Source organism: Diabrotica undecimpunctata, chromosome 2 (genome assembly GCF_040954645.1).
Source record: "Diabrotica undecimpunctata isolate CICGRU chromosome 2, icDiaUnde3, whole genome shotgun sequence".
NCBI lineage: Eukaryota > Metazoa > Arthropoda > Insecta > Coleoptera > Chrysomelidae > Diabrotica > Diabrotica undecimpunctata.
Genome location: NC_092804.1, coordinates 16,376,340 through 16,953,055, shown reverse-complemented (window position 1 = coordinate 16,953,055; position 576,716 = coordinate 16,376,340). Strand labels below are relative to the sequence as shown.

Below are 576,716 nucleotides of genomic sequence, written 5' to 3'. Positions count from 1 at the left end.
GAGGCATTGTTTTGTAGATATTTTGCATGTTTATTGGTATTAGTAATAATACACTATTTTATTTGTAATCACGTTTATTTTTCTTTCGTGTCAGATTACAGTGTAAGTGTATATCATAGAACTCAAGTCATTGTAGTGGGAAAAATAGTGGGGGAATCATTGATCTTCGCTATACAATAATTTCTAAAACACTTCTTATGCTATCACGTCATTAAGTCAGCTTGTTGTTTGATTTGTTCTTTACTCTTCTTTGCCACATATTTCTGTCTATCGTATCTTTTTCATGTAAATCTATCTCTCTCAAGTCCTCTACCACACAGTCGTTCAATCCTCTCCTTGGTTTTCCTCTAGCTCTCTTTCCCTGAACTGACCAAACTATTGCAGTCTTTGGTTTTTAACCTTTTTGAGACTGTAGTCACCCGGCTAATATTAACAGTTAAGATTATTAAAATAATTTGCTTGTAAATTAATAATATTCTCCATAATTTTAATTTAACATAGATAGCTGTCACGGAATCATTGCTTCCTAATATTGAAATTTTAAATGATCCTATAATTGTACTTAAAAATAATGTATTTATTAAATATTGTTATAAATCGTGGTATTTTACTCTGTATTTATAGGTAATGTGACTGATCATGAAGCTGTATAATTTAAATTGGATATAAAAAATTTAAGAGAAAGTTTAATAATAAACACCACTTGATATCGGTATTTGAACATTTTTGTCACCTAATAATTATTTAATTAGACTTAATTTTTTTAGTATGCTTCAGTTATTTTGTATCACAACGATGAGCAGAAACAGTTGGCTGAGAAATCAAGAAAAGAAGAAGCGGAGAAGCATAACGTTCCTTTGATAACTGACATTGTTTCAGCAGGACCATTTTATCCAGCAGAAGAGTAAGTTTACCACGTATATATTTCCGTTTTATTATTTTTCTACGGTACTCCAAGATCTCAAATTCTTCGATCATATTTATATAAGGAGCCATCGAAAAAGGTTATAATTAGGGCAAGTCTTGGAATGTCCTTTCAGATGGTTAGTCACCCCAAAAAACATAAACATAACAAACCTAACTTAAAAAGGTTGAAACCATCGATATAATATAGGTATTTATGAATAACAACTTGCGTTCAAAGTAGACCAAAGAGTTAGGTTGGCGATGTGCTATGTTTTTTCGACTTTATTTTATGGAATGGAACTTGGATCTTAAATGCGACATCAATGAAAAAACTGGAATCATTCGAACTGTGGGTGTATAGAAGAATTCTGAAAATTTCGTGGACAGAACACATCACAAACAAAGAGGTTCTGAGAAGGATGAATAAAGAAATAGAAATTTTAAATACAATTAAAACAAGAAAATTGGAATATCTCGAACATATTACACGTGGAGAGAAATACACCTTGCTCCAACTGATTATGCAGGGAAAGATCCAAGGAAAGAGAAGCATAGGGAGACGTAGAATGTCATGGCTGCGCAACCTGAGAGAGTGGTACGGATGTACATCAAATGAACTTTTCAGAGCAGCCGTCTCAAAAGTCCGAATAGCTATAATGATTGCCGACCTCTGCCGCGGAGATGGCACTTGAAGAAGAAAATTAAACAAGCAATACTTAGCAACCCTTAAAGGTAAGGTAATTAGACGATGGAGCCTGCAGTTACCTTTAACTAACTTTATAGAAGAAATCTTCGAGTTATCGAAGAAGCAAAAGGGATGAAACTATTTCTGATCCTAAATATAAGCATCCTGCTCCATCTCTTTCTATTGGGCCGGGTTTATCGACCACATGACCTAATGACCAATGAGTAGGTCATATGGTCGATAAACCCGGTCTATTGTCTAAAAGAGCTCCGAGACTGCTTTGCGTCACTTTTCTTTGTTACACTGGGGGAACGGATCTGTATTGCAGCGCTCAGTCTATTTGTATATATGTCTATGCGTTTAGGATGTTTTCCTCTCCATCTTTACAGCTCCCTATTCTTGGCCACAACTCTTTGCTCAGTTTGTTTTCGGGGTTTGGGCTTCAAATATTTTTACATCTAGGGTTGCCAGTCAAAAGGGTTAATATCCAATGTGTTAAACATCATAACTGTTAGTGATACTCATTTTGCAACTCATACTGTTATGCGACTAGATTTTACTTTTACATCTGTATGAAAGTAATATCTATTCGTTATTACTTTCTGTGTTGGATACCATTTTTACCTACTTTTCCCAAAAATATTTGTTAAAAATCTAGACCAAATAAATCTACAGACAGCATGGTAACTAAGCTACTACCGAGACGTGTTAATCTTACGATTTTTTCGATAACTATATTTTAAATAAATATTTGGTAAAGAGTTTTTATATTCAATCAGCGGAAACCTTTGTAATATATTATTTTTCAGCTATCACCAAAAATACCGTCTACAAAAACACTCGCTGTTATGCAACGAATTATCCTTGACACCAGCGCTTCTTCAAAAATCTCACGCTGCAGCCCGCTTAAACGGATATGTAGCAGGAGTTGGAACAAAAGACGAACTAGAAAAGGACCTGGTAAAATTGGGATTATCAGAAAAAGCTGCAGAATTGGTCAGAAATCAGTTTAAAGAAAATCAAGGTGGCGGCTTGTATTGCTGATATAGAAGAAATTTGAGCAAAAGCGTCAAACGTCACCAAGAAAATGGGTGTAGGATTATTTGAATTTGATGAAAGATGACTTTTACTTAATTGATAAAAGTGGTTTTACACTTATTAAATTAATTATCATAATTTGTTTCCTTATTTTTATGCTTTGAAGAATTCATTATGATAAATTCGATTAAATGTGGAATTTAATGTTTGTAGTAATTATATAATTGTTTATCAACGCATGAATTTCACGTTATTAATATAATATGAAACATAAGTATTAATATATTGTAATTGCCTATAAATAAATATATTTTTCTTATCAAATTTGACATTTATTATTTAGCAATTTCTTCCGTCTTGTTAAGACCCATCCCAAATATTGGAGATACCTAAATAATATGCTTTTCACAGTAGAAAATGGAAAATTCTATTAGAAACGGGCTCATTGGTCTAATATACAGATTAGTAACAGTAATGCATTGGTTATTGATCAGTGTAGTAGTGTCTGGGATCTCGGGAGACTGAGAATTCGGAAGCCCTGAAGAAGACATCAAAGAGGATGTCGAAAGCTCGGAGCAATGACAATCGACGCAGTTCAACCCGGAAGACTTGAGTTTAATATTAATTCTTGTAATACTATTAATCTTAGCTCTAGGTTTTCATCATAATATAGATATACTCGAATAATATATTCAAGCAGTTTCTGTCCATTATTGATTTACCTTGACAACTTTCGTCTAATTTTTACATTGATGTTTATGAAGAAATGTCAAACATTTGGTCTTAAAAATTCTACTTCATTATCAATTTCTCGCAGGTGGCAAACACTGTTTGAAGACTATCGAGTATGAGAAGGCTCGGTAACTATGTTTTTATAAAATTTTCCTTTTTGACTGCTTCTATACATTTATCTCCATTCTGTTAGTAATATGGGCTTTACGTGGCAAGCAATTTCATTGTGAGGACATTTATACCTTAAATATTCTCCTGTTCTACTTCCTATTTTAGCTTATTCGTCTACTTCTTTATTTTCTTTTATTCCACGATGCCCTTTAATTGAAACAAGTGATACATTCATTTTTTGAAATTGTAGTTCATGAAGTTTAGTAATTATTTTGGTAAAAATATAATTACTATTGACCTGGTGGATATTTTTATGTTTCTTCTGTAACTTTCATATTACTTATATATAGAAAAGCTTCTAATATGGCGATTAATTCTGCCGTATATATTGTTAGTTTTTCATTTAATTTATAAGATTTTTTAATGCTATTATGTGATTCAAATATAGCGCAACCTACTTTATTGTTACTCTTTGATGCATCGGTGAATATATATCGACATCTGGAAAGATACTTTTCTAAATCTTGCTTAAATATGTATTGTCTAATTCTTGGGTGATATTTTGAATAATCTTGGAGAAAAACACAGTTAATTGGATGGATGTTGTAAATATTTATACTATATAATGGATCTATATCTGAAGAGTGTATTTCTTCTAAGTTATGTATTACATAGTATGACTGTAATAGTTAAACTTTTTTTCGACTTCCAATAACTATGGGTAAGATCCGATGTCAACAGTATATTAATTTTTTGGACTAATTCGCTTTTTTTGGAGCTTAATTTAGCTATAAAATTGGAAGCTAAAATCTTTCGGCGATATTTTAGTGGAGTTTCTGCTACTTCTGCAAATAAACAATCAATCGGTGTACTTTTTAAAGCCCCTAGGCATAGTCTTAGACACTTATTTACTACGTGGTCTATTTTTTCTAGTTGACTTTTTGAAGCTTGATCGTAGAATAAACAACCATAATCCAGTATTGACCTAATGTAGGATTTGTTGGAATGAAGTTAATTTCGTTCTTAATGGTTCTATTTGGTGCTACTCAAGTCCATTTTCTGTTCGGTTTTTCTTTAAGAATGTATTTGCAATAGGGTTGTTTTGGTAGTGATGAAGAGAAACAACAACGAATAACATTGTTGTTTCTCTTCCCCACTTTGGCACTGAAGTCACCAATTACATACTTTAAGTTACTTTTATTGTTATTTTAATGCTTCAGTTGTGTCACGAGTAGTTATGTAGAGTTTCTCTATTTCTTTGTCAGTGTGGGTAATCGTTGGGCATATATTTGTATATTATATATATTTTCGTTTCCATTTTTTGTTGATTAGGAATCCAATACCGCTTGTTTTGTCCGTGATTCCATTTTTTTGCATCGCTTGAGTCACTTTTCTATTGGGCTATACACCCTTTCGGTCCAATCCATAGTCGCCTACCCTACGCACATCGTTTTGTTCTGAGTGGATGCCTTCACTGGTTATTTTGCATTCGTGAAAGTTTTTCGTCAGGTATAGGAATGGGTATCAGAACGTGAATTATGGGTAGGGATGAATGTCGTACGATTGTTGTTAGTATGCATTGTCACACAGAAACAGGTTAAGAACTTTGATAGTGATTGTCAACATTCGATAATTCTGATATAGTACAAAAAGAAAATAGTTGAGCTGCCCTACATATACAATACTGACATATAAATATACACGCCTTTTTGCATAGATTCTAGGTCATTTTAAAGAAAAATAGTGTGCTAAAATATTGCAAAATTTAAAACAAAATTATTATAAAATTATTTATTATATTATTGCAAATTACAAAATGTTCTTTGAGCATACTTTGGTTTCTATCATTTACTTTAATCTACAAATTTAAAATGTTAAACAGGACAAACATCACATTTGTAACGTACAGTATAAAAATAGAACAATTTATCTATTATATTACACTTATCAACATAGTAAAAGTTGTACTAAACCTACTGTCTTGTCAACAGTCATAATAATTTAAAATTACTTAAATTTTTTAAAACATTTATAAAATGTATTCAGATCAACAGTGCCCCAAAAGGACAGACCTCGTAAGAAAAACCTTAATAACAAAAACCATATTTTGGAACTTAAAAATATATATAAAAAAATGTACATTTTATCCTTTATTGCTATTGGAACTATGGCACTTCTTAGTTTTAGAGGTTCGCCAAATTACTTTTATATTCTGTAAGTTTAAAAAAGAAAACTACTTATCTTACTACACGGTAGGTCTGTGCCAAAATATACAGTATGCATCGAAATTTAAAGCTTAACATTAATTTGATCTTCAAACCTTCGTCATTGTTTCTTTCAACTCAAGCACTTTTTATAAAACAAGTTAATATAGTTTCACTCAAATGGAGGTACATGAAATAGCATCTTATTTAAAAAAAAAACACCAATAGATTAATAAAAATTTAAACTGATTGTTCGAAGGGATGCAAAATTCTCGCTTGGAAAAGTAAATTTTTACATATACAATGGCTCTTAAAAGCAGAGTTCATAATTGGTCCTAGAAGAACTGAATTACTACTGTCGAAACTAATGTTTCCAGAATTCTTGATATATAGCAGTCTTTACTCTTAGAAAGTGTAAGAGTACAAAAATGGTGAGGGCACCTGCATGAGGATTTCGTTTTTGTGAGCCAATGTGACCAATGAAAACGTTTTTACTAGATTTTCAGATCGATAATACCAGAGATAATGGTTTTCTATCTTAATGTTATTAAGTATAGGCTTTAGCAAACATTGGTAATGATAAAGTATTTTTCAGGTTTATAGGACATAGTCTTGATTTATTCGTGAAATTTTCTTTCGTTTCCCGCTAACTAGTAAGGTTAGGTTAATAGTTAGCAGGAAAATTACGAAGGTTGATTCATCGCCTTTGATAACATTTACAGCAGTTGCAGACGAATCCCATGAGTAACTAATTCCAGACCTATACACCTGGAAAACAATGTACGATCTGACTGTAGAAACATTAGAAAGTTTTTCTTTCAATCTAAAGTCAAAATGATAAGATTATGAAATAATAAAAGAGATCAATCTGTTTCATGCTCACAACATATGAAAGCTAAGACAATGATATGAAGTGGATTATAAAAAGAGTATGAAAGGACTATTTCATTTTATCATTTTAGCTTTTAGATAGAGAAATACACTTAAAACGTATCTTAATTTAACAAATAATAAATAAATAAAATTAGAATATGGCTTTTAAACATAAAAAAATTTAAATGTCAAATTATTCTTACGAGGTTTTTCAACATTTATTCACTATATTTTATATTTTTAACATTTCGTACCTATAAGTAACATTTAAGTAATTTTTTACACCTATAATATTAATTAAACAATTTATACAAATGTGGAATTGTTATATCATCACTTTTAATTCACAATGTTTACAGTTGACTTTAAGGCCTGACGTCCTTAAATGTTCAGACTTACAACAAGAAAACATTGCCCTATTCCTAGGGCATTGCGAACTTGAAGTGACTGAAAAGGCAATCATACATATTAATTTGATTATAATAAATAATTCCCCCCATAAATCAACCATACTGATATTAAAACCTGTTGCAACTTAGGAAGGCTAATAAAACAGTGGCATCTTTTAGACTGGCAAATCGAATGATCTTTGGTCAAATGTGGAACAAAAGAAAAAATATTAAAATAAAAATGTTGCGACATAGCTAAAGATTGTGGGAGAGTGTGTCTTACCATTGTGATCTACTATTGAGTTGATTCGGGTACAAATAAAAATATATGTAGTATGAGATATTAAAATAATCTAAAATGAAAAGTTTGTCAATAAAGCACTCATTTACGATGGTAACTACATATCACCAGATGCTGCCTATTATGTTATTAAAGAAAAGAGAAAATGGGGGTTTTGGAATACATCATGAAAGAGACCAGAGATCGAACAGTGACTACACTTGACTCTTTAGATAATCTACATACTTTCAGAGAAGACAATGGCACTACTGAATTTTTTATCTCCTATCAACATATACTAATTTTAAATCAAATACTAATACATTGATATCCACCATTCTCACAATATTTATTCTTTACCATGGATTATCAACAGCATTTAAACCTTATTATACTATTATAAATATTTTGGGCTAAAAAGATATTTCAGAAAATACAGACATCTACCTGATTTACTCATAAAATTGTCAAAGACACTCCATAAGAGATAATTTTGAACATATAATGCAGAAACTATACTATCAGTCATTATATAATGCAATATAATTCATGTTTTGTCAATATTTTAATAAAATAAATGTACAAATTGCAATAATCTTTTGGGTGTATATAATCTTTAAACAAATTATATGAAAAATATTCTACCTGTGTATCTGCTTCGGTAGTATTGAAAAAAAAAAACAGAGAATTGGAAGGATTGTTTACACATACAACAGAAATTGAAAGGATAAAGATGTTATTTGGCTGTATTTGTCTACTATATACAACAAATCTGAGTTAAGCACAAAAAACTTAGGTAAAGTCATAAAAATTTTACAAATTATGGAACAGATTATGGAATTCCCCATTACAGTATAAAAACATGTACTTTCACTGTACTGGTAATTTAATGTAATAAGCATAATGACTTAAGTGCGAAATATTTTATACTTATAGTAGATTCTAGAAAATATACGAACAATTCAAAATAATGCAACAAAGAGCTGTGTATCATGAAGCAATATGTTTTGTTAATATATTTTGATATATTTTTGTTTCAAAACAATAAATCTTTACCACATGATAATTTAAGTGGTTTTATATCCAAACTGTTGTTTAAAAGATATTTGGGATGAGAACATGCCATTGAAAATTCAACTAATAGGAATTTTAAGTGTCTAAAAAAATGGTGCCTATGATTCTCTAAATCAAAGGAACCTTGTGAAAATGTTTGTACTAGTACCAATATATATGAGACTTATTAACATGTGACTTTTGTCCGTTCTTCACAGTCACATATATATCAATGTCATATTGTTAAAAGGTTTTTCAGATCCTTTTAGAAAACATTTTATGAACAGAAATAGAGTAATTAATAATAGTTTATGTACAATCATATTTTAAGAATTAAGAAATACATTGTAGGGTTGTACATTTACATATGTATAATACTCAATACTTACAGATGTATAACAATTTTTTAAAATTTAATGGTTTAGACTCATTTCTAATACACATTTTGACAAAATTATGTCACTATATAGAAAATTCTCTAGTTCATTCAATATTATATAAACATGTTACATATTCCATCATTACTACTACATTAATTTAAAACATTATGATCTCCCTAAATCATTGGGTCCTCTTAACTCCAACGTTAGTTGTATGTCTCTAGGCATGACAGTTATTCTCCTAGCATGAGCAGCACATCTATTAGCATCTTCAAAAAGATTTATTAAATATATTTCACTGGCTTCCTGTAAAGCTTTCAGTGCTTCAAGCTGTACTCTAAGTTGATGTACACGGCTTTCCTGTAGAAGAATTTCTCTAATTATACGAGAAAAAGGTAACCTTGGTATACAGTTAGTGACCGCACGCTGCAGTCTCCCAATATCCTTTAAGATTGCGCTACAGAAAAAAAAACACTATTTAAATTATATTCACTTAAATGTATACTGGAAACACCAACACACAAATATAGTAGTAACGAAGTTATTTAATTATACTTATAACATTTAAATGCTTTGCATATTACTTTTGAGAATCTATTAGTGTACCACAGTACCATAAACAAAAATTGTCTGATTGTATTTTATATATGCATAAAGAATTAAAATACTAACTGAAGATAGTTGAATTTTCCAGTACACACAGTAAACTTATAATAAACGAAACTATACTAAAATACAAACTTTGGAACTTTGAAATATTTCGATCCTATAATCATTTGAGTATTTGTTCTCTTTTTCTTCCGTTTTCCAGATTTGCGTCTATTTTTTGGAACATTTGGCAGAGATTGTGAAGTTGTAGGAACATTTGTGCTTGTTGATGGCTGATCGGCAGTACTTTTACGTATTCTTGAAGATGTTCGCTTATTGCTTGAAAGATCTGATGTAGGTTGTGACTGTGTATTTTTAGAAGGTGATTGATTAAGGCTTACTGTACTTTTCCTTGGCGTAAGTTTTCTTTTTACCATGATAACTCCTTAATATTACATTGGTAAAAATAATTTATTTTAATTTAAAGAGAAATGTTTGCAAACACATCTTTCAAAAGTGACGCTTCTAACGGATTCTTTAACCTCATTGCTCCTCCAATATCACAGAGCACAGAACCACAGTATAGATAACAACAACAATAGTTGTTGTCCATAGTATATACCCCCCTTTCTTTTTATGTACTATGGTTGTTGTCTATACTGTGACAGAACATTTTAGATATAGAAGGAAAATAGTACAGGCGTTGAATAGGACATTTCATCAAGAAATATTGTCAGCCATTTTTTTCGAACAGACATTTTGTAAACAACTGGTAAACAAACAGGTTATGTTATGTCTATGATTACATACTCTCTTTCCTTGTCTAAGCTTATACTTACCTTGTCTAAGCTCATACTCTTGTTCGTGTCGTAGTTCTCTGGTATAATATTGTACGTCATTGTCAAATCTGTTTGTACGAAAAACATGGCGGCTGATGAAAATTAGCTGGGCCCTGGGCAAATTATCCCCTGGGATATTATCCAATAAAGGAAGAAGAAGAAGAAATCTATGGCCTTCTTTAATACAGTCTGGGACTATCAAATATTTTTCAGTTGATTGTCAAACGATATTTAAATAATGAATTAAGGAATTTTTTTAGAGATATACGTTCATGTTATCAACCATAAACAGAAGTTCTTCTGGATTAATTATTACCTATACTCCCTCTGCTGACTGTGAATCATGAACTCCAAAAACAATTAAATTAAAGAAGTATCCAAAGGAGAATTAAAAATTATTATATACAAAACACTGCTGAAGTAGGTCCTCACATATAAGGTGGAAACACGGATTCTAACGCAGAAGGATGAGGGACTTTTGGGAATATTCGATCGTAAATACTCCGTAAAATATTTGGAGCTACAAACGACCAAGAGTAGTTGCACAAAAGATATAACTTTAAATTATACCAACACTTTAATGAATCAGACGTCGTAAATCCAATTAAATTAAAGCGACTTAGATGGGCTGGACACATAATATGAATGCTAACATCTAACTACAGGAATAAGTTATTTATTGAATATAATATTTTGTAATTTATATTTTTTGAATTTATCTGATCTTGCACAAAAATAGCTGTGATGCAAACAAATCAGCTAGAAAACGGATATGTCATGCAAGAAGGACTTGCATGGCCTAGATGTAAAGATACTTTAATGTAGGTAACTGGTTAACTTAGCAAATGACATTGGCATTGGAGTTAAAGATTGGACAATATAAAAGTTGCCTGATACAGGGGAATGGAGGATTGTTCTAAAGAAGGCTTGAGTTTACAATGAGCTGTAATTTAGTTGACAATTATCTGTAGCATGTTCGAATTATATTAAAATGAAAATTTTTGTCCATTCTACCATGTTTTGTCATCTTGTTTAATTACGTATAATCTTAAAACTTATATTTTTCTCCCTGCATGTCCTATATTACAAGTAAAACCCATAGACAATAATTCCATGACTAAACCAAGTGAACCTTCTACATATTTAACAGGAAACATCTAATGTTCCGACCTGAAAATTTAAGTAGGCACGATGACCGAAAGGCCATCTATAAATAAAGGAAAATTGACCACTGGATGACTGGAAATAGGCCAAAATAGGAACTGAAGAAGAATATTCTAGAATATTTTAGGTTATAATGTCAAAAATTAAAACAAAATGAAATCGTAGCAAAATAATTTTGATATTTTTTACGTCGAACAATGAGTAAACACATGTATTCAACAGCGAATCTGTCCGATAAGGAACTTAAAGAGCAAGGAAATCGACTTTTCAATCTAAGAAAGTATGAAGAAGCTGTTAACTGTTACACGAAAGCTATAATAAAAAATCCAAGTGTTGCCCATTATTTCACCAACAGAGCTCTTTGTTATCTTAAATTATTAGAATGGGATCAAGCTTGCGTAGATTGCCGAAGAGCGCTGGACATGGATTCGAATTTGGTAAAAGCTCACTTTTTCCTTGGACAAGCATTACTAGAAAGTGATAATTATGATGAAGCAATTAAACATTTACAACGAGCAAATGACTTAGCTAGAGAACAAAAATTAAACTTTGGTGATGATATTGCTTCTCAGTTAAGAGCAGCTAGAAAGAAAAGGTATTCATCATCTTAGGTTAAGGATAGTTTTCACTTGTTGAATTTGTCTGGAGAACAGAATTGCAAAATCGGAATATTTGTAGATTTTTACAGGTGTTTTAATTGGTATATTTCTTTCAGATGATTTTTATTCTTGAAGTACATGTTTTGTAATTACTATGCATAATTATTACTATCCTAATATTAATGGCTTTTGCACCAATGACCAATAGTTTCAAACCTTTTGTTTAACTTTCTATCTCCAGACATTTTAAAATTTGTTACTAATTTCTCATACTGATTGTTTTCAGATACTTTGTTTATGAGTCAAGAAATGTTCTTAACATCTATATCTACAGTTTGATCCTTATTTATTATATATTTATGCATTTTAATAAAAATCTTGGATTTGACATTTATTCTCTGAAATTTGTCTCTCAGAATCACTGATGCCATATTTATTGATCTAGTTGATCCCAGATTAGATGTTTCATTTAATACTTGTTAAATTTGAGCACCTTTTTTGCAAGACAGGTCAGAAAATGTTAATATCTTACTTGTACACATGATTAATGTTTATAAATGGCAGCTAATCTGAAAAGCTTAACGTAGGTAGCGCTTGTGTAGTTGGAGGTCATGTCAACTCTTCAAATCAATTTACTTGTAAGTAAATATTGCGTTTATTTGGCTGTGTGAATTTAATTTGAGAAAATAAAATGCCTCAATGTTGTGTTGTGCCTTTGTGCTCATCGAGAACATAAGGACACGGATTTCCTAAAGATATTCTGATGAGAAAAAAGTGGATTCTAGCAATAAGAAGGGATAAATATGTGCTGACAATAAATGCACATATTTGTTAAAATACTTATGTTTTTCTGGAATATTTAGTTGCAGCCGTATTTACTAAGAATTTAACAGGAAAAACCCTGTAGTTGGCTGTATGCCATAGGTATAACATATTAAAATGAAGTAAAGACTTCTGTTGTATGTTTTTATATTAAATTAATTTAATATACTAACATACAAAAGAAGTCACCACTGTTACGTTACATGACTGTATTAGCTCAAACCCAAATTTCACTATAAAACTCAGATGAACATATATATTTTTATTTTGGTCTGAGCTATAGAAATAAAACATTAAGAAGATGATTAATATAGTTTAACTTTCGATAAGGGCTTCCTTTTTTCCAGTAACTTTGTCATCACTTCCCCTTAATTCATTTTTTAACGCACAAACAGTCCAAGATCCATTTTTTTCTGCCGTAATTTATTATTTATTAAATCGTAAACAAAAGCACCATATACAAACTTCACGAACTGTCATAACGTTGACCATAGATAAATAATATTATATGACGTTGACTCCCAACTACACTAGCACCGCCAAGCAGGAGCAACGGCATACAAAGCTGCCATTATTCAGTATTAATATTTTTTGTTTTTCATTTTTAGATTTTCATTACAAGAGGAAAAGCGCATAGCACAAGAAATTGAACTACAGTCATATTTAAATAAATTAGTAGAAAAAGACAGAGAATCAAGGATTCAAGAAATAAAAGCAGAAGAGGGAGACAATGAAAGTGCCAGAGAAAAGATTGAACATATTCAGGAATCATGTGATAATTATATAAATGATCTTAACCAATTATTTGTTAAAGTTGATGATAGACGGAGGAAAAGGGAAGTTCCAGATTATTTGTGTGGTAAAATTAGTTTTGAAATACTTCAAGAACCTGTTATAACCCCTAGTGGTATTACTTATGATAAGAAAGATTTAGAGGAACACCTACAAAGAGTGGGTCACTTTGACCCTGTGACTAGAGTTAAATTGACTCAAGATCAATTAATACCCAATTTTGCTATGAAAGAAGTTGTGGATGCTTTTTTAACTGAAAATGAATGGGCACTGGACTATTAACAGTTTTATTCATATGTAAGGGTTTAGGCTCATAATAGTTCAGAAATATTGATAAAATATATTATAGCATGAACTTACTTATTTTACTCTGTAAAACCATTATGAGCCCATTATCAAATGAAGGACTTGACCATTTAATTGACAGAGGTACAATAGAGTACCTATCATAAACTAAGTACCCCTAAGAGTTCTTTTATTTTGGAGATTGTTGTTTTTTGTATTCAAATAAATATTCTGTTTAGATTTACAGAGCTTATTAACTTTATTAATCTAACCTCCTGTACAAATATGATCATTTTCTCCATTTTTCTCTTCCTTTGGTGCCTCTTTTGATTTGTTTCAAGTATTTTTAACTTTTTTCTTTTCTTTCCACCTATTGACATCCCTATCCTCCCTAAATCCCAAACAGTTATTATTTTAAGGTTTAAATTCAAGGTTTTGTGCCTGGCTCTTCTTTTTATTACATTCAAGATGAAGTGGTACACCAATGAGGCATTAATTTGGGTTGCCACAGATTAATGCAAATGTTAATTAATTTTGTTGAGCAGTATTTATCGAATCTAGATTTGTATTATTACTGAGTACATATAACATCAAATTATTAATTTTTTACTAAACTATAAGGAATTTATAATTTCTTTTCAGGCAGAACATTAAAACATTTTATTGTCCAATACACTGGTCCATTTTGACACCTTTTTAAATGCCAATATGCTGTATCATATTCTGTTTGTGCCTAGTATCGTAACCATGTTGATCTTCGTGACTTGTATAAAGATTGGTATTCCTCTTCATGAATCGAAGGTTTTCTAGAATGTACTGTGCTGGTACAGTTACAGTAAGAATTCCCAATCTTTCATAAGCCTGACAGTAGTCTTCCCTAAATCCCAATGCAGCAAGGACCCTCACTGCCCTTCTCTGCTGCATGACCCCAGACAAGGATAGAGTTTGAAAGATGTGAGTAGAATATGGATTGATACATAGTATATATAGTTTCCAGTAAGACGCATTTTGAAAGATTTCTCAAAATAAAGAAACTTATTTAGTTTTTTTGCCTAAGTTATTAATATGTGGGCCCCACTGTAATTTTGGGTAAAAAAATAACTCCTAAAAATTCAATCTCGTTAACTCCAGCATTCATATCACCCACATCTCTCATTGTGAAAATCTCTTGTTTCGTTTTATTGTTGTTCAGAACCAACCTATTTGTAGCAAACCATTGCTCAGCCATCTGCTGTGCCACCATAGAACCCTCCAGCACATCTTCAATATTATCAGCTCCAAAGGCCACCATAGTGTCATCTGCAAAGACTGATATTTATATTTAGCGACTGGTGACTATCATGAAGAGATATGAGGTGAGCCCTTTGAGAAGTGGTTCTTTTCGGTATTACAGAAACTAGACAAAAAAAGGAGAGTCGAAAAAAAATGCTGACAACTGTTGAAGACGATTGATTCACTTATAAAAGTCAAGTTTTTGACTATTGTGAATAAACATAAAAAAGAATATACTAAGTATATATATATATATATATATATATATATATATATATATATATATATATATATATATATATATATATATATATATATATTGCAGATAAAATGGATAAAGAAAAAAATCAAATAGTATTGAGGCTTCCTCCATATCACTGTGAGCGCAATCCAATTGAGTTAATTTGGGCGGACTTAAAAAATTATATTGGAGAGAATAATACTACTTTTAAATTTTCAGATTTGAAAGATCTTTTTAATGAAGGAATCGTCAGTATTACATCTACAAAATGGCAAAACTGTATATAGCATGTTCAGCAGAAAATCAAACAAAAGATGTGGTATTTGACAATCTCATTGTGACTCAAGTAACGTGGTTAATAACGCAGCTCATCAGAGTCTGATTCTGAGTAAAATATTAACCTACAATTTGAGTTTTTTTGATTTATTTATTATTCAGATATGTAGAATTTTTTATTTTTGAAGAATGATTTTTTCTGACCTTTGCATAGGTTTTTGCTTTATACACTTCGTTTTCCTAAAAAAATCGAATGGGATGCAATTAAAATCTCAGTCATGATTGGCAACCCCGTTTCAACCAGAAGCTCTTAGGTATTACATTTAATTTTAAAATATTTTTTACAGGGGTTAATTTTAATAATTAAATACATTATAATAACGAATTCACATTACTACGTTGTCGGAAAACCTCATTCTAACATTGTAACCAACCATTTATAAATTTGATTTCATCTTTGTTATTCTTCTGATCATAAAATATAAGTAAATGAATAAATTCAAGATGAAGTTAAATGTGTCGATAGCAATTAAAGTAAATTGTATACTCACGCTTAATCAAGCCATTAAGAGCGATGCTGGGAATATTTATATTCCACTATGCATCAACAATTTACCCATATAAATTACCATCTTTCTTATACTCATTGTGTGGAATATAAATATTCCCAGCATCGCTCTTAATGGCTTGATTAAGCGTGAGTATACAATTTACTTTAATTGCTATCGACACATTTAACTTCATCTTTCATCACTAGATGTCTCTAGTAGCATACTCTGGTAATTATTTTTTCTATAATTGCCGAGTAGTCGGTGCGTTTTGGTTTAGTTTGAGTTTTCTTACAAGCTCTCTCTGATGACGGGAAGACCCAGAAACACGTGTTAGGGAGTGGTAAGAAACTCAAATTAAATCGAAACGCAACCATTTTCGAATAAATTCAAGGTCATACAATTCCCTGTCGTACACACTTGCTACAACATTAACACCGAGACAACAGTCACCAACTAAGTTATAGTAAATTCTTCCGCATATAATGACTATTAAATGATACGGGATGCTGTTAATTACATACTAGAGTTGCCGGTAGCTTATGCTACGATCTGTTTATATAGTTCATGAGGTGAATATGTATGTTTACACATTGTTAAAATCATAATTTGGGAGTGCTCCTCGCAACATTCATATATTTGTTTGTTTATTCCTATTCACCTGTTATTTGTTATTCTATTTACCTGATCAATAGTTAAATGGCTTTCATCTTAACCCAGTGTTCCCAAACGTAAAAAAATAAAATCGGTAGAATTTTTTTAAAAAATCGGTAGATTGTGGAGTAAAATCGGTAGATCCTTCAAAATATAATATTTTGTTTAAATTTCATGTTTTGCAATTCGTTTATTTAAGAAAAAAATAAAATATGTTTATTCATTTAAATCTAATAAAATAAAAAAAATGAGAACCGAGATACTGTACATAAAACGAGAACATTGCGACTAGGAATCGAATACTTATCCGAGAACCGAAAACTCGAGTATAAAACCCTTTTACAAGGAAAACAACAAACAGACTACCGAGTTTTTTCGTGTGAGGTGCACTCGGAAGCTTAGATTAACTATGCGTTGTTCCGGTTTTAAGTCTCCTAACTTGACAAATTCCCAGAACCAAACAGTCGGGATCACAATGGATTTGGATTCATTTATTGTATTATTAGCTTTTATGGCATCATGTACTTTGTAAAGTACCGCTTAGGTATCATTTAAGAATAAATTTTGGAATGTTTTCACACGGTTTCGTGAATACACAAAAATGCTCAATGAAAATTACACGTATCCCAAGAAAAATTGTTTTGTCTCTTACATATTTCTTCTCAAATTTAAGAATAAGTAAAAATTTCTATCTGAATATAAAAGTCGGTAGAATTTAAGTCTTTGTCGGTAGATCGGTAGAAAAACGTCGAAATCGGTAGATCTACCGATTTATCGGTAGGTTTGGGAACACTGTCTTAACCCAAACTGATGATTAGGGATTATATGTTTCCTCTATAATCGTTAGTAGATAGTCTGATGTACCATATCCATTGCGGAAGCCAGTTTATTCTACCTATTGGTAATTATTCATTTTTGTGAGTCAACAGTTGTTAATTCTCATAAACACTTTGTACATTTTACTGAGCAACTAATATAGGTCTATATTTCGTTATGCCACGTTTGTCCCCTTTATTGTTTCTCTCGTTCCAGGGTGCGCAAGGGTTTGAAGAAGTCTTCAACTATCTTTGTTATTTTATATTTGTTCTCTTCCTTGTTATTGGTGTCTTTAATTTTGAAAACCTTCTGAACTCTGAACACTCATGTGCACGGGATATTTCCAAGCAATATCTGTGCTAGATGAAAAATTAGAACATATTCTATTTTTCATGCTATTTTGATGAAATTTATCGTCAAAATTACCAATGCCAATACTTCTTCGTCCATTTGATGACTTATCTCGTACTATCCTATCATCTGCCATTCTACTAATGTGTTTGTTCCACTCCTGTTTCCGTTTTGTCACCTATCCATATATGTCTTCTATATTGCATGCTCTTCTTATGTTTTCTCTTATCTCCCTATCCAACAGACTTTTCCCTGATATTCATCGGAGTATTTTCATCTCTGTTGTTTCTAGTAGTCGTCTCGTTTTAGATGTGTCACGTCTTGTCTCCGCCGTGTATGTCAATATAGGTGTGATTGCTGCTTTATAGATTCTTGTTTTTGTGTCTTGTCTTAGGTGTTTGTTCTTCCAGATAGTGTCATTAAGAGATCCCGTTGCTTTACTTGCTTTTAAGCTTTGTTGTCGTACTTCTTCAACATCTCCGTAACTAGTTATATCTATTCCCAGATATTTAATATTGCTTCCTGCTTTATTATTTTCCCATCAATTTTGATTTTACATCGTAGTGGGTATTTAGATGTCATACATTTGGTTTTTCTGCTATTATCATATTGTATTTCTTAGCTGTTGTATTGAGGATGTGGGTTAATCTTTGGAGCTCGTCGATTAATGGTCGTCTGCATAACATAATATTTGGATTTCTTTGTTTCCCATTATGTAACCATGACCTTTACGTACTGCTAGTATTATTTTGTCCATTATTATATTAAAGAGAAGTGGGCTTAACGAGTCACCCTGTCTGACTCCGGTTTGTACTGATATACACTGTGTTAGTTTTCCATTTATCTTTGCCTGTATTCGATTATGGAAGTAGTTCATTTTAATTCCTTTCTAATTGTTTTATTTAGTTTGACATATTCTTGAGTACGGCGTTTGTTTTCCGTTAGTACTTTCTTCTTTCCTTCATTGTCTGCTTGGTTTCGTTGTTTATTTTATCTTTTTAGCTCTTGTTTTCTTTGCTTCCTGTAGTCCAGCTACAAGGTTTTTATTTACTTGTAACGATGTGCTGAACGTTCAACAGTTCGAACCGTGGGAGTGTCGATAATCACGCACCCATTTCCACGACGAGACGGGGTTCGGAGCGGCTATTTAAGGCGAGCGATTGGCGGAATTAAATAAGTCTGGTGGCTAACGCTCTAGGCTCCCTGGCTCGCTAGTGTATTGAATCTGCGAGCCAACCCGGACAGAGAGACTTCCGTAGTGAGGATTATACTCTGTCCTTAATCAAGCAGAACCCGTGGGTCTCGTGCATTCAACGTTACCGTCAACTCTGACTCAGAGTATAGCGTGGATCTACACAACCGAATATTTCGATTGCGAGGGCGTTTGGCGCTTCCGCTGGATTGAGGTGGAAGCTAGTATAAGTCTGCGTGCGATTGAATTCGCGTATTCCATTTTTTTGTTAGTAATAATAATTTTTCTTTTACAGGCGTCCGCCGGGGAATTCACTCTCGCGGGATCCAGACGGGGACATAGAATACATTTTATTTTTGTATATACGTTGAAACTAATAGATTTATTTTTATTTCAACCTGTGTTTTACCGAGTCTGTCGCTTCGAAAGAGCTACCCGTTACAGACTTGGTCAGTTTGGTCCTAATTAGACACAGAATATCGTGGACTGAAAAAGTAACTAATATAGAGGTGTTACAAAGAATGAAGAAAGAATGTGAAGTCATAAAAACTGTTAAAATTAGAAAGATTCAATATCTGGGTCATATAATGAGGGGCGAGAAGTACGTATTACTTAGATTAATTATGCAAGGGAAGAGAAACCCAGGACGACGCAAAATATCCTGGCTAAGAAATTGGAGAGAGTGGTTCGGTTGCAGCTCATTAGAATTATTCAGAAGCGCAGCCAATAAAATTAAAATAGCGATGATGATTTCCAACCTCCGATAGAAGGAACCTGAAGAAGAAGAAGGACACTTCGGTCATCTCGGTAGCCTCACCTGAATCTAAGGCCCTGTTAATATCGTTTATTCAAATTTATGTAAAGGATGTAAGCCGCTTTTATCAGAACTAGTGTTCGATATGATGCCAAAACTATTTTCCACAATGTCGTTACACTATCTATGTATACGACTATCAACTGATCCAGATTCAGTGGCACTCATGTGCACACAGAGAACATAAACATAAACTGAACAACCATTTTTCAATTTGAGTTGTAAACAGTCGTCTAGTGTGCGAAAGACCTAAAATGTAAATGGTGTTTGAAGAAATAAATAGAACTTGAAATAGACCTTATTTTATTTATAAAATAAATAACAGTGAAGTATATACAAACTTAAGATATATTTAAGAGTCCGAAAATGTGCAGCTTAAGGCAAAATTTATTCGTTATTGGCACCATTCTTCCCCCTTATTCTAAGACTCTTCTACAGTCCTTGATCAAATGTTTCAGCTCTTTCGAAATTTATACCGTTAAAACTAACAACATTGACTATTTCGTATCACAATCCTTATTTACGTACCGTTTGTATAAACCGAATAAAAAAGTTTGTTCTGAACAAAATGATCTCGAACGTTAAAAACAAAACACCCAAATAAGTACAACGAAATTTAAATTAGACATTTATAATAAAGTAAATTAAAAATATCGTTTGTATAAAACTATCCCTTTTTATTTCTTTCCCAAAATTTTGATGTTAACGATCAATATTGATCTTTGAATTTCAATAAATGTCATCTTTCAATTGTCATATTACTTGTTATAAACTCTGGTGATCATAGTCTAACGGATTGTTCTGAAGCTATTACCATGTAGCTCTTCTATTTCTATTAATTATTATATTGGTTGTTCTTCGTCTTGCAAATAAGTTATCGAAGGCGATTCCGTTTAAATACAGACCCCTTCTTTCAGAATAGAGTTGATCCGGTGATTCTCGAATGCCCCTAGTAACTGGACCGTCGAAGTTAGTAGTGTTATGTTCTGCCAAGCATGTATTATTCGGATAATATTTGATGGTGTGTTGTAAAGGCAGATTTTTCGAGAGAGAATTTAAACATTTTGTAGTTCCAATGTACCTGAACCACAACTACAGAAAAATCAAAAAATTACAGGAGTGAACAATGGTTCTTTTGAATCGTTGGCCCTCTTTTACAGTCTTCTAAAGAACTGCATATAAACATGAAGTGTATAAGTTGTTTTGTTCACTTTTTGCCTTGTTTAGCTGCACATTTATCTAATTTTATTATAGGTGCGCTAAATTATGTCGTTGAGTGCCATTCCCATTTATTTTTATTTCTAATGTGGCCTCTTTCTTATTACGATCTCTTTTGTCAGTATACTCGAAATCTGTTCGAGGAAATCATCATGAAATGTTCAGCTGCATCACTAGGCACGCCATCTTTCTTAAGTATTTCAAAATGTCAGTCGCAGTAAAAGTTACACCTTTTTTTAATGACCCGATTTTTAATAGTATTTTTGTACGTTCTTGGTTGACTACAAACATTGTATGCGCATTCTCGTCCTCGATAAAATAAGGACAGAATATTCCATAAGACACCCGTAATACAGTGAAGAGACTTATGTACAACGAAAATCTATACTTTTTATATTTATGACACCTTCACATTTTAACCTCAAAATATGTTAAAATAAATATTCTTACAGCACCTCATTGACAGATGACATTTATCATGAAAGATTTACCAATAAAGCAAAATAACGAAAAAGAAAAAAATAACAGAAATATTCTAATCATCGTCCAGTAACTCGACAGATTTTTTATTTTTTGTATAGCCTTACTTTACGTATATAAAATATAGTTGTATGCTGTACACATTTGTTAATCAACTCACTGCAGAATGAGTCGGTCACTCTAGAATAAAATGTTAATTATCGGAGATGTAGTTAAAATTATCTATGTAAATTACTGGAAAAATTAGGTCAAATATTATGTTAATGTGGGGTTAAACCACAATAATTGTAATAAAAATTATTACATTGAAATTGATTTCAAAATTTTTTTTTAAAAATTATTAAAAAAATGAGGTTAATACACCTGTTTATGTTTATTAGTTTGGTGCTGTTTTGACCAAATTTGACAGGCGACTCGACCGGCCTAGATCTTGCAGGCAGACAGCCATGTTTTGAGTTAAACCTTGGAGTTGATATCAAATTTTGATTTGTTTTGTGGTTGTGTATTTATGAATTATGTATGTATAGATGATGTTTCTCTGACCTATTAATCCATTAATGTTGGTACATTCTGCTGATGTGTTTGCTACTTTTCTTCGTTGAATAAGATGAGAGCTGCTTCTTTGATTTTTCTCTTTTTCATGATTATTGATGCCTCTTTCCAATCTACTCTACGCTCATTGTCCGAGTAATGTTTGCATATCTGTGATTTGTCGAAGTCTCTGTTTTTGATGTATGTTTCATGATCGTTTATTCTGACACTTAGTGGTCTTGCAGTTTCTCCGACGTACAAATATTCACAGGATATTTTATAGACCCAGTTATTTGATATCCCTTATGTGTTGTTAGGTTTGGTTTTGCACATAATGGATCTCACTGTATTGGTCGTTTCGAATGTTGTTATTTTATTTATATGCTATCCTTTTTAGTTTTTCTGATAAGTTCTTTACATATGGTATTGTCACCTTTAAATACCTTCTTGTAGGCGTTTCTGAATTCCTTAGGGTGTTTTCTTTCTTCAGTCTTGTAACAACGAATTTTTATTGGCCGTGAATATTATAGAATAGGTTACCAGCAGTTCGTATGTCGTCCCGAAAATACACAAATCTTGTCAATTTCGCTGAATTAATAAGCGACCGAATTCAGTGGCAGATCTACACATTAGACATAAAAAAGACAAACCCAAACGATAAAAAAAACATAAATAATAGGTTTTCTTTACTTTTGGACCTTGTTTGGAGGGTATTTTCCATTTCCATCCCCATGTATCTGCTCCTGACAGAGTTACAAAAAGTCACTAGATTTGTACGACTACCAGAATAGGGAAATCAATGTGTTAGAAAGAGTAGTACCTTTTAGGTAAGTAAGAGTGAGAACGATTGATGTTGACGTCACGAGCCCCGCCCCAATATGGGAGCCGGCAGTAATTCGCCATTTTTAAATTAATTTAAAAATTATTTTTGTATTTCAACTACTATCCGATAGTCGGTGCCAGTAATTCGCCATTATGACTTAAAATATCTGCAAACGTCTATGCCATATAACTATCATGTTTTATGTCACACGTTACAAAACGGCTGCAGATATATTAAGTCATAACGGCGAATTACTAGCGCCGACTAGTGGATAATAGTTGAACTACAAAAATAATTTAAAAATGGCGAATTACTGGCGGCGGCCATATTGAGACGTCAAAATATGTCATTCTCACTCTTATTTATCTAAAAGGTACTTTTCCTCTCTCTAACACAATGATTTTAATATTCTGCTAGTCGTACAAACGTAGCTAATCTGCTAAAGTCATTAGTTACCAAATACGTAAGTTTACCAGAAATTATCAGTATGTTTTTTTATACAGAAAAGACATATTCATTCTTTCTAGTGCATAATGTATATTACACGCTCCGATCTATAAGAAATTTGTTTTAGGAAGATAGAGGTATGTATTTTAAACTATATTAACGGTATAACGGTATTTCAGAGACACAGTAGTATCAATTTTCTGTCATCCAAAGTAGATGGCGCTACGTAGTGCTTCATTCCGTTCAGTGGAAAGTTTACTTCAGAATATCGCTTTTCTGTCTTACATCTGGCACTGTCTGTTAAATCTCAATAAAGATGAACCATACCAACGCCTAGAAGAATGTGTTCTAGAAATGTAGGCTATTCTAGTGCAAAATAGTTCACTTGCCCTTGAAATGATCTCTTCCCGAGTAATTCTACATATTTATTTCAGCAGTACCGAACTGATAAGTCAGAAATGTGTGTTTACAGTTGCCTAATTCCTTTATGTCCTCTCAATAATATATCTTTTACTATTTAACGGGGGTCGAGTGCTTTTACTTTCAACGCTAAAAACCCAGAGTACATTTTATATCGACAACAGCGCTACATTACATAATCATTTAAGACAGCATACGATGCTATAACTGACATGACAAAACACCTTATTCCCTCGAGAGATGGAGAGCTGGTAAAACTGCTAGTACTACAAGCTCTTGCAAGAGAGTTCTTTATTAAAGCAAAACAATTATCATACCAAGATGTAGAAAAAAAGTGCTAAAAAGCTGTTGCAAGATGTACCTGTTGTATGGTATTTTCTTGACACGCCACTCTTGCATGGAATCTTTTAATTAAACGTTTAATTTTATTTTCCTTTTTTTTTTTAAAGCCCGTATTCAAGCAAAAATCTGTTCATTGCTACTTAGACTGGTCATATTTTTTAAAAACTTTCCACTGTAAATAGTATATTTATATGGGATTAAGGCACAATAAATTATACACAAAATTACATTTTATAATTGATTGTTTGACGTTTCTATTTTCACTCCGGAAATCGTTTTAAAAAATGTGAAATGGTATTATAACCAAAAGTTGTTTAGCGGTTATGTTTTTGAAACTGACGGGTGACTTATTTGGCCTCGATCTTGTAGGCAAATAGCCAGAGCTTTTAGTTGAAAAATTCTGAGGTTGGTATTTGTACCCTCAGGGTAATACCAAATTCTGATTATTTTGTGTTGTATATGCATTATCTATAACTGAAGATGATGTCTCAGACTTTCTATTAGATCGCTAATGTTGGTATATTCTTGTTGCTGATTTCTTCTTTTAGTATTGGCAACCTGGGTATCCTACATTCTGCTGATGGGTTTACTACACATTGTTCTTAATTAAGTAGAATGAGAGCTGCTTTATAAATTTGTCTTTTAAGCCTCTGTTTTTATGTATATTTTATGCTCATTTATCCTGACCATTATCCGTTTATTCTCCCACATAAACATTGTTGCATTCGCAGGGTATTTTGTAGATGCAGTTCTTTGATCTTTCTTGTGTGTTGTTAGGTTTGGTTTTGGACAGAATAGATCTCAGTGTATTCCCTTTTTGATGTTAACATTGTTGTTTGAGTGGTAATTTAAATATCTGTTGGTACGAGTTGCTTTCCTGTAAACTTTGGTTGCATATCCTGTCAATTATACGTCAAACAGACAATTATAAAATATAATTTTCATTACTATCAATTTGTGGCTTATTCCCATATAAACATAATATTTAACTTAGAAATGCCACAAGAAAGCAGTTTCAGAACCTTTTTCCAACCTAGTTATATTTCATTTGATATATTTAACCCCACTGTGACTTTTTTAGACGTTAAGTACAAATCCTGTGAAATCATTACGTAAGTACAAAATACTTTTGTGAAAATTCTATACCAGTTCTTATGTCATTAATATTAAACATATTCATTGCCTAGTGTCCCTGGTTCAATAATCGATGAGTATATACCCCAAACGTAAAGTGAAAGTACTACCATGTAAGTTCAAGTCATACAATTTACAATAACAGCAAAATCATTATCATTGCACGAGTTTTAATGGCATAATAAATAATTGATACCAACACGATGCCTATAACAATTTTAAGGTAATCACTGTCCTGAAAGGTAAGCACTACTGTAGAACAGATATCCAAATTGTATTCCGAAACTAACAATAACAATATTTTCCTTTTCGCTTCTTCATCTTTTACGAATATGACATTGAGACAACTATTGATGATAAAAATGGTCATATTCAAGCTGTAAACAATTTTTTGAGATAATTTCCCCTAAAATTGTGGTTTTAGTATATTTAAAAAATCCATTAATCGCAATAAAATAGTGTCTCTCGATTTAATAATAATTTCTATGATATTCAAATTGTTTCATATACTCACAATAAAAAATAGCATATAAAAATCATAATAGAGCTTTGTATAATATTCCAGTATTCTCACAAAACTTCCAGTAGTATTGCCTCTATGTTCAGATCACATTTACAATGTGATGAAAAGTAAATATGAACTAAAGGATCAAGACAGATGCTGTTTCAATGCTGCCAACTGAAACGATGACGTCATAACTACTGCGATCTCATGAAATGCAAAGTAAAGTAAGTATCCTGCTAATAAAACCTAATTAGTGGACCCAGTTTTCAAATACGGCAATAAATTAAATACAATGTGAAATAGAAATTTTTTTGCGTTTGGTGTAGACGTTCAAAATGAAAAATATATTGTAAAATTAACTACATCTTCAATAAAATTTACATTCATCAACATTTCAGTCGCGTTAGTCAGATCGAACTCTAAATCGGTATATCGAGATTGTGTTTTTCGATATACCGCCTTCTTGCGGTGGCGATCAGTTGTTCCTTGCGTTCTTGGAACGACCTGCTGCGTTCCGATGCAGATCTGGAAAAAGAAGAGGCGGCAGTGTTAAAGGACGTTTTACTGCCGGAAGTGGAAGCTCCTGTTACATTAGAACTAGGGGAAATAGACGAAGTTGAAGGTAGGCTAGTAGTAGTTGCTGAAGGTTGCTCGGGCGTGAAGAGTACGCGTCCTTCTAGGATGTTTGTTATTGTTATGTCTACATTTCTAGTTACATCTAAAAAATAATTGTTTATTATAAGTTATATATTTTTCGTATACACTCACAGGCCCGGAAAACGAAGCACTTGCATTTTTAAAATAAAAATTTAAAAATTATAATAACGTAAACACAAACGAAAAAAACTGTTTTAAGTAATTTCTAATAAAACGTAAGTGCTTATCCGAAAAAAAAATGCATAAAAAATTAGAAATAAAGAAATACACTATTCTTATCACTTTTAAAAGTACAAAGGTAGCTGTTGATATTCTATTGTTATTCTTTTGTTCTTGTTGATGTGAGTAAACTGTCAAGTCGAATCAAGTGCCAAACACAATTTGAAGTTGAATTGCGTTGATTTAATCTCAAGAATTATGGTTGTAAATCCCAAAACAGCGGCTGCTATTTTTGCGTTGCTTAAAGACGGAAGAAGTGAGCGATATGTTGCTTAAAAGTATAAAATATCCAATAGTACTGTACACCATATTTTTACACGTTTCTTGGCAACCGGAGCTTACACTAGACGACCTGGAACCGGTCCCCAACGAAAAACTGCCCGTGCCGATCGCGTCATCCTCTTACAAAGTTTACGAGATCGTCGTGCCACGGCTGTACAAATCCGAAATCAACATCAGTACGTCCGGAATACTAACGTAAGTGAACGAACAATTAGACGAAGGCTTGGAGAAGCAAATTTAAGCAGTTGCAACAGGCCTACAACTTCTCAGGGGCCATCGAGTTGCGCGGCTTCAGTTTGTCAGAAACTATGCTCATTTTAATGTAAATAATTGGAGGCATGTTTTATTTACCGATGAGTCCAGGTTTACCTTGCGGTCTCCAGATGGCCGTGAGAGTATGGCGAAGACCACATGAGCGTTTTGCAGAATACCTTCAGTCCTAGGGTAGGCTATCAAGGGGGCTCAATTATGGTGTGGGCTGGAATTTTTCTAGAGGGCACGTACAGAATTATACATCGTTCCGAGAGGCTCCACAACATATGCCAGGTACATTGATAAAATTCTCCAAGATTTTGTTGTGTCTTATGCTGGTTTTGTTGGAAAAGACTTTGTTCTGATGCACAATGCAAAACCTCACAGTGCGAGAATCACTCAACAGTTTTTAAATGAAGTTAACATTCCTGTCATGGATTGACCAGCATTGAGTCCAGACGCAAACACAATCAAACATCTTTGGTACATGCTTGGGCGAAGGACACGAAGTCGTATTCCTGCCCCTTTAAATCAGTCAAAAGAAGCCCTTTTAGAGGAATGGGAACTTATTCCTCATCAGGACATTTCTCATTTGAATTTAGGCATTCCAAGGAGAATTCAGGCAATAATTCAGGCATTTTGTAACAACATTTACTTACGTTTTTTTCCTTAATTTTTAAATTGTTATCTACGGAACAGTTCTATGTTTAACAGTTAAATCTTTATTAGAAATTACTTAAAACAGTTTGTTTCGTTTGTGTTCACGTTATTATAATAATAAAAGTTCGCGCCGGTGAGTGTATATTAAGGTAATTAGTAAATTTAATTTATAGAATTGAATTGAAAATTATTATTTATTTCATATAGGAAGTATATTTTTTTTCAATGTTCAGATAATTCGTAAAACAATATTATAAATCTCGAAGAAGAAAATACTGATGCTGCTATTAAATTTGATGAAATTAATTTAGAATTACATTATGAAAATTTGGGAAGTAATTTTCAACTTCAAGATGAAGATTTTGGTGAAATAATAAAAGATACATGAATAATTATCCGAAAATTCCAAAAAAAAACTTTCTTAATGAAATATATTCTAATTTTTAATTAAATTCTCTAAATTAAATCTATTAATATAAAATTATGGATACCGTTTTTATTGTTGTGAAGTTAATTTTTATTATTGTATCATAAAAAATTAATTTGTTTAAATACTTATACAGCTTTCAAATAAGAATATTTGTAGAGTGTTAAAACATTTGGTGAGTTTTTCTAAAAAAAACTACAACATAGCAAAAGAGGTGTAGTTTTATTTTGTTATAAATTAATTAGTTTAGTTATGAGTAAAATTATCAAAATAATAAATAAAGAAAATGTAAAAAACACACTATAAACATAATGAATGTGTAAATAAAACGCTTAAAAAAATTAAACAATTGCGTTTTTTGTTTATTCAGTTCCGCATTAATAAACAGACTTAAAAGATCTAAGATGTTCCTTTTTTGGAGTCTTTTGAAATCTTCGGATTTCTACTTTCGCGATTTATTATCAGATGGTGCTATAGCGTCCATATTGAAGCCATTTTATTGTTGCTTCTTTGGAACGAAAAGATTTGTTTTCACGTTCAGAGCTTCTGTACCAATCGCTCTGATGAGTCCTGGTAGGATGAAATACATATAAGCGAATATACAGAGGCACTTTACGTGAAATCAAATCTTAACTGTATTCCTTTTAATTTTTAATACTTACATAAATCACTATAAATAGCGGTAAGTGGAACATGAGGTAAAACTTCTTTTACTTGTTTACCCATCCTTTGCAGCTCAGGATTGAGAGTTCTAGGGCTAGCAAACCGGGTTTGCGGCCTTTGTGGAGGATCTGCCAATGTTCGTTTTTCCCATTCTGCTAAATCGTTTGAGGTATAATTGGTTACTTGTACCTAAAATGGGAAATATCACAATACATTAATCGAAAATTCGTTGAAAAATATAGAACAGGTACAAAAAAAAAACCACAACAATAAGGGGACAACGACAGGAGTCAAGAACATATTTAAAATTGGAAATATATCATATATTTATTCTCAATTTTTGATGCGTTTTGTGTAGTGTGCGTATTGAGGAAATGCCCTGATACTATGTAAAGTTGTATCATTGTAAAAATCGGTAAGATAGTTTCTATCAGATCTATCAGTATCTATCAGATGTCGCTATTGCGTCCATAACGAAGCCATTTTATTGTTGCTTCCTAAAAGACAGAGAAGATTATTTTTCACGTTAAGAACGGCTATGAATAACTGTTCTGATGAGACTTATTAAGTCGAAATATGTATCAACAGATACATAGACGCTTTGAACGTGAAATCAAATCTTTGCTGTCTTTTTCATTTTTTTTCATTGTATCATTGTCTTTACAAAGGGTATTAAATCGGAACGATTGCGACACTTTGATTGAGAACTTACCCACCGCACATGAGAATTTCTTTTAATAGAAAAATCTCATGTGGCGCTATGGTCGAATAACTGACAGTCCGACTTCTCGCTGACAAATCAAACCAAACGAAAGGAAATAAAATCTATATGATCATATTGTTACGTAAAACAATATGAGTCATATTAAAAAAACATGTAAACATCTTGTTTATTCACTTCTGTTTTAGATTTTACGAGAGCCTTCGATTAGCCGGCAGAAATTTACCTGAAATGATGAGTCATGGGCCACGACCAGTTGAAAAACTAGTTTTAGCTGTTGACCTGCTTCTAATTTATTCGATGGCGTTCCCGTTATGTTCGAGTCTGCTATAGGGAATTCCGGAACTAACGGAGGTTTATATAAAGGAAAAATTTTATATGGAGAGGTCAGTTAATTCTGAAGACCCGCGGCCGCGATATTTATTGTTACGCTCACCTAAATAAATTATGTGTATTATTCGTTTAAATAAATTGATATAAATTATTGTGCCTTTTAATGAATTAAGATAAGAACAAGACATTATAAATTAAATAGACATTGAAATAAATATCATAACAATATATTATCAAAAGCAGAAAATAAATTATATACAAATTTATATTACTAACGTATTTTTTTTAATCCAATTGACTACCTAAGTTTGACCTCACAATGGGCGGGACTTTCCAAACATTTCTAATTCCTGTGTATTTGTCCCATAAGAAGTTGGAAATATTGGTTTTCAAAAATTCTAAATTGTTTGAAGAGTAAATAAGGACTTTTGAGTATGAACATTCATTCTGTGCGTTTGGTATTATTTGTTGTTCGTAAATTTGTGAGGTAAGAATATCAAAGTATTAAGATATTTACTCTTAATATTCATATTTTAAGGTTATTTATTGTTTGGTTAAAATTTTAATTTTTTTTACTTTATTTCAAGGTATTTTGTTGTTGTTTTTGTAAGGGTTATTTCAAAATAAATCAATAAATCATTGAATTTATTTACGAAGTTGAAAAATATTTAAATTAATGTTTTATTCTGTTTTTGCCAGGGATTTTCGTTAAGATATGCGTTTTCTCGTAGTTTAAGTTGTAACATAACACTATGTGGAAACCTTTCTATCAAATTGCCATAATAAGCGTTTAAAAAAATGTTTTTTTAATGAAATAGTTTTTGAGTTTATTTCTTAGATCTGGGCATATAATGCCTATAGTTTAAGTAGTGAATAAGGACTTTAGTTGTAATATAACCTTCTGTGTAAACTTTTTTATCAAATTGCCATAGTGAGTGTTTAAAAAATGTTTTTTTAATGTTGTAATAGTTTTTGAGTTTATCTTTTAGATCTGGGCATATAATAAAGATATCCAGTATTACTGAATGTTTCAGTAATGACAACAAAACTAATATTAACTACTTAAACTACGAGAAAACGAATATATTTAGTCATTTACGGGATAAAATCACTAACACCTACAAATAATAAAACATTAATTAAATATTTTTCAATTTCGTAGATAAATTCAATGATTTATTGATTTATTTTGAAATAATCGTGATAAAAACAACAACAAAATACCTTGAAATACAGTAAAAAATAATTGGAGTTTTAATCAAACAATAGAGTAAATATCTTAATACTTTGATAATCTTACCTCACAAATTCATGAACAACTAATAATACCAATCGCACAGAATGAATGTTCATAACCAAAAGTCCTTTATTTATTTATTCTCCAAACAATTAAAAACACCAATATATCCAACTTTTTATGGGAGAAATACACAGGAATTAGAATGTTTGGAAAGGTTTTCTAAGCCCCGCTCATTGTGACGTCAGAGCTTAAGTAGTCCATTCATTTTGTGAATGAAACCTTCCAGTAAATATGCAGCCCTCGAATACATTAATTTAGTGAAATATCTCACTACCATAAAGACAGTTTTACATTATGCTATTTTCATGCTAGGCAAGAGCCATGCAAGACAGATCATGGAACTGCGCATGCTCACGGGCTATTTCCATGCAATTCCTGTGCTAGACGAAAAATTAGAACATGTTCTATTTTTCATGCTATTTTCTTGCAATTTATCGTTAAAATTCATGTTGCCAACATAACAATTTATAATAGATTACAGAATAAAACATAACCTTATCTCTATCTTTAGCGTATATCATAAATTGCACTACACACAATGGGAATAAATTGAGATATAGCTGATTCTGATACTCTAAAATTGTACATTAGAGATCGAAACGTTTCACCAGTTGCCAGATACCTTAAAGTTATAATTAATTTTGTCCTTGATGGAATGCACTGGCGAAAATTGGTATCTCTTTTCTGAATTAAGGGATTCATTTTTTCCAGGAGCTTAAGGAAAGTGGACTCGTTCATTTGAAGAAAGTTTTTAAAACTTTGAAGGTCTCTAGCATCCAAGAACTCTTGGGGTAACTTCAAATTTCCCAGTCCTGCATTCAACCAAGGTTTGACCCAGCATTTTCTAGGTTTTCTTTTTTTATTATTTTTCATGATTGTTGCTACAACAGCAATATTCAACAATAACAATGTTTTCTTTTCTTTGGTTGACATCCTTCACCCTTTTAATAACCATAAATAGTGTATATTTATTTTAGTACTTAATTATATTTATTTAAAATAAAATAACCTCAAATTGATAAATATTTTCTCTGTTGGCAACAATGAAAGTGGGATCTAAAATTGCACAGAAATATCTCTGATGTAAAAAGGTCAAGCTAGGCAAGAGATGTGCCATGCAAGACGGACTTGCATAGCATGAGACTTGCATAGCCTAGATGTAAAGCTGCCTTAAGGTGTTCTCACTTACCTTTAAAGATGTAGCCATATTCTGTCGCGCTATCTCTCCAAATTCATCGTCAGACATTGTGCTCTTTTCTAAGGGAGCCAAGAAAGTGAGTTTGTAATTAGTTATTGGTACAAAAAGAAAATATAACATGTCACTAACGAATGTTGATCCCACAGTCGTAACAGCAACGTCCAAAAATGGCCTCTCTATTCTAATACAGACAGGTTGAACCTTAAAATTACAAGAAAATGTATAATTTCAACGATTAATTAAAAAAATGTACGAGGAAAACACGATATACTAAGTTTTTAGCTAACCACACTGTGGCTCTTTAATTTAAACATCTTTGGATAACATAATGTAACAAGTGCGGACTAAAAAAAGTCACAGTACCGGAAGATATCGAACTTTCTACGTTCTACGTAGACACCAACTTGACAGGCATGGTAGGCAGCATACTCGAGATGTTTTCGGACATTATATTATTGAGTGTATAAAAGGACAGTTTTCGTCATTAATTAGTTAGTCTGTAAATATATTTGAAGAGGCAATTGTACAGGTTAATAAAAGTGGCAAATCGTGTATATAACACGAACCGGGCGTTTGGTTTAACATTACATTGGTGTCAGAAGTGGGAATCTTCTTTTATATAATTTATAAACTAAAAAAAAAATGGCGGCAGTAAATTTAATAGTATAAACATTGGATTTTAAAGTGAATTCAGGACTATAAAACATTTACAAACAATCGTTTGTAGACCATTGCCATGAAACAGTAGCATGAACGGGTTGAGGACCGGGATGAAGATTCTATCGGTCCCAAAAAGCTCCTTAAAGAACGATTGCAGGAAGCACTCATCGTCAATGGGGAAGACGCAAAAGCATTCAAATTCCAGAAAAAGCAATCAAAAGAAAAATCGATGAAACTTCTAAAAATACTGGTGAGAAATTCAACAAAGCTTCTGAAATGATCAAAGGAAATTATAAAAAAATGTTTCTAAAAAAAATCAGCGTGAGGTTTCTAAAATGATTGAAGAATCTTCTAAAACGATTGAAGAAAAATGGATAAAATGCAGAAAAATGTATGGCGACGGCAATTATAGGACAGACGAAAGAAAGGCTGTTTCCTTGACTGTCAGTTTTGCAATATAATAAGGCAGACATATTATGATCGACAGGTATCAAGAGAAAGTTTATCAAACCTTATTCAATCGACTGCAAAAACGCTATAGAGAGCAACTACGAATTAGAATTCAGTGTAAAAAGAATTTGCGGAATTGTAACAAACTTCTAACACTATTTTCATTTATGGATTCATTAATGGGTTGAGAATTAGAGTTATTAGAGAGAGAATTGAGAATTAGAAAATTAGAGAATGCTTTACTATCAGCAAGATCAAAACTATTAGATGGAAGAATAGTAAAATGATTGGAAACCACCAGTTAAACTTCATGAAGCCATTGAGTTCGAACCATAGGAGAAGAAGCCGACACAAAGATGAACATTTTCTAGCGGATTTCATAACTTGTACATTGATGGTTGTATCGATGAAAAGGATAGATCGGTTTTGATTTATACGGATGCAGCAAGAACCCTTGTACGATCAGAAATAAAGAGAAGTCAACTTATATTGTCATCAGCATCAGTTAATATGCTAGTATGTATAGTATGAGAATTCATAATGGGAATAGACCTATTAAACAAATTGGGGTTGGACTAAATGTTAAAAATGGGGTCCTCCTAAAGATTGAGGGCAAAGAGTTTCACTTTCATGAAGAAAAATATGTTGACCTCTTATTAACTGCTTGTGACGTAACTATGACCGTTTATAATGAGAAACATCTAGTGACAAGACTTGATGGATACTCTAGAGACCTAGAGAGTGAAGTCGATTTGTTCTGTCACTACGATTAACCAACCTTCGAAGAGAAAATAAGCAAAAGAGCGTATTGATATGGTCATTAGTAAATGTCAGTATCTTAACAATGAACAGAAACAAATAGTAAGGACTATCAGGTAGAATTTTAAGGATTTTTTGACACTGATAAAAAAAGAATAAGGGCAAAATAGGATAGGAACTCCTAAAATCAATACTGAAGATGCTTATCCCAATATACCACAACCGAGAAGACTTCCGTTTGGAAAAGAGATGAAACCGAAGAAATTATTAGTGGGCAAAAAGGGTCACTGAACTATCAAATAGTCCGTGGAAGTCATCTTGTAGTTAATCTTTGCAAAGAAATTAATGATTCCACACAATTTTTCGGTTACTAAATAAGGTACCAAAAAAAAATCATCCCTTGTCCACAACAGATGATACAATAAGTACACTTTGTGAGTCTCGTTGGTTTTCTAACCTTCACCTAAAAAGTGAATAGATACTGGCTAGTGGAATGGAGCCAGCTGATCGAGAGAAAATCACATTCTCAATAGAATCAGCTGTTTAGCAATTGGCGGTTATGCCTTTTGGTCGTAATGCTCCCGCTATATTTGAAAGTCTAATGAAAACATTTTAATGAGGGCTGACATGGTAGACATGTTTAGTTTATTTGGATGACATATTTGTGATTGGAAAATGATTCCAACAATCTGAGGGGAGTGTTCCAAGAATTACGTACAGCTAACTTAAAACTGAGCCCAAAGAAATGCCACATGTTTCGTAGAGAAGTTAGATACTTGGCCATATCGTATCTAATAATAATATGACAGATAATCCTGAGAAGATAGAAGCAAATCGAGAATGGTCAGTATCAAAAGATAAACATGAAAGTTTCCTCAGGTTGTGTACATATAACTGCAAATAGCTCATATCAATGCACCGATATTAAGTTAACCCAGACAAGATTCAAAATGAGCAAGGAAAAGTCAACGCTTACTTGAGCAAAATCAAAACCAGAAAGAAACTGTTGTGTTACAAGAAAAGATCTTGTAGGTGAAGTCTTGGGAATATTTTCATAAATATTTGTATGGCCAAAAGTTCAGTCTTCGATAAATCATACAACTCTGAAGTGGCTTTTAGAGTTTCATAACCCAGATCATAAATGGCAAGATGGCTAGAGCTACTAAAAAATATGATTATGAAATCGAGAACAGGATAGGAAAAATTGCTTCGTGCGACAAACCATACATTGTGATTCCAACGGTTCTAGATGGTTATTATTCGACTAAATTCTTGTATATATGAAACTATTACATCAAGTATTGTGTTATTTGTATCAGCCCTTAAGATAAAAATGATGTGTTTGGATGAAGTATTCGTTTAACATACTATATTGCACAATAATAGCTCCTAATAACAAATATAATGTAACAATTTCGTTACTTCTCGATCATAACAAACCTTGCTTCTTTCAGCACGCACAGAAAAATACCTCTAGTCAACAGATCGCCATAAAATGCAACAACGGTTTCACAAAACATTCTCCGTCCCTCAAATGATCTGGTTGCACCTGTATTTTAAATTAATGAAATGTTCCCAATAATGCAACTTCCTGGATTTTTATAAATTTTGTCAGAAGATAGCAAAATTGATCAGCAAGTTGTCCTGACCTAAGCCCAACTGAGAATAGAGCTTCAAAGTAACTACCTATTAACTTAGTAGCTAATAAGTGCCTCGGAATAGCTCCAAAATGTGTAATAATGATCTAGTTTTCCAAGTAAATAGACATTTTTTTAGCTGAAGGTAAACATCCTATCGTCAATAACGATGAAGTTTATTTTACATATTACTAATATATTATACTAACCTTATTGGCAAACTCAAATGGATATGTTTTGAACTTCAAAAGCGCTTTTCCGTTGGTGAGTTTTTCTTCTGGGGCAAAGTATAAAGGTGTCTTCTTTTCTACCATAAATTGTTTGATATTATTCTTAAAATTATCCAAATTTGTGATCGATCCAAAGCAATAAGTACTAAGCCCTAATACTTTCTCCAAAGTTGTTCTGCAGCTAGGCTAAAACATATTGGTATTGTAATTAATTTTCATTCTTCTAACACTAACACTAAAAACACAATTAATTTATAAGTAAAATTTATTTACTTAACCGTACAAATGTATAATATCGACTGACTATACAATTTAATTTATCTCTATAGAGGCACTTACCGCGATAGTAACAGACAACGAACATGATATGCAGTTGATGTTAAATAAAATAAACACCGTAGGAAAAATATATGCCTTGAAGATAAATGCTGGAAAAACTAAATGTATGGCAATACATACTTTTAAGAATACAACTGCAAGTAGATAATGCTGCAATCGATCAAGTGAAAACATTTAAATACTTGGGAATGATGATGAATGACCAATGGGATCCTCAACAAGAAATAAAATGCCGTACCAAACAAGCAAAAAAAGCTTTTATCAAATTTAAACCGCTACTATGTAACCGCACTCTTTCCTTCAATCTCCGCTACAGAATGGTTAAATGCTATGTATGGTCCATATTGTTATACGGCATGGAAACATGGACGTTAAGAGTACCTTCCATTAATAAGTTGGAGGTCTTCGAAATGTGAACGTTGCGAAGAATTTTTCCCTCATACCATGGACGGATCGGGTGAGAAGCGAGGAAGTCTTAAGAAAGGCAAATACTGAGAGAGAACTACTCAATTTGATCAAGGTACGAAAAATTGGATACCTCGGCCATATTCTGAGTGGAAAAAAATACGCAATCACTCAACTAATCATCCAGGGGAAGATTGAAGGCAAGAGAGGAGTAGGTCGCAAACAAATGTCGTGGCTAAGGAACATAAAGAACTGGACAGGCATAAATAACACTGGCGCATGCCGCAAAAGACAGACGTCTGGCCTTAAGATAATTCGCCAACGCACTATAGGTGCACGGCACTATAAGAAGAAGAAGAGGCACAAGTGGACAGTTGATTTTTTCCGCCTAGATTTCTTTTCGAGTGGTTCTAACTCATTCTCCTAGGTGGCACTAGTTCTATACCAAGAAATAAATTCAATGTCAGTTGCCATTTGTTTGTGTCACGAGGTTGTGTTGCTTTTGCCACGTAAAAGTAAATAAACAGTTTTTAAAGATTGTAATATAATTTAGTGACATTATGTATTTTCCTTGTAAAGTGCATAGTATTTTGAATAGTGTCATATTTGATATCAGGTAAGTTCCTACAGTTTTGTTCTAATCATAACCTAAAAACAGATATCCGGTACTTTTGAAAAACTATGCATACGAGACAGATGTGGACACCATACAGGGGAAGAAGTGGACGGTGTCCACTTGTACCCCATAGGTTCTTTCAAAACAAAACAACTTAAAATATCTTCTTTTTACCTTACAGTTCGAAATAATGGAGAGAACCTACATCAGAAAAAATGATAAAATTAATATTCCCGAAAACGTAGTAGTTCAGGCCATTTGCGATATAAAAAATGATAACGGATCAATCAGAAACGTAGCAAAGAGATATGGATTGAATAAGTCATCATCAGAATCACATGTATAAATTAACTTCAATAATTTGGAATAATTTTCTAGTAACAATGATATCAAAAAATATTCGACAATTTTGTCCATGAGTGTTTAAAAAAAATACTTACCGAAACAGCCCCAGAGGCACTACAAACTGCTATCTGGTCAAAAATAGATAAACTATTGCTAATGTACATATGGACATTGTCCTTAACTTTAGGATTTTCGACGTGAATTGATATTCCTAATCCTACACATGCTATTCTATTAATGAGTTTCTGAGAAACTGGTGTGTCCGGTAAAACCTGAGTGATGAGAAAAAGACTCAAGAGTATAAATGATCTTAATAGTATTAATACTAATCCAACGGGGAGGTAGAGTATGAACAATATTAAGGTGATATCACTTTCTGGTATCCTGAAAAAAAAAAAGATCTTAAAAATCGATTGGCACAACTATCTTAAAATATTATATAGTTTACATGAAATTTTTAATCTTATCGCTAACTCTTTAACACTATAGTAGAAGCCACAGTTAGAATGCAGTGCGGGTAAGATAGGCAATGTTTACCGGAGAACGGCTGACCACGTTGCCGGTTTGCCCCGAGCGGCGCATCAGGACTGGATTTAAGAGTCATAGCAATATACGCGCACACAACAATTGAATGTGTGATTGGAAAAAGGATAACATTCCGAAAATATGGAGAATTAAAGTGAAATAGCCATTTTATGAATATTTGTATTTTCTATCGGCTGAGCGCAAAAACATAATATTGCTGGAATGTAATCGTTTATCCATGCAATGTAAAAAACGTGTCGCTTAATACACCTTCTGAGTCTGGAAGAGCTGATTTTCAGTTTGCTTTGCACTTTCGTCGAGTAAACAGTATTGTTTAGCTATTGTTGAAACGTATTTTAAAAGTTGTTTTAAATTGAATATTATTTAACAGTGACCTGCCGTAAAAATTGAAGTTATCTAGAATTTAATAGTTCAGTGTTTAATAGATAAGTTACCATTTATTTATTGTTGAATAAAAATAATAAAATTAATCTCTGTTTATAGAAATGTCGGATTCGGACTATTCGGTGTGTGAACCTACACGCGTAAGGAAAAAGCGAAAGCTCGATAAAAAATTTCACATAAAAGGAAGGGAAAAATTGGCAGGACAAAAGAAAGAGAGTTTGTTACACATAAAGGTAAACTAGTTAATGCTAAAGTAATCAGACCACATTGCATTTGAAGAAAAACGTTTAATCATCGAAATCGATTCTAGTGGAAGACCAAAAAATGAAAAAAATACATACCTAATCGGATTAATAGAAAGATATGATATTGCTAGACATCATCCTGCGTCGCAAAAACTAGACAGTTTTCTTCTTCTTTCAAGTATTTTGCTACAAAAGGTACGTGCAGAGTTGAAATTTGCCGCAATGCTTATATAAGTTTACATGCTCTCTCCAACAAAGCCGTACAACGCAATACAACGAAATCATTGCGTCTTCCAAGAAAAAAAAAACAATAACAATAACGTCCAAATAAAGCGACTTTTCTTCGGAGAAGGTTACCTAAAAAGTGAATTAGTGGATACTGCGACCGCATTTAGAGATGAGTAGGACAAGTAGAAAATTGAACCAATTACGGAAAAATATGGCGTTAAGATTTTGAGACTGCTGCCTTACTATTGCGAGCTGGTGTGGTGCCGATTGAGATGGTGTGAAGTCAAGTGAAAAGGTACGTGGCTTCAAACAACGTCGATTTTAAAGAAAAAAGGGTAGAACGATTGATAAGAGAAGCTTACAAACGTGTATCTAAAGAACAGTGGCATAATTATGTGAATCACGTCAAGAAAGTAGAACAAAAATGTTTGCGTTGGATAATTTGCACGAAGATATTGAACCGGTGATAATTAATATAGGAGATCATTCAGATGATCAGGACGATTTAGATATGGATTGCGATTAGTATTAATTAACGAAAAATATCTCGGATTTAATGCTCATTTGTTTTTTTAGTACTGTATGTACAGTACATTTCAGTTATGATCTTCTTGTCTATTTTATGGATATATATTTATCGTGTCGTATAGGGTAAACAGGCATTTTTCATAGAATTAATTTGTTTTTTTTTGTTTATTCTCTCATTTAATTCAGTTAAATTAATGAGTAAAGATTTTTTAAACGAAGTGCCTACGGTCCTGATTTCTCAGTCTATCGCCAAACTACCACACACCTACCACTGTGCCGACATGAGCGGCATCGCTGCGATCCGTAAGACCAAAACTACATTCTAACTGCGACTTATACTATAGACTCGACTCAACCCGATTCGATCTAAATCGATTCGATCCGATTCGACGATTCCATTCGATTCGATTCGAGTCGACGCGATCGCGTCTCAAAGTCGTTTTCCGACAAAATAAAGCGTAAGTTTTCGCCGAAAGCTAAAGCTGAATCATAAAATGAGTCCGTAATAGAATATATAATACAACGGTGGAGAATGCAATCGGTCTCAGAACCCTATAACAAATGATTAATTTATGTATGTTAGACGAATGCGAACATTTTATAGTACCTAGTCTATTTTCTCGTTTATTCGCTGCATTGATAAGAACCAGTTCAGTAATTAAAACTTTACGTCCGTAATTTGATAAGGAGATAATACTGACAACCTTTTTTGTTACTTAAATTAGGATGTTTAATTTTGAATATTACTACCAGAGCCAGTAATCTCATATTTCACCTCCTTCAGTATTTTTAACGTCATTTATTTTTATTATTATTTCTATTGATTTTTTTATCTCATAATTTCACATTTTTGTTTAGCATCTACCAATTAATAATAATGTAGTGCACATAGTTTAAATTTTAAATATCATTTAATTAATGCCATTATATTAATAATATATTTGCGTGATGATATAAATGTGATTATTTTTATCATGCACGTGATGGAAACATATGTCCATTCAGGTATAGAATTTTAAGAATCCATGCAATATGATATTTCGATCTACAACCTATCTCGATAGTCTATGTGCCTGACTCTACTGGTTGCGCGGTTGTAATTCTTTCTATGATATTCATGATGGAAAAACTCTTCTGTTATACTATTTTACAGGCTTGTATACTGTGTTTTGTGTACTTAAATTTTTTAAAAACTAAAAACATACGATAGCTCTTTAATGCTTAATTCATATCCGTCATTTTAAAACTTTCATTTCGATTCAATTGCTAAATTACACATTTAATTCATTCGCTGCCAATTAACAAGAGGATGTACAGCTGGTTCATAAAAAAACTGATAGGACTCCTAAAGCGTATTTTGTAGGAAATTGAGGATTTCCAAATTTTGAAGGATAAATACTTATTATTTACATATGTCACTGTCACTGTCAAATCTTAAAATTTGTCAGATAACTTATTCTGTTCAACCTCAAAAAATGGCTCCACATGCTAGCAAAGAACTAAAAGCAAGAATTGTAACGAAATTAGAAGATGGTTCGTCACTATCTGCCGTAGCGAACCATTTTAACGTAAGCAGAACAACAGTTTTTAATATTAACAAAAGATGGAGAGAACAAGAAACTCTCGAAAAAAAGCAAGGTTCGTACGGTTTTAGAGAGATTAGAAGAGAATCCTTTTGAAGATGCGAAAACTGTAAGCATTATGTGACAGTTTCCGGAAAGAAAGACAACTTGGCGCAGAATTAAAGCATCGCGTCTTAGGTTTTATGTATCCGAGTGTAGAACAGTTGTATCCAGAAAAAAATTTTATCCTCCAACAAGATAATTGTCCTGTTCACACTGCAAATATAATAAACCAGTGGCTCCAAAATAACAACATCAAAACCTTACCAGGGCCCAGCTACAGTCCAGATTTAAACCCAATCGAGAATGTGTGGGGGATTATTATAAAACGGTTGTACCGGCGTAATTTTATACCTCAAAATGCTGAAGAGCTGTGGCATGGTATACAACAGGTTTGGGAAGAGCTCTCTGAGGAAGACAGTTTCATAGTTCCTTTCACGCAGATGGACCGAAGACTACAAGCTGTTATCAATACTGATGCAGATATTACAAATTATTATTTTATTTGATGGTTATATGGCAGGAATCATATTTAAATTATAATGCCAAAAGATTATCTTTCGAATAAAGTCAATTTGATATAAAAATTATCTTCCGTTTTGTTCCATTTCAAAGTTCTGTACCTCTAAAAAAACACCCTTTACATGCAAATATCAGACAGAGTCGCATTCCAAATCTGCAAAAAGCATAAAATACAAATCATTAGACGTCATATCCTGAAGAGAAAGTTGAACTTTTCTACTACGAAATAATGAAGTAAACTAATTAGAGAGATTAATAGTTGAGATAACTAAATGCCATCATTGAAGAAAAAAAAACCCAAAACGTACAAAAAAACAACAGAGAATAAATGTTAATAATGAAGTTCTGGGAACAAATAAATTTTAGTGTAATTAATTTTTTATAACCCCGCTTTTGGTTGTGATAATTATAATTCTAATAGTTTATTTTAAGCTATCCGTTTCTGTACATATTTATTATTATATTTCAGTACTTGGCTATAAAATTAGGTTGTTTTTACTTTTTACACGATTCCGGTTCATTATATTATCGCGTTGTACTTTTTCCTCGTCGAAAAACATCGTAAGGCTCCAGAACGAAATACTTTCATATCTATTTATTCGTATAATGAGCTTTAATCAAATGGAATTAAAATAGCAGACAAAATATGAAACTTCTCTTAAAAGAAACAGTCACAACGATAAGATTTTCAGGTACGTTACTTTTATTTTTATTTTTCAAAAAGTCTAAAGAAGCTTGAAGTAGATGTTTACAATATTCTTTAAAGATGAATCATATTTATCAAAACAGATTTACTCATAGTATTTGGCCGTTATTAAAAACTCAACTGGAAGTATTTTAGGACAGTATAGAAATAAAATTTAAATTCATAATTTTTATAAAATAAAAAGATACTTTATCACATTTTTTTTATAATGCAACAGCTAGTAAAACATAAGAAATCTTAACCAAATTATGGTGTATAATGTGTTGTACTAAAATCAAGTATTATGAATTTGGTTCTGATCGATTGTAGGAATGGACCCTATTTGCGAGATTTTTGCAAACAGCTGATGCTGTTTTTATTTTTATTCTATATAATAATAGGAATTTTTAAAATAATTAATTTTATTGCTTTTAAAACATTTGTTTTTATTATATTCCCAAGCTTGTTATACTGTTAATAAGTTCTTAAAATATAATCTTCTCTTACTCTTCTATACTCCAGGCGTCAGAGACGAAAATGCCACTAAACCTTTAAAAATAATACAAACAAGCTCAATTTTGCAAAGAATGTTAATTTTGGGACCGCAAACAATATGCAAAATAGTTTAGCTTTTACTCTACGAGGGGAACTTTAGGGGGGCACCCGGGGGTAAAAGTGGTAAACTCAAAAAAATCGATTTGCCAAAAACCTGTAAGCCATAGAAAAAAATGTGGCTGAGATGATTTTGAACAAAAATGTTAATTAGCACTTTTTCTGTAGAATGAATCGTTCTCTCAGAAACAACGCTTGAAGCGACCGACAATTTTGAATGTCAGTTGCCCGCGCAAATCAATGTAAAATAAAATTCTATCAACTCGACGCGCGACGGTAAAAATTCGATATCTTTTGATCAGAGTGTTCTATCGAAAAAAATTAAAATGCATTTTAAAAGTGAAGACTGCATCTTTCTTTTGCAATTTTTGTATTTTGCCGCAAATGAAGTCAATTTCTATAAATCTGTTCAATAAATAAACGTTGCGTGATTTTTGCCATTTTTTACAATTCTCAGAAGATCAATAAAATGTATCACTATAATTGAACGGTCACAGTGACATTTTATTTTCAAAGACCAATCTTCAAAATCTATAACATGAAATTAAAATTTTGGGTTGTGGCAACAAATAGATGCATTTGAAATATGAAATATAAATTTTGAGTGTAATTTGTAGCAAAAGATGGGTAGTTTTAAAAAAAGTAGTAGTGTAATTGAAAAAGGGCAATTTTAAATGTTTTAGATCGATTGTAGCGTAAAAGTTTAAATTCAGCGTTTTTTAAGCATATTTCAGATGCCTCACATTTGCTGACAAAACTCTAAACTCAAATTTCATGTTATAGGTTTTAAAAATTAGGCTATAGTTATCGAAACTTTACAGTGGCCCGTTAATAAAAGGAATAAATTGTATTGATCTCATGAGAATCATAAAAATTGGCAAAAATCGCGCTACATTTACTTATTTAACGCCTTTATAAAAACTCAGTTTATTAGCGGCAAAATACAAAAATTTCGTACAAAAGCTGCTTTAACTTTAAAACACATCTTGATTTTTGTCGATAGGACACTCGGATCAAAAGATATCGAATTTGTATCTTCGAGCTGATACAAATTTTATTGAATATTGATTTCGCGCATGTAACTGACATTAAAAATTGTCGATAGCTTCAAGAGAGAACGGTTCATTCTACACAAAAATGCACATTTTTGTTCAAAAAATTTTCTTTTTCTATGGCATACAGATTCTTTGTAAATCGATTTTTTTCCGTTTTCCCCCCTCTACGAGGCGGTTTTAGGAGAAAGCCCAAGAGTAAACTTTTTTGCATCTTTTTTGGGGTCCTAAAATTGACATTCTCAGAAAAATTCAGCTTGTTCGTATAATTTTTAGAGGTTCAGTGGTATTTTCATCTCTCGACGACTGGAGTAAGGTCATTCTAGATATATCCAATGTCAAATGGATAAAGCAGTAAGCAGTAGGTACATTTTAAACTTTAGTATAAATACCACTACTTATGTTTAATTTTATTTGCTTTCTTTTCTTTATCAAGAATCTGCTACCGAATTATTTTCTAAAAGATATAACTAAGCACTGAGAACTTGAGATAACTAACAGCAATAAAAATCATAATTATTTTTATTTCAAATAAGAAACAGTTATTTATTAGATAGACCAGGATAATAAAGTATTAACCAGATAAATCCAAAATACAATGAAATATTCACAAATATTTAGATTTATCATATATGCTTGGATAGTAAAAAGGCATAATTTTTGAGTTATGGCCAAAAAAAGTGGACAAATTTACCTCAATCTTACAAAAACAAGGCTCTATTTAGTAGCACTCCTCAATTTTACCAGTTTTAGAGGTTAATGGACCATATGAAACAATAAAATTACTTAAACATCTTAGTTCTTTTTATCCATTTTTTTTTTTTGACAAATATTCTGCTGCCTTTTCTTTTTCATAAACAAAAAGTGTTATAGTTTTAACTTAATACATAGATTCCTCATGGTGTAAAGAAGAATCCTATCGAATTTGGGGTCAATAAGTATCCTTTAGTTATTCTTGTCTTTTGTCTCTCTTAAGGCTGTGTAATCGTTGATTTTTGTTTCACCTTTCTGTGTCCAGTAATAATCGAGAAAAGCATGTTCCAACTTTGAAGAAAATTGCTAAAAAATACTAAAATCTAATACTGAAACGTGTTACTCATCACTGGAGCTTAGTTTCATCGTTATCACCTTCGTGACGTCAAATCTCATGAACATACAGTCAGTTAGTTCGTGTTAAAACTAATTTGAATGGAGAATAATGTATTTGTTGTAGTAGGCTTGAACTGCTAAAACAGCCTTAAAAGAAAAGTCTTAAAACTTTGAAACTTAGTATGTAGGTTCTTCTTTGAATAAGGAAGAACTCTACTGATCTCATTATTTACATATTTTTATGTCTTTCCTTTTTTTTATCCTAGGGCCTTGAAACTTGATCATGCATTCCTCTTGGTATAACAAAGAACCTTATTGAATTTGCTTTAAGATCTTCTCTTTTTTCTCATATTCTTGTAATTTTTTTGTTTTAAAGGAAAAGTCTTAATCATGAAACTTGGTAAACAATTTACTCTTGATGCAAGGAGAGATACTACTCAATTTGGGGTCAATAGGTCTTCTATGTCTTCTCTTATGCATATGCATTTTTTATAGAAGGAAGAGTCTTGAAATGTATTGCTTCCTCCTCATGTAAGGAAGAAAACTATTGATTTTGGGAGTCAATAGATCCTCTTCTACTAATATTTTTATACTTTTTCAGGCATCAGACTGAGGACCCTCTTTTACATTCCTTTTTTTCCTATTGATAAGTCATAGGTTACCAAAGTTACAGAATTCTAGTGTATATAGATCTACTGTATATGAAAGATACACAAGAATAATTACTTTAAATGTATTTTGAGATTCAGTGAAATTAAATAATTTCTCAATATTAAAAATGTTTCCCAGGCAAAATTTTCATTTCTGTTGGCACCCTTCCAAGTACAACATTTTTTTTTACTTTGCAAACTGCTATAGAATAAATGAAATTTAAAAATGTCATTCAGCAATTTGTTTTAACTGTTTACCTTGCTAACAGACACATTTTTTGCTAATGATATGCTATTCAACAATATAATAAACAAAAAACTTCAGTTAAAATTGCTATACCATTAAAAATATGTGACTGATACTTGTTGATGTACCCTTTATAGCAGTAAAGAAATATTAACTTTTTAGTTTATAACATGGTTCATATATAAAACTGTTTCAATAAACCAGTCTATGCTCTCAACAACTTGACCTGATTTCTGAACAACTTTCACTTGTACAAGTAGCAAATTTTTTAGTTTGCCCAAGTGCAACATACATAACAATATTTTTTTACTTTTTAATTTTTTACTAAAACATTTTCTTTCTTGATATTTCAATTAATTGACATTATTATCTACAATAATTATTATATTAATATCTAGTTAAATAACTGGATTTTCAGCAAAATCGTTAGTACTATATTTACTTAATTTACTTAATACTTTTATACTTAAATAAAATCTGAGTTTTTTCATTTCATATTCCAACTTGTCACATACATCTAAAATTGCTTTATTGTACAAATTACCTTAGAACTGCTCAATATAACACTACTTAATTGTTTTTAAAATGTTTTAAATAATGATATAGATATGATAATGATAAAGAATTTGCAGAACAAATTCTGCAAAATGCTTATGAGTAATCTGTACAAGTATAAAACAAAAGAAAAATTTTAAACAGATGCTTTATGAAGCAATAAAAAATTGATGGGAGATAGGGGATGCAGATATCTGTTTCTCTAGCCTAATTTCTTAGGCCTAAATTATGGTTCAACAGTACTATAGTAAATGTATCATATGTTTCAAACCAAACACTATACACAAACCAGTACAATATCTTTGGAAGCAATATCATTATGCATTCAAAGGCAAATAATTTTTCAGAACCACTACACCACTTGAGACTAGATAAATAAGTCTAATTTCAAATAAGTGGAAAATGTATTTAACAAAAACGGCTTATACATCTAATTGCACATCAATTGGTTCAAATAGGTAAACAATTATTTTGCAAATATCCTTGCAGTTTGCACATAATTAGCTTTAATGATAAAAATAAAACACTACAAAAAATTGTAACTTTCACTTATAAGTTACTCATTTTCATAATACATCATCATAAGGATAAATTTGTACTACATGAATATCGATAAAAGATAAAGTACTAGTGGAAGTATTTAAATAAATTTACGTATTTATGTTAAGTGAAAAAGTTGGGATTTATTAATTGAAGCCACTTTTGAATTCAATATTAATGAGATTATATTATTATCCCCACAAAATACTTTCTACTGTAGAAAATTCAACCGAATAGTGGCTATTACACGTAATTTTATATATGTTGATTTATTCTTACCTATTTATCTGAAGCAGATGTCTAATTTCTATATTTGCCATATTTATAGGTGATTAGTGGTAGTGGGTAAAAAGGTCAGTAGAATGCCAACATAACTGCTAAATAATCTAAGTTAATTTACACGTTTTTCGATACATCTATACCTTAAAGACTGCACTGTTTTTGACAATTGCTAACACTATGTTTTGTACTTGAGTTAAAAAATAAATTTAATACATCAATTTCCAAATGATGGAAAATTAAAATGACAACGATGACAACTAAAAGTGACGTTAGCTGATTCCATTGACAGTAGACGGACTAACTGTTTTTCGCCATTTACTATGTAAAAAATATACAGAAAGAAACATTAACCGAAAGAGCAAAGTACTGAAAGGGAACAGTAGTAGCTATATTAATATCTTCACTCTTAAAACATGTCAGTAGTTATAAAATAAAATCCAATATTCCAATCAATGACGTCAGTGCGATTTGTATGTCAAAATCATGTGATGAATGATTGATGATACTTGATACTTTGTTGTTTATCTTTTGTTGTCTTTGTTCACATCATTTTTAAATAAGGCAGGAGGGTAACAAAAAAGGTCAAGGCACATACTGTCATATCAATGTAAATTACCAGTTTAGTGTATTAGTTTACGTTATGTAGTAATTTACAACAGTGATTTGTGTGATTAACTAGTTTTAATAATTATTTACAATTTCAGTAACTGGACAGTTAGAACTCTCAAAAATGGATCATCCACGATCTCCAGAAAGTGAAACTGAAGAGATGTACGATAACCAGAATTGTTGTGATACTCCCACAAAACCACTCTTAACAGAGGAAAGAATGAGGAGAAAACTACAATTTTTTTTCATGAATCCCATTGAAAAGTGGCAAGCTAAAAAAAGATTTCCATACAAATTTATTGTACAGGTTATTAAAATATTATTGGTAACGATGCAGCTTTGCTTTTTTGCTTACTACAGATACAACCATGTGAATTATACATGGGACAACAGAATAACATTTTCACATTTATTCCTAAAGGGCTGGGATGCAACAAGAGAAGTAAATGCTTATCCTCCATCATCAGGTCCTTTAGCAATCTACAGAGTTGATGAGTTTTATTCCACAATAGATTATGCTTATAAAGGATATGCTGAATTGGACAAGGCAGTTGGCCCCTACTCTTATGCCAATGAAGACAACACTATGAGTGATATGTTGTTGTGTTTAAAACAATACAAAGAAGGTGTTATATTCGGTTTTAATGAATCATATATATTTAACAGTGAAATAGTTACAGAGTGTTTTAATATATCTAAACCATTAAGTGGACTTCTTGATTCAAAGTTCTATATAGAACAACAACATATCGAAGTGAACTTTTCGGCCCTAGTGAATGCAGAGTTAATATTTCCTATTAAAACCGTGAACTTTAAAGCAGCTGGAAGAATATCTCCTCCAAACTGCTTTCTTTTTAATATTATCATTGGCTTTGATAATGCAGATCATGATGGTCAAATGTTAGTTGCACTGGAAGCTGAACCAATACGTTTAACTTGTAAAGGTGACATTTCATATAAAACTGATAATGAAATAGAATCAATTCTAAGAAGTATTCTGAACTACCTAGTTATTTTCATATGTATTACTTCATTTATTTTGTGTTCAAGAGCAGTGTGGAGAGCACAGCAGCTTAAAACAATCACCAACAGATTCTTTATTACCAGGTTTGAGCAACCATTAACGCATAAAGACAAAATGAAATTTTTAAATCTTTGGTATATTATGATAATTATAAACGACGTGTTTATTATAGTAGGGTCTATTATTAAGGAAAATATTGAAAAAGAATCATTTGCTAGTGACCAATGGAATGTATGTAGTTTATTTTTAGGTATAGGTAACTTATTAGTTTGGTTTGGAGTTTTAAGATATTTAGGGTTTTTCAGAACATACAATGTAGTGATATTAACTTTACAAAAGGCTGCACCACAAGTAGCTCGATTTTTATTGTGTGCCCTCTTAATATATGCAGGTTTTACTTTCTCAGGATGGCTAATTTTGGGGCCATATCATCTCAAATTTAGATCTTTATCTACCACATCAGAATGTCTGTTTTCATTAATTAATGGAGATGATATGTTTGCTACATTCTCAATAATGTCACAAAAATCACCCTTATTGTGGTGGTTTAGTAGAGTGTACCTATATTCCTTTATAAGTCTGTACATATACATTATTCTTAGTTTATTTATTTCTGTTATAATGGATGCTTATGATACAATTAAACTGTATTATACTGATGGCTTCCCAAAAAGCAATCTTGAATCTTTTATAGGAGACACCAATTTGGAAGATGTATCCAGTGGTTTGTTTAGAACTGATTCAGCTGATAGTTTGGGCGGTTTAATGAAAGATTTGTGTTGTTGCAAAAAGGTTTATCAATCTTATTCAACATTAACATCAAGTACACAGTCTAGAACTAGTATTTTAATATAAATACTGTCCTGTCAAATTTTAATTGATATTATTTTGTACAATTTTTCTCTTGGATTTAGAGATTATTATCCATGTTGTTTATTTCCACTCTTCCATTTTCCAACTTTTGATATCAATTTGTTTGAAACTCAATAAGTTTTATTTACATAAAACCACCCATTCTAGTGAAATTAGATTAGAACAGCTACTATAATAAATAAATTCATACACAAAAAGGTACAAGACCTATGCTAACTTCTTTCTCCCTTTTTTTCAACATTTTTCCCTCTAACCAGTGTTTTATATCTTTCATAGTTTTCGTTGTGGTTGTTTAGATCAATTACACAATACTTGTAGTCCTTTATCATCTTTTTATACATTTTTTCATGATGGCATCAGTGAGTCAAGATTCTCCAATTGTAGTCCAGAGAGGATCTGTTTATGAGTTGGCTGTAGTGAGTAGGAACTTAGATGTTTGTATAAATGTCTCTGGAAAGTTATTCACAAGTAAAATTTCTATATGTTCCAGTAAACAAATTTATGGAAAAATGAGAAAAATATTTAGAATAAAAAATTGATGTTATAGACCCTTTCTTATCAACCTTTTGACCTACATATCTAGAACAGTATCATATATATGACAAAAATACATAGAAGTAATATTGCCCACAATTAAATTTCCTATTAAAATATGCTTGTGCATTTAGCAAAAAATCTGGTTCATAACATTGAAAATTTGTGAGAAAAAAAAAAGGTGTAAAAAACACTCAAGGAAAATGAATTGGTTTGTTGGCTGTATACCATGAATCACAAAAGTTTTATCTAAAAATTCTTTATAAAAGGTATATAATTAAAAAGACACTTTTGGGATATATCACAGAACATTTTCAGACTAAAAAGTTCATCATCAGTGTATTATTACCAGGAATACAGGGGTCAAGTCACTAAATATTTAGGTAAAACCCTTAAAATGGTACAAACGGTTCTAGAGAGCAACTAGAACCCATTCAGACATTGTCTCAGGGTCAGCAGCAACCCCTATTGGGAGTCTGATGTTGCCATGCAGGGTATCTGTTAAAAACTTTAATATCACACCATCTTTTCAACAAAAATGTAACACATAATAATTTTTGTACTATTTTAAGGGTTTTGGTAATACACTGATGATATACTTTTTAGTCCAAAAATATTCCATGATGTAGCCCGAAAGGGTCTTTTGAATTATATATCTCTATTACCTAAAGGATTTTTAAATAAAACTTTTGTAAAAATAACGTTTAGGAAATTTGCTTATCTTCTCGTACTTGGAATGTTCCATCTGTTCTGTATGTTGGCAATACTCAGCGTATTAGGGACTTTGTTGCATCACAAAATAATTGTGTTGATTTTGCTTCAACCTACTTTTCCAACTCCATTCTCATATGCATAAAATATTACAGTTTTGGACATTTTATTATTAACTATATTTCATATTTACTATTCAATCATATGAGAACTTCCTTGTTTATAATTCAATTGGTCCATGGAATTTTGAGTATATATCAAGTGTTCAAATAGTTTTATTCTATTTTCCATAATGATTACAAATTCCATGGCTGAACACAGTACAACTAAACAGAATAAACATACCACTAGGTGTTCCTTAAGTCATAATCGTAGAGTTGTACTGACAGTACATTCTGTATCATAAAGAATGTGACACTATCTCTTTCGATTCCAAGTGTTATTTCTTATGCATAATCCCAGTCTTAATGCAATGTACAGCCTAGATATATGAATTTTAACACTTGTGCTATAATATTGTTCTAAAGCTATTTTCTTGTGGTATCTTAATGTAATTACTATTCTTATTGGGAATAAACCACAATTTAAGTTTATTTTTGATGTTTCTACAGATTAAGTTCAAAAAGTTTTCAAACTAATCAGTCCATCTTCATTGAACTTGAAGTTTTGAAAACCAAACAGTGGTTGGGTTTAAATTGGATTAAACCATACTTGAAATTATTAAATTATCTGGCAGTATGCTGATGGACTTAGATTGCCTACAGGGAACATAAGTCCCTACTGGAAAGAGTTTTCTACATCCAGACTGTAGGAATGTTAAATGCCAACTCAACTTGTATTTATTATCTAATAAATAAAGAAACTTCAAAAATAAACTTATTTTAAACATATATTGTGGCTTATTCCTGACAAAAATAGTAATTGTGCTATAATCTGGTTAAATGAAAATATGTGATATATTAGTTGCGTGTGATGAGTGTAATGTGATATAAAAAATAATGACATATTAATTATTACTAAATCACTACAACTTGCCATTATTTTCAATTAATTTTTTTCTCTGGGCTCTTTTTTATTACATATTTATTTAAAGCATACAGCAAATAATGGAAATGATGAAAATGTATGGTTTAAAAACAGAATGAAGTAGAAAAAGCTATTATACTTTGATATGTTCTTCTTTGAGTTCTGTCCCTATTTAATGAAAGTTAGTAAAAATATGAATTATGTCTCGATTTTGGGTAACTTAATGTTTTTCAGCGAAGAGTATTGTCAATGATATGGGCCTCTCTCCCCTTCATCTTATTAATTTTAGTATATCATAGTCATAGTCATAGTCATCTTTATTGATCCTTTAAGACATTCAAAATAAATGTATAGGATACGTCACTACAGAATTTGGTATAAAAAACATTAATGTGTATAATACAATATTCACAGTGTAAAAAAAAATTGACAAAACATAAAATATATAAAATAACATTTTTACAAGTAAAATATGAAGCTATTGCAGTTTGTCCTCAAGATATTCATTTATAGAATAATATGCTTTTCTTAAGAGTAAATCTTTAACATTTTTTTTAAATTTAGAGATAAGTGGTATTTCTTTCACAGTTTTTGGCAAATGATTGTATAAGGTCAGTCCCATATATCTGAAGCAATTTTGAAATTTGGATGTTCTGTGTTTAGGAACTCGTAAAGATTCAGCACTTCTTGTATTGTAGTAGTGATTGTCTGAATTTACTGGAAATGAATTGATTTCCTCTTTGACATAAAGTAAACATTTATAGATATATAGGCAGTAGAAAGTTAAAATTTGATGTTTAATAAAAACTGGTTTACAAGACTGTTGATAATCCAAATTAAAAATTTTACGGATAATTTTTTTTTGGTTAATGAACACTTTGTTACTATCTACTGAGTTTCCCCACAAAATTACATTGTAGCACATGTGGCTGTAAGCAAGGCTATAATAAACGTTCATTAATGCCGAGATGGGTAGTGTGTTTTTAATTCTAGATATAGCATAAAAAGCTTTATTCAATTTCATGTTCACTGAATTCACTTGCTCTGACCATTTGAGATTACAATCAATGAATACACCCAAAAACTTTGTAGAGTGAGTGGAAGATAACATATTGTTTCTATCGTGGATGGTTAAGATATAGTCATATTTAGATGAGTTGTATGAATGAAAATAAATAATTTGCGTCTTGTCAATGTTTAATATTAGTCTATTGGTATTACACCAGCGTATAAAGCAGTCAACAACAGTCTTCATTGTCATTTTTAATTCCTCTAGTGTACGTGCAGAGACTATTAACGAGGTATCATCAGCAAACATTGATATTATAAGTGCCCTTATGTGATCTGGTAGGTCATTAATAAAAATTAGGAATAATAATGGTCCCAGCACGGATCCCTGTGGTACTCCTTTATTTGTCGTGTATGGTTCTGAGCTTGATTCTTTCATCTTAACAACACTCTTCCTGTCACTTAAGAAATTTATTATCCATTCTAGAAATATCCCTCTAAAACCAACGTTATATAATTTATTGCGAATAAATGTTATGTCTAAGCAGTCAAAAGCACGTGATAGATCAAAAAATAGTCCTGCCACGTGGTTTCTACTATCTAATTCATCATAAATACGCTCAAACAAGCTGCATGCAGCCGTGAGTGTTGACTTTTTTGATCTAAAGCCGTGTTGGGTTGGAGTTAATAAATTGTATTCTTCTATAAAATTTAACATTCTGTTGTATACAACCTTCTCTATTACTTTTGAAATTATGCTAAGGACAGATACTGGTCTATAATTTGAAATATCATGAGGGTCATTCTTTTTGAAGATTGGAATAACTTTTGCCATTTTAAATATGGATGGAAATTGGCTGGTTGTTATTGAGAGATTAACTAAATGGGTTAAAGGAATCGATATATGATCACTTATCAGTTTTATTATTTTTACAGATATGTTATCAATACCAGTACTAGGCTTATTTTTTAGTTGATCGATTGTATTTTTTATTTCAATTGGAGTTACGGGTAAAAAGAAAAATGTTTTGTTACACATTTTTGAGGTAGTACAAGAAGAAGGTGACGATGTGCCAAAATGAGTTTGAAGATTGTATTCTGTAATTGTAGCAAAATATGAGGCAAACGAATTAGCAATATCACAAGACTTGGTAATAATTTTATTATCATAATGTAGAATAATCATGCTTAGGGTTACGATATACATGTCCTAGATAGGCTGTTTTTTCTTTTTGTTGTTAATAACAGCTTTCTTTTTCTTCTATTTTCTTCAGAACTCATTCATTTTTTATGCCTTCTGTTATGTTGTCGTTGACTATTTACATGGTTCATCCACATTTGGAGAAACTTTGATACTGTTAAAGCTATACAAATTATTAAATGAAAGAATAAACCAACTGCTCATTCAATTTAGTAATATCATGAGTCTGTCTGCTGTTGAAATTTGTTAGCTCCATCACTGCCAAATTCTCGGTACAATCTCTTAAACTGAATTAAATAAGTCTTCCTTTAATGTTTGTCAAGATATTTAAATCTTCCAAACATTATCATATTAATATATTAATAGGTTCTAATTTACCAGATTTTTAGGCATATTGTATTTTATAATAATATAAACTAGCAATGAAATAAAACAATGGTCAATACAACATTCAGTATAAATTTTGTAAAATTTATAAGATTTTATTCAACATAATCTCCTCTTAATTGGATACATGCAACACCTCATAGACACTCAAAAAAAAATTATATATTTTGCTCTGCAAACCAGATTTCCACATCTTATATTACCTCTTTATTGGAAGAAAATTTACAACTGTCTTTTTTCAGTTTAGCAAAGACATAATAGTCTCACGGTACTAGTTCTGGTGAATAAGGAGGGTGTTGGAGTAATTCAAACTCTACAATTACGAATTGTGTGCATATTGACATGTGATTTGTGTGCACTGTCTTGCAAAAACAAAAAACCTTTGAACAACTTTCCGCATATTTTCTTCATTGAAATTTGCATCTTTTTTAAACCTACCACAGATCCAATGTAATGTTTTTTTCTCCAAGGTTAAGTCTCTATGTTGCTATATCAATGGATCCATGTGAATGAGCCAAAATACAGACATACATGTTTTAGATAATTTAATGAAATAAGCAATTGAATCATCTCAGATAAACACTTCTCGCTTAGAAAATATCACTTACAATTTTGTTCATTTTAATTTGTTCAGGATTATTAATTTTGCTGTTCAACAATTATAAAAATAGATAGGTATTAAGGTTGTTCTTTTTTCTTAGTAAGTTTATTTCTGTATTTTAATTTATGTGAAGACTGGTTGCTTTATTTTTTATTATGTTGTTTTATTCCATTGTTTTTTTGTTTTTCCACTTTAGATTTTTTAAGTACAAAAGTTTTAGATCATTTTCTCTTATTATTATTACATATAAATACTTTATATATTTTGTTAATGTAGTGTTCATAATGAGTAGGTCATTTTACAGTGTAATAAAAATATTTGATTTACATTATATTTTTATGATAAGAATACACTTTGGGAAATGTTTTTGTAAACAATATTTACACTATACTACCAATATAGGATCCTTATCAGTATATCAAATTTACCAAATGATTGACCTTTGCCTGAAACAGTTAACAAACATAAACAAGAAAATATCATTAGATTTTTCCTTTATGTCACCCATTAATTTATTTATTGTATTATTGGACATTTCTTCCTAATCATAATAGTTATTATTTTATCTAAAGTTTTTGTTTATCATTTTACTACTTAATGCAGCAAACTTACATTATGTATTCAAAAAATTCTAAGTAATTTTAAATCATCATCAGAATAAAGTAATGTCATCAATACATATGCTATTTGATGCCTAATATTTCTTGATAGATGTAGCTTAGATAACGGAACTAATGAACCTTGTACATTGCAACGTTTTATCTTTTTTCGCTTCCAACTGTGCTAAAGTTCAAATTAAATCATCTTTTTTCGTTGTGCTGTGATTGTTAACAATGTCATGGAGGTTTTCTCTATAAGCAGCCACTCTTCCAGAGTTTTCTCCATAAGCAGAAACATATCTTCCACCTGAAAACTTGTCCATTATTTTATGTAACCAAGATAGTTTTTTGCACCTAATTGCCTTCCACCCACTAAACACTGACCAAATATAATATAAGATACATAGAGTTATTTATGTTACACAATATCGTTTTCCAAGACATGAAGGCCTTTTGCTAGATATCTCAACTGTGGAAAGAATTTCCTTTTCACTGTTACTGATCAGTTAACTTCCAAGGTAACTATTCTACCCGTTAAGTTAATTTGAATTAACTCGTTTCCCTACTGTTCATTTAGTACTATCCATTTAGTTTTCTTCGCATTGATAGTAAGACCTCTATTGGTTAACACGTTTAACAAGGGCCTGAAGGTTTTCCACGCCTTATCTGATTTTTGTCGATAGGATACTCTGATCAAAAGAGATTGAATTTTTACCGTCCACTTGATGCAAATTTTATTTAAAAAATTGATTTCGCGCGTAACTGACATTAAAACTAGCCGGCCGCTTCAAGCGTTGTTTCTGAGAGAACGGTTCATTCTACAGAAAAAGTATTAATAACCATTTTTGTTCAAAATTATGTCAGCTACACTTCTTGTTTGAAACATTTTTTTAACGGCGTACATATTCTTAGTAATTCGATGTTTTCCGTTGCGCTCCTCTACGAGGGGGTGTTTGAAGGTGAAGCCCGGGATAGGAATGGCAAACTTTATTGTATCTTTTTTTGGGGTCCCAAAATTGACATTCTCGGCAAAATTAAGCTTGTTCGTCTCGGTTTTAGAGGTCAAATCTCTGATGACTGAACTATTATTATTTTCTTGCGTGCTGTTAATAAAGAATTTTAATAAAGCTCCTATGACAACTATTACTCACTGTAATTATCTTATTTAGGAACTCTTTAACTTATATATGCCAACAAATCTTTATTTACAAATGTCGTGTAATCAAATTATGGGTCGTATTTCTAATGATATCTTATTTGTGACTGCAACACTCACTATTGCTCATAATCTTAAGTATTTATAGAATTTCCAGATAATAAAAATCAATATAAGAAGTTAAAACGTTTATAATCCTACACTACTAAGAGTAATGAGTTTCACAAGATCGCGTTACCAGTTTTTAACTTAAACATCGTTGCGTGCCTTATCAGGTCCTCTTCACGTTGGCGATTAACATGTCAAAACCTGTCTTGAACGTTTCAAAATGATTGTTATTCCGGTCCATTCTCTGATTTTTTTAACGAAGAGGCTTGTTTTCCATGGATTCCCTTATGTATTTCGATTTTTTCATCGTAACCAGTTGGAGAATATTATAAGACTTCCCAATATTATTCTAACATAGCCAAATTATATGACATAGAGCAACATTCTTCTTCATGTGCCTTGTCCGTTCCGAACGTTGGCAATCAACATGGCTATTCTGACTTTGTTTACGGCAGATCTGAATAGTTCAGCAGATGATAATCCGAACCATTGCCGCAAGTTTTGGAGCCACGAGTGTCTTCTCCTCCCTGGACCCCTTCTGCTGTCTATTTTCCCTTGAACGATCAGTTGTAGTACTCTATATTTATTATGTCTCATAACGTGACCCAAGTATTCCAACTTTCTTTTCTTTATACTTATTCCTACCTCTCTCTCTTTACCTATCCGGCGTAGTACCTCTTCGTTGGTCACGTGCTCAGTCCAGGATATACGTAATATACGTCGGTAAGCCCACATTTCGAAGGCCTCTACTTTTTTCATCAATGTTGCGGTCATTGTCCACGCCTCCATTCCATATAACAAAACCGGGAATACATAACATTTCAGAAGTCGAATTTTGAGAGGTAGGGTGAGGCTTTTAGAGGTGAAAATTTGCTTCATGCTAGTGAACGATGCTCTTGCCTTTTCTACTCTTATACGTATTTCCTTCGCTTGATCCCAATTTGAGTTAACTGTTGTTCCCAAGTAGATGTACGAATCCACGTGTTCAATTCTTTCATTGTCTAATATCAGTTGCTGTGGTGGTTGTTGGGTTTTGCTTACTAACATCCATTTGGTTTTTGTGATATTTAGTCTGAGTCCGTATTGCGCACTTGTTTTTTGTATCTTACTCATTAGGCAACTCAGTTCCTCCATGCTACTTGCTAGAATCACAGTGTCATCAGCATACCTTATGTTATTAATTATTTCTCCATTTATCTTTATGCCTTCTGTGCTTTCCTCCAGCGCTGTCTTAAATACTTCTTCTGAGTATATATTAAAGACAATAGGAGACAAGATACAGCCCTGTCGTACCCCTTTCTTGATCTCAATTTTATTGGTCAATGTAGATCCTACTTTCACTTTAGCTGTTTGGCCCCAATAGAGACTCGCTATTGTTCGAATGTCTCTGTAGTCGACTCCGATCTTATGGAGAACTTCAATTATCTTTTCGTGCTTTACGTTATCGAATGCTTTTGCGTAATCTATAAAGCATATGTACACATCTTTGTTCATATCTCTGCAGCGCTGGATGAGTACCTGTAGTCTAAAAAGTGCTTCTCTTGTCCCAAGAGAATTCCGAAACCCAAACTGCGAATCTCCAATGTTATCCTCACATTTTTTGCTTATTCTGTTGTAAATAACCTTGGTGTATGCCTTCGAAATGTGGTTAATTAGACTTATCATCCGATGTTGATCACAAGACTTTGCTTTTGGTTTTTTCGGTATGGCAACAAAAGTTGACTCTAGCCAGTCTTCAGGAAACTCCCCGCTGTTATAAATATTGTTAAAGAGTCTAACGAGTGAGTCTAGAAATTGACTGTTTGTTTCGCACAGCATTTTCAATACTTCCCCGTATACGTTAGAGCAACATATTCTAAGGAATCATGTGTGTACACCCTACATCTATGTTTGGTGCAAAAGATCTTGGCTTTTAAGAAAACCTATTATTCGTTTCAGAGATACTTTTGTAGCCTGATGAAGTTCATGAAAGACCTGTTCCATTATTTATGCTGTTGGCGAACAAGTACCACCAGATGCAGATAATATTATGCATAGTGTTCTGCATTATCTCAGAATCTATCTATTTATCGCAGAATCACGTTCAGTTTTATTATTTTTGCGGAGGAGTCAGAAGGTTGTAATAATCTTTTTACCTGTTTTTGGCTAGAAATATTGTTCCAGTGGGCTTCACTAAGTTCCTTTCCCAATTTTTAGATACATGCGGTTTTTTAGTATACTAGAAAATGGATTTTTATCCATTAAAAGGGCTATCTTTTTATATAACGGAAGAGATCAACTCCTTCTTTAACAAGACTATCAAGAATCTCCTTTTCAGCAATTTCTTTATGCCCTGGCACCCGTAACAAAGTTACTTCATTGATATTAGCCAGTTGATTAAGGAATTGTTTGCAATTTCCAGCTGTTAAAGACTCATAGTGCAGCTTGGTGGTTGATGCACTCAAAAATATTTTGACCGAATTGAGGCGTCTTTTAGTAACTCTTGAGCACAAAAATCGATTGCTAGTAATTGCGATTGAATAAAAAGCAGTATCTTTTTTCATTGTATAGGTCTAAGCTTTACAGCAATGCACAAAAGATCTTGTTAGATTGGGGTGCAAAGGGGCTGAATAGTCTAAACGATTTTACACATTCTACATCTACTATAATAGTTTATTAGTTTTTGCACTTGAGATATTTGTGACCCAATAGGGATTTAGTACTACTACTACTAAGGATTTCCACAGTTTTCACTGTCTTCCTTCACTCAACCGTTTTCTCCAATTTTCCCTGTCATTCCAGTCTCCATCTCGCAGGGTTCTTTTCTCCATAGCCTCGTCGATTTCATCTCTGAATGACCTTCGGGGTCTTCCTCTCTTTCTTCTTCCAATCGGGCTCCATTCTGTGATTTTGTTTATCCAGCGTCCTCTGTCCGCTCTTCTGACGTGGCCGTACCAGGATAGTCTCTTCTCCTCTATATAGTCGATTATGTCTGATTGCACTCCCATTCTCCGCTTAATCTCTGCGTTTTCAATTCTGTCTCTTTTTGTAAGTCTACAGCTTCTCCTCAGGAACTCCATTTCTACTGCTCTTATTCTACCTCTATTTCTCTTGTTTATTGTCCAGTTTTCGGACCCATATTTTCTCTGACTTCTTGTCAGGGTATTATATATTCTCTTTTTTGTCTTTATCGTAATGTTCTTATCCCACAACACTGAGTTTAGTTGTCTTATACAGTTTCTTGTTTGTCTCAGTCTGTTGTTTATATCTTCTTCTGTTGTTCCCTGGTTCGATATTATGGTTCCTAAATACTTGAATTTATCTGTTCCATTTATTTGTCTTCCCTCGTCTATCTCTAGGTTTCTCATATCCTTGTTTTCTGTTGTTAGGTATTCGGTTTTCTCTAAGTTTATTTCCATTCCGTTGTTTTTATATTCTTCTTCTAGTTTTCTGAGCATATAGCTGAGATCTTCTTCATCTTGTGCGATGACTACTTGATCGTCGGCAAAACTTAAGGTGTATAGGTATTCGTCTCTTACTGGTATGCCCATTCCTTCGCACTTTCTCCTCCATGGTTTGAGTGTCTTTTCCAAGAATATTTTAAACAGAGTAGGGGACGTAGCACAGCCTTGTAGAAGTCCTTTTGTCGTCTTAAATGGATTGTAGGCTTTATTTCCACATTTAATAGCTACTTTTAAGGGATTTTTCCACATTTAATAGGGATTAAGTAATATTCTTTTTAATATCTCAATTTTGTTTATAAATAATGTTAAAGAAATATTTTAAGCGACAAAACATTTGAGTAGGCATAATTGGTGATTTTGTAAGCTATTATATTGTCAAAAATTTTGTATGTAAATAGACTAGAATAATGTATATATAAGAGTTTGTATATATTTTAAGTGTATTTAATGTAAATTGTATATACATCAGAGTATATTTTTGTTAATAATTTTACCAGGGTAGTAGTAATTTATAGGTTTAGGCCAATTTAGTCAGCTGTGGGTGCAAGAGAAGAAATTTTACATATTGTATTAAGAGTTTTTTTTTCGTGTTGTCATATTTACCGTCCATATCCGAGGCTGTTTGCCTTTTCTTTGAGCAATTATCTTTCTGACGGTAACGAGCTAGCTGATGTTGGAAGTGATTCCTGCGTTTGCGTTACTAAATCCACCCATTCATCACCCCGTTCACAATTGGGAATAGAGAATAATAGAGAAGATGAACAAGCATCACCGAAAACTCCAAATATAATCACTGATGAAATAGCCATATTCGATGTAAACTAGGAATTGATAAATTGAAGAGTCGCAAATCACTGGGAGAAGATCAAATAACAAATAAACTTCACCCATTTTAGCAAGACTATCAACAATGTCGTCACCAACAATTCGTTTATGCTCTGAAAACCGCAAGAAAGTTACTTTGTTGTTCTTTAACAATTTCTTGTGAGACTGTTTGCAGTTTCAACATTTACTGACTCATAAGTTGTAGACTTCAATAGTCTTTAGTGCACCTTGGCAATTAGGAAATAACTATTTTTGGTCAGAAGTCTAGGTTTGATATTACATGTAAGGCTGTAGAGTCTTTGCAACTTGTGTTGCTTTATTTTCTTCCACCAAACTAACGCAACATAAGCAATTTATTTTTGTATGTCTTTAGTATGAGTCTCAGTGGTAGTTTTAAATGCGTGGATTTCTCTCCTTAAAAACCTCTTCTAAAGATGTAGGTGGTTTACCAGTGTAATTTCATTATATTTTATATTTAATTTATTATTTGGTTCTGGTCCTTTCGAGATATTTGCTTTGATTTTGTATACGAGTAGGTTTTCAATTGTGGTCGATTCAAATATCCATCTCCGCTGTACTTCTGTGATAAACTCCATTTCTGTATTTTTATCAACTTATATACTTTACATTTTATAAATTCAAACTTGATTATATAATCAATTAATTATTATTACTTTAAGATTGGATTATTTCCGTACTTCTTATGTCTGGTTTATTGTTCATCATGTGTTAAACCCTTTTTTACATATTGGACTGGCCTATGATATCCTTATATATCAGGAAAAAATAACGTACCAAAAAGAACAAACCTAATTAATATTTTTATAACACGGGATGATTGGTGTTACTTTAGAATTATATTAAATAATTTCGCGATGAACAAGGATTTGGATAATTCCACAAAGAAGGTAAGCAGTTTATTCTAATAGTTTATAGATATTAGACGCTTTACAGTAGTTTCCCGATAATATACCTTTGTTTATAATCTGAATTCCAATGTATCAAATGCAAGCCTATCATGAAGCTATATCTTAGTGTAGATTATAGTCAAAAATCATAAAACGTATATTGCAGCTACTGAAAGAACTAATATCTACAAATTTATTCTGATCTGCTTATATTATACCAAAAAAGGGAAAGAATCTCATATATAAATCCTAATCCTGGATTGAGAAAAAAAGTTGATATAATGTATTTAATTTCTTCTCGTATTTAATTTTAATATATTTTATTTATATTAATGATTTAAATATATAAATTTGACATATTATGTTATGTATAGTTGTAGAACGATTTTTGAAATGTTAAAATTTGTGTTATTTTCAGTAAACGTTTTGATAAGAAACGTTTGTCTATATTTTATTTCCTTATTTACAACAAAGCCCCCTGTTTGGACAATATTCCTGCCGAACTCTTTAAAAATGGTGGTGACACCCTTTTTAAACACATGCATAAATTAGTAACCGAAATCTGGCAACGGAAGGAAACACCCGCGGACTGGAAATTAGGTGTAATGCACACTCTTCACAAAAAGGGAGATATTATGGTGTGTAATAATTAGAGAGGTATCACCCTACTTAACGTATTATAGATATCTAAACCTTGCTTCCTGCTTTATTATTTTGCTATCTAAAGCCTTTGTAAGGTCTATAAAACATAGATATGCTGGTTTATTGTACTCGATTGCCTTTTCTGTGATTTGTCTTAGTACAAATACGGCGTCTACGCAGGATCTTCCGGACCTGAATCCTTGTTAATCATCTGATAAAGCTGTTGGTTCATTGATTTTGTTGGTTAGGACTTTTGTGGTAAGCTTAAGTGCGGTCTTCAGTAGATATACCTCTATAATTGTTGGGGTCTTCTTTATCTCCTTTCTTGAACATTGGTATTGTAATATTTTTATTATTCTAATTTATTGTCTTTATTTATTACAAGTTTATTTAAAGTCTTTATTTGTACAATATAACTAATTTATTTCACACTAATAATTATATAATTTATTTACATTTATTACAATACGCGTTACAATTCGAAACTCGGCACGATATTATTTTTTAGACTAACTGTTTCCAACAAAATTCCCTCCTTAAATATAAAGTTATTCGAGAATCCCTTCGAATTCGGACGGCGACCCTCTCGAAAAGTCAGGTTGGCAAACAGGTCTTTCAGCTGAGCGGCGAAATTACTAGAATAGAATTAGAAATAATATATTTAGTTTTATACGTCATAATATTTATCGTAACAGTATCATTATGCTGTTTCTTTATGCGTCTGGTATCTTGCAGTACTAATATTAGTTTTTGTATAAGTTTTGTCATCTCTGGGTTATACTTTCTCCTCGTGTTTTAGAAGCTAGTTGATTCTTCCGTCTGTTTCTGGTGACTTTCTATTTTTGAGTGAATTTATAGCTATCTCTACTTCCTAAAAACTGATTTCTATTTCGTGTCTTAATTCAGGTACGTTATTGTGTTGATTATTATTTTCCTTTCCTTTAAACAGTTCCGTCAGGTATCTTTCCCATTTGTTTGCTGGTATGTTATTGTATTCCTTCAATTCTGCCATTTCGTTCCGTTCGGAGCTTGTCTGTAACCGGCTTAACAATTGTCGTAAACTGTATCCATGTCAATGATCCCAACTAGTTGAGACACGTTAATTGCAAATTTAAAAATAATACAGATAATTTTCATTATTATATTGCTAGCTTATGTTTCCTCGCCATGTTTAAGGAAGTTTCCTATTGAAGAACATGAAAAACATGTAATCCACTGCGAGTTATTCTGAATAAATAGTGAAAAGTTGTCCAAGTGAAAATTTCAACCCAAAACAGAAATTTCAACATTCTGTATACAGCTGCAAACTTTGCTGTAATTTTGAAATATATTGTTAGTAATCAATCAACTATTTTTTTACTTATTAGATTGTTACAGGGTTACTTCCTATTGATACAAAAAAAGAATCAAGAATTTGTTGTCGGTACACAATGTTATGAACCTTGTAAATTTTTTCAGTGTATATGTCCATGCAAGTCATGCAAACATAACTAATCTGGATTAATTATATCTATATTTGATCACTTATTCTAGCGCAATGAAAATATTAAAAATTCTAAACGTTAATACGAGATGACCGCTTAAAGTTTTAAAGTAACAAGTAAAAGCAAATATTATCGAGGAAGGATTTTTCGTTCAAACTTACTCTTGTAGCAATCAAATATTGGTGTTCAATTCCGAAGAACAAGTTAGTTCGAAGATATTCGTCTGCAATTTTGTTGGTTTTGGCCCTATTTTAAAAATCCATAGTCTACTGCCGTTTGGGATAGATGGTATACCAGTAGAGACTCTGAGAGCAATGGGCCAGATTGGCGTAGATGTAATACTGGATATATAAAATATCATATTATTATGGATCACAAGTGAATGGCCTGGTGAGTGGTGCGAATCAACCTTTATCCCTATCGTTAAAAAAGAATCACTAACCGTATGCAGCAATTACAGAATCATTTACTAATTCCTCATGCGAGCAAAATCTTGCTACATACATTGCTACAATGTCACTGAATTCACGTCAAATAAATTAGAAAAATAGGACCAGTTCTAGTCGTTCAACTTCTTTATGAATTAATTCGTGAATTTAATAAGGGCAATATTCTAATCGTGCTTTCTGAACTTAGACAAGGAAAGAGAGAGGACAGGTAACGCTCATTTAATAAACCTTCGAAAAGTGAAGCCAGTATCGATATGACCGCCACGTTTTGGTGCCTGTACATGGCCCATTACTACCTATCGCAGGGTTACCAGGTCTACTGATTTTTCAGTAGATCTACTGATTTTAACTCCAACTTACTGATTTACTGAAACACTATATTGATTTACTAAAAAATATGTGATGATAAAATCATGTTCATAAAGTTATATATACATCCATTTTTTACAATCTACTGAAGAAATAAAATATGAGCTGGCAACCTTTCTGGTGCCGGTTTAGGCTTCAGTCAATGCCATACGTTTACGCTTCCCCTCTCTTTTTAAGTTTATAAACGTCCAATTTGACCTTGAGGCTATTTCACGAATTTATTGTTGGTGTAAGGCGGCTTTAAGGTATACAGACAGTCGATTTCAATTCGCATTTTCATACACTTCTTTCTCCATACCTCCAGAGCTCTTTGGGTGTAGTTTTTAAACATGATAGGGGAAAGGCGACATCCTTGTTTTAATCCTTTGAATATTTCAAATGGTTGTGACAGATTATTTTCTATTTTGATACCGCTAATCGGTTTAACCCTTAAATGCCCGTGATATGAAAATAACCATAAATGCCCATGTGGGGTCTCCTAGGGACCCCACTAAAATTTTCAATTTAGTAACGTCATTTAGCACTGACTAAAAGGAAAACACGGTTAAAAATAATTTTAAGCATATTTGAATAATTTTTATTTATTTTTCATACAAAATTAACGGCTTTTCTAGAAACAAATTATTTTCAATTCGAACAAAATTAAAATTAAATAATAATATAAGCATATAACTTTTAGTTGCAATTTTTACATACAATAGTTTTTTCTTCTTTTCTGTGCACCTGGCATATAAATTTTTTGCAAAAAGAGCAAACGGTATTCACTTTTCTGTCACAGTTTCGCGGACACTGGTAACAACGAGCACGTTTCTTAGCTGAATGGACGGATTGAGTTGCAACTTCGGTAGTTGGGTTTACCATTGGTATGCCACAATCTTTTAGAGCAGATTTTACATAGGCTTTATGTTTTATATATTTCGCTCTTTTTTCCATGTTGTTTCGAGCAAGCTCAGCCCCTAATTGTAACAGGAAAATACGTCTTCGTGAAAAATTATTTTTCTTCCAATCAGGATTTTTTTCAATGTATAAAATATAGGCATTTAGTGCACATATGTCTATAATATTCATAAAGAGCCTGAATGGCCAACGAGCAGTTCTTCTTTTACAGGAATATTCCCTAATCAGTTTGTCGGCATTATCAACACCACCCTTGGTATTATTATAGTCTAAAATCATCAAGGGTTTGTTTTGAGAGTCTTGACAAATTATATCACTATCGTGTTGACTTGAAAGAAGATGTACCATCCTGTGTATTTTAGGTATGTACGAAACCATAGCTAATTCTTTAGTAAAAGCAAATATTGACGACTCCGCAGGTCTTTTTGTCAAACTTAGTTGTGGTGGTGTATCAGGTTTATTTTTGCGGATGGTCCCAAGTAAAGTAAGGTTTTTAGATAAAAGATATTGAGCAAGAGGAACACTGGTAAAAAAGTTGTCAGTTGTAATTCCTCTCCAACTGCCATGATATGGTTCCACCAGATCTTTCACAACACGAAATCCCTGATTTTTCTCTATTCTACCACCTGGTAGTTTTCCAAGGTACACCTGAAGTTTTGATAAATAAGATGTTTTAACATCCGCGGCAGCCCAAATTTTTATCCCATAGCGGCAAGGTTTTGATTTTATATATTGTCTAAAAGGACACTTTCCTCTAAAACTCACTAACTGTTCGTCAACGGTTATATGTTCGTATGGTTCAAAGGCTTTGTCACAGTTAGAGACGAACATGTCCCAAATTACTCGTATCGCCGCTAACTTATCCTGTTCCTTCCGCTCCACCCTGGTCACTTTGTCATCAAACCTCAAGAAACTCGATAATTCTTCAAATCGGTTCCTAGCGAATGCAGCTGTAAAAAATGACCGGCGTATTGAGGTGTCTGTAGACCATATCTCTCGTGTCGATTCTTTCCCACACCTTAAAGCACCAGCTTTGATAAGTGCTCCTAAAAAGCTATCCAGTTCATTGTTGGTAAGTACCGTCCACTCTTTTTTGTTATTCGGATGTTTTTCGTTCCACTCTTGATAACGCCTAACAGCTTCTTCATTAGTATGAAAGCATTTGACATTCTTCATCTCTTCGGTAAAAAATAAATTGAAATAATCTAAAAACGTGTTGGAATTTTTACTATAGTTTGTTAAGCCTGGATGTACATTTATAATATTTTTTTGTTGCCTCTTGGATCTCACGAAAGGTAGGCTATTCCACTGCATTCCAGATTTGGATGTATATGTTGGACCACTAACCTCACTAATATTATCGTCCACTTCGGTAGGTTCTGCATCTGATTCCTCGTCACTGTTGACTTCTAAATTGTCCTCAGTTTCCGAAACATTTTCCTCAAAAACATCTTGCTCTTCGCTATCTGATTCGTCGGTAATCTCATAGTCGAAATCGGAGTCTGATATCCCTTCTTCTATATTTCGGATAATTTTTTCATGTTCTTGGTCGCTTATTGTCATTTTCATTCTCTTACGGTCCATTTTTCAATGTAAACTGACGAAAAATGTTAAAAATAATAAAAATATTCTGGTGCCTCTAAATGCCCAATCGGGGTCACAGCGAGACCCCACTTATCTAAATCTCTCTTACAGACCACTGCACCTCACGAATGTTCGTGGTATACTAACAGAAAACGTAGGAGACACGTCCACACAAATACCTGATTGCGCGGTTGCCAAATGTTTCAAATAAAGATATTATAGCCAAAAATGTATGTCTGGGGTCCCATAGTGACCCCGATTGGGCATTTAAGGGTTAATGTATATCGTCTCCAGCATTCATATTTACGGCAGGCCTTGGTATATTTGTTTTTTAATGTTTGTCTCACAAAGTAGTTAAGACATGGAGTTAGAGTTAAGAACACTAATACTGGGCATTTCTTTCCATACTTTTCTATTTCTACAGATCATTTTTATGATCAGAGTCATTATTTTCATGTCTTGTTCTATTTGGTTCGATCATCTCTTCATAAACTATTCTTTATTTAATTTCCTGTGTGCTGTATAATTGTTACTACGGATTAAATAAAAAACTACAACAAAGCTGGTCAACACTGATATATAATTCACAAAAAACATATTTTTACGTACTAGACATAAACATAAGTACAACTTTTTACGTTCAACAACACATCTCTTAAAACATTTACAACAATAACTAATATTCTATCTTCTTAAAAGAAATCGAAAAAATATAAATACCTCTAGAAAATGGTGGAGTTCGAATTGAAAACTTTGAGAAGCTTGAGAACAATATTAGAATTATAGTACATCCACTAATAATTTTCCAACATAAACATGTCTGATTCTGGTATCAAAGAGACCGCCTTTCAAATCAAGGTTGTCAGACATATTTCCTAAAATTCCTAAGGTTATATTTAAAAAATATTCTCTATCCGCTATTATTCAATTGCTAGTCAAAGAACGACACTCTTAAAAAATGATATGAACATATTCCCAAAAAATATATCTATAAATTAATTAACTAGGTACTAATATTTCCATGGACTCTTCACTAATGAATTAAAGCAACCGTGAACGTTTATATATTACTTATGCTCTAAGTAATTTTCGAATATCGGCAACATTGTAGTCTGGAGAGAATTTGAACATTCGATCTATCTTGACGTTGCCATGTTGGTGAATTTAGCGGTAATACTCTTATAGATATAATGATCGACTTTTAAGAAATCAGACATCTTTTAAGAATCCAAGTTCTCAAAAACGGTTACAAGAATTGTATTATTTTTTTCCAAATTTCATTGATTTTATACCTTACCTGGAAACATGAAAAATTGCAGATATATTAATATGTTATATTAAAGTTACATTCAGTAATTTTAAAGTCATGCATTATGACAACAGCGCATCGCAAAGCGATAAATCGTAATCAACACCTGTGTGTCTGGCTCGGTGACACCATAAAATATTCCTATTTGGAAGCAGATATCACAGGCGGAGTATGTATGGAGTTTATAAGGTAAGTAATATTATATTTTTCTAGAATGGCATTTTGGAGACCGTTTGAAACGAATGATCAAGATGCATCAACTTCTGTGTTATCAATAAATAATGAAAATGATTTTAATGACAGCCCGGAATTAAAAAATAAAGATTTGCACGTACAATCCCAAAGAATAGTTTTAAATATGTATGAGTGTTTAAAAAAAGAAAATATTGGGATGGCTGATAATGCAATTGTTTCGAGAATTCATATATTAACAAAAATCGGGTATAAGACGATATATACAATTATTAAATTAGGCACTGTTACAGATCATTCCTTAAAACGAAAGCGACCAAATAAAAAATTGGGTAGGATTGACACTGCTGCAAAAGACGTTATTCAGCGAACAGTTTACAATTTTACAGGCACACTGACGATTCTTTTCAGTCCTTCTAATTAATTTCTTTACAGCTATCGCGATGCATCTTGAACACTAGTATTCATTATTATACAGTGTGTCGCATTTAAGATGAAGACAACTCTATATATCAGCTACTAAAATACATACAGATTTGACATTTTGCACAGTCATACATGTTGTTAGTGCACATTTTTTTAAGATAGTCATCTGAAATTTAAATTTTAAACGCGGCTTACTGCGAATCCACAAACAGGGTAAATTTTCGATATTTTGCTTCGCGTTAGAGAAATCGGAAAAACTTATTTGGAAAAGTTGTTCCACTTATTGTAAACGCACATACCAAATTTCATGACAAAATTCGCAATTTTAGTTTTTCAGTATTATTTGTAATCTCGATCCTAAATCTACAATTGGCTGTCTAAAGATGCATCTCGGGACAGCCAACTGTCCGTTTTAGAATCCTGACTACAATTGAAGAGCTTATTTCCAAAGTGTCTTACATCCATATAATGAAATCCATGAAATTACAGATTTTCATACAAATTTAACATACAAATTATACAATTTTACAATTTTCATATGCACTTTTAAATGGTAAATAAGAAGTTGTTTTGGTACATATAACTTTATTCTAGACTTGAAGAAATCTATAAAGTTTAAAAAAAGAAAATTTAAAAAATCGAAATTTTGGATTTAAGACACTGGAAATAAGCTCTTCAATTAATGAAAAAAGTAAAAGTGCGAATTTTGACATAAAACTTTGTTATGTGGGGTTAAAATAATATTTGGAACATCTTTTCCAAATAACTTTTTCAGATATCTCTAACTCGAAGCAAAATATTGAAGATTCACCCTGTTTGTGCATTAACAGTAGGCCGTGTTTAAAAATTAAATTTCAGTTGACTATCTTAATTGCTGGATAGACAATGTTTTAAAATTTTCTGACAGAATGAGCCATTATTTACAGATAATTGTAAAAAAATATTATGGTTTATGTAAAAACTAAATAATAAGTCCAATATTCTTATAAATCACTAAAATTAACAAGCTTTAATTTGAAAGAATTAATTTGTTATTTATTCGGTGTTGTGAGCCCGCTCCCATTTGAAAAAAAAAACTGATTCTGTCCTTTGAAGAGTCCTATTCAAAAATGCCCCGTTTAAACAAATCGAAGGTTGAAGGGTGCCGGACATTTTTGCCGGAAACAATTCAAATTCAAAAGATCACCTTTTTCTGCTACGGAAAATATTGCTCCGATTTCTCACCAAAATCAATGTTGATACTTTAGTTTAGATACTCTTGAATCTCAAAAATACTCATTTACATATTTTTCAAGCCTCGAAAATGCATATTAGGTATCGCATTTTTCGGATTTTAAATCGCTTATATCTCCAAAACTATTAACTTTTGAGAAAAATGACATAGATCTTATTTAGAGTCACCCAAAAACCTAAAAAATATTTTTTGGAGCACAAAAGGTGATATTTTGAATTTGTTTTGAATTTTCCTGAATATAATTATGTAAAAATTAATAAAAATTATATGATTTTTCTTGAAATATGCGTTTGATAACTGATCCCTTTTCTTAATTTCCACGCCAATGGTCGGCACCGACATCAAAGAACCTCAAAAGCCGACGCTTGGCAAATTGACAATGGAAAAAGTATAACACAATTACAAAAATATTCAATGAATAGATATTATCACTTATCACGATTGACAAAAATTCTGAAAATATCTTTTAAGAAGATAGATCGATTAGGTTCTAACAAATAATACATTTAAAAACATCAATAATGCCATATTAAATTTGAGGATTTGCAAAATGGTTCATCAGGTAATTTGTACAAATGTAAATATTTATAAATATACTAATTTCTTATAATTACATGGACATTACATTTTTGGATTTTCATTATTTCTAACAAGGCGTTTTTCTCTAATATCTAGGGATACAAATATTAATATAGGCAAGCCTGAGATCCTAAAATATTTACCACAAAACGTACAAATTGGCAATCTTACAGCCCATTCAGACGGTACGGATTAGGATGTTTGTTCTGATCGATAAAAATGTTGAATTGCTCAGTGACACAACTGAGTTATGGGAGTTGGACGAATACGTCCAACTTTACATTTGATTTTGTCAATGTAAACTGTATACCGTGACGCGATACACAATTCGAATTGAACGTTAGTGGCGCTTGTATTTGGTACATACTAAGGCAAGTTTTCACCAAATTTCGTAAAAAAATTTTTTTTTTGTAAAAGAAAAATAAAAACAAAAACTTAGTTTTTTGAATTTTCCACAAAAATTTTGAGGTTATGTGAAAAAAGTGTAAATACAAAAGTTGTAGATCTTTTTGTTACCTAAAGCTTTGCCATTTAACTTTTTTCCATAGCACTTGTAGTTTCGTCGAAAATCGCGATAAACCGATTTTTACCCTTAAAAACCCACCCCCTCCCACTTCCCGACCTCGGATAGAGTGGAATTTATTTTTTCTTCAATTTTTAGCATATTCTCTTCCTTTTCCAATAGGTTTCATTCTACTATAATTTTTTTTGACTTTTTACCTTTTTTAAAGGCTTCGACACTGGTCTAGGTATCCTACATGCCGTCTAAACGGGCTGTAACAATATACACTTTTCTTTTAAAGAGAAATGGGCACAACTGCCAGGAGAACTGTACGAAGTGGTATTTTTGTAAACTATCCTGTAACGTAACAACGTATAAACAAAAGGACGTATACATTATTTTTTTGTGATGACTGAATAATATCGTTTACTTAAGATGGATTTTCGATGACGCAATAAAAAAGCCCATTTAAAACCACTTGATATTTTCGCGCACACCGATTAATATTATTAATAAGTCTGCCCTTTTTTATGACGCTGAATCGTGGACCTTAAACGAACATACGTGCAGAAGATTGGCACCATTTGAGCTGCGGCTATATCGGAGAATACTTAAGATCCCGTGGATTGACACTGAGTTACAAATGAAGAGGTCCTTAGAAGAATGAAGAAGAACCGAGAAGTATTGACCACCATCAAATCTCGAAAACTGCAGTACTTCAAACACATTATACGTACCCGCTCCTACAGGAAAAAATATACAGAAAGAGAGGTTCAGGAAGAAAAAGAACATCTTGGTTAAGAACTTGAGAACCTGCTTCATATGATCGCCAACATTCGTCACGAATAGGCACATCAAGAAGAGGAAGTCGCAACATCCGTAGGGAATAGACATCGTCAGAAGATCAAAATGTTTTATACCAGATGACCCTATAGACGGGTTTATAAATGTTTAAATACAATCTTAAGCAGTTGCAAAGTAACGAAAGAAGATTCGTCACTGGAAGAAGATCCTACATATTATTTATATAATGACACTAAAATTAATAAGTGCATTGTAAGACATTGGCAATAATAATAATAATAATAGTTTCCCTTTAAAACATTTGTAAAGAGTTAAAATATTTTTAGTTAAGTATAGAAGTACCAAAAGTACCTAAACTAATTTAAAAAATCAGTATCAAATTGGAAAACTAAATAACTAGGTTAAATGTAATAAAGGGTGTTTTTTAGAGGTATAGAAAAATAAGTTGGTAACACTTTTTTCACTCTTGGCCATTTTGACAGCTGTCAAGTGATTTATGTTGAGTTTGGTTTGGCACTTCAGCATGAATAGACTAAATTGTTGTTCTGTTCGAAATACGTATCGCGCACTAGGTCCATTTTATGGTCAACATAATAATCCATCAGAAATAATTCGATTACCAATGGAACGTTTTTGCACCACGTTCTCTAAATGATAATATGCATCCACAGACAGGTCGTACAGTGCGTACAGAAGAAGTTGTTGCTGCTGTAGAGCGTAGCATACAGAAAGACCCGAATCAGTCTATCTGCCATCGTGCACAGCGGTTGGATACGTGGCCATCGAGTTAATGGAAAATTTTGCGGAAAGATCTTGCTTTGCTTGCTTACAAAATTCAACTAATGCAAGAATTGACGGTACATCATCACCTAGTAAGACGTAGATTCGTAGAATCGGTGAGTGGGTCCAAAACGGGATTGCCATTGATTTTGAATTTTGTTTTCCGATGAAGCTCATTTTTGGTTGAATGGCTACGTCAACAAACACAACTGCCCTATTTGGAGTTAGGATAATCCTCAAATGTATGTTGAGAAACCATTACATTCAGAAAAACTGACTGTTTGGTGTGCTTTATGGTCTGGAGGAATCATTGGACCGTACTTCTTCAAAAAAGATGCTGGCCAGAACGTTATAGTCCCGGTGACGGCTATAGAGCCATGATTACTGCCTTTTTCATTCCTCAATTGAACAACCACGATGTGTAGGAGCTATCGCTTCAATAAGACGGCGCAACACGTCACACACCTCGTGCCACAATTGATTTATTGAAGGAAACGTTTGGTAACCGCATAGTTTCACGTTTCGGACCGTGAATTGGCCCCCAAAATCGTGCGATTGAACACTACTAGAATATTTTATGTGGGGATATATGAAGGTGCTAGTCTACGCCGATAAGCATGAATCGATTGACCAGTTCAAGGGCAACATTCGCCGCGTTATTGCCGATATACGGCGAAGAATATTGGAAAAAGTGATTGAAAATTGGACCTCCAGATTAGACCACGTCAGAGCCAGCCATGACGGTCATTTGCCAGAAATCATATTTAAATTATATTGCCCAAAGGTTATCTTTCAAATAAAGTCAATTTCATGTCAATTGATAAAAATCATCTTTGTTTTATTCCATTTCAAAGTTCGATACCTCTAAAAAACACTCTTTATATTATTTATTAACTAAAAACTAGTTACATTAATAAAAAATAATATAAGTAGAGACATTTTAACAAAAACACGCAAAAACATCACAATGTTGCAGAGGTAGTACTCAATTGAGTTATTTTTAAAATGATAAAGTACTCACAAATGAAATTGTTCATCAACTTCATCGTTACTACTTATGAAATCATCTTTGTTAGGATTAGTACTTAAATCTATAAACACGATTATATCATTTACACTAAATTATGCACCAAGACTTTTTTAATTACAATTTTATAAGCTTCGCAGTTCTATTTTGAGCCAAGTAAAATAACGACGATGTGTGAACACTAAAAATGCATTTAAATGATTGTTTTTAAACTTTAATCGGTTTTAAAACATTAGTTACTATGCATCAAAAGAAAGCACACAGTCATTTAGACCAAAACTAACGATATGCAAAGACAAGGACGGAGAACTACTAACAGAGAACCAAAAAATTATAATGAGATGGAAAGAATATTTCGAAGAAAATCTAAATGCAGACAACGAAAATGATCAGAACGAGACAATATATTATGTTGTAAAAATAACCTGTATAGTATTGTAATCGTATATAAGTTGTTTTATCAAATTGTGTGCTCAGGTCGTCAGCTCTCGTGTTAACGTGTGTGCGACTGATGCCCTTCATAAGGGACCCGTCCTCCCCTCGATATATAACTTAAGACAGACAGTGCCAATTTGCCTCTCGGCAAGTAAAGGCCGGTTGTGTGTGATCCCGAAAAGTGCGTGGTGCGTAAGAGATAAATGCGCTTGTAAACCCGGTGTTTTGTGTTAAAACGTATATAGTTGGTCTCTCTCAATTTTATCATTTCATGTATATCTGTTACTGCCTCCCCGCACTCACTGTAAAGCTAATATTTGTATAACTCTTTATGTAACTATCAGAATTGCGATAATTGTCAATGTTTGAACCAGCCCTTAAGTCTATTGTGTAAATAAATCGAAGGAAAATACCTCTTAATTGTTTTATTGCTTCAGTGGTCCTTTATAAATATTTTGAAGCAATTAGGTGTTCAAATACGCCTCTCTTAAATGTGGATAGTTTGGCAACAAAGTTTACCCTTTCCACCATATTATATGGCGGAGCTGCACATCGAAAATCCGAGTTATGAAGAAGTAGTTCAGATAACAAATAAACTAAAAAACAATAAAGCACCAGGAACGGACGGAATTTCGGCAGAATTATTAAAGCATGGAGGATCCGAACTCTGGGAAAGAATCCATTACCTAATAACATTAATATGTACGAAGGAGCAAATGCCAGAGGAATGGACAGTTGGCCTCATACAGCCAATATATAAAAAAGGAGATAAGAGGGAATGCCAGAATTATAGGCCAATTACATTGCTAAATGTAATATACAAAATTCTTTCTGGTATAATCTACAATAGATTATTAAAATACTCCGAAAATATAATTGGTGATTATCAAAATGGATTCAGACCAAATAGAGCCACTACAGATAACATATTCATACTAAGAACGATACAAGAAAAAGCTTATGAATACGACATAGACCTATATAATATGTATATAGACTTTAAACAAGCTTTTGATAGTGTAAAAAGAGACAGAATGCTGGAAGACGTTTGTACTCTAGGTATACCTAAGAAATACATCAGCCTCATAAAAATGACGTTGCAGGGTTCAAAAGCCGCAGTCAGAGTAGATGGAGAACTGACTCCCCTGTTTAACATCAACATGGGAGTAAGACAGGGAGATGCCCTATCAACCATGCTATTCAACCTAGTTCTTGAGGCAGTCATCAGAAAAACCAATATAACCGGCCATATAAACACCAAATCAGTACAAATTACTGCATATGAAGACGATGTAGCCATCATTAGTAGGAATAAGCCACGACTAATGGAAGTGTTCAAACAAATTGATCCTGAAGCAAGAAAAAGAGGTCTCAAAATAAACGAAGCAAAAACGAAGTATATATATATGATGACAGTCAAAAGAATAACTGACAATGAAAATAATATCACAATAGACAACTATACTATCGAACGAGTGGATGCCTTTACATATCTCGGCACAGAAATCAATCAGAAGAACTCCGTAAGTAGCGAAATTAATGCACGTATTTCCAGCGGGAATCGTACATACTATGCTAATAAAAGATTGATGACATCGAAATTATTAGACAAAAGAACCAAAATGACTATCTACAGAACACTGATTAGACCCGTAGTAACCTATGGATGTGAAACTTGGGCAATGACGAAAAAAGATGAAGCCCAACTCAGGACATTCGAGAGAAAAATACTGAGGAAAGTATATGACCCGGTACAAGAGGAAGATGGCACATGGAGAATCAGGAGAAACGACGAGGTTAATGAGTTAAATGAAGGTTATGACATTGTAAGATTTGTGAAAAGTCAAAGACTGTCATGGCTGGGACATGTGCAGAGACAAAACGATGCAAAAACAACAAAGAAAATAATACAATGGAAGCCCATAGGAAGGCGAAAAAAAGGAAGGCCCAGAACGAGATGGTTGGATGACGTGGAAGACGACCTGAAAACAATGAACATAAGACAATGGAGAAGAAGGGCACAAGAGAGATCTGAATGGAAGGACATAGCCAGACAGGCAAAGACCCATCCAGGGTTATGATGCCAAAAGAAGAAGAAGAACTATGCATCAAATAAGAAAAATTAATTAAATGTAACCAATTAAGAGAAGAAGTTGAGTATATAATTGCTAACTTCGAGTTTGGAATGACTGGATCACACATGGACGTATAAACATATCTGTGTTTATACGTCCATGGGATCACACAACATCGTAGAGATAGTGGTGCTGATCGAAGAATCAAAATACCGCAAAGAACATCTAGAAAATAATCTAAGAGAACGTTTCTCTACCTCTAAGTCAGTGATCAGTTTACCGTAGAATTAGAAATTTTGGCTTGCAGTATTATTCATGTGTCACAGCATACTAAGTACGGCAACCATCACCTGGCAAACATCAGACCTGCGTCATCAACTCCTTATATTTTTGAAAGTGTAGATAAAATTTGAAAAAATTGTTTATTCATTGGGAAGTTTAAAAAAAAATTGACAGGCGTTTTCGATGAGTACAAGTACCTGACAGGTGAACCCAAAGATGTGTCATATACAGGGTCTCAGTAAATAAATGCAACAAACTTTAATGGGCGATCCTGCATAAAACAAAATTGATAGTTTTCTATATAAATGTATGACAGCAAATGCTTCGTTTCCGAGATACGTGGTGTTGAAATTTTTGAAACGCATTTTTTGACATACAATTAAGAATTTTATATTCATTATTAGTGTCTTCTTCTTCTTCAAGTGCCATCTCCGCGGCGGAGGTCGGCAATCATCATAGCTATTCGGACTTTTGAGACGGCTGCTCTGAAAAGTTCATTTGATGTACATTCGTACCACTCTCTCAGGTTGCGCAGCCATGACATTCTACGCCTCCCTATGCTTCTCTTTCCTTGGATCTTTCCCTGCATAATCAGTTGGAGCAAGGTGTATTTCTCTCTACGTGTAATATGTCCGAGATATTCTAATTTTCTTGTTGTTATTGAATTTAAAATTTCCATTTCTTTGTTCATCCTTCCCAGAACCTCTTTGTTTGTGACGTGTTCTGTCCATGATATTTTCAGAATTCTTCTGTAAACCCACAGCTCAAATGATTCCAGTTTTTTCATTGATGTCGCATTCAAGGTCCAAGATTCCATTCCATAAAATAAAGTCGAAAAAACATAGCACCTCGCTAACCTAACTCTTAGTTCCAGTTTTAAATCCCTGGTACATAGAACTCTTCTCATTTTGTTGAAATTTGCTCTAGCCTTTTCTATTCTTATTTTTATCTCCTGATTGTAATCATTTGTGGAGTTAATCATTGTTCCCAGGTATGCATATTTGTCCACTTGTTCGACGTTGGTTTCGTTTATTAGAAGATTCTCGTTATTTCTTTGAGTTTTCGATATTCTCATAAATTTCGTCTTCTTGACATTCATTGTTAGACCATACTCTTTTCCATACTCTGCTATTCTGGTCACCAGTCTCTGAAGATCTTCAATGTTTTCGGCTAGATCACAGTATCGTCCGCATATCTAATGTTGTTAATGGGAACTCCATTTACCTTTATTCCAGCTGTTTCACCCTCAAGAGCTTTTTTCAGGACCTCTTCGGAGTAGGCATTGAAAAGAATTGGCGACAATACGCATCCCTGTCTTACTCCACATCTAATTTCAATTTCTTCTTACAGCTGTTCGTTAACACGTACTTTTGCTCGCTGTTTATAGTATAAATTTGATATGATCCTGAGGTCGTTGTAGTCAATCTTCCTTGATTTCAGGACATTCATTAAATGTTTATGTCGTACTTTATTGAATGATTTATTATAGTCAATAAAACATGCGTATATATCTTGATTGACGTCCAGGCATCTTTGTATTAGTATATTCAGTGAAAAAAGAGCTTCACGTGTTCCTAGGCCTTTGCGAAAACCAAATTGTGTATTATTAACGTCTATGTCCAGTTTGTGATATATTCGGTTATGGATGACTTTAAGTAGTAACCTTAGCGTATGAGACATTAAGCTAATGGTGCGGTAATCGCTGCATTCTCTTGTGTTTTTCTTTTTAGGGAGACAAATAAAAATAGATGTTAACCACTTTTTGGGTAATACGCCTGAACTATAAATTTGGTTCAAGAGTGTCATTAAAACATGAATGTGCTTCTCATCTAGATTATTAGTGTACATACGGGTAATGGTCTGAATTTTTTTGAAGAAAAAAGTAATATGCCACTATGCTATTTCAAATAATAAATTATCGAATCAAAGCTTCAAAAATGGGTCCTCAAAATCGGCCGGCTTTGAAACTCACGGGGCCGCTGGAGCGGAAAGAAGCTGGTTACTGAATCTCTGGTTCTTCTTTATGGATTTCGATATTTTTTTTTTAATTGTATGTACAGTTTGCGTACATTAAAAATATGTATTATTTAAATAAATAAATAGTCAAATAAACCATTTGTTTAAACACTTTTTTTTTAATTTTATATATTTTTTGGTATTATTTGAGGCAATTTTTATTGTAAAACATAAATATTTATGATTAATATTTACTTCTTCAATAAACGTCGTAAATAATTTATTTATAATAGATTTTATGAACAAAACAAATTATCATATTCAGTTATTTGTAAAGATGTTTATGTATGGCTTTAGAAACAAATTATCTCAAATAAACTTTTATTTCTTGCTAAACATGCTAGGCGGGTGGCTTTTGGATCTATTTCATACTCACATCCCAAAACTTGTTTTAATCGATATATTATTATGATAATATGCTATGTTGAAAAAATTATCGAAAATTTTAATGGAAATCTATTTATTGCCTTTTTCACTTCTAAACCATTTTTTAAAATAATTTGTGTTATTTTAAGACAAAAGTTATTCTTGTGATTTTTATGTTAAACTATTACTTTAAGAGTAAATTACAAATAAACAACTAAAATAGCCGAAAATGCCAATTTTAGCGTTTTTCAAGGTCATATTTTATTCGGTTGGACAACTAATTTAAAAAAAAAATATGAGATGAAAGTTTAAGTCAAGTAGTTCAAAAATACGCAATTCAATTGTGATTTAATATTGCAAAAGTCAGTTTAAAATATCCATAAACTAATTAACATACCGTTGCGTTTCGGAATATACAGACTTAACGAACGTCTCAACTTTAACTTTCAAAACACATTGTTTATTTCTTACCCACAAGCTGAATCTTATTTTAATCGAAAGAATATGATGCTGTAATATTACAGTAAAAAGTTTACCACCTGAACCTGCTTATTATAAACGAAAGAATAACTCGGTTTCAAATAAAAATGAAATTTTTTATTTGTTGAAATTTTTTATAAATTAACAGCTTCATATCCTTTCGATTATTATAAGATTCAGCTTGTGGGTAAGAAATAAACAATGTGTTTCGAACTGTATAGTCTAAATGTTCGTCAAGTCACGAAACGCAACGGTATATAAATTTGTTTCTGGATATTTTAAACCGACTTATTCCATATAAAATTAAAATGGACTTACGCATTTTGAAACTAATGGACTTATGCTTTCACCTCATATTTTTTGTTTTCTAAATTCAATGTCAAACCTATTGAAAAATGGTCTCAAAAAAGGTTAAAATTGGCTTTTTCTCGGAATTTTTAATTATCTGCATTTTACGTTTAAAGTAAGTATTTTATGAAACAAACACAAGAATAACTTTCGTCTTAGAATAACTTGAAAAGTAATTTCGAAGCAAAAAACGTTTTTTTTTATAGTTTAAATTAAAGAAAAAATAATAAATAAATAATAGGTTGCCATGGAAAATTTATTTATTATTGAGATTACTTATTTAATTTCGAAGCAATACATAAACTAATACTATTTGAAGAAGTTATTATATCTTCTTCTTCTTATTTTTATGTAGACATGACTCTGTCTGTTTTTCAGTATGCCTCCAGTAAGTTGTCGTTCCATCGTTTTCGTGGTCTTCCTACCGATCGTCTTCCTATTGGGGAACCGCCTCTTGCCGTGTTTACTACTCTATTTGTTGTCATTCGGCTTATATGATCATTTCATTCTACTCTTCTATTTCTTACCTAGTCCTTGAGGTTATCCACCTTGCACTTACGTCGTATATCTGTACTTCTAGCTCTGTCCCATAGTGTCTTACCATCAATTTTTCTAAGTGTTTTCATCTCTGCTGTTTATAACATCCTTTTTGTCCTCTTTGTGCCAGGTCTTGTTTCTGCCGCGTAGGTCATTATTGGTCTGATGACTGTTTTGTAAATTCTGTCGTTCATTTCTTTCCCGATATTTTTATTTCTCCATATTGTTTCATTTAGGCAGCCTGCGGCTCTGTTTGCTCTATTCACTTGATCTTCCACTTTGGTTCCGAGCTTTCCGTAGCTAGATAATGTGACGCCTAGATATTTAAACTCTTGTTCTATTATCTGACCTTCCAGCAACAATTTACATCTTAGTAAATTTGCTGTTGTAACCATGCATTTTGTCTTTTTTAAGGAAAAAAACCATGTTAAATTTTCTGGCGGTTATATTAAATTGGTGCAGCATACGTTGTAAATTGTCTTCACTTTGATAGAGTAGTATTGCGTCGTCTGCATAGCAGATTATTTTAAGTTGTTTTTCTCGCATTTGGTATCCTTTTTTAGTTCTTACTTTTTTTATTATTTCATTCATTCATTCATTTCAGTTATATGAAGAAGTATATATTAATCATAAATATTTATGTTATACAATACAAATGATCTCAAATAATACTAAAAAAATATATATAAAATTGAAAAAAAAATTTGTTTACATAAACAAGAACACGAGATACAGTAAACAGCTCCTTCCTCCTCCTCCGCTGCAAACAAAGCTGCTTGCAAAGATTGCCAAATATGAAAAAATAATTTTCCTGCAGGCAACAGTTAAAAAGTATTATATATTAAAAATATTATTTATAAGCAAAAAATTGATACGTTTTTGCAATATTTAAAATCATTTTTCTTAATTTTTTTTTTTAATAAAGTTAATAGAATGATTGTTCTTCTTTCATAAGCCATCCGTAGAATTACTGTAACTTAACAATTTTCTGACTTATTTTGTTGCAAAAAAATTTAATTTGGGATAAACAAATAAAATATCTTTTAAACTATTTGACCATTCTAAGTTAATTTTTAAAAAAGTAATTAATGTTTATACAAAACCGAAATTTCCGACTTATTTTAATTTTTATATGAGTTAGAAGTTTATTTCTCTTAAATTTGTTTCAGATGCTTCACTTTTTCCTGATAGGCAAAAAAAGTGAAAATTTATCGTTCTTTGACCTTAATTTGTTAATAACTAATTGTCCAAAACATCGACTACAGGAAAAGTATAGTTTTTTGTTACAGAGTTCCATATTACTCAAAACAACTGTCGTTTGCCTGGCCGGTCAGTGTCACGAAAAAAAAATCTTATTTCCCTGGTCTAATAGGCTAAAGTTGATATACGGAGTAGAAAACTGAATTTTAAACAGAAGACACCAGAGTAGGATACAAGCAGCAGAGATGAAATATCTTAGAAGAACGAAGGGGCAAGGACAGACAGACTCAGAAATAAAGAAAGAAGGATACTTAAAATTAAATCGTTACTTGACAAAATCAAGGAGAAAAAATTAGCATGGTTCGGTCAGAAAACACGAAAAGGCAAGTGAAAAGAGTATGGGAAGCTAAACCAATAGGTGGAAACCAGAAGAGGCAGACCTATAAAAGAGTGAAACAGCGACATAGCAGAGATATTACAAAATACGAGCAAATCTTGGCAAAAAGCAGCACAAATGGCAAAGAACAAAATTCATCAAAAGCTAGACATACCTTCCTCGACACCTAACGGTAGAAGAAGAACGATTTTGTGTGTACCTACGTGTATAAAATAAATAAACTAATTATGCGATCACAGCACTTTATTCACATGTTGGTGGTATTAGAGTCAGCTACAAATTGATGAGCAAAGGTATTGTGCCATATATTTGTATAATGTATTGATGATAAAATTAACCGCCCAGGGACTGTTTTATCACAGTTGCGGTATGTACACCAAATTTATCTTAAAGATGCAGTAGCAGTAAACAAACCAACACACGTTATCAACATTATGAATATTACGAGGAGCACTCCCAAATCACGATTTACAATGTATAAACGTACATAATATCCACCTCATAAACTATATAAATAGACATCGTATACGAAACTCAGCATACCATATCATTTAGTAGTCCTTGTACGCGGAAGAATTGCTATAACTTAATTGGACCACTGTTGTTCTAGTGATAATATTTTAGCCAGGGCGTGCGTCAGGGAATTACAGTGCTTGAATTTATTCATTTATATTTATAATAAATGTTATCATTTATATTTTATGATCAGAAGAATAACAAAGATAAAATTAAATTAATAAATGTTAGAATGAGGTTTTCCAACAACATATTATGCGAATTCGTTAATGCATTGAATTAAAAAAATTAAATTAAATATGTAAAAATTGTTTTAAAATTAAATGTAATATCTAATGGCGGTTTCCCACCAAACGAACAAAATAAAAACAAAACAAAACACAAACTCGTATCCAATAAAACAAAATAGCAACTTTTCACAAACTTTACTAAAGACTGGCGTGTTTTGAAACAGTTCATTTTGTTTTTCGAGTCCCGAGTTTTTGAAACTCGAGTCTGTTTAGTGGAAACGGTCAGTTGTGTTTATTAATGGACTACCTCACCTCTGACGTTACAATGGGCGGGGCTTCGAAAACCTTTCTAAACATTTCTACACTAAATACAAGATAGAGCTGCGGTAAGTATAAATAAACCGTCAACAGTATGATTGTTACGAGGGGCACTCCCACATAATGATTTTAACGATGTATAAACCTATATTTTCCTGTATTATGAAATACATATGAAAATATGAAGTAGACATCGTAGCATAAGTCGTTCACAGGAATAACAGAACTGAAAATAACTGAATAAACATGTTAGAATGAGGTTTTCCAACAACATAATAACGTGAATCCGTTATTGTAATGCACGGAATTAAAATACAATTACATTAAATGTGTAAAAATGTTTTTAACGTAATATTTAAGGTTGAAACGGAGTTGCCACTCGTGAACTGAGCTCTTAATGGCACTCCATTCGTTGGTTTAAGGAAAACGAAATTTCAAAGCAAAAACCTATGCAAAGGTCAGAAAAATCTTGTCAAAAATAAAAACATTCAACATATCTGAGTAATAAATAAAACAAAAAACTCAAAGTGTAACTTAGGTAATATTTTACTCAGAATCTACCTCGAGTGCCTGTGAATACCTTCTTTTTTCTTTACCCATTTCATCTACAATATGCTAACAATAGTGTATTTTTTTATGTTTATTCACAATAGTCAAAAGCTCGACATTTAGAACTGAATTGTCAAAACTTTTGATCGCAGCCACTTTTGAATATCCGCTTTCTTCAACTCGGTTGTCGATATTTATTAAATGGGGAGTATATAACGAATATATTAAGATAGAAAAAAACATGGCGACTACCAAAATGGCACTACACAGGATCTTGATTATATAGAACGTATAGTTATGTACGAGATATCATAAGGCACTATGAATGAAAATAAATTTACTATAGACAAATTTTGATTTATTGACTTAAGGAAGGCCTCTGGCTAAGTTCAAAATAAACAACTGATCGAAACCTAACTTGCGACAGAGCAAATGAAAAGGGACGATATAACGAATCTATTAAGATATGTAATTGATTTTCTATCTTAATATATTCGTTATATCCTTCCCTTTCATTTTCTATATCGCGTGATAGGATTTGATCAGTTGTTTATTTTGTACTCAGCCAGAAGCATTCTTAGTCAATAAATCAAAATTTGGCATACGGTTTTGCTTTCGTATTAAATTATTAAATGTATACAGCATGTTCAGCAGAAAGTCGAACAAAAGATGTGGGATCTTGACAATATCATTGAGACTCAAGTTGAACCACTGATAATTAACGTAGTTAATGAGAGCAGCACGTCAGACTCTGATTATGAATAAAATATTAATTTACACTATGAGTTTTTTGTTTTATTTATTAGTCAGATATGTAGAATGTTTTTATTTTTGACGAATGATTTTGTCGGACATTTGCATAGGTTTTTGTTTGAAACTTCGTTTTCCTTAAAAAAGAATGGGGTGCGATTAAGAGCTCAGTTCATGACTGGCAGCCCCGTTTAAACCGGAAGCTCTTAGATATTAATACTCATAATTTCAACGCAATTTAAGAAGTTTTTACTTCTGGCGGCACTTCTCCAAGTGCGCCTTATTTTTTTTTAATACAAAATTTTCGTTTATGAAAACATTTTAAGTTAAGGTATATCTGTATTCAAATTTACGAAATTTATATAAAATGAGATTTCAATTTCTGGTAACATTTGTAATCTGGATCACGTGAGTTTTATTGTTTTTCAAATAAAAACTGAAAACATAATAATAAGTTACTTCTTTTGAGGCGAACTAACACACAATTTACTTTAAAAAATAAGTGTATTTGATGTTTCGATTTTGATCGCTTAAGTGTTAAAACAACGTTGCAATTACTGCTTTATTATTTTTGTCAAACCATAAGTTTCTTTTTATTTTACAGTAGTGAAGCTAATTTTGAATTTCCTTGAAAATAATACTAACATTGTATATTTCATCTTCGTTGTTCATAGTAAACAAATCTTTAATTGTACATACTGTTTTATTAATTTGATAGGAAATATGAAAGCAAAACCGCACGCCTATGGAGTCTTACGTAGCATAGCCTGGTTTTGTTTACTTTTACTGCACGTCGAATTTGAATGAGGTGTAGAAATGTCTTTATAAAATTAATATATAAAATAAACTTAAAAATACATCTAAAAGCCTTTTGTTTAGAGTTAAATAAAAGGTTCTTTATTATAAAGTATAAAACATGAACACAAATATCAATTACGTATATAATATATTAGCATTTTCTATTATTTGAAGGATTAAAAAGTATTCATCTAATTATAAAAATATACTTAAACAGAAATACAGATCCGATATTCGAGCTATTAAATATTTTAACTCTATATTAATTATTCACTAGAATCTTGGAATCTGGGTCAAATAACGATAGAGATTTAGAGTTTCTTAATGCATTAGGTATCAAAACCCATTGATTTTCCGGACTATTATAGAACTGACACTTCATAATATCCATTCATGGTAGTAATAATTTATTTTTAAGGTTTTTTATAATATCAATTAATAATTAACAATTAAACTTAATAAAGTTCAAAGATTCTAACGTTAGCGAGTTGCTCTGCTTAGGTACGTATTCTCATGCGAACGGTTATACAGGGTGTTTCAAAAAGGTATGTCATAAATTAAATCACGCATTCCGGGGACAAAAATAAATTGATTAAATCCAACTTACCTTAGTACAAAAGTGTACACAAAAAAGGTAACAGCCTTTTGAAGTTACAAAATAAAAATTATTTTTTTGCATTATCTCCTAAACTACTTGACATTTTGTAATAAAAATGGTCACGTTACTTTCTTGTTCTGAAAGCATTTTTCATACAAAAGAAACAACAAAATCTAAGCGCACAGAAAAATTTTAAGGGGGGTGTGCAGCCCTAAATCCCCCCAAACTTTTGAGTAGGTTCAAATCAAATGAATTTTGTGGCATTATTAGTTTAACTCATTATTTTTAAAACTTTTTTGCCTCTCATCACTTTTTCGAAAAACTAGTTTTTTCCTAGTTGTCCATAAAATTACAATTAGTTTCTACGGATACCATAATTACAAACAGTTCCATCAATAATAGTCAATAATTTGAAGCTATCATTTATTGTGTGAATAAGATTAATATTAAAAATTTTGATACTACAATGGCCTACACATTTCAGGAAATGGCAGATATGCATTTAACTTTGGGTAAGTTGGATCAGATTAAATTATGATTCAACTGGATGCAACTGATGAAGACATTTTAGAAATCATTGAAGACGTCCTTGGAACAAGTACAAGGGTAATAGCTGCTCAACTAAATGTTCTTCACGTAAGGGTTTGGAGGCGTTTGAAGGATCAGCTGCTTAAACCTTGTCACTTAACAACATTTCAAGAGTTATTGGTTGAAGATTATCCTAAAAGGATTGGATTTTGCGATTGGTTGTTAATGAAAAACACTCGACATGTTCATTTTATTAGAAATATTTTCGAAATACGTATTAATACGAAATACGTATCAACAGTTACATAGACGCTTTGAACGTGAAATCAAATCTTTTCTGTCTTTTTCATTTCATAGAAATATTTTGTTTACCGACGAGGCTGCCTTCAGTAGAAATGGAATAACAAACCATCATAACGAGCACATTTGGCCGACGAAAATCCTCACGCCAAAAAAACGACTCATCATCAAAGGACTTTCAAAGTTAATATTTGGGCAGGAATTGTGGATAACAATTCTAATTAAGGCCCAGTATTTCTTCCCAAAAATTTAAATGGTGATAATTATTTGCAGTTATTTGCAAACGATTTACGAGTATTTGAAACGAGTGAATATTGCAAGAAGGCAAAATATGTGGTTTCTACAAGATGTTGCTCCACCGCATTACAGTAATGAAGTCCGGGAATACCTTTGCAGGCAGTATCCTGGTCGGTGGATTGGAAGGGGTCGTGATGCACCTATTTCTTGGCCACCCAGAAGTCCAGGTCTTAAACCCATAGACTTTTGCTTTTGAGGGTTTATGAAAGAGAAAGTGTATTCTGTAACAATAGAGGACGAACAACAATTGAGGATTAGAATAATTGAAGCTGCAAATCAATTTCGTCACAAAAATTTAAGCCGTTTATTTAGTTGGACGTAATTTGTTAAAGGTTAATGAAAAAGGCCGTAACTCAAATAAAAACTGTTTTTTGAAAAAAGTGATAGAGGCAAAAAAGTTTTAAAAATAATGTGTTAAACTAATAATGCTACAAAATTCATTTGATTTGAACCTACTCAAAAGTTTGGGGAGATTTGGGGCTGCACACCCCCCTTAAAATTTTTCTGTGCGCTTAGATTTTGTTGTTTCTTTTGTATGAAAAATGCTTTCAGAACAAGAAAGTAACGTGTCCATTTTTATTACAAAATGTCAAGTAGTTTAGGAGATAATGCAAAAAAACAATTTTTATTTTGTAACTTCAAAGGGCTGTAACTTCTTTTGTGTACACTTTTGTGCTACAGTAAGTTGGATTCAATCAATTTATATTTGTCCCCGGAATGCGTGATTTAATTTATGACATACCTTTTTGAAACACCCTGTATAGTGGCAGTTTCTTAGGGCCTGTACACATGAGGGCGTTAGATGCCACATGTTAGAAAAAAGTGGTATCGTACACACGACAGTGCTTAGCGCCGCGATTTACCAGAATGTCGAAAGCCCGTACAATTATGAAGTTAGCATGCATTTGGTTGTTACACCGTAGATTCAGAGCAAGACAAAGACGACAAAGAAGATGGTCAGTGCATCCTTTAATTAATGATATATTGACCATGGGTCCTTATGCGACTCTATACCCCAAATTAAGAAAATACCCTCTAAAGTTTTTTAACTATTTCAGAATGAGTATAACATCTTTTAATGAACTGTTAACTTGATTAAAAGAATGCTTATCACCATGTGAAAATCCAGTAATGGATGGGATTTCACCCGAAGAAAATCTCGTTGTAATATTAAGGTATTTATTTATATTATTTTTTATAGAATCAAGTTTCTTTAAACCACTCTTTTAAGAGGAACTCATGTGGCATTTGGGAGTAGTTATTGTGCCTTATATATTTAATTATGAGTGAAAATTATAAAGAGACTGTTTCACTTTCTTCAACGGGCCGACGTCAAAAAGTTAAAGTTACAACCATTAAGTCTACGTTGTGTAATAGTGCAGTGGATAAAACTCCGTTCTTGTATTCGTCATATTCCATGTCCCAAATACATCTTCTCTTTAGACACATTACTTTTCAACAGGGCAAAAGCACGCGCTTGATTGTGAACATGTGTACGATCACATACCTCTTCTAGTAAATAGAAACGTGCTGCAAACGCGGCGTTTGAAGTATATTTTACGAGCGCCATGTTTTGACGACGTTGGTTCTAAACGCGCGCTTGTATGTGAACGATACCATTTGTTCCTTGGTACTTGGAACGCGGCGTTAGGAAAACGCCGCGTCTAACGCCCTCATGTGTACGGGGTCTTAAGCTCCGCAGATTTTTCAGTTTCCGCTGTCAGTCACGTTCAGTCACAGATAATTTTCCACGGAAATCGAAAATATATTCATTATTAAATTCACTACAAACAGTGTGTGCGGTACACAAACAACCAAAAATGAAAAGATGATATCAAATGGCAAAATTGTAAAAACCAAAATGTTGTATTGAGTTTTTCATCCCTCAATCTTAGTATATGTCCCGACCATCTTATTTGGTTTGACTTAAACCTGCATTCGTGACACACGGTCTCTCAGACCATGCCTTCAAATAAATTATGTTATTTCTTTTACCAACAGAATGCGTGAGCTGCCAACCTAAGTAGCTTCCTAGTTCGAATCGACCTTTCACCCAGTAGTGACTTCAGTTGCTGACAAGTCTTTGCTTGTGCGGTATCAGATTACAACTCACGTTGTAACATTTTATAAGTTTTGGAGGTAAATTTTCTTTATACCAAAAAAATAGTCGTTTGTGCTGAACTATCTTTCTATATAAAAGGCTAGGACGACAACTGACAGATAAAAAAAAATGAAAATTATCTGACAGTTAAAATGTAAAATATTCGTTTTTCAAATAAAGTACTGAATAAAAAGTTAATTGGAAAATAAATTGTGTTTATTGTAGTTCGTTATTATTTTGTAGGTTATCGCGAAATCAAAAATATAACCTAAATATTGTTGTTTATTGTGAGTGACAGACAAGGATACGGTATTAGAAGATTTAATGAAATCGGAGAGTATGATCAGTATGATGTTTAGTGTTTATAAACTTGGGGCGTTCTATGATTACATTTGTGATGATTTTTTATGATTTTTAATACTGAATATCGTTTCGGTTTCCGTCGAAATTTATTTGCGACTAAACGTAACCGACAGCGGAAAAAGAAAACTCAGCGGAATTTTCCCTCGTAAACTGTAGCGTAGGTTAAAAAACACCACCATATATTTATTAACACTGAATTTAAGGCAAAGTCGGCTGCGTTCGGTTTACGCTAACGGACTCCAACAGGAAACCGCATCTTGGAAAAATATTAGACCCAAGAAATCATAATGGAACTTGACGTCGACGATATAATTTCGAACGATGCAATAAATACAACAAAATAGAAGAAGCCAAAGATGCAGTTATTGCAATAAAAATTAGACACCTACAACGGAGAGGGTACGACAGCTATAATTTACACAAAAATGACAGGTTCTAGAAAAAGCACAAGAACGAAAATCTTTAAAAATGATAAAGGAGATATCATTACTGACATCAAGGAAAGATTGTGTCATTGGTGACACACAATTTGGTTTAACAAATAGTATGGGCACAAGAGATGCTTTGTTCGGCTTGAATGTGCTGGCCCAGAGATGATATATTTTGTAGATTTTGAAAAGGCATTTGATAAGGTTCAACATAAAAAACTTGTAGAAATATTAAAAAGTAAAAATATTGACAGTCGTGAAAATTATATCTAATCTATATTGGAATCAAACTGCCAAGGTAAGAGTTGACAATCAGAACACCCGAGATATCAAAATACAGAGAGGAGTCTGACAGGGTTGCGTGCTGTCACCACTACTCTTCAATGTCTACAGTGAAGCGGTATTTAAAGAAGCGCTCTCAGATTCAATAGAAGGTATAGCTATCAATGGAGAAGTTTTGAATAACTTGAATAACTAATAATTGAGAGTTTGGATACCTACAAATACTTAGGACCATGGGTAACATCAAATGTAGACCAAACCAAAGAAATTAAGACACGTATTGTAATAGCACGTGCATAATTCGTTAAACTTAAAAAGTTTCTTTGTTGTCGGGATATAAGGTTAGGACTACTTCTAAGAATGCTTCGGTATTACGTATTCAATACTCTTCTTAAGGCTTGAAAACATGAACATTAAAACAAGTGCATCTAAATAAGTTGGCCGCCTTTGAATATTGGTGTTACAGAAGAATCCTACGAATATCATGGACTCAAAGAATATCAAAAGCCATGTTATGAGAGGGCAAAGATGCTCATTATTGCAGCTTCTTATGCGGGGCTTCTTCTTCGATGAAAGCGAAATGTGACAAGACGAAGAATATCGTGGCTTAAGAACTCGAGGGAATGGTTCGAATGCAGTAGTGCAGAACTATTTAGAGCGGCAGTCAACAGGGTCCACATAGCCATGATGATTTCCAACCTTCGATAGAAGATGGAACTTAAAGCAGAAGTGGACAGGGCCTCTGGGACTGCAAGACGTACTCTATTGGTAAAACTCGAGGAACTAGACGACGACAATGTTGAGATGGACGAATGGTATGGATAAGAATGTAGGAAAAATCGGTGTAACAAAGAAGTACCAAGCTGCAAGTTATAGGACGGACTGGAGAAACAGACTTAGGAAGGTCAGGGTTTAACTAAGACCGTACCACCAATGATGACGATGAAGATAATCCGCTATAAACTCTCTTGCGGTCGATACCTGCAGACTATGCATTAAACAGCTCTTACTGATACATTTGACAACTAACAATGAGGGGTTATGTAGGTGTAAGAATATTTAACAAGTCAAAAACATAAAACTCTGTATTGTGACTTATTTACTGATCTTCAAGTTGGTCACAATATTGTTTATGTTTCATTTCTAGGCTGTATTTGTTAAATGCGTGGATATACTTGGCAAACATACATTGTACTAATTTAATGCATAGTTATCTTATCGAAAAAAAAAACATGCTTCACGGTTGCTCATTGATATTTACCAAAGGAAATACTGTTAGGATACTATTCCAACATTGTTCAACTTACATAATAATCGTTTTTTTTTGACACTTAATAAAACAGTCACTAATTCACTACTGATTGTTGTTCAAGGCAGCCTGTATTTCTAAAATGTTTTTACCTTTAGTCTCCGGAACGAAAATATAAACGAAGAATATTCCTATCATTGAGGCAAATCCGAAAATATAGAACGTACTATCTTGTCCTATATAATCCGATACTTGAAGGTAAAACCTTGTAAGTATAAAGGCCAAAAACCAATTGACGGTACCTGCTGTAGAACTAGTGATACTCTTAATCTCTGTGGGAAATATTTCGGACGATATGACCCACGGAATTGGTCCCAGTCCAAGAGAATAAGCTATTATAAACAGGCATAAGGCTCCTACCGGTATAAATCCTAATTTTTCAATAATATTGTCGCTTATATCGGTTCTGTATTTAAGAGTGAAGAAAATAGCGAGAAGAAATAGGTTTACGGTAACAAACAATGCAGATATAAATAATAATATTCTTCTACCAAGTTTATCTATAACCAAAGAAGCTGCGAAAGTAGCTAAAACTTGAAAAAGTCCTACCATAATAGAAGCAGTTTTAGGGTCCAGGTGCACCCCTGACGTTTTAAATATATCTGTAGTGTACAAAATAACTGCGTTTACACCGCTAAACTGCTGAAAAAACATCAAAGAGGAAGATATAACAAAAGCCTTAATAACAGATCCTTGTTTGAAAGTTTCAGTTAGGGAAATCGTAGCTTGGCCGCTTTCCTTTAAATATCCTTCAATTTCGTTAAGTTCTGCATCGACTTTATACTTGCTACCCCGTAAAATAATTAAAACTCCCTTGGCATTATCGAAGAGTCCTCGTTTTAATAAATACACAGGTGATTCAGGTTGGAATACAAAGAAAATGACGAAAACAAACGGAACGCAAGCACACCAGATTGTAAAATATAAAGCATTTAGGTATTTTCCTACTAAATATCCCAGAAATATTCCCACGGTAACCATCAGTTGAAAATAACTGCTTAGAGTTCCTCGCAACGATTTGTGGGCGATTTCACTTGTGTACAAAGGAGCTGCTATACAACAAGCTCCTGCAGCAGTTCCTGTCACTAGTCTGCCAAAATACAGCATCAGCACGTTGTTAGCAAATATTATCAGCAACCAGCCCAGCGTGAAGGGAATACATAATAACAACAGAGTTTTCTTACGACCTATTATATCACAGATAAAGCCTGTCGGTATGCACATCGCCATTCCACCGAGTGTTACGAACGATCCAATCCATCCCATTTGGTTGCTGTCTAATTTAATGTTGTTGTACTTGCCATTTTCCAGGTCATTTAGAATCGGAGAAGTCCATGCCAGTACGGTACCAGCAGCCACAGCTGACAAAGTTGCTAAAAAAAATATTTTAATTAATTATGACACACTTTTGACATACAGAATTAGTCATGAGAAACTGTACATACTGCTATCTCGTATGAAGACCCCTAAGGGGAATAATAAATGACCATTAAAAAGTATCTGCTCCCATTGTTTAATAATATACAGTTTGAGTTGTGAATTTTAACTGAAACTTCTATTCGTCATAACCAGTGAACGATAAGTTGGATGTGTCTCATGTTTTGGCCAAAGATTACACTATTTCTAATTTAATACACGTTAAGAAATTCTTTAAATGTTTATTTGAGAAAATATTTCAATTGAAACGAGATGGTTTTTCGTTGCTTAACCCTTAATTTGGATTTGTATCTTAATACCTCATTTTCAAATATTCAAATTATCTATCTCTTAAATCATTTATTCACTATTGTCTGTTGATTGTGTTGCCTATACGTATACCAAATTCAGAAAGCTAATAGTACTGCCATCTATAGTTATCATTCAAAGTTAGTTACAATTGTTTATAAGATGGTTGCCTAGTGAACGCCGATTAGAAAAAGGCTGGTAAATTTTATTCAGTATTAGTGTAAAAATAAGTATTTTGTTTTAATACAGGAGGTGAAGTTGTAGTATGATGATGTGTTGTGATCATACACATATGAATATTTATATATAAATATCCAAAAGTGACAATACCGAACCATTTTTTAAGCTATATCCTATAATCTACTTTGCCAATGATACAGCATAAAGGAGCATTTTTGTTTTGTATCCTATAATCTACTTTGCCAAAGACATAGCTTAATGCAACTTTTTTGTTATGTATCTTACAGTTTACTTTGCCATATATTCAGTATTGTGAAATATTTTTGTTTTGTACCTATCCCACACTTCATTTCCAATTACATTAGTAGAATTTGTTTTAATGAAACGTTTCAAAATGAATTCATTTAGTTATATAAGTATAGTGTTTCCTTGGTTTCAGCGAAATACCAATATGACATCATCAAGGTCCGAAAAAATTTTGGCATTACTTCCACCACCTTCATCTGATATGGATGATTCGAGCGATGAAGAAAATGAAAGTTTGAATATGATGAATACATCTACATGTATTAGTAAATCGAAAGGAAGGTTACTTAGGATATGAAGTGTATCGAAAACCTACACACACGGACAGATACCTAAACAGGAACTCAAATCATCATCCAGGCCAAAAACAAGGTATCATCAAAACTTTGGCGGAGAGGGCGAAGAGAATTTGTGAACCATAGCATCTGCAAAGTGAACTTCTTCATATTGGAAAAGCGCTCACCTCTAATGGTTACACCAGAAGAGAAATACATAAAGCGATTAACAACGTTTCTAGAAGAAAGGACGAAGAAACAGCATGTATAGGCAAAGCCTTCTTTAGCGTTCTAAAAAGCCAATGTAAAGACCATTTTCAAGCCTACAAAGAAAATCAAGGACTGTTTAAGATCGGTGAAGGACAAACGCGACCCATTAGCAACGGCCGGAGTATACCGAATACCATGCACATGTGGAATGGTATATGTAGGAACCACGAAAAGACACACAAACACAAGGATAAATGAAGATAAAAGCCGTTGTCGTTTAGGACACCCTTCCCGCAAAACACGATAAAAGAAAAGCTACAAACGACGACACGCCCCCTCACGCCGAAACCAGTGGAGGGGAGCCGAGTAGAAAATATAAATATGGCCTCCGCAGTACAACGCGGCTTCAGTTTCAGGTTACAAGCGAAGCAGTAATATCTCCAGAAGATGCCAACCCCTAGTGTTGGCGAAATGTCGAGAACTAATCTCAGAAGACAACGGCCTAACAGCTTAACAAGTCAAAAAAATGGGGTGGGGATGATACTTTCAATCAGCATACTTTTTCACAAAAAGAAGAATCCTTAGGATTGATAGGGGCTAAAGTTGTTCTTGCTTTAACACAATCAATGAAATCACCGGCGCTCTGTGTTATCTATGTCGATAATTTCTTTTCAAGTTTTGATTTGTTTTACATCCTTCGCCATGATTATGGAATTTTAGCCCTGGGAACAATGAGAAAGGATCGATTAAAAAATTGTGTTTTAGAAGATGATAACTGAAGAAAAAAAGGAAGAGGGTCGTTTTGTTCAAGAAGTGACAACATTAATAAAATAAATGTTGTGAAATAGTTTGACAACAAACCTGTTGTCCTAGCTAGTACATATATATCTTCTATACATCTGCAAACAATTAAAAGGTATGATAAAAGTCAGCGAGCAAAAACTGAAATCCCTTGTCCCTCTCATAAAACACTACAATTCTCACATGGATGGAGTAGATCTGATGGAGATTCTGTATAGAAGGGATAAATATATTTTACAATACACGTCTAAAGATTATACTCTCAAATATTTTAGACAGTGCATAGCAGAGGCTCTAGCAGCAAAGAGCAGAAAAAATAAGAAAGTGTTTGCCGAGCGAAACGAAGAAATTAATAAAATTAAAAAGTGCGTTCTGCCGAGACCATCAGACGAAATACGATTTGATCATTTTCCTATTTATGATACCAAAGGCAGGTGTAGGTATTGCAAATCAGAAGAGGTTATGTTAGGTATATGAAGTTGAGGTATATGAACTTAGTATAGTTTTGTTGGTAGTAGTTACTACACTAGCAAACCAAGGTATATGAAGTTGTCAACAAGTTCAAAGATATGACGTTTCCCGTTCCTCATTTTCTATAGGATTCTTAGTAACCAACATGTACTTGGTTTTGTCTTCGTTAATAACTATTCCGACTGGCTTCGCCGCCGTTTCCAATTCTAGGAAATATTGCTGAACATATCGCTTGCTACGACCTATTGTCAGTGTTATTAGCTTATGCTATTTGTATTGATCTATTATAAATAGTAGCGCCGTCTCTAATTCGTGTCTCTCGGACTACCTTTACCAAGGCAATGTTTAATAGGATGCAAGCCACGGCATCCCCTTGTCTGAGTAAATTCTTTATCTCAAAGGAGAGAATTTTCTCCCTGTATCCTAACAGTGGCTTTTAAGTTAGACATTGTCATTCTCGTTAATCGGATAAGTTTCTGGTATACCAAACTCACGCATTGATTAGTATAGTATTGTTCTCTTGAGACTGTCATATGCGGCCTTTAAGTTGACGAATAGGCGATGCCCACTGCGTAAACTTGTATTTTCATTCACACGGCATGGTCTCATTTTGCCAGACAAGAAGTAAAAGTTTATGCAGTGTTTGTAGCAGGGCGTCGCCACCATTCTTGTAGAGCTCACTGCAAATTTGATCAATTCCTGGTGATTTATTATTTTTAAGCTTTTTAATCGCTTAGGTAACCTCTTCAGTGGTAGGTGACCGTTTCTGGGCGAATAGATTCCAATCCTTTCGATCTCCTAGAGTGTTATCTGCTTCTTCGATATGATGGCCATTACATTTTGCGTCGAAAAATTCAACCCATTTGTTCAAGATTGAGGCCGTATCAATTAGGATATTTCCTGCTTCATCCTTACGCTCCCTATTCTTGGTTTAAACTCTTTACTCATTTTGCTAAGATTTCTGTAAAACTTTCGAGTTTCGTTTTGATTTCTTAGCTCTTCTATGCTTTCTAACTGCTTTTCCTCATATTGCCTTGTTTTTCCTTCTATCTAATCTTTGTTCTTTTCTTATTCCTCCTTTGTTCTTTTTGTGCATTCAGCTTAATTTGTTTTTAGATATACTCTATTTTTGTTAACTGTTGCTTCTTGGCACTCCTCGTCAAACCATTTGTTTTGTTTAACTGGTTTGGTTTTCCCCAATATTTCCGTTGCCTTCTCAGTTATTATGTTTCTACATTTTGTTCACAATTCCTCCACATTTTCCCCCGCCTCCAGGCTCTCCAGTTGACTCTTATATTCTCTCACAGGCTTCTAAGAGCCAGGATAGAAATAGCAAGAAATGCGTTTGTAAAAATGAAAACAATTCTCTGCAACAAAGACCTTAGATTAGAACTGAGAGTAAGAGCACTGAGATGCTACGTGCTGGACATTAAAGCAAGAACACATAAATAAGTTACAGTCCTTTGAAATGTGGTGTTACAGGAGGATGCTTAGAATAGCATGGACACAGAAGAATTGCGAGAAATGGGCAAAGAATGCGAAATAAAAAACACAATAAAAATAAGAAAGTTACAATATCCGGGACACGTAATGAGGGGACAGCGATATGAACTGCTAAGGCTGATAATACAACGAAAGATAAGAGGAGGAAGGAGTATAGGAAGAAGGGGAGTGTCATGGTTGAAGAATTTAAGCGACTGGTTTAAATGTAGTTCTATAGAACTCTTCAGAGCAGCAGTAGATAGAGTAAAGATAGTGATGATGATATCCAACCTCCGATCGGGAGACGGCACTTAAAGAAGAATTCTCTCACAACGGTTTCAATGCGCAGATTATCAACATTAATTATGTCTTATTTTATATGTTTATCCTTCTTTAGGTTTGATATTCTTCCTCTGATTTTTACCATTATTAGAAAGTGGTCACTATCTATGTTTGGACCTCGGTAGCTTCTGACATCCATGAGGTCGGAAGAATGCCTTTCATCTATCAGTATGTGATTTATCTGGTTAACTGTTTTTTTTTCTCAGGTGATTTCACCCAAATTGGAATCACCTGAAAATCAAATGGAAAATTTTCCAGTTGGAAAAATTGCTCTTTGCTAATTTTTGCATTAAAGTCCCCAGATATTATTTCACTATCCATTCGCAAGGTCCATGTCATGCCGTGAACATCGATCATATTCTTTATCTAAAGTGTCGTAGAATTCATCTTTTTCGTCGTCTTCCTTTTCTTCCGTGGGTGCGTGTACACTAAGTAAGCTATAGTTAAAGAATTTTCATTTAAGACGTAGATAACATATTCTGTTGTTTATGGGTTTAAAGTTAAGGACTAATTGCTTTGCTTTTTTACTGTAGTATTTTCTCTCGATAATTCCTGAACTAGTCCATCTCATCTCTTGAATCGCATCAATTCAATCAATCGCTAATTACATCGGCTTTTATTTTATCTAGTTCTTGTGTTACCAATTTAAGACCGCATGAGGGATAGAGGGTTCGTACGTTCCATGTGCAGATCTGTAAATCGTTATTCCTTTATCTTTTGCTAGGTCGTCGTGAATTCAACAGTCCGGCTTTTCTTCTTTGTGCTTTTCGTAACAAGTTTTTTTAAGTGAAGGGGTCGTTAACCTTTTGCCCAACCTTCTAATCTTCGAAAGACCATTTCTCCCGCTCTCGTTTGCCTTTTTGTCACAAAATCATGAAGAAAGTTGGTGTAACAGATTTAGTACATTTTAGTGGTAAAAAATATTTGTATTTAACTTAATTGTAATTAACTTAATAAGATGGCACCTAAATTATATAGCAAATTTTTGCGAAATAAATTAAAAACTTACCTGAAAATGCAGCAAGATATTGACGGAATTTGGCAGGTTTGTCATCGGAGTTTTCCTGTAAAGACCAAAAACTATGTCAAAAATATAAAAATTTAAGGCCATTGGCCAGTTTTCACCTGTGCCTATGCAAGGAACTTTTACTGGTCGCTATCAGACGGTACAGCAGAACTATTTCTTTTAGATACTGTTACGGCAGTTCCGTACGATTTATTGCAAATAGAAAAAGTCCCTTGACGAAAAAAAAAATAAAAAAATTTAAATCTAGAATATTCTGTATGTAATTGAACATATCAACAATAATTTTTATTCTTTCTGTTACAATTAATAATTGAAAATACGCCTCGATATCATTGTTTGCGTCCAATACCTCGTCTCAAGTAAAACTAGTCGAAAATTTCCGTTTTTTGCAACTCGACAACTGGTCGTAAAGTTGTTATTTTTCGTATTTGGCCTACATTGCTTTCTCTAGAAGGCAGGTATATTGTCTACCTGGAAGTATGTCAATAGGTTTTATTGTTCTTGAAATACTTATTCAAAATATTTCAATTTAATTGTTTTATTTATGCATTTTTTCGTAAACATATGACAAAAAATGGTTTATTGCTGAAATTATGTTAAGAACTAACTCACTCTATGAAAGTTCGTTAAAAAGGGTATTATATGCTCGCTTCTCAAAACAGGCACTACTTCTCGTCAACACAACAGTGTAATCTCGGTCAGTTTGCAACTTTAAAACTCTCTTCGTATATAGCAGAAAAATAACAAACAAAATATTTTTGTAAATGTGCTACATAAAATAAATCGTGTGCTTTAAAATCGTCAAATATTCCAATCAATCCAAGTCTTCATATTCAACCAGTTCCATCCTCTGGCTCGCTACTTATAGAAAAGAGACAATTCACAACGGATTTAATTACAACACAACAACAACAAAACTATTAAAAACAACAATAAAACGATTTAAAATCTAATTTAGAAAGACGAATAGCTGAGCGAAAAAGAAAAATTGGTAACCAAGGTTCCGTATCTAATATTGTTTTAATAACTAGTGTCGAATCTGAACAAACAACCTTATCATTTCCTTAAAATTTTAAATCCATCCATATTCGATGGTCTTTGTAGCCTCGTTTGAACGTTTAGTGGAGATAGATATAAGAGAACTTAAAAAGCATGTCTCGTATATCTTGATGATACAATGATTACGTCCAAAAACTTTGATGAGCATCTGGAAACCTTAAGTATTTGACAGATTGAGCAATTTAAAGCTAAATTATAAAAAAATTTCACTATTTCCAAGAGAAGCAGCGTACTATCTAGGACATATTGCTTCAGTAGAAGGAACTAAAACGGATCCAGAGAAGATTTGAGTTGTTAAAGATTGGCCTTAGCTAGGAAATAAAAAGGAAATTAGAGGTATTATTGGATTTTGTTTGTATTATCGAAAATTTTTTTAAGATTCTGGTTGCATTGCTAAGCCTTATCGATTAACCAAAAACAACATTGAATTTTAGTGGACACCGAATTGTCAAAATGCTTTCGTAGATTTATAAAAACGACTTGCAACAGCACCTATCCTAACCTATCCACAGGAAGATGGAGAATTTCTGTTGGATTGTGGCGCATCTCAGAATGGTTTTGGCGCCATGATATCACAAATCAGGAAAGTAGAGGAAAAGTTATTGCATATTTTATTAAAACAATAGGAAAGGCTGAAAAGAATTACTGCAATACCAGAATAAAACTACTAGCTATTATAAAAGACCTAGAACATTTTCATACTTTCCTTTATAATAGAAATTTTATAATTGGAACTGACCATAGCGCTTTGTAGGATCTAATGAATTTTAAAAAGCCAGAACGACAAGTTGCTTGATGTTCGGTGGGTAGTCATAAAACACCTAAAGAAAAAGATAATGTAACCGAAGAAATAAGTCTCCAGATGACCATAGTTGACCAAAATAATGATAAAGACTTAAAAGTCATTCGAGAATAGTTTAAAACTGGAGTAAGTCCTATTTGGCAGGGAATAACCAAATGAAGTGAAACTATAAAGACATACTGGGCTCAATGGGAATCTATGTATATTTCTAATGGTCTATTACATCGAAAGTGGGAAGTTCCGATAGAGTATATATAGTTAAACAATTGCCAAAATCACACATTAAAAGTGTATTGCAAGAACTTCAAACCAACCTCTCTGGAGCACATTTTGAAGTCAAAAGAACATTTGACAGAATTCGAGACATATTTTACTGGATCAATTCTCGCCGAGATGTAGAAGATTGGTGTAATAAATGCGATTTATGTAACAGTAGAAAAGGTTCTAGAACAAAAAGTCGAGGTAAAATGGCACAATATCTTTCCCGAGAGCCGTTTGAACGCCACAGTGGATATTTGAATCTCTGTAATTCAAGAACAATTGATTTCTGAGTCTTGGGGCAATAAAAACTTTTGATCAGCATGACACAAGCTACCTCTCTGCAAAGTTTCAGCCTATTTACTTTTCCTAAAATACAAAAAAAAATTCAACAAAAGGTATTTTATTTTGGACTTTTAAATTGGTCTTACATTTTATTCTCAAATTTTTGTGCGATAAGTTTGAAACAAAATAAAACTGCAAGTTGTTTCATAGTGAACTAACTGTTAAACCTCAAGCTGAGTATGGTTTAAACTATGAAATTATGTATATTCATACCCTCAACAATTTTAAATAAATTTATCAACAAATTAATATTCTGTTAAATATTAACAATGTTGATAACACTATATGTATGTACGTAAATACAAGGCATTAATTAAAACTGAAAAAATGTATTTTTCTTCATATTGTTTGTATATTCTGACGTTTTTCAGATACTTGAGAACCTGATCTTTCATATACTCATTTTTCACTGTACTTTAATTCCTTGCTTTTTATAATTTGTTTCCTATTTTATTCTATCTAGTTTTCACCATTAGCTTCAAACACTTTCCTCTTTATGATCCTCTTTTATTCTTCATCAGACCAGTATTTTTTGTATTCTATAATTCTATTGTAGTTCTTTTGTTTGTGACTGCTTTAAGCAATAAGTTGTTTGCAAGTGATTTGCAAAATCTTGTCTGAATTTAATTCACCTCACCAATTTTGTCTCCCATTTAAGATTTTACATAAAAATATGTTAACAAATTCGAAGGCTGCAAATCAACAGTAAATGTAAATGAACAAAAAGGCATTCGCTCATCTACTTGCCTCTACTATTGTTAAAATGAAAAAAAATCAAATGATCTTTCAAGAAACAAGAATTGAGCCATGTATGCAATGAGAGTTTGACAGAAATTTTCGGTTAATGACAATGGCACATTAAGGATACATTTTTATACTTTTTGAAACAATGTTTATTGATCAACAAAATATTAAAATTTTTATTTCTCTTCTTATCTTTGACCTTCGTGAGTATTTTTGCTTTTTATTTCCTTCTTTCTATTCTAACCTCCTTTCTATTATTGGTACTTCTATTTGCATCACTACTGTACCACTACATTGCTTTTATGCATATACAAATCAAACTTGTCAAAACAATATTTATCATTTATTGGAGTTACATTTATTTACTGGTATTACAGTGTTGTACTTACTATTTATATAAAAATGATAGAATTGGCACAACTGGAGCTTCTCTCTGTAGTCCAACTATAGGTATTATTCTATATATTTCCCTGCTTTCCTTAATTTTTACTTACAACTCAATTGTACACATTAAATGCAGTTTAGCAATCATAATAAGCTAGGTACTTGCAGTTTATAGTGTAAAATAGCAATATACTATACTTCCAATATTTCTACTATTCATTCAATAGTAGAAATATACAATTTCTTCTAGTCTCCCCTTTTTCTCTGATTGAAGTTGTTTGTACTAAAACTGCTGTGTCTACTAGACTTAGGAATATACTGTACTTTTAATATTTTTAATTTCAGCCTAATTAATAAGTAATATTAAGTAATAGGCATAATTAACTGATGTACAGAAAAAGTTTTCTCAAACGTATATAAATAGAGAAAAAATATTATACAATAACAATCTATGGTATGCCAACGTAAAATAGTAAATTGTTTTTTATGATGTGAATACAGACAACCTAAAGTCTAATAATAAATAAATATCAATAATTACCGAAGATTCATAACCAGATTCCTGTACGATACTAGAATGAGCAGTATTGTCTATTAAAGAATATCTGTCTTGATTCATAATTTTAGCCTACACTAATATAATATCTACGAAATAACAACTCTTCCTTTTTAAAATTCACTTTGTTGTTTATGTTATCAGCTGAATGACGTTTAGATTTTGACTTTAATTTAATCATTATGTCGTGCTGCCACCTGTTACGTAAAATCGAAGCTTGAATTCAATATTCAATGCTCCTGATCTGTATGTAATTCAAACGTTTGTAGGTATCAGATTTGTCGCGGATGTTGATAAAATGTTATCTGAATTTATATAATTATCAATTAAATGTCAATTACTGGTTCTGATTAAATAATTGGCGTGTTATTTAGAAAATATAAGATAAATAAACAATAATCAATAGACTATTCCGAATAACAAACGAAAAAATTAATTGGTCAAAATTGTTAAAACCTAGGAGTTCCGACAACTAGGAAATCAAATTTTTAAAAAGAATATTATTTGCTAAATATCCCAACCCAATCCTTGATATTTCTTTTTATTATGAAATTTGAGATAAAACTCTGTAACAAGAGGGGATAAGTTAAGAAGGAACCTACCTACTATAAAAGAGATAGGTATAGGTACCTACTCAAAAATAGAATAACGATATGAACAAAAGAAGTTATAGGAGTCATAAAAATAAAATAAACGATTGAACATTGAAATAATGGATTTAGCATTAGCATACTTAAAGAGAGAAGAGATTTGGCACGGCCTATAGGCAGAACTCAAAAACGAGTGACTCTACTGAGTCCATAAATGAAAATGTAAAGGGGACAAGCAGAGAAGTGACCCCAGTCGTCGACTCTATCTCTGCCCCAAGGAGGTTTGCTTTTAAGATATTGATCCTAATCAGGGTCCTACAAGCAAACTGTCAGTACATTAAAGCGGCTTTCGCAGAACGTAGTGTAGTTATGAAAAGGGCGATTTGGTCCAGGACAAGAGTCCTGGATATACCAAGGTTTTTTTGTTCGGAAGCCGTCTAGTACAAACTGGTTGTACTACAGTCAATTGGCTTTTTGTAAATATATCTTCCGGTTATTCATGATACCCATTCGGGAATTCTGGCACCCAGTTTATAGTACTATATGTTTTTGGAGTCGCTTTGTAATTATCTAAAAGTGTTTTTGTCTATAATTTACTGTCTAACAGTAATGCAAAATATGGTTTATTTTTTCAGGTTCACTACTACAGAGTCTGCGTTATATGTATAGGTACATATGTCACGTATAACCTGATATGAACTAAGAACTACAATTTTCAATTGATCACTTTAAGTGAAATATGAAATAATAAAACACTCTGCCCGGGGGTTATGAGCGCGAGGACTGGGTGGATTGAGTAGCTCAGAAGCCGCGTTTATGCCCACAGCCGGTCCCAAGCCCGGATAAAAGAGAAGGGTTGATGGGCTAGGTTAGCATCCTATCCATTGTAAAAGAACACAAGGCTCAAAGAACCGATATAAAGCTTGGGAACCAGACGGAACCTAAGATGACGAACCACGCAAAGAAAAGGAAAATGAGAAGGAAAAATAAGCCCACAATTAGATTAGCAACATGGAACATCTTTCAACGACAAAGACCAAGAGATAATAGAAGAACTGATAAATAAAAACATAGACATTTGTGCAATCCAAGAAACCAACAAGAAAGGTAAAGGCCAAAGAGACTATAACCAATATTTTCTAGCATACAGTGGTGTGAAGAAAGAAGAACGAGCACGAGCAAGTGTAGGAATACTTGTAGACATAGACATAGACATAAAAAAATTTAAAGACAACATAAATAACTGCCGTTATTATCTCCGATAGAATAATACATATGAACATCACAATGGATTACCAAAAATTAAATGTCATATCTATCTATAGCCCCGAGGACTGCAAACCTAAGGAGGAACGAGAGGCATTTTACGAACAATTGCAAACCATCCTGGATGAAATACCTCATGAACAACCCTTAATTCTTCTGGGTGACTTTAATGCACGAATCGAAAATGAAATAGATCCAGGAGTAAATGAAAACCATGAAATGATTAATGAAAACCATGTATGACAACATCCAAATACCCACTACAATGTAAGTAGTACAAAGCTTAAAAACAAGTAAAGCGGCGGGATCTCTTAATGACACAATCTGAAAGAACAAACACCTAAGACGAGACGCAAAAACAAGAACCTATAAAACAGCAATTAGACCTATATCAACATACACGGCAGAGACAAGACCAGACACATCTAAAACGAGACGACTACTAGAAACAACAGAAATGAAAATATTATTTTATCCCAATGGGATTCCAAACTGTGAGAATATTAATTTTAAGCACTTTACTACTGTTTCCGCAGTTTTGTCCTTTACTGGAATTACCTCAAACCATTTTGAAAAATAGTCTATCAAAACAAAGTAAGAGTTACCACCATAGTCAAAAAAATCGCTAGCTACTGTTTGGAAAGGAAGCTCAGGATTATCTCTTAAAATTAATGGTTCCTTGACATTATTGTTGCTAAATTGTTCACAAGTCTTACAATCCTCCCAGTCCTATCAGGGAGAATGAATCATTCCCTGCCCTCCACAGATTCCAGGTGTTTCTTGTCCCGGGAAACTAGTACCTACCTGCTCAGGGTCTCTTGTCCAGGGTCACGGATGAAGACCACAACGGCATTCAAGGCGGAGAAGAATACCTTCGGTACGGCGAGAATGGCGGAAGTGGCACCCCCTAATTTTAGGGTTAATATAAAATCAGTAGCGTCTGATCCAGAGTGGACGGCTGAATATACACTCACCAACCTGTCTGACCAGCGTGGTGTTTTATGGTCAACACCTTCCTTCTCAAATGGCGAATACAAACCCGAACGGAACTGGTCCTCAGGTAAGTGGTTCACATTGTGGCAAATCCTACACCTTATCTAATAAGGTTAGTCTCATCGGATCTGGGGGAGACAATAGTTCGGCAATACAGACAACAAAAAATGTATATCTCAACTTTCAATGTAAGATCTTTGTCTAAAGACGAGAAACTCTATGGATTAGAGGAAGAAGTTAAACACCTGCAACGGGACATAATCGGACTATCGGAGGTAAAAAGAAAAGGTGAAAACTGCATCTCGCTAAGTCCGGAAACATATTGTATTTTAAAGGTGGAGAAAACGAAAGTTTAGATGAAGTTGGTTTTCTGATTTCGAAAAAATACGCTCATAAAATTGAGGAATACGTAGGAATAACAGAAAGAATTGCTTTATTAATCATAAATATCAGCGAAAAGGTCACTTTAAAAACAATTCAGATTTATGCGCCAACATCTACACACACAGACGAAGAAATGGAAGAATTCTATGAACACCTCACAGAGTCCATGACGTATCGAAACACTACTTACACGATTATAATGGGCGATTTCAATGCGAAAATGGGCAAAACACTAGAAGAAAACGAAAACTGTATTGGAGAATTTGGACATGGAGTAAGAAATGAAAGAGGAGATCTATTGGTTAACTATCTAGAAAACAACAAATTATTTGCCATGAACTCTTTCTTTTAGAAAAAACCACATAGGAAATGGACGTGGATGTCGCCAGATGGGAACACTAAAAATGAAATTGACTACATACTAAAAAATAAAAAGAACATTTGTAATTTAGCACACTTTAATAACTCATTAGCTGCCACAATTTTAAGTTGATGCCATTGTGCAAAGTACAAAGTTATTAACATTTATAAATTACTGCAAAATAAAGGTTTTTGTAACTATCTTGGTGAATTTCAAATACCTGTATAAGATTTTTATATGAAATCAATGATTTTTCTCAGATAGGCTGGTGTAATATGCCACCACCGATGGCAGTAGATAAGAAGAAAAAAAACTTTGCAGAAATTCTACAAGAAACACTAGAAAACGTAAACAGTTGGAAAGGTATTATATTGATGGTCTCTCATGCAAGAACTGGAGGAAAAGACAGTAACAAAATAGTTGGTCCATATGGAGAAAATGTCTTGAATGAGAATGGAACAAAACTGGTTGACCTATGTCAACCACGTTCCATTCTCATGTTAGGTTAAATTATATCTTGTTTATTAGGGTCTGTCAGGTAATAAATAATTTATTACTTTATTAAAACCATCAAGTTGATACTTCGTCGAAACATCCACATTTCATAAAGCACTTTTCATTTCTCTAAAAGTTTCTATTGGCAACAACTTCCTTGCCTGTTCATATGTACATTTTTAGAAACAGTTAATTTTAATTCACTCAGATACCTACCTATTTGTAAGTGAATTATGGCACTATTAAATACGAAAAGAAATGATCTTACTTTAAAAGAAAAAGTTAATGTAATTGAATACGCGAAATAATCCAAGTGTAGTCAAATCGAGCTTGTTAGAAAGTTTCGAATTTTTACAAGCTCAGGTAAGCAAATTTTTAAAAAATCCAGATAGTTTCATCAAAGATTGGCGAGCTATCAGACAAGAGGACGCAATGAGCCCTGTCTTATTCCGCTTCTTATGTTTATAGGTTCTGTAAGTTGTCCATCTATTCTGACTTCTATTTTGTTGTTTTGGTAAATGTATACCTTATACCTTATTATCCTTATAAGTATATTACACGTATAGGACGGTTCCGATTAGCCTTTTTAATGCGCCGTGTCGAGGATAAGAATTTCTCCACGCAGTAAGTCCTCTACGTAGTTTCACATAGACTTACAGTCTCAGATCGACACAAACGGCATTTCTTAGTTGAATAATAAAAACAATAAAATAAAGACTGTCTGTATTGACTACAACTGGCTAAAAGTTTCATTTCCTAATGCTAAATAAGACATAAAAATGATCCTGTTTACTGTTACCAGAAATGAGGAGTTGTCAATCAAAATCAACCATGTCCACCTTAAGAAGTTTTAGGGAAATCGCAAAAAACGTATTAGTAAATAACCTTACATGAAAAATCGGATAAATTAGCATATATCATTTTATTTATTGAAATTAACTGACTCTTAGTAAATATTTCAAATCTGAAGGTACAAATAAACCTGTAAATACATTTAAAAAAAAAGGACATGTTCTTATTTGATTGGACTTCATGGACGTTGATAGAAGGGGTTGATAAAAAAAAACGACACTTTCCACAAAATATAAATATTTAAATGTGTAGTCCAATGTCAGGTTCTAGACAATCACAGGATTCGTCCACTTCGTCAGCATCAATTTCGTCGTCCTGGACTTCCACTATTATGGTCTTATACCAAGATAAAAAGTCATGTTTCTGCCAGTCATCACCATACATTTTCACAAGTAACGTCTCCACGTCCTTCTTCTTAGCTGCCTTCACTATATTGCTCAGTGGAAGTGACTCTACAGGAGTTGAGAACGACCTTGTAGAATGCCAGCCTTTTTTTTGAGGCTTGTTGTAGGTTTCAAAATCACTTTCAAACCTAAAATTCTGTGCCGATTTCACTTTGATAACAGTAAGTTCTTGTCCATTGCGGTTGACAGCTTTCTCTTTCCTCACAAAAATCCTCTTCCTTTCAGATATCATTTCAATGTTTTTAAATCGTGTAGCCAAACTTTTAGCATCAATCAATCCCCAATCCTCTCCAAGTTTCCGTACTTCTCCAACAGAACTATATACATTGTAGTACTCTTCCTTTGTTGCAATGGTAGGCTGCTTCCTGAGTAACTTTTCAACCCTTCCGAACACCCGATCAGCGGGGAGGAAGCTATGCCCGCGAACAGGGTATGTTAGAACAATCTCCTCTAAAGCAGTTTGCACTGATCCTAAGTAATACACTAATGTGTGAAGAACGGCATTGTTTTTGTTTTGACCGGCACACCCATCACAGAACAGATTCAGTCTTGTTACATTTGAAAAATTAGCGGAGTTCAAGAAATTTATAAGTGCAGATGAAACTTCGGTCGCACCCCTTCCTGCAAGTTCTTCAGTCCATACGTAAAATATGGGGTTTTGTGCGTTTGATGCTACAATGCAAAAAGAGTAAAAACTTAATTGTCTTTTGTAGAACGCGTCTTGAATAGGAGTTTTGGGAAGTGCTTGAATTTGCTGGAGATCAAAACAGAAAGTAACCTCATTTTCTTTGTTTTCCTTTAAGAGCCCATAAAAAGCATTAGCTCTTAATCTGTGTATTCTTTTCTCCATCATAAATTGGTTGACCACTACCAAGTCTTTCACAGCTTTATCCTTCTCAATTTTCAGCTGAAGATCTATTTTATTGCATGTACTGCAAACTCAGAAGCTAATTCATTGAAAACTCTCCTAAACATAGATTTCTTAACTTTAAGATTATCAAGTACAGAATCATTGTATATTAGCCACAACTTCTTAATGTTTAAGTCTGCACCAAGATAAATCCTTTTCGATTTTTTTCGATTATAGTGGCTTTCTTTTCCTCTTAAATTTCTCAAAAAAAGGAGGACTGATTCCTTGTTCGCAGCAGATTTGTGACTCTTCCTCTGATCTTTAACAGCCTTTCCCTCTTTCACCTTTTTAGAAATATTAGTCAATCTTGTTCCCTTCACCATGGTAATATGCATGAAAAGTTTCCTACACACAGGTATAACTTTACCGGTTGATGAAAGTATAGAATATTGTACACTAAAACTTTTAGCCTTTGATTTTTCAGAGGTAGGCCTAGGCCTTCGCCGCTTTATGTTACGTTGATTTATCCAACTGGCAATGGTGTTATCTTGCGTGTTTTTGTCAGGTATTTTGTAGAGGATATTTCGAACAAAAATAGCATCTATAGGCCTAACTAATGCACATTTCATACCTTTGTTCATGTGTTTACATGGAACAAACACACGACATCCCACTGAGTACTGTATCGCTTAAGCTTGGCTCTAGTTTTTTTATCCACAGTCTTTTTATTTTTACGAGATCCTTCATTGGCATCGCCCACTCTCACTAAGTTTTCTTCATCCATGGAAAATTTCAATTTTATTTAATAAAAACTACTATAATAATATTAAAATTAAACCACAGTGCAATACAAACTCAATACTCGCTATCGACATAACCTAGAGAGAAAACACAGACAATGTGTTGACATGGTCAAATCACGTGACCAAATCGGGGCACTCCTATTAGCTGAATGTACATGTGGTGGTATGATTGAAACCAACTGTGGACATGATTTCATTTGATTTGGGAACCTAATATTGTGTATTCATTTTAAACAGGACATGATTTTTTTTAACCGAAACCGAAAACACCATAGAATAGGATTCACTCTGTATATTATGAAACAGCTGCTAACTCATTTTTTGATTTTTATGGACATAATTGATTTTGATTGACACCTCCTTAAATATTCTTCTTCTTCCTGTAGTGTCTATCAGTTTCGGATGTTGGCGACCATCATGATAATCTGTATTTTGCAAACTGTGGCTCTGAAAAGATTTGTGGTTGTTGTGTTGAACCATGTTCAACACGTTCAAGACCAGCTGCTTGTTTTACCTTTTTATGCATATTAAATATATCGTGTGTTTGTTCCAATAACTCTATCTCTTCACACTGTGTTTTTAACCAATTTTCTTTGGCCTTTCGTATTACGGTTCTTATTTGTCTCTGAATATTTTTGCACATTCTTTGGTTCTTCTTTGATTTTCTTCTTTCTCCCATGAGTTGTAGTATATTGTCGTACATCCAACTTTCCCTCTTCTTTATTTTCTATTAGATGTTCTTCTCTGATCTTGTTAAAAGTTTCACATATATTCTGGAGTGATTTTTCTGGATCATATGTTTGCTCCACGTTACTTAGCTTTTCTGAAAGAATACGCGCGTCTGTCTCCTTTGTTTCCTTATCTTTTAGTCTTCTCATATCACATTTTTTGTTACTATTCTTTTTTGTAACCTTTTTAAATTAACCAGAAATATAAAATAGAAAATTATAAAAATATTGTACCTAATACTAAAAAATGTATAGGTTGGAATTTTTGTCTAACAACTCTACCCTTGTCCCCATAATTTACAAAAAAAATGTAGAACATGTCGCATGAGCATTCTTTTGTTTTATTACTTCCATTTAACTCATACAGTTTACGTTTAGAATAAGTTTTATCAAATAGTTAATGGTAATTTTACTTAACATCGTAACAAATTGCTACATTTATGATGTAAACATATTCAAAAATATGTCTCTAAACATTATATGCATAATAAAGTGCATCGCAGGCATTCCCCGAATTGCCAGTTTTTCATATAAAAAGGTAAAGGGCGAGTTTGTAGTCAGTTCAGAATCGAAAATGGATAAAAAACAGTTCACTTCGATTTTGTTTTGTATCCTCGTAGGGAGCACTTTGGGGCATGGTAAGTTTCTGTCGAATAATTTATGACCTAATTATTATAAAACTTTTATTTTTTCTTTAAAAAATTAAAAAAATGTATTACTAATGGTATTCACAAATATATCTTTTGTGAAGTTCCCTAGACATAGTATTCTTCTTCATACTCTGTAGAAGTAATTATGTTCTTTATTGCAAATTGATGCCTCTATAGAAAGTTATTACTCCCATCTTCTGCGCTATCAGTTGATACTTTCTTCTACCGTTTGGAGATTTCTCCCTTGATATCTATATCAATCTGGCCTCCTTCATTCTATTTATTAGATTATTCCATTTTTACGTTCAGTGTTCATTCGTTTATTCCGTATATATTACATTTTATTTTGATATTTTCATGTCTTAATCGGTTTCTCAGCACATTTCCTGTAAGTTTTCTTCTCAGAAGAATTTCTTGACTAAGTTCTTCGCAGTTTTAAGCTAGTTGAAATGGTTGTTAGGTATTGCGTATTCCTGTCTAATCGCGTTCTTTAGTAATGCCATGAAGCATGAATGATTTTATATCGGTCTAAGATCGATCTAAGAACATGCCCTTGCTATGATATCTTTCTTAACTTAAATCCCTAAAGCCAAACTGGGTTTCATCTAGATTCCTTTCGCAATGACTAATCAGTCAATAATATGTCTCTTTTTTTCACACTATCACAGGCTTTTTGGTAATCTATAACGGCTAAACAGAAAGAAAGATTATATTCGTTTACCTTTTTTATTAGAATTCTTAGTGTGTTCAAGTGGTCACAAGTGCTGTAGCCTTTTCTAAATCCAGCGTGTTTTACTAGATTTTACTCAAACAATTTCCATATTAGCATGTTGGTAATGACTTTAGTAAATGTTTTGTATAGTTGTGAAAGAAGCCGAGTTGGCCGATAATTTTTTAGTTCCACGTGTCACCATTTTTGTGATTTAAGATGGTGTTAGCGTTGTTTCACTGTTGAGGTACATTTCCCTCAAATAAACATTTATTAAAAAGCGTTTTAAAATATAGGATGGCTTCTTTCAACATTTCTATCATAGGTCCATCACTTCCAGCGCTTTGTTCCTTTTCATTTCTTTGATGGCATGTTACATTTCTCCTTAACTTATTTTTGGCATTATTTTTCCAGGTATATTTCCAGAGTGTCTAAAGAAAGCCATTATTATTCCTCTTCATAAGGGTGGTGAAATTGAATACCTGCACTATAGACCTATTGGCTTACTAGAGTGCTATCCAAAATTATTGAGAGACTTCCTCTTCTGCTAGCGCCTATCCTTTATGGATGTTGGCTACCACAATGGCCCATCGTATTTTATTAGCAGCTGTTCGAAATAGGTATGTGGTGGTCATACCTGTCCACTGTCTCAAATTCTTAAGCCAGGATATTCGGCGGCGTCCTGGTCCTCTATTTTCTTCTATTTTCCCTTCTAATATCAATAGTAGGATAGTATGCTAACTTTCTTTCTTTAATGGATTTTAAAACTTCAGGTTCTTTTTGTAAACGTTGCATTACTGCGTCGTTAGGTATATGATGTACATATGATATTCTGAGTATGCGACGATAGCACCACATCTCGAAAGACTGCAACCGTCTGCAAGACGCATCAGTGAGTGTCCATGCCTCTGCTCCATGCATAAGAACAGGAAACACATAACAATTAAGGATTTTGAGTCGGAGATGTAAGTTCAAGGTTAAATTGCAGAGAACTTTCGTCATCTGTTAGAAGGCACTCCTTGCTTTTTCGATCCTACATTTAATCTCTGATCCCAGCTGTCTGTGATGTTGCATCCTAGGTATGTTATTTTTTCTGTTCTGTTCAATACCTCATTATCTGCCATAAACTTTGCATCTGTATCTTGGTTTTTGCTTATGATCATAATTTTCGTCTTCTTATTATTAAGTTTCATTCCATATTTTCTACCGATCTTAACTACTTGATCTATCAGTCTTTGTAATCCTTTAGCACTATCCACAACAAGGACTGTCTGTCGTCTGCGACTGTGTCGTCTGCATATCTTAGATTATTTATTACTTCACCGTTAACAATCACGCCATCAGTCGTTTCTCCTAAAGCTTCTCGAAATAGATGTTCAGAGTACGCATTAAACAGCAAAGGCGAGAGTATGCAACCTTGTCGTACTCCTCTTTGTATTGGCACTTCATCGGATAATTTATTGTCTACTCGAATATTGGCTACTTGTTTCCTATAGAGATTTATAGATTGAGAGACTTATAAAAGCCCAACTTATGTCCTTTTCCGTTAAAAGCAACATTTTATCACAAAATCAGTTCAGCTTTTTATGTAATAAATGTACCAGTCTATGCTACATGAAGTTTACCAAGCACCCAATAATAATCTTTACACTGCCACTGTTTTTTGTGACTATGCCAAAGCTTTTGATTGTGTAAATTACGACGTTTTGATAAAAAACTAAATTTCTACAGAATTCGATTTAATTCTTTAAATTGGTTTAAATCTTAATTAGGGAATAGGAAACAACTGATTAGAGCAGATGATACTGACTCTAGTCATAAAAGTATGTGAAGTACCACAAGGTTCAGTATTGGGTTCTCTACTTTTCCTTATCTTTATGAATGACATCCCTAATTTAAAAATCACCTGGAAAAACTTTAATATTGCAACTCTTCATGCAACTATAACTTTTCTGATCTACTTTTAACGTGGATAAGACAGTAGAATTATCCTATAAAGGATCTCTTCCACCCTTGCTTCATAATAACAGCCAGATCAGTATCGTCGATTCTGTAAAATTTCTTGGTACTTTTATAGATAGTAACCTTAAATGGTCCCTTCATATTGATTTGTTAAGGAAGAAACTGCCAGAAGAAACAGGAAGAAACTGTTATGCAATAAAATCTGTTTCGAAGGAAATCAAATTAGCATCTTCCAAAATAACATATTTTTCTTTGTTCAAGTCTCATCTTCAATGTGGTCTTCCTTTTTGGGGTCCTAGTACAGCTGCCTAATCTGATGTTATTTTTAAATTACAAAAAAGAGCAATATGGTATTGTATCTGTCTGGCCTCAGAAGAACAACACATTGCAGAAGCTACTTCAAAAATCACGGAATTTTAACGCTTTCCTTTCCAGCAAGACCTAATCATGACTACTCCCATCTCCCTTTACAAGTTAAATTTGCAACATCTTTCCCCAAGTTCCATAAAATGACAAAAGCCTATCTATCTATTTGAAAGACCATATTATTCAGTAGAAGAGTTACTTAACGAATAACTAAGAAATTACAGAACTTTTGTGTTAAAGTAACAAAAGTATTTTTATCTATAGCAACTTTATGCAGCAACTTCAACTTCGTAGGTTCGTAAGGTTTTATTATGCAATTTGCAATTTATTTAAATTTTGCAATGGGTTGTTTATTTTATTATCTTTTATTTTGTGATATTGTCTATTTAAGTAATTTCAGTAAAATGTAATTGTTGTTGCTATTTTTATAAGCTTTGTTCATAAAAGTGTACAATTTTCAGTGACAGTAAAGCAGATTTCTATTCAATTCTATTCTACTTCTGAGTTAACATTTTTGTTATGATTCTTTTCAGGTTCTGTTTCGAAGAAGCAGGTAGATCATTTATTGATATGTAGAATGTTTCGATTGATTTTGTGATTTGAGCAATTACTATTTTTATTGGGAATAAGCCACAATGTAAGTTTAAAATAAGTTTAATGACGTTTCAATTTCCACTTCGGAAATCGTTTTCTTTGTATTTTGAGAACGATTTCCAAAGTGGATATTGAAACGTCAATAAACTTATTTTAAACTTAAATTGAAGAGGTTCAACAGTGTCGGTTCCAGTACGTCTTCTTGCTTTAATATTTTGATTAATATTGAAATGTTCTCAGTGAGAACTCAGTGAACACATTTTGTAATCTGACAGTTGCTGTTGACGAGTTGCCTAGATTGTTGCCTTTACTAGTCAAGTGTATTTTTGAGGGATGTTAAAGCTAGGCAATATTTTTGTTGCAAATGTTTGAAATCTATGAGTATGTTGTGGTCGTAAATGTCGTATTCCTACGATTTGTTTAGAAGTTTTTTCACTGTGAATAGATGGTCAGTTGTAGAGGTCCTTGTCGAAAACCGGTCTGATATTTATTATATAGTTTGATATAATAAGAACTATTTTTTTTTATCAATTCCTCGCCACCAGATTTCCAAATCTACCGAAGTTATTTGTGTTTCGGAAGTACCACTAATTTGTAGATCATTATCATGAGTGATGATAATATCTGGCTATTATTTTTACACGACGATGTAATACTTAATAGGGGCAGAACATTCCAAAATTTACAAAGAGCAAAAACAAAATCTTTCATTTTGAGTTCATTTAACGTTTTTTCTATATGCTGTTCCTTTGATATGGTTTTTGGAAGCAGGTTTTTCTTGCAATCTTGCTTGGCAAACTGAATAATCTGCGAATTCATTGGTTGAATCAGTAAAAGTTGAAACATCGCTGTGATGCATTTATCTTCTGTTGTTAGTTCTTCTTCAGACGGATGACCGGGAGTGTTATCAAGAAGCAAAAACACCTTTTGTTGAAAATTATACTCTTTCAACCATATATTAACTTTTCGCATGAAGCATTTATCGAACCACATCGTCATAGTATACAGATAAATGAATGTTTTTGAATGCACGTGGTTTATTAAATTTTTTAACGACCACCATGCACATAGTAACATGTTATTCACTCGTCTCAAGTCCAGGTGCATAATTTTCGTTACATGAAACCACTTGCCAAAGTCTTGAATGATCTTTATTGTATATTTATGACCGACTAAGATCTAAATTTTTCACTTATTGTAAAAATCTCAATTTAAATGGCTTGTGCAGGTAAAATCGTTAGAAAGTTTTTCTTCCGTAATAGTTACGATTCAACAGCGATATGTGTGTCGGATTACAGGGGTGCTGCATTAGACAGTGGCCGGATTACCAGGGGTTTACTGTAATTTATACATTGTCTCTAATAATTATAGTGCGCAAAGTCTCCGTATAGCTGAGACCGTTGATTGATTTTTTAAATCTACTTTTACCTGTACTATGCACTTAGAATTGTTTTTTTACTTAAAAAAATCCTCTTACACAGTTTTATTGTAATTTCAGATTACCAACGGGCAAAATATTTTGCGCCCCAATCAAGTTCTAAAATCTCTCATCTTACTAAACGAGCTGCCGACGACAAGACCTGCCATTTAGATTGTACAGGAGGACCTGATAAACCTTCAGGAGATTTCGAATTCTATTTTAACGCAACAACACATTTAGTGGCCGTCGTCAATGTAAAAGCTAGAGTAGCTTGGATTTTCGATATCAATGCAAATATATCACTGTTAGTAAACGGTAACAATGGGGGAGGTATTGTCCTTGATATTACGACTGGTAACGGAATATACATCGAATCCAGTGATAATCCTCACCTTTGGACTGCCGGTAAATCGTTCGAAGACTACTTTTCAAGTCTAGTTTCCTTGAAAGGACTGCTGGAATTAAATATTGGAGTTAAATTTAATACAAAAACACTTAGTAAACCTCAATCAACAGCAATTGGGCAACTTGTTATCAAATTGTCTATAAATCTAGACTTAAGTCATGATAATAGTGCTGGTCTCAATCTACTATTAAGAATTGGGCAGAAATTCCAAAATTTACATTCAGGAAGTCTAAATGGCCTATCGAAAATAGTTTCTGGAACTGTAGCTCATTTAACAGGAGATATTGAATTTTTAATTACTGTTCTGGAAGGTTTATCTATTATTGTGGAAAAACTTGGTGGTATATCTGCTTTAATCAAGGCTGGCGTGACATTAGATCTAAACGGAATTCTAGGTGCAGATAACGGTATCGAAGCTCTTATTAATATCATTCTTTCTTTAGGAGGTAAAATTGATCTGGCACCCTTGGCAAGTCTTCTTAATGACGTAGAGTCTCTTTTGGCAGTAATTTTACAATTAGGAGGAGGTTTAATAACAGGAGTTACTGGTGTTGTAAAAGTACTAGTTGCAGTTCTGGGACTAATTTCAAAGAAACTTGATCTTAAAGATCTTTTGCAAACACTTATTGAATTTTCTGCTGCCAAAGGCAAAGGTGTAACCATAGAGATTAAGGTATATCTTAATGCCTTATTGAACGTCTTAAAACAACTAAATCTTGGAGAACTATTATCTGGACTCGTTTCAACATTGGAGAAAATTCTAGGTGGAACGTTGATAATACTTGGTGTCAACATTGGGGCAATATTGGACCTTTTAATATCCGTAGAAATGTTAAAACTTAACCTAATCGTAAGAGTATTATTGCTGCTTGCATCAGTTGTAAAAACTGTAGTATCACTTCCGGCTCTTCTCATTCATCTAATAGGACTCTTAACCTCAACAGTTGGAATAACTCTTCTGTTCACTCTTGGACTCGTCAAAAACATTTTGTCAGTAGGAGACATTATTAAGGAAATCTCCAAGGGCAAATTGAAAATTATCGGAAGTTTATTAAATCCAGATGTAACTGTACTACTTCGCAATATTCCTATCGTTGGAAATATATATATTGAAGTTAATGTTGCCGTTAAAGATGCTAGCGGTGGCAAAGAGGACTTGTCATCATCACTAAAATCTGATCATAGCTTCTTACTTCAAGTTGTAGTTTGGGTTAAGGGATTACTAGGCATCGATGGAGTTACCACACCTAAAGTTGAAACTACGACTGCTTCTTCTGGAGGCTTGTCTGGAATAATTGGAAAAGTAGTTGGTGGAATCTTTGGCGACCAGTAAGTTCAACTTTTTAATTTTATAATTTAAATACTCCTTTATGCTAATATTTTAAGCCGAGCTGATGCTTAAAGTAGCTCGTAGACTTTTAATATTATTATTAATATATGCCATTTTATAACAGTTTGTATAGAGTTCGAAATTATAGTATCTGCGAAAGAAATCGTTGTCCTTACTGACACTTTTTTTACAAAATGTTAAATACAAACTATATGACCAGTGGCGGCTCGTGACCTCAGTATACGGGTAGGCAATACTCGACACGTATATCTTTATATATATATATATATATATATATATATATATATATATATATATATATATATATATATATATATGATATCTAAGCCGTTTAAAAAGCCAACCATTACACTTGCACCATCGTCGTAAATTGAACAATCAATTTATTTTTTTAATCATATGACTCAAGAACGTTTGTAATTAAACTATATAGAGCATCAGCAGATCGATTTTCGATAATATCAAAAACCCCAAAAATCTTTCTGTTATCTGACCGATTTAGTTAACAAAACGGATTGTTAAAATAAAACTGTGATTTTTCGGTTATACCAGCATTATCGTCCGCTAGTATAGAAAAGAATTGGGCTTCAATAATTTCTCTTAAAATTTCATTTTTTATATACCTAATCAGCAAGACAATCTATTAAATCGTTTTGTATTGTTTTTGACAAACCCGTGAACATTCGTTCTGTTTTTTTTTTAATATAATCCTACATTTCCTAATTGCGTTTAACTGCCAAATTAAAAATTTCTTTAAAATTATCCGTATTTGAAGAATTATGGCTCACATTCCGTCCGCGAAATGCAAAATTCTTGTTTTGCTAAAATAATCGTAACATCAATTTCAATATGAAAATAAAATTCTGTTTTTTCTAACTTCTTCATTATATAACTTATTGGATTAAGTAATATGTCCAGCTGAAGCACTGTCAATAGTTTGCGTATTTTTTTCTAACCTTTTAAACCTAAACAATTATTTAAATAATGTATTTTCGAAGATTAATTTTTTTTGACACTCGCTGATAAATTTTTCAAATTTGAATATCTCTTACTCACCCAAAGATATTGATTCAAATTTGAAAGCAGTAAATAAGGCCAACAAAAAAGTAAATTTCTAAAATTACCCCCGCACCATACGATATTTTTTTAAACGATCTCTAAAATAGTCGATTATCCTCCTTATCTGTGGAAAAAATTTGTAAATTTGTCAAAGAAAGGCCCATTACAATAATAACCTTTCTGGATTTTTGCCCCTTGATAAAAGTATTTCAATTAAACTGCAGATTAATTGTTTAAAATGGTCATAGTCCGAAGCCCATGAATTTCCCCGAATTCATCGCCTATGAAAGTGATAAAATCACTGACTAGCCGTGAAGCCGTGTTGCTCCTAAAGCTCCTCTCAACTACTACTTACTAGGAGCGCAAAATATTGACTTCGAAAAGAATGAACTAAAACTTCGGAGAGAATATAAAAAAAATAGTTCTTTTATTTTAAATAGGTATTATGTCAAAATTTATAAATCACAATTTTGAAATAAATAATTTATAATAATAAATAATTTATTATTGTACATTTGAAGAGGTTAGGCGGCACCTACCGTGCCTATCCTGACGATCTGCCCCTGTATATGACCCTAATAAATTTAAAGTACGTAAGCAACTAACTATATTTTCGTTTTTTTGTGTTATTTCTTCTTCTTCTTCTAGTTCCATGACCGTTATCGATCGTTGGATATCATGTTGGCTACCATATTCGCTATCGTGACTTTATTGACAGCAGCTCTAAATAACGATGTAGTTGATTTTCCATACCATTGCCTTAGATTTTTCAGCCATGATATTCTTCTTGTACGACGACCACGTTTATCTTAGATATTTCCCTGAATGATTAGAAGCAAAAGTTCATATTTTTCAGAGTGCCTCATAATGAGACCGCTTGAGTCTCTTTATTATACAGACTATTTATTATATTTGGTTCAGCCGTCTAAGGACGTCCTAATTTCTAACTCTGTGGACCCAGCTTATTCTTAGTAGTCGTCTGTACGCCCAGAACTCAAAGGCTACAAGCGTTTACGCATGGCCTCACTCAGAGTCCAGGCTTCTACTACTTACAGTAGCACTGGAAAGATGTAGATATATGTTATTCTAACGTGAAGGTCAATACTAAGATCGTGGCTGCAAAGTACATTCCTAATTTTTACAAAAGCAGCTCAGGCTTGTTCTATTCGGCTTTTAATTTCTACTGTTTGATCCCAGCTCTCATTGATATTACTGCCAAGATACATGAGTTTCTCTACTCTGACCAGTACAGCATCTTCGACTTTTATATCGTCATCGTGTATATAATTTTGTTTGCTAACTATCATATATTTATTTATTTTTCCTTTTTGTAATTATGGTTTTTATTTCAATTTTCCGTTTTGTTAATTTTTAGATAGTAAGTCTGTGCATAACCCTCTCACAGGAAAATTATTAGCACCGTATTTTTAATTTCACCGATTTTTAACTACTTTAGAATTTTATAAATAAAATAATAATTGTTTTTAAAAAACAAGTTTATTTGGGAAAAAATTATAAGTCGGGTTATACTTAAATAATTAAATAATGGTAAAATATGCAGATGACTTCTGCATTTACTGTGAAACAAAGAAGAGAGATGAAGCTTTTGGATTTTTAATGGATACCTACAACGTTGTAGAAATATGGTTGGAAGAAAATCACCTTCAGCTGTCGGCCACAAAATCAGCAGTGACCATTTTCAGTAGACATAATATTCCCAATATCGAAACATTTATAGTAAAACAGCGAGAAATTCCTTTTAAAAAGGTAATTAAATATTTGGGCATTATACTGGATCACAAGCTCACATGGAAATTTCACATAGAATATATGTTAAATAGACGTGAAAAAGGCCTAAACTTTCTGAAAATGACAACTAAAACTTGGTGGGGAACAGATGTTCAGACTTCCTTACCTTTTTATAGAACTTACATTCGCTCTATCATAGATTATGGATGTTGGTTATATGGATCTGCCAGCAAGAACTTACTTAACAAATTAAACATATTTATAAACCAGTGTTTGCGTATCTGTATTGGTGCCATGAAGACAACTCCTATTGAGCTCCTTTATGTTGAAGCACGTGAGCCTCCAATTTCTCTTAAAAGACATTTCTTGGCCGAAAAATTTTTACTTAAAATTAAACACCAGAACACTTTCCTTTATACCGAATTAACAAATTTAAACAATTATGATTTAACGAATAAATATTGGATTAAGAAAAATTCTCCAACCATATGTGAAGCTCTTAGAGAAAACACAGTTTGTGCTGATGAAGCTATTAATTTAAAATCACACACAGATATAAATGATTTTGAAGCTCTTTTTTATAGCGTTAAATTTATTAAACCAAATTATGTTAACACTGGAAGAGCAAATAACAACATTATAACAAGCATCTTATCCAATTGGGATTACTACAGTACTATCTACACGGATGCCTCCAAATCAGAAGACGGTACAGGATGTGCCTTTTACATCCCCATGGAGAAGGTAGAAAAAATGTTCAAATTAAAAGCAAATATTTCCATATTTAGTGCGGAAGCAATTGCCATATATCAAGCCCTACTTTTTGTTTCTAACAGAGATTCCTCCGTTATTATTGTTTCAGATTCCATGTCAGTTCTCACAGCCATTAACCAACCTTTTGTTCCAACCACATACTCCAATCCCTACATAATATTAATTAAAAAATTAGTTAAACACTTTAAGGAAAATAAAAAAAATGTGATATTTATATGGGCCAAAGCACACAGTGGAATTAAACATAATGAACATGTGGACCAACTAGCCAAATTAAGTATTTATTCAGTGGATACCACAGAATTTCTACCCAGTATTTCTGATTTGGTTGCTTCACGCAAGGCAGTTTTAAAATGTGTGCAAGGCACAGAACTTATAATGTCCCTAGGCGTTATATAACAACCATATCTAGGCTTAAATTTGGACATGCTTGTTTTCCTGCTCATCTTGCAAGGATTCATGTGATCGAGAGTAAAAACTGTGTGGAATGTGGAGTAGAAGGTGACCTAGATCATGTAATTTTTGGTTGTGCCAAATATAATTTGGAATCCACCTTATTATATAATAATATAGTTCGTATTACCGGTAAATCTCCGTTTAACGTTTTATCTGCCCTAGCGACTCAAAATAGATTAATTTACGATTGCATAATCGATTTTTTGACCAAATGTAATATTTTTCTTTAGTTAAAAAAAAAATTGGTTTTTACTTTTTACCTTTGTTTTCTCTCCTTTATATGTTTAATCCTATTTACCGTGGCCTAGTTCTCCTGTGTATGTTATATATTATAATGTCCTGATGGTCCCCTGGACGTGAAACGAGTGACCCATGTTAATTGTATATGTTTATGGATATATATGTGTATGTATTATTTATATTTTTTCTCTTCTTTTTGTTAAATGTTGTAAATTTATCTATTTTAGTCTATTCGATTGCAAATAACTCAAAAACTTTTTACTGTACCTAATGAGATTAAAAGATCATGTAACTGGCTGTATGGCAAACTGCCGAAGCCATAAAAAAAAAAAAAAAAAAAAAAAAAAAAATGGTAATGGTATCTCGGGGCAGCTTTCTGATCATGTCCTTAGTTCCGTCTCTGTAGAGTGATGTGTTTCGATAAAATTATAGATACTGCTTGTCGTTTCCATGGTAACCGCATGCTTTTATCAGTTCAGCATGTTCAGAAAATTAATATATCTGTAATTTTTATATCACAACAAATCTCTCTTTTTGTGCAGTACACATCTCATTCCAGTGCACCATTCTTTTGACATTTGTTCCTCTTTACAGACTCGTAACTATTATGATGTAAATTTGACATATAATTGTATTACCTCCATGTTTGATAAGATCTGCGGGGATGCAGTGCACCCCTTCGCTTTTCTGGGAGGCGTATTGCTATTATTAAACCTCTTATTACTTCATTTCTAAATAATAGAGATTTTTGTCTTGTTTTCACGGATATCTGTTTTTTAAACCTTTAAAATTTTGTTTTATCTTGGTCATTACAGTTTATTGTATCCATTCTCTTTTATCATATTGAACTGGCTTATATAAGGACTGTCTAAGTATTATTCTTACTATATTAGAAAGAGTTTTAAACTACCAAAGAGAATTAAGTTATAGTTTTTAGGCTGCTAGATATCTAATACAGTCAACTTGATTATATACCTAGAGATAATCTTTGACATAAATGTTAAAATTTGCTAATAAAAATGATTGTACCTTTAATACATAAAAAAATATAAGTTTTATTCTTTTATTAGTAAGGGATCAGGAGGTGGACAAGGAGGTGGACAAGGAGGTGGTAGCGGAAACGGAAATGGAAATGGAGATGGCGGTATAAGCATCACCATTGGTGGTAAGTAATCTATCGGATAACTCAAGAAAACTAAATAAATTGATAGTATTCCATTTTTGGTCTCGATCATACAATTTCTTGCTTTGTAGGACAACCTCTCAACTAGTTTGGGATTTTCTTTCATTTCTCGTTTATTGTACCTATTTACACCTTGTCCCACCCTATTCGATTTCGGTAATTTCCATTCAACATTCATAAGTGTTCATACAACAGTCAATCATAAGTAGTTACCCAACGATCATCATATTGTGTAATTACCAGTAGCTGTCAATAAATCAACACTTTTACTCCACAACTTCAACCTTTTATTACACCTATCATCGTCGATCGACAAGAAGCGGACAAAGGGGCATTTACAAACCGATTCGAACCTCAAATCTACGTTCGAAACTTTCCAGAGACATTAATGTGGTATCTATACAAGAAATCCACCTTGAACAAAAATACTTTCATAAAGGAAAAGAGAAATATACTTAGCTATGATGTACTATAGTAAAGTTTCAATATTCTGGGCACTAAATTCGGAGTAACGATTAGAGCTTACCTTTACTAATATTGTAAAGCCTATTGACAAACTGTTTTAATTCTCTGCGTTTCCCGTGCTCTTATTAAAAAAAAGACAAGATATTTTATCTCAATATACCTCGTTTAGTTTAATCACAGCTTTTTGATATAATCCTTATAAATTCTTAAATTAGTATTACCTTAATGATACTCAACAAATATATTCTTAATTCGTTTTAGGTGGTAGCAAGACAGGCGGTAGCGGCAGCGGAAGCGGTAGTGGTAGTGGAAGCGGAAGTGGTAGTGGAAGTGGAAGCGGAAGCGGAACTGAAAGCAGCACTGAACATGGCGGAAGCACTGAAAAGAGTAATGGACAAGGTAGTGTAACTATTGAATGTAAGCATAATCGGATATTTTCGGGTTAAGGGTATTTTAATGCAAATAAAAATAGTCGTCTCAAGAAAAATATATTAGAAGTAGGAACAGTAAAGACAAAAGTACCTCTTTTATTAGACGAACAATCCAGAGATGTTTTTGTAACTTAAAAGTTCGGGCTTTTAGAAAAGTCTACAAGATACTTTATTATTCTAAATTTCGCTTCTTCACATGCATTTGGTTTAATCGAAAGTAAAGGTACATTGACATTACTTCAATAAATTGTTAATAAATATTTTTTTTATATATTTTTAGGTGGTGGCAGCGGAAATGGAGGCGGCAGTGGAAGCGGAAGCGGAGGTTGGGGCGGAAGTTGGGGCGGAAGTTGGGGTGGAAACGGAGGCGGAAGTAATAGCGGAAGCGGAAGCGGAAGTGGCAGCGGAAGTGGAAGCGGAAGTGGAAGCGGAAGTGGAAACGGAAACAACGGTGGAGGCATTGGAATAAGTATTGGAGGTATGTCTAAGCGGAGGGTAGTTTAAGTTTAAGTTAAAAGGGAAAGTACAAGCTTTCAGTCATCTTTAATAATATTCAAGTGAACTCAATTTCCACTTCAAACACATACACACAACGCATCGATTTTTACTACACTGAACTTTCGACATTCTCCCTAATAGCTTCTGCAGGGCTTCAAGGTCTGCCTCCTGAGCTCCCAGATCTTGTCGCTATATCGTTCACTACTCACTACTCTACCAATTGTTATTGACCAACCTACCAAATTTTTTTTAGTTATTTATCTCTTGAAGTTTTAACTAAAAGCCTATGTTTTAAATATTTCTATTAGCAAAGATTAGAGCTCACATTTACTAATATTGTAAAGCCTATTGAGAAATTGTTTTTTTCTCAGTGTTTCCCGTGATCTTTTTTTTTTTTGAAAAATTAGCAAAATATTTTATCACGATATACCTTGTTTAGTTTATTCTCAGCTTTTTTGTGAATGTGAATGTTTATTTAATGGTAAATGTTTATTTAATATTCTTAGGATCTCAGTGACAGAATGCACATTTATTAAAACTGTATTTATCAAAACGCTTTGAACATAAAATAGTGATTCGAAATACAAAAAAAAAAAAGATAAATAAAGATCTCTAACAAAGATGTAACTCATTTTGTTAAATACAGTTCTTACTGTACAAATATAGGAAAAAACTGGTTTCAGACCAAATAAGTCAAATGCCTGCCGATATACTAGATTATAAACAAAATTTATACGAACATATACGATGGAAAAAATAGACGATAGTTTATTAATATATAAAAATTATTCCGCGAAAAGTATGTCATGAAAATGGTTTCAGAGACATTAATGTGGTATGTATACAAGAAATCCGCCTTGAACAAAAATACTTTCATAAAGGAAAAGAGAAAGATACTTAGCTATGATGTACTATAGTAAAGTTTCAATATTCTAGGCACTAAATTCTGAGTAACGATTAGAGCTTACCTTTACTAATATTGTAAAGCCTATTGACAAACTGTTTTAATTCTCTGTGTTTCCCGTGCTCCTATTAAAAAAAGACAAGATATTTTATCTCAATATACCTCGTTTAGTTTAATCACAGCTTTTTGACATAATCCTTGTAAATTCTTAAATTACTGATACTCAACAAATATATTCTTAATTCGTTTTAGGTGGTGGCAAGACAGGTGGTAGCGGCAGCGGAAGCGGTAGTGGTAGTGGAAGCGGAAGTGGTAGTGGAACTGGAAGCGGAACTGAAGGCAGTACTGAACATGCCGGAAGCACTGAAAAGAGTAATGGACAAGGTAGTGTAACTATTGAATGTAAGCATAATCGGATATTTTTGGGTTAAGGCGATTTTAATGAAAATAAGCCCAGTTAGTCGTCCCAAGGAAAATATATTAGAAGTAGGAACCGTAAACAAAAAATTTCCTCTTTTATTGTTGGAACTGATTAATTTATTTTACGACATTAGGAGATCGAAAAAATCAAGTAATTATAAACCATTATGAAATATCCTTTCTCTATCCCAGATGAACAATCTAGAGATGTTTTTTCGTGCTTTTAGAAAAGTCTACAAGAGACTTTATTATTCTAAATTTCGCTCTTTAACATGCATTTGGTTTAATTGAAACTAAAAGTCATACATTGACATTACTTCAATAAATTGTTAATAAATATTTTTTTATATATTTTTAGGTGGTGGTAGCGGAAATGGAGGCGGCAGTGGAAGCGGAAGCGGAAGCGGAGGTTGGGGCGGAAGTTGGGGCGGAAGTTGGGGTGGAAACGGAGGCGGAAGTGGTAGCGGAAGCGGAAGTGGAAAAGGAAACAACGGTGGAGACATTGGAATAAGTATTGGAGGTATGTCTAAGCGGAGGGTAGTTTAAGTTTAAGTTAAAAGGGAAAGTACAAGCTTTCAGTCATCTTTAATAATATTCAAGTGAACTCAATTTCCACTTCAAACACATACACACAACGCATCGATTTTTACTACACTGAACTTTTGGAATTCTCCCTAATGGCTTCTGCAGGGCTTCCAGGTCTGTCTCCTGAGCTCCCAGATCTTGTCGCTATATCGTTCACTACTCACTACTCTACCAATTATTATTGACCAACTGACCAACAAATTTTTTTCAGTTATTTAACTCTTAAAGCTTTAACTAAAAGCCTATGTTTTAAATATTTCTATTAGCAAAGATTAGAGCTCACCTTTACTAATACTGTAAAACCTATTGACAAACTGTTTTTTTCTCCGTGTTTCCCGTGATCTTTATTTTTTGGAAAATTAGCAAAATATTTTATCACGATATACCTTGTTTAGTTTATTCTCAGCTTTTTGATATAATAATTGTAAATTCTTAAATTAGTAATACTTTAGTAATATTAAACAAATATATTCTTGCTTCGTTTTAGGTGGTAGTAAAACAGGTGGTAGTGGAAGTGGAAGTGGAAGCGGAAGCGTAACTGAAAGCAGCACTGGTCATGACGGAAGTACTGAAAAGAGTAATGGACAAGGTAGTGTAACTATTGAATGTAAAAATAATTGGATATTTTTGGGTTAAGGGGATTTTAATGAAAATAAGACCTGTTAGTTGTTTTAAGAAAATTATATTAGAAGTACTTGCATAGGTGTTTACTTCTATTACTGAATTTTTGTCCATATTGTTTAAACGTATGTAGTCTATTTAATTACTATTTAAATGGGAATAAGCCACAATTAAAGGTTAAAATACGTTTATTGACGTTTCAATTTCCACTTCGGAAATCGTTCTTAAAATACAAACATTAGTAAATTAAACAAATTTTGTTTTTTGTTACTTAGTGAAAAATTCTTCTAATAATTTAATTTTATCTGACTCATCTATATTGACAATTCAGACATACCTTATACATTTTAAAGTAGACGACTTTAAAATGATATTGCCAATATTGTTGAGTTGCGTTCCTGGGACGACTTTACTTATAAGATACTTCATTCGATTACATGAAATCAACTTTAACTTGAGAATATCCGTCAGAAAAGATCATAACATGTAATTCGTCTTTAAAAAGACAAATACATGCCATGATGACAGTAAAATTCTCCTGTTAGTGATTCCATAGTAAATTATGAGGGAAAAACCAGGAAAAAACCTCATAATACTATCCCGACATGGTAAGTATTTGATCGTGCATTTAGTTTACCTTCAATAAACACCAAATTCCGATTTTATATGTTTGTTATTTAAAAAACATAAATGATGTATTCTCTATATGTTACTGACTTACCAATACTGGTATTTTCCGTTTAATAACTTCCTCTTTCAATATGGGTAACCAGATCCTACTACATTCTGCCGAGGAATTCGCGACACAATTGGTCTCATTTCAACAATATTGGCAATATCATTTTAAAGTCGTCTACTTTAAAATGTATAAGGTATGTCTGAATTGTCAATATAGATGAGTCAGATAAAATTAAATTATTAGAAGAATTTTTCACTAAGTAACAAAAAACAAAATTTGTATAATTTACTAATGTTTGTATTTTGAGAACGATTTCCGAAGTGGAAATTGAAACGTCAATAAACGTATTTTAACCTTTAATTGTGGCTTATTCCCATTTAAATAGTAATTAATTTAAAATGCCACAAGAAAATAGTTTCAGAACAATATAGTCTATTTAGTTGCGGATCAGGCGTTCAGATGGATGTTCTATCCGGGTAGACAGGCGACCTCTCTAAACTGAAAGACAGCTGATATTGTTAAATATATAAAAAAGAAACAAATAGAAACAAGTTATTATAAATCATCATGAAATTCTCATTATCAGCTCTTCACAGGCAATTAGAGAAAATGTATGCAGCTTGATAATACGTTTATTTTACAAAAGTCTGCTCTCAAATGTCTCAACTAATTTATTCTTAATTATACTTATTCATATCCTTGTGATTTACTTGTAATGTCTGTAATTAACAATATTACATTCATTTTGAATAAATGTTTTTTTTTTAATTTTACTAGGCGGCGGAAGTGGAAGCGGCGGTGGAACCGGAAGTGGAAGCGGAAGTGGAAGCGGAAGTGGAAGCGGAAGTGGAAGCGGAAGTGGAAGCGGAAGTGGAAGCGGAGGTTGGAGCGGAAGTTGGGGTGGAAGTTGGGGCGGAAAAGGAGGCGTAAGCGATGGCGGAAGCGGAGGCGAAAGCGGAAGTGGAAGTGGAAGCGGAAACGGAGGTGGAAACGGAGGTGGAAACGGAGGTGGAAACGGAGGTGGAAGCGGAAGTGTAAGTGGAGGTGGAAGCGGTGATGGAAGCGGAAGTGGAAGCGGAAGTGGAAGTGGAAGCACTGGAGGTAAGTTTACTTAAAAGATATTTTTAGATCAGTCATTGGTAATATAAATAAAAAAAAAAAGATTTCGTAATGGAAGTGATGAAACGATGATTAGAAATTCATCGAAGAAAAACAAAATATCTGATAATATGTCCTAGAAAAAAATATAACAAATAATTACACATTTGAGAAAGTCTATCTCTTCAAGTACACGTACACCTAGGAGTAATTGTAATCATAAGAATGAAGATAAACATAGAAATAGGAGAGCGCATACTAGCAGGTAACAAAACCTTCTTGAGACACAGACACAACGACAGATACCGAAAGACAAAAACCTATGTAGCAAGACAATCAGAAAATATACAGAATAGATCGGTAGTTACATATTACGTAGCCCAGACAGTGTGCTTTATAAGTAAAGATAAAGGAGGATATGTGAAAGAAGAATCTTTCTAAGATTTACAAGTCCAATAAAATGAATTATTGAGATGAAAACTGAACCCGATATATCCGACATAATGAAAGGAAGATATAGTCGGATTCTACAAAGCACAAATTTTGAGATGGTTGGAACACACAGAATGAAGGGAATTCGACCTTTTGATTTAGAAATTTATCGCATGAAACCTGAAAATAGAAAGGGTAAGGTGAAGACCTAAAGAGGGATGAGAGGAAAAGGTTATTAGAGTCGCTATGAAGAAAACGAGAATGTTCTCTACTCAAAATTGAACAAGTCTGTCTCACCTATTGTTTCTAGTATCGAGACCCTATGCTCCTATGTGACGTCCTTCAGCACCACGACCAATTTTGGCGTTAAAGTCACCCATGATTATCGTTATCTCGCTTTTTTTGTCAGTCGCAATATTTCATCTACGTTATTATAAAACTTTTCTATTTCTTGCTCTGATTTTCACTTGTTGGAGCATAGATCTGAATAATATTCAGGTTTATGAATATTATATGTTATATATTATTTGAAAACCAAATGCCTGTGACAGGTAATCAATCAGTCAAGACAGTTACGTCGAAATTACGGAAAGAAATTAGAATGAATTATAAAAAAAAATAATGATGCAACGACAGATATTAGAAAAGATAGACGCCTTTGTACAAAGCAATAAACTTTGTATAAAGTCTATTACTATAATAATAACTAAAATTGATGAAAATATAAGAATATAAAGAAGTAGAAATGCAATGAATAAAGCTGATGCAGTTTTAGTGCACTTAACTCGCTTTAAAGAATCTTTTTTTATGTCCTTTGAATAGGGAATCTAATGAATGAGAGTATGGAGGAGAACTGCTTACGCAAGTTACATTTATGACATATAAGCTAACATGACATTATGATAAAATGTTGTCATTGTAATTCTTTTATTGGGCCAAAAAGTTTCTTTAGTAGATATTATTTTTCCGTTGACGAATTTAACCGTAATAACGGCAAATGATAAATAAATAGTCGGTGAGTGAAAGGTTGCCTACATACTGGCATTAGATTCATCAATGAAAGAAACAATGGTACATTTGATTGTAATGATAATTATTATTTATAGATATTTCGATATTGATTTTTTCTTATGTTAGGTGGCGGAAACGGATCTGGTAGCGGAAAAGGTGGAATTGGTTGGGGCTGGGGCGGTAATTTCGGTAGGTATTAAACAATTTTTCAATTTTAATAAATTAATATTAGACGAGCAAAGGTCAAACTTCAATAACTTTATTTTTCTTTATTGGATGTTTAACGTCCTGATGTACATTGTGAAGGATTGGGCAACGAGAGATACAAAAATTGAAAGTAGAAGATCCAAAAACAAAAGTTGGATCCTTAATACCACCAAATTAATTCATTTTCCAACTAAAAAATAATTAAAAGGCAATTCATTAGTTTACCCTTGCCAAAAGGGATAAAAATTAAGAAAGAACATAGAAGAGCTTGGATGTTCAAGCTATCTCTGAGCTAAGACACATATAAATTAGTGGAAGAGAAATATTTATATCTAAAATAAATTAATCTTAAGATTGTTTTCTAAAAACTATGACATTTTCTAGGTGGTGGCAGTAGTTCAACCGGCGGTGGCACTGGAAGTGGATCCGGAACTGGAAGTGGAAGCGGTAGGTATACACATATAGGAATCTTAACTGTTTCTTCAAACTCCTCTTTGTCTGAATATTAAAATATTTATACAAATAATAAATGAAATTAAATGAACTTTAAAGAGGAAGTCTTCTATATATAAAAAACATCAAACGGAACCATGCAATGATCGAAAATTTAAAGGGACATGCTGCTTCTAAAAACAATGTGATAAAGGAAAAACAAAACAAACAAAAAAACAAAATATACGATACATGAATAGAGATTAGACATAAAAGATAGTCATCTTTATACAAATATCTCAAACGCTTTTAAGAGTTTAAGCATGGTCTCACTTAAAATCCACTATTTTACTCAATATAGTAATATTGGAAAGATTTAAGAATATGTCATTCTAACTGAAGGTCAATTCCAAGATCTTAGCTGCAAAGAATAATTTCTATGATTGGAATCCAGCTCTCGTTGCTATTACTATTACTACCGAAATATACGAGTATTCTACTTTGTCCAGTACTGTATCTTCGTCTCTAATACCGTAATCCTGGATGCCATATTGATTGCTAAAGCTTCCTTAAATATTTGCTTTGAATACAAATAAGTAGGAGTACATCGGAAAAGTGGAGGTGAGAGTGTACAGCCTTGTCTTACTCATCTTTCTATACTTATTTCATGTGATTTTTAAAATCAATTGTTCAGATTTATACATTTTGATTTATATTTTTGCATATCTAGAAGAGTACTTGGCTACTGAACAGGCCTTTTCTCGTTTCCAAGCCAATTTTAAATCAAAACTGAGTACATATTAATAATTATGTCTTCTAATATCCTGAACTATGTATAACTCAGAATTCATTCATTATAGAATCATCTCAATTAGTCCATTTCTATTCGCTACTAGGCTGTATGTTTTAGAATGCCAAGTTCACGATTCCAAACGCCTGCTTTATCGTAATTTCTGGAATATATTCTAAGTATATGGATTCTCGTATATGAGTCATCTTTATGCCGACTTGCGATCATTATATGGAATACGTAATTGAAGATAAGCTTTTTCGTTACAATATCTTGCTTTTGTTTTAATATAAAAAAAATATGTTTAAAAAATCATATCGGCTCAAATTACGAATACTTGAGCTGAAAATTTTACTAGTCATAAAGTGGAACAAAATAACAGGATAGAAAGAAATTGACGACAGTAGAAAAAACTTTTTTCTTCAAACGTCAAATAATGATGACATTACTTATCTAACTTGATCCTGTCAAAGTTTGGTGTCTCCGCCGGCAGCAGTTTTTTTCTCATTTCTTTACGGCGGAGGGAAAAATGTTGTCATGACAATATGAAACATGTCAAAAAGCAACAATACAAATGTCATTAACAACAATTAAACATCATTTTTATTTATAGTAATATTAAAAGTACAATTAGTTAATGAGGCATTTTCAAAATTGAAACCGTGCAAAAATGTTCCCGACTCTTGATACGCATTGGTAATTGTTGATGATACTGATGGTCGAGAACAATTTCAGCAATCATTCCCGATGTTGGCGAATCATAAGGGTTTAAAATTGTTTGAGCCTTATCGTTCTTATCGGACTTGGAGGGCCCCAAACGTGCTACTGCATCATTAGCCGCGGATTCAATTTCGTTTAGGTTTTCCATTTTCGCACTAAATTTGCGCTTGCGGTTGCAACAACAATAAGCGGTCTTTAATAATTGCAAACAACTGTCAAACAACTGTAACCAGGGAGACGCAAATCCCACCGACGACTTACTTATTTTAATTTCTAACATCTGGACGACTTTGATAGTTGTCACAGTTAATTTCGAGTAAAAAGCGTATGAATTGTACTATTTATGGCTGAAAATTGCTACGTTTGAAGAAAAAATAGTATACTTAATTCGGCAAAGAAGCGACTTTTCTTGACTTGCCCTCTATTACGCGCCTCACTTCGTTCGGCGCGTAATATCGGGCGCGTCAAGAAAAGTCATGCTTCTCCGCCTCATAAAGTAATATACTATTACATAACTTGCTTAAAATCATTATTTTATCAAAAAATTACTTTACAGGCCAGTTGGTTGGTGGTGGAGGAATTGGCGTGGGTGTACAAGGTATGTATTAAATTAGGTATTTTAAATAACATTATCGTCTGTGTTCTTGGGCCACATCTACGTCAGCGTTTCTTAACCTATTTCAGTCCGCGGATCCCTAGAAAATCATTTTAAGAACCCTTTTTTGATAAGGAGCATAGGAATAAAGTTAGAACAATTCATTTAAGTACTAAAAAACAAAAAAAAAAACAGGTTAAAAAACACTGATCTACGTCACTGGTAAATGACATTAGTTGGATTAGAAACTGTGTGATAAAAACTCTGTTTAATAATAATGTTCAGAGTATACCTGATATTTTTAAATAAATAATTGATTTCATTGTTGTCTTTTTCTTCTGTTTATTAGGAGGTGCTACTGGTAGCGGCTGGAAATGGGGTTACAAACACCACGAAGGTAAATTTGAAACCCATCTAAAATAATTATTTATTTATTGATTTTTGTTTATTATTATTAGAAATTATATAAAACAATTACTATTTTAATTTTAAAATAAGTTTATTGACGTTTGAATTTACACTTCAGAAACCATACAAAACATTAATGTTTTGTATTTATTTCCCCATTTGTTTTTCATAAAATATTTAATAAAATAAGAAAATTTTGATAAATCGAAGTAGATATTAATTTTAAAAAATATTTCATTTGCAGGGCCCAAAAAGCACCACGAAAGACACCACAAAGCTCATCAACAACAATAACTTAATCCGAATAACTAAATTCTAAGTCTTCCATTTGTACATATTTACTGTAAATAAATATTATGCGTCGCCAATTATTTTGTTTTACTTGTTTTCTTCGTTTAACTGTTAGTAGATATCAGTAAAGAAATGGGGCAATTATCAGCGAGAAAGAGGAAATAATGAAAAGGCGGAAAGAGCATTTTGAAGAGCTGTTAAACCCAGAAAAAGAACAAAACGAAGATGAAGAAATAATTCACCACACAGCAGAACAACTAGTTGAGCAACCAACATTGGAAGAAACGATAAACGTCATAAAACATCTAAAAAATAACAAAGCACCTGGCACAGATGGATTAACTGCAGAACTGATAAAGAATGCTGTACATGCACTATGAAGGCGTATCCATAAACTAATCGACCGCATATGAACACTAGAAGTCATCCCAGAAGATTGGAAAGTAGGAATCATATTTCCTATGTACAAATGGGAAGACAAACGACTCTGCAAAAATTATAGGGGCATAACAGTTTTAAATGTCGTCTACAAGATATTATCAGGAATTATATACAGCCGCCTGGAATCGTTTTCGGAGGAGATGATTGGTGAATACCAATGGGGCTTCAGACCAAAGAGGTCAACGTTAGACCAAATACATATGTTAAGAGGTATACATGAAAAGTGTGTTGAATGTAACATACCTATTTACAACTTGTATATAGATTTCAAACAGGCGTTTGATGGAGTAGATCGACAGATGTTAAAGCAACTATCTATGTTAGGGATACCCAATAAGTTGGTTAAACTTATACGAATGACTCTGGAGGGTTCCAAAGCTATGGTAAGAATAGATGGAGATATGACGCAGGCCTTTGATATTGAAAATGGAGTTAGACAAGGTGATGCCTTATCAACAACACTTTTTAATCTAATTTTAGAAGCTGTTGTTAGAAAACTGGATATAAACGGCTGTATTAATATAAGATCAATGCAAATATGCGCATATGCGGATGATGTTGCCATAATAAGCCGCAACAAAAGGGTATTAAGCAAAAAAGTTATAGAACTGAAACAAAGAAGCTGCTATGTTTGGTCTATATATAAATGAAAGCAAAACAAAATATATGGAGTGCACAAAATCGAATCAATATAAGAATCTGAAGGTAGACAACCATACCTACAAATATACCTCCACTTTTCCCTACCTAGGCTCAATAATAAATGATAACAACAACATCAGTCAAGAAATACAAGCACGGATTCTTAGCGGTAATAAGTGCTTTTATGCATACAAAGGCTTAATGAAAAGTAAGTTACTGAATCGTGAGTCTAAGCTTAGAATCTACAAAACAGTAATTAGACTAGTGGTTACATATGGATGTGAAACGTGGACCCTCTCAACCACTGATGAAAATCAACTGAGAATATTTGAGCGCAAAATACTAAGGAAGATATTTGGACCAACCCAATGCAGCGATGGTTCGTGGAGAATTAAAATGAACCACGAGCTGGATGAACTAATGCAGAGCGCAGATATTGTTAGTTTTGTAAAGTCACAAAGACTAAACTGGCTTGGTCACCTAGAAAGAATGCCAGATAATCGAGCTGTAAAAATAGTCCAGATATGGAAGCACCAAGGAAACAGAACAAGAGGAAGGCCCCGTAAAAGATGGATAGATGACCTAGAGAAGGATCTTAAAACCATGAACATCAGGCAGTGGCGAAGCATACGACAGGGTAGAATGGAAGAACATTGTTAAGCATGCCAAGACTCACAAAGGGTTGTAGCGCCATTAGAAGAAGAAGAAGAAGATATCAGTAAAGACATTGCATTCAAACAAGTTCAAAATTTGAAACACTTTTGACAATTTTGTAACATTGTATCCCATATAAACTGCGTGTCTGATACGGCCAACAATACATTGGCTGACAGGACAGTCCTTACAGCAGTAATCCTGGCCTTTACAAGGTAACACTTGACTTTGGCTACATTGGTAGTGTGTTACCCAAATCGTGTTAGACATGAAGCTGATAAAAAAAAGCATTTAGGCATCAAATGCCTAAAAATATTTTCAGGTCATGATGATGAAAAGATAAGTTACAGTAATAACAGTGATCACCAAAATAACACATGAAGAAGTTGCTGAAGCACATTAAAAAATAAAGGAAGGTAAAGCAGTTAGACAAGATGATATCACAGGGGAAGTTTTAACAGTTTTAGAAGTACTAAACTAAGGCACGTTGACTAATAGATTTGTTTAATAGAATTATGAAAGTGGGATAAATACCAAATGAATGGGAAAGCACTATATTAGTATCTGTTTACAAATGTTTCGCCCGGTTTTACATGTTTGTTTTTATACAAAGCAGTTCAACAACAGATACAATTTGCATTATAAAGCAACTTATTGGAAAATATAGAGATAAACAAACTTAGCAAAAAAGCTTATTATTCCAGTCGTCAGAGACGAAAATGCCACTGAACCTACCCCTAGAGAATCTTTAGAGGTGATACAAATTTTATTTAAAATTTAGTTCGCGCGCGTAACTGACATTGAAAATCGCCGGTCGCTTCACGCGTTGTTTCTGAGAGAACGGTTTATTCTACAGAAAAAGTACTAATTAACATTTTTGTTCAAAATTATCTCAGCTAAAAATCGATTTTTTTCCTCTTTAGGAAGAAGCCCGGTGATCAGGCATGGCCAATTTTTTTGCATCTTTTTTGAGGTCCCAATCTCAGCAAAATTCAACTTATTCGTATGATTTTTAGAGCTCAAATCTCTCACGACTAGTCTATTTATGGTATCCATTAATCTTAAGCAATCATATGAGTTCTTCCACAGATTTAATAAGAAGGAAGTCACCGGTGAGTATGGGAAGATTGTGAAAGGCGTTTATGGGGGAGTAACAACTAGAGTTAAGACAGGTGTGAGAGAGACTGAATGAATTTCACAGACACTGACAAAAGACTGTGAAAGAAGTCAGTGTCGAGTCCTTATTCATTCTTATAAGTGTTGGATCATATATCAGAGAGACTACACATTAATATTTGCTGGTTCTTAATGAAAGCTTATATAGTTTCAAAATGTTTAAAACTGTGCAGGATAAAAACTGGTACCTGGAATATCTGGAAGAAATTACAGAATTACTACTACTATATATCTTAAAGGGTGTATAAATTAGTAGTGAAGTGAAAAACATGATGTATTATCCTTTTGGCATCAGTTAGCTTCTCCTACTCAATTACTATCTTCGTTTCCCAGTTGGTACACACCGGTAACCTGATCAATCCCACTGGAAATTGGGTAACCAACCTGGTGGGGTCAGGGATGACGAAGAAGGCAGTCTTGGTCCTCCAACGAATAGAGGGCTGAGCGAAGGGTTAACAGCTCTCCCTTGTAAAAACGCTTTTGTTGCGAATAAAATGACAATGAGACAAACAGCAAAAAAAATGGACATAATTATGGATTTAAAATTTGGAACTTGGAATTTGCGAACTGTCTTAAACGCAGTGTCTACGATTAGTTTAGCAGAAAAACTTTAAAAATATGTAGTTGAAATATTAGCACTGCAGAAAATCAGATGGAAGAGCCAGGGAGAATTTCATAAAAATAAATTCTCACTGTACTACTCCGATAATGAAATCAGACAAGGTGAAAGAGGAGTAAGTTTTATAGTAACCAAGAAACTGCGAAAATCCAGTATCGCATTTACACCAGTATCAGACAGAATTTGCACCATGACTCAAAGGTAAACTGGATAACGTGAGAATTATCTATGCATATGCAATAGCGGAAGAGGCTAATGAAGAAGGAATGAATGAATGGAAAAGAAAAGTATTTTTGAAATGTGTAAAATATTTAATTCCTAGCTGAGGGCTTTCAGCTTACAAAGCCATCCTCAGTGTCATGGTCAAATTTATAAAGTACCACTATTAAAAAGAAATCCCATTGATTAAAAATACAATATTTTCTCTTTAAAAGTTAAAAAAAACTTCGAAAAAAAAACATCTAAAAGACAGCACATTAGATTCCACCAAAAACGCAATAAAAAATTGTTCATGGTAGGGGTGTAAGTACACGACCATCTGGATGGAGTTGAAGCGGTAGACAGAATCTGATTCTTCGGATGTGTTGTAATCTGGCCCGCATCGTAGGTATTGTTAAAGATTTTCACAATAATGTCTAGATTTTCTTCATTAAGTAACTTGATGTTTCCGTTTACGTATTATCTGATCCTGGGGCTTGGTTACTTTTTGATTATTTGATAGCGTGTACAACCTCAGCTTTCAAAATACTGGGGCGATTCCAATAGTCTCCCAATATGCTGGTTTTTGTTTCTATTATGTATATTTTTAAAAGGGTGATCAACTGGAGTGTAAGAACTATAGAGGCATATCTCTGTTAGTATCTGCGTATAAAATATTCGGCAATGTTTTGTTTGAAAGACTTAAACATTTTACAAAGGATATTGTTGGTCAATATCAATGCGGATTTACTGCTGGACATGAGTCAACTACACATCAAATTCAAGCACATAGGCAGATTCTAGAAAGTCACTAGAATATAACATAGATACACACCATATCTTCGTTGACTTCAAAGCAGCCTATGACAGTGTGAAAGAATTGTATTATATAATGCAATGATAGACTAAGTTAGTTAAGTTGACCCAACTAACAATGCAAAACGTAAGCTCCTGCGTTAGAATTGCAGGAGAAAACTCTACGTCTATGTTCCTTTTACATGAATAATGAACAATTTTTAAGATAGGCGGACGCTTGGAAAAGGCAATCAGACAATTAAATATTAGAATGGATGGAACTATTTTTAATAGATCGACGCAAATTCTCGCATTCGCTGACGATATAGTTATAGCGGGCAGAAATATGAGTGACATGGTACAGTGTTTTACAAGGCTTGCGGACGCGGCAAGTGAATTAGGAGTTGTGGTAAAAGAGGAAAAAACCAAATATATGTTGGCTTCTAAAAACCCCCGAAATATCCAATAGATAATTCAAATTAACAACTATACCTTTGAGCAAGTCAAAGAACTCACATATCTTGAAACGCTAGTAAACGCAATAAACACGACAAGCGACGAAATAAAAAGACGCGTAGCAATAGCAAACAGAACTGTTCACGGTCTCCAGAAACATTTAAAAAATAAAAATATAAAACGTGCAGTAAAGCTCAATATCTACACGACCTTAATAAGACCGGTTTTGATAAATGGGCTGAAACGTGGACCTTGTCTCAAAATGATGAAAGACTTCTTGATATTTTTGAGAGAAACATTTTTAGAAAGATTTTTGGGGCCGTAAATGAAAATGGGCTATGGCGCCGAAGATACAACTTTGAACTATCAGTTATACACCGATCCAGATATTGTGAAATTGGTTAAAGTTCAGAAATTTAGATGGGCTGGACACATTGATAGGATGTCAGATCACGAATACACGAAGAGATTAACATTTTCAAAACCGGAGGACACAAGAAGTGGAGGACGACCACGGAGGAGGTGGATTGATGATGTGGAAGAAGACCTAAGAATCAGAAAATGGAGGGAAGTTGCCAGGAATCGAATCGACAGGAGTGGCGGCTTCTTTGGGAGTAGGTCAAGATCCACAACGGATTGTCGAGCTACTTATGATGATAATAATTTCCAAGCTGGTCCATTATTAGTTCATCTTGGTGATTATTTATACCAGTTACTTTATTTGTTTTTTATTAAAGATCTCAGCAATTTGCTTAATTTTCTTGTGACTATTGAAACTGTCGCTGAGTTTATATAGGTTTTCAGCATATGTGCAAAGTGTAGTCATCCAGATCTCCTTCGCCGCTTTACCAATTTTGCTGGGTATATTTCGGTACCCTACTTGGTCCTGCCTGACCTTACGCTGCCTGCTTTGTTCCATCATCTCTTATATTTATTCTTTCATCCAATCGTTTTTGGTAGCTGTTTTATTAGCCGAAAAAGAAAAGTGATATTCACATGATCAAATTATTCTTTTATGTTGGTCCATGGCTTATCAACATTATCCACAGCTGCTATATCAGAGAACCTGTTGATTATTTATTTTTTTCAAGCTTCTCTTGTATCGTTTTTGAGTTTTCTAATGCTTAATTATGCTTTTGCTTTTTTTCTTTTGGCTGTAGCGAGCCTCAGTTTAATATTTGCAGCTAAGGGATTGATAGAAATATCAAAGGAATGTAATAAACAAAAAAATCACTTTTTCATCTTTAATTTTTATAAATAAAATAATAAATTAAGCAATGAATAATATCAAACATGGCATACAACATAAACATATTTAAAATACAATAAAATATATGTAGAACTATATACAGTGTGGGTATCTGGGTTGGAAACTTTAAAGTATTCAGTTGAGATAAGCTTGAAAAATGACGCTGAAACACGTCAAATTTTAAATATAAGTTTGCGTTTATTTGGTTTATTTTCAATAATGTTTGCTGTGATAACACCATTCAATTATATTTCGCTTAATCTCCAAAACCACCAATAGTTACTGATATACTGATATAGTTAAAAAATAAGATATTCAGGAAATAATTAATACTAGTTAACTTAATTTGCTGAATATAATCTAGATAGTAATGCCAAATCTATTTTAAATGAATATTTATACGGATATTTCTAATATCCTTATAAAAATCCTATCAATATTCTATAAATAGTAGGATGCTTCCATTTTGATTGAAATAGTATTATTTTATGATGTTTTTTCTTTTCATGTGATTTTATCATCAATGTTTAAAAAAGGTGACGTTTTTATTTCTAACTAGACGTGGTTTTTTAGATCTTACTTACGAAATCATTTTGAATTGAATACATAATACGCGAAAATGTAAATTGACAGTTAAGTTGACTGTCATTCATTGGTATTAGATATCGACTTAAAAAGTTTTGTTGTTCTACAATATAATTTTATTATTTTCTTAAGCAATTAAATAAATGGTGATAAAAATATGTAAAAAATTATATTTTAAAAAAGAACTGATTATTGCATTAATAATTTGAGCAGATTAAACAATTCAAAATATTGGACTGCATCATTATGTCATTGTTACGTCATTATTATAATGATTATTGAAAATAAATGTCAAACATAACCTAACCTAACATAAATATTTTCAAGTTTCCAACCAAAACGCTCACATTGTATAGATGATAATACTGTCTTTAAGAGGTCGTAAAATCATAAAATAAATATTTACAGTTTATATGTAGTCCTCTTTAAGAAAATACTATCAAATGTACACTTACAGACTAAGATTTCTGTTAAAAAATAGACAAATATTATTTGTCACATTTTACAGTTTGTTTGGGAAAATTTATAATATCCGAGATAAAAAATGCTGAAGAAAGTCAGTAATTAAAATTTTTCTAGTACAAAATTCAGGTACAAATATTAAAACTTAACCTAGTTTTTATCGAATGTAGGATTATCAATACCCTCCTTTTCGTTTATTGGGGTCGTCTTATCACCGCTAAGAAGAGCCTGGACTTCGGCAACAGACTTGCCTTTGGTCTCTGGAACGCAGAACATGACGAAAGCCACGCCGGCAATACATACACCAGAGAAAATATAAAATGTTACATCTCCTCCAATACTTGTCTTTAAATTTCCATAAAATTTGGTCACTATGAAGGCCAAAAACCAATTAAAAGTAGCTGCCGCTGAAACCATAGTGGACTTAATTTCTTCAGGCATTAATTCGGCAGATATCATCCATGGAATCGGTCCAAAACCAACCGAAAACATTACAATGAAAATACTTAAACAAACAATTGGTAAAAATCCAATAGAAGAAAGCTGATCCTGATCTAAAACGTTTCTATCTTTAAACGTAAAGAACAACCCCAGAACAAACTCAGAAATTGCCATAAATCCAATAGAAACCAATAATAAAATTTTTCGTCCAAACTTATCGACAATCAAGGATGAACCAAATGTTGCTGACGTTTGAAGAATTCCAACAATTATTGTTCCTATGGCGGGTTCCAAGCTTGAACCAGAAGCTGCAAATATATCTCCAGTGTAAAAAATAACAGCGTTCACACCGCTCATTTGCTGGAAGAACATAAGGCCAAACGTAATCAAGCTAGCCTTAATGGCAGCTTTTGTTTTTAAAACTGTCATGAATGATTTTTCTGATGTGCCCTGTTCAAAGCTTAGCTGTATTTCTTTCAGTTCGGCATCGCAATCGTATGAGCTTCCACGTAATCGTTGCAGCGCTTTTTTAGCTTCGTCTGGTCGGTTCTTCTTCATTAAATAGATAGGTGTTTCCGGTTGAAAGAAAAAGACTGCTGCAAAAACAATGGGTATCACGGCAGAGAGTATAGCAAGGTCCTTTGGATGCATCCAAGCACCACCAACATATACTATGAGAATTCCAACGGTCAAGAGTAACTGAAAATAGCTTCCCAAGGCTCCTCTAATACTGGTTTGTGCGATTTCTGCGCTGTAGATGGGAGCAGCTACACAAAAAGATCCACCTGCTAAGCCTGTCAAAAATCTTCCGACGTAAATTACACTGACACTAGAAGAAAAAATCACTAAAAGCCAGCCAACTGTAAACGGTATAAGTGTTAGAAGACATCCCCATTTTCTTCCGATTAAATCGCAAATGTAGCCGATTGGAAAGCACATTACCAACGCCCCTAATGTCACGAAGGAACCAATCCATCCTAATTGGTCTTCATCTATGAGAAGGTCGTTTAAGCCACCCTCCTTTAATTGTTTCGAAACATTTGATGTCCAGCCCAATACAGCGCCAGCTGCTACAGCTCCCAGACATACTAAAACGAAAAAAAAATGTTAGATTTTATTTTAAAATAATTTTCTAATACAAGAAACATTATAAATATACATATATTTCATACAATTCAAAATGTTTTACAGGAAACAAAAATAGGGACTACAGCGTTAACAGATAGAAATTTAGAATAGACAAGCTGTCTGTTTTTCAATGTGCCTCCAGTAAGTTGTCGTTCCATCGTTTTCGTGGTATTCCCTCAGATCGTCTTCCTATTGGTGAACTGTCTCTCGCTGTCTTTACTACAAAGAGTTTTTTTCTAAGGGTTTTTATCTCTGCTGTTTCTAGAATTCATTTTGTTCTCTCTGTGTCGGGTCGTGTTTATGCCGCTTATGTCATTATTGGTCTGATGAATGTTTTGTAGATTCTGCCTTTCATTTCTTTCCCGATATTTTTATTTTTCCATATTTTTTCATTCCGACATCCTGCGGTCTTGTTTGTTCTATTCACTTGATCTTCCACTACTGTTTCGAGCTTTCTGTAGCTAGACAGTGTGATCCCTAGATATTTAAACTCGTTCTTTTATCTGACCCTTCAGCTCCAACTTACATCATAGTAGATTTGTTGTTATAAACATGCAATTTTGCCTTTTTTGGAGAAATTATCATATTAAATTTCCTGGATGTTATATTAGATTGGTGCAGCATACGTTGTAAATCATCGTCAATTTGAGAGATTAGTATTGCGTCATCAGTATAGCAGAGTATTTTTAGTTGTTGTTCTCCCATTTGGTATCCTTTTTTCGTTCTTACTTTTTTATTATTTCATCCGTGATCAGGTTAAACAATAGATGGCTCAGGGAATCCCCTGTCTTATCAAATTACCAGCTTCAATTGGGCTTGTTGGTTCTTCTTCTACTTTTACTTTTATTGTGTTGTTTTGGTAGATATTTTCGATCGTTTTGATTATTCTTTGAGGTATCTCACAGGCGTACAATATGTGAATAACGTCCTTTAATTTGACCCTGTCAAATGCCTTCTTATCATCATCATCATCCAGCCTCAAGAGTCCACTGCTGAACATAGGCCTCTTCCTCATGTTTCCAACCCCGTCTATCTTGCGCCGCTCTTATCCAGTTTTTATTGAGTCTTCTTAAATCGTCAGTCCATCTTGTAGGTGGTCGACCGACGCTTCTCTTGTCTTCCCTTGGCCTCCATTCCAATAACCTCTTTGTCCATCGCCCATCTGTCATTCTGGCTATGTATCCTGCCCATCTCCATTTTAGTCTGGCTATCTTCTCGATGATGTCAGTCACTCCGGTTCTTCTCCTGATGTCTTCGTTGGTTATTCTGTCTCGCAGAGTTATTTCTAACATGGACCGCTCCATTCTTCTCTGCGTGACTCTCAGTTTGGTAGCTGCTGCTTTTGTTAAGGTAAGTGTTTCTGCTCCGTACGTCAAGACTGGGAGGACGCACTGATCAAATACCTTTCTCTTTAGGCATGTGGGCAGCTCACTTTTAAAAGTTTCTCTCAGTTTTCCAAATGCTGCCCACCCAAGGCCGATTCTTCTCTTCAGTTCATGAGTCTGGTTATCCCTGCCAATCATAATTTCATGTCCCAGGTATTTATATCTATCTACGAGTTCTATTTCTTTCCCACCAATACTGATGTTCTGGTTGGGTACCAAATTGGTCATGATTTTTGTTTTCGAAATATTTATATTTAAACCTACATTTTCTGTATCCACAAGGAGTTCCTGTACCATCTCTCTTGCCATACCTAGATCTTCAGCTATTATAAGTATATCATCGGTGAAACGTAAGTTGTTTAGATATTCTCCATCTATTTTTATTCCCTTTATCATCCAATCCAAATTCTTAAAAGCATGTTCTAGCACCGTATTAAAAAGTTTAGGTGACATTGGGTCTCCTTGTCTAACCCCCCGTTCTATTTTTATGCGATTACTGTTAGTATGTAATCTGACAGTGGTTGTTGCCTGCAGGTATATTTTGTATAATAATTTAGTATATCTATAATCTAGCCTGCATTCTTTAAGCGCCTGTAATATTTTGCTTAGCTCAACTGTGTCAAAGGCTTTGTGAAAATCGATAAATATTAGAACTAGAGGTTGATTGTATTCCACTGCTTTCTCTATTAGGGTTTTTATGCTTTGTAGATGGTCATTTGTTCCGTAACTTTTTCGGAATCCTGCCTGTTCCCTTGGTTGATAAGTCTCTAATTTTCTTTCCATTTTCTTAACTAGTATTCGCGTAAACAACTTATATATATGGCTGAGGAGGCTAATCGGTCTATAATTCTCTAAATTTGCTTTGTCTCCTGCTTTGTGTAATAGAATCATAGTAGCGTTGTTCCAATCTGTTGGAATATTGGCGCTGTGAAGGCAGATAACAAAAATAACTATGCTAAACAGGCCGGTCGGAAGAAGAAGAAGGGGGCGACCTAAACTCAGATATCTAAACGATGTACAGGAAGATCTGAGGGAGATTGGAGTGAGGGGCTGGAGAAGACAGACACTCGATAGGGAAGGATGGAAGAATGTTTTGAAGCAGGCCAAGGCTCACGAAGGGCTGTAGCGCCAACTGATGATGATGAAGGCAGATATTGAAAAGTTGTTTAATTTTTCAAGTAATACATCCCCTCCAATTTTTAGTCCTTCTGATACTATTCCATCTTCACCCGGGGTTCGATTATTTTTCATTTTCTTCAGGGCTTCTTTGATTTCTGATTTTGTTATATCGGGCATTAAATCTGATCCTTGGTTTAATACCCCAGTTTTTAGTGTAATTGGAGGTTCCGTATTGTTATCTTTTTTTCTTGATCTATATAACTATGTGTAGAACTCTTCGACTATTCTTAATATTTCATCTCTGTTCGTTGTTTCTTCTCCAGTTCTGTTTCTCAGTTTGTTAATTTCTATTTTCCCCTTTTGTACGCTACTCTTCAAAACTTTCATGTTCTTATTTTGCTCTATTGCCTGCTTTGTTTTTTCTACATTGTAGTTTCTTATGTCTTTTCTTATTGCCTTTGTGATCGTCTTACTGGCCTATAGGTGATTGTAGTTCCGTGAAATGTTGCTAATCATCTAAATACTTTAATTTCAGTGGGAACTGCAATAATTATTGTAGCAGAGGTAAAATAAGCTCGTGTGTCAACATCTATTCCGACAGTAAATATATGATGGGCTCATACAATAAACCCTAATAATCCAATTGCTATTATAGCATAACGTCCTTTAATTTGACCCTGTCAAATGCCTTCTTAAGGTCCACGAAACACAAATATGCCGGTTTTTTGTATTCTAGTGATTCCTCTTGCACTTGTCTCATTATAAATATAGCGTCGGAGCATGATATTTCCGACCTTGTTTTTATTTATTGTAAAATGGCTTTGGCAATTAGCCAGATTTCCGACCTAAAACCTTGTTGTTCCCCTGTGTTTTAAATTTCATTCAGTTTATTTGTCATTACTTTGGTTATTAATTTTAGGCTTGTGTTTAATAGGTTGATTCCTCTGTAGTTTTATAGGTCTAATTTGTACTCATTTTTGAAGAGAGGTATTAGGATGCTTGATCTCCATTCTTGAGGAATTTTGTTTTGTTTTATTATTTTTTGGATTAGTTTTAGTAGTAGTTTGGTCAGATATGGTCTTCCGTATTTTAGGAGTTCGTTCGATATTCTGTCCTGTCCTGGTGATTTTTTTTAAATTCCTTAATGATTCCTTTATCTCTTCCTCCTCAATATTTATTTCTTCGTTTATCGCCACTTCTGTTGTTGGTGGTTGATGATCGTCACCTTTAGCACATAGTGATCGAAATTAGTCTGGCCATGTTTAATTTTGAATGTGTCTAGTTTTTATTAGTTCGTTCATCTTTTTTCTTTGTTTCTAATCAATCTCCATATCGCACCTTTTTTAATAATAAAGTAACTCCGCCTCCGGTAAGTACTGGGTAGATTGAGTAGCTCAGTAAATGCCGGTGCTGGTCCCAAGGAGGAGGGTTGAGGCGATGGGCTAGGAACTCATCCTTTGTCAAAAGAAATAAATGCTAAACATTTCGACCAAAAGCCTCGGAATACAAAGGATGGATCAAAATAAAGAAGACTAATGCAACGGAAAAGGAAAATGATATTGGCTACATGGAATGTACAAGGAGTTAGAACCAAACAAGCAGAAGTATTCAAAGAATTAGCGGAAAGAAAAATAGATATATGTATTCTCACCGAGACCAAGAAAAAGGGAAAGGAAATAAAGAGATAGGAGAATATGTACATATCTACAGTGGAGTGAGTAAAGATAACAGAGCTAAGAGAGGAGTCTCTATTGCCATTGCCAAACAATATTAAATCGTGGACTGAAGTAAATGAGTGTATGCCCCAAATGAAGATGCAGATCCAGAAAGTAAAGACGATTTCTACAACAAGATGAATGAAATACTCTCTGAAGTTAAAGAAAACTGTGAAAGCTTTATACTAGGAGATTTAAACGACAGAGTAGGGAGAGAAGAAAATAACAGAGTCGTAGGAAAATATGAGGAACAAATAACCAATGACAACGGAATGCATCTTAGAGATTTTTGTGAAACAATGCCTCTCAAAATTATGAATGGATTTTTTCAACATAGAGACATCCACAAATTTACAAGGATACCTACTAGGAATCTGCGCTTGATAATCGACTATGTAATCCAACGTCAAACTTCCCAGCTGAAAACAACTGACGTAAGGGTATACCGTGGATCAGAATGTGGATCCGACCATCGTTTACTTATGGCCAAGGTGATAGTTAACTATCGCAAAAACAATAACACTCAGGTACAAAATATAGAAAAGGGACAAGAAGTAACATCCCCAAAATATAACCTAGAAAGCTAAAAGAAGATTCAACGAAATTTCTTCACAAATTACGACTGGCGACAAAATTACAAAATGTGGATCGAGAAAATATATCAGCGGAAGAATTATACCAGCAACTTAAAAAATGCATTCATGAGGATGCAAGTGAAGCTTTCGGGTATAAAGACAAACATGAAACAAAAAATCAAGAATGGTGGTCGGAGATTATGCAAACGTTAGTCAACAAGAAGAAAACTGCTTATCAGAAATGGATGTCAACGAGAAAGGAGAAGGATTACAAGATATATAAATAATTAAATCGAGATGTAAAAAGAGAAGTAGTGAAAAGTAAAAATGAGATGTGGGATCAAAGATATGCAGAGGTGGATAGATATATGGGTGGAACAAGAGTTGGGCAAACGTGGAAAGGAATCTAACTTACAGTTAATAGATCTGAAACAGCGGAAACACCATTATGAGGTCTTACTAACAGAGGATAGAAGTAAATTCCAACAGATCGAAATGGAAGAAATATCCGAACATACACAATTAATTGAGATAACAACCGGAGAGTTAAGCGATGCCCGAAAGTTAAGATCGAAAAACGGTAAAGCAGCAGGACCTGGAGATATCCCAATTGAGTTGGTAAAGTATGGACCAAAAATATTACATGAGATGTTGGTTCAACTATTTAACAAATGCTTAAAAGGACAAAATATCCCTGATGGTTGGAATGTTGGATACATCAGCTCAATATTCAAGAAAGGGGATAAACGCAAATGCTCTAATTTTAGGGAATAACTGTTATCAGCTCAGTGGGGAGGTTGTACACGGTCGAATAATAAAAGAAAGAATAGAATTAGAATACGAAGACATAGAAGAACAAAATGGATTTCGTGCAGGAAGATCGTGCACTGATGGTATATTCGTTCTGCAGCAGGTAATCGAAAAATGGAAGGCAAGGAATCTATCTACCCACTTATTGTTTGTAGATTTAGAGAAGGCATACGATACGGTACCTTTGAAAAAACTGTTTCAAACATTGACGAAAGTAGGTCTCAGTAGAGAGTATGTGGATGCTATCGCAAATATATACAAAAATGCAAGAAGTGTTGTTAAAGAAGGAAACTTTATATCTGAATCATTTCCAATAACAAATGGGCTTAAACAAGGATGTTGTCTATCTCCGACCTTATTTAAAATATATATTCAATCATTGCTAGAGCAGTGGAGGAAACAAGTATCCTGAATGGGAATAGACATAGGCGGTGGTAAATGTCTAACAACTTTATTTTTCTCAGATGATCAGGTAGTCGTAGCGAATGATGAGGAAGACGTGGACTACATGTTTAGAAAACTAAAGAAAGAATATGAAAAATGGGGCCTCAATATGAATATGTCAAAGACAGAGTATCTTAAAATAAGAGATGATGAACAAGATCCAGAGTTAGAAATTAGAAACAAAAAAACATGCAATGAATATAAATATCTCGGATTTATAATATCTAAAGAAGGCACTACCAAAAGAGACATCGAAAACAGAACGCAGCAGGGAAAAAAAGCGGTAAACATTCTAAACTCTCTACTATGGTCTAAATATATTAGAGAAGAAACGAAATTGACAATCTATCGAACCTTGGTAGAGCCTATTATGACTTATGGGGCAGAAGTTTGGCAGATCACGAAAAAAGGTAGATAAAGAATAGAAGTAGTAGAAATGGATTTTCTATTGTAAGGAGAGCGTGTGGTGTATCCATAAAAGATCATATCAGGAATGAAGATATTAGAAGGAGGACAAATACTGTGTATTAGAGTGTAGACATAATTGAAACGAGACATGATTGAAACTAGTGTGGTATGGTCACGTGAAGCGAATAAATGAAGATAGATGGCCAAAGAAAGCTATAAATTACATACCACAACAAAGAAGAAAAAGGGGAAGGCCTTCAGTTGCCTGGGAAGAAAATGTACGGCACATAATGAGATATAAAGCCACCAAAGAAGACGAATGGATAGACAGAAAACAATGCTAAAAACTCTAAATGCGAGAATAGAGTACCCTCTATTGATTTAATACTAACACATGTTGAAATCGGACACCTCGGTGGGTAGATATCTACTTGGGTCGGTTTATTACCGAACTGTTTCATTTAAGCGGTTCAGTTATAAACTGACCACTGACCCATCCCATTTTAGTGTTACGTCAGCAGCGAAAGGAAGAGCGTCGTCGTTCGAAGAAACATTTTAGAATTGTACCAGTTTATTACTTAAACTTGTGGTACGTATTTTTTATTTTATTAATAAATAGGCATATTTGCAGTTGTGTCATTTTAGTGTTCAAAATCTTTTGAATATGGTTTAACTTCTGCGAGGTATGTCAGTATATTATCAAATATTTAAATAGTGTGTTTGAATTATTCTGATAAAAATCTCTGTTGTGGTAGTTTTAAGACATTGAGCAATTTAAAAAAATATCATGAATGTAAATAAATACCGTGCCATAGAGAGGAAAACTTATTATTAATATAGTCTTAACACCGCAAACTAATGATTCGGAGCCTAGCTCGATTAAAAACAAAATATTGCCTCGCTATTGCGTTTTCGTTGCTGTGTTGAAATGTAGTAACTAATCAGAATATTGTTCTCACGTAAAACAATGAAGATCATGCGTGTATGTACAGCGTATGTACAAACCCAACGCCTTCTAAAGAAAGTTTGACTGTGGAAACCATTGGATGTGCAGAGGTACGATAATTATTATACATATCATATTGATGATCGTGATTTGTATTTTTTATAAGCATGAATTATAAGTTGATAATTTTATATTGTTTTAGGAGTTTGTGTATGCAAACGACAATGAAAAAGAAAACTATCGTAAGTGCGTGACAGCACCTGAACAATTTGTATGTATTGTTGACCTTGATAATACTACTAAGATTTACATTAACCGAAAGAAAACAGTGAACTATTACGTTTCACCATGTCATCTTTGATGTCATTCTAATGAGAGTGATGCAGATAAAAGCTCTTTCAGTCTCCTTTTTTTGGTGCCTATTCGTTTCGAATATTGGCGATCATTCTGGCTATAATTATTTTATTAACTGATGCTTTAAATAGATTAGTTGTTGTTGTGGAGAACCATTTCATCAGGTTTTTTTAACCATGATATTCTTCTTCTCCCAATTCCTCGCTTTCCGAATACTTTGCCTTGAAGGATTATTTTCAGTAATCTGTATTTAGTGCCGTTTCTCATTACGTGTCTTTTAATCGTATAACTACATCACTTCTCTTTCTTTCCCTATTCTTCGTAGTACAGTCTCGTTGGTTATCTTGTCCGTCCATGATATCCTTAGGATTCTTCTGTATAGCCACATCTCGAAGGCTTCAAGCTTTTTCTCCATCGCTTCAGTGAGTGTCCAGAATTCAACTGCATAGTTTAATATCGAGAAGATATAACAGCTTTTCCAGTAGTGATTCCGTATCTGGCAATTCATCTTCTAGTTCTTCGCATTCATCCACACAAAAAAAGAAACATCAACGACAGTTAAAAATAGTAAAAAAAGCATTTGCGAGTCAAGCAAATGGAAAAAGAATACAACAAAAGAATTAAGAAAGAACAGATTAAGAAATTCTGCTAAGTCTTATATCTCAATGTCTAAATTGGGGCTCAAAGGCAGCCGAACGAAACCACGAGAGATGCAGAACGAATAATAGAAAAATATAAGGTTGGTATAAAAGGTAGTAAATCGATAGTTCATCAGATTGCAACCCTGAGACAAATTTTAGAAAAAACATTGGAATATGGCATATATATCCATCACATATATATTGACTACAAGGCAGCCTACGACTCTGTAAATAGAAATATTCAGAGGAATCAATGAAAGAGCTAGAAGTACCAAATCAGATGGTAAATTTAACAAAACTAACTCTTGAAAAAGTTGAATGTAAAGTACAATCCAGGCATAACTGTCTAAATATTTTAAAACAAACGGGCTGCGTCAGGGAGCCTGTATGCTGTTCAATCTGGCCCTGTAAAAAGAAATATGAATGTCACAACTTACAACCACTGGTTCAATATATAACAAACCAGTGCAAATCCTTGTCAATGCTGATGATATCAATATTGTTGGGAGAAAGGAAAACGCTGTGCGAGAGGTGTGTGTAGCACTAAAAGAATCGGCTACAAACATGGGTTTAATAATAAACACCAAATTAACAAAGTACATGAAAATCAGCACGCAATCACAAATTCTACTGCAATTTCTTACACAGGGTTGTAAAGCCAGAATGATGATGACATAATATTTTTTCAAATGATATAATGTTTCGAAGAATCCACAATAATATACAAGGTCTATAGTTATGTACAGAGGGATTAATAGTGTTTATCAAAAAAACACAATAAATATAAACGATGTTACATAGTACCTAGTCAGTAATATTTTCTATTATGTTGGCGAATTACAGTATATTAAACGATTAAAGTTTATACTACTAATAAATATGTTTATGAAATACTTTTCGCACAAAATTAAAGCTGTTCTAATAGTACTTTTATTATATATTTGTCAAAATTAAATTTTTTTATTTAACTTAAAACATCAACATCTTACTTACCGGACAAAGCCGCAATGTATTGGGGAAGGGTTTTAGCCTGTCCACTATCTGCCATTTTATTCTGCAAAAAATAATTTTTCTGTTATTATATTATATTAAATTAAATATTATATTAAATTTCAAATTATAAAAAACGACAGTTAAGATTTGATTTCACGTATAGTGCCTCTACAAGTCGCTTGTACAAATTTCGTTCTTTCAGAACTCATCAGAGCGACTCAGTAAGAAGCTCTGTACGTGAAATAGCGAATTGCAGAGGCACTATAGGTGAAATCAAATCTTAACTATATCTTTATTTACTCGTATTTCGAGTATTAAAAGCCAGTTCATGAAAGATTCTTGCTTAGATAAATCGATATGATGTGCAATGCAATTTTAGATGCCCCATGTCGGTCCATTTATCGTCTGTTTTGCTTTGTAAATCGTAGATGGCACAGATTTAGGTGAGAATCTGAATTTAGGTTGCAAACAAGTAGAAATCTTCAGATTTTCACTTTTTTCTTTTTTTTTATAAATTATAATTATAATACTACTACAAATTATAATGCAAGGAAAGATAAACGAAGAAGATCAATAGGAAGAAGACAGTACCGGTTAAAAAATTTCCGTGAATGGTTTAACACCAGCAATTATAATCTGTTTAGAATCAACAGCAGTCTTGAAAATACCTACGGCCTTGATAACTGTCCATCTTCGAAACAAAGTCGACACTTAAAGAAGATACATCACTACATGTCTCCATCCAGCAGAGCATCAAGCAAAGCAGCAGAAGTTGAAAGTATAGCGGCAGAAGTGCCCAATTTACAAAGTTATTCCAAATAAAGATGTGGATTAAATTAAATCATTACTCTCAAGATAATCATATAACAATAACTTGAAATCTGCTTCCCACTCTAATTCCTTTTCATCGATTTCGGAAAATTTAAAATTCTATTGATATACGTTGTATCGGCATAGTTTAGAACGAATTAGATAATGAAACAGTTTGACAACAAAACATAATCAGAAACCATTACTCCTGTCACTGTACTAGAAGTTTACAATATAACCGTTCTGTTTTTTAAACTTAACTGTATCTTGACTAAGGACAAGTGACTGTGTTTTTGCTCACATTGTATTGACAGCAAATGTGCTTTACAAATAATTGGTATTTTCTGTGATAACAGTGTAATTAAAGGTTGAAAGTTAAAGGACTAAAAGGTATGTGTTTATATTGTTATCGTATTACTTGTTTGTGCTGCTAAATGAAATCATATTTATTGCAAAACTTAAAATAACATACAAAACAAATATATGGGAGTTACCAGTTTTTCCTTAGAATCAATCGTAAATTTATTGTACTTAGCAGGTTTTTATGTATCGTTATATCGAATACTTCTATATAATTATAATTTTATTGATAAAAATTTACTAGAGAGAGAAATTTACTTAAAGAGAGAGAGAGAGAGAGAGAGAGAGAGAGAGAGAGAGAGAGAGAGAGAGAGAGAGAGAGAGAGAGAGAGAGAGAGAGAGAGAGAGAGAGAGAGAGAGAGAGAGAGAGAGAGGCAATATGTACAGTAATCTGAGAAAAATTGTTTTCTTCAGGGAGGATGGTGAAATATTATTCTTAAGATATTAGAATTAATAAATAATCTTTATCATAAACAATATTGTTTTAATTAAAATTGTTTTCAATTGGAAAACTGGGGCGCGCGTAATTAATAATAGTCTGTGTTAATTTCAAAATATCTGAGTTGCACTACAAATTCAACCTTGGACGATCAGAAATATTTATTGTGATATTGTGAACTAAATAATAATCAAAGCGCCACAGCTCAATTTTATATAATCGTAAACAGACCAGCAATAGAGGCAGTCGGTCATTCATTCATTACTCGTATTTCAGTTCAGTTGGTGTTTTGTAATGTAGGACAGTGTATATGAGCAACTAATAAATACATCAGATCTTAATACATATTCAATATCCTCTCCAACCATCAAGATGTAGCTGTATAGCGAAGTGTCGCCAACCGATCTATACATTGGCTATACGATAAGATGCAGTACATTCGTTTACCAAGGTATCCAGTTATCCAGATATGTATCAAGATATATCTATCAATTCTTTAACTAAGTTATCTATCACTGAATGCAGACAAAGATATTTTCCATATCTTTTTATATTATATGATCAGATAATTATTATATCATATTCTATATTTCGTTTAAAAACAAAAATTGTTTGGAAAAAACGGTTATAATACATTTTTTGATAGTCAAAAATCGACCACTTTCTTCCGTCAGACAGAAAAATTGGTAAACAAGTTCCGCCAGACAATATGAAAAGTTGTTTTTGTTGCTGTTAATGAAAGTATCTTGAAAAATTTAGCTGGTTATCTATCAATTTCGTCATAGTAGTTTTTTTTAACAGAGAAACCTATCGTTTGATGGTCGCCAACCTTCGGTTCGGTAGAAGACGGCAAATAAAGAAGATAGTAGTTTTTCCGACATGTTCGAGTCGTGAGAAGCATTGTATGACCTACATTTATCATCAAACAATTTTCTTGTTTTTTTTTATAATTTTTAAGCTATTTAATTAAAAAGAATAGCAGTATCTATAAATTTTCGGTATGTCGTGAAATCGACATGTTTCAGGAAAATTAGAAGAGACGACCCAGAACTAAAAAAAGTCGTAGATGGAAACTGTGTCTGAGTTAGCCTAATGAAGGGATACTCAAAGTTTGAAGAGAGTATCATTCATAAACTCTTTGTCGACAGGCACTCCAAATATAATTGCAGTTTCCGGTATCCTCTCATCTATAATTTCACACTATCAATCAAAAATACGTATCATATTTGACATTCTGTAAGTACTATTAAGCTTACCTTAAAACAGCAAATATACTATAACCCCAAAAGGTATTATTGTACTTTTAATAAGCAGTTTTTGCAAACATTTTTATCGTTGATTACAATCATAGAAAAAAAATTAAACTGAACACAATTATTAGAAAGATAAGTAGTTTATGAAATCGCTCAAACAAACTGTATTTGTAATTTTGAAAGATATGTGTACCTGGAGATTAACTAGGGATTAGATAAAGACAAAACATCAGGAAATTACAATTTATGGGCAGACTTATCCAAAACGTAGAGGAATATTGAGAATAGGAATATACAGGGTGTGGCAGATAAACGGCCAATTAGAAGTATCTCGAGAATTAAAGCTAACTGAATCATGAAAATTGGAATGAAGGGGTTTTGAAAAATTACTTATTTAATGAAAATATTTTCATCTATTCCGTCATTTCATCTATATATTATAGAAGTTGCTTATAACTTCGGTTTTTAATGGGAAACCCTGTATATTTTTAAATTTTAGAAATATTCACGTTATTCTTTTCATTTTCAGATAATTTCAGAAGATAGAGATACAAGTTAATACATACTTACATGCTTAAATATTTATTGAATTAAAAATAGGTAAAACAAAATCAATTTGTGGTGAAACAAATAAAACCATTAAAAAAGTTTGTAAATAGTGTTTAAAATTTCATATTTGTTCATAAATGTCTAGTTGTCCTGGAAAAATAGTCTTAAATTTTATTCCTAGTTCCTGGACAATGGGCTCGGGTAGTTTTCCCAAAATGTCGCCTTTATCTACACTGCAAACGTCATTTTTTATATTATGACAAAACAGTTTTCTCTTCATTTTTCTTCTAAATGTACCTATCTTCTAGAGATGTTGGCGACCACATTGACCCATCTTATTCTATTCACAGCAGCTCGAAATAGATCAGTTGACGTTAGACCAGTCCATTTCCTAAGATTGGCCAGCCAGGATATACGTCTTACTTATCTCTTACCCTCAATCTTGCCCTATAGAATCAACTGTAGAAGTCTGTATTTATCGTTACGCATGATGTGGCCGAAGTAAGCCATTTTTAGATTTTTAGATATCCAGCTTGTACGACATAACTTTTTTATCATTTGACAAAATATGATATGACATATTAAAGTTTGACGACCATTCAAAATTAGTTTCCAATTGAGACGATCGATCCAATGTTTTAACCTTGTTTAGGCTGTTGCCTTTTCAAGGAAGTGGTACTTCTTTTTTTTTTCGACCAAGGGGGGTATGGTAAACGTGATGACGAATGCTTGTGGAGATGTAGAGGTGGATTGCTAAAAAGCTGGGGTTCAGAAGGTTGCATGTGTTATATGGACGATATGATATGGAGCGCACAAGAGGAATGATTGGTGAGAAGGCTAAACAAGTCAAAGGGAAGCACTTCAAGGTGTTACCAGCCCTACTGGGAACGGCTCTTAATCAACGTTTTTGGCTTGCAGTTGTTAGCTGCGATATTTAATTAGGGTTGATTCTAATATATAAAAATACCCATCAGGAAATTCGTTTCCAGTGTTGTGTAGAAGTTTTGTTGGAGGGAAAGGAACTTTTCATTTAGGAACCCTGGTGGGTATTTGTCCTCGGCAATTGCATGGCGTCTTTAGTATTTGTTTGGCTAGGTTGTTCGATCCTGCAATAGTGAGAAGGATATACCTCCTGCTGAGTGATAGGATTCTGACCTTAATCGGTGTTAGACTCGGTGGCTACCTAATATATGTGTGCTGATGGATAGTATCTGCACTTCCCCATGCAGAATCTAATGATTTTCCTTTCAGTGGCCATGATGGTGTTAATTTGGCGGCTGTTAAGTGATGCGTAGACGCATGCCTTGTATTCGATTAGCGGTCTTATAAAGGTTTTGTAGGTGTGCAACAATGTTTTAGTTGGCGTCCTGCCCATTTTACCGGACAGCGCTGCCAGGAGTTTAAACCTCTTTCTTACCCTGTCTAGGGTGTTTTGTATGTCGGTTTTCCAGTTGAGAGTCATGCTAAAATGAACTACCAAATAGGAAACCGAGTTTCTGAGAACAAGGTCTTCCCCTCACAAGATTATCCGGCCATGAACATCACGACAATTGGAAGATTTGAATAATATAAGTTGTGTTTTGGAGACGTTTTAATAATCTAATAACTCGATCTAGATAGTTTTGCGTTCTTTCGAATACAGACATTTGTCTACGCTCTCTATGTGGCCCTGACGTGAGGAGAGCAGTGTGATCCGCATAAAGAAGAAGGGTTTTGGATCTATAGTGAGGTTGAGGGATGTCACTATTGTAGATTGTGTATAATATTGGAGCAATAATTGAGCCCTGGGGTACTCCAGCTTGTGGAGCAAAGAGTGTGGATAAAACAATGGCGACTAGATGCGAAGGTATTTAAGTTTAATAGGTCTTTTCATCATGTGACGAGAGCATGCGCAGTCGCCATATTTTTCATACAGTTTTTAACAACAATTAAGAGATTAGGCATCATTGCTTGTTGATAAAGATTGTTTATAAAGAAATTTTTGGCTTTGGAAAATTTATAAAACAATAGGTACCTATGTATTGTCTTTAAATGATTTATAGTGTGTAGGTATCACTCTTACATACTCCATAATGATACCGTTTCGTTGTTATTTTTCGTCCATGTATCATAATAATAATTTATTAACAAAACTAATTTGCTAATTGTGCAATTTATTCTTTATGTTCGTATTTTTTTCAATAACTAGACTTTCTTTTTAAGTTATTTTTCCATCTTAATTACGTGTTCACATGCACTTTATTGTTATCTATATTACTAACCTGCTTGTTTACAACAAACAGTACAAAAAAATGGCGGAAACAATTTGCGATGAAAAGCCCTACTTACTATCGGATAGTAATATTTTTTCGAAAGCTCACAAAACGTATATTGCATACGTTATGTGAGCTCTATGTGTTGATTGAAAATATTTAAACGGGAATAACAAAAGAGACTGAATAATGTGGACAGCGTCTTAAAGAAATTGGTTTAAGTTCTATTTAGGCAAAAAAAGTGGTAGAAAAATAGGTACAGAAAACAGAAAACAGAAAAAAGACAAAAACAATAAACAGAAAAAACTCACACTGACTCCAATACTTAAAATTGTCGTTCACTGTATACATTTACGTGTGTATTAGACATTTGTTCTATTATTTACCGTTACAATTGAATAAAAAAAAACAACCTTAATAAAGTTTATAGGGCTACAATTCAGCGCTAAATAGGATAATCCTTCACTTTAAACTTTATTGTCTGGTATGCTTGATAATATTAAGAACAGCGGTTGTCAAAATGTGTGATCCAGATAAATACTTTATTATATCACACTATAATAAATAATTAATTAATAAATGCTATAATATAATTATAAATAATTTTTAGTAGATCTCTTAAATATCTTTTAATTTTATATTTTATAATTTTATATAGATACATTTTGAAGCCAAGCTTCTATTTTGGCGTTACATTACTTTTTTTTCTATAGTAAAATACTAAGACAAGCGTCACGGAACTAACGCCACAAGATGACGTCGTCACGAGTAGGTGAAAAACATGTAGGTGTTTAAGAATTAAGCAAACAGTTTTTAGGATATATAGAGACGGAAGAGTTAAAATCCCATAATTTTTGAAGTAGCTTTTGTAATATGTTATTCTACTGAGGCCAAAAAGATACCGTATTGCTCTTTATAGTAATTTAAAAATAACATCAGATTGGGCAGCTGTACTAGAACCCCAAAAACGAAGTCCATATCGAAGATGGGACTCGAACAAAAAAAAGTATGTTATTTTGGAAAATGCTAAATTCATTTCCTTAGAAACAGATCTTATTGCATATCAGGCTGAGACTAGTTTCTTACTTAACAAATCGATATGAAGGGACCATTTAATGTTGCTGTATATAAAAATACCAAGAAATTTTACAGAATCATTTATACTGATCTGGTTGTTATTAAAAAGCAAGGATTGAAGAGCTCCTTTATAGGATAATGCTACTGTCTTATCCACTTTAAAAGAGAGTAAATTAGAGTCCAACCAGGTTTTTATTTTAAGTAGATCAGAAGTTATAATTGCATGAAGAGTTGCAATATTTCTTCCAGGTAATGCTGGTATCATCAGCAAAAAGAAAAATTTTTCCATCGATCTTTAAGTTAGTGATGTCATTTATAAAGATAAGGAAAAGTAGATGACCCAGTACTGAACGTTGTGGTACTGCACATAAAATGCTTTTGTGACTAGAGTCAATATCATTTGCTCTAACTAGTTGTTTCGTATTCCTCAAGTAAGATGGGAACCAATTTAAAGAAATACCTCGAATTCCGTTTAGTTTTTTTATCAAAATGTCGTGATTTACACAATCAAAAGCTTTGGCATAGTCACAAAAACAGTAGCAGTGTAAAAATTATTGTTTAGTGCTTGATAGACCTCATGTAGTACAGAAAACATAGCGTGGGGCATTTATAAGTCTCTCAATAATTTTGGATAGGACCGGTAGTAAGGCAATAGGTCTATAGTTGCAGACATTAGATTTATCACCACCCTTATGAAGAGGAATAATAATGGCTGTCTTTAGGCACTCTGGAAATATATATTTTTAAAAGGAATCGTTAATTAGTGAGACCAGGACTTCCAGGTAAAAACTTAAAAAGATACACCAATAAAAACTGCTGCTGAACGTTCTAAAGAAAAAAGGGAACGTAAAAACAAATTATTGATACCATTAATAGTGCAAGAGATCTTAATCCAAAAGGTCTAGTACCAAAAACTAGTGCCTAACGTTCCAAAACTTGAAAACGTAAAAACAAATCACTGATAACAACAATATTGCAAATATTAATGTTCAAGTGTTGCTTTTGCAGTTATATATAATTTAAATACATAAATAATATCGAATTTTATATTTTCATTATGAATAACTGCCAATTTTTTATTTATAGAGAAAATCGGATGAAATACGCCCACTGTTTTGAAAAGATTTAAATGTAAATTTGCAAGAATCACCACAATCATAGGAAAATATCATAGTACCTACCTTGAATTTAGAAAAATATATGCATAGTAATTCAAAAGGTTTAAAATCGAAAACTGTTGTTGAACGTCCTAATGCTTATAGAGAACGTAGAAAAGCAATTAATGAGAGCCTCAACGTTAAACGTCATTTTATTTTTATAAAAGTTTATATTCTGTATAGTACTATATACCGCAAGGTTACTACTGCACGCGTCTCGATATTTCACGATACCTAAGTATTTTTTTGAACCCGTACAAAAACATCATAACAAGCGATAATAAATAGTAAAATTACTTTAATTTTAAAAATATTATTTAAAGTTTAAAAATAGAGAAAACAGTATTAAGTTTCTCGCTAGGCTATAATAGTACCTCCTACTGAACCCTTTTTTTTGTTCTTATTTTAGAGGATAACGGGTTCTATTACCCAGGACCCCCACATGAGTAGCATTTGGCCGATAGTTGTGCCTCTATCGCGCGGGGAGAAAGGGATGGTCGGGAGCATTAGAGCGCGGTGGAGTGATTCCTGTTTTTAACTCGAGTTAATACATCTCGCTCCAATGAATTGTTACACCCAACGGAATTATTACGGGTGAACATGTCGCACAGACTGAGTTTAATTAAATTGCTTGCTGTTTTTACTTTTAGTTAAGTAATAGAACGAAGAACAGCCAGAAATCACATTTGTCGACTTAAAAAAGGCCTACGATACGGTGCTTTTAAATAAACTTTTTAAATGTTTGATGAAAGCCATCTTCGTAGAAAGATGCACAAGCAGTTATTAAAATTGGGAAAAATATATACCCCTTTTAAATAATAAAGGTTTAAATAAAGGTTGTTGACTCTCCATCCGTTTGTATATTTAAAAAGCCGCACATACTTGGATAGGGAAATGTAAGAATTTTATTTGCTATGGCGCGCCAAGGGGGGGAGGGAATTTTGGGGGTTAAACCCACCCAAAGGGAATATAAAGTAAAAAAGATATAAAGAATAGTAGAAAATGTAACTTATGTTACATTTTCCTACTATTAACGTGATGGAATAAGTAGAAAAATATTAGTAATTGCGAACTTTTATCAATAAAACCAATGATCATACTGCAGAAATAAACAGGCGAATAGAGATTGATAGATCAGCATTTTTATACAAATGAAGCCACTCCTAACGTGCAGAAAATTTGGAAATCAGCCTATGTACCACTCGATGTTATATATTTTTAATCTTAATATATATAAATCTCGTGTCACAATGTTTGTCTTCAATGGACTCCTAAACCAATTAACCGATTATAATAAAATTCGCACACCATGTGCAGTTCGATCCAACTTAAGAGATAGGATAGTTTAAATCTCAAATTATAGTCACAATTTTAATTTATTGCTAATTATTTGTCTGTTATTATTTGACAGTCACAATTATCTGTTAACTCCAAATGATTCTAACAGATGTCGATACCTTTCGACTGGGTTGAGTAAGTAATCAATAGATGGCGCTGCTATGGTAAATCTACGAACGTGTCATATAAGATACATTTTAATAGCATAATTACCACGTGTTGTTGACGCTATAAAATTAATTAAATTTATTTTGTAGTGAACGAAATACTGTATAATTCAATTATTTCCACTTTTTAAATTTTTGGTGTTAGCATAGCCGGCCACGTGTTACTTAGACTGAAGTGTAAATTGAATTCATATTATAATGAAGATAATACAGTGAAATTAATCCTGTTTTTTACTTATTTGTGCTTCATTGATCAACACTTTATAATTTAATTTGAATATATGTATGTAAGTATTATCACATAATTATAATGAGGCGAAGTGTTGAAACACTTCGATTGACCATAAATATGCGAGTACAATTGCAAAATGATCCATCAGCATAAATATTTTCCGAACAACTACTAGATATTGGGAACGGTAAAATAGAACTGCAACCAAATACGCAATGCATTAAACTACCAGACAATTTTTGCACTGTTGTTCAGGATAAAAATGAATTGATTCAGAGTATTTTCCCGGATATACAGAATAATTATTTGAATCATGAATGGCTTAGTCAACGGGCGATTTTGGCAGCCAAAAACGTTGATGTTGACGAAATTAACTTCCAGATACAACAGTTGTTACCAGGTGATCTGATGTTTTTTAAATCAATCGATACTGTTGTTGATGAAAATGAAAGTGTAAATTTTCCGATTGAATTTTTAAATTCATTAGATATCCCTGGAATGCCACCACATAATCTTCGATTAAAGATTGGTTTCCCTATTATTCTCCTCCGTAATTTCAATCCACCTCAAATATGTAACGGTACGCGTTTGGTCATCAAAAAGATCACCGGAAACATTCTTGAAGCAACCATTTTGGCTGGGAAGTTTAAAGGAAAAGTGGTCCTGCTGCCACGTATTCCGATGATACCATCAGATTCTACCATATCCTTCAAAAGGCTACAGTTTCCAATTCGTTTAGCTTTCGCCATCTCTATAAATAAATCTCAAGGTCAAACAATGTTCATTTGTGGTTTAGATTTGGAAAATCTATGTTTTTCTCATGGGCAACTATATGTTGCGTGTTCACGTGTTGGGAAACCGTCGAATCTATTTGTGTTAGCTAGAGACAGGTTAACCAAAAACATTGTGCACCGATTGGTGTTAAATTAAATTAAAATTGAAAGTATTTATAATTCAAAAAAATAGATATTAATGTTTAAAAGTTTAAGACTGTCTGCCTTGCCTACCTCATTCATGAGTTTAAGCGTCACATGTTATTTACTGTATTATACTGTAATATACTTATATTTGTTATAAAATTAAATGGAAATAATAAATCTGATAAATTTTTATTTTGTACCTATTGATTTCTGCTTAATATCAAGTGTAAGAACATTTTAATTAGTTGTGTTCAACGTACTTCCCCTTCAAATATCAATCCAGTGAATTTGTATACTAACATCAACATTTTCGTCTTTGTTCGTAAATAATTTCATTGTACTAAAGGGTTATAGTAGTAGAAAGTCAAATAAGGAGATCACCATATTTTTTTACAAATACCATCTGTGTGAAAAAGCATAGTGGACTCCGTGACTGATGTTCTCTTATTGTTCCTCTTAGATTGTTTACTATAATGTAATATAACAAAAACTTTAGCCACAGCAACGCGTGGCCGGGTCAGCTAGTATTATTATATGGAGCTGACACTAAGACACTAAAAAAATTCAATTTAAAAACAATCAAATCTTTCGAACTCTGGTTATACCACAGAGCATTAAAACTATCATGGACTGATAGAATTACAAATAAAAAAGTACTGGAGAGGTTTGGTAAAGAAGCAAAACTAATCATTACCACCATACAAACAAGAAAACTGGAATATCGACCGCCGCCGCCGTAGGGAGACGGGACTCTAATAAAAAGTTAAAACATTTTAAGTCATAGAAGAAAAAAGGACAGGCATTTACTAAAGATAACTGGAAAGGTCTTTGGTAAATTTAAAGAATGAAAGAATAATTTCATGAAACAAATCATAGCAGATTTATATAAGTTTCTGAAAAAACCAATTTATCCGACGGTGAAGGAAGTTATTGGAGGAGAAATATCTTACTTACAAATACTTAATTAATTTTGGTGACCAAAACACCTAGAGAATACCTTGGAGAAACAAAAACTGTCCCTGTCAAAAATGACACTACAAAAATGAGGACACTTAAATGATTTTAAAAGAGAAAAAGACATATTCACAATCTAAAATCAGTCGGAAAATAAATGAAGATGTATTCACTACAGGAAGAGTCATCACGAAAGTTTAAAAATTTTTAATAAGTTCAAGAAGAACAAATAACATTAAAATTAATGTAAAATCTATTCATGGCCATAAGAGGCACCAATATTTTGAAAATATGCCCACAGAACATACCCAACATTAACAAATTAAAGCCCCACAAAATAAAATGAGCATAAAATGGACCCAAGAAGTAGAAAACGTTAAAAGTAGAAAATATTAAAAATTTAATATGTAAAATAACGAATACAATATTTGAGGGTAATATTAAAATGATTTACTTACCTGCAGCTAGAAATATTGTCGTAACACTAAAGCTAGTAAGTATGGAATAGCTTTCGCAAGCAAATTGATCTATTAAGATAAATTAGATAAATAAGAAGTGGACATGATAATATTAAAACAAATTTTTGTACCTCATTGTTTTCAAATTTTCACTATCAACTTTTATTGATTAAATTTTTTGATTGGCGGAAAAAAAATTCAAGCGGAAATTTATACCAAGAATCGTCATAGGTTCGATTTTATTGTAGTGGAGGTGTTAGGGAAAGAGAGCAATTTTTAAAAAGAAGAAAAATTATATCCCAATGTTTGTTCTCGTGTAGTTCTTTACTTTGGTGAAAAAGGTTTTCGGGAAGTGAACTGTTTGGTTACAACTACAGTACATTCAGCAAACTTACACCTCTAAACGATTAATGGAATTCGCAGAAAACCTTAAGTTGTAGTAAAAGGCATGGTAAACTGCACTGGAGTTCTCTATAATCTTTTTAATAACTTACTTTGTTTAGAATATTTTTGACTGTATTATCAGTTAGAGTTAATTTGTATAAAATGAGGAGCAAAAATTCAAATGGAATTTTTGCTGTACAATTATTTTGTTAAATAACATTATAATAGTGTACTTACTGATTATTTTAATTTATAAATCATCATCATCGTCACTAAATTCACTACCGCTATCATAATGTATATCTATGATCACTGGATTAATTTCACTAATTTTATTTTCCCAGATCCACCACTCTTCTATTAATTTTTCACATTTATTTACAATTTTGGCCCATATTTCTGGAGTTGCAGTTTTAAGACTTCTTGCCACATTTCCCTAACTGCATCCAACGTGATTATCATAATACGTTTTACATATACCCCAGATGTGTTAAATGGGATTAAACTAGCAGTGATATGGCGGTAACCGTAGTACTTGATGTCCATAACTTGATATAACTTGGTTAACTATATACACTGTTGGTTTTTCATTACATTTCGAAATTTCTCGTAACTCTGATTTGAAGGCGTATTCCGGAAAATTGATATTATTTTTAACTAATCAATTTTTTATGTTCGGTACGTTCCACGACTGTTTTGGTTATTTCTCTGAATGATAAGGTGCATTATATAAAACTGTAACTGATGGTCCACTCAGACTAGGTAACAGTTTCTCCTCTTTAACAAACATATCTGCATTTATGTTTTCATGGTAATTAGTAGATTTTGATTTTGAAGAAAAAATCAAATCTGCGTTTTCTCATCATGTCTCATCTAAGTATACGAATGTGTTATTTTCAGATTTAAATCTAATACATTCTCTCAAAAATTTAATTCTTTTGTGAATAATACTTCTCCTTTCGCATAAAAGTAATCTATTATTTTCTTTTTTGACTTTAAATCCTAAATCTCTCAACACTTTACAAAGGCTAGTCCTCTTAATTTCAGAAACTTGTCTTTCTCTTATTTTGTATTAGTAAAGTATCTAAACTGACATGTTGATTGTTTTCACGCATTAGATACAAAATATTGCGAATTTAAAATTTTTCTCCATCAGGTAAGTCAATGCTCCTAGAATGTTTCCGAGTTGTTTTCTTGTCTTCGTAATACTCAGTCACAGTAAGATCTTCTTGAGAATCTCTGACAGTCTTCGTTACAGTTTTTAGCTTACTTTCACTTATCTCGAGTGCGTCACAAACGCGTTGATTTATACATAATAATGACTTAAAGGTCCACCATTGTCTCTTTTCATGGTAAAGTATTTATGCACATTTGCAATTAATTCATCAATATCCAACTTACGTCTAAGCATGATGGTCACTTGAAACTACACGTTTGAATTACAATATACTGAGTTTAGATCAATATGACAGAAACTTTCTAACTGTTGTGCTTGAGAGGTAAAATATAATGTAAACGCTTACAAACATCCTAAACACATTAAGCAAATTAGCCTAATGATCACTACGAATGCCGATTGTAATTTAATTATGTTTGATAAAAAGTTTAGAAATGGTTGGAAACTGCACATAGCAAATTAAAATGTTTCCCACAATTATTTTATTTTTAGTATAGTATTTTAAGTATTTTAAAACCCTAACTTTAACCCTTAATCGCAGACGTCTCAAAAACGGTACACTCTAACAGACATATGGTCAATCTAACCACCACTATTTAAATTGACAAACTGTTCTAGTTTACTCCAAAGTATTTTTTAACAAAAATTAAAAGTGATATTTTAGTACTTTGTATATCTACTTTGAATATAAATTATCCTTAGCACGGTAGTATTTGTTTCAAAAAAAAAATATTAAACAAGTAGGTGAAAGAAATTTACATTAAATAACATTATGCAGGAATAGTATTTATTAAAAAAAAAATGTAACAAAATATGCAAAACCATGAACAACGGGTTAATGATACATATATTTATTTTCTACTTAAAATTTACCAAAATGTTAAATATTATGGATAAAACCAGTGCAGTTTACCGTGCCTTTTACTACAACGAAAGGTTTTCTGCGAATTCCGTTAATCGTTTATAGTTGTAAGTTGGTTGAATGTACTGTAGGAAAAAATAAACAAAAATTCAGCTTTTTTTTTATTTCTTAGAATAAAGGTAAGGGTTTCTCTAATTGGTGTCAATTTGGTCAAAAAGTAAGCACGTCGTTTTGGTGTTAGTGTTCGTGTGTACAATAAGTCTAAGGGTGGCCGCACACAGAAAGAGCAAAACTGTTTTAGTCAAAAACGTTTTTGACTAAACGAGTCTGATGCTGATGTTTCCATATAAATGAAATGAGCTGACGCACACTGATTAGTCGTGTGTCTAAAGCATGTTTAGGCTCATTTAGTTTCAGTCAGTCTGTTTGATGTTGATTACCGGATCGTCGTTTTGTGTCAAAACATTTCAATGTACGCAGGCGCAACGTGTTTTTGGAATTCCTTTCTTGAAACCGCTCGAGTAGTTAACAAGAAGCACATGTGGAAACAGCGATATTTTGCTTGTTTATATTGTGTATCATGGAAGTGGACGCAGAAAAATTAATTGTACTGATTGAGGCCAGATTCTTTTCTCATTTATAGGATGCACCCAAAATTGTATTTTATTTTGCGTTTTTTCGTCCTGTAGGAGGAACCACTGCCAGAAAACTAGTGCAATTTCGTCGTTATCTGTCGACATCTTTAATAAAACTGATTGCAGTATGGTTTGTGCAAACATTTTGTTTCTCTTAAAAACAAAATGTTTCTTGTGGAAACAAAAACGTTTTCGTTTCAAACAAAAACCTTTTTGACTAAAACAGTTTTGCTCTTTCTGTGTGCGGCCACCCTAATAGTCAGTAAGAAAACGTGAATACGGCGATACCCTGTAATTTTCCGTGTCACCACCGAATTGCAGAACATTTTCATTCAGGCTCTACTTACCCTCCACTTCACTTTTGGACTTATGCCGTTCATTGCTTTTTATTTTTGAGGGCTGAAAACTACCCCTATTAGAAAAAAATGGTATAATTGTAAATTAAAGCGGGTAATTAATTCAAATCATCTTTTAATGAAGTGAATGAATGTCAATTAACATTAAACAGCATTATTTAAGATTTTATTATAGTTTAACCCCTAAATCTCACCCCCTAGATTAGTTATAATTAAAACAATGTCATTGAATACCTTGTCTCTACTGAATGTCATGGAAAATTTAGGTTATTCTTACCCACCACTTCAAAATTGTGCCGTTGGTTGCTTTTCATTTTTTTAGGGGTGAAAACGACCCATATTAGAAAAAAATCATACGATTGTAAATTCAAGCAATTTGCAATTATTTAATTATACAGTAACATAAAATTTAGATTTCTTTACTGTTTAAATGGTTTACCACATAATTTCTACCCTGATAAAAACCTCCCCTTGCGAAAAAATTCGAATAGTTGTATTTTTTACTATTGAAACTATAAACACAATAATTTCTTAAATCAAAATATGAATTTCTTTTACTTTATTCAACTTACAAACGGCATTGCCGTTCGTATGATTTACTCCATATAGTCTTTCCCAAACCCTTCTTTCAGTGCGTCACAGTTTTTCGTTTTCTTTGAGCGCTTTCTCTATCCAATCAGTTAAGTGAATCACGAACATTTGACGTAAAACTTCATTCATGTTGGCAATCCTTTCGAAGATTACATGAAATAATTCTCGACACATCTAATACAATATTTGGCGTCACAATTAATGACGCACTGAAAGAAGGGTCTGAGAAAGACTATAGTAGTGCCATTGGCGATTGCGTCGACGCTGACGCGGCGCTTCTAACGCAACAACCATTTAGTTTTTCTTTATCTTTTAAGCATCCCAGTTCTGTTTTTTTTTTGTGAATTCTTATTATTTTCATTTTTGTTTTTTTATATCTTTTGGGTGTGTCCTACTCTCCTTGCAACCCTACGTATCCTCAACGGCTGAGCAAGTTTGCCTTCCAGATACAAAGTGTATCATTGGTCTGAACCTATTCCCTAGTAAATTGGATTACGAGTGTTACAGTATACAACTTTAAACAACACAAAAAAAATTCTGTAGTAGTGAAAAAATTTAGAATTCAGACTATCGAAACGCTAAAACAACAGCTGTCATGCTAAAAACTCTTAAGAGTGTAGGCGCAAAATGTCGGGCCAATGCTTTTTAAATGCATTTATTTTGTTCGAATCCTGAGAAAACTAATAAGTATTTCTGAAAAATTTAAACGCAGAATGAAAGATTACATTATTACTGACGGGCGAAAATTCCTGAAAACTTCTATAATGTTTATTTTAGTAACTTACACGGGCAAAAAAAAAGAGAAAATTAAGTGTGATTTTTAATTTCAAATATCTCATTCAAAAGAAAATTTTTGTTTATTTAAAGGAACTTTCGGCTCTCGGTAATAATGTAATCTTTTATTCCGTTTTTATATTCAATTTTTCAAAAATATTTATTAGTTTTCTCAGAATTCGAAACAAATGAATGCATTTAAAAAGCGTTGGCCCGAAATTTTGCGCCCACGCTCTTGAGAATCATTAGTTAACCAAAAATTTCACAGTCCTGGAAACAATATATTGCGGGATCTGAAGAACATATTGTTTATGAAAATTATTATGATGAAGAGATATTTTTGTCTATAAATAATACAGTTTAACTCAACTATTTATATCCGCAAACAATAATTATTTGTTCAATGTGAAAATAATATCGTTGATGCAACTTTCCAATTACTATTTACTTTTATGAGATTGATAACGAAATCAGTAGTCAAGAGTAATGCTAAGAACTATGATTAACAAAAGAACAATACACGTTATTTAGAAAATTTATCGAAATAATTCTATTTTATCAACATTTTAGTTATGAGATAAAATTCTCTTCAAATTTTAAACACACCAGAAACGGAAAAAACTAATTTTAGTAGAAAGGTTATGCAATATATTATAAGGCGATGACACAATTGTCGCCGCTCCCAGCAAATAGTGGCAGTTTTTACCAAGAGTTTACTAAGAGTTCCCTATACTTATTACAGTGGGTTTTGATTTATTTCGATTTTTCTAACAATGTAAGGTTTTAAAAAAAATTAAATGTCTACGAATATAAGAATTGGTGACAAACTTAATAATCGACTATCTATCATATTTAAACAGATGTTTATTACAACAGATTTTTTTACAGGATGCCCAAACTATTAGATTTTTCTATTAGCAAATTAAAGCTGTAATATCGTACTTATTTTTAATGAAACATCTTGTATTTTATCAGTCTTTGGTGTGGAAAATTTACTTAGCTTTCAATCTATATCAGGCTTTCCTATACCTATCTTCCTTCATTTTTGAAATGCATTACTTAGTGTAACTGAGTTAGTTACACTAAGTAACCGGGAGACTAAGACCTCGGAAGCCCCGAAGAAGACATCAAAGATGATGTCGAAAGCTCGGCGCAATGATAATCGACACGGTTCAACCCGGAAGTCTGTTGAGTTTAATATTAATTCTTGTAATTGTATTAATCTTAGCTCTAGGTTTAATTATTGTACTAACGGCGGAAATCTTTAGGAACACACACACATAGTAGGCGGTACAGTAGACTAGGGCGAAGCTGTGTTTTTTATATTTTTAAAATTTAAATAATATTTTTAAAATTGGATAAAGTAATTTTAGTAATTATTTATTATTTATATTTTAAACAAATTATATTATATTAAAACAATTCAATAAATTATTATGTTTGCTCTTAACGTCACCTAGTATACTTTATTTACTTCTGACAGATCTGTCAAATTTAGACGAAATAATAAAATCTCATTGGATAGTAAATTTAAGTATTATACAGGGTAGTCCTTAAGTAATTGTACAAAAAGAAACCGTAGATTCTACACTTTAAAGGATGTTAAAGTGGAAATTTAAAATTTTATTTTTCGCTATAACTTTCATGTTTGTAAACATTTATGTATAAAAATTTATTTACAACTGGGTACTATTGAATATGGGGAATTACAATTTGATGCACAGTTTGATGTAGCTGATAAAGGGCGCCACATATGCCACATACGTAGCATCAATTTTCACTTTTTTGCTTCTCAAGTTACGGGTATTTGTGACAAAAAAGAATAAAGATACATTATTTTAACAAAAAAAAGGTATACTTGTTAATAACTTCAAAACTCAACAGTTTTCGAGATAATCGGATTTTACAAATCAACTGCATAATTCTGATTTAACGCAATTACTCCAGACAACGAAAGAAAAAAAGACAAAAACATCAATACTTCTGAATTTTGGTATGAAATACCTTTAATAAAGTTAATAGTTAACTAAATATTAAATAAAATAAATATATCAGCAGGATAATTTGCAATAGGATTTGACAAAATAACAAAATAATTGGATTTTACATCAAACATTTTACGCTTTATATTAAATCAAAGTCATAATCAAAACATTTTATTTACAAACCAAATTAAGAAATACTTAGTTAAACTAAATAACATTAACCTATTTGGAAAGTAAGTGTTCGATATGACCACCATTTTTTTTATTCATTGGTCAATACATTCCATAAAAGATCGTCTCATATTAAATAGCATCATTGGTTCTAAAGAAACTGCTGCAGTATTTATTATAAGTATTATAAGTATAAAAATAAGTACTCTTCTCTACACATCACCAAGGAATATGACTACCACGAACAAACCAACGTTAAGGAAAGTTGATATTTAAGTATATTCTCACTCCCCTTTCTCTATAATGTGGTGGTGTACCATCTTGCATAAACCACATATTTCTCCTTAAGTTTGATGACAATTCTTCCAATAAATCAATAAAATCATTTTTTTTTAAATGTAAATAAATCTCACCATTCAAATTACAAGGTAATTTGCATGTCTGTAAAAAATGATTACCATTGGCTCCAAACCATACGTCTATTTAAAATTCAGGTTGAAAATGCATTTTTTTCTCAACGTGAGGATCTTCAGTATTTCAAAAATAATTTTTCTTTAAATTAAAAAGACCGTGGTGTTTAAATGTAGCTTCGTTCGTAAAGATATTCTATCGACAAAGGAATGGTCAAGATTTTACCTGTTTCCGATATCATTTGCAAATCTACACGTAAAAGGTAAATCTGCTGACAATAGATTTCGCACAGTGTAAAATGGGAAGGATGAAAATGCTTACGCATCGTCAACGAGAACCATTACTTCATCTTCCTGATCAGGCGTAATGATTTTCGGTCGGCCTAAGTTGTCACATTTAGGACAAAATGAACCTTTACGCCTTAAAGGTTTGGTGATTAAGTTGTAGCCTGTTTGGATATCTTTTTAAATATTCCTTCTCATATCCATATTAGAAAAATTATTATGCCTCGGCATTTTCTGCTTTTCTTTAATAAATCAAAATAAACTAGATATTACAAAAATCACTGATTATCCGAAACAAGACTTATTTTTAGTTATCAAAAGCATTCGTGATATCAGCCTATTATGTTAAAATTTTCTTAATTTTTAAATGTTATTATTAACATTTAATAAAGTAATTTTATTATTTATTTTTTATTTATATTTTAAACAAATTATATTATATTAAAATAATTCTGTGTTTGCTAGTAGCGCCACCTGCTAACGTATCAACAAAATACAGACCCGTGAAAGTGAGACTAAATATTAAGTTATTAATAAAATATAAATTTGATATTCAATCATTCATTGGACAGTTTAATTATTATATGAAATAAATAAGATGTTAAAAATAAAATTTGTATATAGTTTAGTACATCGATGTGCACCTGTACACCTTTATTTCGTAAAGCCGCTCGTGACGCCGTCTCGTAGCGCTTCGTCCGTGACGCTCGCCTCAGGATTTTACAATAGAGAAAAAGTAATAAAACGCCAGTATAGAAGCGATATAGAAAGGAAATTGTAAACATGATGACGGCCAACTTCTGAATACGGACACGGGACCTAAAGAATAAGATAGAAGCTTCCCTTCAATAAGACATTTAGCAGCCATAACAAAGCATTTTGTGATGTTACGTTATCATCTTTGAGTTGTTTTAATAAGAATAAAGTATGAATTATGCTTATCTACACGTATTCAGTGCTTTACCGCACAAATATCACAACTAAGAATTATTATGCAGCTGACTTATAAAATGCGATTATCTCGAAAACGGTTGAATTTTGAGGTTACTAACAAGTATACCTTTTCTATGTAAAAATAATGTATCTTTAATATTTTTTAACACAAATAGAGCTGACTTAATGAGCAAAAAATTTAAGCGCAAATTTATGCCACGTATGTGGCTTATGTGGCGCCCTCTATCAGCTTGATCAAAGTATGTATAAAATTATAATTTCTACTACTCAAAAGAATCCAATTGTAAATTTTTATTTATAAATATTTACAAACGTGAAAGTTATAGCGAAAAATAAAATTTTAAATTTGTACTTTAACACCCTGTATCTTTCTTAATATCAACATTTTATTAAAACAAGTTGACTTAAATCATAATATTTTAAAGTGCAGAATCTACTGTTTTTTTTTGTACAATTACTTAAGGGCCACCGTGTATAAACTAAATAAGATGTTTTAAAATAATAATTGTATTTATATGAAATTATTTTAAAACGAGAGGTGTCATAAATATTTAAACACATGATTTAATAATTTTATTAATTGGATGGCATTTATGACTTTTAAATTTTGACAATCGTTACGAATCAAATCTTTTATTGACAGACATTCTTTTAGTTTTTTACTTCTCATTTAATGTCTGTATTTTGTTAGCTATTTTTAGAGCTAATCAGCATTTTACTATAGAGAAAAAAGTAATACAAAGCCAGTATAGAAGCTTCGCTTCAAACATTTTCGGTGGTTGCATAAAAAATCCGTTTTGAGCTTTAAATTGGTTAAGAATGTAACATAATGTTTTGTATAATTCCTTAAAAAACTTGGAATAATGGTTTCAAAAAGTAATACAATACTTTTTGAACAATTTTATTTGTCTGTTTTGAACATTTTTATATAAAACAAAAAAAAAAGAATTGAGTTATATCTCAAACAGTCAGTAGAATAGTGACAAAAACAACAATAAATATAGATTTATAGATAGATAAAAAAAAGTTTAATCATCAATTAAACTATTTACATAATTCCGATATGACTAAAACTTTTGTTTGATATCTTAGTGGAGATACCAGAAAATAGATCATGCACCGGATTATTAAATGCACTTACATACTTAATAAATTAATCCTTATTTAGAAGCGGATAAGAGAATCTGAACTAACGATATGCAATTACCTTAAAAAGTAGTCCTGTAAGTCACCAACTGATCTAGTGATTTCAACTCAACTGATTCAATTAGGAAGTAAGTAGGCTCGTTCTTCGCGACGATAAAATGACGAGTGCCCCAGAGAGATGTTTATTATTAGATAATGCCTTTACACTACAAAACGATTTTTGAACCTTATTGTTTCGCATTAGTTACAAGGCGATGAGAAATTTTCATTACCAACAAGATCTAAAAACAAATAATACGAATAGTAGTTGAGAAAATAAATATAAAAAAATTGTATCCAATATAAACGATTAACTATAAATATATTCTGAAGTAAAATTAAAGCTAAAATAAGTAGGTACATACTTAGAAGATATAATATGATGATTTGATTTACTTAAAAATTCTTTTCATGTGAAAGATCGGCCGATTATGAAATTTAATTTACAATTTCTAGTGTTTATTAACCTATCTTCTTAATTTTCTTCCATTTTTTACACTCTTTATCTTTCTTATATATATACAAGGATTTCCACAGTTTTCACTGTATTCCTTCACTCAACCGTTTTCTCCAATTTTTCCTGTTTAGCCAGTCCCCTTCCTGTAGGTTTCTTCTACTCATTGCTTCGTCCACTTCATCTCTGAAAGATCTTCGGGGTCTGCCTCTCTTTCTTCTTCCTATCGGGCTCCACACTGTTATTCTATTTATTCACCGATTTTGGTCTGCTCTTCTGACATGTCCGTACCAGGTTAACCTCTTCTGTTCGATGTAGTCTATTATGTTTTATTTCTGTATCTCCGTTGTTAGGTATTCAGTTTTCTTTAGGTTTATTTCCATCCCATTCTTTGTATATTCCTGCTCCAGTTTTCTCATCATAAAACTGAGGTCATCCTCGTCTTGTGCGATCACTATTTGGTCGTCGGCAAAACTTAGCGTATATAGATATTCGTTCCTTACTGGTATACCCATTCCTTCGCACTTTCTTTTCCATGGTTTCAGGGTTTTTTCCAGGAATATTTTGAACAGGGTGGGGGATGTGGAGCAACCCTGTAGTAGTCCCTTTGTCGTCTTAAATGGACTGCATATTCTATTGCCCGTTTTGATAGCTACTTCGTTATTCTTGTAGAGTGCTTTTAACGCGTTTATTAATCTTCGTGGAACTTCGATGTCTTCCATTGCTTCCCATAGCTTGGTTCTAGGTATTAAGTCATATGCCTTCTTAAGATCAACAAAAACCAGATGGACGGATCTATTTTTGGCCATTCTTTTTTCTATTAGTTGTTCGACCGTGTAAATGTGATCTAAGCATGCTTTCCCTGCTGTGAAACCTGCCTGGTCTTCTCCGATTATATCTTGTATATATATTTCTAATTTTTCCTTTATGGTCTTTCCATACAGTCTGCCTATAGACGATATAATGCTGATTCCCCGATAGTTTTCGCAGTTTTCCTATTTCCTTTCTTGTATATTGATGTCATACATGCTTGGGTCCATTCTGCCGGTAAGTCTTCTCCATTCAGTGCTCTCTCAAACATTTTATGTATCATACGGAATAACTTTTCCGATCCGTTTTTTATCAATTCATTTGGTATTCCGCCGGGACCTTCTGCTTTTTTGTTCTTTAGAGTTTTGATCGTTCTTTTTATCTCAGCTAGGCTTAATTCGATTTCGTCATGTGTGTAGATTTCTATTCCGTCTATTTCTGATTCTTTGAATTCGGGACGGTCTTCGGTTAGCAATTTTTTATAGTATTCTTGCCATTCGTTTTCTTTGATTTGACCGATCTTGATTTTCTCTCTCTTATTTCTTTGGAGCGACTTTAAGATGCGCCATGACTCTGAATTTCTCGTTCCTTTTATGTGCTGTTCTATCTCTGTGCATGTTTTTTCTCATCTTTCATTTTTTTCATTTGCCACTTTTCTTTTCACTTCTTTATTTTTTTTCCTGTATAGTTCGAAGTCCTCATAGTTTTTGTGTTTAGGTATTTTATATGGAGTTCTTTTTCTCTTTTATGCATGTTAGTGTGTCTTCGGTTAATTTCGTAGTTTGGTGGGTGTATTTTTGGTCCACTTCTCCAAGAGCTTCTAGGGCTGCTGTCTTCATGCAGGTTTTTATGTGTTCGTATGTTTGTTCTAATGATTCATACAGAAACTCTTCTAGCTTTTGGTCCAATCTTTGCTTATATAGGTCTTTTATTGAGTCTTCTTCTAATAAATTGATTTTGAATTTCTTTTCTTGTGTTGAGCACGTATTGACAGATGTAGCCGGAGCCGTAACTTGGTCAAACTCTCCCTGGGTCGGTTTGTGTTGGGTCCATATGAAGGGGAATTCCATCCAAGCGATTACTAGTTTGTGATCTGTGCCGCATTCTGCGCTTCGCTCTTTCTTATTAAATTCTTTATCTTTCTTATTAAATAATATTTGGCAGAAACAAGTACCAATTCCAGAAAGCTGGAAAGAATATGTTATAATACCTATAAGAAAACCTGGCAAACGAGCTGATCTCTAGCACCTTTTGTTTTTAAAACCCTAGAAATACCTTAAAAAAAGATTAGAACATTGGTTAGAATTTAATAATATTCTCCCAAACTTCCAGTTTGGATTTCGTAAATTTAAATCTACCCAAGATGCTATAACTGCTCTAGTAACAGCCGTATAATTAAACGGAAAACTCATTCACTGCAGGAAACCAACCAGGAAATTGATATGTGTTATGTACGGTACATACAAGAAACAAATGTGAGGATTTATTATTTTGCAGAAAAATATGTATATGTTGTAAAGCTACTGATTTATTCGAGATTTTAAACTCATATTTGACTGAAAATAATATTAACTGGGATAACTGTGTAGGCGTGTGTACGGATGGTGCCCGAGCGATGTCTGGACAGTATGGAGAACTACAAGCTCTCATCAAAACCAAGGCTCCAAGTGTAAAATGGACACATTGTGTCATACATAGAGAGATCTTAGCAGCAAATAATGTTACACCTGAATTAAGTGTTGTAATGGATAGCATTATTAAAGTGGTGAACTACATTAAAACACAACCTGTGAAATCAAGACTTTTCCATAAACTTTGTGAAGAAATGTAGTCTGAGCACACCTCTTTAATTTATTATTGCTACTCTCGTTGGCTGTCCAAAGGCAACGTACTCGCACGTGTATACGAATTAAGAAATGAATTTTACACGTATCTATATACAGAATCACATGATGATGCGCAAAACTTTATTAATTCAGAGTTTATAATAAAATTAACATACCTCTGTGACATATTTAACTAATTAAATGATCTTAATTAATAAGTCTTTGCAGGGAAACAATACTCATATCCTGCACTTGGCAGATACAATTACTGGATTTCAGAAGAAGTTGCTGTTATGGAAGAGAAGATTAGAAGATCAAGAAATGACTGTTTTCCTGCTTTACAAGGTGTTCTACAAGAAAAATCGATAGAAATCATTGATCACTATTTAAAAAATATGTTTACACAACAAATGTTATCATTGAGCCAACACTTTGAGAAATATTTTCCCGAAGATATGGAGCAATATGACTGGGTCAGAAATCCTTTTCTGTCATCCACGCCATCGACACTTTCAACAGAGGAAGAAGAACAACTGACAGAATTGTCCTGTGATTCCAGTCTAAAGCAGTCTATTCTGCAGTTCAATTAACTTTGAACTGCAGAATATCTACAAGCATACGTTTGGTGGTAAAGATATTACCACTATAATTAAGCGAAACCGCCTGCAGTGGGCAGGACATGTAGCCCGGGCCCCTGAGTCCAACATGATAAAAAAGATTCTAACAGCGCAACCCGTGGGAATAAGAAGGCGGGGTAGACCAAAGCTGAGGTGGATGGACGGGGTAACACAAGATGCCGAGAAGATCGGAGTCGGCAACTGGAAAATGCAAGCGAGGGACAGAATAGAATGGCGTAGAAAGCTTGAGAAGGTCAAGGCTCTCTAAGGGCTGTAGCACCAAGATGATGATGATGATGATGATCCAGTCTAAAGCTTTAATACAACAAGGAAAAACTGTTTGAATTTTGGAGCTCACTTTCTCATGAATATCATGCCGTCAGCACTGCTGCATTAAAGGTTTTATTACCATTTGCGACTTCGTACTTGTGCGAAATGGGCTTTTCTGCAGTTGCAGTAATTAAAAACAAGTACAGGTCAAACATAAACTTAGAAAAAGAAATGAAAGTAGCAATTTCCAAACTGGAGCACCGGTTTCATAAGCTGTGCTCAAAAAGCAAGCACATCCCTCACATTAACCAGCCAGTTACATAAATAAATATCCCTTTTCATTTTTGTGCCTATGTTTTGATTTCGTTCTTAATTTCTAATAAAAAATATAAATGTTCAAATAGTTTTTTTGTTATGACTATAACCTGTTACTAGGCTAGTACTAAAATTGGTAAGTATTATTGAGGGTTGGGTTAAGGGGGCGTTGAAAAAAATAACAAAGTCCCAACGGCGTCACAGTACGAATAAGTTTGGGAAGCCCTAGAATAGACTATCTTAAAACATTCAGAGACAAAGTTTTCACCATATCAATAGCTTTTACTTTCTGATTATGTAAAGTGAAATATTGTTACTGGTGTCCAGGTTTTATTATAGTTATTTTATTTTTTTTTTTGAACCTATTCTCTATCCTTCCATTGTTGGATGTAGGTCTCCCCCAGTTCTCTACATCTTTCCCTATCTTGAGCTGTTCTCTGCCATGTGGGACCTCCTTGTTTCCTGATGTCATCTTTCCACCTCATCTGTGGTCTGCCTCTTGATCTCTTTGCATTGTATGGACGCCACTTTCCGATGGCATTGTTCCATCGTCCGTCTTGGAGACGTTCATTGTGTCCAGCCCATTTCCATTTCAGTTTTGCTGCTTGTTATATCGCGTCTACTGTCTTTGTTCTGGTTCTGATCCACTGGTTACGTTTTCTATCTTTAAGTGATATACCCAACATTTGTCTCTCCATCGCTCTTTGTGCCTTCCTTATCCTATCCAAATTGGCCTGTGTAAATGTCCATGTCTGTGCTCCGTAGGTGAGCACCGGTATTATACAGGAGTTATATACCTTGATTGTTTGATTTTTTAGAACGTAAGAAAGTTTGCCGAACGCTGCCCATCCCATTCTTGCTCGCCTCGATATTTCGGCTGTTTGATTTTCTCTGTTAGCTCTGATTGCTTGTCCTAGATAGATATACTCATTTACCTGTTCCATTTTTTCTGTTTGTATTTTTATTGCCTCTTGGTCTTCCGTGTTTGTCATTACTTTTGTTTTGTTGAAGTTAATTTTTAGGCCTTTTTGCAGTGATTTTTCATGAAGTTCATTCAGCATTAATTCTAGTTCTTATGAAGAAGATGAAATCGAAAAATCCATAAACGGCATGAAAAGAAATAAAGCGGCCGGTGAGGACAAAATACTGGCGGAACTGCTAAAAGAAAGGATACACGATAAAAAAAATGCTAAAAATACTGTTCAACAAATGTCTGTTTGAAGGTAAAATACCTAAACAATGGAGAAATGCCAACACAATCTTAATACATAAGAAAGGAGACCGAACAGACCTAAACAACTACCGTCCTATTTCCCTTTTGTCACAACTATATAAAACCTTCACAAGAATAATAAACAACCGACTAACCTATAAATTTGATAACTACCAACCAGTGGAACAGGCCGGATTCAGGAAAGGATACAGCACAATCGAACATCTACATGCGCTTAAAATCTTAATTGAGAAAACCAATGAATACAACCTTCCGCTGTATTTAGCATTCGTAGATTATGAAAAGGCTTTCGACAGCATTGAACACTGGGCGGTGGAAGAAGCTCTGGTCAATAGTAGCATAGATTCAAGATACCGACAATTGGTACATAATATTTACCAAAACGCAACCATGACCGTAATTCTGGACGACAAATTAATAACGGATAATATAAAAGTTAAACAAGGAATCCGACAAGGCGATATAATTTCACCTAAACTGTTTAGCTTGACCCTCGAAGATATAATAAAATCAACAGATTGGGAAAACAGAGGAATATGTATTAACGGAAAGTACCTAAATCACCTTAGATATGCGGATTATAGTTATAGGGAATCTGATTCCAGAATTATATAAAATATTCATAACATTTTTTACGGACAATTTTATTTTCATATGGTCCGTTTGACAGTTTTTCTTATTTCATATATTATAAACAGTGATAAAAATATTTTATGGTTTCACATACTCGATTACGATTCTCATTATAAAGTATATTATTTACTACACACATTCTAATAAATAAATATACCCATAATAATTGTTTTGGAATGAAGTTATATCAACAACAGAACCAATATTAGCCTGATTTACGCAGATAACACTACTATTGATTATTTCCAGATATTTAAAGAATAATATAAATTTTATACAAAATATTACCGTGTAAGGAAACATATTGATTTTTCTATTTTAATCTGTTGAAAAATAGTTAAAATTGGAAAAACAAAGAAAGATAAAAATACGTAAGGGGAAATACAAGGAGCAAATGTTACGAAATTACTTTTGGTTGAAGAAATATATTTATTATATTCGAGAAAACATCCGAGTATGATAAAAAAAATATAGAACTACAAAGAAAGCTCAAAGGAATATTATGATCAAAACATTTATTCAAATGAGATCGTATAATGTTCTAAGTATATGTGAATACAAGGCAGCCTACGATGTAAATAAAGTGAAATATTCAGAGCAATGAAAGAGCTAGAAGTACCAAATCAGTTTACCAAAGTATCAGTAAATTTACCAAAAACACCCTTTTTAAAAAAGTTGAATGTAATGTGCAAATCTCAACATTAAAAAAAAATAACGGGCTGCGCCAGGGAGACCCTCTTTTCTATATATTATTCAGTCTGGCTTGGCTATATAAAAGTAATGTATGTCACAAATCACAAGCACTGGTCCAATATATGTATAATAAATTAGTATAAATCCATGGCTATGCTGATGATACCAATCTTGTTAGGAGAACGGAAAACACCACACGAGAGGCGTACATGGCAGTAAAAGAAGCCACAAAATTTAATAATAAACACCAACAAAACGAAGTACATGAAAATAAGCACGCAACCAGAAATCCTAAGGCAACTTGTTATCGAAAACGACGTCATCGAAGCAGTTAACAAATTTGAATGCCTGGCAGCGCTCGTCAACACTGAAAATAACACTACCACAGAGATAAACCGCAGAATTTGCACGGTCAACAGGTGCTATTTTGGGCTTAATCTCCTTATTAAATCCTCGATTAAATCGAGAGATACAAACGTAAACAGTGGTATGCTATAAATAGGTTTACAAAACAATAATATACGCCGAGTCATAACAGATGGTTCAGAGACTTGGGCTCTCACAAAAAGTAATTAGAACATGTTAGGATGTTTCGAAAAAAAAGTACTAAGGAAAATCTATGGAGCGGTAAATGACAATGGAGTGTGAAGAAGACGATATATAAGATTTTATATAACATACCAGGAATCAGATATCGTAAAATACATTCAGATAGGACATCTGGAGGTACAGGACATGTAATGTGGATAGAACAAACTGATCCAGCCAGAAAAACGCTACTTGATACATTGGTCAGAGAAGAAGAGCAAGATCCAGAACAAGAGTCCTTGATATCATCTATGAAGACATGAGAAATGTGGGAATACGTGCTTGGCGGAGGGAGGTGATGGATAGGAATAACTGGAGAGAAATTTTTCAGGAGGCTAGGACTCACACAGTTTTGTAAAGCAAGAATGATGATGTGAAATGGTAGTAAGAAAAGTTGGACTTTTATAACAGTATTTAGCAATATGATGAAAATAATTTTGTTCTAAATGAAGCATCTCCATTTCTTTATTTAGGACGTCAGAAGAATATGTACATTTGTTTAAATTATTTTTAGTAACAATTTTTGTCGTAAGTACTTCAAATCTTTCGACGTTAATGTATATTAGGCGCTGCACTTCAACCTATAATTCCATATAAGATTCTAGATAGAATCTTTGCGAGGTATAACAACTGAAGGTATTTTAAGTATCTATGGATATTTAAATTTGTAGATAAACATTCTTAGGGTATTTATAGTTTGATGGATGTGGTAATTCTATGTTGTAATTAGTAAAAATTAAGTATAATAGTTCCAAAAGTTATTTCCGTAACTTGTTATTGACGAGAATACTGTTTTGGTGTAATTTACATTAAGTAACTTATCACCTAATTTATTTAAAATTTTATCAAGGTGTTTCTCTACAATCTGTTTTAGTTTTTGCCAAATATTATAAGTAGTAAAACACACCTGTATACCAAGTATTATAAGTAGTAAGTAGTAAGTAATTCGGATATTCAATCAACGGTAAAACACCTTTGTAGCATCTGCAAACCTGAATATTTCTTCCTAAGTATTTATTATAAGAAAGTAAATCAGATAAAAGTATAAAAATTGATATGTATAAAGAGTAGTGGATCAAGTATTGACCTGAATGTACACCTTGGTGTACCACAATGCACAGTAATCAGATCACTTCTCTTGTATTCAACTTGAACATATACCGTTTAGTTAAATAACTTTTAAACAGTTTCTAAGCATTTTCCCTTATTCTGTAATCTTGCAGGGTTCCCAAAAGTGGTTTATCATCAACAGTATCAAGAAAGGCACTAGATCTAGGAAAGTGATATCACAGGCTTACCTTTGTACATGCGTAGCTTGCGTTTTTCAAATTAAGTTATTCTTTTCTCTAACAGTGGTATCAAGTGGTATGCTATAAAAGATTCTAACCTTAATTTAATTACCCTGTCAAATATTTTCGTAAAACTGCAAGTAAGCGATAAGTCTATAGTTGGATAGTGTATATTTTTCACCACTTTTATATAAAGGTTTAATGATGAGTACTTTAAATTGTTGTGGAAAATTACTGTTCAATTAACAAATTAATTAAGTTGACTGCTATAATTTTGATAGTTTCAATGGTAATGCCATCTATGCCAGGAGCTTTATGCTTCTTTAAATTATTGTAACGAAATAGTCCATCTCCGATACGTCATAATTCTTAGAAGGATAAATCTAGAAAACACAAGAATTGGCATTTCAATAGCGCCCGTCTTTCGATGTGGTTTCGATGAGACGAATTAGAGGTGGTACTACCCCAGAAGATTAGAGAATAATACTTTTTATTTAAAAACGCTTTAGTATTTATACTATTCAGAGTTTTCTTTTAAGTGGAATAAAAAATATACTACTAATACATATATCTAAGTATCTTATTGTTAATTTTTTGTTTATACACAGAAATATTATTTGTCAGAATGAGAGTTACATTTGTAAAATATGTATTAACTATTTCAGGGATATCTAAAGGGTTACTTGTTTATTTTTGTATTATGCGTAATTTCTTGAACAAACAACATAAATAATGCAAAAAACTGAGTTGAGAACGACGATAAAGTATTTTAATTTGAAAAGCTAAATTCCAAACGACATCAAAGCAGACGTGAAATTAATACTGGTGGCATCTGCTTAACCCACTAACGGCCAGCAATGAAAAACAATAATTTTTCCGAATTTTTTTATCGAAACTAGTTAAAAATGCCTCAACCAAGATATGTTTATGATTTTTTAACAAAAAATTAACAATAACATCTAAACAATTAATGGTGCATGTACGCACCATTGGCCAATACTGTTATACATAAAAAATAATTGTTATTTTGTATGAAACAATTCGAAACATTCGGGATTAAGATGAATTTTAAATTTTTTGCATAAATATATACTTTTGCATACCCTACATTTCTTTCATGCACTTGTATCGTGCCTTCTAAACAAACGACCATGATTGATGGATCAAACCCTGGCCAGAAAATAAAAAGGCCAACGTAGCAGTTTAAAATCCAATTGGCTGCAGTACAACCCGTATTAAATAAAAAAAACATCAAAAAAAATATAATTTTTCGGATCTTTATGATTTTGTAGGATATCCTGTACAGGTGTGTTTAAAAAATATCTCATGTTCATTGAGAACATATTAAACAATTATTATAGATGATATATTATTTCTACTGAATGTTCTTGTAATTTAATATAAAAATCAGCTAATGAGCACTACCGGAAAGGCAAAAAATATATCCGTAATGGTAACGTTTAATAAATTCTATGTAAAAAAAACTTTATTTTAAATAAAAATAAATAGCTTAATCTATTCTAATAGCGTTACACCGTATAATCAAATTCAAGGTTATAATAACAATAACAATCAGTTTGGTTAAAAAATCATATCTGTTGATATACAACTCATCGTCCAATTACATTTGAAATTAAATTTTACTGCTCTCCCAACTATTATACGGTTTTTAAATAGTATCGATTTGATACTTAAAACTACTTTAGAAAAAAAAATAAGTAGCTTAAAAATCAGAAATCAACATTTTCTCTGCAATAAAGTTCAAAATAGAAGTTTGTGCATTATTTCAATACATTTTAACAATTATAAATTTAATGAAAGAATTCTAAATAAACTTAAATTTTAAAATCTACTGAGAATGTTAAAAAATGTTAAAATCTAATTAAGTATACTAAATTCATAAAATCTTTCGTATTAATTTTTATCGTAATTGTAATATATTTTAATCGTAATTTACGATAATTTACAGTCGTTGAGTTGCGCCCGAGGAACTAATTGCAATTGTAACTAAGCTTGTGGACAGTTGTTTACATCAGGGCAAAGTCCCTAAGAGCTGGAACAACTCTAAAGTAATCTTATTACACAAGAAAGGTGATAGTCGAAAATTGGAAAACTACAGACCCATCAGCCTACTGTCACACCTGTTTAAAATACTCACCAAAGTCATAACTACTCGACTAACAAGGAAATTAGACGAATACCAACCATATGAACAGGCAGGTTTTAGAAAAGGCTATTCAACTTCCGATCACCTGTTAACCACAAAAATATTAATAGAAAAATGTAACGAATACAAGTTTCCAGTTTTCCTAGCATTTGTAGACTACGAAAAAGCTTTCGATACCATAGAACACACGGCCGTAATAAACGCAATGCAAAATTGTAGAATAGACAGCAGATATATTAACTTAATAAAAGAAACTATGAACCAAGCTACAGCTACATACTACCTAAATGAAAATGAACACACGAACCCTGTACCATTAAACAGGGGAGTCAAACAGGGAGATACTTTATCACCCAAACTGTTCACCTTAGTTTTGGAGGACGTTTTTAAAAACCTAAATTGGAAATATAAGGGAATAAACATCAATGGCCGCTACCTCAGTAATCTACGATTTGCAGATGACATAATCCTGATAGCTACTGACCTACAAGAAATGCAAACCATGCTTTTAGAACTACATACCGAATCTTCTAAAATAGGACTGAAAATGAATTTAAACAAAACAAAAGTCATGCACTCCGAAGACACCGTGACAATAATAAACGATAAAGTTATAGAAAAAGTTGAAGAATATATATACTTAGGACAAAAAATAATACTAAATAGGGAATTTCAAACTGAAGAAATAAAAAGAAGAAGAAAGTTAGCTTGGGCAGCATTCGGTAAACTGAACTATATACTCAGAAATCAACAAATTCAATTACATCTTAGATCTAAAGTTTTTGATGCATGCATTATTCCGATATTAACTTATGCGGCACAAACATGGACAATCACTCAGAGTCACTCAACACGCGATGGAAAGAGTAATGCTAGGTATATCACTTAAGGACAAGAAAACAAACACATGGATAAGACAGAAAACCAAAGTCACCGATGTGGTGCAGAAATCATTAAAGTTGAAATGGGAATACGCTGGACATGTAGCTAGGAGCGATCTAAACAAATCGCACAGATCAATTTTAACCTGGAGACCATATCAACACAAAAGACCCAGAGGCAGATCTCCTATGAGATGGACAGATGATCTGAAAAGGACTGCCGGGAAAAATTGGCTACAAGTAGCGTACAATAAAAAACAATGGAAAGGAAGACTTGAAGAGGCTTATGTTCAGATGTGGACGTGAATGGCTAGACGAAGAAGAAGAAGAAGAAGAAGAGTTGCGCCCAATGTAGGCAATTTACAGTAGTTGTTGATTCAAAATCGCTTATCACGTAAAGCCATAGTCATACTCACTGTAATCTTTAATATTTCCCCACTATATGAAAACATGCGTAAATCATCATAATACCCAACCTAAACGTACCCTACCACCAAGAACCCTCATTCAACGAAACAATTAGGAATTAGGTCAAAATGACTTGATTGACAGAAGATTGAGAAACGACTTGGGCTGTAACAGATTCGCTGTGTAGGTATGTATGTATTTCGTTTATACGTAAGAAAGAAGAAAGTCTGCACTAAAGCCTGCGAAAGATCTTCGTTTTTATTATAGATGCTGCCGAGTGTATCTTCAGCATAATATTTTTTATACCCGTAGCACATTAAATGTTAAATTTTAAGTTGTATTTTCACGATCATTCAAGATTGAGCTATCTTTAATAGCTAATTTCTGTAGTCAAAATCGTTAAGTTAAATTTCAGATTCTGTCCTATTTTAAAAGTTGATATTTTCACTTAATTTCACTTGTTTCAATTGCAACTTTACCTGTTCAATGTTATGAAAATATTAGTTTTAAAGTACATTCCTTAATTGTAAATTTTAATAGTACATTCATAATATTTGTCTCTTTTTAGATAATAATATTTTTATCATCTATAAAATCATTTCAAAACATAATTATCCAAACAGATTTTAATCTACCGCATGAAATACATTTTCAAAACTAATTAATCAAAACTATGCGAAAGATAGAATCACTAAAAACTTACCTATTTAAGTTTTTATACGAAAAAGTGAGTACCTACAAATGGTATGTCATGAACTAAATAAACGCGGTTCATATTTTCATAGTTTTACCAAATTATCAATGTTAATTTTATTTTAATTATATATTAAATACCTAAAATTTTAAAAATACTACAAATATACGATGTGTACAGAGAAATAACGTAAAAAAAGACCAACCAAATATTTGACAAGTTTTTTGAGCTCTATGGTCATCAATAACTAAAACTTCTATATATTTCTTGCAGTGGATTCGGTGGATTTTTTTTAAATTATTAACAAAATGAGACCAAACATGCACGTTTTCAATCCTTAAGTACAATCACACCAGCTCACAGACGGTATTACACCGCTGGATATAGAATATCTTACCACCCCATCAATTCTCAGCGTGTGCCGTTCATGTAATTTCAGTACGTGTCGATACCGACTGGAAAGGCCGGTAGGTGACGTTCGGAAAAGCGTCGTTTGCCATAATATACTTAAATTCAAGCAGCAGGTACCGTCTACTAGACGGGGTCATAGTGTCAACGGTAGTTTGGTATTAATAGAGTTTTTTGCACTTACTTTCTTATTCAAATCAAATAACGAAAATCTAAATACAATATTTGCCACCACCGGAACTGGAAGGGAGGTTATTAGGTGCATTATGTCAAAAGAAATATGTGATTTTTTAAATTTAAGATTTGATGATCCAGAAGCTAGAGCTGTGAGAAAAGCTGTAAATCCAGGCGCTCCGATTCCAGAACCAATTACCTTTTAAATGCATACATCTATACGGACAACAATTCGGATGGAAATGGACTGACTACCAGATGACGAAACTAGATTCAGTAAACCAACACAGGCCGCAATGCAACTTGCACAACCGCTTTTTTGTTCCAATATATCAGTGACTTTTGATAATTGGTTCACTTTGATTGAGTTGGTGCAGATCATGAAAAAAAAAGCGTGACTTGTACTGGTATAGTCGCCTCGTATTTCGGTGAGACTGTGTAAAAATATATTTATCTGTAATAAAAGCAGGCAATACAAATTAAAATAAAAGTACTCTACCAGGAGTAGTTATTAACTGCGAAATTATCAATGACTGAGATGTATAATAATACAAAGTTTTAATATTCTCTTCGATATTTACATTTAGATGAGCCTGGTAAAATATGGACAGTCGCTCAGATAAAGTTATCATCGATGCATTATTTGCGTAAGATGACAATATTTGCCTGAGCGACCGAAACCATAAAGTAAGTTACCCCAATAAATTTTGTTTCGACCGTCCAGTGGTTTACACTTGGGTAGGTAGTATAATATTTTATATTATTTTAAACTTTATTTTTAAACGAAATATTGTTTATTTGGATGAAACTTGGTATGGTACTAATGACACCGTGAAAAAAAGTTGGACGAATAATAACAAAAATTGTTCTAATTCAGTACCGCCCAATAAAGGATTTTTTTATTTAATTAAAGGATGGATTTTTTGTGAATCATGGATTGAAAATCTCTTCTTCCAGAATATATATATATATATATATATATATATATATATATATATATATATATATATAAATATATATATACAAACAACACATATATATATATATATATATATATATATATATATATATATATATATATATATATATATATATATATATATATATATATATATATATATATATATATAAACAACACAGTTTATTAGGGTTGCAGTCAGAAAATTGGCCGGGATGTTAATGAAACACTCTTATGACTTTTTGTCTAGCTTTAGGAATGGTTTTATTCATTTTTCAAGACACTGTAATAAGAAAAAAATGTACATATTTATAAAATATTACAATTCTTCAGTGCAACTTACTAGTCGTTGAGATTATTTATAAATGCATAGACACTCAACATTAATAACACACATATAAAATAATGGACAAAATACATTCTAAAATTCTTTAAAATTTAGGTACAGATAGTAAAATAATAAATAAAAAGTAAGATAAAGTAATAAACTGTGTTGTTTGTTTATATCGACAGTCACTAATATCCAGTAATTCTTATATATATGTATATATATATATATATATATATATATATATATATATATATATATATATATATATATATATATACATCGAAAAAGAAGTTCGAGCGTCAATTTTAATGCTTTCAGTTATCAATATGATGGAAATGAAGTATAAAAAAAAGTTCAACTCACGAACCATAGATGTAAACGTTTAATGTTTTTTTGAAAAAAAAAAACAGAAGTTAGTTTTTATAAAACTCACAAAGAACGGAAGTACGTAAAAATATGTAAAAGAACAGTAAACTTTATAATTTTACTAAAATACTTTTAAAATGTGGCACCCGTGGTGTGATAATAATTCTGCAGCTGAAGAGCCAGTGGAACCCTGTAATCAATTGGAATATTTTTACAAAGCCGTGTAGTAAAATGTAAGCGACATTTCCAATGCCTCTCTGATGATACCATCCAAACATATGCTGAAACATGTTTATGAAGGATTGTGTTCTAAATTGTCTAAATCAGAAGCAATTGTGGAAACGTATTTATCAGAGTGTCCAAAGCAATCTGCTACAAGACTATAGGAGAAACATCTTCTAGACAGAGGAGAAAGGATTGTGCAAATTCACACAAATAAAACCGCACCTAAAGGAACCTATAATCAGAACAATATACAAAATGGATGCGGCTAATATTTTTTCAACTATTGAAAGCCTTCGAAGTGAACTGGTTCGAAAGGATATTCTCTTATATTCAGCAACAACACTTCGATTATTTCTTAAAGCCAATAATTTTAAGTACAAAACTTTAGACAAGCGCCATAATGGAAACTACTAGAATAATTATTTCTTTAAGAAACATTTCTATCAGATAGATAACTTAGTATCAAAAAATGAAACGAAATGTTGTTTATTTAGATGAGACCTAGTGTGATACTCATGACAGGGCAGAGAATTATAATTTTACACTGCGGTTGAGAAAATATATGGATCGATGATGTATTATTAATATCTGCAAAAAAATATTACAACGCGTCTCTAGGTTATCATGAGGATATGGAAAGTTTAATTTTTGAATCATGGTTTGAAGAACCTCTTCTTCCGAGATTACCTAAATATAGCGTGATTATCATGGACAATGTATCATATTATTCAAGATTAATGAGAAAATTTCAAATATTACTTGAAACAAATTACAAATTCAAGAATTTTTATTTGAGAAAGATTTGTACTTTGAGGCATCATATAGTAAAAAGCAATTGTTGGAGGTTGTTTACAGTAGACAGTACCAGAAGGAATAATATGTTGTTGATAACTGTACTCGCAGTAATGGGCATACCGTGCTTGGTACGCCCAGTATTACAATTTACAATCGTACTTCCTCCTTACTATTGTAAATTGAACCCAATAGAGTTAATATGGACACAACTTAAAGGAAATAGAAGAAGAAGAAACGTGGCTCCTAAATTTTTGTCTACTGCTCTCCAGTTAATTAGAAGAGAAGTCACAAAGATCACAGCAACCGACTGGACAAGTGTAATCAAACATGTAATCGCAGTGGAAAATGACTATGTTAAATATTTACTAGCATTAACCCAATTAATTATAAATATAGAAGATACAACTGATACTAGTGATAACAGTGATTCTGAGTAGATTAGTAAGTTCTTCTTCTAAATCAAAGTACAGGTTAGGATATTAGAAAATACCTGCTAGATATATAAAAAAAGATGTTCATACAAGTTTTAGACCTTTTACCCATTTTTAAATTATTGAGGTACTAAGTCTTCTCTCACACAGTGTCAAACCAAAGTTGTTAATAGAATACCCTGTATATAATTTAAAAAGTGAATTCTCTATTTTTTTATTACAATAACTAAGTTATCAGGGATAAAATGTGATCATAAGTTTTAAAACTTATGAGCAGTTGTGTTATTAAAACGTTTGTATACTTAAATACTTGTACATAAAACATTTGTTTAATTGTATGTGATAATTACTTTTATTAACAATTTTTTATAGGTATTGTTATTTTACAATAAGTTCTATTTAGCCGAGTCGGTTAGTGTTATCTCTTCCTAGATATATCACAGAAGTTAACAACACCAATATTTTTTATTTAAACTTTATAGAAAATGAAACTTTTTCTTAAATAAAATGAAATAAAAATAAAAACTTTTATTTAATTAAAAATTAGATATCTACGCTACTGTTCAATAAAGTAGTGACCACTCTGACATTGTTGCCATTTTCTAGTATTTTACCCGTTCTGGTTCCTATAAATTTTCTCACGAAATTACGTGTCGACTATACTCTTAAGAAGAACAGAAAGGAAATACCTGCAGTTTTTTATATTAAGAAATCGTGAAGTAGGAACTAGCCTGTATGGCTGTACAGGCCATACAACATAATACACCACGAGAATCAATACAGCTGTTCTTTTGTTATTATTCTCCTACCACCATGCCAATAAAGACCCACGAACCAAAAAACCTTATAGTAATGCTGATTATAACTTTACTAAAGGTGCACTGTAAAAAATGGTATTTTAGCCTAGTCCCTAAACTAAGAGCAAGAAATATGTCAATAGCAACAAAGTGCAAAATTTATAAAACAATAATACGCCCAGTGTTCACTTACGGATCAAAAACATGTGCAATGACGACTAGAGATGAAGAGTTACTACGAATCTTTGAAAGAAAAGTATGAAGAACCATATACGGCGGAGTTAAGGAACAGGGTTTGTTGAGAAGGCGATATAATTTCGAACTCTATAAATTTTTTGGTGATGCAGATATCCTGAAAACCATCAAAATAAACTGCTTAAGATGGGTGGACCACGTGTTGTGGATGGATGAAAGTGATCCTTTTAGAATAACCATGTTAAATAGGTCAATCGGAAAAAGAAGAAGGGGCGACCTAAACTCAGATATCTGGCGATGTGCAGGACGATTTAAGGGAGAATGTAGTAAGAGGATCGAGGACGTCATATGCAGTCAATTTTTTGGTTTGGTCAAACTAATTTTATCAAATATTTGACCGTGTGAAGTCCGTGTCACCCGGTCAAATATTTGATCAAATTAGCTTGACCAAACCAAAAAATTGACATCATATGGCGTCGTATCCTGAATTTGATCAAATCCTCTAAAAATAGAGGATCTTCTGTTTTAACCGTCAGTTTAAACAAACTTTAATTTTGATTGGTCGAAAAATCTCTAAAGACAAATGACAATCAGCAGTTAGACATAACGTGATGAAATTAATTTTCCTTTTTTTGTTTGGTTGCCAGTGTCTAGTTTATTTGCCTTCCTATTATATTATGTTCTTCTTCTTCTTCTTCTTTTTATATAGACATAACTCTGTCTGTTTTTCAATATGCCTTCAGTAAGGTGCCGTTCCATCGTTTTCGTGGTCTTCCTAATGATCGTCGTCCTATTGGGAAACCGTCTCTTGCCGTCTTTACTACTCTATTTGTTGTCATTCAGCTTATATGATCATTCCATTCTAGTCTTCTATTTCTTACTCAGTTCTTGATGTTCTCCAAATTGCATCTACGTCGTATATCTGTACTTCTAGCTCTATCCCATAGTGTTTTACCATCAAATCTAAGTGTTTTTATGTCTGCTGTTATTAACATACATCTAACATACAGAAATACACTTTGCTCCAACTGATTATGCAGAGAAATATCCAAGGAAAGAGAAGCATAGGGAGGCCTAGAATGTCATAGCTGCGCAACCTGAGAAAGTGGTACGGATGTACATCAAATGAACTTTTCAGAGCAGCCTGCGGCTTTATTTGCTCTATTCACTTGCTCTTTCACTTCAGTTTCGAGCTTTCCGTAGCTAGATAATGTGAAGCTAAGATATTTAAACTCCATCACTTGTTCTATTATCTGACCTACCAGCTCCAATTTACATCTTAGTAAATTTGCTGTTGTAACCATGCATTTTGTCTTTTTTGGGGAAATTAACATGTTAAATTTTCTGCCGGCTATATTAAATTGGTGCAGCATACGTTGTAAATCATCTTCTCTTTGAGAGAGTAGTATTGCGTCGTCTGCATAGCAGATTATTTTAAGTTGTTTTTCTCCCATTTGGTATCCTTTTTTAGTTCTTACTTTTTTTATTATTTCATCCATAATCCGGTTAAACAATAGATGGCTCAGGGAATCTCCCTGTCTTATCCCATTGCTAGCTTCGATAGGGTCGGTTAGTTCTTCTTCTACTTTTACTTTTATTGTGTTGTTTTGGTAGATATTTTCGATTGTTTTGATTATTCCTAGAGGTATCTCTTTTGCGTACAGTAAGTGGATAACGTCTTTTAAGTTGACCCAGTCAAATGCCTTCTTAAGGTCCACGAAACATAGATATGCCGGATTGTTGTATTCTAATGGTTTCTCTTGCACTTGCCTCATTATAAATATAGCGTCGTTGCATGATCTTCCCGACCTAAAACCTTATTGTGTTCTTCTGCTAGCGTTATAATTTCTTTCAATTTATTTGTTATCACTTTGGTTGTTAATTTTAGTGTTGTGCTTAATAAATTAATTCCTCTGTAATTTTCCGGATCCGATTTGTCTCCCTTTTTGAAGAGAGGTATTAGGATGCTTGATCTCCATTCTTGAGGAATTCTGTTTTGTTCTATTATTTTTTGGATTAGTTTTAATAGTTGTTTGGTCAGATCTAGTCCTCCGTACTTTAGGAGTTCGTTCGGTATTCTGTCCTCTCCTGGTGATTTTTTATTTTTTAATTTCCTTAATGCTTCCTTTACCTCTTCCTCCTCAATATTTATTTCTTCGTTTGTCGTCAAGGTGTTCTGGTGTTGGTGGTTCATTATCGTCACCTTTAGCAAATAGGCATTGAAAGTAGTCTGCCCATGTTTCCTTCTGAATGTGTTTCGTTTTTATTAGTTCGTTCATCTCCTTTCTTTGTTCTCTGATCATTCTCCATATTTCTTTTTGTGTTCCGTAGAAGTCGTGTTCCATCTGTTTTGAGCAGCTCTGCCAGTGTTCCCTTTTTATTTGTCTAACTAAAGTAATCGTTTCATTTCTGATTCGTTTATAGTGGTTGTATGCCTGTGGTGTTTTTTGTGTTCTGTATTGTAAAAAGGCTTTCTTCTTTTCATCACATTTTGTCTTCACTTCCTCTCTAAACCATGGTGTTTTATTTTTTGATATGTTAGTGTTCGTTACTTTCTTCTCTCCAAGTGATTCTGTTGCTGCGTTAATCACTTGGCCCAAGCGTTCCCAGCTTTCCTCGATGTTATCGTTTTCTAATATTTTCTAATATATATATATATATATATATATATATATATATATATATATATACATATATATATATATATATATATATATATATATATATACATATATATATATATATATATATATATATATATATATATATATATATATACATATATATATATATATATATATATATATATATACATATATATATATATATATATATATATATATATATATTATTATGTTATAAAATAAAAATAAAAGTGTAAAGTATCTTGGAGCCAGGAACAAGTTTTTACATAATTGATTTATGTATATCGAAAAAGAATCTGTTTATATAATGTGAAATTTACGCATTTTTATAAAAAAATAAAAAATATTTTCATTGCGGATAAGAAAATTCTAATCGTGACTTAAGCACAAGCAACTAATAAATAAGCAAAAAAGACAATTAATTTCATTGACATATCTAGTTTGATCAAATATTTGACCTTCTGACACGGAATTAACACTTCTGTTGGGGATCTCGTGTCATCAGATTTCCAAGCGTAAGGCCACTATAACCAAGCTGCAGTCACGTTATGATCACCTGAGAAAAATGATTGTTGGAACTACAGACCATGGTTGACATCTTGGTTTTATCTCAGTAATTTCAGTATTTTTTGTGCCATCTGTTATTCCATACGTCAACTATTTTGCCTTGGAAGTATGATTTGAGATCTGTCGCTAGAGTTTTTGGATAGATCTATTATAAATAGTTGCATCCTCTAAGGGTTCTCGTGCATATTTATCCATCAGATCGTTTCCCGTGATTACAATATGAGATGGCACTCACAGGAAAGCAATGTTTCTGGGATTTAGATTGTGTAATGAGTTTGGCCACGGGATGGACAATAATAATATTCATAACTTCTGCTTACAATTAATAGTAGTAAATTTCCGTATTAAAATAGTAACAATAAACTGTAAATGTACAAAATTAATAATAAATTTACTAAGTTTGTAAAAGTACATTAGAATGGACAATTTTACTATTGCGTTCCCTCATAAATTATAAACGTATAAATATAAGAACATTCTTAAATACTGTGAATTTAACCAATCAACGAATAAATTAAAAATAAATGTTTTACCTCTTTTTCTACTTGGAATCCCCCAGGGATGCTTTTCGCATAAACCTTGAACGTAAGTATAAAACGAAAATGAAAAATATAACGAGAATGTCATACAATTACCTTGGTTGTAAAGATGTGTGGTACGACAAGAAATGGGTAATATAAAAGTATTTAAATTACACCTTCATAAAGTTTATGATTAGTGAGTCGTATTTTGGATTTTTGAGTAATAAAACCAATTGAATATTGAAGGTTGTATGAGTACGTGCATGTGTTTTATAGTCAAAGAAACAACATACGGTAAAATAAATGAAAAAATAGGTACATTAAAAACCAGTCGTGAATATTCTTAACAAATTCTTCTAGCCTCCCTGCTGTCGTTTACATACATCACCATTTAAGTATCTATTCGTACAGAGTGATCCAATGTCCCCTCAATATTAACAATGCTTTCAAATAGGATATTTAAATTAAATATTTTTTTATATGGGATTAAGTCACAATTTAGTTTGTATGACAGTTCGTAGAGATTAAGACGATTCGAGTGACCAAAACTATATTCAAATCCATCATACTTTGCGAAAAATCGATAGTAAAGTCTATTTTTATTGTGTTATATTTCCTTCTATATATACGATTTACCAGGAGCGGATACACAAGTGGGAAAGGAGAAATCCCTCCTCCCAAGAAGTTTAAAATTAAAGAAAACCTATTTTTTTATGTCTTTTATGTAATTTGGGTTTATCTTTTTTTATGTCTTTTAGTTGCTATTTCATTGGAAGTTCCCCTCCCCAATACTGTGATTTACAGTAGCACCGTACACATACTGTGATTTACTTACTAACAGCACTTATTTACACGAATTTGTTCAGACTAAAATTACTCAATCTGTAATAATTATTCATGCTTTAATTATTTATTTAAAGCTATTACTTGGGTTTATTTATATAAAACCAAAATTTTATATAAATAAAACCAAATCCAACGAGGTTCCTGGTAAAAATTATCTCCTGAAATATTAATAGCAGTGAAAACCCAACGTTGTATTTAAGGTACCGGACATTCACGTATTATAATCATTATTTAAATAGAAAAAAACCCACAACTTGCGTTCAAAATTTTCTGCAATATGTCATATTACACTACTGAAGAAAAAAACCCAGGGATTGGAATTTTTATGATAAAAATAAAACGTGATCAAACTATTCTACTCATTAACAATATTGTTTTACTTTAATATAAAACACCTGGGAATTGCAATTTAACGTATTATAGTTTATACTTTTTTACGACGACATCGGGTTCACGAAAAATAACACAAAACAAAAATGGATAATGCAAGAGATCATCGACCTCATGGACGTAAGACGAAAACATAAAACAAACCCAATACAATGCAAATGGGTCAATAAATAGAAAAAAGTGCAGAGAAGCTAAAGAAAAATGGATGTCAACCAAATGCCTAGAAATTGAACAACTTCAGGAAATGTATAATAACTTTAATGGCCATAAAAAAGTGAAAGAAATGACAGGTAGACACAGAAAGAGACAAGAAACAATATTAAGAAATAATAATAATAATAATGAGATAATTATAGGTACAGAAGACAAACTGGAGAGATGGAAAGAATACATTCAGACACTTTTTGACGATGATAGACCTCGTTCCCCACCATCCACAGATGATCGAATAAATGAAAAAGGTCCAAAAATAACAAGAAAAGAAGTTATTTATTACCAAAAAAATCCAATGGCTCACACTGCGATGACTATCGAATATTATTCCTTAACTTTGTACTTTTTGCCTTAAATGTAGATGCATATGAATGTTTTATTGATTATCGAAAAGAATTTGACTGCGTTAACCATCAAAAGATGATCGAAATTCTGAGAACAACTGGAATTGACGAGAACTATATTGGCACCAAACGGCAACAATTGAAACAGAGCACACAACATCCGAAGATATACGAATCCGACGAGGAGTGCTACAAGATTGCGTCTTATCACCACTATTATTTAATCTGTACTCGGAATCTATATTCAGAAAAGCATTAGACGAGGTTCAAGGTGGAATCAAGATTAACGGAACCAGCATAGACAACATCAGGTACGCTGATGATATCGTACTAATAGCAACACACAAGAACTACAAAATATAATAAATGCAGTAGTTCGTCATAGTGAAATGTTCGGTTTATATCTAAATGTTTCCAAAACTAAAATTCTAGTATTTTCAAAGATACCAAAAAATTAACATTTGTACGCCAAGGGACAAATAATAGAACAGGTAACTTCCATAAAATATTTGGGGGCAAATATCAACAGCAAGTGTAATCCAAAAAAATAAATGCTGTCAAGAATCGAACAAGCGAGGAAAACACTCATGAACATGAAAACATTTTTTACAAGATCAGGCCTTAGTCTAGAGCTCAGAATTCGAATGATCAGATGTTACGTTTTCTCTGTTTTGTTGTATGGCTGTGAAAGTTGGACAATGGACTCTAATACAGAAAAATAAATAGATGCCTTTGAAATGTATATATACAGACGGATGCTGAGAATTCCATGGATACAAAAAGTTATCAATGGTGAGGTACTTCGGCGCAAGAGTAAACAAAAAGAATTACTTATCATACTCAAAGAGAGAAAAATACAATACTTGGGTCATGTGTTAAAGATGAAAGATATGAATTACTCCAAATCATATTGGAAGGTTTGCAGGACAAAAGATCAGTTGGAAGACGCCAGAACTCGTGGCTGAAAGACCTGAGGAAAAGGTTTGACCGCTCATCCACAGAAACCTTTCGTGCAGCAGTTTTCAAAGCTACAATTGCCATTTGGATCGCCAACCTTCGAAAGGAGACGGCACAATAAGAAGTTTGTACTTTAATGGTACAGGTACCTACTCTGGTGATTACTTGGCATTATTTTGTCGAGTATGTATCGTATTTTACTAAGTTTGGCTATTATATCTTGAATTCGGCGTTTCCTAGAAGAGCATGGTGCAGTTCCAGAATTATTTTTGAGTTTTTTAACTCTTCAAGAAATTTGGACTAGTCTGAATAGTGAACAAAGATAAAATCCGGAGTAAATAATAAACTGATTATGTAAGTTTCCCGAGAAAACAATGATTTAGAAGTAAGAGATGTACACAAGTTAAGTGAATTTTAACGCTGAAGTTACAAGTGCCAGTGATTTTTTTTTCAACAGTATGTATTGTAATTATTCTTGCTTTAAATAGAAAAGTCTCCACAACTTACGTAAAAAATATTATGCAAAATGTCATGTTATTATTCTCGGACATTTGCTTGTTAGTAGAACTGGAAACATGTTGTTTTTATAAAGCAAAGCGATAATTTGAACTAAATCAATATTCCTTATCGATTAACCTCGAGTTCTTTGTTTGTAGCCATAAAGTATTTTATAAGCCATTGCAGCTGTTATTTCATTAATTGAAGAGTTTCTTGTTTACTAATGTCACAATATTTTAAAACCAACTTGTGTACTTTTATTGTTCGACAAATTACCGAGAATAAAAAATGCAACACGTCGATATATCTTTTGTCAAATATTAACTGCATGTTTAGATATTGCCATGAGAGATGTGATGTCATTTAGGAACATTTTGATTATCATTAAATTATTTACTGTAATAAAGGGTTTTTTAGCAGCATTCGTTAGTTGAATAGTTAGAGTGCCTTTCACAATGTTTTATTAAATGAAATCCTCAGAATAATAATAAACTTTTGGATGCGGTAACTTAAGTATTCAGCGTATTCAGAGGTGATCATTGCGATACATATTCCTAGTTTTTATTATTTACGAGATAATATCACTGTGGCGTTGATTGAAAAAAATTTTTATTACATTTAGAATAAATATTTCACTATCAAAAATTTTTACAATAATTGTTCAAAATGACTACCATTCACTTCCATACAATAGTACAATCTATTTTGACATTTTTCTCTGACATTTCTTAACACGTCTGAATTTAATTGTCGACATTCATCCTCTATTCTTTGTCGTAAATTATCCAAAAATTCTGGTTAAGTAGCATACATTTTTGTTTTCTAGGGGTATTAAATCCGGTGACCTAGGTGACCAATTCATCATCTGCTCCCTTCTACTTATCCAACGAGCGGGAAAAGTTTCGTTTAAAAATTGGCGCACAGTAAAAATGTTATCATTTTCTACTATTGCCTAAGTAACTCAAGACAAAATGCACCATTTAAGTTTCCATTGATAAAGAAGGGTTCGATAATGTGATCACCTAGGATACTACACCATACGTTTAATCTTTGAGGATGCTGTGTGTGACCACTGGATCACTCTCAGTCCAGTATCGGCAATTATGTCTGTTCACCAAGCCATTTAATTAAAATGAGCATTCATTGGAAAAATATTGCTTAAAAATATTATTGTGGATTGTTAATGATGCATTGTGCAATTAATTCGCAAAATTCAATTTTTTATGGATGGAACTTAAATTTAAGGAGTTTTTGGAATGCTGTATAAGGTTAAATAACAATTGTTCTGCTTATTGTTAACAGTGATTGCTCAGCCTCTAGAAAACTGTAAGGATAAGACTGAAGAAAACGTAAGGGTTGATAAAATTTTATTACGAACTTTAAAAATTACAGTAATTAAAAAACCGACTATACAAAATAGCGACCGACTTGGTCTGGTGTTGAGAGCGAAGTGAAGTTGTTCGCACCAAAAGCTGGCTTCTACTTTAAACGGGTAAAAATATAAAGCGCTCTAGTCAGTGGCGCGTATGTTTGAACAGAGATAAAAATGAATATATTATCACTGTGACAAATAAGTTTAAAATAAACATAGATGCGAAACGGAACACTGACCGTATTGCTCTAATTTTCTGCATCAGTTCATTCACATACTTATGAGTTGCATGTCTATTGTGGTGTGTTTCATTAAAAGTTCTAGCAGCAGCTCTTACACAATTATTATTTTTGTAGTATAAATTTACAATTTAGATTCTTTTTTGCACAGTGTAAATCATTTCAGCAACCAAATTGCACACGTATTAAAATACTCTGTTACGAGTTATAACAAATTGTGATTGACTATTAACCGATTAAAACTAATGTCCAAATATCGAAAACCTTTGATAAAAGTTTAATAAAAAGTGAAGTTTTTTGTTTCTTGGTTTTTGAAGATACTACAAATTGTACGGTTAAATATTTAAAAAGTTTAAATTAAGCTACAATCAATTTAAGGCAAGAGATATACTATCTTGTTACAAGAAAAATTGTCTATCTCATAAACTAATTACTACAAGTACAAGCTGATTGTATTATACATTTTTTAAATCAGCACAAAAAGGAGAATCCACAAATAAAATAAAAAAGGAGGAAGTAATTAAAAAAAAATAAAGGGATGATACGGGGGGTGAGAGGGTGTTGTTTCCAGCAAGCTTAAATATGATATATTGCCTCCTTCTTCAAATAATAATTGACGTGGTTTTGCGCTTTTCCTAAAAATTACAAGTTTAAATGTTATTTAAGGTGGATAGTTTTATGTGAAAAGCACTGTATATCATCATCATCATCATCAGTGGTGCTACAGCTCTAGTTGAGCCTTGACCTTCCCCAGTCTATTTCGCCAGTCGTTTCTGTTCATCGCCAACCGTTGCCAATTTGCCGCGCCGATTTTCCTTGCGTCCTCGTCCACACCGTCCCTCCATCTCAGTCGTGGTCTGCCTCTACTCCTATTTCCCACTGGGACCGATAATAGAGTTCGTCTGGGTGGGTAATTTTCATTTGCTCTTGACACATGTCTAGCCTATCTAAACCTACCTATTTTTATGAAGGATATTACATCTCTACCATTTACTATTTTTTTATACTTCTCGTACAATTCGAAATTATATCGCCTTCTCCAAATACCATTCTCACAGAATGCGCCCATTATTCTTCTTAGTATCTTCCTTTCGAAGACGAGCAGAAGATTTGCGTCTGTTTTGGAGATGGTCCATGTTTCTGACCCATATGTCAGCACTGGTAGGATGAGTGTTCTATATATTATTAGTTTGGTTTTCTGGCTTAAATTTCTGTTTTTTAGCTGCTTGCTTAGTCCAAAATAACATTTGTTTGCTAGCAGTACCCTCCGTTTTACTTCTTCAGATGTGTCATTATCGTTTGTTATGAGAGAACCCAAATATGTAAACTTATTTACTACCTCAAAATTATATTGGTCTATACTGAAGTTTTCTTCGGCGTTTCTAGCTCTATCTCTGTTATTTGGAATAGATGCTAACATTTTGGTTTTTTCCTCGTTTATTTTAAGGCCCATATTTTGTGCGGCTGTCAAGAAGGAGGAAGTCATCTCTTTAAGTCCTCGTGTAGTACGTGCGATCAAATCCAGATCGTCAGCGTAAGCCATAATCTGCGTTGATTTATTAAAGATTGTTCCCCTATTGTGTAACTCGGCATCTCTTATAGTCTTTTCTAACGCTATATTAAAGAGAAGGCACGCCAGCGCGTCTCCCTGCCTTAACCCTGCATATGTTTCAAACGCTTGTGACATATCGCCTTGTATTTGCACTCTGCAGATCACTTTACTCATAGTTGTTTTTACGAGCCTTATTAATTTATGGGGAATGTTAAGTTCATTCATGGCTTCGTATAATTTACCTCTTAGGACGCTATCATACGCTGACTTAAAGTCCACAAAGAGATGGAACGTGTCAATATTAAATTTATTGGTTTTTTCTAAGATTTGACGTAGCACAAAAATCTGGTCAATTGTTGACCTACCTGGCCTAAAACCGCTTTGATACTCACCAAGGGTTTCTTCCACGTACGTACTTAAACGGCTGTACAGGGTGTTGGAGAATATTTTGTACATTGTATTCAGAAGAGTTATACCCCTATAATTTTTACATTCCAACAAATCTCCCTTTTTGTGCAGTGGACATATGATTCCAGTGCACCATTCCTCTGGCATTTGTTCTTCTTCCCAGACTTTGACTATTATGTTGTGAATTTGATGCATAATGCTGTTACCTCCATGTTTGATGAGCTCTGCGGGGATACAATCCACTCCTGGGGACTTGCTATTTTTGAGTCGTGTGATTGCGTCTTTCACTTCAAATATTGAAGGAGGTTCTACGTGAGTGTTATTTCTTGGTTTTTGGGGTGACGCATCATTTTCCACTTCGGTACCAAGTGTATATCATAGTGATTTGGAAAAACAAACTGAATAAATTAATAACCGTCAATTTGACAGATGAAGCTTCAACAATATGGCTGGTACTAAATGTCAAAGTCTCTATTGGAAGAGCCTATACAATGACAAACAATTAAAATAACATTTCTCAATAATATATTATTCACTTTTTAATCAGACGAGTTGTATAAATCAGATATTTTAATACTTAACCTTAGCCACGTTCTCCTGCTGAATTATTTATAAAATCAAATTCCACTTCAAAAGACAATTATTATGGCAAGATTTCTTAATGATACTCGGTAGATATGTAAAATTAATATACACAATATCAGCAAGAAATAATCAATATTCTCTTGCACAATATTAATAAAACCATCAAAATTTAAAGAGAATTTTGACAAAATATATTACCAAACCCTTTTAAAACATCTGAAAAAAGGATCTAAGACTTGAGACTTGAAGAATTGGAATTTTAAATAAACAAGTAATATTTGAATTCCTTCTCTGTCTATTTGTATGTAATATTGAACAATTTGTAAGATACTGTAAGGTTGAAAATTACTAATATTTGAGCCTTGAGGGAACAATTCTTGATAAAATAAAGGCAGTTGAATGTTCCGAAAAGCAGTTCCGAAACTGTAAATTTTTAATATGTTGTATCTCCAATATGTATTGAATGTTTTTCTTACATCAAAAAATATTGCGATATAATGTTGTTTTGTTGTTAAGGATTTGTGTATATCACTCCTCAGGTCTAATATGATGCCTATGACAGCTCGGTTTTTTCAAAAGCCATTTTGTTCATTTATAAGTAAATTTAAATTTTACACATACCAAATGAACCTCGAATATTCGTTACAAGTGGAATAAACTTGTTTAAAATGTGAGTTAAATTAAGAATGACCAGTCTTTGCATTCAACCATGCTGTTCAACCTCGTTATTGAAACAGTCATCAGAAAAACCAATGTAACCGGTCATATAAACACCAAAACAGTACAAATTACTGCATATACAGACGATGTCACCATTATTAGTAGAAGCACGACACGACTAATGGAAACGTTCAAGGAAATTGATCCTAAAGCACAAAAAAGAGGGCTTAAAATAAACGAAACAAAAACTAAGTCCACGAACATCAAAAGAACACCTGAAAATGAAAATAATAATAGCAATAGACAATTATTATACTATTGAACGTGGGGGCCTTCACATATCTGGGCACAGAAATCAATCAAAAGAATTCCGTAAGTAGCGAAATTAATGCACGTATTTCCAGTGGAAATCGTACATACTTTGCTGATAAAAGATTGATGACATCGAAATTAGTAGACAAAAAAAAACCAAAATGACTATCTACAGAGCTTTGATTAGACCCGTAGTAACCTATGGTTGTGAAACCTATGGGTAATGACGAAAAAATAGGCCAACTCAGAACATTCGAGGAAAAGATACTGAGAAAAGTATATGGCCCGGTGCAAGAGGAAGACGGCACATGGAGAATCACGAGAAACGACGAGGTTAATGAACTGAATAAAGGGTATGACATTGTAAGATTCTTGAAAAGTCAAAGACTGTCATGGCTGGGACATGTTCAGCGATAAGAAGACATTAAAATGACAAAGAAGATGTTACAGTGGAAGCCGGTAGGAAGGCGGAAAAAAGGAAGGCCCAGGACGAGATGGTTGAGAAGGGCCCCAGAGATCTGATTGGAAGGACATAGCCAGACAGGTAAAGACCCATCCAGGGTTATGATGCCAAAAGAAGAAGTTTTTGCATTAAAAAAGCCAAAATTTAGTTTTAAAAAATTACTAAAATTGTGTAAAAAACAAACGAAAATGTTTTGCAGTGTATAATATGTTTTTATGATAGGTACCTATTTAGTATCATCAAAAAATTACAATGCAGAATTGAGAACAACTTTGTTATCTAAACATATAAAATAAAAAAAAAACCTTGACCATACAATTTGCCAGCAAACATTGGTAGATGCATTATATTTAATAACAAAAAAAAGTTTAAAATAAGATATATATACATTAATAATATTGTTATTTAGAAAATGTTTGTCATTAAATATAATTTATCAGGGATGTACAGAATAGTTCTCTTCTATTTGTACCACAAAGGAGATGTTTCTAAAGGTTGGTTCAGACGTTTCAGTGATTTAATAGAGTAAAATACCTTTAGTGTAGTAAGTCTGCAGGCGGGTACTCACGCAACACTTAAAAATATTTGGTACAAATTGTAGGTACTTAACAAATCTCAAGTAGTGTGTGAGACGACGTCAGCACTTAAATAAACAGTTCATAGGCGCCAAAAAATTCGCGCCACATTTAATCGATAAGTCTGTGCAAGTGAACATTGTTCTTTTTCAACGACTTGTAGATGATGACTTGAAGGAATGGTCTATGAAGCAACTATTGAATTTTTAAACCTTTATGAAAATGAAAAAATAATTATTTGAGATCCCAATCAGAAGGTCCGTAAAACCAGAAGAAGAAGAAATAGAAATTAAGGTCACTATGTATTGGATTTTATTGAATTTAATCGAATACCTGAATTTGATGCTCTTAAATCTCCTGGAATCAGCTCAGCAAGGGAAATCTATAAATTGAAAAAAAAAATTTCTTCTTTTTCTATTTAAAAAAATGGTGATGACGTCATCATAAGAAGCTGGTTCACCCTGTATATTAGATTATTATTTGAAGAAATAGTAAATTAAAATCAAAATTCGGCCTGTTTCAGGAATTTCTAATAATTTTGTTTATTTAGCTAATAATGAATTTATTCGTTACTTTACATTTTTGCCATCCGGTACCAATTTGAAGCAACGTGTTATACATTCTTGGAATCAACTCAGCAATGAAAATCTATAATTTGTAAAAAATGGGGGTTCCATTTAAAAAAACTGGTGATGACGTCATCATACGATGGTGTTTCACTCTGTATATTAGATTATAATTTTAAAGAATAATAGATTAAAATCAAAAATCGACCTATTTTGGTAATTTCTAATAACCAAATTTCTTTCTATTTAACAGATGCAGCTTTAACAGATGCAGCTTCAACAATATGTCGTTACCAACTTCCGAACTGCCAAAGTTCGGAACTTTCTATTGAAAACCCCAGCATAAGTTAATAAAAATAAAAGAAAATGTTGGTAATCGGCATAAATTAAATCGATAGAACTTTACATACTGTAAAGCTAAAATCGATAGTGTATAGTATCGGAAAATAATTATTTTAATGTGTTTCTTATTAATAGAATGCTACAGAGCAGATTGTCTACAGTGAGTGTAAAGATATAGAGAAAATTATTATTAGAATAATTAAATATCTTAGAAAAAAACTAATAAAAATGACATGATTTCTAACTATTTATATCAAAAATGTCTAAGAAATGCCATTATATTCCATTTTTTTTTTTTTTTTTTCAATAAAAACAAACTTTTTTGTTAATGTTAATCATTCGATTTCAAAACTTGTTCTCTATAAATCAAAGTACATATGCCATGTAAATTAACTTGTCAATTGCAGTGTTTTATTAAGGCAAATGTGACAACGCCTCAAATGCGTATGATTAATTGCTCAAATTGTAAAGAAACAGTGAGTAAACATTTTAAATATAGTCTGTATTTTAAAACAGAAAGACTCTACCCTGATTAAAGAATAGTAAGAGTTTAGAGAGGACCTGGTTGAAAAAAGAGACTCAGGAATATACAGGATATTCTGGATGTTCACATAGTTTACAGAAAACCAACCCACACCAAAACATATTTAAATTACCATTCAAACCATAACGTAAACATCTAAAATGCAATTAGATAAAGCCCGTAGAGCCCAGAAGACCTGCTCTAATGAAAATGCTAACCTGCTAACAACGGTTTTAACAAAAAATAATTACCCATTGTCATTTATAAACAAGAAAATTCACAAGATTGACGAAAGGAAAAAATAAAACACCACAAGCAATCCAGAAACGCTCACAAGAAGGGATTTAAAGATGACAAAATACAATATTTAAAGGAATTATCGGAAAAATTAAAAAGGATAGGCAATAAGTACATTACAACAACAGTTAAAATAAATATTAAACTGAGATCTTTTCTGTCCAAAACCAAACTTAACAACACAAGGAAGATCAATGAACTGCATCTATAAAATTCCCTCTCAATTCAACAATTTATATGTGGGAAAAACCACAAGACGACTAAGTGTCAGGATAAACAAGCATGAAACACATGTCAACACACATGAGACAAAGAATACAGAGAAAAAGAAAAAAATCAAAGAAGTAGCCTAGTTGATGAAGAACAATATGTAGAAAACCCATCAGCAGGATGTAGCAGGTTCTGGTTACCAATACCAAAAGAAGAAGTCAGCAACAAGAATATACCAACGTTAACAGATTAATAGAAAGTCGGAGACACATAATCGACAATTATACATTGTTAGGGAATCTATAAGTATTTATTTATTTTACTAACCAAAGAAGGTACTACGACGCAATTGTTAGCTTCAGCTTTCGTGATAGCCACACGACGATAACCTCATAGAAGAATCTAGCACTCATTTTACAAATTACCAAGAAAGTTGTGCAGTGACGAATCAAGTCACTCAAGTCTACGTGGGTTACCCAAGTCCTACAGAACGCCATTCAAAGGTAAGCGACTTGCGCGTAATGCGTGGAAACACTTTTATTTTGCATAATAATAATAATATTGCTACTTATTTGTTGCTGCTGTTCTTTTTCTACATAATACATATTCAACACACAATAGATACACATATAATACATTAACACATCATACACAAACGCATAATACATAAACAAAAAAATAATCAGAATTTAATATCATGCTGAGGATAAAAACACCACCCTCAGAATTTTCAACTAAAAGCAACGCTATTTGTTTGAAAAACATAACCCCTAAACAATTTCCGGTTATAACACCTCATTATTTTTTGAAATAATCTTTTTTGAAAAAGATTTCCGGAGTGGAAATCGAAACTTCATGTAATTTTCATTACAATCATTTGTGGCTTAACCCATATATAAAAATAATATTTAAGTATGGTTTTTTTCCTATCCATAAACTATTCGATAAATATAATCAATTTCTATTCATTATTTTACGATATATCTATTGTTATATAATAGAAAAGTATTTTTTAAATTATAGTTTTTATTTTTTTAAATAATTACACATAGGAAAATGTTATGACCTCTATTATGGGTTACCCAACAAATTTTAAATACCCATTGTTACCCCACTTTTTATTTGTTCAATAAGTGACGTTAATGGAAAAGAATATTCCATGAAATTATTTTAACGATCTTTTTGGAATACTAGTATGAAGCAGTGGTGAAATTATATTTTTCTAATCAGATTTATTTTAATGTATCGTTAACTTGCTGTTAGATCGTTTTACGAGAAAATCTTTAATAGAAAATTGATTTGATGTGGAAAATACGAAAATAAAAATTTTATTGACGAGGAAATAATGGAACCTTTTAGTCGTGATAATTAAGATAGATTAATTTATACAAATACATATCTCGCACTACATTCTAATGTAGAAACCCATTTATATAAACACAACGATGAGGTCCTCAGAGTTCCATAGCAAACTCTTGTGCACCTTTCTACTTAATTCGAAAGCTACTTTGCTATGGACTTTCCAAGTGGCTGACTACATCTATATTATACATATTTTTTTGTTTCTGGGTAGTAAGTAGAAAAAAGAAAGATGCCCTTCTGAAAGACGCAAATGGAAAAATCATTATAGAAATTAAAGAGAAATTAAAGAAATGGAAGACATACATAACAGATCTGTTTGGGGATAATCGACAAGAACCGGAAGAAATCGACAGCGAAACGGAGCTAGAGATCATAATAGAGGAAATCGAACAAGCAATACCAAACACAAAAAACGGAAAAACTGTAGGTCCAGACGAAATACCTGCGGAACTACTGAAATGTCTAGACGATGAAACTCTACCTGTACTTCTGGACCTATTTAATGAAGTATATAAAACTGGAAAATCCCACAGGAATGGTTGGTGTCCACCTTTGTAGCAATACCAAAAACAGAATATGCCAAGGATTTTTCAGACTATAGGACAATATCACTAATAAGCCATACCCTCAAAATATTTCTAAAGGTGATTCATGGAAGATTATATAGAAAACTAGAAGATGATATGGATGATACTCAGTTTGGGTTCCGCAAGGGACTGGGAACGAGAGAGGCATTGTTTGCTTTTAATGTCCTCTCTCAAAGATGCTTAGATATGAACCTAGATATTTATTCCTGTTTCATAGACTTCGAGAAGGCATTCGACAGGGTCCGACATGAAAAATTAATAGAAGTACTGAGAAACAAAGATATAGACAGACGAGACTTACGAATCATTATCAATCTGTATTGGAATCAAAAGTCCAATATAAAGATAGAAGAACAAAAGTCCGAAAATATAGATATAAAGAGAGGAGTAAGACAGGGCTGTGTTCTGTCACCATTACTGTTTAACGTGTACAGTGAAGCCATATTCCAGGAAGCGATAGCGGATCTGGGTGATGGAATCTCTGTAAACGGAAGAATAGTAAATAACATAAGATTCGCTGATGACACCGTTATAATTGCAGACGCTCTGGAATCGCTACAAGAATTGGTAAATAGAATTAACGATTATTGCATTAGATACGGACTAAAAATAAATAAGAGAAAAACTAAATTTATGATTGTCTAAAAAACGCAAGATGGAAATGAAAGATTAATGATAGAGCAAACCCAAATAGAAAAAGTAGAGACATACAAATATCTGGGAACCTAGGTTGATGACAAAAATGACCAAAGCAAAGTCCGAATTGAAACTGCAAGGCAAGCATTTGTGAAAATGAAGACAATGCTTACCAACAGAGACCTTCAGTTGCATCTCAGATTGAGGGCTCTAAGATGTTACATATTTTCTATCTTACTATACGGAATGGAAGCTTGGACATTGAAGAAACAACACATAAGAAAAATAGAAGCGTTCGAAATGTGGTGTTACAGAAGAATATTAAAAATTCAGTGGGTTTAAAGGATTACCAATGCTGAGGTACTACGACGTCTAAATAAGGAGTTAGAAATTATGAACAGTACAAAAAGAAGAAAACTAGAGTATTTGGGTCACATAACCAGAGGAGAAAAATATGAGCTGCTGAGAATTATTATGCAAGGAAGGATCCAAGGAAGAAGAAGCATAGGAAGAAGACGCATCTCCTGGCTGAGGAACCTTAGAGAATGGTTTAACTGTAGTTCACTACAACTTTTCAGAGCAGTAGCCAACAAAGTGACCATAGCCGTTATGATATCCAACCTCCGATAGGAGATGGAACTTTAAGAAAAAGAAGAAGAGTAGTAAGTAATGTTACAATAGTAGTAATGTTACAATTTAAGTTTACAATTTATAAATAAAGTACGGTGTTACAAAAAAAAGTGGAGTTCGCATGGATTGCTTTGAGTCACTTTTTGTGTTTACTAAATGCGTGTGTTCTAAGGCTTAAGACAAGCATATAGTCTGTAAGCGGCCCTGTTTAATATCGTCCTAGTAGCAGTAATCTACCTAGAAGTATACTATTTTATTCCTAATGTTCACTGCAGGCCTTCCATCCAGTAGTAACACAGAAGTTTCTACTTTTGCAGACGACATCGCAATACTGACCATGGACTTTAATCCCACAAAAGCATCAGAAAATTTACAAAAAAAAAACCTAAATAAAATAGACATTTGCCTAAAAAAATGGCAAATTAGAGTAAATGAGACAAGTCAACACATGTACGAGGTACCAATAAAAAGAGGTGAATGCCCTCCAGTCACATTCAATGGGAAGCAATTAAGTAAGGCAAATGACACAAAATGCTTAGGTATCCATCTTAAGAAACGACTAACCTGGAAGAAGCAAATATTTACCAAAAGAAAACAACTGGGCATTAAATTTAGACATATGTACTGGTTGATTGGTCGAAACTCTAAATTAACATTTATTATATAACAAACTGCTTATATACAAGGCGATCCTCAAGCCCATGTGGACATATGGTATTCAGCTATGGGGCACCGCCAGCAATTCTAATCTTGCAATAGGTACTCCAACGCTTTCCAGAATAAAAGGTTAAGGTCTATACTAAATGCTTCATGGTGTTACATCCTCCTCTATAAAAAAGATCTGGAAATGACTTTGGTATAAGAATTTGTAACAAGTTACAGTGTCAAATATGGTGAACGGATAAAAGTACATCCCAATGTACTCGCGGAGCGGTTATTCGATGACAATAATAAAGTGCGTAGGCTGAAACATTTTAAACCAAATGATCTACCAAACAGATTTAATGTTTAAGCAAAACCAGCTGTATTTTAAATTCTACTTTAATTACGTGATATGTAGTTGTGATTGTGTTTTATTATTTTATTGCTTTTAACTTACATAATTTTTAATAATAGTTTACTATTCGTAATACCGTAACCCAGAGAAACCCCTGTGACAGAACTGGAAAAGTCTCTCTAAAAACTTTATGAGTTGATTATCAAAATATGTACCTGGAATATGAAGACAATGTATTGGGCTGGAAAACTTCATAATACCATTCAACAAATGACCAGACTTGGAGTAGGTATAATGGGCATAAGCGAAATGAGGTGGCCAAATAGTGGTGGTTGTATTGTTGACAACGATATGGTATATCACTTGGGAAATGATGACGGTCAACATATGTATGGGGTTGGAGTAATCGTATCTCCTCAATTACGTCAATATGTTACAAATGTTATACCTGTTTCTGAAAGATTAATAATAATCCAACTGAATACTACTCCGGTCAAATTAAATGTTTTACAAGCCCCAACCAGCGATAAACCAGAAGAAGAGATAGAGCAATTCTATGAGCTGTTGATAAATTCACTTAAACAAATTAAAAAAGAAGATATAATTATTATTATGGGTGGCTTAAATGCGAACATTGGTAAAGGGAAAAGCGGTGAATCCATTGGTGATTTTGGTCTAGGGAAGAGAAATGAAAGGGGAGAAAGATTTGTAGAGGAAGAAGAATTTGTAATACTAAATACGTTCTTCAAACTACTACCAAAATGTTTGTATACTTGGTCTCTCCGCAAGATCAACTAGGAAACATAATAAGAAATCAAATTGATTACATAATGGTGAACAAGAGATTCCGTAATGGATGCCTCTCAGTTAAAAGTTACCCCGGTGCTGACATATTGTCAGATCATGTTCCTGGTATTGGTAAATTTAGGTTTGATTTAAAAAGGTTACAAAAAAGAATAGTAACAAAAAATGTGATATGAGAAGACTAAAAGATAAGGAAACAAAGAGACAGTCGCACGGATTCTTTCAGAAAAGCTTAGTAACATGGAGCAAACATATGATCCAGAAGAATTACTCCAGAATATATGTGAAACCTTTAACAAGATCAGAGAAGAACATCTAATAGAAAATAAAGAGAAGTAAAAAAGTTGGATGAATGACAATATACTGTAACTCATGGAAGAAAGACTACTTAAAGACAAAAACCTGAGCAAAAACCAAAAATCAAAAATAGATAAAGCAAGTAGACCAGTGATAGCATATGAAGCAGTAGCAATGTGTCTTACGAAAAAAGATATAGAAAACCTAAGAATAATTAAGAGCAAAATTATGAGAATACTAAACGGCCCAATACAGACAGAACAAGAAGGATACATGAGACTGATGAACCATGAAATAGTAAATATGACCAAAAAGGAAGATATAGTAAACTTTATTAAAGCACAAAGACTGAGACAGAGAAAGTAAAGAAGAGGAGAAAACGAGCGACGAGCGTGGAAAATATCGAACTTTAAAAAAGTAGCCTAAAGAATATATGCGAACTATTTTACCGCGTTGTCAGTTAACAGAGCTCATGAAATATTGAGCGACCCATAGGTACTATACCAAGAGTTATCGGTCCATATAATCTAGAAGTATTATCCAATGTCTGTGGTATAAAAATTTAGCATAAGTAATAAATTATTAATCTTGGTGTAGGTATTAGGTTCTGTCTATAACGTTTAAAAAACGGAGAAAAAGGTTTGTTCATGATTTTAAATATCTATAATATGATAGTTTACCTGAGAAGTAATTGGCAAATGGTCTCATTCTAACCGCTTACGATTGAATATTTACCATTTACTAGGTACATACACTCTATGCTCCAGTGTGAGTTAATGGAACTAAGTAAGTCAATACCGTCCTATAGAACCTACATAATTAAATTTAGCAAACAATAAAACTAATTAAGAAACTGATACAGAAGTAAACTTTTTAAAAGTTGACACCGGTTACAAGATAAGAATTTTAAAGTTTTTAATTTTTAGTATTATTTTGGAATCCAATATAGTGAAATTGATAGCAAAAATTGAATGCTTTGAATATTAACTGAATGAAGCAAATGGACAAATCCGTAAAGTACATGAAGTACGTATACGAATTCAAACAAGGCAAACCAGCATAAAAACCATTGCTCATTAATAGTACTAGACAACATTTTATAAAAAACACTTGTAATATCGTACATAATAACCTGTTTTGCAATAACGACAATGGCTATTTATTCACATATAAAACTCTCATGGGTAAATATACCATTCAAATGATCTCAGTTTTTCTAAAAATACTAATTATGAACGTAAAATTAACTTGCAGTGCAGACATGAGTATGAAAGACTGTACTTACCAATGTATACTTTTTGGGCATCTTCATGTTGTCGGTGGTCAACGTCCTGTCTTCTCGAAATAGTTGCAAGAAACTGGCCACTGGCTTCTTTCAGGCTCCTCAAATTCGCATGTCAATACAAAACGCACCGCAAGAGCACAGGCAACTACCTATAACACACATATTTTGGTACCGTGTACTTAGGCTGAGGCAAAAGGTAAATTTAGGCCAGTACTTTTTGCTTGTATACAATTTTGCTATACAAAATACAGTCTTTAAATATCCGAATCATTATATATAAAGATATATAGGCCAATTAAGTTTTTACTCAATACAACTATATAGATGGGTTTGACAGTTAAAATGTGTAGTATGAGATATTACAAAAAGACTCTCATCTAGGGATTCATCAATTTTTTAGTGGAAATATTTTTAAATAAACAATCAAAACGCCAAATTTATTATTTTGATCATAACTTAAAAACTTAGAGAGTTCTCTAAAAGTCTATTTAGAGATTTGATATCAACACACAACTTTTTCAAAAAAAGATACACAAAATGAGATATACTAAATTACAATCGGAAGATAAACAAAAAAATAATTGCAAAATAAGAAACAAAATCGATGTTTTTGAATATTGGTAATAACTTTTTTATTATTTGTTTAAATTTGTGTAAATGTACATGAACTTGAGGATGTTATGGTATTTGAATTGTGTGCAAAATATGGGCCAGATCGTTTAAACAGTTTTTGCAGAATTTAATTTGTTTATAAGATTTTTTTGCATAATGAGTTAATTTCTAAAACTCTTCCAGATAACTTGACTGTATAGATCTCAATAATCTGGAGCTTATTTTCTTCTTTAAGACGTATACGAATAACCTATGGAAAAAAAGTTTAAATAATTATATTTATGTACACAAAATGATTTAATAATAAATAGCACTTTTTAAGCTTATAAACGATAAGACGATACGGTTTTGATTGCTGATAATGCGGAGGATCTGCAAACATTAATAGACCGTGTAGTGGAAGCCTTTGACAGAAGACCAAAATTCTTGTAAGTAAAAACGACGTAATACAGCACCAATTCACAGCTAATAATGAACCCTTGAAAATAATCGACAAAATTACATACCTTGGATGCAGCCTAAATAAGGAATGGGACCACCCACAGGAAATAAGATGTCGTATAGAAAAGGCGAGAGCTGTCTTCAATCGCCTCAGGAAGATTTTATGTAATATGCACCTGAACATTGATATAAGAACACGAGTCTTGAGATGCTATGTATTTTCTACCCTTTTATATGGAGTCGAAGCCTGGACCTTGACGGAGTCAACATCCAAACGATTAGAAGTCTTCGAAATGTAGTGCTACCGCCACATGCTCAGAATTTCCTATATCCATCATGTTACAAACAACACCGTGATCCAACGTATGAATAAAGATCTGGAAATTATTCGTATCCTAAAAATCAGAAAGATGACATACTTAGGGCATGTGATGCGCAATGAGAAGTATCAACTAATTCAACTAATTTTACAAAGCAAGATAGAAGGCAAAAGATCTCAAGGGCGCAGAAGGACATCGTGGTTGAAGAACATCATACAGTGGGCAGGAATGACTACCATACATCTATTTAGAGCAGCTGTCATAAAGTTGTATGGATCAAGGTGATTGCCAACATCCACAGAGGATAGGCACCAAAAGAAGAAGAAGAAGCTTATAAACATTTAGAATAATTCCGCAGAATTTAGTTCACAACTTTTAAAACCAAAAAAAATGTTCTATGGCCCTTAGAAGCCAAGATGGAATTTTTTTTTAAATCACTGTTACGTTAATAATTGACAACATTAAGATCAGAAATTAACCAATCTTTTATAAGAAAAGTCAAAGTTTTTCAGAAAACTTTTAGCAAACAAAATAAAGGGCTAGGAAAAATGACATGACCAAATTTGCTATTTCTTTTTTAAACTGCAGTACAACGTTAAAATAATAACATTTATCTTATATTTTTCTCATCTTTTTCATTCTACTGAACACTCTCATCCCTCTGACGTTAGGGGAGGCTTTTTTATACATCTACAGAGGCCCAACGCTATCTAGCCATCCAAATCTGCCATGAATTAGTAGTAGTAATTACAAATTCTTTAAATAGGTGAGGATACCATGCCATAGTCTCCGTAATGAACGCACGTGGGTCGCTCGAGAGAAACTGTACTCGTACTTTGTAATATAAACATCTCTACAAAAAAATAGCTTCTGCATGTCTCGTAAATTATTGTTTATTTTATCGTTTTATAAATTATTGTTTAAATTATCATTATTCTTTCTAGAATAATAATTTATCATTTAATAACAAAACTATACATCATCGTTTTCTTCATCACCATCATCATTTGCATTGTAAATGTTTTAGCACGATTTTTTTTGTTGTATTTGCAAAATGATCAACATTTAACTCCTGAAGAAATGCACATACATACACTTCTTATACATGCAGTATCTGTATAATTTGGTACTCATTCATACACTGGCGGTAAAAGTATTTCAATTTTCTTGGACATTAATTTTCTATTTATACAATATCTTCGGGATTCAAGAACTGAGCAATTTGTAAGAGTATGTACAATATAAATTGCTCGTAATATGTGTAATGAAATAGAGTTGGACGTAGTAGTATCAAATTCCTGGACAAAAATCAACTAATAAACAAAATATAAATGTTAAATGTTTTGATTATGTTAAATGTTAACTATATTATTTGTAATTTATATTATATTAACATGTAAACAGTAACTCGTACTAATGGCCATAGACATTGGGTCACATGCACGTTAATTTAAATAAAAAAAACTAACATTAATAAAAAGCAGTCCACTAAATATAATTCATATAGTGCAAATTAGCTAAAATAAAAACTAAACCGTGTACGAGCCCCTTCCCATATCAGTTGGCCCACCTATGGAATTTGCAGTTAAGTTGATTACCATAAACAAATTATACTCTGCATGTTTTTATAAGTTCCCATATTAGCTAATATGCCATTTTTATTAATATTTATTAAAAACATTACCCTTATGGTTTGTTATTTATTTTCAACAATAAAAAAAATTTCACTAAACCCTGGTTAAGCATTCACTTATGTCAATAAACGTTGATTTTTTTCATAATAACGTTAAATCCAGAGAAAGCTATGAAAAAATGACATCAAAACAATAATATTGTCAGTTAAAGTCAAATAAATTTTGTAGTATTGTAAAGCTTTTTGCCGTTTGTGGAATGTACAATGGGTCGAGGTAAAGTTATCGATGAGAAAATGTGTTCAATCATTATTAGATTTTTTGGTTTTGGAAAATCCAATTCGGAAATCGCGAATATGTAATTGTCACGCTATAGTGTAAGAAATATAGTCAGAAGATACAAAAATACAGGTTCGGTCGTCACAAAATATAGAAATGTACGAAAAAGTAAAATACCCGAAGCATATCGAAGGGCAATAAGACGCATTATAGTGAAAAATCGACGAGCTAATTATATGAAGTTAAGCGTTTTATAGAGTGACGTTATTGGAAGACACGTTTCTAGATCAACATGTCACCGAGAGGTCCAAAAAAATGGATTTGGTACTTACAAATTAAGTTTGATAGTTAAAAAAGTTAGTACGAATTGTTTTTAAAAAATTTCATTTTATTTTAGGCTAAGGAAAAGCCACTTTTAACATTGCAATAAAAGAAAAATCGACTAAGATGGTCAAAAGAGCATAAAGATTGGACTCAGTCGCAATGGGATTCAATATCATGGAGTGATGAGTCCAGATTTGATGTGTGTATGTTGGAGACAGTAGGGGTCGCATCATTCGTAGGAAAAATTAAGCTTTCCATCATGGCTGTCTGAAGAGAAAAGTCAAATTTCCTGCATCTGTGATGATCTGGGGCAGCAACAGTCCCGACTTGCCCCCGATAGAGACTTTGTGGCGCGAAATGAAAAAAGCTTTGAGAAAACATCCTGCCAGGTTCGTCAACGAATTAAAGGAAAAATTGTAAGAAATATGGGATTCGTTTACATTAGAATTTTGTCAGAACTTGGTAAAAACTATGCCTCGAAGAATTGTGGATGTCATTAAAAATAAAGGGGATTTAAGTAACTCTGTTAACTAATTAACTTTGTTAATATTACATATTCTATGCGTTTTTTTAAATTTATTATTATTAATTATTATTTTGTTTAATCAATAGTTTTCATTACGTTATAAAATATTCTATATTCTAAAATTTACACTGCGCTTTGGGCCAACTGATATGGGAAGGGGCTCGTATTATATATTTCATTTGCTGTAATATTTTTAAACAAGTGGTAATTTACATTACCACAATTAATGAAAAATTTGAGATTTTCGAGACACTCAAAAGTTATTTTTTGTTTCGTAGAGATATTAATATTAAAAAGAGCGAGTACAGTTGCGCTCGAACGACGCGACGGGTGCGAGTTAAAGCGCATCAGCTGGATCAATTTCAAATTACTATATTTTAGCGAAAACTGCATCAAACTGAGTTTAGTAAAGCTCGAAATGTTCGTTTTTCATTCCACTCAGACCACATTAACATGATACTAAATTTGTTGATCTCGCACCACCAAAAAATCGTTGAAATAAACAAATTCGACTGTTTTTTATACCTGAATTGTATACTTTATACTTATAAAGCTATCGGAAGCATTATAGAAAAAGGGTAATACATTTTTTCGGTAAAAAACTTACTTGTATACACTTTTTAATTTTTTTTTAAAACTACACATATAAATATTTACATAAAGTCTGATCGATTCGTAATAAATTTGTAATGTAGAAGAAAAAATATAAAAACTGTTTGTGAGCTACTCTATATAAATATTTAAATGTTTGTAAATTACACGAATTACACTCTAGGCAATATTCCAAAGGTAATTTATATTTAAATGGGAATAAGCCACAATTAAAGGTTAAAATACGTTTATTGACGTTTCAATTTCCACTTCGGAAATCGTTCTCAAAATACAAACATTAGTAAATTAAACAAATTTTGTTTTTTGTTACTTAGTGAAAAATTCTTCTAATAATTTAATTTTATCTGACTCATCTATATTGACAATTCAGACATACCTTATACATTTTAAAGTAGAAGACTTTAAAATGATATTGCCAATATTGTTGAGTTGCGTTCCTGGGACGACTTTACTTATAAGATAGTTCATTCGATTACATGAAATCAACTTTAACTTGAGAATATCCGTCAGAAAAGATCATAACATGTAATTCGTCTTTAAAAAGACAAATACATGCCATGATGACAGTAAAATTCTCCTGTTAGTGATTCCATAGTAAATTATGATGGAAAAACCAGGAAAAAAACCTCATAATACTATCCCGACATGGTAAGTATTTGATCGTGCATTTAGTTTACCTTCAATAAACACCAAATTCCGATTTTATATGTTTGTTATTTAAAAAACATAAATGATGTATTCTCTATATGTTACTGACTTACCAATACTGGTATTTTCCTTTTAATAACTTCCTCTTTCAATATGGGTAACCAGATCCTAATACATTCTGCCGAGGAATTCGCGACACAATTGGTCTCATTTAGCATAATTAGAGCCGCTTCTTTGATTTTTCTCTTTTTACCATCCGTTTTTTTTAGGACTATATTTGAATCATTCCATTGAACCCTATGTTCATTATCCCATGCGTATTTACAGATTTGAGATCTATCAAATTCTCTATTTTTAATATAGGATTGATGTTCACTTATTCTAACATTTAATGGTCTTGATGTTTCACCTAAATAAAACTGATCGCATTCACAAGGTATTTTATAAATGCAATTCTTTGTCCTTTCTTGTTCATTGTTAGGTTTGGTTTTGGACAAGATAGATCTCAACGTGTTTGTTATTTTGAATGTTGTTGAAATGTTGAATTTATTTCCTATCCTTTTAAGCTTTTCCGATAATCCTTTTATGTATGGTATTGTTATTGTTCTCGTATTATTCCTTGCATATGCTGTAGGATCTCGTTCTAAGTTGTTTTGTTCTATTCGATCGATTGTTGAAAATTCCTTATTTATAAACGATAAAGGATAATCATTTTTTAATAAAACAGATGTTAACAAATGTTTTTCCTCCAAGAACGAATTTTCGTTAGAACAAGTAATTTTGGCTCTATCGTATAAGGATTTAATAATTCCCTTTTTAATATTAATATTGTGATTTGATTTGAAATTTAAATATCTGTTGGTGTGTGTTGGTTTTCTATACACCTGAGTTTCGTATCCAGTATCGTTCTTAGAGATTAAAACATCCAGAAAAGGTAATGTGTTATTATATTCCTTTTCCATGGTAAATGTTATTGTCTCTTCTTTATCGTTTATATCATTTAGGAATGTGTCCAACAACTCTGATCCATGAGGCCATATTGAGAATACATCATCTACATACCTCCACCATACTAAGGGTTTTAAATTTTGTTTAGAAATAATATTTGTTTCAAAATCTTCCATAAATATATCGGCTAATAATGAAGATAAACTACAGTTTACTGCTAGACTAAAATTTTGTTTATAGAATTCATTATTTAGTTGAAAGTATGTATTATCAGTACATAATGTTATTAACTCCATTATAGCTGATATATTTAGTCTTGTTCTAGTTGCCAATGTATCATCACTTTCTAATTTTGTCTTGACTATATTTAAAGTCTTATCTAATGGCACATTCGTAAGTAATAATGAATTCTATAAACAAAGTTTTGGACTAGCAATGGGCTCTAGTTTATCTCCATTATTAGCCGATATATTTATGGAAGATTTTGAAACAAATATTATTTCTAAACAAAATTTAAAACCCTTAGTATGGTGGAGATATGTAGATGATGTATTCTCAATATGGCCTCATGGATCAGAGTTGTTGGACACATTCCTAAATGATATAAACGATAAAGAAGAGACAATAACATTTACCATGGAAAAGGAATATAATAACACATTACCTTTTCTGGATGTTTTAATCTCTAAGAACGATACTGGATACGAAACTCAGGTGTATAGAAAACCAACACACACCAACAGATATTTAAATTTCAAATCAAATCACAATATTAATATTAAAAAGGGAATTATTAAATCCTTATACGATAGAGCCAAAATTACTTGTTCTAACGAAAATTCGTTCTTGGAGGAAAAACATTTGTTAACATCTGTTTTATTAAAAAATAAATATCCTTTATCGTTTATAAATAAGGAATTTTCAACAATCGATCGAATAGAACAAAACAACTTAGAACGAGATTCTACAGCATATGCAAGGAATAATACGAGAACAATAACAATACCATACATAAAAGGATTATCGGAAAAGCTTAAAAGGATAGGAAATAAATTCAACATTTCAACAACATTCAAAACAACAAACACGTTGAGATCTATCTTGTCCAAAACCAAACCTAACAATGAACAAGAAAGGACAAAGAATTGCATTTATAAAATACCTTGTGAATGCGATCAGTTTTATTTAGGTGAAACATCAAGACCATTAAATGTTAGAATAAGTGAACATCAATCCTATATTAAAAATAGAGAATTTGATAGATCTCAAATCTGTAAACACGCATGGGATAATGAACATAGGGTTCAATGGAATGATTCAAATATAGTCCTAAAAGAAACGGATGGTAAAAAGAGAAAAATCAAAGAAGCGGCTCTAATTATGCTAAATGAGACCAATTGTGTCGCGAATTCCTCGGCAGAATGTAGTAGGATCTGGTTACCCATATTGAAAGAGGAAGTTATTAAAAGGAAAATACCAGTATTGGTAAGTCAGTAACATATAGAGAATACATCATTTATGTTTTTTAAATAACAAACATATAAAATCGGAATTTGGTGTTTATTGAAGGTAAACTAAATGCACGATCAAATACTTACCATGTCGGGATAGTATTATGAGGTTTTTTTCCTGGTTTTTCCCTCATAATTTACTATGGAATCACTAACAGGAGAATTTTACTGTCATCATGGCATGTATTTGTCTTTTTAAAGACGAATTACATGGTATGATCTTTTCTGACGGATATTCTCAAGTTAAAGTTGATTTCATGTAATCGAATGAACTATCATATAAGTAAAGTCGTCCCAGGAACGCAACTCAACAATATTGGCAATATCATTTTAAAGTCTTCTACTTTAAAATGTATAAGGTATGTCTGAATTGTCAATATAGATGAGTCAGATAAAATTAAATTATTAGAAGAATTTTTCACTAAGTAACAAAAAACAAAATTTGTTTAATTTACTAATGCTTGTATTTTGAGAACGATTTCCGAAGTGGAAATTGAAACGTCAATAAACGTATTTTAACCTTTAAGTGTTGCTTATTCCCATTTAAATATAAATTAATTTAAAATGCCACAAGAAAATAGCTTCAGAACAATATTCCAAAGGTACTTAACATAATATTTATATTAAAGTACTAGAATGCGCAACTTTTGAGAGTAAATTGCAAATTTTAACCTAATTTGACGATAATGAAACTTTTTTAAAAATATTAAAGTAATACCTTGAATACGTTATTCTTATCACTGAACTGTGGTTAAACCCTTCACGTTTAACAGTTTATATATAGAAACATTTCAAAACTTGTCATTATTTAAGCAGTAATAAATACAAGAAGTGCTGGCCTAATGCGAAACTAACCGGAGTTCGAATCCGCGTACTTACACGCCACACACTCAACAGGTAAAAGATAAGTCGACTGCAGCAGGAATGCGATTCCGATTCTGTAAATGTTAGTGAACTGCCCTCCAGCTCCAGTCACAACTTTGACGAGCCTCCACTTGGTTTCTGTTATGGTGCGTGACGTTTACATGGTCAACTGTTCGTACGCATTCGCTCGTTGCCCTCAAATTTCTTTGACGAATGCGAAAAGACAAACCGCGGAGAAATTGCCCACAAATTGTCTGCCGATAAAGAAAGCGATACGCAAATTATAAATTAGGTCTTGGAAGCCGAGACTGGAGTTTCTGCGGCATTTTTCAGTTTTTAACACGTTGATTGTCGTCACTGCTACGATTAAAAAAGTCATAGGGATATACGGAATCAATAATAAAAACCAATTACTATTTTTATTGGGAATATTCGTCTTTAAAAAGATAACCTCAGGCCATGATGACAGTAGTAAAATTCTCCTGTTAGTGATTACATAGTAAATCATGAGGAAAAAACCAGGAAAAAAACCTCATAATACTATCCCGAAATGGTAAGTATTTGGTCTTACATTTAGTTTATTCTCAATAAACACCAAATTCTGATTTTATATGTATGTTAATTTAAAAACATAAAAATGATGTATCGTCCATAGGTTATTGACTTATTAATAGTGGTATTTTCCTTTTATTAACTTCCTCTTTTAATATGGGTAGTCATTTAGTTAAAAATAATGAATTCTATAAACAAAATTTTGGTCTAGTAATAAGCTCTAGTTTATCTACATTATTAGCCGATATATTTATGGAAGATTATGAAACAAATATTATTTCTAAACAAAATTAAAACCTACAGTATGGTGGAGATATGTATTCTCAATATGGTCTCATGGATCATAGGAGTTGTTGGACCCATTCCTGAATGATATAAACCATAAAGAAGAGACAATATTATTTACAATGGAAATGGAATGTAATAACACACTACCTTTCCTGGATATTTTAATTTCCAAGAACGATACTGGATATGAAGGGTCTCGGCAGAAAACCATGAATGTCACAAAATATTTTATTGAAAAAAATTAATTTTACAGTTAAATACCGTGTAAAAACTAAAATATGTACCTGATATATTATATTCCAAAACATTTATCACTAACATTTACTACTAAAAACTAGCACTTAAAACTAAACCAATGAAACAAACAGTTTTTGTAAAAAATAGGAAAACATCAGTCAGTGTCAATCTTTTATGGAAGAAAATCATGAAAGTCCAGGTGCGTTTCTTTTCTGAGCCAAACGTTTCTTCATTATAACAGGCTACAATTCCTCAAGATTTTAATTATTGACAGTTCCTTTGTTTTTTTTTTTACTTCATTTCATGAGGTATACTCATGTACATTTCTTTTGCTTGTTCGGATTCACAAAGCTTTGACAAAAACATTGTGTCTTTGAACTTGTCCTCGTTAATAGCAATAAAGTTGAAGTATGATTGCATGGGTAGTTCAAATTCCGAAGGTGACAATTTATGCGACTTTTTAGCTTGAACGGAAGAACGGATGGGGTCCTCAAGTTTGCTACCATTATATGAATCTCGGTGAAATACAGTGCGAACATGAGTATTAACACGCATCACCTCTTTAATTTTTTTCATAGCAAAAGGAGCTTTTTTGACATTTATCTATCGTTAAAAAATTCAGTCCATCCCTTGATGAAACACTGAGATACTGAAATTACATTAAATGGAGCAGGCTTTGTGCGAGAAGCTATAATATTTTTCTCCCAATCAGCAGGCGTTTCCATTCTTTTTTTTAAGGAAAATAAGGCACATATTTTTATCGCACTCAAGGTACGAATGGCCTCTAACGGGATATGTTATTGTAATGGATTCAAGACGTTTTACTACTGATACCATGTAATGAATAAACCTTACCAGTGTATAGTTTTTGTTTTGTCCACCTGCTCCGTCACAGAAAATATGTAGATGTTGGAGACAAATCATAATAAAATCGAAAAGAAACGAACACACTTCATCTGATCCCTTTTAGCAATAAACTCTGGATATGTATAAAAATAAGAATCAGCGTTTGATAACACTTGGATGTTAAAAGAGTAAATCGAGAGCTGTCGGCGGTAATATACATCATTGGGGAAGATATTCGGCAAGGAAATATTTTTTTGGTCCATAGATATAGATTCATAATTGTTTTCTATTCGTGCCCTTCTTTTGCTTTCCTTTTTCCTGTCATAAAACGCTTGAGCCCTACGAAGATGAAGCTCTCTAAGTGCTTTTAATTTAGTTATTTCAGTACGTCCACTTTTCTGGTCTGTTTCAGCTGCGTAATATTATATTTTTGTCTAAAAATTTCTCTGTAACTTTGATAAGAAATTTTAACTTTCTGATATTTTTCTATAAACAGAGAAAACATTTTTATTATATCTAAAGTTTCAGGCAGGTAGGTTTTACCTTTATTATCAAGTAAGCTATAGTGACTACTTCTTGATTTAAATGACTTGATATTCTCGTGAACACTATTAACACTACTCGGCTTCAGTTTGTTATAATTTATTCTGCCCCTTTTATCTTTATTAGCCGTTCCAGACTGCTTTAACTCTTTCTGTAGATGTTGAAGTTTTGCCCCTGTAATACCATAAACTGTATGAAAAAACTTGGCACAACCTTGTACTTCTTCGTAATGTTTTTTCTCATCCTCAGCATTAGCAATTGACCATGGCTGAACTCTGACCCTGTACATATAGGCTGCATCATGGTATATTGCATCATGTACATTTTTGGCCCTAGATCGCCCCCTCTGTACGTTTACTAATGATATAAGAGAACACAAATACGCATTTTGTTCATTATGACATATCAATGAATTAAAATGATTTAAAATTCTTTGTCTATTCATTTCATTTACTGTGTGACGACACTTCAAGCGTTTGCATTTGCAGAAGTCACCAAACTCATGTGACTGAAGCTTCATTTTTTTTCATGACTTCGTATAACCTGCCCATTTTCACTCTCTTTTTAGTGGATATGTTTCCACTATCTGCCATAATTGTTTTAAATAAATTAACTAACCAAACAGAATTGCACAAGCACGTGGTTATAACGATGTATTTACTACACTGACACGACCGTTTGCAAGACAAGAATGCCAATTACATTTTCTGGCGCTGCTGAGTGGACATTCAGTGTTTCAGCCGTTTACGCGCGGACATGCACTGTTTTCTACCGATATAGGGTATTTAAAAACTGTAATAAGTCGTGACACGCACTGTTTTCTTCCTTATTTAAAATGTCCAAACATAGATATTAACAAAACTTACTAGATGGCGAACTTAACTCAATTTTAGTTAATTTGTGACATTCATGGTTTTCTCCCGATACCCTTCATATGAGACTCAGGTGTATAGAAAAAAGGGAATCATTAAATTCTTATAGGATAGAACCAAAATTACTTGTTCTAACGAAAATTCATTCTTAGGGGAGAAACATTTGTTAACGTATGTTTTATTAAAAAATGATTAACCTTTATCGTTTATAAATAAGGAATTTTCAACAATCGACCAAAATGGAACAGAACAACTTAGAACGAGATCCTGCAGCATACACAAGGAATAATACGAGGAAAATAACAATACCATACATAAAATGATTATCAGAAAAACTTAAAAAGATAGGAAATCAATTCAACATTTCAACAACATTCAAAACATCAAACACATTGAGATCTATTTTATCTAAAACTACACCTAACAATGAACAAGAAAGAACAAAGAATTGTATTTATATAATGCCTTCATTCACTATAAAACCAATAAATGTTAGAATAGATGAACATCAATCTTCTATTATAAATAGAAAATTTGATAGATCTCAAATATGTAAACACACATGGAATGAACATAGGGTTCAATGGAACTATTCAAGTATAGAACGCTTTAGAACAATAATTTACAAGGAAACGAGAAGTGCATCATGGTAACGTTCATGTAAATTGCATTTAGAAATTGACAACTTAAAATAACTAATAGATAAGTGAAGTGTATAGACTCGATTAATACTTGAAAAATTATTCATTTTAGAGCCAATCACTTACTTGTTTTTTTTTTTATAAAAAAAATGTTTAAGGTGAACCACCCTTACCCCTTAGGGGTATGAAAAATAGATTACAACCCATTTTCAGACATACCGAATACACATATAAAATATCATAAAAATTGGTCCAGCCGTTTCGGTGGAGTATGGCGACTAACATTGTAACACGAGAAATATAAGTGTGTGTGTGTGTGTGAATGTGTGTGTGTGTGTGTGTGTGTTTGTGTGTAATTAAGAATAACCAATATTTATTCTCGAATATACCAATTTACAATAGTTTATACAAAAGTTATCGAGTAGAAAAGTTTTGTTTTTAATCCAAATTGCAAATAAATATAGCTTAAATTAAATAACAGGTATATATTTAACTAATACACTCCTGGCAGCTGCCAGATTTGTCTCGAATTGCATGCAAGAATTATCGATATGTCTAAAACACTACGTAACGATTGAAAGAAGGCTCTGAGAAGAACCATAGACACCAGTGCAGGAAGATGAGTTGGGTTACCCTTCACCAAAGTGAGGGACTGACATGACGTCGGCATGTAGCTCTCCTCAATTTAATGTACTTTTTAAGGTACGCATACAAACGATAAATTCCCTAAAATTTGCAAAAAAAATTCCATCTACTTGAATAACTTTAATCAATACTAATGTAATCTGAATTTTTTCAATTATTACAAAACATTTATATCATTTTTTGAATATACACCTATATAGTAAGTAATCAACTTACATTATTTATTAGTCACTAAATTAATTGTTGACACTTTCTGCCGCCTAAGTAATTTACTTTTTATATATAGATAAGATAGTGGAATAGTTCTCAATATCCTTAAGAATCATTGTCTTTGAATGAAGTAATCAAATTAAAATTTTCCTCTGAATGCAAAAGGTGTGAAACCACTCGTCGAGATCATGCATAAGATATAGATATAAGTCTAGCCATATTCCTAGGAAAACAACTAGACTAAGTGCAACAATAAGTAGTGTAAAAAATATATAGAAATCTATCAATATTGGTTTAAAGTAAGTTTATTTTTGAAGAAACAAAGAACAAAGAATTGTATTTATAAAATACCTTGTGAATGTGACCATTTTTATTTGGGTGAAACATTAAGACCATTAAATGTTAGAATAAATGAAAATCAATCTTATATTAAAAATAAAGAATTTAATAGATCTCAAATTTGCAAACATAAATGGAAAAATGAACTTTTTTCGGTATCTCCTATAATAACAAATATACCGGACTTTGTCACAAAAGTTGATCACCCTGTAGATATATATATATATATATATATATATATATAATGTTCGGAAAGATTTCCGCGGTTAGTACAATTAAACCTAGAGCTAAGATTAATACTATTATAAAAATTAATATTAAACTCACCAGTCTTCCGGGTTGAACCGCGTCGATATCCATTGGGCCGAGCTTTCGACATCCTCTCTGATGTCTTCTTCAGGGCTTCCGAGGTCTCAGTCTCCCGAGCCCCCAGTCACTACTACACTCACTAGTCACTTCGTTAACATATCGTAGCAAACATGTGGGCGTGAGCGTTGATGTGGATATTGCTCGGGTCTCGAAGTCTTCCATAAAGATATTGGCAATTACTGGAGATAGAGGGGAGCCCATTGAGGCACTATTTATTTGTCTGTAGAATTGATTTTGGAAGATGAAATAGGTGTTGGACATACAATGTTTATTGAGAGATAAGTGGTCTTTTTGGATACTTTATTTAGTTTTCAGAATGTTTAGAGTTTCATCTATAGGATAGGTTCTAGATCTATAGGATCTAGGATCTATAGGTTTAAACATTCTGAAAACTTTATTTAATAATTGCTTATGAGATGTAAGGTGATATCCAGAAAACTTATTTTATTATTTTGTTCAATTTCTGTAGTAAAATTTAGTTTTGGATGGTAGCTGTTGAAAATATCTAAAATTTCGGTTATTTTATTTGTTGGAATAGCACAGATACAGTCATCGATATAGCTGTAGAATATAGCGGTATATAGCGGTATATATATATATATATATATATATATATATATATATATATATATATATATATATATATATATATATATGTATATATATATATGTATATATATATATATATATATGTATATATATATATATATATATATATATATATATATATATATATATATAGTAAACTCTTAAATATTGGGGAACGTTTCGCCGAACGTTTTCGCCAAAGAGAATTAATTTGGCTTCCTGGATTCGTCCGGTTAATACTATATTATCCTGTTCAAACAAATAACCGTTTCTAATTTGGAGTAAAAATGGACACTCGTTTCTCGTCTAGGGACCCATCAAGACATTGCTTTTAAGACAAACTAGATTGGGTCACGGATAAAAGGTAATAACAAATGGGGTAAAACAGAGGTTAGGATTCTAATTACAGTTAAATATTAAGCTTACTTTTGCAAATAAATTCCATCAAACATTCATTTACAGCTCTTATATTTAGAGATAGCAGATAGCACATATTGTACGGAGGAAAAATTTTTTGATGTTGACTAAATTTTTTATTAGATCTTCAGTTTGTTTTGTGTATTTTTTACATTCGAAGAAAATGTGATCTAGATCACCTTCTTTTTGACAGTCTGAACATAAATTTGAATTTACAATTTTTAGTTTGGACAGATGACTAGGATAGCAGGCGTGTCCAAATTTTATTCTAATTATGGATGTTATATACCTTCGTGGAACAGAATAATTTTTAAACCAATAATCACTTGGGATTAAAGGCTGTATAGAAGCATATTGCGAGGAAGACTGCGTACTGTATATATGCCAAGATTGTTTTCATTTACTATTGATATTATTTTTAATTATTGTTAATGCGTCTTGTCTACAGATTTGGTGATCAGCTTGCGTTCCGGTATCAATGGCCTTTTTAGCTAATAGGTCAACATGTTCGTTGTATTTAAGACCTATATGTGCTTTAACCCACAAAAAATGAACAACTCTTCGGTTTTTATGAAGGTCATAAACAAGTTTTTTAATTTGAAAGACATATATATTTGAGTTGTTACTAGGAAAACTTAAAGTTTCAGTGGCTAACATAACAGACAATGAGTCAGATACTATTGTAACAGATGTATTCTGAGTGTTTTCAAAGTATCTTAATGCTTCATATATTGCTGTATTAGTTGATGGAATGTAGAAAGCACACCCAGTACCAAACATAGACTTTGAGGCATCCGTATAAATAACTAAAGAGTCTGACAGACTAGATAAACAGGACCTCAAAATATTCGAGCTAACAGAAGAATTTACATGGTAATTCGGTTGTATCACAGTAATGTGTTGCAAGCACGAATAAAAATGTTCGATGTGAAGATTATCCTCTGATTTGAAGTCATAATCAAAATTTGTCAGGCTTCTAAAAGCCTCACAAAGTGGAGGTGAGTTCTTAAGTCTCCAATATCGATTAGTTAAATCTTCTTCGTTCAGTTTTCTGATATTTGAGTAGAGAGTAGTGTTATGATTTTGTATATTAATAACAAACTTTTGACTGAGGTATTCTCTTCTATAGACCAAGGGATTTTCTAGAGCTTCCACATGTAGAGCATTAATAGGCGTCGATTTCATGGCACCCAAACAAATACGCAATGCTGCGTTTTGAAACACATCTATTGTTTTTAGAATATGTTTACTTGCTGAACCATATAATATGCATCCATAATCGATAATTGATCTAATATAAGATCGGAAGAAAAGCAAAGAAGTTTCCACATCTGCACCCCACCATGTTTTTGTAATTGATTTGAGGAAATTTAGACCCTTCTTACATCTATCCAACATAAACTCAACGTGAAGTTTCCAAGTTAACTTGCGATCGAGAATCATTCCCAAATATTTAATTGAAGAACTGAAATTAAAATCATACCCATTCAATTTTATCTGATTTAGTTTTGGGATATTGTGTCGAGTGAAAATAGTAATACTTGATTTACTTGATGCAATTTTAAACCCATTGTGTTTGAACCAATTTTTGGATCTATCATGTATTTTTTCTAAAGTTTGAATGCAGTTATCGTATTTTTTGGTAGAAGAATACATAAGAAAGTCATCAGCATACTGTATTATTTTAAAGCTGAGGTTTTTAATGGAAATGTTATGCAAATCTGCAGTATTATAGATATTAAACAATAGAGGGCTTAAAACTGATCCCTGCGGTAGTCCCTGTTTATTATAACGAGGACCTATAAGTTTATTATTGTTTGTTCTCAGGTAAATTTTTCTGCACGAATAAAAGTTAAGAATAGTGTTTACCAATTGTGGTGGTATATGAAAATTTTTTATTAATTTTTCCATTAAAATATCGAGACAAACACTATCATATGCTCCTTCTATATCTAATACTATTGTCGGTAAGTAAATATTACTTGAGAAGGAGTTCTGAATGTCCGTTACCAATGTGGCAAGTGCATCTATGGTACCACAGCCCTTTCTGTACCCAAACTGCAAATCTGGAAGTAACTTCTTTTTATCCAACCACCATTCCAATCTATGTTTAATCATCCGTTCCAAAGTTTTCAGTACACAAGACATAAGTGAGATAGGTCTATATGAGTGAACGGAATTAGGATCTTTCCCTTGTTTGAGTATGGGGATAATGATTACATCTTGAAATTGAGCTATTACTGAATTATTCATGATTATATCATTAAATATTTCCAATAGTAAAATTTTGGCACTTTTGGGAAGATATAGTAACATTGGATATTTAATATTATCTAAACCTGGACTAGTACTATTTCGATTTTTTAAGGCAAATTCCAATTCTAATGTATTAAAAGATTCTAACAAAAAATGATATTGCTTATTGAAAGAATAGTCAAAAGTTTTGCAATTTTTTACAGACGGTGGAGCAATTTGATCGAAAAATTGTTCTTCTAAGGAATCGTCAAAACATTTTATAGAAGAAATTGGTTTTCTGTTTAATTTTCTAGCTTGATTCCATAAGCTTGCTGATGGTATATTTTTATTCAACTTTGAGCACCAATCAATCCAGCTCTTTTTGGCTTTATTTTTTAGAAATATTTTGGCTTCTGATACAAGTTTTTGGCATTGTATGTAATTGGCCATTGTAGGAGATTTCTTATATAATTTAATAGCTTGTCTTCTGTTATTCACAACATTACTACATTCATTATCCCACCAAGGAGGCGGAAGATGATTTTTGCTAGTGAAAGGTTTAAAATCAGGTATTGCCTTTTCTGCAGCCTCATTTATGCTATTAATAAGGAAGCAATACTTTTCGCCAGTATTTTCAAATTCCATATTATTCTCAAAGAGAGAGTCTACAACATCTGTATACAGTTTCCAGTTTGCTTTTTTAATATTCCATTTACTTTTAGGTAAAATTTTTTCATTTGAATGGGAGGCGTTGGCAACTGTTATTAAAATAGGGTAATGGTTCGAACCAAGTGTATCTAAGAAAACAGACCATGTAATTTTTTTTGCAATATCTGAAGAACTGAAAGTAACATCTAACATAGAATCATTAACACCAGGCCGATTTAAACATGTAGGTCCACCAGTATTTAATATTACTAACTCTAGATCATCTGCAACCATCTCTAGTTGCTTTCCAATATTATCACTTTTTTTAGATCCCCATAATACATTATGTGCATTCATGTCTCCACCTATTATAAGGGGAGCTTTTACTTGAGAAAAAACTTTAACCCAATCATCTGTTTTAGTTTTAGTTTTTGGTGCTCGATAAATTGATAAAAAATTAATCGAATTTTTCCCACAATTTACCGCGCATCCACAAACTAGAATTTCATCATTAAAATTGCTGAGGATATTTATTTCTTTAAAATTGAGAGTATTTTTAACTAGAATGGCTACTCCACTATAGCCATCATCACGATCTTTCCGGATGAGATTATAACCTTTAAAGCTGTACGCTAAATTTTTTTTAAACCAAGTTTCGCTCAATAAAACAATATCTACATTTTCTTCTGATAAAAATTGGATAAAAGAATTTTTATTAGATATTACAGAACGTGCATTCCATTGCATAATCTTCAAGAAAATTATTTATTTGTAAAAGTATCCTCCAATACTAGACTAATATCATGCTTAAGAGTTTCGTTATTTATATTTTTTATATCATCGATAGTTTGTATTTTATTAAAAAAATTATCAAAATATGTAAATAAAGATTTAAACAAGTTATTTTTAATAAATTCGATATCATTAGTATTTGTTTTATGTGGATTGGATGATAGTGATTTAGATGGACCAAATTGAAAAGGAAATAAAGGAGGTTGAGTGGGAGATAACGTGATAGGAGATCCTGCTTTACGTTTCTTTCTAGTGCTTTCAAAATGATCTATATTCCTAGATGTACTAGGTTGACTTAGAGACATATTATTTTGTAAACGATGTTTTCTTGGCCAAATAGGTTCGGATGAAGGAGATTGTTGATTTGCAGTTAAAGAAGGAAAATTTTCATCAAGGTTAGTCAGAAGTGAGAATTTGTTATTCCCTGTAAAGCCGGCAAAAGAAGACTCACTAAAAGATTTTGCTTCAGTGTATGAAACTTTATAATTAAACATAATGTTTTTAATTTTCTTTTGGTTGTCATAATAAGGGCATTTTTTATCTATATTTGTGATTTTGATTTTTTTCTGAACCACAGTTAATGCATGAGGAAGAAGTGCTTTTGCATTGTTTGGATACATGCCCAAACTTCAAACAATTGTAACATTGTGTTACACGACCAACAAACTGTTCAACTGGAAAAAGACTCTGTTAATAGATATTTGTCCAGGTAAAATATTTCCTTCGAATGTGACAATAATCATTTGTTTAGGTTTATATTTTATCTCATTATTTTCTTCTACTCTGCGGTGCATTCTCCTAATTTGTAGTACTTTTGCTGTCGATTCAATGTTTTCACACAAGTAATCAATATCAAACTGTGTATCTACACCTCGTACAACACCCTTTACTTCCAAAAGATGATTCGGTATATAAGCTCTTAGATTATCATTTTTTAAATTACAATTTTGTACTAAGTCGTTTGCATCCTTTAAATTTTTTAATATAACTTTAATCCTATTTCTACCAATACTCTTTATTTCAATTATATTTGGCACTTTTAATTTTTTATGTAGGATATGGCCAATTGATAAGGGATGTAAACGTCCTAGATTGTCATTGTTGATACTTTCTATATAAACATGAACAATATTAAAATTATACTTATCTGACAAAACATTGAACAGGCGAGTTTCGTTTGTGTGTGATTTATCAGAAGTTTTTTCTCCCATGTTTTGATTGCCTTTTAATGAGTTTATATCCGTGTCCATTTCTACGTTACTAATATGAATTTGATTTTCAACTGCACTGATCTCTTTGTTTATCAAAAACACACCCGCACAAGTCCTAGGGTCACTAGACTCCCCCATTAGGGGAGTCTTTTAAAACAAACTATATAACTTTAAATGTATATGTTTATTTACAAACACCTAAACTAAAAACCCAAATAAATCGAAAACCGGTTGGTTCTGTGTACAAACGGAGCAAATTATTAACGTCCTAATTGTACGAAGTTCGAATCGGTACTGTAAAAATAAATATGATTTTTATCGCTGTTAATTATATCAAATTAGCAATACTCAGTTATATCTCTGAAAATCAACAAATTATCAATCTCCTTTGCCTTTTATCCAGCCAAATTTGGATAATATGCAAAATATCCGGGTAAAACTAGTTTTACCTAATTTCTGGGTTTACCTGTAACATTATCCACAACTCAAACGCTGCCAGCCGATTTAAAGTTGTTATTTTCAGAATCTACTTCTCTACTCCGTAGAGGAGAGTTCCCAAACAATAATTAACGTTTAAAACTAATTTTTTTATCTAGAAATATTTTGGTCAAATGATCACGGTAAAATTTAAAAGTAGTTTTCTTTTATTAATTACAACATAATCAATTAATTAACAATGTTTACCACTCTAAATAAACGATTAAACTTATATACCATATGTTGTTATTATTGGTGAAATTTTAAAAGCTTATTTTCCTTATTATTCTACAATCTCAAATATTTTCACATTTTATTTCTTATTTTCTTCTGTGTTACTTTCTAATAAATATTTCTTATAATTAAGTAGAAATTTTAAAAAGCTCAAATCGTCATTCGATAACGATTACGACTATTTCTATGATTATCTTAAAAGGTATCACCTATGCATGAATTCGTTATTAATAAATGTAGCATATTGTATACCAATCATCCATTCTGCAGTACTTTCGAACTTCTGTTAAGATCTAGGATAGTACTATCTATGTACTATCGTATGTACTCGGTACCGTGAAAATCAGATCTTTATATTTCTACCTGTAGGTTAAAATAGAGGAATGAATTATATTCTATAGGATTAGATTTAAAAATATGTATAATAAACAATTTTGTTTTTTAACGAAAATCATGAGAAAAACCGTTCACCTGTTCTTGTTCTTGACAGTTTGAATAACAAAATATAAGTGACTAATGGTTGTTACAGTTCTATTGCGTTTGGTATCGATTTTAAAAACTCTGGGAAATTTTGCAGAAAGCTAATAATTATAAAGGTCCATTGTTAGTTTTGTGTACGGAAAACAAACGTTGACAGTTGAAAGAAACTTGAAAAGAATAATTAGAACTCGGAATTTTGGGTGATTTTGAAGGACCAAAAGATTGGTTGAAAAACTACGGTGGAAGGGGAAATTTGGTTTTGGTGGAGATTTGTTGCTGGCCGTAGGAAGAAGAACATCGAATTATGACAGGTGAACTAGTATAGTTTATTTCACGAAAAATGGTTGAGTGCTTAATGATTGCAATAAAACCCGACCGCAAGTACCCCAGCTTAGTCAACATTAGTTGAGCAGGTAAGTATTCAGGTAAAATTGAAGCTACTGTGAAGTGTCGTTATCTTGTTTCTATAATAAATTCCTGGTAATATAAAAACGATTAAAAAATCGTATAAAATTATAAAAACGATTAGAATACATTTTATTTCATAAAGTTGTAAACATTTTAACAGCGAGTTTCACTATCAATGGTTGATCTTTTAATAACCACAATAAATTTGTTGATCGTTAAGTATTTCCTGGAATAATTATACGGGTTCCCTCTATTCTGTATAATTTGTAAAAGTATATAAAACCGATGAGAAATTTTTAAATATACATTTTGTTTCATTTAGTTGAAAGTGTTACAACTGTTACCAGTGTTATACCTATTTATACCTATAAAACAGCATTATGTGGCGTCCGTGGAAAAACATTGATGGTGCTTCTTCCAGTGTTCCAGCAAAGAAAAAGCATTTATCTGCTGACGCTAGAAAAATCGTAAAAACAATATATAGTTCTTTAGTTACAAGAGAACTTACTGCTAATACTGCCGCCAGTGAAATATCTTTAACGAAAATACCTCTAATCACAGTGAAAAGAATTACATCAAATCCCATTAAGTCAAGAAGGAAGCGTAAGGATGCCGGTTCTACCAAATGTATTGACGAAAGTGATAAGGACTTAATAAGACGAAAAATTTACACAGTTTACGAAGAGCAACGGATACCTACATTAGATGCTTTAAAACAACGGCTTACTAATGATGATACACAAATAAACTGTAGCCGCATTAGTCTTTGGTGGATTTTGTCTAAAATGGGCTTTAGATATCGTACAATTGACAAAAGGCAAGTGCTTATGGAGTCCCATCGTTTACAAAAGTGGCGTACTGAATATATAACTTCCATAAGAAAGTACCGTACAGAAAATCGACCAATAATTTTCTGGACGAGACATGGTTTGACACTCATGAAACACCATCCAAAGGATGGTCCGATTCTTCCAACAGGTGTCAAACAAAAGCTCCATCAAACAAAGGGAAAAGAATAACAATTTTACATGCAGGATCAGAAACTGGTTGGGTCCCAAATGCCTTATGGCTTTCTGCAAAGAACATTAAAGACTCCTGCGTGGACTACCATGAGGATACAACGGCAGAGCTTTTTGAGCAATGGTTTAAGAATTGTCTTATACCTAACCTTCCTCAAAATAGTGTGATAGTAATGGACAATGCAAGTTACCACAGTCGTCAATTACATAAGTCTCCAAGTGCAAATAACACGAAAATTGAAATTCAAAACTACCTGTTAGAAAACGATATATATTTTGAAGAAAGTTATTTAAAAAATGAACTGTTAGAAGTGTTAAAATCATTTTCTATTAAAAAAGTATATGTTTGTGACGCATTGGCCGAGTACATGGGACATACAGTGTTACGGCTTCCGCCCTACTATTGTTTATTTAGTCCCATAGAGCATATGTGGCACCAACTAAAGTCAAATGTTAGGTCACAAAATGTTTCTCCGACTTTAAGTGGTAGTGCAGTCGAATTAATAAGGAAATGTGTTGATGATATCTCCCCAGAAAGTTGAAAAAATTCAGTACGCCATGTAATGAACGTAGAAAATTCATATGTTACTTTGAATCACATAATTAAACCAATTGTTATTAATCTTGAAGAGGATAGCGACAGCGACACAGAATTAGGTATTTAGGAATTCATAAATATATTTTGGTTATTTTGGGTATTTTTTTTTTGTAAATATTAACTTGTATATATTTTTCTATATTTTTTTTTTCAATTCATCTATTTTTTGTACATTATGTATTCGTTTGTATGTATATACTGTAAATAGAACTATTATTACTGTACATTTTTAACGATATCCGATTAGGAAGAGCAAAAACTTTTAAACACGCCAGTTTTTTGCTGACAGTCCTAAGCCTGTAAAAAGTGTGAAGGAAAGTACCTTTCTGAATTTAGATCCATATACTACAATTATTCACGTAGAACAAAAAAACTACTTTCTTCATGTTAAAAATTGTTCAATTATCAAGTATATTTACTTGAACAACCTGAAAATACCATATGAAATAATTTAATAAATTTTTATAATCGTGTATTACACAGCTACCAATGAAATATTAAATAACAAACTTTCTGAAGTGCGACCATGTGTACTTCGGTAGTTTATTGAGAGACTCTTGTATACACAATAGGATCAAATCAGGTAACCATTAAGCACTCAACCATTTTTCGTGAAACAAACTATACCGCTAGTTTTAAATGGTTTAAAAGTAATTTTGTGAATAAGAGTTTAAAAAGTGGTAGCAATTTCTGGAGTATGAACGTTGATTGGGAGAAGTTTGCCATATTTGTAATTACAAATAAATTTATTATTCGGAAGAGCTATAGCCAAGGATATTTTGGCAGCCTAAAAGAGATAGGAAGGGGTGTTAGGACATTCAATCCGTGTAAACAGAAGAAAGAAAGGAGTTTTAGCGGGGACTTTGACAAAAGAACATCAGGCACATTATAGAATTGAAATAATTAACAGTTAATGGTTGTCAAGAACAATTTTGCATATTGATAGCAGCTATTTACTAAAATAACTTTTAAAAGAGTAGCCATCTCTAATTAAAAGTGCAACTCAATAAACTGCAAAAAACTGCTTTCAATTTTTAACTGCCTTGTACCACTTTAAAAAACCTGAAAAAATTGTGGAATATAGTTTTGGTGATCGTACATTATAAATATTTTTTTCGAGCAATTCATATATTTTGTTATTTTTTTATAGGCATTTAAAATTTTCAAAAGCTTAAATCAATTTGAATTTCCTGTCAACTCTCATTTTCGTTTAAAACTAAAAATTAAAAAATAAAATACATTTTGGTAAAAAATTGGCGATTTATGGGCACAAAACGATTTTTGACGTTTTATGGAATTTCGAGGTTGTGTCAATATTTTGACACATAACTGACTGTTTTTCCGTTTCCTATCCTTTCAAATTCACAACTAGAGATACTTTCATGCCACAAGTTGATTCGCCATTTTACTATGATCTGCTTTTTCATAGATTTATATCAACTGTTTATTTATTTAATTAATTATCTAAGTGTCGCAAATCATACATAAAAAACAATCTCAGGGTGCCCTTTTATTATACAAAAAAATATAAATCAGCTTAGCTTATACTTATCTTCTCTCGTGGCTTCCAGTATCTCTTAGTTGTTCCTTATCGGGATAAAATAGGAAAGGAAATAAATAGAAATAACATAAATAAACAAATACAAATATCTTTTATTATCAAAAGAAATAATATGAAAATTTATCAAATAAATTCCATGGGCTTAACTGTCCCAATGAAAATTGTACCACATAAAATAATTTTAATTTACCAAATATTTATTGGTTTGTTTTTTTTATGACATTGATAAAACAACATAAACAAGAAATTTGGATATTCGTAAAATAATTACACTTCCTATGAAAATTTTGAAATATTGGAATCTTTGTTCATATGTTTTTGTACTCAAAAAATATAAAATTCTGAATATTATAAAAAGAAACTTTTTAAATTTATTAAGCGATATTAATAATTATCCTTTGACGTAAAAAAAAAACTTTTTATGGTATTTTAAAATAGCGATAATTTTTGATCTTCTGATGGTATAGAGTCTTTCTTCTTCTTCTTCTTCCTTTATTGGGTAATATCCCAGGGGTTTGAAACATACAAAAATTCTGTCACAAAAAATTATTGACTGACCTTTTAGTTCACACACGACGATGTCTTCTTTCGATCAAAACAGCTCCCTCTTGTTGATTATGTTAGGCTACCAATCAACACCTTCTCCGTTCTAGGTATCAAACTATCAGCATACCAGCAACTCTTTCATCAAAACACGAGCAGGCCTCTTTTACCAGTAGGTACTCGTCCAACAAACTCCAAAATTGTCTCCTCTCTTTCATATACTAACCATCTCCTGAGACCCAAGTATTTTTCTTACTTGGTGTCGCAAATATTTTTAATAGTTATAGTTCTTGTGACTTACTCACTTGGACTTTATAGAATCAAGGAAGTATTCGACTTCTCAACTTTGACCTATCTCTCGTTCCACCTTTCAGCCACCCACTTCTAATTAACACCACTCACACTTGCTTCTTAACTGACTACACAAAACTTCAAATGCTTCTTTCGGATGACCATCACACAATAATATTTTCTACTCCAAACTTTCAAAACATTCACTCTCTTTCATCCCCATTCCAAACTCGCTAACCAATCAGAAAATTCCTATATCCCGCCCCTTATTTTACATCAGAAAAACCCAAGCATCGCTTCTAAACAATTTTCTTTGAAAATAATAACAATTTTATCTTATACTTTCTAAATACACCAACTACCTGGTGGCTTTGGCCTTTCCAGCGAAACAAAACAAAAGGCTTTTACCTAAGTTATAAAAAATATTTACAATTCGAAGTACAGGGCGTTGCAAATTTATGTGCTCGCGTTCTATAACAAAATAAAATTTTTATTCTATCTTTGATTGATAAAATGAAACCTAATATTATATATATATATATATATATATATATATATATATATATATATATATATATATATATAAACTAAGGTACACTCGAAGAGTGGTGGGTTTTTCGGTCAAAGTGGAGAAATAAAAGACAAAGAAGTTGGCTACTTCATCTATTTATTGAAGACGTTTCGCTTTCTGCTCAAAAAGCATCATCAGTTCATCTAAAGGTTTAACCTAAAGTTAAAATGAAAATCTAATTGATTATAAATAAATTGTTGGAAGTGCACTCATGATCTTTCTAGTTCTTTTATACAACAAAATAAACTTTAATGTTTTTTACTTAAGTTTTTATAATAACTTTTTTATATACATGTATTTTTACCACATGTTCTTTTGCTGTGCTAATGTTGTTTAATTGCAAACTTTTCCTAGTTTCAATTAATTGTTTTATACAACTTTAACTCTAAATGTCCAGTTTCGGAAGCTTTTTTATACTTTTATTATCATTGACTGCTACATGTCTGTGTAAGGTAACACACATTTTTTTTTAACTTCTCTATGGATGTTTGGTTTCATATTGTTCTTTTTAGATGAACTGATGATGCTTTCTGAGCAGAAAGCGAAACGTCTTCAATAAATAGATGAAGTAGCCAACTTCTTTGTCTTTTATTTCTCCACTTTGACCGAAAAACCCACCACTCTTCGAGTGTACCTTAGTTTATTTTGGATTGACGGTCGTACTCCTTTTCTCGATATATATATATATATATATATATATATATATATATATATATATATATATATATATATATATATATCATGTGGTCTATGCAGAACTTTCTTGCAGTAAATCCTGCCTGAACATCTCCGATTTTAGTTAAAATAGATTTTTCCAGAATTTTTCTTTCAGTATTATGCCCTATAACCTACCCATACATGTTATCGCCACATGCTGAAAAAAACCAAATTTAAAAATTTATTTAATACTCAGAATGTAACGAGTTTATTGTAAATAAACAGTTTAAAAAAACATTTGAAGGAAGCGTATGTTCAATAGTAGACGCAACGAGCTGTAATTACGAGTGACGCAGTTGTAAAAAATATTTGCATTTACTTATATACACTTGAGTGCAAATTAATCGACTCAAAAGCGATATTTGAGATTACACCTTCTGTTTCAATGTAAGAATTATGAAAATAAAAAAATGTAAGGTGCAAACAATAACTTTATTATTGAACTTACAAAAACTTCTATTGCATTATTTAAAAGACGCATTTTAAAAGTAATATGCAATACAAACAGAGTTTCCTAAATATTCATCATTGGAACTAACGCAAGAAAGACGTTATGAATAGAGAAATCATCAGTTACAACATGAATTTCTTAATTATTCAGTAATTAATATTACCACTCTTACTCCTAATTACACTTTTCAATCGATTTCGCATGGATCGGATGACTTTTCTAATAAATTCTTGAGGCATTGCTTCCCATTCATAATTAAGTGCAGCTCTCAATTCCATTATGCTCCTTGGTGCATGATTTCTGTTCCGGACCCTTCGTTTAAGCTCATCCCAAACATGCTCTATTGGATTTATGTCCGGGCTCAACGCAGGCCAATTTATTGTAGGTATACCAATCTGTCAGATAGGTGGTGGTGACTCGTGCGGTATGACATCGTTCATTATCATGCAATGAAATAAAGGCATTACCAATAAATCCCGCGTATGGAACCGCATGTTCCTCCAAAATATCTCTGATGTAACAATCCGCCGTTAAACCTCCTCCACGTCCTCCACCAGGCACGAAAACCAACTCGGTTTTCCCATCCATAGAAATGCCTGCCCAAAACATACAAGAACGGCCTCCATATGACACAATTTCTCGTAAACAACATTGAGCAAATCGTTCCCCTGGCCTTCTATAGACTCGACGCCTCTTGTCGTTGTCATGTAGTCAGATCCTACTTTCGTCGGAGAATAATACCTGACTCCATTGATAGTCGTCCCAATCCAGATGTTCGCGAGCAAATTCTAGTCGCCTTTGCTTTTGGGCTGCAGTTAGCTTGGGATCCGTAGCTGCGCTTTTTGGTGTCAGGTTGACTGCTTTCAGTCTCCTTCTGACTGTCCAAACGCTGGTAACCACACCTCGAACCTCTCTAAGCTCTTCTTTGAGATTAGCACCAGTCAAATGTCGATTTCTTAGAGATTTAGATCTCCCTCTGTTGTTATTCGTTTACGACCTCCTCCTTGTCGGCGGATATAATCACCAGTATCTTGGTACCGACGATACACTCGGGACACAGCAGATTGGCTTAAATTTAGTCGATTTGCCACGGCTCTCTTGCTCAGGTCTTCTCTCAATAATGCTACTGCTTGAGCTGCTTTGACGGAAGTGGTATCCATTTGTTATGAAGTTGCGAACTTAATTGACTGATGTATTAGTGGATTGCTAAGGAAATTGATGCATACGATGTTCACCGAACGCGTTAAGTCGGCGCGTGTCGATTTCAATGAGTCAAATTTTGACCCGCTCTCTACGTATTGCATTATTTATTTGTAATACGTCACCCGATTTACCAAAAATCAAAACTTTTTCAAACTCAATAATCAGGTTAATAATTGTATACTAAATATTTTTAAATTTACACCGTTTTTGATTGAAACAGGAGACGAACTTTCGCAAAATAATTTTGAGTCGATTTTTTTGCACTCAAGTGTATTTTCTTAACGTAACTACTTCAACTAACACTAAATTGTTTTATTTTATTTTAATATTGACCCCCTAAATTGACTAAAATGCACAATTTCCTATTTAAAATAAAATTATTCTAAAATAACTAAGTGCCAATGTGATTCGTTTAAATCAAAACCAGTTATAAATCGATAAAACTTTTCATCCAAAACACCCAAAACTTGCTATTAGTCAAATGGATTTGGGACAAGTTTTTTACTCAACTTATCAGTACGACTAGTTCTAGTATTGGTGAATACCAATTTTGGGTGTGTATTATTATACACACCACTAACGAGTAACTGCTAAACGCATTGTTTTTTAAAGGTGTGTGAGTAAACCTGAAATAGTATTTGATAAAACGGTAAACCAATAAAAAACGAACGTGCCTTCAAGACTTATTTATACTTAGAAAATTATGGACATTGATCAAAAACAATTTTACTATTTAACCCTTAACCACTATAAGTTAAAAGTAATTATATAAGTATGATAAGTGGGTCTATAAGACCCATTTTATATATAAAGAAAACAAATAAATTTTGTTTGATAATTTTTTTATTTATAAACTAAGATTACAAAATAACATTGTAAATATACAGGTATTTTATACTCTGCGCAAACATAGTTTGTTTTTCTGTCTTTCTTGGCTGGACAGAGATGACATCTCTTTCTTTCTCGATTCTCATTGGCTCGAGGAGGCTCGTAAAGACTTAAAAATTTAGTACCAAGAATATCTACCGCAATAGCTTGAATTTGTCGGGGTACATTGGAGTTATTTATTCTTCTCTTCATGTGTGTAATGTACAAGCTTTGGGCTAATTGTTTTAGGAATTTTTCTCGAGGGATAGAATTTTCTTTATTTACAAATTGATATAACACTCTGGCGTAAATACTTGCAATATTTAAAACAGAAAAAAACACTGCCATTGCAGAGCTACAAAATAATCAGCACATTTCTGATCCAAGGCATCCACACCGGCCTTTGTCGAATTATAAAATAAAATGATGTCGGGATATTTTGTTTTCTCATCAACAACATTGTCATGGTGCATTGTAGATATCAGTATTACATTTTTGGCTTTCTTAGGGTAACATTAGGTTCTCATAGTAACATCAGAAATTAATCCAAACCAAGACGAATCAACTGGCGTTTTTCCTTGAGGTAGAAATTCTGGTAGTCCGGTAAAATAAGGATGCAACCTCGGAATGAAAGATAATAAGCTGAAAATTTGCTTACGTCTTTATTTTGATGGTATAAAACTTACCTCAAAAGTCTCATATAATCACGTGTCCGCGACTTAAGATATTTAAGGTCAAAGGTCACGAAAATGAGTTTTCTGCAAATATCTCGTTTCCCTTACACTTTATGACATTTAAGGTGGTGAGAAAAATTGTAGAATGGAAAATTCTCTTCAATTTTTGTCTGAAGTACTTTTATGTACCTTCAACCCTTCTTAAGATAGAGCGCAAAGAGTGGAGGCCCGCTTACCTGTGTATACGGTAACGCGAAGTCAGCCAGTAGGATTCAATAAATAATAAGTTATATAGTTAATTATTCACTTAAAATACTATTATTATCATTAAATATTTATTATTTAATAAACTATATTTATAGATATTAATTATAAAATATATATTTTTTATATCATATTTATTTTATTTTTAACAAACATACAATATTAAATGAAATATTTCAAATGAACTTTAATGATATTTTTAACAGCTGCGATAAATTAAGATCAAGTGCAGAATACAACAATAATCATTTTTTATATTTAATTAAATACTGAAACAATCATATTTATTATTTTTTTAAATTATATATTTATTTATTAATCCAATAATCGATTTATTAAAGTTAAAAATATAATATATATTCTTTTATTATGTATGGTTAATATTTTTGTATTAATTTTCTTCTTCATCGTCTTCTTCTTCTTCTTCTTCCTCTAACTGCTCAATATCGGATTCATCATCATCATTCTCGTTTATTAAAGTATCAGAATAAAAATATTCAAGAATATCAGGTGCATATTCACTTTCTTCATTGAAATCATCTGAAGTTGATGAAGCGTTTAGACATGATTGTCCATTACACTGCCCACAAATTAAAGTACATTGCAATCCTGATTTCCTGCATCCGCAATTAGAACCACAACCTTTCTTGCAATTGCAAAATATTGTATTAAGCAGTTCTTCTGCTGCTGGCGGTAATAATGTTGTTATTGGTTCCAGAAATTTATTTTGCATTACCCAGCCGAATTCTTGGGGTTCTAAATCATTTCCCAAACAAATTTGAGTCTGATAATAGACACGAATGATATACTGACGAGCTGCTGCACTTGAAGGTGGAAGACTTGATAACTGCACTGGTTTGTTGAGTCTTGTTGATTTGATGAACTGGGTGTATCGAAAAGAGTCTATATCGTCTTCTGATGTTGGAGCATTATACGCTGCTAAGAAAATACGTACTCCATTTTCAAATAATTCTTGTACAGAGCAGTTTTTTTGTTGAAATAGTTGAGGTGACTGATGTAAATGGTGATTTTTTTCGAACATTTTAATAAACGATATTTTACCTTTCTTATAAATCGCAGAAGTCGTATCACATCCACTAAACGCGTGTAAAAATAAGATGTGTTTCTTAGAATGAGGGTATTTATCAAAACTTTTCGATGAATATAATTTTGTCTCCGCATTACCCTTACCATTTTTTTTTTTTTTTTTTTTTTTAATTTCTTGTTGATGTGATTGAGCTCGTCCTATCAAGATAACTAGCAAATCAATATCTTCTCCTACAATGACGGAAGTTTTTCCTACATGCTCAGACTCTGCAATAGCTGTTTTTACAATGAGAACATCAGCATCATCTCTGGCTTGTTTTGTAGTGATATTAACAGCTTTTAATTTGTCGATAAGCATGTCTATAAAGATTTTTTTATTAGATGTGTTCGATAAAAATTGTTCTTGGCTGAGAGGCACATTCATTGTTTCATCAAAACGGAGTTCGTAAGATTTTGAAATACCGCCAGTTCTTCTTAGTTGTTCCATTGCTTTTTTGTTCTTAATGTAGTCTGAGTAACCATCAAATACAACAACGATACTTGAGCCATAATGTGTTTGTAAATATCTGACGTATTTATGTAAAAAATTACAGAAAGTATCATCTCTATTCCATACAACGCGGTGCAAAAGAAATCCACCAATCGATAATATATATTGTAGTGATTTCGTCTAGTTCAATATCAATAGGAGTCATACTTTTATATAGTGATACCGTCATTTCTTTCAATACTTGCAGTTTTTAATGTTTGTAAGCCACGCACAACACTCACAGAGACACCTTCTGATATTAACTTGTTACAAATAAAACACAAATCAGCCATTGCAATTAAAAATATTCACTCAAAATTATACGTCTGTCGATGCTAAGATGTCGTTTTCAACTAAACGATAAAATAATTTTTTTTCGGTAAAGAAATACTAACGCAGAGAAATAGCTCTACCCTACCATTCCCATCATCGAGTGAAAAAACACCGGTTAGGTCATATATAACAAAGGAGCATCTGCTACAGCTTCGCAGAAACAGCCACCGCCGTACAAGAGATTTGTATTTCGAGATATAATATTCGTAGTAATATGGACGAAAAGTATTTTATTTAATATTGTATGTTTGTTAAAAATAAAATAAATATTATATAAAAAATATATATTTTATAATTAATATCTGTAAATATAGTTTATTAAATAATAAATTATAAAAATTTAATGATAATAATAACATTTTAAGTGAATAATTAACTATATAACTTATTATTTATTGAATCCTACTGGCTGACTTCGCGTTACCGTATACACAGGTAAGCGGTCCCCCACTCTTTGCGCTCTATCTTAAAAAGAGTTGAAGGTACATAAAAGTACTTCAAACAAAAATTGAAGAGAATTTTCTATTCTACAATTTTTCTTATCACCTTAAATGTCATAAAGTGTAAGGGAAACGAGATATTTGCAGAAAACTCATTTTCGTGACCTTTGACCTTTAATATCTTAAGTCGCGGACACCTGATTATATGAGACTTTTGAGGTAAGTTTTATACCATCAAAATAAAGACGTAAGCAAATTTTCAGCTTATTATCTTTCATTCCGAGGTTTGCCCCCTTTTTTGCCTTATTTTACTGGATTATGGCGGAATTTGGCGTTTTTTTTTTAATTGTGCCAACGTAATATCCTTTTTTTCAATTCACGAACCATTTCTACCAAAGTGTACCAGTTACCGCGAGTCACATTACGTCTTTTGCCATGAATTGGTTGAGTAACCCGTAAAATCACTTCGGTAGGATAAGAGAAATGTGATTTTGGAGTTTTGTTTTCGTTATTGCCTCTGTATATTTCTGCGTTATACATGTACTTGGAATCCGCCAAAATTTGTATTTTTAAGCCATGTTTAGCTGGCTTATTCGGAATATACATTCTAAAGCCACATCGTCCCTTGAATGGAACTAACATTTCATCAATAGTCAAAAAATATCCATCTGAGTAGTTTTTGGAACAATTGTGTACAAATTGTTGAAGTATGTCAATTATTGGAGCCAATTCTCTTAGGTCTTGTCGTAGCATCATCAAATCGGAGACACGACATTGTGAAGAAAAATTTTGCTAGTGTCACTGTACATCGAAATAGATCACGGCCTGTTCCATCAGTTGCCCACATTGAACGTAAATCCTCGTGTACAGATTTAAATACTCATTGCATGTAGAGCAAACCAATAAATGCTTCCATTTTTGCAATATCAACGGGATGTATACAAGCGGGACCGAATAACTTTCTGGAATTTTGATTTCGTTTGAATGTCTCGTATTACTGTTTGATAACTTCAATTATTTCGTGGGTCTGAAGCACTACTTCTAATACTGTCAGGAGTATTAGCGCGAATGGCACCTTTTAAATCAGCCAGAACTGTCACAATATTCTGTTTGAGATCTTTACTTCTTTTTGGTGGAATTTTCGACCATTTCGTTTTGTCTTTTCTATAGTAGTAATTTCTTTGCTTTTGTTCATTAATTGCATCTTTATTTTCAGATTGGTCGGACTCTTCACTAGATAAATTTTAAATCTGCTCTTCGTCTGATGGATCCCAGTTGACATCACTGACCGAATCATGATCACTAAAAATTTCATGGTCGCTATCGCTTTGATCGTTGCCATCGGCCATTCGAAAGATATTGGCTCCTGCTTGCATCTCCTTAGCACTCACTAAAACATTTGTTGAAGACGACGCCGACGTTGACGCAACATTTTTCGGATCTTCAACCCAAAAATCCTCACTTTGAAATAAGGCATCAACATCTTCGACTGTAAGAGGTTTATTTCGAGCCATTTTTAACTGAAAGGAAGAAAATACATATTACTTAAAAATATAATATTACTTAAAAAAAACGGCAAAAAACAATTTCAAATAAAATAAATTAGGGTATACTAAATTAACTTGATATAAAATAATATTTACGTTAAACACAATAATTATGTAAAAATCACGTAATTGCTATAAGCGAGTCTAATACACTCAGCTCAGCTACGTCTCTAAAACTACGTCTCTAAAGCTAGTCCCAAACAAAAGTTATCCACCACTCTTTACTATTGTATTTTCAGACAGAGGATCACAGCACACTTCCATGACTAAATAAGCTGAGAATAGCCGGAGCCGCAGCCAAAAATTTGATAGAGTGCGTGGTTGTCGAGAGCTCTCTGAGTTTTACAGACCCAGATTATAGTAGCTTAGGGTTAAGCGGGTTAAGATTTTCGTCTTATGAAAGATATTATATCCTCGGGTTACAAACAAAATACATTAATAAACCTATTAAGTTAGTAAAAAATAAACCTTCTTTAGTTACAACTGTATAGACGAGTTTGACAATTGAAATGTGTAGTATGAGATATTCGAAAAAGTTTCTCATCTAGGGATTCACCAATTTTTTAATGGAAATATGTTTAAATAAACAATCTAAACGTCAAACTCATTATTTTGCTTATATTTTGACGTCAACAGACAACTTTTTAAAAAAAAATACACAAAATGAGATATGCTAAAGTAAAATCGGATGATAAACAAAAAAAATAATTGCAATATTAACAACAAAATAGCTGTTTTTGAATATTGTTATAATTACACTTACAATATTGTTTGAATATTGTAAGAATAGAACAGACGCTCTAATAAAATGACAGACAGCAGAATATTTCGAATGGCTTGAGACAACTCAATAAGTAGCATAGGTTCACCTAAGAAGAGATGAAAAAAACAAGTAGTCCAACATCATAAGACGCAACTTTGAAATAAAACAGATAATATTCTTCAACAAAAGAAGAAGAAAAGGAACCAACAAAAAAAATATAAAAAGTTCCAAGCAAAATGAAAATGCACCTTAAATAACTCCCCAAACCATTTGACCTTTTTATATAACTACAAATTAATATCAATGTGCACAATCCACTGTTTATTTAATTTTTAAGAAGAGAAATAGAGGGGGAAATATCCACGTAAAAAACTAAGTAAATAATATAGAATATTATAGTTTGTGTCTTACTTATAAACAAAGAATAATCCTATTTATTAAATAATTTATTCATATTGGAAGGTCAAAATACTTATGTCGAGAGCGGTTAACATATTTTGGTTAGCGTGGCAATGGTTATCCCATTTCCTGTGATCTTAATGTAAGGATGTTACGATGTTGGTAAACAAAATGGATTATTATAAAAAATATCCGTCTTATCGTATTCATATTCTTCCTATTTTTATACGGGTATTTCTATAATTATTTTATCTTATATTTGTTTACCTTCTGCCTTTTTATTTATTTCAGTTTGAAGGGATTTTATGGATTTTTCGTAATTTTCTAACAGATATGTGCACAGTATATATTAACATAAGTGTACAGATATTTGTTTATAATTATAAAGACGATCTACATATCGGTTAACCCATTTATTCCCAGAACTATTAATGCTTTTTTTTAATTTCTGAAAAATTTTTGCTCTAAAAGTCACAAGATTAACAAAAATATATGTTTAAAAAATGAAAAACTTCAATTGTTTTATAATTGGCTGTTGCGAAAACGCAACACTAAGCAGTTAGAATGTGAAAAATAATGTTTACGTTGTTTGAAATGTTTTATTAAATCAGATAAAAGAGTTTTAAATAAACTGACATTAGAATCATATAAAAAAATTATCGCGTATTACTATGAAATTTAATAAAACATTTTTTTATGTAAGGCAACCTTACATTTAATTCATTTTTTATTGGTTGTTGAGTGACAAAGGACGCATCGGGTTTGTTTTTCTTGGGTAGAAATAAAATGGCCAATGTTGTCGAATCGAACATCTTTGTGTAATGTTGTTTATGGAAGATTGAGATGGACCAGGTCTTCTTGGAAGAGTTCCGAACATCGCCAACAAGGCTTTGGCTATATTTCGACGAAACTGCAGCAAATCCATTTCATGTTTTTCAGGGATAATGTGTCTCATTCTACGGTAACTTAACCAAGAATTTTGTATGGAGACATTAAGACCCCAGATAAATAAAGGCCAATACCATTTCTTGGATCTTATATTTGTTTTGTAATAGGCAACATTTTGATCCATCCGATCAGTTCCTCTCATATTTTCATTAAAAGCCCGAATAAGATGTGGTTGTGTTACTTTGATTCTTTTGCTTTGGGCAAAGGAGTATCTGTTCGCTTGATAAACTGACGTCGTTTTGAGGTAATTCGATCCCAAAATAACTATGCTGTTGTCATTCCACCTACATAAAAGCATCTTATTTTTCTCGTCGTACTAATTTTCGTAAATTTCACGTATGGATTTTTTTTCACTGAATGGACACTTTTCTGTTTTATTTGATCGTATGGTTCCTACCTAACCTATTCCCTCTGATGTTAAAAAATCAATTAGTTTTATAGAGGTGAAATAATTATCAGCATATAAACAATGAAGCATAACCCTATTGCATTGAATTTTAGGAATAAGTTGAGCAAACTGCAATATTATTCCACCTCCAAGGCCAAATTCTTTTTTGTATACACTGGATTTTCCCTCAGCTTCTTGATAAATATTGAAATCTACGAGGTAACCAGATTTGATTCCAATACCACAATGTATACCCAAAGCGTATGGGTTTGCCTTTTATATGTTGTTTCATACCATGACGCCCATAGTATGGTATCATGGCCTCATCCACGCTAGATTCGGTTTCCCATACAGTGTATTCAGTAAATGATTTGCGGAGACTTTCAAGGTACGGAGAAATTGTATTTTTTGCCTGAATGATCTATGTTTAGGTTATCGTTAAAATGGGGGAATCTTATAATGGTTTCAAATCGGTTACGACGCATGTTACCTGAAATCAGTATATTTTAACATCATCAGATTCTACCCAGTACATGCGTCTTCTTGGATTCGTGCTTTACCCACTAACTGGTAAAATCCCTATAAAGGCTTTTAACTCGTCTACTCCAAATTCGAAAGTAGTACCTTTTTGAAGAGCATAACAAACTGTCTCCTTTACAGTATTTGTTAAAAGCTCTTCATTTAAAAACATCAAAGATCTGTAAAGAAGAGAGTAGTCGTGAATAAAATGAAGGAGTGTATGTGATCCATTGAGTTTTTTTTATGTTCAATATCCAAATAAAGGGAATTTATATCTGGTAAATCTCCCTGAATCCATTTCCGTGATAGGAAAGTTAGACTTTTTGCACGAATCTCAGATATCTTTAATTTCTTCATTTTGTCTGATCTATTTCTGTTTCCATCTAAATCTCTTCCGTATCTTCTTTTTCCTGAACTTGTGTCACACTTTGAAGATCTGCCTCTTTTTCATATAGATTTATATTTTCTTCGTCGATCATTCTTTCTTCTTCTTGATGAATTATAGCTTCTGATTCCGCATCCAACATATTTTTGTTTAGGTTATTGAATGTTCCTCCACAGTCTTCGTCTCCACTATCTTCATCCGCCAATTCAGTGGGGTCACGAGATGCTAGGAAAACATCTGCACTGGAAACCGACTCCATAAGGTTCGATTCTTCCAGCATGGACATAATTTTATGTGTACTTGAGTCGTAAAAATTTTATTATGACGACTTTTATCACTAGTACGACCGAAACTGGTTGAGCCAAGTTGATTTGACATCTTATTTGCATCTTTTAGAACACAAATGATTTTATGTTCTAATAATATACCTTGTGCCCAGTGTTGCGAAAACGCAACACTAATAATTGGGCAGTTGTACCAACTAGCACAGATAAAATAATAACACTTACTTGATAGATATATCTTTTTCAATTATTTAACAATACGTTGTTATCAAAAACCAAATTTGTTACCAAACGACTTACTACTAACTAAAAACACGTGTTCACAGAAGTCAAAATTAACCTACAACTTTCAATGTGCCATCTGTTAATGTTAATAGAATCCTAAGTTTTGCGACTACTTCTCGTTAAAACATACATAGGAAACTATTGTGAAATATATCTGAACTTTGACTGCCCTAATAAGTCATATCATTTTCCAAAATATGACGCCATAGTGGGCTATGTCAACTGTTGTGAAAACGCAACGCTGGGCATTAATGAGTTAAAACAAAAATATAGTAAGAGAAACTTTTTACCTCGAAAAAGCAACCAAGACGATGAGCCTAACAACCTACGAGGTTTGGTCTCATACCTCCTCTTTCAAATACCGTGTTCACAGAGACCACCGAATATTTCTCTCAGGATTCTTCGTTCAAATATGAACAAAAAGTTTTCATCTATCTTGGAGATATGGTCCATGTTTCCGATCCATATGTTAGCTCTGACAGTATAAGGGTTTCGTATATTGTTATTTTTGTTTATTGGTTTAAGTTTCTACTTTTCACGTTTTCATATTTATATTCTCTGTGTTATGGAGTTGTCACTGGTCATCAGGGAGTTTAAGTATGTGTATTTATCCACATCTTCAAAGTTATAATTATTAACAGGGAATTGGGGACTGATGTTTCGGAGTCTGTTATTGGGTGTTGATGCCATCATTTTGGTTTTTTTTATTTATTTGTAGCTCTATTTTTTTAGGGATTTGAGAAAGTTGTGTACATTTCTTATAGGGTGCTGAGGATTTGTTAAAAATATTTCCTCTGTTATCTATTCTGGTATCCCTAACTATCTTTTCGCGGTATTGCCCCACCCGGTGGAGTAATATCGCTTAGTTAGTGGGGCAATATCGTGCATGTTATTTGAGCTGGAAAAATAAGAGAAAATAAAAATAATTTAAGTCATTTTTAATAAACTTAGAAATAATCTAAACACATTATCAATATACTTAACAGGTTTTTCAAATATTGTTTTAAAATAAAGGTCGTTTTCATACTTCTGCGCCTTCTTCTTTGCACCCAATGCATTAAAAACTTTCAGCTGACTCCCAACCACTACAAGCTATATGTGCCCATACGCCACACCCAATGTGTCATATGGGCACATGCAATATTTCATTAGCTACAGGAGGATTGTGATATTGTTCGATTTCACAGAGATCCCAATCGCTACTATCTGACCAATCCATTTCTATGGATAATTCATAATCATCTTCATTTTCAATACGTCTTTTCTTTTCAGTAGTAGTTTTATCATTCTTAGCAACATTAACTTTTCATTTCAATTTTTTTACTTTTATATCACCATTCTGCTCTCTCCTCGCGTTTTTGCATGTCTCTTTACTGATTTTAACCAGAAAAATATCATTCACTGGTGTAGCAGTCCAAATTTCTGATTGTTGCTTCTTTATTTTTGTAGTAGACTTTTTAAATAGTTTTTTTGGGATAGGAACTACATGTGATACTTTAATGATACCCGAATATGAAGGTAAATGAACAGGTTTGGCTGTAGATGTTAATAGTATCTGCTCCGCAAAAGCTCTTAAATGTCGATTGTTGGTGTACGTTCCATATTAGCTCTAGATGTTTCTGGTGACTATTACGCAGTAGATCTTGATGTTGCTTACACCTCCACACACTGGGGCTAGTAGACACACCTCTATGCAGGAAGTGTGAACTAGAAGACGAAACTGTAGAGCATGTCCTATGTGAATGCCCAGAGTTATCGTTAATACGAGAGTACGCGTTCGGCGAGTCCTGGCCCACACCTGCCCACATAAAAGAGATGTATCCTGGTGACTTGTCCACCTTCCTAGAAATGGCAAGATAGACAGCGAGCTAAGGATGACAGCTTCCTGGGACGATGCACAATGGGTCAATTGTGGCCTAAGTGCTGTGGAACTTAACTCGCCCTCCCTACTCTACGGATACAGATAGTATGATTATTTCCCTCACATTTAATTTCTGCAGATATACCATCACTTTCTGGAGTTTTATTTTTTAGATATTTTATTGTGTTATTAAATTGAAGGAGGTTATAATGGTGTATTGTTCCTTGCTCATGGAGGTGGTCGATTTTTATCTTTAACTTTGGCGGAAAGTAGCTCTTTATAATATGTCCACTAACCTATCTAATACGTCCTCTTTTATATTGAGTACATGTCCTTCCTTATTTTTACATATTTTCAGCCTTGGTTTTTTCAGCCAAAAGCTTGCTTTCTCTTCTATTAGGTACGGTAGGTACTTCTCTTCTCTTCTAAGATCTTTATAATGTTATTGCGTTTCCCGAACTCTTCTTTACTGCATAAGTTTATGTGCATCATTTTTTCTTCTGGTAATATCCTCACACTCAGCGTCGAACCAGTCGGATGATCAAAACCTAAATACCAAATACTGCGTTGCATTATTCGAAGAAAATGGACAGTTCCTTAAGTGTAATATTTGTTTCGGTGGCTGCTGATTGAAAAAGATTCCATGATATTGTTCACATGATGATAGCCAGAAGATAGCGAGAAGGAGAAGTTCAGCCATAATAACAACATAAAATTATTAGTTCACAACAAAATATAGCTTGAAAAAAATTATCGTTAATGAAAAAGTAAATGGACAACAAACAAAAGCAAGGACTCTGATGCGTTTGATGATCAAACTACCAAATCTGTTAGTTTATTGTTATGATAAATTGCATTATATCATCTGTAGAATTTTTAATCATTTTTAAATTTAAATAGAAAGGTCGACATCTGATAAATTTTGTAAAGGAAGGTTAACTGCAGAGTCTATCAATCAGAACATGTACTTTTATCTACATACATCATTATAACGTGCACTGGCCTCTATTTGAAGGTGAATCTTATTCAAAAGGAATGAATAATAGTGTAAATACGGTGTACTTCTCACGTTTCAATAATTATAGTTAATTATTGATTTACTTATGTATGTATAAGTAATTTCAGATTAAAACAATCGTATTATAGATAAATAAAAAAAAGTCAAAGATAGTTTGATGTCTCGATAGATGTAACAAGTGGAAATTATATTCAAATTGCGGCATTTAAATTCAGCATCGTCTGATATTAACATATAAAATATCCTTTTAATATTATTATAAGAGATGTGATAAGATTTCACAATAGTACAAAAAGTGACGTCAACCTAACATAACCTACTCTACATCATATAGTATTAAGAATGGTAGTGTTAATATATTTTAAGAACTAGAGTGGGAATGTAAGGGCCAAGAACTAAATTTATAATATAAAGACTGAGCAAATGGATAAGCATCTTTAAAGCTTAAATTCACATTGTTAGAAAATGCTTCCAGTTACATTTTTACACAAAATATTGGATGCAAAAGATTGCCATAATGTCTGATACTCAAAAGTAGCGATCAAAGTAGTGAAATCAAATATGATCAGTTACAAGATGACAAGATTCCAGGAAACAGTGGAGTAAAGGAAAATGAAAGTGTCGACAAATTAACCAAAATAGATGCAAAAACACATTTTATGGTGCCGCAACCCTTATTGATGGAGAAAGTCGAAAGAAAAGTAGTTTGCAAATGATCCAAACATTGAGAAGACTTTCAAGATATGAGACAATCAAAAATACCTCTAGAGAACTATAGCCCTAGTAGATTTAAAGATTGTACTGAATTAACTAAAATGACTACATATTTAATATACAAAATTTTCAAAGAAATCTTACAAGAAAAAATAGACCTAAAAATCTCACTAAAACAACCACAATAAATAGAAGTAGCAATAGAAACATTAACAAAACAAATACACGAAGCTGCATGGGAATCTACAAAACATAAATTTGAACGAAAACGGTTCCATAAGGATTGTCCAACAATAATAAGAACAAAAATATCAGGAAAACGAAAACTTCGTAAAAAGGCATCAAACTCGTTCGCCTCAAGACCAAATCAAATTAAACAGAATGTGTAGAGAAATAAAAGAACTAGTAAAACAACATGGCAACGCCAATTTCCAACATTACCTAGAAAATCTGACACCTAACCCATATAGTGAGACGTTTTCGCAACACACTTAAAAAAGCTGTTTCAGCCACTAACAAACAGGGCAAATGAAGATGACAACATCCATGAATATTTAGACAGTCCTAATCAAATGAATCATCCACCCAAATGGACAACTCCTAATTAAGTAAAAAGACTAACAAAAAACCTGAATAAAAAGAAGTCGGCTGAACTACCTGAAACTAAGGCGAACCTGCGAACTAAGGCTGAGTTATAATTCAGACGATTAACAACCCCCTTCCACATCTACCTAGCAGTCATAGCCAAGATCTCCGTTTCACCACACAGCAAACAACTTACCTATTATATTATAGTCTAATGAAATTAGTCATCCAAAGTCAAGCGTCATTACTAGCAAAAGTAGCTGAAATCACGTGCCAATCGTGGATTCTCGGAAATAATAAATTAAATCAATAGCGGTGTGTAAGAAAATATATTTCTTTATTGGTCACTTACACTGAAATAATAGATGATTGCTATTTCTGTTTGAATTATTAAAAATACATTAGATCTAATTTATAAAATAAGTATTCATTCATATTAAAAATTGCTTCTAGAGACTTGCGGATAATCTGCACTGTACGTCTATAAATAGAAACAAGTTTCTGCAAGCTAGAACTTGTAAAAAATGTGTACTGTAGCTGGACGATGTCATTTAGAAGTGCATGTCACGTAGAAGGAAGTGGGGGTGATAGACAAGTGGTAGGCTGGAATGTCGCATCGAAGAACGCTACGTACAACATACGTACAAATTTGGGCTTTATGTGACAGTAAAAGTTCGTATGCTCTAAAATTGCAGATCTATACAGGAAAGGAAGCAGGTGCCGCGCCGGAACGGTATCAGGGTATGTGGTGTGCGACTTGTGTGGTGATTTGAAAGGCCACAATATTACTTGTGATAACTTTTTTACATCATACAATTTAGGACAACTTCTAAAAATAAAAAATTTAATGCTGGGGACTAAAAAAAAATAAGGCAGAGCTTCCAGCACAAATTGCGAATAAAGAAGTTCATAGTTCGTCTTTTTACTTCACGCAAGATACCACTGTTGTTAACTATATTCCTAAAAAGAATAAAAATGTTATTCTTATGAGTACTTTGCATCATGATAAGGCTATTAGTGACAGAAATGACAAAAAGCCCCAAATTATTTTAGATTACAATTCCAGTAAGGGAGCAGTGGATACTCTAGATCAGCTTGTTGGTACAAATACATTTTAGAGGAAGACAAATCGCTGGCCTATGATTGTTTTTATAATATGCTGGACATTTCTGCCTACAACGCGTTCGTTGGACATCAATAAATCCCCAATGGAACACCAACAAACTTACAAAACGGTGAATTTTTCTTAAGGAATTGGGAAAAACACTGGTGAAACCACTTATCCTTTCCAGCAAAAATTTACCAAGAACTAAAGACTCACAAGAACTGGTAAAAAGAACACGAACAGAAGCGAGTAGAGAAGATGGAAATTCTAGTGAACCGTCTATGGACAATCCAACTCCGCCTGCTAAACGAGCACGCTGTAAATTTTGCTCTAAAGACGATAACAAGACTAATATTTAATATTGTATATGTCACAAACATATTTGTAAAACCCATTCTTTTTATTACTGTCCCAATTGGAAACTAAATTAAATTTTGTAGGTATTTGTTCTTAGGCTTTTCTGGGAAAGAAAAAATGCGTTTTATTTGTGTTAATAAGGTTTAATTTACATTAGCAACATAATTTTTATTTAATTAACTATAATTTTTTGTTAATAAAGTTTTGTTTAGTACCATTAACTTATTTTATATCGTAAACCATAGATGGGTCATATTAACCCGAACAGTACATTTGCATAGTTGACTCGAACGGTACAGCAGGGTTAAAATAGCTTTTACTTCTACTACTTCTCCAGAAGTTACAATATCAGAATAATTTACAAAAGATATTAATATTAATGACAGTAATTGCAGTAACCAAAAACACAATTCTTACATATATATTTTTATAATAAAATGAATAATGCCAATTATTGTATTACAAATCTCTGGAAATAATTAACGATTGTTAAAAAATAAGTTACGAGTAATATTCAGTAGATACCAATGTCCAATGTTGCCCATTTTAGATGAAGGTGTATGTCATTGAAACTCAAATATTGATCGATTTGTTATTATTGGAAATTACATGAGATTTGTATCAGCAATGACCATCATTTGCACTTGAAACGTATTATTGCAAATAAAACACTCGTAAGTAAATTAAATATTTATATAAAAATGTCAACATTTGTAGTAGAAAAACAATACATAATATCAATGTCAATGTTACAGTTTACTCTATCAAAACAATAGAAAAAAATAGTATTATAACTGATAATCAATATCAGTAAATATTGCAGGAAGAATTGATACAGTAAATCAGAAAAATGTATAGTCAGAAATGATATTTTTATGATGTAATAGTAATTTACTAACAAGTTTCGAAAGCGATATTTTACAGGATAAGTAGGAAGTTTGAAATCCTGCGAATCCCGTAAAATCACTCTTGGGTCGTGTTACGTACAATATTTTTTCTGCATGCGTTTATTTAGTTGTATATTAAATATTATGTATCTCTCTCTTGACTTTAGCGGCAATAATTCATTAGTAGCCATTTTAGCAGCTTTATTCATCACGTGTAGAATCAATTCGGCGTCACTTTCACTACTGATTTAGTTAAGACTGCCTACGCAGATACTCAAAATCGTCCTAAAAGTAAAAAATCGATCCAAAAATGAAAAAAACGTCCCGAAAATAGTTGCTCTCATTACAATTTGTGTACAGTGGAAATTTCGATTTAATAAATCATACCGAAAGTTTAGTTTTCGGGATGGCTGCAGAAAAATAAAATTTTTGAGAACGGTTTCTAAAAACAAGCAACTGCTCCCTCACGTATTTACCATAATTGTGAGGAAATCATGTGAGCAGCGCAAATGGGAGATCACCCGAAAAAGTCATCCCCTATAGAAGTTTTTACTTTTTTTTCATGAAACTTAAAAAAAGGCTTCTTTTTAGAGTCAAAATAAAATTGTATTCATTTCTTCACTGTTCTTCTCTAGATCCAGCTAACTGCTGTCTGGGCTGCCTATGTACTGTCCTCTGGTCTTCGTCATAGTCTGTCAACTCTCTTAATAGTCTACTCGGATGGTTTCTGAGATCGTTAAAAATCACTTGTATTTTTTTGTCCATTGTTTTCAGGATTCTCTTTTGTTCTGAATCACTAAATACGTACCTTAATGGAACGTACTTAGGTATATTCAGAGCCTCTCTGATGATATGTCCCCATGCGGCCGAGACATGTATTAGTGCTGTCAAAATTATACAGTTTGCCATCCTAATCTTTGTTTTGAATCTTAATTTACCCTTCCGATCTATTAATGATGAGAGTTGACTTCTAATTATTTTAGCTTTCTTGACCATTTGTTTCACGTGTTCTGTGAAGGTCAGCTTTTTGTTCAACGTTATGCCTGGATATTTGGCTTGATTTAACCATTCGATTTGCGTGTCGTATAGGTATAGAACCCCATTTGGTCCGCCTCTTCTTTTTGGTACATGATGGCCTGTGTTTTGTCAGGGTTGACAAATATCTTCCACTATACACACCTCTTATAGTTCGTTAAGTGCCCTTTGTAGGTGTCTTATTGCTAGATCTGGGTTGGTACTGCTAGCAGCTATACCACCATACATGAAGCTGTCCATCTGATACAGGATCGCACCTAATGGAGACAGCAAGCTAACAATATTTAAAGTGTCACCACGCCCTAACAATGGCTGAATGAATTAGGAGGATTAACAATCACCACATTTAGTGCTACTAAGAGTTTTATCATACTATGGACAGCATCATTTCCAATTCTAAAGCCTAATTTTCTATTTGTCGGTTCATATTATCTTTTCGATTTAACCATATGTGCAATAAACCGCCTTCTATATTTTCCTTTAATTGAATATCACTCAGTATGTGTCCTAATTAATCATAGCAAGCTTTTTTCGCTTCTTCCAGTCCTATTTGAGGAGCATACACATATAACATTGAAGTTTTCTTTATTAAGTACAAATTTCACTAACATTATTTTATCCCTAGTTCTTACAACTTCTACTATGTCCTCTTTCATTTATCTGCCAGTAAGTATACCAAATCTATTCCTAGTTTTAATTCTTCCTAGATGTCACAATTTATACCATTTACATACTTCTTTCGCCCTTTATCCTTCACAATTTAATTCGTACTCTCCTTCTTTTAAGCGTATACTCCAACTCCATACTATCTGCATTCCAAGATTCCACGATCTTCCACTGATGTTTCTTCTAATGATGTTCTCCCTGAAATAATCTTCACCAGGAAACTCGAACCGTTTGCTTCTGAAATATATTATCTCAGAAGAAGCCATCGTTTTAATACATTTTTTGTTATATTGGAGAAGGTATTTTCAATATCATGGTATTTGAATAGTTTTTATCACGTTTGATGCTCGAATATATTTTCTATTAGTATCATAAAAGCACGATTTAGTCAACACACTAAAAGGTAAGATAGGCAATGTATTTCTTTGGGAAATAAAGATCATTATAATGTCATTAGGAGAAGCGAATCAGTTTTAATCTCCATTGTCCACGCAGAGCCAACATGTCCCTTTGCCGATTTGGGTACTGGCCATTAGACCAAAAACTTGTTGGCAAAACTATGAAAGCTCAGTTTTATTTCATTTTCGCAAGCGGATGAAAGTACCTATATCATGGAGCCATTGCCAATATCTGTCGTGAATTTCAAACAGTGTATGACTCTTAGTGTGCAAGTAAAACGTGTGGTGTTAAATGTATTGAACTATCATCTGTGCGTAAAAAATGGTAACAGCTTGACTACTATTGTGGAAAAAGTTTTGAAAATGTGCGGGGGGAGTGGTGTTCGCAAAATTTATGACATCCTCGAAAAGACCCAGCAAGGCGAACTGAAACCGCTACAAATAATGAAGAAAAATAGTTTCCAGTCCAATTTACGTGAGAATACTTACGATGACGGAGTGAAATCTCGAATAAAGAAAATTGTCCATGATTTTTTTTTGGAAAATATACCACCAACCGTCGATGGCATAATGAACAGAGTCAAGGATGATAAGGACCTACCAGCTTTTTCAAAAACCACAATTCGTAGGCTACTATATGACATGGGTCTTGAATATGGTAAAAGAGGTCGAGATTCGATAATGATGGAAAGAAAAGATATCATATCCTGGAGACACACGTACCTTAGACAAATAAAAATATTAAGGTAATATAATAATGTAAACCTACTCCCTTTTTTTATAGAAGGCATAATGTCATCATATTATATCAAGAAATATTTAAAAATAATTCAAAACATATTATTGATTTCTATATATAAAGCATATCAAAATCAATTGGAATTTTGTCAAAATATGTCAAGTCAAAAAAAAATCGAAGTAAATTCCATTTTTCAAATTTCTATATATTTATTTATATACAATAAAAAAGTTAATCCTTTGTTTTTAAAGTAATTATTTCATATATAAAACTTAAGAGTGACATGTTTCACCTAAATTAACTTGCTTTATACACTACTTTTCTTTTAATATTTAAATCAAGGTCATTTTATTGTCTTCTAATAATAAGTGTCTATCTCATTTTTTTCTCCGTACTGCACCCACCTTTTTTATACAAATTAATACTTATTTAAATTTTTCGTGATTTACATATGATTACTTATACATAATGAATGTTTTAGTTGGGCGTTTTTTACATATATGTTCACTTGTATATACTCATATGTTGCAGAAAAGGATTGGCGCTAAGGTCAAACCCTACTTCATCTTCAGGTTTCTTTCTCTAGAGGATTTTTATGGTAACTCCAAGAACTATTTTGTATAAACGTATTATTCGGTCAGACTTTGTCAGTTTTCGTTGGTGTATGTTGCCCTTGTTCCTCGAATTATTGGTTTATTTTTCTTTAATCTATCTTATAGAAAAAATCTAAATATTGCATCTCTGTCCTTTCATTGTGAGTGGGGGTAGATACTTTTTCATTATACTGATAGAAGATAGATTTACTTCAGTAATTCCACCCTACCCACGTGATTTTCTGCCAACTCCTTTATCTGGGAGTAATTATGTACCAACTCCCATACTTCTATTTATTTCCTAGTGATTCCATTGAGTTATTTATTACAGTATTAGTACCAAGTTGAGGACGATAATTGGGCTATCATTGACTTATAGGCGGCTTATTATTGGACACTAGAAATTAGAGGCAACACGTGATGTGGCGGAGTAGACGAAGTCTTTCGGATACTGTGACACACACGATGGGAGAGTGCGAGCGCTGACCGGATGAAAGAAAGAAGTTTGAAAGAAAGTCTAACTGTAGAATGTTTGATTCTGTGAGAGTAATGGTGAAGAAAATGATGAGAGATGAGTGGTGGTGAACACAGGTTCACAAATTTATTAAGGAGCTGCTCTCTTCAAAAGAACGAGAGAAGAGTGAACTAGCAACTGCCTCGAAAGAAATGGCAGCCTCGCTAAGGCAGGGAGTTAAAAATATTTGATGGTTCGTGTGGGTGTTTTTCCCGATGAGTGTATGGGAGGAAGAATGGGAAACGGGTGATAGAAGGGCATCAGGAGAGATGTTACTCCTGATGTCTGGAGTGACAAAGGAGAGGTTTTTATTTGGACGCTGACCGTTTCTGAGTGGTGACAGGACGAAGTTTCAAAGGTCTAACCCCCTCGGGCATCTCGTCCTGGCACAACTTTGTTAGAGTATTAGGAACCCAGCACTACCTGGGTTACAGGTGTATGCAGATTTTTCTTCTTCTCTTTAAAGATGTAAAAAAAAAGTATGGAATAAAGAAATAAACAGGGAGATTATTTACGAGTTGCAATTGGAGGTTTTAGAGAAACTCAATTAATTACATTTACGAATTTATTTAATTAAAGAGATACTTATTTATTTAAGAAACTTAAATAAAGTAAACTATTTAGAGCCATCTATCACTTCCGGTTATAACAGGAAATTGGAAATAGTAAGTCAATCAGGAGAAAAAGTATATTATATATATATTATATATATATATATATATATTATATATATATATATATATATATATATATATATATATATATATATATTCTCATTAATACTGATCTCTAAAAAACAGAGAGATACAGAAGTCTTCCGAAATACTTTACGTTTCTATACTTTTGTATATTAGTTATAGAATAAAAATCTTCTAGTGTTTAGAAAACAATTTCTATGATGATCTAACATATGATTCATTACCTAACAAAGGTAAAATTTCCGTGTGGCTTGTATAAATAGTATATTGGGAATTCTATAGCGTACGTTAAATCGATGCAAATTAAAACATATTTGAGGGATTTTAGTTATTTTAAAAGTATTAATCTTTATAAATGATATTGTGTGTAGTTAAAACCAAATAATTTTTATTCTGTTTTAATTTCATTCAAAATATACGATATATATATATATATATATATATATATATATATATATATATATATATATATATATATATATATATATATATATATATATATATATATATAAAGTATAAAAAACAAAATAGGTATATCGATGGAAGGCAACCGTACATACGTATTTCTGACTATTTCAGTACGGTGTAGCAAAGTTAGAAAAGGAACATGTTAACTTGGGAAAGGATCACTACAGGAGCAATGCGAACAATTTGTGGCATTACAGTTAGAAGGCCTTGATGGTTTTTAGGACAACCACTCAACCATCCAAGCAGGTGCTGCATCGAAGCGCTAAAATATGAATAATTTATTCCGTGCAAAAACGAGACAGCTCCGAAGCTGTCTTCTTTTGGACTGAATCCAATAAGGAGACATCTGAATATTCATTAATGTAACTTAATTCATTTGAATTAAGGTACATTGATTTGAGGAGAACAGATCATACAAGGTGGATAGCAAAGATTTCGGATTGGAGCCCAATAGGAAGGAGGAAAAGAGGTAGACCCCGAAGATCATGGAGGGATGAAGTGGACGAGGCCATGGAAAGACGAGACCTTAGAGATGGAGAATGGCAGAACAGAAAGGACTGGAGACGTTGGCTGAAAGAAGGAAGGCGGCGACAGCTGTAAAAATCCTTATATAGATAGATAGAGATAGATTAAAAACGAAAGATCGTAAAAATATGTAGCTATCTCCTTTTTGCACCGATGTCTTCAATTACTATCCTAGTACCTTACTTAATGTAATATACAAACTACCGATTAAAATAGTAACCAATCGATTAACAATCAAAATGGATAACTACCAAACAAAAGAACAGCTGGATTTAGAAAAGACAATACAGCACAATAGACCATCTGATAACCATAAAAATATTAAGAGAAAAATAAAATAAGTATAAATATACCGTGTATATCACCTTTATTGACTTTAAAAAAGTCTTTGACAGCATTGAACAATGGGAATAAGCAATTCATTAAGATCAGGAAGAATGGACTAAAGATACACAGATTTATTAATGAGTATCTATGAGAAAGTAACAAGAATCAGAATATCTGAAGCCACAAAGCCATAAAACTCAACGAGTATGAGGAATCAGACAAACAATTCTCAAACATTAGATGTATTTAAAAATGAAAACTGGGAAAAAGCTGTAAACATGAATGGACAACGTTTGAACAACTTGCGTTTTTAAGGAAAAACAAAATAGACTATATTTAATATCGACAGGAAAATTTCAACCATATTACCACCCGAAAAAAAAACATTGCATTGTAAAATCAAGGAGCATACAAGATATTTTGTGAAGATTGCACCAAATCGAACATCGGACAGACCCAAGGTTAGTAAAAGACCGAAGTTAGTAATTCAAGGTTGGTCTTTTTACTAACCTTGGGACAAAACAACCGAAGAATTCAGGTAAGACGAGAAGAACATCAAAATGTCATCGAAAAAAGAGAAGACGTCATCCCTAGTAGAGTATGTCATAAACACAGGACATAAAATAAACTTAAATGAATCAACGATGCTAGCTAACATCGAAAATAGGACCAAACCTTCAATCAGGGAAGCAGTAGAAGTTAAAAAACAAGTTTAAACCCAAGAGATGATGCCCAAAAGACTAAACTGCACGAAAACCAATTCTACAGAAAAACGTAAAAATTACATTAGCGAATAAGACCCCGCCCATTCGCATGTGCATATGAGCCAGTGGCGCACCCGGGGGGGGGGGGGTTTGGGGTTAAACCCCCCCCCAGGACCCTATTTGGACACAGTTACTCATACATTTTAAAGACTCTCAAAATGGAGGTAACATCATAAAAAAAAATTCGGTGACAACCAAAACCCCCCAGAGGCAAATTCTAGGTGCGCTACTGATATGAGCGATCGCAAGAAATGCTGCAAGTTATTTAAGAACATAATCAGTTCTCCTCGAACATCAGGAAGAAGCAGAACTGATGAAACACAAAAACTGGAATACGTGGGTCACGTGATGAGGGGGTCAAAATATGAAATATTGAAACTAATAATACAGGGAAATTCAAGATGTGTAGGCCTAAGTCCGAATTCTAGGTTGAAGAATCTGCGTGATTGGTATCAATGCAGATGGAATGATTTGTTTAAGTTGTTGGTGTATACAATACAAAAAATAAAAATAGCTATTATGATTGCCAATGTCCATAGGGAGACGGAATTCTAAGAAGAAGAATGTACTCAATTTAATCAAGATTTTACGGATAGTGGTTGGTACCAAAATCTTTGCAGACACTTTCTAGTTCTTAAAGCATTAATTTCATATCGTAAAAGGAAAAATAAAACAAAATATTAAAATAGATGAATAAATATATTTTCCATAAGTCTTAATATTCATTATGTCATAACTAAACTGGAGCTGCTAGTGTGCTGAAACGAAATAATAGTACTGAATACAGTTCCTATATTATGTACACTTGTATAAATTAACACTATTAAAAAATATAATTCAATGAATTAATTTAAATAAATATATAATTATTTTCACATAAAATATTTTTAAAACGTAGTAGGAAATAGACTTTCCATAAAAGTCATTAGATTTATTCTAAATTAGGTATACTCACCAGCAAAAATAAATTTATTTGAAATTTGTCGGTGAGTATATCTGTATTTAAAGATGCTCTATTAACATTTTAAATCTAGTTCAAGTTTGAGATGAGCTTTGGTTGAATTTAAAACTATCCATACTTCAAAAATTATGCTAATATTTCTTTAAACTAGACTTAAAATTTCTTTAAGCTTAACAAATTGTTAAATACAGCACTGCAATATAAATTATAGTAATTTAGTTCATTCCGCATACGGAGAGTTTTGCCATTCGTTAGTTTTCAACCAAAAAGTAGAAGATGTACAATGCCGCAATAATACCAAATACGAGAGCTAGACATAGACATATTTATATAAACAGACTATGTGTATCATCAGGAAATGCAAAGAGATAAATTTTTTCCTGCTTCTGTCTTTTTGTACGGAGGTGAGAAAATTGGAAGGTTATACGCAGACTTATATATAAAAATATCTATAAATCATAGACATATGAGGCGGTGAAAGGAAAAGTGGTGTAAGTCACTTTTATAAGTGCATATTCAAAATCTCCATATTCAAATATATCACAAGCAACAGTGGTGTAAGGCATACCTCTTCTATTTGCTCACTTGACAGTCAAACAAAATCTCTGTAGTAGTAGGGAGAATAGTGATGCAAGTCAGACTTACTACTAAGGCAGTTAAATTCTCTACACTAACCATAAATAAACTCCTATAAATAGAACAACGTTTTTGAGTGTTATTTTAATAAAGTTGGTTTGGTTCAGACTGTGAATCAAACGAGGAAGTCTCTTCCCAAGACCATGAAAGGAAAAGTAATAGAGAAGAACAGGAAATCAGTGCCTGTATCACAAAGCACATATAATTACGTGCAGCAAATTCAAAACATGTTGTATTGTACAGTGAGTGGCCAAAATAGAAACTGGAATTTTGCCGTGGCCTTGTTACAGTTATTTCAAAGTGAAAATAATAGTATCGAAATAGTTGATCACAAGTTTATGGTAAGCGGACACTCTTCTTGGGTTCAATTGAAACTCACTCTAAAGGTAAACATATTTATGTGCCTGAAGATTTGTTTTCAGTCATAGTTGGGTGTAGAAAGAAAAAAGCTTTTATTTTCACAAAAATGCTTAGAGAATACTTTAAAGATCTGACACAACTCACTGTATCAATTACAAAAAGAAAAACCAATACGGATAACCAATCAGTGTCATGGTTAAAAATGCAGTGGATTAGAGTCAAAAAAGATTAGCCATTTTCACTGTTCTATAAAGAAACACTGAATGAAGATTTTTACGTTTCACAAATTAATATACTTCGAAGCAAGCAGAAGGGAAGACCAACATTTTTGAAAAATCTTTAACTGGATTGCCTGTACACAGCACCTCGACCAGTCATGCCAGCCAAAAACGGGATATGTGAGATTTACTACCATACATTCCTCCAATCCACCATTCTTATTTTATTCATGAAATCATCTGATGAAGTCAATGACGAAGCGAAGCTGGACCACTTCCTGATGTAGAAGAAAATAATGACTAATAAACTAGTGAATTTATTTTTGATTTTCTAATGTAAAAACAATAAACATATTTTGCTTTCTGTGCATTCTCTTTAAACTCTTAAAGCAAAAATTGGTGTAAGTCATTTCACCTCTTAAAAACTACCCTTAACATAGTTTTATTTGTACAAAAATGTTAGTAGAGTTACATATGTTCTTAATAAATAAAAAAATACCACAAGCATGATTATAAATGTTACGTAGATTTAATTACAATATTTCTAATAAAACCTTTTTTATCTCAAAATGATGCTCAGATGACTTACACCACTTTTCCTTTCACCGCCTCATATATGTAATACCTCACACGCTGCTACTCCCACTTAACATCAAGACGAAAGAGAGAGGGTAAAATAAAATAACGAGCTAGAGACAGATAAAGGAAATTAGTTGAGAGATCTTATTGATACTGGAAACTGCAGACTTGCTCAATCTATTTTAAATATAAGTCTATGGCGCTAGATGAAAATCTCTTGTTTTATGTTGAGAAAAACGGTTTTGTGTTATGTTGACCTGCTGCAAAGATAAATCATAAAAGTAAGTTTGATAAGAGAGCTTATTGGTTTCGTGTATCAATCTGCTCAAATTATATTGTCATGGAAAATTAATAATATGTAGAGCTTATATCATTTAATGTTTATCTTATCTTATTTTATGTTTTATTCACTCAACAGTCAATCAAAATGCGAAGTATCAACTAAATGTTTGTTCTTCAACTTTTTGTATAGAAATTGTGGTAAAAATTCGAGAGTATTATTATTTCAAGAGAGCAGATTGTCATGTTCATAACAAAAAAAATAGTCTCAGTGCTGTATTTATTTTCAACTTATTAAAAAAATATACTGACTGATATACAAAATAGTATCTATCAATTACAAATTTTGAATGTTGACTTTTTATTGTCTGTGACGTTTACAAAATTTTGGCACATATACCTGCACATGTTTTGAGAGCCTGAAATGTTGTGAAAGTTATATATAAAATAATGAAGCAACCAAAGGACACACTTTTTCTTCTCAAGAACAATACCTACGTACCATTTAAGTAAAGAATTAAAGAGAGCCTGAGTATTCTGAAAGTTATGTATAAGTACTGAAGAAACTAAAAGAATTCATATCTTTTCAGAAGAGTAAAGTAATGGTCTGGTAGTACTGTCAGTACTAAAATGATATAGTTATATGGTAGAAGTGTATATTTGTCGTTATGTAAGTACATTATACCATATAAATATATCCTTTATTCACTTAATATCGGCATAATTTATATTTGATAACATATAATAACTGTACCATTTCTTTTTTAGTGGTTAAATATCCTTAATCGGGCACCTGACGATGGGCTGAAATAGTAAAGCACGAAAACGGTCTTACCTATTGAAAATGGACTCGCATTTGCAAAGATTTATCATTTGAAGATATTTTTCCATGATTTGTAGATTTGAAGAAGGCAATTAGCAAAGTTAGACAGAGCAGTATGATAAAAATACTGAAAGCTGCAAAAATTGACCAAAAAAATATATAGAAAATGTGATATTTGGGTATAAAAGCATTTGTATGCATGTAAATAAATGCCTAAGTATCTTCAAATAGGTTGGCACTCCACTCGAGTGGAGCTGGTGGCTAAGGGAGGGGGAAAACCCATAGATGTATATATTAACATAGACCGAGCAGTCAGTAGAGCTAAGTGACGACACCAGCTTCGCTTTCGTATTCGTTGTTAGTTATGTCTATACGTTACATCAAGTAAGTATAGCAGCGACTGTTTTTGGACGGGAGAGAGCGAGTGGTGATTTTCAATGCAATAGAGAGAGAGACAGATCGAATAACCGCAAAAGATGTCGTCACTGCTCGTTGCTGGCATGCTCAGTCTATGTTAATATATAAGTCTATGGGAAACCACGTATGACACAAGAGTACTGCATTGGGCACTGCAACTAGTAGCCTCGAAGTAATATGTCTACAGAGTAAAATGTCTTTTATTTGCCGCATCAAACACCACAGGAGTTACGTGGAATTATTGTTAACTTATGCTAGGATTTAAAGTCTTCAATTTTATTTGATCACAAAGTGTTTCTATTAACAATTACGATCGCAAATTGACAAGAACAAAAAAACGACTTGAAATATCTATTAGAGCAAGTTGACACAGCATGTAATGAGTATGGACTAATACACTTAAGGCGCAGTTCAAAGAATTAACACTATAAATTTTACATAGACAGAAAAATATATGCTTAAAGTGTGATAGTTTCCGGAAGTTCCCTGTAGACCATTCTAGTTAAAAAATTCTTACATTTAAGTGAAAATGCCTGTTTTATATAGACTGAAAAGCAGTTGATCTTTATCAAGTTATGTTTGCATGTTACTACTGATACTGTAGAACCATTCATCCTGGGAATAAAATTTGATATACTGTGTTTTCTATGAGCAACAGGTTGCACAATCGTAGTTTTTTGTTTAACAACTACGGTTTGTTTAACAACTACTTAATAGTGATTGGTTGAAATACGACCAGTTTTCCACAAGTAAAGTATAGTTTAAGAAATCAAAACTCAATTGTCATTAACAATTTTTAGGTTATGTTTGACAGCCACCGATTTATCTTTTATTCTCAGTTAAACATTACGACGATGTCGTAACGACACTCTGGAGAGGTCTATTTAAAACATAACACTTAGGTTAGATTTAAAATTGATAAAACAAAATCAAAAATACTTGATTTTCGATAGGTGTCCTACTTTAAAGAACACAAAGCTAAAAACTATTGTAATATCTAATTACTGCGAAAATAAATGTCGATATAAAAAGAATATTCTGGTGAGATATATAGGTAGCAACTTTTTTAGATGTCGTGCTTTTAAAACTAGCCATTTTGTTTTAAACAGCCATCGTATCAAAAACTTGAAAAGTTTGTAACAGAAAAAGTTGAGAAACTTGATATAATATTCGTAAAATACTTATTTACTAATGAATCAGTCAGTATATTTATTGTTAAAATGGACTTTTCCTAAAACTCACACACTAAAAAACATCTGAGTGGGGCTCAGATTCTAAATAAATACACATTATGTGACATATAAAAACCCTACTTTAACACCGATTGATAGATGAATTTGACATATACGGAAGTAATTCATTCTATTAATAGTTTTAGTATAGAAGGTATTTCGAAAAATTTAGAAGGCACTAATGTTTATATTTTTGTGCTACTACAGACAAAATATCTACAATTCGATAAGAATTAATCGTTGTATCGATCAACAAAAAAATCGATTTACATATATAGATACTTGATCTTTGTACAGCTGTCCGATTCTAACGTAGCAGGTGGAATAAATTGTACCTGTGCCAATTCTATAGTCGATTCACTGAGCTTGGTAGTACTTTGACAGATTCATTGACAACAATAAAATTTCGACCACTCCGCTGAAATAAACTTAGTGTTACACAGTTCTTTAAATGAAAAAAATTCTGATTAAAAACCTTCCATTTGTAAATATTAGTCTGTGGTCTCCAATAAAAGCCGTACGCCACATACAGCGTCACGCCATATCTCGCACACAGCGTTTGTCGGTCGTCGGCAACATGCCGGTTGGCATCGTTGTCAGTCGAGTGCAATTTTCTACTTGTTTTGTTCAAAAACGGATTAAACAATAAACAAAATTAAACAATACCTTTGATCACCACAGGGAAGATTATCGTGGCAAAATGCCCATTTTGCACTGGAATTCAAAATTAACCGGACACTCAGATTTTTATGTATTTTTTCATTTTTAGATAAAAATTTATTTATTTTTTTTATCTTTATTTTATGCCTTATTAACGATGACGTTTTTTCTTGTTTAAACTTATTTAGATAATTTTTTGGAAATAACAGTTCTACACAAACTTTTTGTTATTAATGTAAAATAGTGTCTTAAAGTAAACAGCATTATTTTAAGTTTATTTTGGTATTTTTAGTGTTTACAAGTTTGGCTTAAGTGTTTTTCTATTTTCTTGATTTCAAAAATTGCAATAACAAAATGATGACATCAGAAAAAATAGCACAAGCTGCTGCTTTACAGGATGATGGACGAGTATTCGTTACATCGCAAATGTTTTAGGAATTTCTCGAAGTACAATATTTGATGCAGTTAACAGATTTCAGATAACAGGACAAAACACCGGGAGCCCAGATCACAGTACACAAACAACCGCAAGTCAAGTAAAAGATCGCTTTATTATATTGCAAGACTTCGCGCGATCGCATATTACCAGCACCAGTGCTTGTTCAACGATTCAATGATGCCCATAGAAACAGTTTCAGTTACAGTTTCCTTTTATACCGTTCGAAGATGCTTAAATGAATATAAATTTCGGTCCAAAATACCTGTCAAGGGCTATCTATGAACAACGGATCATCGGAATGAACAGCAGATCATCGGAGCTAACGTTTACACTTTGCTGGGATATATCTTCAGTAAATATCTATCAGTAAATAAAATTAGAATCGCCCTAATGATATCCAATCTCCGATAGGAGAGGCACTCAAAGAAGAAGAAGGATATATCTTAATTGGGGTGTTAAAGAAGGGGGTACGGTGCTCTTCATCATCTACCAACCAAGGGTACTCATCAGATGGGCGGCCTACGATTTGGACCAGAGCTGATGAACGATCAGAAATGTTATTTTACTCTCAGAGTTCAATTTGGTGGATGTGGTATAATTTTGTGAGCAGGTATTTCCCTAGAGCCCCATACGGGACTTGTTACAATTCAACGGGGCGATTTAAACGCTGAAAGGTATGTTGAACAATATTTGGAAGATGTGGTGCCATTTGCCCCAATTGTTAAAGAAAACTTTCGTCTGATGCAAAATAATGCTCGTCCGCACATTGCAAGTATAACATGGAATTACTTTGATGAAATTGGGATTCTTTTATTACCATTTCCCCCAACGATTCCAGACTTAAATCCAATCAAGCATGAATGGGATATTCTGGGAGGACGTATTTAACGTAACCATGTTGAGTTTCAAATCAATAGTAACTTAGAGCAAGTAGTTCGTGACGAAGGGGAGAAAATCCCTAAGGAAGAATTTGCTGCACTAATCCGAAGTAAGCCTGACCGAATGAGAGGCGCAATTAGGGCTTGTGGAGGTAATACCCCCTACTAAATATCGTTTTTTATTAAAAAATGATTAAAATTTAAAAAATAAATTTTTGTTTCTTTGCTATTTTCAAATTTTTGGAATTTTTTATTCTTTTTTCTTTGTTTAATTCTTGATTTGTCATAAATTTTACTTTTAAATTTTGTTTATTATTAAATACTCAATTGGGAATATCTTAAACTTTTTTAAACGTCAGTTTTTAGGAAAAAATCTGAGTGTCCGGTTAATTTTGCACTCCAGTGTATAATAAAATACGTTTCTGTATTAAATATTATTTAGTTAATTGACACAAATATGGTGTTTTTAAAAACTTATGTGGCATATCAATTATTTCACTTATTTTTTTCGAACATTTGTGTTTTTCAATATTATTTTTATAATTTTCATCGCTAACATCATATATTCATCTGTAACTTTTGATCAATTCGATTAAAAATTTCTCTTTGTCTCTTTTATGAATTAATTGACTCATTGCGCCAGGTTAAAACGCGTACTAGCCGAACGTTACAATGCTCGAAAAAACAGCAGTTACACGCTGCGTTCGGCTTAAAATAGAGACCGCATCCATTTTTTATTCTATTAAGCGTACATACGCGACGTGTGGAGTAACGCTGTAAGTGGCGTACGGCGTTTTTTGGAAACAACGCCTGTGAAGCTGCGTACAATATGAGACGCATCTATTATTTATTGTATTAAGTATATAGACTCGACCTATGGGGTGACACTTTACTCGTCGTACGACGTTTATTGGAGACCACAGCCTTAATCTATAAAGAACTCTTAAAATTGAAAAAATAAACATTTAATTTTTGTTTTATTGTTTTATGATGCATTTTTTTTTGTTGATAAACTGCATGTGAATATATTTTTACTTTTCTTCTCTTCTTCTAGTTCCATGACCGTTATCGATCGTTTTGGATATCATGTTGGCCATCATATTCGCTATCGTGAGTTTATTGACAGCAGCTCTTTTACTTTTAGTTACAATTAATATTGGCATATTTATACGTAGAAAAAGCCTTCGCAGAAGCAGTGGCAGACTCTAATAAGGGTATTAAAGTTAACGGCATATTTATTAATAACATCAGGTATGCCGTTGATACAGCCATAGTGGCAGATAACATCGAAGATCTTCAATGCCTTTTAAATGATCTAACTCTTTCAAGTGAAGCTCGGGGTTTGAAAATAAATATCAAGAAGACAAAAACAATGATTATAAGTAGAAATGATTACCCCGACGCAAAGATATATGTCTCTGGAGAAGTAATCGAACAGGTCAGGCAATTTAAATACTTGGGTTGTTTGCTGAACGAGGGTTGGGACCCCGAGAATGAAATAAAGAGCAGAGTTGAACAAGCCAGAAATGCTTTTTTGAGGCTTCGTAAGTTTCTGACTGATCGCAAATTGGACTTCAACCTCCGATACAAGATGCTTAAGTGTTACGTGTGGCCTGTTCTCTTGTACGGAATGGAAGCATGGACGTTAAAGGCAAGTTCCATTAACAAACTTGAAGTGTTTGAAATGTGGTGCCTGCGTCGAATGCTTAGAATATCATGGACGGACAGGGTCAGAAATGAGGAAGTACTCAGAAGTGCGGGCTTACAGGATAGGGAACTTTTTAGTTATGTAAAAAGTAAGAAGACTGCATACTTGGTACACATATTACGAGGAGAAAGATATACTTTTCAGCAACTGATACTCGAAGGGAAGATAGAGGGTAGGAGAGGTCTGGGACGTAAAAAAATGTCATGGCTACGCAATATTCGACAATGGACAGGACTCCACAGCTATAAAATGCTTCGCAATGCTGCTAAAAACAGAATTATTTAATCCTGACTATTTAACATCTCACCTGACAAGACGATGTACGGTGGACGCCTACGCAGAAATGCACGGTACCTTAAGAAGAAGAATATTGGCATGACCACGAGTGCTTGATTGTATAGTAACTTCCAGTAGAAGCCAAAATTTGACCAAGATAGCACAAAATTAATCATAGTCCGTTCGTTTAGCTTGGGAATATTTTGAGATTCACTGTCAGAAATACACAACACAAAAATTTCTAACCTCTAAACCTCTCACCAATAATAGCTAAAATAAACTTACTGCTGCAGACATCTAACTTTGAAAAAAGAAGCATAAACACGAATAATGGGGGTGTGTAGTCATTAATCATTAAAATGATTACTAGCAAAAAATGATTACTAAATTTACTACTTTCAGTTGGGACTGGAATCAGTGAACCGTGTATACTAAATTTACTAAATAGTTGGAAGTGAGTTCTCTTAATGTAGTTTAATGTGCTGTAGTATATGAGCAACTCGGAGGAAAGGATTTTTCCTCAGCCACGTTAAAATAGGTTAGCTGTAACACTGTTTATATTTCTTCTTTATTTTTTATTTAATTTAGCCAGTATTTTTGGCGTTTTATTACAAAAATTTTTTTATCAGTATGTTTTCCTACAGAATAATATGAAATACCTTATATACTATATACTAGGTTAAAGCAGGCGCTTAAGGGACCGAAGTATAAAAATAATTTGTTCATATACACAGATTACAACATTCAGCATTGGACAGATCTTTTAACAAAAGCTATTTTTCAAATTAAGCGTTTCACACTGTCAACCGAGTTGCATCGTCGGGCGAGATATACATTTTTTTCCTGTAAGTCGATGGACGTCATCACAAACATACACATTCGTGGATATATTACCTTACTAGTTAGTAATTATTTTAATTATTTTGACATATATACTTCAGAGTTTCAAATAATACAATTTATTGAGAAGTTGTTTTAAGCTTAGTACTCAAAAAATAAAAGTTCATTAAAAAAAAAAACACTGAAGTTAAAAATTATAACTGAAATTTAATAAATGACGAAGAAAAATATCATATTTGTACGTAATTACATTTAGATAATCTGCTTTTAATAACACATGGCTAGAAACTACTGTGGTGTCCTGTGACTAGGAAATGATATGTCTGCATAAAAAAAAGGAGAATCTGGAGAGACTTTTAGTATCTTTTTGAGTGTAAATCAAGCTTTTATAACTACTCTTTTTAGTTTTTAAACACACTATAATACACTCATATGCAAAAAAAGCAACGGAGAAAATTTTGGTCAAATTCAAAGTAATTCAATTTTTTATTTTTAGGCCTATTTTGATGATTTTTTTAAGCACACTGTATAAATTTATAAATATTAATTTGGTATAGTCAGTTTTTTGATAAAATTTTATATTTAACTTATTGTACGGGGTTAATTAAAACGTGGTTTTATTATCCTAACTTTGAAACATCCTGTGGAATAATTCCGTTTGCGAATTTTCGTAAAATCTTATTTTTAGGTTGCCACCATGTCTCCTTAGCATTGTGTTTTTTGTTCATGTCAAAATATGCCTTGGTTCATTTTTTAGGGCCAAATGAATTTGCCACCCACAATTTAGGACTTTTTTAATTATGATTATTTTGGAGTTATTTTGTAATACGACAAGGTGACTTTAGTGACTGTTATCCCTGTCATATTGACACTTACATTTTGTTTACCTATGATTGATCATGGTTCTTAGTGTCGAAGATTGTGCGAAAGCCGTTGCTCTGGTTGAAGATGGCGAAATTATGAATATGTGGCTAGAGTACTACACACTCATCGTTCTACCATCCAAAGGGTAGTGGAATGTTTTATACGAACTGGAATAAACAAGCGTAAAGCGGGAAGTGGCAGGAAGCGCAAAACTACCGCTTTAGATGATCGTTTGATACGAGTCAACGCTTTGCGGGATCTTCATTTAACAGCGGTGCAAACAAGAAATCAACTTCAAGAGGTTCGAGGCAATAATGTAAGTGTATTTACAGTTCGTCGAAGATTACATGAATTTGGTTTGCAAATTTGCAGACTAGCAACTGAGCCCAAATTACTTCCACGGCAGAGAGTGGCTAGACTACAATTTTCCAGGGAACATTTACAATGGACAATGGAGTAATGTTCTTTTTACGGATGAGTCGATATACTGTCTTCATTCATCAGATGGGAGGGAACGCGTATGGCGTCGAACTGGAGAGAGATTTGCAGAGTGCGTTTTCAGTCCCCGCATTAGCCATGGAGGGAGTGCGGTAATGGTATGGGCACACTGAATTGGTATTTATTAAGGGGTTCGTTGACTTTACATCGGTATATTGAGGAAATTTTAGCGAATCACGTGGTACCCTTTTCTCAATATATCGACGATAATTTTCTATTAATGCAAGATAATGCGCGACACCACTCTGCAATGTGTTTCACGCAATATTTAGAGGAAGTTGATATTAATAAAATGAACTGGCCAGCGTGTTCGCCAGATCTGGACCCAATAGAGCACGTTTGGAACATGCTTGGTAGAAATATTAGAGGTCGCGAAGTCGCACCAGCCTCAATTAACGAACTTCGCTTGGCACTAGAAGAGGAATGGCAAAACATCCAGCAAGATGATATTCGCAATCTCATAGATAGTATGATCCGACGTGTACAGGCAGTTATAGAGGCTAGGGGAGGCAATACAAAGTATTAAATTATTTTTAACAGTTTTTCTTTGTTATTTGCGTACTAAGGTTAAGTTACATTTAAGTTGTTTTTTTTTATGTTTTGTTATTGTTGTCATTGTTCATTAAAACTAAGATCATGTCGTAGCTTTTAATCATTATTTAAATACAGTGCTTCTGGGATGTCGATATGACATTCATTCGATATCAGTCACCAAAGCCCCCCATCGTCGTATTACAAATTAATACAAAAGATAATGGCAATAATATGAAAATTCGTAAATTGTGGGTGGCAAAGACATTTCGCTCCTAAAAATGAAAAAATCCATATTTTCACATGAAACAAAAAACATAATACTTAGAAGACATGGTTGCAACCGAAAAACAAGGTTTTACGAAAATCTGCTAACGGAATTATTCTACAGAATGTTTCAAAGTTAGGATAAAAAACTACCTTTCGATTTTTTTTGCATCTGAGTGTAATTGTAATTATTGACCAAAATAAACCACCGAGTTTATAATGTCAACTTAGTTTAACAGGGAAATCACACAGCTCGTACATAAGGAAACGGTGTCAATGGAATAAACTGTTGATGTTGAACATAAATTTAATTCTTTGATTGGTGAATTCCTTGTGTTATAAATTGTATTGATGCTATAATAACCTAAACAGATTGTCTGATTCAAAATAATTACGATATTCAACAATTAAGCGGTTAAAAAAATATCTCGCCAAACGACGCAATGCCGGGTACATTAAAATAATATTAGACTCTTTTAAGGAGCCACATAAGTTTTAAATTAAGGACATAGAACAATACGTGGAACAATAAATATAATTTGTATATTAAATTAATTTATAAATCATAATTGGGAGACATTTATGTTATAACGTGTCGAAAAGCTAATACGTTACATTTTGTCTAAATTTCGTTTATTTTACTAAATTTTGTAAAATACCCAGTAGAGCAGAAATTCTTACCTAAATATTCTTTGCTTTATCAGTTTACGAGTGTCTTACGAATTTTCTGTATAAAATACCGTTATATATTTATCCATGGACCACCCAGCTACCTGTTTTGACCAACTTGCCGTTATGGCATTTGTTTGCAAATATTCGAAATAATCCCTTTAAAGTTTTTTACCGAAATGTCGTCAAGGAGCCTAACTACCAATACCGTTAGGAGAGTTCTGATTATTTTGACCTTCTAGAAACGATAGCTAACGGTATTTTATCCATGTAAATACTTTTCTATAAAAAGGCATACCTGCTCAATTCTTTTTATTTTCCGATTTGTTCGGTTCAAGCTGCGTAGGTCAAAGGTCGAAGTGCGCTCAAGTGTCTTAACTTCTACTACTTCAATCTTCATCCATCTTCTGTTGAAATACAATATTATTAAAGCAAAGTAAATGGCAATAACTTTAAAAAACGTTTTAAAAGCGCCGCAATGAGGAGAATATATACTAACGTCGATTGTTTACAATTGGAAATTTATTGTGTAAAATTAGCTTTGTCGTACTTATTTTTCTACAATCTTCTTGTCATTTTATTAGTTGACATTTGACGTATTTTAAGCATTATATGGCTTAGGTACCTCATAGGTGAGTTTATTTATCTGTGATTGTGGTCTCGGAAAAGCAATCGGTTTTTCGCAAGTAATTTGTCTAGTACATTTCTCTTAAGGGATCTCTGAAGAAGACGAGAAAGGGAAGAAAAATCTTCCATTATTTTAATACCATTTCTCTGAAACACGTGTCTATTGATTGATTAAATGTCGTTGATATTTTTTAAACATGTTCTATGTCTTTTATTTAAAACAGTTTTAGGATATTCTAGTTTTAACACCAATATAAGGCATGGAAAAAAGCATTAAACACCTCGGAAATATTAAAACTTAAAGCACCTACTAGTTAAAAAATTCACGAGAGTCGGGATCTGAGTAACACTATTCTACTACATTAGATAACATACCTAATAATTTCTTCGTTAGATCTAACATATCAGTTCTCAAGTCTTAGACATTTTTTTAAATACAGTGCATCGGTAAATCGTATAAACAATTAATATTTTAACCGTACAAAAACAATGAGTACATTTTTTGGACGTTTAGTTTAATTTAAAGCCAATCTTAATCGGAGTATTCAGTAAATGAGCTAAAAGTTGTCGGTGTCAAACAGAAATTTTCAGTTTTTCTTCTTAAACAATCAATATTTCATTAATATATTGCACAATAGTTTATATTGTGGCAAACAGAGATTATTATTTATTGTAAAAAGAAAAAAGGTTGAATTGGTATTAATCTAGCCTTCGATAGATGGCGTTACATGAGAATTACGGTATTGACATATGTCACAGTTTCAGCAAAACAACAAGTAGTTTGGTTTTACAGCCGTTCAAAGCAATCAACTTTTGTTTTTTGAAAACTTGCTGAATTGCTGACAAACGTTCCGGGCGGCAAATGACTTCTAAAAGTGACTTAAACGTTCAAAAAGTGACCAAAATAGTTCAAAAAGACCGTCAATTAAATATTAGAATCATTTCTGAATATGTGAACATTAATAAAGAAACCGTCAGACAAATTTTGCATGAGGAAAGTGTATGCCAAACTTGTGGCCAGTCACCTAATGACGGAATAGAAGATGGATAGTAATGAAATTTATTCTGGCACCCTAGGAAGCATCGAACAGGACTTAAACTTCTTGTCAAGTGTCACAACTTGGGACGAAACATAGATTTTTCAATACATGTAGTGAGAGACTCCAAACTCTTCGAGAATCCAAATAGCTAGGATGAGCAAGTACAAGTTCAAGGCGATATTAATTATGTTCTTCAATATACAGGGTGTAATTCACATGGAATGGCTGCCACAAAACAATACAGTTAATTAATGTAATTATGTAACTAAATATTACTATTTAAAGGTTTTACGATGACTACGGGAAAAAATTTACAAACAGATACGCGAAATGTGGCAACGCGCACTCTGGTAAAGACTATTTGGTCGAAAACCACGTTACAGTAATATAACACCCGACCTATTCACCAGATTTAGCACTCTGAGATTTTTATCTGTTTCCAAAAATCAAATTCTACTTGAAAGAACCCCGCCACAAGTTATTAGAGGACGTAAAACAAAAATCAGTGCAACTACTCAACAGCCTGCAGAAGGAGAGTATATTGAAATGGAAAAATGAAAAATTAAAAAAATTGCTAAATAAACATGTTACCAACAGGTTGTAAATATTAAAGTAATATATAAATTCATATTACACTTTCTAAATTAGAGTTTCCGAGCTAGAGTCAATTTTTGCTATGTCGAGCATTCGATTCTCTCTGTGGAGTCTTCAACAGCCCTTCCGGAACCTCCACTTCTACACCAATACGTCTTTGGGACTATGCACGTATATCTTCAGAACTTGCTTCTTTAAAAGAAGTCCTTGTTTGTTTATATTTGTAGCCTTATCAATATTCGTGATAAATAATCATACAAAATAACTCCTTTTTTCTTCTAGATCTTATAGTCTTCCTTGATTATCATTAGATCTCTTGTAGGCGTCCATTTTTGTCCACGGACAACGTACCATTTTATAATGGACTCAGTGTTGCTTAACATAATGAAGAATGGTAAATGCACCGGATACCCGTCCGGTGATCAATCGTCGACGGATGCACACCTGTTCTTATCGGCTCGACGGATACCGGCCCGTTGTAAGAGAGAGCTAGTGCTTTAAGGTGTAAGAAAGTGCTACCGTTCCGTAGAAAATCTCGTATAAATCGTGTAAACATGTATACAAGCACGTCCGTCTATTGGCAGTATGTTATCCGTTCAAAAAAAAAAAAAGAAAGTCTACATTTTGTATCTCAATGCTTGTGTTAAAGATATCAAGACAAGGATATACCTTTCCTCCAACAAAGTCTATTATACAAATATGTATCACACAATTTGAAAAAAAATCTAAAAGATCTGATTTTACGGTGCACTGTACGTTATAAAGTTTTTATCAAAACGCACCTTCCAGAAGAAATCAAATATTTTAAATATATACTAACTAAACTTACACTTATCGACAATTTGACTAAAAGTTTGTTTGCCTATCGTGGTGTTAACTAACTGTATACTTTTAAAGAGAGAATCTGCCGATATATCTTCTGGTAAGTGAGTAAGAAACTGTGCTCCTTGTAGAAAGTCCATATGCATCAAAACGTCCTGGTGCAAGTAAAGTATTCCTAAAAAAAAATAAGTTAGTCTAAATATTTTTACATTACTATGTCCAAAAAGCCAGACATAATATCTGTGGCTTGGAGCTAAAAGGGCCAATGTCAACATTTTGCTATATTGAGTACACCATGCCATTCGATTTTCTTTTCTTACAACTTTCATATGTTAAAACGGCCAATGTCAATTTCAACCAATACCCGATCCATAAGTTTAATGGTGGCCAATGTCAAGATGAATGAATTCACATCACGTTAAGCTAAAAGGGCCAAAGTAAACTTTGGCCCTTTTAGTATTATTATTAAGATGAATGAATTCACATAACGTTAAGCTAAAAGGGCCAAAGTAAACTTTGGCCCTTTTAGTATTATTATTTTGTGAAATAAACAGTTGGCGATTGTCTACATTGGTCTTTCTAGGTAGTGCGAAAGGATAGAGATAACTGCATTTTAGCATCCGCCGTGTTGTCGGCTGTCATTATCAGTAGTGCCATTGTCACGTTGAGAAGTTGTACATTGTAATTTCAGTTTTTAAGTTGAATTTTAAGAAAAAATGAGTGTTAATCTACGGACAAGAATAATTTTAAAAATGTGTAACACTGACGATTACAGTAATGGTAAGTGATAAGATAAATTTAAAACATTACACTAAAATGTAATACTCGCGATTTTGAGGTTACATTTTGTGGCGTGGCTAATAATACGACCGGTGTTAATTTTACTTAAATAATTTGTTGTACCAAAATTACATTTGAATATTACTTATATTACTAACCTTCATCGTTTTCTTATAGAGTCGACCTCAGTCAGAGATAATGAAATCATAGGAAATATAGATTTAAGTGATCCAGAACCGTTTGAAGATAGTGGTGATGAATATGTACCAACAGATTCTGATAATGACACTGACGAAAACCAAGTAGGGCAGTTTGAAGATGTTAACAAAATAACTGTAGTAGATAACAATCCACAATTGAGTGGTCCTGCTGAAAATCAATCACGCAGAGGAAGAAAGAAAGAAATACTAGATGAAGCTACAAGGAAACGAAAGCGGAATCCTTCAAAGTGGATAAGAAATGTAAGAAAATCGTTGAAAACTCAAGGTAGAGCGTACACGTCAGTCTGTGGAAACAAAACAATACCTGCTAAGCAGCTGAAGGCAGCCTGCATATGCAAAAAAAAGTGCAGTGAAAAATTTACCCAGGAGGAACGACAAAGACTTTTCACTGGATTTTATCAGTTGTGTAGCTCTGGACAAAACCAGTTAATAGCAAATTCTATAGAAGAAGAGGAAAAGAAGCTCCAACGATTAAGACGTAATGATGGTAATCAAAGTAGGCGAAAGTTTACTAGACAATATTTTTTATCACAAAACAGTGGTAAGAAAATTGAAGTGTGTCAAAACATGTTTTTAAATACATTTGACATAAGTTTGAAGAAAGCGCGAGTAATTGTTGAAAAGAAACGGTCTACCGGAGGTTTATGTCCGGAAGATGGACGTGGAAAACATGGAAAGCAATCTAAGGTTCCAGAAAATGATAAACTCTTGATAAGAGAACACATAAACCAATTCCCGGCTTACCAAAGTCACTACTCGCGCTCCCATACGCACAAGAAGTACTTGTCATCCGACCTATCTATTGCTGAAATGTACCGACTGTATGTCAATTATTGTAAAGACAGAAATATTCAACCGCAAAATGCCTGGATGTATAGAAAAGTATTTGTTGAGGAATTCAACCTCTCTTTTCATAAGCCTAAAAATGATACGTGTGCAAAATGCGACAAGTTTGAGATGCAGTTAAAATATTGTAACAGTGAGACAATACGAACGTCAATCGAAGAAGAAAAAACAGTCCATTTACTGTCCACCTACCATTACGTACGTTACCATTTCCTTCGATTTACAAAAATGCTTGCCTACTCCCTACCTCAGAAGTGGTTTGAGTTTTTATAAACGCCAACTGTGGACGTTTAACCTCACTATCTATCAAACCATGGGAAAACAATCATCTTCCATATGTTACGTTTGGAATGAAACAGTGGCTGGCAGAGGTGGACAAGAAATTGGTTCCTGTATTTACCATTACCTGCATAAACTCACAGAAGAAAATAATAATATTCATACAGTAACTATGTACAGCGATCCTTGCGGAGGACAAAACCGCAATATATTTTTCTCTACAATGTTACTGCAAACTGTTTCTGAATTGAAAGCTAAAGGTAAAAACTTGACTATTAACCACAAATTTCTTGAGAGTGGTCATACTCATATGGAGGCAGACAGCATTCATGCCGCAATAGAAAAAACAAAAAAACGTACTACTGCGGATATTGAATTGCCTCGAGATTGGGCAAACTTGATACGTTTGGTGCCAAAAAAACCACATATGCAAGTAATAGAATTGGAACAAAAGGAGTTTTTAAATTTTAAATCATGTTTAAATACTCATTATGTGCATCGTAAAAAGAACACTCTAAACGAACCAATTCAGTGGTTGCAAATTAAATGGATGCAATATTCAACCGACACCCTAGCTATCTTGTATAAACACTCGTTTGATGGTGAGTTCAAAACGTTGGATATATCCAGAAGTCACACGAAAACAAGGCAGTGTGATCATCTTCCTACACTTCTACCACTTAACAACGAACCACTTCGTTTAAGCAGAGAAAAACTAACTGCAGATGACAATAAAATACTGGAATACCTTCCAGATGAACCTCAAGAAGAGGAGAATGTATCAGAATAATGGAAGTAGTATTGCCGATATTTTTTGATAATAAAAATTATATTTTTTTTATTTTTGGATACAATTTTAGTTTCTTACTACTAGTTTTAATTTTCTTACATTGAATTACAATGAACTTTGTAACTCCATAATAAATTATTAAACATATGCTGTTATTCTTATTGTTACTTTTTTTGTTGTGATGGCCAATGTCATACACAATGAAACAAACACGTCATACATTTATGCAATAAGGGCCAAAGTCATTTTTTTTTGCTAAGACTTTTGAATTTAGAAAAAAATAAAAAACACTATCATATTCTGCTCAAAAATATTATACATTGAGTCAAATCTGGTACATAAAGGTTGTTCGCCGGTTAAGCAGCTGTAATTAAAAATATTTTTCACCAAAACTTCAATTGCGATTTTCTGAAATATGAACATTTTGATATTGGCCATTTTAGCTCCAAGCCACTGATATATATCCGCTTCGAAAACGTTCCCCGCTTAAATGGGTGCCACAAGGTCTTCTTTCGTCTTCTTACTTCATTCAAGATTTTGCCACTCATCAATTCCTGGCATTGGATTTTTTGTCGTCAATTATTAGCCAATGTTTCGTTTTTTTTTTTATTGAAGAACGTAATAAAAGCATAAAAATACTTGCTATCAAAATACGAAATTACCTTAATCATTTGAAATCTAATAAAAAATTATAAATAGCAATGTTTTTTGCTATTAAATCGTTTTAAAATATATATTATTGTAAAATTATTGTTGTAACTTTCTGGACATGCACATTGTTGCCACATTTACAGCCGCTTTTATAATTATATATTTTTTTAATTTTAAATAACAGCAAAACACATATTATAGAAAACTAGTTATCCTAGAATGCCGGTGGATATAATTTAGTTGCAGCGGGGAAAAGTTAATGCACTCTTGTGAGTGAAGCGAAAACAAAAATTATTTTCGTCAAAAAACAATATTTTTTAAACTGTGGCAACATTGGTAAAAATGAGTGTACACTATACATAGAAACAAGCAATTCTTTGACAAATAGTATTATTTACGACCTATTTTAAAACTTCTTTGAAATATGAGTTTTTTGATTAGGAAATATAGAAAAACTAAAGATGCCCGCTGCAAAATTGGCATTGTATGTTGAATAGTTTTTAAAACAAAATCTATAGTTCAAATTTCAGATGATTATGACAATCTCCGCTAATATGGAGTTTAACATCTATTTTTATGTACCAAATCCAACACTGGATGGTCTTTCAAATAAGTTTATCTCTAAACATCGCAAATAGTTTTGACCATTAAACCCATTGGATTATCTGCACTAATACGTCTAAAAAATATGTACTCACCTAGAGCAGTCCTAAAAATAAATTCATAGCCATCACGAAGGAAAACGTCCCACACTCTACAAGCAATATCCAAGGGCATAGCCTTTGCGTATATCGTGTATATCCAGTCCAGCAAATACAAATCAGGCGTCAGTCCAGAGTTGGTGAAATGAGCATGAAGTTTTGGTAAATTATAACTAAAAATTTGGTCATAGGCGTTGTAGTATGTTTGCATTCTACTCTGGTTCAGAGTAAATGCCGAAAGATGGAGCGGCTGATTAAGTAAGTTTGAGAAACATATAAAAGCATCACAAGGCTCCATATTAAGGATTAAAATCGCTGCTATATATGACATTCCTTGGACATATCCAACATCGGGCCTAAAACATAAACAGAATAGAGAAGCAGAAATACACAGAGATTGATTAATAAATACGAAAATGTAAATATGTTGTTCTTTTCTGACTACTATTGATTTCATTTTGTTTTCATTATTTACACATTTTCTTTCAGTTTGGTTCCTAAGCAGGTTAAATTTTTTTTCAGATACCTTTACTACCACATCACGTAATAAAAAGCCAGATAGACTGCGAGATTAAGAATTGGACCTTTTTACATATGTACATTCTTCTTCAGATGGTCGAAAAATGGAGGAAATCACGTTATTTCCAACATTTTGTCATTTATCTCGAAAATTACTGATTTTAGACAAAAATGTATAAAATAAATATGTAATAAAACAAAACTTACAACAAGATAGGCATATTAGAAAATAAAGATATTGTACCTGGTGCAAATAGATTCAGGTAAAAGAATGAGGAGTTTGAAAATAGTTTTAATTGTTTTCTCATTTCTTGATCTTTATTTTTCATACCAAGTCTGAGGTAATTTAAGTATGTCAAGGAGAAATAGCTAAATATCTTGCCTAAACTGAACCACATCCTTTTGTAACACATTTCACAGTCGGAGTTAAGAATAAGACTTACAAAGTATTGTTTATTCTTTCGACTGGTTCCACTCCAATACAAATATAATATAATAACTCTCCTAGAGCATGTGTAGTAAGAAGTATAGTAGTTTGCTAATTATTGAAATTTATAATACACATTCTTCTACCTTATACATTTTTAAAAATGACTGGTGGGAATTATAACATCCTACAGTATGAGCTGTCATTTCTGCATAAAGTCATATATCTATATACCTATTCTTCTGGTAGGAATCTGTGGAGGAGTACTGAGGAGGATCTGGAGGATCTTGTGGCACTGAGCCACAAGTCCTTATCTCCTGCTGTATTACTCATCCGTAGGTCGATCTTATATACCAGCATATTTCAGTCTGAGATAGCAGATTCATTTAGAATTTTAAACTACTACATTAGCATTTTTTGTTTTCCGATCGGGACTGACCATCTTTTGTTAGATCAGTGAAGTGAATGCAATTCAGTGTCTGGCCTGCTTGGCAATCTGACTGACATACAGTCATATCATGCTGCTAAACAGACATTCATGTCATTGAGTAGTACCCATTCTCTACATACAAAGATAACCAACTCAAATATTACTCCTCATGAATATATTGAATTTTATATTTAGTTATTTTGTTAAAGATTTTGATTATAAACTTAAGCAGTGATAAAACTGTCTGTCAGTATGCAGTAAATCAAATCTTACAGTATAATTGCAAATATTATAACACACAATATGTAAAAAACTAAAATACTGTCCCACTGCTTAGTTAATTTAGTTTTAAATAAATAAACAATATTTTACACATAAGAATTTAAATATTGCATTAAAAAAGTTAAAAATAATATACAAATTCACTAGAGCTATAAAAAAATTACATACCTGTAACACACATACGCTGCTAACAGTGAATGTAAAGCTTCAGAGTAAGGTCCTCCTTCTTGAAATATTCCCAAGTGTGGAAAAGTTCTTGAAATATCTAGCTGTATCACATCCATACTACTTTCTTGATCTCCTTCAGAGTCACACTGGATTCCATCAGTATTATTGAGACGAGTTTGGGCTCTATTAAGGCAAATATCGTAAAGTTGAGGAGTGAGATTCAGTTCATTGCCTATAGCTAGCCTCCATACCTTTCCTCTGACACTAGAAGGAATGCCTTGCCACCAGAGATCAAGAGTTTTCTTATGTGAACGCCTAAAAAATTAAAAAAAAAACATATTACTATTTAAATCATGAGACAATTTTTTTTTATTTTATAGATAGTTATATTTGATATAGCTTGTGAAAACTTACATTGTATTCCAGTTTGGAAGGACATTTTGGGTAAAGTGCTTGGTAGCAGTAGCTTGTTGTTCTTCGACTTTTAATTGTAACTTCTGTTGCTTCTGTTTGGCAGCTGATGTCTGAGCCTCTTTCTTTTTAGCAGCCATCAATATGGCCTTATATTCATCTTTGTGCCTTTGTTCTTCATCTTGAGATTTCGCTGGTAAGTTTGAAGGTCTTAAAACAAAGAAATAGGATAAAAAAAATTATATTTCAATGAGTTTAAATATAAGTTGGGACACTATAAATGGTTTAAGGTGAAAAAAGTGATAAAAAAATATATTACAGATAATTTTTAGGTTTTTTTTTTTTTTTTTTTTTTTTTTTTTTTTTTTTTTTTTTTTTTTTCCGTGGAATTTATGGCTTTGGCGAGAACCAATTAGCCAGACTATGTTAGATTGAATCATTAATTTGTGTAAAATTTTTAGGTTAAACTTTTTTTAATTTATCTTCAACTAAAAAGATTACAGCAAATCTGAAGCTCATTTATTGAATTATTCTTTATTTTGTCTTGCTGAATTTATATTATTGATGAAACAATTACCTCTCATGCTGAATTAAAGCAGAGGAACTTGCTACCCCATGCACAGGGGACACATGAACACTTTGACTGGGTTGTTTGTTGAATATCTTCCACACACTGCCACTAATAACCGGTTCGTTTGATGTACCTTTCCATGTAAATACATGTCTGAAAAATATAAAGCTTGAAAAAATTTCATTTAATTTAGTACCAATTTTTTACTGAATATTACAAATCAAAGTACACTAATAGTGAAGGGGATGACCAAATATTGTAAAATATTACTTCTAGGAAAGCACTAGTATATAGCGCACACAGAATGAGGCATGGCCTGTGAGACATCAGCATACTCAGAAACCAAGGATCTATATTAGGGAGAGAAAGTATTTAGAAAAAGAATAGTTGATTATTTCTTAAAATATGATTATCTTGCTTATTATAAACATGTTGGTCAGACTTACCAGTTAATCTCTAAATACATTTTAAGAAGTAAGTATAATGAATTTTCTATTAAAAACAAGTAATAATTTCAAAAGTTTGAATTCAATTAGGAAAAATTTGTAAGAACAAACAAAATTTTTAAATAAATCATTAATTAAATTAGTGAATATGATTTTATTAAATATAATTTATATATTCAGAGCTTTCTATTCAATTTCACTATTGTTAACTTCCTTTTCACTTTCTGATTCAGAATCATCACCTAATTTAATTATAAAATTATCTGTTATTGTGTCTATGAAAGGTTGTGCTTCCAAAAACTTATTTTCCCACTTTATTGCATGATCGCAATATTTTTTCCATTCATCAGTGCACATTTCTATTATTTAAAGATGTATTTTTTGTGTGACATATTGTTTAAGAGATGCTCATATTAACTCAATGTGATTTAAGTCTAGGAGATAATTGCAAAATAACATGGACATGTTGTTTTAAAATTTCATCTATTTTGAAGGTTTTAAATGTTGACTTATTAACTTTAACAATATTAAATTAATCAGGCTTTAACATACTTATCAACTAGCCTATATTTGTATATTGCTGAATGTAGGCCTCCCATAAAATGTTCCACCTATGTATATCTTGAGCTTCTTGCATCCAATTTGTGCTGATTTGCTTTATATTGCCTGTCTATCTAGTCAGTGGTAGTCCTCTGTGTCGATATCCTCTTGTCTTGGTTGCCATTCTAGAATCTTTCTGGTCTATCTATTATTGGTCAATCTGGCAACATGTCTGGTCCAAGCCCATTTAGCCATGGCTATTTTTTTAACTGCTGACTCCTGTTCTTCTTCTTATTTCTAGATTTGGTACTTATCTCTAATGGTAATAACTAACAATTGATCTTTCTGAATTTTATCACTGACTAAAAGGTTGGTCATAAATTTTGTCTTTGAGGTGATAATTTTAATACCATGTTTTTGATGCTTCATAGAGTGTCCAGCATTTTTGTAGCTTTATTAACTCTCACGATGTCATCGTCAAATCTTAGGTGGTTCAGATGCTCTTCATTTATATTAATTCCCATACTAGAATCAAAGTAAATGTTTTAGACATTAACAATGAATGACAGTCACAGAATGACAGTCACAATTATTAATCTTTGTCCTTTTGGTATAAGTCTTGATAATCCTTCATTGGAATCGTCATTCTAATAGATATCTATAGTATGATTACTATGAATAAAATAATATATAATATAATATAATAAAATAAATAAATAAATAAATAAAATAAATAAATATAAGTTTCATCCATATATACATAGACATATATATTAACATAGACCAAGTAGCCTGTAGAGCTAAGTAACACCAAATTTGTTTTCTTTGTTATTTGTGTCTCTATTTTAGATCAAGTAAGTATAGCATCAACTCTTTTTGGTTGGGAGAGGGAAGGTGAGGAGTTTCAATGCACTAGAGAGCAATAAGGCCAACAAGCACAAAATATGTTATAGTTACTGCTCATTGCTGGCATGCTCAATCTTTGTTAATATATATGTCTATGCATATATACAGGTATATGCTCTAGTAAACTGCATTAAGAATGGCTACCATGGTATGATGGAAAAAAGTACTGGCAGTTTCAAAGGAATATTAAGAAACTTATTAAAAAAGCTCTTTATCTAAAAATATAAAAGCTTTTTATCTATGTAGCACATGGCTTATCTATTTTCTTCATTATTCTTCATTTAATGAAGGCATTTAGTTTTGTTTCCTCATTTTGCTTTTAATTTTCAAATTTATTTTAAATTTTTATTTTTATTTAAATTTAATTTCTTTGATAATTTTTTCTTTCTCACTCTGTGAATGGGTTCCTATCATTGTAGTAATTCCCCATCCAATTTTTTTATTTGACCTAATCCATTCTTTCATCAAAGTATTCTTAAATTGCTTTGCACAAGAAAACAAATATTAGATTTTAGTTTTGATAAAAATCATAAAAAACTTACTTGGAGAAGAAACTTGTGAGACTTTTCCTCCTTGGTTTATAATTGGTGATATCAAAACTAGACACAGATCTATCTTCAGAGCCTATCAAGCTCCCAGAGGTTGAAGGATCACTAATAGCACTCCAGCTGGAGATAGTGCTAGAAAAAGATCCAGCTTCAGTCCTTCTATGTCCCAACTTCTTTGCTGTACTGTCTTCCGTATTGCTGAAATGTTTGTCATTATTACAATCAGTCTCACAAATCTTAGGATTGTCAACTAAATGTAACTGTTTTGTTATTGGACTATAAGCTAATGATATGTTTTGTAAAGCTTCATTAAATGAGAGTTTATTTTTTAAATTTGAGTTATCAATAAGATCACAATGAGAGCTTTCATGAGTATTTTCTGATTTTGTTGCAGATGAATTAGGGCTTGTTTCTACATTTTTTAATTTTTCATATCTTTCTGGCCATGTTCTAAAAGTCTTAAACCAGGAGTCACTTTTAGGACTAGGAGAATTATCCTCATACTGTGGTCTACTGCAATCACAATCATCTAGAGATACATTTAACTGGCTGTCATTACTACTACAGTCTGGTAAACTTTGGCTTCTAAAGTCTAAACTTAAATTATTTGAATAACACAGCTTAGTATCGAAGTCATACTGCTTCGCTACAGTTTTTATTGTATTAAAATTATCTTCAGGCTCTGACTCTCCAGTTCTTAAATTTTCTCCATTAGGTAAACCAACTTGTTTATCTTTGATTGGATCATAGGTATCAAAATTTTTCATTATTAATCAAAGACCGACCCTCATTTGATTAACATGTGGAAAACACTACAAGCTAAGTAAAACAAAGAACATATTCCATTGGAAATGTTTTGTTTGTGTTAAATTTCTTTTGAGAATATCAATTATTATCGCTTAACATGTTGAACTGTGAAAATGATTAAGTGATTACTTTATTAATAAACGTCAATGTCAATATAATCAGAATAGAAATGTTAAATATAGAAAGTCAGTTTTTAACAAGGAATTAACAAAATCTGAAGTATTTCTTATAATTAAAATTGTAATCATACTTGTTTAAACTCTTTAAGAGATTAAAAAGGTAAAGATCTTAAAACGTTAAAAACACAGATTTATTTTTAAATTTAAGGTTTTATTTTAAATTGGAAAATGAATAAAAAATTAATTTAGAATAATCGCCTTAATGACACATGCCAATGTCAAATGTCAAATACAGTTATTTTTTGAGGTTGGCATCCTGAAACTTTTTATTGTCTTGTTTAGGGGACAGGCTTATTTATGTTTAAAAAAAATATTTCGTGGATCAAAAGGCTACGAAGAGGCTTATCAGTTTTTCAATTACATTATTATAGGTGAATGTAACGGTATTTTGGAATGGTACTGATAGATTTAGGTCATTAGAAATAGGAGGCAAATTTTATTATGAATTGAAGAGAGCAGACATGGCGGCTACTAGAAAATTACAAGGTAAGTGAAATTTTTAATGTTTTTCAATGATAAGTTTTACCCATATCAGTGTTTCAACGATATGGTTTTTTTGTGGACCCTACTAGCACAATGTGAAAACTACAGTCCGTTTGGAGGTAATAATTTCTGCATAAAGTCACCTTTTTGTGAAATATGTGACCAAGATCTGGAACACAGATTGCAATTTGAAATACAGTTTATGCAACAAATTAGAAGAAAAGAAAGGGAGATATTGCTGATATTTAGAATCGGATCACGTTTAGCAGGTCTCTGCAAAAATATTGTTTTAATGACAACTGTTGACTGAAGATACAATTTCTTATTTTTGTAGAAATTTTGTTGGAAGTATTTAAAAATCTTAAAAAAGAATGTTTGGTTTACAAATGAAAAATAAAAGAACAATAAATGCAAGTATGTCAAAATTTCAGCCTTATCACTCTAAATTAGTGGAACAAAAAGAAAATTTCAAATTAAATTAAAATTAACATATTTGATACCTTTTAGTTTTCACAAGCTAGTAACCAGTGTGTGCCTTTAATTTTATTTCTAAATAAATATTTTATATGTACACATAATTATGTGTCAAAAGTAATTCTTAATAAGTTATCAAATATCTATAATTGTCATTTTTAAAGAAGTTAATAAAAATCTTTGTTTTTAGGGGAAATAGATCGCTGCCTAAAAAAAGTTACAGAAGGGGTGGATACATTTGAAGACATCTGGCAAAAAGTTCATAATGCTACCAATAGTAACCAAAAAGAGAAATATGAGGCTGATCTCAAAAAGGAAATTAAGAAATTACAAAGGCTAAGGGATCAAATTAAGAGTTGGATAGCATCAGCTGAAATTAAAGATAAAAGTATTTTAATGGACAACAGAAAACTTATAGAAACGGTAATTGTTGAGTTTTACTAAAGTGGTGTTTAAAATAATAGTGTTATTTGAGTGTTACAAAAGTAAGTCTTAAATTTTAAATAATGTATAAAAAGTATGAAAGAAACTAGTGTTAGTCTAGAAATTATAACTTCATGTATGATAAATCTTTACATCAAAGCTAAAATATACTGTTTCACTTATTGTCTGCTGATGGCTCAGTTGTTGGGCCATGATAATGCATTCATATAAACTGATGGTTAAATTATTCTAGCTTTTATAGAACCCCTAAAAATTCATTTTTGTTTATCATCAATCAGCCACCTAGCTAAAGTTGTCATTCACTGTGTTTCTCAACTTGCACCCCAATTTACTAGACTCTTTTTATAATAGTGATTTGTGTTATGAGATATTTACTATCATATCTTGCCTGCACTACTTTTTCATGAGATCCCTATCTTCATTTGTTAGCTATTGTTTTTGTATTTCAAATTACACCTGATCCTTCCACATTTTTCGTATGGAATAGGTTTTTGCCTTTTATGGTTTAAATAATTCTCATGTTAATAGTTAGTTTTATCATTTGTTGTTGGATTTTAAATGAACTGTATTAGTAATTTCAATAAATCTTGTACTAGTGCAAAGTTATCAATTATAGATGTTTAAAGACACACCAGAGACTAGATTAATGCTCATATCAAAGCAATATATAATGTATTCATATAATATATCCATGAGGTGGCTCATTTTTTAAATAAAATAGGTTTGTTTGATGCTTGCACTTCTCTCTCTCTCTCTCTCTCTCTCTCTCTCTCTCTCTCTCTCTCTCTCTCTCTCTCTCTCTCTCTCTCTCTCTCTCTCTCTCTCTCTCTCTCTCTCTTTCTTTCTTTCTCTCTGTGTGGAATTTTGACTCTTGAGATATTTTCTGATTATTACTTAAGATTTGTAGTGACATTTCTTAAGAACACATGTATTAGAGGTTTTGCCTCTTCTACCAAAACCTATATATTATGTAGTTGTGTTACCATTTTCATTATTGTCATAAGCTTTTTTCAGTTATAAATGTCCCACAATTATTCCTTTTATACTCTATTGTAGTATCTAGTATTAGCTATTACTAACTATTATGGAAAACTATGTACTTGACATTTGTTATTTTTTAATATATGTCAAAATAGTTCAGTTTTTAGTCATAATTTAACAAAAAATTCAAGATTTTAATGAAATTTTATTGATATTGATTTTACAAGAACATGTTTACTTAAAAACATGTCTTCTATCATATTTTCTTTGTTTATGTTCACCTGTATTTAATTTTAGGATACTCCCTTCAGTAAGTACAATCTGGTTTACCTTCTTAGATTTTTAATTTTCCATTACTGTGAGATATTTAGGCCTCTTAATCTTCAATGTTATTAGATAAATATGTAAATCATCCTTTATTTAAAAGTTCTTTACTTTTTCCCAATCTTATTAATTCTGCCCTCACTTGGATTGTTAGATTTATAATTACAATTATAAATCCTTTTTTTGGTCAATCTTGCCTTCTCTTATGAGTAAATATCTTTCACTCCTGAATATATAAACAAAATAAGGAGCTTTCCTTCTTTTTATGGTATTCAAAAGTTCTTATGTTGACAATTCTATCCAAATAAGCATATTTTATGAGTAAAATCTTCTCATTGCACTATATTAAACCTTCAACCCCAGGTAAAAGTGAAGAAATGACATGCTACACAGCTTAAATATACTTAAATACAACTCAAATATACTTCTAGGGCCTTTTCTGGAAGGCAGAAGGGAATGACACTCATGAACTCTTTTCCTGTTTCATGAATCTTATGTTCTTTTTATAACGTTTCAAAGTTATTGTATTGGCAATTTGGTTCAAATATATTTTATGAGTCTGTTTGGGGGAATTAAAGCCCCAATGTTTAAATCTTAGTAAAAGTGTAGAAATATCATATTGTACAGGGCAAATCTATTTTTAGTATAAGGTCTCTGGAATAAAAAGAAAATCACAATCATGAAATTCTTTCTGTTTTATCAATATTATCTTCCTTTATGAATAAATATTTTTCTGTTCAAATATATCAACAAAATAAATGATTTCCTGTTTTTTAAAGTGTTTAACAATATCTCTGGAAGAAAGAATGGAACCACAGTCATGAACTTTTTTCTGTTCATGAATTTTGTTTTCTTTTTATAATGTTTTAAAATTCTTCTTATATTAACAATTGAAGATACAGGTGCAAAAAGGAGGCAACTCCATTTTATCATTTTTTTCAGGAGAGACAAAAAACTGTTTTACAACTAATTCTATTAATTTGTTTTATTGATATATAGAGGTAAACTCTAGTACACTACGTAAAATATATTCACAAAATATGCTTTTTTGGAAATTTGATTGTTAATAATATCAAAAAGAAATTGTTGGAGTTGTCCCTTTTTGAACCTGAGAACTAAAAAAGAATATCAAACACAAATTTAAACATGATTTATTAACAAAATGTCAAAAGTAACAAATATAAATTAATCATCTGCAAAGCTATCTTCTTCACACTGAGTTGGGTTTTCTTCTCTTTGACACTTCAGCTTTTCATAAAACCACATATAATCAGAAGGCATATATTTGGTTGCTTTACATGGAGGTATTTCGGGTGCTTAACAGGTAATGGGCTAGAATGGAAGTGTAATTAATAAATAAAAAAGTCCTTAAGGAAAGAACTGGCCAAAATACTGCATTCTACGCCTTTTGTTGTGTATTTTATCACTTGATAAGTAGATATACCAAATTTTTGTTTTCTTTGGTTTGACATGCACTTTTTAAAATCCCCACTGAAATGGACAAATGCACAACTATAAATTTGAGGCATGTATTTTTTATCACAGCAACCCATTCTTCTGGTAATATATTCTCCTGTTTCCTTTTCTCATTTTTAATCAATCTTATGTTGTGGTCACAAGGAAGGAAACTATGTCCTGGTTCTGGATACCTCTGCATAATATTAGCAAATCTATTAGTATTTGCAAGAGTGTAAAGATACTGAGCCATGGTTTGGTTTTTATTTTGCAAGATGCAGTTATCAGATTGTAGGATGTAGAATGTATAATTTTGTCACAAAATTTTCAAGAAAATTATATAAAAAGCTAACATTATTAGCTCCTTTGTTGGCTATGGGTTCATTGTACATGAAAAAGTATGTTTTTCCAGAACTGATTGCAAAGACACCTCCGGAGCTGTCTCCTTTTTGCAGTGAATTAAATAAGGAAACATCTGAATATTCATTATGTTTATCTTACTAGTTACCGGAGCTGCCTTGTTTTTGCACTAATTGATAGAGCGCCTTTGAAATAACATACATTGATTAAAAACAAAAAATCTTAGAAATGTGGAGCTGCCTTCTTTTTGCACAGATGTCTTCAATTGTAAAAAATTATATTTCCTGAGTCTCTCTTTGTGGAGGAATTAAAACTCCAACCTTCAAATCTTGATAAAAATGGAGAAATGTCATATTGTACAGGTCAACTCTATTGAAGTCACAATCATGAAATTCTTTTTGTTCCATCAATCTTGCCTTAATTTATGAATAAATATCTTTGATCAGATCTTTTATTATGGATCTGAAACTATTGTCTTGTGGCTTTGTGTTGTTGTTTTTATTATTTTTAATGGGAAAACACCACAAATTTTAATTGAAAATACTGATTTGAAGTATGCATTTCTTGCTCTAATGAGTTCATATAGATTTCAAGTATTGTTTATTCAACATAATCAGGCTTTGTGTTTACTGGTGCTTTCATTAATATATATCTTGGCAATTTATATTCCTTATATCCTCATAGAGCATTTACAATACCATTTATATTAAAGTTTGAATTTTTAAACTAGTTGATGTTGCACATTCCAAGAATTAAGTGATATAATGCGAACAGGTTTTAATATTCCTTTATTGTAATCTACAAAAATACATTACAGCATAAGGAATTATGTGAATGTACATTAACAGATTCTTAATATCGTTTTTACAATCTGTTAACATAAAAACTGTAAAAATCTAACTTTATTACATTGTATCAATTTCAATAAAATAAATATTTCTGTATATTATAGCTATAAATTGGATATTAAAAATTATTTTAAAGAGATAGTTATAGAAATACATAATTCTTTCTATATCTAAAACTATTTACCAACCGTTATGTTAAAATACTTTGCTAAGAAAGTCTTATTGATTCCTAAATGTCTATTCCGAGATAATTAATTACTTTCTTGATAATATAGGTCTTGATACTACAAATCACATTAATTCTTGTCACCTTTTTTTCTATTTTTGTATTCCTTCTATTTTTATGATTAGTTCAACACTTTTTTGGTTAAAATTTAATATTCTTACCTGTTGTTACATATTTAATATTATTTCACCTTTGGCACACAATATCACTTTATTTTATCACAAACAAGTTGATAACAGTAAATTTTTAATTTATCTCTTAAGATTGTGTACAAAATATTTTGATTGTTATTATCTGCTGCTCTCATACATTGATTATAAATGTATATTTATGTTATAATATATTTCAAGATACTAGCATATTTGTTACAAAAATAAACTGTAAACAATAATGGTCATGTTAATAATTATTTTGTTCAAATTTTTTTGTATGTAGAAAAATGCCTTTTTGTAGCAAATGGAGAGGTTTAAAGTTGTAGAACGTGAAACCAAAACGAAAGCGTACTCAAAAGAAGGTCTAGGTGCTGCTCAGAAATTAGATCCTGCCCAAAAAGAAAGAGATGATATACAATATTGGTTAACGTCATCAATAGCAAAACTTAATATTGGTGTAAGTACTATATATTCGATATAAATCAAACTGGATATATCCTTGCCTTTCTCACAATTTATTGATTCTGAGCTACTTCAGAATAAGTATAAGCTGTCAACAGTTATCTACCTGGAAAGGAATTCAAACTCCATTAGATACCATTTAGCTGGTTGTCATTATGTTGAAGCAATTAAATTTTGCCTACAGTGTGTACTCAGTTGATTTCAAAGCACACTCTACTTTTCTAATGGTGTAGTGTGTATTGTCCATGTAGAAGGAACCTTTCTATTCATCATCAAGACCTTTCATGCCCGATGGAATGTTTGCCACTCTTACTTAGAGCTCTCTGATTTACTTACTTAGGTGAATCACTCCGCTCGTCTCCTATTACTATCCACAATATTTAAAAGAAACCTGATATGGTATGAGGTGTGATTTTTAAGTAATATGTGACAAACAATAATATGTGTTAACAAAACTTTATATAACAATTTATTTATGCATGAAAGATCACTTTATTTACTTTTCCACGTAATTACCACCAAACTTAAGGCACATCAAATTGTTGTGAGTCAGATAGCTCTGATTGCAGTCCTGTGTGTTAGAGAAAAAATCGAGATCTCTCTGTCACCGAAATATTCCACAAATTTGTTATATCAACATAGAGACGACCTTCTAGAATTTCCGAAATTCCTGTATTAAAAATTACTGTAAACATATTCAACAGTTCCACAATGTCTTACATAAGACTGAAAAGGTGATGGGGAAGGTATATATACAGCCAATAACAAAATTTTGAGTTTTTATTTTAAATGTTAGGTATAACTGATATATGTCAGTCTCAACAATTATGATTTTTTGGGTAGAAAGGCTCTTTTTAGCTGCAATTAATACACATCATCCACGTGCCTTTCATATATATTATCATATCAAATGTCATAATCGGGTACTCGCACTTCAGCATCAGAATAATCTGAGTCAATAAGTATCTACAATCAAACTCATAGCTTGCTGCAATTTTACGTGAGTTATGAGTTAAATAAAGTTGGTTAAACCACGTCAGGTTTCACTTAATCTCTCAACTCACAGAACAACTTAACAATATTGAAAAATAAGGTTTTGTATTCTGTCATCATAGAATCTTCCAGCTGATTTTACAACCACTGCAACAGGGTAGTTTGAGGCTATCTTTGTCATTGTGGTGCTGACCCCCGGAAATGCTTTTTTAATTGCAGGGAAACATGGTACTAACTTCAACTCCCAGCTCTGAAATCTTTTTCAAAATTAGTATTTTTTGGAAGTCAAAAGTTTATCAAGTGTATCTCAATATATATGATTATAAAAATAAAAGACCACAAGGAAATAGCTTCAGAATGATATTGTTTTGATAGTAGTGGTACCATTTGTATACCAGAGCAAAGATATATTTAGTGATGTGGTATTTTATACTTCTCAGACAATAGTTTGTCAATTTATTACTTTTGTTTTTATTTAATTAATGAATACAGCTCTTTGTTTTAGTCGGATAGCTTAGAATCTGAAATAGAACAGCTATTATCAAATAAAAAGAAAAAACTCGACAAAGACAAACAAGATAGAATAGAAGATCTGAAATCTAGGTTGGATAAACATAAATTTCACATACGGAAATTAGAAACGCTATTAAGGATGTTAGATAACATGTCCGTGGAAGTTCAACAGGTAATTTTTGTTTTTTTATTGTATTTTTAGTGGCTTTATAGTCACTGAGGTGTTTGTTTAAGTTTTGTAGGCTCTAACCTGGAAGTGTAATGAACTATATTTGTAGTTCATTCCCAGAAAATATAATAAGTAAAATGTCATAATAAAATAGCTTCATAACCACCTTTGAACCAATCTTTGAAATATTTTTCCTTACACCTTTGTGGATCCCAATTTTTGATTTGGATATACTGCAATAAGAAAGTTATTTGGTGTCAGTTCCAGACGGAACAGTAATTTGTTCAATTTTCAGCTCATTGTCATTGTAGAGAATTATCATCTCCCTTTCTCCTATGACGCTACAGCCCAAGTCGGGCCCTGGCCTCCCCCAGCATCCTTGGCTGCTCTCCTTTCAGTTATCCACCCTCAATATCTCTTTAACATTGGTTTTTGCTTCGTCTATCCACCTCCATCCATTCTTACAAGTTATCCTTCCCGGCGCAATCTTTATATTTTTGCATAATTTGCTATAGAGGGTTGTTTGTAATATTGATATAACTCGTGGTTGAACCTTATCCTCCACATACCATTGTCGCAGATGGGTCCCAATAGGGAAATCCTTTGTTCTAGGAGTTCTCTATGAAATTCTTCTTGCAACTACTTTTCTATTTCTGGATTTTTTAGGTTGACCAGGTTTAATTTTTCGATCTTTGGGTCTTTGTTCGTTTCCTGTGTGTTTATACGGCATCTACATTTTATTTATAATAGAAAGTGATCCAAACAGAATACTGTTCCTCTCCTAGCTCTCTCATTTATTACGTTTGTTCTTATAGTTTGAAGAGAATTATCCACCTTCTTGATTTTTTATAGTTTTTTCTCCATTTATCAATGTTTGCCCTTGTCTTGGAGGGCCAAAACTATTTCTATATGGGCCATTATTATTAGCAGAAAAATTTAATTCAGCCCACGATCTTACCAGCCATTTTCAACCCCTCCTCCTTTTAAGGAGGAAATTAATGCCATAAGACGACCAAAGAGGACATAAAGATTAGAGTTGCAATCATATTTCATAGTTGACAAAATTTTACTAATTATATAAGACAAGTTTCAATTTTAAATCAATTATGATGGCATATTATTTTAACTACAAATATTTTTACGGATCAAACGCCAGATTTGAAACATCTCTTAACTTATACACTACAATGTAATAAATTTTTATTTATATTTTAATTTCAGATTAAAAATATTAGAGACAATGTCGAATACTATATAGACTTTAACACGGAGCCAGATTTCGAAGACAATGAATTTATCTATGATGACATTATTGGTATGGATGAAGTTGAATTATCCGGCGTAGCGTTACCTTCTTCTGCGACGACGGATAGTAATGAAACTGGTGGTACACCTACCTCAATTATATCAGGTTAGTATAATATTCTTACCCACAAATTCATGCATTGAATAATTTTGATTAAGAGAGGTTTATTATAAGGAACTAAAGTACTCCAAAAGATATTTGGCAAATTAAGGTGATGTAATATGTTTAAGAGCGTCATAATGACCTTGCAAGGTGTATATTAATTTCTTGGGGTTACAAACCTGTATAGTCATATATAAGCAAATTACATAGTTGTGGTATTTTCCCAATATTTAATAAAATCTGAGATACAAAAAAAACTTTCAGAACAAAACTATGATGTTAATGTCGACTTGTGTATTATCATTTCAGGTTCGTCGCCCCCGCCCTCATCATCACCGCCACTCCAACCGCCCACGTCTTCAGTGCCGTTAACGATGACGTCACTGGCGACGGCGGCTGCCGCTGCGGCGGCCAGTAACGCCCTGCATAATTACAACAACCATTCCGGAGAAAACTCGAATGACGACAGTAAAAAGGTTGTAGGCAAAGAACAGAAGGTGTGTGTAAGTATTTGTTTTTATATTTTGAATTTCGTATACATAATCGTGTGAACAACTCAGTCAATCCAATTCAAATTTTAAATTATAAAAGGGCTTCCCAAACTTACTCGTACGCCCCCTCAACCCAACCCTCAATAATACTTACCAATTTTAGTACCATCCTAGTAACAAGTTATAGTTATAACAAAAACATTATTTGAATATTTATATTTTTTATTAGAAATTAAGAATGAAATCAAAACAGGCATAAAAATGAAGAGGGATATTTATGTAACTGGCTGGTTAATGTGAGGGATATGCTTGCTTTCTTGAGCACAGCTTATGAAACCGGGGCTAAAGTTTGGAAATTGCCACTCTTAATTCTGTTTCTAATTTTATGTTTGACCTGTACTTGTTTTTAATTACTGTAACTGCAGAAAAGTCCGTTTCGCACAAGTACGAAGTCGCAAATGGTAATAAAACCTTCAACTTGCCATCAGCAGCAGTGCTGATGGCAAGATATCCATGAGAAAGTGAGCTCCAAAATTCAAATAGTTTGTCCTTGTCGTATTGAAGCTTTAGGCTGGAATCACAGGACAATTCTTTCAGTTGTTCTTCTTCCTATGTTGAAAGTGTCGATAGCGTGGATGTCAGGAAAGGGTTTCTGACCCAGTCATATTGCTCCATATCTCCGGGAAAATAGTTGTTCGCTCAATGATAACATGTGTTGTGTAAACATATTTTTTAAAGAGGTGTCAAGGATTTCTATCGATTGTTCTTGTAAAATATCTTGTAAAGCAGGGAAAGTCATTTTCTTGATCTTATAATTTTCTCTTCCATAAGAGCAACTTCTTCTGAAAGCCAGTAATTTTATCTGCCAATTGCAAGATATGAGTATTGTTTCCCTGCAAAGACTTATTAAGATCATTTAATTTGTTAAATATGTCACAGAGGTATGCCAATCTTATTATAAACTCTTAATTAATAAAGTTTTGGTCATCATCATGTGATTCTGTATGTAGATAAGTGTAAAATTCATGTCTTAATTATACACGTGCGAGTATGTTGCCTTTGGACAACCAACGAAAGTAGCAATAATAAATTAAAAAGGTGTGCTCAGACCCCATGTCTTCACAAAGTTTATGGAAAATTCTTGATTTCACAGGTTGTGTTTTAATGTAATTCACCACTTTAATAATGCTATCCATTACAACACTTGATTCATGTGAAACGTTCTATGCTCTAAGACCTCTCCATGTATGACACAATGTGTCCATTTTACATTTGGAGCCTTGGTTTTAATGAGAGCTTATCCTCCATTCTGTCCAGACATCGCTCGGGCACCATCCGTACACACACCTACACAGTTAACCCAGTTAATATTATTTTCAGTCATAAGTTTAAAATCTATTTATAATATGTTTCTTTCTTGTATGTACCGTATATAACATATCAATTGAGCATTATCATTACTATCAGTCTCCTCGTCCAGTTGAATGGCAAATAAACCTGAAACTTTCCCCACAATTTGCTCATAGATATCTTCTGTCATGTCGCAAATACGGCAACTAACCATATTGTTTGAAAGAGTTACATTTTTAATTTCTTTAGCTGCCGATTCTCCGATCGTATGTGGTTTTTTACATTTGGCAACACGGTAAGCTACCATGTAAGGGGCGAGCAATGCTTTGGTAGGAATTGATGCTCTTGAAACCAAAGCCGTGGTCTGATATCTTAACTCTCGCAATTTTCTTACAAAAAGTCTCTTGGCTTACCTTGTAAATGACTGTGAGTTGATTCTAAATGTCGTTTTAGTTTATTAGGAAGCCGCCAACACTTTGTGGCAAACAACACATTGTGGAAGTTTCTACATTCCTTTTAATAACGCAGGTAAATCCAAAATTAAAATATTGCTCGTCATATTTCCTATTTTTCTTCTTTTTACTTAAATTAACATTACAGCTCCCGCCTGATTCTTCACGTCGTTTTCTATTCTTTTGAAAGTATCCATTGTTGATAGCAAAAAACTCCGCGTGCGTAATAAAACAAAACAAAAGCTTGACTTAATGACATAACACGCGCGACATAAGGAAAGGATTTATAATATGTTTCTTTCTTGTATGTACCGTATATAACATATCAATTGAGCATTATCATTACTATCAGTCTCCTCGTCCAGTTGAATGGCAAATAAACCTGAAACTTTCCCCACAATTTGCTCATAGATATCTTCTGTCATGTCGCAAATACGGCAACTAACCATATTGTTTGAAAGAGTTACATTTTTAATTTCTTTAGCTGCCGATTCTCCGATCGTATGTGGTTTTTTACATTTGGCAACACGGTAAGCTACCATGTAAGGGGCGAGCAATGCTTTGGTAGGAATTGATGCTCTTGAAACCAAAGCCGTGGTCTGATATCTTAACTCTCGCAATTTTCTTACAAAAAGTCTCTTGGCTTACCTTGTAAATGACTGTGAGTTGATTCTAAATGTCGTTTTAGTTTATTAGGAAGCCGCCAACACTTTGTGGCAAACAACACATTGTGGAAGTTTCTACATTCCTTTTAATAACGCAGGTAAATCCAAAATCCAAATATTGCTCGTCATATTTCCTATTTTTCTTCTTTTTACTTAAATTAACATTACAGCTCCCGCCTGATTCTTCACGTCGTTTTCTATTCTTTTGAAAGTATCCATTGTTGATAGCAAAAAACTCCGCGTGCGTAATAAAACAAAACAAAAGCTTGACTTAATGACATAACACGCGCGACATAAGGAAAGCGAAGTAGGGGAGCGACGGGACCGGCGAAACAGAATGCGCCGGGCGCTCACTCGATTCCGGTGTTGCCAATGTCCGGATAATTATCCGATTTTCCGATAATTTCGTGGACCATCGGATAATTTTCGGATTGAACAATTTTTTGAATAATTTCGGATAATTCGCGGGTCTATGGACTTGATGTTATATTTTTTATTTGATTTATTTATTAATACATACATTTTATACTCATTTAAAATAAAATAAATATATTTTCTGTATTAAAAGTCCACGCTGACACGCGACGCCCCTTGAACAACGCAGCGTCCCCACATGGCGTCGCGATGCACAGTTTGGGAATCTCTGACTTATAGTATTGTGCAAATTCGTGTGAAAATAAGTGACAGTTTAATTATGTTAATAGAAGTATGAACTTTTAAATATTTGATAACATTCTTACATATTCACGGACACCTCCAAAACCGCAGGCGGCGTTGCTTCTGCGTATCAAATGCAATAATTTAAAAATATTTATCAATTAATGTTTTATTGTTGATATTCCACTAAGAAAGCAATTACAGATATCTCACAAAAACTTTCAAATATACCTGATATTACTTGTTTCACTTCTTATTGCATTTTTTATTTAGTGAATATGAATTGTTTGCTTATTTATTATATTCTGTTCTATAAAAATCTTATAGAATTCTTTAAACAAAATCTGTAACTGAGTTCGTATGATTTTATTTTGAAAGTATTTGAATAGCGAATAAGGCGGAGTTCACATGAGTTTCTGCTATTTCACTCACTCACAGAACGGTCGCTGTTGTTTATTCGTGCATCTCAGACACAAGGGCAAATTTTCCAAGTTGATTATTATTTGTTATATTTTTGCTGTATCCCCTATTAATTCATTTATAGTGTGTATCATATTTGCAGCCTATCAAACCAATGCCAGTTCGAGCAGTAACCAATAGCCAGTCCACTACGAACACCCCCCTTAATTCCCTACTAAATTACAGTTCGGTGGGTGGAATAGGGGCGGTGACGTCGTCGTTACCGCCCGCACCCGCTACCAATCCTATAGGAGTGACGTTAGCGCCTTCGGTGGGCAAAACGACGGTATCCTTGGCGAACAGCATCGGCGGAATTGTAACGCCCGTAGCTGTTGGCAACAAGATCCAACCAGGAAGAGAAGCTTCGCCCGTTTCGCTTGTACAGTCCCTAACGACGTCATCGATGGGCGGTAACTTCGCTGCGGTGGCGGCAGCTAGTGCGGCGAAGACGACGAGTAAGTATCTAAATCCTCAATAAATAATATCCTTCCCCTCCTTTTTAGTACATGGATTAGGCTTTACTATTAGGCTCTTTGCATCTTCACAGAGTATTATGACCATCTACCTTGTGTTCTTCCTATATCCCTCTGTATTTGGAAATGTAATTACGTGTTTTTTAGTGGACTTTTCTGTTCCCTAAACATATTATCTACATTTTTATATATAATCAGCTATTTTGTCATTTGTAACGGATAAGTATATTTAGCTATTACCTTTACCTATGCCTTTAACGCTTCATAGAAACCTCATACTTTCTGCCTGTATTCTACTGTCGAGTTATGTATCATTTATCCAACATTCACTACTGTAAATGAGTAAAGGAACAGCCATAGTTTGAGAGAACTATATTTTCTTGTCTTAACCGGTGTCAGATCTCAATTACTTAAAATGCAATACAGCCAATTTTGGCGGCATTGTTTAAGTAAATCGTGGCGATGACAGTGGCTGAATGTCTGAATAACAGATATAGCAGTAACTAAAATCTCACAGATACGCCACTGAGAGCGTGCCAACCTTGCAATTGGTTCTCTGGTCGTAGGAGTCCAGTGAAGGCGAAAATACACCGTTTCGCGTACCTCATCGAACCTCACTAAGTTTTGTCGATAATTATATTCGATCGTATGTATTTGCTTTTAAATGTCATAACTATTGCCTTAGTTAAGAAGATTTTTATATTGTATATCTTACACATTTGGTTATTTATTTATCGTATAGCACTTGACACATTTACATTTAAATTTACATATATTTTGTATAAAACATAATACATATATTCCGCGGTTGAGAAGACAAGACCCAGGGCAGATGATCGTAAGGTGGAAGTCGATGCTCCCCATTTTGACAGATGTTCCTTGAAAGATAGGGTTCTGTCGAGAGTCACCCCAAGGTACTTTGGTGTTTTATTGTAGTAGGCGAGTGTGGTGTTTTCGAATTTGATGTTGAGTGCTCTTCCTGCAAGCTTGTTATTTAGGTGGAAACTGGAAACTTTTGTTATTTAGGTAGAAACTGGAAACCTCTGTTTTGTTAGTGATTGGTTGGAGCCCCATTTTATGGAAATACGTTCCCATTGTGTGTAAGTCCGCCAGAGAGAGTTGGAAACGGTTGAGCGAGGGAAGGCAATGTATACTGTAGAATCCCTGAATATTCCGAACTGAAGTAATATGTGGAGTGGTCTTTCGATGTGTGAAATCCTTGTTTAGGCACCTAGCATTAGCCTCTTTATGAGACATCTTCGTTTGTCGACTGACCGAAAAACGAAACGGTGACTGCCGGTCTTATTCTTAGTTTAGCTCAGGGATGTTGGGCTGAGGTGATTCTTCTGGGACAGCTATGTGATCAATTCTGGAAAAAATCAGAATTATTTTATATACGATTGGCAAACGCTTGCAGGGTAGCTGTGGCTGTCACTTTACTTAGGAAATTTATCGTTGGAAAATGTGATTGGGAAACTACAGAAACCGAACTATGCCCTTTATTCAGTGAATAGTGACTTTTAAGAACGACTCACAGGATCCTCACACAAGAACTCAAAACGTCGCCAACTCTTTGCCGTCCTGTAAGGTGCGAGGTGAGGTGATTTTGAGTCTATTTTGAGTTTACAAAACGGATTTGCTACTTAGTGATTACAAGCGACCTGTAATGGGCTTTATGTGAGCGAAGTTTTGGATGAGGGCGGAAGGGTTCACTTTTCTGCAGAATTTTTCTCCGTGGTTGGAACTCTGTACTATGAATTTCTCTTATAAGACGAAAACAAATGTTTCGGTTGAGAAATATGAGAAAATGTATAGGTAGTGCAGTAATTGATAGCGGACTAAGAATTTTCTCGCTTTTTGCACCCTTAAAATTGTTATATATGCGTTGATTATCATTCAACATTTTCACATTAAAAAAATCATTTATGACACCATGAATATTATTTTTATTACTAAAATTGCTCTGTAATAATCCTTTGTTTAAATATTCGCCCAGACATATTTATTAAAATTTAAAAGACCATAAGAAAAATTACGTCAACTTGTTAAGAGGCAATAAGAACATTTAATATTACCCTCGTAAACCAAACCACTTAATATCACCAAATTTTACTAAACTCACTTTAAAAGTAAATTAATACAAAAACTTATCTAATGTCTTGTTTTTTATTGGTTAAATTATATTGTCAGTTGTTTTATTAGTGTTAGGTCAGTACCACTATTTATAATATTCTTTAAAAATAATTAGTAACTAGGCATATAATCAGAAACTTGTTTCTTTTCTGGACTAACAGAATTATCTAGAAATGTCACCGCTATCTTTAACACCTATTTAAAATGGCAAAAACGCTAATCAACGCTGTTCATATCGAAAGACCTGATGATATGGCATAATTGAGGATTTTATTGATCGTTGTGACAAAAACATTTCGTTGAACTGACATTAAGAAACAAAAAAAAATACAAAATAGCATCACAAATAACAAAAAGTCGTAAGAAATAGAGTGAAACCAAAAAATTAATTGTACATTTCACCATGTGTGCCTTTATATGCCCAGTTATGTCGATAGTCCATTTATAAATAGTTTTGACGACTGTTTGATCGCAATGGGGCGCAACACCGAAGTGGAAGTTGTATAGTGTGAATTGTGTAGTGCAAAAGTTATCTTTATGTTTTTTTCGTTGATGTTTGTGTACATGTGCAATCTTATCGCAGTATTTGCAGCCATAGAGTTTGTGTCCATGAAGATGGAAATATTTGAGGGCGATGTGGAAATCTTTCCTACTATAACGCAAGGTAATCTTTACAAAGCGATATCTTTACGTTGTACAATTTGTTGTCTTAGCAAAATAAAACTGTACTACAAAAAACATTTTCGTACCAATTTATTGTTTACGGTATTTTTATAATTGCTGTATGTGCACTGTATATATATTGAATGTGTTCCGTGAACATGGTTTCTGTGGTATATGTCCTCATTATCCAATATTTGCTATAATTGTCTAATATTACGAGGGATATTACAAAAATAATGCAAAATTGCCAATACTACTTGCAATATAATCCAAATTTAACACTTGAAGAGTCGGTCCTCCTCATTCCTTGAGCACTTGTCAGAGTGTGGTGAGACTCTAAATAATATTAGTTTGCTATCTCCATTGGCTGAATCCTGTGCCATATGAGATCTTTGTCTTTGGTCTTCTACTTTCCTTCTACTACCAATAGTTCCATAGTACCCGTTCTTCTGGCTATGTGGCCGAAGAAATTTAAGTATGCTCGGTTTATTTTAGTTTAGTAGCCTGTCTTATATGAAGTTCTTTCAAAATTGACAGTTTGGTTCTGTGTTTTGTCCAAGACACTCAGACACTCGTAGAATTCTTCTGTAGACCCACATTTCGAAGGCTTGGATCTTATTTCTATCGATTTTTTCAAGTCCATGTTTCATCTGCGTATATAGCAATGGAAAAAATAAGAGCATTGACCAACCTGAGCGTATTCCTTGTTTTTGTTCAGTCTTTCCATAGTTTAAATAATTTAGCTGTTGCGGGTCGGGCAATTGAAAAAACTACAGAAATCCATCGGGATTTAAGTGAGGTTTGAGGTGAGAAAATCTTAAAACGTACTTATGGACAAAAAACGTCTGGACATCAGAATAATCTTAATGCAAATATTCACTGTTGAAGATAAAGCATGTTTTTGGAATCGTCGAAATAGATGAAAGCAATCAAAAATTGGACAAATGATTTTTCTGGATTTGTTTACTAACTCCGATCACTTAGGGATCATTTTAACAGACAGAGTTCCTTGTGGACCAAGCGGGACAGTTAAGTATTATCACCCATTTTTGTAGATATTGAACTAGATAATATACAAAAAATGGCCTTGCTTTACTCACTCTGGAAAGTCTTGCCTCACCTGCCTGGTCATGAACCCACTAAACTTCTGCTTCTTCCGTAAGTTAACGGAGTCTATACGTAGGCCACATTTTTATCTTTAAAAAGAGCTCTCCGATGTCGTCACCCGGCGCTTTCGGCAGCCGAATAAAAATGATGAGATCACTGACTAGCAAACCTTCCAAAACGTTGGGAATTTGGGATTGAGAAGCAGGTGGATTTTCAGGTTTAATAATATAGGCCTGCGCGATTGACATGATTTTCTTTTTTCCTATATTTTGTTTTACATTCTGTTTTTTATGTACTTTCCTTATACCTTTAAGTTCGTGTTTTTCAAATATTTTGTTCTATACATACACTTCCCTTTTTCATAACATTTTCAGTTTCATTTCAGTTCAGCCATTCTAACAACGCAGCTTAAGAAGTTTTTTTTTAAACTGAGCACAGATCGAACGCGATGTTTCTGCCCTTATACGCTTCTGCGTTTTACAGAAATTGTTCCAAATCAGTTTTTAACTATATAATACATGCGTTCGTATAAAATAGTGTATGCTTAGATATCGTGTTAGCCTAATACGACGCTCTGATAAAATAATGTCATAAACTGCATCGATATTTACGAAGCTAAATGCAAAAACTGTTCTTCCCGATCAGTCTTTATCTTCAAAAGAGAATTTACCTCTTTTGAAGCTTGCAATTCAAATTTTCGTCGTATCAAAGTTCAGAGGGTCGTATCATTATTCAGAGTATAAGGACATCAATCGTATTAAGCATATAGATCTGCTTACTTCTTAACTTCTTCAAATACATGTGCTTGATGACTCTATTCTTCCATTTTTTATGACTTTTTGACGCGAAACCTAACACTGATACTAAAAAATATCATGGATTCCCAAATACTAATTTACTCCAGTCGTCAGAGAAGAAAATACCACTGAACCTCTAAAAATCACACGAACAAGCTGAATTTTGCTGAGAATGTCAATTTTGTGACTCAAAGTCTGTCAAAAGGTTTGCCACTTCAACTCCCAGGCTTCCCCCTAAAATCTTATGACTGTGACCTTATCTAGAGATAAATCAATAAAATTTATCACTTCCATTGACCGGTCACTATGGAATTTCCATTGTTAGACCCTAATCTTCAAAACATATAACTTCAAATTTCAATTTTGAGTTTTGACAACAAATATGAGGCATTTGAAAAATAAATAAAAAATACAGAATTTAATAATTCACATTGCAAACGATCTACAACGTTTAAAATTGCTTCTTTTCGATTGCACAAGTGTGATTTTGAAACTACACAATTTCAGCTACAAATTCCACCCAATGCCGTCTTCGTGAAAGCATTTTCCGGGACGTGTGATTGTTTGTAATGTGAAACGTTAAACTCAGCGTTTTTAGGCGTATATATAAGCTTAGGCTCCAACAATGGAAATTCCATAGTGACCGGTCAATGGAAGTGATAAATTTTATTGATCTCATCAGAACCGCAAAAAATGACTTTATAAAATGACAACTTTATAAAAAGTGACAATTTGCAGGAAAATGTAAAAGCTACAATCTTCACCATTTAAACGAATTTTGATTTTCGTCGATAGAACACTTAAGTCAGAAGATATCGAATTTTTACCTTCGAGTTGATACACATTTTATGTAAAAAATTTATTTCACGCGCATAACCCATTTAAAATCGCCGGTCGCTTCAAACTTTGTTTCTGCGCGAACGGTTCATTCTACACAAAAAGTGCTAATAAACATTTATGTTCAAAATTATCTCAGCTACATTTCGTGAAACATTTATTTCTACGGCGTACAGATTCTTGATAAATCTATTTTTTCCGTTTCCTCTTTATGAGGGGGATTTACGGAGAAGCCAGGGGTAAGAATGGTAAACATTTTTGCATCTTTTTTGGGCTCCTACAATTGAAATTCTTGACAAAATTGAGGTTGTTCGTATCGATTTTAAAGATCAAATCTTTGACGACTGGGCTAATTATATTCCCGCGATAACGTGGAAGGTTACAAAAAAATTTAACGTTGAATTTATCACGCAATTCTTCTTTACTTTACTATACTTTACTACTACTTTACTATACTGCCAACTGTATACGCTTTTTCCAATGGCTAGACACATATGTTTAATAATTAAAAATTAAATAAACTTCTCAAGATATTTTAATTCAGGACATTTATAATCTATTTCTAATGAGTGTAGAGTAATAAAATCTCATGAAGTATTCAAAAGCGCTACAGGGTAATCCGTCAATAATCCGTCAATAAATTCCGTCCGCATTGCAAAATTCTGTCGTTTCATAAAGAGCAGGTAGGTATCACCCTGTTTTAAGGGATTAGTCCATTGTTATCGACAGATAAACACTGAGCCAGAGGCGCGCTAGTGGGTTAATTGACAAAAGAATATGCATTCTTAAAAATCATATTAAAGGAAATAAAAATGTAATACAGCAGAACAGTGTTATTAAAAAAATATAAAATGTAACAATAAAATATATACGAACCGAAATCGGGAAATACTCACAAACACACACGAATGAACTTTACATATTGAAACACTTGTGGGGAGTTTAAATCAATTTATTCACAAAAACTACAAAAACTTTACTGGATACGTTATTACAATTCTACATCACTATAGTCTTCATCCGAAGAACTGTCATCATCCCCTGGTGTTATAATTATAGGGTCAACCACCTGATCGACCAAGTTGTCCAGTTCCCACATTTTATCTTCCTCTTTTAAAACATGCTGGATTGCTTTTTGCCAGTTTTCTGATGTGATTTCCATAATGGCTTGATCAAACAATACCTTGACATCTTTCATTTTAAATGTGGTATTGTGCCTTGCAACATATCCTTTAACTTGTGCCCATATAAGTTCTATGGGATTTAATTCGCAATGATATGGCGGTAGGCGTAGCACAGTTACTTTATACTTTTCTGCTACATCTTCTACGGCATATTTTATGAAGCGAGATTTATGTTGTTTTACTACGGCTAGTAGTTCCTTCTTTATTGAATTCGTCTCAAACTGAATACCTTTATTTGACAGCCAGTTAATAATTTCTTGCTTTCTCCAAGCTGAAGTTGGTACCTTCTCTATGCGCCTTGAATGGTAGCTTGCATTATCCATAACCACGACCGAATCAGCTGGAAGAAATTTTAACATTTCCCCGAAGTAGTCTTCGAAGACATCCGAATTCATGTCCTCATGATAATCTCCAGTCCGACACGACTCAAAGCTTAACAAACCTTCTTTTAAAAATCCTTCTTCGCTTCCAATGTGAGCAATTATAAGCCTCTTCCCTTTTCCCGAAGGCACTTTAATACCCGTCGAAAGGCCTTCTATGAAAGCTTGGCGAGCACTTGTTACATTTTTATCTTGCCACATTTTTTGGACTATATAACCTTCGTTTATCCACGTCTCATCAAGATAAAAAATTTTCTTGTGCTCTCTGCGGTACTGTTTTATAGTTCTCAAATATTTTCGTCTCCAGCAAATGATTTCATCACTTTCCAGTAATAGTGCCTTTCGATTGTGCTTTTCCCAGGAAAAATTCATACTTTTTAAAGTTTTCCATAAAAGTTTTCTGGATATCAAAGGAATATCGTTATCTTGGCTTATCTCCATTAGTATTTTGTCAAGGGTGGGTATTTCCTTTTTAAAATAAAACGAATGAACTTTTCTTCGAATGTCACGTTTGGTGTCTTCACCTAAGATTTTTATTGGTCTTCCTGATTTTCTCTTGCATGGACTTAACTGGCCTGATATCTTTCTTTCTCGCAATAATTTAAAAATCGTGGACTGTCCAATTCCAGTCATTCGGGCACATCGCTCAACACTTTCTTGCACAGACAAACTAGGGTGATCGTGTTTTATGCAATCATATACATTTAAAATTATAACTTTTTCACTAACAGATAGCGGAGAATTTTTTACACCTCTTTTCTTTGGAGTAAATGTCGCCATTTTATAACTTTTTCACTATTTCTATATCACAATATTACTGTACGTTTAATTGGTGTAGTAACAATTACTAACTCGAATGTCGAATGATTATAATAAAATAAAAGAGGGATTATAATGAAAGTGTAAGTAAAACCTCATTACGCGTTATTAGTCTTCATGTTGATTTATTTTAGTTCTTAGTAATATTAGGAGGTGCGTCATACCCTTATCAGTTTCTTCTAATGCTTTTATTCGTTCAGTAAGGAAGTGAATTTGTTTTTATAAATAAAAATGTAATTAGCTTTAATGACCATATAATGGAATACGAGTTTGAAGAATAAGTTAATCGAAAAATTAAATAAAATTGGTTATCACAAAATATCCAAAATATGATATTTTGAGGTACATCAATTTTTGACGACGAAGTTGACATCCGTCCATTTGCCTACGCCCATGACGACACCGAAATTCAGGCAAATTTTATGACACTTCATGATTTATTACTCTACACTCATTTGAAACCAATTATAACTGTTTAAAACAACAAGCAAAATGTTAATACTGCTTAGACTTATCCAGCGTTACTGGTCGCTCGCACGACGAGTGACTTCTTTGAGTTTCAGCGTCCTGCGTAATCTTTTTAGTCTTTCCATTATCAATCGACTTCCTATCATTGAAAATACCAGGCCACCATTAGATTTTCTAATTTTCTCAAATAATACCTAATATGGAAGGCACGGATAGAGTTGCTAATTATCACATTTACTGCAAGCGTGACAAAATTAACATTTTTCGTTTAAATAAAACATTAATTGTTTATTGTAGTACATAATAATAAAATATTTTATTGTTTGTTAAGCAGCAAGCGGAGAGAGCAATCCAGCATCTGTGATAACCATTGTTAGTCAAGTTCAAACTCAAAACACATCCAATGCCATTAATACAACGGTCCATACAAATCCCATTGCGTCATTAGTAAGTATTAATTCTTTTTATTTGAATATGATTATTATTGAACTGTACTTGTTGTCGAAAGGTTGTTTTGGTAGTTGGTTGGACATATCCAGATTGGTAGTTACAATATCTGGATCGATGACCCTACTCAGGGTATCCTAGATTTTAGAATATTAACAAATAAATACTTAAAATGGTTATGAAGCTATTACTATTAGAGTTACTATTTTTATTGGGAATAAGCCACAATTTAAGTATAAAATAAGTTTATTTTTGACGTTTCGATTTCTACTTCGGAAATCGTTCACAAAATAACAAATTTTGTTTTTTGTTACTTGGTGAAAAATTCATAATAATTTAATTTTATCTGACTCATTTATATTGACAATTCAGGCATATATTATACATTTTAAAGCAGACGCCTTTAAAATGATATTGCCAATATTGCTGAGTTGCGTTCTTGGGACGACTTTATTGTAAGATATGTGTTAGAATTCAAATATCTATAATAACTTGTTTGCCCTTCTTCCTAGTTTTTCCTTGTTTAGGCTAGATAGTACCTTCTCTGGCCATGAGTTTTTTGTTCTAAACCGTTTTCATTCACTTAACTCGACCAAGAAACTAACCAAATGCCGATAATGAATGACCAGGAACTTTCTTACAGGGTTTTAAGGATTTTTGTGTATCCACTTCATGTCATTTAATATATCCCACACATACAATGTCTAACAGTTGTTTCCACCATTTCGGATTTCCTAGACCATTTTATAGAGCTATTTGCTCAATTGACTGTCATCATTCCTGTAATCATTTTCAGCAATGGGAATGACAGAACAATTAACAGCATTATTTAACAAAATTATAAAATACCGCAAGAATGGAGAACGAGCGAACTAATTCTACTATGTATTCAAAAAAGGAGATAAAAAACAGCCACAAAACTACAGAGATATAAACTTTTTAAATACTACGCTAAAACTCACAACTAAAATTTTATAAGTGCTAAGAAATCAGAGGATAAGTTTAGCAGATGAACAACAGGTTATGCAATATTCGTTATAAAGCTAATTACTGAGAAATCACTAGAGTATAATAGACCAGCATTTCTGTGTCTGATTGACCTAAAGAAAGGGTTTGACAGAGTAAGACTCAAAGATGCAATCCATCTTCTGTATAATAGAGAATCTCCCCTAAATATTATAAAAACTATTGAAAACATCTACCAAAACAAGTCAAAATAGTTGGACAACTTACAGAACCTATAGAAATAGGCAGCGGAATAAGACAAGGGGATTCATTGAGCCCCATGCTCTTCAATTTAATCATGGATGCAATCATCAGTAGCATTAACAAACGAAGAGGATACAGAATGGGAAACAAACAAAAAATAAAATACTCTGTTACGCAGACGACGCAATATTGATAGCCCAAGATGAAGATAGTCTGCAAAGACTGGTCCACAGATTTAACATAAGAACAAAAGAATTTAATATGACAATCTCATCTCAGAAAAATAAAACAATAGTAGTCAGCAAAGAACCAACCAGATGTAAAATTGAAATTGATGGCATCAGTATTGAACAAGTAATGGAAATAAAATACCTTGGAATTTCACTGTCTAGCTATGGAGACCTGGACAAAGAACAGAGAGATCAAGTACAAAAAGCAAATAGATTGGCAGGATGCCTTAATAACACTATACGGCGAAACAGACACATTAACACTGAGATGAAATCAAGAATTTATAAAGCCGGCGTAAGACCAATAATGACATATGCCTCAGAAACAAGACCTGACACAGCCACAATGCAAAGGCTACTGGAAACGACAGAGATGAGAGTAATGAGAAGAATTAGAGGAAATACGCTGAGAGATCGAAAGAGAAGTAAAGACATTGAATAACCACATAAGCAGAATGAAGGAGACCCGTGTAGTCAAAATAGCAAGAGATAAGTCACCAATCGGCAGAAGAAGTATCGGACGACAGCGCAAAAGATTGAGTGACAACCTTCCATAGAGGTATTAATCCGCCAATGAACAAGCAGAATTGCTGAATTGCTTATAAAGAGGAAGAAGAAGAGATAAAGATCCATTAAACTAGACGAAAGCATCCTGTTAATGTTGATAATTATTTTCGTCACGTGGATTTGCTGGATAGAATTCTCCATTTGTTATTATAACTTACTTTCAACCACTTTTATCCTTCACTCTTACGGCATCTATTGTGGTGCTGCAGAATGCTTTTAGACCATCAAATTTATCTCTAGAACTTGTTTTTCCAATGGCTTCGCTACTTTATACTTTTCAACTCCTTCATGCCTCAGTATATATTATCCTTACTGACAAGGATGAATTCGCAAGAAATTTCTGAAGAAAAAAGGTTACTGTCTTATAAATGGCTAGCCTTGTGATGGATTATATAGATGTTATTTTCCAACTTTTAAATAACTATTAGGGAAGTTGTTATTGTATTGTTACTAAAATCTTAAAGGTGGTTTCATTAATATGAATTTTAATTTTTTCAGGGATTACAAAATTCAACAAATCCCCCTCCAAAATTATATAATGAACAACATGTACAAAATAATTGCATAAGTCCAGAACCAAATAATGGCAGTGAAATGTCAACTTCTGACGTTGATGCATCACAGCAAGTCCCGAATGGTACGACGACGGAGAAGGTAAGACGTTTATCTTTTATCGACATTTTGAAGTGAATACCTACTTCTTATTGGTCGGTATGATGTTTTGCACGGTCGCGAAATCCTATTTAGCGTGACGCGAAAAATCGAGACGGTTGTAGTAACCTTGCGATATACACTTATTATAATTTTAAAATATATTTTTTTATAACAACTCGAGAAGGACTGGATCGATTTGGCCAATTTTCATTTTAAAATATTTATATGAAATAAAATAAAATTATGAAAAATTAGAAAAATTCTAAAAAAAATGTATTAAAAATTATAAAAACTAAATACAATTAAATAGAATTATAAAAAATTATATAAAATTTAAAAAAAATTAAAAAAAATTGTAAAAAATTATAAAAAATTATGAAAAATTCTAAAAAACCTATTAAAAATTATACAAAATTATAAAAATTAAATACAATTAAATAAAATTATAAAAAATTTAAAAAAAAAATTATGAAAAATTCTAAAAAACCTATTAAAAATTATACAAAATTATAAAAATTAAATACAATTAAATAAAATTATAAAAAATTTAAAAAAAAAATTATGAAAAATTGTAAAAATTTATGAAAAATTCTAAAAAATCTATAAAAAATTATAAAAATTAAGTAAGGGTAAGTAAAATTAAATAAAACCAAGTAAAAACTAAAATAAAAATTAAATAAAATTAATTAGCTTTCATTTTCCTAATTTTTGATATTTTTATACCAGAATTTCAGATAATACTCTTGAAATGTACTACATGTACTAATTTGATAATAAAATTTATATAAAAGAGTTAAAAAAAAAAATCTTAAAAAATATGTTTCAAAATATTGAAAATAAACCGTACTCCCACCTTAAGAAAACATGGAAAGAGGGGACAATTAAAGCTATGGCTGCTAGAGATGTGAAAAAAGGCCATTGGATCAATAAAAACCAATTAAAGGTTCTGCATGGGACAAGGACAATTTAAACAGAAATAAAGTTATAAAAAATTGAATAAAATTATTAAAATTATATATCTATCTATCTATCTATATCATGTGTTGAATATAGGCCTCTCCCATTTGTCTCTGTCTTCTGTTTGTCTTTTCCATATTGAACCTGCGCTTTGCTCAATGTCATCTTTCCATCTCATTTGCCATCGACCTCTTGACCTTTTTGCAGTATATGGTCTCCAGCGGCCAATTTCTTTATTCCTTCTTCCATCCTGATATCATTATTAAAATTATATATAAATTTAAATATAATTAAATAAAAAAACAAACTTAAATAAAAAAAAATTAAATAAATTTAATTAAAATTAAATAAAATCAATTAACATAAACAGAAGTTTATTTTAAAAATTTTATAGTCGTTTATAAATAACTATTTTCCATAGAAATGGAAAGTTTTTAATGAAAATTAATTGATATACCCTCCCATTATTCATGATTATTTGTAGAATATAATGATAATCAAAATAAAATAATTATAAACATTCGTCTTCTTGTAGAGCCTATAATTGCAGCAACCCATATCTTTCGCTGTTCCTCATGATGTGACCGAGGTATTCGATTTTGACTGTTTTTATTGTGGTTAACTCTTTTCTTTTTTGCATTCTTAATAAAACATCTTGGTTAGTAACGTGGTTGGTATAGAATATCTTCAGGATTCGACGATAAAGCCACATTTCGAAAGCCTCAATTTTCTTGCAGATAGCATCTGTGGGAGTCCATGACTCAACTCCGTACAACAGTATAGGAAAGATATAACATCGTAGTAACCCGATTTTTATGGGTCTGATCAATCATGGCATTTAAATAGCTTAGCTATTTTTTGAAATGCAGATCTTGCTTTCTCTATCCTACATTTTATTTCTAGGGAATGGTCCCAATTCTCATTGACGTTCGTACAAAGATAGGTGTATGTTTATACTCTTTCTATTGGTTGACCATTCACACTGATACTTTTACATTCTCCGTTAATTTGAATTCCGGCTTCAACATCCAAAAACAAGGGTGATAGTATACATCCCTGTCAGACCCCACCTTTTATTTTGATATCATCGGATTCTCCTGCCTCTGTACGGATAGACGATGTTTGATTCCAGTAAAGATTGCTAATAATTCTTAGATCACAGGTGTTTATTTAATACTTTTAAATTTTTAGAGAATGTGTAGTCTTATTAAAAAAAATATTAACAATTCCGTAATAAGCAGACATAATTTAGTACATATTTTAATAACCTGCATACAGTAAAAACACGCTATAAGAAGCTTCACTTTTGTCGGCACTTCCCAAGTGCCTAGCTCTTTGCCAAGATCTTCTACAAGGAATTCTCATATACATCTTCATACCTCATCCAAATTTATATTTTCAATATGTTTTCACTATATTAAATCGTATTTTTTAGATAAGCGAAGGAATGACATCGCTTAAGTCCATGGCTCAACAAGTGATAGACCAAGCTGGCCTACAAAATAACCAAGTCATTCTAGAACCAAACAAGTTACAAAACCAAGGCAAGTCTGACGCCCACATACCACCCTTACTGGGAGTGGCGCCACTAGGCGCTATACCTCTCCAAAAAGAACACCAGACCCAGTTCCAACTTATGGAAGCGGCGTACTACCACATGCCTCACCCTTCAGATTCGGAGAGGATAAGAACGTACCTGCCAAGGTAAGATATAAGTGAAATTAAGAGTTTCGATATTTTATAAGCTGGCAGGTTGATCCAAGAAGGTTATTAACATTTCTTACTAAATTATCAAAATACTAAATTCCCCTTTCGGGAAATCCTTAAATTGAGTCAATTTAGTGTAACAAGTAAATGAAATATTTGGAATTTAAATCCCAAACGTCGCACAGAGTGGTATTTTACATAAAACGCTGACCAAACATATTTTCATTACTTTACAAACATTCACTAATGTTTGTATTTTGAGAACGATTTCCGAAGTGGACATTGAAACGCCAATAAACTTACTTTAACCTTTAATTGTGGCTTAGTCCCATTTAAATAGTAATTACTTTAAAATGCCACAAGAAAATAGCTTCAGTTAATTTGTTAATTATAATTAGTTAATTATAAAATTATAGTTAAAAAAGTTAATTATAAAATTATACAATTAAGGAAAATGATGAAATATGATGTTTGACATTTTACAAATTTTTAAATGTTGTATTCTTTTAGCTTTAATGTAGTTCTTAGGCAACTCACCACGCACCGCCACTGATCCTTAACAGGTCGAATAGTGCCAAATTACGTCACATAACTACCTGCTTTAGGGACAAGAATCGGTAAGAAATACTAGTGTTTGAAATTTTCGTTTTGGCCAGATTTTTATGTAAATTACCACTCTGTATGTCGCTTATCATCACTTACAGCGGATGGTCTGTCATCATAATTTCATTTGACCATATAAATTCAATATTAAAGTGTCTCCAGAGATGCAATGATAATTATATGTTAGCTGTGGAATAGCAATTAAATAACCGGAGTGGTGCTATTACTGTAACTATTATTTTGATTTATATTGATCACAAAGTATATACTCTATTTGATATATACTCTCCTTGGAAGGAACCTAACTCATTGGAGCACCCTCCAATATTCCCCAGATTTGGCTCGAGTGACTACATGCTGTTCTCATAAGTCGAAAGATCTTTATGAAAAAGATTTTCGACCGATAATGAAGTAATATGTTCCATAAATGAATGTGTTCATATAGTCAAAGTAAATTTCTTCCAGGTCACTATCGAAATGATGGAGCGCCAATGGAAAAGTGTGCTAAACCGAAGAACTCCTGAAAAACAAAGGTCTTAACATTTTCTTGTATTATTTCTAGATCAGGGGTGGACCATAGTGATGAAGCCTCGTGTACATATAGTATTTTTTTATGTAGATTTAGTTAAATTTGTTACTGATATCGATATATATGGCAAAAGAAGATTTAGAAAATTGTGGCATTTTGACTGTTGAAGTTTTGCTTTTACACCGTTGAAATGCCTTTTTTATTTGTAGGAGCCCTTGCACAACACCTTCGTACTATATCCAAACGCCCCTCGCCCACTCTGAGAGTTTAGATTTCTTCCAGAGGTTAGCGACGGAGACCCTCTTTTTTGTATTCTACTACATGGAAGGTACTAAAGCCCAATACCTCGCAGCGAAAGCGCTCAAAAAACAAAGCTGGAGATTCCACACGAAGTACATGATGTGGTTTCAGAGGCACGAAGAACCCAAAATTATTAATGAAGAATATGAACAGGTTAGTATTCTTTCTTGATCTTGATTATCTCCTTTACAATGTTTACAATGTCTGTGTTGTCGAAAGTTTTATTGTTTGAAGTAAATAAACAATCTACTCAGTTTTTTTTGCAATTGAACTTTGATTTTTGTTTCTCAATGAAATGTTTATACATTATTTGGCTCGTATCCATTTTCACCTCAGATTTTCTGTCCTATATACAATTCTTTTAAAAGTATTAAGAAAACAGCAAAACTGTTTTCTCCAAAACTGTGGCCAAATGACAATGACAGAAGACTGAAATTTTGTCAAATGATTGCAAATTTGCTCGGACGGAACCGTTATTGAAAAAATATATGCTTTTGGAGTTCTGAAAATCCACATTGGTTTCGAGAAGTTCATACACAAATGTCACAAAAATTAATGTTTGTACTAAGATTGTTGGCAATCTGATAGTGAGCCCATATTTTTCGATGGCCATTTAAATGCAGATGTTTATCCCTATTTATGTTTATTTTCATGATATAAAATAATAGTCTCCCGTTTTATACCGCTGTCGCGGCTTTGGGAGTATAGCAGGGTAGTCTGCTATATCTAGGGCCTACGGTATACAAGGAAGGTAACATGGCCAGTGCTACGCTTCAACCGTCTATTATTACCCCTGGTTTTACCCAAGGTACTCATTTTTATTCAGGCTGAGTCGACCTGGGGCCTATAGACATTTTTAAAATGTCTAGATGTTCTTGCCGGCGGTAGGATTCGAACTCCGGACCACCAGCTTGCGAGGCGAGCATCCTACCGCTTGCGCTACGCAGGCCCTTTATTTTCATGATCCCTAATGAAAACATCCGGATGTACCATCTAATAACATCTGGTTCCAACAAAACGGTGTCCCGCCTTATTTTAGGAATGATGTGCGAAATTATCTTTAAGAAATAATTCTAAATCGATGAATAGGTCAAAGAGGGTTTATTGAATGACCACCTCGTTCCCCTGATTTAAGCCACATAGATTTTTCTGAGGAAACGAAAATTTAAAAGGAAATTATTATTTATTAAATTAATTCTAATTGTGTTTAAAATGATAAACTGTATATTTTATTTTTTGTTTCAGGGGACTTATATTTACTTCGATTATGAGAAGTGGGGACAAAGGAAAAAAGAAGGATTTACTTTTGAATATAAATACTTAGAAGATAGAGATCTTAATTAAAATATTTATATTAAAATGTAGTTTTATTTTTCCCTGCATTCAAAAGCTAACCTAAAAGATTCTTCTTTTTTGGGCTATTCTCTGGACAATTTAACCAGTTAACTTTGGGGGTAGATACTTTTTGTCTTGCCTTAGCAATCACTGTTCAGTGTCTCCACTTATTTTCTTGATTGAGTGAGAGAACAAATTTCCCACTTTACAAGAACTGACAGAAAATAGACACCACTGTGTGTCGCTGAATTATGTACCTGGCTTTTAAAATATTCTATATCTACAGCTTTAACAATTAAAACAGTATCGTCAGTCAATAACCATGTAGCTTATTGACTGTCTTTTGTTAGGTGTGTTCGGAATATATGTTAAAAGCCTTTGTTAAGATGATACAGTCCTGTCTAACGCCTTTTTTTTCTTAATTTTCTAATGATACAAGGTCTTAACTATTTGATTTATATAATTTTTCCAACATTATTATTTCATCATACATACGATCCTAAAAGGACGATGTCATCTGCGAATCTCAAATGAATATTCTCTATATTTACTTCGATTATGAGAAGTGGGGACAAAGGAAAAAAGAAGGATTTACTTTTGAATATAAATACTTAGAAGATAGAGATCTTAATTAAAATATTTATATTAAAATGTAGTTTTATTTTTCCCTGCATTCAAAAGCTAACCTAAAATATTCTTCTTTTTTGGGCTATTCTCTGGACAATTTAACCAGTTAACTTTGGGGGTAGATACTTTTTGTCTTGCCTTAGCAATCACTGTTCAGTGTCTCCACTTATTTTCTTGATTGAGTGAGAGAACAAATTTCCCACTTTACAAGAACTGACAGAAAATAGACACCACTGTGTGTCGCTGAATTATGTACCTGGCTTTTAAAATATTCTATATCTACAGCTTTAACAATTAAAACAGTATCGTCAGTCAATAACCATGTAGCTTATTGACTGTCTTTTGTTAGGTGTGTTCGGAATATATGTTAAAAGCCTTTGTTAAGATGATACAGTCCTGTCTAACGCCTTTTTTTTCTTAATTTTCTAATGATACAAGGTCTTAACTATTTGATTTATATAATTTTTCCAACATTATTATTTCATCATACATACGATCCTAAAAGGACGATGTCATCTGCGAATCTCAAATGAATATTCTCTATATTTACTTCGATTATGAGAAGTGGGGACAAAGGAAAAAAGAAGGATTTACTTTTGAATATAAATACTTAGAAGATAGAGATCTTAATTAAAATATTTATATTAAAATGTAGTTTTATTTTTCCCTGCATTCAAAAGCTAACCTAAAAGATTCTTCTTTTTTTGGGCTATTCTCTGGACAATTTAACTAGTTAACTTTGGGGGTAGATACTTTTTGTCTTGCTTTAGCAATCACTGTTCAGTGTCTCCACTTATTTTCTTGATTGAGTGAGAACAAATTTCCCACTTTACAAGAACTGACAGAAAATAGATACCACTGTGTGTCGCTGAATTATGTACCCGGCTTTTAAAATATTCATCTACAGCTTTAACAATTAAAACAGTATCGTCAGTCAATAACCATGTAGCTTATTGACTGTCTTTTGTTAGGTGTGTTCGGAATATATGTTAAAAGCCTTTGTTAAGATGATACAGTCCTGTCTAACGACTTTTTTTTCTTAATTTTCTAATGATACAAGGTCTTAACTATTTGATTTATATAATTTTTCCAACATTATTTCATCATACATACCATCCTAAAAGAACGATGTCATCTGCGAATCTCAAATGAATGAGCTTCTCTCCATTTGAGTTGATGCCATACTCGTTCAGATCGACTCTCTTATAAGAAGATTCTAAAAGCGTCGTGAATAACTTTGGAGAGAGTGTATCCTAGTCGTATTTTTCGCTGTATACAGAATTTATTTGTTTCTTGTTCAGACAGTCTTACGCTAGTCGTGGCAGTTTGGTAGATATGTCGGATTATTTGTTAGTGCATCGATGGTCTATTCCGCATTCTGTCAATGTTTTTAACATTTTTTGCTGGCTTATAGTATCCATTCGATACCATAATGGTTGTTAAGTGATTATAAAATATCAAAAAGTTTTTCGTGTGTGACTTAGCCGAAGCCTTTACTTAAGTCTATGAAGCAAGCATAGACATCTTGGTTAACACCCTGGCATACTGTATCAATACATTTAGCGCATTATCAAATAAAAAAGTAATAAACATCAAAACATTTATTAAATCAATCAAAATAAAACTATAACAATATAAATATATAAAATACTTATGATTTTTGAAAGTAATATCACATTTTGAATTCGCTCTAAATTTATTAATAGAACTTAATACGAAAACTATTTTATAATACGTAATACTAATCAGATATTTGAAATATATAATAATTAGCTTTAATTAAGTCCCCTTGTATTGCAACTTAATTATATATGTACGAGATAAAAAATTTAAAATATGAAGAAAAGGATGCAGAATGGGAAGTAAAGAGATCAAAGTAATGTATTATACAGACGATTTACAAACTTAAATTCAATGAATGTCCAATACAGTAAGATCATCTCCTCAGAAATATCAATTAAATGACTAATGAACACATAAAATAAGACAAATGTATGGCATGACATCACATGTCAGGGACAGCTAATAGGATCATATTATGATTCTCTTATAATGAGTTGTTTGTTATGGCCGATATTTGTGCTGTTGTCAGATCTCCGGTTTCTGATAATATACGGAATTTTATTCTTTTGGCGAATCCGCCTATATACACTCATGGACAAAAATATCGAATATTTTGGAATTTTCTAATTTTTGTTTGTTCAAAATAAATTCTGGTCAATCAAGTCGTTTATTGTAAAATAGAGTTTATTTTAACAATGTTTAATGAACAATTTTAAGTTTTTATACGAAGAAAATTGTGAAAAAAATAAATGTTTACTATTAGGTAAATAAGGTTATTTTACTCTAAACTTAAATGATAATTTAAATTGCTTAAACAAGTCGTTTTAACTAAAAGAAGTGCATGATCAGTAACGAGTATTCCCCCTCTAGCTCTTATTACTGCTTGCATCTTTCTCAGCATGCTTGCAAGTAAATTTTGGACATATCCTTGGGAAATTGCATTCCATTCATCCTGTGCAGCAAGCCGAAGCTGCTCTATCGTATTTGGAACGGGATTTCTTTGTCGTATGCTGCATTTTAGGTGATCCCACATGTGCTCTATTGGATTTAAATCCGGGCTAAACGGTGGCCAATCCAATCTTCGAATTTGGACCTCATCAAGATAATTACTCACTATGGCAGCGGCATGTGGTCGAGCATTATCGTGAATTAACGTGAATCTTTCATATCCAATGTAACCAACATATGACACAACATAATCTTGCAGGATGTTTTAAACGTAAGAATCACTAGTCATCCGTCCATTCACTTCCACAAGTGCGGTACGTACCTCCCAACTAATACCTTCGCAAAGAATTATGCCATTGACTCCAAAACTAACGGTCTGGGCGAGACTGCAGCTGGCGAATCGTTCTCCAACTCTTCTGTAGACGTAGTTTTGACCATCTGGCTTCCATAATAGGATTCTGGTCTCATCAGTGAAATGAACGTTTTTCCAGTTGTCGATATTCCACCAAGTATGTGTTCTTGCAAATTCCAAACGACGAGCTTTATGATTTTGGAGAAGACGTGGAAGTTTGGCGGGGTGTCAGGGCTTTAAGTTTGCTTCTTTTGATCTTTGTCTAACTGTTTGTGAACTTACATTAACTTGTCTAACATTTAATAGCTCATTTCTGAGGTGCATCGATGTCAATGAACGCTTTCGTGTAAAATTAAGAACCAAAAAACGGGCATCAATTGCGGTTGTGCACCTTGGGCGTCCTTGACCAGGCCTTCGTACAAAATTTCCTGTTTTGTGGTATCTTTTTAGAGTGTTCCAAACTATATATTCAGTTCTGATGAGACGTCGTGCGATATCTTTTTGTGCATATCCTTCCTCGTACAAAATTACAATATGTGCTACTTGGGCTTCATCGCAGTGTCGAATTGGTGGGATACTTATTTTAAACTTAGTTAAATAAAAACAATATTTAATTAAACTTAATAAATTAAACTAAAAATAACCGAATTAGTATAATTTTTGCTTTATGTGAAGAAGGTTTTTTATGATAAAATGTACGAATGACACTAACCACAGAATAAACGTCAAAATAAATATCAAAATATTTCAAACCAGTTGAGTACATCAGCCTACTATATGAGTATTATCAGTAATCTAAAATTATTTTGAAATAATAGTGACTACAAAAAAAAAATTGGAAAATTTCAAAATATTCGATATTTTTGTCCATGAGTGTATTTTATAATTTTTCTTACCCAAGTAAATCTAAAATTTTTTAATGATTTATAAAGCAACCAAAATATCATATCATTGTAAGGTCCACTGTAAATAAATACATTAATAGAAACGTTTAATGGAACAGGTAAAGATTTGACTGAAAGGGAGCTTCATATTTTACACAGATATGTTTTAAAAGATTTTAGTAAAAATAAGTTTTACTTATTTACTTAGTGAAATTGAAAGTAACAGGACCTGACATAACTATAGACTAAATAGAATCAACAATAAGATTAACAAATGGGACAATATACAAATCAATGGGACCAGATAAAATACCGAGTGAAATAATGAAGCTCTTCGAAATTACAAGTAAAAGATCTCTCCTTCATATTTTTGACAAAATTTATGAAAGTAGCTATATACCAACGGATTGGCTGCTGTCGACTTTTGCGACGATACTGCAAGATTACTGACTAGAAAACTGAAATAATAAGGTCTAATTCTAATAAGTTAAATGAATTTGAAACATACTGATTTTAGAATGAATTATAATTATCTTACAAAATAAAAAAAAAAAACGAGAAAGAAGTAACCTGTTGTGTTCTATGCAAATGTCAACAAAATGGTCACGACATATCTCACGTCGTGACGTAACGGTTTCTGATTGGTGTTTATTCATTATCACATGACTGTCGGGCTAATTTGGTTCAATTTATTTCCTGGAATCATGAATAATATTTATTTTGTATAACAAATAATGATATTTTTTGTTATTTTCCACACCATAATTAATCATTAGCAGCTGCCATCTGTCTGTTGGATTATTACTATACATAAACCTATAGAGCGTTTCACGTTAAGAAAATAACATTAGGCTTATGGAGATCAGTGTTGCCAAAACTCTCAGGCATGCGGTTTACTAGATTGTCGATATATTTTTCGAATTTCCATTTTCAATTAACATTTAATTGTAAAGTCAGAATAACAAGTGAAGAACCACAAAGCCTTATTATCATTATGTAGTCTCAGAGAACGACATAAAATCGCTGACATACGTACACCGTATTATTTTAAGTTGCAATTAGTAATTAGATATACGCATTCCAAGCGGTCCGTTTATTTGCTTTTAAATCTTTAATAGCCGGCAAAGTGCATGATTTAACTAAGCAATATTTTCTACTGATTTCTATGATTCATGGTATATGATATTCTTACTGAAAAACAAATAAACTGTCGTTACTATAATTAAAATAAGATAAAATAAAATTATCTTTTGTAAATACTATTTATTTAATTAAAATCATTTTCCCTACTTTTTATCTCTTGTTTCGAATGGATACTTTTGATCAATTACGTTAAAAAACAATTATTTAATTCATGTCTGTGAAAACGAAAATACAAATTATACAACCCTGAATCGTGCTTGTGTTCATCGTGGCATCGCTGCGCTTCTATCGTCCATAAGAAATACATGGCCCTATCTCCGCAATGTTATTTTCTTAACGTGGAACGCTGCCTAGTAAATATGGATCGTATCATAATACACAGTGGAATCGTGAATAAAGTACCCAATATTTGCAAAAAGGTAACGTATGGATTAAAAAAATAATAAAATAATTAATTCCCTTTTCATTAAAGGTGATCTAAACGGTCAAACTTATTTGGAGTTTCTATAAATCAGTGTAGTAGTATAATTGCCGAGTTTCCTCGGTAATTTACCAACCCAAGTAAATATTTCTCGTGTGTTTTAATTTAGAAACTTCTTTTAGACAACAACAATAATTTGAACGATGATGTTTTGTTGGATTTGGATAGATATTTTCCTCATTATGCTTTCATCCAGCTTTTCTATATGGCAGTATGTTCTTTTTCTTTAATTCTTCATTATATTCTAATATAGAAATTTTTCCTCCGATTATTCGTATAAATATTTGTAATACTATATTTTGTACAATAAAATGCCTCCATAAAATGCTATAGCTGTCAAAATTATTAAATTTTAATAGTGTTCTTCATTTTTATCAAGCATCGGATACATTTCCGTCAGTACGATATCCAGCAAATTATAGGCCAGCTGAAAAAGAAATAAATATTAATATATTTTAATTATTATGTAAGTTAAAGGAGTTATTTGATAACGATAGTATTCCTATATACTTTTCAACTATTTACTTTTAGTATAGATAATAAATTAACCAATCTACCTGTTTATTAAAATGTGGATTTTGAACAATCTCCAATAACAGTTTGGCACCATCTTTAATTCCGGGTCCTAATATTTGAGTCAATATATTTGAGATAGAGTTTTCTAGTTCTTCCACCGCTCTCACCTTCCTTTTCGATAATTCCTCTTTACTAACCGGAGTGTGTTCCTCAAAGATTGCGTCTAAAATTCAAATATTGAATGAGTTCTCAAAATCCTATCAAGATAATTTGAACTCGTTGCATTATCAGAATCGAACATCCTTATTACCACAATGTTCATTTATAAAAAAATATATCAACGACCCAAGAAAATTAGACCTGTTTAGATTTTATCCATCTATTAGTTATGCAACCAAAAACACTCGAGGTTATCGCGTAAAATAATGTGCATATTATATCATTTCTTCATACCTCAGTCTATAGTTCTCGGAATTCTCCCCACCGACGATATGCTTGGAAGCTAAGCTTGAATCGTCGAAGTTTAGCATTATATTAATGTTATGTTTATGTTATATTACATTTTAATTTTACGTATGCTATAAATAAAGGATTCCCCATGTGGGTAGCGGGCCACTTGAAGAACAATAGACCCTCATGATCTCCGACTGGTCGTAAAAGGCAACTAACAAGAGCAGCTGACCGCTGTCCTTACCCAAAATTCCATCTTAGCATTACCCAATTATTTATAAACTTTAAAGATGTATACAATCCCTCTTCGTATAAAACCTTTGAAGTGTTCGCGTTGTGCCTTAGCCGGTAATTTTACTTTGTCACTCATTGCGTAGAACAAGCCGATTTAACCTTCATCGGACGGGCCTCAAAATATTACACAAGGCGGGCCGGGGTCTGAACGGACCCCATTCTTAAATGGATGAACTATGCTTATACGAAAAAAAACTACCAGTAACACATTATTTTTATAGTATTGAACATTTATTAGACTAAAGCATATACATTACTACAAATTACATTATACTGCTGACGCTAACAGACTAAATAACAACTACATACTATTTGTACAATGTACACAAACTATCACTGATTTTGCGTGTTCTAGACATACAAAATTGTTACATTTTACACATATTTTACTAGGTTTTCTGTCTTTGCCTCTACAACTATAAATGGCAGTGAGATAGAACAAATCCATTAATATATCTACCTAAGCCAAATCCTGAGACTTGACAAAGAGAACCAAAGTACGGAAATTACTAGAAGAGCAAGACTAGCATGGGCAGGATTTAGAAAACTTAGTTGGATACTTCTTCTTCTTGCAGTACCGTCTCCTATCGGAGGTTGGCTACCATCACAGCAATCTTTACTTTGTTGGCTGCAGCTCTGAACAACTGTATTGAACTGCACCCATACCACTCCCTTAAATTTCGCAACCAGGAAATCCTCCTACGTCCCACATTTCTCTTTCCCGATACTTAAGTTGGATACTTAAGAACCGCAAAATACCCCAATACTTGAGGAGCAAAGTGTTCAATCAATGCATCCTTCCTATCATGATATATGGATGTCAAACCTGGACCCTAACCAAGGCAAACATGAATAAACTAGCCACAACAGAAAGAACAATGGAAAGAGCAATGTTAGGTATACGACTGTCAGATAAAAAGAGGAACGACTGGGTAAGATCCAAAACAAAAGTCGAGGACATAACAACAAAAATTGTCAAACTTAAATGGAGCTTCGCGGGCCACACTGCTAGACAAAAAGACCAACGTTGGAATACTACAATACAACATTGGAGACCTTACGAAAGTAAACGACCAAGAGGAAGACCACAGATGAGATGGGTTGATGATATTAAAAGAATAGCCGGAACAAATTGGAAATATGTTGCTCAGGATAGAGACCGATGGAAGGAGTTGGGAGAGGCCTATGTCCAAACATGGACGACAGAAGGCTAAGAAGAAGAAGAAGAAGCATCTACAATACACATGGCACCGCTTCCTTGTATGTTTTGTTTGTTTGGATGAAGGTTAATAATGTTACTTAAAGTTAAATATAAACTACTATAATTGTTTGGACTTCAAATTTCACGCCAATTAGCGCAAAATTGTCTGAACGGCAACATTGTAAAAGTCAGAATAAGTTGTTCCTTCAAGTTGACAAACACGTTTTTCATTCTGTCAAAGTTTTAATTAATTTATTCAAGTTTATTCAGCAAGAAATTCATAACCAGCGCAAATATACAGTCCAACCTTCCTGAATCACTTCAAAACCTATACATACACAAGGGAAACAGCTGTTTTTATAAGATTAAAGTTGGTTTTTAGTCTTAAATAAAACCTTACTCACCTTCCAATTGTTTAATGAGATATGCCAAGTTAGACTGGTTCAAACTGGATTTAATTTTCTTTTCAATTATCGTACGGGCACACAGATCAACAAATTGTTGGGCTATGCTGCATATCGATGCATACAGTCTTAAGATTCCATTAGGAATTTTAAAAATGTTCTTCACTAAAACATATAAAGGCATATAAAATATATTACTGGCACTATATACTCCACTAATTAGAGTACCAGTGAAATTAATTAAGAACTCACGAAGCTGAGGCCCTAGAATAAGTATTGAAGACTGTAAATGGGGAATCGAAAGCTCAATGTGAATATTAATTTTTATTTTAACCTAGTTATAAGTTTTGAAGAGTACTAACCGAAGAATTAGATTAAGTATACTTACTGAGGTAGAAAGCACTTTCTGCAAATCCATCAGGACTTAAGGAGCTGCTCATCGTATCTTTTAAATTTTTATATTGTACTCCAAAATTGTCATTAAACACCTGATTTCTATAAGTTTTCGGAAAAGAAACACCTTCCATAGGTTTTGAAATCAATGAATCCGTCTCTTCTCCAATTTCTGCCCATTCGAATTTGCTGCAATTTTAAAACTAATTAAAATATAATTTTTATAATAATTTGTTAGTTCTTACTCGGTCCTTGTAACTCCAGTAGACATCAAAAACGCATTCATGAAGGGATCCAGATGTTGTCCCTTTTCTTTTCTTAGTTTATACGCCACTGATTGATAAATATTGCCGATATCTTGAATGTTGGCTGCATTAGTTGCCAAATATGTTGCGAAATCTTGCTCTGTGGTCAAAAAGTAGTACAGCAAGTCGCTGCCTTTCAGATTAGACTTCTTTAATAGTTTTCGTATAAATTCTTCGTACTTCACTAATCTAGTTTCTATGGAAGATCCAGCTCTGAAAAAAACAATCCACCAGTATAATTAAAATATTCCCTAAATGCGGAGGAGAAGATCACCGCGAGGCATATTGTTGTAGCAGCATTTTCAGTAGTGAAGATATAAATATGTGGACCTGAATGCAGCTTTTTTGGTGTCGCCCTTATATACAATAATAATAAAAATAATAAAAGAACTGATGCTGGATGGATTGAAGACACGACGAACAACTGTCAACACTACAGGAATATTCCTTATGAGCCTTTCACCACTGAAGAAGTCTCGAACATTATCAAAGAGCTTCATAACTGGAAATCTCCTGGACCAGACGGAGTTCAAAACTTCTGGCTAAAGAAGTTTTGGAGTGTTCATGACCTTTTAACAGTATTGATTAATAATATTATTTCTAATTCACAGGAAATACCATCATTTCTTACTCAAGGAACCACTTATCTAATACCGAAGGATCAAAATAACACCCAAGATCCAGCAAAGTACCGCCCAATTACTTGTCTTCCAACTTTGTACAAATTGGTCACATCCTGTGTGCCCCGGCGTATCTACCAACACTGTGCTCTGAACAATATCATAGAGCCTCAAAAGGATGCGCTAAGGGCTCCATGGGCTGCAAAGAACAACTTATCATCGACCCAGTCATTTCTAACTAGACACACACCAAAAAAAGAAACCTTTTTACTGCCTTCATTGACTACAAGAAGGCTTTTGATTCAGTACCGCATGAATGGCTTATAGATATATTAAAAATATATAAAGTCGATGATAATCTCGTGACCTTTTTGAAGCATATAATGGCAGAGTGGAAGACTAAAATTCACCTTCAAATACCTGGTGAAACCAATATCCGGAGTCTTTTCCAGGGAGACTCGTTAAGTCCACTTTGGTTCTGCCTAGCGATGAACCCACTATCTCAGCTGCTGAACTCCACTGACTCAGGATTTAGCATCAACAATAATAATAACACTGTTGTGGCGAAGCTTAATCATCTGTTGTATATGGATGATTTAAAATTAATGGCTTCCACTCGAAACCACTTAGATCAGATGCTAAAAACTGTAGAAACTTTCTCAAATGATATTAGTATGCATTTTGGACTAGACAAGTGTCGTATACTAAATATAGTCAGAGGAAAGGTTCAGCCCGGAGGTTTCAATATGCAAGATGGCCAAAACATCGAGGCAATGGGTGAAAATGATATGTACAAATATCTCGGAGTACAGCAAGCGCGAAAAATTGACCATAAACTAATGAAAACCGAACTAACTTCCGAGTTCGTTCGAAGAGTAAGACAACTAAATCGGTCATATCTTAATAGTAAAAATTTGTTTAAGGCATTAAATACATACGCCTGTTCCGCGCTGAGCTACTCATTTGGTATTATAAAGTGGTCAAAAACGGATATAGAGAGTCTTCAGCGGAAAGTAAGAACACTTCTCACAAAGGCGCAAAAACACCATCCACGCAGTGCAGTAGAGAGAACAACATTACCGCAATATCAAGGGGGAAGAGGACTTATGGACATAGGTGAGCAATTGGATAAACAGGTTGCTAATTTAAGAACTTATTTTCAGGTGCAGGCTGAGACATCTACCTTACATCGAGCAATTTGCGCAGTAGATGACACAACGCCGCTAAAACTGAGGGAACAACAAATGCGCATAAACCATCGGACTACGCAAGAAAAAATACGCACCTGGATGAGTAAATCTCTGCATGGGCGACATCTCAATAAGATCAGCCAAGAATATGTCGACAATACAGCGTCGAACTACTGGTTGACATCAGGAAAGATGTTTCTCGAGACTGAGGGTTTCCTACTTGCCATTCAGGATCAGGGTATACCAACTAAAAATTACCTGAAATATATTGTTAAAGATCCTTAAGTCCAAAATGACAAATGCCGATATGGATGCCAAGCCCAAGAAACCATCCAACATCTTACCGGGGGCTGCCAGACGTTTCTCGGAACTGATTATAAAGAACGCCATGACTCAGTAGGAAAGATTATCCACCAAGAACTAGCTGACAAACTGGGACTTCTCCAAACCGACCATCTTCCTTATTATCAATATGTCCCTGACAGAATGCTTGAAAATGACAACTACAAGCTATACTGGGACCGCACTGTGCTCACAGACCCACCAGTGGCACTTAATAGACCGGATCTCATACTAGTTAATAAACTTACCAGGCAAACAACACTTATTGATGTGGCGATACCTAACACCAATAATTTGCGTGTTAAATACAACGAAAAGAACGCCAAGTATAGAGATCTAAAAATACAAATCAGGAGACAATGGAGAATGGAAAGTGCCCAGACAGTACCTATTATTCTATCTACTACTGGTGTTATTCCCAAAAACCTCCTAGCGAACATAAAACAGCTGGGTCTAAATGAACATCTTTATAAGGCCATGCAGAAAGCTGTACTCCTCGCGACGTCCAGATGTGTACGAAAATTTTTGGGAGATACTCCAGCAAAACAAGTCACCTAGAGCTCGATAACACGGAAAGAGTCCCACCAGAGCTCAATCCTTTTGATACCGTAGGTATCTGGGATGAGTGAATTTTCCCCTTAGAGGGAGTGTGAGCCGTATGGCTAAATCTGGAAAGAACTGATAATGATCTTTTGGGATCTTCCATTGTTATTAAAGTATTTTATGAGCAGTATACTCTGTTAATATCTACTATAGGTCGTAATACTATTGTACTATGATCTCTTACATCGATAGGATTCTATTAGCACTGTATAATGATGTTTACTACAACAAAAATCAAAGACTTTAAGGAAATCATCGGAAAGTCTTGCCAAAAGTTCCTAAATTTAGATGTACTGTAGAATATTTGTGCGGAGCTGTATTTCGAACTCTTAGAATAGTTATAAGGAACACGTATCAGGTCTTGGTCCGGAATTTAAAAAGATATTTGTAAATAAAGTCACGCTTTATGTATATTTCTATTGAAAGCATTTACTATTTGTTTATTTTTTCTATAATTTAACTACATTCTGTTATGCTATATTTTATCATTATTCCATACTAGTGATTATGAACGTGGTAATTTTTAAATTTTCACGTACACCGAAAATATAATACTTATTATATAAACATGTTTTATGAGACGGTGACCGTGAAATTGATATCTGATATCGGTGTCTGGTCACTGGTCACAGTTATCGAAGTTAGCAAGGAACGGTAGTTACTAGTGATTTTTAAATCACAGTGATTAAATCACCGGTAGTGAAATGACGCCCCATTACCATTCCATATTTAGGGCGATTATCTTAACTCAGTACAACCTTTTATTCTTAGCTGTAGCTAAGTTGTAGCTGTGTTGCCTTGACACTCACAATAAATATACACAGAAGGTATTGAGACACAGAAAAAAAATAATTAGGAAAATACGATAAACTTACTTTCTAGACGGTAAAGGAGAATCACAAATTTCACTTTCTCCGTGAAATTCTACTAATTTGGCCTTTAAAGTATAAAAGTCTTGATCTTTCCTTAAAACTATCCAGTTCTTTTTAGTATCGGTAGCAAGAGCATCCGTTTTTTCAACACTGACGTAGAAATATATAACTTTGTTGGTAGGGCTAGTCTAAAACATATCAAATAATTAAATAGAGATTATGGACACGCATCTGACAATATACCAAAATGTGTTAATTGTACAGATATTATTTTCTATCTAAGACTGCTCAAAAAGTGAAAGATCAACTAACGTATAAATGTGTAAAGAAAATTATTTAGTCCATTACAAAATATGTAATGTACAGCTGGTTCTTAAAAAAACTGATACGGCTCTTAAAGAGTATTTTGTACAAAATTGAGCAGTGTATTTTGAAGGATAAATATTTTACATATTGTCACTGTCACAATTGTTTATATATTGTTACTTTCACTGCCAAATCTTAAAATTTGCCAGATAACTTATTCTGTTCAACCTCAAAAAATGGCTCCACATGCTAGCGAAGAACTAAAAGCAAGAATTGTCACGCAATTAGAAGATGGTTGGTCATTATCTGCCGTAGCGACCCATTTTAACGTAAGTCGTACAACAGTTTTTAATATGAATAAAAGATGGGGGTAAAGTGTTGTGCGAGTATGCATGCTAAATTTAATGCTAGTTATTAGAAATAATAGGAAAGACACTAGTGAGTAGACACCTAATTTTAAGATTTCATTAGTAATTTAAGTTAGAAACAAATTGATAATTGGTCTTACTGACCAGATTTTAATGTAAGTACACTTCTGTGTACTTACATCAAAAAAAAAAAAAAAAAAAAAAAAAAAAAAAAAAAAAAAAAAAAAAAAAAAAAAAAAAGGGGAGAACAAGAAACTGTCGAAAGAAAGCAAGGTTCTGGAAGACCAAAAATATCTACCGATCATGAAGATCGTACGCTTTTGGAGAGATTAGAAGAGAATCCTTTGGAAGATGCGAAAACTGCAAAAATTATGTCACAGTTTCCAGGAAGAAAGACAACAACAATTAAAGCATCTCGTCTTAGGTAGCGAACTGCAGCAAAAAACAAGCTCTTACACCACAACAGAAGCAATCAAGACATATTTGCTTTAAACCATCAGCTAAAAAATCAAGATTTTGGGACAGAGTAATATTTACAGATGAGAAAATTTTTCAATCTAAAAAAGACAAAATTGGGGTCTATAGACAAGATAATATTAGATTTAATACTCTATATGTTGATAGATATCGAGCAGCTGGTCATTTTAGCGCCAATGTATGGGGATGGATTTCATCTAAAGGAATGGGAATGGTACGGCGTATTGATGGCAGGTTTTTTGGGCAGACTTATCTGAATATGCTAGAAAACATCATGTTTCACAGTGTAGAACAGTTGTATCCAGAAAATAATTTTATCCTCCAGCAAGATAATTGTCCTGTTCACTCTGCAAATATAATAAACCAGTGGCTCCAGAATAACAACATCGAAACCTTATCATGGCCCAGCTACAGTCCAGATTTAAACCCAATCGAGAATGTGCGGGGGTTATTATAAAACGGTTGTATCGGCGTAATTTTATATCTCAAAATGCTGATTTGCTGTGGCACGGTATACAACAGGTTTGGGAAGAGCTCTCTGAAGAAGAAAATTTCATAGTTCCTTTCACGCAGATGGACCGAAGACTACAAGCTGTTATCAATTCTGATGGAGATATTACAAGAAATTAATTTTATTTTTACATACCTAAATTTAGTATAGTTTTAGTCTTCCAGGCCCTCGATTTCTTTCGAGAGTTTCTTGTTCCTTCCATTTTTTATTTACACAACCCTATTTTATGTAAAAACTATCATTTATATACTCTTTATAAAATGCCGGAATTCAAAATAATATCAAAATTTAGACGTTAATAATTATTACAATTTAGGAATTAACATTATGGAATCAATTTTTTGTTGTTTGTTTGTTTATTTTATTATTATGTCATAATAAATATAATATAATGTCAGACCAATCAAATACACTGCTCAAAATGATCAAATCTTACTAAGAGTCGTATCAGTTTTTTAGGAACCAGCTGTACATGTACAAAATATCCAAAGACCTAGTTAACAAGAAATATCCTCCAGATATGCTAAAAATATTTAACAGCACTAAAACACACACCACTAATATTCAAAATATCAATTATGCTCAAATAACAGCTCATAGGTGAAGGACTTAAAATGAATTGTAGGAAAACAAAAGCAATGGCAACTAAATTGAACAAAATAACAGATAATAGGATGGGACAATGAATAAAGTTATCTATGGCACTAGATAAACAAAAAAAGCAGATACGGAAATATCTGGATGGTATTTGGTAAATTGTGTTACATCTTTAAAAACAAAAAATTTACAAACAGAATAACGAATAAGCAAGCAGTAACGAAGGAGTCCACAATGATGGCACCTCCGTGTGGAAATCTAAAACCCGAGATTTGACAAAATAATTATACATAGTCAGTTGCTATCTTAAGTCTATCAGATATTTGGTTCTGCAACAGCTGAAGTTCTGTCCATAATGGTAAAAACCAGAGGAGCAAAGAACTTAGCAAAGTTTAGTATGACAAATAAAGAAATCTTAAAAACTAGCTTTTTAATTAGTCTAATTTTATATCCAAATATACCACGATTTCTTGGACATAATACTCCTTTTTAAGAGTTTTCGCACAGCCTACAACATATTTCAAGAAAGACCCTATAGATTGAAATTAATAAATTTTTAGATAACTTAACTAATGCACCTGTTCATAGATTTTATGATGTTTTAGTAACGTAAATTCGTAAGGCAATTAATATCGAATCAACCCATGTTGTAAGATAATCTTAAATTGGATCATATACAAACTAATACATAAGCTACCTAAATTAAAATCACAGTTTAGTAATCGAACGTCCCATATACGGTAGTCTGACGTCCGAATCCGTGCTATCGAATTAGTATGGACAGATTACAAGACTTCCTATAATACGTATATTGGCAGAGATGAATATAGAGATGAACCTGAAGTGATAAGTGATTAATGATTAAGCATGTGGAAGGAAGTAATTCAAAAGTGTAATGATATCGTCTGGGCAAAGAGTGTAGAACATACTAATAAATTAATTGAACACTGTTTTATTAGAGAAGAAAATATGTGTAGGTAATATTAATATCGAACCTGTAATAATTAACATTGGAAATAACAGTTCAGATTCTGAAGGTAATGAAAATGAAATATGCAAAATCTTGCAACAATATTATTTGAGCTAAATAATGTTTCATCCTTTAAATAATTTTACTGTTACCTATTACATCAACACACTGTAAATATTATTGTATATTTAATTATATTTTTTTATAAATTGTTTATTTATTTATTTATTAATCACTAATGATATTAAAAGAATTTATTAAGCTACTGTAAATGTAGCTGTAATTCTGCTTCAAAATTTTAACATTTTATATTCTATTTATTTGATAACGCCAAATTTTATAATATAATCCGTGATCGGAACAATAGCCACTTTCGGTCACTTGCAGTTGCGTGTAGTAAATTTCCGACTTATTTCGTAGACTTTAAATGATGACACACGGGTAAAGAACCATGGACTCAACTGTAGGAATTATTTAAAACGATAACACTGATAACATACTAAATTTTCTAGAATTCAAGTATATAATAACTTACTTGAAAAGTTGGAATGCTGATTTTCCAAGTACTCATATCCCTGAATAAACTTTTACACTCACCCAGGAATATATCATCGGTAGCAACATTTTCTACAGTCTGAGATTCGAGAGGAAAGAATGCGCCTTCTATTGGCTGGCTACTTTTTAAAACTCCTTTGATTTTGCCCAAACTGCTACTGATTTTCGACACCGCGCCCTGACTTGAAGGTTCATAGTATTTCTTCAGTCTGAAAATATTGTGGTGGGTAAGATATTTTCAAAATATCAGTGAAAAATTCTTGTCAAGCAACACAGTGAAAACTATATAGCGAATAACACAAATGTGAATTTTCTATATGATGATCTCTTCTAGATGTGCTTGATAATGTATTGATGAAATCCTGAAATGGAATTATGACTTTAGAAATAAAGAGGAGAGCAAATATACCAAACAAAAAACAAACAGTGATTAAAAGGCGAAGTGAATAACTACATTAAAACAATACTGAATAAAATGTGAATTAGACAAGATTGTGTTGTTAAAAAATAAAATCAGAGGGAGAAGAACTTTTCAGATCACCCATACAGTTCTTTATATTTTCATTATCTAATACAAATGTTCCGCTTTTATTTACAAAGATACGATCCTGAATACACCTATCCACGCAGGTTTATGTTAAAATAAATTTATACAAAAATTAACGCGGAACAATTCACAAAACATTGAGGAACAAAATAAAGAACGATCATCATCATAAGTTGCTCAACAATCCATTGTGAATTTTGGCCTGCTCACAAAGAAGTCGTCATTCCTGTCGATTCCTGTCAACTTCCAAATGATGAAAGAAGTATTTCATCATTGTGAGATAAAGTCCACGTTGCAGCCCCATATATCAAAGTCTTATTAAGGTCTTGTATATATTAAATGATTCTGGAGACCGTGAACTGTTTGCTATTGCTATGCGTCTTTTTATTTCGTCGTTTTTGTGTTTGTTGCGATTACTAGCGATTCTATAGCGGGAATTCTTTGACTTGCTCAAAGGTATGGTTGTTAATTTGAAATTCTCTGTTGGATATTTCCGGGGTTTTTAGAAACCAACACATATTTGGTTTTTTCCAAAAGTCATAATTCATTTACCGCGTCCGCAAGCCTTGTAAAAAACTGCACCTTGTCTCTCATACTTTTGCCCACTATAACTATATCTTCAGCGAATGCGAGAATTTGCTTCGATCTATTAAAAATAGTTCCATTCATTCTAATATTTAATTGTCTGATTGCCATTTCCAAGGTTATATTAAAGAGGAGACACGCCAGCGCGTCCCCCTGTCTTATACCATTATTAATCTCAAAGAACGTAGAGTTTTTTTCTTCAATTCTAACGCATGAACTTACGTTTTGAATTGTTAGTTGGGTCAACTTAACTAACTTAGGTGGGATCCTAAAGTCTATCATTGCTTTATATAATGCAGTTCGTTTCACACTGTCATATACTGCTCTGAAGTCAACGAAGAGATGGTGTGTATCTATGTTATATTCTAGTGACTTTTCTAGAATCTGCCTATGTGCTTGAATTTGATGTGTAGTTGACTTTCCAGCGGTAAATCCGCATTGATATTGACCAACAATATCCTCTGTAAAATGTTTAAGTCTTTCAAACAATACATTGCCGAAGATTTTATATGCAGATGCTAACAGAGTAATGCCTCCATAGTTCTTACACGCCAGTTGATCACCCTTTTTATGCAACGGACATATTATTCCCTTTAACTACTCTTCTGGTACCAATTCATTCTGCCATATAAGTACTATTAGTTTATGGATTTATGCAAAAAGTTAATCACCACCTTTTTTTATACATTTCCGAACAGATTTCATCGATTCCTGAGGCTTTATTGTCTTTGAGTTTTGGGATAGCATTTGACACTTCTTCTCTTGATATAAGGTTGAATGCTCGAATAAATGGACTTTGAAAAATTAAAGGCAAATATCGAGCACAATTTTAATAATCAAATCTTGCCCAAGTACTTTCGCTTTCTACAGCATCATCAGGGGCATTTCGTCAAATTTGGGCTATCCAGCAAGCGCAGAATGTAATAAACATGGTCATTCTCTCTCCTGTTGCCGACAAGAATGTAGCGTAGAATAATTTTTAAATAATTTTAAACTGTTTGTCCTTGTTTTAGTGTAGTGTTATGTACAATTTATGTTTAATTTCATGTTTATTACATTCTGCGCTTGCTGGATAGCCCAAATTTGACGAAATGCCCCTGATGATGCTGTAGAAAGCGAAACTACTTGGGCAAGATTTGATTATTAAAATTGTGCTCGATATTTGCCTTTAATTTTTCAAACTTCTTCTCTTGTTGGGTTGACGTTGTAGATTTTGCTGATTGTCTATGTTGTAACCTCCTTCAATATGGTTTATATTTAGATGTTCGCTGAAATGTTGTACCCATCTGTTAAGAACTGAGTTTTTATCATGTAGAACCGTTTATCATGTATCAAGATTCACCGTTAGTGTCTTTACAAATTTTTAATCGTGGTTTAAATTCTCGACGGCTAGTATTTAAGGATTTGTAGTGTTTCCTCGTTTCATTTTTATCGAATAAACTTTGTATCTCATTGAGAATGTTCTGTTCGTATTCCCTCTTCTTGCGTCGCTGGATACGTTTTTCCTCTCTTCTAAGACGTCTATACTCTTCTTTTTTTCTCCGTGTACAACCTGCGTCGATGGTTTTTTGATATGCTGCGTTCTTTCTATTTGTGGCCATTTCGCACTCATGATCAAACCAATGATTTCTTTTTTCTGACTTGGTTTTGCCCAATTTTTCAACCGATTCAACCGATACAACGATAAAATTCCGTAAAACAATGACCAAACCTACTCTAGTTATTGAATGTGAAAATTGATAATGACAAAAGGGGATATCTCTAGAACCGTAAAGTCCTTATAATTTTTGATCGTTTTATCTATAGTATTTAATCATCTTTCATTAAAACAATGAGATCGGGAAGAAATGACTGTTTCTCCGTCAACAGTATTTGTTAACGGGGTATAAATACTAAACCAGAAAAGTTGTTGTTGTCGAAAAGTTGGTAATTTTTCGTCGCCTGTTTGTGCGTTTTCTATGGACATATCATGTACCTTTCCACGCCCCGTAATAATAAAAAAATCGAATACAAATAAAAACTGTCGTTGTATAGATGCAACAATCAAATTTTTGTATTATATGAGCTGCATAACGAACCCAATTTAGTAGCAACGATACAACCTAACGCTGGTGTGAGAATGCTACAACTCACGACACCAAAGCTAGTACTTATTAGCTCAATAAAAAAAAAGAATGACGGGTTATAACTAGTACCGAATCAAAAAAGATGTATTAGATGATACCAAAGAAAATGTGAACTGGGAAAGAAGAGGGCAACAAAACAAAACAAAAATATGGTGAATAATAAGTCGTACAACTGTAATTCCCTATATAGTCCAGTAGTCAGAGACGAAAATGCCACTGAACCACTAAAAATCATGCGAACAAGCTGAATTTTACTGAGAATGTTAAAGTTGAGACGTTAACTAGGCTTCCCCTAACACCCCCCTCATAGAGTGGGGGGACGGAAAACATCGATTTTCCAAGAATCTGTACGCCGTAGAAAAAAATTTTCAAACAAGAAATGTATCTGAAATAATTTTGGACAAAAATGTTTATTAGCACTTTTTGTGTAGAATGAACCGTTCTCTTAGAAACAACGCTTGAAGCGACCGGCAAATTTAAATGTTGCGCGCGCGAAATCAATTTTTTAAATAAAATTTATATCAACTTGACGGTAAAAATTCGATATCTTTTGATCAGAGTATCCTATCGACAAAATTCAACATGCGCTTTAACGGCGAAGAGTGTAGCTTTCATATGCAATTTTTGCATTTTGCCGCAAAGGAAGCCAGTTTCTATAAAACTGTTAAATAAACGCTGCGCTATTTTTGTAATTTTTTACGTTTTTCGTCAGATCAACAAAATTTATCACCTGGGTGCGCTATTGAACAGCAGTTGTGATTCGACGAAAGAAATTCTGTCAAGAATTGAACAGGCTAGACAGACGTTTATTGAAATGACGAACTTTTTTAACAGATATGATCTTGACCTAAAACTGAGAATCCATATGCTACGTTCCTATGTGTTTCCAACCCTTCTCTACGGCTGCGGGAGCTGGAACTTCAACCTTCCTTTAGATAAACGCATCGAGGCTTTCAAAGTGTACCTATATAGGAGAATACTACGTATTTCCTGGACGAAAATAATAATAAACGCCGAAGTTCTTAACAGAATGCAGAAGGACAAGGAGCTGATGCCGACGATCAAAGGGAGTAAGTTTAATGTATAGAGGACAACAGATATGAAATACTTGGTTTAATCATCGAAGACAAAATTCAGAGGAAGAGGTCCATAGGAAAAAGACAAAATTCCTAGCTCAAGGATCTACGACTATGGCTCAACAGAACAACAAAGAGAGACGGCGCAATGAGAAGTACATTTTTCATTCTGTATTGTCTCTTTTTTGCTAATTTAACAGGCAGATATCGTCATATCAATAAGCGTTGTTTGTCTAGTTAGTGCGTTAACTAAAATGTGTTTCGGCCTATTATGTGGTTTGTTGTGAGCACAGTACGATTCCTCTAGAGTTCTAGAGCTTGTAGTTATCATTCTTATGCACAATACCAGGGACACATTAATAATACGAGAGATAGTTCAAGATTAGTGGCCAGTCTTACCTTCTGAGGCATGCCGTTCCTTATATTCAGTTGCAGCATTCAAAGTTTGGGAGAATATGACACATATCGATTCATTTCGATTTCTACGATTATTCCCCATTTGTTATTAAAGACAAACAAACATCAATGAGGTTATAAATCCATATTTAATCAGGGTTTCTGACTCCTGGGTTGTAGGATTAATGTTTTTTAATTATCATACATATCCCTTAAAAATAGAAAATGTTTCACAAACATTTTCCCTGTATTATAGTGATGTATCTATCTCTTGAAGCTTTGAAATACTTCACTAACATTATCACTCTATTGTAGAACAATTTCTTCTTATTATTTATTTTTTAGTTTGATAGTTTGCGCGCATTTTATCACATTGTCGATTCAAAAAAGAACATCTCTATACAGGGTAAAAATATCAAAGAATTAAAAATAAATGTTCAATGTGTCGCTTGTCAAATAATAATCGATTCGAATCGATGAGAGTTTCGATAATCATTTTTCATTTTAATCATTTCGGACATGGTACAGATTTTCGTACAATGCTAGGATTGTCCAATTTCGGACTTTGCTCGTCACATATACATTAATCTATTGATTTAGATGACAAAAAAAAATGAATGATATTCATAATGTGCACCTGTTAACAATGTGACAATTATACGATTGTGCTGAAATAATGAGTTATTAGACTTGTCAATTTTTATGTATTTAACACAAGAATAGTGAATACAAAACCAATGTAGGTAAATTAAGCACAAACAAAAAAATGTTTCCAAATTGCTACCTTACCTATCTTTACTTGGAGAACCAAATGACAACGGTGTTCTGCATTAGTAAATAAAATGTTAAAAGTACTTTTATTTAATATTTACAACTTATATGTTCAGTTACAAAAAAATATTAGGTTTTTGGTTTCTCGTTTCAATTAAAGAAGAATTGTGGCTTATTCCCATTAAAATAATAATTAAATTAAAGAAGTGTTTTGATAAAACACTAAAATCTTCTGTTTTATTTATACATGACATAAAAAGGTTCTGAAACTGTTTTCTTGTGGCAAATTTAACATAATGAACTTACTGATAATAGAAATATTGCTAAGCACATTCAGGACTTTTACTCCTGACTCCAAACTTCTACTAAACCTGACCGAAGAGTTGCGATTACGGTCATCTACAACGTGGGTTCTGAAGATATTCCAGAAATATCAAAAGAAGAAATACATAAATAAATGAAAAACAAAAAATGCCCAAGAGAAGACCAAATTACGTGTGAAATGTTGAAAATTGGAAGAGCAGTCATCGAAAAATCCGTGCAAACTCTTTTTAATAAATATTTGCCGAAAGGCAGCATGCGTGAAAAACGCAGAGGTAACATCTACTTTCTTAAAAAGGAATAATAGTAATATAGAAAACTATCGACCACAGCCACCTCGTCACCAAGATTATCACCAGTATCTGCAGATTATTTTAAGCTGTTTTTCTCCCATTTGCTATCCTTTTTAGTTCTTACTTTTTTTATTTCATCCATGATCAGGTTGAACACTAGAGGACTTAAGGAATTTCCCTGTTTTATTCCATTGCCAGCTTCATCTGGGTCAGTTAGTTTTTCTTCTACTTTTACTTTTATTGTGTAGTTTTGGTAGATATTTTCGATCGTTTTGATTATTCCTATAGGTATCTCTCTTGCGTACAAATATTAGGATAACGGCCTTTAATTGGAACCATCCCGAACCCGTTGCATGATCTTCCCGACCTAAAACATTGTTATTTTTCTGCTAGTGTTATAATTTCATTCAGTTTATTTGTTATCACTTTGGTTGTTAATTTTAGTGTTGTGTTTAATAAACTAATTCCTCTGTAATTCTCCGGGTCCAATTTGTCTCCTTTTTTGAAGAGAGATATTAGGATGCTTGATCTCCATTCTTGTATTCTGTTTTGGTCTATTATTTTTTTTGGATTAGTTTTAAAAGTTGTAGATAGAGTTGAGATGTGTTAGAACGTATTGCAGAATTGAAATAGCAATGGGTAGGACATCTAGCTCGGCAAAATTAAACCAGGTGGACTAAAACTACACTAGAATACTGGCGACCAAGACAGAGAGAACGTAGCGTCGGAAGACCCCAGAAGAGATGGCTTGATATCAAAAAATATGGACAGCATGGAGAAATTTCCCATGGGAGCATGGGAATATGACATGGAGGTTTACAATCTCTTTGTAGATTTTAAACAAGCCTATGATTCAATAGATAGAACAATTCTACTTAATATATTGGAAGAATTTGGCATACCATCAAAATTAATACGACTAGTGCAAATGACACTAATTTAAAACTGAATAAATGTTTAGGTAGAAATAGTTGAAACTGTAGAAAGTTTCACATATCTGGGAGTTACATTAAGCACGGATGGAACAAAAGAACCAGAAATTCAAAGAAAAGTAAAGGGAAACAAAGCTTATTTTTCCCTATTTAGGTATTACAATTTTATACTGTATAACGTTTAGAAAGATTTATCAAGGACATACGGAAACACCAAGAGACTGCACATCTATGAAAATGCATTTACCAATTAAGAAACATATGACTAATTTTAAACCTCTTTAAAATGACTATAATGGTCTTTAATTCTAAATATAAAATTATCTAACCTAATGCTTAACCCTAAAACACTATTTAGATCTTCCCTTTGTAGCCATATTTTAATGTTTACTATACAAATATCAAAGCAGAATTGAAACCGTATTATGGAATATGGACCACATACAATTTAATATTGACCAGATTATCTGGGTATCCATTTTTCTTTTCACATTAAATCTATTATGAAAAAGTATCAATTTATTAAAAGTGTTCTTCTTCTTCAAGTGCCGTCTCCATCAATGGAGGTTAGCGGTTATGGTGGCAAACGTTTGTCTATCTTCAGCTGTTCTTAAGAGTTCCTCAAATCCAAGTCCTGTCCAGTTTCTGATATTACGTAACCAGGACAATTTTTTTCTTCCAATTCCTCGCTTTCCTTCTATTTTGCCTTTTATTATCAACTGAGGGATGTAGTATTTCTCGTTGCGCAACAAATGCCCTAAATAACTGGTTTTTCTTCTTTTGACTGTTCTCAATAGTTCTTTTTCTAAATTGAGTCTCGCTAGTACTTCTTCATTTGTTTTTCGTGCTGTCCAAGGAATTTTTAAAATTCTACGGTACACTCACATTTCAAATGCCTCGATTCTATTCAGGCTCTTTATTTTTAAAGTCCATGTTTCGACTCCGTAGAGAAGAACAGACCAGATAAAACATTTTACAAGTTTTAATCTCAATTTAATATTTATATGTGTATCGCAGAATAGAACGCGCATCTTAAAGAAACTATCCCTAGCTTGAGCAATTCTCGCTTTAATTTCTTGTTCTGGGTCCAGCTTGCAATTAATCCAACAGCCAAGGTATTTGTATTGGTTTACCTGTTCTAAAATATTCCCATTCCCACCAAGTGTTACACCTTTTAAAAACTAAACATAAACGCCTATGTTGTGCTAGTGTTAAGAAAAAAATTTTCCGTCACGTAAAATACTACATTGAAGGAAATTTGCAAAAAGTTAGTTATTTCAACGGTTGTTCTGAAAACAGTCTATTCTACTGCAGAATACGTTGAAATTATTTCTGTGTATATAAGTAATAATTATTGAGGCGTATTTTAGGGCCAAATATAAATAGTTCTACAAAAAAGGCATCGTATTATTAGAAGTACATTGCAATATGTGTATCAACTTAGAGGAACTATGTTCATGAACGAATATGATCGAATTTTGCCTAAAAAGTGTTATTTTATGAGTTAAATAATTAGTTAACATTTAATCTTAATTTTTTTGTTACTGAACATTGTATAAATTATCTCAAAAATCAAAAACTATAAATTCAAATTAAATTACACTACTAATCATCTATAGTATTTCTGATCGTATTTTAGTACTAACTGCTCCGGCGGACTTCGTACCACCTTAAAATTAATAAATATTGTGTTACGTTATGGTTGAGTTATATTAACTTTTTTATATTAAGGTAAAATTAATTAAATTCCATAAAAGTTCAAAAAGGAGCTAATTTACGTAGTAGCAAAGCAACCATTTGTTGAATTGCTACCTGTCGATTATCTTAATTCGAGGACTTTTTGATATACAAGTACCATATTTTTCGTTTTATTGCCAGGCGCGAGAATGAAGGAAACGCATGATTTGCCTACACGTGAACATGCTACGCACAGTTGACCATGAGATAAACAACTGCTTTCTATAATCATCCGGGCGGAGACAAATCCAACGAATCAAAAATCATCAAAATCGGTTCAGCGGTTCTTGGGTAATAAATGGTGTAACTTTGATATGATTTGATTTTGCGATAAATTCGGCGGTCAGGTAAATGAAAATTACTAAGTTCTCCCCTCGCTCGTGACATTAGCCACCTGCTGGTTACGATACGTTGATGACACCTTTGTCATTTGGATCCATGGTAAAGACACATTAGATCTCTTCCTTTCCCACCTGAATGGAATACATCCCAGTATTTAATTCACGATGGAAGCTGAGTCTGAAGCGTCTTTGCCATTCCATGAGGTTCTTATTCAGAAAAACCCACCTCACAGTTTTCCCTATTCCGTAGAACCCACTCATACAAACCGTTATCTAAATGCCCAGTCACATTATCACCCCGCCCAACTCAATTCAGTTATCAACACTCTTGTTTGCCGTTCCATACGACTTAGAGACAACGATCAGAGATCATCCGAAATCAATTCAATAAGGCAAACACTCTTACAAAACGGCTACCACAAAACCCAAATCAATAGGAGTATTCAAAAACATCTAAACCGCATTCCATCCAAAAAAGAAACCTTGCCGCCTGATCAACCCAAAATCTGTCTACCTTTTTATTTAAAAATTCCTTTATAAAAGGTATAATAATAAAAATAAAAGGAATTACTAGGAATATTAGGACCCTTTATAAAGAAATTTTTAAATATTTTTTTTTGTGATTCATGGTATACAGCCAACTACAGGAATTTAGTTTCCTTGTGGATTTCTACCTTTTATTAAAGATGTCACTAACAAGATCAGTAGAACTCTTAACCCCCTAAACATCAAAACTATCGCCACTACTCACTCCAAGTTGTCCAATCTCGTCAGATCCGTAAAAGACCAAATCCCCAATGAAGGTTATGGTGTCTACGAGATACCTTGTTCCAGTTGTCCACGTTCATACATAGGACAGACAAACCGACGAATCCATCACCGTATTTACGAACATTCTCTATCAATTAAATATTTCGATACTACTTCAGCCCTAGCCCAACATCATATTCAGAGTGGCCACAAAATAGGTTTCGAAAAAGAAAAAACATCGCTCCCATATGCTCCTTAAAATCGAGAATTATGCGTGAAGCCATCGAAATTTAAAAACGGCCTAACAGTTTAAACAGGCGCGATCCATCTCGCTCAGACCATTTCCGTGCATACCGTTCCCGCACATACTGAGAGTATAGTAGCAGCTACACAGGATAAGGCCGGTCGTCATTTGACACTGAGGAGTAGACAGATTGAGACCTCAGTGACGTTTGACGGTTCTTGTATTTCTACAGAACAAGATAGTGAAATAGTGAAATCAAAAAATCACACAAAATTAGTGTAGAACGATCTAGTTGGTAGAAATAGAATAAAAATTCCAAACAAAACATGAAAAAATTAGTCTTTCTCGATGTAAAACGGGCACAAATGAGGAATCAAAAAAGTCATAATATAAAACAGTGAATAATATTGAATTGAATTTGGTGGTAAAGACGTAGTATCCTTTATAAAAATAGGAAGACTAAGATGGGCAGGACATCTGGCAAGATCACAGCAGAACAACCCTCCTAGAAGAATCCTTATGTCACAACCTGTGGGAAGTAGAAAAAGGGGTAGACCAAAACTCAGATGGAGGGATGGTGTAGATGAGGATGGTAGACAAATAGGCGCAGCAAACTGGCAACAGTTGGCAATGGATAGAACTGACTGGCGTAATAGACTTGGGAAGGTCGAGGCTCTTTTATAGGGCTGTAGCACCAATGATGATGATGAATAATATTGAATTTCCTGTTAATTAAAAATTTGGTTGAAGTGAAATAAAATAAATAATTAGTAGTGCAGTAATTTTAAAAGATATTTAACACATACTTGTTTTGTCCTTGTTTGTTAAAACCACTCATTGTTTTAGGGCCGCATATATACCCATAAAACTAAAAACAAAAACATTACGAGCAAACAAAACCATCCAAATATGTATGACGAAAGATTTGGGAATAATTTCAATTAGAACATATTATTTAAACAAAATGTTAAATTGTATACAAATGCGATTTTATGATCTTGTAAAACTCTGTCTGTTCTGCTGCTAGGTGGTTCATTGTTTATCCTATAAAATATGTACTTTCTCAACTTTATATATAATTTTTTTGAAACGACAATAAAATTCTCCCAAAACTTTTGTGACATAAGTTAAATCTACCTCAAACTTACCTCAGTACTATGGAAAAACTGTGGCAACCATATACTCTCCAAAGCATTAATGACGAAATCGTATGCAGTATAAAGCAGTTTCGACTGTTTGGAAAGTTTTTCGACAGCATAATCGTCTTGCATCAAACATTTAAAATCTTCAGATATTTCTGACGGACAACTGATAAAACTGAAACTGTTCTTATCTAAATATTCTTTGAAAAGTTTGGTAGCTTCGACTTGAAGCTCCTCTACTTGCTTTTTACTCAATTCTGGTGTCAGCAACTTTACATTGAAATCATCTAAAAGAAAATGTTTAGTTTCATTGAATACTTATTAGAATTTGCTTTTAGGTATATATCGGGTATGCATAACATATCTGCAATTTATTCTTATGCAATTTGATGTGTCAAGCGAAAATTATTTTAGAAAATATCTACTTCACCCATAGACAGGGAACGTAAGCTGAGTTAAGACCGTCGTAAGACGAAGGTCTCACGAATGGTGCAAAGATACTGGTTTGGTGATGGGATTATGTCTGAAAGCCTTTAAGTCCGTATACTTTCTAGTCATAAGTGGCAACGACACCTCTTGGAGTTCCGAGAGTCGAAAGGCTAAAAACATTGTGAATTTGCTAGGCAATCGTAGTTCGCTATGATTGTCGCATAAGCCCTTGTTTCCACTGAGATTATCGGTTTACGGTGGGATCGAATCTTTGCCGGTAGACCAGATCTTTAGACGGACGAATATGGGTATTATAATCTTGTTGATGTTGGAACTCGGAATTGTCTGTAGACGATATTACGTACCTGACAAGGAGTTGTAGCTAGTAGAGCACACTGCAATCTATTGAGACAGCCCTCAGCTTGGGATCTAGATCTATACAAATATGCTGCTGAGTTGCTTGAAACTCGACTCAAGAGTAAAAATTAATTTATTACTACCTTGAGTCTCTTTTTATTGGTTCAGATATTGTGAAAAAAATGTTGTACCTTACTTCTCCCAAAGAGCAAATCTAGTTAATTGTTGTGACAGTAAAGGCTTGATGGTTCAATTCAAAATCCACATAATGGCGTCTCTTTCGAGTCTTTGAGAGATATCGACTTATTAAAAGAAGTTTTACTCTATAACGTTGGTTTCTATGCTTCTATTCCTGTTGGGCGTTCTGTATGCTTGAAAGAGATCTATGAGAACTTGGCAATTGTTTTTCACAAACTCAAATATGAAGAGCACGGTTGACCAATATGCGATTTGAAGATCTTGGGTAACTATGCTGCTTGGGCAACAAGCAGGTTACATCAAATTTCCTTTTTTTTTTTTGGCAATGTTTGGCAAGAAAACTTGGTACCACCAGAAAAAATTTTCCTTCCTCATCTTCATATAAAGCTAGGAACTTAGATAAAAGGTTTCCAGGTATGATGGAGAGGAAATTAAAGGTATATTTGTTAGGCTAGATATCAGAAGATTTCTAGTGGATCAAGATTTAGTTAACACCGTGGCAGATCTCTAGAGAGAAGGATGGTTGGCATTTGAGAATGTTCAATGCAATGCAATCTTTGTTCTTGAACCTTTTTTGAGACTATAGTTACCCCGGCTCTTTCCCTAATCACGTCGCCGTACGCAGGCGTCATACCTTCTTCTTGACTGGTTTTACAACTCGGGGTGAGTCTTCGCCGCATCCAATATAGCCTTTCATCTTCTACGATCTTGCGCTTCCATTTTCCATTGTTGTACCACAATCCTAGATAAATCAGCTTCAACATCATCCTTCCATCTTTTTCTGGGACGGCCTACTGATCTTCTACCGTCTGGTCTCTCAAAAAACACTGTCTTTAGCACTCTGTCTCTGATCTTACTACATGACCTGCCATTTTATCTTATCCGGCATCTTTGGTGTTATATCTCTTTCGAGTAATTTCATTAAGAAAAACAGATACTCAATTTGTGGAAAAACGTTAGGTGCTACTTCATTTTTGGATTCAGTGCATCACAAAACATATAGATTAGTTAAAATTATCAAAACATCTTTTCAAAAAAAATTTTTAAGACCTGTGTAATCAATGTATGGATAAAAACGTAATACATACCAACAGCCAAACAAAATTGTAAGAGATTGACATTATCGTTGTTTTTCAAAAACTGCATAAATGCATACAGTAGCTCAGTATCCTTTTTTATTTTATTCAGGCTTGTAGAAAACGATGAAGATTTGGTTTGGGTTGATACATAGTTGCATAAAAATTCGACCTCTTCAGTGTTTTGATTACATTTTGGTGTCTTTTTTGACTTGTACGTCGTTGCTAGTATAACAAGGTAATTTAAAATATTTGGATCTGCGATTACGTCCATCATTGGTAATAATACCCATCCGGCTAGAACCTCCCTCATCATTACTAAGAAATTTCTAGAACAGATAATAATCCATGAACTATAAAAAATATTTTGGCCACATTTAAAAAAATACTGAAACGACAGTAACAATACATAAACAGCAGGTAGTCCCACAAATTATAAGAACATGTGGAGAAACTATAAATAATACCACAACTTTTACATACTTTCAAAGTTCATCTTGCCTACTGTTGTTTGAAGATAGATGCCCTATAATGTTGATCATTATAGGGCAGAAAATGTGTACTTAATTTGTAGATGAATTTGACATGGTTTCAAGAGCTTGAAGGACTACATAAAATTAATGAGACTAGAAAGTATGGATGACATCAAAGAAGCTAAAGAAAAATGTATAACAGAAGACGCAGTATGTACAATCTACAAAAAAAGTTAAATTTGTTAATGGGATAAATAGATGTTGGATGAGTGAGTGGATTGGGATATAATTTTCCCAGTACGTGGACTTAGGGGAGAATTAAGGCTCATGTGGGAAAGGTAGCGTTCCTGAGATAGATATTTCCTCTACCGGAATCATAGAAGAGTATCTACCCATTACTCTTAAGAAGATATAAGTAAACTTTAGAAATAACTTTACCAATTTAAATATTCAAAATTTTATGAAAAAACTGAATAGAACAATTAATGAAATTATATCAAAAAGGATTTTACATGCACTAGACCTAAATAGACTTTAGAAACAACTTAACGATCTACATGTTAAATTTTTTATACCTTTAGGAAAATAATTTAATTAAACAATTCAAAAATTATATCAAATAAAAATTTTACCTGCATTTTAGGTAGTTTCCAGGTAAAACATGATTTAATAGTGACGCCACTAAATGTGTCAAGTACCCCAGTTCGTTCTTTCTATTAGTAGCAGCTGCATGTAAACTTTTCCCCAGATACTCAATAACAACTTCATTGAATCTAACATTTTTCAGCTTAGCTATTTGTTGAATGTAGAGATAGTCATCAATATGTCTTACTCCACATGGAACAAGCTTGTTCGCCACAATATCACCAATATCCAGCTCCAATAACCTGTTTACTATTGTTGCAGTAGAAAATCTGAAGCAGTATCTTAATTCATTAATAAAGTCTTTATCGTCTGTGAGCTGGTCATACCAGCTGGAGATAAATGTGCTGATAATTCTTTCATAAAACTAAAAACATAGAAATAAGACATTTGATGAAATAAAATGTATACTTGGCACTCTCAAAGACAAAATGTATCAATGACTCATGTACGAGGTTTGTCCCAAAAGTACCCAACATTTGTTCATAAATTCGCACCAAAACATACCAGTGACATCTAGCAGTGTATCTCTTAACAAAATTACCTTATATTGAACTAAGTAACGGGAAATGTTTAGTTTGTAATAAAATGAACGGTCTTTTTTGCATACCTCCCAAAGGAAGATTGTTCTGAAGAAGGCTTTGACTCATAACGAGCTGTAATGATGATGAAGTTATGAGCAAACATTTGAGACTTTGGAGACAGATCTCACATTAAGAGAACTGTCACAAGAATATAACTTTAAACTTCTGACAACTGGAGAATACATAAAAATGATATATCAAGAGAGGTTTTTTTAAAATATTTATTTAAAAAAAAAGGATTTAAAATAAATAGCATTTACAGGAGAATTGTTTCATTTACATAAAGAAGTTTTTAACAAAGCTCAATCAGTAATATTCATTCATAAATCTTTACTGCCTTCTGCTTCAAATAATGCTATCACATCAGCTTCCAACTTAAATCAATATAATATTTTAAGTATAACTTACTACATTCAAAGAATCAGTGACAAAGAATCAAAAAAGAGAGTTTGTTTACAAAGTTTATACAAGTCACATCAAACACATAAATATATTGAAAAATATAGAGATAAATATACAAAAGATCATGCAGTATTCACTCATTTTGAGAAAGCATATGAGGAAGTACTTCAAGGTTTTGTGGTGATCATTGAATAAAAAGGAGTTGTGAAAATTGTGAGGAAGCTGAATTGTGAAGTAACAGCTTCATGGCTTTTAGTTTATGCTGATGATGTGATATTAATAAAGAATTATGAAATGAATTTTTTTCTGAAACAGAAACGGGACACAGACTGGAATAGTTGAGAAAAAGAAAACAGTATATTAATATGTCGAAATGATTTAAAAGATGATTAAGAAGTAGTAAAATGATAAGTATTACAAAACAATGGGAAATAATGAATAAAGCAAGTGGTGTGTTGTATAGAAAAATTTCAATAAAAATGAAAGGTAAATTCTACAAGACCACTTATGGTGTATACACATACTTACATATTCACATAGTAAGAAAGAGAAAGATCTGTGATATAACTATCCTTTATGTCAAGTCTATACAAAAAACTATCCAAAAGTGACCAATTTACCTAATTCTGCAGATACGAAAGTATAATGAAAAACTATTGTACTTTGCTGAAACTGCTTCCTTTCTTTCATCTCCCCTTCATAAAATTATCTTATTAAAAGAAGTGTCAATCAAATTAATTGTAACTTGTTATAAGATAAAGAGCTTTAAAAATATTTTTGTTAACAGCATTGTCAACAATGGTTGTTAAACTCAAAGAATGTCTTCCAATGAAAAAATTTCAATGGAATGTTTTAATTGTGTATGATATCAAAGGAAGTTTTCTAGTTGATTGTGAACTGCAAAATCTTGTAGTAATAAACAATGAAATGAATCTTAAAAGCTTTAGTTTAAGGAAATCAGCACAGACTCATAATGTCACAGACAAATGTTTTCTAACAAATGAAAAATAAACTGTCACTCTTATGAAACTAAAAATATCTCTCCTTTCCTGTCCTTTTTATATTCTTGTGTACTAGCTTGAGCTTTTTAATTTTTTTTAATAAGGTGACAAAAAGTTTTAGATTCTTGTGTCTTTTACATTTTTTTAGTATAAGTGGAAATAAGGGAGTAAAGTTTGTTTAGAAGCTAAAATGGTCAATTTCAATTAGTGCGGTCCTAAATATTATTAAATTTATCTGACTTGGCCCATTGTTAAGACCTTATACCTCAAGTAAACCATTGTTACCTGAAACCGGGCCTTGTATACTATTATTGGTTAACCCAGGATGTTTGTATTAGGTACTAATTGAAGTCAACCATTTACTGCTAAAAAACTTTACATAGTTCTTGATTTGATAAAATACACCATTTGATAAAATTTAAGAGAGTAAAAGAGATAAATTAATAATTATATTTGAAAAAGAAAATTAACAAGAGATCAACACAGCATAGAATTGGTGTCAACAGATGCACCAGCTTGTTTATAAAGAATATATATTAATTAAATGTGTCCTTACATGCTCTATTGTATTGTTTAACTCAGTTGTTATGTATATGTGCTTCCAAGGGGTAATACTTCTAGTTTGTTGATGTCTTCTGCAAGACAAATCATCACAAATGCTACAAGACTGCTTCAACGTCTTCTTAACATTATAGCGGTCTCTATAAAAGTTTATCAATCTTTGCAAATATATTGTTGTTTTGGTTTTGTATTTCACCAAGAACCAGGCTACAGTGAAACCAAAAAGATATGATACGTAGATAACCAAAGCACCAACAAGGCTAAAATTTATGTAAATGAAATTTGTTAGATCTTTCTCATATTAAAATGTTCTTACCTAAAAAAGATTCCAAATAATGAAACTGATAATGTAATTACAATTGTAACTGTTCTCACTAACTTATCATCTGACACTAAACGTAAATTGTATTTAATTTCTTCATATATCATTCTTAATTTATACGATACGTGCTGGAATTAGTGGGATATTTATTAATATTATTGATATCGATATTATAAAAAAGTAATAAGGTTAGTTTCTTTTCTTAAATGTCACAACAAAGTTGATATAATAAGTGTTTTTGTGAGTGTAATATTTAGAAATTTCAAGCTGAATGACAACAAATTTAAATTGCTAGCAAAATTTGCCTATTTTTTGAAAATTTTGACAAATGACATTCCAAATGATCTGAAACATAACCTAACACTTTATTAGACGTGCTTGAAGTGTTATCATTTTATAATAAACATTTTAAAAACTATCTAACTAATCACATCACCTAGTAACTTTCTTCCGTTTATCTACTTAAAAAATATTTGAAATGGCTGCTAAGATTAATATTATCGATCCACCTTCGTCGGCGAGTTCTGATAGGTAAGTGTCAAAGGCACAATATTGTTTTTTGTAAATTTAAATTATAAGGTCCTATTGGTTAACAAATTCACAAATATGTAGTATGGTGTAAATTAAATAAATTGTTATTTTTAAAATTTACTCGGAATTGCTCTATTTACAATTGAATTCAAGTTAAATCTATTTTTAGTGATGTAGAGGAAACGCACGCCGACTTTTCCGAGGTTTTTCCAGATATAGAAATTGAGGAAGAAAAAAGTGGAGATTTTTATCATACTCCAGCGTCTCCAATAACTGTACCTTATTGTCCAAGACCACCCTCAACAGGTATTTATGTCATGATTTTTAAGGTTTTTTTTTGTTAAAATTCTGACGTTTGTGTATATTTGCGCGTAAGTTTTAGGTCATTGTTCTGATTTAAAAAATATTTAAAACTATAAATCGTAACTTTGAAAACATGTTATTTTTAACTGTAAACATTAAAGACAATTACTATTTAAATGGGAATAAGCCACAATTAAAGATTAAAATACGTTTATTGACGTTTCAATTTCGGAAATCGTTCTCAAAATACAAACATTAGTAAATTAAACAAATTTTGTTTTTTTGAAAAAAAAAAAAAAAAAAAAAAAAAAAAAAAAAAAAAAAAAAAAAAAAAAAAAAAAAAATAGCTTCAGAACAATATTAAAGACAATATTAAAGAAATTTAAATATAAAAGTAGGCTAAATAAAAAAGAAATTAAATAAAATAATACAATAAAAAACAAATATTAAAAATAACAAATTGATTATTAGGGATTTAACAGAATTTTCCATTGTTGAATTTAGTGATTTAATAATTATAATAAAAATACTGTATAAAATATGAATAGTAAATGAAGTGAATCATTCAGTGACAGTGATAAATGGATACATAGTTAAATATAAAAATTTCTTAAGTGAATCAGAATACTTAATTTATAAAAAATAAAAGTAAGAAAAAATTAAAAGATTTTACTGGTGAAATGGACCAAGTAAAGGTAACAATAAAATAGGACAAAGGATGGCTATGTGGTTAAAAATAAGGAAAAAACCTTTTTTTCCAACTATGTAAATAAAAATTTTTTTTATTTACATAGTTGGATTAAAATCTAAGTTTAAATTAGTTACATATTTATGTACAGTCCATCTAATTTACTTACCGTTGCATGTCATTATCATTGACAGTGATCGAAGTTGACATAGTTGCCAAAGTATAAAAAAATCCTGAATCCATTTTAAATAAAATAGGTCACATAATTATTGCAAAAGTGAATTATACAACAAAACAAATTAATATTTAATGCAAATAAATAGAAACAAAACAAGAGTTAAAAAATAATCTTGTTAAAAACAATTTGAGCCGTTTGTATGTGTTGTATAAAGATGTAAAATGGAATAATTAAACAAAAACAACACTTTTTTCATTACTTATTAACATTAGTCAACACCACAAAATAAGTGTTACCAATTTATGCCAAAATATCACCTTCATTCGATTACAGTTACAGTGTGATCCGAACAAATGTTCTTCATAAAAACGCTTTATAATGAATTTATACAAATTAAATGAAACATATTATTGTGTATTTCTTTAAGTTAACATTACTAGAAATCTTTAAATATTATTTCTACGCGTATATAATAAAATATGTCTAGTGGCTGTAATGCCAGTGTACTCGGCTAAGTGATTTTAAAAAAGAACACACCTACCGCCTAAATAGTTCGTGTTGGTATCATGTGACCTCACTGGCTATGACGCGGATGACATGCAACGGTAAGTAAATTAGATGAAGTATAAATACATTTTTTTTTATCTTTCTTATGTGGATATCTTATGATACTCACAAAGAAAGATTTTTACAAACATAAAATTTATCGATATTGATAATAAAACAAAAACAGTCTTTAATATTATCAATGAATTAAAAGGTAAAGCAAAATAATGGAAGGATTGTAAATTGCAGTGACTAATCAAAGAAATTACAGATAATTTAGTAAATTAACACTAACAAGAGCTGATGACCTAATAAGAGATGTCTTTCAGAGAGTTTTTTTATGTTCCTTTTAACTTTTAGTCCATGTGCTTAAGACTTGTCACATTGTCACAATAAATGAGATCATACAATTAATTCAAGGCTCCAAACATAAACTCAGCTCTATAGAGCGTTTCACGTTAAGAAAATAACATTAGGCTTATGGAGATCAGTGTTGCCAAAACTCTCAGGCATGCGGTTTACTAGATTGTCGATATATTTTTCGAATTTCCATTTTCAATTAACATTTAACTGTAAAGTCAGAATAACAACTGAAAAACCACAAAACTTTATTATCATTATGTAGTCTCAGATAAGACATAAAATCGCTGACATACGCACACCGTATTATTTTAAGTTGCAATTAGTAATTAGATATACGCATTCCAAGCGGTCCGTTTATTTGCTTTTAAATCTTAAATAGCCGGCAAAGTGCATGATTTAACGAAGCAATATTTTCTACTGATTTCTATGATTCATGGTATATGATATTCTTACTGAAAAACAAATAAACTGTCGTTACTATAATTAAAATAAGATAAAATAAAATTATCTTTTGTAAATACTATTTATTTAATTAAAATCATTTTCCCTACTTTTTATCTCTTGTTTCGAATCGATACTTTTGATCAATTACGTTAAAAAACAATTATAAAAAATACAAATTATACAACCCTGAATCGTGCTTGTGTTCATCGTGGCATCGCTGCGCTTCTATCGTCTATAAGAAATACATGGCCCTATCTCTGCAATGTTATTTTCTTAATGTGGAACGCTGTATAGTTTTGATTAAGTATCAAAATAATTTCCTCTAACATTGTGCTTTTGAGTTGGCCATTCTGCTGCCAATATCCTGAATAATTCATTTGAATTTGGTATTTTTTTAGAATCATTAAAAATATCAAAAGTTATGCCTCTATACAAAAAAGGTGATTGTACCCCATTAGAGAATTATAGATCCATGTCTTATTTCCTATTTTAAAAAAATATTTTACTTTGCTCTTTGCTATTGATTATTTGAATTTTTTTATAGTCAAAATCTCAAAATCTTATAAGTAAACCTCAGCATGGATATCATAAGGAGAAAATGTGATGACATTGAGTGTGACTTTCTGGAGAACATTACAAGTTCATTGAAAAAAAAGCTGTTTCAGTGGGCTTATTCTTGGACTTATGAAAAGCTCTTGATTTCTTGGAATATTCAATTTTTATTCCAAAACTAGAGAGGTATGGACCTAGAGGAACATCATTAAGATGGATTTTGTCATATTTTTCACAGTGCCAGATGATTGTTGGAAAGACAGGTAATGTGGAACAACTTTCAGATGTGGGTCAAATTACCAGAGGCCTCCTATAAATATAAATTTTTGTAGATGATAAAAATATAATGATAACATCTTTTTCTTTTGATAAATTATGTTATTTGACAAGTGAAACTTAAGAAAAAGCTCAAGACTGATATTGCCAAAATAAAATATCTTTAAATCAAGAGAAAATAAAATTTACATGCTTCTAACAACACATCTAAAGGACAATATCAGTGAATTGGTGAAGATCCAGAAAAATGAAGTCCTCTGACTGAAGTAACAAAATGTTTAGGTATTTGTGTAAATCAAAATCATATGTAAAATGTAATTTTCATTACAATGAATCCCATATGAAATAATATTTAAGATGTGAATACATGCTTGGAAAGGCTGTACACATCCTGACGAACTGACAGATAAAGACTCCCTTACTGTTTTAAATAATGGAACATCCATATGGTAGTGGTCTATCGGTAGAGGAGAGGTGTATATTGAAGAAGCTAATAGGTAAATGTATATGGAATCAGAATAAAATATTTTAGTGTCAATCTTGTTATTTAATAACCATACTTTATATTTCTTAGTACTTTTTTTTTTATTATCCTATCCTAGGAAACTAAGTTCCTGTAGCTGGCTGTATACCATGTATCACAAAAAAAAATTTAATGTTATGTATGACAAATGTATGCGTGTATTTAATAGAATATTGGTTTTTTGATAAGAAATTGTCTGTAGTTGTTTATTGTATAATGTTTATTATCTTTTTTTTTTTAATCATATATGAGATTTTAAAAGTAAACACATATCATTATCTCGTTTGTTTGATTTATTTAATAACAGCATTTAAACAATCTTTTTAATTAAATATAAAAGTTTATACATACATATTATAATTTTTCAAATGGGAATTTTTTATCTCTTATGTGGAAAATTTCTAAGATTAAATTTAAAAAAAATACTCCATAATTTATAATAAATATATTTTTTTGTTATAAAGTGAACTAACTTTTGTTATAAACAAACTCCATTGTATCGAGGTGTGTATGCTTTCACGAATGGTGCACGAATACATTATTTTCCGGGTTTATGGGCCACGTCTGGGACTTATTTCTTCCTGATGTTTCATTTGTGACCACAGCAGACATCAAAGGCGATTCGGCTGGAACTGTTTTTCATAAATAAATGCATAATTCTGAAATATGAGCAATAACAACTAAGTATATCTTGAAAGAAGCAGGTATTTTGTGAATAAAACACCAATTTACTAAAATTATTATATTTAAATTTTTTTTTAAATATTTTTACAGTTCAATTATATATTTTATGTTGATTACTAATTCATTAATTGTTTGATAATCAAAAAATTCTGACAATTAAATATTGGAACAAGAAGTTTTTAACAAATTAAAATAAAAATTAATAAGATGTAACGGCATATTAGGCATTGTATCAACTAGGCTTCACAGAATTCAGGGGTAAAACTATCCCATATTTCTTGCAATTTAGAATGTAGTTGTGGCAAAGTACGCTGAAAGTTATTTCTTAGGCATCGTTTCATTTTGTGCCATTGTCTATTGGATTAAGATCCGAGCTGCTAGAAGGATGTGACAAAACTTTAAGGTCATGTTCCCCCATCCATTTTTTTGGTAGATTTAGCTAAATGGCATGAGGCTCCGTCCAGCTGAAAGATAAAACCTCTGGATGGATATAAATTTGCTGCACTTGGTAGAAACTAATGTTGAAGAATATCTTGATATTTGGCTACATTTACTAAGCCTTCAATAAAATGCAAAGTTCCTTTTGGCCAACATACAACGCCACACCATGATGCCCTATGGAAACTTTACAGTACTTTTGAGACAATCCTTATGGAATGCTTTATATATATTCTAATTAAATGTCTTACACTCCTTTTAGAAACAGCTTTTGGACGGTCTGAGCTTTTTCCGCTAACATCAGTACTGGCAGTTTCACCATATTTCTTAATTATATGATTAAACACAGTAGTTGTGAATAATAATTTCTAGAACTTTTGGATCAGTAGGTTTTCCACGTGCCATTATTGTATTTTACTCGTAATAAAACTGACAATCTTTAATTATTCATATTTAAATGACGCGTGACAATTATTGTTGACAACGCACCACCTACTCGTATGTTTGATTTCAAAGCCTTCTTTGGCCCAGGCTGATAAAATTTAAGAAACGTGAGGAAAAAAAATGTTCCAATATTTAGTTGTGCGCTGATTTCAATTGAAGGGGTGAGTGGATGAAGGGAGTAAGTGACATTTTTTAAGAAAATGAGTTATCCGCATGGATGAAGGTGGTAAGTGCTAAATTAAATTTTCCACTTATCCCCAGCCTTCTATGATTTAAAATAACTGAGATAGCCAGCGTATGAAGGAGGTAATTGACCATACTACTTTAAATATCTAGTGAATGAAGGAGATAAGTAACAAGATAAAGTACTTACTTCCTTCATCCATACCACAAAGAATAAAAAGTTTTGAACTATAAGTAAATTCCATATGATGAGATCGTTGCTCTTCCTGAAAATGGAAATGAAGAGGCTCTTAATTGGTCCACTAAAACCAAGAAAAAAATATTTCCACTAAAAGTAAAAGTAACTAGAAAAAGACAGAAAAAGATTAAAGAATGGAAAGCACGAAAACGTGCCAAGTGCAGAGAAAGTGGTCTGGCTTACATGTCTAAAATAGGCCAAGTAAAACCCGCTAAAACCGTTAACTCTGCGATTTTGTGCAATGAAAATTGCCGTTACAAGTGTTCTCAGTCAATAACTGTAGAAGAAAGGGAATCAATATTTTCTTCCTACTACAAACTAGATGTAAATGCAAAAAACTGCCTTATTTTTAAGAGCATTAAAAAAAGGGAACCAATGAGAAAGAAAACTGGAGCATTAAAGCATAAAACTGCCACCTACCAATACAATGTAACTTGTAGTGGCCGGCAAACTACCGTATGCAAACGGGCTTTCATTTCCTTGTTTGCAATCAGCTTGAAAAAGGTTGACCTAATCCAAATTTCAATAAAATCAGGGAAAAATGCTCCTGAACCGGACAGAAGGGGAAAACACGCAGTCAGACCTAACAAGACCCCTGCTGAAGTTGCTGCTTACGTCATTGAGCATATTTAAAGTTTCCCAGCAGAAGAGTCGCACTACTCCAGGCATTGTAATATTCACAAAACATATCTTTCACCGCAACTTTCGATCCCTAGAATGCATAAACTTTACCTAGACAAATGCCGAACTGACGGAAGAAATGAAAAATTTCAAATAAAAGAGGCTACATACCGATTCATTTTTAATAATGAATTTAATCTGTCTTTTGGTTATCCCAAAAGCGATACATGTAGCACATGCGATTCTGGCAAAAGTAATGAAGAGCACGCTGAAAATTACAAATCAGCGTTTGAATCTCAAAAAGCAGATAGAGAATTTGCTAGCAAATCAGAGAACACTGTGTATGTAACATTGGATCTAAAGCAAACTATGCCCCTACCTAGGCTTAGTACCTCGAAAGCCTTTTATCTTAGACAAATGTGGTTTTACAACTTAGAAATCCACATAATAACCAAAAATGTGGAAAAAACCGTTTTCTGCACATGGACCGAAAATCAAGCTTCCAGAGGTAGCTCGGAAATTTTTAGTTGTTTTCTACGAACAATGGAAAATATCATCTAGTTTTGTGGACGGACTCGTGTGCCGGGCAAAATAAAAAAATTTTGATGGTATATTTGTTTCAGTATCTTGTGGGCAAAGGCATCTTTAAAACGATTGAGCACAAGTTTCCAGAGGTAGGACACTCGTACTTAGACTCGGATAGAGCATTTGGACGTATTAAGAAACGACTAAAGAAACATCAAAACATTTACATCCCTGGTGAATATCGTGATGTGATTGTTTCTTCAACCAAGAAAAATATGGTGATAGACATGCAACATCACTTTAGAGACACGGAAAATATTATGAAAACCATGAAACTAATGAATAGAAAAAAAGATCTTCTTAATGAAAAGGTTAATTTCAAAACTGGAATACAGTGGATTCGCGTAGATATCTTTGGATCATACCTTTTCAAGAAGTCTTACGATTACTACACACCTTTCAAAATGGTATATATCCTCAAGCAGAAAAATTTCCCATCCCTTCTACCTGAAGAATTCAACATTCCAAGTCATATCCAAAATACTGGATCCTTAAGCAAAGAAAAGGTAGACAATCTAAAAGAACAGCTTTGCTTCATTCCAGAAAGGGATAAGTGGTATTATGAAGCCATCATAGAGCAACAAAAATTTTAAGAAGGTGGTACAATATCCTTAGACTGATTCAAAAGCTGCTTAGAAATTCAGTGTTTGTCAGTCTTTTGTAAAACCAAAAATATAAGTGTTTACTTGAAATCCATGTTATTTTTTTCCTGGTTATAGCTCTTATTTAAAAGAAAATGCAAATATTTATCCTAGATAAAGGAGGTAAGTCCACATACCCCCTTCATTTTGGCATAGACATAATTTCTAACACAAAAAAGTTTTTGGATAAAAGAGGTAACTACAAATATATATTTTTCAAATAAGTTTTTAAAAATCGGGGGGATTTTTGTTTTTACAATAAAATTTATACATATCCTACCTGTGAGAATGAAAAAAATCGGTTTAAAAAATCGATTAATAAAAAAGTTCCAGCAATAAAACTTTGGAGTTAAATTTCTCAAAAACTTACTTTTGTTACTTACTTCCTTCATCCACTCACCCCTTCAATTATCAAACAATTAATTAAATTCCATGCAAAAATAATTCCATACATTATAAAAAATGTTAATTTCATATTATATAATTAAAAAAAAAACATTAAATAAAAAGAATTTCATTAAAAATGGCATTATATATTCGCAAAATAACTGCTTGTTCCCATACGTATTTGTTAGGGCTCGTGTGTGCGCTTTTTATAGCATTTGCGTATTTCGGATTCTGTAGGTTGGTATGATTCAGTTTCATATATTGTAGTGCTTAGATTCACATTCTAAAGCACGATTCTGTTCTTTCCCATTAAAGTTGATTGGGTGTTTGTTTTTTAATTAAATAGCCCAGAGGATCAGCCAGGAATATTGATTACTTGGAGTATATCGGACATCGAACATAGAAATCGAAGGCTTGTCTACATTTATACAGATCAGTCTGTGACTTATCAGCTTTCCTAATAAGATAGGGGATACACTCCATTTGCGTAGCACGTCTGGTGTAGTGTTACAGTATATATACACTCGCGATCATAAAATCCGGGTCACCTTGAAAATTACCGATATTTCATTTTTAACGAGCTTTATCGTAAATAACAATAACACAAATACAAACTAATGCATGTTTCTGAGAATTGTTGCGGTTTCCTTTGTAACAAAGAATTCTAATAGTGCCGATTTCGCAGTAGAGTGCACACTTCTCAAAATGAACGCTACCTGTAACTCCGCTTGTTTTAAATGTCTCGTTTGTGCTTTGACTTTCTGTTCAAATGCAACGGACAAACGTTTATTGTTGCCACCATTAGTGTTTATTTTTTGACAAAAATGCCTTTGACTGTTGAAACGGCACAAATTGTTGCACTTGTGGAAAACGGTCACACTCAACGGCATGTCGCAAGAACTGTTGGCGTAAGCCTTTCTACGGTTCAACGAGTGCTTAAACGCTTTCAGGAGGCAAGTTTTCTAACCAGGCGACCTGGCTCTAGACGAAGAAGAACGACCACGGCACTAGATGACCGTTTCCTTGTGTTTCAGTCTTTACGAAACCGGACCTCAACAGCGGTTATGCATCAAAATCGTCTAGAGGAAGTACGAAATCGCAATTTTAGTGTTGCAACAGTCAGAAGAAGACTTCGTTCTTCTTGACTATCTTCTCGGGTAATGGCTAGAGGACCGCCACTTCGCCGGGTGCCTCGAGTTACACGACTAGTTTTTGCTCGACAATACGCGCATTGGGGAATTAACGATTGTGGCAAAGTGTTATTCTCAGATGAATCCCGTTTCTGCCTAACTGGATCCAATGGACGTGTAAGAGTTTGGAGGAGAACCGGTGAACAATTTTCACAAGCTTGCATTGCTCCAAGAATGCCATTTGGTGGAGGCTCGGTCATGGCTTGGGGAGGTATATCTTCCGACTTCCACACAGAATTACCCTTCATCGAAAATGGATCCCTAACTGCACGAAGGTACATTACGGAGATTCCGGAAGAACATGTTATGCCCAACATGGCAGGGCTTGGAGAAAACGCCGTTTTTATGCAGGACAACGTGCGATCGCACGTTGCTAGGATCAGTATGTAATGCTTGGACGAAGTTGGAATTACGAGGGTAGCCTGGCCAGCTAGGTCTCCGGACCTGAATCCCATCGAACATCTCTGGGACGATTTGAAAAAACGTATTCAAACCCATACACCTCCTCCTAACAACGCACAGGAGCTTAAGGATCTGTCAGTGAGAGAGTGGAATAACATACAAAAAAATTTAATCCGGAGAAAAATTGAGAGTATGCCCCGTCGTCTGCAAGAGGTTATTAGAGCAAGGGGAGGCAATACACGATATTGGTCATTGAAATTTCACTGATTTTTTACCATGTTCTGTATTTTCCATATTTTTTCGTATGTCTGTTGTATCAAAAATTTGATTTGTTTTCTGTTTTTTTCAATAAAAACAATAAAAAACCATTTTTTTTCTTTCAAAACAAACATTGATGACAAATAAAAAATACATTAGCCAAAAAAAAGGTTATTACTGCACCAGAGGCAAAAATATTTAAGAAATTTGAAATTTTCAAGATGACCCGGATTTTATGATCGCGAGTGTATTTAAAAAAAAAATAACAAAATAAAATATTTGTCAGAAACTAATTACTATTAATTGAATTTAAAATATTTGGGACACTTTTTGACTGGCAACCTATTATCAATGTATTCGCCTAATTTTAAATGTATGTAAGTATGTGAGTTTGATGAACTACGTTATGAGCGTAATGATCCTGTAGTGGGATCTTGTCTATATTAATTTTGTCATTTATTTCCAAACATTGTTTACAAATTTAATATTTTCGACGAAATTTTTTAGATAAAGTGCTTAATGTATTTATGTCTATAAATATTTGGTTATGGAAATTTGGTAGACATTATTTACATTGCAATTTAGATAAAGATTTCACGCGAGAAACGAGTTTTTTAAAATGATAATCTAAACCACATCATTTAATAATAAATAAAACTTCCACAAATGATTAAATATGTTAAACGTTAGTTCATTTTGCCTCTTTAATAATATTTATTTTTTTTTAAATCTGTGGTTTAAAATTAATCCTCAGAAAGAAAAATTGATATTCTAATTCCTTCATTCAAACAGAATGAGTGGTAATTAGTAAAGTTCGAGTGACCTTCTATAGTGTATTTTTATGTATGAGAGAGTAATAAAACAATAAATTATGTATGCAAATCCCTAAACTGTTGATACGGGTGACTCAATGAAAAACAGATATTTGTCAACAAGTTTACAGAAGTATATAGGAAAACAATTTTAAATTGAGTATGACCACCAGGTATAAAGGTTGGAGCAGAATAGAATACAATAGTTGTGAGGGTTACTAATCCCTAAATAAGGTTGCCAGTGTCGGAGTGATGGAGGTTAACAGGTACTAATGAATTTGCAAGAAATGTAAGATGTTTATTTTATTGGTTATATATAACCAATAAAAGTTTAATAAGTACCTACCTATTTGCAAAATAAAGTTTAATTCTTTGCCTATTTGCAAAATAAAGTTTAATTCTTTAGATAAAATAAAACTTTTTATTTTATCTGAAATGAGTGCATTCCACGAAGTAAGGGTTTCAACAATCAAACATTTAATTCTTTAATTCCAGGAATCTACGACAGTAATTGACTAGATAATTACCTTCTAAGCTTATTCCACAGAAAATGTGATAGTGGGTTTTTCCATTTTGTATATAGGAAGGTCCAAGTGGCGTATTCAAAATTCTTAACAGTTCACTAAAAGTAGGTACTTCAGTTGCAAGGTGCAGTTTATTGTGTATACTAGTGTTATGGAAAATTTGGAAGTGCCGTGTAAACGCCGAAAAATTGGTCCTCTAACAGTTAATGAAAAAACATTAATATTTAATTGTTTTAAATCATTTAGAGACAAACGTTTATGTGAAAGTGTTGATGAAACCGTTGAGTTAGTTAGCAGTACACTTGGTGTTGGGAAATCTACGATTTACAGAGTTATTAAAGAAGAGAAATGTGGTAGTTTTCAAATGCCACGTAATGCTCCAGGGGAACCAAAATTTCAAATAGAATATCATTTTAAAGAAGGACTTCGACGGAAAGTGCATGAATTCTTCTTTAGACAAGAATTTCCAACATTGGATAAAGTTCTTGTCTCAGTTCGAGATGATAAGCCGTCGAACCCGAAGATGGAAGATTACCCAGAAATGAGTCGAAATACGTTATGGAAACTTTTAAAAGAAATAGGCTTCCGCTGGAAAAAGAATCCCAGAAAGTCTATTTTATTAGAAAGAAGCGATATTGTCATATGGAGAAGACATTTTCTAAGAACCATAAAGGAAATGAGAAACCAAAAAAGAAAAATATTTTATCTTGATGAAACATGGATCAACGAGGGTCATACACCAAATAAATTTTGGCAGGATGAAACTGTTACAAGTCAAAGGCACGCTTTTGTAAATAACTTATCTACTGGTTTAAACCCACCATCGGGAAAGGGACGCAGGCTGATAATAGTACACATTGGCAGTTCAGACGGTTTTGTTGAAGGTGGTTTATTAACTTTTGAATCAACTCGTACCGGTGACTACCATGAAGACATGAACGCTGATGTCTTTCAAGAATGGTTCGAACAAATGATAGATCTTCTTCCTAAGAACTGTGTAATAGTAATGGATAATGCAAGTTATCACTCCAGACTTATAGAAGGACTGCCCACAACCAAGTGGTTAAAAAAAGACTTGCAGAATTGGCTGAGTTCAAAAAATATTACGTACCATCCCGGATCTATAAGAAAGGAACTTTATTCGTTGTGTGCCCTTCATAAAGAAAAATTTAAAAAATACGAAATTGATGAAATTGCCAAAAATCGTGGAATGACAGTACTTAGATCCCCACCATATCATCGTGAATTAAACCCGATTGAACTGGTATGGGCACAGATAAAGAGTGAAGTTTCAAGAAAAAATACCACTTTTAAAATTCATGATGTTAAACAGTTGTTTTTGGAGGCCGTAAATAATGTAAAACCTGAAAACTGGGAAAAGGTAGTAAATCACACTATTAAAGAAGAGGAAAAAATGTAGAAGCTGGACAATAGTACTGATAAAATGATCGAGCCAGTTATTATAAATCTTGGTTCTGAAAGTTCATCTTCTGAATCTGATTTGGATTTGTAACAAGTAGCTGTAAGTTTTATATTAATATTTTTATTCATCTATTTAACATACCTTAGACGGTTTTAAAAACTCTTTTTCTCTTTTGTAATTTTTAAAAATTAAAAAAAATGTGAATTTTTTAAAACCCTTTTTAATGTAGGCCAGTCAGTTCTAATATAGTGTGTGATAAAAGAGGTCACTTTTGTTTACATACACATAACACTTTATAACACTGAAATAATTCATTTATTTTTTACAATTATTCAAAGTAATTTTTCAATTAATCTTGAGCACGCCCATGGAGTGGTCGGAGCTACCAGTTAAAATTATGCTAATTACTCTCTCGTTCATAAAAATAAACTATAGCTAAGATCTAAGATCCGTTGAGCTACGGCCGCCTCAGTCGTAACTATTGGGATAGGAAAGGCTAGATTTGGTCCAAAATAAGGCTATTGGATCAAATATGCACTAATAAAATGCTGTCAGAAAGCTACAGTGCATAAATTGATTTTTTTTGCTAATGATCTATATAGCCAATAGGGTCGAACATGTACAACATAATATTAAATACAATGTATAAAGGTGATGTTGACCGAGAACTAAAAATAAATGCATAAAAAATATAATTAATGAGAATGGAACAATGACACCTACTCCGAATGATTATGCCAAAAACCTCGTGTATAACAAGCATATGGAATTTGTACACACGTTTCAATATCTTGTTACTCGATAACAAAAATAAAAAAGTGAAATGACTATATCTACTTTCAAAAAGTGGCGAAATTTATGTTTCGGAAAGTTACTCAATTGAATATTAAATTCCTTTCAGTAATCGGAAAATGTTTATTAAAGAAAACACAATTATTTACCTACATGGACCTAGGTCCATGTAAATTATCTCAAAGAGCTGTCATTAGTCCTATAATATTTAAAATTTACTTATACATTTGTGCTTCTATACTGTGCAGGACATATAATAAATGTATTGAAGACTTAAAATAAATAAAAATAGCTTGTCTAATCAAGCTTTACTTAATTCTATAATTTTCAAATATGACAGCTTCGTTAGGCGCTTTGTTATTTTTAGTCGCTTTATGATATCCACAGTTTATTCTATACTGTATTTCACGGATTTGCGAAGATTTCGGATTATCACTAGACACTCGACAGCCAATGGTCTACTCTACTTTACAGCGAAAATAGAATCAGATGGAGTCCAATCTGGAAAATAGGGAGGATGCTTCAAAAATTCATAGTTCAACACTCAGTTTTCCCATTGAAAACGTATAATTTTAATCGGAATTGACAAAAAGTCAATTCTTCATTAGTTTGTAACCAGAATCGGCACCAAACTGACAGAATTCTTCATAATGACTTTTAAAAAATATGCTATTCATCTTAAGATGTTAATGCATACTGCCTTAATTTAGAATCATATTGTGTATTAGAAAGCGTCTCAAATAGTCTCTTCTACTCAAATGTCAACCTCACCTTCACGTGGTACTCCCTGATAGATAACGAGGCTATGGTGACCGAGTATGGGCGGTATAACCCTAACATCACAAGCCTGGTGGAAATGCCTTGCTATCACACAAATTTGTCATAAATTTGGTCTTACTGATGTTCATTTTTAGACCTATTGTTGAAGATACGTTTTCTAATTCTTGTAGCATTTGTTGTGCTTCACACAGATCTTCGGTAATAAGTACTATATCGTCGGCAAAACGCAGATGATTGAACATTTCCCTGTCTATTTTTATTCCTCTATTTTCCCATTTTAGCATTTTAAAGGCGTATTCGAGGACCGTTATAAATAATTTAAGTGAGAGAGTGTCGCCCGTCTCACACATCGCTTTATATGAATTTCTCTGGTGGTATTTACATCAATGGTATTTATTTAGATTTACACGCATTGTGGCCCTTTAGTCCAATGTTTATACTAACTTTGTAAGCCGGTAGTATATTCTACTATTGTTCAGAGCAGTTATAATGCTGTCTAATTCCGCGATATCGAAGGCTTTGTGAAAGTCTACGAAGATAAGTACCAGTGATCTGTTATATTCTATCGATTTTTCTATTAAGGTTTTTACTGTTTGTAGGTGATCGTTTGTTCCGAATTTTGAGCGGAAGCCAGCTTGTTCTCGGGGCTGGTAGAAATTCAACTTTTTTTCTAGTCTTGTCGTAATTATTCTGGTAAACATTTTATAGATGTGGTTCAATAAGCTGATTAGTCTATAGTTTTCTAGGTGCGCCTTGTCTCCTTTCTTGTGTAGTAAAATTGTTGCTGCATTGTTCCGTTTCCGGTATGCAACAATCTATTAGACAAAGGTTAAACAAATCTTTTTATTTGGTTGAGAAGGGCACGTCCACCCATCTTTATAGCTACTAATACGACTCCGTCTTCTTTTGGTGCTTTGTTGTTTTTCATCTTTTTCATTGCTTCTTGCATTTCGGTTAGTGTGATCTCTGGCTTGAGCTCTAAACCCTGGTTGATGATTTTGCGTGATGCGGCGGCTTCCAAATTCGTTTGGTCTTCTCTTTGACTTGTGTATAGTTCTTGATAGAAGTCTTCAACTATGTGTGGTAGTTCTTCTCTATTTGATATGGGGCTCCTTCTTTGTTCTTTAGTTTGTGTATTTCACATTTTCCATTGTTTAGCCGTCTTCTCAGGACTTTGACTTTCATTCTCTTCTATAGGATAGAATTTCCTTATAGCTTTTGATACTTCTTTATTGATTTTTCGTAGTTTTTCTTCGTCAATGCTTTCGTTTCCTTTGATTTCTCTTCTAGTTTCCATTAGTTGCTTTGTTTCAATGGTTATTTTTTCGTCTAGGCGTCTTTTAGGGCAGCATTTTACTTGAGCCTCTCGAATAGCTTCTACGATATTTTCGTTTAGGGTATTTACATTATTTATGCATTCATTTTGTTATAGGATTTTATTGATATTGTCTTGGTATTCATTTAAATTCATTGGGTCGTTCCATATCGGGTTGACTTTCTTCCTAATCATTTTGGATCTTTCTGCGAAATAAGGATACGAAATTATTATGCTTAAAATTGAAAACTTGAAATATTCAAACCATGCTACAGACAGGCAAAATGCAAAGTATTTCATAGGAACTGCAGAAGTATAACATAGACACAGCAGCTCTTCAAGAGATCAGATACAAAGGGCTTTTTCTTTTCTCAAAGTGCCGTCTTCCAATCGGAGGTTGGATATCATTATTACTATCTTTACTCTATCTACTGCTGTTCTGAAAAGTTCTATTGAACTGCATTTAAACCAGTTCTTAAATTTTTAAACCATGACACTCTCCTTCTTGCTATACTCCTTTCTCCTCTTAACTGTAGTCGGATCCAGACACGAAAAAGTAAAGTAAGTTCTCCTCTTATCTCCCTGTGTGATCAATATTAGCATTTCATATCCCTGTCCCCTCATTACGTCTCCAAGATATTGTAACTTTTCTTATTTTTATTTTTTGCCAATTTTTCACAATATTTCCATGTTCGTTTCCTTTCTGTCTCCATTTTATTCTAAGCATCCTTCTATAACACAACATTTCAAATGTCTGTAGCTTATTTATATTTTATTGCTTCAGTGACCAACTTTCAAGTCCATATTGTAGTATTAATATTTATTTCCGCTAAAATTAAAGCCAATTTACTAAAGTAAAACAGATTTAAAAAGAAAAGTAAATTATTTCTATCGTATCCAGAATAATTAGTATCATAACTCATCGGACAATAAGAAGTTAAAAATAATTTCAAACTTTAGGTTCAGTAAACATTATTGTTTTGGCAATTTATAAATAGAAAATTTACGATTTAAATTGTGTACTTATGGTCCAAACTCTGTATAGTATATAAAAACGACCGTTCGTTACCAATATAATGTGCAATAAAAACAGCATGACTCATAGGATTTTCCGATTTATAATATAATTCAATATTTTATTAGCAATGCAAATAGGTATACGTGACACCTGTCTCGTTGGAGTAGAAAGACTAAAATTACTATTATTAATTATTATAGCTAAACTTGAATGTCATTAACTTGGTTTTTGGGTCAATGCCGAACTACTAAACACCTACCTACAATTTTTAAGCCAGACACACTTTTAGAATTTAATATTGAAAATAGCATTTTTGCCGTGTGTGAAATAAAGAAGTTTTGTAAACATATTGAACTTGGTATTGAATGCATGAATGTTGGCGTGATGATTGAGCGTACTATGTATGAATGAGATTATTGTTGTTTGTCTATATTTATACTCGAAAATTGTAAAGAAAATATCAAACTATCGACTGAAATAATTGTTCTAAAGAAAGAGAGTTAGAAACAGTGACTGCTGTTGAGGGAGGGCTACGAGACGGCGCTTCTCTTGAAAAATGATGTACAAACACTTAATTGTATATCATATTCACACTGTTCTGTTGAAACTTCATTCACTTTTCTGTTGAAACATTATTAAATTAAAATATATTAACCAAACCGAATAAAATTTTACAATTACATTTATTAGCGTCCGCACTATATTCGGTGTTGATTTCCTAACGTCGATAAAGGCATGCAGTTACCATGTAAACCACATCACTCTACAGGTGCGGTAGTCTATTGATTATGTACATAGTAGTTTAACCCTTAACTGGTCCGGCGTCGTCTGACAGACGATTCCGTATTTTTATTTATATTTTGTTGGAAATTGGCATCGTCCACAGGCAAGTCTTTCTATATAATCCTTAAACTATTGGAGCTTGACAAGTGGGTGTATTTGCGACAAGTTTCTCGCAGTTCCTAAAAACTTATCGCAAAAATTGGGTCGAGAGTAGTTCCTCAGACGACGACGGACTGTTGGTGTGACTTTTTTGTGTGTCGTGCATTTTTAGAAATTATGATAGGGCCATCAAAACGAGTGCGTTTCGGCGATGACGAAAACTCTTTTAAATTGGTACAATGAGGAATGTGATAGTGACAGTGATGTAGACGATATTTTGGAAGACCATAACATTAAATCTGAACACGATACATGTTCGGAATTTTCTGATTCTGACGAGCCTGTGTGACGAGCCCAGATTGTGATGAACTAGCAGTAAGTGATAGTGACAAAACCAATGTTTATGGTAAAAATCGACATAGGTGGTGTACGTCAGAAGTTATCCCCTCATCTAGAACACGTAAACACAACATTGTCATAAAAGTGCCAATTCTAAAAACAAAGGCAAAAATGCTCGGCGAGGCTGCGATACCCTTGTTTGTTTGGAATATGTTGTTTAGTGATAACATTCTACAACATATTGAGCAGAATACAAACACAAAATTACGATCAATGCGTGAGAAATATTCTGCTAGTTATATCCATCATCTTAGAGAAATGGATGTTATTGAGTTAAGAGCATTTTTGGGACTCCTTGCCTACATGCCTAACAAACTGGCTAAATACAGACTCAAAATACAGTGTCTTACGGATGCACGTAATGTTTATTTGTATAATGTTTATATCTCAGATAAGATATAAGCATTATAAGTTTTTTCCAGCTTCTCAGCTGGAAAAGACTTTGATGGATTTGATATCAGTGACGACTACAAAAAAATCCTTAAGCCTACACAAGCTGCGTTGCGCTTAGCTCAACCGCTCTTTGGTAGCAACCGAAATAACACAGCTGATAATTGGTACTCTTCTATTCAATTAGTGGATATTTTACAAACGAAAAACTTAACTTATGTGGGCATACTTAAAAAAAATAAGGCTGAAACAGACCTGAAGAGTCAACAATTTATGGATTTAGGGGAAAATGTACCTTCATTTCTCATTTAGGAAAAGTAGGAAAGGCTACAGTACTTATATCTTCAATGCATAGAAGACGTTATAGTGATCTCTCTACTGAAAAACTAGAAATTATTTCTTATTATAATGAGAATAAGGGAGGTGTAGATTCCCTAGATGAGAAATGCTTCAAAAGCACCTCAAGCCGTCGAACCCGAAGATGGCCCTTAACAATTTTTTTCCGCATATTGGACATTTCTATAGCAAATACATATATTCTACATCAGTGTTACAAAAACAATCCACTAATAAAAGAAAAAAGTGTTTTTGCTTTGGAGTTAAGTATGCAGTTAGTGCAAGATCACATAAAAAGACGAATGACAAAGACGAACATTCCACGTCAATTACGTCTTACAATTAGCCAGATACTTGGAGTTCAAGAAGAAGAAGAAGACAATTAGATGGATGTTCTTATTTTAGAAAAACACAAGATTTGCAGTTTGTGTCCGAGTAGAAATCACAGGATGACAAAATACCTGTGCTTGCGTTGCAAAAAGCCTGTTTGTTTGGGATGTACAAAACCACTATGTAAAAATTGAATATAAAATTGGTAAAGTTTGACTGATGCTGGAAACAAACATTTTTGATTGATTTTTATTTTACCTAATTTTTTGGTTAGTGTGCAGTTTGAACATTTATCCTAGGAATACATTTTTTTTTTCATAGTGTTTTTTATATTTTTTTTAATTACTTTACAAAACTATGTACTTTTTCACAAATATTTGTATGAATGTCAGTTTTATTTTAATATTTTTTTCTTAACCCAAATAATGCCCAAATCTAATACATTCACTTTTATATAAATATATCAGAGTATGTTTGTAATATTTTTTCTTAATAAAAAAATTATTTTTGAGTATTGTTTTGCTTTCTTGAAAACAGTAGTTTCGCAGACTACGCCAGACCAGTTACGCTACTGCTACAGTACCGGACCAGTTAAGGGTTAAAAAGAGGCTTAAAAAACATCAAAAATTGTAGGTACGTACTTTGCTCTACAAATGTTTCCAACTGTGCCCAGTTTATAACATTCATAAGGTAAAACGGAAACTACCAGAAAGTGTTTGTTTAAATATTTTGTACAAAGTACTCATAAATGTTTTTCATAAATGAAAAAAAGTTTCTCATTTAGGAGCAGAACTTATGATGTATTTGAAACATGATAATTCGAAATTTGGAGATCTATTTTTGGCTTTTCAGCACGTATAAAAAAAATTGAATTATGGCAGATTTCAATTGGATCAAAATTTTTGATTCATTCAAGTCGTCAATCTGGCTTTACAACCCTGCGTGGGTCCTAGCCTCCTCAAGAATTTCTCTCCAGTCGTCCCTATCCACCGCCTTCCTCCGTCAAGCACATATTCCCATATTTCTCATGTCTTCGTCGATGGTATCAAGGAACCTTGGTCTAGATCTTCCTTTTCTTCTCTGACCAATGGGTCTATCAACGAACGTTCTTCTAGTAGCTCTGTGATGGGTAGCTCTTTCGGGGCGACGGACTCAGTAAAACACAGGTTTGAAATAAAAATAAATCTATTAATTTAGTATATATACAATAAATAAAAATAAAAAGGAATTCTACGTTGTATGCTTTACAATGAATAAAACTAAAATGAATTCTACGTCCCCGTCTGGATCCCGCGATGAATGAAGTCCCCGGCGAACGTCTATAAAAGAAAAGAAATTAATTAGTACTAATAAGAAATGAAATGGGGGAAATCGATCGCGCGCAGATTTATACTCGCTTTCACTTCAATTCAGCGAAAGCTCCGAATACACTCGCAAACAAAATATTTAGCTGTGCAGACCCATGGCAATGTTCAATACACAATACCGATGGGTTCCGCTTGGCTAAGGACAGAGTACGATCCTCAATACGGAAATATCTCTCTCCGGGTTGGCTCGCAGGTTCACTACACCGGCGAGTCAGGGAGCCTAGAGCGCTAGCTACAAGACTGTCTAATTCCGCTATTCACACGCCTTAAATAGCCGTTCTGAATCCTACTTCGCCGTCACGTTGTAGAAGTGGATGCGCAAATATTGACACTCCCACGGTTCGAACTGTTAAACGATCAGAACATCGTTACAGTGGGTCATTTTGTTCCATCCGCATTACATGCCTTATCCACCTCAGACGTCCTATTTTAATATGTTTTATAACAGGTTATGGTATATTATATATAACAGGAACATTGGAGGAGCCCAAAATAACATATGTTGATCGTGCAAATTCTGCGGTAGTATTATTTTCAGTGTTAAGGAGCGCTTCCAGGTATACAAATTCGTTCACTGCTTTGATGACGTTGTTTTTTATAAGTGGTCGTAGGATTTGGGATTGCGTGCTTATTTTCATATACTTCGTTTTGTTGATGTTTATTATTAAACATATTTTTATAGCTAATTTAAACCAAGGATCGGACTATTTAAGGATAAGGAGGGGCATATACTCAATACAAAAGAAGAAGTATTGAAAAGGTCGGTAAAAAATAAAGAACTACTTACTATCGAAGTAGAAGATCCAACTCAACCACCCCCAGGAGCAAGCAACAATACACCATTGGAGCCTCCATCAATTCAAGAAGTACGGGATGCAATAAAACACCTAAAAAATAATAAATCTCCAGGAAGTGATGGTATACCCGCGGAACTCATTAAATGTAGAGGTGCTACTCTGACTAATCATATATATATAAAATCATACTGAGAGCCTGGAATGAGGAACAAATCCCGGAAGAGTGGTGTATTCTACATTCCAACTGATCACCCCGGAAGGGTGCCATAGGGTGACAGAGTACTGTGGAAAATATTTTAGAAGCGTAATTCCTCTGTGGTCAGATCATTCAAAGATATCTCCTTTTTTGTGTATGGTGCAAAGTATTCCAATATTCCAATCATTGGGGAGGAATTTCTGTATCCATATTTATTTTATAAATTGCTGTAATGCCATTATGGTATCATGTCCACCTACTTTATATGGTTCAGCTAGAAGATTATCTATTCCGGGTGATTTGTTTCTGGCTAGTTTTTTAACTGCATGTTCAACTTCAAGAATCGGTGGTGGTTCTTCTTCACTTTCAGGTCTCGGACCCTTTATTTTCTGAAAAATGTGTAAAGACAGAGGTTTTTTAAATGTAAATCTTCTTTACCACACGGAAGTAAGATGGCTTTCAAGGTTAATGTATCGAAAAGAGTTTTTCATTTAGGAGTAGAACTTATGATGTATTTGAAACATGATAATTCGAAATATGGAGATGGATATTTGGCTTCTCAGCATGTGTAAAAACATTGAATTATGGCAGATTTCAATTGGAACAAAATTTTTGATTCATTCAAGTGCGTTCAAGAACTCATGAAAGAGTTAGCCAAGTATAATGATCGAATACATTTTGAGTTAGTTTTTACAGATATGCAAGCTACTTTGTATAATATAAAACAACAGCTCTGTGAATATTTCAGCCATGATAATGCAGATGGGTATTGAATCTTTTTTTGGATTATTATTTTTAACAAGCTAGTACACCAACAAAAATGAAAAAAAAATTTCTTGATTTTCAGAGATATCTCTCAGCTACAAAAAATTCATCACAACACTTTCAGATCACGTGAGGCTCTTTTGGACTATGTGGTTATTGGTAATTTTCAACAATATCGTATAACAGACACAAGTAGAGAACGTGAACTTACAGAAATTGTCAAGAAGCGTAAAACGTCTTATCTTGGACACATATTTAGACACGACAGGTATAACTTCCTTCAGCTTATTATCGAAGGGAAAATAGAAGGCAGACGCGGCCCTGGTAGACGACAAATGACCTGGCTGCGCAACATCAAAGATTATACAGGATTAGACTTTCAAAGTTTAATAAGGAAAGCCCAAAATAGGGAAGACTTTGCAGAGGTCATCGCCTATCATCAACCTTCGCTAAGAAGACGACACCTAAAGAAGAAGACACAAGTACATGTGTTACAGCTAATTGCAAACGAAAACCAGTTGCAACCTCAATGGGCAAAAGTTGACCACCTAGTTCAGGCAGTTCAGGAAAAATTTTATCTTGAAAGCAATTCGTGACGATATATTTTGAACGGTTTGACTCTACTCTGTTAAAACAAAAGTTTTCACTACAGTTTTTATTCAATTTTTGTTAATCAAATGCTATCGGCCAAAAAAAATTGATTCTAGAGAACGCCCCTTTACATAAATAAAACCATTTCATTTAATTCTAACCAGATTAAGTTTTTCATAATTGCATCTAAACTCTATGAAGCTCACTTTGCTTAACCTCTTTAAAAATCGAAGTTTTTCTGATTTATTTTAAATGTCACTGCCACATAAAATTCCTTCAGTTAAATAATTTTGACAGCAACATCACGAATTCAAAGATATATTTTGGTGATATTATGAATGATTTTCGTATCAAATTAAATGCTTATAATTATGGATTTGAATGTTCATGTGTAAAAACTGTAGGTAAGTAATAGAGTTTTTTAGTAACACTAACATGTGGTCGATAGTTAGACAATTTAATAACAATATCGTCCATATCTGAATATTAGTGATCATTTATATCAGTATTTTTAAATCTGTAAACTACAATAACAAAGCTAACATTTGTAATGTAATGTAATTTGTAATTGGTATAATCAAGGTGTTTACCGTACCTACTCATCTGAAGTTAAGGTAGAGTCTCTCTTATGTGATTGTCTCATGCGTTCGACGCAAGCAGCAGTTGCAAGCGATTAACGCACTGGCCTTAGACAAAGAAAGAGAGAGGTCAGGTAAAGCTCATTTATTAAACATTCGCAAAGTGATGCCAGTTTCGATGTTTCCGCCATATTTTGGTGCCTGTAAAATGCGAAATAAAAAACATTTGTACGTGTTAATATACTGTGCCAATACTACCTCTGGTGCCGGTTTTGGTATCAGTCCATTCCATACGTAACGTAACGGTAACGTACGTAAGGGTTGTGCATTTAGACGCTTGAGATAGAACATCTGATATTGAACTGAACAGCGGGAATTTTGTAATAATGGAGCATATTTATACAGAGATAGGTTTATTTTCATTATATTAAAAAAGCAAGAAGTTTAAAACATTTTAAAAAGATGCTAGATAACTTCAAAATGAACAATGAGAAGATTGAAAAACAGTGTAACCACAAGAGATATCACCCGTTTCATCTTGAACAACTACATCTAGTACTTTTTGAGTAGGAGGTAACCAAGACGGATTCTCGTCGGAAAAATCAGATCCCAAAACTGCCTCAATCTCTTGTAACTGATTGTTTGGTTCCTTATAAAAGGTTTCATCTGAAATTGTAAAAAAACGAATAAATGTAACATCCTTATTAACGAAATAACAATTTAAATAAACATAACCTTAAAAAAGTACCAACCTGTTATGTTTAATGCAATATTTGCTAATCGCTGGCTTCTAGTAGATTCGATCTCTGTGGGGTAAACAATTTTATTTGTCGATAATAATTGCGGGTACACAATTGTCCACAATAATTATAGGGTTAAACTAAAAACCATGCAACTCACAGTACGTTAATCCAACAATAACAAGGCGTGAAAGAGACTAATAAGACATTTGTTGGGTTTTCGTTGATGGAGTACTAAGGACATGCGACGTAAGGTAAAGTGAGCCATCAGGCAAAACCCAACAAAAGCATATGTTCTGTTTTAGCTGTATGACTAGCAGTAAAATTTTTTTCAGAGTAACTTGTTGGGAATTGCTTGTAAAGATTTTAGTTGTTGAAACATTCATTTTATTATAACTTTGCTGAGACATTGAGAATTAGTTGTTGGGTTTTGGCAGTAAGCCAACGATATTATCATCGAAAAAATCAGCGGATAGGGTCAAAAACTAGGTTGTGTATCTTCTGTGCATAAATACGTGGTAAAAGAAGCTTCAAGTTTCTAAGAAGTGATTATAACTTGCATTTTATTCGGTGGTACTAGTGGGGTAAAACCGCCCTTACTGATGTTCTTCTAGAAGCTAATAACACATCATATTTACCAAAGTCTGCACCCTAATTGGTTAAATCTTGCCCTTCTTCTTTTTCTTTGGGTGCCGTGTCCGTATTCAGACGTTGGCCGTCATCATGTTTACAATTTCCTGAAACCTCTCTCTGTCGGCTGCTGCGCGAAATAATTCTTCTACTGTGGAACCACCCTATTGTCTAATATTACGCAGCCATGAAAGTTTCTTTCGACCAATCCATCTCTTTCCTTCCACTTTTCCTTGTATTATAAGGCGAAGTAGATGGTATTTAGGTCCTCTAATTATATGGCCGAAGTATTCTGTTTTTCTCCTCTTTATGGTGTTTATGAGCAGACGTTCTGAATTGATCATTTGAAGAACATCTTCATTGGAAGTGTGCGAAACCCACGATATCTTTAAGATTCGTCTATAGGACCACAATTCGAATGCTTCTAACTTGTTTAGCATTGTGTTTTTTGACGTCCATGTCTCACAACCATACAATAGGATGAACCACACATAACATTTCAGGACCTTCTTACGAATATTCATCGACAGGTTTCTGTTGCATAAAACTGGTTTCCAGGTCATAAAAGGCTTACGTGATATTTCTATCCTGGTTATTATCTCTTCATCAGAGTCACAATTTACATTTAACCAGCTGCCAAGGTATTTGAAATGATTTACCCTTTCGATCTCCTCTCCATTAAGAGAAATCAGACCTTGATCTATATTGATCTTTCCAACTGCCATCCACTTTGTCTTTGAAATGTTGATTTTTAGACCTCTCCGATAACTTGCTTCACTGACTAGATTTAGTAATGTTTGGAGATCTTGTAAATTTTCTGCAAGAATGGCTGTATCGTCAGCGTATCTAATATTGTTGATTACTTCTCCACCTAGTCTTACTCCCTCTTGTCTGTCATCCAAAGCCTCCCTAAAGATTTCTTCAGAGTACAGATTAAAAAGAGCGGGTGACAAAACACAACCCTGCCGTACTCCACATTTGATGGATATTTTTTCAGTCCGACTGAAATCTTGCCCAAGTTTTATGAAAAAAAGTTACGTAACTTGAAAATAGGATATAAGAAACACCTTGTGTTATATTCAGTAAACGAAGATATTTTCCAATAAAATTGAATTGTTGTTTTTATTCGAATGTTGAATAACTTCTTCAAATTCCATTAATTCAAAATTCACCCATACACCCCTGTTTGTATTTCTTTTTTATATCTTTCCTAATTTCCTCTTTTGATTTTATTGTGACAATGCGACAATTAAGCACGACATGCAACCTGTCGAAGGTTCAAACTTTCTGAATTCCTAACATAAACCTCCGCAGCTGATCCAATGGGCGGACGAACGTCCAATTGCGGATTGTGAGTCGACTATATTGAACAAACAGATTGATATAGAAATGTTATAGCTCATATATACTACATTCTTGTTAAAAAATAACATAAGTACTCATAGTTTCAAGAATTTTTAATGATGAAAGGAAAACCTTTCTGTGCATATATATAACTTTCGGTAATAATTTTTAAAATGTACATAGTTTACAAAGTTACGAAAATAATTAGTAATAGAATAATATTTTCTTACTTTCAAAGTTTTCAACTATTCTAGATATATACATAGGTACATATAACTTTTTCGTAGGTTCCCAAAAGTCACCAAGATCTAGAAGACAAAGGACAACGTCTTTAAATCAGGCGAAGAAACCGACGGAATCTATTATAAGAACTCAACATCGCACAATATATACAGCTGGCAGACCACCTTGGTACAACAGCGTTGGACAAAAAGTTGAACCGTTCGTTATTGGTAGGTGGCAAGAAATACAATCATATAATAAATAGTTTCCTCTAATCTTATTCGTGGTGATTTAAAATATTTAAAATATTGTAGGAATATGTGGAGGAAGCGCGTCAGGAAAGACAACAGTCGCGGAAAAAATAATCGAATCTCTTGGAGTACCCTGGGTCACTTTACTTAGTATGGATTCGTTCTACAAAGTATTAAATGAAAAACAACACGATATTGCAGACAGAAACGAATATAATTTTGATCATCCAGACGCTTTCGATTTCGAGTTGTTGTTAAGCACAATTCAGAGGCTCAAAGAAGGAAGAAAAGTGGAAGTTCCGATCTATAATTTCGTCACGCATTCCCGAGAAGCTAAAACAGTAAGTATAACCAGAATGACTATTTTTATTTGCTTATTCTTGTACTTTTTCTAAGTGTGTGTCAATGTAATGATACACCATTGCAAATATTGATATACATATTAAAAAATAAAAACAAAATAAATATAAAATAAAAATTAACATTTTATATTTTAACATAATACAGCTGTTTTAATATACAGTCTTACCTTGTATTTTATAATGCAATTATTATTTTTAGTACATTTTTGATAATGAGTTAAATAAACTCGAAAGCTCAAACAGACCTTTAAGAGTTTTACTTGAAGCCCAATCGATGACTACAAAAGCCAATACATCTATATGGCTAATGCTCACCTACTTACAAAACACTATATATAAGAATATATATATATATATATACAGGGTGTTTCAAAAAAAATGTTTTGGAAGCTGATACATCCCATGAATTTATTTTTATATCTGATTCTCATAGAGGGCGCTAGTTACACGGATCGTACTAAGTATTAGTCAATATAACTTTTTTATGAGTATAATTATAAATCAAAATTTCAAGTAAACTTAAACTTCATTCAGTTTTACACGAAAAAGGTACTCTTGGTAAAACTCGATACTGTGTATCGTTTTCGGAATATTTTGATTTGAAAATTATGAAGTAATAAGTGATGCTGGTATAAAATAGGTAGTAATTAAACAAAACTCACAAGAAGAAAATTAAATTAATGACTAAGAACATAAAATAAAATTCAATTACAGTAAGTGTTCAAAATACCCTCTGTTTTCGCGAATACACAAGTCTATTTTTTTTTTCTAAAGATTCCATTAACCTTCTAAACGGTAGGGGATCAGCTATGATGTCATTAAATTGACGTTGAATTCTTTCTTCCAATTCTTGGCGTGAACTTACCGCTGTAGCATAGACTTTTTCCTTAATATACGACCAAACTGCGTAGTCCAAAGGGTTAAAATCGCATGACCGAGGAGGCTAATGAATCGGAGCTTCTGCACCTCTAATAATCTATCGATTCGGAAAATGATTACTCAACCAATTACGACACCTTCTATCAAAGTGTGGTGGAGCTCCATCGTGCATAAAAAATAAAGATCTTCGCTCGTTTAGAGTTAAATCTTCTAATATCTCGAATAAGGAATTGTTTAAAAAATCAAGATACATATCACCATTTAAATTTCCAGGTAGAATATGATAACCTATTAATTTGTTCCTAAAGTTGATGCCCAAACATTAACTTTAAATGAGTGTTGGTAATGTGATACCCTTTTGATTCGTGGATTCTCATCACATCAGTAGTGTGCATTATGGGAGTTAAACATACCTTGTCGCGTAAAGGTGGCCTCGTCCGTAAAAAGAATGAATTTAAAAAAATTTGGATTGTGGGCTGTCCTTTGTTGCAATGTTTCACAAAAATCCACTCTAACCGGTAGATCATCTGACAAGAGCTCTTGGACTTGTCTGTAATGATGAGGATGTAATTGCTGTTCTTTCAGTATCCGCCAAGTACTTGAAGAAGAAGTATTTGTTTGTCTTGCTATATTCCTTACGCTAACTGTTGGATCTTGATAAGTAAATTTAAACTATTATTTTCTTTATTAATTGTTCTTGTTGTTCTTGGTCTACCAGAATTTATTTTATTTGGTCTCACATTCCCAGTTTCTCGACAACGTCGTTCAACGGCTCTAAATGTTTTTTTACTTGGTAAGTTTCTTCTAGGAAACTTTTCTGCATAACGTGTCACAGCTGCACTAGAACATGCTAAACATTCGCCTAAGGTTAATAACATGTCAGTGTATTCAACATTTGAGTACATTTTGATTTGATTTTACAAATAACAAGGTTTCAAAACTCTAATTATTGTTGATTTATCGTCATAACAATCAATAAATTCCAGATTTCCATGGCACACTTGGAGAAAATAGAGGTATACCTATTAGAACTTTATCATTACTACCAGCATCAATTATTACTTCATAATTTTCAAATCAAAATATTCCGAAAACGGTACACAGTATCGAGTTTTACCAAGAGTACCTTTTTCGTATAAAATTGAATGATGTTTAAGTTTACTTGAAATTTTGATTTATAATTATACTCATAAAAAAGTTATATTGACTAATACTTAGTACGATCCGTGTAACTAGCGCCTTCTATGAGAATCAGATATAAAAACAAATTCATGGGATGTATCAGCTTCCAAAACATATTCGTATAAAATTTCATTACAATGTTGCCAGTAGTTTCGGCAAAATCGTAAAAAATGCGTAAATTTTTTTTTCTTCAACGCCCTGTATCTTGAAAACGGATGGCGTTACAAAAATTTTTTACTAAGCAAACCCCATTTATTTTTCAGTTTTTTACCTACCCTAGAGACGGGGTTACCTTTTTTTGAAACACCCTGTATATATATATTCAAATGTTTCTAACCATTAATTTGTGATGTGTAGTCGGGGGAAAAATTAATTTTCCTCTTGGCAGTTTTCCTCTCAATATAATTTTGGTTTAACACGTACGAACTTAATGTTAGTGAAGTTATTAAGTTAGTAGTTTCAATCAACCAACAATCTAAATTTATCTAGTGAGTTATTTTTTACTATATTTTTGTTTCTTTATCAGTTACTTTTTCTTATAGCTTTTGAAAAAGAATGTAAACATATTCGAAAGCTCGAGTAATAAAAAATAGTCTTCCAACAGCCCTTTTATTGACTCCGACCCATCAAAACTCAATATTAAATGTGTGTGTGTGTGTGTGTGTGTGTGTGTATAGTCCCGAGATTCCTAAGGAACGGGGCTCCACCGAGGCAGACCTTCTTTAGGTCTGTCTGCTTTCCGTCTTACCTAGCCATCTCCATTGTCTTCGCCTTATTTGATGTATGTCATTTTCTTGGTTGGTTTGGTTCTATAAATTTTCATTCGAGATTCGATTAGGTGAAAATATACGAAGGATTTTGTACCACCGTTACAGTCAATTATGCTGCCCAGAATTATAAATTTCACCACTCTTTCCTGGTTGTTGATAACAATGGGCTAATTGTTTTTGATGCCCAATCGCATTTCTTTGGTTTTGTTGATGTTTATTTCTAGACCAACCTTCTTTGATTCTTCTTGTAATCTTTTTACTTGGAGTTACATATCCTGTTTTGTATATTCTAGGAGGCTAATATCATCAGTTTAATCTAGATCTTCCAGTCTGTTTGTCAGTAGGGTTAGATGTTATGCCGTTGTGTAGGACTGTGCTTTTTGTAACACTGTAGAGATCTTTATTTTAATTTATAATAGGTTTAACGGGTACATAATATACGTAAATTTATAAATTTTGATTAGATTTTTGGATTACTTGTTTTGACAAGAGAATTCAACTTTCTTTCATCAAGCCTTTCATTTTCCAGTTGACGAGGAGTAAAAAACAACTTAGTTGTAGGTTTGGTTTTAGTTTATGGCTTTAGAGTTTATGGTTGCGTTAAAAATTTAGTTTGGCATAAAAAAGGCATATTTTAGGCGTATGGTAGAAATGATCAGTACCGTATTCTTCACCTCGTAGCTAAAACATATAAGACGGTTGATTAGCAATTTATTACAGTACACTCCCTCCATAACGAGAACTGAAATGGCAGACTAATTACTTCGTTATAAGCCGATCTCGTTATATCAGACAACAATAATACTGTGCATACATATGAATATGTAGTTTTCTAAAACATTAACTTCCTATAGTGAAGCCATTCGGAGCAATATAAGATGCTAAATATTGTTTGAATGACGCTTTTGAACAAAGTTGTTTACTTTTATTGTTAAAACAAAAAATCTGTATTCTGTAAATCTGTATAAAGCGTATTTTCAAGGATAACATAAACTATTGTTTCTGCAATTGGAAGAAGTCTGTCATTTTTGACTGCTTTATATTGTCCAGTATTCTATCTATCATATTTTCTAAATATGTGAAACAGTTGTATGCTTCTTCATTTACGTTTTGTCTTTAACTAAAGTTTCTTACAACCTTTAAAGCACTTTCCACATCTTGTCTATTAGGACCTTCTTATTATTAGGTGAGAATGGTCAACACCCTACAATGACACTTGTAAATCATAAATTATAAATTTCTGCGGGCGGCGCGGCAGTTAAAAAGGATATTTATTTATAGCCACCATTTTTGATCATATTTTCTCTCGTTATAACCAAATTTGCCTCGTTATAGAGGGTTACAGTTTAATAGAAATTTCACGGGACATCTAATGTACCTCCTTATAAGCGAAACCTCGTAATCACCGTGTTCGTTATAGATTGAGTATACTGTATTAGAACTATTTAGAGTCCCTATAACATACTTATATTATATAGATTACGTCCAGTGATAAAATAATTCTACAAGAAGTTAAATTTACTTTACATCAAATATAGTATTTTCCGCTAAATTCCACTTCCTATTTTGTTATTACTGTAAGTACTTTTTTTATAGACATAAATTTAATCTTTCTACCCAATCAATCAATAAATGATGTCTAATAATATTTGTACCTATAGATAAAATGCATTTTCATTCAGCAATATTCTACGAAAAGTATTAAAACTTTGTCGTCATATCAGTTTCCAAAGAATGTGTAATATTCTACTAATACAGCAGGTTGTAGTAAGCGATAATCTATTTTTAGACAAAAAGCTTATTCGCAATTTCCTACTATTGTTGCCAACGGGTTCAATCGTCCAGTAAAATTTTCCGTGAACATCTGCCAAGCTTTTTAACTCGTAAATTTTTGTATCGTTCATTCTTAATAGTGTTTTAATTGAACTTTTATAATGTTAGGTATGTAGATTAAAATCTAATTGGTTGCGATTTGCAATTGGCGGCTGATTACAAATGAAAATCTTTAACCAGTCAGTAAGGGTGTTTGTCAAAGCCATAAAACATTCCCATACAGATAAAGTTGAAACCAATAAGAATTTGTTGAAAAATTCCGAGTTATGTATTAATTTGTCCAGTTAAATATACTTAAAAAAAACCCATCAAATAAAACACCTCTTAACACGAATGTACTAATGTAGGTATATAACTTGCAAATATATGATATTTATTTAGAATGTAAAATTTTAGTTTTGCTTAAGTTACTTAACTAAATATGTTAAGTAGCTATGTACGTATAGTATATATATATATATATATATATATATATATATATATATATATATATATATATATATATATATATATATATATATATATATATATATATATATATGTATATACAGTAGAACCTCCGTTATTCGGGGTAATGACGGGTTTGGGGGTGCACGGATAATCGAAAACACCGGATAACGGAAATACATTATTTTATTGACTTAATGTGATAGATAAGAAGGATAATTTAAAAAAATGTATTCGAAAAATCATTTTTATTAAAAAACAAACGTTTTTTCACATGTGTATGTACTTACATGTGTATATTAAATTATGGTATGTATGTATACAAAACTATGTACATACAATAAATAAAATATATTTATAAATATATATATATATATATATATATATATATATATATGTATAATGAATGTACAATACTGTTTCATACATACCTATGTACATATTGAATTTTCATTTGGAGAAAAAATCAGTAATTTTAGTTTGTTTATTAAAAATTTCTTTTCTAATATCAGTTCTCCTGATCAAAATAATTTAGTAGAAATTCTGTTGCCTCCAATGCTTGGTTGTGTTTTATTGTTTTTCTTTCCGTAACGAATAGCGAATTTTCGTTCTCACCTCTCGAGTTTTCGTAATCAAAATGCGACGAAGTATGGCCCATCTTTTCTGTGGAGATCTGCTATTTCGTTGTCACTCAGTTGTTCTAATTTCTCTTCGTCTCTGTCATTTTCCAGCCAGTTTTTTATGTCATCCTTATCAACATAAATGAAATCCTGGAGAGTTTTGGAAATTTCAAGAAATTATTCTGTTTCCAGTTCTTATAAAGTTTCTTGTACAATATTTTCCCCCATGAAAGTTTCAATGTTTTGGAGGCAAGTTTACCCAGGCTTCACAGACTGAAAAGTTGGCGTCTTTTATGGTCCACTTTTTTAAAATTTCTTTTATTGAATCTTTGCTGTTATTCTCTTCAAGGAGAAATCTCAGGAATATTTTTTTGTATCTTCTCTTTAAACTGGATATTACCCCTTGATCCGTCGGTTGGATCAGGGATGTGACGTTTGGTGGAGAATACTGAACAATAATTTGTCCATCTTCAGTCGTCAAGGTCGACTCAGCTGGGTGGGAAGGAGCATTGTCGAGTAAAAAAACAGCTCTAAGAGGTAGACCTTTCTTTTTTAAGTGGTGGCGCACTGAAGGTACGAATTTATGTTTAAACCACGACGAAAAGATTGTTTGGTTCATCCAAGCTTTTCGATGGTTGTAATAGTCAAAAGGAAGACATCTTATTTCAGTTCCTTTGAATGATCGAGGTTTTACCGCTTTTTCAATAACAGTTAATTTTAATTTATGATTTCCTGAAGCATTACATGTCAATTGTAAGCCGTTCTTTGCTAGTTTTGTGACCAGGAGCATATTTTTCGGATTGAGCAGCTAAAGTGTTTGAAGGAAACATTTTCCAAAATAATCCTGATTCATCAGCATCATAAATTTGATCGGGAGTTAAATTAAATTTTTCGACTAAAGAGTTAAAATTTTCAATAAATAATGTGGCTGAAACATTATCACCGCTAAGACTCTCCCCTTGAATAGCCAACTGTCTGATATCGTGTCTTTTTCTGAATTTGTCTAGCCATCCTTGGGAAGCAGAGAATGGCTCCTCAATTTTCAAGTTTTCATGCAACCATATAGCCTTTTCACTTACCATTGGCCCCGAAATAGGAATTGCCTTAGCACGTTTTTGAATGAACCGTTGGTAGACGGCTTCATCTAAGTCTTTTAATGAAGATTTTTTCATTGTTTTCGAGGACACATTGTTTGCACCGCTGATGAGACGAAGTCGGAAATGTCTTTTTTCTTCTTTAAAATATCACGAACAGTTTGCTCGCCAATTCTTAATTCACTGGTATGTGTATGTTTCGCCAGGTATTAATGACGCACAGGTAAAGAACCATGGACTCATCTGTATGTCTGTTCATTCCGCATGACATGGCTCACATGTTTTAGTTTCCATTGTTTTATTGTGTTAAGTGGATTTCACATTTCTACATGTAATGTAGTCCAATATTGATCAGAAAATTTATGAAAAAGAGCCACATATCCTGAAATATAAAATTGAGACGGTTTTAAATAAACTAAGGATGAAAAGGGCAGAAGGAGAAAACGAAGTAACGGCTGATACACTTTAAAAATGGGAGAAATGAAGTTTGTTCATGTTCCTCTAAACCAGCGGTGCTCAAACAGTCGATCGCGACAGCTTCTGGAGTCGATCGCAAAAGAATTCAAAATTGTTCAGGTCCTGATCGAAATATTCTAGGCTTCTGAGGCAATGTGAGCGCGCGATGTTTGGCGAATGTTACCGATTGTTTTTGAGTGTCTGTTTCATATATAACAAGCTGCGGTGACGGAGCATTATGTCAGTCTATTAAATTGCAACAAATAGAAGTTAAAGACGTAAAATAGCAATATTTAAAACACAAAATAAGTACGGACGGTTATCTTACATCAGGCTTGCGGTTGGCACTCAGTAATTACGCAACATCTTACAAACAATTTGCGTATGATATGCAGTGCCATGCAAAATTATTGCTTTACAACTATTAGTATTAGATGCTTGATTAGATGCCTGAATTACATTTTGTATTTATAAGCATTTACAATATGAGCATTTTCAGAAATCTACGTATTTTAGTATCTAGGCTCAAGTTTGGTTGTATTAGTCGGTGGTCGATCGCTTGTCTTTTAAATATTTTGTGATAGATCGCAGACACTACAAGTCTGAGCACCTCTGATCTAAACCTTAAAAAAATATGTGCAAATAGAATCTTTTGGTTAATTCAATTTTAACTTATTTATTTATTTATTTTAATAATTAAATTCATACATATTTGAGTAAATCATATTATCCTTGCCACTCCTAATTTGTTTATGATTATTAATTTTTTGGAACCTCATGCCAAGGCAAAACATTTAACTTTATGCTGTAAGTTAACGCAAGAGTTCTTGTTGTAGTTTTTTTTATTACTGGGATTTTAATTTTAAAATCTTTCAGAAAACTATGTACGGTGCCAACGTCATAATCTTCGAAGGCATCCTTACGTTTCATAACCAAAAAGTAAACGATATGCTGGATATGAAAATTTTCGTCGACGCAGATCCAGACGTTCGGTTAGCTCGTAGGTTAAGAAGAGACATTAGCCAAAGAGGCAGAGATTTAGAAGGAGTACTTAAACAGTATACCTCCATGGTTCAGCCGTCTTTTAACCATTATATCGCCCCACTCATGAGTCACGCCGACATAATAGTTCCTAGAGGTGGGGAGAACGAAGTGGCTATACAGTTGATTGTGCAGCACGTACAGACTCAATTGCAATTGGTAAGTTAACATTTTTGATAAGAATATCACGTAATTATTAAAAAAAAGAAACTTTTTGAAATTTTCCGGCTTTTAGATTCAAAGTTAATATTAGAGTATGGTTTATAAGCGGAAACTTGTGTTAGGAAATCACTAATTGAATTAAGACATGATTTTATTTCATATGTTGAGTGAAGTAGAGATTGGCTGGTCGGTTCTGATCCGGATCAATGATTCAATTGTTGCAAAATTGGAGATTAAACTTGAAAAGGTCCTAAAAAATTTAACATAGTCAAAAACCCATCGGCTTAACCATTTATTTAGTAAAATTTTTCTATAGATAATATAGGGTTCAAAATAACCGACGACGTTGTCCTATGCCTAACTTTCACTAGCTTCTATTGATCCATTGGCCTTTTCTCACATCTCTAGCAGTCATTGAGGGGGGGTAGGGTTTATTTTCAATATTTTTTTTTTAATAATTGTGTAATATAAATTTATTTACAACACTAGTACATTATAGTACAACATTTCAAGAGTATTATCTGAAATTTTGGTAAAAAAATATTAAAAATTAAGAAAATAACTTTTCCAAGATAAAAAAAAGTTACTTTGCGGTGTCGTCGTTACTTATAACTGGATTATCTGTCAAAAAAAACAAAAAGATTTCGTTAGTTTATAAGTTTTTCTAGTCGCTACGTCGAGATATTTTTTATTTTATCATTTTTTCAGATTTTAAAAGTAAAAAATGACGAATTTCTTAAATTTTCGAAAAATTTTTGTTAAAATTTGACTGATTTGATGCTGTAAAATTAACTATGTTAACAAAATAGAGAATTTTATTTAATTTCACTTAATTGTATTTAGTTTTATTTTATTTTATTTGATTTTACTTAATTTTGATTAATTTTATTTAATTTTATACAATTATATTTAATTGTACTTAATTTTACCTTATTTTTCTTAATTTTATTTAATTTGACTTAATTTTTCTTAATATTATATAATTTTATTTAGTTTATTTTTAATTTTGTTTAATTTTATTTAATTTTATATAATTTTTATACTTTTTTAAATTTTTTTTTATAATTTTTTATATTTTTTATAATTATATTTAATTGTATTTAATTTTAAATTTGTTTTTTAATTTGTTTTTTTTATAGTCACACAATATCTTCTATTCCAGGCCCATATAGCGACATGCTTCCTGATAAAATATCTAGAGATCTTTTTGCTCCTGTTTTCGACGAACTCCGCTGTTTTTTTTTTGTTGCATCTGCAGCCATTTTATCCGTTCTAGTAATTCGATTATTTTCATAATTATGAGAACTTGACACTGTACTTCCAATTTCTATGTGAGTGCACAATCACTTCACTAACTTACCTCACTCATTCACCTCTCCAACTCACCTCACTCGCTTGACTCACTCACTCCTAATTGCCTATAACTTCATCAATTTTGCTCCGATCACGCTGAAATTTTAACTGCATACTCTTGAAGAGTTATACTATCGAATAAAAATACAAAAATACCCTACTCCATCCCTCACTTAAGTCTTCTTCGCTTCCTAAGGTTTGGTGGTATCCACGGCATGGGCAGTCTGGTTTGCTTCATTCTAATCTGTTGTTTATGACCCGTCCGTTCTAATACGCTGTCTAACGTCATTTCTAATTATATATATATATATATATATATATATATATATATATATATATATATATATATATATATATATATATATATATATACCCGGTATTTTTAGGCGCCTCGCCCTTCCGGTAGGGATCTATGGAGGAGTATCACTGAGGCGCAAGCCCTTATCTCTTGCCGTACTGCTCCACCATAGGCCGATCAGACACCAGCATATTCTAGTCTAAGCCGCAGATTCATTTAGAATTTTAAACTGCTGCGTTAGACTTTTTGTTTTCTGTACACCGAGCTGGGAATCGAACCACTGAACCACTCGCAGTGAAGCGAGTGAGAGCCGGCCGCCCAGCCCGCTTCGCTATCTGACCGACTCTAATTTTATATCTTCCGAATATTCATAAGGATCGTCTAAAGAGATCCATTTCTAGTAACTTGAGCTTCGTTGTTTTTTCTTTTTCTTTAAACTAATGCAACTAAACTCTTATGTTAAGGCAACTTGCTCTGTGCTTTCTTCTCTCCGCTAGGTCATTACATTGATCACTAACTTCTCTTAACATCTCCTAAGTGAACACAGGATATATCAAATTAGCATCGTGCTTTAGATCCAAAAAGTAAAAATAATCATAATATTTTTTTTGCGTAGATGACGGAAAATGTTAGCGCTAATCTTGAAGTTAAAACGCGAATTGAACAATAAAAAACGATATTAAAAAGAGTTCAGAATATAGAGTGTAATTCAACTTTAAATTTAATCGTAACATACTGATTAATTAAAACGTATGTGCAATCAATTCAACTATATGGCGTAGAAACGTGGACTCAAATTATTTGTGTAAAAGGATGCTAAAAATTTCAAGGACTCCAGACCTAATAAAATAGAAAAAATATGAAACCAAATGTAAACTCAACAAGAACCAAAGAAAATATATAAAGAACTACATATAGTTCGTCCCAAACCCTTCTTTCAGTGCGTCATAGTTGATCGAATTCTCTCTAACACATTAAGCTAGAAGTGACAGAAAAAAACGTGAGTCTGTGATTATTATACATAGAGCTTAGAAAATTATTTATCGTAAAGCTAATTCTATTTACGGATGTATAATTGGTTGGAGTTTAGAATACGCTAAATAGATATCCAATCAATGATGCGCATAAATATAATTTGACGCAGATTGTCTCGATCGTGACAGTACTTTCACAATGTCAACTGATAAAATGATAATTGTCATTCCAGGTTAGTATTTTCAGACATTTTACAGTGAAAATTTAATTCTGTATTTATTTATTGTATAATAAAAATATTTTTTCTTCAAACGTCAAATAATGATGACATTACTTATCTAACTTGATCCTGTCAAAGTTTGATGTCTCCGCCGGCAGCAGTTTTTTTTTCCCATTTCTTTAAGGCGGAGGGAAAAATGTTGTCATGGCAACAATATGAAACATGTCACAAAGCAACAATACAAATGTCATTAACAACAATTAAACATCATTTTTATTTATAGTAATATTAAAAGTACAATTAGTTAATGAGGCATTTTCAAAATTGAAACCGTGCAAAAATGTTCCCGACTCTTGATACGCATTGGTAATTGTTGATGATACTGATGGTCGAGAACAACTTTCAGCAATCATTCCCGATGTTGGCGGCTTGCGAACAACAATAAGCTGTCTTTAATAATTGCAAACAACTGTAACCAGGGAGACGCAAATCCCACCGACGACTTAATTATTTTAATTTCTAACATCTAGACGACTTTGATAGTTGTCACAGTTAATTTCGAGTAAAAATAGCGTATAAATTGTACTATTTATGGTTGAAAATTGCTACGTTTGAAGAAAAAATAGTATACTTTATTCGGCAAAGAAGCGACTTTTCTTGACTTGCCCTCTATTACGTAATATCGGGCGCGTCAAGAAAAGTCATGCTTTTCCGCCTCATAAAGTAATATACTATTAAATATGCCGAGATATATCGAGAAAGAACAAAGACTAATATTAAAATTATTAAATTATTTTTAATTAGAAAAAGAGAGATTCTGCAACTGTCAAATTTAACTAAAATGTCATGCAATAATTCTCGACATTCTTAAAATCCTATATGACGTCAAAATTAGTGACGCACTGAAAGAAGGGTTTGGGACAGACTGTAGAGCGAAGAGAAAAATCTGGGAAAATAATATGAAAAAAATCCAATCGAAGTTGGACGTCTGAATTAGCAGTTTTACCAATAATATTACGCAATATTGTGTAAGGTGATTCAAGCTGACCTTTATCACTACTACTTTTTATATGATTCATATATTCCGTCGCTCCCGAGTATCCGGATCTGAAGAGTATGCTCACTGGATCAGTTGGAGCAAATCACCAGAATGACTCAAATTTACCACCACTAGCTGAAAGATATTTCACGTGAGGCACGTAACTTATCAGAAGTTTATCGATAAAGTTATGTAAACACAGCCAACTGAAATGTTTGACTGCAAAATAATTTCATTGAAAATTTGAAATATTGATACACTTGGTTAGACTCACAAAATTAAGATACTTATTAACTACGAGATAGTAGGAAATATTGCAAAGTTTCAGAGTTTTCAATTCAGATTTCAGATCCTTATTTCGGATGATTGACTGTTATTTGGGACAGAGACAGTGTGCGTCACTGAGTTTGCCCCACTGCACGTTCCCTTATATTTTTATTTATATAGTCACTTATTTCTGAGTCCTCTTCTGAGCCATCTCTTCTTTCATTTTATTCCCACGAGTTGAGACGAAATGCTGTCTGGTACGGTAGTGTGTCCATACAAGAAAACAATCATGCATACCCTGACAACGATTGTTCAATACACAACAAGGATCAACTTCTGCTTTATAAGTAATTTGACTGCTCGGTGATAAGGACTAAAACATTAGCGAACTATGCAGATGTAAATTTCTCCATTATATGATAATAAAAAGTTGCCTTCAATATTAATGGATAACTATCAACGATTAATGTAGTGATTATTCCACATTTTACATAGTTTTTCCTTATTCCCGTAATAGAGGTAGTGAAAGTGTTTACATACATTTAAGGTTAGGTTAGACTTTTATCGTTTGTGGGTAGCTTCCAAACATTTTAACATGCTGGAATATTTCCTATATTTTCTGAAATTATTATTTAATTTGTAAGTTTGAAAAGTAAAAAGTTTTTATACGTCTATTTGAAAGAATTTGATAAATTTATTAATGATTTTTGTATCTTTGTTCGAGGGTATATAAAATATTATGGAAAGATATCGGACTCTAGATTCCTGCTTTTAATAGTTCTAAATCCAGATCCACATCTTTGTGTTGATATATGGGACATTCAAAGAAGATTCAATGGTTCCGCATTCACATATCGGTATTTCTGTTTTTTACCTATTTTATAGAGATAACAAAGAGTTTTGCATGTCCACTTCGTAAACCATTTATATTTATTATGGTATTCCTACCCATATACCCACATTTGGTGTACCATGGTTCTACGGAGAAGGTATACTGCGATCTACAATAGTTTGGACATTTATCTTTTATTTGGGAATGCCATTCATTGTAAAACTGTGTTAGAATGTCTTTTTTGTAACACAAAATATATCTGAACTAATATTTTTAATATCTACAACGATGGCGTTACATCTTGGGACTGAGAAACGCAGTAATCGTAGCACAAGTCCAACCATATGATAAACCATTGTGGTGCGGCTATCTAGCGATTTATCGATTAAGCATACATTATACTTAGATGCTGATAAATGATACATATATTTATAACTGTAGTATGTACTATATTAGAATATATAATTTATGACATACATATTTTAGCGTGGTTTAAAACTCAGGGAGGAACTCGCTCAGGCTTACACAGTAAACAAACATTACAAAATGCCCAGACCAGATACAGTTCGACTACTACCAACCACTCCACAGATCAGAGGTTTGCATACATTTATCAGAAACAAAGATACGCCCAGAGATGAGTTTATATTTTACAGTAAAAGATTAATAAGACTAGTCATAGAATATACTTTGTCGTTGATGTCGTTCGTAGATAAAACAGTAGAAACACCACAAGGAGTAGTTTATCACGGTAAGTCAAATTAGCTATTTTGTTGTTGTACTGTTCTTTCAATTATTTAGCAAGATAACCCATGAACCTTTTTGCAGGTTAGAATAACCCAAATTTTGCCATTGTTGGTTGGTGTAATTACTTTAAATTATTGAGTGACTATTATTTATTTATAAATAAATGAATTTAAAATAGTTTATACAAAAACAATGGCAATAAAATGGGAATACAATCCTGGCAACTGTCACATTTGTCTCAAATTGGAAATGCTCAAAACACTTCTAAAAATCTTTGTAAAGAATTATTTATAAATACACAAACAAAAATAAACTATAATGCATTAAAATGGACCTATAATAAAAATAATCTTTAAAATGATTTTTCTTCCAGGTAAAAAGATGGCCACTAGTAATATTTGTGGCGTTTCAATTTTGAGAGCAGGTGAAACTATGGAACAAGCAGTATGCGATGTATGTAAAGATATCAGAATAGGAAAAATATTAATACAGACGAATCTACAAACTGGTGAACCTGAAGTAAGTTATAGTTACACCATTCATTCATAACATAATTTAGCTGCAATATTTCATTATTTGGATGATTAACAAGTTCGTCACGTTTTATCCTTGTGATTTTGTGAATCACACTACTAAAGGTGTAGATCAGTAATTGGTAATTATTTACCAAGTGGGTATGTCTCAAAAATGCCCAATTTTTTGTGGGATTAACGTGATAATTTAATAATTATAAAAATAAAATAAATAATTAAAATATTATTTTGGTACGCCTCTGCAAAGTTGTTTGATTTTGTCGCTTTAAGTGCGATGTTGCCAATTAATCACCTTCAATTAAAAATTGTTTTAGTATAATCTAAAATTAGCCTGGAATGCCTACAATATTTATTATTTGACAAATTTCATATTTTCCTTTATATTTTGTTATTAAATTAATTTAACTTAATTAATTTAACGTAAAACTGGTAACAAAACAGTAAATTTCTGTGAAAAGTAGGTAAGAATAACATGTTGAAATTGGTATTGAATTAAAAATTGTTCATTTTTTCCACAAAAATATTTATTTTGTATAATTATGGCAACAGTGACTAGAATTATCCTTGAAAATATGAAAAGGTTATCTGTCATTTCTTGTCGTTTCATAGCGGCTAAACAAGACATTTTTAAAGGAAAATACATAAAAATGAACGTTGAGCAGCCAATAAAAGGTATTGTGCATGAATCAGTTATTGAAGCAGAATTCATTGATATAAGTTTCAGGTTCATTGATGTGGAGAAAGTGCTATTCGTTAAGATTTTAAATAATGACTTCAACATTATTTAATATTAATATTCGTTATTGTTTCAGTTGTATTATTTGAGATTACCCAAAGACATCAAGGACTACAAAGTAATATTAATGGACGCTACCGTGGCCACTGGTGCTGCCGCTATGATGGCTATCCGAGTTTTATTAGACCACGACGTTCTGGAAAGTAATATATTAATAGTATCTTTACTAATGGCCGAATCAGGAGTGCAATCGATAGCCTATGCCTTCCCGGAGGTCCAAATTGTCACTACAGCCATCGATCCCGAAATAAATGATAAATTTTACGTACTACCTGGCATCGGCAACTTCGGCGATCGATATTTTGGAACGGAACCGTCAGAAAACGAAATATAAGACTGGATATCATCAGGACATTTTCAAATTAAGAATAAAGGTTTTTTATGTAATTGATTTTGTGTATATATGTTTTAAAATAAAAGGTATAACTTATTGTTATCTGTATATACTTTGTTTTTTATGAATACCTGTCTTAACCTGGTAGGATTCACAAACAGTGTAATTTAAGAAGTCAAGCTCTACTGGTCAGGTATATTATTGCACTGTTGTGGTTTTATAAAAATATCTACAGAGTGCATTACAAATGTTTATATCTTATAGATAGTTGAAACATAATAATCAATAATAGTTTTGTCAATATTTTTATTAACTTAAAAATTGCTATAGCTCCATAATATCCTCAAAATAATTGATACAGCTAAAATAACCAGACCATATAGCCATTTGGTGTCGTCAGCATTCTCCAACTCAACGCCAGACACTTTTCCCTTCAAAAGAGGTTCTCTCAACCCAGGCATAACAATGTCATCAAGTGGTTGACCAGTCATTGAAAACTTGGTTGCTTGAATGATTTTAACTTTAACCACCTTGCCCATATACTCTTCTTTCATCGGTATCAGAACTTGTTCATAGTATTTATTATGAGCAACGTAATGTTGTTTATCATGCGATACTTCAGTTGCCAGAACTTCTTGGATTTCTCCAAGCTTATGGCCATAGGGCTGGTAAGAGTGAAATAGTTCTGTTAACCTGAAATTAAATAAGTTTTTTTACTTAAAATGTACTACAATTTGGTAACCATTACATAAATATTAAAAGGACACAAAAAGTGAAAAAGTTTTAGTAAAAATTGACTAGTTTGGTAGTTTCATTTTGTAAGAGCGTCATCTCTAGACTACATTGAGAAGTTTTCATTTTATCCTTATATTAATTCATGACAGAAAAGATATTCATCATGATAACATCTTCCAGTAACTAGTAAAATAAAAATGTCCTCAAAATGAATAAACTAAAACTAAACAAAGGTACTATATCTACAGCAAATAATGTTCTACTACTATACCTTTTAGTTCTTTGTTTAACTTCTTGAGTGGGTATCCTTGGCAGCAGTGCTGCAGGTGTTCCAGGTCGGGGAAAGAATTGATTGATGAAAAGGCTGGGGAATTTATATTTTTGGCATAAGTCTAAGGTTTCTTCAAAGTCCTTTTCAGTTTCTGTAGGAAATCCACAAATTATATCCGTTGCTATTGTCATACCAGGCACTCTAAAACATATACCAGGTAAATATATTTATTTTACAAAATGTTCTTTAATTTTTTATGTTTTTATTGTTTTGTGGACAAATATTCCATTGTATACCATATTCCACAAATATTACATTTTCCACTATAAACTACTCTATTCATCCATCAATTGCATTACATAAACACTATTTTTTCCTAATTATTAAATGATTATTACCTCTCTCTTAAAAAATCTACTACATGTTCAAAATCCTTTCGACAGTATTCTCTCTTCATATCACCTAAAACAGCATCACTAGCGGATTGTACTGGTACATGAAGGAAAGCATATACTCTAGAATCCGCCATTATTTTTGCTATTTCTTCTAAATGTTCAAGAATATAAGGAGGATTGGTCATACCCAACCGAAGACGACATCCTTCTGGTATCACTTCTACCAATTTCCATAAAAGTTCCGGTAGTGATGTACCTATATCTCTTCCATAGGTACCTAAAATTAGATAAACAAAAGTGATGTGATTTGAATGTAAAATGTTTATGAAAAATATTACCTGTGTCTTCTGAGGTCAACCAAATCTCAACAACTCCTTCTTCAAAAGCTTGTTTTGCTCTAGCAACTATTTCTTCAGGTGGATAACTGCCTAAATCACCTCTGGCATGTTTAGTTTTGCAATATGTACATTGGTTGAGACATCCAGTGTTTATCGCTATAATTTCTATGAGTGGATTCCTCCTGACTTTTGGTAAAAGCAATGAGGCTCCTCCCATCTTCTTGCCATTTTCTTTTTTGGTACCAAGCAATTTTACTGTATTGCCCTTAAAAAATAATAATCATTTCAAAGCAGCAATCATTTTTGTAGGAGGAACTTTGATATTTACAAGAATATATTGCTGAAGTTCCTGGCAGGACAACAAAATTAATAATGTCATGAGATAATTGAGAACAAATGATATAAACGTAGATACTGGAACAAAAAGAGGAATTATGGTAGGGGTAAAATAGTAGTAGCTAATAGAAAATAATATCAATGATGATTTTACATGTTTAATAACAAAACTGATTTAGAAAAATATATCAGAAAGTCTAAAAGAATCCACAAAGAATGAACTATTCCGTTTGTGAATATTTCTTACATAATTTAAGCAATTTTTAGTTGTTATCACTATTATTAATTCAACTACACCTACCTTCAGAGTTTCTTCAACTACTTCAACAACCCTATCAATTTGTTGTACACCTATTATGCTTAGACCTTGAATAAAAGATGATTTTGGAGCTCCTTGGGGTACACACCCAGCAAGTACCAAGTGTTTCCCTTGTGTTTTAGCAGATTCTATTTCATTTCTGAAAGAAAATATAAGTTTTCATCTTTACCTAGTGATAAAATGATATAAAGTGTTGAAAATTATGATGTGATAAGATACATCAAATTGAGATACCAAAATGAATAAAGAAATAATATATAGTGAGTAAACCAAGCTCTTATATAAGATAGTTTTGAGTGACATAAATAATAGTGTTTTAAACATTATAGAAACAATTTTGTTTTTCCTCATGGATAACTCATGATGAATAATGTTAATAACATATTTTTTTTATATGGCTTCGGCAGTTTGCCATACAGCCAGTTACATGATCTTTTAATCTCATTAGGTACAGTAAAAAGTTTATGAGTTATTTGCAATCGAATAGACTAAAATAGATAAACATATATAACATACACAGGAGAACTAGGCCACGGTAAATAGGATTAAACATATAAAGGAGAGAAAACAAAGGTAAAAAGTAAAAACCATTTTTTTTTAACTAAAGAAAAATATTACATTTGGTCAAAAAATCGATTATGCAATCGTAAATTAATCTATTTTGAGTCACTAGGGCAGATAAAACGTTAAACGGAGATTTACCGGTAATACGAACTATATTATTGTATAATAAGGTGGATTCCAAATTATATTTGGCACAACCAAAAATTACATGATCTAGGTCACCTTCTACTCCACATTCCACACAGTTTTTACTCTCGATCACATGAATCCTTGCAAGATGAGCAGGAAAACAAGCATGTCCAAATTTAAGCATAGATATGGTTGTTATATAACGCCTAGGGACATTATAAGTTCTGTGCCAATGTGCAACAGGGACAGTTGTGTGTAAAGAAGTGTATCTATTTGGGTTGGTAAAACAAAACTCAGACCATAGGTCACTCCATTTATATTTTAAAACTGCCTTGCGTGAAGCAACCAAATCAGAAATACTGGGTAGAAATTCTGTGGTATCCACTGAATAAATACTTAATTTGGCTAGTTGGTCCACATGTTCATTATGTTTAATTCCACTGTGTGCTTTGGCCCATATAAATATCACATTTTTTTTTATTTTCCTTAAAGTATTTAACTAATTTTTTAATTAATATTATGTAGGGATTGGAGTATGTGGTTGGAACAAAAGGTTGGTTAATGGCTGTGAGAACTGACATGGAATCTGAAACAATAATAACGGAGGAATCTCTGTTAGAAACAAAAAGTAGGGCTTGATATATGGCAATTGCTTCCGCACTAAATATGGAAATATTTGCTTTTAATTTGAACATTTTTTCTACCTTCTCCATGGGGATGTAAAAGGCACATCCTGTACCGTCTTCTGATTTGGAGGCATCCGTGTAGATAGTACTGTAGTAATCCCAATTGGATAAGATGCTTGTTATAATGTTGTTATTTGCTCTTCCAGTGTTAACATAATTTGGTTTAATAAATTTAACGCTATAAAAAAGAGCTTCAAAATCATTTATATCTGTGTGTGATTTTAAATTAATAGCTTCATCAGCACAAACTGTGTTTTCTCTAAGAGCTTCACATAGGGTTGGAGAATTTTTCTTAATCCAATATTTATTCGTTAAATCATAATTGTTTAAATTTGTTAATTCGGTATAAAGGAAAGTATTCTGGTGTTTAATTTTCAGTAAAAATTTTTCGGCCAAGAAATGTCTTCTAAGAGAAATTGGAGGCTCACGTGCTTCAACATAAAGGGGCTCAATAGGAGTTGTCTTCATGGCACCAATACAGATACGCAAACACTGGTTTATAAATATGTTTAATTTGTTTAGTAAGTTCTTGCTGGCAGATCCATATAACCAACATCCATAATCTATGATAGAGCGAATGTAAGTTCTATAAAAAAGTAAGGAAGTCTGAACATCTGTTCCCCACCAAGTTTTAGTTGTCATTTTCAGAAAGTTTAGGCCTTTTTCACATCTATTTAACATATATTCTATGTGAAATTATAACATATTCATACCTGATTGTAATTACATTGAATATTCAATTCAATCAGGTTACAAAATGTATCCAGTCATCTTTGGAAAATGCATATTTTGGTTATTATTTTTCTGTTTGATTTCTATGAGTCCAAAATCTTGTCCAAATTTATTATATGAATGACCAAGAACAAAAAAATATTGTGTGTCTGACTCAATAACATTGTTTTTGTTTTTTGTTTATCCAACACCTTCCTCTGTCAAGCACTTATTCCCTCCTATATTTCTCATATCTTCAACAATGTTATCAAGGAACCTTGTTCTGAGTCTATCTCTTCTTCTGTGACCAATGGATCTATCAAGGAGCATTTTTCAAGGTGTTTTGTTCCATCTACATTACATGCCCTACACACCTCAGATGTCCTATCTGATTATTCCTCAATAATATTACAACTGTCTTATTATTTTATGTCATTAAAAACTCTCCTTGTTTAAAATACCACTGACAAACTAATATATTAAATCTAAACAATATACACTAAATTGTAGTTTAATAACAACTGTTCACCACACATCTAAATATTAGATAAAACTCCATTAATGTTGGTATCACCCCCATTTGTAAAAGACATTTTTTATAGTAAAAAAAAAAGAAAATATAACGAAAATGGTGTACCATGTAATCTTTTGGTATGATAGTAGGTTTAAAGTACCATGGTCAATTGGATTATGGCTAATCTATGTTGTTATATTTTAAGAAAAATACCTTATTTAGCTATTTTTAGTTTGAATACCTGAAATGATCTTCAGCTGGACTCTTAACAGTACAACTATTCAATAAAATTAAATCAGCTTCACTCTTATTCTCTGTTAACTTATAACCGTAAGCTGCTAACTGTCCGGCCATATATTCTGAATCTGAGCTGTTATGTGCACATCCCCAAGTACCTATATAAATATTTTGAGTCCCTGGTATGTTTTCACCCACAGGTGTAGGAGGGACAACTTCATTTTTATTCTGTAAGAAATTCTGTAATGTATTAACAAGTATTTAATCATCTAACATGTCTTACCTTTCTTTTGGCTTGAACTTTTACATTTTTACGGCTACTGTACCTTTCTTTTGGTGTAATATCCTGTGCAGAAATTAAGTCTTCAATATCATTAATGATTTCATTGCAGACTTGCGAGTTGGCATAACTGAAAAATAATAAAATTAATCACATATACAACGTTTTGTATTATTTTTACCTGTCAGTTGGAAGTTCTATGTCCATTTTTTATTTTAGTCGGTAAGATATTGTTTTTTTTTTGTAATATAATTACAAAATGCCTACTTGTATATATTACTTTATTCCATATTTTTTGCAAAATTCTATTTGATTTTGCGAGACAGTTTAAAAAGAAGGTTAGTTTCACAGTACATAGCCCGTTAGTATGGTAAGTCCTATAGAAAGATTGGGGAGGGAGTTTCTAGCGCCAAATGCGGACGAGCCGAAAATAATTTCATTTGGCGGCAAATTTAAAACGTAGGTTTTGAATTTTAATTGGCAAATTCAAAAAATATGCTCTGAATTTTACTCAACAAAATTCAAAAAGTATGCTTTTAATGGAAAATAAATATAGTCACAAAATTAGAAATAAAAACTTATTCTATGCCAAAGAATATATTCTCTCTGTCCAAAAATATAGTATATACTTACACTTAAGCATTTTTACGTATTGGAGATCTTCCTATTGATAAACAAATAGATATAGATACCTCTATATTCATTAGTACTGCTTTATTATAAGTTCCATACCGTCTAAAATACTCTTCCTTAAAGGACCATCTGTAGATAATAAAGTGTAAACTCATTTCTGTGATCTTGCTCTTCAGGATCATCACAAATTAGCATGTAACTATTGCTCAGAAGCTATGAAAATCTATAATAATGAAATATTATTAAAATTAAGAGTGTATGACGTTTTTTTATAAAATAAGGCCAATTTTAGGAATACAATTATAAGACTTAAGAGTTCTAATGATTTTAAAATATATATAGTATATAAATAAAAGATTAATGTTGGTTAAGATTTAAAGGTAATTTAACTACAGAAGCAAAATGTACAAAATAGTATCGAGTTTGTATTTACTAACAAAAGTTTGGTTTAATCAGGTGCTGTTTTTATCTGGCGCACGGTGCCTGTAAAAATAAACTCCTAAGAATGTTTAGTAGCCCTTCGTCCAACTTTAACTTTCACCCATCCACAAAAAATATTCTTTTGGTTTTTTCGATTTGGAAAACTATACCATTTTGGTATTGTACCCATGTACCCTCTTCTCTTTTAACAATGTTTATTAGATATGAATATAAAATACCTACTGTTTTTTTTAACATACAGATATTTTTCGGTTGATACTCAAAATTCTTTAGAAATAACTTATTGTAAATTTAATTTGTGAATTTAGTAGAATTTGCTACAATCTTTGTTTTTTTTTTAGAAAACGTATAGTATAATCATTATTTGGATAGTGACCAACTAACGTGACTAGTAGCGCCGTCTCCATTATGAACGGCTGGGCCATACAATTCACTCTCAGCACATGTCCTATTCCACTTACACTACTATCTGTGGTTAGTTTCTTCTATGTAAACATTTCATATAACCAAATAATTTTTATTCAGCCAGGCGTATTTGAAACTGGCAAATTTTCAACGCCAAAAAATGCCATAAACATGATAAATGTGTTAAAGGTCAGGGTGGTATTTCCTACTATGTATGGAAAAAAGTAAGGTTGGAATGTTTAATGATGCATGTGTTTTCATTACTTTTAAAATGTTTTTAAAAATTTGTTAATTACTTGTGAATATTAACTAATTAAAATGGCTGACATCGAAAAGGCGTTGTACGACTTTCTTTTAGTTACTAGACAAAAACCAAAAGCAGATGAAGAAAAACTACAAAATGGAACTGACTTAGAAGACTTAAATATCTATTTAGTTTCAGACGATAATTGGAAGATATTTTTTGATCGGTCGTTCGATGTAGAACAACTAAAAACCCACTTCAGTACTTTACAAGAGAATGATAGAATCAACTGTCTTAAATTTGGAATATCTTGTATTCTCAATTTTGTCCAGTGTAACTTCACTGGTCCTGATTTATCCAAAGAAATAAAGGATTATTTAAGTAAAGATACCTATGATACACTTAACTTTGCAAAACTGTTGTCTGTTAATAATGAGGATATTAATATTAATACCAGATATCCAGCTTTGTTAGTGACTGCTAAGATCATTTTTGAACATTGTGCCGTTGACAATATGATTAATAATTGGTGGTATTGGCGATCTATTTTAGTTCATCAAGAAATTTTAGAGGAACTAAGTCCTTCTTTGCTCTCTGATGCTGATAGATTGTATAAACATTTCCAGATCAATCCTGATTTAAGTAGTAAGTATTACATTGTTTTAGTAGTGGTAAGAAGCACAATTAGAATTAAGTATAGTGATAATTTATTCTAATTACTGAACAAGGACATAAGTACAACTTCTAATAACACATTAACCCTTTCGGTCACGCTTTTTTTTAGTGTATTGAAATATATTTTGTTAATAATTCCAAATTATTCCCAGTTGTGGTACTCTTTTGAAAGGTAATGTGTTTTGGTAGGAATATTAGCATTTTTTGTTAATAAAATAGAGCCTGTTTTTGATGTTGTCAATTGACAAAATTGTGACTAACTAATATTTACTTAAACGGAGTTAAAATTCTTGTGTCGTCAATTGACGACACAGTGACTGAAAGGGTTAATACAACACTATTAAACTATAATTATTTTAAGAGTTTAAATAATTTCATCATTCAGTAGAGAGGTAGAGTTATAGCAACAACTCAACAATCAGCTCTAGAATTAAATATTAGTTGAAGTATACACTCTCAGAGGATCATCTAGTAATATCCTTTTATTGAAACCAAATGTACTTTTGTTTGTGTATCTTAAGGTATCAGTTAATTTCTATATAATGAATATGAAAATTCTAAATTGCACCCGTGAATATTAATTAGTAAATTGTAACTAGAAGAGGCTATAAAATGACTTAAAAATACATTACCAAGTTTCTGTGAATGGTATGACATGTATAACTGGACAATATCAATGTAAAGTTTGGCTTAAATTTAAATAGCTATAGGAACATTTGCTTTGGTTAAGTTACAAGGGATGATGATTTATGGCCTCCAAATATATACACATATTGTAATATCAACATATCTAATATGTTTCCATAATTACTCTGTACTCAAGCCTTGTTATGTATAGAAGGGTGCTCAAAATGACATAGTGAAAAAAACTAAAGAAATTGAGACATTAATTACTCAGGAAAGACTCTAACTCAAAAATGTCTTGGTGGTGGTAACAGCATTAACTTACTGAGCATATAAACTCAATGGTCTTGAGTATGAATCTTGAGGGAATGAATAATCATAGTATGTTTACCAATAAATATTGTTTGAATTTGTTTATTATTTTAAACAAGAAGAAAATTAGAGACAATGCAGTCACAAAAAAGTATTTTTTTCATATAAAAATATGATATTAAAATAAAGTTTTGTATTAAAAATACGAACTTATGTAATTATAATAGCTGATGACTCATCCAATAATAAATGTATTATCATCTTTTACAATAATTGTTAACAAACAAAATAAATACATTAACTTCATTATTGCAACAATTAAGAATTTATACACCTATAAATGACAGATATTTCTGCTACAAATTTTGTTTTGTTTTTTGTTGTTACCCTGCAGAGGGAAGTGTTTTGCCTAAGTGATGCCATATTCAGCTGGAGAACTCTTGAGAATTATATCCTTGGTACAGTAAGAGTATACTTCTGTGTCTGTCCAACTCACAGGAATATAATGGACACAAGACAAAAGGTGATGGCCCAGTCAAAAACTGAAAAATGATAGTCTCTGGCCTAAATATATCTCATTGGGCCCAATAGGAGTCCTACAGGCAAACCTTGAGCACAGTAAGTCAGATTATGCACTATGAGAATGTTCAATATTGCCTTAATATGAGAACCCTGAGCACACAGAGCCAAATAATAGTTCCTTAGGGTGTTAACAGGGGGCTTATATACAGCAGGTCTGCCGAAGTCAAAATAACTTGTGTAATAGTTAATAGATGTTGTACACTAAGCCAAATAGCTACAAATTGACTACATTTCCTCTATGAAAATATGATTGTTCATATTTATATTCTATAAACTTAAATTGAAGTTAAACAAATATTAAAATGTATCATTTCTAGTATAGATTCAAAATGTCATGAGATAATAAAGTAGTAGTGGAATTACAAACATTGCTCACTTGGACAACTGAGTATATCTCTAAAAGTAAATATAGATTAGAAAAGAAATAAGGTTTGAAATGCACAATATAGTATGTAAAAGATGGCTAGCTTCTAGTAAAAACTGCAGGAAAAAACACCTTCAAATAAAGAAAAAGTGTAACAATATTTAATGCCAATTCAAAAGAAAGATGAATCATAAATAATTTACTTTTATCTACAAAGAATTTCAAACACTTTAACTTAGACTATAATGAAAATAAAAGTACAGAATTTCTCTTTTAAAAAATATTGTCAGTGTCATGGATAACCCAAGTTATTACAATTTTTGGCTGTAAAAATAACTAAACAATCAAATCATGCTCAGTTCTACTCAGTACTCTGAAGTTAGCACAAGTTACTGGAGGTTAAGAACGTCTCAACAGCGAGTATGAGGAGGCACTTAAGTTTCATTGGTCTTCTTAAAGCTACAAATTATAAATGTAAGGTCTAGACAAAAGATCTTTTAAGTTGGAGTATGGAAAAGTGTATTAGACCAAATGAACCATTTATCTAAAATTAAAATAAAATGAGAGTGTAGGGTCTTGGTTTTCCTCTTTTAACAATTTATCTGCTTATTGCCATTATCTAAACTTAATTATTTTATTTAGTTTCCAGTAGATTAATAGTAAGATTCTCTTATATATTTAAATTTTTGTTACAGTCAACATAAAATCCTCGTTGGACATAGAAGTAGCTCAACTGTACCTGCTCTTTAGGCATATATCCAAAGCAAAAGAACACATCCTATCAGCCATTGAACTTCTTGGTATTCATTATGATCTAATGGGTGCTTTAGGAAAAAGGACAAAGTTTCAAGAGAGAGAAATAGCACAACTATCCCTTAAAGTAACAGTTACTGAAAAAGATATTATAACAAGGGATCGTGGTATAGATGATATAGATGATAGTGATGTACCTATGGATGTTCCAATTAATGATGATGTCCGTCTTAATACCATAGAATTCACAGAAGATTTAGGAAATTTGGCGAAGTTGGGTAGTTTGGAACAGAAACTATTTGTTACCATTATAAAAGATATGTTAATATCTAAACCACCAGATGAATTGCAAGTTGAAGAGATTATGCCATTTATTGATGCAATTCTTAAGCAAAAAAATACATTTGCTGTTCGAGTAGTTACCTTATTGCTTAGATGTAAGTTAGAAAGTAAAACTAGAAGAACCATAGAAAGGGCATTAAGTCAGAGTGAAGAAATTATTAAGAGCCTGCTTAGAGAGAAACCAGTAGCATTAAAACGGATAACAGATGTCTTTGGAACTGGTATGCCTCCAGTTTGGAAAATTGAAACACAGTATGCTGATCTGTTGCTTAATATAGGTCTGGTTAAGAATGCTCTAGATATTTATTTAAAGATTAAACTTTGGGAAGAAGTTATTGTATGCTACACTATATTGAAATTAAGGCATAAGGCTGCTGAAGTTATTCTGGAACAACTGAAAGAGAAGCCTACTGTCAAGCTGTGGTGCTTATTAGGTAATATATTTTTTGTATTGATTGCTAATAAAAAAAATATTCACTGAATTTGACTACAACAGCTTAACAACATATTGACAAACTCCAATAGCTCCAATTATTTACATATCATTTACTAGATTTCCTTCATACTGATCAAAATTTACTGTAACCTTTACTATGTCTGCTAACATTTAGCGGTAGCTCCGTACCACAAAACCTTAGGAGGAAAGCATGAAAACTTTTCATCGTCATCACTGGCTCGACAACCCTTTTTGGGTTTTGGCCTGTTCTAGGATTCTTCTCCATTCCGATCTGTTTCGTGCTTTTTTTCTCGTTTTTTATTTTTAAGGTTGTTATATCATTTTCTATTTGTTCTAAGTATCTCAGTTTCGGTCTTCCTCTTGTTCTTTTTCCTACTGGCATCTGTTTGAATATTTTGTTTGGTATTTCGCCTTCTTCCATTCTTTCTACATGTCCTATCGAACGCAGCCGTCCTATTTTGATGAATGTTATAATATCCGGATCCTGGTATATTTTGTATAGTTCAGAGTTGTATCGCCTTCGCCATATTCCGTTTTCTTTTGTGCCCTTATATATGTGTCGCAAGATTTTTCTTTCGAAGGTGGCTAACAACGTTTCCTCTCTTTTAGTAAGTGTCCAGGTTTCTGAGCCATATGTGAGTACCGGTCTTATTAGGGTTTTATATATTTGGCATTTTGTCTTTCTTGCGACGTTATCTGATCTTAGGTGTCTAATTAAGCCATGGTAACATTTATTTGCAATAAATATTCGCCTCTTCACTTCCTCCGTAACGTTATTATCAGACGTGACTATGGATCCCAAGTATATAAAGTTTTTTACCTCCTCTATGTTGTATTCTCCTATTGTTATATTTTGTGGCTGCCTTATTTCTGAATATATTATGAAAACTTTTAATCTCTGAAAAAACGAAATAGTTCAAAATCTAATATCAATAATAATCATCTCCTACATTTGGACCTTGTCTTGTTTGGATCTGTGTGTGGGTTCAAAACTAGAAGACAATTAGTTGGTAATTCTGAATCTAGCTGTGGAAATTTCCAATTTCATTCAAATCTAATATTGTTATCAAAAATTCTGCTTGTATTATGTGTAAAAACGTTTTCATACTCACAAAACTCTTCCACAAAATGCCCCCAATCTCTTTTCCTTCTCATGACATCCCTTCACTGCCTGATCTGCATTGTACTCACATCCTGTAGTCATTATTTCCTTGGTATACTTATCTTCCTAGGCTCTTTCATTTTTTTCCTACAAAATATTTCTTTGGTTTCCCTGGGACATTCATTCCACATTTTCCAAGCCACGCTAGTCTTTTCGACTTTAAAAACCTAACAATGTCCTCTGAGCCTAACAATTACAGTTCGAAATTACAATTTTCTAGGAGATGCCTTCCCTAGTAAGTCCAGCGAAGTATTCTTAAAAAAATTCGAGGAAAAAATAGACTCATCCGCCTTTAACATGCACCAAGTTTCAACATCAAAGGTGGCAACTGGTTATATCAATGTGTTCTACAACTTAATATGAATTTCGCTGGAGAGCAATGTGGGTTTTTTTTACATTAGCAAAAAATCCTATTTATCACAATAATTGTGGCTTACTTTATTGTATTAATCAATCTGTGATCTTAGATACATGAAACTCTAATCATATATCCTACTCATCATTTGCCACAACACATCAACCCCTTCTCTCCTAACACCTTCCAAATCTCCTCATGTATTCCATCAGGTCCTATTGCCTTAACATTCTTCATCCTATTTAAACCCTCGACAATCTCATTTCTAGTTATTCCCGGTATTACATTCTCATTTGAGCGTCTGCATCCTCTGCCTCTCCTCTTGTTCTATATTTAGCAACTTTCTAGAGTTTTCTTTTCATCTTTGTTTTATTTTAACATCGGATCTTAACACTCTTCCATCTGCATTTTTAATCTACTGCATGTGAGTCAAATCCTTTGATGACTTGTCCCTTTCTTTAGACCTTTTCCTCCTATCAGTCAACTGTTCAGCTGTGCAGATGATATTTCCTTTGCAGTGGCTACAGCATGCCTTGCTTCTCTCTTTGCTACGTTGTTTGTAATCTTATCTTCTTCTCTTTTAGATCTGTCATATGTCTTTCTTTTCCCTAACCTTATGTTTCACTTGATTGTTACATTACTGTTTGTTTGTCCCTAGGAGAGGCCCTTTACTAGATGTTTTTCCACTATCATTGGCCACTACTAACTACACACTTCACTCTTTAATACTTTACAATTGGTAACCTCTTTTAGCTGGCTTCTTCTATATAACACAAAATCTATTTTAAATTCATCTTTATTCCATAGATATTGCTAATGTCATTTAGATGTTTTATCATATTCTGTAAATCATGTAAATTATCTGCAACTATAACTGTATCAGCATAGTACAACTTACTGATATTTTCACCATATATTATGATGCTTTCTGTTTACTCAAATCTAGCTTCCTGGAATATGGACTCACTAAACTCACCCGTCATAAATCTTTGAGTCCAAAACACATTAAAGACTTGAAAAATAATCTTTTAACCTATTTTAATATTTGCAGGAGACGCGACAGACGACATTACATGTTATGTAAAAGCTTGGGAGTTGTCCAAACGCCGTAGTCATAGAGCTCAACGTCATTGGGGCCAGTTTCTCTTTGCCCGTAAACAGTTTGAAGAATGCATTCCACATTTTGAAAAATCTGTTAGCATTAATCCACTACAATCCAATGTCTGGTTCCGACTGGGTTATGCAGCCCTTCAAACAGAAAATTGGCAAACGGCAGCTACAGCATACAGACGTTACACACATCTCGAACCGGAAGCGTTTGAAGCCTGGAATAATCTGGCACAGGCATACATAAAAATTGGAAACAAGAGGAACGCTCATCAAGCTATTTTAGAAGCTTTGAAGTGTAATTTTGATAACTGGAAGGTATGGGAAAATCTTTTGGTTATTAGTTGTGACATTTCTAACTTCTCTGATGCAATCAGAGCCTATCATAGGCTCCTGGACCTTAAGGAAAAATATCTGAACGTGGAACTACTAAATGTCTTAGTATACCATGTGTGTCATGACATCAATGATTGTGAAGGTTTGTCATCACAACGATATCTACAGAAAACCAGAGAACTACTTGGTAGAGTTACTGCTCTTTACCCCAACGAAGGCTATGTATGGGAACTCTATGCGAATTTAGCACCAGCGATTATGCTCAAAGCTCAGAGGCTACAGAGAGCTTACAGAGGATACACTCAAGGAGCTTGGGATAAAAACCCAACCACATGCCAACAAATGCTCTATGTGTGTATTAAATTAGCAGACATTGTACTAGATAACGAAGTCGACCCAAAAGACACTCTCATAAATTCCATTAAATTAAATCTAAGTTCAGCCATTACGGCGATCAAAAAACAAGATTGGGAGGAAACTCGCGATTTAGTTGAACAAGTATCTGTCCATTTAGAGAAAATTATTGATAAAATTAAAGGTTATCATCAAGAAAAATCTAGCAGTTAAGCATGTTTTCAATTGTATTTTGTTTATTAAATGTTTTAAAAGATCTAATAAAGTGTTTTATTCATTCTACTATGGTTTCAAAATTTAGAATAAAATTGGTGTAAGTGTATTTTCTTACAAATCTGAATTGTGTGCAGACTGAACTAATTTAAGTTCATGTATCGCTGGTGTCTACATAGGTAGAACTCCATAAATCACAGTACGGAGTATAATTTTCAATCTCGAAATTATAGAATTTTAAGATAAGAAAGTTTGTTAAAGTAATTAGACTCATCCACTACTCTATTTAAAAAATCACCATCAGCCTATCATTAATCTTAAATCGTCTATAGGTTTGGGTTGCTGCCTCCGGAACTTCATCTGTCCAAATTGCAACTGTATTTTCTGTAAGTCATGTTTGTCAAATGTTTCATAATCTGTGGAACAATAAAATATTCCATATTTGGCATAATTTACTTAAAGAAGTGCAAGAGAAATCATTAGAATACAACAAACTGTCATATCTATGTTTTGTGGACTTTAAGAAGGCATTTGACCGTGTAAAACTAAAGGATATTATCCATTTATTGTACGCAAGAGAGATACCTCTAGGAATAATCAAAACGATCGAAAATATCTACCAAAACAATACAGTAAAAGTAGAAAAAGAACTAACCGACCCTATTAAAGCTGGCAATGGGATAAGGCAGAGAGATTCCCTGAATCCTCTATTGTTCAACCTGATTACGGATGAAATATTAAAAAAAGTAAGAACTAGAAAAGGTTACCAAATGGGAGAAAAACAGCTTCAAAGAATCTGCTATTCAGACGACGCAATTCTATTCTCTCAAAGTGAAGATGATTTACAACGTATGCTGCACCAATTTAATATAACCCCCAACATGTTAATTTCCCTAAAAAAGACCAAATGCATGGTTACAACAGAAATTTACTCAGATGTAAATTAGAGCTGGAAGGTCAGATAATAGGAGGAGTTTAAATATCTAGGCATCAAAATATCTAGCTACGGAAAGCTCGAAGATTAAGTGAATAGAGCAAACAGAGCCATAGGCTGTCTGAGTAAAACAATATGGAGGAAAATATCGGGAAAGAAATGAAAGGCAAAATTTACAAAACAGTCATCAGACCAATAATGATATACGCGGCAGAAACACGACCTGACGCAGAAAGGACAAAAAGGATGTTAGGAACAACAGAGATGAAAATACTTAGAAAAATTGATGGTAAGACACTATGGGCACAGAATAAATAACAATCAGAATGCCCATTCTCAGATGCCGCCTTTGAAGTGTTAGCACGCGATCGCCATATTTTAAACGGAAACATAGACTCATATTGAGAAATTTGTGACAAGCTACGACAGAACTGTAATTTAAATTTTTAGAGATTAATAATTCAGTACATTTGAAATAATTTAATCTATTCTTCAACTGAAAGTACGAATAAAGTGCATATTATGTCTATAGTTGCCGTAAATAAATTAAACCGGGTTAATTTTTCTATTCACACCAGATAAAATCCCTGAACAGCACTGGTTCCGTTTAAAATATGGCTGATTCCGTCTGCGCGTATTGTTTATTATTCTGTGCTATGGGACAGCTAGAAGTAAAGATATTCGACGTAGATGCAAGGTGGAGAACATCAAGAACTGGGTACAGTGGCGCACCCAGGGGGAGGTTTTGGGGGTTAAACCCCCCCAGGGCCCTATTCCGACACTGTTATTGTTATACACATTTTAAGGACTCAAAATGGAGGTAGCGTCATAAAAAAAATTTCGGTGACCAACCAAACCCCCCCACCCAGAGGCGAATTCTAGGTGCGCTACTGACTGGGTAAGAAATAGAAGAGTGGAATGGAACGATCATATTATAAGCCGAATGACAACAAATGAGTAGTAAAGACGGTTCCCCAATAGGAAGACCACAAAACAATGGAACAATTTACTGAAGGCACGTTGAAAAACGGACAGTCACGTCTACATAAAAAGAAGAAAAAAATTACTTAAAGGAATATTAAGATGGCTCAGATTAATCGTTACTAATTCTAAGTTAATTATCACTATCAAATTGAGTTAATATATTAAATAACTCGTCTGTGTTAATTTTTCCACGTACACTGCTTGGCAAGGGTCAGGGTGATTTTGATCCATGCTCATAAAATTACCAAACTAAACGAGAAGCACCTTTTAAATATACAATAGTATACTTACACGCTCCTCAAAAATATCGCACCCTTACTCCAGTGCTAAGAACATACTGATAATTTTAATTTAGGTCGCACCCTGGACTCGGATCTGAGTCACCAGAATAAAGAGTTTTGCGCTGGCGCGACTCGGATCAGAGTCATGAGCAATTAATGATTAATAAACTTAGCAAGAGATAAAACAAATTGCGACTAGTATACGACGGAGGTCACATGAGGATCACATCACAGGAATAAAGGGCGTCACGCTGTCCTGAATTTAAAATCGATTAGGGAACCATGTCGGAGTTCTATTACCCAGGACTCCCACATGAAGAGCATTTGGCTGATAGTTGTTCCTTTATCGCACATCGCAGTGCTATAGGACGGAAAGGGATGGTCTGGAGTGACTCCTGTTTTACTCGAGTTAATACACCCCGCTCCAATGAATTGTTACACCCGAACATAATTATAAGGGATGAACATGTCTCACAGGCTGGGTTTAATTAAATTGTTTGTTTAGTGAACCAGTATAATAGTAATGCTAGGTTGGTTAAAATAAACAGTTAACTTTGGGAGTGATACCTCATTTAAAATAATAGTACTATCAGTGGTGTCTCAAGGCTCCCATTGTGGCCGTTTTATTTTGCTTGTCTCTGGTCGATTAAGTACAAAAAATAGTACTGTTATGTTTGCTGAGGATGTAAAACTGTTAGAAAAATTCAATCTTGGAATGATGCTGTTCTATTACAGTAAGATCTTAAATTCGTTTCAGGTTTGGTGCAGTTTAAACAAAATATGGCTTAACATAAACAATGTCATTTTCAAAGCAAAGAAAACTAATTAAATGTGTTCTATAAGCCACTTTCATCTAAAAATCAACTTAACAAACTTGGAAATCTGGTTAGACACAAAACTTATTCCCAAACTACATCAGTCAAGTAATGAACAGAGCCTTTGTTTAGATTTAGAAAACTTTATTGTAGTCTCATTAGGCCCATTCTAGATTTAGAGTATGGAGCAGGACTCAGGACTACAAAATTAGTTGTGTATTAACTTAAGTAAAACAAGTTAGTCCAATGCTCTAGACCATCTCTTTCCCATAACACTGATACGCAATAGGGACACAACTATCAGCCATATGCTCATGTGGGAGTCCTGGGTAATATAATGGTTCCCTAAGCAATTCAAATTTAGGGCAATTCTCTATGTGATCTCTTTTACATGTTAATACTAGCCTATCCTTGATAACTATATTAGTTTATTTTTATTATTCTAAGATGTTGATATTTTAAAAATTTATTATTTTTAAGGTGTAACTTTTGTAAATGGATTCCAATAATAAATAAAATTTTGTCAAATTGTGTTTTATATTTTCTTTTGAGTCAGGTTTATTGAGAACTAACATTATTTTGAGCATGTGATAAACTAGAAAAAGGACAGTGTTTAAAAATTAATACAAATTAAAAATACTGGTTAAAATTTATTTAATCAATTGTATATGGTTTCAAAAAATAAATAGCAGAGTTCAATTGCTTCACAGACCACAGTACATCATTTTCTTCATGATCCAAGTTAATAGTGGATACACTGGAAGGGATGAAAAATGTTTTGACTTTTATGAATCGAAGTTAGAAGCTTTACATGACCAAATCTGAAAAAAAAGTAATGGTTAAAATTTTGCATAAAATCCATATCAGTAATTATAACAAAAAGTAAATGTTCAGTTATATTATAAGTAATCATTTGGATCATAGCGTATATTAAAGCCATCATATAATTTTTGATTTATGGATGAAAATCTTAAAAAAAAAAAACAAAATACTTATTGTTTACCTTCATGTAAGCGATTCCATTAGATTCGTCATTTATGTAATACCTGAAGAAAAAAAAATCATGTATTAGATCATATTTACCATCTTTAATTATCTTATTGATTGATATTGTAAATATCAGAGAGGGCAAGTGTGTAACCATAAGTTTATTATCACTTCTTAATAGCGTATATAAGAAATCATCATGGTAATAATGCTTTTCAAAAAATGATCAATTATTGAATGTAGGTAAATATTTTTAGGTGGTTTTAGACTATTTATTTTTACAATACACCCTCTTCAGTTCTACAAGGGTCTCAGTAAGTATTTCCTTATGACATTAATCAACATGCTGAGATCCTCAACAGATAACATTGAAGAGGGTTTATCTATATCTTGACCTGCACTAAGTCATCATTCTATTGACTTACAAAAATCAATCAATTTATGTAATGTGTTTTATTTGAAGATTCAGTCATGCATTTTCAAATTACTTACCATTTAAAATGTTGTGGCTTCCAGAAATTCTATCTGTAAGTAAAAGACAAAAATATATTAACATTTTTCTCAATAAAGTAATTGTTTTAATTTTAAATATTTACATCAGAAGAAAATCTGTCATCAATGATATTTATGACAGGGATAACTAAAAACATCATTAGCACATTAAGATTGCCAAATACTTTAAAGACTAGTATGTATATAGAAAATTACATTTGTAAAATTTGTTTATTTGAAAGATGTTTGATTAAAAGGAATAACGAAGATCAGTGGAACAACCAGGAATTATTACATAAATAATATTTTGTTTTGTTCTTATAGCTGTCCACTAATTACAGAAAGTATTATGTAAGACGGCAGCACTACATGAAATATCCAGTCAGGTGATAGATTAACATATTAAGCCCTGGGCCATTAAAATATGGTATTCTGTTGGATCAGAACATTACAATTATAGGAAATCTACTTGTAGTTGTGACCTGATAGACACTTCCAAATGTACCAGTGTGGTACATAATATGGGAGTCAATGTGTTAAGGTGTTTTGATAATATTTTACTATTTAAGAAATATTACTTACTTCGGGTTGTTCATGGTTTGTTAATGTCCCATTAAAAATGTGAGCCCTTCCTAGAACCAATCTGTAACCAAGAAAAAGGAATATTAGGAATAGAATACAAAATAATTTATAAAGTTACAATAAAAAAGATTGATCAGTTGAATAAAGCAGCCATAGGATATAATCACTAAGATTCAGACGGTAATTTTTATCATCAAGTCATAGAAAATATAAGCCTTGTCAAAACTTGTGTTGACCCATGTGAATATAGAGAACTGACAGATCATGAAATAAAAAGTATGGACTGTTGAACTACTCTCATTTAATTACTGAATTAGCTTTCACTGCTTCTTTATGATAAATGTATTAAGTATTACTACTTATAAAGAAGCCTGAAGTATTTCCTTTTAACAGTGATCAATCAACAAGTTAAAAATAGTTTTTATTAAGTAACTTACCTATATTTGAAGTTAAGGGGAGTGGGAAAGGTCCGCCAAAATCAAAAGACCTAAAAAAATAATAGAAATTAGAACAATACTTTCCACAAAAAAATTTTTATGATTGTGAATTTTAATCAGTTAAAAAAAAAGCAGCCATATATTATAATCAGCTACATCAGACGGTAATTTTTATCATCATAGGAAAGAAGTTATATTTATATTAATCACTAAAGATGAAACATTACAATATAAGACATTATAATGTAGAGATATATTCAGTATGGAGGATTCAGATGTGAATTGTAAGACAATGAATAATATAAACATATTTTAGGCTCTTTTTGTATAAAAGTAGCAATAGTTGTATGAAGAAATATCAAAAGATAATCCACAAACATGTACTTGCTATCTCCACTGAACAGATTAGTATATGCAAGATTGGTTTTTGTGAATCTACTGACAAACATTCAACATTGGACCCTCCATATACAGTTTATTAAAGAAATATTACATTCTGCAAAATATATGTAAGATATTGTGATACTTACCACTATTTTTTAGTTGTATAAACTAATTTATGCTTGACATTTTTTCATCACAATGCTCCTGAAAACAAAAAACAAGTTTTTAATAAAATACATGTAAACAAACACTAAATTATAAATTAATATGTGAATCAGATATATGTATCAACACAGACATTCAGTCATATGCTTGTCAAATAAAAATAAATCATCATAGATGTTTAGAAGAGTAATATGGAAAACAGTTACAATGTGTTACAACAATAGTACAATAATTAATATAGACAAAGCCCATGAGAGATTTTTAATGGCTGGGCTGTTTTACCCAGCATGAATCACATATAAAACTATGCTTACAACTAAGGGAGGGAGACTTTTTGGAGAAACATATTTGTAATGCATTTATAACTTAGGTAATACCTATAGGCAATACAAAAATAATGAATTATGACCTAATACCTTACAAAAATATTACTACCAGGAGCAAGGAAAATTTAACTTCCATTTTTCTTCGGCTAGAACTGGTGAGAAATGGTACAACCCTTAATTTGACCAGCATACTTTGAGTACCAATCAGAATTGGCAGCATCAATTTAGAAAAAAACCAGTATTCTAGACCAGGAAACTTATTTCAGAGGAAATTATTGGAGGAATGTTCAAAGAGAATAATGTTCTTGAAATATACACAGTACCTATTCAGTTAGAATCCATAGAGTAGACTCGTGACAAGAGTGAAATGGTTAACACCTTGCAAGCAAAATATATGTAAAAATTAACAGCTTTTAAATAAAGTGATTCTACCATTTAAAAATAATGAAAGCAATTGATTCAGTGAAAGCCACCTTTTTTGGAAAAATGAGGATATTCTGAATACCTAAATGAACATTTTTTTAATATAATGAGAAAATATATAGCTTTTATACTAACCAGCTAACAAGATCTGCTGAATTCACTAGTCCACTTCTAGAATTTCCATGAACCATTTACATATTCTGAAAAAGAAACGTTCTGGTTATATTTTTATAAAACAAATTTCAATACATCATATTATGTAAGTTTAAAGTCAGTTAAAATTATCCACATGAAAGTTCAGTCATATGCTTGTCAAAATTAGATCATCATGAAAATTATTTAAAATTATATTATTCAGAAGCTTGTACTAACCTTATAAAAGAAAGATCTTTCCAATGCTACATGTTACATTTCTGAAAAAGAAATTTTCACATAAATTATTTGTTTTACATTCTTTATTCTAAGAGTAAATCTAATAATAATTCAGACTAGCATTTGTCATCAATTTATTTATGACAGGGATAACTAAAGACATCATGTTACATTCTCCAAACTTTGGTAAGCAGGATAATGCTAAACATTCCGTTTCAGGACTAGATTAATTAGAGCAAAATAGATATTTTCAAAAATTATGGATCTTGGGTTTTCTCCAGATAACCTTACAAAGACAATAAAAAATGGATTTAAAGAAATTAAGTTTTAACTTTCGTTTTAATTAAACTTAATGCCTGCTCAAAGAAAAAAATCATGTATTTTATTTTAAATTGTTACGGCAACGGCTAAAATAGCAAAATACTTAATGAATATCTGAAATTTAATGAGTAGTTCATACAACAAATTTAGGTTAAATTAATTTAACCAAGAGTAACTCGTTCAAAAAATCCGTATTTCTGTTTTTAATATTGAATATTTAGTATTCATTAAAAGTTGATACCCTACAAATTCCTAAAAAACTTTACTTACCATTATTAGCTGTATAAATTTATATCCTTCAGGTTCAGGTCCCCGAAAAGAATATCTTGAAGATTTTTAACAGGCATCTCAGGTTTAGACATTCTAATGATTTTACACTGCAAAGTTAAATATTTTTGTTACTATATACTATTGTAATACATTTACACTTAAAAATATATATTATATCAGAAATTTCCGATCAATTGTAATCATAGTTCATACGAACGAGACAAATACTCATCATGGAAAGTTGTTTTGGAGAAAATATTCGTAGTAAAAGGTAGTAAATACATTAAATCTTCCGTTGATGATATTTGAAAATAATTTATACACTTGATGGATGAGATATAACAAAAATCAAAAATCAAAATACCTTTTTATAGTGATGTGCAGATTTAACACTAACCAAACATAACCAACCGTCTATCTTGAAAAAATTGAGACACAAAACACGTTTTCACCGTGTTTTATACGAATTTTTATGTTGGTATACAGTGACATTTCCGTTAAGAAATACCAATTTCATGTTTTTTTAAGAAATTCAGCACACAAAATTTTGCAAATGTTTTTCAATTTAAACTTTGTTAATAAAATATATCTATTTTGTACTACAAATATTGTACATGAATATTCATTTATTTTAATATAGGCAATACAACAGTATATTTCCATCCAAGTAAAGTGATGTAAATTTTAAATTATATTTTTAAATAACATTTCATTATTTTATATTTAAATTTTACGTCTTATAGCCATCCTATCTTAGATTTAAATATGTGTAAATATCCATCTTTAAATGGTTGTATGCATAACTAAATTTATTAGTAGAAATAATGATTTTATTTATACTCTAGTTTGGCAAATGAATCATTTTCCGCAACAAAAAAATGAAAATAATTGTATTTTATTAAATATAAAATAATAAAAATAAAAAAAATAAGGGCAAGAGACATTGCTTCTATAGCTGATATCTCATTACTCAAATGACCATCAAAAAATATAGAGGGAGAAGATTCCTGTTGTCATTTTACAATAGTTCATAACCTAAAATGATTAAAATATATTTGGCGCGTAAATAAATAAACATGCAAAAAAGTATTACGTTAGTAGTTAAATATTTATTTTTTACCTATTTTCTAATTATTTTTATTTTAGATCATTTTTTAAAAAAGTTCCTACAAACAACAAAGAAAATACTGGTGCTGGGTATGTGTACTGATTGAATAAAAATGTATTTATTAAGGCCTTCTTATTTATGTAGAGCCAGTAATTTTAAGTCAAATAAGTTAATTACAGTACTATTTTGTGACAAGCACACAAAAAAATCTATTACTAATAAGATTACATTACAATCTAAGGAGATACCAATCATAAAAAAACTTGAAGTGAAAAAGTAAGTTTATTACCCTTGTTCTCACTTACAATTTATCTTGGTGTTTTAGATTGTCGGTCAGCGATGTTGAAAAAAGGAATAACACAACACCTACAAAGAAAACAGAGAGGTAAATAGAAATGTATTTCTTCAAATTGTGACTATTTAATAATAACATTTTTAGATCACAAACACCAGAAGGGTTAAAAATAGCAGAGGAGACATCTCCAAATATTAATAGGTAAAATTGTTACAATGTTGGAATATAAAGGAGATAAAATTACTTAACAAATGATGCATCTAGCATAAATGATTGAGTATTATCCATTGTAGTAGTAGTATGTAGCAGCTTGGGTACATTGACAACATACTTAATTGTTGGAAACATACAATAAAAAAACGGGCTTTTACCACATCTTATTAATATCAAAAATAAACTTAGTATCACAGACTTATTTAATTGAAAAAAGGAGAATAATCATGATTAATGGGAGTATCTGTTTATTAGTTTTGATTGAAAATGTTCTCTTTGTCAATACTAATCTTTAAATCACTAAAAAAATTCAAAAATTAAAATTTAACTTTTATTCTAATTCATTCAGTGAACTGCATGTGAAGAATTATTTACTTTAAGTTACAATTAATATTGGCTATAAGCATGTATTTGGTTGTATAGTAACTTCTAGTTGAAGTCAAAGTTTCTCCAAGTAACAAAAAATAAATTGTTAAATTTATTACATTTTTTATAAAGTTTACATTTTAGGAAATCTCTATTAAAATCAAGTATTCTGTGAGGAAAGTGATTATACTAGCCAAAACATAGATATTATTAAAGCAGTTAATATAATACCCAAAATTTGCACAAAATAATTATCCTTTTATAGTTTCAATGAACTTGCAACAATCTGAAAAATATTTGCTTCCTCTTACATAAAGATACGATTTGTACAAATTTAGTATCAGTGTATTGTCTATTTATTTATTTTTATTAAATGTCAAAACAATTTAAGTTCAGTATGTACTATTTTCTAATTTTTTTAGTGTTAAAAGAAGAAGTAAAAGGGCTCGGATTTTAAGTAGTGATGAATCTGACCAGGAACAGTAAGTTTCTCAATTGTAATAAGGCCATTTTTATTTGATTGTCTTGCTTGTAGATCCAACTGTATGGATACTGATACAAAGAACACCAATGGACAGAAGACTGATGAGAAAACAACAGAATTGGCTGCAAAGAAACAGAAACGTACTGAAACATCTGAAAAACCAGTAGATACAACTGAGAGTACATCAATTTCTACTAATAAAAATAAAAAAGAAAAATCCACATCACCTAAAGCAAAGACATCACCTACAAACAAAGATAAGCCTGATACAAAGGACAATAAGGAAAAGATAAAAGAGGTTAAAGAAGTTCCAAAAGATGAGCCGAAGAAAAAAGTGAACTCATTTGTATTTGGTAATTATAGTTTTTTATTTATAGGGTTTAATGTTGTTTATTGAAGCAATAATAGAGTGATAGTGCTGTTGATATGTATTAGTTTCAAATGGGATATGTTACTCATATTTCATCATTTCTTTTGTTGCCATATCAACTACTGCTTATAATTAAATATATTGTTCTTTTCTAGGTGTTCAAAAATCAGATACATCAACTAAAGATGATAAGAAAAAATATAATCCAGCATCAGCCAAATATGATCCAATCACAGATGCTACGTGGAAACACAAAGAAAAGTAAATTAATTGTTTTGATCCAAATATTCCAGATATATTATGTTTTTTTTTGTCTTTTAGGGTTCCATACAGTGCCTTGTCAACAACATTTGAAAAAATAGAAGAAATATCAGCAAGATTAAAGATCATAGAAATTCTTAGCAACTATTTTAGATCTGTCATTGTTTTGTCACCAGATGATCTGTTGCCAAGTGTTTATTTATGTTTAAATAAATTGGCTCCTGCATATGAAGGTTTGTGCATTAAGTTGACTTTACACTACATGATTTATCATGTGATTTGTCATATGATAAGGTCATAAAGTCAAATTTACATGTTTACACTGTGTGATTTGTCATATGATTTTGTCATAAACACTGTCATGCTGCTCGCCATAGCTTGTCACAGGAGAATAGACAGTACCTATTCTGTATGATTTTCGGTAATAATACAAGTAACACCAACATATTTAAATATCTAAAGATAGTCCATGAATTTTTCATCAAAAAATAATTTAAACACATCGATTGGCTTTAAATTTTGTTATTTCCATTCATTTAGTATATGGGGTTCCATATTGTTTTTGAAAATATCATTTATGTCTCCTTTTTCAAGTTTTTTTTTCTTCCCACTTACAATTGATTCTTTTGATAGATTTTTTTCTGTTTTCAGAATCTTGTGAAATTTCGACAAGCTCCCTTTTTCTTTTGTTATCTGATTCGTGAGTTTCAGTCACAGTTTTATTTGACAGCACTGTTTTCTCAATTGCTGTATTTTTTTGAGAAACAGCTGTAATATCCATACTTTGAGATAGTGTACCTCAGCCAATACTTTGAAAAGTGTAATTGAACTGGTCTTCCTCATCACTCCGGCATCCTCTCTATCAGAATCATTTCTGTCATGTTACACTGGTCAATTTCCTAAGCCAAAGTATATCGTCATCTTCTAAACTCACTTATATTTTTAACAATTCCTCTGCATCTTTGAGATTATTAGGATCATATTTTTTGTTCATTTTTTCTAAAACAGAAACAATATTGGTTAGTTACCACGATTGCCAGTGTATTATATATTATATGCAAGAATCAAAGACCTTCAAAATACTCACCAGTATAAATTTCAATACTATTTATATCACTATTTGATATTTAGAAGCCTTACTAGTTAAATACTGCAAAAGATTTTTCAAAATAAGTCGAAAAACTCTCCTAAAATGCAACTGGTGAACTATAATATAACCTATGAAAACTTAGTACAAAACTAATCACCCTTTACCGCAAAGCGGTTATAAATTTCTAATGTTATGATAAACCTTCTAACAACTACTCTGTAACATATATTAGGAAAACAACTAATGTTTACTTTTTTTTTCTGACTAGTAGATTGCGAAAAATATGCAGCAGAGTATCGCATATTACATAAAATGGTGGGCATTAATGGGTTAATACAATTCCTTGTTTTGTGGTTTTAAACATAAAATAAATCGACCAGAGTGATGATGATTTTAGTGTTTCATCTTTCCCAGATAACTACATTTTCACATTTGTAAATTTTCTTAAAATTACCTTTGTTGTTAGTAAACAAAAAATCATGCTTTATTAATTGATTGTAAATTAAATATTTACTGCAAGTAATTATTTTTTATTATTATTTGTGATTTTTAGGTTTAGAATTAGGAATCGCAGAAACAAATTTGATGAAAGCAATCGCTCAAAGTACAGGCAGAACACTAGCCCAAATTAAAGCTGACAGTCAAGAAGTTGGAGACTTAGGATTAGTGGCAGAAAAATCAAAATCCAACCAAAGAATGCTTATCAAACCTACTAGGCTAACAGTGAAGGGAGTTTTTGACAAACTCAAAGATATAGCCAAAATGACAGGCAATGCATCACAAGCAAAAAAAGTGGAAAAGATCCAGTCAATGTTTGTGGCTTGTCAGGATTCTGAGGCCAGGTTTTTGATAAGGTCCTTAGCTGGAAAGTTAAGGATAGGACTAGCTGAGCAATCAGTTTTACAAGCTCTTGCTCTGGCTTGTACTATGACTCCACCGGGACAAGAATATCCTCCTAAAGTGATTAATAGAGCAAAAGAAATGGGTTCTGATGCATTTAAAGCAAAATATGATAAATATGGTCTTATTTTGAAAACAGCTTATTGGTAAGTGTAAAATTACCATAATGTAAGACACTCATTATAGATTTGTTTATTGTTTCAGTGAATGCCCCAGTTATGATAAAATAATCCCAGTCATATTAAGTACGGGCATTAAAAGCTTACCAGAACATTGTAAGATTACACCTGGTATACCTTTAAAACCAATGTTAGCTCATCCAACAAAAGGAGTCCAGGAGGTTTTGCATAGATTCGATGGATTGAAATTTACGTGTGAATGGAAGTATGATGGGGAAAGAGCTCAGGTACACATAAAAATTTACTTACAGTTGTATACATTACTTAGATGCTTCTGTCTGACTTATGGTACATCTATTTTCTGGTATCTTCTATGGAAGATTGCACATGTGCCATCATTCATATCAAGACATATTAAGTTAAACATTGTCAATTTGAAAACTAGGATATGTCAAATTATTTAGAGGTTAGAATATTATAAACAAGATTGCTGTCATTTTGACAGTGTAAAACTGTAAATTTCCATAATCACTCACTGTCCTTTATCTTAACTTCTCTCTTGTAATGGATTGTGGACGAACAAGCGGCTAATTTCATAGTTTTAGATTCTATGGGAGAAAATAATTTGATGCAGCAAGTCAAGAAGATTCATCTATCAGGCAATTTTTTAGTTTTTTACTGTAAAAATCAAATGTGCAGCTAAATAACTGATTTATATGTAGTATCATTTTAACAATCTATCTCTAGGTACTTACCAGACAGACAAATTTAAGTGTTAACATCTAGAGAAACTTAATAACATTAATTTTCTATTTCAGATCCATATAGATGGCACAAATGTTAGTATATTCAGTAGAAACCAGGAAAATAACACTACAAAGTATCCTGACATCATTTCAAGGCTGGAAAAATGTAGATCAGATGGAGTAAGTTCTTGTATACTGGATGGAGAGGTGGTGGCTTGGGATACAGAGCAGAAACGGATTTTGCCATTTCAAATTCTTAGTACACGGAAAAGAAAGGTAATTAATAACATTTTTATAAATTCAGGGGCAAAAATATGACATCTAAAATATACAATTAAATGTTAGTAAAACAAACACTCATAGTATTTACATCTGCTGAATCGGGTTTAGAAAGAAACTACAAGTATTTTTTTGTTATACTTATAGTAAATTAAGCATTAAACATAGTCATCACTTAAGGTCAAGATTTATTTCAAATGAAAAATCTCAATTAGAGAATTGTTGGATATGTTCATACTGAACATATCCACGTGTTATACTGAAAAGATAATATTTATTAATAATTAGTAATTCTATGTTAATTTCAAAACATCATTGTTTGTTATTGAGATACACATTTTTTATTTACAGGATGCCAATGAGTCTGATATTAAAGTTCAAGTATGTGTTTTTATGTTTGATTTGTTATACTTCAACGGAGAATCTTTGGTTACCAAACCTTTCTCTGAACGAAGGGAATTGTTGAAGAACAACTTTAAAGAAGTTGAAGGAGAGTGGATATTTGCAAAACACATGGATACTGCTACGATGGAGGAGGTGCAAGAATTTTTAGATGAAAGTATAAAAGGTATGATCATATATTTTTCTGTTATCTGGTTATGTTTAATTTGTATATGTCAAAAGTATATATACAGATTATTTTATAAAATATTTATCTCTTAATGACATTATTTTTAGGTAATTGCGAAGGACTGATGGTGAAAACTCTCCACAAGGAAGCGACTTACGAAATCGCAAAAAGGTCGCACAATTGGTTGAAATTAAAAAAAGATTATTTGGATGGTGTTGGCGACACATTGGATGTAGTTGTTATTGGTGGATATATTGGCAAAGGAAAACGTACTGGACATTATGGAGGCTTCTTATTAGCTTGTTATGATAATGATAGTGAAGAGTATCAAAGTATATGTAAGGTAAATACTTAGATGTACTGATACAATATTTGCTATATTCAAGTACTACTTGTTAGGTGATCGGTATCAACATCGTTCGGGCTAGGCAGTTAAGAGAATACTTGATAATCATCCTAATTTGGCGCGTACTGTACTTAGATGTAATTTGACATTGATTTTATTTTTTTCTAGATTGGAACTGGTTTTACTGATGAAAATTTGGCGACGCATTCGGAATTTTTCAAAAATCACATTATCTCACAACCAAAATCATATTATAGGTTTGACAGCTCACTTGAACCTGATCACTGGTTTGATGCAGTACAAGTTTGGGAAATAAAGTGTGCAGATCTGTCTTTATCACCTGTGCATCGGGCGGGGATAGGCATCGTAAGTATTACCTTGAAATTTATAATTCAAAGACATGTTCATAACATGATTATATGTATATCTATAGCACACATACTCTAAAGTTGCTGGTGGGGAATGATGTATATCTGCAGTATTATAAATTGGTGCCAATCCAAAACAAACCCGAACTATACTTAGCAATAATAATAGTAATGTCACTAAATCAAACACTATACATCGAACAAATGTCGAAAATGTTAGCAAAATATGATATCAGTGTTGGACATAAATTGTCAAAAGCATCCGAAAAATATTTTTCAAAATTTAAACACAATTTTAATAAAGACCATCAGTTGGATATTATTTATAGAATTAATTGTAAACACTGTATGTCAACATATATTGGGCAAACACCAATATCTACATAAAAGGGTTGTTGCACACAAACATAGTGTACAGACCAATGGATCAAACACAACAGCCCTAGCCAAACATTCTCTAGAAAATAGCCATTCTTTTGATTTTGAAAATCTAGAGATTTTGGAAAGAGAACAAACTACAACAAAAGATGCATATTGGAGATGATATCAAAGATCTTTCCAATAAGTATCATAATTTAATAAATTGAGTTGTTTCTTAAATTCAGAATTGGCAGATATTTAAAATACGACCCTGAATCACTCATATTGTTAAGTACTTGCCAAATGTATCAGATACACATTTTTCGTTCCATGGTAAACTTTTAAAAAATGTAGACCAGAATAAGTGTGTATTATTTAAGTTTAAATAATTAAAGTGCTTATTATATATTTCACAATTTTGTTCTAGGTGGATCCAGAAAAAGGAATCTCACTCCGATTTCCAAGATTTTTGAGAGTGAGAGACGATAAAAATGTAGATGAGGCAACAACATCGCAGCAAATTGCTCGAATGTACTCCAGTCAGGAACAAGTGAAAAATCAGCAACAGCCAAATAAGTTTGATGATGATGACTTTTACTAAATATTTTTTGTTACTATATAAGAATTTACTACTAATTATATTACGAAATCCTGTCATAAATATTTTTTTGTAATAAAATACGATTGAAGTTGTTATTTGGATCTTATTTTTAAACTAGAGTGTGGCCCGATTCTAACGCATTGGGGATTCGAGAACGTATGATGTTCGTATTTGTTTTTCTATCTTAATTTAATCCTTCTCCCCCTTCCTTTCATCTAACGCAGCATCACACGCTCCAATCGGACCAACAAAAACGGAGATATGATGTATTGCCGGCGCTGTGGTTTTCATTATGGACAGACACACAGAATAACCAAATTATATTTATAATATTGATTGTGTATACATTCAACATACTTGTGCTACACGCTTTAAATCATTTAAAAACAATACATATTGTTTTATAAATTTTCCAAAGCCTTTATTTCTTTATAAACAACGTTATTTCTTTATTAAATCAAAAATATTTATGTAATACACATTTCTTTATAATAAACTAAAATTAGTAGTAGTGTTTGTGGATAGATGGCGCTGGGGTTTTCATTACGGAAAGACAGACAGAATAAGCAAATTATAATATTGATATGTACTTATTTTATCAGGTAACCGTGCTAGGCGCTCAATTCAACTTCTCAGACTTAGCTGGTTTACAGAGTTTTTGTATAGCCGTTATCTTTGAAAGTTTAAATGATCGAGGCTATTATGTATGTATGATGTCCAAAAAAATAATACCAAAAGACTCCAGATTGATCAAATGTCCGCTCTGTCAGCACATCCTAGTCTAGAATGGATTAGGATGAATGCAAGTTTTCCAGCCCTGTAAGGGTAGAAAACTCATACAGAAATCTAGGTTGAGGGTTAGAATGATGTTGCGTTTCTCATCATTCATAAAATATTTTAATCTTACAAAAAATTCGAAAAAGCCTTTAACATGGACTGAAACAAACCCACGACGGACATAGCAATGAAAAAGATATGAATTTAGATTGTTAGTGCAAAATATTCTATGGTGCAGGCTGTCACTTGTGCAAATGTCAAGGTGTATTATGGGTTGTCTACCTTTAGTACTTAGTAAGTTTATTATTATTTTAGTTGGCAAATATGATCAAGTTTAGGTTATAATATAAAAAAACGTGTTATAGTCATATAAATAATAAGAATAGACTAGGTAAGGTGGGGGCCGCTCTGTGAATAGAGGTGAAACGACAATATTACATCGTTGATTCACTTTGAGTGGTCTAGATATGCGCTTGAGCATACTGCTAAAGATACCACCGATCGAATGCTCTACGTTTCACTATTTTGCTCACTATGCGTAGTCTATTCTTATGTCTATGGTTAGTACATTTACTCGGCTCGGGAATAATTTGACAGGTTCATAATTGGAAACCTACTTCACACTATTAACAGCTTAAATAAACTTACTATTATTGCAGACTTCTTTCATTGAAAAATATTTATCGAAATAAAAAATATCGTATCTTTTAAGTTGGAGCAAACAATATACTTTCACAAAATGCCATTGGAATCGATTCAGTCGTTTCGGAGATTAGCGTACTTACATCTTGATGCGAGATTTTTATTTATAAAGATGTATGATGTTCGAAAAGAATGTAGCTTTTACAGAAGTAAGGCCTAAGGCATAACTGCTGATATTTCTTTTCTTGTTAAAAAGCTGTGAGTGCTCAGTTGATTTCGATTTTAAATTTACTTTGAATTATTTAAATGTTCCTTTACATCTTTTGTATGAGCTTTATCTTTGGGAGTTCTGGTGACCCCACGATATAAGACGTAAATGAATTTGAATTTATAGAAACTTTTTGCTGAAAGGGTTTTCTATCTCCAAGTATTCTGATTAGAGACTTCTTCATTCGAAATTAAGTGATTTCTTGATAGCTAGTTCGAGGAAATTTTTGATGAAGGATGTATACTTCTTGGAATCAATATCATGGATCCTCTTGGATTCGTATTAATACCACCCTCACGACTACGGTAAAGTGTTTACTTTCGCGAAAACGGGTTTCCTCCAAGTCTTCTGTTTTCTAAGGATTGTCGTCAGAGTTTCTTCACTGATCCTTCTAGCAATCTTTCCTTTTTTCTCCCCTACCAGGTCAAGTTCTTCATACATCAAGATCACATAATTGTGTTAATTATTGAACGATACATCCTTCCAATGAATAGGTTTGTACATTTGATTTTATGATTCTCCTCATATTTAATATCTAGTTAAAGGCTACGACAATAAATGAAAAACACTGTTTTATTAATTGTAATTTTTGTTTTTATTGTAATTGTTCATAACTTACATTTAAACTGAGCAAACAAAAACATGATTTTCACAGCATACAATAATGCTAGAAAAGATGATTTTTTGCGAAAATACTTTGTGAATCCAAATAATCTCGTATAAAGGATGAACCACCAATAGAGCTAACATTATATTAAAAAAATTGTTTTTATTGTACCAAACACTACACAATTTTTATAGTAACCAACTGTTACGACTGGCAAGATATTTAAGATACCAATAAAACACATAATATTGTTCTGCCAGTACACCTTTATGAAATATCAGTTTGAAAAAGCTGTAACGAATTACTAAGAACGCACATATAAATAACAATAGTTCTCGTTTTCTGTTTATAATACTCACAATGTGCTGAGCTGTTATCCTGTTCCTGTCCAGAACATTTATCTTCCCTATATGCAGACGGTTTGTATATATTGTAAAGGTCTATTTCTCTTGGTACTATGTTGTAAATAGGCACTCACCGAATCATCCCAGACAGAGGACGCCATTACCTCTTCCGCTACTATAGTAGAGTATAAATTATCTGGTAAAGTGTGCATTGGCAATTCAATGGTATATGCATAGAGCGTGCTGAGTGAGCAGGTACAATGCGGCTAGCTGATAGCGAACTTGTCATTCCGGAGACACGGCGTTCAGCTGAGACTACCGTTTTCCAACTGTGTCGAGCTGCGACCCACTTAGTTTTTAGCATATTGAGCTAGGCCATCCATCTCTTACTTACGTACCACCTGTTTAAAGCGTGTCCTTTCCAGAACATTTACAGCACGTTAAGCTAAGCGTTCTCCTATTCGTCCGGAACATCCACATTGTACATCCCCATCCGAACTGGCTTGTGACCTCCTGATAGTGGTGAAACAATATATATTTCTTACTTTCCATCTCTATCACAGTCTTGTAAAAAGGATATTTGTTTTTATTAAGTAAAAACTGATTTACTGATAACTGCTAAGTTTCTTATGAGACCTACTTGAATAGAAAATAAAATCCCTTGCACAAAGACAACTGTAAATAACCGAAAGATAGTACGTTACTTTTGCATTAAATACCAAAGAAAGTTACACGGCTTCCGATCTAAAGGCCAAAATATTAAATAATTAATTTTCTGTTTGTAGTTGTGGCTCATTCACCGTTAAACAAATTCTAAATATCTGGATCGGCAGAGAGAGGATTACTGTCGTAAGATAGAATCATCTATTGAGTCGTTTTAGGATTGTTTGATCTATTGTGTACGTCAGATCAGAAAACTTGAAACTTTGAGGACTGTAGTGTGCTGAATCAATATTGGTATCGAAAATATATTAATTAGCAACAAAATTTTAAACAATTTTATTGTTAAATATCTTTCGAACAGTTGCTAAATGCTCTAGTGGTGTCACACCCTGTATAAACCTCAAATGAAACAAAAGATAATGTCAAATGTCTTTCTTATGTTCTAATTTTACAACGTATATATATATTTTTGAAAATTCTAAAAGTTAAAATAATGAAAACGTTGAAGAATGTCACAGTATAGAATATAGATTTTCAAACTTTTCCATATACTGAAGAACTGGGTTTTCTCGACAAAAATAATGAAGATAACTATTCATCTACGTAACAGGCTCGATACAAAAATATCCTAAAACTGGAAAATAAATAAATAAATTAACAATTAGCTGCAAATAAATATTTGGTCCTTTAAAATGTGCAAATAAACAGGTGATAAATTGATAAAAGATCTTTTGTAAATACAACCCATAAATATAAAATCTTTGTGCATTTTTCCATAACTTTTCAGATAACAGCCTCATTTTTTTTCACTACATTCAATCACTTAATGATCTTTTTATACAAAAAGGGGATGGAGAACTGTATAAAACATCACAGAAACTTAATATAAATTTACAAAAGTTAAATCAATAGAACAGGTCAAAACTTACCAAAAGGGAATACATTTTATTTAAAATTTATTTGTGAACTGCACAAAGGTACATTTTCTACCCAAATACTTTTTATTTTCATCCTCGACAGAAATTAACAACAAAGAAATGTTACAAAAGCTGTCCCAAATGGTATATGCCTGATATCAACTGGTAAAGGATAGCTCTCTAAATAAAAGAGGTCACTTATGATGTTTTATATCATCATCCAGCTTAAAGCTCTGTGTAAACTCGACTGGTCGCGATGGCGAACAAACATGATACACTAAACTAAAATAAGAGAGTATACATCTCTGCGACATCCGGTAGAGGGATTATCGGTCCATATTTCGGAACGAGCACTTACTGTAAAGTGTAAATAATGAACATTACTGCGAAGTGCTAAATATGTTTTTGTATCAAGAGTTGCAACTTTCTACTACTTTCAAACTACTTTATATACTTATTATTGTTGCGGTAAAAGGAATATTCCCCAAACAAGTGAGTTTTCGTAGATACGTCATTAATTGGCCTCCTAGGAGACCCGATAACACTCCTATTGACTATTTTACGTGCGTATGCCTGAAAAATAAGTTATACCAGAGACACTGACTAGAGTGTCAGCATTGAGGTAATTAGTTATTTTACTAATCCAGAATTATACAAAACTTCTTTATCATAACTTTTACCATGATATGAAACTAGTCATCTGAAAGTTATAGAAAATAAAACTGTTCATGCATTTTAAAAGTTGTTCATTACACAGAAACCCGTTACCAACAGAAATTATGTTCAATTTGGATCTTTTACTCAAATATAATCACTCAATACATCAAAATGGATAACATAGGCCAACTATGACAGATCCATTGAATTGTCCAACTAGCAGAAATGTGTATTGCATACATTTTGACGTAACGCATGATTAAAATTAGAAAATATTTTCGTGAAAGTATCTAAATCTTGGTTTTACGTTAGTCAAAGTACAGTTATAAAAGCGATTCATACAAATTTCATCAAATAGTTTTTTAGTTACACAGGTGACGAATATAATTATATATTATTATTAAATTAGATTAAAACTTATCTCAATGAATAACATAAATTTTATGACGTCAAAAATTAATGTTGCCAATATGATGCTAAAAGAAATCAACAAATTTCTCACACAAATTTATTTATTTTCAATTCCTATAAATAGTGTTCCGCGGGAAAGCGCTGGTATCAAATAAAAAATATGAATAAATTTACCAAAACCCGTTGTTTTTCCTCGTCTGTCTAAGGGGGTGACAAATATAGAAAACTAGTGATGTTAAAAATCTGTCAGAACTTGTAAACAGCTTATTTGAGGTTATGTTTTAAGATTTTTTTCCATCGAGTTAGAATCTAACTCGATGTTTTTTTCATAGACATATAATACAAATGTCGTTCCTCCAGTGTGACAAAGAAAACTGACGCAGAGCAGTCTCGGCATCTCTTTCTAATTTGCCATATTTATCGACCACGTCACCTAAGTGTCCAGTGAGAAGGTCACGTGTTCAATAAACCCGGCTGATAATTTGTAATATAATTTTAAAAGATTCATTATTCAACAATATGATTGCAATACCTGCATTCCTCTAAAATATTATATTTTGAATATAACTCCAAAAATAGTTGTATTGAATGTTTTTCTTCCTCATACTTTTATTTTCTTAGATCCAAAATAAATATAAATTCTAAAACAGAAATATTGACAAACGCTGACATGTGTCAGTCGATCTTTTTAGGGTATTTTTACCGGGCGACAGTGAAATTCTAATCACAGTTAGCTACAGGTCTTTTCATCACAAATTTTTTCAGCCATTTTTTCGTACTCTGACAAGTAATGATACTTAACCTCTCAATTGTGGATCAAAACAGTACTGAAAACATCGCAGTTGCGCATGCGTTGGCCACATGATGAAATATCTACCAATAAGGCCTGATTAATCATAAATTATCTTGACATTTGAAATACGGCAACATGGGAAATATAAATTTATTTGAGAATTGTTTTAATCCAAATGCAAATATACTGTTCTGTTAAGAAAAATAAACTAACCGCATTCTTTTGATTGCTAGTCAGTTCAAATTATATAAACAATACATTTAAAAATATTTTACATGTTGCAAACGGTAATTATGATAAAGTGCGCAACGATGACATTGGCAGCTGGACCTTTATTCTACGGCATAACTGGGAGGTATTAGTATTATAACAATATTACATTTGTGAATATCAAACATGGGTCTAGAAATGTCTTTGCTTAGTATAAAGGGAAAAACTTACAAAACAAACCAATTTTTAAAAATCAAGCACACGAGATAATTGATAATTATACGGGATTTTAAAAGAGGATGTGCTCATTGAAGGATCTCAAATATAAAGCAGCTTAAGGTTGGAATATTAGTTGATAACGTTCTTCTTTGTATTCAGATATGTAAGAAAAATGTATGTAAGAGTAGAGTGCACTATTGCTGTTCAGTTCTAGTTTTTTATAATCCATATTCCTATGATTTACTTAACCAAGGTCGTTAAAATTGTTTCTTTAAACCTGCAATACGGAACCTCACCATAATTGTCGTTTGCTGTACATTAACAAAAAGTGACGTTACCATTAAATTGATCGAAAAATAGAAAATCTGTCTAAAAAAAGGAATAGAAATATAGCTACAAGAATAGGTCAACGTCTATAACTGTAACTGGTATATATAATGCAAAAATAATTAGGTACACATGAAGATTTTTAAAATATTTGCCTGGAACCGATCAAATATTTTATTTCTATTTGGTATCAATTAACAAATATAAAAAGTTGAAACAAATGATAGAATGAGTATTGAAACAAAGGGGAGAATGAATTAAAAGCGAAATGACAGAAATCTACAATACAGGGACTAGAAGAACATAAAATTTTGGTAACTAGGTTCCGAGAAACGCTTGAGAAACAGCAAGAGAAGTACGCCAGGCAGCAAAGATTTGTAAAAATTTACCCCTTACATTAAAATTATTTCGTTCTCACGTTTTTTCTTAGTTTTTTAACAGGCACAACACTCATCAGGATTATATAGACTTGACGAGATTGACGACACATCCCGACGGCTGGATAAATCGTTTGAAAATTTACTTTATAGCTATTACATTACTAAATCGTTAGCGTAGTGATAGCTACGTTAGTTAGTTGTAGAAATAGCTACGATGTCACAACTAGTATCCCACTATTTCTCCTACTATCATAGTGACAAATTATTTGCAAAAGTCGAGAGGAGGGTCTCGAATATTTGTATTGGCAATGATACATAAGATGAGTAGGTACAATACGATTGATTAATTACGAACTTACGTCGATCCGGAGATGGAGACTTACAGTATGTTGAGCTGGAACCACCGTTTTTATAATCAAAACCTGGCCCCGTTGTCGTTAGCGTATTGAGCTGGATTCAGAGTCGAGGGTAAGAAGGGTTCTCATTCCCGTCTATAATATTTCCAGTGTGTTGAGCAAAGTATCATCCTGTTCTTGTCCAGAAAATGTACAGCGTACTGAGCTCAATGTTCTCTTGTTCCTGTCAGCAATATCCACTGCGTATATATTCCTTGCGACCTTCTGACAGGGGTAAAGCCCTAGATTCTCTACTATCCTGAAGTTGAAAGAACGTAGCAACCATAGACGCATAGTAATAAAAAATAGATTTAGCTGAGGATTTGTTTAATTCGAAGTTATGGATCTACAATTTTGTAAACACCAGTATTTAGTAGGACTATGGTTTAAACCAGAGTATGCGATTTAGACGATAAAATAATTGTAACTTAACTATCATTCATCGTTATTATCTTCATTTCCTTAAAACTCTAAGATAAATTTTTCTGCAGTGGTTAACAAGGAATTTTTAGGTATTTTATTATCAGTCAGTAGATGGCGACAAACTGTGATTGTTTCGGCATTATTCATTTTCAACCTGTTAATTGGAAAACTTACGAGGTTTATAATCAAGATTTTAGACGAGAACACTGTGGCATCAACTAGCAGAATATGAAAAAGTTCAAAAATGTCAAAAAATGGACTGATAAAAACATTTGTAAATATTTAAAATATTATATGGTGCAAATTAAACTAGTGTAACCACTTTGCACAGTGTATGAATATTTTTCTTGCTTCAATTCACAATTCCCAATTTCTGTAGTGTTTAAACTGTTTCACAATAAATTCGAAATTCCGATAACCAAGTTTAGATACTTCGTTACAAAACTATTAAAATAATAATCTCAAAACTAACCCTATTATCACCACAAATTTTGATCTTAAAAAACTACCTAATTTTTTTTTAAATTGCAAAAATTCCATTAACTATGAATATATATTTTTAAAGAATTATGAGTTGGCTAACAAATTTATACGGTGTATAGTAAAAAGTTGTATATAAATGGTGGATTGTAGACTTATAAAATAATGAATAAAATGTATACATATATGGTATAGGTTTATGCGGTCGGTGTTTTGTTATCGAGGCTTATACGTCGTGGTCTGAGAGCAGTGACTAGTATAGTACAGTGACTACAGTTACCGTGACTTAGTATAGATTGATGAGAGGTTCACGGGATTATCAATGTTTTATGGGAACGAAATGTGGTCACGTTTACGTCCAAGAAACTTCAAGACCAAACTATTCAATACCACCTTTATAATCCGCGATTAAAATGTACTTAAAAAGTATATTAAATATTTATGGCTGTACCCAAATGTGCACTTACAGCCAGCTGTAAGAATAGCAATATTAAATGTGACCAATAGGTATAACCTATAAACCTCCCGAAGGCGCCGCAAAAACCACAGGAACACCATGAGAGTATGGTAAAATGATTCTGTCGTGACAGTGTTTGAAGATTCTATTTTATCCATACTTTACTCACTGAAAGACTTCGATGGGCTGTTCATGTAGTAAGAATGAATGGCAACGATTGCTAAGTACAGGACGTCAAGGATTAATTTGTGCTGGAAGAAATCCTACTAAAATCGGTAATTGGTCTATGCAACGTTCTTACCTTCTAAATTTCTCTACAGTGTAATATCTCGTACAAACTGAAGGAAAAACGTCACAAAAAGTCTTTTAATGTTTTCAGAATGTAATTATTAACTTCCGTTAGATCCTTCACGAAAACATGATTCAGAGCGGTTTTCTGTAACATCGCAATTATCACAATAGCTGTCAAAAGCCGTCAAAGACCCAAACATCAGTTAACAAGATTTTTCCCCGTATTTTGAAACGCGGAAGGTAGAATTAACGAATATGATGCAGCCGTATTGGTGCAATTGAAGGAATAATCGAAAAAAAAACGGTCACGAATTAAGACAAAAAAAGTGGTCTTTCACTAGTTTTACTAAACATGGTATCATGAGACATCTAACATCAAAAGTATCCAAAAGCCATAAGAGTAGTTTAAACAATCCATATTTGAATGGATGCAAAGCTTTTGTTAACAAGAAAAGACAATAACAGTTTTGTCAGTAGGCTTTTGGAATTCCCATGGACATATTTGGAGTTCGGTCGCTTAGAGAGCTAAATCAATAAATGGCGAGTATTACACCAGTTGGATATTGTTAATATTTACATAATTCGAAGCACACGTACTTATAGTACTGTATAATAATATATGCAGTTATTATATATTATTTTTGATTCATCCATCACCTTTGTTTATACACTTTTTTATTAAATAATTGATAAGACTCACCACGAGTATTTTACAATTAATATCAGATGTGTGAAATAGTGTGAAATAATTAATGTATGGATAAGTAGTCCTTGGACTACTTTTCCAAAATGTTGTCAGGTGACTAAAGGAATGGGCCACAAAATAAAATTTCCCCAGATCTTCTGGAAAACTGAACATTTCACAACATGTGGAAACAGCGCCTTCCATAAGAGACTATATGTTAGAGCGATATAGAAAATCAAGTTTTTCCCAGATTCTATAGAAATTTTGAAAAAATCTAAGGTCCATTTTTGACGTTTTTTGTAGCGGGAGATGAACGGCTCGTCAGATCGTGTCGAATGAGGGGTTGTTAGAAAGAGGGTAGCTCAAGAAGTAAATAATGAAGTGTTTGAAGCTAGAGGATAGATTGCCAAAGAGGCCGTAAGGATAATAGCGGCCAAACGATTTAATGTACAGGGACGTGCGAGGTGCCTAATAATATAGAACAAATAGAATATGAATTGATGAATAAATAAAAGACAGGTTTATGCTAAAGAGGCCTTTATCCTGTAGCGTCCAAACGGCATAAGCTACGTGAGTGCGCAATGGCTTGTTAAAAAAAGGAGTAAGATGCGAGAGGCATAATGACAGAAAAGTCGAACATGGAAGCTATAACAAAAGGGCATTATAGTGCTAATATCCAAACGGTTTAACCTACATGAGTGTGCGATAACTTGTTGAAAAGAGGAGGCGAGACACACAATGCCATAGAAAAATCAAACATGGCAGCTGTAACAAAAGTGCATTAGAGTTCTAATATCGAAACGCTTAAGGGTTAAGGTATGTGAGTGTATGATAGATAGTTAAATATAAATAACAGAAAAAATCAAACATGGCGATACGCAATAAAAGCTTAGGCTTAACCTACAGAGACTTGCAAGGTGTCACGTGATAGGATTCTTGTCTGCCGTCTGTCACTCCTTAGTCGTCTTCTTTCCGGCAATTCTCATACGTGTTTTGTCTTCTCATCTCTAGTGAGGTCTTTAAAATTATTATACAATACTACAATACATTTAAATATAATTCCAAAGTATTTCAAATGTAAATGATCATTTTACGAATCCCCTTTTAATAATATGAACATAGGTATATCTATATCCATTTATATACAACCATTTAGAAAACACCAGCAACATACAAATTGTAAATAAGTCACATCTAAACGGTTATTTATCGATGAAATTGAAGAAAAGGATAGTTTTAGATATGGTACAATTCTAAAAGTCAAAAGAAAATAAAATCGCCGAAGTAGAAACTTGAGTGTAAAACATTTCTAAATTTAGACAATATCGTCAGAGTACATAAAAATTGCTAATGTATAAATACGCATAGAGGCGAAATTATTTTATTTTGCAAGTATTCAGTTGGATTTAGGGCTGACATCGAAGCGATGTTGGCAATATAAGACTGTAATTCTTGTATTAAAGCTTGTGTATGTATAGACAGACCAAAATAATATACACGTTTACTATCTTCAGCTATTATTTTTGAATCTTCTTATATATTAAAATATAAACCGCTTAGTATACATATATAGCTTTAATTAATTCCAAAACTGTTAACGATGTTAAAAGTTTTGCACCTGGCATATAGATGGCGTCACTAATAAATCCAAATTATTTAGAAAATTCCCTCAAACGTCATCTGTCAGAATTTGGACACAATCCAAATCCTTTGGCCATTAGTTTACAACATGGAGTGAGTTAAGTGTGACGCTACTTTTTTAATTTTACAAACATTGGAAAAAACTGAATTTTGTGGGTAAATCATTACTTCTTCATGGCAAAAATATTGATCACAGATTGATAAGCGTTATTCAGAATCCGCCTTGTCGGAAATAACTGTTAACGAGTGTTCTGGTAGACCAAATTCATCAGTGATCTTGTAAAACATCAAAATCGTCCACAAAATCATTTTGGCTGATAGTAAACTAACGTTGTGATGGACAGCGATTAGTTGAACATATCAGAAAGCAGTATATTTACCAATTGATGAACATTTGTTAATTAGAAGTCTGAATTGAACGTAGGCGCATAAACAACATCGCAATAACGATTCATAGCGTTGTGTGACGCTGCTTTAGCACAATAAAAAGAAGTTTTTGATCCATCCATCCATCTTTCCACTCCTAAATCAAATAGGAAGATAGCTAAGTAAAAAGTACCTGGCGAAAGCCTCCAAAGCCACACACATCTCCTGGTGAGAATTTGCCATCCGTATTTCAGGATGCAAAAGTATTTTGTTCATCGTTTACTTTCAGAAAGGAATAACCAACAATACCGGATATCATATAGCGTTATTTTAAAAAAAGAAATTCCGTAAAACGGCTACAAATGAAGTCACACCACCAAGTGTCAAAAGTGTATCGCAACGATGACATAAAAGTATGAAGTACATGAAGTACATAAAATACACTTCAAACCTCTTCCGCAACTACTTTGTTGTTCAGATTTGGTTCCTAGCAACTATTGACTGTTTTCAGACATCAAAAGAACTCCCGAGAGGTCAAACGATGATGTACTACGAAACTCGGTTAACTAAAATAAGAAACTCAAAAGAATAGAAGATGTTGAATACGGAACTTGCCAGGAATGACAAATAAATGTTTTATATACAAACCTACAGCCAGTTATAATACCAATAAAAGAAGAACTCTCTCGCATACTTGAATTTGCTATATACAAATAAATTTGCAACTTTGAGCCAAAGAAGACTGAAAAAAAGAAGAAGGCAAAAGTATGTACTTCTCCTTGTTTAATAGATCGTATATAATATAATCGTTATTATTTTAGTTTAACAATATCATATTTAGTATCTTTTATTTCTATTCCAAACTTCAAAATGTATAGCTTTTAAACGTCTACAAACCTGAAGTTTTTATCAGCATTGCCAACATAATCGATGACGTCACGCCCCTTAGCCAATTTTTAAAAGCTAGATGTGTTATTGCTAGTTGTTTTTATACTTTTTAACAAACATCAAGTTACGATCACGTGAAACAAATTGCAATTTTTAATTTAAGCTCTAATTTGATTGCGAGCAGACAAATCTCCAATGATTTTCTTTGAAAGACTTGTCCGAATTATACGCAAAAAGCACCATTAAAAACCTCGTGATTATCCAAGTGTGAAACACATATAAAGAGAGTCTGTATTCGAGTACATTAGTACTGTTCACTGGTCGATAAAATAATATTGTAAATATAAAACAGGTTGTTCAGAAAGGGATAACTGAAATATTAGAAGTACCATAAGTATGTTGATATTCAATAATATTGAAGACATGTAACGTTCAATATTTTATTTCATACTGTCTTTTTTACCAATCCTTAGCAAAATAATTTTATTATTTACCAAAAACTTCTTTACACTCTCTTCAACAATCCCGTCCCTATTTTTGTTTCTGGGCCACTATTATATTTATATTGACAAATGACATTTTGTCTTTGTAATAAAACAATATGCTTGTGCCAAATTCAGAATGTAGAAGTTCACATATCAACAGATAATCATGAAGCTCTGAGCCGGGAAAGTAAATTTATCGAATACAAAAGCTGCAATATTCCGGGCAGTAGATATATACCTAGGGTATATACATTCGAGTTTCTTACGGCACATATCTTGGCGAATACAACAAAGCGGCGCCTGAATTATTTGCTAACTACTAAACTTAGACCTTTGGAATTTATCACGAAAAACTCTAACGAGAGGAAGAACTGAAAATTCATTTACAAAAGCATACAACGCAGACTATTCAAGAACTTACTGTATCGTATAATTGATCTACCCTGTATAATTAAAAAAAAGGTTTTATTAAGGGCACTAACGATATAAATTACGTATTTTGTTCAATAAAGTTTCTTAAAATTTAAATCAAGTAAATTAAATCACTGGTAATAGATGCATCACATATTCTTTACCGACATATTTAAAATTCATTTATAACATGCCATTTCAAACTTACCCCTTTCAAACAACCTTAAATTAATCCTCGAATACAGATACCCTCGGGACTAAAATACAGTTGTTACAAAAGAAAAACTGTAAAATCGTGTAAATTTATTGAAACGTATTCAGCACGCGAATGCCGACGGGAGCTATAAAAGAATTGGGTTTAAGGGTTTGCACATTCTAAGGATATGGGGCCGAATAATTGGGGTGGGGGCACAGGAGAAGGAGCAGCTAATTGCAGCGGGAATTCGTCCCGGACCCCCTCTTTTGTCATACGTATTCTAAAGGAGATCTTTTTCCCTTAGTTCGCCTCTCCATGTACCTCTCCAGGAGTTTCTTAAATTCGGAGAATATCCACACTGATGACGTGAGCGCTGTTAACATTGCTATATCTGAAATCATTAAAAACATTATTTAGAAAAAAATATAATGATTTATGATGATGATTCAAAACCAAATTTCTTTCCTTATTGCCCATCTACATACCCATTAATGAAATCTGTTAATCCTTCCAGTGCGGTGTATTAGTGTAAAAATATGTAAGTTAGTTAAATATCTAAGTTAGTAAAAATATATTTAACAAGTAATGTCGCGCCCTCTGTACGAACCACTTACAAGTTTTATGGAAAATTATTAGTTATTGGGTGGTAACTACTTGTTTTCTAACGTTTTGTGGTAAGTGTATAAGATTAGATTTGGTATCTATGATAAATTGATTTTGAACCAATGAAATTGGAAACTGGGCGTAGTTTATTATTGTGCTGGACACGGTGCTTAAGTAGATTTAGAAAAAAAGCAAAACAACAATGATTATATATATATATATATATATATATATATATATATATATATATATATATATATATATATATATATATATATATATATATATATATAATAGGAACTCTGTTCGGCGATGCTAAATTTAAGATTTGTTGAGAAGGAACGTCCAGCGAAACTGCACAATCACAAGACCAACAGGAATCTGTATAGAGAAGAAACACATCAAAAAAATCAAAAAATAAACGTTAATATTACCCTAAAAACAAAAGATGAACTTGAAACGGCAGTACACCAATTTACTACACTTCTCCAAGAAGCTGCCTGGAATGCCACTCCAGAATGTAAAGCTATACAGAATAAAAAAACTGTCCCATAAATATTAGAAACCAAATTAAAGAGAAGAGGCGACTAAGGAAGATATGGCAAAACTCAAGGCAGTAGCAAGATAAAATAAACTACAATAGAGCCGTAACACAGCTAAAAAATACAATAGTACAGCAAGAAACTTCCTACGTTAACAATTATCTGCTAAATTTAACATCAACAGCAGATACCGATTATTCACTTTGGAAGGCCACAAGGAAATTAAAACAAGCCAGTAAACACATCCCAGCATTAAAAAAACCAGATGGTGCATGGGCGAGAACAGATCAAGAAAAAACAGAGACATTTGGAAAATATCTTGAAGAAGTTTTTCAACCTCTACCCTCTGTCAGTGCTGAAGAAGATGAAGCTATTTACGAAAGTCTAGCAACAATCCAACAGCCAGGTGAGCAAATCAAACCAGTTCTTCTTCTTCTTAGGGTGCCTGTCCATTTCGAACGTTGGCGATCATTCTGGCTATAATGACCTTGTTGGTTGCTATACGAAATAGCTGTGTTGAGGTCTTTTCTATACCATGCTCTCAGGTTAGCAAGCCAGGATCAACAGCCAGAATGCAACAAACTACAAAGAGAAGTTAAAAGTACCATTAAATATAGATTAAAAACCAAAAAAAGCTCCAGGTTATGACCTTATCTTATTAAGAAACTATCTTAAAAGAGTTACCAGAAAAAGGAATAGTTATGATAACACAACTTTTCAACGCCTCACTAAGGCACAAAATCGTACCAACTCAATGGAAAATTGCTGATATAATAATGATCCATAACCTGGTAAACCATCTCACGAATATACCTCTTATCGTCCTATTAGTTTCATAACAGTAACTGCTAAACTATTTCAGAAGCTAATAGCAACAAGACTTATGAAGATAATAACTGATAATAATCTTTTCCCAGATCATCAGTTTGGTTTCAAAGAGAAGCATTCAACAATAGAACAAGTACATAGAGTCGTTGATGTAGTCAATAAAACTTTTGAGGAAAAAAACTGAGGAACGTTCCAGAGTCAATGTTTACTTTACTAAAATCATATTTAGAAGGAAGACACTATCGTGGTGTTAAGCATGAATCAGAAACATCAAAAATCTACCCTCAAGAATATAATGAAGATGAGTTTGAGGTTTTTTTTGAAAAAAGACAACATTGCGATGCAAATCAATAATAATGGTTATATATCTGTAGGCAGTGAAGAAAACAATATTATAAAAAGCAGTATAACTCATAAATTTGAGTAGACCACTTTCACTTTATCCCCTAAAATGTTTGTTTTTGATGACTCCTCTTCAGGATGTAAAGTATTAGTTCAACTTGAACTAAGAATCTACTCCGAATCTACAAACGAAATTGTACAGAATAACGTTGACGAAACAAATCGTTGGCTAATAGGTGCTTGAGAAAGAAACTACTGAAAAATCACGAGCTAAGAACTGGAAAAATCTACAAAGTTTTATAATTTCCTGAGACATGCCAAGAATGGGAAATTATTCTTTACTTTTATTTACAAAATTATGATTAGTTATAAGAAAATATTAATAACATTAATAAAAACTCTCCTACTGGACTTACATTACGAAGAACCTACTAGAAAAAATAAAAAAGCTGAGTCTGAGTCAACATCTATATAAGACCATGCAGAAAGCTGTACTACCCTCGACCTCCAGATGTGTACGAAAATTTTTAAGAGATACTTCCAGCATATTAAGTCACCTAGAGCTCGATAACACGGAAGGAGTCCCACCAGAGCACAACCCTTTTGATACTGTCGGTATCTGAGATGGGTGAATTTTTCCCTTAGAGGGAGTGGGAGCCCACACCATAAAAATCATCTGTATTACGGGCAAGATTGCCTTAAGTCTTATTGTTCAGCGGTAAACGTGCGGGGATCGCCAAACTTCTTCTTCTTCATGTGCCTTGTCCGTTCCGAACGTTGGCAATCAACATGGCTATTCTGACTTTGTTTACGGCAGATCTGAATAGTTCAGCAGATGATAATCCGAACCATTGCCGCAAGTTTTGGAGCCACGAGTGTCTTCTCCTCCCTGGACCCCTTCTGCTGTCTATTTTCCCTTGAACGATCAGTTGTAGTGCTCTATATTTATTATGTCTCATAACGTGACCCAAGTATTCCAACTTTCTTTTCTTTATACTTATTCCTACCTCTCTCTCTTTACCTATCCGGCGTAGTACCTCTTCGTTGGTTACGTGCTCAGTCCAGGATATACGTAATATACGTCGGTAAGCCCACATTTCGAAGGCCTCTACTTTTTTCATCAATGTTGCGGTCATTGTCCACGCCTCCATTCCATATAACAAAACCGAGAATACATAACATTTCAGAAGTCGAATTTTGAGAGGTAGGGTGAGGCTTCTAGAAGTGAAAATTTGCTTCATGCTAGTGAACGATGCTCTTGCCTTTTCTACTCTTATACGTATTTCCTTCGCTTGATCCCAATTTGAGTTAATTGTTGTTCCCAAGAAGATGTACGAATCCACGTGTTCAACTCTTTCATTGTCTAATATCAGTTGCTGTGGTGGTTGTTGGGTTTTGCTTACTAACATCCATTTGGTTTTTGTGATATTTAGTCTGAGTCCGTATTGTGCACTTGTTTTTTGTATCTTATTCATTAGGCAACTCAGTTCTTCCATGCTACTTGCTAGAATCACAGTGTCATCAGCATACCTTATGTTATTAATTATTTCTCCATTTATCTTTATGCCTTCTGTGCTTTCCTTCAGCGCTGTCTTAAATACTTCTTCTGAGTATATATTAAAGACAATAGGAGACAAGATACAGCCCTGTCGTACCCCTTTCTTGATCTCAATTTTATTGGTCAATGTAGATCCTACTTTCACTTTAGCTGTTTGGCCCCAATAGAGACTCGCTATTGTTCGAATGTCTCTGTAGTCGACTCCGATCTTATGGAGAACTTCAATTATCTTTTCGTGCTTTACGTTATCGAATGCTTTTGCGTAGTCTATAAAGCATATGTACAAATCGCCAAACTTAAAAGCTTAAAATACATATAAAGATAAAATACATATAAAGATAACATTTTTAGGGTGATATATAAGAAATATCTTACATGATTCAACCTGTTTATTGATGGTATAATTGTAGGCACGTATTGTTATGGTTATGTGTTTGTATACAATTCTAACATTGTACATATTCATATTTTATTATAACTTGTTTAAATGGAGCTTGTCAACAAATCAGATAGGCATCGTCACCTTGTAAGATTTTAAATAATGTTCAGATTAAACATATTGTGAAGATGGTGTAGTGTCTTTTTGTTCTGGTTAATAAACCGATAACCTACCATTAAGATCTTCTCATAGTATATCAATCATATATTTTGACATTAATTCATAATAAACATTAAATCAATCGTACAAACGAAGCGAAGTAAAGAAGATACAAGCCTTTGAATACAATGAATTTCAGTATATAAAGGATATAAATGTAAAGAAATGAAGGTTCTGTAGTAATTGATCGATAAAAGTGGATTATGAACGCCAACATACACTGCAAATGCAAATTACTGCAACTTATGAGTAAATATAATTGAAAAAAAAAAGGTAATAAGAAGGATAAGACATTTATGGTTAAAAAGACTGTGATTCAACGCAGTGGCGCACCTAGAATTTTCCTGGTGGGGCGGTTGGTTGGACACCGAAATTTTTTTTATGCTACCTCCATTTTGAGTCCTTAAAATTTGGGTTTTAGTTTAATTTAAAGTACTAAAGATAGTAGCGTCGAAGATTCAGCTATCTGTTATCCTGCCTACCAACTAAAACCACACGCTCCTACTTGTGCGCAGTTTGACTGTCGCACGTACCGTACTCCGAAAGTAGGATAGCCGCTGTAGGGCTGACGACATTTTTGGAACACTCTTTGGACAAAATACTTAGCGTTTATAACTGTCAATTTGGGAACAAAGATGACAGTTAAACTAAGACTATAGACATTTTATAATTCTCTATCTATCTATACTGCCCATGCTGTCCAATTTCGGACATCGGCCCCCTCTTTCTTCTTTCACGTTTCTCTATTGTAGGCAATTTGTAAATTTGTATCCACTTCGGGCCTGCGTGTTTCTTCAAATCATCTGACCATCTCGTTTGTGGCCTTTCTCTTTTTTGTTTGTAACTATATGGTCTCCAGTGTCTAATCATCTTATTCCATCTTTTATAATTATATACCATTTATAAAGGATTTTTAAATAATTTTTTTTTAAAGTAAGACTCGCATTTTCATATCATAGACTATCATAGAGATACTCACCCCAAGCAGTCAACGATTCCGTTTGGAAAATCGTCTGTAGCGGCGGCAGATACACCACCAACATTTGTCCCAACACTGACAGTGTAACAGCGATCAGGAACATTTTGTTCGAAAACAAACCGATGGTAAATACGCTCTTAGTTTGTGATCGGCAAGAGAGGGCGTTCCACATGTCAAAGAAGACGAAACAAGTGAATGTCATCGTCGTATCTCTAGCAGTTATACCTTCGGAGCTTAGCTGAAAATATAAATATGTTTAAGTGATAGATTCGACCGTTACTTGATGGAAATTCATTTTATATAATAATAAAACACTGAAAACTTTGTTTTCAAAACTTCCACAAAATTTATTATAATATTTTATCACTACAGCTGTTTCGGCAGAGTGCCTTTCTCAAGTGATCTATTTTTAGATGTGTTTACAATTTAAAGACTTGAGATAAACAGTTCTACCCTCCTCAACTTATTTCGTTTAAGACTTTAAATTGTAAACACATCCAAAAATAGATCACTAATAGAACAACAGTAATAATAGTAAATAAATAGTGTAAATAAATAGGAATGTGAGTTTAATTCCCGTTACGGTATGAAATAAAAATGTTTAAAATTTTAAATTGTTGTATAATCCTTGTAGTAAAAAATTTAGTTACCTCCTTTTGAAAAACCCAAAGGGTACCACCAATAATAAAGAAAGCTGATAGCAAAACATTTAAAATTAGTTTCTTTGTTATCATAGGCTCTTTGGTGTCCCGAGCTTTTTGTTTAACGACGTCCTCCTCGACTGGTTCTACTCCTAAACTTTGTGCTGGAGGTCCGTCCATAATAATATTTATCCACAAAATCTAAAAATAAAACATAATACTGGTTTATTAAAAATCGACAAATATTGAAACAAAATGCAGATAAAACAGTAACTTACAGTAGGTGATCAAATTATTATGCTCAGTCAGTAAATTTTAAGTTTAACACATAAAACACATTAGAAAGTTTTACAGTAAAATCATATAATATGCTGCTACACAATTAAGGTATGCCAATATGTTTTGACACTAATAACTTTATTTTTTTGACGTTGACAGCTCTAGAACTGTCTTTGTGTCAAATTAAGTGGTGAAGTTGCGCTTGGAGGTTAGAATTGAATTTGCCTGTTTTTATTTTGTTTTTGAAAGATTGAAACCGTTTTATCTATGTAGTATGTTTTAATAAAGTATTATTGGTGGTTGTGAGTGAAAAAAATATCAGTTTTAATTTAAAAGACACTGTTATGGAATACAAAGCTTTTCCAACGTCAGATAGCTTAACAGTGCCAAATAGCGCAAGCAACAGTGAGCAATATCAAGAAAAAAAAACCAGCAAACCCCTGACGCATCAAAGTGTCCAAAAAGTGGTCGAAAGTGTGTCACTACACCCAGAGACGAGAGAAAAATGAGGGACATCTTCGTAAACAAATGAAAGAAACCACGAAAAATCCTTACAGGACTTATTTATGAAGCTAAGACGCCAGTTTCTGACATGATAGTCCGCAGAAGGCTTGCTGAACAACGTTTCAAATCATGTCGCCCTACCAAAAAACCAAAGTTGACCATCGCAATGATAAAAAAGAGACTGCAATGGGCCAAAGAACACCAAAATTGGACAATTGAGGATTGGAATAAGGTAAACTACATCACTACTACAGTTTAAATCCCTATAACCACTGTTTTTATTCTAAAAAAATATCTAATAGTTTTTTTACAGGATTGTTTCTCCGATGGGTCTACAGTGGAGATTCTCATGGACAAGGCAACCTCCATCCGAAGATGGGTGGGTGAAAAATATCACAAGGATTGCATAGTGGAGCGAGTAAAGCATTCTCTCAAGATCATGGTGTGGTCTGTGATCAGTAGCAAGTGCACAGGGAGGCTGTACATTATGAAGGGAATGATGAACCAACATCAGTATATTGAAGTTCTGGAAAAAAAGCTTATGCCACAAATTAAAGACTGGTTTGGCTAATCGGAAGATTTTACCTATATTCACGATTCAGCACCGTGCCATAAGGCAAAAACACTAACATCGTACTATCGTACTTAGAAAAAAAGAAAATTAAAGTACTGAAGTGGCCAGGTAATTCTTCAGACCTCAATCCGATCGAAAATCTATGGCAACTCATGAAGAGGGGGATTTCTCAACAAATTGTCACAAATAAGCAGCAGTTAATTAAGAGACTCATTGCCAAATTGCACAGAGACGATAAAATAAAAAACATTCAAAGCATGTCAAGAGGGATCAAAACTATCATCGAAGTTAAAGGACGTCACACGAGTGTTTCTGATCTATTTTTATATTATACACATATCATTAGATACTTATATGCAGTTTTATTCTTTATTAAACATTAAGATACAAAGTTTTTTGCAGTGGTCTTAATAATTTCATTACCCACTGTAAACTGAGAGAGGAATATCAAAAAGTTTAAAAAACATGAAAATATAGATTATTTGAACATATTTTCTTTAAAATAGTTTATGAATATCCATTAAAATCTCCACAAATTACGTTAAGGGAGGGTAGGGTTGATTTCCAATATTTTAAACATATTTTTAAGAGTTATTTTTGAAAAATTATTTATGACATATCTGTGCATAGCTCCCTCCAGTTTCTCACTTTCTGGATAACTCTCATGTCCTGGTCCTCCCAACTCTCTCTGGGTCTTCCCTTGGTATTTCAGTTTCTGGAGTCCATCTTAATCACTAGTTAAGAAGGTCACCAGATGAAAGTATCTTAATCGGCATATCTCTTATTTCATGGTTCATTCTTCTTCTCATTTTTCCGTTTTCCATTCTTATCAGACCCATAATTCTTCTAAGGATTTTTCTTTCAAATATTCTTAATCTTTCTTCATCTGTGATTGAACCATTGGTCTAATTGCAACACTATATTTTCAGTTTTGTATTTCTGGATAAGTTCTTGTCCTTCACTAGCCTATGGTACCTCTAGTATGTTTTGTTGAATGGCTCATTCCCTCTGTTACTTCTTTCCTTCTCTTATTTTTACCATTCACAATTACTCCCAAGTATTTAAATTGTTAAACTTCAAAAGTGCCGTTTTCTATCTTAATTTCTTTCGTTCTAGAGCAGATTAGATATTTTGTCTTTCCTTCGTTAATTTCTAGACTTCTTTTCCGTGCTCCATTTGCCAGGATTATTACTGCTTCTTTTAATTTTTCCTTATCTCTTCCCATGCTTCCCCGCTGTCCTTGACTGTTCCTTCTACTGGTATGTTAACAGGGAATCGCCTTGTCACACTCTGTTTCTATTGCAATTGTATTTTCTTTCATTGTCATTTGTCTCGTCATGAATAGTTTTTTTCCTGCTACTTCCTTATTTTGGTTATGTTAAAGGAATATGACATAAAATGAATTTTAACTTTGTTTTATATATTTTATATTATTTCGACTATCTATTGTAGAGCATACTTACTTGCATAGCATTCAGTGGATTAGGAATATCTAATATTGTTGATAAAGCTATTAAAGAAAGTGCGGCTATTGACGTTGACAACTGGAAAGTAACAAAATTCCTAATATTATAGAAAATACTTTTTCCTTCTTCTATGGCGGCTCTACAAATAAAACAATAATTAAAGTTGAAAGATCTGGCGATAAATCAATTTAATTGCATAATAAATTTCAAGTAAAATTTATATATGGCCGTAACTGGTTTGCTAACTAATGCGCTCAATGTTTAATTCGATAATAAAGTACTCACATAATTGTGTAGAAATCATCATCCACCAGAATCATATCCGCAGCTTCCTTACACACATCCGTTCCATTTTTACCCATCGCTATACCGATGTCTGCCTTTTTCAAAGCAACACCATCATTTACGCCGTCACCGGTCATACCAACGATGTGGCCGGTCCTTTGTAACGATTTTACTATGGACAATTTGTTTTTGGGAGACACCCTGTAAAATACCGTAGCTCTGGGAGTTGCTTCGTCCAATTCGTTTTCGGTAAAAGCGTCTAGTTGTTCCCCTGATAAAACTTGAGATGGAAGAGTTTCCAAACCAATTGATTGCGCTAAAAAATCACATTAACATAAAACAGTGTGACAGCATTCAGTTTTGCATTATAAGTTATTATATGTTTACTATATAAATGTGTTTTGTTTCTTTAGAACAAATTTAGACTACTTGGTATCTAAGTTATTGGGCCATAAAGATAAATAAAACAGTTCTATAGATCAGTGTGTAATCAACATTAAGGAGTTTTCTTTTTGATATTTCAATGCTTATTCTTAGTTATTAGCTTATTATTACTCACCAATAGCAACTGCAGTGTCCACTGCATCTCCTGTTACCATTTTGACTTGTACCCCGGATTCTTTTAGAATAGAAATTGCTTCTCTAACTCTTGGTCTAGGGGGATCACAGATTCCAATGGTTCCCATATAGGTTAGTTCTTGCAAAGTAGTACCTTTCGCCATCGTAATAACCCTTAAGCCTTTTTTACCGATTTCGTGTGCTTCGGCTATAAATTCTTCCTTCTTTTGATCATTTATTGGCTGTGGTGATCCTAAATGAGAAAAATCATAATAAATGGATAGTGGAGCACAAAGAAAATAAAAGACGGATGTGAATTTTAAGAATTCATATAGGATATTTATTCCAGGCAGGTGTGTATGGAGAAACAAGGAATACTACTACCAACAAGAGTTGGCGGAAGTTTTGTCTTGCAGAGGAATTGCACCGTTGTTCAAATGGAAATTTAGGCGATATTGCAATGTGTAAGGGGAAATAAGACAGAACTTTTGAAAAAGAGCAGGAAAAGAGCAGCGTATATATTGTCAGATAGTCAAACGGCACCTAAGCCCGTAAACTGAAGGGACTGCATTGGAGAACAGAATGAACTTTGATACCGGAAAAAGGTTGAGCTTGTCTGGGTATCGGGATATCAAGTTGCTAAAAGAGGATCGAACAAACCAAACGGACCAGCAGTTAGTGTGGTAGCACCACAGTCTGCAGTCCGAAAGGCTGTAGAGGATAGTCCTTCGCCAAAGATAGTCAAAATTGGGAGAGAATCCCAAAACAAATACATGGGAAAATCTTCATTGATCAAATGAAAAAACAGGAAATGCTCTATATGGGTAAAAATAAACTGAGAATAGTAACAGCAATGTTGACCAGGTAGGCAACAGTAAAAGAATTCCTGAATAAACTAGGAATTCACAATGGATATCTTAACTGCACACTCGGCGATAAGGAACCAGAAACTGTGAAGCATATGTGTTATGCGATTGTGAGGCGCTGGAACGTAAAAGGCAAAAACTATATGGGAAACCAATAGGAGACCCTGGTATATTTAGAACACACCAAGCAAAACTTATAAAGGGTACAAAAATTCTAGACTAGGGGTAGAAAACAACAATGGACAGCAAACACAATAAACTTAGGCTTCAATAATAACGGAGATCTTGAATTAAACGAAACCAGGGAAAAAAATAAAATTTCAAGGGCCAAGGGTTGATAAAGTTCTACTATCCTTCAGCCTATCTTTGAATTGGTATTTGGATATTGCTAGAGATACGCACAGTTCTGGGTTTTTATCAATTTTAAGCGAAGAATTGTGAAGGGAGACAGGACAAACGAATGTTGAAATTGCAGATACGAAAACGGAAGAGGAGGTGACTTGGCCACACTCTTAGGAAAGCAGATGTTGCTATGGAAAAGAAAGCTTTGAAATGGAATCCTCAAGGAGCGAGAAGGCGAGGTAGAGACTGAGGTTAAGGACCTGATGTAGGACCATTAAAAAGGAAGCATGAAGTATTGGGATGACTTGGGCGAGCTAGGAATAGAGACGAATGGCGGAATCTCCTGAATACTCAGTGCTCCTCAGCAGGGAAGGTTAAGAAGAAAAATATCAGTCTTCCATACAAAAATTTAGGTGGAATAAAAAGTAAACAATATAAAAGAGCTGTATTTACCATTACGATTATAAGTTGTGCATTTCGGCAGGATCTTCTCTATAGCACCTTTTACGAAGAATATTTCTTCTTTATTATTATCGTATTTGTTAATGCATTGAACGGCCATCATTTTCTGCTCTGAACTGAATGGATATTCCTTAAGTCTGATATACCGATTGCCTATATTATCCATACCGTGTTTCATGGCTGCGGCTAGAAGGGCGCCCTCTGTAGGCGTTCCGAGTAATGTCTCATCTTTTATAATCGCGTTGTTGCAAACTGCTCCAACCTGGGAAAAAAATATCTTGAGATTTTAAACTAAAGGGTGGTTAAATCTAACTGTGGTAGGAGGTTATAAACTTCATAGCTATAAAATGTATATGTGACATCTATAATTAATTAAGGAAGCATCTACAAAGTCGTTTAAGATGTATAAAATTATCAGTACTTACAAAAATGCAAAATATATCATTTTATTTACCTCTAGCAACTGCCTTATACTTTCTCTAGCTTTATCCGGAAAATCATACTTGGTATGTAATAAAATTTGCCCGTGATCATTGTAGCCAGCCCCTGTAATCTCAGCTATGTAACCGTCGGAGGTTACGAGTACAGTAGCTGTCATTTCATTTCTCGTTATTGTACCGGTCTTATCCGAACAAATGACGTTCACGCACCCCAACGTTTCGACCGTAGGTAACTTCTTTACGATCGCTTTCCTCTTCGCCATTCGCATGACACCTAAGGCTAAGGTTACTGTTACTACAATAGGTAAACCTGAAAAAAAAATTATTAGCAATCTATACACTCTGGTTAACTTTAAAGGACAATAGTTATGTTATAAGGGCACAAAAAATGTGTCTAAATTATTAATAGTCGTACCTTCAGGAATAGCGGCTACAGCTAAACTAACTCCGATCTGGAACATCTCCATGATGAGTTTTCCTTGGATCCATCCTACGAGCATAATAAACCCGATGATAGCAAATGAATAGATCGATAATTGTGTGCCTAATTTATCCATAGATTTTTGTAGAGGTGTTTTTGGAGCTTCTTCTTCTAACATCATTTTGAACACTGAACCAAATTCGCTGTTGGTTCCTGTACTTACAACTACGCCCTAAACAAAATATTAACCGTAACTATTTAGATAAAAATAATTATAGAAGAGTCTTACCTTTCCCGTGCCGTTTCTAACCAAAGTACCCATAAATGCAATATTGGTGTTCGACGAATGCGCTCCATTTGGTCTGATGACTGAATCCGTGTTCTTTTTTGCCGGTTCCGTTTCACCTGTGAAGGAGCTTTCGTCTAACGTGAGATCATGAGCTTCGAAAAGACGTACGTCAGCTGGTATCCGATCTCCGATGTTAAGGAGTACCACGTCTCCAGGAACCAACTCTCTTGCTAGAAATGTGTCTGGAGTTCCTTCCCTTAGACTAAAAAAAGAATCTACAATAATTATTGATATATCAACATACTTTTGCTAATTTTGTTTCCCCTCATAGTCAAAATTTCGCTTACAAAACCTTCCGCTATCGAACAATATACTTAAGTTTTTGAACAATGAACATATTGCGTGGGCAGTTATAAAAGACAGACGCTGTTTGTAAAAAGTTACCTGTTAGTTAGAAAGAATTATACATTCACTCATTCTCCGCCCACCGTTCAGACAACACAATTAATTTGATAGCAGTTTTCCCAATCGAAGAAAACATATTTCAACTTATCTTATGTGTGTGAGATTAGAAAAAGGTTTCCGCACAATTAGAATTCAAGATCTAGATGGGAGATCAGCTAAGAACACGACACATTAGATCTACGCGACAACTCACTCGATTTCTTCCTATTTTTTTATAGATTTTTTGTGTCTTTATAGAAGTTAGCAATACATGAATTGGATTTAACTAGCACCGATCAATTTCCTCACGTTTTTCCAGTACATTAGTGCCCACCGTCTAGCTGGAACCTTAAAGGTAAGGTTTGTTGATATATATCTCTGAAAAGAAGGATATCTGTGTCGATGTCAGTTTACTGTTACAGTGTGGGAAAATTTTAAAGATTCTTTGTTTGGTTAATATAAGTAATTATATACAGGTAAAGATAAAAAACATTTCTTCTCTTCTTCTCTTGCTACAAATATTTATGGGTTTTCGTCTATTTAAGAATGTTTTTCCATTCTGACATGGGAAGTCTTCTCCAACTATTCTTCTTTTGTCATTGCCTCACATGGTTCATGGCTTTAAGGTGCCAATCCTCATGGTGGTTTATGGAATACTTCAAAAATGGAAACCTTAACAAACGAGGATAGAAACTGTTTGAATTATGTGAAGACAACTAAATGATCATTAAAAACGCCTGGTATAAACATCACAAACGACGCTTAGCCATTTGGAATATCCCATGTAATGTTGGCAACAATCCTGAATTTGGAAGAAATCAAATAGATTATATACTTGTAAATGAATGTTTAGAAATGCTGCTAGAAGAGTCAGCTGATATTGGATCATATCCTCAACCTCTTGTGTAAATCAGTGACAGAAACAAACCACCAAACTTAACTTTTATATGATAGAAATAAAAAATGTAATGAAACAGGAATTGAATCATAATTAGCTATGCTTTTCTTACTATATATTTCAAGACAAAGTTGAACAACAAAGCACTGATCAAAAAACATTTTGATCAGTGCGGATAAGTTCTTCACATACACCTGTGCTGCTAATCGTACTAGCTTTCTAAGGACTTCCACTTTCATCATAGCCTTCCACAAAACATCTCTGCTGACATAATCGTACGTTTGTTTAAAATCTACAAATAATTGATGCACGTCTCGGTTTTCCCAGTCCTTCTTTCAAAATCTGGCGTAGGACAAAGATCTGGCGAATGGTTGATCTTCTAGATACCAGTGTCCAGGTTGTTTGAATGTCTACCAAATCCTCAATTATAATTCAAGAAGGATCTTGCAGCACACAATAAAAAAACGTATCAATTAAAAAAAATATCTTACCAATGACATGATGGTGGAACTAATTTCGTCAATTCCTGTAACGACTTTTCAGATCGATATTCTTGGACAAAGGCTACGGTTACTACTATGACTATGGCTACTGTAATACTGATAGCATCGTCGAATTGACTCATGCACGCTGACACTACCGCCGAACCCAGCAGCAGTAAGATTAGGGGGTTCTTGAATTGTTCTAAGTACTTCTTCCATGGTGGGTCGCCGTTTTTTACAGAAAATTCATTGTACCTGGAAGAATAAAACACATTTTAGTTACGTATAACATTCAATGAGGTGCAACGATTCAATTCATGCCTATATTTTAATTTAAACCTTTTTTGTGGACATTTTTTCTGTTCTAATTTTCTTTGTTTCATAGTTGGAATATTGGTATTACATTTTGTAATACAATTTCTTGTGATATAACCCAAAGAGACTTCCAGCGATAATTCCTGTCTTTAATAGATAAATCTGGACTTTCATCTGGACCTAATAAACGTGCTTAAAAAAATAAAGTTCGTGTATACGTCTGGCTTAGGTCTTCGAGCAAGCGCTCCTAACATGAACGCTTGCTTAACGACCACTTACATGCGTAGCTGATACCGATGACTTTAAGTAGCCTGCGAAGTACGGAGGGCACGTATAAGCGTGCTTAGACCGGTCACATCAATAATTTCTACAAAATGTCTTAAGAGGCTATCATTTTGTTACACAGGCACAACTATGTATGTTTCTTCATGTAATCTTCCGTGTTACAGCATCTTTTATTTTATTGTAAAAAGCAGTAATGGCTGGTAATTTTCGGCTTGTGTTGTAAATCGCCTGTTATTTCCACGCCGTGAATTTGTGTAGACTGGAAAAGGACGGCTTTTCGTTTTCTAGGCAATATGAAACAAGTGTTGTTGACAAAAAGTGTCGTTAGTTTGCTCCTAAAGTTCCTGTAATAATTAAATTATGTCTGAATAGTTATTGAGCCAAATTGATAAAGTTAAAAATGTATCTGTTGTAACACCTCTTTATGAATCAAATATGCTCTTACCATCTCTAAAACTAAATTCTTATTCCATATCGCCCAGGTCTACTTTTTTTATGTATATATTGTAAACGAATATTTTTCGCGAAAAGTAACTAAGTGTTCATTAATTTTAAATTTTAACGTCAATATTTGAGGAAAATTTGCAGTGCAATTTGTAACAAAATTATCATACATTTAGCTTATCGCCTCTAATTTGTCGCAGCTTATTTGTATTCCACGAATTTCGTGCGGCTTAGAAATTTGTTTACAAATTATTTTAAGCCCATGTTTCGGTTATGTAGTTTTCTTCTACATTTTCAACCAAAAGGAATTGGTACACCTAGAAAGGCTTGGATTTCTCTAGTGTGATCATTCATACATGTGTTCCATATGTGAAATAGTGAAAAAGACAAAAAGGCTGCGTTTTACAAGCACTGATGACCTTTTACTAGTAAAAGAATTACGAGGAGTCAACCCTCTGGAATGTCCTGTTTTTCAAACCGAAAATACTGTTTGTTCGGCTTACTCAGGTTCTAAGCTATGAAAATTGAGCACAGAATGTACATTTTGTATGTTATCATTTAAAATATGATTTAGTATTAAATCTTCTATAACTTCATCATTTGCTCCAACTAATAAAGCTTGTTCTAAAATGTCTTCCATATTTCTGTAGAAAAAATTTGAAACCCAAAATGTACAAAACCAGACAAAATATATACCTTGGGTGAAAGAAAACAAAAAAAAATTAATTATTTTGCTGTCACATGCGACATTTGACTGACAGCTGCCAACTATTAACGTGAAGCACCAATTCGACCATTTGATAACTCTAAAATTACATATCCGTTAAAACTTTATACCGTAAAAAATAGCGTTTACGTGTCTAAATAACGGAAGGATAAAATTTTACTTGATAACTCTCTAATTTAGAATTTTATTTTCATTATTGGCGCCCATACGGGTAATGGTCTCAATGTTTTTAAAGAAAAAAAAATGGTACGCCACCGAGATAATTCAAATTAAAAATTATTTTTGAATTCCTCGTTCAACTTGTGACAAAAAAATGTCTCTTGCCTGTTTTTCATACGACGCAGTTTTTATGCAAAAAAAACATCTTAACGCGTATTTTTCATTTCTTTAATACTCATCAAGAAGAATATATTCTAATACAATATCATTAAAACAGAAAAATAACAGAAAGCACCATTAATACAATTTTAAATGGAGTTCAAAATGACCTATCTGAAACATGTCACAAGATCGTGTCACTCTTATTCTCGTTGGTTTGAGCAGGCCAATGTTACGTACCTCCCCTACCTATCCAACGATTTGTATATACTGTATCTAAGTGATTACATACATTAATACTAAAATAGACTGGTGCATCACCATGTATGAACCATAAGTGTTGTCTCAGCTGTAGAGAAATTTCATCAAAAGGAATAAGTAACTCTTCCTGTAGCACGCGAAGGTAAGATTCGCCTGTTAGTCGTTGTGGGAGAAAATATGGATACATACTATACATTTACTGAAAACTGATGCTGAAAGCTACCTCTCTGCGAAATTTCAGTCAGTTTAACTGAAACCACTTTTACATAAGAAAAGTGCCGGGGTTCTTCTCTTCTGTCTTGGATCTTCTTTAGCAAATCGTTTCAGCCCGAGCCTGTCCAATCTTGTACGTACTTAACACAGTAGCACTGTCTATGTCCTGGTGGAGTGCTAATTCAAGATATGCAGTTTTCTTCTTCTTCAATGAAGAAGAACCGGAAATAAATAGAAGGCTTATGCTGTCAAATAAAGCCTATTTCGCGATGGGCTACATATTCAAATCGCGAGACGAACACTGGAAAACAAAACTCCGGGTCTATAAAACAATAATCAGGCCCATAGTAAATTACGGTTGTGAAACATGGGTGGTGACACAGAAATCTGCCAATGCATTAGATGTGTTTGAAAGAAAAATATTACGTAGGATACTGGGCCCAATAAGTGAAAACAACAACTGACGAATTAGGTATAATAGAGAAATATACGAGCAATATAGCGAACCAACTCTAGCACAATACACTAAACTGAAGAGATTACGGTGGGCAGGACACGTGGTCCGCATGCATGAGATTAGAATCCCCAGAAAATTACTAAATTCAAGAATGCAGGGAAAAAGACCTGTTGGAAGACCTAAAAAGAGATGGGAAGACGAAGTCCATGAGGATGCCAGGAACTGCCTGGGAACGCGTTCATGAAAAAGAACAGCGGTAAATAGAAATAATTGGAGAAGCCTGTTGAAGGAGGCCAAGGCCCGATTTGGGCTGTAGTGCCATTGGATGTATGGAGTTTTCTTCTTGTTAATTATTGGCTTGTTAAATCTGGCTATAAGAGATAAGACTCTGGATACTGTATCCTTAGTAACATTGGGTATATCAGTTTGGTTCGTCCATTCCTTTCGGCTGAATTTCTCTTGTTCTTGCTTCGAAGGAGGTATATAACGATTCCCATATATCGAGAAACGCAGCCAGCATCACTTCTTGGTCCAGAACGTACTCTTCCCGCTGCTCGATATTATGTAGTGCCGTTTACGTAGAGAATCCTACTCTATAATATACGCATATTGCACCTGATCCCTAATGTTCCCGTCAAGCAGTAGATCATTTGTGCTCAAAATAACACTGCTTTTTAATCATACGAAAATGAGCTTTGCTTTGATTTCAGTTAGTCTTCAGTCTTTCAAATAAAAGTATTCTATCACTTTTCAAAATTTAGTTTTTCCTTTATTTATTAGGTCCTTTACAAGACTGCCTTTATGAGACTTTAGTATACAGTCAAAAATGGACTTCTGACATATCACTCTGTATTAACTGACATTAAAAGATATGATTCTACCTAATGGTTAATAGTAATGAATAAACACCCGAATTTACCAAAAAATCCTCGTAATAATGCTTTAAATTTTTTATAACATAAATATATTTAGTTTGAAGCAATTACCGTGAATATAATGTCTTGATCGATATTTCAGCGTTGGCGTCAACGGTACATATTCTACACTGACGTTTCCGTTGATTAATAGCAGGTAATTTGCTTCTATTTATTTATTAACCAATTTTTATTTTTCTTCGTCACGGTTTTGTTATTCGGATTCTCACGGACCGTTACGGTCTAGACAATTTAGAGACCCAGGTACAAATAGAAAAATACAATTACCAAATACAGTTTTGAAATTATTGCTGGTGAAATTGCACTTTTAAAGTTCTACATTAAATTTACAAATAAGTAAATTACAAACATACAAGAATACAGTCTCGTGCGTGGAAGCTGTGACTGTTTTTAAATTTCCAAATATATTTTTGTTCGCTCATTTTTATCTATGTTTTTTTCTCAGTTTTTTCATTTTTCTTAAGTCTTCAACCTATTCGTTCTAGCGTATTTTTGGTCTGTTTTTTGTTATTTTATCTGGTTTTGTGCAATCCGTTATCGCTCTTAAAGGTGTGTCTCCTGTATCTTCTTAATATATGATAATAACATCTTATCCTCTTTGTTTTTGTGTCCATTAACACAAACCATTCTCGTATTTCATTGTTTATCCACGGTTTTGTCACGTTTTCCTCTGATAAGTGATAAGTTACTATTTTCTAATTATCCTTTTTTTGATTTTTAGTTGCTTGTTAAGATTTTTAGTTGCTTGTTAGTGTGGTCTCCGACCACAAAATGTTATAAGCAGAATTTCGCATTAAGTTACACACTAAAACAATCGCAAATAAAGACAAAAATTGATTCCAAAACACCCGGAAAAGTTTAGAGAAGCATTAGCAGAAGCTGACCCACCCGTGACTACCGGAGACCCTGACAAAACGTGAGAATACACAAAGAAATGGATCACTGAAGCCATCAACAATACTAATCCCAAAGACAAATCAGCTATGAAAAAACATTGGATAACTGAAGAGACTCTCAATCTTGTAGAAAAAAGACGAAAACTTAGAAACGGCACCTCAAATTCAAAACAAAAAGAAATAGAGATATGCATCATAAATACAACAATAAAACACTTGTGCAGAAGGGACAAAAATAATTATATTAAAAACATATGTGTACAACTAGAGGAACATGCTGACCGCCAAGAATCTATGGAGAACTTTTCTCAAAAGTCAAGTATCTAGCGAGAGAATTCAAACCGCAGATACAGATCATCAAAGATAATAGTGGAAATACCATAACAAACCCAGACGGTATCGCAGAGGTGTCGAAACAATATGACGAAATACTATTCTCTAACAACGACCCAGACAATAATACAGAGAAAAGAAGTTATAAAAAAGAATCTCAAATATTGAAATAAGAAATTAAGGCGGCAATTAAAAAGCTAAAATTCAGAAAAGCAGAAGGAGAAGATGGAATAACAGCTGAAACACTCAAAGAAATGGGAGAATTAGGGACGGAAGTAATGCTTAGAATTTGCAATGAAACCTGGAATACCGGAAAGTGGCCAAATGACTGGGGTAAACTCACGTTTATTCCCATATATAAAAAAAGTTCACCGAAAGATTGCAGTAATTACCGTACAGTAGCATTGATATCACACGTGAGCAAAGTACTTCTAACCATTATCAGTGAAAGACTAAAATCAATTCTCTTACCACATATTCCCCAAGATCAATGCAGATTCGTCCCAGGTAGAGGAACAAGAAAACATATTCTTAATATTCGTCAAATTATCGAAAAATCTCGAGAGTTTAACACAGAAACATATTTATGCTTTGTTGACTATTCCAAGGCCTTCGATACCGTAAAATGGGATAAAATGTGGCATATACTTAGAGAAATGGGCACGCCAGAACATCTAATCTATTTATTACAAAAAATATATGTAAATAATACTGCTAATGTAAGAGTTAATAATGTGGTTTCGAAAAACTTCAAATTAAAATCTGGAGTTCGACAGGGATGCATAATATCCATTTATTCTATTCAGTATATATAGTGAAATTTTTTAGGAATAGCAAGGTGGAACTACGATAGGAGGAAGAAAAATCAAAAACTTACTTTCTGTTGATGACACTGTTATATTGGCGTCATCACTAGAAGAACTGGAACAAATTATGAATAGGCTAGACACGGTGAGTACGAAATATGGTTTGAAAATAAATATGCAGAAAACCAAAGTGATGATTATGGATAGAATCAGAAACAACGAAGCAGAGGTAAGAAACATGGCAGGTTACGAAGAAATTACGCAATTTAATTACTTAGGCTCCGTTATTACTAACAGTTGAGTTTGGGAACAGCCAAAATCACAAAAGTTTGGAAGAACACTGACATCACAAAAAACACAAAATTACGCCTTGTTCGAGCATTGATATTTCCTATCGCCACCTATGCTTCAGAAACTTGGACAAGAAAAAAGGCTGATTCAAAGCGTATAATGGCATTTGAAATGTGGGTCTACCGTAGAATGTTGCGCATACCATGGACCGCCCATCACACAAATAACTCAATTCTAGCAGAACTTAACATAAAAACTAGACTCATCACAACTATCAATCAAAATATACTGAGATATTTTGGACATATAACTAGAAGAAGAGAAGGCATGGAGCGAATGATAGTTGAAGGTAACGTAGCGGGTAAGAGATCCATAGGAAGATCTTTAGTACGATAGTCGGACCAAATAAAGAACATGATTGGTTACTCATTCTCCGAAAAAACAAGCACAGGAGAGAGATAATTGGATAGAAATAGTCAAAACAAATTACATGACGCCATTACATCCTTACGAAGGAGAAAAGATAGAGGAAGAGTTGTTTTTGTTCTCTTGCTCTTAGGGTGAGCGTATCACGTGGTCTGATAAGGTAACCTCATTCGCCACTTTAGTCTAGGGGCCAGTTAGGCCACCATTTCCTTGATTCAGCCACTGATTCACTAGAAAAACATTCTGATTCGGTTATTTTGCACAAACTTACTCAAAAAAGAACACTTTCAATAAATTCGCATATTGCCAGGTCGAAAAGTGCGCCAAAATTGTTTAAACAATTTTTAACAAATTGCAAAAATCGGTCTTTTCGCCCCGGACAAAGGGTTTTTAAGGTTTTTGGGACATTCTGAAAAAAAAAAAATCATAACTTTTCTCGCACCTAAAGATGCGCTGTTTTCGAGTTCTAAACGATTTACGTTATAAAAAATGCAAAATTGGCCCTTTTCAACTCCGAAGAACAATATGAAAAAAGGAAATTTTGATGTTGCCAAAGGTCAGAAATATTCTTCGAATATCCAAGAAAATCCTGAAGCATTTTAGTTCATTAGTTTTTTAAATTTTAATCAAGCGCGTGTTCAATGATTACCGCATCTCCCTCACACTCATGCTGAGTAGGCAGCGGGTACGCGTGCGCAACGACACTGCTGTGACAAGTGATAATATTTATGTATATTATTATATATCTATCGCCGGATGCTTTAAAAACTCACATAACTGACATTTCAAAGCAGTTAAGTTGCGCGCTAGCTGTCTTTTACTTAATCTTTGATACCTCGCGTTTGTAACAGCTGGCATCCCTAATTTGCGACCATTTTTTCTCAGGCAATCTTATATCATCATATTAAGAAAAAAATTAGCCTTAATTTGATATAAAAAACATGCGTATACGTCATGAGCGGCGTATTTTATTAAAAAAATAAATGAACGAAATAAAATTTTTGTTCAAAAAAATTAATTATTATTCATTAAATTAAAAATATTTGTGGCCACTTTTTGACTGGCAACCTATTATCAATGTATTCTCCTAATTTTAAATATATGTAAAAATGTAAGTTTGATTAACTACGTTATGAACGGAGTGATCCTGCAGTGGGATACATTGGATGAACCACGTACTGTACAGACCTCTGATGCAGTACACCAAATAATGTGAAGAAAGTTCATGAAGTTCGTAAAGTAAAGATGTGTAAATTGGCAGAGATCACAGACCACCTAGTAGTGTTATCAAGTAAACTTTCATCTTTGTGCTTTGGATTATATTTTATCTTCAAATCTATTTAATTCTGCGGAATAACTCTATTTCACGCTGGAATTATAGTTTAAGGTTTAAGGTTTAAGGTTATTCTAAAATGTGCATTAAAGTTTTTATACGTTTGGTTTCGAAAAATTAGTTTACGGATTTATTATCAGATATCGCTATTTACGGATTATTAGATGTCCATACGAAGCCGTGTTAGAGTTGCTTCTCAAGACAGGAAAGATGTATTTTCACGTTCAGAGCGTCTGTGGATAGCCGTTCTGATGATTCCTTTTAGGGTGAAATACGTATAAGCGGATATACAGACGCACTATACGTGAAATCAAATCTTAACTGTCTTTTTTCTTTTCTATACGTTGTTTTCAATTTCACTAATAAATTCATGCTAGCTTTCGCTACTAGCTTTTCTAATTTATTATTTTCTATTTTATTTCTGATTGTATTCTTCCACTGTTACTTTCGTTTCACTTTTTTGTTTTCTTGTTAATAAAATTTGGAACAGATAGATCATTTAAACTCTGTTTTCTTTGTTAGACAAAAATATCATCAAGGGTCTGACAAACTAATGCAACAAGTATTGTATAACTTCAAAATAAACCGGATAAAAGCAGCCAAAATAAAAGTGATAAAAGGAAAATCTACTTACCCCGATACTGTTCTCCTATCGTTTGCTTCTTGCCATCCTAAACCTTTTCTAATATCTACTCGTAATCTCTCAGCGACTTCTTCATAACCTAAACTACTTGCTTCACTAGCTGTCAACCATAATCCAGTACTGTCTTTGTCAGTCTGAAACAAAAATAAGACATTTTACGTAATGAATACGAATACATACTGTTATGTGCCCATAATTACGGTCCTGTACTTCAGGAAGCTCTTTTCTGTCGCGAAAATCCAGACAACATTTTACCCTCAGGAAGAAGTTCTCGGCTTTCGGTATAATCGACGAGTAAAGTCCAGAAATTACGATCTGTGTAAGTGTTTATTTTGTAAAGCGATAATTATTAATTAGATATTTGTTATTTAATGAGTACGTTTGGTTCACTTATCTCTGAATCAACAGAAAAACGTAACGATAGTTTAAAATACGAGTGATGTGACAAGAATGACTATTCTCTCCAATATTATGAGTGATAGACTTTTACCATAGCAATGCACTTGTAAATCTATTCGTCATCCTCTCAACATTTAGTTGTAGTACAGTAGTACGATTTATGATGTTCTGTACCATTTCTGGTACTTTTTGGCTTTCTTAATGTCTAGAATCTCTTAAACGGTTTATATGTGAAATATATCTTTATTTTAGACACGTGTTTTAATTAAATTCAATTGTTTTCTTAGTAAAACAACCTGAGAAAACTTGATCAATCAAACTATAAATGAAGTTAAATGTGTCGATAGCAATTAAAGTAAATTGTATACTCACGCTTAATCAAGCCATTAAGAGCGATGCTGGGAATATTTATATTCCACTAAGCATCAACAATTTACCCATGTAAATTACTATCTTTCTTGTACTCATTGCGTCGAGTAAGGACGATAAATATGCGAAAATGGTTGCGTTTCGATTTAATTTGAGCTTCTTACCACTCCCTGACACGTGTTTCTGGGTCTTCCCGTCATCAGAGAGAGCTTGTAAGAAAACTCAAACTAAACCAAAACGCACCGGCTACTCGGCAATTATAGACAAAATAATTACCAGAGTATGCTACTAGAGACATCTAGTGGTGAAAGATGAAGTTAAATGTGTCGATAGCAATTAAAGTAAATTGTATACTCACGCTTAATCAAGCCATTAAGAGCGATGCTGGGAATATTTATATTCCACTAAGCATCAACAATTTACCCATGTAAATTACTATCTTTCTTGTACTCATTGCGTCGAGTAAGGACGATAAATATGCGAAAATGGTTGCGTTTCGATTTAATTTGAGCTTCTTACCACTCCCTGACACGTGTTTCTGGGTCTTCCCGTCATCAGAGAGAGCTTGTAAGAAAACTCAAACTAAACCAAAACGCACCGGCTACTCGGCAATTATAGACAAAATAATTACCAGAGTATGCTACTAGAGACATCTAGTGGTGAAAGATGAAGTTAAATGTGTCGATAGCAATTAAAGTAAATTGTATACTCACGCTTAATCAAGCCATTAAGAGCGATGCTGGGAATATTTATATTCCACTAAGCATCAACAATTTACCCATGTAAATTACTATCTTTCTTGTACTCATTGCGTCGAGTAAGGACGATAAATATGCGAAAATGGTTGCGTTTCGATTTAATTTGAGCTTCTTACCACTCCCTGACACGTGTTTCTGGGTCTTCCCGTCATCAGAGAGAGCTTGTAAGAAAACTCAAACTAAACCAAAACGCACCGGCTACTCGGCAATTATAGACAAAATAATTACCAGAGTATGCTACTAGAGACATCTAGTGGTGAAAGATGAAGTTAAATGTGTCGATAGCAATTAAAGTAAATTGTATACTCACGCTTAATCAAGCCATTAAGAGCGATGCTGGGAATATTTATATTCCACTAAGCATCAACAATTTACCCATGTAAATTACTATCTTTCTTGTACTCATTGCGTCGAGTAAGGACGATAAATATGCGAAAATGGTTGCGTTTCGATTTAATTTGAGCTTCTTACCACTCCCTGACACGTGTTTCTGGGTCTTCCCGTCATCAGAGAGAGCTTGTAAGAAAACTCAAACTAAACCAAAACGCACCGGCTACTCGGCAATTATAGACAAAATAATTACCAGAGTATGCTACTAGAGACATCTAGTGGTGAAAGATGAAGTTAAATGTGTCGATAGCAATTAAAGTAAATTGTATACTCACGCTTAATCAAGCCATTAAGAGCGATGCTGGGAATATTTATATTCCACTAAGCATCAACAATTTACCCATGTAAATTACTATCTTTCTTGTACTCATTGCGTCGAGTAAGGACGATAAATATGCGAAAATGGTTGCGTTTCGATTTAATTTGAGCTTCTTACCACTCCCTGACACGTGTTTCTGGGTCTTCCCGTCATCAGAGAGAGCTTGTAAGAAAACTCAAACTAAACCAAAACGCACCGGCTACTCGGCAATTATAGACAAAATAATTACCAGAGTTCGAATAGTTACCAGACAGAATAAATCGAAACGCAACCATTTTCGCATATTTATCGTCCTTACTCGACGCAATGAGTACAAGAAAGATAGTAATTTACATGGGTAAATTGTTGATGCTTAGTGGAATATAAATATTCCCAGCATCGCTCTTAATGGCTTGATTAAGCGTGAGTATACAATTTACTTTAATTGCTATCGACACATTTAACTTCATCTTTCACCACTAGATGTCTCTAGTAGCATACTCTGGTAATTATTTTGTCTATAATTGCCGAGTAGCCGGTGCGTTTTGGTTTAGTTTGAGTTTTCTTACAAGCTCTCTCTGATGACGGGAAGACCCAGAAACACGTGTCAGGGAGTGGTAAGAAGCTCAAATTAAATCGAAACGCAACCATTTTCGCATATTTATCGTCCTTACTCGACGCAATGAGTACAAGAAAGATAGTAATTTACATGGGTAAATTGTTGATGCTTAGTGGAATATAAATATTCCCAGCATCGCTCTTAATGGCTTGATTAAGCGTGAGTATACAATTTACTTTAATTGCTATCGACACATTTAACTTCATCTTTCACCACTAGATGTCTCTAGTAGCATACTCTGGTAATTATTTTGTCTATAATTGCCGAGTAGCCGGTGCGTTTTGGTTTAGTTTGAGTTTTCTTACAAGCTCTCTCTGATGACGGGAAGACCCAGAAACACGTGTCAGGGAGTGGTAAGAAGCTCAAATTAAATCGAAACGCAACCATTTTCGCATATTTATCGTCCTTACTCGACGCAATGAGTACAAGAAAGATAGTAATTTACATGGGTAAATTGTTGATGCTTAGTGGAATATAAATATTCCCAGCATCGCTCTTAATGGCTTGATTAAGCGTGAGTATACAATTTACTTTAATTGCTATCGACACATTTAACTTCATCTTTCACCACTAGATGTCTCTAGTAGCATACTCTGGTAATTATTTTGTCTATAATTGCCGAGTAGCCGGTGCGTTTTGGTTTAGTTTGAGTTTTCTTACAAGCTCTCTCTGATGACGGGAAGACCCAGAAACACGTGTCAGGGAGTGGTAAGAAGCTCAAATTAAATCGAAACGCAACCATTTTCGCAAACTATAAATATTTATCATCTGTGTTTAAGGAAGGAAGTCATTGAAACTACTAATTATGTATGGAATTACCTAATTACCTTTATACATCGTTGAGAATCTGTTTTTTCATTGATAATGTCTCAAGATTTGTATATTAATAAATAGTGTAGTAGTGCATGAACAAAAAATTACATAACACAAAACAATACTAGTAAAAATGTTAAAGAACGTTTTAAAGAACCGAGGCGATGTTTGGAGTTAAATATTAACTATTTGGTTTAATCACAAGAATATTAATCATAAGAATCACAAAAAACTTGGAAACAAATCAAGAAAAATAAAAAACTTTTCACAAAATTCATTACAGAAAACCTTAAGGGGCAAATTACTTTGTAAGGATTGACCCAAAGCATTTCTATCGGACTGCCGTTCTCGCTGCATTGAATCGGATTGAATGTATCGTGCATTGGGCGATTTAGAGTTGCCAGATGCGATTTTCTAAATCCCCCACTTAGAAACTGAAATTCCCCCAAATTTAAGCTCAAATCCCCCAAACTTAAAATTTTGTTTCATAATTACAATTTTTATAAATTTGAAAAGACTGTAGACTGGAAAAGACTACTATAATTTTTTATACTATTTATACTAAAACAATGAATTAGAATAATTTTTCATACCAAAAAAATGAGAATAATTTTACTTCACGATTAATAAAAACTGATGTTACCAGTGATGCCACTTATATTTAAAAATTAAAATTAAATTTAAAAAACAAAATTAGAAAATTGGACGCCATTGATTATGTGTAGAATTTGGACGACTAGGCTCTGAATCCCATTTGTTCTTTTATTAACTCAATAATTTCCAAAGTTTTTAGCCTTCTAAATGATCTATATTTCAAAATTAAAGGCCTATATTTTTGTAAAATATTTAGATAAGTACATGTTTTTTGATGCCTTAAAGGTATCTACTGGAAAAACCAGATATGTATATTATTTATTTATGTAGGAAATAGCCTTTTCTAGTCAGTTCGATCTACATTCGCAAAGTTAATTAATGATGATATCCTAAAATCCGCCACAATTTTTCCCCCAAAAAATCCCCCATCCATTTTAGCTTATAAAAATTCCCCCAGACCCTTTGAAATTACCCCAAAAATGGAGGGAAATACCCCAATCTGGCAACTCTAGGTCGGGCCCAGACGCGTGTAACGCGTAATGTAATCTATCGTGTAATGTAACACGAATTCTGCGTTTGCACGGCACTACAAGCCGTGCATGTAACGCTCGCCGTCATCCATCGGCTATCCGTAAAAAACGCAAAAACAAAGGCGCTCGCAGACTCGCAGTACTCGTTTAGACGGTATTCGTGACAGTTGTATCGTTTGTACGTTGATGATGTGAAGTGACGAACAATCACTTGAACTTTAAACGATGCTTGGGATGATATCGCTTTTTATTTGGGAAGAGATGTAGAAGAATGCAAGAACAAAATAATCAGTTTGTTTGCCTCACATCGAAGGGAAAAAGGAAAATTAAAAAGAGTCAAAAAAATGAATTGAAGGCTAGTATATGAATCTCCTGTTGCCAAAAATCTTAATGTTAAGCGCCAGTCTATCTTGCGGTGAAATTACAGATCTCATGACAGTATCTTGTCTTGATATTTTAGATGCAATCATTTTATTTAATTGCTGTTTAAAAATTCGCCCTCTTTAAAGTTTCCATAGGCCTCTGTATTATGTTGACAATTCAGAAATTCATAATCATATACCTTTTATAAAGGATTTTTAATAAAAGGTTTTGTTATATATGGTATACAGCCAACTACAGGAACTTAGATTCCTCGTGGATTTGAATAAGAAGCGTAAAGGGAAAACAGTTTCAGACGAAAACATATGGATATAACTAATTGGAAATTTTGCTATGGATTCAATACATTTATCAGGAAAGTAGCAGCCTCAACACATATTTCCGTAGGTTCTGTACATAAGTCTCTTCGTATAAGATACACCTATTAAACGAACTAAACGAAAATGATCCCGACCGTAGAGTTAAATTTTTTTAAATTATAACAAATAGGCTTAACTCCAAACAAGTTTCATTTCCTAATACATATTATTTGTTTTAGCGACGAGTCGACCTTCTTTTTAAATGGATTAGTCAATTCGCATAACTGCCGCTGTTGGGATGATACAAATCCACTTATTTTTCGTGAATGTCATTACCAAATTCCTCAAAAATAAATGTTTAAGCTGGAATTTTAGAAAACGCTGCTATAGGTTCAGTATTCGTTGAAGGAAATTAGACAGATGAACAATATTTGGAACTTTTAGATAAGCTTATCGAAAATTGTTGATAATGTTGAAAACCAACTAGATGACCAAGAAAATTTTTTGATTGATGAATAACTTATATTTTCAGCAAGAAGGGGCTACATCCATTTTGATTTCCGTGTGGGAGATTGGTTAAACCGAAATTGTCCCGGTAAGTGGTGCAATAGAGTGGCCATTTAAATCTTCAGTATTAACACCACTCGACTTTTTTGCCGATTTAAAATCTGATGTCTATAAAACACAACCAATATATCTTGATGATTTAAGCGCATTACCAAGTTTGCAATTAAAAAAAAGGAAACATTTCCTTCTTTCATGTGGTCACCTTGAACACATGATGAAATAACTGTTATTCCTTGTTAACACTTGTCTTCTTAATTTATTTGTTTAATTTTTTTATAATATTCCATAAAGAGTCTTTCTGTCATAACATAATACGAGGGTATACGAAAAGTTTAAAAAGATCCAATTTTAAACAATGATTAACCCTTTGAGACCCTGTGTACATGTGTATGTACAGAGCTTTTATTGTTTTGTTAAATACCAACTACTCGCTTATCTATACCGAAATAGCATTCAGTCACTCAAATATACATTTACGATCCACATTTTTAACTTCTGCTTCCATCTAGTGGTCAACAGGTAAAGTTGTCAGCGATTTTGTTGTAAAGTGTCAGCTGTTTAGTTGGTAACCGATACTGCTAGTTTTATTTTACGAGAAACTGTTATCTTTTGTGAAACGAAATCGATCCAACTTTTTAAGTGTGATTTATAAGGTAAGTAGTTTTTTATAAAGTACAAAACATTGCCATAAAAACGATAGTTTTGAAATAAACAAACATTTTTTAGATGCACATGAGCATGTACAAGTGGTCTGAAAGCATATTTCTGATTGTACATCTGTATGTACATATGGTCTAAACTTGGGTTTTAACTTAGTATTGTTGATTGCAGATAACATGGATTACAAAAGAAAAAAATATGATTTTGACAACCCAAAACATCTCCAAGAGTTAATTGACCTGATAGAGGACGGTAACGTATCAGAAATAGACAATTTGGAAGTTCCCGCAGGAGAGTTCTGACGAGGAGGATTTAATTCTGGATAACTGTGAGAATAAATCTATTATAAGACCAGGAGTTGATGCTTTGACCAGACGTGACACTGAGACACTGGAAGATATATATATATATATATATATATATATATATATATATATATATATATATATATATATATATATATATATATATATATATATATATATATATAAGAATAATGAGGAGTTAGGGAGAACTTATGATTCAGACGACGAATATATACCAGATGAAGTTGCAGGTTACTCGGGTACAAAAAAATTAGGAAGTAAAGTATGTTTCTCAGAAAAGGATTGTTCTAAAAAACCAAAACAAAGAGAAATTAAAACAAAAAAGAGAACCGTAGAGTGGACTAAGGCATCGATAGAGACTCCTACATTTACATGGCATCCTACTTCCCCAAATACAAGTCTTACAGAGCCACTGTACCCAATTCAGTATTTTTCGAAGTATATTTCAAATGATTTGTTTGAAAATATAGCAACATTTACAAATGTATATGCCTTACAGAACGGAAAAAATTTTAGACCAACTAATGAGAGAGAAATTAAAATTTTATTTGCACTTCATATAATGATTGGAAATTTAAACAAATTTCCCAAAATTAGGATGTACTGGGAAAGAAGCCTTGGTATTAGAATGTTCCTAGATAACATGTCTAGGGACAGATTTTTCCAGCTTAGAACATGTTTACATCTAGTGAACAATTTGGAAAGACCAGCAGGTGATACAGATAAATTTTATAAGGTTCGTCCTATCATCGACGCTGTCAGAAAGATATGTTTACAGCTTGAACTTGAGGAAGTACTTAGTGTTGACGAGCAAATGATTCCTTACACAGGAAAACTTTCCGTAAAACAATATGTGAAGGGGAAGCCCTGTCCTTGGGAAATAAAATTATTCGTCTTGTGCGGAAAAAGTGGTCAGGCTTTTGATTTTGTTTTTTATCAGGGTAAATCTACAGAACTGAATGCAGATAATAAAACAAAACATGGATTAGGGGCATCTATCGTTCTTCAACTAGCCGAAAGAATTTCCACCAGTGAAGGCCACAAATTATATTATGACAATTATTTCTCATCCTATGAACTACTTGAAATATTATTGGCCAAAAAAATATATGCTGGAGGGACTATTCGCATAGATAGATTTTACAAACCTCCTGTGTTACCAGACAATGAAATGCTGAAACTACCGAGAGGTTCCGTAGATGAAGTCGTCAATAAAGAAAAAAATGTGGTGCTAGTCAAATGGTTAGATACAAAGACTGTGAAATTAGCCTCCAATTATGTTGGTGCAGGTAATTTAGACATAGTTAGAAGATGGGACAAAAAAGGCTCTTGTTACGTAGATGTTAACCGACCTGAAATTGTCAAAGATTATAATTATGGAATGGGCGGAGTTGATCTAATGGACCAGATGATTAATTATTATCGAATATTTATTAGATCGCGAAAGTGGACATTGCGTGTTATTATGCACATGATAGACTTCGCTCTCACCAACAGCTGGCTGGAATACAGGAAGGACTGCGACAAATGTAATACAACCAATAAGGATCGAATGAAATTTCTAGACTTCAGAGTCAGAGTTGCCGAAAGCCTAATAAATATGGGCAATTCAGTAAGTAGAAAACGAGGAAGACCAGCATCTTCATCTCCTAAGCCTTCTAATTCAACATTTAAAAGACGAGGAGAGACGAGACCATTTTTGGAAATACAAACGGACAATTTTGGTCACATACCGGAGTTTGATTCTAAGAAGGAGGCTACTAGGTGTAAAAACACAGATTGTAATGGACGTAGTCATGTGTTCTGTACAAAATGTAAAATACATCTGTGTTTAATTAAGGCTAGAAACTGTTTTGCAGCTTTTCATGAACAATAAATATGTAATAATAATTACTTTGTAGTAAATATATTTTTAGTGTTGAGTTTATATTTAAGACCATATGTACATACATATGTACAATAAAATTTTTTTTTTTAAAAGCGTACACAAGTTTTTTTCATTTTATCTTACTAATTGAAGACTTTTGAAATATAAAAACACATAAGATTTTTTTTTTTAAATAAAAAAGTCAGGTCTCAAAGGGTTAATTAACAATGGAGGTTGATATTAAAGGCAAAATAATATGATTGAATACAGATTTACCAGACTATGGTATGACTTCATACCTAACGTCATTTGAAAAAAATTATGGGGTATATCCAGTAGAGAGGGGTTGAATCTGAAGTTTACTAAACAGTACTGACCTCATGTTAAAAGTTGACGTGTTTAGGCATTTCTTTCTAATATGCTCCATTTCTGAAATATTGAGGTCTTGTTCAAATGAACACAGTGTATACTATAAATGTAATATTTTGGGCTGCTGATCGTGCCTATCTGCATAAGAATCTCGTTAAAAAACATACTCACTTATTCAAGAGTACGAAAAAAAGTTTTAGATTAGTTTTCCCTTAATTTGACTGTTATCTTAGTGTAGTAGATTAAAATTTTAGCCTTATTACTGCAATTTAAAATCGGAAGCCAAACTTCTCCCTACACACACAAGATCAGGCGAAAAGTTGACGATACTCCTACATTTAAAAAAACTGAAGACAATACTTTGTGGCCAAAATCTGAATAACATACCTCTTTCCGCCTAGCACAACGCTCCAACAAAAACTGCATATTTTATCAAGCAGTTCAACACACTTTACAGTTATGTCGTACTGAAACAAATTTAAAACTATTTTCTCACTTGGCCGTACTCGAAAATATAGTTAATTTGCTTTGTTATCGACTAGGAATGCAATTTAACGAGGTTATATAAAAGAACGCGAGTTATTATACAAATTATTCTTATCAACTACACAATTAGCAATAAACAGTTGACAAGTAGCTTTTTTAGGGATGATAAAAATATTGTTTTAATTAATATGTAGATACTTCATAAAAATAATTCTAAAATATTAAATAAATTTGTGAATTTTTGTTTTGATCTATATACAAAAAAGGAAGTTAACAACAGTTTTAAAATATACAATTTATTTTATTATGTTACACCACAATCAATATAATTATCCTAGTCGGTGTGTTTTCATATGTATAAGCTTGGCATAACATGTCCAAAAATTGCAATAACTTGGATAATTTGTTACATATTTTAAAATAAATAATCTACAGCCGACCGATACTTTCACTCGCAAAGAAAATCGTTTCTAGACTAAGAGTAACACAACGTAGATTGGAACAATCAAGGATAGGTGTCCCGAGGAAAGACAAGATCTAGATCAAGATCTTCTAAAAACTAGAATTACAGAAGTAATAGAAAGGACGTGTAAAGTGAAGTCGAAAGGTTATGTTATAGTCACGGTAACATATTGTTACGATAATTATCCTGGCCTAAAATAACCGTATTATATTATGACTAATGCTGTTCTGTTTTAGAATATACGAGACCTTTCGAATAGCTGGCATAAACTCCAAGTAATAAAAAAAACTGGTTCCATTCGAATCTTCCGGAATTAGGCCTGTCCATTCGAGGCGAAACCAGGTCAATTGATGTCAAAATCCATGGGATTCTAGAGCAGCTGTTTTCGTATAAATATAAGGGAACTTTTATTTTGAAAACAGTTAGTTAATACTCAAGACCCGCGCTCGCGAATTTGTACGTACGGATATATAAATTATTGTCAGATAAGTTAATATAAATAAAGAAATAAATTAAATCCGTAAGTGTTATAAATATTGAACCTTTTAATAAATTCACAACAAATGGTGTCAGAGTGAGATCGAACATAAATTAGACTTATAATAATAATACAAGTGAATATTTATAAATTGTGAAAATGACGACGATTTATGAGCTGACAGTGACTAATTTAAGAAGACATCTTGAAGACAGAGAATTAGCTTCTACCGGAAAAAAGGCTGAGTTAGTCCAACGACTAAAGAACGCTTTGCTAGAAGAAGGACTAGATCCAGAGACTTATATATTTGAAGATGCTGTCCTCTCGTCGATTTCGAAAGTTTCTGGTGACATCGCATCATTAGAGAACAAAGTTTCTGGCGATATTTCGAAAGTTTCCGGCGACATCGCATCATTAGAGAACAAAGTTTCCGGTGACATCGCATCATTAGAGAACAAAGTTTCCGGTGACATCGCATCATTGGAGAACAAAGTTTCTGGCGATATTTCGAAAGTTTCCGGCGACATCGCCTCATTAGAAAACAAAGTTTCTAACGAGATTTCTTCTCTGGAAAGTAAAGTTTCTGCTAACATCTCTAAAGTCACTTCTGAGATGTCTGCTCTTGACGATAGAGTGTCTTCATTAAAAAACCAAGTTGCTGCCGATATGTTGGCCTTCGAAGAAAAGATATGGAAAGAGATGGAAAGGAAGATGGAGGAAACAGGGACAGCAGAGAGAGGAAACAATCCAATTACAGCAGAGACAAAAGAAGACGAGACGAAATGTAAGTTGGAAACACGGCCGAAATTTGAAGGAAGTGGAGGTTCTGTCCATGTGAAAGTCCCAACTTTCGATGGAAAATCGTCATGGAACAACTACATGAAACAGTTCGAATCAGCCGCAAGAGCAAATGGATGGTCTGAAAAAGAAAAGGCTGTAAACCTGACTATCGCTCTTCGAGGAGATGCCTTAGATGTGCTTCAGACCATAGCCGTAGAGGAGACCGATGATTTCGAACAACTGAAGAAGAGATTAAATATGCGATATGGCCACGAACATTTGGAGCATGTATATCAGTCACAGCTTAAAAATCGTAGACAGAAGAAAGATGAGGCTCTTCAAGAATATGAGGTAGATATTGCCAGATTAGTACGATATGCTTATCCAACAGCTCCCGAAGACATGATGGAAAAATTGGCCGTTCAAACGTTTATTGATGGTCTTCGTGATCATGAAATGCAGAGAACACTGCGATTAGCTCGTCACAAGACGCTGGTTGATGTTCTATCCGCCGCCCTCGAATACGAATCAGCTACGCAGGCCTCTGGCGGGTACAGTAAAGTTAGGACTGTAAAAGAGGAAGGAGATGAAGATAAACTTGACCAGCTCGTTAATATGATGAAAAGCATGACATACAAGAAAACGAAGACCATCAGATGCTGGAATTGTGGCGAAATAGGACACGTACGAAGCTCCTGTAAGCACCCTAGGTACGACGCAAATCAAGAAACTCACCATCAGGAAAACTAGAACGGGTCAGCCTTAGGGGGGCAGCTTCGACCCAAAACTTTTCCAAAGACCCTCTCATACTAATAGCTTCTTTGAAATGTCGTGAAGATAGTGTATATGTAGATGGAGACATAAATGGTAAAAAGCATACGTTGTTGGTGGATACCGGAGCGACCAGAACCATTATACGCCCGACAGTTATAAACAGCCGAAAGAAACTGTTACCAACGAGGTTACGACTTCGGACCGCTACAGGTGAAAATGCCAACATTCATGGAGAAATCCAGGTACAATTGGGAATTGGGGCAGAAAAGTTTGTCCATACTGTTATAGTTGCTGACATCGAAGAGGATGTTATATTAGGAATGGACGTAATGAATATGCATGGATTCCAATTGGATTTTAAGAATAAGGTAATCAAAGTTGGCAACGAGGAGGTATTTCTCCATCCACATAATGACAACACTGTGCAAGCAGCCATTACAGAAGATACAGTCGTGCCTGCGAGAAGCGAAACGATCATAGTAGCGCGACTACAGGGAATTGTAGACGAAGGGAGACCTGTTATGATGGAGCCTTGGAACCACGACGATGAGGTTGGCCGTGGAATCATAATTGGAAAGGAATTGGTGACTTCGGCTAAAGAAATTCCTGTGAGACTTATCAATGTCAACGACTACCCAGTGACCATAAAGAAAGAGACAAAAGTAGGAACTTGTGTACCTGTGACATCCATAATCCGTCAGGCGACAACATCTGATAATTCCAACGACAAATTCGACCAAATGGTTGCAGTTGCAGGACAGTCTCTAAATCAGATGGAGAAAAGGAAATTAAGGGAATTTCTGCGGCAGTATCGTGATATTTTCGTACCGAAAGGAGGAAAGACGGGAAGAACTACCGTTGTTAAGCATAAAATTGATACTGGTAATGCTAAGCCAATTCGTCAAACAGCTCGACGATTACCACAGGCGAAGAGAGAGGAAGCTGAAACGATTGTTCAGGAAATGAAGAAAGACGGGGTGATAGAACCTTCTACGAGCCCATGGGTCTCTCCGGTGGTCCTGGTTAAGAAGAAAGACGGAACGACGAGGTTCTGTGTGGATTACCGTTTGCTGAACAACGTTACCAAGAAAGATAGTTATCCTCTGCCTCGGATCGATGACACATTGGACACATTGGCTGGAAGTAAATTGTTTTCTACTTTAGATTTGAAGTCTGGATACTGGCAGGTAGAAATGGACCCAGTCGATAAAGAAAAGACAGCCTTCACCACAGGATCTGGATTGTGGCAATTCAACGTTATGCCATTTGGACTTTGTAATGCTCCTGCGACATTTGAGAGGCTTATGGAAAATGTGTTGAGAGGGTTATCTTGGAAAACATGCCTGGTTTATTTGGATGACATAATCGTCTTGGGGGAGACATTCGAAGATCATTTGAGGAATTTAGAAAACGTTTTTAATCGACTTAAAGCTGCCCAATTGATGCTAAACCCCAAGAAGTGCCAGCTATTTCAAGGTAAAGTCAATTATCTGGGCCATATAGTCAGTAAAGAAGGAGTGGCCGTGGATAAAGGAAAAATCAATTCCATTAAGGAATGGCCAAAACCAACTGACAAACATCAAGTGAGAAGTTTTCTTGGACTATGTACTTACTACCGGAGGTTTATTAAGAAGTTTGCAGATATCGCTAAGCCATTAACGCGACTTACGGAGGAAGCAAGAGATTACCGCTGGGATACAGACTGCCAAAATGCCTTTGAGACCTTGAAAAAGCATTTAATAACAGCACCAATTTTAGGGTATCCACTGCCAGAAGGAGAGTTCATCTTAGATACAGATGCAAGTAATGTGGGAATTGGAGGAGTGCTGTCTCAGATTCAAGGAGGACAGGAACGAGTCCTCGGATATTTTAGTAAAGTTCTTTCAAAACCTGAGCGGAATTATTGCGTCACGAGGAGAGAACTTCTAGCAGTAGTTAAATCAGTAGAGCACTTCTATCAATACCTCTATGGCAGAAAGTTTCTAATCCGAACCGACCATGCCGCCCTTAAGTGGTTGATGCAGTTTAAGAATCCAGAGGGTCAGATAGCCAGGTGGATCGAACGACTCCAAGAATACGATTTTAAGATTGAGCACCGGGCCGGAGTTAGCCATAGAAACGCTGATTCTCTTTCCAGAAGGCCATGCCCAGTAGAGTGTTCCCACTGCAACAAAACGGAATCCAAGGAAGCAGCAGTGCTAAGAACAACGATGGTCAACGACGACTGGACGCCTATTAAGATCAGAGAAGAACAAGAAAGAGATCCAGTTATACAGAAAATTCGAAAATGGAAAGAGAAAAACCGTCGACCACCTTGGCAAGAAATATCAAACCTATGCTCAGTAGTTAAGACGTATTGGGCCCAGTGGGACTCATTTATCATGGAAGATGGCTTGCTTAAACGAGTCCTGGAAAATGATGACGGTTCAGAGAAGAGAAGACAGTTGGTGATCCCAAAGAGCAGAATAGCCGAAGTACTTCGTCAGTTACACGACAGTCCATCGGGAGGGCATTTTGGTGTAAGGAAAACCCTTCAGCGAATTCGGGAACGGTTTTATTGGATGAACAGTTCCGACGACGTAAAAGACTGGTGTAAGAAATGTACTATTTGTGCTACGAGTAACGGGCCTCACCGGAAAAGGAGAGCTCCTATGAGACAATATAATGTTGGAAGCCCGTTTGAAAGAATAGCTTTGGACATCGCTGGACCATTTCCAGAAAGTGAAAATGGAGGCAAGTACATGTTGGTAGTAATGGATTACTTTACTAAGTGGGTCGAGATTTACGCACTTCCCGACCAGAAGGCCGCCACCGTTGCAGATAAGTTGATCCAAGAATATATCAGCCGATTTGGAGTGCCTTTGGAGATACATAGTGACCAAGGCAGGAACTTCGAAAGCGATCTATTCCAAGGAATATGTGATAGACTAGGCATGAAGAAAACAAGAACTACAGCATATCATCCGCAATCTGATGGTATGGTAGAGCGGATGAATAGGACAGTCGGCAAGTATTTGACGAAGATGGTGTCCGATCATCAGCGAGATTGGGACCAATACCTTCCGTTCTTCACAATGGCCTACAGATCTGCTGTTAACGAATCAACAGGTCAGACACCAGCTAGAGTCCTATTCGGACGCGAAATGCGACTACCTTGTGATCTAGAATTTGGGTGTCGACCTGGAGAAGATGTAGCAGGTGAGGATTATGTGATCGAATTACGAAGAAAAATGGACGATATACATGAGTTGGTCCGTTCCCACCTTCAGATCGCTAGCGACCGAATGAAGAAACGGTACGATACACAAGCCGAAAAGGGTTGCTTTAAGAAGAACGACAAAGTCTGGCTGTATAATCCCAAGAAGCGAAAAGGTTGTTCTCCCAAATTGCAGCAGTTTTGGGAAGGTCCATACCTCATCATGGAGAAGATCAACGATGTCATCTACCGAATAAGCAAGATTCCGAGGGGAAAGCCGATGATAGTACACCATAACCGGCTGGCGTCTTTCGAAGGTGACCACGACGTAGATGAAGAAGTGGAAGTAAACCAAGTCCAAGACGTGTCTGACCTCACGTTTGAGGAATTCATGGGTGCCTATGGAGGTACCGGTAAAGCAAGACATGGTGTTACCACTGAAGAAAAGCAAGATCTACTCGCGCTCCCCGATGACTACTCGCTGGCCCTTACCATCCCGGCCAGTATCAAAGACGCACCAGGGTTGGCATCCGTCTTTCGAAGGAAGTTTGGTCGAGTTGCAGAACTTCAATGCCAGGTGCCAGCTCCCGGTAAAACCTTGAAACTCCAAGATGCATCACGTTACCTTTTCTACCTGGTAACAAAAGACACTGCCCGTGACCAACCTACCTACCGAGATGTGTGGGAAGCTTTACTTCAATTGAGAGAGCACGTACTAGAGTCCGACGTGCAAAAGTTAGCCATGCCAAAGTTGGAGTGCCGCCAATTAGATTGGAGGGTCATCCGAAATATGGTGGAGGAGATCTTTAAAGACACCGAAGTCCAGGTGTTAGTCTGTTGCAATCCGCATAGTTACTGGTGCGGAGAGAAAACCGTCCCTTGTCATTTTTATACAACTGGAAGTTGTAAAAGAGGGTCCAGTTGCCGATACCAGCATACAGTTCCGGTTCCAGTCCCGACAAGGTTCCAGGAGGAACCATCTTTTAAGAGGGGGGCAATGTTACGATAATTATCCTGGCCTAAAATAACCGTATTATATTATGACTAATGCTGTTCTGTTTTAGAATATACGAGACCTTTCGAATAGCTGGCATAAACTCCAAGTAATAAAAAAAACTGGTTCCATTCGAATCTTCCGGAATTAGGCCTGTCCATTCGAGGCGAAACCAGGTCAATTGATGTCAAAATCCATGGGATTCTAGAGCAGCTGTTTTCGTATAAATATAAGGGAACTTTTATTTTGAAAACAGTTAGTTAATACTCAAGACCCGCGCTCGCGAATTTGTACGTACGGATATATAAATTATTGTCAGATAAGTTAATATAAATAAAGAAATAAATTAAATCCGTAAGTGTTATAAATATTGAACCTTTTAATAAATTCACAACAATATATTGTAGAATGATTTAAACGCGGCAACTTTTGATCCCCTCATTTTCAACCGACCGGATTCCTGATAACTATGACCAGAAACCAGAAGCGTTTTAGTTGGGAAGCAGTTTAGTCTACGAGCCAGGGTTGGATTGAATATGCTCTTTTATATCCCCTTGTTACCTTGACTTGGTTTTTTTATGGTTTTTGGTACGTAGATTCGAATTTTCAAGAGTACCCTCCGAGGCTGAAAACCCGTCGGATAATTTGTTATTAACAATTTAACACTTTAAAGGCCACAATGCAAAGTAAAAAAAAAGTTATGCGTGTCAAAATATTAGGCACGTTTAGAGTACAGTAAAACCTCGATATAACGGACTACTTGGGGGGAGGGGTTGTCCGTTAAATCAAAATACTTTTTTTTGAAAATATATATGTACACTGTAATTAGATATATATAAAAAATACAACATACAAACAAAATTCTGTTTAAGTAATTGTCTTCGGACATTCGTCGTGAAGTGACGTTGCTGTATCGACGCGCTTGCTGTTGGTAATCCCGTTTTGAACAAGTTTCGTTTGCACTTTCCATGTTTGCTGTTTTTCTATGATCAACTCCCTACAAACAGTTTAACCATTGGATGGATAATCAATAAATGTTGTTAGATCGTCGAGATGCGATCTTACCTCTGGTAACTTCATTTTTAACAGTTTTGTTTTGTCGTCTTGTTTGCTATCTTTACTTCCGTCCTCATTTTTAAGGTTCATAACTTCATCTGCTACTTCACTTTCAGTCAGGGCCACCTTCATCTACTTCTAGCGATTGTAAAACATCTTCCTCAGCTACATGTTCTCCGGCATTATTATGTATTGTCCTACAGAAATTAAGTCCTACAGAACTTTCAACCCTTCTAAATCTATGTCTGCATTTTGGCCATCAAACAAATTCTCTCAACCATTTTTTAATGTTTGCTCTTTCACCTCCTCCCATGCTGCAGCAAAATTAAAAATTGTTGATTTTAAATTGTAAGACCTTTAGTTTTGCAAGGTACGTTGTGCTCTTGTATCTTCTGCATTATCTCCATCGTACAATACAACCATTACTTCGTCTAAAAACTTTCTGCGATATATTCGTTTGGCTGCCAAAATTATTCCCTGATCAATGGGTTAAATAAGCGATGTTGTATTTTTTGGCAAAAACATCTTCATCGTTTTCATCTTCTGAACGTAGAATATTTTCAGAGGGGTGAGCAGGAGCGTTGTCTAAAAGCAATAAACATTTCACCTCTTCTGACGGTATTCCCAATTTCTTCTCTTGAAATTTTCTCACTGAAGCTACAATTTCTTTGAAAAACCAATTTTTGAAAATATCTGAGGTGAACCATGCCTTCTTAGAGCTATAGTATGAAAGGGACATATGATGCATTATGTCTTTTAAAACTCTAGGTTTGCGAGATTTGCCAACCACTACAGATGTCAATCTATGCGATCCATCAGCGTTAGCACAAAGCAGTGCCAAGATCCTGTCCTTGCTGATTTTTCTTCCAGAATCCGATTTTTCATATTTGGAGGCTTGTGCGCTTTCAGGCAAAGTACGCCATAACAAACCAGTTTCGTCAACATTGTAAATCTGAGATTCTAAAAGCATTTCGTTACTTACTTGCTATATTTGCTACTAATTTTTGCCTAAAAGGTTCTGTTTCTTCTTTTGGTGCAGTTGTAGCTTCGCCGTAAATTCTTTTATTCATGATTCCGTGCCTTTTACGAAAGCATCAGAGCCATCCATCACTTGCTCTGAATGGTATGTCCATATGATGTGCTAATTTAATTGCAGAAAATTTCAATTCGACTGCTCGGACCAGGATCCCAGTAGAACGTTGTTACCCATACCATTTTAAGATTGCTTCTTCCAGTGAAGTTTCACGAGCCAATTTGATTCGTTTTCCAATATTTCTATACTCTCCTACATCACACACGAATGCAAACTTATTTATTTTGTATTTGTTTTTTTTATGTCCGAAAGTTTGCTTTTTTATGTCATATTGATTACATATATGAAACGCATGTGTAATATTAACAGTATGTTTTTATTTTTTTACATTTAACCGGATTTTTTGTCCGTTATATCCGAAGTCCGTTAAATAGAGGTCCGTTATATCGAGGTTTTACTGTATTAGTTTATGCATTTTAAATAGTTTTAAATTCTTCAGTTTCAGTAGAAAATCTTACTTATTGTTTTTTAGAATTATTTTAATTGAGAAGCACGTATGCATCTCGTGGCCAAAAATAACTTTTGGATTCATGGAGCCATGTGATGTACACTTGATTCTCGTATAAGACAAGAATGAACCTGTCGTAAATTGTTTATTTTATATGTTACATTCGCTAGACAAATGTACTACGAGTTACTTATTAGTTAGTTGTTGGTGGGCGAGGTAGTACAGTGTATCTTATCAGTTCTCAATATCTCATATGAAAAAGCAGAAGCTTTTGTAAAAGCTGGTGGAAGAGTTTTTTTCTGACGGCACAGTGATGACAGTGTTCGGGATAAAAATTTTGAATTAGGTAGTGATAACGAAACAAGTAGTTTTTCGTCAAATGAAGGTGTTCCGGAAAGCAAAAGACCAAAAATGCAAGGTAATTTACAAAATTTACCTTCAACATCACAAAACTCAAGAACAGTAAACTATCGACTGCCATATTATCAAAAGTCTTCAGAAGACGATAACATTGAGATTAATCATAACACACCCGTGATATGGAAGAATGTAGATGGTCAGAACTTAAAAAATATTACATTCAGTGTTTAATACTCAGGTATCAAGGCTGAGTTTTTTGAAAAGTATGACAAAAACCCCTCGAGTATTTTCAACTATTTGTGAATGACGATATTATTCAGTGGAATGGGCAATAAACCAATCGATATGTACATCAGAAGTTGACTATCGGTGTTCATGGTTCAAAAGCTATAATTCATAAGTGGGTAGATACAAACACCGAAGAAATAAAGACATTTTTGGCCACTCTTGTCTGGATGGGATTGCAAATCTTGTGCCGCGTAATTGTTTTGAAATATTACTTGCCAATTTACACTTTAGTGACAAAGAACTTCGACTGTATATACATACTATCACCTTTATTGGAAAAGCTGGTATCGAAGTTTCAAACAGTGGTAGTACCGGAGGAAGAACTCTGCATTGATGAAGCTATAGTTCCGTTTAGGAACCGACTGCCATTTAGGCAGTATATCAAAAACAAGAGACATACGTTCAGGGTAAAGATATACAGAATCTGTTTGGATGGAGACTATGTAGATGTAGATGGATGATCTACAAATTTATTGTGGTAATGATAAAACTCAAAATCTCCCGGTTCCGGATAGTATTGTATTTTGTTCTGTTAATAACTTATTAGATATTGGACGTACCATATACACAGATATGGTACGTTAGATATATACGTACAAAAAATAAAGATAGCCCCGTTAGCTTGGAAAATCCAAATTCCATTTTAAGTAACAATAAAAATTAAGTGGAAAACAAAAAAATACTCACAGACAAGCATGCCATCGAAATTTCCAAATCTAAGGATGCTTTCCATTCTCATATTAACTTTATTAAGAAAGATACTTTGGAACCATCGATAAATCTTCGTCCTTTAACCCCACCAAAAGTTAGATTAACCAATAACTCGAACAGTCGATATCTTCTAGCTAGATTAAGGGGACCGGATATCTTAAAAGCCATTAAGCTAAATCTTGCTTTTCTACACGACAATCTGCTCCAGTATGTTACGAAGGATTCACCAATACAAGCGTTAAACTCTTTTTGGATTCCGGAGGACTTTTCAGTCCAGAGGACTGAAGATATACGAAAATTCCTTTTAGAATTGAACGATGCCTATGGAATTGGTCCAACTAAGGTGGAAGCTGATCTTTCTGCTTTTAGGTTCATTCTCACTTCGGAAATAATTCTCCTGTAAAAATCAAGGAAATCTCACCGAAATTACTCTTCTGTTGTCTTTCCAAAACGAAATTTTTAAATAATACATGTTCTGTGGTACTAGAAACCTAAACTTATTTTAGTGATGACAACTTTGGCATGGTTCTGAATAATATTCGCTCTAGAGGAATTAGGATTTCCCCCGATAGATGCGGTTACAGAGCACTGGCTTGAAGTCAACTAGCCTTTTTTTTGTAGAAAAATATACCACAATTGCTAGGTAAGACCGTCCAAGTTCAATTCATGGTGGCATCCTAATTATTTTTACAAATAATGATTTCTCTCCGGTAACAAAATATGACTTTCTGTTGAATGAAGCCCTCTTTGAGTTTTCATTAGTTTATAATAAGAATCTTAATCTATACATCTTAATCTTTGTATTTATAGATCACCTGACTCTTCCACGTAACTATTTTTTCAGAACCTGCTGAATTTGTTAGATGACCTGCCCAATAAAAGCATAATTACGCTGTTGCTTGTGCTACCCAACTATCCTTGGCCAATATATTCGAATCGTATAGTCTCACAATGTAAGTTATATCTCCTACAAGAATTCCTAAAACAACATCTACCATAATTGATTATATTGTCTCAGATTTCTCACCCCTTGATGTACGCTCTACAATTATGAATGCAGGACTATCTGATCATGAAGCAGTATATACCAAGTTTAACACTCTCAACGTTCCCTCCTAGAAAACCCGAGGTTTAGGTAGGATTTTTTCCGCTCAGAACTTTCATAAATTTCAAAATGTATGCTTGACTTCCGGGTGGTACTTTTCTTCTGTGGACGTGGAGTATAATTTCAATGATTTTTAGATGTCTGTATTTTCAATAAGGCATTTCCTTTAATTACAATTAAGTCAAAACATCACAAACCCTGGACTACCAAAGGTATACGCAAATCAGCCAAGAATATGCGTTCACTACTCTACATCAAGAAATTTACTACCAACGTATTTGTTGCTGAATATATCACCAAGTACAGAGGAGCCTATCTTAAACTTAACAAAAAGTCTTAAAAAATTAAAATCGTCTGGGAAGCTCTAAAAGTGTTGTAAAAGAAACTTAGTCCATAATAAACCATCTTCGAAATAAAACCAACAAATATTTTCTCTTCCAAACCCTGAAAATCTAAATGAATACTTCGTTAATGTGAGTAAAAATATAACATCAACTATTTTGCCACAACAAGATCCCATTTCCTATCTCCCCAATTCAAAAAAGGTTTCGAATTCATTCTTTATAAGACCAACTGATAAATTTGAACCTACCAAATAATCAATAGTATCAAGAGCAAATCTTCCTGTACTACTGATGGACTATCAATAACAATTTTCTCAAATTTTCCAAAAAATGTGTTGGAAGTCCTGGTCTAACTAATTAATGGTTCCTATTTCCAGAGTGTCTAAAGACAGTCGATATTATTCCTCTTCATAAGGGTGGTGAAAAATCGAATATCTGCAACTAAACTCGGTTCGCTATTCCCAGTCCGAACTGTCTAGTGAATTTAGTAATTATTTTTTTGCGAAGTTAGTTACTTTTTGACAGACTAAAAGTGGCTGGAAATTACTATACAACCAAGCACACGTACTCATAGCCAATATTAATAGTAAACAAACTAAATAGTAAATAAAATAGAACTTTGCGAATTACCGACAATCAATATTTATTTATCTGCACCATATAATAAATAGTTATGTTAAATTATAACAACTAAAATATATTTTTTAAATATATACTACCCAAAATTTGATGGGTTTAGTATACACTTCAACTATATAGAATAATTCTTCTTTTTTTAAAGAAAGAAGTCTGTAATAGTAGCATACTTGAGCTACTAATACTGAGAAGTAGGAATTGTTGTGTTGTAGGTTTCCGACAATGAATCTGTCAAAATGTGCCCGAGCTAAGCGAATGGAGTTTATAGACCTATTGCCTTACTATCGGTACTATCCAAAATTATTGATATTGAGAGACTTATAAAAGCCTTATAAAGAGACATGTCCTTTCTCGTTGAAAAAAATATGTATCACAAAATCAGTTCGTCCTTTTATCTAATCAGTGATGCTATGTTATCTGTACTACATAAGGTTTACCAAGCACTAAACAATAATCTTTACACTGTCACTGTTTTTTGCGACTATGCCAAAGCTTTTGATTATGTAAATCACGACATTTTGATAAAAAACTAAAATTCTACGTAATTCGATGTATTTATTTGAATTGATTCCAATCTTACTTGGGAAATAGGAGACAACTAGTTAGAGCAAATGATACTGACTCTAGTCACAAAAGCAATTATGTGGAGTACCACAAAGTTCAGTATTGGGTCTTGTACTTTTCCTTATCTTTATAAATGACATCACTAATTTAAAAATCGATGGAAAACTTTTTCTTTTTGCTGATGATACCAGTATCACCTAGAACTCTAATATTGCAACTTTTTAGACTATAACTTCTGATCTACTTGTCAATCTGATCAACCAATCCCCTGTAGAAAGATTGACGCACTACAAATACCTCGGCACCATAATAAATGAAGAATGGACCAACAACCAGGAGATTAGAGCACGCATCGGAAAAGCTAGATCCACCTTCAATCGGATTGGGGCCTTCTTCAAGAGTCACAACCTCTCTCTTGATACAAAAGTAAGAATGCTGCGATACGCCTTCTCTGTCCTTTTTTATGGTGTTGAATCGTGGACCTTGAACGAAGATATGTGCAGAAAACTGGAAGCATTTGGGATGTGGCTATATCGGAGAATACTTAAGATCCCGTGGACTAACCGATTCACAAATGAAGAGGTCCTCAGAAAAATGAATAAGAACCGAGAGGTACTGACCACCATCAAATCTCGAAAGTTACAATTCTTCGGACATATTATGCTAAATGAATCCAGATATGCTCTCCTTCAAGCCATCCTGCTAGGAACAATATTTGGAAAACGAGGTCCAGGAAGAAGAACATCTTGATTAAAGAACCTCAGAATCTGGCTCAATAAAACATCTGTGCAGCTCTTCCGCGCTGCTGCAGATAAGATAAAGATTGCCATGATGATCGCCAACGTTCGTAACGGATAGGCACATCAAGAAGGAGATCTTTCCCCAAGTTCCGTAAAATGACAAAAGACTATCTATCAGAAATACCATATTATTCAGCAGAAGAGTTTCTTAACGAATAACTAAGAAATTACAGTACCTTTATGTAAAGGTAACTAAAGTATTTTTATCTATATTTGGATACCATATGCAGCAACTTCAACTTATTAGTTCGTATTTTATTATGCAATTTGAAATTTATTTAAATTTTGCAATGGATTGTTTATTTTATTATCTTTTATTTTGTGATATTGACGATTTATGAAATTTCAGTAAATTTCAAATTGTTATTTTTCTGTCTTTTTGTAAGCTTTGTCCATAACATTGTACAATTTTCAGTGACAATAAAACATATGTCTAGTATGAGTATGAGATAAAAAAAGAAAAGTAAAGAGAGTGAAAGAGGTAAAACGAATTTTCAAGCTTCCACGTTAGCCCACAGCTTGCATTAAATAATAGAAATAAGAAAAAGTTGAAATCTCATACTAAGATACAATTAAAACTTTTTATATGATCTTACAAACCAACATTGTTATCCGAACACCAAATAAATTTAGATGATGTTACCTTGTCTCGTTACACTGTTACATGATCACTTTTATTTTCGCAAATTTGCTTACCACTTCCTGTTGCACTTGAGTGTCTTCTTTATCGACACTTTCTTCCTTCGTTTCAGATTCAGAACTCGATACACATTTCAGAAATACACTCATTATTACATTATAAGCACTATGAATTATTTGCAGATGAAGTTGAATGAAGAGATAATTTTACATAAGCATCATGCAAACTAAAAATCATAATAGGTGGCTATTATTGTTCTGAATAGTCTGAATGTACTCGTGTAGAGGGGAAACAATATTTAAGCTTGGCTGATTCCCATTATTTTGTAAATAGCTAAATAAAAATTGTCAATAAGGTCGACCGCATTTAATTAATGATTGTTTTTTTTTAAATCAACCTTACTCTTCTTCTATGCAGAAAATAAAATGCGATTATTAATTATTGCGACAAGGATTAATAAAATTAGAGAAAAATGTTTTTGATTAACGCAATTAATGGAGAAATGCTACCAATATGACATACTTAGAGACCTACCTACAAATGCTGTTCATATACTTTCAACATAGCATTGTGAAGTATGGTTCTTTTAAATGTTAGGGAGAAAGTAGCTAAGGGATAATGAAACATCTTTACTGATCAAAACCCCAGTTTATTCTGATTTTTAATTCTATTCTTTCAACTATTAAAGTATATTCTTGTATTCGCACATGTGCTGTTTATTCGGTACCCGTGCCTCAAGCTTTGGCACACTCTTGCAGGCTAGATTCACGTTTAATATATATAGAGTCCACAAGGAAACTATAATCGGTTCACAATTTGTCGATAGCTCACTACAAGTTTAACCCTAATTAGAGAACTGAAATACAAAGAGGATAGGTAATACGATATAATAGTAAAAACCAACCTGAAACTGACGGTTTAAGATGTTTTCGACTAACCCACCTTGTATCTGAAGGAATACAATATCTTATAATCCTATTAAGAGGGTATTTTGAATTGTTACAGATGACCGACCAGTGTCGTAGAGTATATGATTGAAATATTTATTTGAACTAAATAAATATATTTTTTATATTGTACTTATGTAAATTGTATTTTTGTTTTAATACAACTTCTTTATTTTATTCAAAAATAAAAAGTTTCTTGCCATTTGTAAAAGATACATTTATTTAATTAAGGGGAAAGGCGTCAAATATCGCCTGGCAAAATTTCCAACGTGTTTTAAATGTATCCATTATTTTCGAATCCGGAGAAAACTAATAAATATTTTTGAAAAATTTAAACGCAGAATGAAAGATTATATTATTACTGAGGGCAGAAAGTCCCTGAAAACTTCTACAATGTTTATTTTAATATGTTATGTAACAGGGGTGAAAATAAAAGAGAAAATATAGTATAATTTTTAATTGAAAATATTGCATGCAAAAGAATCTTTTTATTTATTCTAATAAATATTTCATTCTGCCTTTAAATTTTTCAAAAATGCTTTTTAGTTTTCTCAGGATTTGAAAAAAAAAAAATGGATACATTTAAAACACATTGAACATTTTGACAGGCGACATTTTGCGCCTTTCCCCTTTAATACCTTACGATTACAACTACTATTACTTACCTTATATAATTACGATTAAAAAACTATTTAAATTAAAAATAAATAGGATCAACTTCGGAATCCGAGTCGTCTTGAGGGTTAATAATTAGCAGTTGTGTCTCTACGGTCGCATCAATTATGTTATCAAGATCCCACATTTCCAGTTTTGTTCTGTAATATGTTGTAAAGACTCGTATAACAATTCACGTACAGCTTGTATTTTATATGACGTATTTTTTCTAGCCACATAACTTTTCATTTGTGCCCAAATGACTTCAACTGGATTTATTTCGCAGTGGTAGGGTGGAAGTCTAAGGACTGTGATGTTTCGCCTTTCCGCCATTTTGTCAACTATGTATTTCTTGAACTTAGATTTGTGTTGCCGGGCAATTTTTAAAAGTTCTGCTTTTACCATTCCATCTTCGTAAGGCAGATACTTATTCCGCAGCCAGTCAAGAATATCCTGTTTCTTCCACGCAGTCGTTGGAAGTCTTTCTACTAGTCGTGAATGATAAGGTGCATTATCTAATACTATAATTGAATTTGGTGGTATGTGTTCAATCATCTGCTCAAAATACTCTTCAAAAACATCAGCTGTCATCTCCTCGTGATAGTCTTTTGTGCTTTTGGACTGAAATTCCAACAAAACATGCTTAACAAATCCTTTTTCACTGCCAATCTGAGAAATTATTAATGTACTGCCTTTACCAGAAGGTGGGGAGACACCAGTAGACCAACCCTCCATAAAGGCTTGCCTAGAGCTTAATATATTTTTATCTGACCAAATTTTTTTAGAGTATGACCTGAGTTTACCCACGTTTCATCCTGGTAGAAGATGGGCCTTCCTTCGGCCCGGAATTTTCGTATGGATCTTAGATAATTTCTTCTCCAACATATTATCTCCTCCCGGTCAATTAAAAGGGATTTTCGTTCTGATTTCTCCCACCCGAAATTTAATTCTTTTAAAACTTGCCCCAATTTAGTTTGTCCGATATGAGGCAAATCCGGGTCGTCTCTAACTTCTTGTAAAATTTTGTTTAGGTGTGGTATTTCTTTTTTGAAAAAAAAAAATACATGAACTTTCCTTCGAATACCATTTTTGGCAAATTCATCAATTTCAATAGGCTTTTTCCCTTTCTTTAAGTGTTCGTTTGTGTTTGGGTTAGCTATACCGTGTTTTTTTCTTTCTGATAGGAACCTATATATAGTTGACTCTCCTACGCCAGTCATGTTGGCACAACTTTCGACTATGTTGCGAACAGTGTTTGTGGGATTCTGAGAAACCAGAGCATCGTAAACATTCAGGACAATAGTCTTCTCTCTTGATGAATAGACAGACTTACTGACTGTACGCAACAGTACCGGTGTAAAACTTGATGATATTGATGATGAAGCCATCACAAACAATCCAACAAAACGAGCACGAGCGAAAATTACGTATATGTTCGTAGGTATATGGAATAAAAAATCACTCACGCACTGCATATACTTCGCAAAAGAAATATTCGAGACGCTAATTACTGCCGTAGACGCGGAAACACCGACGAGCCGTAAATTACATGCGATCAAAAACGTACTAAACAAAAAAATTGTTTTCGTTCGTAATAACTTCACCCTTTCAAGTTAAGTTTCGAATATAAACTGAGCAGACGAGGCACGTGGCCAAAGCCGGCATCTTTATACCCATTATATTATTAAAAATCTGGGGAATTCCATCCTAATTATCTTGCAACGAATAGTACCTTCGGATATCAATTCCAGGTTTTCTAGTAAAGTGATTAAACGCGAAGATTAGTATTGAGATATCCAAAGAGATAAGGTATTCCTATTTACAAAATTGTTAATGGTTAAATTCTTATTTTTATTAATATAATATAATAACCAACATTAGCCGTGAAAGTTTTAATTGTTTTTTGCTAAATATATTAGTATTAAAATATTATTACTATTATATATAACAGTATTAAAACATTATATTATTATTTAATGAATAAACACCTCAGGAACGCCTATGATTTACGACCGTTTTATGAGTTTGAGGCACATTTCGTGCTCTCAACAATTTGTGAACGGAGAATAAGTTCTTGTAGCTGGCTGTATACCATGTATCACAAAAAATTTATTTAAAATCCTTTATAAAAGGTATATAATTAAAATACCCAATCGGGCTATATCACAAAACATTTTCAGAATCTGTATTCCATCATCAGTGTTTCTAGGTGTACATGTTTTGAGCCACTAAATATTTAGGTAAAAACCCGTTAAATGTTATTAGTTTAAATTTAGATTACATTATTCGATCCTTTATGTTAAGATGTTAAAGTTACCAGTGGATTTACTAACATGGCAACGTACGACTCTACATAAGGTTGCTGGTCCTGAGACAAAGTATCTACGAGCACTTGTTGCTATCAACAAGGGATCAACTGGATCTGGTCGCTTTTTTATGTAACGGGCATATCACGCTTTGAGACTATTCACAGGGCATGGTCACATTTTGCCACCCAAGAATTAAAATTTTATGCAGTACATATCGAAGCCTATTATTAATAATAATGGTCATACACTTCTTGGTATGCTGCTATCCCTATGCGTCAATGCGTTGTTCAGCGAATTAAAAAAACATCCCTATTCTTACACAGCTCAAAGTTTACAGGAAAAGGACTATAATAAAAGAAGAAGTGCTTCTACAATCCGCTTATACGCATTTCGTCCTTTTTAGGACTCATCAGAGCGCCTCAGAAGGAAGTCCTACACGTGAAATCAAATATTTTCCGCCAAAGGAAGTAATAATAAAATGTAGACAAATGATTTCTTTTTTCATTAAAATTATAACATACAAGGTGTTTCATTCAAAATTATTGACGTTCTGTCTGTATTTTGAAGTTTAAAGAAATAGCGTATCATTTGTGAAAACCCTGTTTTTAGAAATTCGATTTCGATGTAAATTACTAAAAGAACGTTACCCATTTTTTGTGTGCAAACGTTTTAAAAGCAGTATAAATTGTAAATGGATAATATATTAATTTTAAAAGGTTTTGACCTATGGTAGCTTATACAAATTGTATCTAGAATCTTACACAGAATCTAAAAATGCAATAATATACAGGGTGTACTATTTAAAATAATAAAGTTGCTGCTCACTTCCAGTATAACCGGAAGTGGCATGTCTGTCAAAATATTTTCTTTAAGTTCACCATAATTGTCATCCCCATAAACCAATTTTCATAAACATCGTGTAAGTATGGTATAATTTCACTATTTGAGAGAGTGAGTCATCGTTTAAAGGCCCAGAAATGCGGAAAGCTGTTTGGAAATCCAGCGAAAAGCCATAGAAAATAAATAGTACTATCATTTGTATAATTGAAAACGGTCTCTGGATGTAGAGATCGAAACGTCAATAAATAAACATATGAATAAATATTTTGTGGCTCATTCCCTACATTCCCCTAAAAATACAGAATGCCACAAACAAAAAGCTATAAAAAAGAAGTAATTTTGCAGAAAGTTTACTGATACCAACCGGCTGTCGCGGAAGTTACGCTAAAACGTCTTTTGACGTGACCCGTCCTTAAAGAGTTACACAATGAAATTTTTTTAAAACAAATTTTAAGACAGTTTCCACACCACCCCAGAGGTATGCCTTGTGGCGCGATACTTTTTTTAAATGGGTGTTCGCCAAGAGCCATATTGTCTTATTAAATAAAATTAACTAAACACTTAAACAGTATAAAACAAAACAAAATAAAATCCGATAAAACAAAATAAAATTCTATAAAAACAAAATAAAAATAATGTTTGATGTGTTTAAACACAAACACCATACACACTTACTATGTTCTTCTCGTTTTTTTTTTGTTTTTTGTTTTTTTATGCTGATGTTCTTATTAAACTATTAGAAAATATTATTCGATGTCTAAACCTGAAGATGCAGTGCTGCTATCGCTGTCATTATCTTCACCACCTGGTGTAATTATAATTGGCTCTAGTAAAACTTTGATATAAGTGTCAAGTTCCCACATACGATGTTCTTCTTTAATTATGTTGCCTATCCATTTAGCCCATTTCTCTGGAGTTACATGAAGGATTGCTTGAATCAAAAGTTTCTAATTTCGTTTAATTTGAACGTTTTGTTATTGCATGCTACTTCTCCTTTCACTTGCTCCTAGATAAGTTCAATGGGATTAAGTTCGCAATGATAAGGTGGTAGACGCAGAACTTTGACACCATAATCTTTTGCAGTTTCATCTACAGCATATTTAAGATATTCAATTTTCCTTAACCGTGCAATGTCAAGGAGCTAAATTTTGAGCATTGATTCTTCGTATGCAATCCCCTTTTCTGTAAGCCATTGTTGAATCCTCCCTTTCAATTTCTTTAATAATCACCTGTTTTTTTCGACTCAAATTGAAGAAAACCATCATCAAGAAACCCTGTATCACTTCCTATATGGGTGACGATTAAACGCCGTCCCTTTCCTGATGGAGCTTTTAATCCTGTATATCAGCCTTCTATAAATGCTTCGCGTTTACTTTTGACATTTAAATCTTGCCAAACTTTTCCAACTGTATGACCTTTTCCAACCTTGGTTAATCCAGGTTTCATCCAAATAACATATTTTGCGTCCAGTGCTGCGAATTTTGCGTATTTCTTCTAAATATTTTCTTCTCCGCACAATAATTTTATTTTATTCTAATAGCATACTTTTTCTGTTGAGTTTTACATATCGAAAGTTCATTTCACGCATGGTCCTGGTTAAGACTCTACGAGATATCTTGGGTAAGGAGTCATCGTTTTCGAGCTCTTGAGAAATATTTTTCAGTGTTGGAATTTCACTCCGAAAATAAAATGAATGAATTTTTCGACGTATAATATTCCTTGTCTTGTCATCCAAAACAATGCTTTTCCTACCTCTAGTTTTACCTTTTTCTTGCTTTTTATTTTCCGATGTATTTTTAAGTACACGATAAATACAGCTAACGGATACTTTTGTTAAACTGCTACAAATGTCGACCCCTTGGCTAACATTTAATTCCATTTTTCTGCCGACAATTCCTTCATAAACGTTTCGTATTATTACCTTCTCTTCGGACGTTAACATTTTCCGTCTCTTTTGCGGCATTTCATTTTTGGAATCAACATCAGAATTTTGCAGTCTTCTCTTGGAACAACTCGGTTTTTCGTCCAACTCCTATAAAACTCAAACCAAATAATCACAGAATATAACTAAAAATTTACTATAAAACGACAAACTATAACACTCGTATTATCAATAACACGTTTTATCAATAACACAAACTTATCGCATAAAATACCCTACCCTCAGAAACGCCAATGTAAATAACCTATTGTTGATGGGCACTCGCTCGACAAAAACTAGTCTTACGGCTTTCTGTGGATCTGAATTGAAACGGAATTCCGTCGCTAATTCCAAAGTTGCCAAACGATTGAAAAATATTGTTTTAAAATATCGATTTTTATTTTATAAATTTAAATATGTAACGAAACGGAACATATAAATAAAATTTATTTCATTACAATTTTGTGCTTAATTTTTACTATTGAAAAAATCAGGTTTTTTTGTATTTTTATGACGGTAATAATCGCTGCATGGAAGAATGCAGGTTTTGTATGACCATAATTACTACTTGTGAACAAGAATTGGCTACATTGTAAGACAACTTCTGGTCAAGTCTACTATAGAGAAGCACAAATAAATATACTGCTTTATATATTCTGTAATTTCTTATGAGGAAACGCAAATTGCAATCGAGAAAACAGGCAGTTTTCGAGGGCCGCTGTGTACATTTAAATTTGAGGATATTCCGCGTTTAAACTATGATATCACTCTTCTAAATTGAGGGTTTCTACTTTAGTTTCCGATATATGAACAGTGTAATCTCGTCGTGAAACACTGTATTTTTTTAAGAAATGTGCTAAGATAATAAAATACAAAGAGTATTTATAGTATCATTCATGGCCTAGGTTAAAAACCTTGCCCTCGTATAACAGTCAAAGTTTTTTTTTTACATTATTTGATTTAACTAATATCCTCTCGACTTTTTTCAAATCTTATGTCATCTTTTTGTTACTGATAGCCACAGTTATTGATATTCACATTGTGTAGTATACGAATAACAAAATCGAATTTCACGATTTCGTGTGTTTAATAAAACATTAAAAAGTAATTAATAGAAGATGGTATTGATCTTTATGAAGGTTAAAAAAATTCAAAAAATATGTCCTAGTTTTATTGAATAAAACTTGCTAAATCAATAGACGCCAAGTCATTAGCGGAACTTAAGTAAATACTATAATAGGATTTTTTATTAATATTTAATTTAACACCGTTTGTTTGAAAAGTTTATAAAATAACTATACGCCATAGTCTAGGCGCCAGAGGTGGGGTTGAGTATGCACTGTTATATTATCCCTTGACGTTTTTTATGTTTTTTGGTGTGTAGAATCGATTTTTCGAGAATACCAGGCTGAAAACCCGTCAGAAAATTTTTTATTAACAATTTAATTGTATAATGATTGTATATTCTAAACAATATAGAGATATTTAATTTTATCAATTTCACGAAAAGTTGAAGCTAATCCATCAACGGTGTTAAGAGTTTAGAGGAGGTTGTCCAATGGTAAGAGATGATTTTGTTGCAGTGGCAGGAAAGGTAGTCTCAAGAAGAATAGTTAATCAAAGATTTTGTTTTCCGGTGTACGTCTCGCAATTTGAATATGTGGTCCATCGCGAAATAGGCTTTATTTGCCAGCATAAGCCTTCTATTTATTTCCGGTTCTTCTTCATTGCTTGCGACCAGATCCATTCCTAGGTATGTGAATCTATTCACATGTTCTATATCGTCAATAAAGTGTTGTTGCGCCGGTCTATTTGATCTGGTTTGTATGAGTAATTTGGTTTTATTTGTATTTATTGCTAGCCCTACTGCTTCTGCACTCGTGTTTCAACTCAACGTAGGTTTCTTCCGCTGCATTCACTGTTCTGCTCATTTTATGTTTATATCATCTGCGTATGCTGCTAATTGGGTAGATTTGTTTGTAAGTATGTTATTTCCGCTCACCGTCAACCGTCTAATTACATATTCAAGAACAATATTAAAAGCTTTGGGGCAAGTCCGTCGCCTTGTTTCAGGCCTTGCGTTATCGTAAACGCATCAGTGATCTGTCATTGAATACATACCTGTGCTTATGTTTCTGTCATTGTCATTTGCACTAGTCGTATTAATTTTGATGGTATGCCAAATTCTTCCACTATATTAGGTAGAATTTTTCTATCTATTGAATCATAGGCTTGTTTAAAATCTACAAAGAGATTGTAAACGTCCATGTCATATTCCCATGCTTTGGCTAGTATTTGTTTAACTGTAAATAGTTGGTCAATGGTAGATCTATTTTGCCTAAACCCTGCTTGATATTCCCCGATGATTTTTTCCGTGAGAAGTTGGAGTCTTCGATTAATGATGTTTGTGAGTATTTTGTATCCCGAACAAAGTAAAGAGATGCCTCTATAATTCTTACACAACAGTTTGTCTCCTTTTTTATGAATAGGGCAGATTATACTTTTCTTCCATTGTTGGGAGATTTCTTCTTCTATCCATATCTCTCGTATTAGCTATTACATCTGTTGTGTCAAATTCCTTCCTCCTTGCTTGAGTAGTTCTGCCGGTATTTTATCTATTCCCGGTGCTTTATGGCTTTTTTGTATGTGGATTGCCGTTTGGACCTCCTCTAGCGTTGGGGGTCTAGTTAATTCATTTTCTTCTCCATCTTCCCCCAGTTCTTGTTGTTGTACCTCCTGCCGTGCCTGCTGCTGCCTCTGTTGTTGTAGTGGTTGTTTGTCCCTTTGTTTAGTAATTCCTTAAAATATGTTATCCAGGTTCTCTTAATTTCGTCCATATCCCTTCTTATTTTTGCAGAGGCTAGTCTTCGGTTTGTATCTCTGTCTAAGATGTTTGATAAATTGGTATGCACTACGTGTTTCGTTTTCCTTAAACTCCCTCTCTATGTTTAGTATCCATTGGTTTTCGTACTTTCTCTTTTTCTGCCTGCACAGTTTATCTGACTGACATGTCCACCTGTCCAACTAAACAATCAAGATACACCGCAATCTGATAGTGCAAAATACCTTGGTATTCATCTTGATAGATGACTTAGTTGGAGAAACCACATCTTCAATGAACGAAAACAACTTGGATTAAAATGAAGACAACTTTACTGGCTACTTGGAAGAAGATCTGAACTATCACTAAAAAATAAATTAGTAGTGTATAAAGTAATTCTAAAACCGATCTGGACCTATGGCATTCAACTGTGGGGGTACGCAAGCGAATCCAATATTGAAATCCTGCAGAGGTTCCAATCAAAGGTCCTTAGGCAGATTGTTAATGCACCATACTACGTCCCTCTTGAAGTAATACATCGTGATCTCTCAGTGAGTGTTGGGCGCGAAGAAATAAAAAAGTGTAGTGATAGGCATTTAAAGAGGTTCAAAATTCACGAAAATTCTAGTGCGGTAAACCTACTGGACAACAGCAGAGAAGTTAGAAGATTTAAGAGACACAAGCACTAGGACTCACCAGATAGATTATCATAAGTATATTGTTTAATATAAAATAAAAAAAAATTTTAATATTTAATTTTAGTTAAATTTAATAAGGAAGGTACCAGCACTGGCCGGTATTCTTCGCTCATGTTAATTTCTCTGTTTGAATTATCAAATTTGATTATTGTCCAAACAGGACAGATTGCAAATCTATATATATATATATATATATATATATATATATATATATATATATATATATATAACGAGTTTTTTATTACAGCTGCCGCCGTTTCTCGCAACCTAGCTTCTAACGCTTGCGATCGTTCCAGTCATCTACTTGTAGACCCCTATCTTCCATTGCACCTTTTACTTCTTGTCTCCACGATCTTCTTGGTCTTCCCTTTTTCCTGCGGTTGGTGGGGATCCACTGTAATATTCTCAGCCTTTTGCATTCTATAGTTTCCAGGACGTCAATGTCTATGCCCATACGCTCTCTGATTTCAGTATTCCTTACTCTATCTCTTCTAGTGAGTTGGCAACATCTTCTCCAATAATTCATTTCCATATTGCAAATCTTTACTTGGAAAATAAAATAAAAAAAAGTATACGTTTATCAGAATTGCTTGTGATCTATTCTTGTCTTTTGCTATTTTTGAGTAGTTACTTTTCCTGAAGGTGTTTGTTATCTCTTTGATTTTTTTATGGAAATTAAAAGACTCATTTTTTGCAAATAGTAGTTCTGCTTTTTCGCCATTTATAATTACCAATTTATTTATGGTCTCCCTTATTCGTTTATTTATTTCTTTATATTTTCTTTTATTATTCTTTTCATATCTTCTTTTTTTCATCATGTCTACAATATCCTGTCATTCAACTTTTTTTGCTTGTATATTTTTTGTATTATTCTTTTATAATCTACAATATTTTGTGAACCCTTATGTATAGTATTTTTGATGTTTTCCCATTGCTCTTCCACGACTTCTTTCTTTATAAGAATACTGTATGATTATTAGTATTATTGCAAGAAAATATTTAATAGGCATTTCTGAAAACTCTTGTTGCCCGTTAACGCTTCAATGCCGTCGTGCACTCATAAGTACTTTCTAATATCGAATTAAAAAATGACGAACCGTTACTTGAATGAATTGACTAATAAACACATACATGTACCTTGCGAGCAAAACCAAATAAAAATTGAGTGTTATTCAAATTATTCAGAAGGTCGTAAGTAACCAAGGTCTTTGTTTTAATGTTTCTCGTATAACATTTGACGTGAAAGCTTTATTTAATAATGATGCAGACTAAAACCTGATCTTTGATATAAAAAATGAATGGTTAATAAATGGATATATCTATTTAAAACTTGTAAATAATTTTATTGCTGTTCGATTTAAATTCCAAGCGGATTCGCGAAAAAAAGCCAAAACAAGTAACTATTTAGAATATTTCCTAAGATAAAAAATATGGTTTTAGACCACAAGTTTCGATAACCCACTGCGTAATATGGATATGAGAAAAATATATTTAATATTTTGCAAGTACGTGAATAAATATTTATCTTCGATTAATTTTAGTAAAATTTTATAAAATTAGGTGACATATGTACCAGTTCTTGTTGTTCTCAACTTTCGCAGTAATTCCATAAACAATACGAGCTAAGGGTGTTCAGATTATACACCAATAGCTTTGATAAGCTATAATGAATATAATTCCTGGAATACTATATAAAAAAATTAGAAGAAGATATGAATGACACAAATACCCCCCGTTTAAGATAGTCAAAATGTCCCCATTCCCAGAATTCAACGTTTTTATTTTTTTTAGGTGGAATGCTAGCAATTTAAAAATTTCAAAAAATTCATAAGCATAGATGAGGCTTTTACAAAACTTGTCTATTTTTTATCGACGCGTAGGTTAAGTGTATATAACCTAAAAATGTATTTTTTGTTCGAAAAAAGCGTATAATTTTTTTTGGAGGTGGCTGAAGATCCAATTTGTTTTTTATTTTGTGTAATTGACCAAAAACGATACCCTTGATTTTTTTCTGATTTTTCTGTATGGTGAGCCATCTTAAAAATCCAAAAAACTTTTTTTAGGGGTTTTGGGATGTTTTATACATTTTATAGACTTCAAAATCAAGATTAAATCAAGTTTTTTTATAATTAGGCAGAATAAATTAAATTAGACCTTTAGGATATTTAAAAATTTGGCAAAAAACCTTTAAATTTCCCAAAAAACCATTTCACGGGTAAGGGTTTTGGCGGGGCTAATCATATTTTTTGTCATCGACATAACCTGAATAAATTTTGTCATATTTTTACTTTTTATGCGATTAAAAAGTAAGACTCTTTACGTGGTAAGACAATTTGTCTATTTTTATAGACCCTATATAAATGTCTATTTATATAAAAGTTATACGCTTTTTTAGAAAAAAAAAATGTATTTTTATGCAAATAGCAAATAATAATAATGTAATGGTGGTAATAATAAAAGTAACAACAATAATTCTGATGGGTGATAATTTTAATGGCAGTATATTATGTAATATCCCAAATAAAATTATAAGAATGATAGAAACGACAATGAGTGATTCCAAAGCAATAATAGACACCGGAAGAGAAAGAACAGAAAGAATAAAAATAAAAAATGCAGTAAGTCAAGGAGATACGCTCTCAACTATTTATTCTATCACTAAACAAGATAATAAAAAAAGTTGTCAAACGCAGGAATTATAAACAAGAATGCAGTACAAATAATAAGATACGTCAATGAAATAACCATAGTAGCAACAGATAAAAGGGCATTAAAGAAAACCATCCAAACGGTGTTAAATGCCCTTTTAAACGGCAATCCGCAGATCCGATAGAAAACGAGGTTAAACTAAGAAAACAGGAAATAAATGAAAATAAAACAAAACACATGCACGTAAGCAAGAAAAGGAAGACACAAATGACAGAACTGACATAGACGCGCACAGTTTCGAAGAGGTTGAAACGTTCAAATATCTGGGAGTATTAGTCAACAGAAGAAATGAAAGTGTAGTTATAAAAAGAAGAATTCAAGCGTTCTACAGAAATTAAAAAAATGTTTAGAGATAAGAAAATTAGCAGAAACACAGAAATGAAAATCTACAAAACGACCATAAGACTAATAGTGGTATATACTAAAGAGACAGTTACATTAACAGCAAGGGAACAAGAGCAACTAAAAGTTTTTGACAGAAAGATTATGAGAAAAATACGGGATCAAAGAGAATGATGCCTCTTGGTAAAAATCATAAGAACTTGGGACAACTAAACGATACGATAAACTTAAGTGATCACGCGTATGACTCATTCAATTTTCTATTTGCTGGAGTATAGTCACTTGTGCACAAGCTACTGTGAGTACACATGGCTAGTTTACAAGCTAGCTCGCTCAAAAGCCGGTAAATAACGTGTTAAGTCGCCGGCAGTTTAACTGTTTTCTGGGCGTTTTCCAAGCAGCTAATGGAGCGAGTGCATCGAGTACACTGGGCTAGTTTACGAGCTGCTGCTGCATTCGATTCTTCATTCTAAGAACGTTACATGTATTACATATATCCACTTTTGTCTTCACTTTGCTCCCTCACATTCTCACATATCAAATTTTTGTCTGAATGTCTTTTTCGAAACTATTGAATATAACTTTTTTTTCGTATTAATATTCAAAAATTTGTCAGATCCAGCTGTTTATTTGAAAACTTTCCATCGCCGACCTGTATAATTAATGAAATAATATCAAATGTTCTATCTACAGCGTATAAAACGTAAAAAATAGATTTAAAATTTAAAAACAAGCTATTCTAATATTTGAATAATACAACAATACTAAGAATACAAAAAGTTTAAACATCGCTAACGTAATTAAATAACAAGTATAAAAGTAAACATCTAGTAATAATAAACGGAAAAATTGTAAACAATTACGCTTACCGATTTACATTCTGCATTTGTGCCTTCAGAACCGAAACACAATTTCATTGTTATTGAAAAGTTGAGGACATCGTGCATACAGATTGTTGACAATACAAGACAGGTATTTATATAGCCGAAAATAAGGTTGTGGATGTTTGCAAAAACAAAATACAAAGTAAACTTATATCAGCCGTGATTCATTTAATTTATACATTAACGAGTTCAAAAGTCTAGCCAGAGAAGACAAGACTACGAAAGCAGAACAGTTGCAAAAATTCGACATAAGATAAACCAAAATGGAAATTATTTGCAGAATATAAATCAAATACTGAAAATAATTATTTTCTATATCGTGAAACAATTTATTACATATGTACGACAGCCATGGTGCCTCACTTTTATTACATGATGTGTTATTAGTGAAAAATACACGTTAAGAACCAACAGACAGGAGGTATTGAGAGGTGTGAGGAAACAAACGGGCGTAGGCGAGCCACTATGACCGATAATTTTGAATGGGACCTTATGGCAAGTGATATCCCGATTGAAAGGTATTGAAAATACCTATTCAATCATACTAATTGCGTTTGGGTTTAAGTAAAAAGTAAAAATTCGAAGATTTCTACTACATGTTCGGAATCAAAATTCAGATTCTCATTTAAATCTGTGCCTTCTACGATATTTAAAGCAAACATATGATAAAATAAATCGACATGGGGAATCTAAAAATGCATACCACATCATATCGTTTCATCTAAGTAGGAACCTTTGATGAACTAGCTTCTAATACCGAAAATACGAGTAGATAAAGATATAGAAAAGACAGTTAAGATTTGATTTCACGTAGAGTGCTTCTACAATTTGCTTATACATATTTCGTTCTATTTAGGACTCATCAGAGCCCTAGAGCTTCCTACTGAGGCGCTCTGATGAGTCCTAAATAGGATGAAATACATATAAGCGAATTGTAGATGCACTATACGTGAAATCAAATCTTAGCTGTCTTTTCTACTAAAATTGTAGTTTAGCATTTAATTAATAAAGATTCTAACGTCCGCCTTTGGTTATTCGTCAAAAAAGTTGACGAAGTAGTTCAATACTTAGCACTCGCAACATACAAGCAATTCCAAAAATTCGATCAGCGCTGAAAAATTGTCAACTTTGAAAATAAAATCCATACTTGAAAAAGAAGAAATATTTTAGATGCAACATTCACACATATGTTTGTTACGTTGATTTTGAAAAAACATTTGACAAAGAAAGACATGAAAAAATAGTCCAAATTCTAAAGACAAAAAACATAGACCATAGGGACTTATAGGGACGAATAATAACAAACCTCTACTGGAATCAAAGAGCACAAATCGTAATAGATAACGAACCCAGTCCAGAAATTGAAATAAGGAAAGGAGTTAGGTAGGGATGTATTATGTCCCCATTACTATTTAATGTATATAGTGAAGCCATTTTTGAAGAAGCATTACTATCTCAAAGTAAAGAAATAATAATTAACGGAAGATCTATTAACAACATAAGATATGCAGATGACACCGTGATTATGGCAAGCTCTGCTGAACAACTCCAATTACTGCTAAACAAAACAAACAGTTTCTGTGAAAAATATGGACTAAAAATGAATATAAAAAAGACCAAATACATGATAATAACAAAGAAAACAAATATACCAACAAACATACATTTGGGAAATGTACCGATAGAAAGGGTTGATAAATACAAATATCTAGGAACCTGGATTTCAGACAATAATGATTAAACAACCGAAACAAGAGCCAGGATAGAAATAGCAAGAAATGCGTTTGTAAAAATGAAAACAATTCTCTGCAACAAGGACCTTAGATTAGAACTGAAAGAGCACTGAGATGCTACGTGTTTTCAATACTGCAATATGGACTTAACAGCTGGACATTAAAGCAAGAACACATAAATAAGTTACAGTTCTTTGAAATGTGGTGTTACAGGAGGATGCTTGGAATAGCATGGACACAGAAGAAAACTATACACGGTACACTATATAACACGGAATTATTGCGAGAAATGGGCAAAGAATGCGAAATAATAAAAACAATAAAAATAAGAAAGTTACAATATCTGGGACACGTAATGAGGGGACAGCGGTATGAACTGCTAAGGCTGAAAATACAGGGAAAGATAAGAGGAGGAAGGAGTATAGGAAGAAGGAGAGTGTCATGGTTGAAGAATTTAAGGGACAGGTTTAAAGGCAGTTCTATAGAACTCTTCAGAGCAGCAGTAGATAGAGTAAAGATAGTGATGATGATTATCCAACCTCCGATCGAAGAAGGCACTTAAAGACGAAGAAGAGTTTGAGTAGACGTTTAACTTTGTCACGTAGATCTTTTTTATGGATAATTTAGAATCTCAACAAAATTAAAACTAAAAAAGAAAATGTATAAAAAAGCGATTAATAATACCAACGAGGGTGTTCATACTTGGTGTGCATGTGCATACATACTTATTTCCAGTTTAAATTCAGATTCCATTACAGATGTTAACAGGAAAATAAACATAAAACAATTTATGAGTACCTACTGTATAGGTAACTTCACTTTTCTCTCTCCCGCAAGAAAATACCGAAGTAGACAAAAATAAACGGCTTTATAATTAGATCCAGAACTTCTAAAATGAATGAAATGTATACTTTCACTGTCTGGTCGCTATATGTGTAATGTTTGTTACATCGTCTATAATATTGACTATAAATTTTCCATAAAAAAGTTTAATTTTACTATTATTTCGTAAGAAATATTTAAATTTTATTGATTAATGTATGTTATTTATATTAATATATAATATTTATTATTATTATTTTTCTTGTAAAGTACAAAAAGAGTCATTTCAAAATTTATTTTAAAACCATTTATTCGAAGAGTGTAGATCCTTTTATTATTTAAATAAGTACATTTGGAGTATTTATTTATAATTAATATTATATATTTATATAAATATTATAGAATAATTACTAAAATTTAAATATTCTTACAAAATAATAGTAAAATTCAATAACATTTTTATGGAAAAAATGTATTTATTTATTTTTCTGGGATTTCCGATATTTCCGGGACGAGTACACAGGTTCTTATTATTTTCTCGAGCTACCATAGTTGAAAAAAATGAATGTTCTGCGTGACATAGAAGGCGAGATATCGCAAATTTTTCCAATTTTACCAATTTATTTATTGAAGTTCCATTCTAATGGATACTTTCCTCCACTTTAACGTGGCGGTATTTTACGAGTACGATCACTTTAACGGGTTATAACTTTTTTAAACTTCTCTGTACATGCCATCTATAAACTGGCTCCAATCGGACCAATAAGAAAGGAGATATGATGTAATACCCTCTAAGCAATGCCGCAATGTGTGTTTTTTCTGTCTCAACATATTCGCTACCCCCTCCCTTTCCAATGATGTATCATACGTCACGATCCGACGAACTATTTTACCCCCACCACAAAACGCTAAAAAATGAGCAGAATGAACCTTAGCATTTTCTTTGGGATTTTACATGGGAAATGAAGCAGAAAATCGATTTCTAAGCTATTGATCATAGGATATGTCGAATAAGACTTAAAGGGAAGTTCGCTAATATTAGCATTATTAGCATTCATGCTCCAACGGAAGAAAAAGAGGATAATGAAAAACACATGTTCTATGAGGCACTAGACCGAGAGTACGATGAGTGCCCAAAGAATGACATCAAAATAATAGCAGGAGACTTTAATGCCAAAGTCGAAAGAGAGAATATATTTTCGCCTACCATCGGAAAAGAGAGCCTACAAGTAGACTCTAATGATAACGGTCTCAGAATCATAAACTTTGCGATGTCTAAGAACAAGGTAATAGCTGGGACACGATTTCCCCATAGAGATATACAGAAGGGAACTTGGAAATCTCCTTATAATGAAACGATTAACCAAATAGATCATATAATCATCGATGCAAGACATCTAATAAGTTAGATGTTAGGTCTTTTAGAGGAGCAAACATAGATAGTGATCATTATCTAGTTAAAGCACGATTTAAAGAGAGAATATCCAATTTAAAAAAGGAGATGAGGAGAAGGAGAGAAAAAATCGACATTAATAAACTAAAAGATCCCTACATTGCAAATGTATACAGACAGCAAATAGAAGACCAAACAAGGACAAAAAACTTAGAAGAAGAAGAAGATATTAACCGACTATGGGCAAATATAGATATTGTGTTACAGAAATCCGTTGAAATATTGGGCAAAACCAAGTCAGAAAAAAGAAATCATTGGTTTGATCATGAGTGCGAAATGGCCACAAATAGAAAGAACGCAGCATATCAAAAAACCACTGACGCAGGTTGTACACGGAGAAAAAAAGAAGAGTATAGACGTCTTAGAAAAGAGGAAAAACGTATCCATCGACGTAAGAAGAGGGAATACGAACAGAACACTCTCAGTGAGATACAAAGTTTATTCAACAAACATGAAACAACGAAATACTACAAATCCTTAAATACTAGCCGTCGAGAATTTAAACCACGATCAAAAATTTGTAAAGACACTAACGGTGAAATTCTACATGATAAAAACTCAGTTCTTAACATATGTGCACAACATTTCAGCGAACATCTAAAACGATAAATATAAACGATATTGAAGGAAGCTACAAAAATATAGAAAATCAACAAAATCTACAGCGTCAACTACACAGTGAAGACCCAACAAGAGAAGAAGTGTCAAATGCCATCCTAAAACTCAAAGACAATAAAGCCCCAGGAATCGATGAAATCTGTTCAGAAATATATAAAAAACGAGGTGATCAACTTTTTGCAGCAATCCATAAACTAATAGTACTTATATGGCAGAATGAATTGGTACCAGAAGAGTGGCTAAAGGGAATAATATGTCCGTTGCATAAAAAGGGTGATCAACTGGAGTGTAAGAACTATAGAGGCATTACTCTGTTAGCATCTGCGTATAAAATCTTCGGCAATGTATTGTTTGAAAGACTTAAATATTTTACAAAGGATATTGTTGGTCAATGTCAATGCGGATTTACTGCTGGAAAGTCAGCTACACATCAAATTCAAGCACATAGGCAGATTCTAGAAAAGTCACTAGAATATAACATAGATACACACCGTCTCTTCGGCGACTTCAAAGCCGTCTATGACAGTGTGAAAAGAACTGCATTATATAATGCAATGATATACTTTGGGATCCCACCTAAGTTAGTTAAGTTGACCCAACTAACAATGCAAAACGTAAGCTCATGCGTTAGAATTGAAGGAGAAAACTTTACGTTCTTTGACAATAATAATGGTCTAAGACAGGGGGACGCGCTGGCGTGACTCCACTTTAATATTGCCGAATATAAAGGCAATCAGACAATTAAATATTAGAATGAATGGAACTATTTTTAATAGATCGACGTAAACTTTCGCATTCGTCGACGACATAATTATGGTCAGCAGAAGTGTGAGACATGGTGTGGTGTTTTACAAGGCTTGTGGACGCGGCAAGTGAATTAGTAAACGAGGAAAAAACCAAATGTTGGTTTCTAAAAACCCCCGAAATATCCAGAGAATTCAAACAGAAGATTAGGCGACAAATAGTCCATTACGATTGATTAAATCTCTTATTCTCAGTGTACTTTAGTAAAATGCACTTTTAATTTTTGCAATAATAATGAACAACTAAACAGTCACGGCCACTTTTTGCAATTTTAATATTTTCCAGTAGATTATACAACAACGTAATTTAACAGTTCAGCAATCAATGAACCAATCGAGATAATGGATCCTTTATTGTTTTCATGGGAGTTCGCTCAATTCATGTTTTTGCTTGTTTTTTTCATTAAATTAAGTGCACTACAGGGTGTGTTGTTATTGGCCATATATTGACAATTTAGTCTGGGAATAAAAACCCTTTAGCTGCTCGGGGTAGGCTTATGTTACGAGTACAATCCCAAAGGGTACATACAGGCGATTAAATTATATAAACTTCTGGATAAAATTAACGGACCAAAAAAATTAATAAAAAACGGCGCGTGGCACTTGAGGAGTGCCGACAGAAGTGAGTACTTCTTATAGCGCGTTATTACTATGTGGGTTAATGAAATGTTATGTTTGTTACTGAATTATTAATATTTTTTTATAATAACACTACACTAGTGGCCAAAATTCTGGAAACTTTTCAAAAATTTTAGTTTTGTTATCAGCATTTCTCTTTTTCACAAGACTTATGTTATTTATAAGTTTATCTATAATTTTATTACATCGTTTTATGCTTCTGCTTGATATTTAACATGTATTTTAAGGGGGAAAATCCTCTAAAAATTTAAAAATGAATAAAACAACAGCCGTTAGCTATTAGTAGATATATTTAAAAAAAATGGTACAATGATTATTATCAACAAAATTAGTATTTGGTAGGATAATCTTTCTGCGAGGCATGGAGTTGACGAGACGAGCCAAATCTTCTGGTGTAATAACTCTAAACCAGTTTTGAATAATGGCTTCTATCAGTTCTCTCTTGTTGCTTGGGTTTCGGCGTGATACCAAGACTTTCAGCCTTGACCATAAATTTTCTATTGGATTTAGATCGGGACTATTTCCAGGCCAAGGTAGAACAGTAACATCATGATTTCTCAACCATTCCATGGAAGTCTTAGCCGTATGACAAGGCGCTCCATCCTGCTGGAAGATGCATTGTTGAGCATCCCCTTCGAACAAATATCTGATAGTCGGTAGCAGTTTGGCTTGCAGTATCTCTTCCTGATATTTTTTTGCATTAATATTGCCCTCTATTACTGCTAAACGTCCAACTCCATTAGTGGTCATGCAAGCCCATACCATGACACTCACAGGATGCTTCATAGTGACCGTAGTACACTGGGACAAAAGGTCTTCTCCCGGTCGGCGGCGAACAAACTTCACTCCGTCACTCCCAAAGATCGAGATTTTGGTTTCATCACTCTAAATTACTTTACTCCATTGTTCTTCTGTCCACCTTCTGTGTGCCAAAGCCCAATCAATGCGTTTTTGCCTCTGTTTTTTTGTTTAGGAACGGCTTCTTTCTAGGAATTCGTGCTCGCAATCCATTTTCACACAACTTTCTTCTAAAAGTGCGGTCCGATATTTGTAATCCAGTTGATTTGACAATACCGTTAATATCTTTTGCGGATCTGCGATGATCCTCTAAAGAAAGTTGGCATATTCTACGCACATCGTAGTGACTAACTTTGGGTTTTCTGCCAGATCTTTTTGCTGATTTTGTCGTTCCACGTTTGCAAACTTTCATTACACCTGATTTTGTGGCGCCACCACAAAATTTGTTTGCTATTTCTTGATAAGTGTAACCTTCTTCTCGAAAGATAATTGTTTTGGCTCTCTTTCCTGGCGACCAGTCAACACGTTTTGGGTTTCTGGTTGCCATTTTCGTTGAATCGACGCTGATGAATTCCTCTCCGACAATTAAACAATATCACCTTAGTAACAACTACCTGATGTGACTAATAAACACTGGAAGCCGCACAAAACTCTACCAAAGGCCACCTAACCTCTTCCAGTTGGGTTGTTGACTGACTAGCAAAACCCTGACGCAATACAGTATTGCCAATGTTGCCATTCACAAATCTCGGATTTTCGGCGTTTCGCTTGAATCTGGTTCCATATTTTATTAAATAATGATGTCAACAAAAAAAAATGTGAGGAATACATAGAATATTATGCAGGAATATAAAACAATAAAATAAAAATGTAATTGTAATGGTAAACTATATAAATCATGATCATGAGACGAGTCTTGCTAAAAAAACGATAATTTTTGTAAAGTTTCCAGAATTTTGGCCACTAGTGTATACAGTTCTTTAAAATTTTGGAAGGCCTGAATGATTTTTTGACGTAATTCGTCTAAATTTCCGGCACTTTCATGCATATGTCAATAAATTTGTTGCTTCACCTAACTCCATACGAAAAAGTCCAAAGGTGCAAGATCAAGAGAGCGAGGTGGCATTTTTATGGCACCATTTGTACTAATAGCTCTATCTGGAAACGTAATGTTTAAAAAATCTAACACCTTCCGTGCAATGTGAGCTGGACTGCCGTCTTCCTCTGTTAGCAGAACAACCTCATGCCGTTCTTTTCGTACTTATTATGCGTGCTATATGCAGTTTTCAGATTACCACAACTGTATATTGCAAATGTAACATTCGTTTATATTAAATTCCAAGAAATAAAAACTGTTTTACTGACTATTGAGATTCTTATTGAGATCTTCTTTCTTCATAGAAAATAAAGTACAACTCACAAAGATAACAGTAAAGAACCGAAAAACAATACCAGCACAATCGTCAGGCATACATTTTATTGGGCGTGTATGATAGATCTCTCACTCATCTGGATTCTCATGCTAGCCAAGATGGATCTTCATGCTAGCCAAGAATATATTATTAGAAACATTTTTTAAACAATTACTTTTTAACTTTTATTTGATTATTTAGTCAAAGAGAAATCATATATAGAAGTTAAAATATATTTATTGCTGAAGAATAAAGCATTAAAAAATATACCTCCGTTTAAAATTCAATTAAAATTGATGTACACCCAGATGCAAAAAAAAACGCAAAGGAGAAAATTTTGGTCAAATTCAAAGTATTTCAATTTTTTTTATTTTTAGCCCTATTTTGATAATTTTTAGCACACTGTATAAATTTATAAATTTTAATTTGGTACAGTCATTTTTTTTATAACATTTTATATTTAACTTATTGTACGGGGTTAATTAAAACGTGGTTTTTATTATCCTAACTTTGAAACATCCTGTGGAATAATTCCGTTTACGAATTTTCGTAAAACCTCTTTTTTGGTTGCAACCATGTCTCATAAGCATTGTGGTTTTTCTGTTTCATGTCAAAATTTGCCTTGGTTCATTTTTTAGAGCCAAATGAAGTTGCCACCCACAATTTAGGACTTTAGGATCGCTCCTAGCGTAAAGCGTAAAGCGGGAAGTGACAGGAAGCGCAAAACTACCGCTTTAGATGATCGTTTTATATGAGTCAACGCTTTGCGGGATCGTCATTTAACAGCGGTGCAAACAAGAAATCAGCTTCAAGAGGTTCGAGGCAATAATGTAAGTGTATTTACAATTCGTCGAAGATTACATAAATTTGGTTTGCAAAGTTGCAGACCAGCAACTAGGCACAAATTACTTCCACGGCTACAATTTTTCAGGGAACATTTACATTGGAATTTAGGACAATGGAGAAATGTTCTTTTTACGGATGAGTCGAGATACTGTCTTCACTCATCAGATGGGAGACAACTAGTAGGGCGTCGAGGTCGAACTGGAGAGAGATTTGCGGAGTGCGCTTTCAGTCCACGCGTTAGCGATAGAGGGGGTTCGGTGATGGTATGGGCAGGAATATCCCGAGAGGCGCACACTGAATTGGTATTTATTGAGGGTTCGTTGACTGCACACCGGTATATTGAGGACATTTTAGCGAATCACGTATACCCTTTTCTCAATATATCGGCGACGATTTTCTATCAATGCAAGATACTGCACGACCCCACTCTGTAATGTGTGTCACGCAATATTTAGAGGAAGTTGGTATTAATAAAATGAACTGGCCAGCGTGTTCGCCAGATTTGAACCCAACCGAGCACGTTTCGGACATGCTTGGTAGAAATATTAGAGGTCGCGAAGTCGCACCAGCCTCAATTAACGAACTTCGCTTGGCTTTAGAAGAGGAATGGCAAAACATCCAGTAAGATGATATTCGCAACCTCATAGACAGCATGAGCCGACGTGTACAGGCAGTTATAGAGGTTATGGGAGGCAATACAAAGTATTAAGTTATTTTTTAGTAGTTTTTCTTTATTATTTGCGTACTTAGGTTAAGTTACATTTAAGTTGTTTTTTTATTGTTATCATTGTTCATTAAAACCAACATTATATCGTTGCTTTTAATCCTTATTTAAATACAGTGCTTCTGGGATGTCGATATGACATTCCTTCGATATCAGTCACCAAAGCTGGCATCGTCGTGTTGCAAATTAATAAAAAAGGTAATGGTAATATTAGGAAAAGTCGTAAAATGTGGGTGGCAAAGTCATTTCGCTCCTAAAAATGAACCAATCTATATTTTCACATGAAACAAAAAACATAATACTTAGAAGACATTGTTGCAACCGAAAAACAAGGTTTTACGAAAATCTGCTAACGGAATTATTCCACAGGATGTTTCAAAGTTAGGATAAAAAACCACCTTTCGATTAAACCCGTATAATAAGTTAAATACAAAATTGTATTAAAAAACTCACTATACTAAATTAAAATTTATAAAGTTTTACACAGTGTGCTACAAAAATCATCAAAATAGAGCTAAAAATAAAAAAACTGAAATATTTTGAATTTGAACTTTTCTCCGTTGCATTTTTTTTGCATCTGAGTGTATCTAGTGGGAAAAAAGACATCCTTGATGTGTGGATTTATTTAAGATTAATAATATGTTGCGCTAATGTTGGTAAAGTTCATTTCTGGTTTACACTGTATAGAATAACTTTATCATTTTTTAATAAGATTTTTTACGTTTTTTTTTTTGAAAGATATCAATTGATTTTTATCATAACACTTGTGAAAAAACGGTAATATCTGAAACATCTACTACATTAAATATTAGGCGATTAGCAGAATTCGACTTATTACCAAATTGCAAACAATTTGATGAGTAGTAGTACCGTCAAAAATTTAATTGAAGGGTACTGGATGGTATTATCTCTATAGACCGATTTCCTGTAATTAGTAAATTGTTAATAAACATACAAATTATCATATTGGTCAAGGGTCTTGGGTTTATTTGATTAAATTCTGCAGAAACAAAAACGTAAATGTTGTCCAAAAAAAAACAACAAAAAATTTAATAATCATATTATTAACATAAATGATAACAAGTGTGATTGTTATAAAAACAAATTAAACCTGTTGGAGATTCCTAGTTAGGATCGATGTATTGTTAGGTATACTTCATTTTGAAATGCATGATAGCACCATTGTTAAGGCAGAATCCTATAAGAGTCTTTATACAGGACTATTTTAATACCTCAGGAAACGAAGCATGTAAAAATTGAAAAATTACCGGACGCTATTTTTCAACTGGAATATCCGAAAAAAGTCAGTAGAAAAGGCGTAAAATTTCGTGGGTATCTTTTTTCATTCATTTCAATATTGGGAAAAACTACGCATTGTAGCATTGTAGATAAAAACGTTCACAGACGACTTTCTTCAATACTTGCTCTTTAAAATTATATTTTCAAAATTAAATAATGTTTATAAACAAAAAAGTTATTGCAAATTAAAGCCGAAAGTAAGCAATTTTGTCAATTGTTTATAATTATTAATATAAACAATAAAAATATTTAATACACATTTCACAATGTGAGTTTTTATGTAGCTACTAAATGTGCAACAGTGTCGAGTAGTTTTTAAACAATTCTATTTATCTCATTTGAGAAAAAAAAGGACATTTTTAAATAGCTGTACAGGTGATTTGTCAATAATTTTATAAGGGATTTTTGGTTTCATTCTCTTCGTGAGGTATCAATTTTTCATGTTTTTAGGAGTATTCCTAAAAGTATATTAATTTTTAATTGTTTACTTAAATACACCATCTGAAAGGTTATGAAAAAACATCTTAAAAAAAAGAAGTTTATACGGCCCATAGAACCGGAGATCATTTTTTCTTAAATTCACACCGCAATTGTTTATAAAAATTCATCATCATTCTAACTTTACAACCCTGCCTGAGTCCTAGCCTCCTCAAGAATTTTTCTCCTGTATATATATATACAGGGTGGCGCACCGAAAACGAAACAGATGCATTTACTGGCAGATGATTCCTTTTTAAAAAAAACGCTTGGACCCGTCGATTTTGTTATCGAGGGGGAAACAAAATTGGCATAAAATCACATTAACATTTGCAGCCCCCTAAGCGGGGGTGGCACCATCCCTAAAATCTTAAATGGAAAGGGGGGTCGAATGATCCATCATTTAAAAGGTCTTTCAACTCCCTTTACAATGATGTAAAATTCATGTACTTCAATTCAGTAGTTTTGGACATTTATTGATTTAAAGTTTAAATACATCATCGTAAGAGGAGATCAATACATAGCAGCAAAGTTGTTAAAAAATAAAGAATGAACTGACCTGTCAGCCGAGTAAATGTTGAAAATGACCACCATTACTTTCCATGCAATAATAAAGATTTTGCTGAAAACGTTGCCGGACATTTTGCAATATTTGAGGAGTAATTTGATGGCACTCATTCACAATTCTTTGTCGTAAATCTTCTAAGGATGTTGGCTGAGTAGCATAGATTTTGCTTTTTAAGTAACCCCACAAAAAGAAATCCAAAGGTGATAAATCTGGCGATCTTGGGGGCCATTCAACGGCACCTCTTCTACCAATCCATTGACCTGGAAAGGTCTGATCTAAATAATGCCGATCTCTTAATGCGTAATGTGGTGGGGCACCATCCTGTTGGAACATCAACATATTCTCAACGTATCGACCATCATTCTGATTTTCAATTATATCTGTTAACGCACGATCTATGGCATTTTGCAGTAATTCCAAATACATTTCACCAGTCAAATTTCCAGGTAAGAAAAAAGGACCAACCAAATGATCGCCAAAAATGCCAGTCCAAACATTTAATTTTTGTGGCTGCTGTGTGTGTACCTCATGGTAAATTCTGGGATTAGAGTCCGACCAATATCGACAATTATGACGATTTACTTCGCCATTTAAAAAAAAAGGAACATTAGTCGGAAAAGCAAATGTTAAATAAAAATTGTTCATCGTTTGTAATTCGTTCACTCATAACTTCACAAAATTCTAATCGCTTATCAAAATCGTCTTCATTAAGTTCTTGTACAAGGTGAATTTTATACGGATGAAAATTATGGGCCTTTAGAATCCGTTGGATAGTACGTCGACTAACACCACACGAAGTTTGCAATTTGCGGGTACTTAATGTAGGATCTACAATAACTTGCCCTAAAACCCCCACTTCTGTTGCTTCGTTCCTTATAGGATTTTCAATATTACGTTTTTTATTGGCGACTGATCCAGTTTCCCGAAATTTAGCTACAAGTTCTAGAACATATTTTCGGTGCACATTATTGTTCTCATGTCGCTCATTAAAAATTTGTGCTGTTCTATTAGCGCACTGATTATTTCCGAAAAATATTTCAATAATTTCAACCCTTTCTGCCGTGAAATATACCATGGTTAATTTATGTATAAAGCAATAAATGATATTTTAACAACAAAGATTGGTCAAATCAATCGCAAACTAATGTACTATTTCCTATTTAAAATAAGTACGTGGCATTCTCTACTTATCTTTCTTCAAGACACAACTTTTTTTGTCACAAAGGACACTTCAATTGCTATTTTTATTATTAATAAACCATGGGCGTAGTAAATAAAAGCATTTACTTATCAAGAAAATGCTTTTACTCAAATTTCTTCTGAAAGAAGTACACACTAATTTGATGTACCTATTAAAGTCTACTTTAAACTTTAAATCAATAAATCTCCAAAACTACTGAATTGAATACATGAATTTTACATCATTATAAAGGGAGTTGAAAGACCTTTCAAATAATGGATCATTCGACCCCCCTTTTCATTTAAGATTTTAGGGATAATGCCACCCCGCTTAAGGGGCTGCAAATGTTAAAGTGATTTTATGCCAATTTTGTGTCCCCCTCGAAAACAAAATCGACGGGTCCGAGCGTTTTTTTAAAAAAGGAATCATCTGCCAGTAAATGCCTGTTTCGTTTTCGGTGCGCCACACTGTATATATATATATATATATATATATATATATATATATATATATATATATATATATAACAAACACTGTCCTTTTAAACACACTGTACATCAGTGTATAATTCTTCAACTATGAATATTCTTACAAACTAGATCAACTTTCTAGTTTTAATTATTAAATGAAACTTTTGCGAAGTGCAACCGGAACTGATAATACCCCATGGAATAAATAGCACATTACATGTTTGTTTTTTATTTTTATCTTTGTCTAATGATAAATTATTATATTAGAGAGACACTTTTAAATGACAAAATTATCTATTTTCTAGACTATGATTAAACAATTGTCATCTATAGAATAATTTTCTAGTTCAAAGACATTTTTCAATAGTTGTTATTGCTAGTCTAGTCGTACGTATTGTTTTGATAATTTGTTTAATAATACTGACAATTGCAATAATTTTTAACATAAATTCAAAATAAAAATGGAAACAATGCAATAAATTTTCTAGGCATATCCTACACAAAATAAATTTTCACATATTTCACATTATCACATTTAGTTTTGTTGAGAATTCCACTCCTATGTAAAACATTATATTTAAAACTCATAAAAATATAGTTAGATGTTGAATAAATTATTATTATTAATATTACTATTATACATAAGCAAGGGCAAGGGAATTAGTAACCTACTATGGTTTGTTTTTTAACCAGGAGGAGTAATTCAAATTTACCGCACCGTAATGCTTGTTTGTAATTGATCCAACCGCAGGTAAGTTTACTCCACTAAATTATGACATTTTGACACCAATGACATTTATGAAATTTTAAAATTCAAAATTTATATCGACGATTTTTTGTATTTTCTGCGTTATTCCTTTAATTTTTAGATTTTTCGTTTGTATTTATATAAAAAACAGTTCTTTTCAAAACTATTTAGCGACGTATGAGTGGTATTAAGAGAACAATATGGATTCAATGCCAAGTACTAAAGGTAATTATCCTTCTCCACCTAAAAAACGCCGAGTAGATTTGGGTCATTTATCATCAAATGAAAAACAATGCAATATAAACATGTACAAACAAATAAAAATTGATAATCCTGGAATAAAAATAACAGTCATGGTAGCAAAAATAAAACAGGCAACAGGTTAGTTTTGCAGAAAAGAAATTGTTAAAATCAAGGCTTACTATAATAATGTGCTAATTGTAGGTTTTGCGAATTCAACTATTTACAGAACAATTAAGGATTATAAGCAGACTGGAACAGTAATATGTCCTAAAAATATTGGCGGTCCTAATATCCTTGCAACATACGATGAAAGAGTTAAAACATCTGTACGACATATAGTAGACAGCTTCGTTTTCAAGAATGAAATGCCCACTTCTTTCTTCAACTTCTTCATGACAATCCATCATTTTTTATTGTAATTAGAAAAACTTTTAGTTTACTCCTCCTGGTTGAAAAACAAACCATAGTAAATTACGAAATTACAAAATTACAATTCTTGGTTTAGAAGAAAAACAATATTTTAACTATAACATAAAGGTGTCAAGTGTTTTTAAATGCGTTGGTAGAGGGAGCAATGTTATCTCTTAGGTTATTCCAGCTCTCAAAAACTCTATTTGGTAGAGTGAAGTTCAAAAGAAGTTAGGTTAGCCATACTAAGTTTTTCTGCATAAGAAGGTCTTCTCGGTTCCAAAGGAATTCGAGTGGCTTTTCTGTGAAAGTTTTCCAACAAAGATTTGTCTCGAATTAAATCAGAATATCACGTTGGTCCAGCATATTCAAGAATGGGTCTTACGTAAAGAGTGTAAAGTTTACGGAATAATTGCATTGAAATTCTCGAAAACACCTCCGAATAAGATATAGTCTGGAGTTCGCACGTTTACAAATAAAAGTAATATGGTCGGACGAAGTTATTCTGCTTTTTACGATAACACAAAGGTCGTTACATGAGAACACAGAGTCTAATGGTTGCCCGTTAACAAAATAAGGCATAAGTGGGTTATTTTTACCAATTAGAAGCACTACTCAGTTTTCCGCATTTAAGGCTAGTAGCCACTTTAAACAGTAAGTGAAAATAGAGTCCAAGTCCATTTGAAGGGTTAGCTGGTTTGTGATTGGATTGGCATATATTTTTGTGTAGCATAGAACGATATTTTACTTGAGACATAATAAGGAACATCGCTGGTATAAACTGTAAAAAGCAGAGGTCTAAGGACAGTACCTTGATGTACTCCACTTTCCACTAATATATAATCTGTCTTGTAAGAAATATTCACCAACCCTAACTTTATAATGTCGATCTGTCAGGAAATCATCCATCCAACGAAGTAAAGTACCGCGAACTCCGAAATGTTCTAGATTTTGTAGGTTATGCCAAAGGTTTTAGAAAAATCTAGATAAATAACGTCGACCGGCTGCGAACTTGTGAAGAGATGACGTCCAGTCGTTAAAACAATGTAGGAGATTGGTTAGAGTAGAGTGATCAGAGACAAATCCATGTTGTGTTGGAATAACATGTTCCTGTAGAAGGAATTTGGTCATCTCAGAAATAATGGCTTCCATGACTTTGCCAACTACTGGCAGCAAGCTAATCGGATAATTGTTGGGGTCGAGTTTGTTGCGTTTTTTACTAATTAGGGGGTAAGGAATTCTGGATAAAAGAATTTTGCATAATTATCGCTAACGGTATTGCAAGCGTGTCTGCACATATTTTTAACAGTTTTGGTGTTAAACAATCTAAACTAGGTGAAGCAGCTGTGCGAAGTTTAATTAACTGTTGTTTGACATGATCCACTGTGAATTCAACTTGCTGTAAGGATGCGCCGACACGATTACAGTTAAAAGCAGGTAGATAACCATCATTCGATTATTTAGTAAAAACCTGTGAAAATTTTAAAGAGATAGTTTCGGAAGATTCTTTGTCAGAAGAGCATAAAGTCTGATTGGGTTTTTGAAGTAGAGGAATGGAAACTTTGGACGTCAAGCAGGATCGTATGTATTTGTAGACTTTTTTTAATGTTACCACTTTTAATGACACTTGCTTCAAATTTTGTCTTGGAGTTTTTAGAAATGTTTGTAAGTTATTTGAAAATCCGCGGTGGTTTTGGAAATCACTGAGAAGCCTGGTGTGTTTAAACTTCCGCCATAGATGTCGTTTCTGATTAATTTGTTTTATTGCTGTTGGGTGTTGGATTTATCCAGGGTTTCAGGTTTTTTTTATAAATCTTACGGAAGGTGGTATTTGTAGAAATTAAATTGGGGACGGCATCAAGAAATACGGTCCACATTAATGGGGGGTCGCTTAAGTCTGCAAAAAATAAATGCCAGTCGATTTGGTAGTTCAGTGTCAACAGAAAAGTCGCTAGTAGCATATGTTACAATATTATTTTTGCGGGGTAGTATTTGATTGAACTGGATGTGAGCCGTTAGAACTGCATGATCTGACTTTCCTATAAGAGAATTGGCTTCGAGAAATGAAATCAGCTGTTCGTCGTTAATAAGCACTAGATCTAAAGTAGAATGTTGGTTATTAATTCTAAATCTAGTAGGTTCTGTGGTAAGTCGTATCAGGTTAGAATTTATTACAAAGCTTTTAAAAATTATGAGCGTTTTCGGCGTCAGATAATGAAGTTGTTGGCCAGGTGATCTCTGGGAAATTAAAATCTCCAGTAATGGTAAGAATATCAAGAGATGATGGTTCTTTAAGTTTTGTAAAGAAAACATTATCGTGTACAAGTAGTGTAACAGATGGACGATATATATATACATACTAAATTAAGGCAAAAAGGATTTTTAATAACAGATAAGTGTATTGCATCTATTCCAGGAATACCTAATGGCTTAATGATAATTTTGAAAATTGTGGTAATAATATCAGATAAATAAATGCATGCACCGCCACCCACACGAATTTCTCTGTCTTTACGATATATTGTATATCCATTTATAGTAACAGAAGAGTCAGGAATTGAGGGTTTAAGCCAGGGTTTGGCAATACAAATAATGGGCGGTTTAAGAAGTTGCACTGTGCATACAAATTCGTCAAACTTCGCGGAAAATGAATCTAAATGTTCAACAGACTAAAATATCATTGTGTTTATGTCCTAAAATAGGAGCCTTAAATAGGAGGAAGTCGGAAAAAATTGAGTGGAGTGACGGGCAAAATCACTAGTAAAACTATATAAAAATGTTGGCGATTTCCTGTACGATTATATCGTAAGTTGAAGAATCCTAGAAAACTGGAAAATACGATATGTGTCATTTGTTCCATCCTCGTACATATTTTAAACCAAACATTTTAAGAGCAAACAGAACTACAACGATTTAATCACAATAGAATATTGTAGGAAGCGGTTAATATCAATAATAACGAGCTCGAGATTAAACATTTACGTCAACATAATAATGACGTGTATCAAAAAATTCAAACGTATTTAGCAGTAAAATTAATTCAATGGCAGACTATATTGATTGACTGAATAATTATTGTATTTAAAAACTTTTTGATAAGAATATATCAAGTTTGTATCAAATAAAGTTTGAATGTTAAAACAAAACATGTTTATGATGTGCTAGGGCGAAAACAGTAGAAATCGACTTTTGATAACTTTTTAGTCCAGTCGTCAGCGACAAAAATGTCACTCCCAGGGCCGAACTGGCTCATATAAAAGGCGCCAAACCAAACTCTTAAAAAAGTCGATAACTCTATGCGCCAGACCCCCCTCTCTCCTAAACTTTTTACATCAAACTTTTTTAAATCCTAATACATGTAAAATAAATCAATATTATTTGTGAATTTTTTTAAGTTTCTTTTTAATTAAAATCCATAAAATAATTTACAATTTTTACAATTTTACTTTAAAAAAATTTTATTTTGAGGTTTAGATTCCCACGTAGAAATTAAAAATTACCGGCAGAACGTCCCACGACACGCCAGTTGTCTCCGAGCTTTTTAACCACAACAACTTTAATGTACGCTATTGCAGCTGGATTTACCGCGGCTGCTGGCACCAGACTCGCCATCCAATTGATACTCGTTAAAGGGTTAGTCTTAGAGTGTACTCATTCAGACTACGGGGCCTCGGATGAGGTGTACAGTCGTACGGTGCGTAATTTGCATTTCTTTTCGATTGCTACAAATTACACCCAATGCCGTCTTCGTGGAAGCATCTTCCGTGACGTGAGATCGTTTGTAATGAGAAAGTGTCAATTCAGTGTTTTTTAGGCATATTTAAATGCCTCATATTTGTTGCCAAAACTCAAAATGGAAATTTCATGTTAAAGGTTTTGAAGATTAGGCACTAAAAATAGAAATTCCACAGCGACTTGTTAACGGAAGTGATAAATTTTATAGATCTTAGAGAATCGTAAAAAATAGCAAAAATTGCGCAACGTTTATTGATCTATCACCTGTGGATAGTACATTCACAGCAAAATGCAGCTTGTTCGTCTCGTTTATAAAGATCAAATCTCTGGCGACTTTACCATTTATTTAAACAGTTACATCATCACTGTATAATTTCTATATATTATGAAATGCAATCTGGAAACACGTGAAGATGCATGCAGTAGAATTAAACCCCCTACAAACTTCCCAACTAACTAAACTGTCGCAACCAACAACGTGGTCAAACAAGACAACATTGTCACAGGAAAGTAGGTACTATATCGTAGAATTAAGTATCTGCAGAAAAAGATATCCAGGAGTTTAAGAACAGAAACAATCAGTACCCAAAAGAGGATTCGGTTTCAAACACAAGATGGTGCAGAAGCGGCACAAAGGCTATACCTTAAGTTCAAATATCTTGGGTGAAAGGTTATATTTTATGGCAATAAATGCGTTTATTTTATTTTATCGATAATGTGACTGCTCATCATAGGTACCTGACTGTTCTAGACTAGGTTTTACTACTCAGGGTTATTATTGGGGACGACACAAAATTTATATATGTTAATACACGGCCCCAAACTGCTTGGACAGTTACTGAGTATCTTGACTTTTTATATGATTCTCCTGTTGAGGATATACTTGGCAATCTTGCACTTGGCAATGTCGTCAAGTTTATCTAGATCACCTATGTGAGGTTATGTACACTACATGCAAATTATGTTTTTGTATCTGTAAATATGTTAAATAAATATACAAGTGGATAACTGAAGAAACACTAAGCCTCATGGAATAAAGAAGATAATACAAAGACAAGGCCGACGAATACAGAAGAAAACAAAGAGAAATAAAACATTTGTGAAGTTGCTGGCCTGTATAATTAGAAAAACGCTAATACTCTGGTAGGTAATGCAAGAAAAGAGTATCTATATAACTTTTTCCAAGATGATAGGCCAAACATACAGGGCAATGTAAATCAAGAGGAACCTGACATTTTATAACAGGTTAGACAGTTAAAGTCATCATCTTCATGCTATAAAATCAGCAAAAACCAAGAATGCAACTGGATGAGGCAAGCTAGTTTGGATTTTTAATGATCTGAATACTACTGGTGAAATATCTGAGGAAAAGCTACAGACTTCAGCCTGCCTGCAGAATTCTGAAGAAACAGCAGACAACAATATGTGAAGAATACAGCCACACATTGAAGATCTTCCTTTGCATTGGAATAATATAAGGTCATTGTGAGAGAAACCTAAATGGAACCCAGATTGAATTTAGAAATACACCTGTGAGGCACTTTTTCACTTAAACGTATTTCTCCAAAAGTGCCGCGATATTTATGTGGCTTTCATCCATTATGAAAAGGATTACAAGAGCATACACAATGAAACACTGTTGAACATATTAAAAACCAAAGGCATTAATGGTAGATAACTATGCATAGAAAACATATTGGAAGCAGAAAACAGTCCTTAGAGTTGCTGGCGAATGTTACATGGAAAGAGGCATCAGACAAGGATGCATTATATCCCTGCATGTATTCAATATCTACTCAGATACAATCTTTTGCTTAAACAGGCTTTGAACACTTTAAAGTGAAAATCAATGGTGAATTAATTAATAATAAAGATACACTGACGACACTGCTATCTTATACAATAGTCTCCAGGGCCTTCAAGAGTTGTTGGATTGCATTAACAAGACAGAAACAGAAATAGGTCTAAACATGAATATCTCTAACAAAAAAATTATGATATTTAGTCACCAACAGTACGACAATGTTTGCCTACAGATAGATCATCAAAACTTTACAACACTTTAAATATCTAGGATGCTACATGACAGAACAACTAGAGTTGAGTAAAGAGCTCAAGTGCAGAATTGAAGCAGCTTGCAAAATGTTTCTGAAAATGAAGAGATTCTTCTATAACGTCAACTTAAACCTAAAATTACACCAAAGAACAATCAAATGTTATATTTGGTCAGTTTTGTTACATTGCACTGAGATCTGGACTGTGAAGGCTGATACAATCAGTTGGCTAGAGGCATTTGATTTGATTGTTAGAAGACTAACAGTAACAACACTACTGCAGTTGATACATAGAATCTATAAAAGCTATGCTAATATTTGTTTTTAAGAAATCGGGTGGGGACCATTTTTTGTCAAATTCTTAATGAAACAACAACAAAAATGTTTTTTAAAGTAATTAGTTAGTAAACTATGGTACAACAAAAAAGGGTTGTCCAAAATAACTTACCTTAAATCATGGGGTGAACATAATTTTATAATTGGAAGTGTACCATGAATACCATATGTAATATTATTAATAGAATAATCCTGTAGTGGATTAGCTTTAAATATAAAAATTGTTGTTTCTTGAGTATCAATATACAAAAATTATAAAAATCAAAAAACATGTTGTTGAATAGGGAGTTAAAAACCCCTTAAAACAGAGTGTCGCATGATACCTCTTTCCATTTCAAAAGTTAAAGATTTTTCTCAAAACAATAATAAACCAAATAATAAAACAGTAATAAAAGCGTGCAAATACTAGCATTTGCAGATGATGTTGACATAATCGCAAGATCAAGAAGAGAAATGATAGAGGCATACAACCAAATAGAACGAGCTGCACAAAATAGTGGTCTTAAAATCAATCAGACCAAAACAAAATATATGCAGGTAAGAAAAAACGCAGAAATAAGGCAGCCACAAAATATAACAATAGGAGAATACAACATAGAGGAGGTAAAAAACTTTATATACTTGGGATCCCTAGTCACGTCTGATAATAACGTTACGGAGGAAGTGAAGAGGCGAATATTTATTGCAAATAAATGTTACCATGGCTTAATTAGACACCTAAGATCAGATAACGTCGCAAGAAAGACAAAATGCCAAATATATAAAACCCTAATAAGACCGGTACTCACATATGGCTCAGAAACCTGGACACTTACTAAAAGAGAGGAAACGTTGTTAGCCACCTTCGAAAGAAAAATCTTGCGACACATATATAAGGGCACAAAAGAAAACGGAATATGGCGAAGACGATACAACTCTGAACTATACAAAATATACCAGGATCCGGATATTATAACATTTATCAAAATAGGACGGCTGCGTTGGATAGGACATGTAGAAAGAATGGAAGAAGGTGAAATACCAAACAAAATATTCAAACAGATGCCAGTAGGAAAAAGAACAAGAGGAAGACCGAAACTGAGATACTTAGAACAAATAGAAAATGATATAACAACCTTAAAAATAAAAAACTGGAGAAAAAAAGCACGAAACAGATCGGAATGGAGAAGAATCCTAGAACAGGCCAAGGCCCAAAAAGGGTTGTCGAGCCAGTGATGATGATGATGATAATAAACCAAAACTTAATAGGTATATTCCATAAACACAGACTTCACTGTTTTCACTGAAATTTATTTTCAATTAAAATGATAAATAAAGTATTCACAGTCCTAAAAAAAATATTAACTAATGAATATGTATTTTAATCAAATTTGATTAAAGTTCATTTATTCGAGCATTCAACGATATATCACTGAATATGTATTTATTTATGAATATTTTAACAGTGTAAATTATTGCAGTACTCAGTTACCATCCTTCAATATCTTAGACCCAAGACATAGCAGACTATAATGCTATACTCATATTATGCTCTAGCAAGGGAGCAAATAAGGCAAAGATAATAGAGCATGTTGGGCCACACACTCTGTACACCCCCAGATCACATTGCCATGACAGCACTGGATTGGAATCTTCAAGGTCAACAGAAATATGCAGACCTAAGAAAACTTAGAGAGGTCAACACTGGATGAAGGGAAAATCATGACTTGAAATCAAGTTCACTGAAGAAATTCTATGGAAGCCCTATCTTCCTCTTAGGAATCTCAGGAGCAGGAGTATATACAATAAAAAGTGAGACTGACCTTATCTCAAATGATTATTAAGTTAATCTAGAAGAAAATTTGCAAAATAACTGTACAGAAAGTACATTTTTAGAAATAGTAATTTAGTTACTGCTTAGCAGAAACACTAGAAACAAAAACTAAAATAAATGGTCCATTTTTGTTATCAATGAAGATATAAAATTACCAAAATTATTACAAAATATCAAAATATTTTTGGTATATAATAAAAATACCAATTAGGCAAGATAGAATAAATACTCATTCTTTCTTATTAGAAATTGATAGTTCTTAATTAAAACAGTGACAGCATTTAATTGTATATAAACAAATATCCTTATATTCTTAACATAAAATTACATTTGCTATAAAATTTTATTATTAATTAATATCAATTGTTTATTAATGATTTAAAGTGCATATTTTACTTTTTCTGTAGATCCGATAGGACATTACATTATTGTCCTGAAAATTAATTTTCCTACCTAAAGAAATTAAAATGCCATTTAATACCTCCTTAATTCAGTTATAAGTTTACTATACTTGTCTGGTTAAGATTATATGTTATCAGTGTTCATTAAATATTATAAGATGATTTAATATTTTATACTAATCTTGAAATAAATCTAAAAAATTAAAAAATAAACACATGTAATTCTGAGAGAAATTTCAAAACTTAAAAACAATGACAAGATATTAAATAATCAAATTTTCAAAAATAATTATTACCAAATATTCAGGTAAATCGATATGATACAAAAATATGCTTAAAGTGTAATTTATCAATAATTAAAGAACAAGAAACTACGAGGATCCAAATTTGATTGATTCAAACCATTAATACTTATTGTATGTTACAAACAATAATCTAACATGTCATCAATGATTTATTTGTTGGCCAACTTTGTGGCATATACTACCATGAAATAATAATAAATTAATTAATAGATAAATTGCAACAATCGATAGATATTTTAAGAAAACGAAAATTAATCAATACGACAACAAAGATCACTTATATTACAAAAAAATTCTGACAACTTACCCTGCATATAAATAAGTCTTCATCGTAAGGAACCTTTTCATACTTTGTGTTAGAAAGTAAGGGCTTTTTCATTTCTATTTCCACCGGTTAAATTAGACAAAAAGTAGATCAATAATCATCACATCGTTACACGAAAACAACACACACACGATTTTCCTATTTGACAGCAATGACCATCAAACGACAACCGCTAATTTGACAGTTGACAATCCCCGAGCACGTTTTAAAATACCAAGGTTAATGAAGGAACATGTGAATGTGAATCGCTATGATGAAATAAATATTTTCACTCGACGGTTTTGGAGCACTCAATCCGATTGACATAGTAAACATATTATTTAAATATTTAACCAAATATTGAGTTATTTATTTGAGTTAAAAATCGAATTTATCAACTAAGCATTTCAATCGATTCAATATGACAAAATAATTCAAATTTTTTTTTAAATTTGTATATCTTCAATTCTCGGTGACGTTGCGGTATTTGAATAAGACATGTACCTTGGTTAAAGGCTATCTTTATACCAGTGGCGTATCTTCAGCTATTAATTTACTTGTTTCAAAAGAATTTATGAAGGGGTTGGAGCAGAAAGGGTATAAGTACGTCTAAGTTAGTTTTGAGAAAATGACTTCCAAAGTAATTTGCATTTTTAAAATTCTGTACAACCCGTTAATTTAATAAAAAATGGTTAAAAATTATATTTGTATTGATAAAATAATATATTTGATAAAGGATTTAGTTAAAAAATTGAATTTGATGCACTTATACTGTTTTTGCACCAACACATTTTTTCATGTAGTTTAAACAAGGAAAAGTAAATAAATACAAAAAGTAAAGTTTCAAATCAATTTTATTAATAAACAGAACATTTTTGGAAGTACCATTAAGATACAATAGAAATATCTACAACTAAATTTTCAAAAACAAAAAATTATTCGTAGTCAGAACTGATCACATCGTCTTCGTTTTCATTTTCTTCTGTAACTTGATCAACTGCACTCGGTCCCGGCTCCATTGCTTCTTCTGATGTGTGATCCTTTTTTTTATTTTTATTTTTTGTCGCCGCACCTTCGTGTTTCATATTCGTATAGAATGCATGGTACACTGGAGGTATATAATCCAAAAGAGTTTGCAGATTTTTCCATTTTTCAAGCTTAATTGGCACTGAACTTATGTGAAGTTGCGTAAAAGTTTCACTAATACAAAGCGATGGCCGTCCAGATAAGTTGGACTCGCATAAACATTTTAGGAATGTACAGATATCATTCAAAACTGGTTTAAATTCAAACAAAAATGAGTCAAAGTCTTTTGCATATCTAAAGTATGCGATATCTCTAAATTTAAGAGGTCTTCCTTCTGTGTCTTTTTTTGGATCTTTTATAAGTCCTTCAAACGAAAAAAACATTTCCTTTTTCATGTTGTGAACTATAAATTTTTTGCAAGAAGTTGCGATTACGTTTCTCCAGTGGTCGGGAATAAAAACTTGAGGATTTCTTTTTTTGTTTTTTTCAATCAAAGCAAAATTCCTGTCACATTCCATATAAGTGCGACCTGGCTCAAGGAATTTGTGATGTATTTCTTTAATGTGGGTGGCTTTCACTAAATACATAAATAACTTGCAAATATTTTTGTTTTTATTTTGGCTCCCACACGAATCGCTGTATGCTATTCCTTTAGTAACAGTGATGGTAGGGATTTGAAAAAATGCACAAGGCACGACCTTATCTCCTGTGAACCACTGCCAGACACAGTTTCATCCCATGTGTACATGCTCCAGTGAGCAAATTATGGACGCAAAAATTGTACGTCCACAGTTGCCTTAGATAAAACACCTTTGATGTAGTAAGTAATGGCGTGGCCAACGTTTGCTGTAGATCGAAACATATTACCACAGTATCCTTCGAAGTTTTGTTGCTTTTAATATCCAGTTCTTTCATATTACATGCCTTTTGCGCCTTTCTTTGATGAAGTTCTAAAAACACTGTAGCATTTTTAATACTAATTTCGTTTCCAGAGTTCTTTACAATATTCTGCAAGTTGTCGCACTTTGAGCAGGTGTCGGTGTGGGGCTTGTGAAATCGCAAATTAAATTCACTGTTAAAAACATTACGATGGTAACTCATCTTAACGACTGGCTTATTATTTTCGTTACAATATTGTGTATATAATAAGTACATCTTTGCAACTTTAAGATCTGGGGAAAGATATCGGGTATTTAAGTTATCTTTACGAGAGTAGTGGCTTTTGTATTTAGGGGACATATTTATACGCTGAATTAGAGTCTCTCGAGTATTTTTGTAAACTTTGTTACCACTTTCATTTTTTCCCCATTTATCAGGCTCTGTTATACCAAATCTATCAGTTTTTTCACATATTGTAGTAAACCGTCTATTACTAATATCAAACGTTTGGAGGAAAAATGCTTTACATACTCGCTTATTTATTAGCATGATTTTTGTAGAAAAATTTCGATGTTTTGTAGATCCTTGATTCCTCCTAGCAACTTCCTCCTTTTTTATGCAAGACGATAAATATGCTGTTTGCAAGTCGTAACTAGAAAGCTTATAAAATTTATCAAATAGAGCTTGTCTGTCTACCTCAGAAATAATTTCGTTACACTTAAATCTGCATGTATGATCAAAAGGTCTTAATTGCTTACTTGGATGGATGACGTTCTTGTGTCCTACATACTGCTTGCCTTCGGTTCTTAACTTCTTTGTTTCATTTCTTTTCCAGGCGCCGATATTCCTGTTTCGTTTTCTTGTTTTACTTGGCATGACATGTGCAGATTTGCTAGCACTGCTTGACTCTGACTGTTCAGATTCTTCTGAGGAATGTACATCATCGTCTTCTGGTCGATAGTCTTCATCTTCTTCCGTTTCATAAGGATCTAACTCGGATTCAAATTTTTGAAAAAGATTGAAAAAACAGGAACATAACCATAAAATTAAAGCTGAGATTATTCATTTTGATCTTACCCTCTTTGCTACTAGCTAGCTATCTCCATAAATACAAGGTAATAAATATATTTCGCTTTATATAACGCACATCAACACTGTGCACAAAAACCTTGTAAACACACAACTTCAATGAAAACGCACTAGCTGCAACAAGTACGTTAAACAGTCTACTAGAAAATGTTGAGTGCACAAACGGCACAAGCGATATTATACCCGTTCTGCTCCAACAACTATGCAGGAATTGTTAAGTAGGTTTTTCTACCAATTAATAGATGGCACCAGGAGTAACTAAACACGCTTATATCGTTTTTGCTCCGAAAGAACACACACTCTAGTATTATGTTCTGCACTTAACTCAAAAAATGTAAAAATGTCAGTTATACCCTTTCTGCTCCAACCCCTTCTTATATTAAGTAAACTGGGAATAAAAATAAGTAGAATAAATACAGCTATAAATATAAGTTAAAGTTAAAGATATAAGTTTTTAAGAATTTTGGTCAAACTGTGAAATTGTGAATATAAGAACAACGATTATTTCTTTAAATAATAATATAAAATAAAGAACTTACGGAAAAAAATGATTCAAATGTGCTTTTGGTGGTATCTATTATGTGTTTAATGGTTTCGAAAATTATGGCCATTTATAGATAGGTCCTACTTTATAACATTTCCAAGTCAGTTCCAGTTGTTGTCATGTTCTTGCTGTTTTAGTGTTGATGTCTTTAAAGTTTCACATTTTTGATTGAATGTTTATGAAAAAGTGAATGTGACAGTATAAAATACAAAATATTTTGTTTTCTGTCAGATTTAGACACTACTAACTATTGCTTCCAACCTCTGAATATGAAAAGCAAAGAAGTATTTATGATGATGGCAATGCGATATTATGGTGCAATCTACAATGACGGCTAAATAAATTAAGATAGATTTATACGATATTCACAATAGACAGATAACACTTTTAACTCTCTTTCAAAATTAGATTCTCTATTATAATAAATAATAATATTTTATCACTTTTCTATACTTGTCTTTCTCATGTAAGAGGTTGATTTGAATTTCCGTCATATAGTCCAGTCGTCAGAAAAAGGGGTAAAAACGCAAAAAAATCGATTTACCAAGAATCTGTATACCGTAGAAAAAATTGTTCCAGGTAAACATGTAGCTGAGATAATTTTAAACAAAAATGTTTATAAGCATTTTTTGTGTAGAATGAACCGTTCTTTTAGAAATAACGCTGAAAACGACCGTCGATTTTGCATGTCAGTTACGCGCGCGAAATCAATGTTCAATAAAATTTGTATCAGCTCGACTGTGAAAATTAGATAATCATAACAAATGGCAAACATTGGGCCACGTTTATTTATGTAACACCTGTATAAAATCTGAGTTTAGTTGCGGCAAAATACAAAAACTGCATACAAAAGATGAACTCTTTACCTTTAAAACGCATCTTGATTTTTTTCGATAGGTCACTTGAATCAAAAGATATCGAATTTTTACTGTCGAGCTGATACCAATTTTATTGAACACTGATTTCACGAGCGTAACTGACATGCAAAATCGACGATCGCTTCAAGCGTTGTTTCTAAGAGAACGGTTCATTCTAAAAAAAATGCTTATAAACATTTTTATTTAAAATTATCTCAGCTACATTTTTTATTTGGAACATTTTTTTTTTCTCCGGTGTACAGATTTCTTTTGAGGGATTTAATTCAATGTACTGAACTCCTGATGGTCCTGCTTCAGGTTCAAAGTCTTCTTCTTCTAAATCTGTCGCCACATCACTTTTTCCCGTTTCGACATTCACTTTTGTTTTCTTTTTCTTTTGTCTATGAGTATCAGACTGTCTTAATGTCTTCAAAAGTTCTTTAAAAGTGTCATCAATCCCTTCCACGCGAACAGAACCTAACAAGGGCGATTGTGTTCCAGATTGTCTGGTATTATCATTGTCTGAATTGGGCAGCATCCTTAGGACTTTAGTACGATCCAAAGGCACGATGGCACATTTTTTAAACTCTGATTTGGCATTTTCCTCTGAAAGACTATCAACCAGTTTCTTTAATAGTCTAGGAAACTTGTCTTTAGCTACTGTGGATTCATTCCTGTCTGGTCCTCAACTTTTCCATTCCTCAACTATTTTGCGCCACATAATCTTCATGGGTCTGAAGAATGCCACATCGAGGGGCTGAGTAAGGTGAGTGGAATTACTTGGTAAAAATATAAACTTGGAACAATTTGATTAAATCGATTGACAAGTGAGACGACAAGTTGTCCCCAATCAAGTATTTTTCCCTTCTAGGTCCTTGAAAAAGGGAATTGGAATGGACTGAACCTAGTCACTGAAACAAAAACTATCAAACCAATCTGACTTGGTACGATTAAAACGAGAGTTTTTCGGACCTCCCTCCTTCCAACTGTCGTATAAATGTTGAGCATTATATATAACATAAGGTGGTAATATTTTCCCCCTCTCCACTGGCTGCAAACATTACGGAAGTAGATGCTTTTGATGAGTTGACAACTCGTTCTGGATACTTGCAGCCACGTATAAAAATCATTTTACGTTTTCCTGGGTCATCACTAAGATTGTCTCATCATAGTTGATGATGTGACTTACGAGAACGTCTTTAAGTTTTCTTTCTAACTCGTCGAAATACTTATTAATTATCTCAGGGGATACAGCTGGCCTCGACCTGTTGATGTTCTGACACATTCTGTTTGAGAGTGATTGTTTGTGTCGAGTAAGAAACGAATACATCCAATCCCGACCAGGGATGTTGTTCTTGAACTTGGAAATAACTTTGCTCTGGCGCTCCAAATATTCTCGTACGATTAACCGTAAGGTGAGAGAATCTATTGGGTATCCCCAGTCAGCACAAACTGCTAGTCTGTCAACGAGAAGTAACTCTTCATCTTCATCAAGAGAGGTCTGATCTCCTTTTTGCTTTGTATTAACATTTTTTATATATCTGTGTAAGACCGTAGTAGGTATATTATACTTAAGAGGAAACACTTTCTGTAACTAATAAGTACATTCTTTTATTTCATTTACGGCTTCTGTAGCGACTTTTCTTCACACTTGTCACAGCTTGATATTTTCGTGGCGTATCTGCGAAAACCTGTAATAAAACACTCATTACAATAAAAAAGTAAATTGAGCAGCCATTGACAAAAACAAATCTTACTCTATGGAGGTTTTAGATAAACAAAAGTAATTTCTAATGTGTGGGGTGAATGGGAACACGGTAAATATTATGTTCCTATTCACCCCACATATCTCAAATTCATGACGTGAACAATAAAACTTGTTTTTAACAAAAAACGTTAATACATAAATCAAAATACAAATCATGTTAGATTGTTGTAAAGGTTAGAATACTTAAAAAATAAAATTGATATAAGGTTGAATGTTGGAATAAATGAACTTTGATCACATAAAAGGCAGATATTGAGCACAGTTTTATTAATTTAATCTTGCCCAAGTACTTTCACTGCCAAGAAACGTTTCTTCAGTTAAAAAAACGCTTCTTGGCTTATTAAATTAATAAAACTGTGCTCGATATCTGCCTTTTATTTGATCAAAGTACATAAAAAGAGTATTCGTAAATCTATTTTGACAGAGATTTTGTACTTACCGAGAAAGTTATTATTATGAGAAATATCCTTAAAATTAATGACTTTGTTTGCACGCTGGCAACATAGGAACCGGTGACGCCAATAACACAAACCTAAATTTCCCAAAGCCATATCACATTAGCCAACCTGCAAAACTTAAATAGCCCAACGAAAATAATAATATTTGGGAAAATTATTGTTATTATTTAGTTAAGTTTTGTTCCTATTCACCCCATTTTACGGTACTTCAAAATCATCTCAGCTACATTTCTTGTTTAAAATCTTTTTTTACAGCGCACCGATGTTTGCCCCCCCCCCCCCCCATACTAGGAGGCTTTAGGGGGAAGCCCGTGAGTAAGAGTGGAAAACTTTTTTGCATTTTTTTGGGTCCCAAAATTAACATTCTTAGGAACATTCAGCTTGTTTGTCTCGTTTTTAGAGATAAAATCTGTGACTAATGGAGTAATAATAATGATTAAGGAAAACACACAATCTCGGTTTAGCATTATTCACACAACTTATAATACATCATTTCGTCCGTTATCAATTGCTATATGTCAAGAGTAAAATAGAAAACAAAAAATTAAAAACTTACCAATAGTGTCCAGTATGCCCTTTGTTTATGTCTATTGTACCGGTGGTTGACATACATCACTTCACTGTATTTTAATTAATTATAATTTTTATATGATTTTAAGTTTGGTCCAGTTTCAAAGTTGTCGAAACGATATAATATATTAAGAATATTTCATGGAATAATTGAATACTAAAGGCGATATAAAAATATTCACTGTTATTATTTATTATTATATCATATTTCCAACATAGACACACAAATGAAAATTGTGATAACAACTGAAACGTCATAATTATGTTGTGATAAAAATTAACAAGGTGTAGCAACTGTTTTAATTTAAATACATTTTCAAGGTTCATTTTTCTGGAAAATGTATTTATTTTAATCAGACTGGACAGACATACAAAAGTACGAAGTGCCTTTAATAAACGAAACATAAATGCATATATATATATATATATATATATATATATATATATATATATATATATATATATATATATATATATATATATCAAATGTCCAATTATCCTCCATTCTACGAGAGAATTAATAAACCAATCTTTCTTGTTTTTCTGATTGTTATCACATTTATACAGGTGCATTCAAATCTGCTAATGGTATCAGTAGCATCATGTCTGGGCAACTGTGCGCAATTCTAAAGGAGTTAATTTATATAAGTGACCACAATGTCTCATCTCCAAAGCTGTGATAATTACTGATTCTTTCAGTTCATTAACAATAAAATAGCTGTATACAAATAATTTCATAGGCTATCTAAGGCTACCTTCTTCCCATGGCGCCGTCTCCTTTCGAAGGTTGACGATCCAAATGGCAATTGTAGTTTTGGAAACTGCTGCGCGAAAGATCTCTGCGGATGAGCGGCCGAACCATCTCCTCAGGTCTTTCAGCCACGAGTTCTGGCGTCTTCCAACTGATCTTTTGCCCTGCACTTTTCCTTCCAGTATAACTTAAAGTAATTCGTATCTTTCGCCTCTCAACACATGACACAAGTATTGCATTTTTCTCTCTTTGATTATTTTTAGTAATTCTTTTTGTTTACACATGCGACGAAGTAACTCTTTGTACCCATGGAATTCTAAACATTCGTCATGTAGGTAATTATCAATGACTTACATCTTATTAACAAAGAAAAGCATCAAGTTCGTTTCATTTGGATCCCATCTCATTTTTCGATGTTGTTCCGAAGTCCTAATTCTTTGCTTATCCAGCTTAGGCGTTCAGTAATGGTATCATCTGAAATGGAAAAATTCCGGTCGATTTAAGAGCGTTTACAGACTTTTAACTTTATAATAAGCTTTTGAAAACAAACCAGCTACGTTAGTCTGGTTAATAACTTTACCAGGACAACTGATACGCCAGCTGTCACAAAATTGACTAAAAGTCGATTTAAAAGGCCCAAAAACCCTTTATCAAGCGGTTGAAATCTCTCTCTTGTGTGGGGTGGAATAGTCACAAGACGAATATGATTTTTTCGGCAAAAATTAATGACTTGCAGGGTACGATGTGAAATATGATTATCAAAAAGAAACAAAACATGTGTTTCTTGATTGGATCTCACTGCTGCTGAAAATGTTGGATCCACTGAAAGAACGAGTGTGCATTTATGAACCCTCGTTATGAAACTAATCACTAAATGACAAGATATCTAAGCAGTTTTCTTTGATTTCCATTCCCATGACTTAACTCCATTTCTCCATACTGCCTAAAAGGATGTTATAAGAGGAGAAACATTCCTGCTTCAAATCTTTAGTAGTTATTTATTTAGTTTATAATTATTTAATGATAAAATCATTGCAGTGTCACACATTAAAAAACAAAAAGATTTTTTAAACATTTTTATTGAAATTTTATATTATTCATACATATAAAATTTTGATTATTGTATAGTCTTTTCGCAATTGAATGGAGTAATAAAATCAAAATTTTAAGAAAATTTACAGCACTGGCGCTCATACAAAATATGTATTTTAATAGTCTACCACTAAAAATGTTGTGAATTTAATATTATAATAATAGCAGACCCTTAACACTCGCCCATGCTTATTTTAAAACCTTTTAAGACTCTGATGGGCATACTTTTGAGGTGTTCGTATTAATTATTAATTTTTTTTGTATTAATTTTATGAAAATCTGAAGACAGACTGATTTATTGTACCCTCATTTTATATTTTGTATGCAAAAGATATAAAAAAACTTTAAAAATAGCAGTAAGACAACATATTAGTTATAAATATAACTAATAATGATTTTTGCTGTAAAAATGGTTGAAGGGTTCTTAAAATTCCAAACTCCTTTTAACTTAATTGCCTAATTTAAGTTTAATTTTAATGCTGTATAATAGTCACTTTTATAGATTTACAAAAAACAACTGACAAACCATGTAAAGTAGAAACCGAAATAATACCATTACCCATTCAAAACAAATATTTTTAAATGACCATTTTACATACCTTGTAAATATTAAAATATGTACCCACACATGAAACTGCCTGCTTCTACAATTTTATTAATCCGTAAAGATTGCGAAAACACTATAGTAAGCTAAATGCCCTGTAAAAAAAATGAAGTTATAGTCATGAGTTGATAACTTCCAACATTTCTCTGAATATAATATCAGTCTGAGTTTCCATATGAGTCATATCTCTTTCAGCAGCAGTGCTTTTTGACATAACAGTCTGGCTTTCTACAGATTTCAATATATCATCAATAGTGGTTTGTGTTTGAATATTACTAAATCCTAGGTCATTCAAAATGTCATCACAGGTTTGTGTATACATATTACTCATATAGTCACCATTGAACATTACATCATCCAATATGAAGTCGGTTTGAGTCTCCATATGACAATTATCAAATTCAAAGCTACCAATATTAACATTCATGTCTTCTTTAAGCAGGTCAGATGTATTTGTATAAATTGAATCATGAGTATGAGTAGAAGCTGAGTAATTATTAGAAGAAAGACACTCTCCCGTTTGGGTACTGGAACTGTTCATATTGATACTGTTTTTAATTAAAAATTCATCTTTGCTGTATGAAGTATTGCATGATGAATTTTTAGACTCCACAATATCTGTTTGAGTATTTGAAGTCTTCTGTGTGGAAGAGTTATCACAAATGGCACTACTCTTCCTATTATTGTAACCTCCTACAGTCTGAGTTTCCACAGTCAACAATTGGTTTTTGCTTCCTGTTTGTGTATGTTGGTTATTTTGGCTTTCCAACCTTGAAGACACTTGTATCATTTTGTTTTCAAATTTAGGTAGTTCTGCATATGTTTGGCTTTCCTGATTAAATTTGGTAACTGGATCAACTAGTAGAATAAAACTAACAGAATTCTTAGGCAAAATAGGAACTACACTATTTTGCACCACTGTATCACTTTTTGCTTTATTTAGTTTATAGAAGCTTTTCTCAGGTATATTATGTTTCTTTCTTCTACCATGAGTCTGTAATGTTTCATATTTTGCATAATCAGCGCGACAGTGGGGGCATATAAAGCTGGCCCCACAATATTCAGCATGCCGAGACAGTACTTTTTGAAGTGGAAATACTATACTGCATGTAGAACATATAAATTGCTCCTGTGAGTGCCTCATCATATAATGGGTTCGAAGTGTTTTTAACTGTCTAAAATATTTTTTTGTGTGATAAGCACATTCCAGCTCAGGACAAAAGTATTGTTTCTGAAGCATATCACTCTTTAGGTTTGTTCTCTGATGGGTTTTTACCAGATGCAAATTAAGGTTAGATTCTGACATGAACACACTATTACATCCCTCCTCTGTACATTTAAGTTTGTTATGAACACGAGATTCTTCAGCCGTTGGGTAAAACTTTTTTATGTTATCTTCTATGATAAACCTCATATTGATAGAAATTACTTTAGATATATTTAGACAATCATTTGTTGTCAAATTTATATAACCAGTAATAAGCAGTGATCTTATAAACTAATTATAATATATAATTTGTAATTTAAACAAAAATATTAACTTTTATGACAATTTTTTTTATTTACTGTTTGTCAATGAAAGGTTTGTTCCAACACGCAATTTTTGTACGGTCCGAAAACCGTCACGAAACTACTTGTACCGTTTTTAATGCGCATGTTCATCATTTGTATCGTCTGATGACGGTAATTTGTAAACTGATGTTGGAACGATTTTCTGACAACTGAAATAATTTGGTGACAATTTATTTTTCTATTTTATTTATTTAATTATTAATCAGTAGTTTGCACAAATTTAAAATAAAGACCAATCTTCCTAAATAATTCTGGTTTTTCACCCTAGGTTCGGCTAATAGCTCCAAATCATCCTCACTACTATAATAATCAGAAAAATCACTAATTCCTTCATCGTCAGTCATATTTATAAAGTTATAAATAACGAGAAACAAATTATATATAAATAAATCATAAGTCTATCATACGCATGTGATAAAATCATTAACCTAACTTCTTTTTTCTGAACAAATTTAAAGAAGTAGAATAAAATCCTAGTGCGCAAGTCATCCCAACCAGTACATACATTTGCCAGATTACTGAAATTATCGTCACGAAACCGTCACTGGGTGATCATAATTTTTGTTGGAACGGTCGGAAGGACCGTGAGATGAACGATCATATTTTTGTTGGAACGTATTTTGTTTAGTGCGCAGGAGCGTAACCGTTACGTGACGGTTTTTTGTTGTGTTGGAACAAACCTGAAATCACATGAAAATTTGTTGTAAACCCCATCGCCTGATAACTCGCAGCGTTGCCACAATGAAAAAAATATTTTTGGGAATACAGTTTTATTATTTTAATACTTTTGATTTTAATACATATATTATTGTTTAGTACAAAGCATAATAACACATATAAAAATGGTTCAAAGCCACTTCTTTATCACTACTTACTTCAGAAGTAGAGGTGACTTTGGTTTAGCAATATAGGTTTTTTATTAAAATTATAGCATGTTTACTTACTTAAAATATTTTTATATATCTTTTATTTGACGAAACTAAAAATGAAGTAGCAAAATTCACAAATACTGCGTCCATCTCATTACTACTGCATCCAGTTTTTTATTTGGCAGGACTGTCTAGCCAACCAGGAAAAAGACTAATATTTTCTTGTAGCAGAATTACTCAGAAACGCATAATTTTTATTCCACTGGCAACTTCGCTGATCTTCTTTTTTGTTCTGTCATTATTTTTAGGTTATGGTTATATTATCAAGTGTGTTTAATTTGATTACATAAATATTTCGGTATTATTAATAAATGAAGTTGTATTCTTCAAAATTTCGACAATTTCTAGAGAAATGGCCGGGAAAAAATTATTTTGGCATGTATAGATTTCTACCAATATTTTTTGTATTGGGTGCAGCTCTAGAATTCTCTATGATCAACTGGCATGTTGGTGAAGTGAATTTTTGTAAGTAAAAGTTTCCTGTTCATTCAAATGTTCTTCATACGATATTTACACGTTTAATTTATTGACTAATACAAATACCAAAGAATATAGACGCATATATGCTTCTATATTATTTGCTAATAGGAAAAGAAAACCACTATGCCTTGTATACTTACCTTTTCTGTAAGCCAATTTGGTTTGAAGTCAAAATACATTTTTACAATTTTAACATTCATAAAAGCTGTGAGTCAAGTAATAATTACCAAACTTTTTGTAGCATAGGTGTGTTGAAGACAGTATATACCATAGCAGCATGATTTGTTAGTATTTTTTATTTATTTTAATAAAAACCAGCATGGTATCGCAATTTCAAGGTTGTTCCTATTATCAGGTGTGATTAGATGTATAAGAACTAAAATCCTAAGTCTAACAAGACATCTCTACCTATTTTCCAACGAAGTTTTTGTTCTGTTCTTTGCACTAAACAAAATGTATCTTCCAGAAAAGCTTTATGTAGCTTAGATGTGTTCAAGTCTTTGTATGCTTTCTAGCAGAGCATTCAAAAGTTTTACACAAATTTGAGCACTATATGTAATTATTGCCATATTTGAATGTGATATAATGTTTAACAAGTTTTAATTAATATGAACATGTTTATATATTTTTAATGTTTGTGATACTAGTTAGGTTCTCTCTTTGTCAACTATTTTCCATCCACTCCTGAATGTAGGTCTCTCCCCAATTGCTTCCATCTTTCTCTATCTTGTGCTAATCTAATCCACTGCTCTTATGTCATCTACCCATCTTTTTTGAGGTCTTCCCATGCTTCTTGTTGTCATCCTTGGTCTCCATTCTAGAATTCTCCCTGTCCACCTGTTGTCATTATATTGGACTACATGACCTGCCTAGCGCCATTTCATTTTTGTAATTTCTTTCACAATATACCTAATCTTCGTTCTACATCTTATCTCAGTGTTTCCAATCTTGTCTCTCAGTGATGTTCCAAGCATGATTCGTTCCATTGCTCTTTGCGGTTACTGGTTAGGTTAGAAAACAATAATTAATACATTATTTTCATTTGTGGTCATCAGAGTAGGTGGTACCTTTGTATGCTGCCACTTGGGAGGGAAAATATGTAGAGATATCTTGTTGGTCTTTGGATTTGAATTCATATATCTCCACATGCCTGATGAAAGGAAACAATCTTAGAATCATGATAGTATGCTGGTGTCAACAAATTTAATTACAAATATTGACAGAGTTCCCACAACAGTCTTAAATACATCTTACTGTTTTCATAACAGTATTAATTTGACAGTTATGATAATTTACTTAGATCTATGTATAATAGAAATTATTTTCTATTTCTTGTTTTTAGATAGAACTTTTAAAAGAAGACAAGCCAGAAATATAATTGAACAGGAGATTCACTCTGAACAGACGCATAGTGTTTAAAATATTAAAATCAGCATAGGACTATTTAATCATGCCTGCTGGTGTTAGTTGGGGAAGGTATGGATTGTTTACTGTAGCAGCTTTGTTGTCTATGATGGCAGGTTCCCAAGCAGTCCATATTTATTACAGACCTTTGTCAGATATGAATAAGTATATAGAAGAAGAGAAAGCTAAATTAAAAGTAGTAAATAGATGACAATTCTTTGTTACTTTTTTTTGTAAATTATGTTGAAGTAATTATTGTAATATAGATTAAATGTACAGTTCATACTCATTATCTCAATATTGTTATTATAACCTAGTGGTTTATTAAAGTTTTATTATTTTAAAAAATCATAGGTTTTAATTCTTTTTATAACAATCTGCTATCCTAACAAATTCCGATTATTTTGTAAAAGAAAATAAAAAAATGCTTCATTAATTGAGACCATTCTATAAAAGAATAATGAAAAACAGAGACTTAACAAAGCAACTTGAAACAAGGAACTAATTCCCTTTGAGTATGTAGAAATTGTAACTAAAATGTATATCCTCTTCATTTCTTCTCCTCTTCAAGGATTAGGCCTACAGCCTGTTCTATTTTCTTTCTAGCCATCTTCTTATGGGCCTACCCATGTTGCTTTTTCCCCCTGATCTGTAATTAACTATGTGTTTGACCAATCCGTCTTCATTCATTTGTTCAATGTGTTCCCTCTATTAAAAAAAAAAAATATTCTATATATTAAACCCAATAGGCTTCCGGGTTGAGCCATGTCTATTATCACTGTACTGAGCTTTTGACATCCTCTCTGATGTCTTCTTCAGGGCTTCCGAGGTCTCAACCTCCATGTTTGAATCGATATCAATAGAGTGTTGAATAGAATGCTGTTTAACTTTGGATGGCCATGTTTATGAGTTTTATTACATTCCTGACAAATAACTCCTCTCCATATGTTACAAGAATAAACAAAGGATCTTAAATGTGTGATTATCTTAATGTCTTGTTATCTTGATGGCGAGATATATTATCTTGATGGCTGGATATTTACTGCTTAAACTGCAAAAGTATGTACAAAGGAATATACTTATAACTGCAAAAACATTTATTAAAAATACTATTTATTTACACATAATAAAAATAGTTCAAGTACATTCTAATTTATCATTTTTAATTTCTGCAACCTGCTCGCTATATTCTTTGTATAATCTTTGCCATGGAAGTTTGGTTTTAACAAGAGCCAAAATTTCTTCTAACAACTCGGATTTTGACATATGCTGAAAGAAAATAAGAAAGGTTTAGTATTTGAGAATAACTCTTCCCAAAAATCAATTTCTGTATATCAATATATAACAAGTCTATATAAATCTTTGGCTACGCTGATAATACTGATATGCTGAATTATTGGCTGTTAAAAGAAGCAGCCAACAAAAGGAAATACATGAAGATAATCACGAATCCTACAACCACTTGTTATAGAAGACGAGATTATCCAGGTAGGTAATGAATTTGGGAAGCTAGAGCAGTTTAGGATATTTTGCGGAGAAGGAACTGAGGAAAAATTACGGAATGGTAGTGGGTGGAAAAGACGATACAATTTTGAACTGTACAAAGTGTACTAGGTGCCATATATTATCAAACACATTAAAATAGAACGTCTCAGGTAGGTAAGACATGTATTGTGGCAAGAGCAAAATTATCCAGTAATAAAAATGTTCTTGATAAATCCATTGGAAAGAGAAGAGGAAGATCCAGGAAAAGATTCATTGATGAGAAGAAGATATCAGAAACTTGTACTCTTGTAAACTGAGAAACACTCTAAGAAATGTTTTGATCTATATTAGGCCTCATTTCATATTGGTAGAAATTGAAGAGAGAAGAGCATGATTCTCGAACAATTTCCTACAGAGAAATCGATAATTCAGATTATCAAGGTAAGATGATATAACATATGAGAAAAAGATATAACAAATAGATGGGAGTGAGATAGGTTGTATGAAGAATAAAAAAGTATATAAAAAATTCCGACCACTAAAATAAATAAAATCTAAAGTAGATTTGAGAAAAATTGGATCAATGCGATATGACTATACAGGGTGTCCCATCAAAGTTTGCTACCGGCTATATCTTCTACTGTGACCTACAACAAATAGAGTAGCGGGAAACAATTTTTTATTTTTTCAACTAAGTCGATCAAAATAGATGTATAGAAATTATTTTTGAGTTCCAAATATCACCATTAGGTGTCGCAGTATCCAAGATAAACAGTTTAAATTAATTTTTTGGATAAATATGCCAATATTTGTTACATGAAACATAAATTTTGGCCAGCATAAAGTATGTACTAATTTACATAGTTCTAGTACTGCTGAAGTTCCCCTAGTTGGTCGGAGATCTACTGTTGTTGGGACACCCCGTATATACATATGAAGAACTTAAGGTACAAGGTTACGAATGTAAAAGGAAAATTCAAACTAAGCAATAAGCATTACAGAGGAATGGTCGAAAAAAAAAAAACAAATAGAAGGGGTGTAGGCTTCAAAATCAGTGTTTTGTAATGATACATTGGTATTCAGGTGTATAGGTCGTGGGGCCCGGAATTATCTCTTCTTGACGTTTCATTTGTATCTGCGACAGACTTTATAAGAAAAGAGGCGCAACTTGTTTTCTCTTCCTGATGGTTCTCGAATATCTGTGATAATGACTGTCGTTGCGTGCGAAACGTAAGGAAGAACCCGGCCTATAAACCCGGAAAAACACGGTATGTTTAGAAAAAAAAAATAAAAGTTTCACATACGGAACCAAAAATAATAAATAGTAACATCACAACGAAAATTTTGTTGAGATGTATAGATGTCAACATAACATTACTAAAAAAACACCAATCAGAGATCAAACAAATGGTGTGACAATGTTAGAATGAAAATTATTATTATAAAATAACACATAAATGAGTATAAATAAAATGTTCGGATTTGATAAAACCATCTTTAATTTCAAGATAAATTGAGATTTATTCTTACCATGATCTCACCATTCTCCAGTTTTGCCTTCTTTGATTTTTTGTTATGTGTATGTCCCATCAAATCATCAAGTATTTCTCGAAGTTGGCATTCAGGACCTAAAAATAGACCTTTTGATTAAGTAAAGAGAATAATTTAACAATAAATACCTCTACATCTAGTCTACGAGAAAAATTTCTAGAATTCGTGTTATGAACGGTAAAATTCACGAGAAGAATTCAGCGTTGGCTCTTTGCTACAAACTAAATACGTTGTGGCTTATTCCCATTAAAACAATAATTACTAGAAGTATAAATGTTAATTTTTATGTCACAGTTGACCATTACTTTGTTATTTCTCCACATAACTTTCTGATGTTTAAGTAATGTTCTTTAAATAATATTAATAAAACTACAAGAAGTATAATAACAATAACTTCTAAAAGTATAAATAATTAAAACGACTTTTCTTACCTTTTTCTAATAAATAATTAATCTTAGCAAACAACCAATGTTTGTATTCAGTACTGGAGTCTAATAAGCTTGCGGCAGTAATTTGAGTTTCCAGAAAACTGAGAGTAACTCCTGGTGGTAAGGTCTCGATGCTTCTCTTTGAAGCGATTGTTCTCTGCATCGACGCTAGAGGTAGTGTTACAGGCACTTTTCGTACAAGATTACCACCTGTTACGCATACCGGATCCAATGGATTGGAAATTTGTACCCTAAAATTATTATTTAACTATTATGCCTGTATTAAAAAGTTCTAGATCAAAGTAATAAAGAAAAATCAAGCATTAGCTACTGCTGAAGATTATAACTAGTAAATTACCATAAGAAGAATAAAAAATAACTGCTTACAGGGTAGATAACCCTCACACTTTGAGTAGAACTATAGTGATTAACTATATTCTCTCTGACCATTGATATGCAGGACGTAAATTGCTCAGTTGGGCATAGGGTATTTGTTTGTAACATAAGGGAAACAAACCCTTAAGTTATTTAATAATTCGTAGTAGAATTTTAAATTTAATTACCTGAGTTTTAGATTGAAATTAAACATTAATCATGTTATGTTATTTCATGTTATTGTTATTGTACACAGACCTTGAAGACGGTGTATTTAAAAGCCTTCTATTTTTAATCGATAATTCATTTAGAACATTTTGCTGACAGGTTGCAAGCCTATCTCAATTGTAAACACGTTAAAAGTTTGTATTCAAGTGAAAAGCAATATCTGTCTTTTAGTGAAAATATTGATCTGCACCCCAGTTGGGCCAGAGCGGTGGAAAACCAACGCCACATATAATATGTAAGCGGTAATGCAGCAACATCGACAAGAGCGACGAGGTCTAATAGAGAAAAAAAAGTCAGTATTGACTGAATTGACTTATCCATTGCGTAGATCTGCTGATGTTATACTGAACAACAACTACTTTTGAGTATACCGTAATAAAAAACTTTTACCAGTAGCAAAGGTTACCATTTATTTGTATTTAACTAAATAAATGATAATATTTATCAACTAATCATTCAGAGAAAAATTAACGGTGAAGTAGGATCAGATAAAAGCAGAATATCGTCGCTATTCTGTATATTCGCTATATTGTCCTTCGACAAATATTACTGTAATTATTTTTAAATAGTTCTTTAATACTGGTGATATGAGGAGAGAAATGTATTAAATCATGGGAACAATAGAAGAATTACCTTTCCCCATTTAACGAGTAGTCTATTGTTTAGTTACCGTCGATATGACTTAAGAAAAAGATCAATTGTCAGTCTTGTAGAGCATTTTGTCGCCAACATTGTTCAATGTCTACTCGGACCAGTTATTTAAAAATGCACTTGAGAGACTTGAGAGATATGGAATAAAAATCAACGGGGAACTACTTAACGTAATTAGATATGCAGACGATACAGTAATTCTTTCAGATAATAATGAAGGTCTCCAAATTCTGCTTGATCGTATTCACGAGGTAGGAGAGGAAATGGGCAGAAAAATAAACTCAAACAAAACCAAATTTTTAGTGTTTATTCGTGACCCACATCCCGATGCAAAGCTTCAATGAAACGGAGTCCAAGTTGAGAAAGTCCACAAAATGACTTATTTGGGAACTGTGATAACGGACCAACTAGATCCAGACATAGAAATAAAACGTACAATAGTAATGACTAAAACTACTTTTATGAAAATGAAGTCATTTCTTTGCAATAATCATCTCAGTTTAAAACTAAGACAAAGAATGGTTAAGTGTTATGTTTGGTCCGTACTTTTGTATAGTGCAGAAGTGTGGACGCTAAAAGTATCGATCATGAATAAAATTGAAACATTGGAAATGTGGGTTCATAGACGAATGCTGAAGATACCTTGGACAGCAAGGAAATCTAATGAAGTACTAAGGAGCGTCAACAAAGATAGAGAACTGCTAAAGACCGTTAAACATCGAAAAATGTCTTATCTGGGACATATAGTAAGGGGAAGTCGATATAAAATATTACAACTGATCCTTAAAGGTAAAATAGAGGACCGTAGAGGTATAAGAGAAAAAGTTTCTTGGTTAAAAAATATTCGTGAATGGACACAGATAACAGATGCAGGACAATTATTGCATATTGCAGAAGAAGAGAAGCCTTCGCAATGGTGATCGCTAACGTCGGATAATTCTGATATGGCACGCGAAGTAGAAGAAGAATAGAGCATAATAATCTTTGCACAGAATGAAATGATTGTCTTACCAAGTTTGTAAATCCATACTGTATGCATATGCTCTTCCATCTGTTAGTGTTATTACTGGTTGGTTAGAAGGTCCTAAACTGCAGCCATTCACGTTACCTAAAAATGGATATTATCAGATGAACAAGACAAGCATGGAAAAAATTATATATTTGTATTATATAAGTAAAAATATCAGTTTTAACAGAAAGTACAGCCATATTCCATAAAACTTTCTTAAAATTATAAGAAGAGTTGGTTTAGAGACAAGTAAGCGTTGTATGTGTCATCAAGAAGGAGCGAGCTTGAAACGAGTCAAAAATAAACAGAATCAATTTTATTTTTGTTCATCTAAGTGTTAAAGACACATCTTCACTAGAAATCAAATTCTGTAATTGGATATTTACTATTCTATCAAAAACGAAAAAAAAAAAAAAAAAAAAAAAAATTCGAAAGAGGATGTATTAACGTGAGATAGAACTATAGGACACCAACTAAGATAAGGCTAATGAGCAGGGTGTATGTCACTAGCTAGACTTTGGTAAATTTCCACTTGGCAGGTTCACTAAAATTTATTAACCTTCCTGATCTAAACTTCTCAATTTTTCAAAAACTACCCATCCTTTTTTCTGGTTCGCCCATGTACCTCCCACAAATGTTTATTCATATCAAGCGTCAGTCGCATCCTGTTTGTTAATGTGAAGCTATTACTGATTGTGGACAAATTCTCCGCGCGCCAGCCGTGTTGTTTTGAAATTTTAAACGTTTGTTTGTTATTGCGAATTTTAAAATGTATGCGTATGAGGCAGAACAATAATGTTTGCAACATATAATGGACGAATGCCTTCGAGTCGACGACGAGAATGAAAATATTTAGTACGACGATAACGAACAAGAAAATAACATAGAACAAATGGATGAAAATTTTCTTTCTTTCTTGGTAAAGACACAACTACTAAATGGATGAAATATATTCCTCCAATAAATGTTAGAACACGTTCAGAAAACTTAATTACGCATTTGCCAGGTGCTAAAGAAGTCACCAAAGAATTTAGAAGGTGAACTGGATATTTGAAAATATTTATTTTTTTAACGATACCATAATAAACAATATTGTTGAATGTACAAACCAACATATTAGACACTCCCAAGAAAACTATACTCGCGAGAAAAACCCAAAGGAAACAAATGCTTTAGAAATTCGTGCTTTTATTGGTTTACCTTATTTAGCAGGTGTTTTGAAAAGTGGCAGGTTAAGTCCAGACGAACTTTGGAATAAAGACGGTACAGGAATTGAGGTGTTTCGACTAACAATGTCCAGGTACCGATTTAAATTTTTACTACAACAGCTAATGTTTGATGATATAGATTTACGTGAGGAAAGAAAACTATTAGATAAATTTTGTCCCATACGAGAGATTTTTGAAATGTTTACTTTTAATTGCAAAAACGGTTATACGCCGTTTGAATACGTAACAAAGATGGAAAATTTTAGAGAATTAGAGGTCGATGCAGTTTTAAACAGTATATACCTAATAAACCAAATAAATATGGATTAAAAATTTTTTGCGCTAGCAGATTCCTGGACCCTATAAACCTGCAATTTGGAGGCATATTTGGGGCAACAATCACCAGGTCCTTTTGTTGTAAGTAATTCTCCATTGGAAGTGGTAAAGATATTATGCGAGCCTTTAAGAGGAACAAAACGGAACATTACTGCGGACAATTGGTTTTCAAGCATACCAATAATCCAAACCTTGCTTCGTGATTACAAACTTACATATCTATTCGATCCAGCATGTTTGCTTTTTATGATGATATTACTTTGGTGTCCTATATACCCAAAAAGAAATAAAAACGTACTCCTGTCTAGTTTACATCATGATGATACAATTGATGAGGATTCCATGAAACCCGAAATGATTCTTGACTAAAATTCGACAAGGGAGGAGTTGACACAGTAGACAAGTTATGTGCTGCCTATGACTGCGCCAGGAATACTCGACGATGGCCAATGGTAATTTTTTATTCCATGCTAAATGACCCTTTTCTATTGTAATAATAACGAGATTCGTTTACCACGAAGACAGTTTTTGCACAATTTAGCATTCGCTCTGATTTAATCGCAGCTTAACGTTCGTGCTTGTCAAGCCAATATACCACGCATCATGTCAGCGAGAATAAAAGAAATCACTAAGGTAGATCCTGCAAATCACGCTCGACATATTACAGAAGGTAGTAGAGCCAGATATGACTTTTGCGACAGAATAAAAAACAGACCTACCAGTCGCAAATGCAAACAATGTGGAAAATTTATGTGTGGTGAACACACTGTCTATACTTGCCCAGATTGTTTTGAGGATAATTTTTTTGAATAGGTTTAAAACATATATATATATATATGTATTTTCTTTACAAACATTAAAACTTTTATATTCTAATCAGTTATTTTAATTTTTAATATATTTTTTTTCAGAATGAATTCCAGATATTACACATTTTGAAATTTTATAACATTTTACTCAGAATAAATGCTCAAGCTGTATTTTATCATTTTCATATAGTTTATTAACATCTACTTAAATCATTTCCGAAGATAGTAGAATAAATTTAAGCCCAGAGTTTTGACAAAAATACAGTGTCCAGATTATAAGCGTCAGCCGTGGAAGGTTTAACATAAATAAACATCTGTAATAGACACAGGTATTAATATTTACCAAATAATAAAATGAGAACCAGATTTTACTAATAGAAATTTTTAAAACCGGAACCAAAAATAACTCAACTATTAAAAACTAGAATATTTAGACACATTATTATTTACCAAATGATAAAATGAGAACCAGATCCAGTTTAAACATAAATAAACACATGTAATAGATACAGGAATTAATATTTACCAAATAATAAAATGAGAACCTGATTTTACTACCGAAATTTTTAATACCGGAACTAACAAAAACTTGACTATTAAAAAAGTAGAATATTAAATTATAATGTTTACACACATTATTTACCAAATAATGATAAAATGTGAACCTGATTATACTGGAAAGTAATACCGAAACCCCAGAAAAACTCGATTATTAACGAGGTTTAAATTATAGACCAGTGAGACGAGAATTTATTGACCCAATAATTGTTTACAAATTTATTGTATGCTATATATTATCAGAATAATACTTCTGTTTCAATATAAAAATATATATTACTTCTGTTTCAATTACAATTATTTCCATCTCTCTCTCTCTTTCTCTCCAATGGCGCTACAGCTCAAATCGAGCCTTAGCCTCCTACAAACTATGCCTCCAACCTTGCCGGTCCCGCGCCGATTGTCTCCAGGTTCTCACGTCTAGTAAATTTTGCGCGTCCGCTGCCACTTCATCCCCCCACCTCTTCCTTGGCCTTTGTTTTGGTCTTGCGCCCTGCATTTTACTATCTAATGCTCTTTTTGGCAACCTTCCAGTCTCCATTCTCACTACATGACCAGCCCATCGAAGTCTCTGCAGTTTTACAAATTCTGAGATCGGTGTCCCTTTGAACAGTTGGTAAAGTTCATGGTTGTACCTGGATCTCCATACTCCGTTTTCTTCTGTCACCACCCATATCTCACATCCATAACATACTAGTGGTATGATAATAGTGTTGTAGACCCTGATTTTTGATCTCCAAAGTGTGTTTTTGGTGCGGAACACATGAACGAGTGAAAAGTAAGCTTTGTTTCCCTGTACTATTCTTCTTTGAATTTCTGGTTCTTCTGTTCCATCCGTGTTTAATCTAACTCCCAGATATGTGAAACTTTCTACAGTTTCAATATCGTCCTCTAATTCAACTGTGCGCCTGTTTCCCCTAGCTCTTGCCTGTGTTAGTTTTTTTTGTATTTAGAATATTTATTTCTAGGCTGGTATCTTCTGCCCCTGTTTTTAATTGTGAATATATTTCTCCTGGGAACTCTTGACTTCTTAGCAGGTTCTTTCAATACCAGAACAACTTAACATAAAAACTAAACTCACCACAACTATCAACCAAAAATACTTGCCATCTTGCCAGATCTCTTGCCAGTACCGATTGACAAAAAACCTCTCATTAAGCAAGCTAAATATTCAAACCTACAGCAGTTGCCCAACTATACACCTCCACTTACCATGGGATTTTCATAAATCTGCGACATAATGGCCAACACGATGGAGAACGAACAAACTTAGAAGAGGCTGAACAACGAGAAGACCGATTGACGATTTGGATTACAATTACGACACTGATGTTGATGAATCATAAGTAGATGCCATTAAGGTTATTGCGAAGAATAAATTCGTATTCAAACTTTATAATCTCTATAAATTTTAGCCTTTATCTTGCACTACTTCGAAGTAAAAAGGTACAAATGATGCTTAAAAACTTAATAATATCTCCAAAATGAGTCATCATCATCATCAACTAGCCTCTAACGTCCACTGCTGAACATAGGCCTCTCGCATGCTTTTCCACTTAGTCCGATTTTGCGCCATATAATCCAATTTGTAGTCACTCTTTTTATGTCATCTGTCCATCTCGTTGGGGGTCCACCTCTATTTCTGTTAGCTTGTATTCGGGGTCTCCATTAAAAAATTCTTTTTGTCCACCGATCATCAACTGATCTTGCTACATGACCTGCCCAGTTCCACTTTAGTGTTGTTATCCTTTCAATAACGTCTGCTACTCCCGATCTTTTGCGTATAGTAGCATTGGGTATTCTATCACGTAGATAAATCCCTAACATTATTCTCTCCATTGCCCTTTCCACAACTTGTAGTCCAAAATGAGTAATATCAATAAATTTACAATTTTTTGTTACAAATAATATTAATAATAATTACAGTTACTTGGACATTAATAATAGTTACAGTTACAGTAACAGGAGAATAAAAACTAGCCTTAAAAAAGCATGGCCATTACAGTTAAGGATCAGCTTTAAACGGCGTTTCCTCAAAATTTATTTTTTGTCACTTATGCCCCTTAACTTCTTGTGTCCTCATATGACGTACTGTTAAAACACGAATACATATTTTCAAGCTACTAATCAACCTAGGGAGATTTTTAGTTTTTGCATAAATATTTCTGTTATATTAAATAAAGAGATCAATATAAATCAAACACATCGATCATACCTTTTCCAGTCAATAAACTCCTAACAGATATCCTAGAAAATATGTTTTTGTGCGTTTTAAAATCCCACATGTGTATAAGACCAGTTTTAGTAAGCACAAGACAGTGTCCTTCCTGGGAAAGACATATCGATGACACTAGATCTTCTATCAGTATGGGAGGAAGAGATCTGGCTCCTGATTTGATGTTATAGCAATTTAATGTGAGATCTTCACAACAGGCAACTACCATTTCTCTATTGGCAGCCAAACACCTTATTGAAGAACCTGTAAAATCAAAACAGTAAACGTGATTAACATTTAATTATATGGGATTAAACCACAATTGATTGTAATAAGAATTACATTTGTTTTTGACGTTTTAACTTCCAATACGAAAATCGTTTTAAAAAAAATTTAAAATAAACATTATTAATGATCTTAACCTGTAATGTTTACAATTAGTAGTAGGTGGTAATATCAATTTGACAGTTGACCTACTTGGACTCGAACTTGTAGGCATTAGCCATGCCTTAAGAGAAATTCTGAGAGGTATTGTACTCTCGGATTGATATCAAATTTTGATCTGTCTGTGCTTATGTAGTTAATTATAGATAATATGTATCTGACCTGCTAATCATCATAGTCATTAACATCTTGGCAGAGGTGTTGTGGTTCATCATCTCAGATAGTTTGATGAATGATATTTCTCCACTGGTCACGGTCATCTGTTACATGTACTGCCTCAGTATACTGCTTGTTGAGAAGCTTTTCGTGATGTCTGCCCATCTACCGCGTTGGCGTTGACTCTGAGGCCTTCCTTGAACCACAAACCGTTCCAGTTTGTGATCACTTCGATGGATATGATCATCTGACCTGATATTAACTGGTAAATGTTGGTATATTTCTTTTCATAATTATTGATGCATCTTTCCATTGCATTCTATACCCATTATCACAGATATGTTGGTACATATGGGATCTGTCAAAGTCTTTGTTTTTAAAGTTAGATTCATGCTTATGTATTCTAATACTACGTTGTCTTGAAATTTCTCCCAGAAAAAAATTGCTTCATTCACAGCAGTTTCCTGTGAAATGTTGTTTTTCCATACACACAATTTTTACGCTATTTTTCCATTAAATAAGATTTTTTATGTGATGGGTCTTTTATATAAGAGTTTTTCGGAGGATTAAAAAGTTACAATATAACCACACAACATTTGAAAACTTTCAAGCATTTATTAATAGTTTTTTCTGTATGTTGTTATAAGGGGTGGTTTTTAAGTGTAGCAACTTTTTAAAGAGTGGTAAGTTGTCTAATAAGTGTTGTTATATAATCCATTGTAAATGCACCAAAAGTTCATTTTAAGCTGTTAAAAACTTTCTTCCGACATGGAGGGGTAGTTTTGACTATACTATACTAAAATCACAATCGAGATAGACTAGAAATAAACAAACCAAGACACGTTAAATAATACAAGGAGCACTCTCAAATAATGATTTACAATTTATATACATTGTATAAATACCAAATAATGATTTACAAAGTTTATACATAGTAAATCATGATTTACTATGTATAAAAAGGTACCAGAGAGGCACTTTTCGGAGTACAGGTACTGATTCAAAGATGCAGGGACGTTAACTGCGACGTATACGCGTGCTTGATCGACTATGAAAAGGCATTTGACAGAGTTCAACATCAAAAGATGATAAACATTTTAAAAGAAGCAGACCTAGATGACAAAGACCTCAGAATAATTTCAGAACTCTACTGGAATCAGACCGCATACATGAAAATTAACGGAGAAGAAACAGATCACATAAAAATACTACGTGGAGTTAGACAGGGATGTATCCTATCGCCGTTGATATTTAATATGTACTCAGAGAAAATTTTTAACGAGGCTCTTTACGGAATAGACGAAGGCATCCTTCTAAATGGTGAAAGAGTAAACAATGTTAGATATGCCGACGACACCATGGTGATAGCAGATAGTTTAGAGGGACTTCAGAGGCTAATGGACAGAATAAACGAGTACAGTCAACAGTACGGACTAAACATTAATACCCACAAAACGAAACAAATGATTATCAGCAAGGAGAACATAAATGGGGCCCATCTATACATTAATGGGACGCAGATAGAGCGAGTAAAACAGTATTGCTACCTGGGAACTATTATAAACGAACAGTGGAGCAATGTACAGGAAATAAAGTGCCGCATAGGAAAGGCAAGAACGGTCTTTAACAAAATGAGCGCCATCTTCAAAAGTCACAACATATCCCTAGATACAAAAATGAGACATTTGAGATGCTATGTTTTCTCTGTGTTGTTGTACGGGGCGGAGGCATGGACGCTTACAGACACCACTATTAAAAGACTTGAAGCATTTGAGATGTGGCTTTATAGAAGAATGCTGAGAATATCATGGACAGCAAGGATCACGAACAAGGAAGTTCTAGAAAAAATGAAGAAGGAACCAGATATTGTGTTTACGATCAAACGCATAAAATTGCAATATCTGGGACACGTTATGAGAAATCAGCACCGTTACTCCCTGCTGCAGTCTATATTGCAAGGTAAAGTCAAAGGTAAGCGAGGACCCGGTAGAAGGAGAATATCATGGCTGCGGAATTTAAGAACGGATAGGAACCAGAAGAAGAAGAAGAAATCATGATTCGGGAGTGTTCCTCGTAACATTCAAGTGTCTTGGTTTGTTTATTTCTAGTGTATTTTGATTGTGATTTTAGTATAGAATATTTATAAAGGAATGGGCTCCTATTTAGATATGCCTCTATGCGGTTATTTGACTAGTGGATTGTCCCAGTAACCTCATTTGAGGACAGCTCATATAAATTCTAAATAAAAAAACAAAATACAAAAACTTCAAAAATATCTTAGTTAAGTCATTGTACAGCAGGATACTAAGAAATATTTGATTTTTTGGCGGAAAATGGGCGTGGGACTTATACTATAGATTATTTTTTACTTATTTATTCTGTTATACTTACCTAAGTACGTATCCCATTTAAGTTCTTTGTCTGTTACATTTTTGAACGCTTCTATTTTTGATAGAGAACCTTTTGGAGTTTTATGGCAATTATTTGTAATCTGCAAGAGAATCGGAATTATCGAAAAATCCTTTGTTGAGGTTACTTCCATAAATATTGTACATTTGTGTTCTAATGAAATATTATTCATGCCGGGTATTTACACTTTTTAATTTAATTTAAATTTTTTAATCGGAATCATTTACAGAAACAACGTAATCTAAAACATGTTGTAAGCTTTTTTGGATAAGAATTATTCTCAAACGATACTTAAATACTAAAAGATATAAACATTCATGATTCATGACTAAAAGATATGTTTAATCATAATACTATGACTAACATTTGTCATTTATAGTATCAGGTGTTTAATATTTTATTTCGCTCTATTTTTACTGCTTATCCTCGTTGCAGTTTTGCAATAATTAAACAGCAATGATTTCTACATCGTACCGACAACCCCATCTAACGGCGGATAGTGCGAATTAAATTAGAATAACGCACCACTTATAAGTATTAAGCTGCATATATTGCAGTATTCACCTGTGGTTTCGGCGCTGAGTCACGCCCACCCGTATTTCCGAAATACAGCTGCTTCCAAAGGTAACAACTCAACTCCAAGCGGCCAGTGATGTCACTCCTCACGATTTATCGTGAGATCTCACGAATTGACGTCTATCTCAACGATTTTTTAAAATTTTTAGGATGTTGTTAAATCTCAAGATGAATATACTAGGTATCCAATAAAATATACGGATGAAAATTAGCATTTTTTAATGATCTTAGATTGTCATCTTGAAATATTCATAAATCCCAGTGGTCTATTTCAATAAGTCAATTAATACACACACAATAATATAAACAAAGCTTAAAAGCATTTTTATAAATGTCAATAGGCCGAATTTTGTGTTAGTTAAAGGATCAAAAGACCTAGGAAAAACAAATTGATTTAAGTGTGTGCTTGAGATATGAAGCAAATCGACAATTTCATATAATAATGACATAAACTTTAAAATCCAACAAGTGCCGATAAAATGTTAAATCCTCAGAAAACAAAATTAGCTTTATGTATATTATACTTAATGTTCTTGGGTAAAATATCCCATATTATGTTATGTCTTTCAAGGAATGTTCATGATTTTTATTAATGTTTAAACTATAAAGAATGTTTATAACCATTGCTCAATATCTAATGGATAAATCCATAGCTTGCATTTGCATATTATAAAAGTATATAGGTAGGTTAGTAATTTACTAAAATTATATCTGATACTGGTTATTCCCATAAAGTAGGCTCTTCTCTAGTAACAATCTGTTTTGGGGGAGCCACGACACTTATTATATAAAGGTGAATACGCATTTACGAAGTTTCAATTTTATCATTTAAAAATTCCCATTCCCTTCAGAATTCAACTGTAGCGAAATCTCACGATTTCTCTTTGACTGCATGTGGCATCACTGCTCAAGCCAGACTTGCGCCTGCGCCTGATCGTCCAAATGACATAGTTGTGTATTGTGTCCTACCTAAAGGGTTAGGCCTCGTTATGCCCTCTCCAACCCAGTGGAGATTCAAGGTTAGTTATTGGTTATTGTTTTACATGTTCCTGTTGCATGACAAGTACTGTTTACTTGTCAGATACATTTGCTGCGAGTTAATATTGTTCGTACTAGAATCCATTTTCTTTTGCGTTTGAACTTTTTAACTAACATTTTACTAGGTATTAATAAATTGTAGATTCGTTGCTTATTATTACCTTTTGATTTGCATTTATTGGTACGTATTATATAAATTCATTATTTCGTTTTCGATTGCATTTTGTTTAACATCTTTTTTATAATCGGACGTTGCGAATTTCTTTACATCGTTAGATAAGTAGCAAACAGCAGTGAGTCATTACACTCATTACCTAGCCATAAAATATTTTATGATGTGCCTTAGTGCCTCATGGTAACATAATCATCTCGTGATTCATCGCAGACAAGCGATTTTATTTGATACAGGATATTTATTCATTTTATCTGTTTACGGTTATAATAGGTTTTATTAATTGTTTTAAATACTTTGTCGCTTTGTAAGCTATAATTATTATGCTTTTATACAATTTAACTTTTGTAAACTAAAATAAAAAAAAGTAAAACAATAATATAAAAAAAGATAATTAAAAAATAATTAAAAAACAAAACAGTAAAAACAGGAAAGTAGTAAGTAAGTTTCTAACATTCCATGTCTTCACTGACAATGCACTACAATAGTTTTAAATGTAAATACTAACCCTATGTTGTGTTAAGAGAAAAAATCAAAACAAATTGACTGTCAGCTCAAAATTTTATTAAAATTATCATTTTCATAGATACAATTTCCTAGTTTTAGCCGAGATGCATTATCAATATTATAATTTGCTTATTATGTCTGTCTTGCCATAATGAAAACCACAGCGCCCCCATCCACAAAAACTACTACGTATATGATGCGTGTATACACAATTTTTATAATGTTCAATATTCAGCAACGTCTTTTGCAATATACTTAATTGTTAGTGTTTCTATATAAAATTAAATAAATATTAAATATTTGAGATAATGAAAAGATTAAGGATCATTTGGAGATGGCATTGTAAATTAAATGATAAAACTAGGAGGAATGCGTCATAAAAGCTTTAAAAACTCTTTATAATGCTTGCTCCTTTGAAGGAATTACACAAGAAAAATAGAATAGAGGCATTATGATAATTGTACAAAAAGGGTGTACATATGTGAAATTATGAATATAATTTCAGTTGATGAGGACTGTATTACATAGGGCTGGTTCAAATAGATTAGGATATGTGGTAAAAGGTTATACAGATTATAGCAAATTAAGTTTAATATAAAGTCTTACCAATTCTTCTGCTGCACATACACACACTCGCGGTATTTAGAGGCTTTCAGTCGCGGTTGTTCTTCATACGGGGAAACTGTCCGGTTACCGGTTTCTGAACACGTGTTTCGCGGTATTAACACTTAGATCACGATGTAGAGCACATTTGCGTCTGTACACGATTTAAAATAGTACTGGCGGTATTTTTCGCGTAACTATAAGCGAGAGAGATAATTAGAGTGGAGAAAAAGCTTGGTAAGTCTGTACCAAGCGATAGGTAGCGATAGAGAGATTATACGTCTGCCTAGTAGGACTCAGCAGACGAAAGAGAGGACGACTGTTTCTAGCAACAGTCAGCAGTCAAGAGAGAGTGTCCGTTATCATCGAGAGACAACAGGCAAGAGAGTGAGACTTTCTTTGCTATCTTACAACTGTCTGTATTTCTAATGGAGTGGGGTTAAAATGTGAGGAGGAAGGGTTGGAGAGCGGGAAATAATTGTAAAATTGTGGTAGAATGGTAGCTAGTAGTACAGCGAAAAAATGACATGATTTTTCGCATGTGAAAAAATTGAACAATAATATCGCATAAAAAATAGATGTAACATAAATTGGAAACTACAGACTTATCTATACAAGCTCTCTCAGAATCTTTCTTTCTTTTGGTAACTAATAAAAAGGTAAATCTGACACGAATGTAGAGTGACAATATAAGGTGTGTGTTTGCTTCTCTTTCTTTTTTACTATGTATGCATTTTGGTTTTTTTAGAGGTTTAGCCTGACATTTTTTTTAACCTTTCTTAAACCAATCTCCTCATAGGTCGAGTTTTCCTCGTGCCTCAACAAAGGAGTAGGTGGTGCCCTTTATTTCCTCCTTTTCTTTTAGTACTAAATTCTCTCATTTTCATTGGTACGTTTCAATTCCTAATTTTTTTAAACATGTCCATCTCAGATCTATAGACCATATATGCCATATAATACCAGAACATATTTGCACCTGGATTTCGTCTTTCTCTTTCAATCCTCCACTTTCCATCCAGACAAGTATCGTTATAATGCTACTCAATACTAATACCAAAAATCATTTTTTTCACAGCGCTAATATCTAAACCCTATTAAACACCTCGGAGGTTTAGGCCCTGTTTGTGTATTTCCTTTTTTTTATATATTTATTTTTTTAATTTTTTTGAGTTTTTTAAATACCAATTTTCATATTTCTTATACGGTTATAACCAATTTTGTAGAAATTTATATTACGTGTATATAGAATGGCATTTAAATTGATGGGAAAGTAGCTTCTGCTGTTTGTAGATTTTTTCATAACGTTTGGTTTAGCAAACTACTAGTTTGTAAAATCGAAAATCACACGCACGCCAGTTTATTTTTGTGGGATGGATATAAATACATAATGTTTGTTCCTTGCTCTGTGCCGATTTGTAATATCGTTAAACCATGCTTTTCTATGAATTTTTGATTGGATATCATGAAATCTTATACATTTAAATGAGATGTCATATTCCTGTTGCCATTATTCAATTTGTTTTTTTCTTAAACCATTTCCGTATATCAGTGACTGGCATTAATGGTTCTTTTATCGTTTCCCTGTTGTAGTAGCATCCTTTGCAAGTCTATCCACTATTTCATTTCCGTTAATTCCATAATGAGCCTTAATCCAAACCAAAGTTTGTTTACCTTTATTGGTAAACAGTAAATGACTGGACCGCTTCTAAAATTCTTATAATCACTACTGATAGAGATCTTGATAATTTGGTTTGTATTTAAAATTTAAATAATATAATATTTAGAATTCAATAAAGTAATTTTCTTATTTATTTAGTTTTTATATTTTAAACAAAGTCAATAAATTATTATGTTTGCTCCCAACGCCACCTGTTAACGTATTAACAAAGCATAGAAGCATACGTTGTTTACTTATGACAAACCTGTCAAATTCAGACTAAATATTAATAATAAAATATGGATAAAAATATCATATAATTGTACTTATATTAAATTATTTTAATACGAGAATTATAAAAATTTAAACAGATGATTCAATGTTGTTATTAATCGGATGACATTTATGACTTTTATTAAATTTTGACAATCGTTACGAATCGAATCTTTTAGAGACAGATATTCTTTAAATTTATTACTTCTCATTTAATGTCTATATTTTTTGTTATTTTGCGTGCAGTTTTTAATGTAAATCTGCTTAGAGTAAATATATGATGACTAGAAACGAAATTGATCGAGAGTAATGAATCGATGTCAAGAACCGCTATTCTATGACGCTACCCATGACGACGCCATCTTGTGGCGCTAGTTCCGTGACGCTCGCCTCAACATTTTACTGTAGAGAAAAAAAGTAATACAACGCCAGTATATAAGCTTCTCTTCAATCATCTTACTCTTGTGATGAGTATTAATATACCTCAAAGCCTGAAGAATTCCCATGATCTCAGCAGTGTAATAGATATTTAAGTTTGAATTTTTTGGATATATTTTCATTTTAATGGTAAAAAGCGCATCCAGCAGATTTGTCAAATTAATAAACATATTTATATTAAATGTATTTACACGTGGTAATAGTGAGGGATATGTAATTCTAATAGGTTTTAATCACAATTATAAGAGGGAAGGGCGTCATTTCTGTAAAACTCGCTATTAAATTGAATTTGACGCTGATAATTGGTGATCACTTTGGGATGATTTTTACGTCGCCCGAAGGAACTATCTCTTTTTGAATCACTGCAACTTTCAATAGGAAATTTGTAAGTGAATTAAGTCGGTCGATGAATGAGTAATACATCTTGCACATCGGTGTCGCTTATTAAGTGTGATTTCTACATGATGAGGGCATTTACACATTAAAAACCCGGAACATATACAGGGTGAGTCATAACTATTGGGACATAGACTAAGGACAGGTTATTTGGACCAAAATATGGCTATTGGGCCAAATATGCCTTAATAAAATATTGCTGAGAAAAAAGATACAGGGTGTTAAAGTTAATTTTTGTTTTTCGTTTTTTGCTAATAGTTTCCCTGTATATTTATAAATTGCTATCAAAATTGGCACAGAGGCATAATCTTAGACAATAAATAGTATTTTATTTACAATTTTACGTTTTGTCATAGAGGGCGCCACGTGGATCATTCCTAATGATCAAATTGAGTCTAAACTTTTTCTGTTGAAACTTTTTAGTAATCTTTATTACTCTTGTTTAAACATGATAATTTCAACCGTTTTCGATAAAAACGCAGTCGAACTGCTTAGAGTCTTAAAAAAGGATTTCAAATATTATTTCATTTATGAAAAGTATGCTTTGGACTGTCAGATAATTGTTGTTGGTAAATGTCATTTGTTCAGAGTAAATGATTTTTGATGTGACATTGTAGTGTCATGTTGCATTTTTAAAAGTAATCATTACTTTTTTTGATTGAAATGTCTCGTCACAATCATTTTACTAATGAAGAAATGTGAGATATGATTTGCGTATACGCACAAGAAAATTTTTGCGGTCGCTCGGCAGCCAGAAGGTATGGAATGTTATACGCAAACAGAAGGCAACCAAATCACAAAACTTTTGCAAGATTATATCTTAGTTTAGGTGAAACTGGGTCATTTCACACTAAAAATCGGGGTGGTCGACCGAAACAAATTACACCTAATCAAGAAGATGAACTTTTGGTTCGAGTAGATGAAAATCCTGAAATAAGTTCACGACATCTATCAGCAGCAACAGGAGTAAGTCAGTCGTCTATTGTTAGAATTCTAAAAAAGGAGAACCTCCATCCTTATCACTTCACTCCTGTTCAAAATTTACTTCCAACAGATCTTCCACGACGGTTACAGTTTTGCCAACGTATTCTGAATAAACATCGCAATGACAGACATTTTATTAAGAATATTATGTTCACCGACGAAGCAACTTTTACCAGGCGAGGGGTTATTAATTGGCGAAATAGTCATTATTGGGAAGAAGAAAACCCGCATGCTATTAAAGCTAGACATTTTCAGCATAAGTTTAAATTGAATATTTGGTGTGGCATTATAGGCGACCAACTACTAGGGACTTATGTTCTTCCTCCGAATTTAAATGGAGATTCTTATTTATTCTTTTTGGAAAATACTCTTAGTGATATTTTAGATGATCTGTCACTGGATGTAAGAAGAAAAATGTGGTTTATGCAGGATGGAGCGCCACCTCATTTTTCATTAGCTGTTAGAAATCATCTTAATGACGTATTTCCTCAACGATGAATTGGCAGAGGCAGTGATTTTCAATGGCCACCAAGAAGTCCTGAGTACAACCCGCTAGATTTTTATTTTTGGGGACATATGAAGTCCTTAGTTTATGCCAATGAAATTAATACACGAGACGAACTTTGGAGATACATTCAAAATGCATCTAATCTTATAAGGGGACAGAATAATATTTTTTTTAACGTCCGAAAATCCTTTATAAAAAGAATTAGAAAAGGCATAGAAATCGGAGGAGACCATGTAGAACATTTAGTTTGAGTTTTTGTGAGTTCTTTTAAGTTAAAGTGTGTTTAGTTTTGATTTATCGTCAAAACGGAAACCTTACGTTAGTTGCAACTTTGTTTATTAGTTTGGTATTTGATAGTGGAATTGTAAATAAAATACTATTTATTGTCTAAGATTATGCCTCTGTGCCAATTTTGATAGCAATTTATAAATATACAGGGAAACTATTAGCAAAAAACGAAAAACAAAAATTAACTTTAACACCCTGTATCTTTTTTCTCAGCAATATTTTATTAAGGCATATTTGGCCCAATAGCCATATTTTGGTCCAAATAACCTGTCCTTAGTCTATGTCCCAATAGTTATGACTCACCCTGTATATTATGAGTAAACAATTAACTTAAAATTAAATAACTGACACCTGTGAAAAACTTACAATATTACAAATACTAAAAAACTCTTTATATTAACCACAAATGTAACGATGATCACTTTTAAAATGTAAAAAAAAGATTTACTTTAATATATATAATAACTCAGTAGAATATTTAAACTTTACCTGTAACTTGATGACTCCGCAGTCTTTGGTAGCAGCAACTCCAGGCGTTAATTTTAGAGGATCCAAAATGTTAATGAATTTAACTATGGGTACATCACCAGGTACTTCACAGCACATCAATTGATTTATTTGAATGCTAGGTGGTTGCGCTACCATTTCGCTAACAGCTCTATTTCCTTGGCTGAAAATTATAATTTTAATGTGTTAAATAAGCCTTAAAATGAAGGTTTGTTAAATAATAAACTTATATCAGCATATTGCAATAGGTTTAACATTGTTTAATTTTAAAATATCTATTAAAAAGATTAAAAATTAAGCTAATGTTAAATTACATTAAATTGATTAATTGTAATTAAAAACTAAGTTTGAATAAATTTCATATATAGATGGTGTTATGCAAAAAGCAGTTAAACCACAATTATGCAAAAATAATTTAAGCCACATCAGCATTTAAAGGAGTGATAGAGTTGAAATTTTAACCCGCAATCTCTAAATATTCAACTTGTAATTACGCAAAAACGTTTAACCCCGAATTCAAGCTAAAAACCTACTCAATGCACAGTTAGCTATTTCAAGTTTATTTTGCAATAAATACTCAATCCTGTAGTTAAACCAAAGTTAAACAGCAGATTATAGAATCGTCATTGTCTTCTATTATTTGGTTAATAGTTTTATAATATTAGGCTTGATACATTAAAAAGATCCTAAACCAGATGGAAATTGGTAAAACCTGCCTAATAAAAAGTTAACATTTTATTTACTGTACTTTAAAGTGAACACAAAGCTGGTAGAGGAATGCAAGAGGTGGGATCCTATTTAAGGAAGTACATAAAAGACTGTTGTGGTCAAAACTCAAGAAAGGAGACAAAGCAAACATCGAGAATTACCGACCAATATCCTTGCTATCACATCTGTATAAATTACTAACTAAAATCATAACCAACCGCCAACACATAAGCTCGATTTCTATCAACCTACAGAGCAGGCTGGATTAAAAAAACATTTTAGTACCATAGACCACTTGCACACCGTAAGAACACTGACAGAAAAATGCACCGAGTATAATGTTCCAATTCATATGGCGTTCGTCGATTTCCATAAAGCATTCGAATCCATCGACTTATGGGCAGTGCTTGAATCTCTAGAAAATGCACGTATAGATTTAAGATACACTAACATAATTAAAAACATATACGAAAATGCCACCATGCAGATAAAGCTGGACGAAAGCACAAAAACTAATCCCATAAGACTACAATGGGGAGTAAGACAAGGAGACACCATCTCTCCCAAACTATTTACCCTTGCTCTAGAAGACATTTTAAGAAACTAGAATGGAACAACAAGGGTATCAACGTCGACGGATCATACTTAAACCACTTGAGATTCGCAGATGACATAGTTTTAATAGCCGATAATATCCAAGAACTAAATGATATGTTACAACAATTAAATACAGTTTAAGGAGCGGTAGGCTTAAAAATGAACTACAGTAAAACAAAAATACTGAGCCGAGACCAGACAAATATAACAATACAAAATCATACCATACAAAACGTTGAACATTATGTATAGCTAGGTCATGTCATCAAACTACAAAAACCAAATCAAGATGCTGAAATTAAAAGAAGTACACAACTGGCATGGGGCGCTTTCGGCAAACTAGCATATATATTGAAAAACAGCTCCATTCCTGTAAACTTAAAGAAAAAGGTGTATAACACATGCATACTACCAGTTTGTACCTACGGCTTGGAAACAGTAGCCCTTACCAAAAAATCTGCTAAAAAATTAGAAACAATGCAAAGAGCAATGGAACGAATCATGCTTGGAATATCACTGAGAGACAAGATTAGAAATACTGTGATAAGACGTAGAACGAAGATTAGGGATATTGTGAAAGAAATTACAAAAATGAAATGGCGCTGGGCAGGTCACGTAGCCCGATATAATGAAAACAGGAGGAAACGGCGAATTCTAGAATGGAAACTAAGGACGACAACAACAAGCATGAGAAGACCTCAAAAAAGATGGGTAGATGACATAAGAGCAGTGACAGGCAAACAGTGGATTAGATTGGCGCAAGATAGAGAAAGATGGAAGCAATTGGGAGAGACCTACATTCAGGAGTGGATGGAAAATGGTTGACAAACAGAGTGGTCAAAACTACAGTATTAATTTGCACATTGCATTCGATTCTATCACTTGACGATTGTTACTACACTACTATTGTTAGATAGCGCTGTACCGTGTATAAGCGAATAGCGCTTATACACGGATGTAGACTACATTAATGTTATGAAAGAATGTAGGATAAAAAGCAAATTTGTTAACAAAATAGAAAGAGGAGAAATGGTTTCAATTGACAAACTATTGCAATGCATCACAGACAGGAAAATTGACTCAGAGAAAAATAAAGTAAATTGGCTCAAGACTCATAAAACCAAAGTTTTAAAGAGTGAGTCAGTCTTTGTTGCTATACATGAAACTAGACTCAGAGAAGAAAGAGTACAGATAGTAGATGTAAAAAAAAAGGTCGACTGCAGAAATCATTCAAAAATATGGAGTTGGATCAGCAGTTATGGCCAATAGGTAAACCATTATCCAAAGAAAAAATTAAAGATCTCAAAGAAATATTAAAACAGGATTAAAATTATTTGAAACACTTTTAAATAATATTAACATTTTTAATTATCTATTATCAAATATTTTGTCCTATATTTTGTCATATATTTTGTATTAATAAAACCTGTTACTTACTTCCTTGTGTAACCTAAAAAGCAAAAAGGATTTATCCAACATTTTATTTTTTTTTGTACAGAAATAATTGGTATTTTTTTAAATTGTACTGAAAAAGTAATTCCAAATTTTACTGATATAATGGTATATCAAAGGTATACTATAATAAAACATGTGTTTTGCAACAAGTGATATACTTCGAAGCCATTTATTTCAAAATCAGACTTGTGTGGGTTGACTCTTTTTTGCATAACACCATTCATATATAATGTCTGGTTTATAACGCCCTATGTCTTTCGGCTCCCAGTCTCTACCCACATCTATTGACCCAGTCCCCTGGTCGTAGATCTCTCCCTGACATTGTCTTCTTGGACTCCATTAAGCCATGTCGTCTTCGCGTTTTTTTTTTCGCTCAGGTAGCTGCAAATCCAATACTATCTTCGGTAGGCGATGGTCTGAATAAACAAAACAATAAAAAAAAATAGACAAAACAAACCACATTTCTGATACCTCAACAGTCTAGCTGTAATTTTGAACCCGTAGGTCCATAAATGACTTACATCTTTTTATAAACATATATTTTGTATACTTACAATGCAGACATGAGATTCTGTTGTTGCCGTGGCTGTTGTTGATGTTGCGGCTGTATCTTTTGCATATCCTGCAGTTTTACAGTCTCCACAATGATCTGACTCTTCGTTGGAGATGATTTGCTGAAGGACATTTGTGTAACAGTTCCTGTATCCACTCTAAAATATAAAATATCCAAGAATATTTTTTAAATTAAACAAAACCAACTTTATTTAACATTTAAATTATTTTTGTGCCAGAAATAAAGATGGTCACAAGCATATATACTGGTAATCACTTATCAATAAATTTTACATTTAATCGAGATATTTGGTTAAAAACTGAGAAACATTAAAAAAGTCCAGAGTAAGCGATAATCAGAAAGTTGGTAAGCTGAGAGTTACCGCCGAAGACAAAATACAAAGTGTAAAGTAACTTTACAATTGTATGGAGGTAGATAGACACCATTTTGAACATCTAACTAAAAAATTATGTCTAATGTTAATAAAGTTTCTTATTATTATTGCAAAATTCATTTTGTGTTTAACTTGTAAGAGATGTAATACTTTCAGAAAATTAATAGTTTTTGAAGGATGGAAAGAAAATCAAAGATGCCTGAATACCTCATCGATGTGCCTCTCCATTGATGTAGCAAACATTGAAGATTCTCCATTTAAAATTAGGCATCAAGAAAGTTCAAAAGGTAGACTTGCTACAGAAAAAGACAAAAAATGGACTTATAAAAGATAAGTTAATTAAAAATTTGATAAAAGACAAAAATTAACCAGAATTTGAATTATAGGACTTTCGCAGTCTGTGTTTTGTAACGGTATATTGATTTAAGGGCATATATGTGTCTAGGTTTGGAATTGTTTTTTTTTGACGTTTCGTCTACAACCACTGCACCAGTCATTATCAAAGATGATGCGGTAGCAGGCATAACTTTCTGTTATTCACTGATTTAAACTAAGCATAAAAGTCGCTGACAGTGACTTTTGTGCTCAGCTTTAAGTTTTCGACAGCTTCGTTACTACCTTCGACATAGAAGTCACATAAGGGGGAAAATACCACAGCAATCTTGTCACATACTTTTTTTTATTGTGAATTAGAATACATTAAATTACTAGTTGGTAATAAAACTTACTTTTCACTTGAATTGGTACTAGTATCCTGCACAGCTGTCAAGAGCATAGGAGTGATCCTTCGCTTGCCTGAAGGTAACCTAGTTTCCAACTGCTTATTCTGTGGAACCAGTATGCTCTGGTTTAACTTTGGAGAGTCAAACGGAATCTCTTTTTGCGGTGTAACGGGTTGTGGGGGATCTTGAACTTCTATCGACATGTTTGATTGATCCTGTTTAATTTTTTCCTTTAGCGCTTCTAACAATTCAGCGTTTTCGATGATTTGGGACGAACCAAAATTACGGTTCCAACTTTTTTGAAATGATTTGTGGTACATTTTTTCGTATAGTTCATTCTGAAACACAATGTCAAATCAAAATTACAGTATTCACCGCCTGGGCCCATGGACCCGGCACAGCAGTTAACTTGTTAATACACTTGCCTTAATTATTTTTTTATCTAATTTTAAAAATTCTATTTTCCATTCTTCTAGTATTTTTATTATATTAATGCATTTATAAAACAACTTGCATACCACAATAGCAATCCTGCTACTACATATAAAACTTTAAGTTTATCACAGACACAGCTACCAATCTTCATTATTTGAGTTCTTGCTTTAAAAAGTCCAGATAGATCAAGTTAACCTGAAGGTTATTTTTCAAACTCTTATAAATTTGTTTAACTGATTTAGAAATCCAATTTACTCTAATTTTAAAGTTTTTAAAAGTCTACTAAAATTTCTTGCTTACTTATCAATTTAGTAGTTTTACGTGATTACTTACTTTTGTCTCTGGACATTGCTTTGAAAATTGGCATTTAGAAGTTCTTTATCCAGACATTTGAAAAGGTAGCTGTCTTCATAGATGTATTAAATATGTGTTTGATATGCACTGTCCACACACAAATACATTTTTTAAGAAAAATTATCATCAGACTGTGTACTTTGTTAATTATAATGCTTAATACAATCAAAAATCCCTTGACAATAAAAATTTAATTTTATTTCACTAATTATTAGTAATTCTTTCTTACCTTCTCATCCATAGTCAATGGTGTTCCAATTTCTGCATGTCCAAAAACGATACATGCTACAGAACCATCCCAAGAGCATGCCATCAAATAGAGTCCATTGCTACTCCACGACATATCTAATACGCTATTTGTAAATAAGTCTCTTATGACCACTCGTGGTCTTTTTAATGAAGTTAACCAAACACTTATAGACCTGTCCCTTGATCCAATGGCACAACAACAATACTGAGTAGGTTTAGAGTTGCTCTTTTCTTGTTTTTGAAGAATGTTGGAGTTGAACCTCTGAAAGAAGCTCATTAAAATGTTTTGCATAAAGTTGCAAGATAAAGGCCATATCTTAAAGTTATGATATTTACATACACAACACATTTAATGAAAAATAAGACAACTAATGACATTTATTTCTTACCACACAAGTGATAGCTTTCCTGTGTCCAACAAAATCTTTATCAAATTTCCACCCTTCTCTTTCTATAATTTGTGCAGTAGGTCCTCCACCATTCATGGCATGGGCTGACACTAAATACTGACCATCAGGAGACCAAGAAAGTCTTAACACACTAGTTGTGGCTGAACATTCTGTAAATGGTTCTTTAATCACTTCTTGTTGTGTCCAATCTGATGTTCTCCAAATTCTCAGGGTTTTATCATCAGATTGACTGGCTATGTATTTATCTACTGGGTCCCATGTCACACCCTACATTGAAAATAATAGAATTAAAAAATGTAAGTTGAGAATACTTTAGAGAATATTTTTGTTTCACTAGTGCTCATGACTCATGACGAGCGTTTTCAACTTCACATTTTACTAATACTGCGAGGCGCGCCTTTACTAGCAATGGTGTAATAGACTAAATTGAGTAAAATCTCGAAACGGTATTGGTCAAACTCCGATGGAGCCATCGATCAAATGATTGAATATACTTGTCACTAGCAGTATGGACTTGAGTTAGTGATAAACACATGTTCATATTTCACGTAAATCCTAAGTTAACAATATAGTTTCTATTTTTGTGTGGTTTTTAATGTGAAGAGGCTTACAGGTCTTTCTGAGAGAGAGTTGGAAAATCTTTTGTTAGAAAGCGATGAGGAGGATTTATATTCACAGTATGAAAGTGATTCAGATGGTAACAATGTGGAATGTAAAGATTTGCAATGTAATTGTGAGAAACCTTCGACTTATAACTAGTGTTTTGCTTCAGCTGCAAGCACCAGAAAGTTCGCTAAACCTGTAAATAATTGTGGTTTTTATGATTCAAATGAGAGTGACTCAAGTGATAAAGAGGATTATATACCACTAAATAATTTTATGTGGAAACATTATAGGTTTTTTTAACAGATATACACCCTTTTACAAAACAAGCAGTCCAGTGTAGTCGATTTCATGTTACAAATGAATGACAGGTTATTTTTTTTCCAAAAATATTTTAATACAGTAATCCCTCGTTATCCGCGGTTGCGAGATCTGTTGAATCTTTAATGAGAATATGTTATTATTTTTATATATATATTTTTACAGTTATACAGATTATATAAATTCCGTGGCAATGAAGCAAAAGACATTTACTGTTTTTTAGCAGTGTGTCTTCTGATGGTTATGTCAAAAAAATTGTCTTTAGCTGAATATTGGTCCACCGAATATTACTAAAACTATGTTTTGAAGTTCAAACAATGGTAATATTGGTATTTTTGGAAATATAGATCTGCCACTCTGCAAAGATTACTTGCAAAAAGAACAATCATTATATACTGATAACTTGTACACAAGTCCAGTGCTTTATTCGCTTTTACACGCTGAGAAGACCAGAAAACATGCCAAAATTCACAGAAAAGCTGGGAAGAGGTGAAATAACTTTTCAGTCATCCAAACATATATTAAGTGGTGCAACAAAAAAGATATATACACACTAACAACAATAAATGATATTAGTATGCACAGTACTGGAAAAAAGCTAGGAAGACCAGAAATAAAATAATGAAACCCAGTTGCCTTAATGATTACAATAAAAATATGGAGGCAATAAAGGGCTCTGACATGTTAATAAGCAGACTCGAAGCTGCCCAAAAACAAATGTACTGGAAAGTATTTTTTCATTTGCTATGTTTAAGATTAGAGAAACATAATGTTATGTTTATTGGAAATAGTCAACATCATTAGCACATACAAATCCTACCCTGTTTCCCATGAAATTAAAATGGTAAATGTTGTTTGGGTCCATTTGTTTTTCGGGCATGCATATTTATGAGGTCCACGAGGTTTTGAAAAATCTTTACCTTCTGCTTTGTGTCGTACCATGTTTTGGTATTTAGCACACTAAGAAACACCTAAATTATTATTGCTTTTTATAAATAAAAAACACCTTTGACTACCACATCAAGTTTTTTTTATTTTTAGTCAGTGACATAACTCATCCAGAGCATTATGAGCAAAATATTCTTTGAACAGAGTTAACATTATAGGAAGGAAGAATGGATGTAACACAACATGAGTCGGAAACAGCAAAATAAACAAGTCTTTATAATAGGAAACATGTACAAAAAATTTAACAAGATGTACCTTAACCAATCCAGTGTGATTTTTTAAAACAGCAACTTTTTCAGGAAATTTCTGGGCATTCCAAATAATAACAGAATTATCAACACTAGCTGATGCTAGCCAACCATCATGTGGAGCCCATGCAAGATCCAGAACATCCCCATTGTGTGAATTAAGGGTATGTATACATTTCCATGTTTCTACATTAATTTGGCCACTACCGAAGATTGTTGAACTTCCTTCATTTGTCAATCTCCAAATCATTACCAATTTATCATCAGAGCCAGAAGCTAGGAGGTGACCAGTATTACTCCAACGAACTATATTAACACAGGCTAAAAACGTAAAAAAAAAATCGTTAGCAATAATTTATGTTCTTTTGCTATATAATTTTATTAACTAAATGCTTACCCAAATGATTATCCATTTGGCAAAGCATCTTTGGTATTTTTGGATTAATTTCTTCATCCTCGCTTAATACAGGTCCTATATTCCATATTACAATTTTACCACCTGATCCACCTTGTCCTCCGGTGGCAAATCTTGCTCCATTTGGTTGTATATCAATTGAAAAAATCGGTTGGTCTTCTAAAAAATTAAAACTCTTCAATCAAAATTTTTTAATAAAATTATCTACAACTTACGATCATGGTTTACCCATTCCGGTTTAAGAACAATCATGGTTTATAACCTAAAATAATAATAAAATTCAAATATAAAGAGATAAAATAAATTTTTTGCACTAATTCATTATTGAATATAAGTTGTTTAATGTTTTGGGGCAAGCGTAAACATAACCAAAAAACACGAATTCTGAGATTCTGACAAAGACAGAACTGCAAAATTGTTCTATGTAATTTTTTGACATATTTTGCTGTTTAGGCAATTTCTGTTAGAACAAATTATTTAAACTTAAGTCAGTGTATGTTATGTTGTCTACCTCTCAAAGTTTAGACTTAATTCATTGTATGTTGTGTTGCCTTCCTCTCAAAGTGATTGACAATTCGTTAAATCTTTGATTACTTTTTTGCAAACAATAATTAATTAACTAAATAATAAGAAAATAATACTAAAACGCCATAAAAAGTAGTAAAATTAATATTTTTTAATTACTTTTTCTTAAACACCTGACATTTTGCTAAAAACAATAATATGTAGTGGGCCACCCACTACAAATTATTGTTTATTATAGTGGGTGCAGTACCTAAATATTAAATTCACTTGTGTTGGGAGTGTTTATATAAATAAAATGAGTGGATCAAATCGCTTTTATATAGATTTATTAATATTTTTAATACAGTGTATAGATAAATAGTAAAATAACTTATATTTCGTTAGAGAAGACCATGCAGTATATAAAATCGATTATATATAATGATATATAATAAAAGAAAGCTTGTTGTAGTGGAAATTTAAACATTTCTATTCCACTAGGAAAATATACCTCTGTATT

General features: G+C 32.8%; 19 protein-coding genes, 1 long non-coding RNA gene and 1 other non-coding gene across 46 annotated transcripts in view; 10 read left to right on the top strand and 11 right to left on the bottom strand.

Annotated features, from left to right (window-relative positions):
* MsrA (methionine sulphoxide reductase A) overlaps positions 1-2,953 on the top strand; it is a 21,782-nt gene extending 18,829 nt beyond the window's left edge. For all 3 annotated transcript variants that reach the window (XM_072522386.1, XM_072522387.1, XM_072522388.1), the window contains exons 4-5: positions 768-904; positions 2,401-2,953. In XM_072522386.1, coding sequence (XP_072378487.1) covers positions 768-904; positions 2,401-2,635 — 372 coding nt within the window. In that variant the 3' untranslated portion in view covers positions 2,636-2,953. The remainder of the gene's footprint in view (positions 1-767; positions 905-2,400) is intronic.
* Positions 2,954-11,352: 8,399 nt separating this feature from the next.
* On the top strand, positions 11,353-13,984 carry STUB1 (STIP1 homology and U-box containing protein 1). The gene is made up of 2 exons (XM_072522385.1): positions 11,353-11,837; positions 13,272-13,984. The coding sequence occupies exons 1-2, from the start codon at positions 11,440-11,442 to the stop codon at positions 13,735-13,737; spliced, it is 864 nt and encodes a 287-aa protein (XP_072378486.1). The 5' UTR covers positions 11,353-11,439; the 3' UTR covers positions 13,738-13,984.
* A 6,206-nt stretch (positions 13,985-20,190) lies between these two features.
* LOC140434260 (lipid droplet-regulating VLDL assembly factor AUP1-like) lies at positions 20,191-48,046 on the bottom strand. The gene is made up of 6 exons (XM_072522384.1): positions 47,742-48,046; positions 38,053-38,341; positions 36,232-36,438; positions 32,508-32,717; positions 28,964-29,153; positions 20,191-26,522 (listed from the first exon to the last, which is right to left on the bottom strand). The coding sequence occupies exons 1-6, from the start codon at positions 47,780-47,782 to the stop codon at positions 26,224-26,226; spliced, it is 1,236 nt and encodes a 411-aa protein (XP_072378485.1). The 5' UTR covers positions 47,783-48,046; the 3' UTR covers positions 20,191-26,223.
* Positions 42,575-53,109, top strand: LOC140434259 (mucolipin-3-like). The gene is made up of 2 exons (XM_072522383.1): positions 42,575-42,724; positions 48,449-53,109. The coding sequence occupies exons 1-2, from the start codon at positions 42,679-42,681 to the stop codon at positions 50,230-50,232; spliced, it is 1,830 nt and encodes a 609-aa protein (XP_072378484.1). The 5' UTR covers positions 42,575-42,678; the 3' UTR covers positions 50,233-53,109.
* Positions 53,110-68,743: 15,634 nt separating this feature from the next.
* LOC140434258 (facilitated trehalose transporter Tret1-like) lies at positions 68,744-103,667 on the bottom strand. The gene is made up of 3 exons (XM_072522381.1): positions 103,491-103,667; positions 99,340-99,394; positions 68,744-93,911 (listed from the first exon to the last, which is right to left on the bottom strand). Exons 1-3 carry the CDS (start codon positions 103,566-103,568, stop codon positions 92,584-92,586), a joined length of 1,461 nt encoding a protein of 486 aa, XP_072378482.1. The 5' UTR covers positions 103,569-103,667; the 3' UTR covers positions 68,744-92,583.
* Positions 103,668-111,795: 8,128 nt separating this feature from the next.
* On the top strand, positions 111,796-134,814 carry LOC140434256 (uncharacterized). 4 transcript variants are annotated; one of them, XM_072522379.1, is made up of 15 exons: positions 111,796-111,869; positions 117,011-118,667; positions 124,038-124,132; positions 124,877-125,032; positions 125,327-125,524; positions 126,701-126,832; positions 127,227-127,388; positions 127,941-128,042; positions 129,531-129,599; positions 129,636-129,854; positions 131,421-131,483; positions 131,886-131,948; positions 134,000-134,041; positions 134,388-134,435; positions 134,691-134,814. In XM_072522379.1, exons 1-15 carry the CDS (start codon positions 111,806-111,808, stop codon positions 134,738-134,740), a joined length of 3,120 nt encoding a protein of 1,039 aa, XP_072378480.1. In that variant the 5' UTR covers positions 111,796-111,805; the 3' UTR covers positions 134,741-134,814. The 4 variants fall into 4 exon arrangements, with proteins under 4 accessions (XP_072378480.1, XP_072378479.1, XP_072378478.1 ...); XM_072522378.1 differs by having other exon boundaries at positions 124,877-125,014; positions 129,531-129,854; XM_072522377.1 differs by having other exon boundaries at positions 129,531-129,854.
* A 6,134-nt stretch (positions 134,815-140,948) lies between these two features.
* Positions 140,949-222,814, bottom strand: LOC140434255 (facilitated trehalose transporter Tret1-like). 7 transcript variants are annotated; one of them, XM_072522371.1, is made up of 4 exons: positions 222,682-222,814; positions 213,951-214,099; positions 152,974-153,034; positions 140,949-143,543 (listed from the first exon to the last, which is right to left on the bottom strand). In XM_072522371.1, exons 2-4 carry the CDS (start codon positions 213,975-213,977, stop codon positions 142,165-142,167), a joined length of 1,467 nt encoding a protein of 488 aa, XP_072378472.1. In that variant the 5' UTR covers positions 213,978-214,099; positions 222,682-222,814; the 3' UTR covers positions 140,949-142,164. The 7 variants fall into 7 exon arrangements, with proteins under 7 accessions (XP_072378472.1, XP_072378471.1, XP_072378477.1 ...); XM_072522370.1 differs by having other exon boundaries at positions 222,521-222,736; XM_072522376.1 differs by lacking the exons at positions 213,951-214,099; positions 222,682-222,814 and adding an exon at positions 196,013-196,036.
* A 43,460-nt stretch (positions 222,815-266,274) lies between these two features.
* LOC140434251 (TBC1 domain family member 14-like) lies at positions 266,275-292,253 on the bottom strand. 4 transcript variants are annotated; one of them, XM_072522363.1, is made up of 7 exons: positions 291,307-292,253; positions 288,879-289,025; positions 288,305-288,511; positions 287,891-288,205; positions 286,062-286,420; positions 281,804-281,971; positions 266,275-279,120 (listed from the first exon to the last, which is right to left on the bottom strand). In XM_072522363.1, coding segments are annotated over exons 1-7 (1,971 nt in total). In that variant the 5' UTR covers positions 292,080-292,253; the 3' UTR covers positions 266,275-279,118. The 4 variants fall into 4 exon arrangements, with proteins under 4 accessions (XP_072378464.1, XP_072378465.1, XP_072378462.1 ...); XM_072522364.1 differs by having other exon boundaries at positions 266,275-278,052; XM_072522362.1 differs by having other exon boundaries at positions 266,285-266,336.
* Positions 292,254-292,545: 292 nt separating this feature from the next.
* On the top strand, positions 292,546-323,088 carry Not3 (CCR4-associated factor Not3). Of its 4 annotated transcripts, none has more exons than XM_072522359.1 (12): positions 292,546-292,784; positions 293,446-293,678; positions 298,347-298,502; positions 300,006-300,185; positions 301,404-301,593; positions 301,900-302,087; positions 305,768-306,119; positions 314,857-314,972; positions 317,477-317,632; positions 320,025-320,293; positions 321,638-321,881; positions 322,974-323,088. In XM_072522359.1, exons 1-12 carry the CDS (start codon positions 292,760-292,762, stop codon positions 323,070-323,072), a joined length of 2,208 nt encoding a protein of 735 aa, XP_072378460.1. In that variant the 5' UTR covers positions 292,546-292,759; the 3' UTR covers positions 323,073-323,088. The 4 variants fall into 4 exon arrangements, with proteins under 4 accessions (XP_072378460.1, XP_072378458.1, XP_072378459.1 ...); XM_072522357.1 differs by having other exon boundaries at positions 301,900-302,093; XM_072522358.1 differs by having other exon boundaries at positions 292,547-292,784; positions 301,900-302,093; positions 314,860-314,972.
* A 2,188-nt stretch (positions 323,089-325,276) lies between these two features.
* Positions 325,277-357,578, bottom strand: LOC140434252 (sorting nexin-14-like). 2 transcript variants are annotated; one of them, XM_072522365.1, is made up of 14 exons: positions 357,336-357,578; positions 357,015-357,279; positions 354,462-354,838; positions 353,369-353,685; positions 351,303-351,583; positions 350,961-351,022; positions 345,555-345,590; positions 340,016-340,244; positions 336,255-336,439; positions 332,565-332,837; positions 332,315-332,508; positions 331,927-332,091; positions 329,619-329,800; positions 325,277-329,488 (listed from the first exon to the last, which is right to left on the bottom strand). In XM_072522365.1, the coding sequence occupies exons 1-14, from the start codon at positions 357,446-357,448 to the stop codon at positions 329,414-329,416; spliced, it is 2,754 nt and encodes a 917-aa protein (XP_072378466.1). In that variant the 5' UTR covers positions 357,449-357,578; the 3' UTR covers positions 325,277-329,413. The 2 variants fall into 2 exon arrangements, with proteins under 2 accessions (XP_072378466.1, XP_072378467.1); XM_072522366.1 differs by lacking the exon at positions 345,555-345,590.
* Positions 357,579-357,681: 103 nt separating this feature from the next.
* l(2)k01209 (uridine-cytidine kinase-like lethal (2) k01209) lies at positions 357,682-400,646 on the top strand. 2 transcript variants are annotated; one of them, XM_072522367.1, is made up of 8 exons: positions 357,682-357,872; positions 358,042-358,178; positions 384,113-384,277; positions 384,362-384,639; positions 392,818-393,141; positions 398,615-398,879; positions 399,249-399,394; positions 400,221-400,646. In XM_072522367.1, exons 1-8 carry the CDS (start codon positions 357,820-357,822, stop codon positions 400,536-400,538), a joined length of 1,686 nt encoding a protein of 561 aa, XP_072378468.1. In that variant the 5' UTR covers positions 357,682-357,819; the 3' UTR covers positions 400,539-400,646. The 2 variants fall into 2 exon arrangements, with proteins under 2 accessions (XP_072378468.1, XP_072378469.1); XM_072522368.1 differs by lacking the exons at positions 357,682-357,872; positions 358,042-358,178 and adding an exon at positions 380,794-380,937.
* A 181-nt stretch (positions 400,647-400,827) lies between these two features.
* On the bottom strand, positions 400,828-406,423 carry LOC140434254 (threonylcarbamoyladenosine tRNA methylthiotransferase). Its single transcript, XM_072522369.1, has 8 exons — positions 406,235-406,423; positions 406,057-406,183; positions 405,778-406,001; positions 402,915-403,071; positions 402,278-402,542; positions 401,943-402,216; positions 401,545-401,745; positions 400,828-401,231 (listed from the first exon to the last, which is right to left on the bottom strand). Exons 1-8 carry the CDS (start codon positions 406,258-406,260, stop codon positions 400,853-400,855), a joined length of 1,653 nt encoding a protein of 550 aa, XP_072378470.1. The 5' UTR covers positions 406,261-406,423; the 3' UTR covers positions 400,828-400,852.
* Positions 406,424-407,713: 1,290 nt separating this feature from the next.
* On the top strand, positions 407,714-415,464 carry LOC140434249 (tetratricopeptide repeat protein 27). The gene is made up of 3 exons (XM_072522356.1): positions 407,714-408,421; positions 411,029-411,862; positions 414,454-415,464. The coding sequence occupies exons 1-3, from the start codon at positions 407,851-407,853 to the stop codon at positions 415,410-415,412; spliced, it is 2,364 nt and encodes a 787-aa protein (XP_072378457.1). The 5' UTR covers positions 407,714-407,850; the 3' UTR covers positions 415,413-415,464.
* Positions 415,465-419,063: 3,599 nt separating this feature from the next.
* LOC140434248 (uncharacterized) lies at positions 419,064-423,664 on the bottom strand. The gene is made up of 10 exons (XR_011950038.1): positions 423,550-423,664; positions 423,186-423,292; positions 422,595-422,635; positions 422,358-422,422; positions 421,455-421,512; positions 420,925-420,974; positions 420,488-420,548; positions 419,906-419,938; positions 419,430-419,472; positions 419,064-419,247 (listed from the first exon to the last, which is right to left on the bottom strand). It is a non-coding gene; the product is annotated as an uncharacterized lncRNA (long non-coding RNA).
* Positions 420,004-420,074, bottom strand: LOC140435354 (small nucleolar RNA R38). Its single transcript, XR_011950158.1, has one exon. It is a non-coding gene; the product is annotated as a small nucleolar RNA R38 (small nucleolar RNA).
* Positions 423,665-424,179: 515 nt separating the features above from the next.
* DNAlig1 (DNA ligase 1) lies at positions 424,180-431,755 on the top strand. 4 transcript variants are annotated; one of them, XM_072522353.1, is made up of 15 exons: positions 424,180-424,278; positions 424,332-424,382; positions 424,619-424,678; positions 424,733-424,789; positions 425,590-425,649; positions 425,703-426,004; positions 426,177-426,282; positions 426,343-426,515; positions 427,926-428,418; positions 428,477-428,678; positions 429,210-429,413; positions 429,768-429,984; positions 430,095-430,330; positions 430,502-430,699; positions 431,489-431,755. In XM_072522353.1, the coding sequence occupies exons 1-15, from the start codon at positions 424,262-424,264 to the stop codon at positions 431,660-431,662; spliced, it is 2,550 nt and encodes an 849-aa protein (XP_072378454.1). In that variant the 5' UTR covers positions 424,180-424,261; the 3' UTR covers positions 431,663-431,755. The 4 variants fall into 4 exon arrangements, with proteins under 4 accessions (XP_072378454.1, XP_072378455.1, XP_072378452.1 ...); XM_072522351.1 differs by having other exon boundaries at positions 424,193-424,278; positions 424,332-424,569; XM_072522354.1 differs by lacking the exon at positions 424,733-424,789.
* A 2,165-nt stretch (positions 431,756-433,920) lies between these two features.
* SPoCk (secretory pathway calcium atpase) lies at positions 433,921-535,162 on the bottom strand. 3 transcript variants are annotated; one of them, XR_011950037.1, is made up of 14 exons: positions 531,452-531,656; positions 468,671-468,813; positions 460,006-460,251; positions 458,173-458,434; positions 457,878-458,115; positions 457,477-457,772; positions 457,014-457,284; positions 455,354-455,605; positions 454,795-455,110; positions 454,507-454,648; positions 451,696-451,887; positions 451,046-451,283; positions 437,481-445,986; positions 433,921-435,597 (listed from the first exon to the last, which is right to left on the bottom strand). XR_011950037.1 is itself a non-coding variant. In XM_072522350.1 (13 exons), exons 1-13 carry the CDS (start codon positions 535,051-535,053, stop codon positions 445,865-445,867), a joined length of 2,790 nt encoding a protein of 929 aa, XP_072378451.1. In that variant the 5' UTR covers positions 535,054-535,162; the 3' UTR covers positions 433,921-445,864. The 3 variants fall into 3 exon arrangements, 2 of the variants coding, with proteins under 2 accessions (XP_072378451.1, XP_072378450.1); XM_072522350.1 differs by lacking the exon at positions 531,452-531,656 and adding an exon at positions 534,982-535,162 and having other exon boundaries at positions 433,921-445,986; XM_072522349.1 differs by having other exon boundaries at positions 433,921-445,986.
* Positions 535,163-540,468: 5,306 nt separating this feature from the next.
* On the bottom strand, positions 540,469-542,973 carry LOC140434244 (uncharacterized). Its single transcript, XM_072522348.1, has one exon. It carries the CDS (start codon positions 542,498-542,500, stop codon positions 541,205-541,207), a length of 1,296 nt encoding a protein of 431 aa, XP_072378449.1. The 5' UTR covers positions 542,501-542,973; the 3' UTR covers positions 540,469-541,204.
* An 851-nt stretch (positions 542,974-543,824) lies between these two features.
* sloth1 (sloth 1) lies at positions 543,825-545,549 on the top strand. The gene is made up of 2 exons (XM_072522346.1): positions 543,825-544,052; positions 545,410-545,549. Exons 1-2 carry the CDS (start codon positions 543,899-543,901, stop codon positions 545,484-545,486), a joined length of 231 nt encoding a protein of 76 aa, XP_072378447.1. The 5' UTR covers positions 543,825-543,898; the 3' UTR covers positions 545,487-545,549.
* Positions 545,518-545,819, top strand: sloth2 (ubiquinol-cytochrome c reductase complex assembly factor 6 sloth 2). The gene has a single exon (XM_072522347.1). The coding sequence runs from the start codon at positions 545,518-545,520 to the stop codon at positions 545,680-545,682; it is 165 nt and encodes a 54-aa protein (XP_072378448.1). The 3' UTR covers positions 545,683-545,819.
* A 729-nt stretch (positions 545,820-546,548) lies between these two features.
* Positions 546,549-576,081, bottom strand: Hira (histone cell cycle regulator-like protein). 2 transcript variants are annotated; one of them, XM_072522343.1, is made up of 14 exons: positions 575,908-576,081; positions 575,675-575,851; positions 575,285-575,598; positions 573,137-573,424; positions 572,728-573,009; positions 571,716-572,047; positions 570,595-570,750; positions 567,263-567,443; positions 559,316-559,415; positions 556,325-556,588; positions 551,201-551,297; positions 548,939-549,186; positions 548,487-548,584; positions 546,549-546,740 (listed from the first exon to the last, which is right to left on the bottom strand). In XM_072522343.1, exons 1-14 carry the CDS (start codon positions 575,942-575,944, stop codon positions 546,609-546,611), a joined length of 2,706 nt encoding a protein of 901 aa, XP_072378444.1. In that variant the 5' UTR covers positions 575,945-576,081; the 3' UTR covers positions 546,549-546,608. The 2 variants fall into 2 exon arrangements, with proteins under 2 accessions (XP_072378444.1, XP_072378446.1); XM_072522345.1 differs by having other exon boundaries at positions 575,675-575,867; positions 575,908-576,056.
* Between the last annotated feature and the right edge of the window lie 635 nt (positions 576,082-576,716).

What these genes read in the sequence shown, in the direction of transcription:
- LOC140434251 (XM_072522361.1), bottom strand. Translation starts at nt 292,079, where the DNA reads ATGAAAAATTTTGATACCTATGATCCAATCAAAGATAAACAAGTTGGT. An exon ending in CTCACAAGTTTCTTCTCCAA is followed by an intron (nt 289,026 to 291,306) that starts GTAAGTTTTTTA and finishes TATATTTTTCAG; the next exon opens with ACATGTATTTACATGGAAAG. An exon ending in GCAGCGTATGTGTGTTACAG is followed by an intron (nt 286,421 to 287,890) that starts GTATGTAATTTT and finishes TTTATGTTTTAG; the next exon opens with GCCCGATGTTGGATATGTCC.
- sloth1 (XM_072522346.1), top strand. Translation starts at nt 543,899, where the DNA reads ATGAAGTTGTATTCTTCAAAATTTCGACAATTTCTAGAGAAATGGCCG. An exon ending in TGTTGGTGAAGTGAATTTTT is followed by an intron (nt 544,053 to 545,409) that starts GTAAGTAAAAGT and finishes TCTTGTTTTTAG; the next exon opens with ATAGAACTTTTAAAAGAAGA.
- DNAlig1 (XM_072522351.1), top strand. Translation starts at nt 424,406, where the DNA reads ATGTATTTATTAAGGCCTTCTTATTTATGTAGAGCCAGTAATTTTAAG. An exon ending in ATGATGGGGAAAGAGCTCAG is followed by an intron (nt 428,679 to 429,209) that starts GTACACATAAAA and finishes TTTCTATTTCAG; the next exon opens with ATCCATATAGATGGCACAAA. An exon ending in ATCGGGCGGGGATAGGCATC is followed by an intron (nt 430,700 to 431,488) that starts GTAAGTATTACC and finishes ATTTTGTTCTAG; the next exon opens with GTGGATCCAGAAAAAGGAAT.
- LOC140434249 (XM_072522356.1), top strand. Translation starts at nt 407,851, where the DNA reads ATGGCTGACATCGAAAAGGCGTTGTACGACTTTCTTTTAGTTACTAGA. An exon ending in GATCAATCCTGATTTAAGTA is followed by an intron (nt 408,422 to 411,028) that starts GTAAGTATTACA and finishes TTTTTGTTACAG; the next exon opens with TCAACATAAAATCCTCGTTG. An exon ending in CAAGCTGTGGTGCTTATTAG is followed by an intron (nt 411,863 to 414,453) that starts GTAATATATTTT and finishes TAATATTTGCAG; the next exon opens with GAGACGCGACAGACGACATT.
- STUB1 (XM_072522385.1), top strand. Translation starts at nt 11,440, where the DNA reads ATGAGTAAACACATGTATTCAACAGCGAATCTGTCCGATAAGGAACTT. An exon ending in AGAGCAGCTAGAAAGAAAAG is followed by an intron (nt 11,838 to 13,271) that starts GTATTCATCATC and finishes TTTCATTTTTAG; the next exon opens with ATTTTCATTACAAGAGGAAA.
- sloth2 (XM_072522347.1), top strand. Translation starts at nt 545,518, where the DNA reads ATGCCTGCTGGTGTTAGTTGGGGAAGGTATGGATTGTTTACTGTAGCA.
- Not3 (XM_072522357.1), top strand. Translation starts at nt 292,760, where the DNA reads ATGGCGGCTACTAGAAAATTACAAG. An exon ending in ACCTACCTCAATTATATCAG is followed by an intron (nt 301,594 to 301,899) that starts GTTAGTATAATA and finishes TTATCATTTCAG; the next exon opens with GTTCGTCGCCCCCGCCCTCA. An exon ending in ATGGTACGACGACGGAGAAG is followed by an intron (nt 317,633 to 320,024) that starts GTAAGACGTTTA and finishes CGTATTTTTTAG; the next exon opens with ATAAGCGAAGGAATGACATC.
- LOC140434259 (XM_072522383.1), top strand. Translation starts at nt 42,679, where the DNA reads ATGAAACTTCTCTTAAAAGAAACAGTCACAACGATAAGATTTTCAG. An exon ending in CACAACGATAAGATTTTCAG is followed by an intron (nt 42,725 to 48,448) that starts GTACGTTACTTT and finishes TTACAATTTCAG; the next exon opens with TAACTGGACAGTTAGAACTC.
- LOC140434254 (XM_072522369.1), bottom strand. Translation starts at nt 406,260, where the DNA reads ATGGACATAGAACTTCCAACTGACAG. An exon ending in AAGTTCAAGCCAAAAGAAAG is followed by an intron (nt 406,002 to 406,056) that starts GTAAGACATGTT and finishes AATTTCTTACAG; the next exon opens with AATAAAAATGAAGTTGTCCC. An exon ending in GTTAAACAAAGAACTAAAAG is followed by an intron (nt 401,232 to 401,544) that starts GTATAGTAGTAG and finishes ATTTAATTTCAG; the next exon opens with GTTAACAGAACTATTTCACT.
- SPoCk (XM_072522350.1), bottom strand. Translation starts at nt 535,053, where the DNA reads ATGGCCATAATTTTCGAAACCATTAAACACATAATAGATACCACCAAA. An exon ending in GTTCCACCATCATGTCATTG is followed by an intron (nt 458,435 to 460,005) that starts GTAAGATATTTT and finishes TTCTTTTTTTAG; the next exon opens with TCTAAGGGAAGGAACTCCAG. An exon ending in GGACACTGCAGTTGCTATTG is followed by an intron (nt 455,111 to 455,353) that starts GTGAGTAATAAT and finishes GTGATTTTTTAG; the next exon opens with CGCAATCAATTGGTTTGGAA.
- Hira (XM_072522343.1), bottom strand. Translation starts at nt 575,944, where the DNA reads ATGATTGTTCTTAAACCGGAATGGGTAAACCATGATC. An exon ending in GCGGAGTCATCAAGTTACAG is followed by an intron (nt 559,416 to 567,262) that starts GTAAAGTTTAAA and finishes ATTCTCTTGCAG; the next exon opens with ATTACAAATAATTGCCATAA. An exon ending in AGTATGGATTTACAAACTTG is followed by an intron (nt 549,187 to 551,200) that starts GTAAGACAATCA and finishes TAATAATTTTAG; the next exon opens with GGTACAAATTTCCAATCCAT.
- LOC140434258 (XM_072522381.1), bottom strand. Translation starts at nt 103,568, where the DNA reads ATGAATCAAGACAGATATTCTTTAATAGACAATACTGCTCATTCTAGT. An exon ending in AATCTGGTTATGAATCTTCG is followed by an intron (nt 99,395 to 103,490) that starts GTAATTATTGAT and finishes TGGTCTTTACAG; the next exon opens with GAAAACTCCGATGACAAACC. An exon ending in ATATCTTGCTGCATTTTCAG is followed by an intron (nt 93,912 to 99,339) that starts GTAAGTTTTTAA and finishes TATTTTTTTTAG; the next exon opens with CAACTTTGTCAGCTGTGGCT.
- LOC140434260 (XM_072522384.1), bottom strand. Translation starts at nt 47,782, where the DNA reads ATGGCAAATATAGAAATTAGACATCTGCTTCAGATAAATAG. An exon ending in CATCTGCTTCAGATAAATAG is followed by an intron (nt 38,342 to 47,741) that starts GTAAGAATAAAT and finishes TTTTTTTTTCAG; the next exon opens with GATACCAGAAAGTGATATCA. An exon ending in CGCTATTTATAGTGATTTAT is followed by an intron (nt 26,523 to 28,963) that starts GTAAGTATTAAA and finishes ATTATTTTTTAG; the next exon opens with ATGTAACTAGAAATGTAGAC.
- LOC140434244 (XM_072522348.1), bottom strand. Translation starts at nt 542,500, where the DNA reads ATGAGGTTTATCATAGAAGATAACATAAAAAAGTTTTACCCAACGGCT.
- LOC140434252 (XM_072522365.1), bottom strand. Translation starts at nt 357,448, where the DNA reads ATGATATATGAAGAAATTAAATACAATTTACGTTTAGTGTCAGATGAT. An exon ending in AACAAACAAGGACAAAACAA is followed by an intron (nt 345,591 to 350,960) that starts GTATGTGTTAAA and finishes TTACTAATGCAG; the next exon opens with AACACCGTTGTCATTTGGTT. An exon ending in TCAGCATTCCAACTTTTCAA is followed by an intron (nt 336,440 to 340,015) that starts GTAAGTTATTAT and finishes GATATGTTTTAG; the next exon opens with ACTAGCCCTACCAACAAAGT.
- LOC140434255 (XM_072522371.1), bottom strand. Translation starts at nt 213,977, where the DNA reads ATGAAGATGCCCAAAAAGTATACATTG. An exon ending in TGCCCAAAAAGTATACATTG is followed by an intron (nt 153,035 to 213,950) that starts GTAAGTACAGTC and finishes TATTTTTTGCAG; the next exon opens with AATAAAATGGCAGATAGTGG. An exon ending in ATACATTGCGGCTTTGTCCG is followed by an intron (nt 143,544 to 152,973) that starts GTAAGTAAGATG and finishes TTTTCGTTTTAG; the next exon opens with TATGTCTGGGAGCTGTAGCA.
- LOC140434256 (XM_072522377.1), top strand. Translation starts at nt 111,806, where the DNA reads ATGGATAAAAAACAGTTCACTTCGATTTTGTTTTGTATCCTCGTAGGG. An exon ending in CATTGGAATAAGTATTGGAG is followed by an intron (nt 125,525 to 126,700) that starts GTATGTCTAAGC and finishes AATTCGTTTTAG; the next exon opens with GTGGTGGCAAGACAGGTGGT. An exon ending in TGGAAGTGGAAGCACTGGAG is followed by an intron (nt 129,855 to 131,420) that starts GTAAGTTTACTT and finishes TTCTTATGTTAG; the next exon opens with GTGGCGGAAACGGATCTGGT.